Here is a 576,716-nt window from a genome sequence, read left to right as displayed (position 1 = left end):
AGGCAGTTAGAGCCATAAAAATAGAGTGTCCAAAATATAGAATCTGATGTTATATAAAATGAACTACCTTGTATGAAATTGGCCCTATCATCTACCATATTACAGGGTAGCTCATCAGTCAGACTACGTGGGAGAGCTTCCAACTGTGTGTTTATTGTAGTTTCTTCAACTGTCTCTGCATGGAATTCTCCGAAACAAGTTTCCATGGCGCAAATGTCGAAACTATAACTCCCAAGGATAGAGTTGGTAAACATTACAGGTTCATTGGGGCCGTTTAGTTTTTTCACTACATACTTCATGTATTTTTCTCGATCAACTCTCAGCATATCACTTTTTCCCTTCTGAGGCAAAAAGAGATGGGACCAATCAGTTGAGAAATACCCATTCAGGTTTGCTGACCAGTCCCTACTAAGCAGCATTCCATATGCCTCAGCCATGTCGACTACCACTATGTCAATGACTTGTGTGTACTGTGGTTTGGCAGCCATCCGAATCAACACATCTTTAAATTCTCTAATTACTTTCACATTCATTCTGTCCAGTTGCATAATTCAAGTTCCAGTTTTCTCGGGCATTGCGTGAAGTATTTTAGCAACAACGTAAGGCATAACAGTGGACGAGGCACTAGAATCTACTAGGCAATTGTATACGTTCATGTTGAAGATTTCAAATGTGATAAGGAAAGGTGGAGTCATGGATTTTGATTTCCTTCCTATCATGGCTGCACTGACATCTTGAGGCGTTCGATTCATTTTTGACAGAGTGGCTTCCATGGCTGATGGCGTTTGGGCTGTACTGGGGGTTCTAATAGGTCTAGACGCTGACTTCTTGGTTTGGCTACTTAGATTGGTGGGAGATTTGCAATTTCGTTCATTCATAGCTTTCAAAAGCAGATCTCTTTGCTGCATTAACTTTAACAAATCGAAGTATGTGATATTAGCTCTAGATTTCTTAAGATCATCTACAATATTGTAATCAATGTTATAAATAGGGTAGGACATAGTAAACATACCGGTTTTGATGTTCTTAGTTGGGAGTTTACCATTTTGAGTCACCTTCATTGCATTTGGAGATGTATTATCTTTCTCTAGATAGTTCACGATTGGAATGCTCTTGGAATCACCACTAGGTTTATTCTTCTCAACAGGAAACTTGGGAGTGGATGCCTTCGAAGGGCGAACATCTTTCTTTGTCTGGTCTACAGGCTTCATCACTCCCGCAAGTGGCTCTTTACTCCATGTGTGGATTTCTACTGTACTATCTTCTTCATCGTCATCTTTCCCATTTGTATAGAAATCCCATAGTACATTGACTTGAGATGCCTCGTCCAAGGGCTCTTCTACTTGGTACTCTTCCTCATCTTCTTGTTCTGGCTCCAACTCTACTATAGGTTCTTCTTTGGTAAGAAGCGATCCGATAAGAGCCAGCTCTTCCATATTTAAATTCCCTTCGTTGGGTGGAGCAGACAACGTAAGTTGACCATGACCACCTTCTGTCTTCTTACGATAGAAAGGTTTAAAGGATTTTGTGTTGTTATAATCTCCTCCATTCCCACTTGTACTCTCTCTAGAATTCCTTTTCATATCGATGACTGTGTTTGTCAATTTCTTAATGATCCGATGCAAACCTTCCACATCTGTGGTGTCCTTTTCTTTGATCTCAGCCACTTTGTTATCACTCCAATTATTCTTCTTGGATGACTAAGAGGCTTTCTTTCCTTCGGTCGTATGATGACATGTTGTGAGATTGATCATTTCATTCTCAACTTTTACTGCTTCATTGATAACACCCTGTAAGGTTTGTGCATTACTCCTTTTAACCCACATCGCGGTAGGGATAGGGAGAGCAGTGATGTAGAATTCCATGAGCACCCCATCAGTAGGTCTAGCGTTAGCCGGGGTTCTATTGAACAAAGTGTTGAACCGAATGTTAAAATCCTTAACCTTTTCTTTGGTTTCCATTTTTAAATGGGATAGTTCTAAAACTAAGGCCGTAGGTGTTTTGTCATCGCTAAACTTGTCTAAGAAGGCTTGCTAAAAGGTACCCCATGAGGTGATAGATCTTATTCTCAAGATAAAGTAACATGTGGAAGCCATACCAATCAGAGTAAAAGGGAACAAGCGACATACCACATCTTCACCGGCTACCCCCAACATGTGCACGGCTAGGAAGAAAGAGTGAATATGGTTATCAGCAGTGTCTCCCCACTCACGGTTGAATTTAGGCAATACTCTTTCTGTGTTCTTGGGTAAGGCATGCTACTGCCTAGGCACCACTACAACATCCTGTGCAAGCCAGGGAGGGAGTGCTCCCGGAGGAGGTGGGGGTTTATTCTCACTTGGAGGAGGTGATGGAGGTTGATTCCCACTTGGAAGAGGAACGTTAGCCATATTATGGTTGGGGAGGTTTTGGTTGAAGGTTTCCCCCGAGTGTTCTTTGTTAGGATTTCCCAAATCAAGCCAGAGATTACCTTTAGAGGGGAGATCCTCAGGAATTTCTTCCCAAGGAGTGTCAATACTTTGCAAGGAATTTAGCACAATATCTCCAAGAGAAGGGGCTGCAGATGTCTCTTCGTTTATGGGACAGATCCTTGGCTTTCTTTTAGCTGTCAAAGTTAAAGAATGAAAGATGGGGAGATGAGATAGGGAACGAGCATAAGCACGAGTAAGTACTCTGACTGATTGTTCCTGAGTGACAGGATACTCCCACAGTCTCTCTTCCTTGGGAGACTAAAACATGGGACTTAGAGGGACCTCTACTTCTTTGAAATGAGGCTCTTCCAAATGAGTGGAAGGATCTTTTCGACCTTTATGATCCATACATTAATATTTATGAATCCATGCATGACATTTATAGATGAAATCCTGAAATCTATGGATGGCGGTTCAGGCCCTCCTTCTAGCACCAAATTTGTTGACACGACGAATTTTTGTGTGCCAACAAAAGGGAACCAACCCGCTCGCAGACCTCGATTAGATCTGATTTCATTTGGAATGGCTAGTTTCGACGGGTTTTAAAGGATCCCGTAAACTGTTATAGGTGTTGAAAGATTTCTCCCCAGAGGAAGACTTCCATTAAATCAACAAAAGAAATAGCTAACCTATATGTATCAAGTACTATCTATACTGATTCTACCCACTTTTTCTAGTCCTAACTATTCTAATCCATCCTGCAGGAGCGTAATAAAAGATATTAAACATCATATATAGATTCCAAGTCCAAATGAATCAATTATTGAATTCACTGATGAATAAGACTGTATTTAAGCTTAATTGCAATCTAATTATTCATACAAGAATACACATTCCTGTTCCTACAAATAAAAATTTCAACTGATGTTTAATATAGCTTCGAATCGGAGACAACTCATGAGTTAACCATGATAACAAATTATATTCGAATAACCAAGACTAGTCATAAGCTATCTGTTATCACTGTGCACAAAACAAGACATATATATATATATATATATATATATATATATATATATATATATATATATATATATATATATCCTCATGCTAGCCACAACACCTTGATTCCAAACATAAAAGAAATGGAAAACAAATCTTAAAAAAAAGGCTTCTTCTTGACCTAAACAGTCTTCTTTATTAGCAAAATAAATCAAATCCCATTCTGCCCAAAAAAAAGTCCCCCTTTTGATCTCCGAAGGTAATACTCATGCAGAAAGAAATTGACCCTCCATCTTCCCCTGACTTTCCACCTTCCTGCTTTTTTCGATATACAAATTAAAATATATAGACGTAGAACGGTCAGTGAAACCGCTGACACGTCGAGGCCACATTTGCTGGAGCATTTTATTTCCTAGGGAAATAAATGGATGTCGATGGAAAGGAGCATGACTCTGTCTCATCTCTTCATGATAAAACCTGGGACAACATAACTTTCGGAATACACAAGAAACACATGGAAACTTGACCACCTAAGGCCAAATCTTCAATAGAATACACCAGAATATATAAACTCTTCGGATCCGCTCATGCATTTTTTTCCCACAGCCATTCATGATGCTTACACATCTGCTCTTCGACCTCGCTTGCCTTCCCTTGATTCTCACTTGGAGAAATAATTAAAATTAGCTAAGATTATGAAAAATATGCTAGAAATGCCCAAAAAAAAATCTTTCCCTCATTAAAACTTTTATAAAGAGAAGGACTATGGTGAAAGAATCGACCCTTGGTTTAGCCAAGGTTGCGATACCATCAAGTCGCAATTGCACACCACAGCAGGCAGTCACATGCAACATCACCCCTAGTTCTGCCGATTGCGATTTGCTATGGGCCAGACCTGAAAAAATATGTGCGTTATGTTTAATAATCCCGACGGGTCCGCCATATCGTGGAATGTTGAAGCTTGGGCTGATGCACTGGTTGAAAGTGCCGATTGTGATTTGCGATAAGTGACATTATGGTTGACTGTTGGATCATATTCTTTGATCAATGGTGGAGAAGCTTAAATGAACATCGCATCGCAATGTTTCAATGCCGAGTGAATGAACCTTGGGTTTTAACGAAGCACGATTGCAATGTGCGATGCGATCAGAGGCCTGATCGGATCACAATTATTCATGGGAGGTAGACCTTAGCCCTTAACCAATGTAAAATGTGATATGTGATGGAGTGATCTAACGGTGGACCCGATAGGATATGGACGTGGTTAATTGCATTTGAAGTCAGGGAGGTCATCGCACATGAGATGCAAAAGAGGAATGTGTCGTGTGACCGCGAATATTGTGGGATTGCGATAGTGATAAAGGCAAGCTTCGAGAAATGTGTAAAGACCGAGGAAGTGCGAAAAAGGTAAGTTATGCATGCTTGTAGAGTATTTCTATTATAAAAGCATTATAATAGAAATAAAGATGTGATAGAAGGTTTTGTGGGTTGAGTAAGTCCCGATGAAAGGATATGAATGAAGGGTTGGACTAGGTTATAAATAAATCATTCCACAGAGATTTATTCAAGGGGTCTTGACCATTAAGAATTAAAAACATAATTGCATGTGACAACTCCAGTTAGAAACAAAAGACCAAACTAGGGGACCCATTCAAATTTTCCACCAGAGCAGGTTTTAATAGGGTGGTGGTTGTGGCCACAACAAGGCTACAAAAAATAAGGGTTTTTTGGTGCTTGGTTAGGGTTGTTGTAGTGTGCCCATGATGCCCTAGCTAGTCACTGATATGACAACAATGTAATAGATTTGAAAATCACATTGTGCCTTATGCTTGGTCATGGTTTTGACTAGTGTTTGGATCAAATTATAGAGCATCTTGTTGGAGCCATTTATATGACATTCCGAGGTGAGGAAAAGTCATATTAGGTGCAGATCTGACATTGATGAGATTGGGTGTCATATAGCTGGTTGGAGGGCAACGTGTTAGCTACTCAAATTATCCCTAGACGAGTTATCTTGAAGGAAGAAGAGTAGCTAAAGGTTGGGTGAAGGATGATGCCAAAGTGCAACACTTTGATGGACTAAAGTTGTTGATAGCATGGCAGATTAGAACTCGGGAATTGACCAACCTAGAGAGAAGTTGATGAGCCCGTGTTCATTGTAGCAAATGTGAATTGCAACAGTGATAGGAGGAAACCCTCTTGGAGTCTCAATGTGTAGATACGACATAGAAGTTACAATGATGTTTGTCATTGTATCTTGGATACCATAGACTATTGTATTACTCAGTTTGTTTAATATAATGAATATTTGATTGTACGTATTGTAAAATTTTGTTTAAAACTGTGTATCATTGTGCATATTGATTTACCGCTTTATGTTTCCACTGTGCAAAGTATTTTATGGTTGAGATTCTTAGTTTAGTAGCGTAAGTGATTTTAAGACTCTAACCTAGAACCCAGATTGTCGAAATTCAATAACATCATGGACTGGAATGAGGCTTGTGGAGTGAGGACATGGATGTCCTTTAGGGTTTGACCATTATGACAACAACCCTGTGGTGTAAGGACATTGATGTCCTTTAGGGTTTGATCGTGGGGATGGAAACCTTGTGATGTGAGGATGTAGATGTATTCTAGGGTTTGGCTAACCCTATGAAGTTGGAACATGGATGTTCCATAAGATTTGACCGTGGTGATGGAAAACCTGTACTAGTCTGTATACCATGAAGTTAAGGCACTGACCAGATCATGGTGACTAGTTGTTATACCATAGGCTAGGTGTGATAGCTTGGATGATAATACCTTGTACATATTGATGATGTACCATAGGTTAGGTGTACTAACTTCTATGATGGTACCTAATACCATATATTAGGTGTGCTAACTTGGATAATGGTACTTAGTAGATGCTATGATTGTTATAATTCAAGTGTGTTGACCTGGATGATTATGATGTTGATAATGTGAGTTGTGACACCTTAATGAAAATTTTCAATATAGAGATAAATTTGATTTGTTGGAAATACTGAGAGGGGGGTGAATCAATATTTTCTTTCAATTGCTATTTTTACCAGTTAAATTCTTCACAATTTAATCAGAGAAATGTATAAGAATAAGTTTATTGAGTATAAAAGGATAAATACAATGTATGGTAATTATTCCCAAGCACCAACTTGGTTTTGATGAGGCTCCGATCTCTAGGGCTTCGACCCTATCTAATCCAAGGCACCTACCTTGTGTTTAGGAGCACTGACTCTATGGACACCAATCCTATTGTTCTTAATAGAAAGTATAAATATAACTTACTTGAATGTTCTTATTCCAGAAATAATTGAGATTAACGTCAGTTACTTTTCACTGTACCTTGTCCACCACTAGACTTCACTATTGCTACAATATCAGTTCATAAACCATAGCTCAGCTACATAACAAGCTCCAAGCCACTCTACAAATTGGTCATTTCACTTCATTGCATCATAGAGAATCCTCCACTACCACTACTATCCAAGAAGAGTGTCCAGTTCTTTATTTGAAATACCTTTCCATAGTTCGAGCAATATTGGAGCCAAAAAATCAGAGTTACTGTGTTAATGGAGGCGCAGTTATGATCCACTGTGATTAAGTATCCGTCAAGATCAAAGTTTCTACACTACAGTCTGAGCATGAATAAGATGATACACCACTTAAAATGTATACAGTTCTATTTTAAGATGATGTCTCTGTCTGTAGTCCTTAAATTCTTCTCCACAACCTTTTACAGTCCACAGTACATTGATTTAATCCGCAGTTGGACAAACCCACAATTAAGTAGACCCTTGTGAAGTATAAGTGAAAATCCCTTATCCACACTTCATTTTTTAGGCACATCAATCCACAAATCAGTTCTTAAGGTGGTAGCTCTATCCTTAGTTCACAAGATGTGAACTGTATATCCTTATCTTTTCACACCAAATTAATCTGTACTTCAAAAATGTGGAGTTCCTTCTGTATATATACTTGTTTGCATATGAAAAATGAAAGGTCGTGTCTCCTAGCTAAGCCGACATGAGTTTGGCAAGTTCAGGTCGGCTTACTAACCATAGTTATACCATTTTCTTAAAAAATTCATATCTCCTAAAATATTTGGAGTTTCGAGGCATTTGATAGCTCATTAGAAAGCTAAAAGTATGCTATAAAATATGGTATGGGTCTCACGATGATATTCTTCCTCTAATACGAAGAAAAATATTATTTAATGTGATTGATCATCATTAGTGTAGAAATGGAGGTAGAGCAAAGTGTCTTTGAGTGTTGGGCTTCTCCATCATTTGGATCCTTCATTGATTGCCCCCAAGTCCCTGCCTTCTTGAATATATTGACATCAATGACAACTAGATTAACAATCTACCCCTTTGTCATTGGATGACAATATTTTTCTTCTCTCCCCCTTTGACATCAATGGCAAAGGAGTGCACAAGGACTCCCCTTGTCGAAATACTCCCCCTGTCATGCGGCGTCTTAAGAATCAACTTCGTGTGATGCTAGAGCAATAACCCCCATATTTTGGGGAAGATGTTCAAATGCTTCTTGAGGAAGAGGTTTTATGAAAATATCAACAATCTGCTCCATCATATTGATATATTCTAGCTTTATGTTTTGTTCAGATACTTATTCACGAAGGAAATGATACTTGATTGGTATATGTTTGGTTTTTGAGTGCATCATCGGATTTTTTCTAAGATTGATAGCACTTGTGTTATCACAATAGATGGTGATTGGTTGATTGGTACCTATGTTTACATCTTTTAGAGCTTCCCTCATCCATAATATTTGAGTACAACAATCTGCAACAACGATATACTGGGCTTTAGCTATAGATGGTGATATGGATGTTTGTTTTTTTGCTGAGCCAAGATACTAGAAAATTTCCCAGGAAGAATGCATTCCCACTAGTACTCTTTTTTATCATCGACACTTCCGGCCAATCAGCATCGGTGTATGTAGTCACAGTAAGAGTTGAGCTCTTAGTTAGGAGTTCCTTTCAAGTATCTAAGAATTCATTTTACACCGAACAAATGGGATTGTTTAGGAGCTAGTTGAAATATTCCCACCATTGCTACTGCTTGCATAATGTCAAGTCTCGTAGCATTCAATTATAGGAGGGCTCCAATTATTGACCTGTAATGAGTTGCATCTACTGGAGGAGAGTCATCATCTTTGCTTAATTTGCAATCTGTGGTCACAGGTGTGCTCATGGGTGCATAGTCTTCCAATCCATATATTTTAAGCATGTCTTTAAGATATATTTCTTGAGATATGAACATGCTTGCTGTGATTTGAGATACTTGTAGTCCAAGGAAGTAAGATAACTCTCGTATCATCGACATTTCAAACTCTTTTGACATATTTTGAGAAAATTCATGGCTCATCTCATCATTATTGCTAGCAAAAATCAGATCATCAACATATAGAAGAGTCACTAGTAAATTATCCTCATCTATCTTCATGTAGAGATTAATTCCTGCCACGCCCTTCTTAAAGCCTTGTTGTTGTAGATAGTGATCCAATCTTGCGTACCAAGGTCTAGGAGCTTGTTTCAACCCATATAATGCCTTTTCCAACTTACAAACAAATTCTTTTCCTTTTATTAGATTAAACCCTTTTGGTTTCTCCATGTAGACTTCTTCCTTGAGTTCCCCATTCAGAAATGCTGATTTTACGTCCATCTGATAGACTTTGAATCCTTTTGAGCAAGAAAATGCCAAGAACATCCTTATAGCTTCCATACAAGCTACCAATGCAAAGGTTTCTTCAAAGTCGATACCTTCAATTGGTGAATAACCTTTACAAACAAGCCTTGCCTTATTTCTAATGATTTGTCCATCTTCATTCAATTTTTTTTGAACACCCACTTGGTTCGAATTATATTTTTATCCTTTGTACGAGGTACCAGCTACCATGTCTCATTCTTCTTGATTTGAGACATTTCTTATTCCATGGCTTCCACCCAATTAGGATCCTTACTTGCTTGAGTAATTTTTTTTTTTTTTCTATCATAGATAGGAGAGCAACATCATTTTTCCTTGGTGTAATTTTCATCCTTGTTCGTGTTTGTATCCCCTCATCTGCATTGCCAATAATCTTCTCTTCCGAGTGATGTTTTTGGAGGAACTTCACCTTTGAAGGGGTTTTAGATCGTTCTTTTTTCTTTTGTTCTTCTTGATCTTTTTCCTCTTTTTTAGGTTCTTCTTTGTTTTCTTCAATGAGAGGGTCAACTTCATGATCTTCAATTTAATTTTCTAGAAGGTCTTTATCAATCTTCACATCAATGCTTTCCACTATTTTCGATAGTCGATTATTGTAGTACTTGTAATATTTTCTCTTTCTAGAATATCCAAGGAATATTCCTTCGTCAAAATGAGAATCAAATTTTCCTAGTGAGTCATCATTGATTTTTATGAAACACTTGCTTCTAAAAATCTTGAAGTGTTTTACTGAAGCAAGTATTCCTTTCCATAATTCATATGGATTATTATCATTATTTGGTCTTAGTTGAGTTCAATTCAAGGTATAAATTTCTATCCCTATTGCTTCTCTCCAAAATTTTGGCTGCAAGTTAGCTGCTAGTAACATTGTTCTTGCCATTTCTTGAATAGTTCGGTTTCTTCTTTCAACTACCCCATTCTACTTGGGTGTTCTAGCGGCAGAGAGTTCTCTTTCGATTCCATGTACTTTACAGAATTCATCATATTCTTTTGATGTGAATTATCCCCCTCTATTTGTTCTAAGACATTTAATCTTAGAATCCTTTTCATTTTCTACAAGAGCTTTAAGATTCTTAAAACATTCAAATGCTTTGGATTTATATTTTATGAAATATACCCACATCATTCTAGTATAGTCATAAACAAATAAAGCAAAGTACCTTTCTCCTTGGAGCGCCGGAGTTTTAGTTGGTCCACATAAATCATCATGAATGATCTCCAAAGGTTTTGATGTAAATAACTCCTTGGTCTTATGGCTGGTTCTAGTTTTCTTTCCATGTTGACATGGACTACATACACCTTGATTTGGCTTGAATAATTTTGGGATGTCTCACACTGCATTGATCTTACTAATATTGATCAAGTTATCGAAACTTGTATGTCCTAGTCGCTTGTGCCACAACCAACTTTCATCTGTTTGACTTAGATAACATTTATCTTCTTGAATTTTGTTCAGAATGTATATGTTATCTGATGTTCTAACTCCTTTCGCCACAAGTTCTCCTGAGGAAGAGTTACTTACTTCACAATCTTTGGTTGTAAAGACAACATTATGTCCTTGATCACAGATTTGGCTAACACTAAAGAGATTGTGTTTGAACCCATCTACCAGCAAAGCATTTTGATCCTTTCCTTTTCCATTAATAAGGGTAATAGTTCCTTTTCCAACAATTTTGGCAGATCCACTTCCAGAGGATACATTTACTCCTTTTTGTTCAGTGAGACAAACTTCCTTTTGTCACCTATCATATGTCTAGAGCACCCACTATCCACAAACCAATGATTTTCATCACTATGAGCACATAGGGCTAGGCCACATTTATCTATATTGGGATTCCCATTTTTTTCTTCTCTTCTTTTGAGGGAGCAATTTTGTTCGTTATGTCCATTGTCATTACATAATGAGCAAATTGGATCAAATTTGGCCAAAGGATCAAAAGAGTTGTAGGTCTTGACTTGTCCTTTCCCTTTGAGACCATGTGGTTTGTTTGTTTGATCTTTCAATTTTGGTGTTTTATTCTTACGAGCCATGCAATGTTTAGCTTGATGACCAAATTTTTTACAATAATAACAATGCCCAAAAAAGATAGTTTGGTACCTGTTGTAATAGCCATTATTTGAATCAACATTCTTCCTTGGAGTTACTCTTTCTTCATTCTTTCGATTTGAGATGGGCCTTTGATGAAATGATTTTTCTTCCTTTGCGTTGCTGGAAAGTATGCCAACATAGATTTTCGCATTATCCTTAGTACTTGATGATTCTCCTTTAAAACCTATCCCAGATTTTTCGTATTGAGGTTTTTGAGAATTTAGGATAATGTCAAGTGTTTGAGATCTTTCCCAACTCTTTTTGAATTTCTCCAATTCCTTCCTTAGAGATACTATTTTAGCTTCATGATTTTCACAAATTTCTTCCTTTTCTTTTAGCTTATTTTCCAAGAGGTCTTCCCTTCTTTTTGCTTCCTCCTTTTCTACTTTGACAGAGATGATTTTATTTCATAATTTCTCATTTTCTTCAATGAAACTCATTAAAAATTCATCTACATTTCCTTCTATTCCTAAATCATCATTATTTGTGAATGCCATGAATAATACTTCTTGGCTTCCAGCATAGTCATTTTCTTCATCTGATTCATCATTACCTCCTTTGTGATGAGGGAAATGATTAGTTGATTTCCTTTTGATGACTACAAATTCATCTTCATTAGACTCATCTTTCTTAGAGAAGAAATTATTCTTATTGAACCCTTTCTTTGTGTATACCATCCTTTTAGAATCCTCCTCATCATCACTATCATGCTTATGAGGACATTTTGCAGCATAATGACCTATTCTTCCACATTTGAAACAAATAAGAGGGTAATTATATTTTATCTTGGATCATTTCTTTAGTCTTCGTATAAATTGCACCAATTCGGATTCAAAATAAGAGTCATCACTTCTGGTATTCCATCCTTTCCCCTTTTTTGATTTTGAGGCCTTGAATGCTACATCTTTGGAACTTGGGGTTCCTTTTCTCATCTCATAGGCAATGAGGATTCCATGAAGTTCATCCATATTGAGAGTATATAGGTCCTTCATTTCTTCTATAGCACTTACTTTGGAGTCAAATCTATTAGGGAGAGATCTTAAGACCTTTTGGACAATAGTGGTTTCTTCAATCTTTTCTCCCAATCAATTAAGAGAGTTGACCACTTCAGCTACTCGGAGAAAGTATGATGCAATATCTTCTTCATCATCCATTTTTAGACTTTCAAATTTCCTTCTATGAGTTTGAAGCTTTGCCTTCTTAACTTTGGAGTCCCCATCATATAATCTAACCAGCTTATCCCATACTTCTTTGGCCAAGTCACAATTCATGACTTTTGTAAATTCAGAATCAATGATTCCACTAGTGATGGAATTTAAGGCTTTTGCATTTGCAATGTAATATTTCCTTTCATCTTGATTAGTTGGAAGAATGGAAGGAGAAGTGTACCCATTCAAAATTGAATGCCAAACTTCAGGTTCAAGGGACATTAAGTAGTAGGGCATTCTTTTTTTCCAAAAACCAAAATTTGTGCCATCAAACAAAGGAAGCCTTCCTGACACTTCTTGATTTTTCATTGTGACTAAGAATCCTTCTTCCAGCTGTTAGGTTGATTATGAAGAAGCTGGCTCTGATACCAATTTTTGGAAATACTGAGAGGGGTTTGAATCAATATTTTATTTCAATTGTTATTTTTACTAGTTAGATTCTTCACAATTTAATCAGAGAAACGTATAAGAATAATTTTATTGAGTATAAAAGGATAAATACAATGTATGATAATTATTCCCAAGCACCAACTTGGTTTTGATGAGGCTCCGACCTCTAGGGCTTCGACCCTATCTAATCCAAGGCACCTACCTTGTGTTTAGGAGCACCGACTCCAAGGACACCAATCTTGTTGTTCTTAATAGAAAATATAAATATAACTTATTTGAATGTTCTTATTCCAGAAATACTTGAGATTAACTTCACGTACTTCTCACTGTACCTTGTCCACCACTAGACTTCATTGTTGCTGCAATCTCAGTTCATAAACTATAGCTCAGCTACATAACAAGCTCCAAGCCACTCTACAAATTGGTCATTTCACTTCACTACATCATAGAGAATCCTCCACTGTCACTGATGTCTGGGAAGAGTGTCCAGGTCTCTATTTGAAATACCCTTCCACAATCCGAGCAATACTGGAGCCAAAAAATCAGAGTTACTGTGTTAATGGAGGCACAGTTAGTTATAATCCACTGTGATTAAGTATCCGTCAAGATCAGAGTTTCTGCACCGCAGTTTGAGCATGAATAAGATGATCCGCCGCTTAAACTGTATACAATTCTAATTTAAGATGATGTCTCTGTTTGCAGTCCTTAAATACTTCTCCGTAGCCTTTTACAGTCCACAGTTCATTGATTTAATCTGTAGTTTGATATACCCACAATTAATTAGACCCTTGTGAAGTATAAGTGCAAACCCCTTACCCGCACTTCAGTTTTTAGGCACAGTAATTGGCAAATTAGTTCTTAAGGTGGCTAGCTCTATCCTTAGTTCACGACATGTGAACTGTATATCCTTGTCTTTTCACACCAAATTGTTATGTAATTAAAAAATGTGGAGTTCCTTCTATATATATAATTGTTTTTATTTGAAAAATGAAAGGTTGTTGTCGGCCGAATAAGTCATTCTTGCAGACAAGACCGACCTCCCTAGTATCTAATGATGTCTAGCGACAAGCAAACCAAACAAATTCTATCTTTCTCTAAATATGCAATTTATAAATAAAGGCAAACAAGTGTTTTAGGCCTACCTCGGGTCCAATGCTAGTTTGTGGAAGCCACGCTCCGTTGATCCAAATGAGCTCCCTTGTAAAGAATATGCAAACACAAACAAGCACACACATTAAATAGCACCTAAAAAGCCAATATAATAAAGCATATTTATCATGATGATCAAGGAATTCATGAAACAAACCATATAAGACAATATATTGAGAAAAATGAATCTGATTGTATTAACTTTAATCAAAGAAGAACTTTACAACCTTGGTTCCTTGATGCTGTACAAGCTCCTCCCATGGTCCAACAAGAATCTCCTCTACTTTGACAAGTTTCACTCTCTTCCCAATGAGGCCAAAAGGTATGTAATCTCTCCTCTCAAGCTTAACTAGGAAGTCTCAATTCCAACATCATTTACCCTAAAAAATGTTCAGCTTCTAACCTCCCTAGCAACCAGCCCAATGCCTTAATTTATAGTGCAATGGAGGGAAGTTACTAGGTCCACCTTCAAAGGGATAAAGCCCTCCTTCAAAGGGATAAGCCCCTCTTATCAAGGGATTAGCTCCTTTAGTTATGGGATGCATGAACCACCTAGGAGCGAACCATCCACATCAAGATTCCTTCTAGAAGCATCCAGAATTAACCACAAGTGAGTTTTTAAGAATAAACTTGCGCCTTTTTGACTTTCACAGGGGTCCGCACCCACTCCTTTAGAGACAGAGCGGGCAGGTCCGCAGGTAACATGACCAAGGGGTGCGGGACCGCAGGTAACAGTAAGAGAAACTGCGGAACCAGAGATCTATTGATTTTCAAAGACTTTCTCTCATTTTTAAAGCTTGACATGAAGAGCTGAGGTTTGAGACTTGCCAAGGAGGATAGTATGAATGATGATAGACCCATACTGACTGCAAATAGTCATGGTGACAATATTTTGTGTAACAGATTGCCCCCTAAAGTGCGAAGTCTGTAGTAGATGAGGATTTCATTTATCATCTAAGAAGAGTGAAGTACTTTATCATTTCGAGGATCATCTTGTGGAGAGCCCGGTTGGAACCTGTAAAAACATTCAATACAAAATATATATATGAGATCATATCATCGCTGAGGTAGGCATTCCCATACTCAGATCAAAACTGACTAAAAAGCTAACTACTGATCTGATATAGGAATGATCTTGTAATACATCACAAGTATAGACACATGTAGACACAGTATGGAAACAACCATCTGCTTATGAATAGTCTACTATATAATGAATACAAAATTCCTTGCAACCTTGATGGTGGAAACTAGATCCAGGGTCTTGATTTCTACTTCCCGAAATAGTACGATTCTATCCATGTGAATGAATGTGTCGAAGTCAAACATGGTAGAAACCACTTGATTACAAGTCAATGATGTAAGCTGTTAACAAGTGTGAGAGAAACCACCAGTAATGTCAATGGCTGTCAAAGTACTCAGTACAATCCATAAGATGTGAATAGATGTGTTGATGTCGAACATGTCACAGAATCCTTTGATCGAAGGTCAATGATGCAACCTATCATCGAAGGCGAGAAACTTGCCATTGAGGCATGCAGATCCCAAGGTACTAACGATTTCTGGATCATCTTTCTAGATAATGAGCTGAAGTCGATAGAAAGCGATCCGTCGTAGGCAAGCCCATAACACGAAATCATAAATCAAGTTTGAAGAAATATAGTTGCAAGGACTGACTCAGGGATGGTCAAGATGGATGACAGATATTTTGTAGATGAATGGTTTATTCGCACTGACCTCTTGAACACATAACGACACAGAAGATGGTTTGGTGACAATTGACCCAAAGTTAATACCCAGAAACCAGCTGAAGACTTTCAATATGGTTTGATCAACTATTAGGCAAAGGATTTCCCAACCCAGGTGAATAAAAAGTGTCGTGTTCAAGAGTGGTTAAATGTTTTCTGAGACACAAAGTATGACAAACAGGCTCATTTTTCTCTCTTTTCCCCCACCTTTTCTGGCAAGTACCTCTTTATTTTTAACAAGCTCGAGGAGGATAACATTTGCTTGATTATAAGCTCATCCTTCGGATGAGTCCAACTTAGTTTAAATTCGAACCCTAAGAAGGAGTGGTTCGTTCCTGTTTGTAATTGAACAGGTCCTTTACTGTTAAATTTTAACGAGTCCAGTATAGGAGAAACTCGACGTTTTTCAATTTTAGGGAGTCTGAATAAACTTAAGAAAACTCCAAGGTTGTCCTTTTTCGTAAATTTGTGTCTCCCAAGCTCGAAAAAGTATAAAATAATACTTGAGAGAACCGCTTGATCATTACGACCAAGGATTACTTTTCATAATTAGTGCCTCTGATCCAAAAAAGTAAAAAGGCGACCAATGACACATTGTTTTATAACCAATATCGAATTTGAAACGACAAAAATCCAACAATCTTTTCATGTTTTTACGGTCCAAAAAGGGCTGTAAGTGGACCGTATTTTTAATTCCATTTAAAGAACTTAAAAAGAAAAACTCGGCAATCTTTTCATATTTTAGGAGTCATAAAAGAGCTTAAAGGCGACTCTAATGTTTTTTGTCAAAAATGATCAATTTTTCCTGAAAAATCCGTTATCCTGCACAAAAAACCTCAAACATTACTCATACCTGTTTAAAATAGATAAAAATGCTTCAAAGTTACCTCTTTAAAGTGAAAAATAAACAAATTGAAAATTCATTTATTCAAAAAAGCTTATAGAAAGGGCTTTTGTAAATTCATTTTTACCGTTCGACTTCAGAGTGAGAAAAGAGAGCTTTTGGTCAGAAACTTCCCGTGAAGATTGCGGAAAATCTGTCCGTTGGAATCAAACGCCGTCACTTCCAGGTAATCCACATCATCTTATTCTTTCATTTCATCCATTTGAAATTTGTTTTTAGGCTTTTATTTTTTTTTTTAGGAAATTTTTAGGTTAAAAACCCGTGCGCGGGGGTCTGCAGGCATAGCGTAGGAAACCTGCAGACCCCGACTTTTTCGTAAAAGGAAAAAAGTCAGGGGCCCGCACCTGCCATTAACACAGAGTGCAGACCTATGCACTGTCTCTAACATAGAGGGTGCGGTCCCCATAGCAAAGGTTTTCAAACTTAAATTTTTCAAATTCCATCCAAAAATTTTGATTTTAAATATTCTAATCTGCCTTTTTATTAAATGTAGGGTATACATCATGCTTGACTAGAGGGAACGGGAGCACGAGGATGTGGATCTCGCCGCGATTAATCATCAACCTTCGATTGATGCATTGAAGGTATGTGGTTTATACAAATTCTGGGCCATACCCAGCATGAGGGCACAGGTGGACTTTTTGCAGTGGCTGGTAGACAGGTGGAATATACAGGACTAGTGTTTCTTTATTGGTGGCCACCAGCTCAAAATGGAGCCGGAAGACATTTAATTTTTGACAGGTTTTCCTAAGAGAGGTGAACATTTGACTCTATTCGGGACTAGGCCAGGTGGCCAGTCTGTCGATAGCCTCTGGCTAGAGTTTTGCAATGACCAAACTAGAGACAAGGGGATTGATATCAAAACCATCTCCCGTCCTGAACTCAAAGTGATTGTATTTACTGTTACTAGGCTCTGCGGAAGCACAACACTACATGTGGCCACTGGATCCCAAATGCAGATGGCAATAGACTGCTTTCGAGGCACCATATTCAACTGGTGCGAGGCTGTGTTGGCTAATGTAAAAGGCCAACTGACAATAGCAAAGAACGGACAACTGAAGAAATTTGGATATGGTGCTTTAGTTGTGAGATTTGGTCTAGAGAGGGTCCCAATGTTGGTCCCATAACATCTTATCGTTGGAGCTGGACTTCCCGAGAGCCCAAACTAATGCGTTGGGTTGCAGTTATGGCCCGTCATCCTGAGGAGGGAATAGAAGTCGTTCGATTTACTCCTGAGTATTTTCATTGGTTGGAGAACCAAGTATTTGCTATTCAGGATTTTCCTTATGCTGGGATAGATTATCGTGGTGACCCAGACATGGCCCTTCCACCAGGAGAGCATTGGGATGACTAAGTAAAATCATTTTCAACATTTTCTAATTAATTTTTTTTTTTTTTTGTTTTTAAACCGTCCTAAAATTTATAGTAAAAAGTTTCGAATGCAGATGTAGGTCCACGACAACCAGCCACTCTCCAGCCCTATGAGAGGAAACAACTAGCTGTAACAGCACCAGCCCCACAGGACGAATCTACAGAGATCTTGGCCGAATTGGAAAGCCATCTAGAGCGTTTGACAGCAGACATTCCAGAGACCAGCATAGATGACATTCCTCTTAGGCTACAGCGCTATGTGATTGGGGTCCCAGGACCTTTCAAGAGGTTCCTTTGTAGGGTGGCCTGTACAATGGTTTCTTATCATGATCATCACCAGTGATAGGATGATCGCCTGTTGTAGACATATGACATTTTTGCTTTTTGTACTATCATTTTTGTCGATCATAAGGTGTTTTTCAACCTATGATCGAAGACGATGTATATTTGACACACTTTTATGCTATACTATATCACTATTACCAGTTTATCTTGTAAAACATGTTATGGAATGTTTTTAAATTTACTTGTATGATTATTGCAAATGTCTACTTAACATTCGAGAAGCAATTGCATCTGCTAATGTATTTAAATATCTTGGAATATGCTGATATTCAATATAGTCAAATTCACATTCCAAGAGACAAACTCTCAAAAATAATCTCAATAACACTGGATTTCTAATGGCATACACTCTATTAAGCTGTAATACAACGAGTTCAGAATCTAACCTCACAATCAAACTCCGAATCCCAAATGAGATGGATTCAGATAATAACTCAATCACTGCACTATACTCTGCAATGTTGTTCGTTGTTTGATCGAGGCTTACCCCATGCATAGTACCAATTCATCGAAGAGCGAATAGATAACCCAAGCTACGGAAGAAATGTTCTGTGTATTACGACAAGCACCATCAGCAAAACCAATGTATGTTTGGAGAGACGTCGACATTTGCAATATCAAGAGTAAAATCAAGATAAGCAGGAATAATGAAAAAAAACACTCTCTAATCTAAACACACTTTTTAATCTAAAACACACCAGCTAGAAAGAAAACTAACCTAACTAAAAATATCCACACCCAGATTTAAGCATAATATCTCTTCAGGTAAAGACCATTTCTGGGTTTACCTAAAGAGACCCCGTCAAAGTCTACCAATTCATAGGCCCCTTTTGCCAGCTTTCGCTTAACAACATAAGGACCATGCCACATGGGTACGAATTTTCCAAGCCTCATTTATCATTTGCTTGATCGTACAGTAAGACTAGGTCTCCTTCCGAAAAATTACGAGGTGTAACATTTCGATCATACTGAGCTTTAATACATTTGGCATGAGTTTCGATTGCTAATGCAGCATCACATTGATTCTCATCTAGCTGAGCCAAGTACAACAAACGTTTTTCCTCTTCGGAAGTGGCTGGAAGTAATTCTATGGCCATTTGCAATGACGAGATTTCATATTCAATGGGTAAAACAACTTCCAAACCATAAACTAGTTGGAAAGGAGTGAAACCGGTTGATGTTTTTACTGAGGTTCGATACGCCCAAAGCGTTGAAAATAGCATGTTAGGCCAATTCGACCTATGAATCCCAATGATTCGTCGGATCATGATGACTAGAACTTTTTTGATGGCTTCAACCAGACCATTAGCCTGTGGATAATATGGAGTTGAACTATCGTGACGCAAGACAAGTTGGTCTGTAAGTTCAGTCATCATAATATTTCGAAAATGACACCCATGATCAGTGATAATCGCTTGTGGAACACCAAACCTAGCAATTATATGATTGAACATGAAAATCGCAGTAGTTTTGCCATCTTCCTTAAATGTAGGCATCGCCTCGACCCACTTGGTAAAATAATCTATTGCAAGGATGATATACGCATGCCCCTCGGCCGAGTGAGGGTTACATGTAATAAAATCGATACCCCATTTGGCAAAAGGATCGACGACAATTATAGGGTGGAGAGGAGCAGGTGGAATTCGCATATTTCGATCAAAAATTTGGCAGTTGTGGCACTTTCGGACCGCGTTAATACAGTCTTTAAACAAATACGGCCAGAAATAGCCAGCGCGCATATCTTTTGGGCTGTGGCAAACCCAGACATATGACCGCCACACGCTACAGAGTGACAGTGATTTAGAACCCTTTCAGCTTCCTCATGAGTTAAACAACGTCGGAAAACAGAGTCCGCTCCACGACAATAAAGTGTATCTCCAATAATTTTGAATTGTTGGGACTGGAATCGTATTTTTCGACGCTATGATCTTGAAATTTCTGGCCGAAAGGATTGGGTTTGTAGATAAATGATGATATATCCATACCATGGATCTAAAGTGCTGATTAGAAACAAGGATTCATCCGCAATGGGCTCCTTCGCCACAGTTTCAGTGTCAGCACGAGGGAAGTCACACATCAACTCCACAAAAACTAAAGATTTCTTTGACTTAGAATTTTCAAATTCCAAGTCAAACTCCTGCAAGATCACAATCCATTTGGAGTACTTGCCCCCTAGCAATTGTTTGGTCAAAATATAGATCATAGGGTTGCAATCGGAAATTACTGTAGTTTTGCGTAGTAAAATGTAATGACAAAAATGTTGGACAACTTGAACGGCTGCCAATGCCAATTTCTCCACATGTGAATATTTTAGCTCAGTTGGATTTAAGGTTTGACTAAGGTAATATATCACATGTTCACTACCGAATTCATCTTCCTAAACTAACACCATTCCAATGGTGGAATGCGAGGCGGCGAGATATAAGAAGTAGTCCTGGTTGTAGTTGGGAGGATGCAATAACGGTGCATGGGTCAACGCGTGTTTTAGTGCATCAAAAGATTTGTCAGCTATCTCATCCCAAAAGAATGGAGTCTTCTGTTTCAACAACCGGGTAAAACCCTTTGTGATCTTGGCGTAGTTAGGAATGAATCGATGTAAAAAGTTTGCTTTCCCTTGCAAACTTTGGAGTTGGCGAAGACTTGAAGGAGGAGGCAATTTGACAATAGCTTCAACCTTCGAGGGGTCGACGCGAATGCCAGCTTTCGAAACAACAAACCCCAGTAACCGACCCGTTTCTATACAGAAAATACACTTCTGTGGATTCAACCTAATTCGATAATGCCTACACCTCATAAAGATTGCTCGTAAATGGATGAGATGATCAGCTCGATGTAATGAATGAGTAGGTAAATCATCGAGATAGGGTTGCACAATGTGCTTGATGTCATGAAACGCGTAAGACATGGCTCTTTGAAAAGTTGCCCCAGTGTTCTTGAGACCAAAAGGTAATTTGCAATAAGCAAATGTCCCCCATGGACAAATGAAAGCCGTTTTTGGTTGATCAGCAGGTAGAATATTTATTTGATTGTATCCAGAAAAACCATCCATGAAGGAGAATATTTCACTGCCGGAACAATCATCAATGATTTGATCGATATAGGGAGTTGGGTAATTGTCTTTTGGACAGGCTCAATTAATATCCCTATAATCGATACATATTCTTATTGTTCCTTGCTTTTTGTTAACAGGAACAATATTCGACACCTAATCCGTTAACGGAATTGGATAAATGAAACCTGCTTTAAGTAATTTTTCAACTTCTGCCTTAATAGCAGCAGCTTTTCGTGGGTGGATCTGACGCAAACGTTGCCAGACGGTTTAGCATCCGGGTAAGTTTTGATTTCATGAAAAACAATGGCAGGGTCAATTCCTGGCATTTCCTCATACGACCAGGCAAACACGTCGCAGAATTCTTGAAATAGGGCCTTATATGTTTGAATTTCATCTTTCGTACAAGAGGCACCTATATGAATGTTTTCAAAAATTCTGGGCTTAACCGAAATGTCAATAGGAATAGTTCGAGAAATGTTTCCCAAATTTAACTTAGAATCAGGATTTTTCATTGGATTCTAAGGTTCCTTGACATAATCAGTCGTAAAAATAGATGAAAAATCATTTTCAAAGCGATCAATCTCAGGTAAAAACGAAGATCTATGATGAAGATCTTCCCATGGTAAATCATCAACACACAAGATTTCACGAATTTGCTCATCACTGTGACCAAGTTCGGAAAGCATTGTTGAATCTGAGTTTGATGTTGAAAGTGATTCTTCATGGACCACATTCATTAAGTCAATTTCGGTTGAAGAATAGTCGGAAAACGACTGTATGGCCTGATACGCAATTTCATATGGACTCAAAGGCATAACATCACCAAATGAATCTATCTTAGATTCGGAATGTACGATCCAAGGATCATCATGAACAATAGTTTCTGATGAAATCATATGAATGGTTGCAGTAGAAGGCGATACGTTGGGAGGAGGAAAGGAAAAAGTTCCTAGTAAACCAGAATCTTTAACTAGTCCTACTCCAACATCCTTATAAGGGATAGTTGTTTTTCTGACATGCTGGATACTTTCAGAAGAGGCTGGGTCAGATGAAAAGTAAGTTAGCTGGTCTATAGTTACGATCTTTCCATTATGAGGGAACTTTGTAAGCCGAAAGACCGATGAAACAACAACTGTCATAGCGTAAGACCAACTACGACCCAAGAGAAGGTTGTAATCTAGAGGGGCATCAACCACCTCCACATCTAGATTAACAGTTTTTCCTTCAACCCCTATAGGTAAATCCTATAGAATGCCAAAAGGATGGAACCCACTGCCATCAAAGGCCTTTAGAATCGTCGGGGATTGATTAAGTGTAGGAGAACCAAGCGATCTCCAACACTGGATCGACATAATACACGTTGAGGTTCCCTCATCAATCACAGTCCTATAGCAAGGTCTGTTTTTGACTAACACTGGAATCTGGAAAGCCATTTGATGAGGTAAGCGAGGTGTACTATTTTCTAGATCGAAAATTATAAGGTTCGAGTCCTGAATGTCAACAACTCCTATAGCTGACAATAACAATTTACACTGTGCTGGACATGATTGCAGCACCTCCAAAGATGACATTGCTGAAGGTGAAATAGCCAAATCTTCAACAATGTTATAGTTCTGAGCCGCTCTTGCATGTGGATTGAAAGCTGACTTTCGAAGTATACCCTTGGCGGGCGGTTTGATTACTAAGTCTGGGTTAGGTTTCTCGATCTGTAGTGGATCGGAACCTGGAGTTGAAGTTGATGGGTTCGAATTAGAAGATTCTTCTTCCTTACCACCAACAAGACTTTTGCTTCCATAATCTTGCGATCGTGTCGCAATCCTAACATGGGACATCATCATTATGGGTTCTTGTGAGGCATTTGAGGAAGAACCGATCATCTTACTATCTTGACTAGGAAAATGATCCTTCAAAATAACAGGCGTTTGGGAACCTTTGACGATTTTCGCAACCTCAGTGCGATGAGGGTAGTCTCTTGTAAAATGTTCTTCATCACAAATGAGACAAGGATAACGAGGTTTGCGATTCTCATCAATAGATTCCGTTTTTTTTGTTTTCTCTTTCAAATTTTTATCTGTTTTATTTTTCTTCTTCCCTTTTTTTTTACCACCAGATTTTGATTTAGCTGTAGATGACTCTAAAACATGAATATCGGCGGAAATTTCTGCCGAAGAATCTCCTGTCGGGGAATCTGGTAAAGTTATGATAGTAGAAGAATTCTTGGAAGATTTCTTCTTACTTTTGGTATTAACCGTACCAATCATACCATTAGCGGCATGAGACCCTGAAGGAGCTGCAGTTATTTGATTTTGTTTAGGAAGGTCAGGGATTTTCTCATGTAACGTACCTGACTACGTAAAAACTAGGTCAAGGTACTGAGCTTGAGCAATGACTTGGTCTTCAGTAACGACTCCTGCCTTAGCTACATCCTCAGTGATTTTCGGTAATAAAGATTTGACAAACCATTCTGCTAAGATCTGATCCAGAATAAAAACTTTCACTAAACGCCGTCGACGTCTCCATTCATGAATGCAATTTGAAATGTAAGTGGACGTTGACTATTTTAATGAAGTTAATAATTCCATGCCATTGTCATATCTGACTGGAAATTGAAAATGAGTTAAAACCAAAGTAGCTAACTAACTAAAATTATAAAAAGTGGCTCGCGGTAACTCAATGTACCACTTGGCTGCAAGACCAATTAGAGTGCATTGAAAAAGCCTTAAATGGATTGAATCATCTGAAATGGAGTTAGACGCACACCAGAGGTGATAAGTCATCACATGGTTTGACGAATCCTCTCCTGATTTGCCTTCAAACTTAGGAATATCACTAGGCAACTTATTCGGCATTGGCGGCCAAAACGAAAGATAATTAATTAGATCGTTCTTAAGGCACGACAAATCGGGCAAGTCAAAGTTGCAATGAATGGTAACTGACGATTAGGGTCAGGGAAAATTTTAAGAACCCCCCCAAATTTACATGTATAATAAATAGGCAAATCGCCATGGTATATAGGAAAAATGGAAGGTGATTTTATTAATAATATGATATGTATATATAATTTTTGGCGAATCTCTCACCAGGCATGGCGAATATTTTACTCAATTATAAAATCTTGTGTTTATTGAATACACAAATGAAATCATTGCATTTCTTTAAAATATATTTTGAAATCAAAATTACCGAAATTACATATCGATAACCTAGTGGGTGTAGGATAAAATTCACCCATGCCATTCACAGAAAGCATGAGAAAAAACCTCATACTATATATAAAACCAAGAAAAATTCAAATTCATCACTTCTAGGGACCTCGTAACCACCCTGCCAATACACAAGTATGTTCCTATTTTCAATTAGAAAAATTACCCAAATTACAATCTGTTTACTCCAGCATATGTTGGAAAGTTATAGAAGGATGACTAGTTCAATCAATCCATTCCTTTTAGACCTGGATTTGTTTCAGTTTAAAACAAAAGTATACAAATATACTTGTCCAATGTCTATGCTTTAACCATTCACGTTAAGATGTTTTTACAATATAATTTCCTAAGTCTATTTAATATCTTCATTATCATAAAAACCAACCTATATCCATCTTAACTCCACATCTACCACTCTTAGGGGATGAAATCTATTTATCCCTCTGAGCACTTGGTAGACCCAATATTAAGATGGATCTAAGATGATAGAATTTCCCCTTTAAATAGTCTATGCTCACATGAATACCATGGTATTACCATGGGTTATCATAAACCTGGAGCTTAAAAATTACTATTAGTAATTTATAAAAATTAATAAAATTAATAGTTGATTTTTATTTTTATTTTTTTATTTTAACCAAGCTAAAATGTTTAACATACATTAAATTACAACATCCATTTTTACTCTTGATCGGATCAAATATTTTTTCACTCTATGCTAGTTTGCATATCACAATATTTGACACCTCTAGAGGGTTAGTAGATCCAGAGTAAAGATGGATCTATGCTAGTTTAATTCCCCCATTTAAATAGGCTACATTCCAGGTGAATACCATGGGTCAATACCATGTGCCATTTTGGTGAATACCATGGGTCAATACCATGTGCCATTTTTATTTTTATTAATACTAATATTAGGGTTAATAATGTTTTTTTGCATGGTATTAATAACAATCTAGTCCATGGTATTTGTCCCATAGTATTTTTCCCATAGGTTTCACCTAAATATAATGCATTTTTTGAGTGTTCGTAAATATAAGGTGACTTATGGAGTAAATATAAAAAAAATGTTTTATTTGTTTACCATACCTCTCGGTTATTTATATTTTTATTAATTTACCATACCTATTTTACAAATATGGTGTTTGGCCCATAGGATTCACTTAAATAAAATCTCTTTCTTGAGCCTTCATAAATAGAACGAGGGTTATGGACTAAATATAAAAAGAAGTTTCATTTATTTACCATGCATCTAGTTTATTTATATTTTTATTTATTTACCATACCTTTTGAGTAAGTATAAAAAGACATTTTATTTATTTATTATACCTCCACTTTACTTATATTTTTATTTGTTTACACCCTTGCATGTATATAAGGTGACTTATGGAGTAAATATAAACAATGTTTTATTTATTTACCATACCTCTCATTTATTTATATTTTTATTAATTTACCATACCTCTTTTATAAATATGGTATTTGGGCCTTTGGTCCATAGGATTCACTTAAATAAAACCTATTCTTGAATTGGATTCACTTAAATAAAACCTATTCCTGAAAATGGGCGAATGGAAGGTTGTAACTCCTAATTTCAAGGGCTAAATTTACCTTTTTTACCCTCTCCCTTAAATAAAGGTGGGCTATTTGAGGTGATTTGTAAAAATGTACTATGATACAAAATATTCGCCCACTAAAAATTTAAAACCCCTTAATTTCGCCAAAGGGCGAACATTCACCCCTAAAATTTTCTATGATTAGGGTCCCTGAAACCCTGGGTCAAACACCATGGAATTGGAATTGGTATATTATATCCTCCCGGAAAACCAGGATTAACTGGACCGTACTGGGGTTGTTGAGGTTGCTGATAAGTATATCCAGGGTATAGTTGATACTGATAGACTGGCTGCTGCACAACAGGACCGAATTGGTACTGTCCCTGGTATGGTTGATAAGTAAATTGAGGTTGACTTGTGACAACCGTACTTGGACCAGGTTGTCCTACAGGCATTTGAACCAAAGTCTGAATTGTGGGTCTAGATTGAGGTAAGGATGCTTGAGGAGTTGATACAAGAACAATAGAAACTGGAGCTGTCGATACTACAGAAGTAGGTGGGGTAGATGGAACAGATGTTGCAGCAGTTGCAGTAGTCGTTTGAGGCTGAGTTTGAGGCAAACTAGGCCCAGGCTGAGAAACTACAAAAGGTGCAGAAGTTTGAATAGTAGACTGGACAGGTTGCTAGGTTGAACCAGAAACCAAGGGTTGTCCAAATTGAGATGACAACTGCACATTCGGTCGCAAGATCTGTTGAGATTGAGATGGATCCCACACTAAGTTCATTCCGAGGTATGGACCCATAACAGGTTGAGCATATTAAGGACCATAACTGGGTTGAGGGTAGGGTTGATAATTCAAAGGTACATTTCCAGTTCCTTGGATAAATGATTGACCAGAAGGTGGTTGGAAACCTTGGGTTGGGTACTGACCCTAAGGTTGATAACCTTGAGGCACGTACTGATACTGGGGTTGACCTTGAGGTACATATTGATACTGGGGTTGACCTTGAGGTACATACTGAGTCTGGGGTTGACCTTGAGGAATGTACTATCCCATAGGTATGTACTGTCCTTGAGGTTGCCCCCCAGGCGGTAATTGGGTACCTTGAGGTTTCCCCCCAGGTGATAATTGAGGACCTTGAGGCTGCCCCCCAGGCGGTAACTGGCCACCTTGAGGTTGCAGATTTGGAATGGTACCTGACATCATAAGAATATCTTCTACACTCAACGACTTAGTTTAGTTATTACCGTTAATAACCCTTGTTCAATAGGTTGAGGAGATGCTCCCAAAAAAGTACCAGTAAATGACTGATACCCAGAGGGAACAGAAGGACTGCCATATAAAAAGGTTTCTGGAGATTGAGAAAACATGGACGACTGTCTCGACATATTTAACGGAGGATAATAACCCCTAGGTGTTGGATGAAAGGAATGCGAGGTGGTGAAAAAATTAGTCCTGAGTTTTCCAAATGAAAGATACCAAGCGTCCCTCCTAGGTGGACTGTAAAAGATCGATTCACGCTCCCTAAGTTCTATAGCTAGTTGATTTTCAGGGATAGGTATACCTTCTTCCGGAGTAACAAGTTCTTCAATAGCAATAAGTCCAGAAGGAAGATTTTGGGTAATGACTCTTTCTACCCTGGGTGAACTAGGACCACTGGAAGTTGGAGAGGCAAATCATGATGTTGGATTAGCAGCAGGTTCAGTTTCAGGTTCAGATATTTCAGGTTCCTTGGCTAAATCACTAGTAGAATAAAAACTACCAGTAACTTCAGAAAAAGAAACAGGTTCTAAAATATACTCTAGTTCTTGAACTTGGTAATCAGGATGTACAACCAAAGAAGACTCTCCTTCTTCAGGTGACCCAACTCTACTATCACTAGGAGTTACAAGGGCTCGTAGCCCTTCAAGCTGGCTCGATGAAACTCAGGAGGTTGGCCCTAAAGTCTACGGGACTTCCTCGGTAATTCAGCCACGATTAAATATTTTAACTACTTCACACACAAACAAAGAAAAATCTCATTGAAAACCACCTAAAGTCTCTAAAGAACCAAAAAAATTTGAATCACACACCTAAGGAATCTAGGAGGTCAAACCACACACAAACAGTAACTTTCCATACCGAAAACACTAGTTGGTGATGAAATCCAACATCGCAGAATTCAATACAGAAATGGTGGTTGTAACAGTTACCCCTGCAACCTGCTTAATGAATAGACTGGCACAAGTCTCTCCACTAATCCGTCTAGAGCGAAGAGAATCCCCCAGAAAATCCAAGTGAGTCTAGCCGACGTCTGCTCCAGGTATAGTGGGATCTTTCGTCCACTGTCACCTTAGGAAAGAATCCTATAGAATATGGTCACTATGGTTACCAATAGAAACAAATATACCTAGGGGAAAAGTCTGTGATCCGATACACACGCAATGGAAGAGTAGCAAGCTCAATCCCCTTGAAGGCTCCTTGACATAATCCAAGGTTTACCAACAAGTGACCCCAGGCTCCTCGATAATGGTTAATCCTAGGTTTACCATTTTTAATACGTGTATATCTAGTATCGTTCCCAATGAAAAGGATTGATTACCCCACTGCTTTAGACATGATCTCGTGCTTGAATCCTATAAGAGGAGCTTCCCAGAGCATAGATGTAACAATTGGAATTTAACTCCTACCGCAAGATACAACTACTTGTTTTTTTTACTATCTTGGAGAGTTAATTACTCCCTACTCCAAGATACTAGCCTAAGCTATGTTGGTGATAAAGAGCCCTAGAAATAAAAAGATTACTAGATAGATTTTACTTTAAGCGTTATTTTTATTGGTTTTTTCTTAAGTCAAAAGGTGTGGAGATGAAACTTATGGTGTGAAGACTCGACTCCAAATCACTAAAAATGCACTTAAGTTTAAAAACAATCATTTTTCTTCAATGAATTTCTAGCTAGAGAAAGAGTTGAGAATGCAAATGCTTGTAAAAAAAAATCTTTCTTTAACAAACAAATAAAAAGAAGAACTTTTTGTCTTTTCCAATGAACTCAAAAACGAGACAACTAGTTATGCTCACGAAAATTTCCCTTTCTTTTCAAACACTCATATACTACTAAAACAAACTTTTTCAAAAGAGATTTTTTTTTTATTTTTATAAAACACTCAAAACTATTGAAAAATCTAATCTTGAGATCTATAAATTCTAAAAAGCTAATTGAAGTAAAAGCTTACAAGATTTCTTTTCAAGGATGTTTTACGTAGTTATGAGCAAACCAAGGACTAATTTGTCTAGAATCACAAATTAATCAAAAAACAACCAGTTTTTGTTTTCTTTTCTAAAAATGAAATCCAAAACTTTCAACACAAGTTCTTTCGAAGTTTCGCAAAGAGAAAAACAAGATGGATTCCTCAACAAAGGTTCAAGATTTTACAAAACGGTTAGACTCATAAGAAGTCCAACAAAAACCAAGGTGATCTGAGGTTTCTAAGGCTTCTAAGCTTCGAGTTACTACAAAGACCAAAATGAAAATCAAGCCCGGCACACAAAACTTCTAGGAATTTCACCTAAAACCCTAATGCCAATGGAATTAACCTATGAAAAGTTTCTGACAAGTCACGTGTAGATCTGGGTAGAGGATAAAAACACATAAACAATTCCTAAGCTGACTGAATGAGAAAATTTCAAGTTTTTCAAAATTTTGACAAGGTTCGTAGGCCCCCGTATACCCAGGTGTGGTACCGCTATGTGTGTAAAACAAAAGTGCGGGGATGTCTGCACTGTGTTACAAGTAGAGGGTGCGATACTCTTCCAAAAGTATGAAAAACAAAAAATTATTCAAGATCTACTGAACCTACCCAATCCCACACACATCAAGCCAAAAACCCAAAACAAAGACACAGTTTCTCAAGTCAAAGTAAAAGCAAAGGAAAAAAATTCAAGTCCCCAGTGGAGTCGCCATTTTTTCGGCCGGATAAGTCGTTCTTGCGGACAAGACTGACCTCCCTAGTATCTAATGATATCTAGCGACAAGAAAATCAAACAAATTCTATCTTTCTCTAAATATGAAATTTATAAATAAAGGCAAACAGGTGTTTTAAGCCTACCTCAGGTCTAGTGCTAGTTTGTGGAAGCCACGCTCTGTTGATCCAAATGAGCTCCTTTGTAAAGAATCTGCAAGAACAAACAAACAAACACATTAAATAGCACTTGAAAAGCCAATATAATAAAGCATATTTATCATGATGATCAAGGAATTCATGAAAAAAACCATATAAGACAATTTATTGAGAAAAATGAATCTGATTGTATTAACTTTAATCAAAGAAGAACTTTACAACCTTGGTGCCTTGATGTTGTACAAGCTCCTCCCAGGGTCCAACAAGAATCTCCTCTACTTTGACAAGTTTCACTCTCTTCCCAATGAAGCCAAAAGGTATGTAATCTCTCCTCTCAAGCTTAACTAGGAAGTGTCAATTCCAACAGAATTTACCCTAAAAAATGTTCAGCTTCTATCCTCCCTAGCAACCAGCCCAATGCCTTAATTTATAGTGCAATGGAGGGAAGTTACTAGGTCCACCTTCAAAGGGATAAAGCCCTCCTTCAAAAGGATAAGCCCCTCTTATCAAGGGATTAGCTCCTTTAGTTATGGGATGCATGAACCACCTAGGAGTGAACCATCCATGTCAAGATTCCTTCTAGAAGCATCTAGAATTAACCACAAGTGAATTTTTAAGAATAAACTTGCACCTATTTGACTTTCACAGGGGTCCGCACCCACTCCTTTAGAGACAGAGCGGACAGGTCCGTAGGTAACATGACCAAGGGGTGCGGGACTGTAGGTAACAGTAAGAGAAAGTGCAGAACTAGAGCTTTATTGATTTTCAAAGACTTTCTCTCATTTTTAAAGCTTGACATGAAGAGTTGAGGTTTGAGACTTGCTAAGGAGGAAAATATGAATGATGATAGACCCATACTGACTGAAAATAGTCATGATGATAATATTTTGTGTAACAGTTGTGTCTCCTAGCTAAGCCGACATGAGTTTGACAAGTTCATGTTGGCTTATTGACCATAATTATACCCTTTTCTTAAAAAATTCATATCTCCTAAAATATTTGGAGTTTTGGGGCATGTGATAGCTCATTAGAAAGATAAAAGTATGATCTAAAATATGTTATTGGTATCATGATGATATTCTTCATCTAAGATGGACAAAAATATTATTTAATGTGACTGATCATCATTAGTGTACAAATGGAGGTAGGGCAGAGTGTCTTTGAGTGTTTGGATTCTCCATCATTTGGTTACTTCATTGATTGCCACCAAGCCCCTACCTTCTTCAATATATTGACATCAATGGCAACTAGATTAACCTGATGAAGTCGAGGTGAATACCTCCACAGCTAAGAGGGAGTGTTGATTTTTGGGTAGTTGTTGGAGGTATTCTTGGCTACACAAGTTAAAAACAAAAGAATGAAAAATTAAATCAAAATTTTAAATTAATTTACAAAAGGGACATGCCTCTTTAGGGAAACATAATATCAATATAAAAATACACTCGATACAATCATAATATAAACATCACTCACATACTCTTCTCTCTCTCACACACACGTGGAAGTAGATGTAAGGAAGAGGTCAAAGTTTTCTAAGAAGTTGAAAACTTTGTGTGTAATTACTTAATGATGTTCATATATCATTGGAAGTAATTACCAGATGCAAAATTCCTTCTTGTCTATTAAGCGCTAGAAAATCAACAACATCTATTCTCAATATTGACAAAATTATAATATTATTATTCATCTAATATTTTTAATCCTCTAATACAATTTAGTTAAATTAAATGGATAATAATACAATTTAGTATAGTTATATAAATTAAAAGGCTAATAAATACGGATACCCATCAAAATACTTATATGCTTATTTCTTTTAAAAGAAATAACCATAAAAATTATATGTTATTTAATTTATTAGACATTTAATTTATGTCATATTTTGTAAAGGAAAAATATAACAAACACATAGCTAACAGAAAGTTAACAATTTTTAAAAATAAATTAAGTGTATAGAAGTTTATAAATAAATGGATTCCTTCACTAGATTCACACTCTCATATTTGATTAGACCAATCATTTAGTACTGATGTTTAGACAGGATTATCCCCTATCTAGATGATGAAGACATTTTAACGTTCAACCAAGAGTGGAATTGTAACTCATACCTTGAGGTTTGACGATCTTAAAAATTGGGTTGTGTGCCTGCAATTCTATTTTACATTATTGTTATTCATTGTTTCCAATAATCCTTCTGCACATCTCTTTCAAACTTGGCTGATATGAGCATTGAATTTACAATTCAATTTACTTATTGAAGGATGGAATTTTATTGATGAGTAATAAATTGTTTATTACAAAATGATATATTAATAAATTATAATAAAAGAAATAAAATTGCTATTTTTTTTAATTAAAATTTTGAAAATAATAAAAAATTATGAATTATGAAATCTTAAACAATTACAATAAAGAAATTTGTAAACATTTTTTATTAAAACTTTGAAAATGAATAATAAAATTGATTGAACCATCAAATTTGATAGAGTATCTCATTTTACGATTCTAATTTTACGTGTTGCTCGCCCTGCATAGTTTATCTGTAAAACCCTAGATTCTAATTCTACATATTGGTTTCTTTGAATAGATCTGCAAAACCCTAGCTCTTAGCCTTCACTCCATGTGCTTCACCATGACTTTAGCCATGGTAGGAGCTATAGGGGGGATTAGAGCTCCCTCCTATAGTAAGATTATGACTAGGGATTATAACCCCTAATAGAATCAGGTTGCATGAGTTTTAGGAGGGAGTAGAGCTCCCTCCTATAGTAATATTTTGACTAAGGATATTAAACCATAATAGAATTGGCCCGTCAATGCTTCCAATCTAGAACAAGAAGAAAATTAAGCCAAAACCAAGGGCTTGGTTCAAACCACATCAATAGGTCACTAAATCCTAGGTGGTTGTCTCCTTAGAACAACCATGGACCCAAAAATTGAAGCTCACTCCAATCACATGGGTGAATACATCCAATATTCAAGATCATACCCTGGTTGGAAAATTATTTGGAATTTGGCCTTCATAAAAATCACTACCTTATTGGATCTAGCAAAAATGGAAACTAAAAGGCCAAATTAACCTTGAACTTGGAGCAAAGGACTTCTTCAGGGTCATCTTTGGCACTCATATATTTGAAAATGACCCCTATTTCTTCAACTCCACATGATTGTATCTTTGATTCTAGAGATAAAGATTTGTCCTAGATAAAGAATACTTCATAAAATGTCTAGTATGGTAAGAACACACTCTTTACCCAAATAATTTTGGGACGAGGAGATACTAGAAAGAATTGAAAACGCTTTAGGGAACTATGTTAAAGCTTTTGAAGCCACAAAGCAGGGTAGGTGGAATTTTCTATACTATATATGTGTTTATATGAATATCTCAAAGCCTTTGTCAGAATCCATCTATATATACTACCAGGATGAACTTTGGAAACAAAATGTGGATTACGAGAATGTACCTCTTTGTTGCCAACAATTCCATGAGTATGGTAATATTTATTTCAATTACCATATCCTATCCCCTGCCTCAACCCCTAAACAAAACCAAGGCTCAGACCCTAATTAATTCGTCAAGCTGTTAGGCCAATGCTATGGACCTAAGCCATCCCATTCTCCTCCACAATTTGATAAATCTCTAGCTCTTAGTAATAGATTTATTCCCCTTAATTCCTTAGAGACCTCAACTCCATCCACAAGTCATCACCCCCACCCCTTGTCTAATATGGAAATGAAGAACTCAACGACATCGAAAACCTCAATTTTTAACTTATAGAAATCTCATGAAGCTACGACTTACCCAACCCCTCAAGAACCCATCCCACCAGGACTCATTGCTTCTACTAAAAGGAATAAACGAGATTGATTTAGAATCTCTATATCTACCTAACCTAGCTAAAAATTGAAAGGACAAGTATCCTAATTCCATCTTGGAACATCAAGTCAATTTTTTTAGTAAATCCATTCTCAAATTGTGGCAACAAGCTTAGGAATAATCCATTAGGTGTGTAGGCCTAGCCCATCAAAGAACTAACTAACATCCACAAAGACAAAATGAAAAATGGTAGGAAATCGAATTTACCAATTCTAGAGTAATTAGGAGACATTTTTGTGAACTTAGTTGAATCAAGTTAATATTGGAGGCGTTTTCCTCTTCTACCCCCACTCCTTCATGAAGATCATCTCCTAGAATATTTTAGGTTTGAACTACAAAGGAAAGTAGAGGCTTCCTAAGGAAAAATGTGTTTCATAACATCCCAACTTCCTGATGATCCAAGAAACCAAAACATCCAGAGATATTATCATCAAATTCATAGGAAAATGGGTAGGAAATGTCCATTAATTGCCATATATGCACAAGGTCATTCGGGTGGTCTAGCCATCATATGGAATTTTGATGAGGTTTCCATCCTCAATATGTTTGCCACATTCAGAATTCTCACAGTTCAATTCCAACCGGTTGGATCAGATGAAACATGCATTATGTCCAATGTTTATGAGCCCTCATTGCCCAAGGAAAAGGAAATCTTCCTTGACAGAATTCGAAAAACTATCCTCCTAATCAATCCAACCCCCTCAATTCTAAGTGGGGGCTTGAACCTAATAAAATCATTAGCAGAGAAAAAGGGTGTTTGTAAACTTGAAGTTGAAGTTACCCACTTATGGGAAGTTATGAACTATTCCTATGCGGTGGATCTCACCACCATCAATGATAGATACACTTGGAGAAATTGTCAAGGGTGAGATCAACAAGTAGTTTCGAGGCTTGACCAATTTCTGATTTTTGAAAGCATCATTTGTAGGGACATATTCATGGAAACCTCTATTATTCCTAGCCACAGATCCAACCACTAGTTGATCAAACTTGATATAGAAATTAAGGATTGACCTAAAAACCCACCATTCATAATGGAACATGTTTTTCTACCACACCCAAAGTTTTCATCAACTATTCAGGAATGGTAGAAAAAACTCCCTTGCACCAATGGATCAACTATGTACAAGCTCCAATGAAAACTTTACCACATTAAAACCCAAGATAAAACATGAAATAAAGAAAAATATGGCAACATTTGCAAGTTAAACAACTCCTTGAGGTGCAGATGGAGAACATATAGCAATAATCCATTATACATGGAAGGTCAAATGATCTCATACAAAAGGAGGCCAACATCATTTCACAACTGGAAGAGATGAGAAAGAAAGAAATCTCGAATAAGCTATTGAAAATAGGGAGAAAGGAACACAACCTTCTTCCACAACACTATGCTTCAACATCTCCATCACAATCACATTTCCTCTCTCTAAAAGAAAGATGGCTCTAAGGTCCAAGATCATCAATACATGGCCCAATAACCCAATGATTATTTTTAAGACATTTTAACAAATCTAAATGCCAAAAGATCAGAAGTGACCTGCAAAATCATGAAGCACATTCCACCTCTAGTCAACAAGGAGAAAAATGAGGCACTATTATAGAATATCATGATTGACCAAGAACAATATTTGTTGAAATATATTCCCCATAACAAGACTCCAAGACCTCATGGTTTCACAACAGAATTCTTTCAAGTCTACTAGACCATTGTAGGAAAGGACCTCGGCGAAGCAGTGGAAGAATCTCGAAAATCAGAAACCATTCTAAAAGCCTTGAATGTGACCTTCCTCACCCTAATCCTCAAAAAAGTGAAGGGAAGGCGCTAGTGGTTTAAAATCCATGGACCATATTTTTATGTAATTTTGTTTATAAGGTGATCACCAAACCCATTGCTAATTGCCTCAAGCCCATTTTTCTAAGGTCCATCCACACAAAATAATTCGATTATGTGGAAGGCCATCAAATTTTAGATGGTATCATGATCACACACAAAACTATCCATTCTTTGAAATCCACCAAAAAACTAGGCATGTTGTTAAATCTTGACCTCTCCAAATCCTTTGACAAATTCAAATGGCACTATGTTTTCTAAATCCTTTTTTCTTTTGGATTTGATTGAGACAATATATACTAGATCAAAAATCTTGTATCCTTAGTATTTTTCTCCATCTTACTCAATGGTTCCCCCACTGACCCTTTTTGGGCCACCCATGACATTAGGCACGAAGACCCCCTATCTTTGTTCATCTTCATTCTTGCTTCCAAAGGCCTAGATTGAGGCATGAAGTCTTCCATTTTGGAGAAAAATGTTAAAGGAAGATTATCTTGAGAGGACCTCCCTCTCTCACATTAGGAATTCGTGGATTAGAAATTGGGCATGGGTGTCCCAACAATCTAGGAAGACAAAGTAATATCTCAAATTTTAGAGGACTTCGCTAATGCTTCAAAAATGTAAATCAATAAGGAAATATCATAAGTCTTATTCTTCAACACTTGTTTGGTTGTACATTGCCACATCACCTAGCTTCTTGGTTACCAAATCAATAAAATATCCTCTAAGTACCTTAGCACCCCCTGGTTAACAATTCATTTAAACACAGCCCATGGAAAAATATCATCACAAAAATTAGCTCACTTGTTGAAAATTTCACTCGCTCCATATGGTTGGTCGAATTTTCCTTCTCATCAGTCTTGCGATCCATCCCCTTATACCATTTCTCTACTTTCATGGCACCTTCTTCTATTTTTAGCTCTATTCACAAAATAAAATTCTCATTCCTCTAGGGTGGAATCAAAATATAGAAAAAATGGGCCCTTATCACATGGGACAAGTTGTACAAACCCAAGCTACAATGAGGCCTTGGCCTAAGAGACCTATCAATTCAAGTGATAATTATTGGAGCCAAAACATGGAGTTAATGTATTCAAGGGGGATCACATTAGTGGAAACAAATATGGCATAAAAAATATGTAAGGAACATCCCTCTTTAATTGATCTGATAATGAGATCTAAGACAATTAATAAGGTATTACAGACTTATGTGCTTGGATTTGCCTATGTTATTTTATGCAATGGATCGATAAGATTGTGAAATACACAGACAAGGAAGCAGTAAAGGAGCATAATAGACTAACACACATAAACACAACAAATTTAATAAGGAGTTCATCCAATACTCTTGGGCTACATCTCCTGGTCCAGCCTTCAGTGGTGGCCTCTCTATTATGTCTTCAGAATAGAGTTTTACAATAGTGTGAGATAAACTTGAGTCTCAACACAGAACAGATACAACATCAAGAGTTTTCTTGAACCTCTCAAGCCTCTCTGAGTACACAAACTCTCCCAACGCTCTTTGTCTTTGTCTTGGCTCTGTTTTGGCACTGCCTTCCATATTGCCTGCCTCTGTTTGCTCTCTGTTTGTGGCTTTAAAGCCAATTTGGGCTACCCATTCATTTCTCTTTCTCGGCTTTCTATCTCCCCAGCCTCTGTTCGCTCAAATCCCTCTTCTAGCATTACACAATCATTGCATAACCCATAAAGGGGAGGTGGCCACCTATTATGCAATGTAAGAGTGCCTTGGGCCTTTGGAACCCCTGAAACAACTGCTCTCTGTTAACACAGATAAATGTATTCAAAACTGAGAAAATCCACCAAAACACAATCTTCCAGGCTTCAAATCTTCAAAAGTGTGCCCTATTATCCTATTGGGTCTGCCCTTAGTCGCTATGGCAAGTCGCTTTGGCCCTGCTCCAAGGTTCCCCTTTGTATTTTAGAAATACGTTAAAACTACGAAAATGCATTAAAAATGGCTTTTCCGCAGATCTCAAATCTTATGAAATAATATTGATAAAACCATCAGGTCCGGTTTATCGGGTCGAACATATACATGTGTATAGGCCTTGCCCCATAACATTTCTCTAATTTCGATATCACGATTTGATTAATTGCAATCGCATATCGCTCATGCCCCGGGCCATTGCAAGCACTCTTTGTAATCTCCGATAGCGATCCTGCAATTCAATGTGGGCCCTCGATCTACGCACTTGATCGATGGTCCTAGTTGACTCCACCGGTCGTCGTCGCAAGTGTTATGTAGTTTGTGCCAATATTTGCTGATTGCCACCACCGATTGTGATTCGCCGATCAAATCTAGATCATTGATCGGACTAATCTGATGGCTACTGTACATTCACTTGTTCAAACCTCTAATACTCTATTTTTCTTTTTTTTCATGTGTTTTTGGCCTCCCGATAGTGTTTTTCCGCCATTCTGAAAGGTTTTCTCATGTGATTTTTCTAATCTTTGGCATGATTTTTAGAGATTTCAAGACTTAGAGAGTGTTCTGGATCCATTTTGGATCACACCTTCCCAGTGAAAAAGTCTTTTGGACCACCAAAAGTCGTTTTCAAGCATCAATCAAGTGAGGATACAACTCCCTCACTTGCCCAATCTCGATCCATTTTGCACTGTTGGGTTTTGCACCTTTGAGTCCAATTCTAAGGTACTCAACATCCCCTCTGCATGTGGTTCTCACCTTCCTATCCAGAACTGCATCTTCCTATAGCTCATTGAGATATTCAGGCAACAAATCATCAATGGAAGGCCATTGAATTTGCTCTTCGGGATCTTCAATTAATGAAGGTTCAAATAGTCTTAGGTTTTCTGCATTCACCACTGAATAGATGTGCATGTATGCTGGCAAATCAAGGTGGAAAGCATTCTTACCACTTTTCTCAAGTACCTTAAAAGGCCCATACCTTATTGGCTTCAGCTTCTTTCCTTCACCTTGCATTATATTCTTGCTGATATACAGCCAGACTTGATCACCAACTTGGAAGCTGTGCTCCACCCGATGCTTATCATGCCTTGTCTTGTACTTGGCTTGGCTCTTTTCCAGTTGTTTCGGCACTGCCTGGTGAATTTCTTGGATCTGTTCAATGAACCTAGTTTCTTTGTCCACATCACTGTGTCCAACAACTACTATGTCTTTTTCAAAGACGAAATCCAAGGGAGACTATGGTATAAATCCAAGCCAAGTCTCAAAAGGAGATATTTGTGTAGAAGAATGCTTAGCATGGTTGTAAGCATGTTGCACATAACATAAATGTTCATCCCAAAGCTTGGGATGCTTGTTGTAATAACCCCTGAAAAACTGGATCACTGTCCTGTTGACCACCTCTATTTGGCCATCTGTTTGTGGATGAAAGGTTGTGCTCTTCTTCAGTCTACTTTCCATCAACTCCCATAGACTTGACCAAAACTTCCCAACAAATCGGGAATCTCGATCAGATACTATGGAAGTGGGTAACCCAAAATGCACCCAGACATGCTGAAAGAAAAATTTCGTTGCTTGTTCAGCTATAATTTGCTTGTTACAAGGTATTAAAATGCACATTTTGCTGAACTTGTCCACAATAACATATAAATAGTCATGACCTTTTCTAGATTTTGGCAATCCCCCAAAAGAGTCCATGGAAACACTTTCCCAAGGATGAGAAGGAAATAGAAGTGGAGTGTACAAGCCTAGTTTCTATTGTTGGGCTTGCTTTTAGCACACATGATACACCCTTTAATATATCTAGAAACTATTTCATGCATTTTTGGCCAATAGCAGAATCTTTGCAGTTGTGCAACTGTTTTACTTACACCAAAATGACCTGATATCAGAGAAGTATGTGCTTCCCGAATTATGTTAACTCTTTTAGTTTTTGGAATGCATAGCTTTCCCAAATGATACAAGAGTTGGTGCTTAACATGATAATCCAATTCTTCTACTTGTTTGCCATGACTTAAAGTTGCATATACATCTTTAAAATCAATATCTTGAGCATACTGTTCAATGTAGCTTTCATGCATTATTGCTTTACGCTTAAGTATAGTTGATGCATTTATAATTGGTCTAGACAACATATCTACAACTTTATTGTGCATGCCCTTCTTATATCTGATGACTAGATGAAACTATTGTAGGAAGCCCATCCACCTATAGTGTCTTGATTGCTGCAATTTATTTTGTGAGTGCAAATATTGAAGTGGTTGATGATCCATATGTATGACTGTTTCTTTGCCCATTAAGTAATGTTTCCACTTTTTTACACTCTGTACTAATGCATACAATTCTTTATCATAGGTGGGATAATTAACTATAGTAGGATTAAATGTCTCAGAATGCTAGCATATGGGTTTACCATGTTGCATCAACACTGCTCCCATGGCATATTCACTGGCATATGTTTCAATCTCAAATGGTTGTTGAAGATTTGGCAATGCTAGTATTGGTGCTGTACTAATTTTTTCTTTCAAGGTGTCGAAGGCTTTCTGTTGTTTTCCTCTCCAATGAAACACCTTGTTCAATCCTGTCAAAGCATGTAAGGGAGATGCAATTAAGGAAAAGTTAGCAATAAACTTTCTCCAATACTGTGCTGCTCCTAGGAAGCTTCTAAATTCTGTGGTAGATTTGGGTTTAGGCCAGTTTACGATGACTTCAACCTTAGAGGGATCTATCTTCAATTCACCACCCCCTACAATATGACTTAAATAATTTAAAGATGTTTTGTAAAATTCACAGTTTGATAATTTAACATAGAGATTTTCTTTTTTCAAAACATCTAGAGTCTGCTTTACATTCTTCAAATGTTCTTCCCATGTTTTACTAAAAACAAGAATGTCATCCAAATATACAATTACAAAATCATCAATACAAGGCCTGAGTACATCATTCATAACTCTCATGAAAGTGGCAGGAGCATTAGTTAAGCCAAAAGGCATAACTAGCCATTCATACAGCCCTTGATTTGTTTTGAAAGCAATCTTCCATACATCTTGCTCTACTACTCTGACCTGATGGTAACCACTACGTAAGTCCAACTTGGAAAAGTAAACAACTTCCTTCAACTGATCTCCAATAGATCATTAATACGAGGAAGGGGATAACGATTATTGATCGTTATTTTTATTCAGTGCTTGGTAATCAATGCACATCCTCCACGGACAATCTTTCTTCCTCACCAACACAATTGGAGATCCACATGGTGATGTGCTTGGTCTTATGAACACTTTCTCGAGTAGCTCCTGTACTTGCTTCTTGATCTTTGCATTCTCTAAAGCGGATAATGTTAGGCCCCTATACTACTAGTGTAACCCCTTATTGTTATTAGTAAAACCCCCTTATTATATTGCTGTACCCATGTAGTCCCCATATTGTTACTATTGTTCCTCGTAGAAGCCCACTATTATTATTATTGTGCCCTTACATTATTATTGTTATGTCGGCTCTGATTATATTATGACCCCTGAGACTCCTATATATAGAAAGGATGTCTTTTCATTTGAATCATCCAAGAATTGTTCATTTATGTAATGTAAACAAGGTTTCCCCTCGAAGAGGCTAAATTCTAAGGCATTGATCTATCTTTTCTATCTTTTTGTGAGCTAGTTTCATAACATTTGGTATCAGAGCTTTGGATTCTAGGGTTTCGCTGCTCCAAACAGGTCATCATGGAATTTGTGCTATAAATTTTTTTCTGCAATGTCTCAGACACTAAAAAAAACCCATTTGGGCCGAAATCATTTTGAACCTCGGGTCCAAATTTCATAGATTTTCACACTATATTTGCGGAGATATGATCTAAGGAAGTTGGCCTTTTTGTAGACTCCCGAATTACATTCCAAACAGGTGACTTGGGGAAAATAGTCATAACTTTTGTTTTGAGCATCAGATTGAAATTTCGTAAGAAGTTATAGAAATAGGATGGATAGTAGTTTCCTGTGTATATTTTTCAGATCCTAAGGTCAAAATAGTGACATGTGGCACTTCATACAAGTTCGTTCTTCTGAAAAGGTATATAGTTAGGTCATCTTGGAAGATTGTGCATAACTCTTTCTTGGAGAATCTAAATTTCATCAGATTGGTGGCATTGGAAAGAGGATGCATAGGGCTACTGCAGGTCGCAATTTCAAAACTTAAATATTTGAAAGTATAGAGTTATAGTTGTTTCAAGATCGAGCTCCTAAAATCAAGAAAACGCAAGATGAGGATGTTTGATGGCAAGGATCCGGTAAATTGGATACTACATATGGAGAAATATTTTGATCTACATGGTGTACCACTATTACAAAAGGTATGTATTGCATCTTCATATTTAGAAAAAGATCAATTTTTATGGGATAAAGGGCTTTGTTCTCGTAAACAACTTGTTACGTGGTCAATTTTCATGGAGGAAATTATAGCACATTATGAGAATACAAAGAGAAACACCTTCTTTAGAGCAAAACCACAACCATTGGAAGGAAAAAGAGAAAAAGGTCTTTGTTACAAAGTGGAAAGAAAAATTATGGCAACAAGGAATTTTACCCCTCACAATGATTCGGATAAACAGGAACGCAACAACATACAGAGATAACCAAATACACAAAGATGCAGTGGAAATAATATTTCATTTCATTAATGTAAAACACTGAAATATGCTTACGAACAGTAATGGAAATAAACCATCTAGGGCGATGGTAGCTTATATCTGAGAAGAGATGTGGTGGTTACATGCCTCTAAACTGTGTTACAATGAGGCTAGAAGGCCTATTTATTGTTGAGAAACAATGGAAAACCCTTCACATCCCAAAACCTAACCCTAGAAGATGAAACGCCAAATTGTGGGCCCCGTTTTGGGTAAGTTGGTACCTCAACTTCTCGGGGTCATAACTTTGGCATACGATCTTCGTTTGACACGTACAATAGCTCGTTAGAAAGATCTATCCGAGCACTACAACTTTGGAAAAGGCAACATGGGTCCATGGAACCATGTTGCCCCCAGATTTCTGAAAAAACGTTGTTTAGGGCCTCAAAACGACTCTAGAAGTTCAGGACCTAAAAAACTGCTAAAAATAGTAAATTGTGCTACAATTTAGGAAACTGAAAAAACTGAAAGAGACAGTTTTGGGGGTCCAAATGGGATAGGTGGGTGGCCAAAAACATCCACCTAGATCATTCCTCCCCCTTAGGAAGCAATGGTTCCCATTTTATTGAGTTCCTCCCTAAGATGAGGAAGCTTTTGCTGAGCTGGGTCTCTGCTAAGCTGTTCTGCAATCTCTGATGTGTCCAGTAATGGTGGGAAGCATGGTTTACGAAGTATTGTTGCCTATAGCCTTGGTACTAGTGTAAGGACCATGTTGGAGTGGTCTGAGTTTCTAATGGGTTCTGGTAAGGCATTCTTTCTGTAGATGTAACCAAAATTTGTCGCCTACTTGAAACTTGTGTGGCACCCCTGTGGGTGAGGAGAAGTTGTTACTGTGTTCTATCATGACTGTATCCCTTTGCTGTTGCTGCTGCGTGGAGGAACCTTTTGCGGGGGTCATGGATGTAGCAACGATCTTCCCCTTACTTTGGGAGTGAACCAGACAGGAAATGAATTTCCTAGTCTGGGAGATGAGTTTGCTGCCTTTCTTGGCAGTGATCAAAGAGGTGGCAGTAGGTGGGGCTACCTCCGGTATCCTGTATAATGAATTATCCAAAGAAATAATGATAGTGTGAGGCCTTGACTCATACACAGCATGTCGCCTCCACAAGTATGGCTGGCCTAATAGTACATCGCAAACATCCAGAGGTGTAACATCACACAATACCTCATCTGTGAAGGGCTTGATGTTGTAGGGAAGGCGACACTGCTGGCAAACTTTGAGATCCCGTCCTTCGTGAAGCCACCCGATACTGTATGGCTGTGAGTGTGGTGTAGTCGGTAGGCCCAACCGCTTCACGACCTCTGCTGAAACGAGGTTCTTTTGGCTACCAATGTCGACAATGAATTGCAGCGGTGAACCCTTCACCCACATCTGTGAGTGGAAAAGATGCTCCCCCTCCTCTGGGTCTTCAAGCTCATTCTTCTGGATCTTGGCCATGGCAACAGTGGCACTGGGCTCCATAATCAATGATCTTCTTCCCTTTGCGATTCCCCTTGTTGTGTTCTAACTCAGGGTCGGAACATGCCTCTGATTCGGAAGCCTTCAACTCGGCCACTAGTGACTGCTTGGTCCGACACTCACTTGTGTTATGAGTGGAACTCTTGTGGAACTCACACCACTTTCTTGTGTCCTTCTTCAACTTCGTGGTTTTGTTCTTTTCTTGCAGGTTCAACGGGTTGTCTTGGGTCACCCCGCCTTGGCTTTGTCCTTTGGTCTTTGGATTTGCAAATCCAAAGTCTCACTTCTTTTGTTTGAACTTTTGCTCGATTTTGACAGCATATCGGTATGCCGTGCCGAGCGAGAAGATGTTCAAGAACTCTATCTCTTCCTGGATGTATCTATGTAGGTAGCCACGGTATTTGAGTACCAGATGCAGCTTAGAATCCTTGAGACCCAACTATGTGCGAAGGGTATGAAAAATGTTGGTGAACACCAGCACATCTTGGTCCCTTCCCTGCCGCAGCATAGTCCATTTGATGTATTTTTCCTCATAGCTTTTTTCAGGGTAAACTGTTCCTTGATGGCATCCCAGAAGGAATCCCAAGTGGGTGCAGCTGAAAATAGTGAGCCCGTGCCTTCATCCTTCTACTCGCAGTAGGTTTCCCACCAGTCCTTGATGTTGGGGGCTACTTTGAGAAGAATGAAAACAATCTTTTCCCAACTTGAAAATTCATGAACAGAAAAATACCCTTCTAGCAGATTTAACCATTTATCTACGACATCTGCATCTATCTGACCCTCGAATATGGGGATTTCAAAATTAACTTGTACGTTAAAGGGCGTGGCATTTCTAGAGTAGCTGCTGGAAGCTGATGCGTTGCTTCTGGGTACTTGTTGAAGGATTTGGGCAAAGCTATACATCATGATGTTCTGTTGTCACTCGAGGGCTTCTTCGAGCAAGATTTTGATAGAATCTCATTCCCCCTCGTCTTTCTTCTCATCCACCATGGGAGGCCATCGAGATTTGTGAGGCTGGTCTTGCAAAGGTTTGACCAGTTCAAGCCCTAACTCCTTATATCCCGACCTTGTTGGGGACATGCAAAGAAAAACTGAGAAAAAGCAAACCACTCTGATACCACTGATCCAGATTTAAACAAGAACACAACAACATACAGAGATAACCATATACAAAAAGAAGTAGTGGAAATAATACTTCATTTCATTAATGTAAAATACTAAAATATGCTTACGAACAGTAATGGAAATAAACCAACTAGGGCGATGGTAGCTTATCTATGAGAAGAGATGTGGCAGCTACATTCCTTTTAACTATGTTACAATGAGGCTTGAAGGCCTATTTATTATTGAGAAACAATGGAAAACCCTTCACATCCCAAAACCTAACCCTAGAAGATGAAATGCCAAATTGTGGGCCCAGTTTTGGGTAAGTTGGTACCTCAACTTCTCGGGGTCGTAACTTTGGCATACGATCTCTGTTTGACAAGTACAATGGCTCGTTAGAAAGATCTATCCGAAAAATACAACTTTCAGAAGGGAAAAATTTGTCCATGGACCCATGTTGCCCCCAGAGTTCCCAAAAAATGTCGTTTAGGGCCTCAAAATGGCTCTGGAAGTTCACGACCCGAAAAACTACTAAAAATAGTAAATTGTGCTACAATTTAGGAAACTGAAAAAACTGAAAGAGATAGTTGTGGGGGTCCAAATGGGATAGGTGGGGTGGCCAAAAACATCCACCTGGATCACACAACTTTAAATATGGAAGTGTTGTTTCTCCTAGCCTTCCACAACCTACAAGGGTTACACCACAATAATTGGAAGAAAAAAGAGAAAAACGACTTTATTACAATTGTCATAGAAAATGCACTAAAGGTCATAAGTGTGCTGAGAAGAAATTATTTTACATAGAGTATGATGAGGAGGAATAAAAGGATCAATAAACATCAAAAGAATAGGATATACGCCAAGACCTAACTGTAGAGAAAGATGAAATGAATTCGACCATATCTTGTAAAGCACTGGCAAGAATTACCACTCCTCAAACTCTCAAGATAGAAGGACATATCAAGAATTAAAAGGTTCAAGAATTGAAAGATCACATCAAGAAATAAGAAATGAATCCAACCATATCTTGTAATGCATTGGCCGGAATTACCACTCCTCAAACTATCCAGATAGAAGGACATATCAAGGAAAAAAATGTTCAAGAAGTGAAAGATGACATCGAGCATCAAGAAATGAATCTAACCACATCTTGTAAAGAATTGGAAGAAATTAGCACTCCTCAAACTCTCAAGATAGAAGGGCATATCAAGAAGAAAAAGGTTCAAGCAATGAAAGATCACATCGAGCATCAACAACAAGCTCTCCAACTTTTAAAGGATAATGCCACTTTGGTGCAAAATCGAATGAAACAATAGGTAGATCAACATCGTAGTGAAAAATGTTTTGATGTAGGTGATTGGGTATTTTTACTGCTACATCTCAAGCAAGCTATTTATGAGAAGGAAATGTTGAAAATACTACATGCACTTAAGAAATGACGACCTTACCGAATGGGAAGACACTTCAAGGTAAAAATGGATCATGATAGTCTTAAATACTTTTTAGAACAACTATTATCTTTAGAAGAACAGAAAAAATGGGTCACAAATATGTTGGGTTATGACTTTGACATCATCTATAGAAAAGGGAAGCAAAATTTTGTTGCAGATGCATTCTCAAAAAAGGATGAGGATGTGGAAGCATTGTTTTGTGTTATTTCTATTATCCCACCAGATTGGATAAACAAAGCAAGGGATGAATGGAAGAAGGACGAAGAAGTATGGCCACTCATTCAAAAGTTTCAGAAGATCCCAATTCAAACAATATTGCCAGAACTTGAAGAGGAAGGAAAAATCATATTGGAACTTGGAGCAGTCACAGAAATAAGAACCTGACAGCTACGAAATCGATCAATTTCAGAGTATCTCATCAAGTGGAAGAAATTACCCACTGAAGATTCCACATGGGAGGACAAGAATTTTATACAGAAGCATCAAGAACTACTCAAGCATTGAGGACAACACTTTTTGAAGGAAAGGGGCATGTTAGGCCCCTATACTACTAGTGTAACCCCTTGTTGTTATTAGTACAACCCCCTTATTATATTGTTGTACCCATGTAGTCCCCATATTGTTACTATTGTGCCCCATAGAAGCCCACTATTGTTATTATTGTGCCCTTACATTATTATTGTTATATCGGCTTTGATTATATTATGACCCCTTAGACTCCTATATATAGAAAGGAGGTATTTTCATTTGAATCATCCAAGAATTTTTCATTTGTGTAATGTAAAGGAGGTTTCCCCTCAAAGAGGTTTAATTATAAGGCATTGATCTATATTTTCTATCTTTTTGTGAGCTGGTTTCATAACAGATAACCTGTACATTCCGATGTTAGGCAATGGAGCATCTTGATGCAAATTAATATCATGTACAATTTCCCTTTTGGGTGGCCAACCTTTAGGTTCTTGAAATAGGATATCATATTCTGAAACAAATTTTTCTAAATCAGCTTGTTCTTTAGCATCACAGCTGTTATCACTCAAGAAAAATTTCTAAATTGTTCACATCAGTTCGATTGTTTGCCAAAGGGTTGGTGTCAATTTTGGGTCTAGTCTTTTCATCTGGTTTTAGAGTCTAAATAGTTTGAATAGGAGTCTTGTTAAGAGTATTGTTGGTATGTATAAAGGGGTCAATTCTCTATTTTAGTCTATCATTGGTCTCACATCTCACATGGATATCATATGTCCAAACTCATTTCAAAGCCAAAATTGTCTAGGTGATTTCGTAGCGCCTGTAATCATTTCAAAGTGGTTTTGCAGCACATAAATCCTTTTTAGCAGTTTCGCAGCGCAACATGTTTTAGGTGATTTCGTAGCGCATAATTCATATTTTGCACTGGCTGCGCTACGAAATTGGGGATTTGTTCGAATCCATAGCCATTCTTTCACAGCTTTCATATCCATCAAAATCCATCAACAATTGTCAGCCTATACACTTCGTCTATCATATCCGACCGCTTATCCTCATCATTAGGTCGTTAGGTGTCTTGGTACTGGCACATATTTGCAGTTGTATTTTACTCAGCGGTTTTGGTCATTCAATCAGGGTTTTCTAATGCGTATCATGCGCAAAGACAATTTCTTAATCAGGATGTAGAACAAGGGTGTGTTTGCCATGTCTATTCCTCGGTGGGTTCTTGGTGCAGGTCCTATGGTTCATAAAGCAAATGGCACCGAGAATTGCCTGATGTTGACAAAGACTCTGGAATGGACTAAAGCAGACCAGCAAAAAAAGAACAGCCTGAGCTGGTTGTCTTGAACATGCAAATGGATGGGGAGCTAGATTGGAGTGAAATGGAGTTCTTGATTAAGTGGAAAGGACAGTCATATACGCACTGTCAATGGCAATCTCTGTCTGAGCTTCAACATCTGAATGGTTTCAAAAAGGTGTTAAACTATATGAGGAAGGTGGAGGAGGAACGAAACCATAGGCGGTTACCTGGGCAAGGGAATAGAGCTAATATTGGTGGTGGAAATGGTGATGCTGGTCAAGGTATTGTTGGTGCAGGGCAATTGATAAGGAGAAATGCTGAGAATGTAGCTGCTCGTTTGGAAATCCAGGCTGCACGTCTTGAAGCACATGTCGAACAAATTTTTGATGGTGTTGATGATGCAGATGGTGCAGAAGATGTGCCGTTTGATGAACTTGTTGGGATGCAAGGGCCTGTATTTCATTTGGTTGAAGATGCCATTACGGTTTTGGCCAGCAATGCAATTTTTCTCGGTGTCGTGATTTTCCTTCCTTTCACCTTAGGGCGGATAGTCCTTTTCATACTCTCTCGACTTGTGGTAACAAATACTAGTACAATACTTACAGCAGGCATTTCTCCCTTGGACTCAGCATTGGCTTTAGCTAATATGACGGTGCAGAATACATTGAACTCTGTTGCAAATTTATCAACAGAAACTCGAACAGACTTCGTATTCAGTCAGGCCGGAGAGGCACGTGCAGAGCATCTAATACCAAATGTGACCCATTCAGATGCGGCTTCAAATATTCTTACAAATGAAAGTCCTATAGATCTGTTAACAGTAGCAGGGGTTGCTGCCTTGCAGCTTTCTGATATGGCTACTCTTGCTGTAGGTTACATGGTTATATTTGGTCTGGTTTTTTGTTATTTTGGACTTATAGCTTTGATCCGCTATAACAGGGGAGAACCTTTGGCTGAGGGTCGGATCTATGGAGTTGCCTCTATAGCAGAGGCTATTCCTTCTCTTGCCAGACAGTTTTTGTCTGGTGTAAACTATTTCATGACAATGGTGAAGGTTGCTTTCCTTTTAGTGATTGAGCTGGGGGTTTTCCCTTTATTGTGTGGATGGTGGCTGGATGTTTGTACTATCAGTATGCTTGGAACAACAATTGCTCAGCGGGTGGCTTTCTTCTGGTCTTCACCACTAACAAGCTCTTTGTTACATTGGCTTGTGGGGATTGTATACATGTTACAGATAAGCATCTTTGTTAGCCTTTTACGAGGGGTTCTTCGGCCTGGAGTTTTGTACTTTCTCAGGGATCCTGCTGATCCAAATTATAATCCCTTCCGTGATCTCATTGATGACCCAATACATAAGCATGCGCGGCGTGTCCTGCTATCTGTTGTTGTTTATGGAAGCTTGATTGTAATGCTCGTATTTTTGCCAGTCAAGGTTGCAATGTATTTTGCACCTTCAATTTTCCCTCTAGATATATCAGTTTCAGATCCATTTACTGAGATAATGCAGGATGCAGTGATTCCATCCATGAGTGCGTTGGTAAAGCCAAAGCTTCTAAGGCACCAAGACAAAGATGTCAGGCTCATTGTTGTTACTTGAATTAGTGAAATCACTAGAATAACGACACCTGAAGCACCATATAATGATGATTTAATGAGGGAAATATTTCAGTTGATTGTTGGAAGCCTTCAGGGACTAGATCAAATGAATAGTCCCACATTTGGAAGGAGGGTAACAATTTTAGAAACTGTCGCAAAAGTCAGGTCATGCGTTGTAATGCTGGACCTTCAGTGTGATAATCTCATCCTTGACATGTTTCAACATTTCCTTGCCAGTGCTAGTGAGAATCACACTGAAAACGTATCTGCTTCAATGCAAACAATTATGAGTTTGGTTTGAATGAGAGTGAAGACATATCACAACAACTGTTATCTGTTTTACTGAATAACTTGAGAACAGACAAGCAAAAAGCTTCACCAGCTGCCCTTGCACTAGCTGTAAATGTTGTTAAACGCTGTGCAGAAAAGTTGAGGCTAATAATCATGCTCATTTACAGGTTGTTCCCATAACCTTGTCCAAAGCATCAACTATGCGAAGTGAATTTTTAAAGGCAGGGAAGAAATTAGGATTTGAGTTTGATGTGATTAGACCTGGAGAGAATGATATTGATGTCAGAATGTCATGGAAGAAAGTATTACATGGAGGAATGGGCTATTTCTTTGTGGAGATCTCAGAGGGAACTATATTAGCACATCCCCTTGCACCTGAAGAGAGGATGCCTATACAATTTGGACGTGAGGTATTAACCAGATTCATACAGTTATATTTGGAACAGTCAATGGTGTTATTGGTGTCATTGCATCTCTTCCTCAGGAGAAATATCTGTTTCTTGAAAAGTTGCAAGCAAATCTTATCAAAGTGATCAAGGGAGTAGCATGCTTAAGCCATGAACAGTGGCGATCATTTAGCTATGAAAGGAAGATTGTGCTTTTGAAATTACACAGCAGTTTCGTAGCGCGCTACGAAACTGCTGTAGCTGCATGTTACAATTCAGTTGATCAATTATGATTGACAAAGCGGAAAATCTTTTTGAAAGGTTTTGTCATCACACAGGTACATGAAAATGGTGGACAGCACATCAAGGATGTGGCAGTCTGCTCTATTTTGGGTAATTAAAGGATAAAGGACATGCTTCTTTGGATTCGAACATTTTGAGGTAAACCAAAGACCAGTAAAACAGGGATAATTTCCTATGTTTCAGGATAATGGAAAACGTGTGACATTGAAGAGCAACATGAAGCATTAAAGGTCCATCACAGCCACCGCCAAAGGGAACCAGATGTCAGAGAACGAAAATGATTGTAGACCAAGGCTGTTATGGAGTTAGAGTCATAGTTGATTTAGATCTCTAAAAACTCCAGTCAACACTTTGTTGTATTTATTAAGTAGTTAGAGTTTAAGAGTTGTCAGTAATAGAATTAGTTTTCGAATTCCCCTCATGCTAGAGGAGGAATCTCGATCAGTTAGAATAAGAGCTCTATATATAGCTGAAACAGAAATGTAATCAGGGTTGGAAATTTTATGAAAAAGCTGGTATTTGGCCTATGTAAGACTCATTTTCAATAATATACATGCTGAACTTTACTTCTCAGGATTCATGAAGGATTTTTTATGTTCAGAATATGTGATGTTGTCCTTTTCTTAATTCTTACAGTGGTATGGATGTATAATCACTTAGAATTCACTGAATGTGCTCTGACTTCCTGTATACATTTATAAACTGTGTGGTCCCATATGAGTTTATGTTCTGAATGTTTAAATGCTGAATGCCCTGACTTCCATGTAAGGTTGAGTTCATTGTTATATTGAGGTGTTGTTGACTCCATAAGCCCAATGGATAGTTTTGTTTAATGTGTTTCCAACATTCATATTTTTCACAGTTGTTCTATAAGAGTTAGCCATCTTATCTTTAATCAAAATCATTAACCCATCAAGAGAGAGCCCTCTCAGGTTGAGGAGACTAAGCCTCAGCCTAAAGTCGGTTTGAAATAGTTACTTGAAGTCTTCCTGGTCTGCAGCCTTCCAGGGCTTGATTTTGAGATAACAACAGCCTTCCAATACATTGGTTTTATCAGGTTTCTTTTCCTTTACAACCATCAATAAAAATTTCTTGCATGAATTTACAATTCTTTTCATCTGCATTGAGTTTATGAGAGTATAATTATTTTTGAGTTTATGAGCTCTTACAATATGTTCTATTCCATCTTTAACGAGTTGATACTTATTTTCAACTCTATAGAAAATGGCTTTTATATCATACAAGTAAGGACTTCCTAAAACAATTCCACATATATCCAGGGGAATGATATCTAACTCAACCTCATCTACAAATGTTGACCCAAAGGAAAACCTAAGTTTACATTGTCTAGTCACTTGTAGCTTTGCTTTATCACATACCCAACCTAATGGATATGGCTTCTTGTAAGGTGTGGTTAGTAGTCCCAATTTCTTTACAATTGCTTCAGAAATCAAGTTTACTTGTGAGCCACTATAAAATAAAGTATCAATCTTTTCATGCTTGGAAATAACTCTAATATGAAAAAGCTCATGTCTTTTCCTCTCATTTTCTTCACTATCAATAGTTTGTGCAGAATTACTAATAGATGCTTACGAATTTTTACCTTTTATACCTGTAGCTGTGATTTTTGTTTCATCACCTAAGTTTGACCCCAAATGTTTTTTTATAGCAGCAACTGTCTTCTTCTTCTTGCCATTGAATTTCTTGGGTTTCAGCTCCGGATGCAAAGACCAACAATGTTCATCATCATGTCCATCTTTCTTGCAATGAGTGCATGAAGGTTTGTCTTTCTGTACAACATTTTCCTTCCTCTCTTTCCATTTCTGCTTCCTCTTTTCCTTGTTTTTTCTTGCAGTGGGTTTTAATGATCCCCCAATCTCTGTGTTCACATTCTTTCCTCTAGCCTCTAGATGGGTAGCCTGAATAGATACCTCATCTATGCTAGTAGGGTTAAACACGAGAATGGTGTGCCTCAAATAGCTGCGTATACCACCTATATACTTCAACAAAGTTTCAGGTGAGTCTAAAGGAAAGCCTTGAATCAAAGCTCTTTTTCTAAATTTTTGGGTGTAGCTTTGTACACTTTTCCCCTTTAACTGGCGAAGAGTTTGCCAACTCATCATGGCTTAATGCATATAAGCTAGTGGATAGAACTATTTTTTAACTGCAGAAACAGATTCACTCCAGAAAGAAATAATTTTACCATGCTTCTTCAAGTCATCTTATGTCCTTCCTTCCCACCATACTAAGGAAGTTCCTCCAAGGCGTAGGCTGGCCAACTGAATTTTACTCCTGTCTGAATCAATATTCTACACCTTGCAATACAAATCAATCTGTCTAATCTAGTTATCTAGCTTCTATGCATTTAATTCTCCATCATATATTGGCAAATAAAATTTAACATCTAATTTAATCAAAGATGTTTTCTTCTTTTTATTTTCAGGGCTATCAGGAGGTGTGGATAGAGGAGCCGCTTTTCATTTCCCTTTGCCTTCAGAATGGTCATCTAGAAAATATTCTTCTATTCCTTTGTCTTGTTTGGAGGTTTAAGAATCTTCACTTCGACCTTTCTTAAATTCTTGATACATTTCTTCTACCATGGCTCTCATGGTCATGAAACTATCCATGAACTGAGAGTTCGATTCCAAGGGATTATCTTCTACCATTTTCCTCCTAAGATAAACTCTTTGTATTTATGGGTTAGCTTCAACCAATTCTCCTTCTCCTAGTTTGAGCTTTGACCTAGTTATCATTCACCAATCCAGCACAAGCTTGTCTAACCTTAGCAAACCTAAAGCTTTGATACCACTTGATCTGATAATGAGATCTAAGACATTTATTAAGGTATTACAGATTCATGTGCATGGATGTGCCTACGTTATTTTATGCAATGGATAGATAAGATTGCGAAATACATAGACAATGAAGCAGTAAAGAAGCATAATAGACTAACACACATAAACACAACAAATTTAATAAGGAGTTCACCCAATACTCCTAGGCTACATCTCCTAGTCTAGCCTTCAGTGGTGACCTATATATTATGTCTTCAGAATAGAGTTTTAAAATAGTATGAGCTCAACTTAAGTCTCAACACAGAACAGATATAACAACAAGAGTTTTCTTGAACCTATCAAGCCTCTCTAATTACACAGACTCTCTCAACGCTCTCTGTCTCTGTCTTGGCTTTATTTTGGCACTGCCTTCCATACTGCCTGCCTCTGTTTACTCCCTGTATGTGGCCTTAAAGCCAATTTGGGCTACCCGTTCATTTCTCCTTCTCATATTTCTGTCTCCCCAGCCTCTGTCCACTCGAATCGATCTTCTAGAATTACACAATCATTGCATAATGCATAAAGGGGAGGTGGCCACCTATTCTGTAATGTAAGAGTGCCTTGGGCCTTTGGAACCCGTGAAACAGCCGCTCTCTGTTAACACAGAGAAATGTATTCGAAACTGAGAAAATCCGCTAAAACACAGTCTTCTAGACTTCAAATCTTCAAAATTGTGCCCTATTCTCCTATCGGGTCCGCCCCCAATCGCTATCGCAAGTCACTTCGGCCCTGCTCCAAGGTTCCCTTTTGTATTTTAGAAATACATTAAAACTACAAAAATGCATTAAAAATTGCTTTTCTGCGAATCTCAAATCTTATGAAATAATATTAATAAAATTGTCGGGTCCGGTTCATCGGGTCGCACATATACATGTGTATAGGCCCCACTCCATAATGTTTCTCCAATTGCGATATCGCGATGCGATTAATCACAATCGCATATCGCTCATGCCTCGGGCCATTGCAAGCACTCTTTGTAATATCTGATAGTGATCTTGTGACGCAACATGGGCCGTCAATTTTCACGCTTGATCGATGATCCTAGTTGACTCGGCCAGTCGTCGTCGTAAGTGTTATGTAGTCTACGCTGATATCTACTGATTACCACTGCCGATTGCAATTTTCCGATCAGATCTGGACCATTGATAAGTGAGATCTAACGGCTACTATGCATTCACTTGTTCAGACCTTCGATACTCTGTTTTTCTCTGTTTTCATGTGTTTTTGGCCTCCCGATAGTGTTTTTCCACCATTCTGAAAGGTTTTCTCATGCAACTTTTCTGATCTTTGGAATGATTTTAAGAGATTTCAAGACTTAGAGAGTGTTCTAGATCCATTTTGGATCATTGGTAGCTTATATGCTCATCCTTCTCCCAAATAAGATCATCCATCTAGAACTTAGCCAAGAAAGGAATGCATTTGGTCCCACAACACTAATTTTGGGAAATCAAGAATGGCCAATCAATGTTGTTCTGGTAAGAATATTGGTAATATCTCTATAAACTCCAATAAAAAAAGGTTCTAGAACACCTACACCTCCACATGGTTGAGGTCAACCATCACAGAGTCAAGGACTATTGGATTACTTCAACATCTAGCCCAGATTGGAAACAATGGTTGCTACAAGAAATTTGAACCCCTAAGCCCCTTGATGAAATTTGGATAGATGTTTGGAAGAAACTTTAGCAAAGGCATATCCCCACCTCGACCTAGGAATATAGGTTAAGATGGGGCTATAGCCCATGAGGTATCTTCTCCATATGTGAAACTTACATCTTGGAAGCTAGTTATTAGATGATACCCAAAGATACCATCTAGAAGGAAAGAAAGTGACACAATATGAGACCACTCTGCGCATTATGAATCCCTCTAAGTCATAGTACAAAGAAACATCCAAGAATACATAGCTAATCAAGGATGGAATGAATAAGCCTGAAAAGCTACAAGAGAGGAAAATATCATCCTCTGAGCCTGACATCTCATTACTGGACCATCTTCTGCCTCAACCTCATATCCATCCACACCCGCCTCATCTGTCTCATGATGTCACAAATAGATAGATCAATGACTTAAAAATTATCCTCTTCGATGGGGGAACTTCCTTTACATTACATAAATTAACAATTCTTGGATGATTCAAATGAAAAAACCTCCTTTCTATATATAGGAGTCTAAGGAGTCATAATATAATTAAAGACGACATAACAATAATAATGTAAGGGCACAAAAATAACAATAGTGGGACTAAACTGACAATAACAATGAGGGAATATACTAGTATTATAGGGACCTAAACTTCCCCTCTCCTTCAAAAAATTGTTGTCCTCAATGCTTGAGTAGTTTTGGATGCTTCTGTGTAAAATTATCATTCTCCCATGTGGAATATTCAGCAGGTAAGTTCTTCCACTTGATGAGATATTATGAAATTGATCGATTTCATAGATGTCAAGTTCTTGTTTTTATGACTGCTTCAGGTTCCAATATGATTTTTCCTTCCTCATCAAGTTCTACAAATATTGTTTGAATTGGGAGCTTGTCACCTATAACCTTCTTTAAGCATGAAACATGGAAAATTGGGTGCACTTGAGAAGATGCAGGAAGCTCCAATTTGTATGCCATAGTACCAATATTTTGCAACACATTGTAAGGACCATAATACTTTGGTGATAATTTATTATCCTTCTTAGCTTTCTTTCTTGATAATTATATTCTGCGCCAAAGTGAAGTTATCCTTTAAGACTTGGAGAACTTGTTGTTGATGATCGATGTGATATTCCACTACTTGAACCTTAGATTGATTGTCCAAGACTTTTAGGGATCTGTAGAAATATATGATTTTGATGTTTGAACCTCTAGTTAACATAATTATGAAATTATGCCCCGTTGTTATTTCTTTAGAAGATTTGTCATGCCATTAGAGCTGATTATCTTTCTTGGTTTCCCTGTGATACCCCTTAATTCAAATTCCTTTCCTTCCCAAAAAAAATTCAAGAAATGTTCATGAAAAATAAAAGCTATCTACCCAAAGATTGTAACTATTGGGCTCGTAGTACAACCTCAACACCGCCCATTGGAATGGAAAGCATTAGACTATTCAATAAGTGTTCTCCCATGGATAACTTTATATTATGGCACTTTCCAGAGAAATTTATGGTTCCTCCATTTTCAACCATCAATTGATACTCTGGTGCTGGATATAGGAAGCAATTCAATTCCTTGACTATCTTACAATGAATAAAATTATGGGTACTACTCGAATCAATCAACACTATTACCTTTTTCTTCTTGATATGTCCTTCTATCTTGAGAGTTTGAGGAGTGGTAATTCCTGCCAATGCATTACAAGATATGGTCAGATTCATTTCTTCATTCTCTAGGGTTGATTCTTGGTGCATATCCTCTTCTTTTGATGTTTCTTGTTCCTTTTCTACCTCCTTTTCACAAACTATGTAAATTAATTTCTTCTCAAAACACTGATGACCTTTAGTGTATTTACTATCACAACTGTAACAAATCCATGTTTCTCTTTTCTCTTCCAATTGTTATGGTGTCAACCTTGTAGGTTGTGGAAGGCTAGGAGCAACAACACTTCCATCTTTATATTTGTGAGTGGTAGGCTTCCTTGTTGCCATAATTTTTCTTTCAATTTTTCTTACCAACCTGAATGTCTTCTACAATGAATCATGTTCCCAAAGGTGAACCTCATGTTGTATGTTATCCTTTAAAGTCCCTATGAATATATCAATAATATGCTCCTCTGGAATATCATTTACCCTTATATCCAATTTTTGGAAGTCCTCAATGTGCTCTGACATTGAACCCTTTTGTTTGAGATTTATCAATTGGATAAAGAAGGTGTTTGTCTTTGTATCCTCATAATGTGATATCATTTCCTCCGTAAAAATTGACCAAGTGACAAGTGGTTTATGAGAACAAATCCATCAATACCATACAAACTGATTGAGTTCTAAATATAAAGTTTCAATTCATACCTTTTGTGTGTGTTGCACATTATGAAGATCAAAATATTGCTCCATTTGTAGTATTCATGTTACCGAATGCTTAACATCAAACTTCCTCATATTGATCTTTGTAATATGGTGGGTCTTAAATCTAACATTAGATTCTATGAAATCATGATTAAAATTTCCTTTGTTCTCATCATGAGTTTCATCTAATACCTTTTCTCCATTAGGAAGCATTTCTTGTAGCAACTTTGTCAAACCTTCCTTCAAACCTTCCAAGTCTGCTTTTAAACTATTCTTCAAATCTTCCATGTCTGTAAACTATTCTTCAAACTATCCATCTTATATTCCCTTTCATTTTTGGTTACTCTTTGTGAGAGCAAAATTTGTTGCACTTGGTCTCGTTATTTTGATATATCATGTTGCATTTCTTCCTCTTCTTCATGCATCATAGTATAGCTTTATGGTTTCTTACTAGGTGTTTCTATTTTCTTGTTTCAAGGCATTTTGAAATCAAACAATGATATCTATGCTTCACTATTCCATTTGAATCACTCAAACTGATTTTTTCAAACAAAAATTATGCAATTTTTAAAATAATACACACATTTTTCTTGCTTTTAGGAGGTCTATCTTGAAACGATTGTAACTATATTTTAGATCTCCAAGTTCTGAAATTTCTTCCTATGTTAGCTCTTTGAGTCCTCTTTCCAACCGCATAAGTCTGATTTAGATTGGATTATTCAAGAAATATTTTGCCAAATCTGTCATGATGACTTGATTATGGACTGGTTCAGTAGAGCAAACTTATATGGGATGCCACATGTCACTATTTAAAATTTCAGCCTTGAAATTTCTACACAAAATCCTACATTCCATGCACTTTCCAACACTTTTTACAGAATTCAAATCATATGCTTGAAACTAAAGTTATGACGATTTTCCCTAAGTCACATGTTTGAGACCGAATTCTGGAGCCCACAAAAACCCTTACTTCATCAACACATATCTCTGAATATATAGCGAACCAAGATCTAAAATTGTTGAACAAAGTTCTCTATGATTTCAGCTCCACGTGGAAATAATTTAAGCTTCTAAATCCTTGTAGAAAAAGAGTTATGACGATTTTACCTAAGTCACCTGTTTGAGACATAATTCTTGAGCCCACAAAAATTGTAACTTCCTCAGAGCATATCTCCTAAAATATAGCAAACCAAGATATGGAATTTTTATACAAAGTTCTTTGAGATTTCAGCTCCACATTACAAAAATTTTAGCTTCTGAAGCATTGTAGAAAAAAATTATAACAAAAACTTGAAGCTGACCATTTGAAGAAGCGAAACCCTAGAATCCAAAGCTCTCATACCAAATGTTACACAACTAGCTCACAAATAGATAGATCAATGATTTAAAAATTATCTTCTTTTGGGGGGAAACCTCCTTTAAATTACATAAATGAAAAATTCTTGGATGATTCAAATGAAAAAACCTCCATTCTATATATAGGAGTCTAATGGGCCATAATATAATCAGAGCCGACATAACAATAATAATGTAAGGGCATAACAATAACAATAGTGGGCTTCTATAGGGCACAATAATAACAATATGGGGACTACATGGGAACAAAAATAACAATAAGGGGGATACACTCATAACAACAATGAGGGAATAAACTAGTATTATAGAGACCTAACACAATAGCAATCACTTTTATTAGATGTAATCCATATCCCATAAGACAATAAAATTACTAATTATGATACTTGTTAATAATCATTACTAAAATCAAATGATGACATATTTCCAAATAAGCATTCTTCAAGTTATGGGATAGGTTTAATGAATATAATGATACTAAAATTATGTTTGTAGAAAATTGGCAAAGATATATTCCAATAAGTGATGATGAAAATTTATATTTTATGGAGTGCGACTGATAAGGGAGAGAACCATATATGTTTTTGGATTAAAATGCAACATTTTTATTTTTTTCCTATATTTAAAGTACACATATATTATACAAAAAAGGGTTATATAAAAACTGTCAACTATTATATATTTAATAACCAGGGATCCTAGTTTACTAATTAAAATGAAAGTTGCATAGGCTAAACAAAAAATGTTTACCATTACAACAATAAAAGCTAATAAACTAAATATCTAACCAAAATTAACATGCCTAGCCAATACATAGTCATATCATGTAGTTGTGGTGATAGTTTCCACATTAGGAGGAGTGCTATTCTTTAGGGGTGGCCCCTAGTATTTGTCTCCAGGCTTACGATCAATCTAGATAACCTTGCATACATCCTTTTTCCCACTTGGGCTTCATAAGGATATCAAGTTCAAAGGTGGCTAAAGGATTTATAACAAGAAAATAATCAACCTAATCCACTTCAATGACATTTGGTAAAGGCCAAGTTCTACATTGTTCTTAGAGTTCACAAAATGTGTAATGACCCATAATTAAAATATACATTAATTACATCAATTTATTCGATTAATAATCAATACACAAACTGTTCAAATAAATGGCATAGAATTTTTGAAAACCATGAGCAAGAAGACTTACTTGTAGCAACAATATACCTTGTGATTTCAGAGTTGTAACACTACCTAGATCTTGGTGACCACAATAAATTTTTGGAGATGAATCTACATCCAACCATAGGCTCAACTAGACATCATCTTTCTACAACTGGCCACCCCTAAGCCCTCAATTAACTACTACTTCCAGGGTATCCTTTATCTCACAACATGCTCCAAAAATAATGAATGAATTTTTCTCATCTCCCTTTTCATTCATTAAATAGAACAAACGATTCCAAAAATGGAAAGAGATTGGAAAGGGATCCGCATGCACACAATCCATGTGTGAACATGCAAATTTTTATTTCTTTATTTTAAGTTTACTTAATTCAACCTTTTTTCTTAATTTAATTTTTTCTTATTTTATTCGTTTTTACTTTTGTTAACTTTACTTATTGCTACTATTTGTATAGTTTATTTATATATATATATTTATTTAGAACTCCAATTATTATTATTATTATTATTATTATTACTATGTCGTATTCTTGATTTATTATTTATTTTCTATTCTTATTTTTTTTTCTCGTGGAAAAAGTCGTAATTTTCATTAATAAGAGAATATTACATTTTGTAGATGCTGAGCATATGCATTGTGTAAGGCATTGCCTATCCAAAACAAGTTTAAATGGTGGTATAATGCTCCATGCAGGGAGAAAACTGATCAAAAAAGAAAAAAAATTATGGTCTCTACGCAGAGAGAGTGTAGTTCAGCTTAGTTCTATATTAACATGTAGAAAATAACATAAATATTTACATATAATAAAAAAACTTCCTGATTCAAGTTGAGCCTTCAATTATGCTTCTGGATCTATGAACGGTCTATGATAGTGCTGATAGGTAACACCATCCTTCTCCTCATATATCAACCAAGTACCATCATCCCTGTGCGCTGCCTCCTTGGATAGGTGATCGACAACTGAGTTGTGCTCCTCGTGGAAAATGTGTCCCCTATAGTCACTCGAGCTCTCGTCAGAGGTGGAGAGGGTGGCTGGAGTGAAGCTTTCCCACGCTTCTTCTTTGCCTCTTTCTCATGTGCCTTGCCTACTTCTATTGTTGCTTGCTGTGGCTGATCTTCTATTTCCATTGCAGTCTGCGACTAGTTCTAAGGGTTTGAAGTACCTGATTCTTTTTCATTTGTCCTTTGACCCCCCTTGTTATTCAGGGGACAATCCCTGAATATGTGGCCAACCTTATGGAATCTTCGACATCTATAAGGCACTCCTTCGTAGTCCAACAACTGTTTCCAAGAGTATGTCCTCCATTTAATGGTGATGTGTTCTTGTAAGCCCCCTCTAGTATCCATATGCATCAATATCCTGGCATAGGCCATCTTGCCTATGGATTGGTAGGACTTGTCATACTCCATATACATGCCTAGGGAGTTTCCAATGCGACAAAAGATATCTTCGGACCAAAAGTGTAGTGGGAGCCCCAACAATCTAATCTAGATTGGGCCAACCCCTATCTGCTCTGTTTCTGGGTCAAAAAGTGGTGTCCATCTCTTCAGAAGGATAGGCATATGCTCAAAGTGCTAGTGTGAAGATGAAACCTAGTTTGTGTGGTCTGGCCTGGCAAACCTTAATGCAAACCAGCCTCTCACGAAGGTCTACACCTTAGGTATATCGGCCAAATGATGTCCCCAAACCTCAGAGGCCCATAACTTTAAATGGGCTGCAGAGTAGTTCTGGCCTCGAATTCTTCCAACCAATACTCTGTCCGCGAAATCCATTGTTTCCCTCAAATGTATGTCCTCCTTGAGCCTAAGAATGATGTCTTTAGCTTTATATCTAAAGCATCTAGATTTCTTGTGAGGCCTCTCTTCAGCTGTCGTATCCTCCCGACGATCAGAGCTTTCCCAGAGACGAGCGTGTCCTCAGGAGGAGGGGGAGGGGCAGAAGGGAGGGCATCCAATAAGGGAGGGATGTTCGAATAGCTATTGGATGGGGGGGCAGATGAATGTGGTGTGATCAAGGGTTCAAAGACAGCTATGGTGGATGAGCTAGGTAGTGTGAAGTTAAAACTGAAGGATGAAGGGAGGGGGGTTAGGCCAGCATAAGTATCCATAGGGTTAGGGTTAAGGCAACCTAAGGCAAACTCTAGTGAGGAAGGTGACGGTGGAGGGGTGGAAAGGGACGACCAGGTCCGGGGTTCAGCTGGCAGTATTGCCAAGTGGTCCAAAGGGCCCGAGAATGGAGGTAAACCGGCAATGGTTTCTATCAACACACAGCTAAACGGGGTCATGGCTTCCTCAGTAGCATGTAGAGTCGTCCAGATAGAGTCTTCCACCAACGGTTTGTCCGAGTAGTCAACAAGATTGAGGTCCATAGCTGTCGGGGGATGCAGGTCGCCAGCTGCCTGAGGGTAACCATCGAGGGAGCAAAAAGTAGGGCGGGTGGTAGTGTGACCAGAGACCTGAACACTGGGTGCGAAAGCAGGAGGGTTACAGGCGCAGTAACATCGGTAAAATCTTTGTTACAGTAGCATAAACGAAGGGTAAGAAGAGAAACCATCACTGTCGGGCAGCCAACATGTTTATGTTGTTTGCTGCCAGCTGCATTGTCTCGTACTGCAGACACGAGGCCCTACCCGTATTCGCCTGCGCGTTCCATCCTCTATTCTTATATTTCTTTATTATTTATTGTTTTATTTATTTATTTATTAATATTATTTTATTTATTATTATTATTATTATTACAGGGAATTACATAATCCCATTCTTTAAGTAACTTCATTCCGAAATTAAGTTGAATCATTTAACTTTTTATTATTTTATTTATTTATTTATTACATCATGTTTTCTGTACACCCTCTGGTGAACTAGTATACCAACATGCAGTGAAAGTTTACACATCACCGAGCAAATCCCAAGGAACCTCAAGTCATTTTTCCCAACTTTTAGAACCAAACATAAAGCCTCATCGGTTTGTACCTAGCCCCAAGGCCCAAACCTCATCTGCTCCAAGGAAGACACTAGGCTCAATACTCCAAGAGTCTCGAAAGGATGGCCCAACTCCCTCCACAATCACTAAGGTGCACAACCCCAGGCATCGAAGTCCTCACGCCTCCTCTAAACTTCAACATCCCAATCCAATATCAGGCACTCGACCTCCTCAAGATGGTCCCATAGCCCTTCAAGAGCTATCCACGACAAAAGAACTAATGGCATATGTAGTGTTGATTGAGTCTATCCCCAAACCATATGTTGTTATAGATTCTCCCTTACGGGTATGAGCTCCCATGAGATCATAAAATAAACTATCCCTCTTGGCCCATTTGTGGAGTTCTTGTAAATCACCACATCTTAATATGCAACCAATGCATTAGTTGTAACATCATAATAAAATAATTTGCATGCCAACTCTTGCATGCCATGATAGAACATAACATCATTGTTATCATAACATGTGATAGTAAAAACTACATGCTCATGCATGTCATAAAATCTGCATATGATTACCACAAACTTCACACTATGAAATATCATCATAAATTATAACATCAATGATATATCATAACATCACATAATAAATGGAATCACATGTCAATATAACCTCATATGATAACATCATAAATATGAAAATAATCTCAATACAATTAAAATATAGAGGAATGGTACACTATACACATTCTTATCATGATTCATTAGTATAAATCAATTTTATTTGCTTGTATAAACATTGAATACCAACTATGAAAATAAGATGATTCAATATCCATCTAGGATCTAGGTTATCTCATCAATACTATTAGTGTCATGCTTTAATCAAGATACCAATTATTTTTCAATAATCATTTCCTAAATCACACCATTATCCCTACATATCATTTTGAAATCCCCTCAACAATACTATGTTTCCATTTGTTCTATTTTCTTTTAAACATCAATATATCTTTATGTTTTAAAATAAGAATGCAATGATCTCAACCAATTATCCAACTCAATAATGACATATTGGTTAAAGATAGTAATATCCAATTAGTATATATTAACTATATTACTTAACTTCTATACTTTTGTCATATTATAAAATTATGTCACTTATATTTAAACTCATATTATTTATATCAAAACGTTTCTTATATAAATTTGATGTAACAAGTATATAAGGTGTTATTATAATAATATCTACATACTTCCTATGCAATTTTATACTATGTAATATATATATATATATATATATATATATATATATATATATATATATATATATATAAATAAATTAAATTCACTAAGTTTTATGGTGTAATAAAAAAAACAAAACTATCATCAAGTTAAAAATCATAATAGTTTTTTGAGTGTCTTGTATATTCAGATATTAACCATAGTAATTATTTTTTTTCGAAACATGACACAAAAATGACTACTCTGGTTAATAATCCGAATATAAAATATACTCAAAATTCTCCCACAAAACTCTTCAATCACTCATAATAGTTTCTTTAACTATTAACTATAACCTATACACAAAAGCCTTACATTTTTGTAAGCATCAAAATTTTTAGAAAAGAAAACCTTGATATTGTTTTTCATCATATGTAGGAACCAACTAAATCTTAGCTGCATTCTTTAAATTTCAAATCATAGCTTTTGAATTAAGCCTGGCGATTTTAAAGCATTTAATTTTTTATATAAGTGTCAAAATTTATTGCAAAAATTCTTAATAATCCCATCTAGGACAATTCCACTCATAAGATCCTACTTTAATATTTCTAAATATGTACTAGTTACCATTAAAAATCAGGACTTACACTTCGTTGGCATTAATTTTTCTTGAGTTGCCTAAAAGCTTTCCAATTTTCTAATTTTATCAACTCTGAACCTTTTCATCACATCTTTTATAATCAGCCTCAACACTTCCTTAAGCCAATAAATATCTTAGAAAACCTACCTTTTCCTGTTTAGTTTATTTGAGTAATTTCATTAATATTTTCTCACCTTGAGAGAAACCAGGGAAGTGGCAGAAATGAGTCATGAGAAGTGAAACCATAAGAAAACCTAAGTATTCACTCACACCATAATACAAAAAACCGGTATCTTCTAAATTTAGAATGATAATAAAAAAAACTGGTACCTTCGCCTCGACAAAGCTATTTTGAATGATAATATTTTTTTATATAATGACAAATTTAGAATGCTGGAGTGGTTGCTAAATTCCTATTCATTTTTTTTAAATTAGTGTTTTAGTCTCAAGGTAATCATTTACTAAATTGGTTGTCAGCTTGAGTAGAGATGTTACCTAGGATAGACAGTGGAACGAATGGAGACTCTTTGTTTCAAGAGTGCCTCTCTATCCAAATTATTAATTTTATCTTTTAAAAGAGCATGTACAGGCCAATGCACTCAAATTATGTTGAGATGAAAATTTAAATATAAAAAATTTGTATATATAAATATATTGTTTTATTTAATAATAGTAATAATAATTTTTATTTTAATAGCTTATTTTATAATATATATGCAAAGTAAAATTAATTTTATTAAATGTTCTTTTTCTCAAGATAAAACAATATATTAGGTTATTTTTATAACTAATTAATTAACATCATAAACATCTTTAACAAGATTAAAAATTCAATTTACATATATATTTTTAACTAAAACCAAACGTGCGTGCTAGGAATTATAGGCTTCAAGGGTTGTAATTTTGTTTTGATACCATATGTAATGACCTAAAATTAAAATATACACTTACATTGATTTACACGATTAATAATCAACACAAAAATTGTTCAACTAAATGACACAGAATTTTCTAAAACCGCGAGCAAGAATACTTATCTATAGTGACGATATACCTTACTTGTGATTTCGGGAGTTGTAACACTACCCAAATCTTGGTGACCACAACAAAGTTTTGGGGACTACTCTCCATCAAATTGTACGTTCAACTGCACATACTATTTCTACAAGTGGCCAACCCCGAGCCCTCAATGAGATACTACTTCTAGGGCATATTTTGTCTCACAAAACTCTCCTTCCAAAATAATGAATGAGTGTTTCCCATCTCCCTTTTTATCCATTAAATAGAACAAACAATTCAAAAAATGGAAGAGGATTGAAAAAATATTTGCATGCACACAATCCATGTGTGAACATGCCAGCTTTTATTTCTTTGTTTTAAGTTTACTTAATTCAACTTTTTTTCTTAATTTAACTTTTGCTTATTTTATTCCTTTTTACTTTTGTTAAATTTACTTATTATTACTATTTGTATAGTTTATTTTATATATATTTATTTAAAACTCTAGTTTATTATTTATATATTAATAGTATTTCATCATCTATTATTATTATTATTATTATTATTATTATTATTATTATTATTACGGGGCATTACAAAATGTATGTCTAACTCTATGATGTGACTTAGCATAACCTCATGAAAAGGTTGAACAATTTTGAGAATAAATGTTTAAAGGGTTGTTGCTCATAGTGCATGGTGCTCCAAACCAAATTCTAGTAATTTTCACAAGTGTAACACTTTTATCTTCAACTTGGTCTCCAACACCTAGATCTACTTTATAACTATGCACACATTAGGATGTTATGATGCCAAGTAAAGGAGTCGTAATGTTGTACATTTTTAAACAATATTTCTTATTTTTCAATGTGTGATACATAATGTTGATTCTAATCATATTCCACATTATGTTAAACTATATGGACCATGTGTGTGTCTCCTAATAGTGATTTCTTCCAAGAATTAGGAAAAGAAGCAATATAGTGCAAAATATAAAATATTGGTCTTGGGATACTTGGAAAAGTTATAATATCAAAATAGATGTTTAATGGTTTGTGATTTTTCCCACATATGTAGCATTGGGCTAAGTAACTCTTAAGTACTTAAAATGGTGTCTAATGGCTAGGATTCCATGCATTAAAGGCCATGGAAAACACAATTTTTAATGTCCCAAAGGAGCTTTATATATGGTTTAAGCCTCAAAATCCATTTCTTTTACTTTACTTTGACTTTGCATAACTTATATCATCTTAAATCCAAACACTACATTAGTGGAAAACTAACAACAACCTTTCAATGGCTTGTATTTCCTAAAACCCCTTGTTTAGTTCCATCATTAGTGTCACTACCAAGGCTATAGACCTTGTAGGGAAAGTTTGAGTAAGATATTATATGGATAGGGCTCTAAATTTTGTTAATGATTATCTCATCAAGGTTAGTTATAATAAACTTGGCCCTTAAGGATGTTTTATGCTTACAATATCTTGCCTAGGAATCTCCAAAGTCCTCAACATTTTTGATACCTCTTGTGAACAACTTCTTCACATAAAATAATGCTAATTAAACCAAGATATCATATTAAAAAAATTACCTATGACCACCAAAGAATACGGTCATTATATGAGGGGTATTGATGAAAAATGGTAGGGTTGTAATAGATAAGACATCTATCACAATCAATAATGTCACTTTTCCTACAGTGTCAAGCCTTTCAAAGATGAGGTATTGTGTGATGTTTCTCCACTTGAAGTTTGTGATATTCTTTAGGACAATCTTATATGTGGAAACATTGCGTTGTTTATAAGTCTTGTCTTTAAAATGTCATTGTTACTCAGATGAGGTCCAATATACAATGTACTAGAAGTAGTTGCAACTACTATTATTTCATTGATCTAAACAAAAGTGTTAAAAGGTAATCTCATAGACTACAATGTTTTCCCTCTTCATGGTTAGTTTATAAGGTGAAAGGAAGGTCATTCCAACCATCAAAACCTTAACATAATGCCTCTCTACACAATAGAGGAAAGTGGACAAGATTTTGGAGACGTATAGATATATCTTTACTCCCCATGTGTGGGTTCCCCTGCACTTCTAGATCAAAATCTCAATTGAATTTATACCTAGTGCTCCTTCACCTAATGGTCCAATATATATATATATATATATATATATATATATATATATATATATATATATATATATATATATATTCTCTCTCTTGGACAGTGAGAAAATAAAATGTCAAATTTATGAGCTCATCCAAAAGGGTCACATTTGACTGAGCTCCTCACCTCGCAAAAGTCCAATTGCATTGGTGTAGAAGAAGGATGGGACATGAAGACTCAATATTGATTATAGATCCCTAAAAAAAATCACTAGCAAGAATACATACCCAAACCCTACGATAGATGATTCTCTTGACTAGCTTAAGGGTTCTAAGCTCTTTAGCAAGATTGATATGAAGTTAGTCTACCATAAAGTTCCAATTGAACAAATTTATGTATAGAAGTGTTATAGACATTTTTGTGCCTAACAGCATGAAGCATGAAATGTCGATAATCTAAGGGATCCAAAGTCCCTAAACATGTTGTTCCTACGCCTAGAGGAATAAGGTCAGCAAACCACAGCACTGAAAATCAGTTCTCCACCTGAAAACACTCAAAAACAAGCTATTTCTGGATCATGTCAGCTGCTCCACTGAGCATCTGCGCTGAATGTCAATTGCTCCACTCTGTACCTGCACTGAATGTCAAAAGCAATGAAGGCTACCTGCACTGGGTGAGATTGGCCAAGTGGCACAGTCATTCTGCAAGGTGTCAAATGCCCAGGAAGCTTCCAAAATGACACTTGGATCAGGGAATTCGCCTTGTGATGAGTAAGAGGATCTAGATCTCCAAGTGGAAGCAAGAAACTCCAAGTGGACTCAAGAATTGAAGTATAACTGAAGTGGGAGAGGACACTAGTCAGCTTCATGCCAACCTCAAGCTGACTCATCCTTTCTCCAAAACTCCTATATATAGAGCTCTCTCATGAGGTCTATGGGGGCTGGAATTTTGTGCAAGTAAGGAAGTGCTGTTGGTTTGAGTATAGAACTATTGGGTGATTGCTTTGAAGGAGGTGAAGAGGAGATTTCTTTCTGCTGGGAGGTGTTGCTGGATTGGGCCTATTATGGTTGTAACACTCTCAGAACTTTACTTCTTCCATTAATAAAGCATTTGAGGTTCTTCTATATGCATGTGTCTCAATGGTGTATTGATGCTTGTATATTTGATTTATTCTACTCCTTGAATCAATTATGGATGTATGCTTCTTGTAGTTTCCCTTTCTTGTGCTTTTGCAGGATCTTTGTGTAGCTGGGCCAGTGAAAGAGCAAGGAGCTGGGAGCAAGCAGCAAAGAGGGAAGATTGGATCAATCATTAGCGGAAGATAACGGTTAGTGGATCTCTTCCTCCTCTCTCTTACATCTCATAAAGAAGTAATCTTGAATAGCTTTGCATTCGGTTGTTGCTGAGGTACTATCACCCTTAGAGCGGGATAGGGTCATTCCGTATTGGATACTTTTCCCAACAACAAATTGGCGACTCTGCTGGGGATCGTATCTTGTTGGTTGTTTGTGTTTTTTGCTATTCATTTCATAAACAAAGGGAGTACCGAATCGAATTGTATTTGGATCTTTCAAATACAAAGTAGAGGGCAACTACTCTAGCTCAATTTCTGGGCAAGTTTATGATTTGAAGAGCTGATCCACAAGGACTCTATTAAGCTCTTAGTGATAGCTTTTCATCCTCCTTGACATCCCTTAGTGTGTCCTTGACTGATAGCTTCTGATTTGAGCAAAAAATGTGAATTTTTTAGCAATCTGTGACCCGGAAACCAAGAGAAACGAAAGTTTCGTTCTTTAGTGCAGGCTGTACAAAGGCTGTCTGCATTTCAACGCAGTTCCCGAAGGGGCTACCTGCGCTGAAGGTCAAACAGACAGTGTCCCACCTGCGCTGGACTAGTTTTTCCTTGTGCTACTGGGGTTTCCTGCTATTTCTTGCCCTGTTTTCACTCTTGTTTTTGTTGTTTGTTACCAGTCAATGTGCCTATCTGAAACCAACTTTCCTTGTCACTATTCTGCCTTGGTTGTATAAAGAAACTGTGTTTGTTCTTTGTGTATTTCTTGTATCATTTACAGTTTCCCATAACGAAAGTGAACTAGTCTTGCTGTGACCTCTTAGATCTAGACCTGTGATAAAGTGTCGTTTTGATCTTAAGAGTTAGTTTGTTTGCTGTTCATAGCTGATTGAGCTTTTGCTTTCGTCATTTGGTTTGAGTTTATATATTTCTAGTGTCGAAACAAGTAAATCTTAAGGTGTCTTTTGATTTTGGACAAGCTTGTTTGCTTTCACTTGAAATTGAATTCAAAATTATACAACAGCTTTCTTTTTGCATTACGCCAACATTAAGAAAGAGAAAAGAAATACTTGCATTGTGCATGTGCATTATGACAGCTTGCATGTTGATTTAGGAAAAAGTGCATTAGTGTGTGCTCTATGATCTGTGTGAAAAGATGTTATCTTTCTTTTCCCTCAGTAGTTAAGATTTTCAAAGTTGAAAGATTGAAAAGCTTTCTTATCATCTTAGACTGCATTTAGGAGTGTTATCATACATCTCGTGGTGATCCATAAAGGAAAACTGCTAAACAAGATCAACCTTAAAATAAATTAAATTTACATAACAACGCATTGAAACATAACGCAAACACATAGAGGTCTAAGCTAGAGACGCGTTCCGGCGTCGTTAAACGTGATATCTTAGCGTTGAGTGGTTGGGTGATTCCTCCACGGTGAAGCGATAAGTATCAATACGGACTTGTGCTCCCACGTACCGTCGCGTATATATTGGGAGACCCCTATAGGAATAAAGCCTTTATCCAATAGGAAACTGTGTCGGCCGCCCTACTGACCGCAATGCAGTGAACACAGCATTCACGAAGATCGACCACTCGTACCGTAAAACGTATTCTGTGGTTTTGCGAAAAGTTTGGCACACCCTCTGCCTAGAACTCCAGAGCAGTTTCTTTTGGCCTTTTTCAAACTCTATAACTGAAAAAGTCCATCTGAGCATTTGTCACTTCGGGCTCGTTAAAACATCGAAGGAGACTAGAGTCATCTTTAGCTTTTTCTCGACTCTTAAAAAGTGAAAAAGCAAGTTGTGTCTAAGCGTCATTACAAAATTTATTTTAAACGGAACATAATCACCTCCTATTCCCGCGTTGATCTTAAGTTGAGAACATGGAACGCCCCAACCAAGGAATTCCACATGATGGAAATCCTAGTCCATTCTCCTCTTGGGGAGAATTTGGTGTGCCCCACATGGCCACATTGTCGCTTCCAGGACTAACGATTGGCTTGCCAGTTTGGCTATTCTCAACTAATGTAGTTCAGACCACCATGGTTCCTGAACAGTCGAGTCAACAGTTAGATGAGTCTAGAGCTGCCCACTAGCCTTCAACTTCCTATAACTCTTCCTCCAATCCTTCATCTTCGCGAGGTAGAGCTGGCAAAAGCCAAGCTCCCATGGAGAAGAAGGAGAAGAAGAAGAAGGAGCCTAAGGTGACTGGGGGCAAGCAAAAGACATCTGACAAAAATCCACACACAGCACAGACCGGGCCTAAATCGCCATGCGTCATATGTAGAGGAGACCACTTCCATAGAGATTGTCCCTGTATTCCCCGAATACTAAGGGACTGGTCACCTCGTTTGCACAATTCGAGAGCATCAAACTCTGATAGCCATGTTGAATGCTTACCGTCAACCAGCGAAAGTGAAGGTTCAAGACAAAGAGGGGGAGTAAGATCCCCCTGCAAACTGTGTAAAGGTGATCACGCCATCCACCGTTGTCCCTTCTTAGACGAAGCGAAGAGAGTTTTGGAAGATCGTCCGGTTTCACCGTTGAGACTTCCTCCTAGATACAAAAAACTCGTGCCAAGTCCTTTGTTGGTTGAAAATACAGCTGGCCCGCTCAAGTGGTCAGCTGAAGCGTTAGTCATCGAAAATGAACCTACTGAATCTAGACCAGACGAAAGTCTAAAGGTCGATACGGCAGTTGACCCGGTTCTTCCTTCAGAGGTTTCATCCTCAAATGACACCGTCACTGAAGATTCATCTTCAAATGACACCCTCACTGAAGAGAATAAGGATGACACCATCCAGATTCTTTTCATTAACACAGACTCTGATGAGCATCAGGGCAATGCACCCATTCCTTTATCGCAGGAAGGAACATCGTCAGGGTCATATCCGGCCGTGTATTCGGTCCCACCACCAAGCAACCTGGTTGTGTCCTTTGATTGGAACCAACTAGGCAGACCCCGGTTACCAGCCAGTATACCATTCAGGATCATAGTCCAAATTTACAGAATGGTAATGGCTGGAACTCTCATTGATGAAGGGGCATCTGTGAGTATCCTTTCCTCTATTGCTTGGAAATCACTGGGTTCCCCAGAGCTTTTTCCGGAGATAAGAAATCTCTCGGGTTTTGATAAAGGAACCAGTCGACCATTAGGGATCCTCCCCAATGTGCCTGTTACATTGAAAGGGAAGACCGTTCAAATGAACGTGATGGTCGTTCAAGGACCCTTGGATTATAACCTACTCCTTGGACGAGAATATATATATTGCATGGGAGCTATATTCTCCCCACTCTTTAGAGTAATGTGTTTTCCACATGAAGGAAGAATGGTCAAGCTCGTAGACCAACTTTCATTTCCGGGATCACGCATCGCAAATAGTCAAATACCAACCCTGAATGGTCTATTCACCCAAGAAATGTCTCCACCCCCAGTCCTCCTTCTCGATGAGTGCGAGTGATTCGGAAAGATGGGATTGGAACCCAGGGGGCATGCATCCTAGTCTGCTTCGGGCAGAGGAAACCTTGGGTGTAAAGTAGAATTTCCGCGAAGGAATATGACTAGTCCATACCCCGTCCGTGGAAGGAAGAGGGGTTGTTCTAGAACATGATTCTTTTGATAAGGTTACTTGTCTGACAAAGGTCATTCACCATTGTCTACTTCGGTAAACAGTGCCGAGGAAGTGTTTCCGTTTGATGGTGTTAACAAAACAATCTTTGGGTAACCAGGAAGAGGCAAGCCTCACCCTTTAGAACAAATGTTTTATCGGATAAGTAGGGGCAGCCTTGAAATTGTACTTTATACCTGGGGGCATGCAAACCTTTTGGAGTGCAAGCTAGGAGCGGTTATTTATCTGTTTTTGGGATTAGCCGTTTCCAAACTTGCATAAAGAAAGGATGAGAGGGAGCATAGCTTATGTGAGGTGCAAGCTCTATAAAAATTGGAATCTTGCAGGAGACATTTCTTATCTTATGACTGGTATATCGAGCAGTTTTACCGCGGAATGTATGCTCGTTAAAAAATAGAAAAGCGAGATTCGAGCAGTTTTACCGCGGAATTTATGCTCGTTAAAAAATAGAAAAGCGAGATCCGAGCAGTTTTAACACATAGTTCATGCTCGTTAAAAAATAAACATAAGGTCGAGCAGTTTTACCGTGGAATTTATGCTCGTTAAAAAATAGAAAAGCGTGAGCAAGAGTTTCCTCCAGAGTTTAAGCTCATTAAAAAATGAACCTATACTGGTAAATAACCATTGTGATCGTAAATTTATTAGCCATAAAAGCCTTGGTCGTGTTTGCACCCGCCACCTCCATTCCATTTGGCCTACCGTTCACCTCCATATGATTGTTTACCCATTTTGAAGAACAGCTGCGAAGAGTGATTTCACTTAGCCATCCTTGTGACACTGCCGTGATTGGAAAATTCCAACCTGTACCTGGAATCTGCTGCTATCCCTGTTTATCCCTCGTTCCTCAAAAGACGAGTCTTCTTTGAGCTCTTTCCATCTGACTCGTAAAAAATGAAAAGTTTGCCGAGTCTTGGCCTTCCAGCTCGTTAAAAGGACCGGAAGAGCTATCCCTCCTCTAGATTTTAATCTTTTTGGACTTGAGGGATTATTGCACAAAAAGGTCGAGCGCTTGTTTTATTCGGCTCGTTAAAGTTATCAAAAACTCATCCCTTCTGTATTGTTTTATACTTTTTTGGACTTAAGGGATTAGATGACGAAAAATGAATTTTGGAGTTAACTTTCTGTACCTTTTCAGACTCTCTAAAAATGAAAAGGACCGAGTTTTCCTTGTTGTTAGACTCGTTAAAATGATTAAATAGCGACAAACTTGTCTTTAGACGAGAACGAGTTTCCCTATCGCTAAGCTCGTTAAAACATAGCGATGGGCTTGCCCGAAGGGCAGGTTATAGAACAAGCATATGTTATCCTCCTCAAGCTTGACAAAAATAAAGAGGTACTGGTCAGAAATGACTGGGGAAAAATTGGGAGAACTTCAAAGCTTTAATGGTAGCAAGTCACTCTTGAACATGACACTTTGTCCTCCGTATCACATCGGGTTGGGTTGTTTCATTCACCGGTCTCATCACCATGGTCCTCGCAAAACCATCCACAATTGGGGTAATGCTACCGATCCATCACATCAGTGTCGTTATATGTTCAAGAGATGTGTTCAGAAAGAGTCAACTGTGTCCCATCCACTGCCATACATTATCCTTCATCCACCCATGATCGCCACCCTGAATCATATCTCACAGATTGTTTTCACCTCCACTAAAATCATTAGCTCCGTTCCGTGTCATTGATGTGGGATTCATTAAGGCCCTCCTTTGACAGATCGCTTCTTGTCGACTTCAGCTCATTATCCAAGAGGTTAATCTAGGAACAAACCCCCCAGTACTTGGAAGCTTGCATGCCTCAATGGCAAGTTTCTCACTTCCGGCGACAGGTATACATTAATGACCTTCGACCAGAAGATTTTGCATGGTGTTCGACGCCAAGTCCTTTATTCACACCACGTGAATTGTACTGCAGTACCTTGAGGGTCATTGTCATTATTGGTGATTCCTCTCGCGCTTGTTAACGGTTTACATTATTGAACGGTAATCAAGCGATGTCTTTCCATGTTTGACTTCAGCGCAATTCTCACATGGATCGACTTGTACTTAGAGTGAAGATCGAACGAGTTTGAAGACCCCGGATCTAGTTTCATCCATCCGGGCTGTGATATATATATTCAGGATATAAAGACATTTGTTATGTACATCATTGCAGCAGATGATCATCCTACTCAAAGGATGATAATTTCAGCAGAGAATTATCAGTCTACCACCAGACGATCGTCTGTTCTATGTACCAAAATAAATTTATAAAGCTGAGCATGGGAATGCCCGCCTCAGCTAGATCATGAAAGGAGAATGAAAAATAATGTATTGTATTGTATTTTATTACAGGGCACCTCTCAACGATTGAATGAACTTCAGATCCTCCTGATAAAGCATTTCACCCGATAAACGACCTCATACTTTAGGGGGCAACTGTTATAGACATTTTTGTGCCTAACAGCATGAAGCATGAAATGTCGATAATCTAAGGGATCCAAAGTCCCTAAACATGTTGTTCCTACCCCTAGAGGAACAAGGTCAGCAAACTACAGCACTGAAAATCAGTTCTCCACCTGAAAACACTCAAAAACAAGCTATTTCTGGATCATGTCAGCTGCTCCACTGAGCATCTGCGCTGAATGTCAACTTCTCCACTCTGTACCTGCGCTGAATGTCAAAAGCAATGAAGGCTACCTGCGCTGGGCGAGATTGGCCAAGTGGCACAGTCATTCTGCAAGGTGTCAAATGCCCAGGAAGCTTCCAAAATGACACTTGGATCAGGGAATTCACCTTGTGATGAGTAAGAGGATCTAGATCTCCAAGTGGAAGCAAGAAACTCCAAGTGGACTCAAGAACTGAAGTATAACTGGAGTGGGAGAGGACACTAGTCAGCTTCATGCCAACCTCAAGCTGACTCATCCTTTCTCCAAAACTCCTATATATAGAGCTCTCTCATGAGGTCTATGGGGGCTGGAATTTTGGGCAAGTAAGGAAGTGCTGTTGGTTTGAGTATAGAACTATTGGGTGATTGCTTTGAAGGAGGTGAAGAGGAGATTTCTTTCTTCTGGGAGGTGTTGCTGGATTGGGCCTATTATGGTTGTAACACTCTCAGAAATTTACTTCTTCCATTAATAAAGCATTTGAGGTTCTTCTATATGCATGTGTCTCAATGGTGTATTGATGCTTGTATATTTGATTTATTCTAATCCTTGAATCAATTATGGATGTATGCTTCTTGTAGTTTCCCTTTCTTGTGCTTTTGCAGGATCTTTGTGTAGCTGGGCCAGTGAAAGAGCAAGGAGCTGGGAGCAAGCAGCAAAGAGGGAAGATTGGATCAATCATTAGCGGAAGATAACGGTTAGTGGATCTCTTCCTCCTCTCTCTTACATCTCATAAAGAAGTAATCTTGAATAGCTTTGCATTCGGTTGTTGCTGAGGTACTATCACCCTTAGAGTGGGATAGGGTCATTCCGTATTGGATACTTTTCCCAACAACAAGAAGACAACCTTAAAATCTAAACAAGGCCTTTCTAAATGGTTTGTCATGCCCTTTGGCTTGATTAATTCTCTAGAAATGTTCAAGAGGATGATGGATTATATCTTGCATGTGTTCACAAATTATTTTGTGGTTTTCTATTTAGATGACATCCTCATCTTCAATAGAACCAAGGAAAAACATTTTCATCACATCTAGTAGTTCCTGAGCACCATGAAACAACACAATTTATATGCCAATATGGAGAAATGCTCATTTGGCATGTAGGGAATTAAATATTTGGGATACATTTGGAGATGAACATGGGGTGCATGTGGGCCCAACCAAGATCAAATTCATTTAGGATTGTTCAGTCCCCATGAATCTAACTAAGCATTGTAGCTTCATTGAATTTGCTAACTTCTATTGAAGGTTTATGTTTGGGTCATCTCATATCGCTTGGCCTTTAAGTCAAGTGACCAAGGGTGGACCAATATTTTTTTTTTTCTTCCAAGTCACAATAAAAAATAATTAAGGATTTGAAACACTACCTTTTCTTAGAACCATTCCTCACATTTCCATACCTATAATGACCATTCAAGATTGATGTACTCTTCTAACTATGATATTTGTTTATTCCTCCCTCAACAAGGACATTTAGTTGCCTATCACAGTGAACAATCGTTGATACTATCCAAATATAGCCCACTTATGACAAGGATTTGTACTCCATCATGCAAGCATGCTGACAATGAAAGAATTATATTCTAGGGAAGATGTTAGTCATTCACACTAATCACAAGCCTCCACAATTCATGCAAATATAAGTTATAGAATGATCATCAAAATATTGTTCCACATACCTACAAAAATTCCACTTGAACATAAAATACAAGAAGGGAAGGACTAATCATATTGCATATTACCTTAGTTAGACACTAGTTGTGGCACTAAACATAGTTCTTAACTCTTGCAGGAATGAAACCTTTGGGTGGCCACAATTATACAAAAATGACTTTGACTTTATTACCACATAATAGGTGTTGATTGTTGGCAAACAAGTTCCAGAATTCCACCCCTGGGATGCACTCTTGCGCTCGTTGGGACACCTTTGTGCCCCTTCAAGAAAGCATGCTAACCTGATATGGGAGGCACATTATAGTCAAGTGACAAGGAAATTTGGTGTGAAGAAGAGAATAACAGTACTTCATAAGTATTTTTACAGGCCAAACATTTGAAAGGTGTCCATTGATATATCATATTGTGCACTGCATGTGCCATTGCAAAATCATTCGTCAAGAAGAAGGGTTGTACACTCTTATACCTACCCCATTCAAGATTTGGGAGTCAATATTCATGGATTACATGGTAGGTTTTCCATCCACCAAGCATGGTAATGATTATGTTTTTGTGGTTTTTGAACAATTTTGTAATATGGCCATATTGAAACCAAGCAAGAAGAGTATCATAGTTGAGGCCATTGCTAAAATATTCTTTAAGCCATTGTTTGGGTTCATTTTGGGTTACCTTGGACCATTATTTTAGATAGGGAAAATAGGTTCCTCAATTCCTTTTTGTCTATCCTATGGGCTCTAACAAATACCAAGTTAACCAAATCAACCACCTTTCATCCCCAAATAGATGGAAGAAAAGAAGTGGTCAATAAAATGATTATGCATATCTTGCACATGTACATCTCCAAGCACGCATGTACATGGTATGAAATCCTTCAATATGTTTAACATAGATATAACATATCCCTTCATAGTTCTATTGGCACAATCATTTTCAGGGGTGCCTCATGTTCCAAACATTGGGCCCAATTGAAGTAGTTATTCCCATATCATTTTCATCGATGGAGTCTGCCCACCTTTAGGTTGAGGTAGATAAAGTAGAAATTTTTTTAAATAGTTCCAACACTTCAAACAATAGGTTCATGATATTGTACAAAATCCAATGTCAAGTACAAGAAACAACATGACTAGCATAGGGTTCCACACAAGTTCAGGTTGGTGATAAGGTGTGGTTGCATTTACATAAAGAGAACATAATAGGCCCAGATAGGAATATTAGAGCACTTAAATATGGGCCTTACATAATCATGAAGGTTGTGGGTGAATTCTTTTGAATTCATTGTTTACCCTTTGCTTGGCTTACACCTAGTATTTAATGTGGATTTGCTTTGACCATATTTTCCACCTTTGTTAAACAACTTAGAGGAACTCGATAAATTGGCCTCCAAACAATTCAATCCTTATTTAATTAAATAAGCTATAGTGGATCACATCATGGACACCAAGATAAAATATACCCAATATCAGTACATACAAATTTATTGGGTTGTCAAAGCAAGCCATCTTTATCACCAAGTAAAGTGGATAATCATGAGCCACATTCAGTAAAAGTTTCCCCATATGACGAGGGAGCTTAACAAAATAGATATAATATGATTCCTAACAAGGAAGGAATAATATTGGTGGTAACCCACCTCTTCCACTTTCTCAATGATTCCATGTCTTCTTGGTATATTTTCTATGATTGTTGGGCATGGAATCGCCCTGAGGCATGTTTTGGGGCTCAAAGCCCATGTTTTGATTGAAAAATGTTGTAAAGCCCTGCAAATTGTGGGCGCAGAAGTATGTTAGATTCATAGGGTTGTCCACCCTAGTTTTGGATGTAATGTCATCCTACCCATGGTCCACGGAACATGGGATTGTATAGATAGAGTGAGGCTCTAAATGTAAAAGATAACTAATGGGGAATAGAATGACATAGAAGAATAGAGAAGTCTAAGTGATTGAGTTGCAAGTGTAAATTGTGTCTTAGGTTGTAGAGTAGGAGAAGGCTCTGCAGCTGAGGTGCGCAGAGGCCTAGAAGTCCACAGCTGAGTGCGCAAAGGCCTAGAAGTCCGCAGCTAAGTGCGCGGACCCCTGCAGCTGAGTGCGCAGGGCGAAGTTGAGTTTGTAAAAAGAAGACAAATAATAAAGAGTAGTTTTATCCAAATTTTGTATCTGTTCTTGAGTTATTGCATGTTTGATATCAATTGAAAATATACTGTTTATTTATTGCGTGCACCTGTATGGATGATTTATATTGCTAAGTATAACTTAACGCATACAAGTAGGCTAAGTTAAATCAACTAACAGTGGAATACTAGTAAGGGCTTGGGTAATAACAACGTTCGGCCCCTGAGTAGGGCTGCGCGAAGGCAACATCTCAGGCTGCGAGGTATGGGTAAGTGCGCGTAATGACGTGCACGCAGGGTCAAACCGCATATCACTTGAACTCATTAGACATCTCTAGGGTGAAAAAACCTAGTTCTAGCACCCTCCCATACTACTTCGAGTGAGACCTCAGTTCACGCTCCGCGGAATGTTGCCGAAAGGGCTAGTAGTACTGGGATTTGTTTGGAAAAATCACCTCTGAACCTGGGTCAGGCCCCAACAAGCTAACAAATGGTTCCATAGCTGGGACCGAGATTTGCATAAGGGATGTCTGATGTCGTGTCATTGGAATCTGACAAAGAAACAAATTGAAGGGTGGTTGGATAGAAAAATTCACGAGTTCACGGCGTAGGAAAATAGGAATCCGTGAGTGTCGAAGGAAAGGTGGTTAGAGCACTACTTATATACGGAAATCTACGAAATTTTCTTTGCATCCTTCCCCTCTGAGTTGCATGAGAGGATCGCGAAGCTAGTAGACAGTTAGGGAAGGTGTAGGCTCGACAAACCTATTGTGTGGACTCCAGAGTTGGTGCGCAAACTAGAAGTATCGGAAGAGAAGATTGTGTGCGCTGTGGACTATTGGCTCGATCGAATTATAGGAGGGTTTATCACCAAGTTAATGGTAGATACAACAGTCAGCTACAACGAGGCGGAACAACACTTCCTCAAAATACTGCGAGGTAAGTACATTAAATCTTTGAACACTTGGATTAAAATGCTACTGTGTGAAAAGCGGGTTATGCGAATAAATTGATGTTTGGGGATACGCGAAGTGGGAGGATCTATAAAAACAAAGGTAGTGTAGAAATAGAAACTAGCCCCTTGATTTCACCTCGATGAGAAAGCGAGGAAGAGCTCATGAAAGTTTCACCAAGAAGTCCGATCAGTCTGATAAGGCACCGAATTCTATGCATACCATTCCCACCCACACCTCCACCAGCTTCACCATCTTCACCTCCATCTTCGCCCACACCATCTCCGCCACCACCACAATTCAATATGGTGAGCGATAAAATTTCTGATCTTCAAAGGAGTAGGGAACAAAGGTTTGGACCAATTTTGGTTCGTGGTAAAGGTTGTATGGGAAGCGCAAGGAGTAATGGATGACAACATAAAGAAGGCAACGTTGGTAAGCGCATTGCAGGATCGCGCACTAACGTGGTACATTAAGAATTCTAATGACCATCCAAATGCAGGGATCATAGATATCCAGGCTACTCTGAACAGGGAATTTAGCAGGCCAAAATCAGAGACATAGTTGATTATCGGGTTTAAGGAAATCGCGGTGCTTATAGGCGATACCCCCTGGGAGCTAGATCAGAGACTGAAGGGTATGATTCATGAAGCCAACATGACCTTGATGGATGGGCAACACCGCGCATGGTTTGTAGCGTCACTAATGCCACATCTAAGGACTGCACTATCACAACAAAAGCTATCTACTCAGGCCGAAGCCTTGGAGACTGCAATAAGACTACAGAAGAACCCAATACAAGATCCTAGACTGGGAGTGCAACAGATCCACGTGTAGTTGAAAAACTTGTGTCTCGAGATGCAGAGCTTGAAACAAGACAGGACAGCTCGCCCAAAAATGTGCGAGGAGGTATGGTGCATAAAGTGTAAAGGCCAGGGACATGACAAGGACCATTATCCAGTCTTCACAAACTAACTGGCGGGAGGAGGACCAAAGCCCTTGAGACCAGAGGAACAAGCAAGACTGAGCATGGCACCTGCATTATGGTGCGTGATTTTTTAGATAGGAGGGAAGCATGCTACAGATAATTTCCACCTATTAAAAAAGTATACACAGACATCCCAACAATTGTTCTATAATTTTTGCAGGTCAATAGGCCATGATGAGCGCACCTCTAGAAGTTATCAACTGATGATGGATCAGACTCCTACCTACAGAGTTCAGACCAAAACATGAGCCCTCGATCAAAATGCACGGATGGCGTGCACAAGATTTCAAGGGTGCGGACGAGGTCAAGGTGGAATGGGACTAGGAAGGGGTCGCAGACAGCTGATCTGTTACAATTGCAGAGGTCCAGTGCACTATGCCTATGATTGTACAAATTCGATGAGAGCATTACGTTTATATTGTACCTAATTTGATCATGAGACAGAGAACTGCCCCACATTGATAGCAAGGTTGCGCGATAAAGGAATACTCCAGCCTCCCCCAACTTAGAACTTGCAAATGATGAGGTCTAATACACGTGAGGAGGACTCGAATGTAAACATCATGCTTCGAAGCGGTATCACAACAGGAGATGACAAAGGTAAGCAGCCAGAAGAAAATGCCAGGGTTCGCAAGGCTCCAATAAAGGAACTAGAGTTCGATTTGGAGCACGCGAAGGAGACATTCATGGAAGCTAAGAAGAGCTTCATGGAGGCCTCCACTTCAAGATGTAAAGACAAACTAGAACTGGAGATGGACCCATCAATACTTACTACCTTTCTGGAGACATGCATGAAGTTGCTGCGCAACAGCAAGGCTATGAAGGGACTGCAAGAACTCATCACTAGATGTGCTATATAAGGGGAACTGCGTGTAGTATGGAAGCTCGGGAAGCACATGATGCGAACAGGAAGGAAGATGAGGTTGACTGTGCAAATCGGGGAATATGAAATGGATCAAGTGATTTTGGATTTAGGATTGGACACGAACATACTGCCAAAGCAGACATGGGAATGCATGGGTAGGCCCACATTGCAATGGTCTCCTATTCAATTGAGAATGGCGAACTAGCAAAAGATCCTACTGATGGGGAGATTGCAGGGAATAATGGTAGACATTGAAGGTGTGAGCATGCTTGCAGATTTCGAAGTGATAGAGATTGTTGATGACAACAATCCCTATCCCACGCTACTAGGAATAGATTGGGCCACTGATATGAACAAAGTGATAAATCTAAAGAAGCGCAAGATGATTTTTGAGAACAAGTCATTGTGCATAGTGGTACCTTTAGACCCCACGGAAGGATCATGCTACACAGAGCCAGTGCATGAAGATGAGAGCAACAACGATCTAGACTATATCTACACGATAACTGCTTGGGAATAGGATTAGGTGAATCCTATAGCAGATGACAGGATTTTGTGGGAGCGCGAAAGCTCCTGCACATTAGATTTAGACAAGGAAATAGAACGATGGCATAATTGGTTGCATGAGGTAACCACATGTTGAGCCCTGAAACTACATCTCTTCTACACACTTTTATAGACTTTTTCCCCTCACCAGTGCCTCACAAGCTATCAAAAATCATTACATATTGATTTTGAGAGTGCATTTAAGTGGTTTTCTAACTATGTTTTTGTGTTTGCTATTTGACTTAGATTTTGCTCATCAGCTGTGGAATGCAGCCACTTTCCGCGGCTGACTTGAGATTTCGCAACTATTTTTGTTGATCTCTAGGTTGTAGGTGTCAGTAAGCAAAAAAAGGCACGTGCGCAGTTGAGAAATGATCTGGACATGGACCAAGTCCTGTTGGTTTAGCCAAATTCGTAAACGAAATCCTTGGTCAAACGGTGGTCAAATGAGGAGTTCTACGACAAACAAGTCTTTTTTTCAACATGTGAAGGGTCCAAGGCCGTTCCTAGATCTATGGCTACATTTTGACAGTTGTAGACTGCCCCCATGATATAAATCCAACAACCACCTTTTGGTAGATTGAATGATCTTGGCAACCATCATGCTAAGCTCACAGATGCTGTCTTTTTACGTGGCCTTTGCTAAAGGTGTTTCATAGGAAATCTGTTATGTAATTTCCTTTATAAATAACGCGTTTGCAAACGCATGTAGCTAGTTAGTTTTTGATGTAATCTTGTTGTTAGTTCATGTACTGTGCGGTGACATTGGCCCTACTATTGTAACGAGAGGATCCTTCCTCTGTTTTGCAACATAAAAAGACTCTGTTTTACATGACTGTGTGAGTGTAATTCCAGACTGACAATGTGTTAACTAAGGCCGTGCAGAGGGCCCTTGTTGGCTGAGGTTTTGTTTCTTTATTTCTGTAAAAATTTTATATGCTGTTGTCTTATTTCAATTGTAGATATTTCATAGTTTGTTCACCTGTGTATATTTCATAAGTTAGTTATGATGTTAATGTTTCATTCCTGTACATGATTTTTCAAGCATTGTATATTTTTGCTAACACTGATTAGTGTGTGTTTCAAGATAGGCTAGGCCCAGTCATTTTCATACAATTTTTGCAATAACTAGTGACATTAGATTAGCCTCTTTGTTGACTTTGTTTTCTTAGCTTTTCAATGCCAGTTATGCTTTGATCTCAGTTTTATTCAATTGCTTTGTTAGTTAGTTTAAATATCAAATTCTTCATGTCATTGAAATTATCTCCAAAGCCATAGCTTAACCCCGAAAAGACTACTTGGCAAGCTATCAGACTATGAGTGATGTGATTTGATGTTACTTTTATTTTTCTGCAATTAGATATCAGGTTCTTCATGTTATTGACGTTATCTCCAGAGCCATAGCTTAACCCCGAAAAGACTACTTGGCGAGCTATCGGACTATAAGTGAAGTGACTTGATTTTATTTTCATTTTCTTTGTTAGTTAGTTTAGATATCAATTCCTCATGTTATTGACGTTATGTCCAGAGCCATAGCTTAACCCCGAAAAGACTACTTGGCGTGCTATCGGACTATAAGCGAAGTGAATTGATTTTAATTTTACTAGTTTGAAAACTTATTTTTTTGTATTTAGATGAGCAACAGAGATAGTGATTTCAAGATCAGTAGTTCATTATTTGTTTGATTTGAATAGCTGCACATTTACATTCTTGTCCAAGTACTAATTTCATCACTAATATGTTTTGAGATCCTCTGAAGTGTTAAGCTTTGGAAATCATCATAAAGGACATAATTTCCTTAAGATCTACATCCATACTTGCCTTCTAAAGTATTCTCAAAACTTAGGAATATGATTTGCCATTCACATTAGGAGATAAACAAAGATAAAAACCCCAAAACAAAATAAAAATTGAAAACAATAAAAAGTAAGAAGGAGGTTGTCTTGCACATATAGTGCGCCACACTTCATCAGTTTACAACTTCCGGATTGATAATTAATGTAGCAATTTAGGACATACTAAATTGACTAAACATTTTGGTGCCATTGCCAGGGAAGTGTAACTAGGTAGCCGATCTCTTATAAAAAAAAAAAAGAGAAGGGAAAAATTGATAACTTCTTGAAGTATGCTCTCCTCTTGCACCTAGTGTGATCTGGAGGATCAGAAAAGAGAGTTATTAGTTCAATAATTTCTTGATTATGCTCTCTTCTTGCACCTAGTGTGACCTGGAAGATCAGAAAGAGAATTATTAGCCCAACTTAAAAAAAATAAAAAAAATGACATGCATAGAGCAAGAGATTCTAGGGGAAGGTTTATAGCTAGGGCCAAAAGTTCGATTTTCACAACTACATCTAGTTCAAGGCATAGATAAGATACACCTCCATCATCTTCAACTCATACTCCCAGCCTTAGGATTCCTGGAATTCAAGGGGCAACAGCTGAATTAGGAGATTCTCCCACACTATCTACTAAATCTGATTTAGGAGAAGAACCTTTCTTCACTTCTACAGGGGAACATATTATAATCAAAGAAGTAGAATCACCTAAAGAAGAGGGAAAGGGAGAAAATCTCCCTCGTTCGCCATTAATAGAAGAACCAGAAGACTCAGAGGAAACTATCATGACATAGGAAGTAGTAGATGGATTTGGAGGAGGGGGTAGAGGTAGAGGAAGAGGAAATAATGGAGGAGGTAGAGGTAACAATGGAGGAAATAGGGAATGAGATAACTCATTTGGATTCCCTATAGCTGATGAGTAAACTCATACAACAATGAAAAAAATTTCACCATCTGTCCTCCTAAACTTTTATGGGTTGCGAAGTGAGGATCCTGAAACATTTCTATTTGAGTTTGAAGTCTTGTGCCGAACCTATGACTATATGGAAGACTCTCAAAAACTCAAACTGTTTCCTTCAACATTGAAAGGAGCTGCTTTGAAATGGTTCATGGGATTAATCACTCAATCTATTAGGACTTGGAATGATATGAAACAAAATTTTTTGGATAGATACCTGGATTATTGTATGCCCACCAATCATAAGGATGAGGTATTCAAGATGATGCAAAGAGAAGATGAAAACTTGGAGGATTTACTTGAAAGCATTCAATACAACTTAAAGAGAGCAAAAATGAGTAATTTAGATGAGGAAACCTTGAGAGCCCTTTTATTGAAAGCCATTAGAGATGAATGGATATATATTTTAAACATGATGGGGAGGGGAGACATTTCTCAACTTCCACTTCGTGATATATCAGAACTATGTGTCCATCTCTCAAGGGGAAAATCTAAAACTGTAAAAGGGCCAAGAGATCCTTCTCTTATTAGAGCAAACAAATCTTCAACTGGATCAGTAAGTAGGGTAGAGATCGGCAATATGCTTGATGAGTTCAAAACTGATATTCTAGGGAGCATTAGTGAAAAACTAGACACCCTTAAAATACAAAACAAGTAGAAAGCAGAAGCTGATGCCTTGTCCATCTTTTGTCCAAAATGTAGGAAGAAAATTGCTCTAAGGGAATATCCCTTGGATGCAAAAGTTATGATTTGCTCAAAAAGTCATGAGACCAAGAATTGTCCTTCAATCCCTGGGCTCAAAGCTGTCTTTCAGGAAGATCCAAATTCAATAGAGTCCCTTTGTTTTGTTTCAAGAAGACCGTGGCAGGGGCAACAAAATCAGGGATTTAACAATCCTATGAACTTTTAGCTCCTGCCAAATCAGAATTCTTGGCAACAACCTTGGCCCCAACCTCAAAATCCATACCAATCATGGGCACAAGGGAGGAAAAATCCTTATGGGAGATTTGCTCAATTTTATCAATATCCTCCATCTTTTCAAAATCAAAAAATCCACAAATTCCAAATCAAACCCCACAACTTTCATTGCCATTCCCACAACAACAACCTTCTCAACAAAATCCAAATTCTCAACTCTTGCTTCCATTTCAACAAAAGAAAAATCAACTACCAGCCCAACCATTGCAAAATCCCAACAACACAATCCTCAGAATGCTTATATGGTAGAAGGACAACAATTTCCTACCTATATGATTGTTCCTCTTAATGATGTTCAACTCAGATCTGGTAAAGTTTTAGAAAAACCTTCTATAGATGTTCAAGAGCAAGGTACCTCTGAGGAGGATTCTCTTAAAGTCAATAAAGGTTCTGAGGAAGCATCTCTTCAAAACCCAGTCATTCAAAAGGAAAAAGGAAAAGAGTCAACCCCCACAACTCCTATAGTTGAGCAACCTACATCTTCATCCACACCTCCTTTCCCTGGAAGATTACAAATTGAAAAAGGGGTGGAAAAACAAATCTTGTTGCATGACTATGATTTTCTAGATGAATTAAAGAATGTCTATATCAAGATTCCCTTGCTACAAGCCATTAGAGAGATTCCTATTCTAGCAAAAACAATAAAGGAGTTGAGTCTTAAAAGACCAGGAAGGAAACCAAGAGATACAAGAAGAATCCACCTAGTAGGAAAAATTGCAGATATCATGATGGGAAAAATTACCATGCAGAAGTATGTAGATCCAGGTAGTCCAATTGTCAAGACACATATAAATGGGATAGAAATTCCAAACACTTTGATTGACTTAGGGGCTGCTATCAACATTATGAGTAGACAGACTATGGAACAGCTTAAACTTTCTAATCTTCTTTTTACACCCACCTTACTGCAACTTGTAGATAGATCAATAATCAAACTAGATGGTGTATTAGAAGATATTTCAATCTCCTTAGATTCTTGGGAATATCCAGTAGATTTCATGATTTTGACTCCTAAGAGTAATTTAGGAGGGCATCCACTCATCTTAGGAAGACCTTGGCTAGCCACAGCTGATGCTTTCATTAGTTGTAGATCTGGAGATATGTATATTTTTGATGGTAGTTCGACAAAGAAATTCAATTTGTATCCTCCAGCAAAGGCAATTACAGAAGTAGGAGACAATGAATGGGTCGACGATGAAGATATTATACAACCTGTCTTTACTATCTCTAAAATTAGTTATGGTAGTCAAATTTTGAACACATTAGAAAATTTTGGAACATCTTCAGAATATGACCACACACAATTTTAGTTAGATTCTTATATTGAATATATATCATCAATACAAGTGTCTCTTTACTCTATGAAAGAGTTTGGTAGTTCTACCATTGAAAATTTTCCAAGTAAAACATTCAATATCAACAAAAACTTGGAAAAGTCACAACAAGAAGAGCTAACCAAAATCTTGCAAAAACACTCTGTTGCATTTGCATGGGAGTATACTGATATGAAAGGTATTGATCCTAAGACTTGCATCCATCATATCTATATCGAGGAAAAAAATAGACCAATTAGACAACGTCAGAGAATGATGAATCCAAATCTTAGGGAGATAGTGAAAGAAGAGCTCCAAAAACTACTCAATGTAAAGTTCATTTACCCAATTTCAGATAGCCGATGGGTTTCTCCTTTGGTTATAGTACCCAAAAAGAATGGTAAATGGAGAGTGTGCATTGATTACAGGGAACTGAATAAAGCAACCTTGAAGGATCACTTTCCTTTGCCCTTTATCAATCAAGTATTAGATATATTAACAGGCAAAAAGTACTTTTCATTTCTGGATGGTTTTAGTGGTTATAATCAAATTCAAGTAGCACCTGAAGATCAGGATAAGACCACATTTACCTGTCCATGGGGAACTTTTTCTTATTGAGTTCTTCCTTTTGGATTATGTAATGCACCCGCAACATTCCAAAGAGCAGTACTAGGAATTTTTTCCGATCTAATCCATGATTGTGTAGAGGTATATATGGATGATTTTACAGTTTATGGTGATTCATTTGAAGAGGCATTAGAAAATTTGGAAAAGGTCCTTATAAAATGTAAAGAAACAAACCTTTCACTAAGCCATGAAAAATGCTTTATGATGTTTACTAAAGGTATTCTTTTAGGACATCATATTTCAGGGGATGGGATTAAAGTTGATAGATCAAAAGTTGAAGTCATATCCAAGTTACCTATTCCAAATTGTCAAAAAGATGTTAGAAGTTTTATGGGATTTACTGGATATTATAAAAGATTTATAGAAAACTTCACCAAAATAGCATCTCCACTCTTCAAACTACTTACAAAAGACTGTGAATTCAAATGGGGTCCTGATTGTCAATCAACATTTGAAACTTTGAAAACAAGAATATTTGAAGCACCTATCTTGAGAAGACCAAATTGGAAACTTCCTTTCCATATTTCTATATATGCTTCAGATACAGCTCTAGGGGCTGTGTTGGGACAAAAAGGTTTAGTTCTTTATTCCATTTACTATACCAATAAAAATTTAACACCTAATGACTTGAATTATACTATGACTGAAAAAGAGTTTTTAGCTATTGTTCATGCAATCAATAAGTTCAGACATTATATAATAGGCTATGAAATTTTTATTCATACTGATCATTCTGCAATTAGATATCTAATGAAAAAACCCATTACTAATGGCAGAGTTACAAGGTGGCTCCTACTTTTACAGGAATTCAATATTACTGTGTTAGATAGACCAGGGAAACAAAATACAGTAGCTGATTTCTTGTCTAGGATTCAGAATACTAAAGAAGATTCTCCTGTAGAGGATAAGTTTCCTGATGAATATTTATTTGCAGTCACTACTAAGACTCCTTGGTATGCAGATATAGCTAACTATTTGGTTATAGGGAAACTACCTCCACATTTATTTCCTGGCGAGAGAAGAAATATTATTCAGGAGAGTTCAAAATATTCATGGATTTCTAACCAATTGTTTAAAACAGGGCCAGATTAGGTGATTAGAAGATGTGTTAGGGAAGATGAAAGGCTTGATATTCTCAAAGCATGTCATGATGGACCATGCAGCGGAAACTTTGCTAACAGAAGGACAACCTATAAAATCCTCTTTTTAGGATATTATTGGCCATCCCTCTTCAAAGATGAAAAACAATATGTCAAAAGGTGTGACAGCTACCAAAGAGTAGGGAAACCTACCCTTTCAAATGAAATTCCATTACAACCACAGGTACTCATCGAACCCTTTGAAAAATGGGCTTTAGACCTCATTGGACCTATTAACCCACCATCTAAACAAAGAAACTATATATTGGTATGTTTTGATTATGTCACTAAATGGGTAGAAGCCAAAGCATTATTTTCTGCTATTGAGCATTCAGTTGTTAGTTTTCTTTATGAAGATATTTTTACTCGCTTTGGTGTTCCAAGAGAAATTGTAACAGATTAGGGAGGTCAATTCACATCCAAACTGGTGGAGAAGCTGATGGAAGAGTACAAGGTCAAGCACAGAAAATCTACTCCTTACCATTCGCAAGCAAATGGTCAAGTGGAGTCTACAAACAAAGTTATTGAAGGCATCATTACCAAGACTGTTCATCTACACAGAAGAGATTGGGCAGAAAGGCTTCCTGAAGCCTTATGGGCCTACAAAACTACATGGAGGAATACAACAGGACATTCTCCCTATGAACTTGTTTATGGGAAAGAAGTTCTGCTCCCCATTGAGTTCCAAGTTAGAACTTTCAAGATGGCAGTTCAGTTGGGATTGGATCTATCAGAAGCCCAAAAACATAGAATGGAGCAGTTGAATAAACTAGTTGAGATCAGACAAGAAGCAATCCTAAGAACTGATCTAGTTCAAAATCAAAGAGCTAAGTGGCATGACAAATACATCAAGGAGAAAAAGTTTCAAGAAGGAGATTGGGCATTGTTATTTGATTCCAAGTTCAAAGATTTCAAAGGTAAATTTCAGACTCAATGGCTTGGGCCATATGAGATTGACAAAGTCTTTAACAATGGAGTAATAAGAATCAAAACCATTGATGAACATCAAACCCCTCTTATTGTGAATGGCCACAGATTAAAAATATATCTTAAGCCACTTTCAAAGGAGGAATTTGTCAAAATATTTCAAGATAATTTTGCAATAAGGCTGGTGAAGAAGAATTCTTCTTCTTCACCAGCCTAGTCTTTGTTATTTTTTGTTTAAAAAAAAAAAGAAATTTGTATAAGCCTGAAAACCAATCACTGATTGGCAGTCTTATATAGAAAATACAAGGCGAAAATCAGAAACTTCTGATGCCCTATATTTTCCATTTTTTTTTTCATTTTATTCATAGTTTCATGTCATTCACTTCATTTCGCTTCACTTCATTTCATTTCATTTCATCATCACATTCTACCAATAAAATCCCTTTTATGACCAAGTTTTCATATATCATTCACTTAGTCATCATTCATTTTCATCCATCTCCATTCAGTCATATGTTCACTTTGTCAGTTTCCATAGCTGAATTCAGTTTCCGCAGCTAAAAACTGATTCCACAGCTAACACTCTGTTATTCAGTATTGATAGTCAGAAGTTAGCCAAATAATGATGAGAACCAAATGTAGGTATGACAAAAGAAAATATTTTGAAAATATAAAGCACCTAAAGCACCAACAGAAAGCAGACAATCAAAGGTCAGTGGGCAGAAGTGGTAAGATTCCAAGGTAAGCAAAATTCATTTCAAATAACATTTTAAATCACATTCTATATAGTTATGAAACCACCGGCTCCATTATGTGTAATGATTAGCATTGATAGCTTCCATAACCACTCCATGGCCTTTACATGATTCCACCATGAACTTTGCATTAATTTTTCACGGCTTCATGATCCGCCTCTGAATTTAACTTGTGTTTATTTGTACATTGGCATTCCACCTGCTGAACTGGGTAATTATGAGGACGTAATCTATTTGATCACGGCTCTGTCCCACCACACAAATCCGCAGTCATTTTGAGAACATGCTCACGCCTATTCTGCAGCCTTCTAGTTCAAAATTCGGGCTCACTCTATTTCCATACTATCCCATTAAAGTTGTGATTTTTATTTCTGGCCTATTTACATCTCCGTGAACTCATTCTCATTACCTGTTCTCTGCTCTTCTGTTTATAACTACTGTTTTTTCTCCACAAACCTTCTCCATTCCCCGATAACACAATTGTTTCGCCTCCGCCAATCCATTACTCACAGTCCATCACTCACAGATGTATTTTAAAGTAGGAGGAAGGAATGGGTCTTTTACTAAGAGCAGAACCGGAAGGGCCTAAATTCATGGAGGGGTATCCACAATTGAAAATCGTATTAAGGAAGGCACGGTGGCTACAGTTCATCTAGAAATTTAGAGGTTACAATAAAGAAGTTACGAAGACATTTTCAAGGCCTTTTAATGGCATGGAATTTGAGGTTGGAGATCTTAAATTTTCAGTCACGGAGGCATCTATCATAGCAACTATGGAACTCCCACAGGAGGGGGAATGGTGGTTCAAAAACAAAAACTTTGATGAGAGGGTCTGGAGGATTATCCTATGCAATCCAGGTATGGATATAACCATTTTCAAACGTGGAATCCCTGTCTCTGCTTTAGAAGAAAAGTGGACTAGTTTATTATTGATATTCCAGAAGTTTATTACATGTGAAGGATAGTTTGGGTCCATGTATATGTACCACATCTGATTGCTAATGAATTTTCTAGAAAATCAAACCATCAATTTGCTTTACTTTCTCTTGAAAAACCTAAAAAAGATGTCCATAACTGTACAAAAGAATCTGGAGGACATAGAACCCCACCTTTACCATCATGGCCTTGTAAAAATTTTGATCGAAAAATAGTTGAAGGAAAAGAAGGACACTTGGGAACAGTTCTTGATTAGAAACTTCTTTTAGGATCCACCTGAAACACTCGAGAGTAGCTCAGCAAAGGAAAAGTAGGAGAAGGAAAACAAGTGTGAACATTCAGGACACTCCTACTAACATAGCTAAAGAAACTGATAAGGAAGAGAGGCTGTCTGAAAGTAGGAAGGAAAGAACTGAGGGTAAGAAGCAAAGAAAACTAAAGGGGAAAAGAAATATTGAAGCTATCTCTCAAACCCCAGAACCTTCCTCAGAAGAGGACCAAATACTTTCCGAGAGACTAGTTTACCTTCAGGAACAATCAGCTGCAACAAAGAGAAAAGGGAAAGAAAAACAGAGTGTGGAGAAAGGAGACACTAGCTCACAAAATCTAAGGAGGAGCTCTAGACTTAAAGGAAAACTGAGGAAAGTACAAACTAAGGGGCCCCACTTCATTGATTTAGGAGGGGAAACACCGGAAAAACCTCCAGCAATCCCTCCTGGCCATAGCCCACACCATACTCCTATTTCTCAACCAGATTTTGAGATTAGTCCTTCTCAGCTAGATTTTGAGATCAGCCCTTCTCAGCCAGATTTTGGGGACAACCCAAGAAAGGCAACACCTGAGATAGATCCAACCTAGCAAGAAATGTATGATTTTATTGAGTCGTTAGAGAAGACTACCACAGATCAAGGCACTTCATCTGCCCAGCCCAAGAAGCTCTAATCCAATCACTAAAACATGAAGTTTTTGAATTGGAAGTCCTAAGTAGACACATCAAAAGAGAAAATGAAACATTGAAAGAATAGAGCAGGTTGGATAAGATTATTCACAACAACGCCATGTTTCATCTTGGGCTGTGGCAGAAGAAAAATAGGAAATTAAAGAAAAAGAGCAGGAGGTTGAGTAGGGCTCTCATCAACCTAAAATTCAAGTGCCTAATGAGGAAGCCTAGAATGACAGTGGTACCAAGAAAGAAGAAAAGAAGGCTAGATGTGTTAGCAGAGGTCTCAAAACACATGAACTGAAGGGAGGATGGTCATAGTTTTGGTTGCATGAAGACATGCAACACCTTCACAGTGGGGGTATGTTGAGCCCTAAAACTACATCTCTTCTGCACACTTTTCTAGACATTTTCCCCTGACCAGTGCCTCACAAGCTATCAAAAATCATTACATATTGATTCTGAGAGTGCATTTAAGTGGTTTTCTAACTATGTTTTTGTGTTTTCTATTTGACTTAGATTTTGCTCATCAGCTGCGGAATGCAGCCACTTTCTGCAGCTGACTTGAGATTCCGCAGTTGTTTTTGTTGATCTCTAGGTTGCAGGTGTCAGCAAGCAAAACAAGGCATGTGGGCAGTTCAAAAATGATCTGGACATGGACCAGGTCCTATTGGTTTAGACAGATTCGTAAAGGAAAGCCTTGGTCAAACGGTGGTCAAATGAGGAGTTCTACGACAAACAAGTCTCTGTTTTCAACACGTGAAGGGTCCGAGGCCGTTCCTAGATCCATGGCTACATTTTGACAGCTGTAGACTACCCCCACGACGTAAATCCAATAGCCACCTTTTGGTAGATTGAATGATCTTGGCAACCATCATGCTAAGCTCATGGATGCTATCTTTTTACGTGTCCTCTGCTGAAGGTGTTTCATAGGAAAATTGTTATGTAATTTCCTTTATAAATAACGCATTTGCAAACGCATGTAGCTAGTTAGTTTTTGATGTAATCTTGCTGTTAGTTCATGTACTGTGCCGTGACATTGGCCCTGCTATTGTAACGAGAGGATCCTTCCTCTGTTTTGCAATATAACAAGACTCTGTTTTACATGACTGTGTGAGCGTAATTCTAGACTGACAGCATGTTAACCAAGGCCGTGCAGAGGGCCCTTGTTGGCTGAGGTTTTGTTTCTTTATTTCTGTAAAGTTTTTATATGCTGGTTTTCTTATTTCCATTGTAGATATTTCATAGTTTGTTCACCTGTGTATATTTCATAAGTTAGTTATGATGTTAATGTTTCATTCATGTACATGATTTTTCAAGGATTGTATATTTTTGCTAACACTGATCAGTGTGTGTTTCAGGATAGGCTAGGCCCAGGCATTTTCATACAATTTTTGCAATAACTAGTGACATGAGATTAGCCTCTTTGCTGACTTTGTTTTCTTAGCTTTTCAATTCCAGTTATGCTTTGATCTCAGTCTTATTCAATTGCTTTGTTAGTTAGTTTAAATATCAAATTCTTCATGTCATTGACGTTATCTCCAGAGCCATAACTTAACCCCAAAAAGACTACTTGGCAAGCTATTGGACTATGAGTGATGTTATTTGATGTTACTTTTATTTTTCTGTAATTAGATATCAGGTTCTTCATGTTATTGACGTTATCTCCAGAGCCATAGCTTAACCTCGAAAATATTACTTGGCGAGCTATCGAACTATAAGTGAAGTGACTTGATTTTATTTTCATTTGCTTTGTTAGTTAGTTTAGATATCAATTCCTCATGTTATTGACGTTATCTCCAGAGCCATAGCTTAACCCCGAAAAGACTACTTGGTGAGCTATCGGACTATAAGTGAAGTGAATTGATTTTACTTTTACTTTTTTGCAGTTTTCTATTTGTTTGAGTGCAATGGCTTAACTTATTTTTCTGTATTTAGATGAGCAACAGAGATAGTGATTTCATGATCAGTAGTTCATTATTCGTTTGATTTGAATAGCTGCACATTTACATTCTTGTCCAAGTATTAATTTCATCACTAATATGTTTTGAGATCCTCTGAAGTGTTAAGCTTTGGAAATAATCATAAAGGACATAATTGCCTTAAGATCTACATCCATACTTGCCTTCTAAAGTATTCTCAAAACTTAGGAATAGGATTTCCCATTCACATTAGGAGATAAACAAAGATAAAAACCCCAAAACAAAATAAAAATAGAAAACAATAAAAATTAAGAAGGAGGTTGTCTTGCACATATAGTGCACCACACTTCATCAGTTTACAACTCCCGGATTGATAATTAATGTAGCAATTTAGGACATACTAAATTGACTAAACACCACACTCAATTGCAACATGAATATAAAGTCACTATGTTGTGTAGCAATAGAAGCAAGAGATCTGCCTATGTATAATGGGTTGACCGTAGTAGATGATTTCCTGAACAAATTTGAAAGAGAAGTACAGGAACAACAACGTTTCAATGCTCTAAAATGGGTGCTACACGCTATGCTTGCAAGGTGGTGGGGTACGCACCAACAAAATTTTGAGGACTGGTGGGAATGTAGAAGGAGGATGCTCATACAGTTTGGAAAGCCTCAGATATAGATGGACACCGGGTATGATGGATGAAACAGCTTGTGCACCCACCTTTCCAAATGGGTACATGCGTATGGTATGCAGCCTGCACGAACACACACCATCCTCATGATAGTAAATAGGAACAACAAGTAGGAGTGAGCAAGATAAGGGAACGAATGACGAAGTATGATAAAACCAAGCGCGCCAAAGATTATACATAGGGAAACCTTTGAAAAGGTGTGCGAAGTGCTGAACACGGTCCTCCATGTGCGACGCACTGACTAGGACCTGCGTGTACTAGCGGTTCTATGGGCTTATAGCACCATGTGCAAAACCCTGACCGTGTAAGCACTTTCGAAGCCAAAGTATGAAGCAGGGGCTGTAATCCCTATGGAGCATGCAAAGCCTAGTCCACGCATAGCAGCACTGTAGATATGACGGCTTACAAACCCCGGAACGAAGGAATCACATAGTCGCAAGAAACAGGACACATAGGAATTGAGGAAGAAATCTGATGAGGAAACTTTAGATTCCGCGAACTTGAAAATGAAAGGGTACGATTAAGGAAAAAAAGCACTTTGATGAACACGGAGGTCAAGAAGTTGGAGGACAAGATAAAGGAAGTGTTTCTCGAAGAACCTAGGATGGTAAGGCAAGGTGCGTATGATCATAATGACAAGTTTGAGAACTATCGTCGTGAACTGGTTAGTCTACTGCCTGGGCTTGGACCACATATCGCCAAACGTAGTGACCACGGTAGTGCATTGAAAATAGTAGAGTGTGCGATGCCGACCAAAAAAATGGAAGGTGGGGATTCTCTGCGAACCATGGTGGAGGACGGGATGGAGCTCCACATGGGTGGTGTGACCACCTGACTAACCGCAGGAAGGGATAGTCTTATCGCTCCAGGTAGTTGAAAGGAAGCGCGGGACTATAAACTATTATGCCCGGGAGCTACGTGATATTCAGGATGCGCGCAGAAGTAGAGCATCAGAGGGTCCACGCCCATGCACGGAGGGCTATGCTACGACATGGGTTGGCCGGAAAGTGACTGTTGAAGTCACAATTCACGATGGGATGCTCGATTTAAGGCCAAATGGAGCAAGCGAAGGGAATTTAAGACATTATTTATGGGCAGGATTTGGGAAAATCTACTGCCAAGAAAGCATTAATGGACCAAAATTGGGGGAACGGTCGAATTCTAATTCAAAAGGCACTATAAAACACAAAGGGCTGCCCAACAAACAACACTTGGTCGTTTGTGAATTGAGTGATTGAGTAGAGTACTGAGAATTGAGAGCCAAGTGATAATTGAGCCCCTGAGTTTGCGAGTGAAATAATACAGCCTAGATACGATGACAACAACTAAGGATGGTTTGGGAATTGAAGAGGTAACCGCCGGTGAGGCCGTGCAGATCCTAATGGTGGAGGATGTTCTAGAAGGCATCGAGGTTGTGGTAGAAATCCCCAAATCACCACGAATGCTGAGGCCCAAGAAAGATAAACAAGCAATGGCCCCCATACGCGTGTCCCCGAGGAACCCACTACGCAACAAGCTATCAATGGCAAAAAAAGGGAAAGCTATCACAATCAACACAAATGAGGAAGAAGAACATTTGCAGGCCTTGACCATCACAGCAGAAGAAGACAAAGATATGGCGGAGGATATTCAACCTACACGCTTTGCAATGAAACTGCCCACATATGTCCCTCCATGGAAAGGGAAGACCAAAGTGCCAAAGGACCTGGACGAAACCAAGAGTTCACTGCAGACCCCGCTCCTCCCAGATGGTATAGTGTTTGAAGGCACACACCTAGGCCGTGTGCCAACCATGAAGTTTGAAGATTGGGACCTCGTTGACTGTGAGAAGCTCCCCCACCTAGAGATCGGGAACCTCATGAAGTATAACACTGAGGGGACAGTGACAACGTTAGAGCTGTGGAAGTGGTTGTGTGGTGTGGAAAAGGCCAGGTCGCTGCAGTTATTATGGGTACCACATTTCCACCGCGTGCCCATCACCATTTTCGTCATCAGGCAGCTACTCTGCCTAGTGCATGATGGGTATCTATGGCTGGAGGAGCCTATCCACATCATGACAGACCTAATTCGCCACAATTCTTGGCTCCCCTGCAAAGGAAGGGACCCCGCAACCATATTCGAAGGAAAGGGTAGTGATTTTTCCCTTGTAGAAGCCATGAAGACGAAATACAAGTTGGAGAAGAAGAAGATGGGTTACGCCATGTCCAGCATCAAGGCCAAAGGGGTACCCGTAGCAACCCAAATCTTGACCAGCAAAGTTATGAGGAAGTGCCGCGCTGATGAGGTACTGGTGCTGGTGGTCGATTAGCTGAGCAGTGCGCAGAGGGGGTCTAGCTCAACTGGTCCAAATTCCTCTACGAGGAATTTTTGAAAAATTGTCGTGAAGCCCAGGAGTAGGGTAAAACCTTCCACTATGCGTGGTTTTTGTTATCCATAGTGCTCATAGCAAGGGAATTGTTGAAGGACAGTCAATTCCCCATCATTGGTAGAGAATTACTGGAGGCTGTGAAGTACGCTTCTCTCTGGGCCACAAAGGATGTGAAATGGATACGCGACACCAAAATATTCTGGGTGCTCATGGAGATGAGCATCCGCATGTGGACCAATTGGAGGCCATGCCTGTCGCCTATGGTGTACAACAGTCTGTAGAGTTTTTCAGAATTCAAATCTGACATGCATAATGTATACATTAGGGTGCGCAAGGATACAATGAAGCAGTGGACGAGGCTCCCTTTTATCGCCACTGACGACGCCATCTTCACTATCTTGGAGACATGGCCTCCGAAAAGGCGCGCCCCAGATCTTGTAGAACTTGAAAAGGTGGTAGCACAGAAGAAGAAGGATGATGCCAAGCTTCACGTCACATAATTGGCCAAGAAAAGGCGGAAGGAAACAACAGCCACTGAGGTAAGGGCAGTGCACAAAGCGGTAGAGAAAGTCGTCGAGCAGAAGAAGGCCACAGAAGTAGCACATGCGACAGAGGAAGCGATTGAGAAGGTGGACGAGGGCCAATCAATGCCCTCATAGGAGCAAGAGAGAGCTAAAGCAGAAAAAACAGAAGGGGGCGTGGACCCAGGGACCGCGTCCACCTAGCTGAAGCACCCACACACGACAAAATGCGTAGGACCGAGGAAGACGGTCAAGGCCTCGAAATTGGCCATTGACCTGATCACCTTAACCGAAGGTGATCTGCATGACATTGGCGATACAGTTCGCAATGTCACAAACGAGGCCCTTCAGGATTTTATGTAGGAGCAATAGACTACGTTGGGGGCCATCAGAGCGCAGTTGCAGGAGTTATAGGTGCGCCCCCCTCAGGAAGGTACCCTGTCAACTCACATCACAACAAGAACTTTAGCAGTAGAGCAGATGATGCACGCAGAGATGGAAAACACCATAGTGTTTCTGGAGGGAGCTCTAGTGTTGTCAAATGAGATGGATTGATTGTCAGTTAGCATGATGAAAGGCCTTGGCCTTAATCTGGCTGCCCTTCCATGGGAAACACTATATCTGCTACAAGATGGGATAATGGCAGAGCTGCGTGCGAGGGAGAGCCACACGATCCATGTTCTTAGTGAACAAAAGATAAACATAGAACAACTCATCTTGTAGTGTGGCGAATTGGTGTAGTAGAATCAACAATTGGACCAGGTGGTAGATGATGCTTGCAGATGCATCTCAGAGCTAGCTATCTCGACAAATCTACCAGTAGAGGTGTGGATCCATAGGTTTGCAATAGGAGTCCACGAGGCTAGGTAGGAAACGACCAAGGTTCAGCTATAGCTAAATCTTTAGATCACCGAGCTACGGTTAAAGGCACAACCTTCCACTCCCCTAGAAATTAGAGAATAGCACACTAGCGCTATTGCAGCGAGACTGGAAGAAATCAAGGGTGCAGTGAAGGACTGTACTACTTTGTTGGAGTAAGCACTTGAGGTCTTCACAACTCTGTAGGAGGACCCCAACATCCAGCACCTGGAGACAGAGGTGTGACTCCAGCAACAATATCATAGTGTCTGAGGAATTGAACAGATAGTAGTCCTCACTCAACGACTTGCGAGGATGCAACAAGAGAAGGCACTGAAGGAGAAGGTGGATGCGACGCGACACAAAGAGGTAGTTCTCAAAGCATGCGTCTAGCCGTGGATCGACGAGGCTTTCACTATCATGACAAACATCGAAGGAAAGCTCATGCATATACAGGGGATGCACACATTAATGTAGAGAAGCACCACAGACATAGAGGTCTCAGAACAGAGGATGTAATAGATTCAACAAGCAACGACTCAGTGCGCTGTCGACATCAGCACAATTCGAGGATAGTTGGAGGAACTCCGTGCCAAGATCGCCACACAAACAGAGTGACTCGAGGGTGAGTCACAATGTTTGTGTTGGGGGCCTGTTGGGAATGGAATCCACCCAAGGCATGTTTTGGGGCTCAAAGACCATGATTTGACCGAATAATGTTGTAAAGCCCTGTGAATTATGGGTGCGAAAGTATATTAGAGTCATAAGGTTGTCTGCCCTAGTTTTGGATGTAATGTTGGCCTACCCATGGTCCACAGACCATGGGATTGTATAAATAGAGTGAGGCTCTAAATGTAAAAGATAACTAATGGAGAATAGAATGGCATAGAAGAATAGAGAAGTCTAAGTGATTGAGTTGCAAGTGTAAAGTGTGTCTTGGGTTGTAGAGTAGGAGAAGGCTCTACAGCTAAGTGCGCAGAGGCCTAGAAGTCTGCAGCTAAGTGTGCAGACCCCTACACCTAAGTGCACAGGGCAGAGTTGAGTCTGTAACCAAAGAAAAGAATAATAAAGATAAGTTTTATCCAAATTCTGTACCTATTCTTAAGTTATTACATGTTTGATATCAATTGCAAGTATACTGTTTATTTACTGCGCGCACCTGTATGGATGATTTATATTGCTAAGTATAACTTAACGCATACAAGTAGGTTAAGTTAAATCAAATATCAGTGGAATAATAGTAAGGGCTTGGGTAATAACATCGTTCAGCCCCCAAGTAGGGCTGCGCGAAGGCAACATCTTAGGCTACGAGATACCGGTAAGTGTGCTTAATGACGTGCGTGCAGGGTTGAACCGCGGATCACTTGAATTCATCAGCCATCTCCATGGTGTAGAAACCTAGTTCTAGCACCCTTCCATACTACTTTGGGTGAGACCTCAGTTCGTGCTCCACGGACTGTTGCTGAAAGGGCCAGTATTACTGGGATTTGTTTGGCTAAAGCACCTCTGAACCTAGGTCAGGCCCCAACAAGCTAACAATGATTTTTTGGGTCCCAAACTTTGGGGCCATTTTGAGGCCCTAATCAATGTTTTTTGAATATTTGGGGGGCCAAGGGTCACCATGGTATTCCTTGTCACTAGTAACAAGTTGTATTCCTTGGATATTTCTTTCCAATGAGCTATTGTGCACCCCAAATAGATATTTATGCAAAGTTGTGCCCTCAGAAAGTTAATATACCAACTAACCATCTCGTGACTCACAAACCTTTTGGAATTTCATAATAAATGGTTAGTGTTTTGGACCTCTAGGTTTCTTTATTTATGTTAAATTCAGCTTTCAGCCTCTTGTAATAGCATTTGTGAATGCACATAGCCACGAACTCTCCCAGTTTAGAGACAGATACCACCATTCCTACCAATTTTTGTTCTACAATATTTTGCTATTTCGTTCATGAATAGTTAGGTTTTCGGCATATTATTTTTTCTATTATATTTCTCTATGTGTGTTTCATTTAATTTCATACCTTTTATTTCAATTCTTGCACAACCTAGATCAATAGGATACCATAGAGAGATAGAGACCAACTCTCATGGGAGGACAATAATTGAGCAGAAATATAAGACGATAGGCATAAGAATGACAATATGAATGCATGGAGGATACCAGCTTAAAAAAATCCACCCTATATTCCTAAGAAAACTTTCCTCATGGTTCCATGGTCTGGCTTGGGGGTGGCTACCTACAAGAAAAATTACAGTGTAGTTGAGCTTATGGTGGGGCGGAACATGGCTCACCATTCATTAGTTGTACGAAGCATTTATTTTCAGTCAAATAAGTGTCCTCATGGACTTAAAATTGTAATGTAACCCATAATGGATGAAATGGAAATCATGTTCATAGAGTATTAATTTATGAGCTTTCTTGCTAAATGGATATTGTACTCTATGTTTCTTATTTATGATATAAATTGGAAAATTTTCCTTTGATTCTTAGATGAAAGAGAAAATATGGGTTTAGTGGTTGTTAAATTTATGCAATGTTCATATTCCAACTTATGTATTTTTATATACCCTTATGATGTTCTTAAGGAGAATATGACCAATAAGTCTATAGTTCTAGTTATGGTCTATGTTACAAATATTAACCAAAATAGGAATATGGCTAAATAGATAGGGAAGTTAACCCCTTAGTCTCTGAGATCCTCTTGATGGATGCTTGGTTGTAAATGGATCTAGGGAGTCTAATTAGTAAGGTTTTTTTGCCTTACATATGCCATAGAATCCTTATGTTTACTATAGAGATTAAAAGGTCTTGTTGGTGTTCCTGCCTTGGAACTAAGGGTGAAAGCATTGAAAACAATCTGAATACCCAAATGAATTACGTTTTCATAGAAAATATGATGTAAAGTGTTAAAGAGTTCATTGAAGAACTCTTCTCTTTGTTGGATATTATGTTGACGGGCTTGCTGTAGGGTGGTGGGGTTCCTAGTGATCGTGCTATATTTTACAAATCTAGTTGGAGGATTTAACAACCATGAGGTATATCTACTTGGAATAATTCTCTGTGGAAATGTTTCCCTTTTTTGGAGTAAAGGTTTGAATGCCCCAGAAGAGGAAAATTATACCAAGAATGGCCTCTTTGGCTTCATGTGAGAAGTTGAATGGTTATCTAACTGAGATATGGAGTATTTAACTTCCTTCATTATTGGTGAAGACCTTTGTAGCATCTAAAATCTTATGGGAAATTAATTTGATTGTTAAAGTCTCTTGGAAATGCTTGTAAATTTCCATAATCACTCTATGGGAAACCACAAAGAATTCAATAATTAACCCTTTTATTTTAAACTGTTTGGCAATTTTGGGTTTGGAGGCCCTACGTTTAACCCTGGTCCCCTAGTTATATGGCCAACAAAGGGATCATGTCCAAGAGATATAATATAATGGGTTTATTGAGTATCGGGAGTATACTCTCTACCCATATTAAACACCCGATGAAAACAGAACCTGACAAGCCATTGTATAACAAATGTTTGGAATCATCAAAAGATGGGGATCAAGCCTTTAACTCTTGGGTGTCAATATTTCATATTTCCATAATCAAGGATTTAATTAGAGTCCACCATGTGGCAACCCCTAATAGTAACATAACCCACACTTTTGTTGGTTAATAATAATTTCATGAACCATCAAGTGATGGTGCATTTGTGTCATATTTTTGGATTTCGGTGTATTGAGAGAGTGTGGTGGAGTTTACTACCATGAATCCCTAGTGCAAACAAAACCTGCATTATTCATCATTCATTACAAAGTTCGTGAGTTGTTAGTTGATAAGACCAGGTGTCAAGTATTTAGAATGTGGATATCAAAATTATCCTCAATATCACTAAAGTTTGATAAGGGCCTTGGCATGGAAATGATGATCACGTGGTGCAAACATGGGTTGATGTGGCACTTGTTGGGTGTGGTTTTTATACCTATTTCCTACACTTTTTTCCCCAGTTTTGATCCTCTTTCCCTCATGGCCAATGAAACTTTACATGTTAATTGCCTTTTTCTCATTATATACAACCTATTTCGCTGTCATGTTATTTTACCATTTTTGCTGAATATGACGATGCAATATTCCTTTTTGTGGCTAAATGGGGTAAGCATTGGAGAATTCTTTTGGATCCTCTCCTCTTTTTCAGGTGTTGCTTACAAGAACAAGGTTATGGAGTGAACAAGCCGTGTTGATCAATCTCAGAGTAGGGTGGAGCTGATTGCTGTTACAGATTGTTGTTACACTCTATATGCTGTTACATGTGTTGTTACACCACATGTTGTTAAAGGTGACCACTGTTACACCTTGGATATTGTTACAAGGATGTGGTTACCCAATGATTGTTGTTACATCCAAAACTGTCATTTGACCGCAAAATGTTGTTGCACTATAGCTGACAAAGTCGTGGGTACTATTCCACGCAAAAACTTTCAGAAGTTATGAATTGTTTATTTAGAAAGTAACATATCCAAGTGGTTGTGATATTAACCAATGTATTTGAATAAAATTTATATTTAGGAACATGTTATAACAATTTCTATTTTATGATCAACATGAGAATCGTGAGATTCTCATCACTGATATATTCCTAATTTTGGGTATGTAATGACTATAAGAGAAACTTAATCTCTCATGTACGAGGACAACATAGAAAGCACTGTTATTTTGATCTCGTAACTTTTAATTATTTTTAATATTGTAGACACTGCGGTGATCCTATTACTGTTTCTCATTTGATTCTTTAACTAATCTTGTGTTCATTCATGCGCCCTTGCTAGTGAAGAAGGGCCCTCTTCTTTAGCAGGGACTGCAGCGGTAGAAGTAGATGTATATTATTGTTTCTTTTATAGTTTGTATGATTTTCAGTTGTTGATGTATAAATTGTAGAATATATTTGCTTCAATTCCAGAATTATGCTATGCTATTACACTGGTTTGATTAAGAAGTATGGTACTTGACCAACTGGTGTAGTTATTAGTTTAGTGTGTGGCGCACCCTTGCTCTGGTAATCGTGAAGTGTGATTTAATTTCTGTAGAGTGTTTTAATTTCTGCAATTGATTCAGCGACATTCATTACTATTTTCCGTTTTCATTCTTGGTTGTAGTGTATCGACATAGATAGTGCAAACTCCATTGAAACAACAAGACCTACCCTTGGTTGACAATTAAATGGTTGCAGTCTTGTTCAATTAGGATTGATTAAACCAACACTATATCACTCACATGCTGCTAACATGGTGTTAACATGACACTAACATTGAGATGATGTGGCACTAATGTGGTGCTAATGTTTCCAGGTGATGTGGAAAAGTGACATCATCATAGTGTGTGGCATTGTTGATTTAGTAGTCGAGGTGGAAGTTGACACAGATATTGGGATATCATCCTATTAGCGGGTTGTGTGTTAAGCTACTAGGACGTTTGGGCACTGTATTGGGCATAACCTCGTGATACTAAGAGAACCCAACATCTCTGTTAAGTGATGGAATGGTCAGGTTTCATCAATTAATGGCCTATTATTGTAGGTTTTAGTCTTGTACAATTAATTGCTATAAATAGATTCTTAATTGAAATAGAAAATATGCAATGGGAAACACACACATGCATGCAAAGATTTTATCTTGGAAACCCAAAATTGAGAAAACAAACAAGGTTTTTTAACAAATCTATTCTTACGTACAATATTACAATACAATATATATCATTCAATATCCATGAAATGCCAATCCATTACCATAGATTAGAATACAACCATAGTTCCTTAAATGGAACTACAAAACCATGGTCACAACCACCATGTTCCATAAAAACACTTTTAGAAAAAATCACGTGTTAGAAACTGCCAAAAGACAGGCGTAAAAAATACCCCCCCAAAATATTCTAAGGGAAATCCCCCCCTATGACCCCCATTCACTATAATATAGTGTGTGGGGATAGTCATGCAAAGAATATAACACATACCCAACTTTTATCGGATTGAGTTGAATAAAGGGTGATAATGATTATGTGGCTTAGGAGATTTTGGGGGACACTAATAACATAACGCAAAATTCTATTGCGCGATGGAAGTTGGCAGAGTGGTCAGGATCCATTAGTTGATGACCTAATGTCAGTTTGGGTGGATTTGGGATGAACGCATTTAAATGGGATAAGATTTGTATGGGGGTTCGAGAGCCAATATGCTTGCTAGCATGGAAAATTTTAGGGGCGAATGTTCGCCCTTATACAAAATTAAGGGGTTTTAAATTTTTAGTGGGTGAATATTTTGTATCATAGTACATTTTTACAAATCGTCTAAAATAGCCCACCTTATTTTAAGGGAAAGGGTAAAAAAGGTAAATTTAGCCCCTGAAATTGGGAGTTACAACCTTCCATTTGCCCTAATTTTCAAGAATAGGTTTTATTTAAGTGAATCTTATGGGCCAAATACCATATTTATAAAAGAGGTATGGTAAATTAATAAAAACATAAATAAATGAGAGGTATGGTAAATAAATAAAACATTTTTTATATTTACTCCATAAGTCACCTTATATACATGCAAGGGTGTAAACAAATAAAAATATAAATAAAGTGGAGGTATGGTAAATAAATAAAAATATAAATAAACTAGTCGTATGGTAAATAAATAAAACCTCTTTTTATATTTAGTCCATAACCCTCTTTCTATTTATGAAGCCTCAAAAAAGAGGTTTTATTTAAGTGAATTGTATGGGCCAAATACCATATTTGTAAAAGAGGTATGGTAAATTAATAAAAATATAAATAAACGAGAGGTATGGTAAACAAATAAAACATTTTTTTATATTTACTCCATAAGCCACCTTATATTTACGCACTCAAAAAATGTGTTATATTTAGGTGAAACCTATGGGAAAAATACTGTGGGCCAAATACCATGGGCTAGATTATTATTAATACCATGGAAAAAAACATTATTAACCCTAATATTAGTATTAATAAAAATAAAAATGGCACATGGTATTGACCCATGGTATTCACGTGGAATATAGCCTATTTAAATGGGGGAATTAAACCAGCATAGATCCATCTTTACTCTGGATCTACTAAGCCCAGAGAGGTATCAAATATCGTGATATGGAAACTAGCATAGAGTGAAAAAATATTTGATCCCTCTCGGGGCTTGGTGGATCAAGAGTAAAAATGGATGTTGTAATTTAATGTATGTTAAACATTTTAACTTGGTTAAAATAAAAAATAAAATACAAATCAATTATTAATTTTATTAATTTTTATAAATTACTAATAGTAATTTTTAAGCTCCAGGTTTATGATAACACATGGTATTGACCCATGGTAATACCATGGTATTCATGTGAGCATAGACTATTTAAAGGGGAAATTCTATCATCTTAGATCCATCTCAATTCTGGGTATACCAAGTGCTCAGAGGGATAAATAGATTTCATGCCCCTAAGAGTGGTAGATGTGGAGTTAAGATGGATATAGGTTGGTTTTTATGATAATGAAGATATTAAATAGACTTAGGAAATTATATTGTAAAAACATGTTAAGGTGAATGGTTAAAGCTAAATTTAGTCACTTCACAAGTAAAAAATACCAATATCTCCATTAATATTGGTTTTTAACTTTTTCTGATTTAACGAAAAAAAATTCAAAACAATGAAACCTTATCACTCTTTCCGCATCACCCTCCCAGAAGATTTCTCACCATTTTTCAAACATTCTCAATATGATATCTTCATGAAAAATAAGTTGGTTTGTACAACCTTTCATCTTATGTGCTATTCTTAGTTTGTCCTAATGATCTGTAGGGGTTGGAGCCACTGCACCATATTTTCCTAAAAGGTGGAGATTGTTCACCAAAAAGGAAATTAATCTACATGTTACAACGCTGTTAAAAAATGTGAGACCTATGAGGGTAGTGAATTATGCTACTAAGCAAATTTAGATTGGGAGAGACATAATTAAATTTTATTATTTAATTGAATATTTCCAATTAAAATAATAATAAATCTACATTTATATATTCATATATTGATTGGAAAGATTCTCACAATGGTCACTTCTTTCAATTAGATCCCCTTCAAGCCCTTGGGATACCTAATACTTTCTTATATAATATAGTTGGGGCTTGCTACTTGTTGGCGTGTTGGGATAAACAAACTTGATGTGTTTCCATGTGATTTTCGCCGAAGAATCTCTCTCTAAACTTGATGTGTGTGTTTTTTTTTTTTTTTTTTATCTCGCAGTTGGAGTCTATGGAATAAGAAAGAAATTTGATAACTTGTAAAAAGTGGTAGCTTGAAAAAAGTTGTAGAGAAAAGATTAATCTCTCCTACCTTGACAGAACTCGATGTCAATATCAACACCTACAAGAACTTTGTTGTGGAATATTATCAAAACCAATAGAAGGATATGAAAGAGTGTATTGTAAGAACCTTGACAAACACGGCCACTGAAACTAGGAACATTGTTTGTAGGAAGATAAAATTATGTTTCTTTTTCCAAACATATATGTTAGTATATTACGGTTTAATAAGTATGTTTTCTTATTATCATATATGGTTTCATACTTTAACAAAACATTCGCTAAGACTTCACAATGTTTTATTATTGAGTAAAATATTTTCCAAGATTTTATAATTCAGTGAAAGATTCTCCATCACTGTACAAGATAATATCATCTGGTGAGAGATTCGCCAAAAAAATTATCTATACATATTATATTATTGATAAAATTGCCTCCCATTTTTCCTATGTATCATGGGGATTAGCCCATTTATTTTACATATAAATTTAGGGTGGTTCTTAAAATTTTCCCTGCTTCCTAGTGGTCTAGGTTTGTAGACATGAATCAGTGTAGGAATGTGCCAAGAGATGCCACATGTCATCCACATGGAACTATATAATAGATATTGATGTGGCATTAAAGGGTGGATTTTTAAATGGGAATAAGTTTTGTGATGAGATATTAGAATAGGATAGAATTTGTATCATTAGAAATATCTCAACAAGCAGAAGATAATGGTAGTATCAGAAATAAAATAGGAGACAGTTAAATAAAGAGTAATTTTGGTAACTCCATCTTAATAATTAACCTTGAAGATCAAGTCTAGATAAATCTCGCACCACTAATTAGACATTAGGGGGTTCGGTACCTTACAAAACTATTGTCAAAAAATCCTTCTTATTGCCATAAAATTTGTTGCTTGAACTTAATAATCACTTGGATTTTTTATCATTTTGGAAGCAATAATTAATGGATTAATCTTTCTCTTACTACATGTAATATTTTATGTTGGCTTCTCTTGAATCATATGGTTAATTATATATCATAATATCTTTGAGACACTTTACCATTTAGCACACTAGGTCATTGATCATTTAAAGAGTTTCAAACATCCTTTGATCAAGTTCATTAAGAGAAGAGAGAGTTAGCATCTAATCTTAGCCTTTTCTCACCTGTACTAAATGATAAGACTTAGGATTAAGTATAAGGAATCTTCAATCCCCCCTTAGGTAGGAAACCATTTTCTTGAACCTAAAAGGGAGAGGAAAGTCTATCAAGGTGACAATGGATAGCTTTCCTAATAATTTCCTCATATTTCTCTCTTGGAGGGGTTAGGAATTTTCCTCTTGGGAGAATTCGAGTGATAACAAGTACCAAAGAGTTAGGCTTTCAATTGAGTGGAAAATTCAACAGCTCTCAACAAATACCTTTTGAGATTTGAGTCTAATGAATTTATTTTCTATGGAATTAGCTCATAAATCCATGAATAGAACCTTGCAAGCTCACGCAAAAATTTATTGGAAACAATTGGTACATGTGGTAGTCTTCCAAAAAAAACATTTTATTTGTAACTTGTGATGTGATGCACTCCACCCAAAGATATTCTTCGAGAACTGTGCCAAGGCAAAGCTATATTGCCCATTTTGGAAAATGGATATTTAGGAACTTTGCAACAACAATACAAATCAATGGAGAATGATATTTCATAAGGTTGTGATAAACTATTAAAACTTTGGATTCCATTAATGATCCTTAAACTACCGTGGAAATTCCACTCAACAATTTGTCACAACAAATCTAAGAAAACTATATTTAAAAATCCTAAATCTATGCTATTATGGTTTTATTTCTCTTAGATTTTTGGATCTATAGATTATTATTAATTTTGTATGCATGGAAAATAATTATTATGCAGAAAATAAGAACAATGAAATAAAAACTCACAAACCATGATTTGGCACAAGATATGACCCGAGAAACCCTTTCGGGAGAAAACCTGACTAGAAGGTGGGGCCACTCTACTCTCTTTCTTTGAATAGAAAATGGTTATGAGTATAAATAATTATGGCCCATGGCTTGTGGGCTACTACACTGCACAAATCCTCTCTATGTGCTCTATCTCCTATCCCTCTCAACTATTTTTTCTCATCTATTGAATAAATTCACTCGAAATAATGAAACCCTTTTTCCTCCTACTGGCCTAGTTTTAACACAACCTGATAGCCTCCTAGTGGTTATTTTTGACTCCCTTAATTCTTAACCAAAGTTACAATATGGACCCTTCTAGATTATTCTTCATCATAACCATATGGATAACCCATTTTCCATGAATAATGGGGGCTGACGTGGCACCTTTTCGAATTATGGTGGTGAAAATAGGAATGTAAACTTCTTAGTGCCATAAATTTTCCATATAGACTCTAATTGATATGATTCTTGCAATGTTCGAAAATTATTTGTGTAGAATATGAAAAAATGGTGTTCTGATAAAGAAAAAAAATTTACCCCCAAAAACCGTTGTATGATGCATCAAAATGTTCGCAAAAGGTTTTAGACCCTACTTTACTAAACTGGGTCCGCTGGTAAAATGATCCTCTGAGTTGATTCCTACACATTTTCCACTTTGAAAGCATTGAGAGATGTCAAACAATAAAATGATATAATACAAATCAATTGCAAGATTTGGGAAGATGATTTTTGGAGACAATTTTAAATATTGTGCAACATTTGAGAAGATTGATTTTTTTTCCATTTGTGAAACATATTATTGAATTCATTTTTATTCATTGTGATACTTTAAAAGATGCAACTTATTTGAATTTTCAATGTGGCTCACATTGTGGCAAAAGTAAAATTTACAAAATTGTGATGAGACCAATATTTGAGAAAAGTTAGATCTTGAAAATGATGTGTAATGGTGCAATAGTTCAAATGATGGAACCTTTTAGCGATTGCATCATGATCACAACACTTCCAAAGATATAACATCTCTAAAACTATGATATGGTGCAAACATATAAAGATGAAATATTTTGGATAAGAGTGGGGACCATCATGAGATTTGGAAAGATACATTTTGGAACTTTGAGACCAAAAAGGTCAAGGAAAAACAAACTTGGAAGATTGTTTCTCATGGAAAAATTTGATGTTTTGAAAGGATGTGCAAAAAAAAAAAATTCAAAAGATATAACTTTTAAGCAAGTGCATAAAGAGGTTGAAATACAATTATTTGTCCAATGGTGGAGCTAGTGAAGGAGTGAAAGAGAACATACAGGAAAGTGCACAACATCACATATTATTAGGAGATGGATGTTGAGAATGAGTGCAATATTACCACAAGGCTAAAAAAGGATTCAAGGCACATGATTCTGCCAAAATAAAAAACAAGAAAACTTCAACTGACCATAGCTTGGAAACCTAATGTTAAAGGTCCTTGGATGAGATTAAGAGATATGAAACTTGAAGAACATAAAGAATTCCATTACACCAAACATATTTTGAGTGTTGGGTGTGGAGCCTGATTATCTTCTTTATTCAAAGGTATTGCCACAATGGACCCCAGTTCATAATGGGGTGGCAACGTTGCCCATTTTTGCGCCACCAGGGGGGTCTACAACGATGGTTCATTAGAGCGCCCCCTTGGCGGGGTTTCGGGGGCAGCACCCCTGAAGCTAAAAATAGAAGTAAAATTTCCTTGTAAAATGTTGTAATTTCATAGTCAATCTGGGCCATTCATTATGGAGAAATCTGACAGTAGAAGTTATGTCTAATTTAGGGTTTTTTTCCCTAGAAGGAAAGCCCTCTCTATATATGAGGGAATTGTATTGCAACTATGTATGTGTGTATTGTGAGCAAGAAATCGAGAGGAGATTATGTGAGAGTGAAGAGGGAATTAGATTGGATCTATTGTAGTTTGTATCTCTTCATTTTGCTGGATAATATAAAAAGAAGGAATGGTTGTCTCTCTGCATACGTAGCCCAAATTGGGTGAACCACGTATATCTGTGTCTCTCTTGTTTTATCCATTTTCCATGTTTATATTTCTGCAATATTTTATGTGTTCCATTCCTATGTAATATATAATTTACTAACATTTAGATAATAATATGGTTTCCACAAGAAATAATAATTGGTTGAGTTATAAAAATCCATAAAAAGTGAAATCCTTCTCATTCATAGTCTTTTTTCCTTTTTACTAAGTTTTGTGAGTCTTGAGATGACTACACACTTAACCTTTGGCTTGAGAAACTGCAACCCAAGGGCATCTAAGTAATCAAAATCACTTGAGGATCATACCCAACTTAGGCCACACCAAACCTTAACATGGATGGATTTTTTCCCACAAAGTTTTGCGTTGATGACCTTCACATCATAGAGTGCCTTAATATTACACCCCATAACCATCTATTCTACACCCCATGGGCATTCATAGTCAAAATTTGAGATGCACTTCTCATAACAATAAGCTATAACTCAAAGTTTAGAAAATTTGGGAGGGGTCCTTGTTGAGAAATCTAGGGTATCAAGTGTTAAGTGATTTCTCTACTTATGAAAATTACTTGTGATATACTTTTTCTTCTTGATTATGATCTTCCATTTCTTGTAGTTATTATTGTCTTCTTTTCATCAAGACAATTACCATATAATGAAAAATAAAGGGACAAGAGACACAAAATATAGTCTTGTCAGCCAGGGCCAAAACCTCTCACTCTTTGAGAGGAAAACCCAAACAAAATTCTTCTTATAGGTCTTCAGTTGACAAACACCAAGACCATGATAAAGACCCTTGACATTAGAGTCCTACCAAGACCAAGTCACTAGCATCCTCTCCAACACAACTCTTCCTCTTGTCCTTCTTGGCTTTCCTCAGAATCTCGGTCTCTTCTTGTAGGTTCACAACCCTACCACATAAACCCTTAGATCAATTTTGCTTCGGCTTGAATAATCTCCTTAATAGAGTGACTTATTTCACTTTTGCTCAGATCCTTCTAGCGAGGTCTTCTACCCAAACAGTATCACCTCAATGTAGCTACAATCCTTTGACCTTCCCTAGACACTTTCTAATCTATTACCTTCACACGTGGGAAGAAAAAGTAGCCCAAAACAGTCACAAATATCTTCGCTAACCTTACTTCTTGTTGCGCTGATATAGAGGCTCCTTATACTATCTTTTTCACACTTCTTTTGTAGACTTGTTCCACCAAATTTCTTGTCTCCAAATGAATACAAGCACTTGTATATATATAGTCATCGGTCATGACTGTTTAGGCTGACATGATCTTTGGAGAAGGCCGAATTCATCTTCTAGAATAATCTCTTCATTATAGGCTGACTTGATGAGGGCTAGTGATAAGGTCTTGGAGGATGACTTTATATATACAAGTATGAATCTATACAATGTGTAACATGTATTCATTACATGAAAATGACTCTTTAGACTTTTATGACTAGATGAAAATATTCCTAAGGGATCTCAATGGGAGCCTTTACTAAAATAAAATCTCTTTCTTATGAAACCCATGATGCAAGCATTACAATAAATTTTATTTTCTTCTTTAAATCTCTTTACATAAAATCATTATTACTTGTGATTATGAAGACCAAGCCTAGTTAGACTTTTCAACACTCTCTCTTAACTAGGGAGGTATTCACAATGGTACTTGGTCATTCTCAATCTGAAGAATTTCTCATAAGAAGAATTACTTTGGTAACCCATTTGTTTAGCATCATATCAACCAACATTGTTACATAGAAATGCCTTGAATAACAACTCTATCTCTCCACAATATTTGAGCTCAATGTCGGTGAGACAAATGATTTATAAACACTCTCATTATTGTCTCTCTTGGAGCATACCCCACCTAGGTTCTCAGAGTGTGTTATATCAGGACTATTCTTATCTTGGAATCTCCAACCCTCAAAGAATATCAGTCCTCTATGACTGCTCTTACCTTGGATGCCCTATCTCATCCTCAAAGAGTATCAGATTCCAAATGATTACCCAATCCTCCATTCTGTCTTCCCAGGTGAAGACCAAAATGATGTGTTTATCTGTCCCTCTCAATTAGGGAGGACATATCAATTCCAATAAAGGAATGTACTCATTCCTACAGAAGGAATGTACCTAAGCTCCCTCTTGGCTTAGGAATTTCCAAGTTTCTTCAAAGTAAGAAACTTCTTTCTAGGCTCCCTTTTAATTAGGTACCTATAAAAATTCCTCAGGTCGAGATGATTAGACAACTAACTGCTTGAAAAACTCCTTCCTTCGATGTCATGAATGATAGAGTCTTCATCTTTTGGAGACTTATTCATAGGAAAAAACCATCCATCACTTTCATCCATGATTCAAACATGTCGTCATTCCTCTCATTAGAAAGTGATCTATCAGTCTACATATGGCATTGCTTCATGTTATGCTACCTTCATTGTGCTTTCTTCTTTGGAAAAATCTTGCATCCTTCTACATGGTTATCTTGGAAGACATCCACAGTTCTTCCCTTTGGTAGCCCTGCATAAGTCCATGAATATACTAGTTCATAAATCAATTAAATAATAATTATCTTTGTGCTAATCTTTTATCATGACATCTTCCTATAGGCATCAACATCCAACATACATGTTGACACATCTCCTAAAGATATGTATTGTCAAGGGTCTCCATATTTTTCGAACTTCTATCAGAGTTTTCATATCTTTATGGGAGATATCATAGTCAAAACTTCTTGGTCTTTTGGATGTTGACTACCTTTACCATTGTTGCTTATTCCATGACCTCTTCCTTTCTTTCTTCACATATTTCATTCCTACCAAATTTAATTAGAGTTCCTAAATTGTAGTCATTCACCTCATACTCCATATGATGACATATTATGTTGATTTCATTTAGTAAATATGTGACCCATGCATTCCTGCATCCTTTGCGGGAGGAGATCTTTTCTTTCATCACGTTTCTCAAGAGAGAACATTGATCCATGTTGTCTGCAACCATATGACATGAATTCCATAATACATGTAATCATACATACCTCATCTTTCCTTTGGGTCATCTAGACTTCCTGCAACAACTTCCTCTGAATGAAGGAGCTTCATTCCATTGACGTACTTCCTTGTTATGTCATCATAACATAATCCCATGAATTCCACAAGTTTGGAATTCTTGATGAAACACTTGTCTCTCCTCATGATCGGTGAACCTTACGATGAACATTCTATCATATAATCTGAAGGATCTTGCATATCCTATCCTACAGATGTTATATTATTGACTAATGTATGATGGGCCTTGTCCTAGATGATTTTTTTCATTTTTCCATAAGTATCTTTTGAGCCTTCAATGAGCGTTTCGAGAGCTATAGCTATAAATTTAATCCCAGACAATCTTGATGTTACCTATGTCATGTGCTCTTATATATAATGCTTCTACCATGATGCCATACTGTAATATGATGCATCCTATCTTATTTTCAATACTTCCTATCTTATAATTTACACAACAACAAAATACCTTTAAGTGAAGGAGATTATCTCATTCATAGTACAGATCTCTCACATCCTGCTTCTTAGGTTTCTTTATTTCAGGTTCTTCCATTTCTTCAGTAATATGGGCTTCTCCCTTGTTTCTTTTTTTATTGTCCCTTTTAAGTTTAGGAAAATCTATTCTATAGTGCCCATATTATTGACATCCATAGCATTGAACTTTAGCCATGTTCTTCCTTTTCTTTTGAGGACTAGATTTACCAAACTTTCCCTTTCCTTTTGTCATAGAAACATATGCTTGAGTCTACTCATTTGATCCCACATGAGTTTTTCCTTTAGTCTATTTTCTTAGATCTTGCATAATGATCATAGATATTGGAAAGGGGTGGCTTCTTTCTTCCCATAAATTCTTGAAGTGAATTTGCCCTATTCCTCCGGTAGTGCATTCAATACTACAATGGTCATTTCTTTGTCAGACATTATTACATCTAGATCTTGAAGTTGATCTCTTATTTATGAAATCCCCATAAAATATGAAGCTATTCCTTCTTCCCTTGATATCTTCAATTTGAAGAGTTCTTGTCTTAGAGAGATAACTTCTCCTGCAGAACTTACGGAGAACAATTCTACCAATTTGTCATATATTTATTTTGAAGTGTCTAATTTTGACACATATGGGATGAGAGAGTCTTTGATGGATTATATGAGAATCCTCTAGGCCCTCACTTCCCCTTTCATGAATTTAGAAAGTTCTTGAGTATCTTCATTGGGAGGTTGAGTTATTGACCCCTTGATGTGATCCATGACTTCATTCTCAACGAGGTTTAGGTCTTTTATTTTCTTCCATGCAAAAAATTTTGAAGCCCCAACTAATTTTTTACTCCTTGCAAAAAGAAATTTTGATAGATTCAGATGAACTCATATACTTACTTGAGTAGATGCTTCTTTCTTCACTTGCTTCTTCCTTAATTTTGATAGTGATATAGATAGTACAATATTTCTCCTTGAAGTATTCTTTGATGAGAGAGAGCTAGATTTATGAATCTCTTTTGAAGAGAATGATAATTTTCTTCGATCTAGCCTTCCTTAGTCTTTGAAAATATCCCACTCTTTAGTTGATGGATGAGTGATGATCTAAAAAATGCTTCTAGGGTTTTGGTATTTCTTTCTACTCCCTCCTTGATGATGATTCCAAGGCTCTTGCTAAAGTATATTTCTTTGATCTAGGGTTTCGGTATGATGAAGATATTGATCTCTTTCTTGGTATTATTTGTCTTGCTTTGATCCCTTTCTTGAACCACGATCCTTATGTGTCTCCTTGACTAGATGCCCCTCATAGAATTTATGTAACAACCCTGGTGAAAATTCCATGTAAAAAATATATAAGGCCACGGTCAATGGGACACGTATTCCAAGTTGAATGTTGGGAAACATCCTAGTGATAGGGATCACATGTGATTGGTTATGGCTAAGGAAATTTGCAAAGGAAATGGCTAAGGCTTTGGAAAGGCAAAATGGAAATTTTGGCACATTTTATTTATGAAAATAATGGAAATTAGGAGAAAAGGAAGGTGAAAGGTCACAGGTTGCATGTGAGGAGGAAAATCAAGGAAAATAATTGAAAATGAAGAAAATAGATGTCTCATTAATAAAAAAGCTTCTGAGGATTAGTGGGAAAGACTTGGTCAGTTCAGTTTTGGAGCTGTCTCATTACTCTCTCTCTCTCTCATACTCTTGGATACTTGGAGTTTTCTTGGAGAACTCTTGGTGGGTGTGGCATACTTGGATTCATGGAGCAAGAAGGCAAAGGAAGAGTAAGAGAGTGCAAGAGGGTATCGAGATCAGCACCTACATCAACGTTTTTTTAGGTACCGAGTTGCATGTATACTAGTTTTGGCATGCATGGCATATGAATGTGGCCTGTTGGTTGTGATTTGTCATTGGCATGGAGGATGGATAGGATTGATAGTGGATTTCCTAACCTTGCCATTTCTTGGATAGCCATGGTGATTCTGGGTTTATTTCCTTGTTGCGTTTTTGTTTGGTTCTCATGTTTCCTTAGCTTGGGTTGAGTGATTAGTCCCATAGCCTTAGTTGGACAAATGCTCTGGAGCCCTAGAAAAGCTTGGGTTGAATTACTAGTCTTGTAGCTTGGGTTGGATAAATGCTATGGATACCTTGGTGGGTTGAGTTACTAGTCCTGTAGCCTTTGTTGGACAAACACTCTAGAGCCCGGTAAAAAATGTGGGTTGAGTTACTAGTCCCATAGCTGGGTTGGACAAACGCTCTTGAGCCCTGGATGGCTGCGATAGAGACCGATCTGATGATGGTTTTGTGATGTCCGACTGTGAGGTGGAATCACTATTTTATGGGTTGAGGTGGATGGCCTCTGGAAGCCCTAAATGGTTTTTGATTGATGTGTTCTATGAGATCCAAATGCATGCTTGGAATATGGCACAGGGTGAATGGAAGAAGAGATATTTGGCTCAGCCATTCTACAGTCAAGTGGAACATGGAAGTCCCATCCCGGGTTTGAATTTTTCATCATTAATGGAAGGTTATTTCTCGTATCTCTATGAGCATTATGATGGACTATATATGGTTTATATGGCTTTGATTTCATTGTGTTGGGTCCCTATAATACTAGTGATTACCCCATTACTATTGTAGTTATACCCCTTATTTATATTGTTGTGCCTCTATTACCCCCATATTGTTATTTCTGTGCCCCTTAGAATCCCTCTATTGTTATTTTTGTGGCTTTATATTATTATTGTTAGGTCGGCTGGATTATATTGTGACTCCTTAGACTCCTATATATAGAAAGGAGGTTTTGTCATTTGTATCATCCAAGAATTGTTCATTTATGTAATGTAAATGAGGTTTCCCCCTCGAAGAGGCTGAATTCTAAGGCGTTGATATTTCTTTTCTATCTTTTATTGAGCTGGTTTCATAACATTTGGTATCAGAGCTTTGGATTCTAGGGTTTCGCTGCTCCAAACCGGTCATCGTGGAATTTTTGCTATAACCTTTTTTATGTGACGTTTCAGAAGTAAAAAAAAAAACCCATTTGAGAAGACATCGTGCCAAACCTTGGGTCCGAATTTCAAAGCATTGCGCGCGATATTTTCAGAGATATGATCTGAGGACGTTGGTCTTTTTGCAGACTCCTGAATTACATTCAAAACAGGTGACCTGGGGAAAATCGTCATAACTTTCTTTCTGAGCATCAGATTGAAATTTCATAAGAAGGTACAGAAAGAGGACGGACTTTAGTTTTCTTTTATATATTTTTTAGAGTCAAAGGTTGGAAAAGTGACATGTGGCACTTCATACAAGTTCGCTTTACTGAACTAGTCTATAATCAGGTCACTGCGGGAGATTGTGCATAACTCTTTCTTGGAGAATCCAATTTGGATAAGACTAGTGGCATTGGAAAGAGGACATAGAAGGCTACTACAGGTCATAGTTTCATAACTGGATGATTCGAAATTACAGAGATACATCAGATTCAATATCAGGCTTCTACAAAGTAAAAAAAAGGTGTGTAGTTTTTTTTTAATTTTTGCATAAGCTTGGTTCGAAGGAATTCAAAGGGCATACTAAAGCATTATTATCGGTAACTGATGCCCTGAGGAAAGAAAATGCAAACACCTAGTAAGGAACCTGAAAGCTCTAGCATGACTCATGAAGAAGAGGAAGAAATGCTACATGATATATCAAAATTACAAGAACAAGTGCAACAAATGTCACGCTCACAAAAGCTAACAGATGCTAAGATAAATGGCATGGAATCTAAGATAAATGGCGTGGAATCTAAGATAAAAGGCATGGAAGCTAAGATGGATAATCTGAAGACAGATTTGAGGACAGATTTGAAGACAGGCATGGCAGATTGGAAGACAGATTTGACAAATTTTCTACAAGAAATACTTACTAATGGTGAAAAGGTTGTAAAGGAAACTCATGATGTGAACAAAATAAATGTTAATCATGATTCCATAGACTCTAATGTTGGATGGAAGACCCAAAAAGTTCCAAAACTCGATATGAGGAAGTTTGATGGCAAGGATCCCGCCACATGGATATTACAGATGGAGCAGTTCTTCGATCTCAATAATGTGCAAAACACACAAAAGGTACGTATGGCAACTTTATATTTGGAACCAAATCAGTTTGTATGGTATCAATGGCTTTGCTCTCGTAAACAATTTATCACTTGGGCAATTTTTACGGAAGAATTGATAACACATTATGAGGATACAAAAAGCAACACTTTTTTTAGCCAATTGATAAGTCTCAAACAAAAGGGTTCAATAATGGAGCACATTGAGGAGTTCCAAAAATTGAACATAAGGGTAAAAGATATTCCAGAGGAGCATAGGATTGATGTGTTCATAGGGTCTTTAAAGGATAATATCCAACATGATGTGCGCCTTTGGGAACCTGATTCATTAGAGAAGGCATTCAGGTTAGCAAGAAAAATGGAAAGAAAAATTATGGCAACTAGGAAGCATACCATTCACAACTATAAAGACGGAAGTGTTGTTGCCCATAGTCTTCCACAACCTACAAGGTTGACACCACAACAATTGGAAGAAAAAAGAGCAAAAGGGCTTTGTTACAATTGTGATAGCAAATACACAAAAGGTCATAAGTGTGCTGAGAAGAAACTATTCTACATAGATTGTGAAGAGGAAGAAGAAAAGGAGCAAGAAAGGTCAAAAGAAGAGGATATATTCCAGGAACAAAGCCTAGATGAAGAAAAAATAAATCCGACCATATCTTGTAATGCATTGGTGGGAATTACCACTCCTCAAACCATCAAGATAGAAGGACAAATCAAGAAGAAAAAGGTAATAGTGTTGATTGATTCAGGAAGCACCCACAATTTTATTCATTGTAGGGTAGCAAAAGAATTGAATTGCTTCCTATATCCAGCACCAGAGTGTCAAGTGATGATTGCAAATGGAGGAACAATAAATTATTCTGGAAAGTGCCATAATATCAAGCTATCCATGGGAGATAATGTATTGACTAGCCCAATGCTTTCCATTCCAATGGGAGGTGCTGATGTTGTACTAGGAGTCCAATGGCTACAATCCTTGGGTACAATAGCTTTTAATTTTCAAGAACTTTTCATGAAATTTTCTGTGGAAGGAAAGGAAGTTGAATTAAGGGGTATTGCAGGGAAACCAGGAAAGATAATCAGCTCTAATGGCATGACAAAGCTTCTAAAAAAGGAGCAAAGAGGTGTAATTGCACAATTATGTTCGCTAGATGTTTCCACATTGGAATCATCTATTTCTCCAGATCTCCAAAAAGTCCTGGACAATCATTCCAAGGTATTTGAGACTCCCAAAGGTCTCCCACCTATGCGTGATCATGATCATGCTATTCATCTGATTCCAGGAAGTGTTCCTCCAAACATCAGGCCGTACAGATATCCATATGTCCAAAAAAGTGAAATTGAACGTATGGTTGCAGAAATGCTAGAGGCTGGTATAATTCAACCAGTCAAAGTTCTTTCTCAGCTCCAGTAGTATTGGTGCACAAGAAGGATGGATCATGGCGCATGTGTCCAGATTATAGGGAGCTCAACAAGCTCACTATTAAAGATAAGTTCCCCATTCCTGTCATTGATGAATTACTGGATGAATTGCATGGATCAATTTACTTCACCAAGTTGGATCTTCGTTCGGGATATCATCAAATCAGAATGAAGATTGAAGACATTCCGAAAACGGCATTTAGAACTCATGAGGGTCATTATGAATTTTTGGTCATGCCTTTTGGCCTTACCAATGCACCTTCAACATTTCAAGGTTTGATGAATTCAATTTTCAAACCATTCCTTAGAAAATTTGTGTTAGTATTTTTTGATGATATACTAATCTACAGCAAGTCTTGGAAGGATCATGTTGAACATGTTGACAAGGTGCTACAACTATTGGAGGAGAAACAATTATATGCAAAAAGATCCAAATGTTTCTTTGGAGTCCAGGAGGTGGAATATTTGGGTCATATTGTATCTCATGAAGGAGTTAAGGTAGACCCTAGCAAAATTAAAGCCATTAAGGAATGGAAAATCCCCACATCCATAAAGCATCTGCGAGGATTTCTTGGGTTGACAGGGTATTATCGCAAGTTTGTTAAGAATTATGGGAGAATAGCAGCACCTCTAACAACATTATTGAAGAAAGATTCATTTTCATGGACTCCGGAAGCAACAAAGGCCTTTAAACATCTTAAAGAGGCAATGTGCCAAGCACCGGTCTTAGCTACACCGGACTTCACAAAAACCTTTATTGTGGAATGTGATGCTTCAGGAAATGGAATTGGTGTTGTTCTAATGCAAGATGAAAGACCCATTGCTTTTGAAAGTCGTCCAATCAAGGGAAAGTTTTTAAGCAAAGCTATTTATGAGAAGGAAATGTTGGCAATACTCCATGCACTTAAGAAATGGCGACCCTACCTAATGGGAAGACACTTCAAGGTAAAAACGGATCATGATAGCCTTAAATACTTTTTAGAACAAAGATTATCCTCTGAAGAGCAACAAAAGTGGGTCACAAAGATGTTGGGTTATGACTTTGAAATCATCTACAAAAAAGGGAAGCAAAATGTGGTGGCAGATGCACTCTCAAGAAAGGATGAGGATGTGGAAGCATTGTTGTGTGCCATTTCTATTATCCAACCAGATTGGATAAACGAAGCAAGGGAGGAATGGAAGAATGACGAAGAAGTGTGGGCACTTATTCGAAAGCTACAACAAGATTCCAGTACTTCTGATACATTTAGCTGGCAAAATGATTCGTTATGGTACAAAGATCGCTTATACCTCTGTAAGAATTCCCAGCTAAAAAAAAGATTCTTATGGAATTGCACACTTCTCCCTTAGGAGGGCACTCAGGATTTTTAAAAACTTACCACAGGGTTAAGAAGGAATTTTTTTGGGATGGCCTTAAATCAGATATTCAAAAGTTTGTGGCGGAATGTTTGGTTTGCCAACAAAATAAAGTTGAAACAATTAAGACACCAGGTCTATTACAACCTTTATCCATTCCAAGCCAACGTTGGGAGGAGGTTTCAATGGATTTTATCACAGGTTTACCCAAGTCTGAGGGAAAGAGTGTCATCATGGTGGTAGTTGACAGACTTACCAAGTATGCACACTTTTGTGCATTATCACATCCATTTAAAGCCAGTACAGTTTCTACTGCATTTATGGAAACAGTTCAAAAGCTACATGGAAACCCAAAGATTATTGTAAGTGACAGAGATCCCATTTTCACTGGAAATTTTTGGACAGAATTATTTTCTTGTCTTGGTACTCAGTTAGCTCATAGCTCATCTTATCATCCTCAATCTGATGGGCAAACTGAGATAGTAAACAAATGTTTGGAAGGATATCTTCGTTGCTTTGTATCTGATAAACAGACACAATGGGTCAAATGGTTGCCTCTGGCTGAATGGTGGTATAACACTTCCTTCCATACAGCAACAAAAATGACCCCATTTATGGCACTTTATGGGTATCAACCACCATCAATCACATCATATTTAAGAGAAAATTCTAAGGTTCAGGCAGTGGAACATCACATCGAACATCAACAACAAGTCCTCCAACTCTTAAAGGATAACCTCGTGTTGGCACAAAATAGAATGAAACAACAGGCAGATCAACATCGCAGTGAAAGAAGTTTTGATGTAGGTGATTGGGTATTCCTACGGCTACAACCATATAAGCAAATGTCCCTAAAGCAAGCTAAGAAGGATAATAAATTATCACCAAAGTATTATGGTCCGTACAAGGTGTTGCAAAAGATTGGTACTATGGCATACAAATTGGAGCTTCCTGCAGCTTCTCGATTGCACCCAGTTTTCCATGTTTCATGTTTAAAGAAGGTTATAGGCGACAAGCTCCCAGTTCAAACAATATTGCCAGAACTTGACGAGGAAGGAAAAATTATATTGGAACCGGAAGCAGTCACAGAAACAAGAACTCGACAGCTACGAAATCGATCAATTTCAGAGTATCTTATCAAGTGGAAGAACTTATCCGCTGAAGATTCCACATGGGAGGATGAGAATTTTATGCAGAAGTATCCAGAACTGCTCAAGCGTTGAGGACAACACTTTTTTGAAGGAGAGGGGCATGTTGGGTCCCTATAATACTAGTGATTACCCCATTACTATTGTAGTTATACCCCTTATTTATATTGTTGTGCCCCTATTACCCCCATATTGTTATTTCTGTGCCCCTTAGAATCCCTCTATTGTTATTTTTGTGGCTTTATATTATTATTGTTAGGTCGGCTGGATTATATTGTGACTCCTTAGACTCCTATATATAGAAAGGAGGTTTTGTCATTTGTATCATCCAAGAATTGTTCATTTATGTAATGTAAAGGAGGTTGCCCCCTCGAAGAGGCTGAATTCTAAGGCGTTGATCTTTCTTTTCTATCTTTTCTTGAGCTGGTTTCATAACACATTGGTATTTTTGTCCCTGTTATGCTGGTTATTTTCATGTTTGTGATAGCAACCATGAGTGGCTCTCATCATGTTCTTACTTGTTATTGAATGACCAGTGTATACTTGTTATGAAATGATAGATAATGTGATCACGAGGCAATACTTCATAGTGAGTCTCAGGTAAGTATGAGACACCTATACTCAGATCTGATATTTACACTTGTAGGTTGCATATATACTAAGTGTTTGTCAAAATGCCTGTCATGGCTAGTAGGGGTCCAAATAAGGTCATGAACAAGTATTTTCTTTAGTACTATCATTTCCATGTTATTGTACTAATTTCAAGAAATGGTTCACTTCTGGGCAGTGTCCTGGGATCTGGGCCTAACAAAGTGGCTTAAATCCCGAGGTTGTTGGCACAAGACTAACAATTTTGGTCTCTAGTCACTGGCAGGCAAGCCTGTGAGAGCGACTTTAGGGTGCTGGTTTCTCCCTTGCCCATAGCATGAGAGAGACTATGGAATAAGAGATCAAGAACAACAATGGGACCCAAGGATAGGTTGTTTGAGTGGTTGACTTATCTCTTGAGGGTTTTGTTGATGATGTTGGATGACTGTGTGAGATGTTTCCGTCGATTCCACTTCCTTAAGGTTACCTAGGAGGTTGAATCATATCGTAGTGGCCTCTCGTTGCATGTTTACCCTGGATGGTCGGTTTCTTGGGTAGATGTGGGAGGAAGGTGTTACATAGTGGTATCAGAGCATGGTTGTGATCTTCTTGGGTTGTGTGTTGAAAATTATTTCATGTTGATTGCATATGAGTTCCTTATGCATGTAGTCTATGTGCTTGTTTCATTTGCATGTTGTCGATCATGGTTGTAGTAATGTCTCCATGTGAAGGTTGAAGGTGTTGTCATGGAGTATGCCTTCATGTGTGGATGGTCGATTATGTATTGTTATGCACGTCATTATTCACATGTTACCAAATGCACATGATGTGGTTGTTATTTTCATGCATGAGGTCATGGTTTGTGTAGTTGTTATTGTCATGCATTGATGACTCTAGCTAGAATGATGTGTATATGGTTTTGTACTCGTGTGTTATACGTTTATATGCAGCTGTTATGCATGTATGGTCATGGTTGTATTCATGTATGAATAGTAGGTCACATGCCTTGTGAAGTCATTGTATGCATTTTAGGTCATCATGATGCTATTGGTTGTTATAATGCTAATGTGTTGGTTGAGATAGAGTAGGAGATGCAGATCATCATAATGAGGTTGCAACATTGGACTTTGGGGTAAGAGTAGATTGTCATATAGGCATGTAAGTCAAAGATTGTTATATGCATTAGGTTTATATACATTAGGTTTATGTACATGTTTTTGATGTTATGGTTACATACATGATAGATGCTAGTTGATTAGTATAGTCACATGCACATGTGTCATGAATGATAGTAACCTGTGGTTGTATGCATTTCCAGTATCATGCTAAATTGGATTGGACTATGTAGATGGTTATGGTTACGATATTCATGTATGGGCCAACATAATTGTGATGACTTTGCACACATGGTTGTTATGCATGAATGATAAATGCTTTTGAGTTTACGATGTGAACATGTTAGTTAGTTAGGGTTTGGATATCATCATCTTATTTATGTTTGAGTTGAGATGTTGTAAATTTGTATCTTGCTAACTAGATTGATTGTGCATACAAGATAGCCTCCCCTGAAGTACACTAAGATATGAGATTTCTTATGTAGTATACTTGGTGTTTCATTGTTGATTATGTCGTCTATTTGATGTTGCGTGTTAGGTGTCTATCATGTCATCTAGTTGATTTATTTAACATGGTATATTTGCAAGTTGGTTGAATGTTTGATGAGTTGCATGATACAAGTATGTGTTCCAATGATATTTTTTTGAGATGATTTTACTAACACATATGTGTCGAGACAATTGATATGTACTTGAGTATAGTAGGTGATAGTTGTCGTATTATGTCTAATAAATTTGATTTGACAATGGATTATGACATGATTGTCAATCTTGGTAAAGGATGATTTCAAATTGATAGATATGATTGTCTTGATATTTGGAACATGTGGTTGACATGTGTAAGAAGTTGCAGGAAGCATGTTGGTATTACCCTGACAAGGTAATAATTGATATGTTTATATAACTAATAGTTGGGTGATCTGACAGTACATAGTAAGCCCCAATTGCAACAAGGTAAAAGGCATAAAAGAAAGAATCAGACAATAATTACTTTGGCTATGTTTGGAAGCCCTAATTCCAAATGAATTAGTGCTTTACATACAGGAAGTCGTCTTGACCTTAATATTTTCTGACATTATGTGGATATGTGCTAGATTCATGAATACGTACTTGACAGATATGTTAGCTAGTCTCTAGTTATAGGTGGATCTGTCAAGGAAATGGAGTTCCATGAGAGATGGAATGGATGTGTTCAGTTGCAAGGAAACATACTTGACACAACAAGCTAATGTAAATAGTATGTCATTATGTTATATATATGCACTGACAGTTATGTGTTTATGGTAGTATGATGCAGGGGATTGCATGGCAAGGAGATTACCATGAAATCTTGAAGAAGTCTCAGGGTGAGATTTCCTTGGAAGCATTGGGAACCATGGGGATTGAATCATGGTGTTTGTTGTCATATTGTGCTTTTAGTGTTTCATGAGTTGTTATGCTTGATTGGCGGATTTGTTTATGTCTAGTGTATGGACATACTACTTTTTTTGTGGATTTGTGTTGTTATTAGTTTTCATGGTCTTCTTCTTGTTTGTCTCTTGTCTTGCCTTTTATGTTTTGAGTCTTGGGAATTGGTTGGGAAATAGGAAATTTGATGGAGCTTGGGAGAGTTGTGTTGTACCCGAAAGGTAATGTAAGATTCAGATGAAGCTCTGTGTATGAGTAAGTGTAGCGGAAGGTAAGACTATACAATCAGTTGGATTGATTGCATCCATTGTGGTAAATGGATGATGACATGACAATCATGTGAAAGGTAACTAGAATAGGTAAAGTAAATGGATCTGAGGTGTCATATGCCTTAGTTATGATGGGAACTGTTGTTCTCAATATTGCGCATGTGTTCACGATTGTTTTATGTTGATGTTTATATGTATATATATGTATGTATGCATGTTGTTTTCTGACAGGGTCATTAGGAATCATTCTTGTGGAAGAATGATTGCTTACACAAGTGAATGACATGAAGAGGTTCCTGGTCTTACGAGGAATCAATTGGGAAGAGTAGTCAGGAAAAATATATGAGGTCAGTATGATGTGGTTATGAGTTGATATTATGTGATTATATTATGTCTATGTTATGGATAGGTTATACCAAGGGATACATCAGCGAAATGAAAGCAGTGTGGTCTGCGACATGCTAGGACAAGCATGGATAAGGCACTGGAAGCAAGGTTGTTTGGTAGAGGTAGTGTGGTTTCATATGTGTGGTATTATTGTTCTGCATATGTCATACATGTTGTACATGTTTCATTTGTGATGATTGTGTGGAAGCGGTAATATGCATATGTAGTGTGTATACATGTTGTTGATGCAATATTATGTATAGGATGTGAGCACAAATAGTGTTATATGAATGTTTCATATTTAGTGCTGGGTATAGATGGTGCCATGTACATGTTGGATATACGTTGATGTGTACATATTGTACTGTGTGCATGATGGATATGTGGTCGTGTATGGATATGGTGCTCTGCACATGTTGGATATGCGGTGCTATGTACATGTTGGATATGCAGTGCTATGTACATGTGGTGTTGCATGCATGTTGTATATTTAGTGCTATGTACATATGGTGTGGTGTGCATGATTGTACAAGTGGTTATGTGGGATTGTGGTGCTATGTACATGTTGTACAAGTGGCGCTGTGTGCAGGTGGTGCTGTGTACATGTCGTGCATGTGGCACTATGTACATGTAGTGTCACGTACATGTCGTGCATGTGGTACTATGTACATGTCGTATTATGTACATGTTGTACAAGTCATGTAGTGTTCATGTGGAATTTTACACGTGGTGTCTTGTACATGTGATGTTATGCACATGTTGTGCAGGTGGTGCGGTGTATAGGTGGTACTGTGTACATGTTGTACATATGGTACTAGTGAACGTGTGGTATTTTGTGCATGTCATAGATGCTATGTTGAGGGCATGTGGTACTAGGTATGTGCATATTGTAGATGCATGTATTATGTGGTGTTGTACATCGGGTATAGATGTATTGTGTTGTGTTGTACGGCAGGTGTAGGTGTATGTATTATGTTATGAACTGTATGTATTGTATTGTATACAATGGGTGTAGGTGTATGTGTTGTATGTCATGTTTGGTCGTATCTGTGTGATTCAGACTATGTATATGTACACCTAGTTGAGGATAAGACACTTGGTGTTTGTCGGGTCTGGCAACCTATCTAGAGTGCGTACAGAAGGATAAGTATCAATATTTTATTTCAGTTTAATTATGCATGTTATTTATGATTCTGGTCTATGATGATTACTTGTGATCTATGATTTTGATTTATGATGGTTAGATGTGATTTATGACTTTCATGGTTATGTTTTGAGCTAACCTGATGTGATATTTTTATACATGTTGATTTGTGAAATATGCTAGTTTGACTGTTGTGATAGGAAGTGAACATGAATGCAGATGTAACTTATTAACGAGCTACCAATGAGGTATGATGTGAATTTATTTCAAATTATTTTAAATCTAACAGAATTTATGTGCTTGGTGTAGGAATGCATGAAATGCTCGGTTGGGTGATTGAAATCAACTGCAAGAATTTGCAACAACAAAAGGAAATAGAAAATGCAGCAGTATGCTAGTAAAGCATTCAGGAATAGGGCCATTATGGGACATTGGAACCCAATAATGTCCATTGATTTCCATGAGCATTCTATGACTGGTATGATGGTTTGAGGCAGGGATATGCCTTGGATTTTATATATTTTGATGTGAGGAAGCCTTTCCTAGGGATGGACTGCCCGAGATGGGGGTGCCAATGGAACTTGGAAGGTGAGTGACTGCATAGACGAAATTCACCAGATTTCCTGAGGGACTGTGTAGCAGAGAAGGGAAGACCGAGGATGGATTTGTTTTGGTCATTAGCATTTCTAGATGGAAGCAGCTGCACATTGGGGGTTCACCCTGGAACAATGAGTTGGTAACTATACATTGGATGCAGATTCGACTTTGTAGTGGATTTTACACTCCTTGGGAAGGAGGTGAATCCTGGTATTACCTTGAGGGTGGAGGTCTGAGCCTATGGATTCCCTTGTTGGAGATGCATGCATCATATCCTTTTATTTCCTGGTTGAGCAAATGTGCATATGTGTATATGCATGTATTATTGTAAATACTTTATCAAAATCGATTTATAAAGCTCCATATATAGTATGGTTATTTACTGGTTGAAGAAAATGTTTATGTGTATATGTGGTTATTGTATATACTGTAATGAGCTGTGTTATGAAGCTCCAATAAACAGTATGTTTGTCATGTTTCAGTAGTGGTCATTGTAAATATTGCAATGAGCTATGTTATAAAGCTCCATGGAAAGTATGTTTTGTTTTTAGCAGTCTTGTTGGTTATAGGTGTCACTGAACACCAAGGATGATGTTACCCCAAGGGGGAGGGCTTTGTAATAGCCATGCTGAAAATTCCATGTAAAAAATATATAAGGCCACAGTTGATGGGACACGTATTCCAAGCTGAATGTTCGGAAAACTCTTAGTGATGGGGATCACTTGTGATTCGTTATGGCTAAGGAAATTGTCAAAGGCAATGGCTAAGGCTTTAGAAAGGAAAAATGGAATTTTTGGCACATTTTATTTATGCAAATAATGGAAATTAGGAGAAAATGAAGGTGAAAGGTCACAGGTTTCATGTGAGGAGGAAAATGAAGGAAAATAATGGAAAATGAAGAAAATAGAGGCCTCATTAATAAAAAGGCTTTTGAGGATCAGTGGGCAAGAATTGGTCAGTTCAGTTTTGGAGCTCTCTCATTACCCTATCTCTCTCTCTCTCATACTCTTGGATACTCAGAGTTTTCTTGGAACACTCTTGGTGGGTGTAGCATACTTGGATTCTTGGAGCAAGAAGGTAAAGGAAAAGGATGAAAGCTTAAGAGTGCATCAGGATCAGCAGCTACATCATATTTGTTTACAGGTACCGAGTTCCATGTATGTTTCCTTCACTAGGTTTGGCATGCATGGCATATGCATGTGGTTTGTTGGTTGTGATTTGTCATTGGAATGGAGGATGGACGAGATTGATAATGGATTGTCTAGCCTTGCCATTTCCTGGATAGCCATGGTGATTATGGGTTTATTTCCTTATTGTGTTTTTGGTTGGTTCTCATGTTTCCTTAGATTGGGTTGAGTTATTAGTTCTATAGCCGTGGTTGGAAAAATAGGTTGCAGCCTTGGAACAACTTGGGTTGAGTTATTAGTCCCATTGCCTAGGTTGGAAAATCACTCTACAACCCTTAATGGGTTGAGTTACTAGTCCTGTAGCCTTGGTTGGAAAAACAAACTAGATCTCGGTAAAAGATGTGGGATGAGTTACTATTGTTGGGCATGGGATCCCCCCAAGGCATGTTTTGGAGCTTAAAGCCCAAGTTTTGACTAAGTCCATTGTAAAGACTCCACGATTTGTGGGTGCAGAGAATCAAGTCATAATAGAGTCATAGGGTTGTTCGCCCTTGTTTTTGTAAAGTAATGTTGGTTTGAATGATCTACCCATGGTCCACGGACCATGGGATTGTATAAATAGAGTGAGGCTTTAGGTGTAAAGAGAGATCATTGGAAGATAGATCAATGAATCTAAGGTGTCAATGAAGCATTGAGTTGAAGTGTAAGTTGTGGCTTTGGGTCGTAGAGTAGGAGAAGGCTCTGTAGCTGAGTGCACAGAGGCATAGTAGTCCGTAGATGAGTGCATGGACCCCTATAGCTGAGTGCGTAGGGTAGGTCGAGTCTGTAACCGGTTGGAAGCATTAATAAAGAGAAGTTTTACCATATTTCTGTGTATCTTTTCCTATTTATGCATTGAAGTATATTGGGTATGAATTGCAAGTTTACTATTATGTTGCTGTGCGAACTTATATAAATGTGCTGAGTAAGTAAATATAATAAAAGGTAATTGTTTACATGAAGATAACTAACTGTCATAAGAAGATAAGTAAGATCCATAATGTGACTTGGGGAAATAGTGCAGATTACTGCTCCAGCAGTGCGAAAGCCCCACAACCCCTGGTTAGGGTTGCGCGAAGTCAAGTATAACAAGGGCACGAAGGCCTCATAGGTTAGGAAAGCACGCAAAGTGACCTGCACAAAGGTACTCATGGTTGGACCAAATCGACCCCTTAGACATCTCAAGGGTGCAGAAACCTGGTTCCAGCACCCCCCCATACTGCTCCGGGTGAGACCTCAATCTTCACTCTGTGGACTGTTGCCAAAAGGGCTGGCAGTATAGGGATTTGTTTGGCTATATAACTTTGAGCTTGGGTTAGGCCCCAATAAGCCAAAAAATGGTTCCATTGCCGGGATCAGAATCTGCATAGAGATGTCTGATGTCGTATCACTGGAATCCAACTAAGAAAGAAATTAAAGACTGGTTGGATAGGAAGATTCATGAGTTCATGGCACAGGAGAACATGAATCCGTGACTATCAAAGGAAAAGTGGTTAGACTGCTACCTATACATAGAAATCCATGAAATTTTCTTTATATATTTCCCTACTGAGCTATACGAGTGGATCGCGAAGCTAGCAGATAGCTAAGGAAGGTGGAGACTCGATAATCCTATTGTGTGGACTCCAGAATTGGTGCGTAGATTGGAAGCATTGGAAGATAAGATTGTGCACACTATTGATCACTGACTCGATCGGATTATAGGATGATTCATTACTGAGTTCGCGGTAGATACTTCCGTCAGCTATAGTGAGGTAGAACAACACTTTCTCAAAGGACCACGAGGTAAGTACGTTAAGTCTCTGAAAACTTGGATTAAAATGCTACTATGTGAAAAATGGATTATGCGATTACATTGATGTTCGGGGCTACGCGAAGTGAAGAATTTATAGAAACGAAGGAAGTGCAGAACTAGAAACTAGCCCCTTGATTTCACCTCTACAAGGGGGGCAGGAAGAGATTGCAAAGGTCTCACCAAGAAGTGCGATCAATTTGATAGGGTAGAGGATTCCGCGCATACCACCCCCACCCACACCATCACAAGTGTCACTGCCTTCAAGGGAATAGGAAATGAAGATCCAGACCAGTTTTTATTATTGATAAGGGCTGTATGGGAAGCACATGGAGTTACAGATGATAATATAAAGAAAATGATGCTAGTTAGCGCTCTACAGGATCACGCGTTGACCTGATATATTAAGTATTCTAATGAAAATCGAAATGCGGGGGTCGTGGATATCCAAATTGTGTTGAACAAAGAATTTAGGAGGCTGAAGTCAGAGGCACAGTCGATCATTGGGTTCAAGGAGATCACAATGCTGCCAAGCGAGACTCCTTGGGAGTTGGATCAGAGACTAAAGTGCACAATTCGCGAAGCCAATATGACTTTGACGGATGGACAACATCATGAATGGTTTGTAGCATCGCTAACATCGCATTTAAGGAATGCGTTGTCACAATAGAGGTTAACGACTCAGGCAGAGGCCTTGGAGATTGCAATGAGACTGCATGAGACCCCGATATAGGATCTAAACCTAGGAGTTCAGCAGATCCACACATAGTTGAAGAACTTATGTCTTGAGATGGAGAGTCTGAAACAAGATAAGATAGCTCGCCCGAAGGTGCGCGAGGAGATATGGTGTGTTAAATGTAAGGGTCAGGGTCATGACAAGGACCATTGCCTGGTGTTCATGAATTACCTTGTGGGAGGAGGACTAATGTCGTTAAGACCAGAGGCACAAGCAAGACCTAGCACAGTGCCTGCTTTGTGGTGCATGATTTGTCAAATAGGGCGAAAGCATATTAAGGACAATTGTCATCTATTGCAGAAGTACACGCAGAATTAGCAACAATTGTTTTGTAACTTCTGTAGATCAGTGGGACATGATGAGCACACCTGTAGAAGGAATGAGCTAATGATGGATAAGACTCCCACCTATAGAGTTCAGACCGAAACACGGTCCCTTGACCAGAACATAGGATGGTGCGAAGCAGATTTTAGGGGCACAGACGAGGCCGAGGTGGAGGAGTACTTGGAAGGGGTCGCGAAAAGCTAATATGCTACAATTGCAGAGGACCAGGACATTATGCCCATGATTGTATGAATCCAACACGGTCATCATGTCTATATTGTACATTCTTTGACCATGAGATGGAGGATTGTCCCACACTGATAGCTAGGCTACGCGACAAGGGAGAGCTCCAACCTCCCCCGACTTATAACCTGCAGATGATGAGGTTTGAACCGCGTGAGGAAGACCTTAACATGAATATTATGCTCCGAAGTATGACAAGGGATGATAAAGGCACATAGCCTGAAGATAGTACTTGGGTTCGCAAGGCTTTGACGAAAGAACTAGAGTTTGATTTGGAGCGTGGTAAGGAAACATTCATGGAAGCTAAGAAGAGCTTTGTTGATTCCTCTAGTCCAGGAAGCAAAGATAGAGCAGAGCTAGAAATGGATCCATCGATGCTCACGATGTTCCTAGAAACATGCATGAAGCTACTGCGCGACAGTAAGGTTGTAAAAATATTGTAGGAAATCATTAATAGATGCGTTGGGATCGTGTCAGGAGAATGTACTTAGTCCTAAAGATTGGAAAGTACACGACGAGGAAGGGAGGAGAAATGAGTTTGACTGTGCAGATTAGGGAGTATGAGATGGACCAAGTGATTCTGGACCTAGGATTAGATGCAAACCTTCTGCTAAAGCAGACATGGGAGCACATGGGAAGGCCTACACTGTAATGGTCTCCTATCCAGCTATGAATAGTGAACCAACAAAAGATAATACCTATGGGGAGATTGCAGGGAATCACAGTGGATATTGAAGGAGCGAGCACGCTAACAGAATTTGAAGTGATAGAGATTGTAGATGACAGTAATCCCTACCCTGCGCTATTAGGAATAGATTGGACCACTGACATGAACAGGGTGATAAAACTAAAGAAGCGCAAGATGATCTTCAAGAAAAAATCCTTGCGCGTAGTCGTCCCTTTGGACCATGCAGAAGGATTGCGCTACACGGAGCCAGTGCGCAACTATGAAAGTGATGACGACTTAAACTGCATCTACAAGATAACCGCGTGAGAGCAAGATTGGGTAAATCCCACCGCGGATGGACGAATCTCATGGGAGCACAAAAGCTCCTATACATCGGATTCTGATGAAGAGATAGAAAGATTGCAAAACTAGTTACACAAGGTAACCACACTGAACTGTAACATGATGACAAGATTGTTGCACTGTGTAGCGATAGAGGTAAGGGATGTGCTTACTTATGATGGGTTAGGTGAGGTAGATGTTTTTTTTAATAGGTTTGAAATAGAAGTGCCAGAACAACAACATTTTGAGGATTTGAAATGGGTACTATGTGCTATGCCCGTGAGGTGGTGGGTACGCACCAAGGAAGCTTTGAGGACTGACGTGAATGTAGGAGAATGATGTGCATGCATTTTAGAAATCCTCAGGCATGATTAACAAACAAGAAGGCCAGACGGAATGGTCCACGCGTGCACTTGTCCAATTGGGTACAGGCCCATGTTAAAAAACCTACGCGGATGCACATGGACTTCATGTTCGGAAACACGGTCAATACGCATGGGTGGGTAAGGAAATTGTGTGAATGGTCCCTCTAGTTGGGATGATGAAGTGGGGAAAGAACGAATGCGCAAGAGGACATCCACACAGAAGCCTTTAGTGGAGTATGCAAAGCACTAAGAAAGATAGATAAGGAGCATCAGAGGGGTTGGGACCTACGCATACCAGCAGTTTTGTGGGCTTATAGGACAACGTGCAAGAAACCGACGGGGCAGATGCCTCCGAGACTGAAATACGGAGTGAACGTTATAGTCCTAACAAAGGATAATATGCTTAGTCCATGCATAGAAGCGCAGGTGGATATGATGGCTCACGAAGCTTTGGAAGGAGGGATAGTGTAGTTGAACAAAGAAGAACGCTCGGGATCTGAAGAAGAAATCCAATAGGATGATATTAGACTCCAAGAACTCATGAAGGAAAAGGTGAGATTAAGGGAGAAAAGCACTCTGGTGGAAGAAAAAGTCGAGAAGCTTGAGGAAGAAATTAAGAAGGATTTTCTCAATAACAGAATCAAGGTGATAAAATAGGGTGCGCATGATTCATTGATAAATTTGGGGACTACCATCGTGAGTTAATCAGCTTGATTGCTTGGATTGGACTGTATATTACTAAAGGGATCACCCATGCTGGTGTGACGCAGATGGTGAAGTGCGCGACATAGACAGTGAAACCAAAAGGCAGATTTGTTCCAGGAAAGGTGATGGATGACCAGTTGGAACCCTATACAGGTGGCACAGCCAACTGACTAGCCGTGGGACGCACAGTATTAGTGTTCCAGGAAATTGAGAGGATGCGCAAGACAATAAACTAGTATGCCCGAGAGCTACGTGATGTTGGGCCTCCTCGTAGGAGAAAAGTGTCACAAGGTCCGCGACTGCGCAAGGGGGGCTGCACTGCCGCGCGGGTTGGCTGGAAAGTGACCATTGTAGTCACTATTCACGATGTGATGCTTGACTTGAGACCAAATGGAGTGGGCAGTAGGAATTTAAGACGAACTTTATGGGCAAGATTTGGAAAAATCTGCCACTAAGGGAACATTAATGAACCCAATTTGGGGGGAACGGTCAAATTAAAATTCAGAAGGTGCTATAAATTACAAAGGAATGCCCCGCAAACAACACTTGGTCATTTGCGAATTGAGTTGTCATATGCCCCGCGTATTCTAAGCTGAGACTTGTTTGCCCTATGGAGAGCATTGGTTGAGCATCTGAGTGAACGGTTGAGAAATTTATGGGAAAGCGAGATGGCATCATCCGAAGATACCAGGGAAATCACAGGGATGACTACCGAAGAATCCGTGCAGGCCCTCACCATAGAAGATGCCGCTGAAGGCACCGGGATTTTTGCAGAAATCCCTAAATCACCGTACACGCTGTTAACACCCAGGTTGTTCCCTATGACTCCCAAGGGAATACGGCCGGGGTAACCACTAACCAGTCTTTGGATTGCAGCCTCTAGCCAAGCTGTAATAAGAGAGGGCTCTCTCTTTAAAGTTTAGCTCTGTTTTGATAGTATTTTAGGCTAGCTATGATGTTCAAGGTTTTGTTTTTGAAATGTGTTTGGTGATGATTCCAGTTAATATATATAGGTACTTACTAGCATGTCTTAGTTCATTGGGCATGGGGTCAGTGGTCCTTTAGTTTGTCTGATATTATGTGATACCTTAGTGATGCTGCAGAGCTAGATTTGTGTCTGAGGAAAAACGTTCACAATAGTTATTAGGTGGGTGTACCCAGTTTATGTAAGGCAATTAAGAATCTCACAGAAAACTGCTAAAGAAAAGACGGTAGGAATATCAATCTAGAAGCAATGAAGAATTTCTAGTTAACATTGACACATATAGAATTAATAGACACATGAACAACTAAGAATTCATGTATATCGTTAATTCTGGAAACTAACATTCACGGCAGTAAAAATTGAGCACAAGGTGTAATAAAACAAATCATGTACTATTCTTTTTCTTCACTGCTAGCTTAGTACAACATAAGTATGGTTTGATAAACACAAGAAGACAAGAAACAGAGATTGAGGAAAACTTGTTATTTCATCAGGCAGCACAGGAATTCTGCATCGGCACATCTAGCATCATCCAGAAATCAAATACTTCAGGAAATCACTGAACTGGTCCAGCCCTCTGTATTAGATAAAACTGAAAGTATACAATAGATTCTCCTTGGAGTCAAAAATCACCAACCCCTTATGCGTTACTAAGGGGAGTATTTATACAAAATTTATATGTAAAAATATCAGGAAAAGGAGTTAATGGCTCATAAATGTTATGCCAACTCCTGGAGCTTGGTAGCTGAGAAAGTAAAAGCTGTAGTAACTTTTTATTGCTTTAGCTGTCAAAAATAGTCAGAAATTGATGACTTGGTGGGTGTCAAAGTCGGCTGAAGCTAAGTTGTCCAAATATGCGCATTTGCTTATCCTTTAGGCTAACTGTCACTGTCCTTATGCTGAGTCACCCTTTCAGCTGCCTTTATTTCTGACTTTGTCATGCTGTTTGTCTTGTAGTGACCTGGAGCTGGCAGTGGCCGAACAACTGAGGCTGCCGTGGCAAAATCTGAAGCATCACTTGCCACCAATCCTCCTTAGGCATTTGATGTCTCTGAATTTTAATCAAGGTCTCATCTTCCTCTGTATACCTATAAAAGTTAGGAGGAGTTTCAAACAGATGATTTACCTCATTTTCAATGAAGAACAGGCCTTCAAGTTTTTCATACAAGCTCTGTCCTGTGGGGGGCCCTGTTTGCTCAGATGTACTGCCAGATGCAATAATCTGATTTTCAATAGTGGTTGCCATTCTGTTGGCAAATTGATCTCGAGAGATCAGTCTTCCTACACCACTTAGGAGGCTGGGCAGTCCCTTTGATTGCAGCACTGCCATCTTGACTTTATATTCCTCCACCTTAGCTTGTATCTCATAGCACTTCCTCTCCACAGTTTGTACATAGTTCCTGAGAGTTAGTACCTTCTTAGCAGTGAGGACAGCCTCGGTTCTGTTGGAAATGCCTATGGCTGCCTGTTCCTCCTTTTCTTGCCTGTTCAGGAAATCTATCATCCTGTTGGCCTGTTCTGGCTTGTCTCCCAGTGTTGTCTTGGCTTTATGGATTTCGGCTTGTGCTTGGCCCATTAAGTCCATCTGTTCATGTATTATTTTGATTGACCTCCATTGTTGATTGATGTAATGGCCAATTTTGGCCCATAGAATCCTCTTTATGTCGGCCACGACAATCTCTAGATTCAGTTTCTTCTCTAAGGCCTTGATCTTGTCTTTTAGGGCCTTTATTTCTCTGCCCTGCTCTGCTACAGTTACCTTTGACTTGTCATATTTGGCATCCAGTTCTGCCAATTTTTCCTTGGCCTTCTTTATTTCATTGGCCTGGAGCTCCATTTCCTTGATGGCCTTAGTCAATTCTTCTACACTTGTGCTAGCATCTGGAGCTGCTGTTGTTCCTGCTGCTTCTGTTGCGGGGGCCACTGCTGCCCCTGAAGTTGTTGCTGTTGTTGAAGTAGTTGTAGGAGCTTGGGAAGTGAATTCTCCCTGTTTATCTTGTAATGCTCCTTCCAGCTCTTTCTCCAAATCCATGATCCTCTGGTCTAGCTGCATTATGAGGTCTAATTGGTTATCAACCTGTTTTTGCTTTTGAAGCTCTGCGGTTTGAGGGTGCTCTGTGGGCTACAGCTTCAACCTCTTCTTTAATGCATTCAGGTCATCATCTTTCTTCTTCATAAGGGCCTTCACACCCTTTGGATCACTAGGATCATGTCCTAGATCAATGATGATGTCCTCAAGAGACTTTATTCTATTGTCTTTGGCCAAGGAGGACATTCTCTCAAAATCCAACTGTGTGTTGGTGTTTTTCAGGGATTCTTTTAGCTCATGGGCCATGGTTGCCCTCTCCACCAAGGTTGCATAAACCATTTCTCCAGCTTGCTTGTGGAGTTCTATTTGGTCCATGGGATGGATGTCTTTGGCCATGACCTCCACCCTTGTCTTCACAAAATTTGCAGCTGACTTAGGCTACGGTATTGTAGGCTTAAAGTGACTGAGGATTATTTTTTCCTCTTTAATGTCATACACAGACATTAGCCTTTCTTGCTGGGCTGGTGTTGCATCTATAAATTGCTTGTAGACCTCAGCCCTCAGCAGATCATTCTGAGCTTTTATTTGTTTGAAAGAAGCCTTAGTGCTCTTTGGCTTCTTGCTCTGCTGGGAGGAGGAAGACACCTCCAAACCAAGTTGCAATCCTTGCTCCTGCTGAAAGGAGCTTGTCCCTATGTGTTGGCTGCCGTCCCTATTTTTCCTTGAGCTGTCAAGGAATTCTTCAGTGATGTCTTCTACCTCTGGGGAGTCTAGCCTTTGCCTTTTGGCTCCTGGTTGTTGGGAGGATCCACTAATTGGAGTGGACTCTTCTCTATCTCTTTTCATACACCTTTCTTCATGTGCTGGTGTCTGCAAACTTGGAGCAGTTAATGGCTCAGTCTGTGGAGGTGGAGTTTGCATTACTGGAGCTACTGGTAGCTCCATTTGTTGAGGGGCAGTCTGCTCTTGCTGCTGTTCTGTTTGCTGCCCTTGTTGGGGCTCTTGATGCTGCTCATTTACAGGGGCAGGCTTTTCTTTCACTTTTTTCTCCTCTGCACCCATTATCCCTTTGCCTTTGTCTAGCTATGATGTTCAAGGTTTTGTTTTTGAAATGTTTTTGGTGATGATTCCAGTTAATATATATAGGTACTTACTAGCATGTCTTAGTCCATTGGGCATGGGGTCAGTGGTCCTTTTGTTTGTCTGATACTATGTGATACCTTAGTGATGCTGCAGAGCTAGATTTGTGTCTGAGGAAAAATGTTCACAATAGTTATTAGGTGGGTGTACCCAGTTTATGTAAGGCAATTAAGAATCTCACAGAAAACTGCTAAAGAAAAGACGGTAGGAATATCAATCTAGAAGCAATGAAGAATTTCTAGTTAACATTGACATATAGAATTAATAGACACATGAACAACTAAGAATTCATGTATATCGTTAATTCTGGAAACTAACATTCACGGCAGTAAAAATTGAGCACAAGGTGTAATAAAACAAATCATGTACTATTCTTTTTCTTCACTGCTAGCTTAGTACAACATAAGTATGGTTTGATAAACACAAGAAGACAAGAAACAAAGATTGAGGAAAACTTGTTATTTCATCAGGCAGCACAGGAATTCTGCATCGGCACATCTAGCATCATCCAGACATCAAATACTTCAGGAAATCACTGAACTGGTCGAGCCCTCTGTATTAGATAAAACTGAAAGTATACAATAGATTCTCCTTGGAGTCAAAAATCACCAACCCCTTATGCGTTACTAAGGGGAGTATTTATACAAAATTTACATGTAAAAATATCAAGAAAAGGAGTTAATGGCTCATAAATGTTATGCCAACTCCTGGAGCCTGGTAGATGAGAAAGTAAAAGCTGTAGTAACTTTTTATTGCTTTAGCTGTCAAAAATAGTCAGAAATTGATGACTTGGTGGGTGTCGAAGTCAGCTGAAGCTAAGCTATCCAAATATGCTCATTTGCTTATCCTTTAGGCTAGCTGTCTTTGTCCTTATGCTGAGTCACCCTTTTAGCTGCCTTTATTTCTGACTTTGTCATGCTGTTTGTCTTGTAGTGACCTGGAGCTGGCAGTGGCCGAACAACTGAGGCTACCGTGGCAAAATCTGAAGAAACGCTTGCCACCAATCCTCCTTAGGCATTTGATGTCTCCGAATTTTAATCAAGGTCTCATCTGCCTCTGTATACCTATAAAAGTTAGGAGGAGTTTCAAACAGATGATTTACCTCATTTTCAATGAAGAACAGGCCTTCAAGTTTTTCATACAAGCTCTGTCCTGTGGGGGGCCCTGTTTGCTCAGATGTACTGCCAGATGCAATAATCTGATTTTCAATAGTGGTTGCCATTCTGTTGGCAAATTGATCTCGAGAGATCAGTCTTCCTGCACCACTTAGGAGGCTGGGCAGTCCCTTTGATTGCAGCATTGCCATCTTGACTTTATATTCCTCCACCTCAGCTTGTATCTCATAACACTTCCTCTCCACAATTTGTACATAGTTCCTGAGAGTTAGTACCTTCTTAGCAGCGAGGACAGCCTCGGTTCTGTTGGCAATGCCTATGGCTGCCAGTTCAAGAAATCTATCATCCTGTTGGCCTGTTCTGGCTTGTCTCCCAGTGTTGTCTTGGCTTTATGGATTTCTGCTTGTGCTTGGCCCATTAATTCCATCTGTTCATGTATTGTTTTGATTGACCTCCATTGTTGATTGATGGAATGGCCAATTTTGGCCCATAGAATCCTCTTTATGTCGGCCATGGCAGTCTCTAGATTCAGTTCCTTCTCTAAGGCCTTGATCTTGTCTTTTAGGGCCTTTATTTCTCTGCCCTGCTCTGCTACAGTTACCTTTGAATTGTCATATTTGGCATCCAGTTCTGCCAATTTTTCCTTGGCCTTCTTTGTTTTATTGGCCTGGAGCTCCATTTCCTTGATGGCCTTAGTCAATTCTTCTACACTTGTGCTGGCATCTGGAGCTGCTGTTGTTCCTGCTGCTTCTGTTGTGGGGGCCACTGCTACCCCTGAAGTTGTTGCTATTGTTGAGGTAGTTGGAGGAGCTTGGGAAGTGGATTCTCCCTGTTTATCTTGTAATGCTCCTTCCAGCTCTTTCTCCAAATCCATGATTCTCTGGTCTAGCTGCATTATGAGGTCTAATTGGTTATCAACCTGTTTTTGCTTTTGAATCTCTACGGTTTGAGGGTGCTCTGTGGGCTGCAGCTTCAACCTCTTCTTTAATGCATTCAGGTCATCATCTTTCTTCTTCATAAGGGCCTTCACACCCTTTGGATCAATAGGATCATGTCCTAGATCAATGATGATGTCCTCAAGAGACTTTATTCTATTGTCTTTGGCCAAGGAGGACATTCTCTCAAAATCCAACTGTGTGTTGGTGTTTTTCAGGGATTCTTTTAGCTCATGGGCCATGGTTGCCCTCTCCACCAAGGTTGCATAAACCATTTCTCCAACTTGCTTGTGGAGTTCTATTTGGTCCATGGGATGGATGTCTTTGGCCATGACCTCCACCCTTGTCTTCACAAAATCTGCAGCTGACTTAGTCTGCGGTATTGTAGGCTTAAAGTGACTGAGGATTATTTTTTCCTCTTTAATGTCATACACAGACATTAGCCTTTCTTGCTGGGCTGGTGTTGCATCTATAAATTGCTTGTAGACCTCAGCCCTCAGCAGATCATTCTGAGCTTTTGTTTGTTTGAAAGAAGCCTTAGTGCTCTTGGGCTTCTTTCTCTGTTGGGAGGAGGAAGACACCTCCAAACCAAGTTGCAATCCTTGCTCCTGCTGAAAGGAGCTTGTCCCTGTGTGCTGGCTGCCCTCCCTATTTTTCTTTGAGCTGTCAAGGAATTCTTCAGTGATGTCTTCTACCTCTGGGGAGTCTAGCCTTTGCCTTTTGGCTCCTGGTTGTTGGGAGGATCCACTAATTGGAGTGGACTCTTCTCTATCTCTTTTCATACCCCTTTCTTCATGTGCTGGGGTCTGCAAACTTGGAGCAGTTAATGGCTCAGTCTGTGGAGGTGGAGTTTGCATTACTGGAGCTGCTGGTAGCTCCGTTTGTTGAGGGGCAGTCTGCTCTTGCTGCTGTTATGTTTGCTGCCCTTGTTGGGGCTCTTGATGCTGCTCATTTACAGGGGCAGGCTTTTCTTTCACTTTTTCCTCCTCTGCACCCATTATCCCTTTGCCTTTGTCTGCAGCTGGTGCTGCTGTGGAAGGTGCTTGTGTGACTGGTGCAGTCCTTGAGGCCGAGGTCCCTTATCCTGTTGAATAAGGCCGCTTGAAAGGTACCTGCTGCACAGAGTCTAGGTCAATGGTTTTTTCAAGCTCCTTCATATTCTTTAGAATTATATCTTCTTCAGTTAGCTTTTCAACTAGAGTACCCAGCTGCCATTCTTGCTGGTTGGCATATCTTTCAATGTGTGGGTATTGACAATGCCTATAACCTAGAAGCCTGTATTTGTTCCTTCTGGCAGTAATGAAGCCCTCAAGGTCATAAGGGACCCACCGAAAACTATATGAAAGTTTATATTTGTCCTTGAGGATGAGGTCAGCATCTTACCACCCTTCTTTCTGATTCATGATGAAGGGGCCCAACTGTAGACAATGTCTGAAATGTTTTTTAAAGTGGAAAAGCAGGCTTGCCTCTGCAGATTTTAGTAAATTCACAGGGATTGTGAATTGCTAGGGGTAAATTGCAGAGGGTATGTGAGGTCTACTTAGGAAAGCAGCTGCAGCTGGTCTACACCCGGTAAAAGGGAACAATGCCGGGCTCCTCGAGGACAAATTTAGAATTTTGGTCCACGTTTTAACTGTTTTAGTGTTGAATTATGGTTCCGGGGTAATGCAGGTTACCTTAGCTCACTTTTAGGTAGTAGATAGAGCTTGTATGGAATTTGAAAAGTTCTTTAATGGTGAATTTACAGAGAAATGGTATGCATGGGCCAAATGGAAGAATTACGGTGAATACCTGGATAAAAATGCTTGAAAAGCCTGCGGGCCGAACTGTGGAGGCACAAGGTAGCTGAGTTGATAAGCTCGGGCGGCACAAATTCGAATTTTGGAGGTTCAGGAACAATCTGGCGCGGAAGCAGCAACAAGAGCTCTGTGTATTTTCGCTCGAAAATGACACAAAATGGCTACTTCGGGCGTTAATAACGGCAATTTTGGAAAAAATGGGTTATTGGCGCTTTTCTGCCGATGACGTCAGCATGACGTCACGGCGGGCCCGGGTACGGGGGTGACGTGGACGATGAGGTGGCGGCCAGAGTGGCAAACGCAGTGGCAGGGGAATGTGGTGGCAGACAGATGCGGTGGCCGACCACGTGGAGGGCCACGGGCGCGGGGGCGGGAGATGGTCTGATGTCATGATGACATGTAGGTGACGTAGGAGGGAAGGCGGTAACGGGGATGGTGGTAAGCGGTTTCCCCGCACCACCTTTGGGCAAAGGTGGTATCGGGGAGGGGGGCTCCGAACAACCTCGCCGCCTGCCACACGTCCCTTGTACGGAGCGGAAAACCACCGTTCCCCGGACGCTAAAGGTCGGTAGATCCGAAACTGAAAATGCTTGCCCATCGTTGGATCGGGGGTGGCATATGATGGACGGCTGGCGGGCCTTCCGACGGATCGTGCATGTTGGGGAGGGACCCGCAAGCATATTAAAATATTTGATTTAATATTTGGGCGGAGAACTTTAGGTTTAGTGCTTTTTGTGGGTTTTTCGGGGCAAGGGTTAATCCAAGGGGGGAAAAAAGGTTAAAAAATGGGTTTTAAGCAGAGGGAAGGGGTTCTTGTGGAATTTATTGAACAGAGGTGAGGTGATGGCTTAGGGGGAGGCTGTTACTCCAACCTAAGGTCAGAGCAATCCCATGACAGGGTTGACCACAGTCCCTGGTGGACTAATGTCTCCCTTAACAAACTTATTTAGCTATAGTGCTAAAGGGAGGATATTTATACAATGCTGGGGATTTATACACCATGGTGTTATAATAGTAGGGAAAGGGGGACATAGGGGATTTAGATAATAAAGTTAAGGGTTAATATGGATGAAAGAGGTGAATGAGGAGTGAAATCACTAAGTTTATTTGAAAACCACTTAGTTTTAGGGAGTAGATCAAAATGAAAAGAATTTTAGACAAGAAATGTGGCTTTTAAAGGAATAAGCACCAGCATAAAACCTCAAATTCTCTCATGAACACAACTGATGAAGGGATGTTAGTTATGAATGGGAAAAGGGAAAATGGAATGTTAGACATGCTCCTTTGCTTTGCTGCCACCTGATGGAGAAGAAGAGCTTCTCAATCCATTGATGCTCCTTTGTGAATAAGTTAGCACATTTTAAATTGTAAAGAATGAAATTTCTGCAACCGCATCTGCCTACCCATGTACTTGCCTAGCATTTTTTTTGTTTCTTCTTGGAGGGTGCACTTAGACTTGCAGACCCTTATTTGCCTTTTCTTTTCTCTTGGCTTTTTCTTTTGATTTTCTATCTAGAACTACCATTATTGCTTCCAAGGTCCCAGATTAAGCAGTTGGGAACCTTAATTCTCTACCTAAGCTACTGGTCTGCCAAGATTGAACAGTTTGGACAGACTTCTTTCTCTATTCTACAACAAAAAATTGAAACATGGCATGGTCCAGATTAGGCTGTTGGACCATCCATCAAAATTTAGTAAACCTTAAGCTATGTACACACATTGTTTTCTCTTGGAAATATGGGATCTTTGCATCACCAAAGCAGAGCATATTTGGACCTTTCTTTGTCAATCATGAAATATGAAACCTATTGGTATAGGTGGCTAACAGTGGCTCCACATGGGGATGGTTTTTCCATTTGAAAGACCAAGAACAGCAGGTCAGAAAGCCTTGGCCCTTGACTGCTTTTACCAAAACTTGAAGTATGCTGCTTTGAAATGCCAAAATTGTGCTCTTCCCATCATGGTAAATGTCTGAACTTATTTTCCTTTTGCTGATACCTTATAACACTTGAGAAACTGCATTTTTACATATTTTTAAAGACAACAATATATACACCTGGATATGTACAATGGAAACACAACTACCTTCATGGATAGTAGTCAAAATAGTGCTTCAACATCCTGCCATTTACAGGACCTTCATTCAAATCAGTTTCATCAAGATTTTGAGGAAATAAGTATTGTTTCCTTGCACTGCTTGAACAGCAAATGGTCCTGTCCAAAGGGAATCAAATTTTCCATGTTTTCCCTTATCCTCTCTTCTTGAGTCCCACTTGAGGACTTTGTCTCCAACATTAAATTCTTCTGCCTTAGTTCTTCTATCAAAAGCTTTCTTTAGCTTTTCTTGTAAAACTTGAACTCTGCTGTACACTTGATCTCTAGTTTGCTGCAAACATATTATCTGATTTATCCTTCTCTGCATATCATTTGGTTTAGCTTGACCTTCTTGAAGAAGTTTCATGACAGGAATCCCTAGTGATGAAGGGAATTTAGCTTCTAATCCATAGACTAACTCATATGGGCTGGTCCCAATTGATCTCTTGGTTGTTAGTCTATCTACCCATAAGGCATTCACAAGCTTCTTATGCCAATTCTTTTTGTTTTCTTCTAGCACTTTCTTTATGATGTTTACCAGGCTTTTATTTGATGATTCAGCAAGGCCATTTCCTTGGGGATAGTATGCAGTAGAATGGCCCAAGGTAATGTGAAACTTGTGGCAGAAATTTACCATCTTCTTAGATCTGAAAGCAGCAACATTGTCTGTTATTATTTTATCAGGACAGCCAAATCTAGAAAGGATATTGGTCTCAAGGAACTGAATGATAGTGGAATCATTTGCTTGTCTGCATGGAACAGCTTCAATCCATTTAGTAAAGTAGTCCGTAGCTGTCAGAATCCATCTATGTTGTCCTGAAGATGGGGGATGAATTTCCCTAATGAAATCCAAGCCCCATTGTTGAAAAGGTCTCTATGTTGCAATAGGCCTCAAGGGAAGTGGCAGTAACTGTCTCTTTCCCTCAAACACTTGACATTTATGACATGAGGTGGTGAATTTCTTGACATCAGAGAACATGGTGGGCCAGTAGTAACCAACCCTCAGTATTTTATCCACAGTGGACTTCCAGTACAGGTGTCCACCACAGTCACCTGCATGAAATTATTTTATGATATTGTTAGTTTCATTCTCAATTAAGCAGTTTAACAATATCCCTTCATGGTTTTTCCAAAGTAAATTTCCATCTATAACACAGAATTTAGAAGCTTTCATTTTTAGGAACCTACACTTAGTTCTGGACAATCCTGGTGGAGCACACAGGTTTTGTAATACATAACATATATCAGAATACCAATGGGATTGCTCAAAGGCTACATTGATCCTTGGAGTCGCCAGCTCCGGTTCACTGTCCAGCTGGTTGATGTCCAAGGCTTGGAAATTTGTTTCAGACATTAATTTAGCCAAACCTTGTCCTTTTATCAGTTTTGTAGGTTTTATTTCAATGTCAAATTCTAGAATATTTGCAATCCATTTTCCCCTTCTGCCCTCTAAGTTCTCTTGAGTGAGTATGTCTTTGACAATTGGACTTGGCACATAAGCTATAACATGGGAATAAAGGATATAAATCCTAAAGTCTTTAATTGCTTTGACCAAGGCATATGCTTGCTTTTCCATAATCTGGTATTTCATGGGTGCATCTCTAAGAGCTTTACTAAAGAAAGCAATGGGTTTCTCATTTCCTTGGTCATCTTTCTATAATAAGACAGCAGCAATTGTGTGCTGGGAAGAAAAGGAAAATATGATAAATTCCCTATCAAATTGTGGATTTGTTAGGACTGGAGTTTGGGTGAGGGCCAATTTTATTCCTTCAAAGGCTTGACTTGCCTCTGTTGTCCATTTTACTTTTGAATCCTTTTTTAACATGTTATTCAGTACCCTGCTCAATTCGGCCAGATTTGGGATAAATCTCCTCAGGAAGTTGATTTTACCGAGAAAGGCTTGTAATTCCTTTATATTTCTTGGGTGAGGCATTTGTAAGATGGCCTGGATTCTGTCTGGATCAATCCTAATGCCATCTTTAGAAATGATGTGGCCCAATAGTTTACCTTCCTCTAAACCAAACAGGGATTTCTTAGGATTTAAGGAAATTCCATATTTCCTACATGTTAGGAAGAGCTGTCTCAAATGTTTCAAATGTTCTTGGTCTGATTTTGAGAAATGTGTGAGGTCATCCAAATAAATGACAAGGAAGTCATGAATCTCTTTGGCAAAAGCAATATCCATTGCTCTTTGAAATGTTGCCCCTGCATTCTTCAATCCAAAAGGCATTTTCACATATTTGAAGGTTCCCCATGGGGTTGTATATGCTGTTTTGTCCTGATCATCAGGATGAACTAAGATCTGGTTGAAACCTGAGAATCCATCAAGTAGAGAAATTCTTGAGGCCCCCACTACTCTCTGCAAGATGTGATCCATCTTGGGTAAAGGGTAATTGTCTTTCAAGGATACTTGATTCAAGTTCCTTAGGTCAACACATAGCCTTATTTCACCGATTTTCTTTCTTGTAGGGACTAAGTTTGAAATCCACTCAGAGAATCTGATTGGTGCTATGATGCTTGCCTTGAACATTTTCTGTACCTCTTGTTCCATTGCTGGGAGAAGCATAGGATTGATTCTCCTCAATTTTTGTTTGAAGGGTTTTTGATCTGGTTTGAGAGGGATAGTGTGTTGAATTACAGAGGTGTCATAGGATTTTAAATCCTCATAACTCCATGCAAAGACATCCTGGAACTCTTTAAATAGGTCAATGTATTTAGGCTTTTGGTCAGCAGGCAAGGAAGTAGACAATTTTATTATTTTGGGTTGTTCAGCAGTCCCAATGTTACATTCTTCTATGGCATTGTTGAGGGGCTGCATTTTTGGTTTGTTGGGAACATCATTGGAGTCGAAAATGTCTTCTAAAGGAGCTAAGCCTGTCGAAGAAAATTGTCCTTCAATTGTATCACTTCAGCCTCATCTTCGGTTGTCTCCTCATAACTGATTTGTTCAATTTCTTGTATGTTATCTTTGCTGAAAATTGTATGATTTAGTATTTGGTTAGCTGTTTTGGGTGATATTGCTTTGTTATTCTGTCTACTCTGTATTTGTGATTGACTTGCTCTTTCAGTGTCAATGTTTAGTCCTGAAAATTCTTGCTGTAAAGTTAAGAAATTGTTTATTTGAGTATCATCATCAAACACTTGCCAATCCTTGACATTGTTTGGGACAAATGGTCTGTGTTTTATCTTGGCTGAAAAGCAGTGGTGGGGCTCAAAAGGTAGCTTGCAGGTACTTGCAAATGTGGCCAAGCTATGGGCATGCAGGTTATGGGTTCTAGGAATTTTGGTAATTTGGAATTCAGTGAAGGACTGTAGTATTTCAGCAGCAGCAGATCTATAAGATCTAAGTCTTTTGTCATTGGTGAAAAAATTTCCCTTTACTTGTTGGATAACTAGGTCTGAGTCCCCTAGAATTGACACTTTTATGGCTTGTAGGGACTTTACTAGTTTAAGGCCTAGTAAAAGAGCTTCATATTCTGCCATGTTATTGGTGCATCTGAAATTTAGTCTGTAGGCTCGGCCCTCTGCATGACTGTGATGTTTATTATGTATCCAATCTCCAGCTCCTGCCCCTAATTTGTTGACTGACCCATCAAATTCCAGAAACCATAGGTTTTCTTTTTCTAGGGGAGATTTAATAAGTTCCCTGTGATTTGGGATCATAAGTTGAAGTTCTGGTTTTTCACCTGGTTTGTCTTCTAGGACAGTCTGACCACTTGATTGAATTTGCTTGATCTCTAGAACAGCAGTTTTGTTTAGTGATGGTTTAACCATTATTTCTTGTGTAGTAGTTTGTTCATCAATATCCTGGTCTTGCTCAAGTGTTTTGGTTTCAACATCAGTATTTGTAAGACCTGTATTATCATTGAAAAGAATATATGAGTCTATATCAGAATGAACAGCATATATGGGAAAATTTTGAGGTTTTTCTTCACTGCTGACCATGTATTTCATTAGTGTTTCTCTGTATAGTCTCTTTGGTTGCCCAAAAACAGAGATGGTGGCGTATGACATGTCCAGTTGTAGGGAACCTTGAAGTTTAGCCCCCCATGACCTTGATAACAGCATCCCATACTTGGGTGGGATATCAGCAACTACCACATCCATTAGAATTGTCTTATTTGGGTACTGAACAAGGGACACACATAGATCTTTTATTAGACCTAAGCATTTGACTTGGCTGGAGTCAAAGGAGAATAGGTCCTTATATGGCCTTGTAATATCTAGATTAAGTCTTTCCATGACTGCTTTTGGCATGAGGTTGTGAGAGGCGTCTGAGTCAAACATGGCATTGTGTAATATCTTGTCATGAACATGTAAGCTGACATAAAAAGGTAAGATCCCTGTGACTACTGTTTTTCCATCCACTTCTGGACCGAACAGTAATTCTGGGGTATCATCCAGCACATTGACATCATCTTTGTTGTTAGTAAGTTGAAGGGACTTCTTAATTTGTTGTTTAAAAATGTCATTCTTGGCTAGTTCTGAGAGGGGAATAGCTACCTTCAATTTTCCAATTTCAGCTTCTATGTCAAAGGGTCTATCAGATTGGATCTTGGTGTTGTGAGTGGCAGCCTTTTCCTTGTTAACCAGGTCCTCCTCTTGTTTCTTATCTTGATCTGGAAGCTTGTCCTTCTTACTCACTTCTTGAGAGGTGTTACTTAGGTTGGGCTTCAAGGGTGAGGGATCTACTGGCTGCTGTTTTGAGGAAAAGGTTTCAGCTATTTCCTCAACGGTTACCTCATCTATATTTGGACCAGTTTTGTTACTTGGTTCTGTGACAATGGCTCTTTTGGGCTGCTGGCTGTCCTTTGTCTTTTCAGGCTGAGTTACATTTACAGTTCTACTCCTTAGCTTGTATTGTTTATGGACTTCATAAACAGCTGTGTCATAGCCTTGCTTAAAGTCAAATGACTCACCTGATTTGGTTTGGAACAGCTTGATTTCATCATTCTCATGATCTTCTTGTGTTAAAAAGACTTGACATTCACCATCCAAACCCATTAGATTAATGTGGGGATCTTCATTGGGTTCACTTGCTGTGGAAGTCTCAGAATGATTCTCTTGGAAAGGGGGTCTTATGTCTGGGTCAGAATTGGCCTTGCCAACGTTTGGATTTTGAGTTCTCCTAAAATTTGGATTCCTAGGAGGGTTATTTTATGGTGCTTCCCATGATGACTTTCTCTCAACTGATTCCACTCTATCTCCCAATCTCTTCATACCAGTGAGTATTGCATCCAGTTTTTGATCAAAAGCTGAGGGTTCTTCTTTGAAGGTGGTTCTCTTTTCCAACCTTGCTCTGTTTCTTTTGGCAATCAGGTTAGCTTCCACTGTGACAGCAACCCTTTGGGCATCTGTAAGGGTTTCAGGAGCTCTCTCCTTCAGCTGGTAGGCCATATCAGGATCAAAAAAATCAGGAAATTTGTATAAGGCCAAATTAGGGGGAGGTCTTAAATTTTGTGGGATTGCGTTATATACATTGTTGAATCTTGCACAATACTCCAAAACAGTCTCTTGGGGACCTCTTTTGATAGTGTCATATTCGCCAAGTATGTGCAGAGGATCTTTCTTTTTCTCCCATCTGTTAGTAAAGGCTTGATACAACTCATCAGGAGTTGTGATGGAATTTGCATTCAGGGATCTGAACCAAGTTCTTACATCCCCAGTCAGACTTTGAACAAACATCCTCATTCTCACACTGCCATCATCTATTTCATAGGTCTCAAAATGGTCTTGCATCCTTTTGGCATGCTGAATAGCTGTAAAAGGACCAGTGGAGTCAAAATATGAGATTTTAGTTTGATAGTCTTGGGGTAGAGCTACAGCATTAGCTGGTAACTGCAAGGGTGCATATCTGTTAGCCATATTCACAAGGTTTGGGGGATTTACAGGAGCAACTGGGATAAAAGGAACGATGTGTACCACAGGGGTAACAGGTGTACCAGCACCTAGAGTGTTGGTCAAGGGGATTTGTGCAGTGGGTGAAGATGTGAAAGGAGGGCTTTGAGATGTAGATGGTGAACTGGGGGAGACAAGAGTTGACCGAAACAGAACCTTGATAGGAGTTGGAACTAGTTCAGGGTGAACTATCTCAGGACTCAAGTCACTAGGATTTTCATGCCTTTACTGTTTCCTAATTATTTTGGGAATTGTATTTGGATTTTCAAAAACTGCTGGTGGATTTGGGTCAGGGTTTGACCTAGTGTGCCTGGTTTCCCTTTTAGGAGCCAGCTTATGAACTTCTTTTTGGTATTTTTAAGATATTTTTTAAGACTATTTTAAGGGACTGCTCAAGCTTTTAAAACCACTGTCTTGGCAGACAACAGTTGAAAAACAATATGCTCAGGTTCCCCAATGGAGTCACCATTTATGTTAACAACCAGGTTGTTCCCTATGACTCCCAAGGGAATACGGCAGGGGTAACCACTAACCAGTCTTTGGATTGCAGTCTCTAGCCAAGCTGTAATTAGAGAGGGATCTCTCTTTAAAGTTTAGCTCTGTTTTGATAGTATTTTAGGCTAGCTATGGTGTTCAAGGTTTTGTTTTTGAAATGTGTTTGGTGATGATTCCAGTTAATACATATAGGTACTTACTAGCATGTCTGAGTCCATTGGGCATGGGGTCAGTGGTCCTTTAGTTTGTCTGATACTGTGTGATACCTTAGTGATGCTGCAGAGCCAGATTTGTGTCTGAGGAAAAACGTTCACAATAGTTATTAGGTGGGTGTACCCAGTTTATGTAAGGCAATTAAGAATCTCACAGAAAACTGCTAAAGAAAAGACGGTAGGAATATCAATCTAGAAGCAATGAAGAATTTCTAGTTAACATTGACACATATAGAATTAATAGACACATGAGCAGCTAAGAATTCATGTATATCGTTAATTCTGGAAACTAACATTCACGGCAGTAAAAATTGAGCACAAGGTGTAATAAAACAAATCCTGTACTATTCTTTTTCTTCACTGCTAGCTTAGTACAACATAAGTATGGTTTGATAAACACAAGAAGACAAGAAACAGAGATTGAGGAAAACTTGTTATTTCATCAGGAAGCATAGGAATTCTGCATCAGACATCTAGCATCATCCAGACATCAAATACTTCAGGAAATCACTGAACTGGTCCAGCCCTCTGTATTAGATAAAACTGAAAGTATACAATAGATTCTCCTTGGAGTCAAAAATCACCAACCCCTTATGCGTTACTAAGGGGAGTATTTATACAAAATTTACATGTAAAAATATCAAGAAAAGGAGTTAATGGCTCATAAATGTTATGCCAACTCCTGGAGCTTGGTAGCTGAGAAAGTAAAAGCTGTAGTAACTTTTATTGCTTTAGCTGTCAAAAATAGTCTGAAATTGATGACTTGGTGGGTGTCGAAGTCAGCTGAAGCTAAGCTGTCCAAATATGCGCATTTGCTTATCCTTTAGGCTAGCTGTCTTTGTCCTTATGCTGAGTCACCCTTTCAGCTGCCTTTATTTCTGACTTTGTCATGTTGTTTGTCTTGTAGTGACCTGGAGCTGGCAGTGGCCGAACAACTGAGGCTACCGTGGCAAAATCTGAAGCATCGCTTGCCACCAATCCTCCTTAGGCACTTGATGTCTCCGAATTTTAATAAAGGTCTCATCTGCCTCTGTATACCTATAAAAGTTAGGAGGAGTTTCAAACAGATGATTTACCTCATTTTCAATGAAGAACATGCCTTCAAGTTTTTCATAAAAGCTCTGTCCTGTGGGGGGCCCTGTTTGCTCAGATGTACTGCCAGATGCAATAATCTGATTTTCAATAGTGGTTGCCATTCTGTTGCCAAATTGATCTCGAGAGATCAGTCTTCCTGCACCACTTAGGAGGCTGGGCAGTCCCTTTGATTGCAGCACTGCCATCTTGACTTTATATTCCTCCACCTCAGCTTGTATCTCATAACACTTCCTCTCCACAGTTTGTACATAGTTCCTGAGAGTTAGTACCTTCTTAGTAGCGAGGACAACCTCGGTTCTGTTGGCAATGCCTATGGCTGCCAGTTCCTCCTTTTCTTGCCTGTTCAAGAAATCTATCATCCTGTTGGCCTATTCTAGCTTGTCTCCCAGTGTTGTCTTGGCTTTATGGATTTCTGCTTGTGCTTGGCCCATTAAGTCCATCTGTTCATGTATTGTTTTGATTGACCTCCATTGTTGATTGATGGAATGGCCAATTTTGGCCCATAGAATCCTCTTTATGTCGGCCATGGAAGTCTCTAGATTCAGTTCCTTCTCTAAGGCCTTGATCTTGTCTTTTAGGGCCTTTATTTCTCTGCCCTGCTCTGCTATAGTTACCTTTGAATTGTCATATTTGGCATCCAGTTCTGCCAATTTTTCCTTAGCCTTCTTTGTTTCATTGGCCTGGAGCTCCATTTCCTTGATGGCCTTAGTCAATTCTTCTACACTTGTGCTGACATCTGGAGCTGCTGTTGTTCCTGCTGCTTCTGTTGTGGGGGCTACTGCTGCCCCTGAAGTTGTTTCTATTGTTCAAGTAGTTGGAGGAGCTTGGGAAGTGGATTCTCCCTGTTTATCTTGTAATGCTCCTTCCAGCTCTTTCTCCAAATCCATGATCCTCTGGTCTAGCTGCATTATGAGGTCTAATTGGTTATCAACCTATTTTTGCTTTTGAAGCTCTGCGGTTTGAGGGTGCTCTGTGGGCTGCAGCTTCAACCTCTTCTTTAATGCATTCAGGTCATCATCTTTCTTCTTCATAAGGGCCTTCACACCCTTTGGATCACTAGGATCATGTCCTAGATCAATGATGATGTCCTCAAGAGACTTTATTCTATTGTCTTTGGCCAAGGAGGACATTCTCTCAAAATCCAACTGTGTGTTGGTGTTTTTCAGGGATTCTTTTAGCTCATGGGCCATGGTTGCCCTCTCCACCAAGGTTGCATAAACCATTTCTCCAGCTTGCTTGTGGAGTTCTATTTGGTCCATGGGATGGATGTCTTTGGCCATGACCTCCACCCTTGTCTTCAAAAAATCTGCAGCTGACTTAGGCTGCGGTATTGTAGGCTTAAAGTGACTGAGGATTATTTTTTCCTCTTTAATGTCATACACAGACATTAGCCTTTCTTGCTGGGCTGGTGTTGCATCTATAAATTGCTTGTAGACCTCAGCCCTCAGCAGATCATTCTGAGCTTTTATTTGTTTGAAAGAAGCCTTAGTGCTCTTGGGCTTCTTGCTCTGTTGGGAGGAGGAAGACACCTCCAAACCAAGTTGCAATCCTTGCTCCTGCTGAAAGGAGCTTGTCCCTGTGTGCTGGCTGCCCTCCCTATTTTTCTTTGAGCTGCAAGGAATTCTTCAGTGATGTCTTCTACCTCTGGGGAGTCTAGCCTTTGCCTTTTGGCTCCTGGTTGTTGGGAGGATCCACTAATTGGAGTGGACTCTTCTATATCTCTTTTCATACCCCTTTCTTCATGTGCTGGGGTCTGCAAACTTGGAGTAGTTAATGGCTCAGTCTGTGGAGGTGGAGTTTGCATTAATGGAGCTGCTGGTAGCTCCGTTTGTTGAGGGGCAGTCTGCTCTTGCTACTAGTTCTTTTTGCTGCCCTTGTTGGGGCTCTTGATGCTGCTCATTTACAGGGGCAGGCTTTTCTTTCACTTTTTCCTCCTCTGCACCCATTATCCCTTTGCCTTTGTCTGCAGCTGGTGCTGCTGTGGAAGGTGCTTGTGTGACTGGTGCAGTCCTTGAGGCCGAGGTCCCTTCTCCTGTTGAATAAGGCCACTTGAAAGGTACCTGCTGCACAGAGTCTAGGTCAATGGTTTTTTCAAGCTCCTTCATATTCTTTAGCATTATCTCTTCTTCAGTTAGCTTTTCAACTAGAGTACCCAGCTGCCATTCTTGCTGGTTGGCATATCTTTCAATGTGTGGGTATTGACAATGCCTATAACCTAGAAGCCTGTATTTGTTCCTTCTGGCAGTAATGAAGCCCTCAGGGTCATAAGGGACCCACCGAAAACTATATGAAAGTTTATATTTTTCCTTGAGGATGAGGTCAACATCTTCCCACCCTTCTTTCTGATTCATGATGAAGGGGCCCAACTGTAGACAATGTCTGAAATGTTTTTTGAAGTGGAAAAGTAGGCTTGCCTCTGCAGATTTTAGTAAATTCACAGGGATTGTGAATTGCTAGGGGTAAATTGCAGAGGGTATGTGAGGTCTACTTAGGAAAGCAGCTGCAGCTGGTCTACACCCGGCAAAAGGGAACAATGCCGGGCTCCTCGACGACAAATTTAGAATTTTGGTCCGCGTTTTAACTGTTTTAGTGTTGAATTATGGTTCCGGGGGTAATGCAGGTTACCTTAGCTCACTTTTAGGTAGTAGATAGAGCTTGTATGGAATTTGACAAGTGCTTTAATGGTGAATTTACAGAGAAATGGTATGCATGGGCCAAATGGAAGAATTACGGTGAATACCTGGATAAAAATGCTTGAAAAGCCTGCGGGCCGAACTGTGGAGGCACAAGGTAACTGAGTTGATAAGCTCGGGCGACACAAATTCGAATTTTGGAGGTTCAGGAACAATCTGGCGCGGAAGCAGCAACAAGAGATCTGTGTATTTTCGCTCGAAAATGACACAAAATGGCTACTTCGGGCGTTAATAACGGCAATTTTGGCAAAAATGGGTTATTCGCGCTTTTCTGCCGATGATGTCAACATGACGTCACGACAGGCCCGGGTACGGAGGTGACGTGGACGATGAGGTGGCGGCCAGAGTGGCAAACGTGGTGGTAGGGGAATGCGGTGGCAGACAGATGCGGTGGCCGACCACGTGGAGGGCCACGGGCGCGGGGGTGGGAGATGGTTCGACGTCATGATGACGTGTAGGTGACGTAGGAGGGAAGGCGGTAATGGGGATGGTGGTAAGCGGTTTCCCCGCACCACCTTTGGGCAAAGGTGGTATCGGGGAGGGGGGCTCCGAACAACCTCGCCACCTGCCACACGTCCCTTGTACGGGGCGGAAAACCACCGTTCCCCGGACACTAAAGGTCGGCAGATCCAAAACTGAAAATGCCCGCCCATCGTTGGATCGGGGGTGGCAGATGATGGACGGCTGGCGGGCCTTCCGACAGATCGTGCATGTTGGGGAGGGACCCGCCAGCATATTAAAATATTTGATTTAATATTTGGGTGGAGAACTTTAGGTTTAGTGCTTTTTGTGGGTTTTTCGGGGCAAGGGTTAATCCAAGGGGGGAAAAAAGGTTAAAAAATGGGTTTTAAGCAGAGGGAAGGGGTTCTTGTGGAATTTATTGAACAGAGGTGAGGTGATGGCTTAGGGGGAGGCTATTACTCCAACTTGAGGTCAGAGCAATCCCATGACAGGGTTGACCACAGTCCCTGGTGGACTAATGTCTCCCTTAACAAACTTATTTAGCTATAGTGCTAAAGGGAGGATATTTATACAATGCTGGGGATTTATACACCATGGTGTTATAATAGTAGGGAAAGGGGGACATAGGGGATTTAGATAATAAAGTTAAGGGTTAATATGGATGAAAGAGGTGAATGAGGAGTGAAATCACTAAGTTTATTTGAAAACCACTTAGTTTTAGGGAGTAGATCAAAATGAAAAGAATTTTAGACAAGAAATGTGGCTTTTAAAGGAATAAGCACCAGCATAAAACCTCAAATTCTCTCATGAACACAACTGATGAAGGGATGTTAGTTATGAATGGGAAAAGGGAAAATGGAATGTTAGACATGCTCCTTTGCTTTGCTGCCACCTGATGGAGAAGAAGAGCTTCTCAATCCATTGATGCTCCTTTGTGAATAAGTTAGCACATTTTAAATTGTAAGGAATGACATTTCTGCAACCCCATCTGCCTACCCATGTACTTGCCTAGCATTTTTTTTGTTTCTTCTTGGAGGGTGCACTTAGACTTGCAGACCCTTATTTGCCTTTTCTTTTCTCTTGGCTTTTTCTTTTGATTTTCTATCTAGAACTACCCTTATTGCTTCCAAGGTCCCAGATTAAGCAGTTGGGAACCTTAATTCTCTACCTAAGCTACTGGTCTGCCAAGATTGAACAGTTTGGACAGACTTCTTTCTCTATTCTACCACAAAAAATTGAAACATGGCATGGTCCAAATTAGGCTGTTGGACCATCCATCAAAATTTAGTCAACCTTAAGCTATGTACACACATTGTTTTCTCTTGGAAATATGGGATCTTTGCATCACCAAAGCAGAGCATATTTGGACCTTTCTTTGTCAATCATGAAATATGAAACCTATTGGTATAGGTGGCTAACAGTGGCTCCACATGGAGATGGTTTTTCCATTTGAAAGACCAAGAACAGCAGGTCATAATGCCTTGGCCCTTGACTGCTTTTACCAAAACTTGAAGTATGCTGCTTTGAAATGCCAAAATTGTGCTCTTCCCATCATGGTAAATGTCTGAACTTATTTTCCTTTTGCTGATACCTTATAACACTTGAGAAACTGCATTTTTACATATTTTTAAAGACAGCAATATATACACCTGGATATGTACAATGGAAACACAACTGCCTTCATGGATAGTAGTCAAAATAGTGCTTCAACATCCTGCCACTTATAGGACCTTCATTCAAATCAGTTTCATCAAGACTTTTGAGGAAATAAGTATTGTTTCCTTGCACTTCTTGAACAGCAAATGGTCCTGTCCAAAGGGAATCGAATTTTCCATGTTTTCCCTTATCCTCTCTTCTTGAGTCCCACTTGAGGACTTTGTCTCCAACATTAAAGTCTTCTGCCTTAGTTCTTCTGTCAAAAGCTTTCTTTAGCTTTTCTTGTAAAACTTGAACTCTGCTGTACACTTGATCTCTAGTTTGCTGCAAACATATTATTTGATTTATCCTTCTCTGCATATCATTTGGTTCAGCTTGACTTTCTTGAAGAAGTTTCATGACAGGAATCCCTAGTGATGAAGGGAATTTAGCTTCTAATCCATAGACTAACTCATATGGGTTGGTCCCAATTGATCTCTTGGTTGTTAGTCTATCTGCCCATAAGGCATTCACAAGCTTCTTATGCCAATTCTTTTTGTTTTCTTCTAGCACTTTCTTTATGATGTTTACCAGGCTTTTATTTGATGATTCAGCAAGGCCATTTCCTTGGGGATAGTATGAAGTAGAATGGCCCAAGGTAATGTGAAACTTGTGGCAGAAATTTACCATCTTCTTAGATCTGAAAGCAGCAGCATTGTCTATTATTATTTTATCAGGATAGCCAAATCTAGAAAGGATATTGGTCTCAAAAAACTGAATGATAGTGGAATCATTTTCTTGTCTGCATGGAATAGCTTCAATCCATTTAGTAAAGTAGTCCGTAGCTATCAAAATCCATCTATGTTGTCCTGAAGATGAGGGATGAATTTCCCCAATGAAATCCAAGCCCCATTGTTGAAAAGGTCTCTCTGTTGCAATAGGCCTCAAGGGAAGTGGCAGTAACTGTCTCTTTCCCTCAAACACTTGACATTTATGACATGAGGTGGTGAATTTCTTGACATCAGAGAACATGGTGGGCCAGTTGTAACCAGCCCTCAGTATTTTATCCACAGTGGACTTCCAGTACAAGTGTCCACCACAGTCACATGCATGAAATTCTTTTATGATATTGTTAGTTTCATTCTCAATTAAGCAGTTTGACAATATCCCTTCATGGTTTTTCCAAAGTAAATTTCCATTTATAACACAGAATTTAGAAGCTTTCATTTTTAGGAACCTACACTTAGTTCTGGACAATCCTGGTGGAGCACACAGGTTTTGTAATACATAACATATATCAGAATACCAATGGGATTGTTCAAAGGCTACATTTATCTTTGGAGTCGCCAGCTCCGGTTCACTGTCCAGTTGGTTGATGTCCAAGACTTGGAAATTTGTTTCAGACATTAATTTAGCCAAACCTTGTCCTTTTATCAGTTTTGTAGGTTTTATTTCAATGTCAAATTCTAGAATATTTGCAATCCATTTTCCCCTTCTGCCCTCTAAGTTCTCTTGAGTGAGTATGTCTTTGACAATTGGACTTGGCACATAAGCTATAACATGGGAATAAAGGATTTAAATCCTAAAGTCTTTAATTTCTTTGACCAAGGCATATGCTTGCTTTTCCATAATCTGGTATTTCAGGGGTGCATCTCTAAGAGCTTTACTAAAGAAAGCAATGGGCTTCTCATTTCCTTGGTCATCTTTCTATAATAAGACAGCAGCAATTGTGTGCTGGGAAGCAAAGGAAAATATGATAAATTCCCTATCAAATTGTGGATTTGTTAGGACTGGAGTTTGGGTGAGGGCCAATTTTATTCCTTCAAAGGCTTGACTTGCCTCTGTCGTCCATTTTACTTTTGAATCCTTTTTTAACATGTTATTCAGTAACCTGCTCAATTCGTCCAGATTTGGGATAAATCTCCTCAGGAAGTTGATTTTACCCAAAAAGGCTTGTAATTCCTTTATATTTCTTGGGTGAGGCATTTGTAAGATGGCCTAGATTCTATCTGGATCAATCCTAATGCCATCTTTAGAAATGATGTGGCCCAATAGTTTACCTTCCTCTAAACCAAACAGGGATTTCTTAGGATTTAAGGAAATTCCATATTTCCTACATGTTAGGAAGATCTGTCTCAAATGTTTCAAATGTTCTTGGTCTGATTTTGAGAAAGGTGTGAGGTCATCCAAATAAGTGACAAGGAAGTCATGAATCTCTTTGGCAAAAGCAATATCCATTGCTCTTTGAAATGTTGCCCCTGCATTCTTCAATCCAAAAGGAATTTTCCCATATTTGAAGGTTCCCCATGGGGTTGTAAAAGCTGTTTTGTCCTGATCATCAGGATGAACTAAGATCTGGTTGAAACCTGAGAATCCATCAAGTAGAGAAATTCTTGAGGCCCCCACTACTCTCTGCAAGATGTGATCCATCTTGGGTAAGGGGTAATTGTCTTTCAAGGATACTTGATTCAAGTTCCTTAGGTCAACACATAGCCTTATTTCACCGGTTTTCTTTCTTGTAGGGACTAAGTTTGAAATCCACTCAGAGAATATGATTGGTGCTATGATGCCTGCCTTGAACATTTTCTGTACCTCTTGTTCCATTGCTGGGAGAAGCATAGGATTGATTCTCCTCAATTTTTGTTTGAAGGGTTTTTGATCTGGCTTGAGAGGGATAGTGTGTTGAATTACAGAGGTGTCATAGGATTTTAAATCCTCATAAGTCCATGCAAAGACATCCTGGAACTCTTTAAAGAGGTCAATGTATTTAGGCTTTTGGTCAGGAGGCAAGGAAGCAGACAATTTTATTATTTTTGGTTGTTCAGCAGTCCCAATGTTACATTCTTCTATGGTAGTGTTGAGGGGCTGCACTTTTGGTTTTTTGGGAACATCATTGGAGTTGAAAATGTCTTCTAAAGGAGCTAAGCCTATTGGAAGAAAATTGTCCTTCAATTGTATCACTTCAGCCTCATCTTCGGCTGTCTCCTCATAACTGATTTGTTCAATTTCTTGTATGTTATCTTTGTTGAAAATTGTAGGATTTAGTATTTGGTTAGCTGTTTTGGGTGATATTGCTTTGTTATTCTGTCTACTCTGTATTTGTGATTGAATTTCTCTTTCAGGTATTTGTGATTGACTTGCTCTTTCAGTGTCAATGTTTAGTCCTGAAAATTCTTGCTGTAAAGTTAAGAAATTGTTTATTTGAGTATCATCATCAAACACTTGCCAATCCTCGACATTGTTTGGGATAGATGGTCTGTATTTTATCTCGGCTGAAAAGCAGTGGTGGGGCTCAAAAGGTAGCTTGCAGGTACTTGCAAATGTGGCCAAGCTATGGGCATGCAGGTTATGGGTTCTAGGAATTTTGGTAATTTGGAATTCAATGAAGGACTGTAGTATTTCAGCAGCAGCAGATATATAAGATCTGAGTCTTTTGTCATTGGTGACAAAATTTCCCTTTACTTGTTGGATAACTAGGTCTGAGTCCCCTAGAATTGACACTTTTATGGCTTGTAGGGACTTTACTAGTTTAAGGCCTAGTAAAAGAGCTTCATATTCTGCCATGTTATTGGTGCATCTGAAATTTAGTCTGTAGGCTCGGCCCTTTGCATGACTGTGTTGTTTATTATGTATCCAAACTCCAGCTCCTGCCCCTAATTTGTTGACTGACCCATCAAATTCAAGAAACCATAGGTTTTCTTTTTCTAGGGGAGATTTAATAAGTTCCCTGTGATCTGGGATCATAAGTTGAAGTTCTGGTTTTTCACCTGGTTTGTCTTCTAGGACAGTCTGACCACTTGATTGAATTTGCTTGATCTCTAGAACAGCAGTTTTGTTTAGTGATGGTTTAACCATTATTTCTTGTGTAGTAGTTTGTTCATCAATATCCTGGTCTTGCTCAAGTGTTTTGGTTTCAACATCAGTATTTGTAAGACCTGTATTATCATTGAAAAGAATATATGAGTCTATATCAGAATGAACAACATATATGGGAAAATTTTGAGGTTTTTCTTCACTGCTGACCATGTATTTCATTAGTGTTTCTCTGTATAGTCTCTTTGGTTGCCCAAAAACAGAGATGGTGGCGTATGACATGTCCATTTGTAGGGAACCTTGAAGTTTAGCCCCCCATGACCTTGATAACAGCATCCCATACTTGGGTGGGATATCAGCAACTACCACATCCATTAGAATTGTCTTATTTGGGTACTGAACAAGGGACACACATAGATCTTTTATTAGACCTAAGCATTTGACTTGGCTGGAGTCAAAGGAGAATAGGTCCTTATATGGCCTTGTAATATCTAGATTAAGTCTTTCCATGACTGCTTTTGGCATGAGGTTGTGAGAGGCGCCTGAGTCAAACATGGCATTGTGTAATATCTTGTCATGAACATGTAAGCTGACATAAAAAGGTAAGATCCCTGTGACTACTGTTTTTCCATCCACTTCTGGACCGAACAGTAATTCTGGGGTATCATCCAGCACATTGACATCATCTTTGTTGTTAGCAAGTTGAAGGGACTTCTTAATTTGTTGTTTAAAAATGTCATGCTTGGCTAGTTCTGAGAGGGGAATAGCTACCTTCAATTTTCCAATTTCAGCTTCTATGTCAAAGGGTCTATCAGATTGGATCTTGGTGTTGTGAGTGGCAGCCTTTTCCTTGTTAACCAGGTCCTCCTCTTGTTTCTTATCTTGATCTGGAAGCTTGTCCTTCTTACTCACTTCTTGAGAGGTGTTACTTAGGTTGGGCTTCAAGGGTGAGGGATCTACTGGCTGTTGTTTTGAGGAAAAGGTTTCAGCTATTTCCTCAATGGTTACCTCATCTATATTTCGACCAGTTTTGTTACTTGGTTCTGTGACAATGGCTCTTTTGGGCTGCTAGCTGTCCTTTGTCTTTTCAGGCTGAGTTACATTTACAGTTCTACTCCTTAGCTTGTATTGTTTATGGACTTCATAAACAGCTGTGTCATAGCCTTTCTTAAAGTCAACTGACTCACTTGATTTGGTTTGGAAGAGCTTGATTTCATCATTCTCATGATCTTCTTGTGTTAAAAAGACTTGACATTCACCATCCAAACCCGTTAGATTAATGTGGGGATCTTCATTGGGTTCACTTGCTGTGGAAGTCTCAGCATAATTCTCTTGGAAAGGGGGTCTTATGTCTGGGTCAGAATTGGCCTTGCCAACGTTTGGATTTTGAGTTCTCCTAAAATTTGGATTCCTAGGAGGGTTGTTTTGTGGTGCTTCCCATGACGACTTTCTCTCAACTGATTCCACTCTATCTCCCAATCTCTTCATACCAGTGAGTATTGCATCCATTTTTTTATCAAAAGCTGAGGGTTCTTCTTTGAAGGTGGTTCTCTTTTCCAACCTTGCTCTATTTCTTTTGGTAATCAAGTTAGCTTCCACTGTGACAACAACCTTTTGGGCATCTGCAAGGGTTTCAGGAGCTCTCTCCTTCAGCTGGTAGGCCATATCAGGATCAAAACCATCAGGAAATTTGTATAAGGCCAAATCAGGGGGAGGTCTTAAATTTTGTGGGATTGCGTTATATACATTGTTGAATCTTGCACAATACTCCAAAACAGACTCTTGGCGACCTCTTTTGATAGTGTCATATTCGCCAAGTATGTGCAGAGGATCTTTCTTTTTCTCCCATCTGTTAGTAAAGGCTTGATACAGCTCATTAGGAGTTGTGATGGAATTTGCATTCAGGGATCTGAACCAAGTTCTTACATCCCCAGTCAGACTTTGAACAAACATCCTCATTCTCACATTGTCATCATCTATTTCATAGGTCTCAAAATGGTCTTGCATCCTTTTGGCATGCTGAATAGTTGTAAAAGGACCAGTGGAGTCAAAATATGAGATTTTAGTTTGGTAGTCTTGGGGTAGAGCTGTAGCATTAGCTAGTAACTGCAAGGGTGCATATCTGTTCGCCATATTCACAAGGTTTGGGGGATTTACAGGAGCAACTGGGATAAAAGGAATGATGTGTACCACAGGGGTAACAGGTGTACCAGCACCTAGAGTGTTGGTCAAGGGGATTTGTGCAGTGGGTGAAGATGTGAAAGGAGGGCTTTGAGATGTAGATGGTGAACTGGGGGAGACAGGAGTTGACCGAAACAGAACCTTGATAGGAGTTGGAACTAGTTCAGGGTGAACTGTCTCAGGACTCAAGTCACTAGGATTTTCCTACCTTTACTGTTTCCTAATTATTTTGGGAATTGTATTTGGATTTTCAAAAACTGTTGGTGGATTTGGGTCAGGGTTTGACCTAGTGTGCCTGGTTTCCCTTTTAGGAGCCAGCTTCTGAACTTCTTTTTGGTATTTTTAAGATATTTTTTAAGACTATTTTAAGGGACTGCTCAAGCTTTTAAAACCACTGTCTTGGCAGACAACAGTTGAAAAACAATATGCTCAGGTTCCCTAGTGGAGTCACCATTTATGTTAACACCCAGGTTGTTCCCTATGACTCCCAAGGGAATACGGCCGGGGTAACCGCTAACCAGTCTATAGATTGCAGCCTCTAGCCAAGCTGTAATCAGAGAGGGCTCTCTCTTTAAAGTTTAGCTCTGTTTTGATAGTATTTTAGGCTAGCTATGATGTTCAAGGTTTTGTTTTTGAAATGAGTTTGGTGATGATTCTAGTTAATATATATAGGTACTTACTAGCATGTCTTAATCCATTGGGCATGGGGTCAGTGGTCCTTTAGCTTGTCTGATACTGTGTGATACCTTAGTGATGCTGCAGAGCCAGATTTGTGTCTGAGGAAAAACGTTCACAATAGTTATTAGGTGGGTGTACCCAGTTTATGTAAGGCAATTAAGAATCTCACAGAAAACTGCTAAAGAAAATACGTTAGGAATATCAATCTAGAAGCAATGAAGAATTTCTAGTTAACATTGACACATATAGAATTAATAGACACATGAGCAGCTAAGAATTCATGTATATCGTTAATTCTGGAAACTAACATTCACGGCAGTAAAAATTGAGCACAAGGTGTAATAAAACAAATCCTGTACTATTCTTTTTCTTCACTGCTAGCTTAGTACAACATAAGTATGGTTTGATAAACACAAGAAGACAAGAAACAGAGATTGAGAAAAACTTGTTATTTCATCAGGCAACACAGGAATTCTGCATTAGCACATCTAGCATCATCCAGACATCAAATACTTCAGGAAATCACTGAGCTAGTCCAGCCCTCTGTATTAGATAAAACTGAAAGTATACAATAGATTCTCCTTGGAGTCAAAAATCACCAACCCCTTATGCGTTACTAAGGGGAGTATTTATACAAAATTTACATGTAAAAATATCAAGAAAAGGAGTTAATGGCTCATAAATGTTATGCCAACTCCTGGAGCTTGGTAGCTGAGAAAGTAAAAGCTGTAGTAACTTTTTATTGCTTTAGCTGTCAAAAATAGTCAGAAATTGATGACTTGGTGGGTGTCGAAGTCGGCTGAAGCTAAGCTGTCCAAATATGTGCATTTGCTTATCCTTTAGGCTAGCTGTCATTGTCCTTATGCTGAGTCACCCTTTCAACTGCCTTTATTTCTGACTTTGTCATGCTGTTTGTCTTGTAGTGACCTGGAGCTGGCAGTGGCCGAACAACTGAGGCTACTGTGGCAAAATCTGAAGCATCGCTTGCCACCAATCCTCCTTAGGCATTTGATGTCTCCGAATTTTAATCAAGGTCTCATCTGCCTCTGTATACCTATAAAAGTTAGGTGGAGTTTCAAACAGATGATTTACCTCATTTTCAATGAAGAACAGGCCTTCAAGTTTTTCATACAAGCTCTGTCCTGTGGGGGGCCCTGTTTGCTCAGATGTACTACCAGATGCAATAATCTGATTTTCAATAATGGTTGCCATTCTGTTGGCAAATTGATCTCGAGAGATCAGTCTTCCTGCACCACTTAGGAGGCTGGGCAGTCCCTTTGATTGCAGCACTTCCATCTTGACTTTATATTCCTCCACCTCAGCTTCTATCTCATAGCACTTCCTCTCCACAGTTTGTACATAGTTCCTAAGAGTTAGTACCTTCTTAGCAGTGAGGATAGCCTCGGTTCTGTTGGCAATGCCTATGGATGCCAGTTCCTCCTTTTCTTGCCTGTTCAGGAAATCTATCATCCTGTTGGCATGTTCTGGCTTGTCTCCCAGTGTTGTCTTGGCTTTATGGATTTCTGCTTGTGCTTGGCCCATTAAGTCCATCTGTTCATGTATTGTTTTGATTGACCTCCATTGTTGATTGATGGAATGGCCAATTTTGGCCCATAGAATCCTCTTTATGTCGGCCATGGCAGTCTCTAGATTCAGTTCCTTCTCTAAGGCCTTGATCTTGTCTTTTAGGGCCTTTATTTCTCTGCCCTACTCTGCTACAGTTACCTTTGACTTGTCATATTTGGCATCCAGTTCTGCCAATTTTTCCTTGTCCTTCTTTATTTCATTGGCCTGGAGCTCCATTTCCTTGATGGCCTTAGTCAATTCTTCTACACTTGTGCTGGCATTTGGAGCTGCTGTTGTTCCTGCTGCTTCTGTTGTGGGGGCCACTGCTGCCCCTGAAGTTGTTGCTGTTGTTGAAGTAGTTGGAGGAGCTTGGGAAGTGGATTCTCCCTGTTTATCTTGTAATGCTCCTTCCAGCTCTTTCTCCAAATCCATGATCCTCTGGTCTAGCTGCATTATGAGGTCTAATTGGTTATCAACCTGTTTTTGCTTTTGAAGCTCTGCGGTTTGAGGGTGCTCTGTGGGTTGCAGCTTCAACCTCTTCTTTAATGCATTCAGGTCATCATCTTTCTTCTTCATAAGGGCCTTCACACCCTTTGGATCACTAGGATCATGTCCTAGATCAATGATGATGTCCTCAAGAGACTTTATTCTATTGTCTTTGGCCAAGGAGGACATTCTCTCAAAATCCAACCATGTGTTGGTGTTTTTTAGGGATTCTTTTAGCTCATGGGCCATGGTTTCCCTCTCCACCAAGGTTGCATAAACCATTTCTCCAGCTTGCTTGTGGAGTTCTATTTGGTCCATGGGATGGATGTCTTTGGCCATGACCTCCACCCTTGTCTTCACAAAATCTGCAGCTAACTTAGGCTGCGGTATTGTAGGCTTAAAGTGACTGAGGATTATTTTTTCCTCTTTAATGTCATACACAGACATTAGCCTTTCTTGCTGGGCTGGTGTTGCATCTATAAATTGCTTGTAGACCTCAGCCCTCAGTAGATCATTCTGAGCTTTTATTTGTTTGAAAGAAGCCTTAGTGCTCTTGGGATTCTTGCTCTGCTGGGAGGAGGAAGACAACTCCAAACCAAGTTGCAATCCTTTCTCCTGCTGAAAGGAGCTTGTCCCTGTGTGATGGCTGCCCTCCCTATTTTTCCTTGAGCTGTCAAGGAATTCTTCAGTGATGTCTTCTACCTCTGGGGAGTCTATCCTTTGCCTTTTTGTTATAGACATTTTTGTGCCTTACAGCATGAAGCATGAAATGTCAATAATCTAAGGGATCCAAAGTCCCTAAACATGTTGTTCCTACCCTAGAGGAACAAGGTCAGCAAACCACAGCACTAAATATCAGTTCTCCACCTGAAAACACTCAAAAACAAGCTAATTCTGGATCATGTCAACTGCTCCACTGAGCATCTGCGCTGAATGTCAACTGCTCCACTCTGTACCTGCGTTGAATGTCAACTTTAATGAAGGCTACCTGCGCTGGGCGAGATTGGCCAAGTGGCACAGTCATTCCTCAAGGTGTCAAATGCCCAGGAAGCTTCCAAAATGACACTTGGATCAGGGAATTCGCCTTGTGATGAGTAAGAGGATCTAGATCTCCAAGTGGAATCAAGAAACTCCAAGTGGACTCAAGAACTGAAGAATAACTGAAGTGGGAGAGGACACTAGTTAGCTCCATGCCAAGCTCAAGCTGACTCATCCTTTCTCCAAATCTCCTATATATAGAGCTCTCTCATGAGGTCTAAGGAGGCTGGAATCTGGTGAATGTAAGGAAGTGCTGTTGGTTTGAGTATAGAACTATTGGGTGATTTGCTTGAAGGAGGTGAAGAGGAGATTTCTTTCTGTTGGGAGGTGATGATGGATTGGGCCTTTTATGGTTGTATCACTTCCCAAACTTTACTTCTTCCATTAATAAAGCATTTGAGGTTCTTCTATATGCATGTGTCTCAATGGCGTATTGATACTTGTATATTTGATTTATTCTAATCCTTGAATCGATTATGAATGTATGCTTCTTGTAGTTTCCCTCTCTTGTCATTTTGCAGGATCTTGGTGCAGCTGGGCCAGTAAAAGAGCAAGGAGTTGGGAGAAAGCAGCAAAGAGGGAAGATTGGATCAATCATTAGAGGAAGATAACGGTTAGTGGATCTCTTTCTCCTCTCTCTTACATATCATAAAGAAGTAATCTCGAATAGCTTTGCTTTGATTGTTGGTGAGGTACTATCACCCTTAGAGTGGGATAGGGTCATTCCGTATTGGATACTTTTCCCAACAACAAATTGGTGACTCCGCTGGGGATCGTATCTTGTTGGTTGTTTGTGTTTTTGCTATTCATTTCATAAACACAGGGAGTACCGAATCGAACTGCATTTGGATCTTTCAAATGCAAAGTAGAGGGCAGCTACTCTAGCTCAGTTTCTGGGCATGTTTATGATTTGAAGAGCTGATCCACAAGGACTCTAATAAGCTCTTAGTGATAGCTTTTCATCCTCCTTTTCATCCCTTAGTGTGTACTTGACTGATAGCTTCTGATTTGGCCAAAAACTGTGAATTTTTTAGCAATCTGTGACCCGGAAACCAAGAGAAACGAAAGTTTCGTTCTTCAGTGCAGGTTGTGTGAAGGTTGTCTGCATTTCAGCGCAGTTCCCGAAGGGGCTACCTGCACTGAAGGTCAGACTGACAGTGTACTACCTGTGCTGAACCAGTCTTGCCTTGTGCTACTGGGGTTTCCTGCTGTTTCTTGCCCTGTTTTCACCCTTGTTTTTGCAGCCTGTTACCAGTCAATGTACCTATCTGAAACCAACTTTCCTTGCCACTATTCCGCCTCGGTTGTATAAAGAAACTGTAGTTGTTCTTTTTGTATTTCTTATGCCATTTGCAGTTTCCCATAACGAAAGTGAACTAGTCTTGCTGTGGCCTCTTAGATCTAGATCTGTGATAAAGTGTCGTTTTGATCTTAAGAGTTAGTTTGTTTACTGTTCATAGCTGATTGAGCTTTTGCTTTCATCATATGGTTTGAATTTATTTATTTCTAGTGTCGAAACAAGTAAATCTTAAGGTTTCTTTTGATTTTGGACAAGCTTGTTTGCTTTCACTTGAAATTGAATTCAAAGTTATACAACAGCTTTCTTTTTGTATCGCACAAACATTAAGAAAGAGAAAAGAAATACCTGCATTGTGCATGTGCATTTTCACAGCTTGCATGTTGATTTGGGAAAAAGTGCATTAGTGTGTTCTCTATGATCTGTGTGAAAAGATGTTGTCTTTCTTTTCCCTCAGTAGTTAAGATTTTCAAAGTTGAAAGATTGAAAAACTTGCTTATCATCTTAGACTGCATTTAGGAGTGTTATCATACATCTCGTGGTGATCCATAAAGGCAAACTGCTAAACAAGATCAACATCAAAATGAATTGAATTTACATAACAATGCATTGAAACATAACGCAAACACATAGACGTCTAAGCTAGAGACGTGTTCCGGCGTCGTTAAACGTGATATCTTAGCGTTGAGTGGTTGGGTGATTCCTCCACGATGAAGCGATAAGTATCAATATGGACTTGTGCTCCCACGTGCCGTCGCGTATGTATTGGGAGACCCCTATAGGAACAAAGCCTTTATCCATAAGAAACCATGTCGGCCGCTCTACTGATTGCAATGCAGTGAACACAGCATTCACGAAGGTCGACTAGTCGTACCGTAAAAAATATTCTGTGGTTTTGCGAAAAGTTTGGCACACCCTCTGCCTAGATCTCCAGAGCAGTTTCTTTTGGCCTTTTTCAAACTCTATAACTGAAAAAGTCCATCTGAGCATTTGTCACTTCGGGCTCGTTAAAACATCGAAGGAGACTAGAGTCATCTTTAGCTTTTTCTCGACTCTTAAAAAGTGAAAAAGCAAGTTGTGTCTAAAGCGTCGTTATAAAATTTATTTTAAACGGAACATAATCACCTCCTATTCCCGCGTTGATCTTTAGGTTGAGAACATGGAACGCCCCAACCAAGGAATTCCACATGATGGAAATCCTAGTCCTTTCTCCTCTTGGGGAGAAGTTGGTGCGCCCCACATGGCCACATTGTCGCTTCCAGGACTGACAATTGGCCTGCCAGTTTGGCTATTCTCAACTAATGTAGTTCAGAACACCATGGTTCCTGAACAGTCGAGTCAACAGTTAGATGAGTCTAGAGCTGCCCACCAGCCTTCTACTTCCTATAACTCTTCCTCTAATCCCTCATATTCGCAAGGTAGAGCCAGCAAAAGCCAAGCTCCCATGGAGAAGAAGGAGAAGAAGAAGAAGGAGCCTAAGGTGACTGGGGGCAAGCAAAAGACATCTGACAAAAATCCACACACAGCACAGACCGGGCCTAAATCGCCATGTGTCATATGTAGAGGAGACCACTTCCATAGAGATTGTCCCTGTATTCCCTGGATACTAAGGGACTGGTCCCCTCGTTTGCACAATTCGGGAGCATCAACCTCTGATAGCCATGTTGAATGCTTACCGTCAACCAGCGAAAGTGAAGGTTCAAGACAAAGAGGGGGAGCAAGATCCCCCTACAGACTGTGTGAAGGCGATCACGCCATCCACCGTTGTCCCTTCTTAGACGAAGCGAAGAGAGTTTTGGAAGATCGCCCGGTTTCACCATTGAGACTTCCTCCTGAATACAAAAAACTCGTGCCAAGTCTTTCATTGGTTGAAAATACAGCTGGCCCGCTCAAGTGGTGAGCTGAAGAGTCAGTCATTGAAAATGAACCTACTGAATCCAGACCAGACGAAAGTCTAAAGGTCGAAATGACAGTTGACCCGGTTCCGCCTTCAGAGGTTTCATCTTCAAATGACACCGTCACTAAAGATTCATCTTCAAATGACACCCTCACTGAAGAGAATAAGGATGACACCATCCAGATTCTTTTCATCAACACAGATTCTGATGAGCATCAGGGCAATGCACCCATTCCTTTATCGCAGGAAGGAACATCGTCAGGATCATATCCGGCCGTGTATTCGGTCCCACCACCAAGCAACCTGGTTGTGTCCTTTGATTGGAACCAACTAGGCAGACCCCGGTTGCCAGCCAGTATACCATTCAGAATCATAGTCCAAATCCACAGAATGGTAATGGTTGGAACTATCATTGATGAAGGGGCATCTGTGAGTATCCTTTCCTCTATTGCTTGGAAAGCACTGGGTTCGCCGGAGCTTTTGCCTGAGATAAGAAATCTCTCTGGTTTTGGTAAAGGAACCAGTCGACCATTAGGGATCCTCCCCAATGTACCTGTTACATTGAAAGGGAAGACCGTTCAAATGAACGTGATGGTCATTCAAGGACCATTGGATTATAACCTACTCCTTGGACGAGACTATATATATTGCATGGGAGCTATAGTCTCCTCACTCTTTAGAGTAATGTGTTTTCCACACAAAGGAAGAATGGTCAAGCTCGTAGACCAACTTTCATTTCCAGCATCACGCATCGCAAATAGTCAAATACCAACCCTCAATGGTCTATTCACTCAAGAAATGTCTCCACCCCCAGTCCTCCTTCCCGTTGAGTGCGAGTGATTTGGAAAGATGGGACTGGAACCCAGGGGGTATGCATCCTGGTCTGCTTCGGGCAGAGGAAACCCTGGGTATAAGGTAAAATTTCCGCGAAAGAATATGACTAGTCCGTACCCCGTCCAAAAGAAGGAAGACGGGTTGTTCTGGAACGAGATTTTTTTTGTCAAGGTTACTTGTTTGACAAAGGTCATTCACCATTGTCTACTTTGGTAGACAGTGCCGAGGAGATGTTTTCGTTTGATGGTGTTAACAAAACAATCTTTGGGTAACCAGAAAGAGGCAAGCCTCCCTCAATAACACCAATGTTTTATCTTTGAGTAGTGTTCTTCTCTTGTCGCAAGTAGCTGTTCTCTTGCGATCTTGCAAAAGAGCTATCAAAAGTTGGGCCGACGGGAAGACAAGTACCGCGTAAGACCCGTTAAAAATAATGAGAAGACAAGTATCGTTAACATTAGACTAGCGAGACGACAAGTAGCTGTGAACACCCAAAGAAAAGCAAAAGTGGGGGAGAGGAGGGGCAACCTTGAAATTGTATTTTATACCTGGGGGCATGCAAACCTTTTGGAGTGCAAGCTAAGAGTGGTTATTTATCTGTTTTTTGGATTAGCCGTTTCCGAACTTGCATAAAGAAAGGATGAGAGGGAGCATAGCTTATGTGAGGTGTGAGCTCTATAAAAAATGGAATATTGCAGGAGACATTCTTATCTTATGACTGGTATATCGAGCAGTTTTACCGCGGAATTTATGCTCGTTAAAAAATAGAAAAGCGAGATCCGAGCAGTTTTAGCACATAGTTCATGCTCGTTAAAAAATAAACATAAGATCGAGCAGTTTTACCGTGGAATTTATGCTCGTTAAAAAATAGAAAAGCGTGAGCAAGAGTTTCTTCCAGAGTTCAAGCTCATTAAAAAATGAACCTACCCCGATAAATAACCATTGTGATTGTAAATTTATTAGCCATAAAAGCCTTGGTCATGTTTTGCACCTGCCACCTCCATTTCATTTGGCCAATCGTTCACCTCCATATGATTGTTTACCCATTTTGAGGAACAACTGCAAAGAGTGATTTCACTTAGCCATCCTTGTGACACTGCCATGATTGGAAAATTCCAACCTGTACCTGGAATCTGCTGCTATCCCTGTTTATCACTCGTTCCTCAAAAGACGAGTCTTCTTTGAGCTCTTTTCTCCTGACTCGTAAAATATGAAAAGTTTGCCGAGTTTTGGCCTTCTAGCTCGTTAAATTGACCGGAAGAGCTATCCCTCCTCTAGATTTTAATCTTTTTGGACCTGAGGGATTATTGCACAAAAAGGTCGAGCGCTTGTTATCGAAAACACATCCCTTCTATATTGTTTTATACTTTTTCGGACTTAAGGGATTAGACGACGAAAAAGGAATTTTGGAGTTAACTTTCTGTACCTTTTCAGACTCTCTAAAAATGAAAAGGACCGAGTTTTCCTTGTCGTTAGACTCGTTAAAATGATTAAATAGCGACAAACTTGTCTTTAGATGAGAACGAGTTTCCCTATCGCTAGGCTCGTTAAAACATAGCGATGGGCTTGCCCGAAGGGCAGGTTATAGAACAAGCATATGTTATCCTCCTCAAGCTTGACAAAAATAAAGAGGTACTGGTCAAAAATGACTGGGGAAAAATTGGGGAACCTCATAGCTTTAATGGTAGCAAGTCGCTCTTGAACATGATACTTTGTCCTCTGTATCACATCGGGTTGGGTTGTTTCATTCACCGGTCTCATCACCATGGTCTTCGCGAAACCATCCACATTTGGGGTAATGCTACCGATCCATCGCATCAGTGTCGTTATATGTTCAAGAGATGTTGTTCAGAAAGAGTCAACCGTGTCCCATCCACTGCCATACATTATCCTTCATCCACCCATGATTGCCACCCTGAGTCATATGTCACAGATTGTTTTCACCTCCACTAAAATCATTAGCTCCGTTACGTGTCACTGATGTGGGATTCATTAAGGCCCTCCTTTGACGGATCGCTTCTTGTCGACTTCAGCTCATTATCCAAGAAGTTGATCTAGGAACACCCCCCTCAGTACTTTGAAGCTTGCATGCCTCAATGGCAAGTTTCTCACTTCCGGCGACAGGTATACATCAATGACCTTCGACCAGAAGATTTTGCGTGGTGTTCGACGCCAAGTCCTATATTCACACCACGTGAATTGTACTGCAGTACCTTGAGGGTCATTATCATTATCGGTGATTCCTCTCGTGCTTATCAACGGTTTACATTATTGACCGGTAATCAAGCGATGTCTTTCCATGTTCGACTTCAGCGCAATTCTCACATGGATCGACTTGTACTTAGAGTGAAGATCGAACGAGTTTGAAGACCCCGGATCTAGTTTCATCCATCCGAGCTGCGATATATATTCAGGAAATATAAAGACATTTGATATGTACATCATTGCAGCAGATGATCATCCTACTCAAAGGATGATAATTTCAGCAGAGAATTATCAGTCTACCATCAGACGATTGTCTGTTCTATGTACCAAAATGAATTTATAAAGCTGAGCATGGGAATGCCCGCCTCAGCTAGATCATGAAAGCAGAATGAATCATAATGTATTGTATTGTATTTTATTACAAGTCACCTCTCAGTGATTGAATGAACTTCGGATCCTCCTGATAAAGCATTTCACCCGATAAACGACCTCATACTTTAGGGGGCAACTGTTATAGACATTTTTGTGCCTTACAGCATGAAGCATGAAATGTCAATAATCTAAGGGATCCAAAGTCCCTAAACATGTTGTTCCTACCCCTATAGGAACAAGGTCAGCAAACCACAGCACTAAATATCAGTTCTCCACCTGAAAACACTCAAAAACAAGCTAATTCTGGATCATGTCAACTGCTCCACTGAGCATCTGCGCTGAATGTCAACTGCTCCACTCTGTACCTGCGCTGAATGTCAACTTTAATGAAGGCTACCTGCGCTAGGCGAGATTGGCCAAGTGGCACAGTCATTCCTCAAGGTGTCAAATGCCCAGGAAGCTTCCAAAATGACACTTGGATCAGGGAATTCGCCTTGTGATGAGTAAGAGGATCTAGATCTCCAAGTGGAAGCAAGAAACTCCAAGTGGACTCAAGAACTGAAGAATAACTAAAGTGGGAGAGGACACTAGTCAGCTCCATGCCAAGCTCAAGCTGACTCATCCTTTCTCCAAATCTCCTATATATAGAGCTCTCTCATGAGGTCTAAGGAGGCTGGAATCTGGTGAATGTAAGGAAGTGCTGTTGGTTTGAGTATAGAACTATTGGGTGATTTGCTTGAAGGAGGTGAAGAGGAGATTTCTTTCTGCTGGGAGGTGATGCTGGATTGTGCCTTTTATGGTTGTATCACTTCCTGAACTTTACTTCTTCCATTAATAAAGCATTTGAGGTTCTTCTATATGCATGTGTCTCAATGGCGTATTGATACTTGTATATTTGATTTATTCTAATCCTTGAATCGATTATGAATGTATGCTTCTTGTAGTTTCCCTCTCTTGTCATTTTACAGGATCTTGGTGCAGCTGGGCCAGTAAAAGAGCAAGGAGTTGGGAGAAAGCAGCAAAGAGGGAAGATTGGATCAATCATTAGCGGAAGATAACGGTTAGTGGATCTCTTTCTCCTCTCTCTTACATCTCATAAAGAAGTAATCTCGAATAGCTTTGCTTTGATTGTTGCTGAGGTACTATCACCCTTAGAGTGGGATAGGGTCATTCCGTATTGGATACTTTTCCCAACAACACTTTTGGCTCCTGGTTGTTGGGAGGATCCACTAATTGGAGTGGACTCTTCTATATCTCTTTTCATACCCCTTTCTTCATGTGCTGGGGTCTACAAACTTGGAGCAGTTAATGGCTCAGTCTGTGGAGGTGGAGTTTGCATTACTGGAGCTGCTGGTAGCTCCGTTTGTTGAGGGGCAGTCTGCTCTTGCTGCTGTTCTATTTGCTGCCCTTGTTGGGGCTCTTGATGCTGCTCATTTACAGGGGCAGGCTTTTCTTTCACTTTTTCCTCCTCTGCACCCATTATCCCTTTGCCTTTGTTTGCAGCTGGTGCTGCTGTGGAAGGTGCTTGTGTGACTGGTGCAGTCCTTAAGGCCGAGGTCCCTTCTCTTGTTGAATAAGGCCGCTTAAAAGGTACCTGCTGCACAGAGTCTAGGTCAATGGTTTTTTCAAGCTCCTTCATATTCTTTAGCATTATCTCTTCTTCAGTTAGCTTTTCAACTAGAGTACGCAACTGCCATTCTTGCTGGTTGGCATATCTTTCAATGTGTGGGTATTGACAATGCCTATAACCTAGAAGCCTGTATTTGTTCCTTCTGGCAGTAATGAAGCCCTCAGGGTCATCAGGGACCCACCGAAAACTATATGAAAGTTTATATTTGTCCTTGAGGATGAGGTCAACATCTTCCCACCCTTTTTTCTGATTCATGATGAAGGGACCCAACTGTAGACAATGTCTGAAATGTTTTTTAAAGTGGAAAAGCAGGTTTGCCTCTGCAGATTTTAGTAAATTCACAGGGATTGTGAATTGCTAGGGGTAAATTGCAGAGGGTATGTGAGGTCTACACCCGGCAAAAGGGAACAATGCCGGGCTCCTCGAGGACAAATTTAGATTTTTGGTCCGCGTTTTAACTGTTTTAGTGTTGAATTATGGTTCCGGGGTAATGCAGGTTACCTTAGCTCACTTTTAGGTAGTAGATAGAGCTTGTATGGAATTTGACAAGTGCTTTAATGGTGAATTTACAGAGAAATGGTATGCATGGGCCAAATGGAAGAATTACGGTGAATACCTGGATAAAAATGCTTGAAAAGGCTGTGGGCTGAACTGTGGAGGCACAAGGTAGCTGAGTTGATAAGCTCGAGTGGCACAAATTCGAATTTTGGAGGTTCAGGAACAATCTGGCACGGAAGCAGCAACAAGAGCTCTGTGTATTTTTGCTCGAAAATGACACAAAACAGCTACTTCGGGCGTTAATAACGGCAATTTTGGCAAAAATGGGTTATTGGCGCTTTTCCGCCGATGACATCAGCATGACATCATGGCGGGCCCGGGTACGGAGGTGACGTGAAGGGTGAGGTGGCGGCCAGAGTGGCAAATGCGGTGGCAGACAGATGCGGTGGCCGACCACGCGGAGGGCCACGGGCGCGGGGGCGGGAGATGGTCCGACGTCATGATGACGTGTAGGTGATGTAGGAGGGAAGGCGGTAACGGGGATGGTGGTAAGCGGTTTCCCCGCACCACCTTTGGGCAAAGGCGGTATCGGGGAGGGGGGCTCCGAACAACCCCGCCGCCTACCACACGTCCCTTGTACGGGGCGGAAAACCACCGTTCCCCAGACGCTAAAGGTCGGCAGATCCGAAACTGAAAATGCCCACCCATCGTTGGATCGGGGGTGGCAGATGATGGACGGCTGGCGGGCCTTCTGACGGATCGTGCATGTTGGGGGGGGACACGCCAGCATATTAAAATATTTTATTTAATATTTGGGCGGAGAACTTTAGGTTTAGTGCTTTTTGTGGGTCTTTCGGGGCAAGGGTTAATCCAAGGGGGGAAAAAAGGTTAAAAAATGGGTTTTAAGCAGAGGGAAGGAGTTCTTGTGGAATTTATTGAACAGAGGTGAGGTGATGGCTTAGGGGGAGGCTGTTACTCCAACCTGAGGTCAGAGCAATCCCATGACAGGGTTGACCACAGTCCCTGGTGGACTAATGTCTCCCTTAACAAACTTATTTAGCTATAGTGCTAAAGGGAGGATATTTATACAATGCTGGGGATTTATACACCATGGTGTTATAATAGTAGGGAAAGAGGGACATAGGGGATTTAGATAATAAAGTTAAGGGTTAATATGGATGAAAGAGGTGAATGAGGAGTGAAATCACTAAGTTTATTTGAAAACCACTTAGTTTTAGGGAGTAGATCAAAATGAAAAGAATTTTAGACAAGAAATGTGGCTTTTAAAGGAATAAGCACCAGCATAAAACCTCAAATTCTCTGATGAACACAACTGATGAAGGGATGTTAGTTATGAATGGGAAAAGGAAAAATGGAATGTTAGACATGCTCCTTTGCTTTGCTACCACCTGATGGAGAAGAAGAGCTTCTCAATCCATTGATGCTCCTTTGTGAATAAGTTAGCACATTTTAAATTGTAAGGAATGACATTTCTGCAACCCCATCTGCCTACCCATGTACTTGCCTAGCATTTTTTTTGTTTCTTCTTGGAGGGTGCACTTAGACTTGCAGAACCTTATTTGCCTTTTCTTTTCTCTTGGCTTTTTCTTTTGATTTTCTATCTAGAACTACCCTTATTGCTTCCAAGGTCCCAGATTAAGCAGTTGGGAACCTTAATTCTCTACCTAAGCTACTGGTCTGCCAAGATTGAACAGTTTGGACAGACTTCTTTCTCTATTCTACAAAAAAAAATTGAAACATGGCATGGTCCAGATTAGGCTGTTGGACCATCCATCAAAATTTAGTCAACCTTAAGCTATGTACACACATTGTTTTCTCTTGGAAATATGGGATCTTTGCATCACCAAAGCAGAGCATATTTGGACCTTTCTTTGTCAATCATGAAATATGAAACCTATTAGTATAGGTGGCTAACACACGCCGAGACCAAAGAAAGATAAACAACCAATGATTTTGGTGTGTGTGTCCCTGCGAAACTCGCTACGCACCAAATTAACAATGGAGGAATAAGGGAAAGTTGTTAACTTAAAAACCGATGAGGAGGAAGAAGACGTTGAGGACCTCATAATTGAAGATGACAAGGACGAGGGCATGGAGGAAGAAACCGAGGCTGCACACCCTCCAACAAAGCTACCTGCGTATGTCCCTCTGTGGAAGGGGAAGGCAAAAGTGCCTAAGGACCTCGACGAGAGAAAGAGATATCTGCAGATTCCACTCCTCCCAGATGATATCATTTTTGAGGGCACGCAGTTGGGAGGAGTGTTGAACTTGAAGTTTGAATATTAGGATCTCGTTGACCACAAGCAATTCCCTCACCCAGAGACCGTGCAGCTCAAGAAGCCGATGAAAAACACTGTGGCAGAAGTTATAGAATTGGAGCCACGCAAGTGGTTATGTGGAGTTGAAAAGGAAGGGTTATTAAACCTGCTCTAAGTGCTGCATTACCACCACGCCCCAGTAACGATCTTTGTCATCAGGAAGCTGCTTTGCCTGGTGCATGGTGGGTGTTTATGGCTAGAGGAGCCCATCCCCATCATGGACCACTTAATCCATCGCATTACTCAACTCCCATGTAAAGGAGAGAACTCCACAGAAATTTCGGAGGGAAAGAGAAGTGATTTGGCCATCGCTGAGGCCATGAAAAAGAAATACAAGCTAGAGAGGAAGAAAAGGGGCTACGCTATATCCAACATCAACAACAAAATAGTCAAATTTGTGACCCAGATAATGGCAGATAAGCTCATGCGGAAGTTCCGCGCGGATGAGGCACCCATGTCAGTGGTGGCACTTGCTGAACAGTGCACAGAAGGGGTCCAGTTTAACTGGTCTGAATTCTTGTGTAAAGAGTTCTTGGAGAATTTCCGTGAGGCATAGGAACAAGGAAAAATTTTCCACTATGCATGGCTTCTGCTGTCCATAGTGATGGTGACAGGGAAATTGCCGGAGGACATCTAGTTCCCCACGATTGCCAAGGATCTCCCAGAGGCTGCGAAGTATGCTTCGTTGTGGGCCACTAAGGACGTAAACCAGATCCATGACAGCAAGATATTTTGGGTGTTCATGGAGATGAAAATTAGAATGGGGATTAAGCGCAAGCCACGATTATCACCCACTGTCTACAACAACCTACAAAGTTTCATAGGGTTTAAAGCAGACTTTCATCACATCTATCTTAGAGTGCACAAGGACCCGACCAAGAAATTGAGCGAGCTACACTTTATAGCCACAAATGATGTGATTTTCAATGCACTGGAGATGTGACTGCCCGAATGGTGTTCCCAAGACATCGTCGTGGTGGAAAAGTCTATTGCACAGAAGAAGAAGAAGGAAGAGGCCAAACTAGGAATGGCATAGTTGGCAAAAAAGAGAAGGCAAGAAGTAGTGACAGAAAAAGCGCAGGAGGTGCGGGACACTACACAAACAACAACAGAATAGAAAAAGGCCACAGTAGCAGCAGCGCAAGAGGCAGGAGAGAGGGCACATGAGGGCCAGAAGTCGCCTTCACCTGAGTAGGGGAAAGAGATGGAAACAGAGGAAGAGGAGGGTAGGGCGGACCCACAAACAACGTTAACACAATTGAAGCATCAGCGTCCAAGCGAGCAGACAAGGATACGCAAGAAGGTGAACCCATCCAAGCTGTCGATTGACTCGATCACCCTTACTAAGGGTGATTTGCATCATATAGGAGAGATGCTGTGTGACGTCACCACAAAGGCCCTCCAAAACTTCATGGCAGAGAATTAGATTGTGTTGGGGGCCCTCCGAGCACATATTCAAGAGTTGCAAGTGCGTGTTCCTCAGGATGGTACTCTCTCGACCAGCCTCGCAATCGAGACAAACACAGCTGAAGAAATGCTACATGCTTGTACAACCAACACAATAGTGCTACCAGAAGGGGCACTGGTTACAACAAATGAGGCCAACCGGCCTACAGTTAATACACTAAAGGGGATAGGGATCAACATGGATGCGCTCCCATGGGAGATGCTCTATGTTCTACAGGAGGGGATTATTGTAGAACTACGGGCTAGGGAGAGCTGCACATTACAGGTGCTGAGTGAGTAGAAGATCAACAAGGAACAATTGAGCTTGCAGTGCGACGAGGTCATGTCTCAAAACCAGAAGATGGTGCAGGTACTTGAAGAAGCCTTCCAGATAGTCCCTGAGTTGGCCATCCCAGTAGAAGCAGCAGTAGAGGCACGCATCCAGAGATTAGTAGTAGGGGTGCATGAGGTGCTGGAAGAATGGCCAAGGTTCAGCTGGAGCTGAACCTTTAGATAGCAGAGTTGTGGTTTAAGGCAGAGCTGTCCACTCCTCCAGAAGTAAGGGTACAACGCACCAGTGCAGTAAGGGACTGCACCAGAATGTTGGAAGAATCATTTGAGGTCCTCACCAATTTGCAGGGGGACAGGAACATCTAGCACTTAGAGATAGAGGCATGTGAGCTCCAGCAGTAGTATGACAGCGTCAAAGGGGCGGCATAGACGATGGCCCTCACTCAAAGGTTCACGCGAATGCAACAAGCAAAAGCACTTAAAGAGCAAGTAGACTCAACGCGACACAGAGAAGAAGTTTTGAAGGTGCACTTTCAGCCTTGGATCGACGAGGCCTTCGTCATCACAACAACAATTGAAGGCAAGTTCACGCAGATGTAGGGGATGCAGGAATAGATCCAGGGGAGCAGCTTCGACACCACGGTCTTAGAACAACAAGTACAAGAGATTCAGGAGGTAGCCGCTTAGTGCGCTGCCGACCTTGCAGCTGTCCGAATAGAGTTGGAGGGTCTTCGCGCGAAGATCTCTGCACCGACATAGTAACTCGAGGGCGAGTCACGATGTTTATGTTGGTGGCCTATTAGCTGTGGGATCCCCCCAAGGCATGTTTTGGGGCTTAAAGCCCAAGTTTTGACTAAGTCCATTGTAAAGACTCCGCGATTTGTGGGCGCAGAGCGCGAAGTCATAATAGAGTCATAGGGTTGTCTGCCCTTGCTTTTGTAAAGTAATTTCGGTTTGAAAGATCTACCGATGGTCCACAGACCATGGGATTGTATAAATAGAGTGAGGCTCTAGGTGTAAAGAGAGATCATTAGAAGATGGATCAATGAATCTAAGGAGTCAATGAAGCATTGAGTTGAAGTGTAAGTTGTGTCTTTGGGTCATAAAGTAGGAGAAGGCTCTGCGGCTGAGTGTGCAAAGGCCTAGTAGTCCACATCTGAGTGCGTGGACCCCTACAACTGAGTGTACAGGGTAGGTCGAGTCTGTAACTGGTTGGAAGCATTAATAAAGAGAAGTTTTACCATATTTCTATGTATCTTTTCCTGTTTATGCATTGAAGTATATTGGGTATGAATTGCAAGTTTATTGTTATGTTGCTACACGAACTTATATAAATGTGCTGAGTAAGTAAATATAATAAAAGGTAACTATTTACGCGAAGATAACTAACTATCATAAGAAGATAAGTAAGATCCACAGTGTGACTTGGGGAAACAGTGCAGATTGCTGCTCTAGCAGCGCGAAATCCCCACAACCCCTAGTTAGGGCTATATGAAGTCAAGTATAACAAGGGCGTGAAGGCCTCGCAGGTCAGGAAAGCGTGCAAAGTGACCTACATGAAGGTGCTCACGGTTGGACCAAATGGAAACCTCAGAAATGTCAAGGGTGTGGAAACCTCGTTCCAGCAACCCACCATACTGCTTCGGGTGAGACCTCAATCCGCGCTCCATGGACTATTGTCGAAAGGGCTAGCAGTATAGGGATTTGTTTGGCTATCTAACTCCGAACCTGGGTCAGGTCCCAACAAGCCAACAACTAGTCGGGTTGGACAAACACTCTGGATCCCTAGATGGTTGGGATAAAGACTAATCTGATGATGGTTTTGTGATGTCCAACCGTGAGGTGGAATCACTATTTGATTTGTTAAGGTGGATGGCTTCTGGAAGCCTTGGATGGTTTTTTATTGATGTGTTCTATGAGATACCACATTCATTCTTGGAATATGGCACATGGGTGAGTGACTAAAGAGAGCTTTGGCTTAGCCATTCTATAGTCGGGTGGAATGTGGAAGTCCCATCCCAAGTTTGGACTTTTCATCATTAATGAAAGGTTTTCTCTCCTTGTATCTATATGAGAATTATGATGTATTATATGTGATTTATATGGCTGTGATTTCATTGGTATTTATGTCCCTATTATGCTAGTTATTTACATGTTTTATGACAACAACCATGAGTGGCTCTCATCATGTTCTTACTTGTTATTGAATGAACAATGTATACATGACCTCATGGATGAAATTGAAGCTAATGTGATAAGGAGGAAATGATACATAGAGAATCTCAGATAAGTATGAGACCTCTATGCTTAGATCAGTTATTTACACCTGTAGGTTGCATATTTACTGAGTGTTTGACAAAATTCCTATCATGGCTAGTAGGGGTGTTGTAGATCTATTTGGGCACATCAACCCCGACTTATAGATCAGTACTATTAGGGCCCATCAAACCCTAATTTAGTTGTTACATGCCATAAATGAAGTCAACCATCATAATGCCTCCTTCCCAAGAGATTCCATGACTGAAATCATCCAAAAATTATCTCTAAGAGGATCGGCACAGGTAGATACACTACCAGGGTGCACTATAGTGTAGCCCAGTACACTACTAGGGTGCACTACAGTGCAGCTTGGTACACTACCAGGGTACGCTAGGCGAATTTGAGCGAAATCTGCATTGGGTTTTGGAACATTCTTATCCATAGGATGCCTCTAGAAGTTTCCTAAGGCTATCCACTCCTTTGGGCTCGAAATTGGATGAGGGAGGGAGTTAAGGAACATCAATCCCTTTATCACTTCCTCCATGGAACTAAATCCTATGTTTGGGAGGGAATTAATTATCACCATTTATGGCATAACTTCCTTCATTCACCTATAAAAAGACCACTCATCTAAGTGGTCAGGGGCTGGAGATCATTGAATTATAGGGAGATGCTGTTAGTATGAGACTTGAGTTGGTTTCAAGTATTGTAATGATGTCAAAATGTCTTTCTTGTTATGAGGAGAGGATGGGATTGAATTGGAGGAGTGATACTAAATCAAGAAAATTGGGTTGTAACTCTTCCTTTTACTAATAAAGTGTTCAAAGCTTTTTCCATATGTTTGTATTGTCTATTGATGCTTTCATATGTGTACTATGAACTTGATTACATTCTATGTTTAATCAATAGATCATTATCATATGCTTTGATCGGTTTTTTTCTTCTGTCTGTGTGGAGGTACTTTTCAAGTGGATTAAGTACAAAAAGGAGCGATAGAATTGGTCAAGGGAGATAAGGAGTAAGCAAAAGCTAAAAGTAGGCTTCTTTACTATCCTATTTAATCTATTGGTTATAGAAAAGGTAGAGAATGCTTTGCACTATTGTTCTAGACTTAGCTACTCGTCTAGGGGTTTAAGCGTTTATCAGTAGACACTAAAACTTCCCAAAACAAATTGGCGACTCCACTGGGGAATCCTTTTTCATTTTTAACAAATCTCGAAAAAGAGATAAATTTTTCTTTGTGGTCAAAGATGTTCAACATATATTTGAGCATGTCAAATTCTGCATGTCAATTGTCAATCCTTCTTAAAACACCATCAAAATAGATTAAAAATACCTGTTTCATGGATAAAATGAATAGAAACTAATGTTTACTCGATTAATGTGCAAGAAATAAACATAAAAACAAGTTTTACTATTCGTTTTTACCATTCCACATTTACCCTTTGATTTTGGTGCTTTGAAGCAGTTTTTACCTCAAAGTTCACCAACTGATGGCGGAGGATTCAATGGACCATTCCTCATGCCGTCTAGACCAGGTAGGAGCTATCTTTGTTCTCTTTCATTTCATATCATTCATTTTTAGTTTCAAGAATTTTTTTTGAGTTTTTAGGGCCCCTAAAGTTTCAACCTAACGGTAAAGTTAAGTTTTCCTGTAGGTTATGTGAAGGGAATCACCCCATTCACCTTTATCCCTATTTGGACGAAGCCAAAAAGGTGTTGGATACCCATCCTGCGTCATCGCAATGACTTCCATCTAGTTATAGGAGACTCTCCCTTTTATCATGCTGAGGGCATGTAAACCAATCTCAAGCATAGTTTTTCATTTCAAGCTTGTGTAAAAATGAAACTGAATTCAGGCAGAGTTTTTTGTTTCAAGCTTGTGTAAACATGAAACAAAATCCAAGCATAGTTCCATATAGTTCAAGCTTGTCTAAAAATGAACCCATTTCTAGTTTAATGCTCGTCATTGCCATTCTATCAGCCTCTTTCATTAGATGAGCCTTGGTTTTTTTCATCCCATCGCCACCATCCCTTTGGCCGATCATACGCTTTCACTTGGTTGTTTTACCCTTTTTCAGGAACAGGTGCAATGAGTGGTCCTATTAGCTAGCCTCTTCACATAAATCAACATGTTTTGATAAGTTCCAACATCACCAGAACCAGTTGCTACCCTAGACACCACTCGTTCCTCAAAATGGATTCCTCTTTAAGCTCTTTTCAGACTCTCTAAGCATCAAAAGATTGTCGAGCGCTTGTCCTTTCTAGCTCGTTAACAGATTGGAAATGATATCTTTCTTGTATTATTTTACGCTTTTTCAGACTTGAGAGATTAATCTATGAAAAATAACTTTTGGAGTTTCCTTTTTGTCACTTTTAAAACTCTCTAAACATGAAAAGGACCGAGTTATATTTGTCGTTAAACTCGTTAAAAACATCAAATAGCGACAAACTTGTCCATCTAGACAAGACCGAGTTTCACCTTCGCTAGACTCGTTAAAGCATCAAATAGCGATGGATTCACTTGAAGGGTGAAATTATACAACAAGCATATGTTATCCTCCTCAAGCTTGATAAAAATAAAGAGGTACTGGTCAGCAATGACTGGGGAAAATGGGAAAAAAGGGAGAACACTTTATGGTAGCAAGTTGCTCTTGAACATGACACTTTCACCTCATCACTGTGACTATGTGGGTTAGGTCGTTCAACTTGATGGTTATCACACCAATGGTCTACCATACCATGCATTTCTTTTCTTTGGGTCAATGCTACTAATTCATCTTAGTGTCGCTGACATGTTGAGGAAAAATCATTCAATTCAAACTTCATCCTTTGCAATACCGTAAACCTTCATTTTCATGATCACCATTCCTGAACCTTCTGTTGTTAGTAAATTTTTCATCTCCAAAATCATTTACCTCGTTTCGTGTCGTGGATGTGGGATACATCAAGGCCCTCCTGTGATGAGTCGCTTCTTGTCAACATCAACACATTGTCCAAGAAGTTGACTTAGAAACACCCCTTCAATACCTTGAGGCTTGCATACGTAAATGGCAGGTTTCTCACTTCCGGCGATAGGTTGACATCACTCGCCTTCAACCAAAATACTTTGTATGGTGTTCGACATCAAATCATTTATTCGCACCATGTGAAATGTACTGTAGTACCTTGAGGTTCATTATCATTATCAATGATTCCTCTCGCATCTGTTAACAACTTACATCATTGGCTGGTAATCATACGATGTCTTCCCATGTTCAACTTCAGATCATCTATTCACATGGTTAGACTTGTACTTGAGAAAAATATTGAACGAGAATGAAGACCCTGGATCTAGTTTCATCCATCCGGGCTGCGATATTTTCAGGTGTACTAAATCAAATGTACAATGGCCTTACATTCATGGTCATCCATTCATGGGTCTATATCTGTAGATGATTATATTTGTACATGTAATGAAAGTTTATAAGCTGGGCATGGGTATGCCTTCCCTCAGCGAGTTCATGAGAAAAAAATAAATTATCATGATATATGTATTGTAATTGATGCGGGTCACCTTCTACTGTGAAACCTCCTCTCCACATAGTAAAGCATTTCACTCGACATACATATTTACAACTTCATGCTTTAGGGGGAAACAGTTACAGATCCATTTGTGTTATAGACAATTTTGTGCCTTACAGCAACAAGCATGAATTGTCAATAATCCAAGGGATCCAAAGTTCCCTAAACATGATGTTCCTACCCCTAGAAGAACAAGGTCAGCAAACCAACAGCTCTCAGATCAGTTCTCCACCTGAAAACACTCAAAAACAAGCAATCTTGAAATCAAAGCAGGTGCTCCACTAGGTTTCTGCGCTGAAACTCAGTTGCTCCATGGTGTACCTGCGTTGCAAAGCAAGTGGGACAAAGGCCACCTGCGCTGAGCGAGATGGGACAAGTGGCACAATGAGTCATTGCTTTGGAATCTTCCAAAGATGACACTTGGATCAGGTATTTCGCCTTGTGATGAGTCAGAGGCTTTGTTTCTCCAAGTGGAAGCAAGGTTCACCAAGTGGACTCAAGAACTGAAGATCAACTAAAGATTAACTGAAGAGAGAGAGGACACAAGGCAGCTACACATCAGTTGCAAGCTGACTCATCCCTTCTCAATTCATCTATATATTGAGCTCTCTCCTATGAGCTCAAGGAGGCTGGAATTTTGTGCAAAGTAATGATATGCTGTTGGTTTCACTATTGAGTTATTGGGTGATTGTTTGAGAGAGGTGAAGAAGAGCAATTCTTTCTGCTGGGAGGTGTTGCTGGGTTGGAGCCTTCAATGGTTGTAATACTCTCAGAACCTTTATTTCTTCATTAATAAAAGCTATTGAGGTTCTTCTATGTGCTCTTGTTTCAATAATATATTGTGATGATTGCATGTTTGGTTTACACTAATCCATGAACCAGTTATGATTTCATGCCTCTTGTAGTTTCCTTCTTTGTTATTTTGCAGGATCTCATTGTAGCTGGGCGAGCAGAAGAACAAAGAGCTAGGAGCAAGCGGCCAAAGAGAAGAGTTTGGATTTGGCATTAAGCGCAAGGCAACGGTTAGTTCTTTCTCCATTCTCTTTTGCTTTCATAAAGAAGTAAACCTTAAGTAGTTTGTTTTACAGTTGTTGCTAAGGAACTGTCACCCTTAGAGTGGGATAGGGTCATCCGAGTCGGATACTTTTCCCTACAACAAACTGGCGACTTCGCTGGGGAACGTATCCGTTTGATTGTGTTTGTAGTATTTTGCTATTCATTTCCTGAACAAAGAGTACCAAATCGAAAAGCTTTTGACTATATCAAAAGCGAAGTAGAGGGCAGCTACTCTAGCTCATTTCTGAGCAAGTTCATGATTTGAAAAGCTGATCTACAAGGATCCTTGTAAGATCTTAGTGATAGCTTTGCACCTTCCTAATCATCCCTTTGAGTGTGCCTGACTGATTGTTTCTGATTTGAGCAAAAACCGTGCATTTTTTAGAAAATTATGACCCGGAAACTGTGAAAACGCAATTCTCGTTTTCCAAAGCAGGTAGTACACAGGCTACCTGCTTTGCAACGCAGGTCCCGAAGGGGCTACCTGCGCTGAGAGCCAGATTGGCTGTGCAGCACCTGCGTTGGCCCAAATTTGCCTAGTGCATTTGGGGTTTCCTCCTTTCTCTTGCCTGTTTTCACTTAGTTTTGCTGCTAAGTGTCAGTCTTGTGCCTGTTCTGAAACCAATATTACTTGCTATCATTCTGCCTCTGTTATATAACGAAATTGTACTTGTTCTTTGTATTTCTTACTCATTTACAATTTCCCATAACGAAGAGTAAACTAGTCTTGCTTTTGGCCTCTTAGATCTGAACCTGTGTTAGGCATTTTGCTGGTCTAAAGAGTTAGCTTGTTTGCTGTCCATAGCTGATTAGTCATTTTACTTTCATTAGTATGGTTTGATTTCATGTATTTCCAGTGATTAAGCAAGTAAATCTTAAGGTGTCTTTTGATTTTGGACAAACTTGTTTACTTTCGCTTTAAATCGAAATCAAAGTTATATAACCACTTTCTTTTTGTAATCCATCCACATTAAGAAAGGGAAAAGAAAATACATGCATTGTGCATTTTGCATTTGAAAAAGTTTGCATGATGATTTAGGAGAAAGTGCATTAGTGTGTGCTGTATGAACTGTGTGAAAAGAATTTGCCTTTCTTCTCCCTCAGTAGTTAAGATTTTCATCAGTCAAAAAGATTTGAAAAAGCTTGCTTCTCATCTTAGGCTGCATTTAGGAATTTGTCATATACATCTCGTGGTGAACCTTGAAAGGCAAACTTTAAAAAGATCAACTTAAAATATACTGAATGAACCTAACAATGCATTTGAAACATAACGCAAACATCTAGAGGTCTAGGTAGAGACGTGTTCCGGCGTCGTTAAACATAGTGACTGTCGATCTCTACGAAGGTGGGTGATTCCTCCTGAGAGTCGGTGGCACTAATACGGATTTGTGCTCCCACGTACCGTCGCGTATATATTGGGAGACCCCTATAGGCAATTATCCTTTATCCATACGAAGCCGTGTCGGCCGCCCTACTGATCGCGATGCAGTGAACACAGCATTCACGAAGATCGACCACCCGTACCGTAAAACGTATTCTGTGGTTTCGCGAAAGGTTTGGCACACCCTCTGCCTAGATCTCCAGAGCAGTTTCTTTTGGCCCTTTTCAAACTCTATAACTGAAAAGGTCCAACCGAGCATTTGTCACTTCGGGCTCGTTAATACATCGAAGGAGACTAGAGTCATCTTTAGCTTTTTCTCGACTCTTAAAACATGAAAAAGCAAAGTTATGTTTAAAAGCGTCTAATAAAATTCATTCAAATCGGAAACACAAATTTTCCCCTTTATATTTTAGTTGATCGAGTAATCCGCAATCGTGGAAGAAAGTCAATTGAATATCCGTCGTTCTCGGAGGCTTGCGAGTCAACCATCTTTGTCTCCGGAATCGAAAACAATCCGGACAAAGCGAGCTCGTCGAACCAGTTCAAAATCTCCTTTAAAAGTTAGAACAAGTGTTCCAACAACATCTGAGATTCTGGTCACTCCAAACATTTCCGGAAACCCTGCCTCCATAGAAGAAGTTCAATCGCCACAGAGGGACAGTAATACTGATCCTAGTCTGGGGGAAAATACTTGTATGACTGAACCAGTTCCATCTGTAACCGGTCCAGAGAGTTTTGTTCCTCAAACATCTGTCGCGGTCGATACAACCCCTTCTTCGGCACCGGAAATCTTTTACGGACCTGACGGTCTTCCTCTTCCACCTGGTCTAATTGCGATAGAGGAAATTATAGAGGAACCGCAAGTATCCACTCCAATTCAATTTGGAGTAGGGGTCACTCTATTTCCTGCTACAACAGAAGTTTGCCCATCACCAGTGGAAGTTCCTGTAGAATCACTAGGTGATCAATTGGATAGACTAAAAATGACTGAACAACCGTCGACATCTAGGACTGTGTCGAATGACACGGTGACGGCAGAATTACCTGCTACAAATCCAACAATGTTCGCCGGCATACCATCTGTCCCAACTAGCTCTCAGTCGCTAGAAGGAGTCCACCAAGAGACTATCTCGACAGTATGGTCTGTTCCTGTTTGTTCCGGAGTAATGTCTGGTAACTCTCATGGTGAGACTCATCAAATTGACCCTTTTGGGAATCTAATTAGGCCATCCAGTCCTCCAGGACAATCAATTGCCTTGAGTTTTGGATTGCTACCGTATGGGGGGCAGTATGCCCTTTCATTACCCCCTCTGGGAGGGTACCCATACGGGAGTTCTCAACCTTATTCAAGTTATGGCGGAATTGCAACGAGTAGTTGGGTACCTATGCTATCCCAGCCGCCGAGAGTTGTATATTCTATGCAACAGTGTGTACCTGTGACAAACATCCCAACTACACCGGCTATTGTGACCGTGTCGCAAGTTCAAACAATGCCTGTTGTATGTCAACCTCAGATTTCTCAGGTTCTCATGCAACAGCCCCTTGACCCTGCAACCCAACCACAATCGCCTACTGGTGGGATAACACAAGTACAGTTGGGTACAACTACCCCACACCTTGGTCCAATGGTTAGTGTAGCGCAACAACCCATGGTGTCGCAACTGTGGATAGTGCAATACCAACAGCCGCAATTCCAACAAGTGTACCAAGGTTCTGAACAGCAAATATTTGCGAATACTGGACAACCATATATTCAAAATGGTCAAAATCAACCACTTCATAGTGGTCAAGTCCATCAACCGTATTCATCATACCAACATCAACTCCATTATGCTGGTATGCAAAGACCGACTGTTCAGGCGATTCCATCGTATCCTGGTTACGCTTCACCTAACTTGAACCAGCAGTTACCATTCGTGGCGACTTTAGAGTTGCTTGATTTACATCGGTTAACCAACGATCCAATTGCTTACGCCCCTTGGTGGCCATTGATTCCACACAAACTTCCATCCGACATTCCTAAATTCAATGGAAATCTAGGTGAAGACCCGTCGAATCATGTGATGACATTTCATCTATGGTGTTCGTCGAACACTTTAAATGACGATTCGATAAGGCTTCGCCTCTTTCAGAGGACATTGACAGGTCCAGCGGCAAAATGGTATATAGAATTGCCTAGAGCTTCGTTCGACAATTTTATCTCCCTTGCCACGACATTCTTAACCCACTTTCAATTACCAATAAGGTACGAAACGGGAATAGAGATATTGACCAATTTCAAACAGACAACCGCAACTCATATATCAGATCACATACATGAGTGGCGACGTCGACGAAGAATGGTTAAAACATACATTCCTGATCAGCTTTTAGCTGAGTGGTTTATAAAGTCGTTACTTCCGGCCATAACGGAAGATGTGGCGAAGGGAGGAGTCGTAACAGAAGAGCAGGTTATTGCTCGTGCGCAATATTTGGACTTAGTATATACTCAGTCCGGCACGCTCTATGAAAAAATACCAGACGCCCCTAGACCAGAGTTTTCAATCCCTCCTCCTCCTAAACCAAATAGTGACTCTCATGCCGGCGATGGCGTGATTGGCACGGCAAACACGAATCCGAAAAGGACCAATCAAAAGAAGGCCCGTAAGGATTCGAATCAAAATACGCATGAAGAAGTTCTTGCTTCGGAAGTAAATTCCGTATCGACAGATAAGGGCAAAGAAACCAATCAACCAGGAAGCAAGAAAAATCAAAACAAAGGGAAGAAGAAGAAACAAGGAGAGTCATCTCCTCGAAAAACTTCTTCAAGCCCTCCTCGAGATAGGAAACCACCTTATGGGTGTCAGATATGTGATGAGGATCATTGGACGAGAGAATGTCCATACAAAGCTGATCTAAAAAGATTCTTAAAGAGTTCACAAACTCCAGCTGTGTTAACTGATCCGTTTCCTGATCGAGGAAAAAATCTGGTTGGTAGTGGAAATGCTTCACCGTCACAAGTGCTTATGTTATCGATATCGAAGCAACAGAATGATGCTTTGATTTCGACGAGGAACAAAGATTACGGGAATCCACAGGTGTCGAACGATAAAGGTAAAGATCAACCTAGCAGTTCGACAACAACTTCGGCAGAGGTTGTACCCCCCATCACACATGAATTAACAATAAAACCGCCAAAGGGAGTAGTACACAAGTCGACATTTAATCCTCGTGCCAGAGCGGCACAACATTATAATATAGTGGAAGACTTGGCGCAATCGCCGTCTGCTATGTCGACTCTTGAAGTACTACAAAATTGCCCATCCCAAAGGCAGGCATTGTTATCAGCAATTGGTGGGGTGGATCCTAAAGATTCCAATCTTGTATCCTTTGATCACAAAGGATATGATCCTCAGTTACCAGCTCAACTAGCTTTCCTCGTCCAGGTGAAAGCCCTCAACAAAACTGTTCATCGAACAATTATTGATGAGGGGGCATCGACATGTATTATGTCGATGAGTTGCTGGAAAACTTTAGGATCTCCAACCTTGTCACGATCATCGACAACATTAAAAGCATTCGACAGAATGACATATACCCCTTACGGTATCCTCAGTAACTTGAAAGTTGAACTAGGGGGAAAAACAGTACAAATAGATGTTGAAGTCATCGATGGCAATCTTGACTATAACATCCTACTGGGAAGACCATGGATTTATGCCATGGAAGCTGTTGTGTCGACCTATTTTAGGAAAATCGCATTCCCCTTTCAAGGAGGGATTACGATCATTGACCAACAAAATTTCCTCCCTAATGGTTCACAAGTTACAGGAAGCGTTCCTCTGATCCATGGAAGCAACCATTCGTTTCAAAATATCGGAGTAGGCCTACTAAAAGATCCTACATTAATGGGAACTTTCACCCTTCCGCCAACGTTCATTGTGGGAGAAGTGGCGACAGTAGGAACCTGCAATATGATATCTTCCGCACAAAAGATGTCAGAAAATGATATCAGCATGGATCATGCAAAGGTTTTGTCCCCAAGCCCAATGGAAATATTGTAGCAATCAATTTTCCTGGCCTGGGGGGCAACCCCAAATCAACGCTCATCAAGCGTTTGGATAGATAGGTCTAGAGAATATGGCACCCCTTTAAGTCCTTGGTCGCGAGTGCATGGAACCGACAAAGGAAAAGTCCAATCAATGGTAATTGACGGGGCGCCATGGAATGATTCCCACCATCGTTCCCTTCTCTCGGGTTGTGGCGAAGATACTCAAAATAACCTTTATCATCCTTCAGTTTTCGATTTTCTATCGAGTACTGTAAATACAGTGGGCAATGAGGATAGTTATTTTACTATGTCACCCTCATTAAAAAATGAAACGATCCCCTTTCCAGATCTCAATGGTAAACCTTCATTCCAACCAACAAAGTTGAATGCAATGAAGCTTGGGGGGCATGCACCTCGATTTGCGTTATTATGCTGGGGGCATGCAAACATATAATCGAGCAGTTTTAGCAATGTTCATGCTCGTTAAAAAATAAACGCAAGAATCAAGCAGTTTTTGTACAGAGTTCATGCTCGTTAAAAAATAAACATAAATTGTGAGCAATCTTTCCCTACAGTTCAAGCTCACCCAGAAAAAATGAACCGGTAAATAACCTCGAGAAATGACAGCCATATTAAAAGCCCTTGGTCGTGTTTATATGCCATCACCTCCATCCATTCATTTGGCCAATCGTTCATCTCCATATGTTTGTTTACCCATTTTGAGGAACAGCTGCGAAGAGTGATTTCACTTAGCCATCCTTGTGACACTGCCGTGATTGGAAAATTCCAACCTGTACCTGGAATCTGCTGCTATCCCTGTTTATCACTCGTTCCTCAAAAGACGAGTCTTCTTTGAGCTCTTTTCACTGACTCGTAAAATATGAAAAGTTTGCCGAGTTTTGGCCTTCCAGCTCGTTAAAAGGACCGGAAGAGCTATCCCTCCTCTAGATTTTAATCTTTTTGGACCTGAGGGATTATTGCACAAAAAGACCGAGCGCTTGTTTTGTTCGGCTCGTTAAAGAAATCGAAAATTCATCCCTTCTGTATTGTTTTATACTTTTTTGGACTTAAGGGATTAGGTGACGAAAAAGGAATTTTGGAGTTAACTTTCCGTACCTTTTCAGACTCTCTAAAAATGAAAAGGACCGAGTTTTCCTTGTCGTTAGACTCGTTAAAATGATTAAATAGCGACAAACTTGTCTTTAGACGAGAACGAGTTTCCCTATCGCTAGGCTCGTTAAAACATAGCGATGGGCTTGCCCGAAGGGCAGGTTATAGAACAAGCATATGTTATCCTCCTCAAGCTTGACAAAAATAAAGAGGTACTGGTCAGCAATGACTGGGGAAAAATTGGGAGAACCTCACAGCATTAATGGTAGCAAGTCGCTCTTGAACATGACACTTTGTCCTCCGTATCACATCGGGTTGGGTTGTTTCATTCACCGGTCTCATAACCATGGTCCTCGCCACACCATCCACAATTGGGGTAATGCTACCAATCCATCACATCAGTGTCGTTATATGTTCAAGAGATGTGGTTCTGTAAAGAGTCAACCGTGTTCCACCCACTGCCATACATTATCCTTCATCCACTTCATGACCGCCACCCTGAATCATACATCACAGTTTGTTTTCACCTCATCACCATCACTAGCTCCGTTCCGTGTCACTGATGTGGGATTCATTAAGGCCCTCCTTTGACGGATCGCTCCTTGTCGACATCAGCTCATTATCCAAGGAGTTGATCTAGGAACACCCCCTTCAGTACTTTGAAGCTTGCATGCCTCAATGGCAAGTTTCTCACTTCCGGCGACAGGTATACATCAATGACCTTCGACCAGAAGATTTTGCATGGTGGTCGACACCAAGTCCTTTATTCCCACCATGTAGATTGTACTGCCGTACCTTGAGGGTCATCATCCTTATCGGTGATTCCTCTCGCGCTTGTTAACGGTTTACATCATTGACCGGTAATCAAGCGATGTCTTTCCATGTTCCACTTCAAGAAATTCTCACATGGATCGACTTGTACATCGAGTGAAGATCGGAAGAGATTGAAGACCCCGGATCTAGTTTCATCCATCCGGGCTGCGATATATATTCAGGACATAAAGACATTTGATATGTACATCATTACAGCAGATGATCATCCTTCTCAAAGGATGATAATTTCAGCAGAGAATTATCAGTCTACAATCAGACGATCGTCTGTTCTATGTACCAAAATGTATTTATAAAGCTGAGCATGGGAATGCCCGCCTCAGCCAGATCATGAAAAATGTATGAAAAATAATGTATTGTATTGTATCTTATTACAGGACACTTCTCAGCAGATTGAATGAACTTCGGATCCTCTCAATAAAGCATTTCACTCGATAAACGACCTCATACTTTAGGGGGCATCTGTTATAGACAATTTTGTGCCTTACAGCAACAAGCATGAATTTTCAATAATCCAAGGGATCCAAAGTTCCCTAAACATGATGTTCCTACCCCTAGAAGAACAAGGTCAGCAAACCAACAGCTCTCAGATCAGTTCTCCACCTGAAAACACTAAAAAACAAGCAATCCTGAAATCAAAGCAGGTGCTCCACTAGGTTTCTGCGCTGAAACTCAGTTGCTCCATGGTGTACCTGCGTTGCAAAGCAAGTGGGACAAAGGCCACCTGCGCTGAGCGAGATGGGACAAGTGGCACAATGAGTCATTGCTTTGGAATCTTCCAAAGATGACACTTGGATCAGGTATTTCACCTTGTGATGAGTCAGAGGCTTTGTTTCTCCAAGTGGAAGCAAGGTTCACCAAGTGGACTCAAGAACTGAAGATCAACTAAAGATTAACTGAAGAGAGAGAGGACACAAGGCAGCTACACATCAGTTGCAAGCTGACTCATCCCTTCTCAATTCATCTATATATTGAGCTCTCTCCTATGAGCTCAAGGAGGCTGGAATTTTGTGCAAAGTAATGATATGCTGTTGGTTTCACTATTGAGTTATTGGGTGATTGTTTGAGAGAGGTGAAGAAGAGCAATTCTTTCTGCTGGGAGGTGTTGCTGGGTTGGAGCCTTCAATGGTTGTAATACTCTCAGAACCTTTATTTCTTCATTAATAAAAGCTATTGAGGTTCTTCTATGTTCTCTTGTTTCAATAATATATTGTGATGATTGCATGTTTGGTTTACACTAATCCATGAACCAGTTATGATTGCATGCCTCTTGTAGTTTCCTTCTTTGTTATTTTGCAGGATCTCATTGTAGCTGGGCGAGCAGAAGAACAAAGAGCTAGGAGCAAGCGGCCAAAGAGAAGAGTTTGGATTCGACATTAAGCGCAAGGCAACGGTTAGTGCTTTCTCCATTCTCTTTTGCTTTCATAAAGAAGTAAACCTTAAGTAGTTTGTTTTACAGTTGTTGCTAAGGAACTGTCACCCTTAGAGTGGGATAGGGTCATCCGAGTCGGATACTTTTCCCTACAACAATTTGGGCACATCAACCCCGACTTATAGATCAGTACTATTAGGGCCCATCAAACCTTAATTTAGTTGTTACATGCCCTAAATGAATTCAACCATCAGAATGCCTCCTTCCCAAGAGATTCCATGACTGAAATCATCCAAAAATTATCTCTAAGAGGATCAGTGTAGGTAGATACACTACCAGGGTGCGCTACAGTGCAACCTAGTACACTACCAGGGTGCACTGTAGTGCATCCCAGTACACTACTAGGGTGCGCTGGGCAAATTTGAAAGAAATCTACATTGGGGTTTGGAATATTCTTATCCATAGGATGCCTCTAGAAGTTTCCTATGGCTATCCACTCCTTTGGGCTCGAAATTGGATGACGGAGGGAGTTAAGGAACATCAATCCCTTTATCCCTTCCTCCATGGAACTAAATCCTATGTTTGGGAGGGCATTCATTATCACCATTTATGGCATAAATTCCTTCATTCACTTATAAAAAGACCACTCATCTAAGTGATTAGGGGCTGGAAATCATTGAATTATAGGGAGATGCTGTTAGTATGAGACTTGAGTTGGTTTCAAGTATTGTAATGATGTCAAAATGTCTTGCTTGTTATAAAGAAATATATGGTATGATAGACCAATGGTGTGATAACCATCAAGCTGAATGACCCAACCCACATAGTCATGGTGATGAGGTGAAAGTCTCATGTTCAAGAGCGACTTGCTACCATAAATTGTTCTCGTTTTTTCCCATTTTCCCCAGTCATTGTTGACCAATACCTCTTTATTTTTATCAAGCTTGAGGAGGATAACATATGCCTGTTGTATAATTTCACCCTTTGGGTGAATCCATCGCTACTTGATTATCACCATTTATGGCATAATCCTTCATTCACCTATAAAAAGACCACTCATCTAAGTGATCAAGGGCTGGAAATCATTGAATTATAGGGAGATGTTGTTAGTATGAGACTTGAGTTGGTTTCAAGTATTGTAATGATGTCAAAATGTCTTGCTTTTTATAAAGAAATGGATGGTATGATAGACCAACGGTGTGATAACCATCAAGCTAAATGGCCCAACCCACATAGTCACGGTGATGAGCTGAAAGTGTCATGTTCAAGAGAGACTTGCTACCATATGTTTGTATTGTCCATTGATGCTTTCATATGTGTATTATGAACTTGATTCCATTCTATGTTTAATCAATAGATCATTATCATATGCTTTGATCATTTTTTGCCTTCTGTCTGTGTGCAGGTACATTTCAAGTGGATTAAGTATGGAAAGGAGCGATAGAATTCGTCAAGGGAGATAAGGAGTAAACGAAAGTTGCATGTAGGTTTCTTTACTATCTAATTTAATCTATTGGTTATAGAAAAGGTAGCGAATGCTTTGCACTGTTGTTCTAGACTTAGCTACTAGTCTAGGGGTTTAAGCGTTTATCCTCCTTCTTTTCAACTTTCTTGGTTCAAAATGTTGTGATTTCCTCACAATCGAGTACTCCTCCAACTGGACAAAATCAACCTCCGCTTGGTCCTAACGTTGACCCTTTGCCTCCTTCCTTAGTTGTTTCTTCCTCCCATTGTTCCTCTTCACGCGGTGAAAGTATTGGTACTAGTAACCAGGTGGCTAAGAAGAAGAATAAAGGGAAGAAGAAGAAGAAGAAAATTCAGTAGAGGGGCAATCAAGCAACCATTGCTTTGAATGCAACATCTGATGAGAAACCATCTGTTAAGCCTCACAAAGTTCGATATCCATGCAAACTTTGTGTGGGAGACCATCTTCTTCAAAATTGTCCTGATATTCCTCAGATCTTAGAAGAATGGTCTTCTTGTTCACATCATCCTGTGTCATCAACTTCGGGAGATCATGTTGGTGACACACCATCAACTAGTGGTAGTAAAGTTCATGGAAAGAAGGGTAGAGTTAAGTTTCCCTATAGGTTACGTGAGGGGAATCACCCCATTCACCTTTGTCCCTATCAGGATGAAGCCAAAAAACTATTGGATAACTGTCCTACTTCACCGCAACAACTTCCATCTGTTTATAGGAAACTCTCCCTAAGTCCTTCACTAGTTGATGAATTTACTGACCAAAATCAACCGTCAACTGAACCCACTCTCTCTGAAAGTGAATCCTATGAGTCTATACTCGACCCAAATCAACAGGTCAAGGTAACAGTTGACTCGATTTCACCTTCAGCTAATCGTACCTTTCTTGAAGAGAGTGAATATGATACCACTCAAGTTCTTTTTGTTTCTTTAGATTCTAATGAGCTTGGGGGCAGTCCTCCTGTTCCATCAAGACAAGAGGAAAACCCTCCCACTCTCGTAACTCAAGGGGTTAATTCTCCTGTTCTTACGGTACCACCTCTAAATAGTCTAGTCATTTCTTTTGATTGGAATCAACTGGCTGGATTCCATCTTCCTTCTTATGTGCCTTTTCATATCATAGTACAAGTTTGTAATATGATTGTATCTAGCACTATTATAGATGAAGGTGCATCTATGAGTATCCTTTCCTCAACTGCTTAGCAAGCGCTCAGTTCACCGCCACTTGTGCCTGTTACTCAGAATCTGTTGGCTTTTAACAAAGTAACTATCAACCATTAGGGATCCTTCCTTAGTTTCCTATTACTTTGGCAGGAAAAATCATTTATATGAACGTGATGGTATTCCCAGGCCCTTTAGATTACAATTTACTTCTTGGGCACGACTATGTTTATGAAATGGGAGCTATTGTTTCAACATTCTTTCGAGTGATTTGTTTCTCGCATGAAGGTAGGATATTCACCGTTGACCAGCTTTCATTTCCTGGTCCAAATATGGCTCCTAGTCAACCATATTTGCTAAATGGTCCTTTTGTACCAATGGTATCATCCCCGCCACGGGTTAAATTTGTGGCACCCTGTTCCATACCTACATCAACTAACAATCAATTCAGTGATGTTGTACATCATGTACTGGGGGAATTGGAACCAGATCTTGCCTTCATGACCACTTATAAGTTGTGATTGAAGGTCCATGAGGATAGTTCTTTTACTATGTCAACCTCATTAAAAAATGAAACAGGCCCATGAGGATAGTTCCTTGTCTTATGTCAACCTCATTAAAAAATGAAATAAAGAATATGAGGATAGTTCCTAGTCTTGTGTTAGCCTCATTAAAAAATGAAACAAGGAATCTGAGTAGAGTTCCTTGTCTTGTGTCAAGATCATTAAGAAATGAAACAATGTCCCAAGTTCCAAGTTGATTCTTTGAGTAGATCTCGTAAAATCCCAGTCGAGCCTTTCACTTGAACTTGTAAATGAACCTTCATTCCTTCCACTTGATAGCCACGAGTAGTCTACTTAGGTGAATGTAATGAAGCTTGGGGGGCATGCACCTAATGGTAAAGTTAAGTTTCCCTGTAGGTTATGTGAAGGGAATCACCCCATTCACCTTTGTCTCTATCTGGACGAAGCCAAAAAGGTGTTGGATAACCATCCTGCTTCACTGCAGCGACTTCCATTTGGTTACAGGAGACTCTCCCTTTTATCATGCTGGGGGCATGTAAACCAATCTCAAGCATAGTTTTTCGTTTTAAGCTTGTGTAAAAGTGAAACTCAATTCAGGCATAGTTTTTGTTTCAAGCTTGTGTAAGCATGAAACATAATCCCAGCATAGTTCCATATGGTTCAAGCTTGTCTAAAAATGAACCCATTTCCAACTTAACCCTCGTGATTTCCATTCTATCAGTGTTTTTCGTTAGATGAGCCTTGGTTTTTTTCATCCCATCACCACCATCCCTTTGGCCGATCATATGCTTTCACTTGGTTGTGTTACCCTTTTTGAGGAATAGTTGCAATGAGTGGTCTTATTAGCTAGCCTCTTCACATAAATCAACATTTTTTGAGAAGTTCCAACATCACCAGAACCAGTTGCTACCCTAGACACCACTTGTTCCTCAAAATGGAGTCCTCTTTAAGCTCTTTTCATACTCTCTAAACATGAAAAGATTGTGGAGCGCTTGTCCTTTCCATCTCATTAACAGATTGGAAATGATATCTCTCTTGTATTATTTTACGCTTTTTCAGACTTAAGAGGTTAATCTACAAAAAAAAAACTTTTGGAGTTTCCTTTTCATCCCTTTTAAAACTCCCTGAACATGAAAAGGACCGAGTTATCTTTGTCGTTAAACTCATTAAAAACATCAAATAGCGACAAACTTGTCCATCTAGACAAGACCGAGTTTCACCTTCGCTAGACTCATTAAAGCATCAAATAGTGATGGATTCACCCGAAGGGTGAAATTATAGAACAAGCATATGATATCCTCCTCAAGATTGATAAAAATAAAGAGGTATTGGTCAGCAATGACTGGTGAAAATGGGAAAATAGGTAGAAAACTTTATGGCAGAAAGTCTCTCTTGAACATGACACTTTCACCTCATCACCATGACTATGTGGGTTGGGTCATTTAGCTTGATGGTTATCACATCGTTGGTCTATCATACCATCAATTTCTTTGTTTTGGGTCAATGCTACCAATTCATCTTAGTGTCGCCGACATGTTGAACAGAAGTCATTCAGTTCAAACTTCATCCTTTGCAATACCGTAAACCTTCATTTACATGACCGCCATTCCTGAACCTTCTGTCATCAGTCGATTTTTTGTCTCCAAAATAATTTACCTAGTTTTGTGTCATTGATGTGGGATACATCAAGGCCCTCTTACGACGAGTTGCTTCTTGTTGACATCAACACATTATCCAAGAAGTTGACTTAGAAACACCCCTTCAGTACCTTGAGGCTTGCATACATCAATGGCAGATTTCTCGCTTCCGACGATAGGTTGACATCACTGGCCTTTGACTGAAATACTTTGTATGGTGTTCAACATCAAATCATTTATTCACACCATGTGAAATGTATTGTAGTACCTTGAGGGTCATCATCATTATCAGTGATTCCTCTCGTGTCTATTAACGACTTACATCATTGTGTTGGAAATAATACTAAGAGGGGGGGTGAATCAGTATTAGCAAGTCAATAATTTTTCATTTCCATAATCAAATTCATATACGCTACTTCAGTTAATGTAGCTCACGTTTATATGCAACTGTTTTTAAGGCAACTAGCGTATATCCTGTAAACTTATGATGCAGTTAATTCATCATATGTTGATCTTTAATCAGTGCATCAGAACCATATAAACAGTAACCAGGTGCAGTAAAAATAGAACAGACAATCACATTCATGAACACAAGATATAAGGTGGAAACCTAATGTGGGTGAAAACCACTTGCTGCAATCATCTCTATCTTCTTTTTAATAATAAGAAACTTCTTTTTTACAATTTTTGTACTGGTGCAAACTTATACCAGTACACAGGCTTCTACATGCAGAAGGCTACAACCTTCTATCGTTCTCCAGCTTCTCATGGAAGGGAGCTACAACCCCCTAGCTCTTGTACTAGCTGATATGTTTACTAGTATGCAGGTGCTGGCCTACAAAAGGCTACAACCTTCTCTTTTCTTCCAGGGACCACGTTTCATAAATTTTCAAACTGGATTCATCAATAACATCATTCAATCATCAAATATATCTACATCAACCAATCTCCTTTGCACCAACCACAACTAAATCAATCAATAACTTTGAAAACCCTTCAATCTGATCTTTCAGAATGCTATAACTGGAATACAGTAACTAGAACCCAAGCCAGAACCCAGAACACTACAACAACAAACAAAAGTAGCTAAAACATATTTTATAAGGTATACGCTACTTCCATGTGTCAAACCTACGTGCATACGATCTTTTCTCAAGGCGAACCTGCATACAGATCTGCAAATCAAATTTAAGATGTATACGCTATTTTGATATGCAGAACCAGTGTGTATATGCGCCTTTTCTAAAGTGAACCTGTGTACAGATTTGTAAATGATGATTTAAACATTACAATAATTCCAGACTTTAGTTATACCCAAATCATCATATTTACAGACTACAACATGTGCCAGTTATTTAGATAAATGATCAAACCACATAAAGATACTTCACTTCAAGCCTTAAGATCTTGACCCATCATTAGATCTTATCCTTCATCAAGCACTAAGGTTCATCCTTGGTTCAGATCCAGCTATGCACCATAACCCAATAACTTGTACACTAGATCTTACTCTTCATCAGATATTCAATACTTGAGTGAGTTGGCCTAATGATCTTCCCCTCCTTTTGTAGTCTTAGGCCTTACTCAATACCATGGACCAAAACCACTTAGGACCAATACCTTGGACCCAATACCTGGGGTCAATACCTCAGACCAGATACCTTGGACCAATACCATGGATCAAAATACCATGGACCAAATACCTTGGACCAAATACCTTGGACCAAAAATTAGTTTTTCAAGATATACGCGCTTTGCATTCTGTGAAAGTGTGTGTGTACATATACGTGACTTATATAGTGAACCCATGTGTATATGCATCTTAGCCAATGGTGAACCTGCATATACCTCTCTTTCTTCATTTTGCTCTGAACTTTGTGCTATTAACCTGTTGGACTGTGATCTGTCATCTAAGTGAGTTGCCATCAAGGACAATACCTGTGTCATAATGCCAACAATCTCCCCCTTTGGACTTGATGGCAACCCCAAGTTACTCTCCCCCTTTGTCATCAGGGGCAAAGGGTTATGCTCCCACTGAGTACATGCTGAATTCTCTGATATATTGAAGAGTGATGATTGAGCTCCATGATCGAGTCCATGCTCCCCCTGAATATAAGAAAGGTCTACAAAAAGATGTTCTAAAAGAAGAACATGACTCTATACATACATTATAAATGACCTTCCTATCACCAATGACTCATAAATACATCCACCTCCCAATCAAGTGGGGATATACCAAGTTTGACTCATCCACCCAACCAAGGGGATATAGCAATTGTTTATACATGTCAAAACAAGAAGCATTACATCATCCATCCCATGCATAGTGGGATAAAAAATTAGGTCGTTTCATGACCTTTTCATTAAAAGATATACATGACATATATAACAAAGACCAAATATCTTAAACAAGACCATGATAGTCATCAACAACTATCATTAGCAGCATCTGTCAATCAGTATCTAGACCAACAACTATGTTCTCCCCCTGAACCTATTCCACCTTAATAAAAAATAATTGTGTGAATCTGTACCAAGATCTTCTAAGATAATGCCCATAATGCATTATTAGAAGCATATGCTCCCCCTGAACCTATGCCAAATGATCACTGTCAGATCTGATCATTTCATATAATAGAAGAGTTATCAAGGCATCATTATCAATCAGATATACATCAAGTTATCAACAACTTATGAGAGCCAACATATTTCCACATGTCATCCACAGACTGTAACCATCATCAAGCAGAGTAGATAATTCACTGAACCATATCAGACCCCTTTCTTCCTGAGTCTAGCCCACTTCTTTTCTTCAAACCAACATATACGTGACTGTATCCATAGAAACTAGCATATGTATGTGACTACGCTTCATGAAACTCGCGTATAACCACCTTTCTATGAAATAGATAGGATTTAACAACAGGATGATGCATCAACTACTCCCAGCTTCTGTCTAAGATATTCAAATGTCTCTCTGGGTAGTGGTTTGGTGAATATATCAACAACCTGTTCTTTGGAGGGAACATACTCCAATTTGACCTTTTGTTCAAGCACTTGTTCACGTAGAAAATGATATTTGATGGGTATGTTCTTGGTCTTGGAATGCATGACTAGATTCTTTGAAATACTGATGGCACTTGTATTATCACATAGAATGGAGATGGGTGGAGTACATGTGATCTGAATGTCTTGCAATGTTTGCATCATCCAAAGGAGTTGTGTGCAACAAGATGCAGCAACCACATATTATGCTTCAGCTGTAGATAATGCAATTGAACTTTGTTTCTTGTTGAACCAAGACACTACTCTGGAACCCATATAGAATGCACCATCACTAGTGCCTTTCCTGTCATCAACTCTTCCTGCCCAATCTGCATCTATATATGAATGAAGTGTAAGATCTGTATCTCTGGGATACCATAAACAGAAATTCTATGTTCCTTGAAGATATTTGAAAATCCTTTTGACTACCTGAAGGTGTGTTTCCTTTGGATTTGCTTGGAATCTTCCAACTATTCCTATTGCATGCATGATGTCTGGTTAGGTACCTATTAGATAAAGTAGACTGCCAATCATGGATTGGTAAGTTGGTTGATGTAATATTGTTGATTCATCATTTGAGATGAGACTGCATCCTGTTACCATTGGGGTACATACCAGTTTAGAATCTTCCATGCCGTATCTTTTCAAGATCTGTTTGAGATATTTGGTTTGTGACAGAAAAATACCATCTTTATTTTGTTGAACTTGTAGACCAAGAAAATATGTAAGCTCACCAAGCAGGGACATGCCAAATTCTTACTACATTACTGAAGAAAAATTCCGACTCATGGCTTCTTCATTACTACCAAAAATTCTATCATCAACATACACAACAAGTATTAGGAATTTATTATTGTCAATCTTTGTATATAGATTGCTATCAGTTGATCCCTTTGAAAAAACATGTTGATGGAGATATTTGTCAAGACGGTAATACCACGCCCTTGGAGCTTGTTTTAGACCATAGAGGGCCTTTATTAGTCTACATACAAGTTTTGCATCATTTCCAAGAATTAGTCTATCTGGTTTCTCAATATAGACTTCTTCTTCTAAGTCTCCATTAAGAAAGGCAGATTTTACATCCATTTGGTATACTTTAAATTTCTGAAAACTAGAAAGAGCAAGGAACATTCTTATTGCTTCAAGTCTAGCAACAGGTGCAAAAGTTTCTTCAAAATATATACCTTCTTGTTGAGCATATCCTTTACAAACAAGTCTGGCCTTGTTTTTAATAACTTCTCCATTTTCATTCAGCTTGTTTTTGAATATCCATTTAGTTAATATGATATTCTTATCATGAGGTCTAGGAACTAATTCCCAAGTATTATTCTTTTCAATTTGCTCAAGTTCTTCATTCATGGCCTTGACCCAACATTCATCATTGCATGCTTCATTTACATTTTGAGGTTTGGTGGAGGATAGCAATGCTAGATAGCTTGAAGTTTAGTTCTTCTTGTCTGCACACCTGCCTCTTTCTGTCCCAAAATTTAAGTCTCAGGATGATTTTTCTGAACATACATGGATGGAGTCTTTTCTTCTACTGTTATCTATTCTTCTGGTGCTTCATTGTTTTCTTCTTCAGAATTAGTCTGATTTGATGTGGGAATATAATCCTCATCTTCTTCATAATCTTTGGTTTTTATTTGTTTTGGATTTTTGCATGCTTCATCAACCACAACATCAATGCTTTCAATAATTTTCCCAATTCTTTTATTATAACATTTATATCCTTTACTTCGGGAAGAGTAACCAAGGAGAATACCTTCATCTGCTTTGGGTTCAAACTTACCAAGTTTTTCATCAGTCCTTTTGATGTAACATTTGCTTCCAAAAACTTTCAAGTATTTTACAGTAGGAGTCTTACGATACCAAAGTTCATGTCGAGTTTGATTGCTGTTTACCTGAACATTTGCTTGGTTGAGAATAGTGATGGCAGTGAATGCTGCTTCACCCCAGAAGGTTGTAGGAGTTCGAGACTCATCTAGCATAGCACGAGCCATTTGTTGAATAGTTATGTTCATCCTTTCTACCCCTCCATTTTGTTGAGGAGTCCTTGCGGTGGAGAATTGCCTTTTTATTCCATGTTCTTCACAAAAGTAAAAGAATTCATCCGAGGTAAATTCCCCTCCTCGATCAGATATGAGGAATTTGATTTTGCGATCTGATTCATTTTCAACCAAAGCTTTGAAGGCTTTGGACTTTTCAAATGCTTCATCTTTATGCTTTAGAAGTCCTATCCAACACATTCTAGAAAAATCATCAATGAAAAATATAAAGTATTCTTCTCCATGAGGTGAATTTTCCTTGATGGTCCACATAAATCATTATGAACAAGTTCAAGAGGCTTACTAGCTGATCCTTCCTTTTCAAGGAAGTGTGATCTGGTTTGCTTACCAAATTGGCACGATTTGCATATTGTATTTTCTAGAATGTTGATATTAGGAAGATCACGAACAGCCTGGAATCCTCATGCTTTTCTTATTTGAGAGAAGCTTATATGACCCAATCTTCAGTGCCATAGCCAGTGTTCATCATTTTTACTTAGATAGCACTCTTGTTTTCCTCCCTTGAGTATGTATAAGTTGTTTGGAGTTCTTATACCTTTGATCACGATTACTCCTGTATCAAGCTCACGAACAACACATCCGTTTGATCAAAATACTACTTCATTTCCTTGATCACATATTTGACTGACACTCAACAGGTTATGCTTTAGACCATAAACATACATAACATTCCCAGCTTTAACATTTTCTTTTAAGAGAACAGAGCCTTTACCTTTTATGACAACAGGAGTCTCATTTCCAAATGAGATGTTCTTTTCCTTTTCTAAGGCATTATATGAATGAATTTTTTCTTTTTCACCTGTCATGTGTTTAGAGCATCCATTGTCAATGTACCACTGATTTTCTTGTCCTTCTGCATACAAGGCTATACCACATCTTTCTGTTTGTGGTTCTTTATTTCTCCATATTTTGGGACTTAATGGAGTTTTCTCCTTCTGAGATGTTTTCTGAAATTTAATCCTGCATTCAGATTCTTCATGATCGAAGTTGTTGCAGATAGAGCATTCTATTTCATTTTCAAGAAGAGAAAAGTTATTGTAGGACCTTTTCATGATCCCTGTCACATTCCTTTGATTTCATGCTTCTCTAGTCATGACAGTCTTGTAAGCAACACATTGAGCAGCTTTGTGTCCAAAGTTATGACATGAAAAACATTGGCCATTAAAGAAGTTCCTGCGATTATCGAATCTACTAACCTCGTGATTGTAGTTTCTATTGATATTCATTCTTGAAGCAGATTGAGTATGATTTAGCTGAGGTTGGTTGTAGCTTCTATTCAAACTTGAGATAAATTGATCCTGATTTACCTGGTGATCTGCTTTATGCCTTTGCTGACGATTGTCAAACTGTTCACTGCTCTTTGCTGCATCAAGATAGCTTTTAGTGGAGGTTGACGGCTTCTGTGCTTGAGATGCTTCTTCAGTATATCCAAGACCTGTCTTTATCAGAGGAGAATGTTGCACTTTGATAATTTCATTTAAGGTTTCTGATCCTTTAGCAAATCTAAGATTGAGAGATTTTGTTTTCTCAATATCCTTTCTTAGACCCACAATTTCACATTCTAGTTTTTCATTGTGTTTTTCTCTTTCAGTAAGTTGGAATGTCAAAGTATCTATAATCATATTCTTTTCTTCTAAATAGATTTTGAGTTTAGAGATTTCTTCATAAAGGTCATCTTCATCTAAAGCATCCAAGAAATCATCATCTTCAAAAGCCATCAGAAGTCTATAGTCATTACTATTTTCATCTTCATCACTAATTGATAAACCATCACTATCTTCATGCGTATAGTAGCTCTTCTTACTTACACTTTGTTTTCTATTCCATTTTGCAGATTCCTTACCTTTATCAAACTTATCTTTATGAGGAAATTTGGTAGCATAATGACTGAATCTTCCACAAGAAAAACATTTGAAAGGTAGTTTACCTCTAAATCTTCCAGAACCCCGTTGAAGGTTCTTGACAAAGTTTGCTTCTTCTTCTCCTTCTGAAATATGTCCTGATTCATTGAGTTCTTCTTTTCCCGAAGCTTTAAATGCGGTTTCTTTGATATCTGATGGACCTCCTTTTCTTATCTCGAAAGCAGTTAATATTTCGTGTAGCTGTGTCATAGTAATAGTCTGAAGATCCTGCGTTTCTTCTATGGTAGATACTTTTGATTCAAACTTAGCAAACAAGGATCTTAAAACCTTTTCAAATAAAGTAACTTCTTTTATCTCTTCACCCAAATTCTTCAAGCAATTAACAATCTCATCTATACGTAAGGAGTAACTATCTATACATTCATCATTGTGCATTTTGAGAGTTTCATATTGAATTTTGATAGTTTGCAGTTTTTCACATTTTACCTGAGAGTCTCCTTCATAGCTTAGAATGATTTTGTCCCATATTTCCTTGGCAGATTTGAGTTGCATAACTTTGACAAATTTTGATTGTGACAGACTTCCCAATAATGTATTGATAGCCTTGGCATTGGTTTCATATTGCTTTTTACCTATCGCATCTATAGGAATTGCTGATGGAAATGTATATCCTCCTTCCACGATTTCCCAGACATCTGTTCCAAGAGATTGAAGATAGGCTATGGTTCTTACCTTCCAAAGTTTCCATTTTCTAGGTAACAATTTTTCTTCCATCAAAGATTGGTGGTCTGATGGATCCCTCTCTTTCTTGATTACTCATGATGATGGATCTTCCTTCAAGTGATCAAGCTTCTTCTGAAGGACCTGCTCTGATACCAATTGTTGGAAATAATACTGAGAGGGGGGGTGAATCAGTATTAGCAAGTCAATAATTTTTCATTTCCATAATCAGATTCATATACGCTACTTCAGTTAATGTAACTCGCGTGTATAAACAACTATGTTTAAGGAAACTAGCGTATATCCTGTAAACTTATGATTCAATTAATTCATCATATGTTGATCTTTAATTAGTGCATTAGAACCATATAAATAGTAACCAAGTGCAGTAAAAACAGAACAAACAATCACACTCATGAACACAAGATATAAGGTGGAAACCTAATATGGGTGAAAACCACCCGCTGCAATCGTATATATCTTTTTTTTAATAATAAAAAACTTCTTTTTACAATTTTTGTACTCGTGCAAACTTATACCAGTACGTAGGCTTCTACCTACAGAAGGCTACAACCTTCTCTCGTTCTCCAGCTTCTCCTGGAAGGGAGCTACAACCCCCTAGCTCTTGTACTAGCTGATATGTTTACTAGTATGTAGGTGCTGTCCTATAGAAGGCTACAACCTTCTCTTTTCTTCCAGGGACCATGTTTCATAAATTTTCAAACTAGATCCATCAATAACATCATTCAATCATCAAATATATCTGCATCGACCAATCTCCTCTGCACCAACCACAACTGAATCAATCAATCACTTTGACAACCCTTCAATCTGATCTTTTAGAATGTTGTAACCAGAACCCAAGCCAAAACCCAGAACACTGCAACAACAAACAGAAGCAGCTAATTTTTTTTTTTATAAGGTATACACTATTTCCATGTGTCGAACCTGCGTACATACACTCTTTTCTCAAGGCGAACCTATGCACAGATCTGCAAATAAAATTTAAGATGTATACGTTGTTTTGATATGCAGAACCAGCATGTATATGTGCCTTTTCTAAAGTGAACCTGTGTACAGATCTGTAAATGATGATTTAAACATTACAATAATTCCAGACTTCCATTATACCGAGATCATCATATTTACATACTACAACATGCACCATTTATTGAGATAAATGATCAAACCACATAAAGATACTTCACTTCAAGCTTTAAGATCTTGACCCATCATTATATTTTATCCTTCATCAAGTGCTAAGGTTCATCCTTGGTTCAGATCCATCTATGCACCATAACCCCATAACCTGTACACTAGACCTTGCTCTTCATCAAATATTGAATACTTGAGTGAGTTGGCCTAATGATCTTCCCCTCCTTTTATAGTCTTAGGCCTTACTCAATACCATGGACCAAAACCACTTAGTACCAATACCTTGGACCCAATACCTGGGGTCAATACCTCGGACCAGATACCTTGGACCAATACCATGGATCAAAATACCATGGACCAAATACCTTGGACCAAAACTTAGTTTTTCAAGATATACGCGCCTTTCATTCTGTGAAAGTGCGTGTGTACGTATACGCGACTTATATATAGTGAACACATGTGTATATGCGGCTTCGCCAATGGTGAACCTGCATATACCTCTCTTTCTTCATTCTGATTTGAACTTTGTGTTGTTAACCTGCTAAACTGTGATCTGTCATCTGAGTGAGTTGCCAGCAAGGAAAATACCTATGTCATAATGCCACCCCATTGGCTGGTAATCAGACGATGTCTTCCCATGTTTGACTTCAGATCATCTATTCACATGGCTAGACTTGTACTTGAGCAAAAGATTGAATGATAATGAAGACCCCAGATCTAGTTTCATCCATTTGGGTTGCGATATTTTCAGGAGTACTAAATCAAATGCACAATGGCCTTACATTCATGGTCATCCATTCATGGGTCTATATTTGTAGATGACTATATTTGTACATGTAATGAAAGTTTATAAGCTGAGCATGGGTATGCCTTCCCTCAACGAGTTCATGAGAAAAAATCAAATTATCATGATATATGTATTGTAATTGATGCAGGTCACCTTCTACTTGGAAACCTCCTCTCGACATAGTAAGTCATTTCACTTGACATACATATTTGTGATTTCATACTTTAGGGGGGAACTGTTACAGATCCATTTGGGCACATCAACCCCGACTTATATATTAGTACTATTAGGGCCCATCAAACCGTAATTCAGTTGTTACATGCCCTAAATGAATTCAACCATTAGAATGTCTCCTTCCCAAGAGATTCTATGACTGAAATCATCCAAAAATTGTCTCTAAGAGGATTAGCACAGGTAGATACACTACCAGGGTGCACTACAGTGCAACCCAGTACACTACCAGGGTGCGCTGGGTGAATTTGAGCAAAATCTGCATTGGGGTTTGGAATATTGTTATCCGTAGGATGCCTCTAGAAGTTTCCTAAGGCTATCCACTCCTTTGGGCTCGAAATTAGATGAGGGAGGGAGTTAAGGAACATCAATCCCTTTATCCCTCCCTCCATGGAAGTAAATCCTATGTTTGGGAGGGCATTCATTATCACCATTTATGGCATAACTTCCTTCATTCACCTATAAAAAGACCACCCTTCTAAGTGATCAGGGGCTGGAAATCATTGAATTATAGGGAGATGTTGTTAGTATGAGACTTGAGTTGGTTTCAAGTATTGTAATGATGTCAAAATGTCTTGCTCGTTATGAGGAGAGGATGGGATTGAACTGAAGGAGTGATACTGAATCAAGCAAATTGGGTTGTAACTCTTCCTTTTACTAATAAATTGTTCAAAGCTTTTTCCATATGTTTGTATTGTCCATTGATGCTTTCATATGTATATTATGAACTTGATTCCATTTTATGTTTAATCAATAGATCATTATCATATGATTTGATTGGTTTTTGTCTTTTGTCTGTGTGCAGGTATTTTTCAAGCGGATTAAGTATAGAAAGGAGCAACAGAATTGGTCAAGGGAGATAAGGAGTAAGCGAAAGCTATAGGTAGGCTTCTTTACTATCTTATTTAATATATTGTTTATAGAAAAGGTAGAGAATGCTTTGCACTATTGTTCTAGACTTAGCTACTAGTCTAGGGGTTTAAGCATTTATCCATAGACACTAAAACTTCCCAAAACAAGGGGTCTAGTTAAGATCTTGAACAAGTATTTACCTTAATACTATCATTTCCATGTTCTTTTACTAATTTTAAGAGATGGTTCAATTCTAAGTAGTGACCTGGGCTATGGGCCTTAAAAAGTGGCTTAAATCCCAGGGTCGCTGGCACAGAACAGGAAATTTTGGTCTCTAGTCACTGGCATGCAAACTTGTGAGAGCGACTTTAGGTTGGTGGTCGCTCCCTTGCGCATAGCATGAGTGTGACTATGGAATAAGTGATCTAGAACAGTAGTGGGACCTAGGGATAGGTTGTTTGAGTGGATGACTTGTCTCATGAGGGTTTTGTTGATGATGTTGGATGACTGCGTGTGATGTTTCAATCGATTCCACTTCCTTAAGATTACCTAGGAGGTTGAATAATATCATAGTGTCCTCTCGCCATGCGTTTACCCTGACTAACTAGTTGCTTGGATAGATGTGGGATTAGAGGGTGTTACACTTTAGCACCTTAGCTCTAATACCATGTTGAGAAATATAAGGCATCAATTTTTAAGTGATTTCTTTACTTATGATAATTACTTGTGATATAATTTTTCTTCTTGATTATGATCTTCCCTTTCTTGTAGTTATTATTGTGTTATTTTCATCAAGAAAATTACCATATCATGAACAATAAAGAGACAAGAGACACAAAATATTGGCTTTTCATCCAGGGCCAAAACCTCTCACTCCTTGGGAGGAAAACCTAAATGAAATTCTTCTTATATATATTCAATTAATGAACACCAAGACCATGAAAAAGACCCTTGACAATAGAGTCCTCCCAAGACCAAGTCGCTATCCTCCTCTCCAACAGAACTCTTCCTCTTCTCCTTCTTGGCTTTCCTTAGAATCTTGGTCTCTTCTTGTAGGTATGTAAGCCTACCATAGAAACCCTTAGATTACTGTCGCTTCCTTGAATAGTCTCCTTAAGAGAGAGAATTATTGCACTTCTGCTCAGCTCCTTCTAGCAAGCTCTTCTTCCTAAACAAGATCACCTAAATGTAACTGCAATCCTTCGACCTTCTCTAGACACCTTAGGATCTATTACCTTCGCATGTGTGAAGATAAATTATCCCAAATAGTCACAAATACCTTCGCTAACCTTCCTTCATGTTGCACTGATATATAGGCTCTTGCTACTATCTTTTTCATATTTCTTTTGTACACTTGTTCAACCAAATTGCTTGTCTCCAAATGAGGACAAGCACTTGCATATATAGTCCTTGGTCATGATTTTTTAGGCTGACATGATCTTTGGAGAAGACTGACTTCATCTTCTAGAATAATCTTTTCGTTATAGGCTGACTTAATGAGGGCTAGTGACAAGGTCTTGGACGACGACTTTACATAGACATGTATGACTCTATATAGTGCGTAACATGTCTTAATTGCATGATAATGACTCTTTAGAATCTTATGATTAGATGACAATATTCCTAAGGGATATCAATGGGATCCATTACTAAAATAAAATATCTTTCTCATGAAACCCATGATGCAAGCATTACAATAAATTTTGTTTTCTTCTTTACATCTCTTTACATAAAATCATTATTACATGTCATTATGAATACGAGGCCTAGTTACTTTTTTCAACACTCCTTGATTCTAAGACTTGGGAAAGTTATTAAGCTCAACATTTTTATCACTAAAACGTGATATGATTTTTATATAGGTCTTGTGGGATTCCAACATTATCATCACTGACCTTCCTTTGAGTGAGACACATGAGGGATATACAAAAATTATGATATACTAAAGGAGTGGAATACTATGCTAATTATTAACTTGTTAACAAAGAGGGTTGACATAAATTTAAAACATTATCCACACATTATCACTCCCAAGTAGATTATCTATTAGCGGTAGATCATTTGGAGGTCATGGAATTATTAAGAGGTATTAGTTGAGCAATTAGAAGGGGAGACGACATGATAGTGACGAGAGAAGGGAGGATAAAATCATCCGATATCCAGTGGTCAATTATAACCATAGGGTCATGTCAAGATAAATATCTCATATAAGGACACCTTACAATGTAATTTATTAAAACTCATGAAAGACAAAGCATGATCAAGCACACTTATTCACTACAATGAGAACTCACAACATCTTCCTACATATCTCCATGATGTTTTGGTATTTTTCTCACACATAGGATCATTGTTACTAGAAAAATAATGGGGGATCTTATTTCAAGTAAAATATGGATAAGAGATGGAACAAGATGAAAAAACATTTTTCACAATCCTTGTACTTTCTAAGCACTCAAAACCATTTATTAGGAGACAATGCTAAATGATCCTTGTTTCTCCAATAGGATCACAATAGGATGAGAGGCTCTAAAGTGGGAATAATTTAGGGTCACTAGTTCTTAATGGAATCTCTTTCACTTCTAGTTTGACTACATTGACTTGATCTGTTTCTCTCTCATTGGTGGATCTCACATGTATTTTCCTAGATTAAGGATTTTCCTAAGGTTCCATAACTATTAAATAATGTTGTTGCTAGAATTTATTTTTCATGGTAGTTGCTAAGAGGATGGGAAACAAATTTCATTTTCAAGGTGCCTCATGAGAGGATGTTCTTTTTGGAATCAATAAAGATAAAATGAGGTTTTTCTCCATAATTTCCTTCTTTACTCCCCAATGAGCTATGGCCTTATTTATATCGCTATACAATTTGGCAAAGGGGTCCTAGAGTTCAAGGCAATTTGATAGCTCAAGGACCAACTTATACATTACATAGGATCGACTATTCCTTAAGGTTTTGGCTGGAATTACTTGGAAATTCTCAAACATGGTTCTAAGGGTTTAGATTCAAAAATATTGTATAGGTTTTAGATTAAAATATTACATAGCATGCAAGCTTTGAATGAAGTGGTTCACCATGCTCTATGGTATTTGGTAGCTATTGTAATTATCAAATGTATATGTAAGTTATGGGTTATGAATGTACAATTGGTAATGTCTTCCTAGGATTTATTCAAAGGTCTAGGTTATGTTGACCATGCTACTTCTTTTTTTAAGTTTGTTTAATGTCATAATCATGAATAAGTTTTGTGTTGTTTTTTCCCCTCTCTCCTCTTTTCTTGTATGTAGAACCTTCAAACTCTATTTCTCATTTTTGATAACATAGTATACAATAACACTCACATATAGGGACCTTTTTACAACATCATACACACATATACTCTTAACGTTGACAAAATTATAATATAAATAATAATTTGATTTTAAGGTCACAACTAACCTAGACACCAAATTCGTGAATGAAGTCCCCTTGTTTGTAGAACAAGGGACCCTCTTCCATGTAGCCATTGACTAGTAAATTATATGAAGCTATGCATACTCTATGCCCTTGTGGGTTTAAATTTGTAACTCCTTAGAAAAAAACACATGTTCTTAACCATTAAATCCATTAAAAATGAAAAAATAATTAACAAAATAATAAATTAAATCGATATAAAACCAAACTATAAACTTATTAATACACCTTGCACTAAAATTGAAGATGGGCCATCAAAAACAGAAAAGTAACCATCATGAATTGATCTCGATAGTGGAGGGATGACGTTAGTCGAACACCTCCCAACTCACATCTCACCATGCCACATAAGCCTCCATATTTATCATACAAAACCTCTCCTAGGCATGCATCCACCTGTTCACAACACATGTTGACCGGTTTAGGCAGTTTAGGGTGGATTAGGGTTTGTTTCGGCATTTGTCTTGGAGGATTCTCAAACATACTATGTTATTATGCTCAGGGCTGGTTATTGATCATTTTAGATCCCGGGTACTTGCACGACCTTGCTACAATGCTAGTCGCAACCATCAACCTTCTTGGCATTACAGATAGTGGGTTATGGGGTGTGACTATTACTTGTTTGAGACATTGTTCAGTTGTGATATTCTGATTTGTCTAGTTTATTGGGTTGGTTTTTCTTGCCTGTCACACACCAACAACTAGGGTATTCATCTATGTTTGACCCAGTGGAAGATTTAGCTTGGCTCCATGCTGGACCTGGTTGTTTCATGCTACGAAGTGTTTTTTCTAGGTGGATTAGCGATTTTTTGAAAACCTGGGAGAATTTCGTTTGTTTTATGCAGGTTTTCATGAGTTGAACCCCATGATAGTTTTGTTGCCTATCTTTCAGGTAAATGTGTGCGATTTGGAGTTGCAGCTATGGGTTTTGGAGAATTTGGGGTTCCTGTGGCATGGAGGAATTCGAGCAAATGACTAGAAGGTAGGACACCTGTCCTACCAAATTCTTTTCTGGTGTTTTAAACACATTCTACCAGATGGATTATATTGGCATTATGATGCATGTGTTGTACTTTATGGCAAACCACTTGTAGTAGAACGACTCACTTGTATATGGTAACTAGATGAATCTAGAGAAGAGATATCAGATGTGACAGAATGCATGACAGTGGTGTTTACAGATATCCAGAGCAATTTCAAGGAATCAGTTCAGAAGGCAACTCACTCAGATGAAAGATCACAGTACAACATGACAACAATGAAGAATTACAGCTCAAACTACAAAGAATGAAGAAAGAGGGGTATACGTAGGTTCACCTTGACCAAGTTGCGTATACATGCAGGTTAACAGAACAAAAGGAGTGTATAATGTACACACGCACTTTCATAGAAGGAAAAGCACGTATACCTTAGAAAACTAAGCTTTTAGTCAGTGGTATTTGGTCCATGGCATTTTGATCCATGGTATTGGTCCAAGGTATTGACCCTAGATATTTGGTCCAAGGTATTGGTCCTAAGTAGTTTTGGTCCATCGTATTGAGAAAGGCCTAAAACTATAAAAGGAGGAGAAGATCATTAGGCCAAGTGTGCAAGTATCGAATATATGATGAAGTGTGAGATCTAGTATGTAGGTTATTAGATTATGGTGTTGTGCTTGATTTGAACTAGGGATGAACCTTTGTGGTTGATGGAGGATATGATCTAATGATGAGATCTTAAGGCTTGAACTGAACTATCTTTATATGGTTTGATCATGTTTATTCTAGATCTGTATACTGACGCATGTGTTGTCTGTAAATATTATGATCTAGGTATAACTGAAGTCTGGAATAGCTACATAATTATAAATTAATATTTGCAGATGTATATGCTTGTTAGATTTGAGAAAAGCACGTATACACGCAGGTTTGACACATGGAAATAGCGTATACCTTATGAAATATGTTTCAGTTGTTTCTGTTTACTGTTGTAGAATTATGGGTTCTGGTTTGGGTTTTGGTTACTGCACTTTGGTGACAGTATTCTGAATGATCAGATTGATGGGTTGTCAAAGTGATTGATTGATTCAGTTGTGGTTGGTTAAGAAAGTGATTGGTTGATGCAGATGTATTTGATGATTGATTTACAGTTATGATGTTGTTGATGGATCCAGTCTGAAAATTTATGAAACGAAGTCCTTGGACGAAGAAATAAGGTCGTATCCTTCTGTAGATCTCAATCTACGTACTAGTAAACATATCGGCTAGTACAAGAGTTAGGGGTTGTAGCTCCCTTCCAAGAGAAGCTGGAGAATGAGAGAAGGTTGTAACCTCCTGCAGGTAGAAGTCTACGTAATGGTATATATTTGCATCAGCACAAAATTGTAAACATATTTTCTTATTATTAAAAGAAGATAGAGATGACAATAGGAGGTGGTTTTCACCCACATTGGGTTTCCACCTTATATCTTGGTATTCATGTGTGTTGCTTATGTGTAATGCTTTATTCTTCTTTTACTTCACTGTCTAATAAATTTTTGATATATACTGGTTAAAGTTCAATGCATGATAAATTGGTTAAATCAAAAGTTCTCTGCATATACGATGGTTGCCTTCAGTACAGTCGCATATACACACTAGATCACTTAGCTGAAGTAGCGTATACAAATCTATTTGAAAATTAAATTATTAATCTGATAATACTGATTCACCCCCCCTCTCAGTATTATTTCCAACAATTGGTATTAGAGCAGGTCCTTCAGAAGAAGATTGATCACTTGAAGAGAGATCCATTATCATGAGTAATCAAGAAAGCATGGGATCCATCATATAACTAATATTTGATGGGAGAAACTTTGTTTATTGGAAGATAAGAACCACAGCCTATCTACAATCACTTAGAACAGATGTCTGGGAAATCATGGAAGGAGGATATACTTTTCCATCAGCAATTCCTACAGATACGACAGGTAAAAAGAAATATGAAACCAATGCTAGGGTTGTAAATACATTATTGGGAACTCTATCACCATCAGATTTTGTCAAAGTTATGAAGCTCAAATCAGCCAAAGAAATATGGGACAAAATCGCCCTAAGCTATGAAGGAGACTCTCAGGTAAAACGTGCTAAACTACAAACTCTCATAATTCAATATGAAACTTTTAAGATGCACAATGATGAAATTATAGCTAGTTAATTCTTGCGTATAGATGAGGTTGTTAATTGCATGAAGAATTTGGGTGAAGAAATAAAGGAAGTTACCTTAGATGAGAAAGTTTTAAGATCCTTGTCTGCTAAATTTGAATCAAAAGTATCCGCCATAGAATAAAAACATGATCTACATACTGTCACTATGACACAACTTCAATGAATCTTAACTGCCTTTGAGATGAGAAAAGGAGGCCCATCAGATATGATAGAAGGTGCATTTAAAGCTTCAGCAAAAGGAAAGCAAGAATTCAATGAATCAGGACATATCTCAGAAGAAGAAGATGAAGTAAACTTTGTCAAGAAGCTTCAATGGGGTTCTGGAAGATTTAGAGGTAAACTACCTTTCAAATGTTTTGCCTGTGGTAGAGTCGGTCATTATGCTGCCAAAAGTCCTCATAAAGATAAATATGATAAAGGGAAGGAATCAGCAAAATGGAATAGAAAACAAAGTGTAAGTAAAAAGAGTTACTATACTCATGAAGATAGTGATGGTTTATCAAATAGTGATGAAGATGAAAATAGTAATGACTATAGACTTCTAATGGTTTATGAAGATGATAATTTTTGGGATGCTCTAGAAGAAGATGGCCTTCATGAAGAAATCTCTAAACTCAAAATCTGTTTAGAAGAAAGAATATGATTATAGATACTTTGACATACCAACTTGCTAAAAGAGAAAAATACAATGAAAAACTAGAATGTGAAATTGTGGGTCTAAGAAAGGATCTTGAGGAAACAAAAGCTCTCAATCTTAGATTTGCTAAAGGATCAAAAACCTTAAATGAGATTATCAAAAGATAGAATTCTCCTCTGATAAAGACAGGTCTTGGATACACTGAAGAAGAATCTCAATCACAGAAGCTGTCAACCTCCACTAAAAGCTATCTTGATGCAGTAAAGAACAGTGAATAGTATGACAATCGTTAACAAAGGCATAAAGCAGATCACTAGGTAAATCAGGCTCAATTTACATCAAGGATGAACAGAAGCCACAACCAACCTCAGGTAAATCATATTTAGTTTGCTTCAAAGATGAATATCAATAGAAACTACAATCACCAGGTCAATAGATTCGATAATCGCAGGAACTTCTTTAATGGTCAATGTTTCTCATGTCATAATTTTGGACACAAAGTTGTTCAATGTGTTGCTTACAAGACCATCATGACTAGAGAAGCACGAAATCAAAGGAATGTGACAGGGATCAAGAAAAGTTCCTATAATAACTTTTCTCTTCTTGAAAATGAAATAGAATGCTCAATTTGTAACAACTTTGGCCATGAAGAATCTGAATGCAGGAGTAAATTTCGGCAAATATCTCAAAAGGAGAAAACTCCATTAAATCCCAAAATATGGAGAAAGAAAGAACTACAAACAGAAAGATGTGGTATAGCCTTGTATGCAGAAGGACAAGAAAATCAGTGGTACATCGACAGTGGATTCTCAAAACACATGACAGGTGACAAAGAAAAACTTCACTCATATAATGCATTAGAAAAGGAAAAGAATGTTTCATTTGGAAATGACACTTCTGTTGTCATAAAAGGTAAAGGCTCTATTTTCTTGAAAGAAAAGGTTAAAGCCATAAATGTTTTGTATGTTGATGGTCTAAAGAATAACCTAGTGAGTGCCAGTCAAATGTGTGATCAAGGAAATGAAGTGTGTTTAGGTCAAACAGATGTGTTATTCGTGAGCAAGATACAAGAGAACCTATGATAAAAGGTACAAGAACTCCAAAAAACTTATACATACTCAAGGGAGGAAAACAATAGTGCTATCTAAGGGAAAATGATGAAAATTGGCTATGGCATAGAAGATTGGGACATCTAAGCTTTTCTCAAATAAGAAAAGCATGCTGATTCTAGTCTGTTCGTGATCTTCCATATATCAGCATTCCTGAAAATACAATATGCAAACCATGTCAATTCGGTAAGCAAACTAGATCTCACTTCATTGAAAAAGAAGGATCATCTAGTAAGCCTCTTGAACTTGTTCACATTGATTTATGTGGACCATCAAGGAAAAATTCACCTCGTGGAGAATAATACTTTATATTGTTCATTGATGATTTTTCCTAAATGTGTTGGATAGGTCTTCTAAAGCATAAAGATGAAACATTTGAAAAATTCAAAGCCTTCAAAGCTTTGGTTGAAAATGAATCAGATCACAAAATCAAATGCCTCAGATTTGATTGCGGAGGGGAATTTACCTCGGATGAATTATTTGACTTTTGTGAACAACATGGAATAAAAATGCAATTCTCCACCGCAAGGACTTCTCAGCAAAATGGAGTGGTATAAAGAATGAACAGAACTATTCAACAAATGGCTCGAGCTATGCTAGATGAATCTGGAACTCCTGCAACCTTCTTGGGCGAAGCTGCATTTGTCACCGTCACTATTCTCAACCAAGCAAATGTTCGGGTAAACAACACTCAAACTCCACATGAACTTTGGTATGGTAAGACTCCTACTGTAAAATACTTTAAATCTTTTGGAAGAAAATTTTACATCAGAAGGACTGATGAAAAACTTGGTAAGTTTGACACCAGAGAAGACGAAGGTATTCTTCTTGGTTACTCTTCCCGAAGTAAAGGATATAAATGTTATAATAAAAGACTTGGGAAAATTATTGAAAGTATTGATGTTGTGGTTGATGAAGCATGCAAAAATCCAAAATAGATAAAAACCGACGATTATGACAATGAAGAAGATGGGGATTATTTTCCCACATCAAATCACACTGGTTCTGAAGAAGAAACGAATGAAGCACCAGAATAAGAGATAACGGTAGAAGAAAAGACTCTATCCAGGTATGTTCAGAAAAATCATCCAGAAACTCAAATTCTAGGGGGAAAAGAGGCAGGTCTACAGACAAGAAGAACTATTACAGAAACCTCAAGCTATCTAGCATTACTATCCTCCATCAAACCTCAAAATATAAATGAAACATGCAAAGATGAATGTTGGGTCAAGGCCATGAATGAAGAACTTGAGCAAATTGAAAATAATAATACTTGGGAATTAGTTCCTAGACCTCATGATAAGAATATCATAGGAACTAAATGGATATTCAAAAACAAGATGAATGAAAATGGAGGAGTTATTAGAAACAAGGCTAGACTTGATTGTAAAGGATATGCTCAACAAGAAGGTATATATTTTGAAGAAACTTTTTCACTTGTTGCTAGACTTGAAGCCATAAGGATGTTTCTTGTTCTTTCTAGTTTTCAAAAATTCAAAGTATACCAAATGGATGTAAAATCTGCCTTCCTTAATGGAGACTTAGAAGAAGAAGTCTATATTGAACAACCAGAAGGATTCATTCTTGGAAATGATGCAAAACTTATATGTAGACTCAGAAAGTCTCTCTATGGTCTAAAACATGATCCAAGGGACTGGTATTACCATCTTGACAAATATCTCCACCAAAAAGTTTTTTCAAAGGGGTCGGCAGATAGCAATCTATATACAAAGATTGACATTGATAAATTGCTAATAATTGTTGTCTATGTTGATGATATCATTCTTGGTAGCAATGAAGAATCCTTGAGTCAGAATTTTGCTTCAGTAATGCAGCAAGAATTTGAAATGTCCTTGTTTGGTGAGCTTACCTATTTTCTTGGTCTACAAGTTCAACAAAATAAAGATGGTATTTTTCTTTCACAAACCAAATATCTCAAACAGATCTTTAAAAAGTATGGCATGGAAGATTCTAAACCAGTATGTATCCCAATGGTAACAGGATGTAGTCTTAGATCAAATGATGAATCAACAGCAGTACATCAACCAACTTACAGATCCATGATTGGTAGTTTGCTTTATCTAACAGGTACCCAACCTGACATCATGCATGCAGTAGGAATAGTTGGAAGATTCCAAGATAATCCAAAGGAATCACACATTCAGGCAATCAAAAGGATTTTCAAATATATTCAAGGAACACAGAACTTTGGTTTATGGTATCCTAGAGATACAGATCTTACTCTTCATGCATATACAGATGCAGATTGGGCAGGAAGTGTTGATGATAGAAAAAGCACTAGTGGTGGTGCATTTTATATGGGTTCTAGGTTAGTGTCTTGGTTCAACAAGAAACAAAGTTCAATTGCATTATCTACAGCTGAAGAAAAATATGTGGCTGTTGAATCTTGCTGCACACAACTACTTTGGATGATGCAAAACTTGCAATAAATTTAGATCACATGTATTCCACCCATCTCCATTCTATGTGATAATACAAGTGCCATCAGTATTTCAAAGAATCCAGTCATGCACTCCAAGACCAAGCACATACCCATCAAATATCATTTTCTACGTGAACAAGTTCTTCAACAAAAGGTCAAATTGGAGTATGTTCCCTCCAAAGAATAGGTTGCTGATATATTCACTAAATCACTGCGTAGAGAGACTTTTGAATAACTCAGACAAAAGTTGGGAGTAGTTGCTGCATAATCCTGCTATTAAATCCTATTTTTCAGAGAAAGGTTGTTATACTTGAGTTTCATGAAGCGTAGTCATGTACATATGCGGGTTTCTGTGGGCACAGTCATGTATATGTTGGTTTGAGGAAAAGATGTGGGCCAAATTTAGAAAAAGGGGGTTTGATATGGTTCTGTCAATTATCTACTCTGTTTGACGATGGTTACAATTTGCTCATAACATGTGGAAATATATTGGTCCTCATAAAGTTGTTGATAACTTGATGTATATCAAATTGATGATGGTTCTCTGATATCTCTTACTGATATATGCAATAATCAGATCTGAAAATGAACATCTGACACAGGTTCAGGGGGAGCATATGCTTCTAATAATGCATTGTTGGCATTATCTTAGAAGATCTTGTTACAGATCTGCATAATTGTTTTGATTAAGGTGACACTTTTGATGAAGGTTGTTGATCTTGATGTTGCTGATGGTGCTGATCATATATAGTGTATGATAGTTTCTCATGACTATCATGGTCTTGTTGATGTCCTTATTATAAATGTCATGCATATCATTTAATGTAAAGGTCATGAAAAGACCCAATTTGTAACCCCACTATGCATGGGATGGATGATGTAATATTTATTGCTTTTGTAATGTATAAACAATTGGTATATCCCCACTTGGTTGGGTGGATAAGTCAAATTTGGTATATCCCCACTTGGTTGAGTGGATGAGTCAAATTTGGTATATCCCCACTTGGTTGGGTGGATGAGTCAAATTTGGTATATCCCCACTTGGTTGGGAGATGGATGTATGTATGAGTCATTGGTGATAGGAAGGTCATTGGTGATGTATGTATAGAGTCATGTTATTCTTTTAGAAAATATTTTTGCAGACCTTGCTTGTGCTCAAGGGGAGCATGGACTCAGTCATGGGAGCTCAATCAATATACTTGAGCATATCAAAGAATTCAGCATGTAATCAGGGGGAGCATGACCCTTTTCCCTTGATGTCAAAGGGGGAGAGTGACTTGGTGTTGTTGTTGCCATCAAGTCCAAAGGGGGAGATTGTTGGCATTATGATGCATGTGTTGTACTTGATGGCAACCCACTTGTAGCAGAACAACTCACTTGTATATGGTAACTAGATGAATCTATAGAAGAGATATCAGATGTGACAAAATGCATGACAGTGGTGTTTACAGATATGTAGGGCAGTTTTAAGGAATCAGTTCAGAAGGTAACTCACTCAGATGAAAGATCACAGTACAACATGACAACAACAAAGAATTATAGCTCAAACTACAAAAATGAAGAAAGAGAGGTATACGCAGGTTCACGTTGACCAAGCTGTGTATACATGCAGGCTAACAAAACAAAAAGAGTGTATAACGTACACATGCACTTTCATAGAAGGAAAAGTGCGTATACCTTGGAAAACTAAGCTTTTGGTCCGTGGTATTTGGTCCATGGTATTTTCATCCATGGTATTGGTCCAAGGTATTGACCCTAGGTATTTGGTCCAAGGTATTGGTCCTAAGTAGTTTTGGTCCATGGTATTGAGAAAGGCTTAAGAATATAAAAGGAGGAGAAGGTCATTAGGCCAAGTGTGCAAGTATCAAATATCTGATGAAGTGTGAGATCTAGTATGCAGGTTATTGGCTTATTGTACTATGCTTGATCTGAAACAGGGATGAACTTTTGTGGTTGATGGAGGATAAGATCTAATGATGAGATCTTAAGGCTTGAATTGAACTATCTTTATATGGTTTGATCATGTTTATTCTAGATCTATATATTGATGCATGTGTTGTTCTATAAATATTATGATCTGGGTATAACTAAAGTCTGGAATAGCTGCAGAATTATAAATTCATATTTGCAGATGTATACGCTTGTTGGATTTGAGAAAAGCACATATACACGCAGGTTTGACACATGGAACTAGCGTATACCTTATAAAATATGTTTCATATGTTTCTATTTACTGTTGTAGAATTCTGGGTTCTGGTTTGGGTTTTGGTTACTTCATTATGGTGATAGTATTCTAAATGATCAGATTGATGGGTTGTCAAAGTGATTGATTGATTCGGTTGTGGTCGGTTAAGAATGTGATTGTTTGATGCAGATGTATTTGATGATTGAATTACAGTTATGATGTTGTTGATGGATCCAGTCTGAAAATTTATGAAACATGGTCCTTGGAGGAAGAAAGAAGGTCATAGCCTTCTGTAGGTCGCAGCCTACGTACTAGTAAACATATCGGTGAGTACAAGAGTTAGGGGGTTGTAGCTCCTTTCCAGGAGAAGCTGGAGAACGAGAGAAGGCTGTAACCTTCTGCAGGTAGAAGCTTGCGTACCGGTATAAGTCTGCACCAATACAAAATTGTAAACAAATTTTCTTATTATTAAAAGAAGACATAGACAACATCAGCAGGTGATTTTCACCCACATTGGGTTTCCACCTTATATCTTGGTGTTCATGTGTGTTGCTTATGTGTAATTCTTTATTCTGCTTTTACTGCACTATCTAATAAATTTCTAATATACTGGTTAAAGTTCAATGCATGATAAATTGTGTAAACCAAAAGTTCTCTGCATATGCGTTGGTTGCCTTAAGTACAGTTGCGTATACATGCTAGTTCACTTAGCTGAAGTAGCATATACAAATCTATTTGAAAATTAAATTATTAATTTGATAATACTAATTCACCTCCCCTCTCGGTATTATTTCCAATAGATTATTGTGCCTTTGTTCAACTTCTTTGCATGTGTTTTGAAACACATTCAATAAATTTGTTGTGTGGGTTTTGGTGTTGGGTTTTGTGTAATTTGTGTAAATGGAAAAATACAGAGTTGTTGGAGTTTCTGTGATGTAATAGTGTGGTTTAGCCCATTAATCGATGTGTTAAGGGGATTGTTGTATAATTGTATGTCATTTAAGTTCAAAGGAGTCAGTAGTGAGGTTTTGTTGAAAATCCTCGGTTTTTCCATAGTAGTTACAATCATGAAATCTTCAAATCTTAGTTATCGGGGTTTTCTGCCGAATAGGTTCATTATTGTTTGAATTATGTAATAAGTACGAATCGAAAAAGAATGCTTAAGACTGTGTCTATACCTAAATAATTCAAAAGTAAGCTTGTCTTGCCCCATATTTTTTGAACATATCTATTTCACCTTCCCCTCTGAATATATAAGGTCCTCATTCAAATTTCCATGTTAGGGTTCATGATAGAATTACTGGTAAGATGGACGGGCCAATTACCAGGCTCGATGGCCTTAGCAAGATGGATATTACCCCAAAATATCTTCTCCCTTTGGTTATTCAGAAGAATCTCACATGGATTCCAGGAAAAAGAGCATATGGTTGGAAAAAGGCCCGTTTCCTTCTATGAGAGGTCAAGGTGTGTTAACTTCACATTATAGATGAGATTATACAATTTCTGTGTTTCCCCACCCACAGCCTTCTTCAATTACTACCTTAAAGCTGATTTACAACGGTTTGAAATATTAAACTTTGATTTTTGTTGTGATGCTCTATTTTTTTTTTTTCTATTTTGCACTGATGCTATGTGCTATGCACTGAATTGTGTTTTGTTTCTTTGTTTTTAATTTTAAGGAGCTATTTTGAACTATGCATGTGGATCTGAAAATTTCATACAATATTGTTTCATATAATATAGCATGTTAATCATCGTGGTTCATACAATAATGTTTCAATGTCTGTCAGAGCATGTGGGTCTGAAAATCTGGGTATTGTTTACTTAGTAAATATTTGATAATAGTGTATTACTTATCTATGTCATAATTATAATCTGTTTAGAACACTCATTAGCTCACATTGCTTATAGTTATTCTACTAAATGCAGGTTACTAGTTAAATACATGGTAATTATACTAGTTACATCTTACTTTCCAGTGCATCATGGAGTTAATATCACTCTTATGGATCTAAATTTATCTAATCACACTAGTCTGAGCATTTATAGAGGCATAATTATGTAGCAGCAAGTTGGATATGGTGAGGTATATCTCCTAGTGTGGTATATAGTGCCTTTGTTAGAACATATTGAATCCATAATTTGTGAATTTGTTTTAAGGTTTGTTTCAACACGTCTATTTCAAGACTTGGCTATATTAAGAGCATTGCCACACTAAGTAGATTTGGTTCTTTATTTACTGTCAATGGCGTAATTATTTGTAATGGTCACTGTGTAAGATAGTTTCTTTACCAATGGTATATTATTGCCATTGATTTATTTATTGTCAATGGCATAATTATTTGCGTAATTATCCTAAAAATAATCAAACAAAGAATAATGGCATCCCTCCCCTAATTTGCTAACTTATAATTCTTTGATTAATTATTTTTTATGTTTCTCATAAAGGCAATGCTCAATGTGTAAGATAGTTTATTTACCAATGGTATACTATTGCCATTGCTCAAGTGTTTAGATCAGGGCATGATTATCCTAGTCATACTAGTTGTAGTTGGATCTTCAAATTGAAATAAAAATAATTTTCAGATCATAAAGAAAACATAACCAAGTCTAATTCCATGGCCATTAAAATTTTGTATATAAGGAAATCATTATTTTCAAAACCACTTTATATCATAGGATTCACTACTTCCAATCAAGAGTAACTAAAATGTACTTGCCCAAAAAAGTTCAAATTCTTGAATTCAGTTGCTCTACCTTTCATCCTTGACCATCACAATGGCCATTAATACACATTCTCAAATGAAGAAAAAATCTCAACTAAATCAAGCAATAATGGAAAAAAACTAAGGAAAAGTGATGAGAAAATGTGAGAACACATAAGAAAAACTGGATGTAACTGTGTAGAAGAGAATGGTATTTTTATCATTTTCAATCCTCAATGCACTAGGCCTTCTCAAGGATGGTGATAAATATTTAAGGATTTAAAAACATCAAATGTTTCTAGAAAATTTCAAGAAAAATGTCAGTTATTTGCATTGCAACAAGTATATAAATGAATCCACCATACGATTGATGGTCACCAAATTTGGCAATGCAAATATCAATTAACTGCTCCAAATCTAATTCATTAGGTATTTTTGCATTGGTGTCCTCATGTGTCTTATATGCTTAAGAACAACATCTATGTAATATGAATTGGTCTTTAGTAGTGTAGCTTCTACTATGAAACCAATATGAAAGGTGTGCTCCATGGACATTGTTGACCCTTAAGAAACCAATTTCTAGGTTGTGGAGAAATTGTGCCGAAGGCATTAAAATTTATTATGCATGTCACTTATTTGTATAATGTGTCTTCATTTTGAGGAGTATGAAGAACATGATCTTAAACCCTTAATATATAGTTGATATGAAAGCCTCAAGATAGCATGTGGTGCTGGATGTAAATGCTGTGTGAAGAATACTTTGAGAAGTTAAAGGTAATATGTTGTGTTTAATAGAAACTATTAACTTTAACTCAGAAGAAATAGAGATAAAGAAGTTTCAAATATGGGAGCACTATTTTAAGGAAATTTAACTTTATTCACATAAGTAAACAGAGACCCACAACTTCATTACCATATTTAAAGAGAGGAAGAGACAAAATGACACATAATATAGAGATTACAAGTCATACTGATGAGCGCCAGTATTGCAGCAAGGATGCTACAACTCTTGGGCTACCAGATTTACTTAACAACCTGGGGTTTGTACAAACTTGGAGGTGACAGTGCTGTATGCACAAGTAAAAGTGAAGGTCTTGCTTGTTTTCATTTTTCATCCGATGAGAGACCCCAGGGGTTCCAAGGCAGACTTCTATAGATTCAGAAGAAGCTTGATTATTTGATGGAAGAAGAGAAAATATACTCTAAGAGAGCTACTCTTACTGCAGCAATGAAGAAAACAACATGTAATGCTAAATCACACCACATCTTTATTAACCAATTAAACAAATATGCTAAGCATAATTGCTAAATCAACACTAAAAAAATGTTACTATATAAGTTGTAGAAGTGAAGAGAATCAAACCATACTAGTATGTAAGAAAAAAGCTAAACTAAATCTGTTTTCACTTTTTTGGGTTTTCTAGGCAAAATCAAGTAGGAAAATTAATTGTTCTTGTGGATGTGACAGGTGAATGGAAGGTGATGGAGGATGGCTAGAAGGTTTATGGAGTGGTTGAATGGTGTGGAAGTGTCCTAGGAGGCTTTGCATGACTTCCTAGAGGTTTCCCATCAATTCGGCCTCAAAACATGCCATTTTAGGAAAAACTACAAGATGTACTAGAAACCTACAAGATGATCCTGTAGGAACTACAGGAAACCTACAAGATACAGCCGAGAGCTAATTGTGAGGTGTTGGAGGTGTTGGGAAGCTTGGGAAAGGTGTATGATGATTGGAATTGGGTGTTAGAAGGTCTAGGAGCACTCATGAGTCAATATCCAAGATAAGGGATGGCTAGATTTTCTCAAGGTAACTAGGGGAATTTCAATGAAAAATGATAAAAAAAACTAGTGTGAGTGTTGGTGGAACAAGAGATGGCTAAGGTGGATGAAGTGGAAGGTGGATATTGGTGATGAAGTTTGGGTCTCCTCCTAAAGTACATGCTTTGCTTAAAACATGTGTGCCTTCCAAGAACTATGCAACAAGATACATTTTCATAAACTAGAAAAGCATGAATCAATTGCCTATATTATGCATGAAGAAAGTTGCTGAAGGGGATGAAAGCATGGATGAGATCTTATTACAGAAATGAGATGGAAAAATATGACAATGACAACATGAACCAAATACTAAATCAAAGACAACAAGCTCCAAAGCTCATGCAAGAACTAGAAATCTGTGTTTTTGGGGCTGCTGAAGGGTCCCTTCCTCAAGTCATGGTCCCAGAGGGAGGAAGTGAGGCTAAGACACCTGTTGACAACCTTATGGTGATCCTTTTTCTCTTTGCTAACCTGCTACTTGAAAGAAGGCACAAATGGAAGAAAACTATCACACAACCAATCTAATATACACTACTGTAATGGAAATGCATCTACTAAGCAAATGAACAATTAAAATATGAATCTATACTAGCATACATGTACAATAAAGTGGAGCCTTAGCTGTTAGGGTTGGGCCCTAACCCAAGAGCTTCAGCCCTCTAAGTTAACTCAGTGCTGGCTCAAAACAACACTCATTCTTATTACCAAAACAATGGATTACATAAAAAGCTGTCACAAGTCTTGCAACTCGAAAATAGAGTAGAGTTTTACAATAAAAAATTTGAATCCTACTGAGGTCCTAGGCCTCTCTACTTATACATATAAAGTCTCCAATGACTTCCTTAAAATTAAGGAGGCTCAGCTCCCAAACTCGAGATAAACTGGTGCTTTGTCTTTCACTTTCTCGGCTTCCTTCTAGTCCTCATGATTTGGTTGTTTGCACTCCGAGCTGATGGAGGAATATTCGAATGGAGGGGTAGCAAATGAGGAAGATTTTCCTCCTGTAATTCATCTCCCTTGTCCCATTCAAGTTTTGACCATGGTGTTTGCCAAAATTTCTTGCTTTTATGCTTTAATCTTGCATTAAATGCACATTAGACAACAAAGAAAAATATCCAACTCTAACTCATCTCATAAACAAAATATAATCAAAAGTATGAAATAAGTTATGAGAATAGTTGGTTTCACTAATCTAGGAGGTGAATTAAGGCCCATATAATTACCCAATGATGAGACTCATTATCACCCCCTATTGAAAGTGTTGCTCATCCTCTGAGAAACTTAGTCAATATCCATATCCTTCATGGCTCTGGTAGCCTCTCTTACATCCCATGCCTTTGTTGTGGTCTCTTCCTCTTGTTCATAGAAGCCTGATTTCTTTTCTATTTCCTCCCATTGCCTCTTTTCTTATTCTTCTTTTTTCCCTTCTAGCATCCCTAAGAGTAGTGGTGGACCGTGTTTTAGGCCTATCCAATTGATCTTCAACCTTTGCATAAATTTCTTAGACATAGGTGTCCTATTGAGTGCCTCTCTTAACCTTTGAGGAAAGTGATATTCTCTTATATTCAAGCTATGTGGTAGTGTGTTCCATCTCCTTAGGCAAGCATGTATACTATCATATCCTAGTAGCCTAAACATATCCTCAAAATGTGAAATTTATTACTCTTGGGCAGCAAGATATCTAGGTACTAACTGAGGATCATTTGCAATCAAATTATGGGTACCGATGAGGGCCATAGGATTTGATTGTTTAGCTCTGATCAAAAGAGGTTCATTTTTCTCTTTGGCCAATATGCTTTTCATCTTTGAAGCTCTTGACTCCTCATGGTTCATCCATGATTCCAAAGCCATTAATTGTAGACCTCCTAGCTTGGCATTAGGGTCCCAAACATTCATGTCTGTGAGGGCCATGTTGTGCAAATAAAACTCAACCATTTTATCCCTATCCTCTAGTGTACTTTGATCACAAAGATCAATAAACTGCCTGTAGTCTTGGAATGGCATGGTTCCCCTCCGTGCTAATGTCTTAATCTGAAACTACAACCATTGTTCTTTGAGGAAAAGAGCAATATGATTTAGATGGCATCCTACATTGGATTGCCTCCAAGGAGAGTTTGACCATACATGCTAGTTGATTCTCTCTTTCCTACAGTTGTCCCCTTAGCCATGCATTTTCTCTCTCAAGTTGACTTCTCATTATTACTTCTCTGTCCCTTAAGCCACTTAGCTCTTTGCCCATTTCTTCAAGTTTCTCTTCCATGTGCCCAATGTCTTCCACCCCCTTTGATTTGGTGATTTGCATCAATCGTTTTGTTTTGGACCTCTCCTTCTCAAGTTCGAAAAACAATAGGATGGAAAATTTTTGAGGTATTACCCTCCCTCCTTCAATAAACCGATAATAGGAGTCCAGGTTAGGTCGGGGACTTGGTTCCTTTGTCTCTGGGTCTTCTTCTTTTTTTTCTTTGTGCTCCCCTACCTTGCTTTCCAATTTTTGTGCATCCTGTAGTTTCAACAAAGTATCCTGTAGGATTGTTTTTGCTTCCTGTAGGTTTTGCTGTGGATCCTTTAGGATTGTCTTACCCTTTGAGGAAGTTGATCTAGTATTAGTCCTCCTTACGTAGGTGATTGGTGACTTAGGGGAAGGCATTTTGTCTCTTTGTGCAGGGGAATCTTCAATCTCAATAGGAATTTTTGTTGATGTTTGTTGTTTCCCTTGTTTTATTCTTGTCCTCTTTTCTTGTTCTAAAATATAGTGGGGTTTGCCTCCTTGTTTTTCCTTTTCCCTTGAATTGGGTGTTGAGAGCAGTGAGGATCCTAATCAACCCATGGTGAGCCAATTGTTGGGAATTCCCTCCCTTCACTTTGTTGTTGGTTTTTATGAGTGATTACAACAAGAAATAGGGTATGTTGAGTCTGTGGTGTACTGGTGCTTCTACCCCAAATCTTAATTCTTCAAGGGTCCCGAAATGATAGCCATAAACAACACTATATCTAACCTCACATAAGATATATTTGATGAGTTGGTAGCCTACCTCACTCCATGGGTATGACAAACTGTCCCTCCTTACTCCATTTTTGTCCTCAATGGGTTCTTCACCTTCTAAAGGGAGTTTCCTTTTTTCCACTTGATTGTCTCTTTGTCTTCTTTTCTGCATGGAATTCCTAGGGGAAGTGTGGTGACCCTACTGATGAGCTCTGGGGTGAGATATAAAGTGAGGCCTCTTACTAAAATATTGGCATGGATTCTGCTGTGTGGAGTGATGGAGTGACCAAATTCTTGAGCCACCTCATCATCATACCCTGTGATTTTTTCGAAAAACCCCATCCAGTTGTGTCTTGTAAAGATTTCAAGCACCTGGGGGTGTTGTTGTACTCTCACAGTGTTTGTGGGCTCTCTCCTATTAAACCCTCCTATCATCTTGCTGGTGAAACTTGAGGAAAAAATTGGAGGGTTGACACAATTTTTTAAATGTAGGAGCAAAACAGAGTTGACTGTGTATGTAATTCACTAGTCACAGTTTCTAACTTCACTAGATTTTAGAGTATCTCTGGTTCATTTTCTTGCAAACGGGAGTGAAATTTTAGAGCCTACTGATGAGCCTCATCATTGGGTAATTATATGGGTCTTAATTCACCTCCTAGCCTAGTCAAACCAACTATTCTCACAACTTATTGCATACGTTTGATTATATTTTGTTTATGAGATGAGCTAGAGTTGGATATTTTGATTTGTGGTATAATGTGAATTTAATGCAGGATTAAAGGATAAAAGAAAGGAATTTTAGCAAAGAACTTAGTAAAAACTCAAATGGTACAAGCGAGAGGAATTATAGGAGGTAAATCCTGCTCATTTACTACCCCTCCATTCGGATATTCCTCCATCGGCTCGGAGTGAAAATAGCTAAATCATGATGACTAGAAGGCAGCCAAGCAAGTGAAAGAAAAAGCACCAATTTGTCTCAAGTTTGGGAGCCAAGCCTCCCTAATTTTAAGGAATTCGTTGGAGACTTCATATGTATAAGTAGAGAGGCCTAGGACCTCAGTAGGATTCAGATTTTTGATTGTAAAACTCTGCTCTATTTTTGAGTTGCAAGACTTGTGAATTTTTTGACGTAATCCATTGTTTTGATAATAAGAATCAGTTTTATTTTGAGCCAACATTGAGTTAGCTCAGATGGCTGAAGGTCTTGGGTTAGGGCCCAACCCTAGTAGCCAAGGCTCCTCTTTATTGTACGTGTATGTTAGCATAGATTCAAAGTTTGATTGTTCATTTGCTTAAGTAGCTGCATTTCCATTACAACAGTGTAGATTAGATTAGTTGTATGTTAGTTCACTTCCATTTGTGTCTTCTTTTAGTTAGCAGGTTAGTAAGGAGAAAAAGACACCACAAGGTTTTCAGCAGGTGCCTCGGCCTCACTTCCTCCCTTTGGGACCATGACTTGAGGAAGAGACCCTTCAGTAGCCCCAAAAACATAGATTTCTAGTTCTTGCATGAGATTTGGAGTTTGTTGTCTTGATTAAGCATTTGGTTCATTTCATTGTCATATTTTTCCATTACTCTATTTTTGCTATAAGATCTCACTCATGTTGTCATTTCCTTCAACACTTTCTTCATGCATAATATGGGAAATTGATTCATGCTTTTCTAGTTTATGAAGATGTATCTTGTTGCCTAATTCTTGAAAGACACACATGTTTTAAGAACTGCAGGTACTTTAGGAGGAGGTCTAGACTTCATCACCAACATCCATCTTCCACCTCATCAACCTTAACCATCTCTTTTTCCACGATCACCCTCACTAGTTTTTTTGTCCTTTTTCATTGACTCCTGAGTGTTCCTAGATCTTCTAACACCCTATACCACTCATCACACCTCTTTTCCCATCTTCCCAACACCTCACAATTAGCTCTCGAATGTATCCTATAGGTTTCCTGTAATTCCTATAGGATCATCTTGTAGGTGTCATGCGGAAAGAGTCAATTTTGCGGACAAAACTGACCTCCCTAGAAGCTAAGGCTTTCTAGTGACAAACAAAACAATCAAGCACTATCTTTCCCTAAATATGCATTTAAAATACAAGCAACCAGGTGTTTAAAGCATACCTTTAGTCCAACGTTGTTTGTAGCAGCCAAGCCTCTCCGATCCAGATGAGCTCCTCCTTCTCTTTGAAACCTGCATTCACTAACAAGAAAACGATTACATAGCACCTGAATAACTCATATAATAAAACATATTCATCATAAAGACCAAGGAGTATATGAAACAAATTATATATAACAACTTGTTGAGAAAAATGAACTTAATTGTATTAATTGGAAAACAAAAGAAACCATTACAACTAGTGCCTTGGTGTTGTGCAGGTCCCTCCCAGGGTCCAGCAAGAGTTTTCCTTTACTTTGATCAGCTCACCCACTTCTAAATGAAGCTAAGAAAGGATGGGAATCTCTCCTCTCAAGCTCTATAAGGGAGTCCTAATTTCAGCAACATCTACCCTTAGGAATGTTCAGCTTTCAACCCCCCCTCCCTCTGGCCCAATGCTTGTATTTATAATGCTTTGGAGGAAGTTAATCAGGTCCACCATCAATGGGATAAGCCCCTCTTTCAATGGGATAGCTCCCCTCTTGATGGGATAAGTTCCTCTTTCATAGGGATGCATGAACCATCTGGAGGCGCTCAATCCACGTCAAACCATCTTCTAGAATGCTCTAGATTCGACCACAAGTAACTTTTTTGAAGTAAAACTTGCACCTTTTGACCTTTACAGGAGTACGCACCCACCCCTTTACAGACAGAGCGTACAAGTACGTAGGTATTGTGAACTTTAGGTGCGTACATGCAGGTAAGGGTAAGAGAAACTGCGTAACCAAAGTTAATTGACTTTTTAAGGACTTTCTCTCTTTCTTGGAGTTTGACATGAGGAGCAGAGGTATAAGACTTGCCAAGGAGGACAGTATGACAGTTGATGGAGCCATACCGACTGTAAATAGTCATGGTGACAAATTTTAGTGTAACAGATTGCCCCCTAAAGTGCGAAGCCTGTAGTAGATCAGGGTTTCATATCATTTAGGAAGGGTGAAGCACTTTATCATTTCAAGGATTATCTTGTGGAGAGCCCAGTCGGAACCTGCAAATATTCAACACAAAATACATATATAAGATCATATCATCACTGAGGTAGGCATTCCCATACTCAGATTGAAAACTTTAACTAACAAACTAACTACTGCTCTGATATAGGAATGATTTCGCAGTACATCATAATCATAGACTCATGTAGACACAGTATGGACGCAACCATCTGTTTATGATTAGTCTACTGTATAATGAATACAAAACTCCTCGCAGCCTGGATGGTGGAAACTAGATCCAGGGTCTTCATTTCTACTTCCCGAAATAGTACGATTCTATCCATGCGAATAAATGAGTTGATGTCAAACATGGTAGAAACCACTTGATTACCAGTCGATGATGTAAACTGTTAACAAGTGTGAGAGAGACCACCAATGATGTCAATGGTTCTCAAAGTACCCAGTACAATCCATGAGATGTGAATGAATGTGTTGATGTCGAACATGTCACAGAATCCTTCGATCGAAATTCAATGATGTAAACTGTCGTCAAAGGCGAGAAACCTGCCATTGATGCATGCAGATTTCAAGGTACTGACGATTTCTAGGTCATCTTTCTAGATAATGTGCTGATGTCGATAGAAAGTGACCCGTTGCGGGCAAGCTCACAACACGAAATCATAAATCAAGTTGAAGAAATGTAGCTGTAAGGACTGACTCAGGGATGGTCAAGATGGATGACAGGTATTTTGCAGATGAATGGTTTATTTGGAGTGACCTCTTGAACACATAACGACACAACATATGGCTTGGTGACAATTGACCCAAAGTTAATACCCAGAAACCGACTGAAGATTTTCAATGTGGTTTGATCAACTGTTAGGCAAAGGATTTCCCAACCCAGGTGAATGAAAAAGTGTCGTGTTCAAGAGTGGTGATAAGGTTTTTCTGAGACAAAGGATAACAAATAGTCTCATTTTTCTCTCTTTATTTTTTACAAGCTTGAGGAGGATAACATATACTTGATTATAAGCTCATCCTTCGGATGAGTCCAACGTAGTTTAGATTCGAACCCTAAGAAGAAGTGGTCCGTTCCTATTTGTAATCGAACAGGTCCTTTACTGTGAAATTTTAATGAGTCCAGTATAGGAGAAACTCAGCGTTTTTCAATTTTAGAGAGTCTGAAAAAACTTAAGAAGACTCCAGGGTTGAACGTTTTCGTAAATTTGTGTCTCCCAAGCCCGAAAAAGTATAAAATAATACTTGAGAGAACCGCTTGATCTTTACGACCAAGGAGTACTTTCATGATTAGTGCCTCTGACCTGAAAAGTAAAAAGTGATCAAGGACACGTCGTTTTATTTCCAATATCGAATTTGAAACGACAAAAATCCGGCAATCTTTTCATGTTTTTACGGTCAGAAAAGGGCTATAAGAGGATCGTCTTTTAATTCCGTTTTAACGAGTGTAAAAGAAACGCTTAGCAATATTTTCATGTTTTAGGAGTCAGAAAAGGGCTTAAAGATGACTCTGATGTTTTTGTTTGTAAAAAATGACAATTTTCCCTGAAAATCCTTTATCCTGCACAAAAACCAACACATTACTCATACCTGTTTAAAGATAGATAAAAATACTTTGAAAAATACCTTTTCATGGTGAAAAATAAACAAATTTACCATTCATTTACCCAAAAAACCTATAAAAAGGGCTTTTACCAATTCATTTTTACCATTTTACTGTTGAGGAGAGAAAAAGGGCTTTTGGCAAGAAACTTCCCGTGGACATTGCGGAGAATCGAACTGTCGAAATCGAACGCCATCTCTTTCAGGTAATTTTGAACATCCTCCTCTTCATTTTCATCCATTTAGAATTTGTTTTTAGGCCCTAGATTTTATTTTTTGGAGGCTTTGGGGTTTCAAGATCCGCCTTTCGAGGTACGCAGATGCCACACTAGGGACCCGCGTACCCCGACATTTTCTCAGTTGGGAAAATGCCGGGCGTACGCACCTTGCCTTAAGGGAACCTGCATACGCACGCTCTGTTCCTAAAGGCGGGGTGCATACTCTGCGCAAAGGGTTTACAAACCCCAAATTCTCCAAATTGGACCAACAATTTTTTATTTCATGGATTTTAATGGATGTTTTCTGGTGTGTAGATTGTTCACCATGCTTGATTGGCGCGAGAGAGAGCACGAAGATGTTGATTTGGCCGCCATTAGTCATCAACCGTCCATTGATGCTTTGAAGGCATGCGACCTTTACAAATACTGGGCCATACCTGGCATGAGGGCCCAAGTGCGCTTTCTAGAGTGGCTGGTAGAAAGATGGAACGTTTAGGACCAGTTTTTTTACATTGGAGGGCACCAGCTCGAGATAGAGCCCTCAAATATCTACTTTCTCACTGGTTTGCCCAAGAGAGGCGAACACTTGGCTCTGTTCGGGACTAGGCCAGGTGGCCAGTCCATCGCTAGTCTCCAACTAGAGTGGTGTAACACTCAGACTCAGGAGAAGGGGATAGAGATCAAAACTATATCCCGCCCTGAACTTATGGTGATTGCTTTTACAGTTACCAGACTTTGCGGGGCTGCCACTTTACATATTGCGACTGGATCCCAGATGCGGATGGCGATTGATTGCTATCGAGGTACCATTTTCAACTGGTGTGATGCTGTGTTGGCCAATTTAAAGGGCCAACTGACTAGAGCCAAAAACGGAAAACTAAAGACTTTTGGGTATGGGCCTTTAGTTGTGAGTTTTGGCTTAGAGAGGGTTCCGATGCTGATCCCACAGCAGCTCACTGTTGGGGCTGGGCTTCCTCGAGAGCCCAAATTGATGCGATGGGTTACGGTTATGGCCCGTCATCCTGATGAGTGCACGGAGGTTGTCCAATTTACTCCGAAGTACTTTCACTGGTTAGAGGACCATGTCTTTTCTGTACAGGATTTTCCTTATGCCGGAGTTGATTTTCGCGGAGATCCGGACATGGTTCTTCCACCGGGAGAACAATGGGATGACACAGGTAATTCATTTTTCACAAGTTTTTAAATTATCTATTTTTGTTTTGTTTTTTATATCGTCTCAAAACTGATAGTAATAATTTTCAAAATGCAGATGTAGGCCCACGTCGTCCAGCCAATCTCCAGCCTTTCGAGAGGAGACTACCAGTTGCAGCGGCACCAGCTCCACAGGACGAGGCCACAGAGACCTTAGCAGAGTTGGAACAAGACCTAGAGCGTCTAACGGCAGATATACCAGAGACTACTATAGTCGCAGTCCCAGGACCTTTTGGAAGGTTCTTGTGTAGGGTAGCCCGTGGAGTGGTGTCATATAGAGAGCATCACCAGTGATTGGATGGTCGTTTTTGTAGACACATGTGACATTTTGGTTTTTTGTACTTATCATTTTTGCCGATCATAAGGCGTTTTTCAACCTATGATCGAAGACGATGTATTTTTTGACACACTCCTATCTATATATATATCATTATTACCGGCTTATCTGTTGAACATGTGTGATGAAATGTTTTTAAATTTACGTGTATGATTATTGCAAATGTCTATTTAACATTCGAGAAGCAATTGCATCTGCTAATGTATTTAAAGACCTTGGAATATGCTGATATTCAATGTAATCAAATTCACGTTCCAAGAGATGCACTCTCAAAAATAACCTTAATAACACTGGATTTCTAATGGCATACACTCTATTACGCTGTAATACAACGAGTTCAGAATCTAACCTCACTATCAAACTCCGAATCCCAAATGAAATAGATTCAGAAAATAATTCAATCACTGCACTGTATTCGGCAATGTTGTTTGTTGTTTGACCGAGGCTCACCCCATGCATAGAAACTAACTCGTCAGAGGGCGAATAGATAACCCAAGCTGCGGAAGAGATATTCCGTGTACTACGACAAGCACCATCAGCGAATCCAATGTATGTTTGGAGAGGCATCGACATCTGCAATATCAAGAGTAAAACCAAGATAAGCCAGAATAACGACGAAAAACACACTCTCTAAGCTAAGCACACTGTCTAAACTAACAAACACACCAGCTAGAAAGAAAAACCTAACCTAACTAAAAATTCTCCATACCCATCATTTAAGCATAATACCTCTTTAGGTAAAGTCCATTCCTGGGTTTACCCAAAGAGTCCCCGTCAAAGTCTACCAGCTCATAGGCCCCTTTTGCTAGCTTTCGCTTGACAATATAGGGCCCATGCCACATAGGAACGAATTTTCCAGCACCTAATTTATCGTTAGCTTGATCATATAATAACACTAGGTCTCCTTCCGAAAAATTTCGAGGGGTCACATTGCGATCATACTGAGCTTTCATACGTTTTGCGTGAGTCTCGATCGTCAATGCAGCATCACGTCGAGTCTCATCTAATTGAGCTAAGTATAATAAACGCTTTTCCTCTTCGGAAGTAGCTGGAAGTAACTCGATGGCCATTTGCAGTGACAGGATTTCGCATTCAATGGGCAGCACAGCTTCCAAACCATAAACTAGTTGGAAAGGAGTGAACCCTGTTGATGTTTTCACTGAGGTTCGGTACGCCCAAAGCGCTGAAAATAACATGTTGTGTGAATTTGACCGATGAATACCAATGATTCGTCGAATCATGATAACTAAAACTTTGTTGATGGACTCAACCAGACCATTTGCTTGTGGATAATAAGGAGTTGAGTTATCGTGACGCAAACCAAGCTGGCCTGTAAGTGTTGTCATCATGATGTTTCGAAAATGGAGCCCATGGTCAGTGATTATCGCTTGTGGGACACCAAATCTAGCAATAATGTGATTGAACACGAAAATTGTAGCTGTCTTGCCGTCTGCCTCGAATGTAGGCATCGCCTCGGCCCACTTAGTAAAATAATCTACCGCAAGGATGATATACGCATGCCCCCCGACCGAGTGAGGGTTACATGTAATAAAGTCGATACCCCATTTGGCGAAATGACCAACGACAATTATAGGATGGAGAGGAGAAGGTGGAGCGCGCATATTTCGATCAAACACTTGACAGTTGTGGCATTTACGGACCGCAGTAATACAATCTTTAAACAAGGACGGCCAGAAGTAGCCAGCGCGCAATATCTTTTGGGCTGTGGCATACCTAGACATATGACCGCCACACACTCCAGAGTGATAGTGATTCAGAACCCTTTCAGCTTCTTCGTGAGTTAAGCAACGTCGAAAAACCAAGTCCGCCCCATGGCGATAAAGAGTATCTCCAATAATTTTGTACTGTTGGGACTGGAATCGAATTTTCTGACGTTCCGACTTTGAAACTTCAGGCCGAAAGGATTGGGTCTGGAGATAGACGATGATATCCCCATACCACGGATCTAAAGTGCTGATTAGAAACAAAGATTCGTCTACGATGGGCTCCTCTACCACAGTTTCCGTGTCAGCACGCGGGAAGTCACACATTAACTCTGCAAAAACTAAAGATTTCTTAGACTTAGATTTTTCAAACTCCAAGTCGAACTCTTGCAGGATAACGATCCATTTAGAGTACTTGCCCCCTAGCAATTGTTTAGTCAAAATGTAGATCATAGGGTTGCAATCCAAAATGACTGTAGTTTTACGGAGTAAAATGTAGTGACGAAAACGTTGGACAGCTTGAACAGCTGCCAATGCCAATTTCTCCACATGTGAGTATTTCTCCACGTGGGGTTTAACGTCCGACTAAGGTAATATATCACATGTTCCGTTCCGAATTCGTCTTCCTAAACTAAGACCATCCCGATGGTGGAATGGGCGGCGGCGAGGTACAAAAAGTAATCCAGGTTGTAGTTGGGAGGATGCAGCAACGATGCATGGGTCAACGCGTGCTTGAGTGCATCAAAAGATTTCTGAGCTATCTCATCCCAAGAGAATTGAGCGTTCTATTTCAACAATCGGGTAAAACCATTTGTAACCTCGGCGCAGTTATGAATGAATCGTCGTAAAAAGTTTGCTTTCCCCTGCAAACTTTGGAGTTGGCGAAGACTCGAAGGAGGAGGCAATTTTATGATAGCTTCTACCTTCGAGGGATCGACGCGAATGCCGGCTTTCGAAACTACAAATCCCAGCAATCGTCCCACTTCTATACAGAAGACACATTTGTGTGGGTTCAACCGAATTCGATAATGCCTACACCTCATGAAAATTTCTCGTAAATGGACAAGGTGGTTAGCTCGATGTAATGAATGAGTGGGCAAATCATCGAGATACGGTTGCACAATGTGTTTGATGTTATGAAACGCATAAGACATCACCCTTTGAAAAGTTGCTCCAGCATTTTTAAGCCCAAAAGGTAATTTGCAATAAATAAATGTCCCCCATGGACAAATGAAAGCCGTTTTCGGTTGATCAGCAGGTAGAATATTGATTTGATTGTAACCGGAAAAACCGTCCATAAAGGAAAATATTTCACTGCCGACACAATCATCAATTATTTGATCGATATAGGGTTTTGGGTAGTTGTCCTTTGGACAAGCTCGATTAATGTCCCTATAGTCGATGCATATTCTTATTGTTCCCTGTTTGTTGTTAACCGGAACAATATTCGATACCCGATCTGTTAACAGGATCGGATAAATGAAACCTGCTTTCAACAGCTTCTCAACTTCTGCTTTAATTGCAACTGCTTTTCGTGGGTGAATCTGATCCAAACGTTGCCAGACGGGTTTAGCGTCCAGGTAAGTCTTGATCTCATGGACAACAATCGCAGGATCAATTCCTGGCATTTCCTCATAGGACCAGGCAAACACATCGCGGAATTCTTGAAATAGGGCCTTGTATGTCTGAATTTCGTCATCTGAACACGAGGCACCTATATGAATGTGCTCAACAATTCCGGGCTTGACTGAAATGTCAATGGGAATAGTTCGAGAGATGTTTCCCAAATTCAGCTCTAAATCAGGATGTTTCATTGGATTCTGAGCTTCTTTGACATATTCAGCTGTAAAGATTGATGAGAAATCATTTTCAAAACGATCATTCTCAGGTAAAAACGAAGATCTGTGATGGAGATCTTCCCATGGTAAATCGTCTACACACAGGACTTCACGAAGTTGCTCGTCAGATGACACAACTTCGGGAAACGCTATTAACTCCAAGGTTGACGTGAAAAGTGATTCCTCACGGACCACATTCATTTGGTCGATTTTGGTTGAATGTGGGTCGGTAAAAGACTTCACGGCTTCATAGGCAATTTCATATGGACTCAAAGGCATAGCATCACCAAATGAGTCTATCTCAGATTTAGAAGGAACGATCCAAGGATCGTTATAAACAATGGTGTCTGATGTAATCATATGAATGGATGAAAATGAAGACAATGCGTTGATTGGAGGAAAAGGAAAAGTTCCCAGTAAACCGGCATCATTAACTAATCCTACTCCAACATCCTTATAAGGGATAGTCGTTTTACCAACATGCTGAATACTCTCTGAAGAGGCTGGGTCGGATGAAACATAAGCCAACTGGTCTATTGTTACAATCTTGCCATTATGTGGAAACTTTATTACTCGGAAGACTGATGAAACGACCGCTGACATAGCGTAAGACCAACTTTGACCCAAGAGAAGTTTGTAGTCTAGAGGGGCATCAACCACCTCCACATCTAGACTAACGGTTTTTCCTTCAACCGCTATAGGAAAATCCTGAAGAATTCCAAAAGGATGAAACCCATGGCCATCAAAGGCCTTAAGAATTTTCGGGGATTGATTCAGTGAAGGAGAACCAAGCGATCTCCAACACTGTGTCGACATAATACACGTGGAAGCTCCCTCATCAATTACAGTCCGATGAATAGGCCTGTTTTTGACTATCACTGGGATCTGGAAAGCCATTTGATGAGGTAAACGCGGTGTACTATTTTCTAGATCAAAGATTATTAGGTTCGGGTCCTGAACATCAACAGCTCCTATAGCCGACAAAAGTAATTTGCGTTGTGCTGGGCATGATTGCAGCACTTCCAAAGCCGACATTGTTGAGGGTGAAACAGCTAAGTCCTCAACAATGTTATAATTCTGAGCTACTCTCGCATGTGGATTGAAAGCAGACTTTCGAAGTATACCCTTGGCGGGCGGTTTGATTACTAAGTCCGGGTTAAGTTCCTCGATCTGTAGTGGATCGGAACCAAGAGCTGAGGTTGATGGATTAGAATGAGAAGATTCTGCTTCTTTGCCATCAATAGGACTTTTACTACCATAATCTTGCGATCGAGTCGCAATCCTTACATGAGACATCATCAATATGGGTTCTTCACTGGCACTCGAGGAAGAACCTATCATCTTACTCTCCTGTTTTGGAAATGGATCTTTGAAAACAGTAGGAGTTGGGGAACCTTTGACGATTTTCACAACCTCTGCCCGATGAGGGAAATCTCTTGTAAAATGATCCTCTTCACAAATAAGACAAGGATAACGAGGTTTGCGCTTTTTGTCATTGGTTTCTGACTTTTCAGTTTTCTCCTTTGGAGTTTTGTCTGCTTTATTCTTCTTCTTACCTTTGTTTTTCCCACCGGATTTTGATTTAGCTGTAGATGACTCTACAGCGTGAATATCAGTGGAAACATCAGCAGAAGAATCTCCTGTCGGGGAGTCTGGTAAGGTTATAATAGGAGAAGAATTCTTTGAAGACTTCTTCTTACTTTTAGTGTTCACCGTACCAATCATACCATTAGCGGCATGAGACCCCGAAGGAGCAGCAACGATTTGATTTGACTTAGGAAGATCTGGGATCTTTTCATGTAATGTACCTGACTGAGTATAAAATAAGTCAAGGTACTATGCTTGAGCAATCACTTGCTCCTAAGTAACTACTCCGGCCTTAGCTACGTCTTCAGTAATCTTCTGTAATAATGATTTAACAAACCATTCAGCTAAGATTTGGTCCGGGATAAAAACTTTCACTAACCGCCTTCGACGTCTCCATTCATGAATATGATCAGAAATATATGTGGATGTCGATTGTTTTAATGAAGTTAGTAACTCCGTGCCATTATCATATCTGACCGGCAACTGAAAATGAGTTAAAAACAAGGTAGCTAACTGGCTAAAATTATAAAAAGAGGCCCGTGGTAACTCAATGTACCACTTGGCCACGAGACCAATGAGAGTACGTTGGAAAAGACGTAAGCGGATCGAATCATCCGATATGGAATTAGAGGCACACCAGAGGTGGTAAGTCATCACATGATTCGACGGGTCCTCTCCAGACTTACCTTCGAACTTGGGAATGTCACTGGGCAACTTGTTTGGCATTGGCGGCCAAAATGGAAGATAATTTATTGGATCGTTCGTTAGGTGCCGAAAGTCTGGTAAATCCAAAGTTGCAATAAACGGTAACTGCCGATTAGGATCCCTAAAACTCTGGGTCACGAGACCAGTCCCAGGAGGAGGATATCCAGGATAACTAGGAATCAGAATTGTGTTCGGGATATTGTATCCTCCCGGAAAACCAGGATTAACCGGACCATACTAGGGTTGATGTGATTGTTGATAAGTGTACCCAGGATACGGTTGATACTGGTAAACTGGCTGCTGGACAACAGGACCGTATTGGTACTGTCCCTGGTACGGTTGATAAGTGAATTGTGGTTGACTAGTAACAACCATACTTAAACCAGGTTTGTTGTGGGGAAAAATGCCTATGCAGGACGATCCTATCCACCTAAGGTGTGACAGTGCCTTAGCAACAAACGAGTACAGCGATTCTGGTTTCTTCCTTTATGAAATGTGAAAGAAGAGAGATCAATAGACTTACCGGTGTCTTCCGTTTGTCCCTCGATCCGGTCTCTCTTCTCTTTGGGTGTTCACAGCTACTTTCCTTCATGCTTATCCAACTTCAACTTCCTGCAAGATCACAAGAGAACAGCTACTTGCGACAAGAGAACAACTACTTGAGACAAGAGAAGAACACTACACAAAGATAGATGTTCACATTCATCACTAGTTTAGGATTAGAAATAAATCAAATACACTAATACATTCATACATCAAAATACATCAGCATATAGGAGAAACCAAGATAGCTTTATTGATGAATAACAAGGTTTAGGAAGAGATACAACCCAGAGGGCTCCAATCCAGCATCTCCTTCCCAGCAAATGGAATTCCTATCTTCAGCCCCTTCAAAGCATTAAGCACCCAATGATTTCAGTCTCAAACCAACAACAATTCTTTGCAATAACAAAATTCCAGCCTCTAGATCTCATGGAGGAGAGATCCATATATAGATGTTTGGAGAGAGGATGAGTCAGCTTGAGATCTGACTAGTGTCCTCTCCCTCTGTCAGTTCTTGAGTCCACTTGGAGGTTCTTGCTTCCACTTGGAGATTTGGAACCTCTTACTCATCACCAGTCGAATTCCCTGAGGCAAGTGTCATTTTGGAAGCTTCCTGGGTTTTGACACCTTGAGAAATGAGCCTGCCACTTGTCCATTCTCGTTCAGCGCAGGTAGCTAGTGTTCCAGTTGACATTCAACGTAGGTAGCCAGTGTTGGCTTTGACATTCAGCGCAAACAGCCAGTGTAGCCACTGAAATGATCCTGAATTGACTTGTTTTTGAGCAGTTTCTGGTGGAGAACTTCTTTGAATTGTTGTGGTTTGTTAGCCTTGTTCCTCTAGGGGTAGGAACAACATGTTTCGAGACTTTGGATCCCTTAGATTATGGACATTTCATGCTCAATGTTGTAAGGCACAAAAATGTCTATAACAGTTGCCCCCTAAAGTATGAGGCTGTTTATCGGGCGAAATGCTTTATCAAGGGATCCGAAGTTCATCCAATGATGGGAGGAGACCTGTAATAAGATACAATACAATACGTTATCTTTCATACTGCTTTCATGATCTAGCTGAGGCGGGCATTCCCATGCTCAGCTTTATAAATTCATTTTTCTGTACATAGAACAGACAATCGTCTGGTGGTAGACTGATAATTTTGATGAAATTATCATCCTTTGAGTAGGATGATTATCTGCTGCAATGATGTACATGTCAATGTCTTTATCTTTCCTGAATATATATCGCAGCCCGGATGGATGAAACTAGATCCGGGGTCTTCAAACGCGTTCGATCTTCACTCTAAGTACAAGTCGATCCATGTGAGAAATGTTCTGAAATCGAACATGGAAAGACATCGCTTGATTACCGGTCAATGATGTAAATTGTTAACAAGCGCGAGAGGAATCACCAATAATGATAATGACCCTCAAGGTACTGCAGTACAATTCACGTGGTGTGAATAAAGGACTTGGCGTCAAACACCACGCAAAATCTTTCGGTCGAAGGTCATTGATGTATACCTGTCGCCGGAAGTGAGAAACTTGCCATTGTGGCATGCAAGCTTCAAAGTACTGAGGGGGTTGTTCCTAGATCAACTTCTTGGATAATGAGCTGATGTCGACAAGAAGCGATCCGTCACAGGAGGGCCTTAATGAATCCCACATCAGTGACACGGAACGGAGCTAATGATTTTAATGGAGGTGAAAACAATCTGTGACATATGATTCAGGGTGGCGGTCATGAAAGGATGAAGGATAATGTATGGCAGTGGATGGGACACGGTTGACTTTTTCTGAACGACTTCTCTTGAACATATGGCGACACTGATACGATGGATCGGTAGCATTACCCCAAATATGGATGGTATGGCGAGACCATGGATGTGACCGGTGAATGAAACAACCCAACCCGAATGTGGTACGGAGGAAAAGTGTCATGTTCAAGAGCGACTTGCTACCATCAAAGTTTTCTTTAGTTTCTCCCAATTTTTCCCCAATCATTGCTGACCAGTACCTCTTTATTTTTGTCAAACTTGAGGAGGATAACATATGATTTTTCTATAACCTGCCCTTCGGGCAAGCCCATCGCTATGTTTTAATGAGCCTAGCGATAGGGAAACTCGTTCTCGTCTAAAGACAAGTTTGTCACTATTTAATGATTTTAACGAGTCTAACGACAAGGATAACTCGGTCCTTTTCATTTTTAGAGAGTCTGAAAAGGTACATAAAGTCAACTCCAAAATTCCTTTTTCATCATCTAATCCCTTAAGTCCGAAAAAGTATAAAACAATACAAAAGGGATGAGTTTTCGATAGTTTTAACGAGCCGAATAAAACAAGCGCTCGATCTTTTTGTGCAATAATCCCTCAGGTCCAAAAAGATTAAAATCTAGAGGAGGGATAACTCTTCCTGTCACTTTAACGAGCTGGAAGGCCAAGGACTCAGCAATCTTTTCATATTTTACGAGTCAGTTGAAAAGAGCTTAAAGAAGACTCATCTTTTGAGGAACGAGTGATAAACAGGGTTAGAAATTGATTCCAGGTTCAGGTTGGAATTTTCCAATCATAGCAGTGTCACAAGGATGGCTAGGTGAAATCACTCTTCGCAGCTGTTCCTCAAAATGGGTAAACAAACATATGGAGGTGAATGATCGGCCAATGGAAAAGTGGAGGTGGCGGTGCAGACACGACCAAGGCTTTAATCGCTGATGATATTACATTCACAGTGGTTGTTTACCGGGATAGTTCATTTTTTAACGAGCTTAAACACGGGTGGAAACATTTGCTCGATTTTACGTTTATTTTTTAACGAGCATGAATTATGTGCTAAAACTGCTCAGATCTTGCGTTTATTTTTCAACGAGCATGAACTTTGTGCTAAAATTGCTCGATTACCCAGTCATAAGATAAGAGTGTCTCATGTAAGATTCCATTTTTTATGGAGCTTGCGCCTTACCAAAGCTATGCCCCGCATCCTTTCTTTATGCAAGTTAGGAAAACGGCTAATCCAAAAAGACAGGTAAATAACCGCTCTTTTCTTGCACTCCAAAAGGTTTTCATGCCCCCAGGTATAAAGTATGATTTCAAGGTTACCCCTCAATTTGCAGATAAAACATTTTTTTTACCGGGAGAGGCCTACCTCTTTCAGGCTACCCAAAGATTGTCCTGTTATTCTTTCAACAAAACACTTCTTCTGCGATGTCTACCGAGATAAACAAAGGTGAGTGACGAGACCCGCCCTCTCACATAACTTTGACAAGAGAATCTTATTCCAGAACAACCCCTCTTCCAACCACGGACGGGGTACGGACTAGTCATATTCTCTCGCGGAAACCTACCCTATACCCAAAGTTTTCCTGCCGAAGCAGACCAGGACGCATGCCCCCTGGGTTCCAGTCATATCCTCCCAGATTACTCGCGCTCATTACGAGGACGGACCGTGTGTTGAGACACTTCTTGCGTGAATAGACCATTTAGGGATGGTACATGACTATTTGTGATGCGTGATCCGGGAAATGAAAGTTGGTCCACGAGCTTGACCACTCTTCCTCCATGCGGAAAACACATTACTCTAAAGAGTGAGGAGACTATAGCTCCCATGCAATATATATAGTCTCATCCAAGGAGTAGGTTATAATCCAAGGGTCCTTGAATGACCATCACGTTCATTTGAATGGTCTTCCCTTTCAATGTTATGGGCACATTGGGGAGGATCCCTAAAGGTCGACTGGTTCCTTTATCAAAGCCTGATAGAATTCTCATTTCAGGCAAAATCGCTGGTGAACCAAGCAATTTCCAAGCAATAGAGGAAAGGATACTCACAGATGCCCCCTCATCAATGATAGTGCCAACCATTACCATTTTGTATATTTGAATGATAATTCTGAATGGTATGCTTGCTGGCAACCGAGGTCTGCCTAGTTGGTTCCAGTCAAAGGATACAACCAGGTTGCTTGGTGGTGGGACCGAATAAACGACCGGATATCGCTCTGACGAACTTCCTTCCTGCGATAAAGGAATGGGGGCATTGCCCCCTTGTTCATCAGAGTCAGTGTTGATGAAGAGAATTTGGACGGTGTCGTCTTTATTCTCCTCTGGGATGGTATCATTCGAAGATAGAGCCTCTGAAGGCAAAACCAGGTCAACTGCTGTCTCAACCTTTTGACTTTCGTCAGGGATGGATCCAGATGGTTCATCTTCAATGATAGGTGCTTCGGCTGACCACCTGGGCGGGTCAGTCGGGTTCTCAACTAGTGAAGGACTTGGCAGGAGTTTTTGATATCCAAGAGGAAGTTGCGCTCGTAAAATCGGGCGATCTTCCAGAACTCTTTTAGCCTCGTCTAAGAAGGGACAACGGTGGATGGCATGATCGCCTTCACACAGTTTGCAGGGAAATCTAGATTTCCCTCTCTGTCCTAGGACTTCACTTTCACTAGTCGACGCTGAGCAGTCAACATGGCTATCAGAGGTTGATGCTACCGAATTGTGCAAATGGGGAGACCAGTCCCTTAGTATCCGAGGGATGCAGGGATAATCTCTGTGGAAGTGGTCTCCCTTGCATATGACACATGGCGATTTAGGCCTGGTCAGTGTTGTGTGTGGATTTTTGTCAGACGACACTTGTTTGCCCCCAGTCGCCTTTGGCTCCTTCTTCTTCTTCTCTTTCTTCTTCTTTTCCTTCTTCTCCTTAGGAACCTGGTTTTTGGTTTTACCAGTTCCGTCAAGCGAAGAGGAAGGAGGAGAGGAAGATGAAGTAGAAGGCTAGTTGGCAACTCTGGTCTGGTCTAACTGTTGACTCGACTGTTCAGGAATGGTGGTGTTCTGAACGACATTGGTTGAAAAGAGCCAGACTGGCAGGCCAATTGTCAGTCCTGGAAGCGACAATGTGGCCATGTGGGGCGCACCAACATCTCCCCAAGAGGAGAAGGGACTAGGATTTCCACCAAGGGGAATTCCTTGGTTGGTGTGCTCCATTTTTTCAACCTAAAGATCAACGCAGGAATTAAAGGGTGATTGTTCTATTTAAAACAAATTTTAACGACGCTTTAGACACAACTTGCTTTTTCAATTTTAAAGAGTCGAGAAAAAGCTAAAGATGACTCTAGTCTCCTTCGATGTTTTAACGAGCCCGAAGTGACAAATGCTCGGATGGACTTTTTCCATTATAGAGTCTAAAAAAGGCCAAAAGGAACTGCTCTAGAGTTCTAGGCAGAGGGTGTGCCAAACTTTTCGCAAAACCGCAAAATACTTTTTAGGGTACGGGCGGTCGATCTTCCTGAATGCTGTGTTCCGTGCATTGCAATCAGTAGGGCGGCCGACACGGCTTCCTAAGGATAAAGGTTTTATGCCTATAGGGGTCTCCCAATATATACGTGACGGTACGTGGGAGCACAATCCGTACTGGCGCTATCGTCCCTCAGGAGGAATCACCCACCATCCACGAGATCGACAGTCACCAGGCTTAACGACGCTGGAACACGTCTCTAGCCTAGACCTCTATGTTGTGCGTTATGTTACAAAGCGTTGTTAAGTTCATTCAATTTATTTTAGGTTTATCTTTTTAGAAGTTTTCCTTTCAAGGTTCACCACGAGATGTATGATACAAATTCCTAAATGCAGTCTAAAGATGATAAGCAAGCTTTATATCTTTTCAACTTTGAAAATCCTAGCTACTAAGGGAAAATAAAGACACCATCTTTTCTCAAAGAGCAATCAGCACACTCTAATGCACTTTTCCTAAATCAATCATGCAAACTATCAAATGCAAATGCACGATGCAGGTGTTTGTTTTCCGCTTTCTTAGTATTGATGCCTACAAAGAAAGCTTTTTGTACAACTTTGAATTTGCTTTTAAATGATCAATACAAACAAGTTTACTTTTTCGAAATCAGAGAGGGTAGAAGAGATTACAACACTTAACGATTTTCGAAATAAAGACTTGTTTCGACACTTAAAAGAGACAAATTCAAACCAATAAGCAAAAGTAAATGTATAATCAATCTGCAAACAGCCAATGAACTCTCTTCTAAGATCACAATCAACAGATCTGAATCAAGGGCTTCAAGATGACTATTTCACTCATGCAAAGGAAAAATGTAAATGATGCCACAAACACATAAAAACACTCACAGTCTTTTTGTACAAAAGGAGGCAGAATCTAAGAAAAGAAAAGGAGTTATCAGACTGGTACCTATGCGGGTTACAGGCTGCAAAAATCAGAGATCAAAACAAGGCAAAACAGAGCAGAGAACCCCAGCTGCACAAGGACAAACTGGTTCAGCGCAACCTCAACACAAGGGTTTTGACATTCAGTGCAGGTAGCCTTCACGGAACCTGCGTTGAAATGCAGAATCCCTTCACTGGGTCTGCTCTGAAGGAGAAACTCTCATTTCCCTCAGGTTCTGGGTCACAGATTGCTATTTAATTCACTGTTTTAGGCCAAATAAAAGCAACAAGCAAGGTGTAATCAAAGGGATGCTTTGAAAGGCTACTAAGATCTATCACAAGGATCATCAAATCATTTGTGAATCCATTGTTAAGATCATAGACAAGTCCAGTAATTGGATCAAAGCAGCAACTGTCTACTTTGCATCCGGGAAAGATGCAGTTCGATTGTTGCTCTCAAGTCTATGAAACAAACAATGATAGAAACACAAATAAAATGACTAAACAGATCTCCCCGGCGGAGTCGCCAATTTGTTGTGGGGAAAAATGCCTATGCAGGACGATCCTATCCACCTAAGGTGTGACATTGCCTTAGCAACAAACGAGTACAACTATTCTGGTTTCTTCCTTTATGAAATGTGAAAGAAGAGAGATCAATAGACTTACCGATGTCTTCCATTTGTCCCTCGATCCGGTCTCTCTTCTCTTTGGGTGTTCACAGCTACTTGCCTTCTTGCTTATCCAGCTTCAACTTCCTGCAAGATCATAAGAGAACATCTACTTGCGACAAGAGAACAGCTACTTGAGACAAGAGAAGAACACTACACAAAGACAGATGTTCACATTTAGGATTAGAAATAAACCAAATACACTAATACATTCATACATCAAAATACATCAGCATATAGGAGAAACCAAGATAGCTTTATTGATGAATAACAAGGTTCAGGAAGAGATACAACCCAGAGGGCTCCAATCCAGCATCTCCTTCCCAGCAAATGGAATTCCTATCTTCAGCCCCTTCAAAGCATTAAGCACCCAATGATTCCAGTCTCAAACCAACAGCAATTCTTTGCAATAACAAAATTCCAGCCTCTAGATCTCATGGAGGTGAGATCCATATATAGATGTTTGGAGAGAGGATGAGTCAGCTTGAGATCTGACTAGTGTCCTCTCCCTCTGTCAGTTCTTGAGTCCACTTGGAGGTTCTTGCTTCCACTTGGAGATTTGGAACCTCTTACTCATCACCAGTCGAATTCCCTGAGGCAAGTGTCATTTTGGAAGCTTCCTGGGTTTTGACACCTTGAGAAATGAGCCTGCCACTTGTCCATTCTCGTTCAGCGCAGATAGCTAGTGTTCCAGTTGACATTCAATGTAGGTAGCCAGTGTTGGCTTTGACATTCAGCGCAAACAACCAGTGTAGCCACTGAAATGATCCTGAATTGACTTGTTTTTGAGCAGTTTCTGGTGGAGAACTTCTGTGAATTGCTGTGGTTTGTTAGCCTTGTTCCTCTAGGGGTAGGAACAGCATGTTTAGGGACTTTGGATCCCTTAGATTATGGACATTTCATGCTCAACGCTGTAAGGCACAAAAATGTCTATAACAAGGTTGTCCTACAGGCATCTGAACCGTAGTTTGAATCGTGGATCTAGACGATGGTAAAGATGTCTGAGGAGTAGTTACAGAGACAGTAGAAACCAGAGCTGTCGATACTCCAGAAGTAGGTGGGGTAGATTGAACAGATGTTGCGGTAGTTGCAGCAGTCATTTGAGATGGAGTACTAGGTGCAATAGGCCCAGAGTGAGAAACTACCGAAGGTACAAAAGTTTGAACATTAGACTGGACTGCTTGCTGGGGTGAACTAGAAACTAAGGGTTGTCCAGTTTGAGATGACAACTGTACACTTGGCTGCAATACTTGTTGAATTTGCAATGGATCCCACACTATGTTCATTCCGGGGTATTGACCCATATCAGGTTTAGGATATTGAGATCCATAACCAGATTGAGGGTAGGATTGATAATTGAAAGGTACATTTCCCGTACCTTGAACATAAGATTGACCTTGGGGTGGTTGGAAACCTTGACTCGAGTACTGACCTTAGGGTGGATACCCTTGACGTAGGTACTGATACTGGGGTTGACCTTGAGGTATAAATTGATACTAAGGTTGACCTTGGGGTACATATTGAGGCTGGGGTTGACCTTGAGGAATGTATTGCACCACGGGTACATACTGTCCTTGAGGTTGCACCCCAGACACAATTTGTGTACCTTGAGGTTGCCCCCCGGGCGTTAATTGAGGCTTCCCCCTAGGCGGTAACTGGCCACCTTGAGGTTGAGAACTGGGAATTGAACCTGACATCATATAAATGTCTCCTACGCTCAACTGTTTATTACCATTGTTTCCAGTTAATAACCCATGTTCAATGGGTTGAGGAGATGCTCCCGCAAAAGTACCAGAAAGTGACCGATACCCAGAGGGAACAGAAGGACCACCATACAAAAAAGATTCAGGTGATTGAGTAAACATGAATGACTGACCTGACATATTTACAGGAGTATAAAGACCTCCAGGTGGATAAGGAGCATGAGGTGGAGAAAAACTTAACCCTGAGTTGTCCAAATAATTAGTTAAAGAAAGATACCAAGTAGTACTTCTAGGTGGACTGTAAAAAATGGATTCACGCTCCCTTAGATCAATAGTAGGTTGATTTTCAGGGATAGGGACACCTATTTCTTCTTCTGGAGCAAGTTATTCAATAGCTATCAAACTAGAAGGAAGATTTTCGGTGATGACTCTTTCTACCCTAGGTGAATCAGGAGCACTAGAAGTTGGAGTAACAGGTTCAGATATCTCAGGTTCTTCGCTTATATCATTAGTAGATGAAAAACTACCAGCAAGCTCGGAAACTGCAATAGCTTCAGGATTATAACCTGTTTCTAAAGTTTGGTAATCAGGATGAACTACCAACGAAGACTCTCCTTCTTCAGGTGAACCTAATTTACTGCCACTAAGAGTTACGAGCCGACTTTCAAACCTTCGTAATGACCTGGGACGTCTTCAAGAGGTTGGCCCCGAAGTCTACGGGACTTCCTCAACAAATCGGCCACGGTTACAATCTCAGGAGACTGGCCCCAAAGTCTACGGGACTGTCTCGGTAATTCAGCCACAGCTAAAAACTTTTAACTACTGCACACGCAAACAAAGTAAAATCTCAAAGCAAACCACCTAAAGTCTCTAAAGAACCAAACAAATTCGAATCACACGCCTAAAGAATCTAGGGCGTCAAACCATACACAAACAGTAACCTTCCGGACCGAAAACACTAGTTGGTGATGAAATCCAACATCGCAGAATTCAGTACAGAAGTGGCGGGTGGAACAGTTACCCCGGCAACCTGCTTAATGAATAGACTGGCACAAGTTCCTCCACTTTAACTGTTTCGAGTGAAGTGAACCCCCCAGAAAATCCAAGTGAGTCTAGCCGACGTCTGCTCGAGGTACAGTGGTATCTTCCCTCAACCGTCACCTTGGGTAGAACCCTAAAGATAATGGTCACTAAGGTCACCAACAGCAACAAATATACCTGGGGGAACAGTCTACGATCCGATAGCATGCAAGGGCAGAGTAATAAGCTCAATCCCCTTGCCGGCTCCTTGACAATAATCCAAGGTTTACCGACAAGTGACCCCAGGCTCCTCGACAATGGTCAATCCAAGGTTTACCGTTTGTAGTACGTGCATATCTGGCATCGTTCCCAATGAAGGAGGATTGATCCCCTCATTGGTTCGGACACGATCTCGTGCTTGTCCTTTAAGAGGAGCTTTCCCAGAGCATAAATGTAACAGTTGGATTTGTCCTACCACAAGATAAGCTACTTGTTTGGTTTTGCGGTCTTGGAGAGTTAGTTACTCTCCTACTCCAAGACACTAGCCTGATCTATATTGGTGTTTCAGAGCCCTAGTAAATAAAAAGTTACTAAGTTTATTTTACTTAAGCGTTAATTTTTATGGCTTTTCTTTAGGACAATAGGTAGCGGAGATGGAACCGATGGTGTGTAGACTCGACTCAAATCCACTAAAAAGATGCACCTAGGATGATTTAAACTATCTTTCCTTTTCAATGAATTCCATAGCTAAGAGAGTTGGAGAATGCAAAATTTATAAAGACAACTTTCTTGGCAATGAAAATCAAAGAAACAATCTCTTTATCTTTTCCAAACGCTACTAAAACAAAACTTCTTCCCAAAAGATATTTTTGTATTTTTTCCTATATTAACAAAGCATGTAAAACTACTTAACAAAAGTCAACTTTGACAAACCTATGAAAATCAAATCAATTTTACCTAAAAACAAATCTAAGAGAAATTTACCTAAAAGCAAATCTAATGAGGTAAAAGCCTACAAAATATAATTCCAGGATGTTTTATTCAGTTACAGTTCAACCAAGGACTAGTTCATGCAGAATCATAAACCAGTCAAAAACAAAAATAAAAATCTTTTGTTCTTTTTCTTAAGAATGAAATTCACAGCTTAACCAACAAGCTTTCTCGAAACCCCGCAAAGAGACAACACAAAGGTAGGTTTCTCACAAAGGTGGATTTTATGAAAGGTCCGACTCCTAAGAAGACTTAAAAGACCAGGGATATCCAAGGTTTTTACACCTTCTAAAGCCAAAGTCACTACAAGACCAATGCAAAAATCAACCCTAGGGCTAGAATTTCTATGAACTTCACTAAAACCCTTGATGCTAACGAAACAAGCTTAGATGAAAACTTTTGACAGGTAACCAGTGGATCTGGGCAGCAAAAAACAAATTATAAACAAAATCTAATGGGTAAAAAAGGAAAAAATGGAATTTTATCAACTTTTGATAGGGTACGCAGGCAGCCTGTTTGCACAGGTGCGGCCACACTCTGTGTACAAAGCTGCAGTGCGTACAGGTACGCACTGTGCTTAACGCAGAGGGTGCGTACTGCTCTCAAAACCAAGAAAAATAAAAACTAACTTAACCCTAAGCTATTCCACAAATTCACAGTCAATCAGTCAAAAACCAGAAAGAAATCGACTTTTCTCAAATAAAAGTATCAATCAAAAGAGAAATCAATCAAATCCATGGATTCCCCAGTATGGTCGCCATTTTGTCATGCGGAAAGAGTCAATTTTGCGGATAAAACCAACCTCCCTAGAAGCTAAGGCTTTCTAGTGACAAACAAAACAATCAAGCACTATCTTTCCCTAAATATGCATTTAAAATACAAGCAACCAGGTGTTTAAAGCATACCTTTAGTCCAACGCTGTTTGTAGCAGCCAAGCCTCTCCGATCCAGATGAGGTCCTCCTTCTCTTTGAAACCTACATTCACTAACAAGCAAACGATTACATAGCACCTGAATAACTCATATAATAAAACATATTCATCATAAAGACCAAGGAGTATATGAAACAAATTATATATAACAACTTGTTGAGAAAAATGAACTTAATTGTATTAATTGGAAACAAAAGAAACCATTACAACTAGTGCCTTGGTGTTGTGCAGGTCCCTCCCAGGGTCCAGCAAGAGTTCTCCTTTACTTTGATCAGCTCACCCACTTCTAAATGAAGCTAAGAAAGGATGGGAATCTCTCCTCTCAAGCTCTATAAGGGAGTCCTAATTTCAGCAACATCTACCCTTAGGAATGTTCAGCTTTCAACCCCCCCTCCCTCTGGCCCAATGCCGGAGGAAGTTAATCAGGTCCACCATCAGTGGGATAAGCCCCTCTTTCAATGGGATAGCTCCCCTCTTGATGGGATAAGTTCCTCTTTCATAGGGATGCATGAACCATCTGGAGGCACTCAATCCACGTCAAACCATCTTCTAGAATGCTCTAGATTCGACCACAAGTAACTTTTTTGAAGTAAAACTTGCACCTTTTGACCTTTACAGGAGTACGCACCCACCCATTTACAGACAGAGCGTACAAGTACGCAGGTATTGTGAACTTGAGGTGCGTACACGCAGGTAAGGGTAAGAGAAACTGCATAACCAGAGTTAATTGACTTTTTAAGGACCTTCTCTCTTTCTTGGAGTTTGACATGAGGAGCAGAGGTATAAGACTTGCCAAGGAGGACAGTATGATAGTTGATGGAGCCATACCGACTATAAATAGTCATGGTGACAAATTTTAGTGTAACAGTAGGTTTTCCTGAAATGGCTTGTTTTGAGGCTGAATTGATGGGGAACCTCTAGGAAGTCACAAAAATCATCTAAGGACCCTTCCACCCCATCCAATCACTCCATAAGCCTTTTAGCCATCCTCAACCACCTTCCATCCACCTATCACATCCACAAGAACAATTAAATTTCATGCTTGATTTTACCAAAAAACCCAAAAAAGTGAAAACAGATTTAGTTTAGTTTTCTTGCTCACACATTAGTATGGTTTGATGCTCTTTACTTCTGTAACTTAGATAGCAACATTAGGTTAGTGTTGATTTAGAAATTCTACTTAGCATAACTATTTGAATGGTTAATTAGGATAGGGTGTGATTTAACATTACATTTTGTTTTCCTCATTACTGCAGTAGAGTAGCTCTCTTAGAATAGATTTACTCTTCTTCCATCAAAGAATCAAGCTTCTTCTGACTCTATAGAAGTTTGGCTTGGAACCCCTGGGGTCTCTCACCGGATGAACAATGACAATAGGCAGGACCTTCACTTTTACTTGTGCATATAGCATTGTCACCTCCAAGTTTGTACGAACCCTGGGTTGGTAAGTAAAGTTGGTAGCCCAGGAGTTGAAGCATCCTTGCTACAATACTGGTGCTCATCACTTTTTTGCACCATTTCTGGGGAGGTGTCTGAGTAGAATGTGATTACTGCTTTCTTTTATTCTACTTCTTATCTTCAATTTTTTTCCATTAGTTTATTTATGCAAAAGTAATCTAGTAGCTTCCTTTCTTTCATCTTTCATTATCTGCTTTCCTTTCGATTCTTCAAGTAGAATTTCAATTCAGCAAGTATCTTCTTCATTATGTTAGTGATTTTTCATTCAATCAACAATTTCATTTCTGCAAAGTACTTTCCAGGTTAAAAAAATCTTACAAAAACCAACCCAAAAACATTTCCTTTCATGTCTCGTAGGAATAGGGACAATTTAGGGAAGTTCTTGCCCAATACACCCACTTCATCCAACAACCAACCTTCTCTCTTCTTCGGTGGATGTGAATTGGAGGAACCTTTAGGTGAGAAACTTGACATATTTGAAGAACCTATAGGGTAAGAAGAAGAAGAAGAACCCATTCCTACTTAACCAATAGCTGAAAACCGAAATGACGGAGGGAATAGAGAGAGAGAGTTGAGGGTGCCTTCCCCATCAAGGAAACGAACGGGGACACTAAAATGAAGAATATAAGCCCCTATTCCCTACCTCATTTCCATGGCTTGACCACAGAGGACCCCGAAACTTTCCTATTTGAGTTTTTTGTTATATGCCGAACCTATGACACAAATGATGAGCAAAAATTAAAACTATTTCCATCTACCCTCAAGGATACAACATTGTGCTGGTTCATGGGTTTACCTCAAGATATCATCACAACTTGGACTCAGATGTAGCAGGCTTTTAACAACAAATTTTGGGACTACTGTAGGTCAAAGGATACTAAACAAGAATTTTTCAGGATGACCATGGGCCAGGATGAATCCTTAGAAGACTACAAAGAGATATTCCAGCTCAGTTAGAAAAGGGCTAGGTGCACAATTGACCTCAAGTCACTAAAGTTGGTCCTGCTCAGAGGAGTAAGGGAAGATCTTCTAGATACCTTACATTTGTTAGCAAGAGGAGATATCTACCAATTACCCTATGAGGATATCAAGACTGTCTTTCGAAACCATTCTAGGGAAGATAGGAAAAAGGGTAGGGGTAGTCAACCTATGGCCAGTACATCATCTTCCAACTCATCCATCAAGGGTGAAATTAGAAATATGCTAGAAGATTTCAAAAGTGAGATGATTCAACCCCTTGCATTGCAATTAGACACCATGAACATCAAAAGGAAGCAAGAGGAAGCAAAAAGAGCCTTGGCCATCTTTTGCCTTAGATGCACCAGGAGGCATCCTAGGAACAAATGTCCATTGAATTGTATTGAGATTTGCTCAATATGTGAAGAAAACCACTCCATAGATAAGAGCCCTTCTTTACTCAGACTCAAAGCACTATATCAAGGAGCTGAGTGTGTCACTGAGCAGCTTTGCTACATCAACCAAAGGAGACCTCCTGGGCCTAGACCATACCAGCAGGGCATGCAAGGGTCATCCCATGCATATTACAACACCAAACAGACCAAAACTATACCTTCATGGGGACCTCCTACTCATCCTTCCTAGTCTACCCCCCCCCCCCTTGGTCCTATGCATCTCAATATCATTCCTAGCCAGCCAGGTAGTCATTTCAGCCTTGCGCTCTGCCACAACCTCAGTGGAATACACCACTCTAGGGGTGGATGCCCCAATACAACAATGATCTAGCCCTATTGCCTCCACCACCTACCCAACCACAACTCCTACACTCTACTCCACCCAAGCAACCCCAAATGCCTAGCTAGCCAAATTTGAACCTAAACAATATGCAAGCTCAACAGGTATATAGTGGAGAGACATCATATCTAGCTTATGCTGTAGAAATCCATGAGATCAACCTATGATCTGGGAGAATTCTCCTAGATAACCAACCTCCCCCTCCACATAGGGAGGTTGAGGAAGAAATAAGGGAAAGAAACCTTAAATTAAATCCACCCTTTCCTGAGAGATTAGCCAAACCACTCCAGCCTACCCTAGAAGAAACTGAACTTCTGGGAGAATTGACAAATATATGTGTAAAGATCCCCCTTCTCTGGGAAACAAAAGATGTTCCCATTTACAATAAGTTGATTAAGGAGAAATGCTTCAAGAATCTAGGAAGAAGGAAAGCGGATGCTCCTACCATTAATGTCATTGGGAAGTTTTCCGAATTAATTTTGGGGCATGTAATATGTCTGAAATATTTGTACCCTGGAAGCCCTGTAGTAAATGTGCACATCAATGGAACCATCGTGCCACACACTCTGATCGATCTTGGGGCTGCCATTAATGTGATGACCAAGGACACCATGCTCAAGCCCAACCTCCAAGGGTCATTTAGGAAGACCACAATAGTTCTGCAACTTGCAGACCATTCCATAGTCACCCTTGAGGGAATTGTGGAGGATGTGATGGTCTGCATTGACTCCTAGGAGTACCTTGCAGATTTTCTAGTTCTCCAGCCTAAGGCTAAACTTACTAGTTATCCTCTCATCCTTGGGAGGCCATGGTTGGCCACAGCCGATGCTTACATTAGCTATAGAGCTGGGAATATGACCATCAAGAATGGGCATATGTCCAAACAGTTAGTCCTATACCCTCCTTCTCAACCTTCTCTAAAGCATCAATTACCTTTATGGTTGGAGTAGGAGGAAGAAGATGAGGTTTATTCCACCCAAATTTATGCTTTGGAAGCAACCATAGGAGGAGGATAACAAGATAAGGATGACTTAATCAAACACCTGCTCCAAAGTCCAACTCCCAGTTCATTACCATTAGAAGAAAAAGTAAGGGAAACCCAGAACAATCATCCAATTGACTTATGCTTGGCCAATTCCAACCCACTCCTTGTCAAAACCATAGAATTCAGCCCAGAGAAAACCTCGAAATTAATCCATCTCTTTTTGCTCTCGAAGAGGAAAATCTATGCAACATGATGAGAGAAAACCTAGAAGCCTTCACTTGGAGTTACAAGGAAATGAAGGGAGTACACTCCTCAGTGTGTACTCACCACATATACATCAAGGAAGGTTGCAAGCTGATCTGACAACCACAAAGGAGGATGAATCCAACTCTTAAAGATATAGTAAAAGAAGAACTGCAAAAACGGCTAGATGCAAGATTCATTTACCTTATCTCCAACAGTGAGTGGGTCTCTTCTTTAGTGTTAGTTCCCAAGAAAAATGGTAAGTGGAGGATTTGTGTCGATTACAGGGAGTTGAACAAAGCCACAAAGAAGGATCATTTTCCCCTACCCTTCATCGACTAAGTGCTAGACAGTCTGGCAGGGAAAACGTTTTTTTCTTTCCTAAATGGATTCAATGGGTACAACCAAATCCAAATCTACCCAGAAGACCAGGATAAGACCACATTCACCTATCCTTGGGATACTTTTGCCTACAGGGTCCTTCCTTTTGGCCTATGCAATGCTCCTGCCACTTTCCAGAGAGCAACCTTGAGTATTTTCGTCGAATTAGTAGATGATGTGGTGGAAATTTATATGGATGATTTTACACCTTATGGTTGTGATTTTCAAGAAGCCCTAACTAACGTAAGCAATGTATTGCACAAATGCATTGAAATGAACTTGTCTCTCAGTCCAAAAAAATGTGAATTCTTAATGATTGAAGGGACCATGCTAGGTCATTTAATATCTCAGCAAGGACTACAGGTGGACCTAAACAAAATAGCAATCATCCAAAGGGTCCCACCTCCACAAAAGCAGAGAGATGTCAAGAGTTTCTTGTAGTTAGATGGATACTACCGAAGGTTCATAAAGGACTTCAGCAAGTTGGCCTCTCCTTTATTTGGGTTGTTGGCCAAAGATTCTGAGTTTATATGTCAAAAAGCTGTCAAGAGGCCTTAGACAATCTAAAGGGTAAGTTAACCACTGCACCAATTCTCCGAGGCCCAAATTGGGCCCTCCCTTTTCATATTCATGTTGATGCGTCACACAAAGCCATAGGAGTAGCCCTAGGTTAGGTAGAGGAGAAACTACCCTATGCCATCTATTTTATCAGTAAGAACGTGTCAAAGGTTGAGCTAAATTATACAGTGACCAAAAAGGAACTCCTAGCTATTATGCATTCATTAAATAAATTTAGGCATTACAATACAGGCTATCAAATATTTGTGCATACTGACCATGCTACAATAAAATATTTAATGACCAATCCAGATGTGAATGCTCGAATTATAAGGTGGTTTCTCTTATTACAGCAGTTTGATCTAACCATTATTGATAAGCCTGGTAAAGAAAATGTTGTTGCAGAATTTTTATCTAGGGTGAATCTGCCTGCAGGTGAAGAAGGAATGGTGGATGACCAGTTACCAGATGAGCACTTGTTTTCTACTTTAGTTATCTCTCCATGATTTTCTGATATAGCAAACTATTTGGTATCAGCACAGTTCCCACCAAACTTTCCCTCCAAAGAAAAGAGAAATATAGTCAGGAAAGGTGCCCCCTTAACCTGGATTGGGGGAAATCTTTCAAACTTGGCCCAGATCAAATCTTGAGGTGTGTAAGGGAAGAGGAAGTTTTTGACATCCTTCTAACTTGTCATGATGGGCCTTGTGGAGGTCACTTCGCAGCAAAGAGGACAACATTAAAAGTGTTACAAGTAGGCTATTATTGGCCCAATCTTCATCAAGATGTGAAAAAGTACACTAGTCAGTGTGATTGGTGTGAGAGGATGGGAAAGCCTACTCCAAGAGATGAAATGCCCCTACAGCCTCAAGTAACTTTCAAGCCATTTGACAAGTGGGGCATGGACTTCATTAGGCCTATCAACCCTCCTTCAAAGCAAAAACAATAGATTATTGTGTGCACTAATTATTTGACTAAGTAGGCTAAAACCAAGGAAATTAAGGTAGCAATAGAAGAGAAGGTGGTTGAGTTCCTAAGGGAGCATGTATTCAACAAATTTGGGTACCCTAGAGAGCTAGTCACAGACCAAGGCAACCAATTTACCTTCAACATGACTGAATAACTGCTCAACCATCACAAAATCAAGCATATGACCTCCACTACCTATCATCCACAAGCTAATGGGCAAGTGGAGGTGAACCATAGGGCACTGGAGGGCATCTTAACCAAGGTAGTGAGCAACAATAGGAAGGATTGGGTAGAGAGACTAGTTGAGGCCACCTGGGCCTATAATACCACATCGAAGACCACCACTAGATTTACACCCTATGAGATGGTCTAAGGGAAAAAGGCTTTGTTTTCCATTGAGTTTGAATATAGCACATTAAGGATGGCATCCCAACTAGATTTGGATCTCAGTCATGCACAAAAAGAAATATTGTTCCAATTGAATGGCTTGGATGAATTCAGAATGCAGGCCCTCCTACCTACAAAGATAGTTCAGCTTAAGAGGAAGATCTGTCATGATAAACATATTAAGGAGAAGCAATTCCAAGAGGGTGATTGGGAATTGTTATATGATTATATGTATAAAGAATTCAAGGGAAAGCTAAGGACAAGATGGCTCGGACCTTATGTGGTGGAGACATGCCAGGATAATGGTTCAGTGCAAATCAAAATTATAGACGAAGAAGCCATTCCATTGCTTGTCAATGGACACATTCAAAATGTACAAGAGGCCTTTATCAAAGCAAGAGTTCATTGACAATATCAATAAAACAATGATGATGGTAGAGCAAGTTCCAACTCCGCCCTCATCAGGTCACTGGAAAAGAAAAAAAAAGAATAAGCACTCACGTGAAAACCTCCATGAGGCACCTCAGTCCCATCTTTGGGTTGAAAACCTCGTGAGGTGGCCCAATGATGAAAAAAGAAAAAAAAAGAAAAAGAAGAATAAGAAGATCCTTGGGTGAAAACCTTCCTTGAGGTAGCCAGGGAAAACATCTAGGGTGAAAACTTCTTTGAGGCAACCTAGGTGTTTTTCATTAAAAAAAAGGAGAGAAAAACATATAATTGTTATTTGCAGGTGGGCGAGAAAGACAGTCAAGGAGAAAAAAGAGGATCCAAAGGTAACCCTACCTCACACATATCCATTTCCTCCACTCCTTACCATGCATCCCTCCATCATTTCTATCATTTTTCCACTCCATTGATTCACTTTATGCAAATACTGTGTTTTCTACAGGATCCCCTGTATTCCTACAGGATCCCCTCAAAACCTACAGGATGATCGTGTAGGAATTACAGTGGCCCAGAAAACCTATAGGAAGCAATCTGAGGGCACATGTTAGTTTTTCCAGGCCCCTAAAATTCATCCTAGACATGATCTAACACCTCACCTCGTCCATTATCATCATCCCTACACTCACCATTCAAAACAAAAAGAGATCAGTTTCTGCCAGTTATGAAAAAGAAATGAAAAAAAAAGGAAAAACAGAGGAGAGTAAGAGAATTACCTGAATGTCCCTTGCTCCACACACACTCCTACTCCTTCTATCCATTCATTGCACCATCCTCACAACCACAACCAGTGACATGATTAAGGAATTCTAAGGGAGAAGTAGCTACAGGACATCCTGTAGGAAATCCTGTAGCAACCTATCCCACAGAATGTCAATCATCAGCTACAGGTCTTCACTAGGATGATCCAGGAGCTCCACAGCAGCAACAACATCAGATCTTCAGTCACAGATACCTGCAAAAGCCAAGAAACCATCAGCAGACAACAAGAGGAGGAAGAAGAATGACCATGTAGCAAATAAACAATGCAGCACCTCTGATCTTCGACAACTGCAGCATGGCATCAAAACCACAGGTAAGTATCCTGCTCACTCACTCATATGCATCATTTAATCAAAATTTGTAAAGGTTACGAGATAGTTGGTTTATAAGTGAAAAGGTGGCCAGTTAACTTGGCCACCTTCATTCAGTCATCACATGCAAAACCAAGTGTCCTCTCACATGTGGCTGCAGTCAACTCAAAGACAGAGGAGGAGTAGGACAAGAAGTGGTTAACTACAGATCTATAAGGTGGGAGCTGATTACAAGGAGTGGGAAATGATGAGGTGGTAGTGGGGACCAATGGTCCAAAAATGGCAACGTACCTCTGCTACCAGCACACCACCTCACCCCGAAACACCATAAAGGGAAATAAAACATTGTTTGCATGCATTCATGCATTTCACCTCCTTGAAACTCCCTCACTCAAGTCGCTCTTATAACTCTAGCCACCCACCGGAAGTAAGGATCCATCGTCTGGCAAAATAATTTATATAGGAACATGCACAGGAAAGTCTAGAAGATACAGTCTATAGGATACACAGAGGCAGTCTATAGGATAGGTAGAGAAGAGTTCAAGAGGGGATATCATGGGAATTGTCCAATTCCGCCATTCTAAAGAGGTAGGCTATAAAAATCCATCCCCATTTACAAGAAAATGAACTAGAAATGCTCTAAAATCTAGTGAATTTAGAAACTGCGGGAGGTGAATTACATACATAGTAAACTCTGTTTTCCTCCTAAATTTAAAAATTTTGTGAAAAACCTCTCATTTTCTCCTCAAGCCTCACAAGAAAAATGATAGGAGGGTTTATTAGGAGAGAACCCACAAACACTATGAGGATACAACAACACCCCCAAGTGCGTGAAATCTTTACAAGACACAACTGGATGGGGTTTTTCAAAAAATTCATAGGGTATGATGACGAGATGGCTCAAGAATTTTCTCATTCCCTCACTTCACACAGCAGAATCCATGCCACTGTTTTAGTGAGAGGCATCACTATAGATCTCACCCCAAAGATCATCAGTAGGGTCACCATACTTCCCCTAGTAATTCCATGGAGAAAAGAAGACAAAGGAGACAGTTAGGTGGCAAAATGTAAATTCTTTTTAGAAGGTGAAGAACCCACAGAGGACAAAAATGGAGTAAGGAGGGAAAATCTGCCATACCCATGGAGTGAGGTAGGCTAAAAACTCATCAAATATATCTCATGTGAGGGTAGATATAGTGTTGTTTATGGCTACCATTTTAGGATCATTGAAGAATTAAGATATGGGGTAGAAACACTAGTTCACCAAAGACTCAACATACCCTATTTCTTGATGCAATCACTCATAGACTCCAACAACAAAGTAAAGGAAGTGAATTCCCAACAATTGTCTCACCATGGGTTGATGAGGATCCTCATTGAGGATGCCCTCCAAAACCTCTGAATCCATATAACATGGTTAGTCTTCAGAGACTTGCAAGCCGAGGATGGCATCAAAACCCTCACTTATGATGTTAGTCCCTTTGCCAGTGAGGAGGAGGTAAAACGGGAAGAAGAAGATACATAACTAGATAGGGATGAGATGAATGAATAAGAAACTGATACAGAGGAACATGATGAAGAAAAAGAAGAAGAGGGAGAAGAGAAGGAGGATGATGATGGAACAAAGGAGGAAACTAAGGAAGAAACTAATGGAGATGAGGAAGAACAACAAGAGGAAGGAGATAAGAAAAACAGATAGGAAGAAGGCATTGAAACAGAAAGGGAAGAACACAAAAAGGAGTCACCTAGGGTGTCCCTAGAGGCTATTGGGAGGGAGGCAGTAGCTTTCCTCACTGCTCTTAGCACCCCAGTCAAGCAGAAAGGGAAAAGAAGGAAGAAAGCACCACTATATTTCAGAACAAGAAAAGCACAAGAATCAAACAAGGGAAGACATAAGTATCAACAAAAACTCCAATTGAGATTGAAGATTCCCCCACACCAAGAGACAAAATTCCTTCCCCTAAGTCACCAATCAAATATGTAAGGAAGCCTAGTACCAGATCAACTTCCTTAAAGGGTAAGACCATCCTACAGGATCCACAACAAAATCTACAAGAAGCAAAAACAGTTCTACATGATACTCTGCAAAAAGTACAGGAAGCACAAAAATTGGAAGGCAAGGTAGAGGAGCAACAAGAAACAAAAGAAGAAGACCTTGAACCAAAGGAACCAAGCCCCCAACCTAACCTAGACTCCTATTACTGGTTTATTGAAGGAGGTAGGGTGATACCTCAAAAATTTGCCATCCCATTGTTTTTCGAACTTGAGAAGGAGAGGGCTAGAACCCACCGATGGATGCAAACTGCCCATTCAAAAGGGGTGGAAGACATTGGGCACATGGAAGAGAAGCTCAAAGAAATGGTCAAAGAGCTAAGTGGCTTAAGGGATAAAGAAGCAATAATGAGAGACCAACTTGAGATGGATAATGCATGGCTGAGGGGACAACTGCGGGAAAGGGAGAACCAACAAGCATGTATGGCCAGCCTCTCCTTGGAGGCCATCCAGTGTAGGATGCCATCTAAATCCTATGCTCTTTACCTCAAAGAAAAATGGCTACCATTTCATATTAAAAGACTAGCACAAAGGGGCACCATGCCATTTCAGGACTACAAGCATTTTATTCATCTTTGTAATAAAAGTACACTAGAGGATAGGGACAACATGGCTGAGTTTTATTTGCACAACATGGCACTCATAGACATGAATGTTTGGGATCCTAATGCCAAGCTAGGATATCTACAATTAATGGCTTTGGCATCATGGATGAGCCATGAGGAGTCAAGGGCTCCAGAGATTAATTAAATTTATGGCCATAATCAGCAACCATAATTTGATTGCAAATGAATCTCAGCTGGCACCTAGATATCTTGCTGCCCAAGGGCAAGCAATTTCACATTTTGAGGCTATGTTTAGGCTGCTAGGAGATGATAGTATATATTCCTGCCGAAGGATATGGAACACACTGCCACACAGCTTGAAGATCAGGGAATATCACTCCCCTCAAAGGTTGAGAGAGGCACTCAACATGACATCTATGTATAAGCAATCAATGCAAAGGTTGAAGGTCAATTGGATAGGCCTAAAACACAGTCCACCACTATTATAGACATATTTGGGCACATCAACCCCAAACTTATATGTCGATGAACTAAGGATCATCAACCCCTAAAAAAGTTGTTTCATAACGTAAAGGAACTTAGTTATCTAAGTGCATCATTCCCCAAAAGCTCCACTTCAGAAGTCATCCAAAAAGAGCCTAAATTGGACCATACTCACTGCTCCACTCATAAACTGCGATGCATACTGACTGGTACACTGTCTAGGTGTGATGCATACTGTTTAGGCCTTCTATAGGGTGTGATGGGCGAGGATGGACCAATTTCTGGGACATAGTTGGTTGCTCATGGAATCTTCTAGAAAATTCTCCTGTGCCACTTTCCTCTCTGAATTTGCCCAAGGATGACCAAGGGAATTAGGAAACCATCTCCAATTCCCTCTCTTGTGGAACCAATTGTAACAAGTGGAATTACACTAACCAAACCCCATGGATGAATCACACCCTTGCAAACATCTATAAAAGGATCTCTCATCTAAGGCATCAAAAGGCTGGAATGTTGTGAATTGCAAGTAAGTGTTGATAGTTTGTAACTGAGGAGAGAACATTGTATTCTTGTTGGTGTGATCTTGCCATTTCATGAGGTGAAGAAGGATTGAAGCTGGAAGGATGGCACTGGATCAGACAACTGGGTTGTAATTCTCCTTTATATTAATAAAGCTCTTCAATTTTTCTCCCATATAATTGTGCAATTGTGAATGCTATCATTTTGTTCATTATATATCTGATTTTGTAATGTTATGTTGTAATAGATCATGATGCTTTGACGGTTCTTTGTTGCTGTGCTTGTGTAGGTACTCTCCAAGCATGTTAAGTACAGGTAGGACTTGCAGGATCTGCCAAAGAAGAGAGAGATCAAGCAATGGATTAGACGGAAGTTCTAGGTTGGTTCCACTTTCTTTCTCTCATCTATTACGCATAGGAAAAGTCATTGAATTGCTTTAAATTTTAGTTTCTAGGGTAACTGCCAAACCTAGAGGGTTAGTCGTTTGACAAGACACTAATTTTCCCAGAAACAGATTGGCGACTCTGTTGGGGAATGAATATATGTTTGTTTGTTGTTATTGTTTGTTTTATGTTCAATTTGATAAACTATAGACAGAGTCTGAAGCCATCCAGGTAGCTTTCGAACTGCTCTTGCTTTGCAATTGCATAGTAGATGAATGTTGCTTCAGTCAATCTCTGGTTTAGTTTATGAATTAAAAATTTGACTTGAAAGCACATCTAGATGCCCTTTTGGTAGCTCAGTAACCTCTCAAGACATTCCATCATACTTTTCTCATTATTTATCATCAAAACCAAGCTTGATTTCATTGAAAACAGCTCCACATTTGAGCCAAAAACCTTTTCAGTTGCGCTCCCTGGACCATCGCATTGTCCTCCACTGTGTTCCAGTATGCATCCCACCTATCGAGTGTAGAAATTTCAATGCATCTCAATTTCTGTAAAGCCTAGGTGTGATGATTGATTGAACTCTTTTTCCATCTAGAAATTGAGGGTTTTTGACCTGTTTTCAGCTTTGTTTGGTTGTTTTGCTGCAAATGAACAATGCCTCTTCACTGAAGTTTACTTGGATCACTTAGATCAACCTCAATTACATTAGGATTAGTGAATGTTTTTGTGTATTTTTTCTTCATTTACAATCCTTTGTCGAAAAGTTGTTTTAGTCGATTTGTCACTTTGATACAAAAAGTGTCGTAATTGTCATTTTTTGACGAAAAGAGAAGTGTCATAAATTCTTCCTTCCCTTGATAATCGATTAAACTTTTCTTCATGTATTTGATTTGATTTGTTTACATTCAAAGTGTCGAAAGAATTTTTTATTCAAAATTGAAAGTGCTGTTTTGAGTCTTCCTTTCTCTTTTTGAAGAAGAAATTGTCAAAAATGTCATTTTCAGTGAAATATTTTATATCTTTGCTGCATTTAGTTTTCTTTTTTGCATGTTTCACATTAAGGAGAGCGAAAACAAATACATGCATTTTCATTTAGCATTTTTTGATTTGTGTGTGAAAATATGATTTAGGGAATTGCATTAGAGCGCTCTTTGCTCTTTGTTGAAGATTTGATTGCTCTATCGTTTAGTAGCTAAGGTTTTCATCATTCAAACTAAATCAAAAGTTTGTTTATCATGATAGTTGCATTTTAGGAATTGTGAACATACATCATGTGGTGAAAGTCAAATTTTAAGCAAGATCAACTTAAAATGAACCTCAATCAACTTAACAACGCTTTGGAATCTAACGCAACACATTTAGAGGTCTAGGCTAGAGACGTGTTCCAACATCGTTAAAACTAGTGGCTATTGTTTTCATTGAAGGTTGGGTGATTCCTCCTCTTTGATAAGACAAGTGCTAGCATGGATTTGTACTCCCCGTACCGTCACGTATATATTGGGAGACCACAACAAGCTTAAATCCTTTATCCATAGGAAATCAAGTCTGCCGCCTTATCGATCACAGTGCACTGAACACAGCATTCGGGAAGATTGACTGCCGTACATAAGTCCTTGGTAATTTCTCTTTAATTGGCCACCAAGGTGTATATTGCAGTTTTGTGATTCGTTTGGTAAACCCTTTTTCTAGATTCTCCAAAGTAGTCACTTTCATTCCTTTTTGACTCCTTAAACAAAAAGGTCTATCTGAGCACTTGTCCTTTCAGGCTCATTAAAAATCGAAGGCAACTAGAGTCATCTTTAGCTTTTTCTAAACTCTTTAAAACTAAAAAAGAAAAGTTGCATCTAAAGTGTCATTAAAATTAATTGATCACGAATAACATCCATATTCCTCAGTTGATCTTAGGTTGAAACATATGGCAACAAATCCGGAGTCCACCGATCAAGGAATCCCTTTTGATGGGAATCCTAGTCTTTTTCCTTCTTTCGAAAATATTGGTGCTCCTTATATGGCTACATTGTCCCTTCCAGGATTTACCATTGGCTTGCCAGTATGGTTGTTTTCAACCTCCTTGGTTCAAAATGTCGTGATTTCTCTGCAATCAAGTACACCTCCAACTGGACAAAATCAACCTCCAGTTGATCCTGAAGTTGACCCTTTGCCTTCTTCCTCGTTTGTTTCTTCCTCCCCTTCTTCCTCTTCACCTGGTGAAAGTGTTGGTACTAGTAAACAGGTGGCTAAGAATAGGAAGAAAGGGAAGAAGAAGAAGAAGAAGAATGACATTCAACAAGGAGGCAACCAAGCAACCATTGCTTTGAATGCAACATCTGATGAAAATCCATTCGTTAAGCCTCGCAAAGTCAAATATCCATGTAAAATTTGTGCGGGAGACCATATTCTTCAAAATTGTCTTGATATTCCTAAGATCTTAGAAGAATGGTCTTCACGTTCACATCATTCCGTGTCATCAACCTATGGAGATCATGTTGGTGACACACCATCAACTAGTGATAGTAAAGTTCATGGAAAGAAAGGAAAATTTAAGTTTCCATGTAGGTTATGTAAAGGGAATCACCCCATTTACCTTTGTCCCTATTTGGATGAAGCCAAGAAAGTGTTGGATAACCGTCCTGCTTCACCGCAACGACTTCCATTTGGTTACAGGAAACTCTCCCTAAATCCTTCACTAGTTGATGAACCGACTGACCAAAATCAACTGTCGGTCGAAACCACTCTCTCTGAAAGTGAATCCTATGAGTCTATACCCGATCCAAATCAACAGGTTGAGGTAACGGTTGACCCGATTTCACCTTCAACTAATCGTACCTTTCCCGAAGAGAGTGAAAATCATACCACTCAAGTTCTTTTTGTTTCCTCAGATTCAAATGAGCTTGGGGGCAGTCCACCTATTCCATCAAGACAAGACTAAAATCCTCTAGTTCTCGTTGTTAGAGTCGGTCTGGTCATCCTTCCTTCAGAGATCAAAACTCTTTTTGCATTTCATGTTTAGGTGTCCCATCACTTTCGATCAGTTTCATTTCGCTAGGGGCATGCCATTGTCTGACGGAAGGGTTTGGTGTTCTTGTCTCCCTCATGCTTGTACCTGCCCAGGCTAGTCAAAATTTCTCTATGTTCATCAAAGTTCATTTTAGTCATTCATAGTCATTATGCTATTTTGGTCAAAAAGAGTTATTTTAAGAGTCTAGATCTAGCGGTTGGTCTTCAAACATGTCAAATAATGCCCGCAGCCCATGAGGATGGTTTTCGAAGAGGTTCCTAGTTCAAAAGCTCATCATCAAACTCATTTGAGGACATTTCTTGTTCAAAACTCTGCTTTGAATAAGAAATTGTCGAATTCATTTTTTGTAATAATCATGTATTTTTTTGCCATGGAGTTTTCAAAGCAGGCTCTGGTTCTCCTTAGCCAATTTTCATGCCAAACTTCCTTGCAAAAAATGAAAGACAGTGATTCATCATTAGATTAAAAATCAAAGTGAAAACAAAAATAGGGTTTACGTACAAAGTGCCAAAGTCTGCCATATTAGAAAGTGGATTTGTCAAAAGAGAATTCAAAGTCCTTTGTTTATATATGATATTTACCACATTCATAAGTCCATATGCACGTCAAATACATCATTGAAGTCAAGACAAATCGTGGATGAAGCGAAATAGTTTTTGAAAGCTGAGACTGTGGGTAAGTTTGCCTGCGCGGCGCACTGGGCGTTGGTCACGGCGCATATGGAGTGCGCAGTGCACAGAGCCGCATTCCACAGTGCAAATTTGGTCGGGCGCGGCGCACACAGGTCGCGCAACGCACAGGACCTCCCACACAGAAATCCATCCCGAGTTCATCAAAATTCGCTCATTGAGCCTTGTTCATCATTTGAAATGCATTTTGTGGTGTCAAGGGGTCAAAGGAGGTCAAGTGGAGGTGTGGAGGAGCAAATTTTTCATTTGAAGAGCCAAATCATTTCTTGAAAGACCACGCGGCGCACACACAGAGGGGCACAACGCACATAGAGAGCGCGGCGCACACAGTGCTACCCCGCAGTGTAAAGTTAACACGGGCGCGACGCATATACAGAGCACGGCGCACTGGGTTGTTGGCGCGGCGCACACACCAAAATTGCCCGAATTGCCATCAAAGCTTTTGGATTTGTCAGGTAGGGTTGTTAATCAATGTTTCATCCATTTCATGCTACTATGATGATGATTTTTGGCTGCTAAAGGTTGCAATTTGCAATAAAACTCTCAAACCTTACCTCTCAAAATCATCAAGCCAATTGCTGTTAGGGTTTTGAAGAATTGTTTGTCACTAAATATATCATTTTCCCATCATTTTCTCCTCCCCTTGACTCCATTTGTCCCCAAATCCTATTGCTCCCTACCCCCTAAAAATCATTACATCCCTATTCCCAATTCCCTTCTACCCATTTTCAAATCTAAAAACCCCACACCTTACCTCATATATATTTCCCAAAACCCTCCTACATGCCCCTAAACATAATTCCCCATAAGTCCCTCATCCCTTCATATCATTCCCTTTCCTAACACTCCCTGGTTACATTTTCCCTTGGTGGCAGTTTTCAACACATCTTAACAGCAGATTCATACATCAGCAGTCATTCAAGGCAGTTTGTATATCAGCAGTGATGTCGTCTGGTCATTCATCTGAATATGAAGTAGAAACTCAAAGTGACTCATCCACTGAGCTTAATGTGCCGAGAAGGCCGACAAGGACAATGCATTATTGAGGCATATGGTTGTCCATTACAGGGCACGCAATATGAGTTCCAAGGCTCGGATTAGGAGCCTAAAGGCGAAATTGAGGAAGGCGACAAAAAGACAAAAGAGGCAAAAAGAGCAAGATCGGCTTCGAATCTTGGCCGATGCCTCTTTGACCCAGTATGACATGTGATGAACAAGGTACAACCCAAATTTCAAGGAATCTGGAGCACATTTTTCATTTTGGAAATTTTTCGGGCAAAAAACAGGCTTTTTCTCCCAGTGGCGCGGCGCTTAGGATTGGAAGCTCCAAATCACAAAAGGTTTGCATTTTTGGATTCAGCATGAAAAATCATGCCTACTGGTGCATGGACAAGAAGTTTGGGTAAGTTTTGAGTCCCTAGGAGGTCAAAAACACCCTAAAAATGACCTCTCTACCCCTAATTTCACACACAGAAAGCAGTCATGGGAGATTGAGGTTTTGGAGGGGCAAATGGGCACCCAATTCAGAAATTCCACTTGGGTTGGAAAGTAGACAGGTAGGGCTTTCCAAAAAGTACACTTGGGCTCAATTTTGACTTCATAAAGTACCTCAAAATTAGCACCAAAGTAGCGCGACAAATATAGAAATTGGCGCGGCGCACAAAGGTTTTTTGCCCAATTTTTCATCTTCCAGCTCAGAAATTCGGCCAGTTTGACTAGTTTTGCTTTGTGATGTAAATTTTGACTTATCTTAATGTAATTGAGTGAACATGATGTAATTTTGACACTTAGTTACTTGTTCTAGAATATTCATTCACTAAAGAGTGAAAATTTAATGAATGAATCAGTTTCCTACCTTATAGAGGCAAGTTGTTTTGACTGCCTAGATTTTAGTGCTTGGTTTAGAATCAGTTGGATCAGCTCCTAGAATGATGAGCTCGATCCCTAGAGGCAAGGGAATGGGTTGGGCTAGTCTATATCATGTATTCTCTAAGTCATTTTCAGGTTTGGACTCTTTGGAAAAGCTTGGCACTCTATTGTACATTCTATCTCTGCATTTTTGGCAAAGGAAAGACCAAGGTTTTGCAGCACTATTTGGGATCCATGTGGCTTTATGTTTTGATGGTGTGCTTCTCTGAGTAATTGTAAGTTTATCTAGTGTTATGTGTATCATTTTCTTGTTTCTTCTTCTGAATTTGAAACAAATGAGTGATTAAGGTGGAATCCATAACTGTTATGCTCTGCCTTTGAATTTGTTTAAATTTTCATGTTTTCTTCAGTTTAAGGAGAATCCTTGAGTCTCTCTTGCTCTCCTTAGCTCACCACCTGTCTGATCTATCCATCTCACTTGCTTTAAAGCATCAAAACGATTGCCTTCCTTGCCCCAATAAGACCTCTGCAGAAACTGTACCTCATGCCCGAGCCCAAATTTGCATTTCCCATTTTTTCAACAAAACCCTCAAAAAACCAAATCAAATTCCTGCAGTTAATACCTAGCCTAAGATCAGTTGCAAATTTAATCATCTCGAGCCTTATTGATTACCTTTTGCCGAGATTGACCCAGAGAGAGCCCTATCCTGTCCTCGTAGGGCTAGCTACGAGGTTGAGCGTAGTTTGATGTGGACCTAGAACCTTGTCTTTTCAGCCTGAGACAAATCTAGGCTCTAACACTCATAAATCAAGGGGTTAATTCTCCCATTTCTATGGTACCCCTTCCAAGTAGTCTAGTCACTTCCTCTGATTGGAATTGACTGGCAGGATTTCGCCTTCCTTCTTATGTGCCTTTACAGATCATAGTACAAGTTTGTAAAATGATTGTATCTGGCACTATTATAGATGAAGGTGCATCAATGACTATCCTTTCCTCAACTGCTTGGCAAGCGCTTGGTTCACCACTGCCTGTACCTATTACACAGAATCTGTTGGGCTTTAATAGAGGAACCAGTCAACCGTTAGGGATCCTTTCTTAGTTACCAATTACTTTGGGAGGGAAAACCATTTATCTGAATGTGATGGTAGTCCCAGGCCCTTTAGATTACAATTTACTTCTTGGGCACGACTATGTTTATGACATGGGAGCTATTGTTTCAACACTCTTTCAAGTAATTTGTTTCCCACATGAAGGCAAAATTGTCACCGTTGACCAACTTTCATTTCCTGGTCCAAATATAGCTCCTAGTCAAGCATTGTCTCTAAATGGTCCATTTATACCAATGGTATCATCCCCACCACGGGTTAATTATGTGGTGACCTATTCCATACCTACATCAACTGACGATCAATTTAGTGATGTTGTACATTATGTACCAGGGGCATTGGAACCAGATCTCTCCTTCGCGATTGCGATCAAGGGTCTCTGAGGATAGTTTGTTGTCTTGTGTCAACCTCATTTAAAAATGAAACCAAGGGTCTCCAAGGATAGTTCATTGTCTTGTGTCAACCTTGTTTAAAAAAGAAACACGGAGTTCGAGGATAGTTCTTTTACTGTGCCAACCTCGTTTAAAAAATGTAACAAGGTCCCAAGTTTAAAGTCAAGTCTCTGATTAGATCTTGTAACATCCCAGCCGAGTCTTTCACTTGATCTCATAAAGTAACCTTCATTCCATCCACCTGATAGCCATGAGTAGTCCACTTAGGTGAATGTAATGAAGCTAGGGGGGCATGCACCTAGCGGTAAAGATAAGTTTCCCTATAGGTTATGTGATTGGTCTATCACACCATTCACCTTTGTCTATCTGGACGAAGCCAAAGAGGTGTTGGATAACCGTCCTACTTCATCACAATGACTTCCATTTGGTTACAGGAAACTCTCCCTTTCATCGAGCTAGGGGCATGCAAACCAACTCAAGCATAATTTTTCGTTTCAAGCTTGTGTAAACATGAAATTGAATCCAAGCATAGTTCCCTATGGTTCAAGATTGTCTAAAAATGAACCCATTTTCAATTTTTAACCCTTGTGATTGCCATTCTATCAGCCTTTTGATCCTTGGTTGTGTTCATCCCATCGCCACCATTCCTTTGGCCGATCATACGCTTTTCACTTGGTTGTTTTACCCTTTTTGAGGAACAGTTGCAATGAGTGGTGTTGTTATCCAGCCTCTTCACATAAATCAACATGTTTTGAGAAGTTCCAACATCACTGGAGCCAATTGCTACCCTAGACACCACTCGTTCCTAAAAAAGGAGTCATCTTTAAACTCTTTTTAGACTCTCTAAATAAGAAAAGATTGTCGAGCGCTCATCTTGTTTGGCTCGTTAAAGTATTGGAAACATCATCCCTCCTGTATTATTTTATCCTTTTTCAGACCTAAGGGATTATTTTATGAAAAATTACTTATGGAGTTTTCTTTTCATCCCTTTTCAAACTCTCTAAACATGAAAAGGACCGAGTTATCCTTGTCATTAAACTTGTTAAAATAACAGCAACAAACTTGTCCATCTAGACGAGACTGAGTTTCATTGTCACTAGACTTGTTAAAATATTTAATAGCATCAGGTTTGCCCGAAGGGCGAATTATAGAACAAGCATATGTTATCCTCCTCAAGCTTGACAAAAATAAAGACATACTAGTCAGCAATGACTGGGGAAAAAGGGGAAAAACTTGAAGAATTTATGGTAGCAAGTCCCTCTTGAACATGACACTTTCACTTCATCTCCATGATTGAGTTGGGTTGGGTTATTCCGTTCACCGGTCATCATACTATTGGTCTTTCATACCATTCATATTTTTGGGTTAACGCTACAAATTCATCTCAGTCTCGCCGACATGTTCAAGAGAAGTCATCCAGTTAATGTCTCATACACTGCAACACCTCCAACCTTCATTTTTTCATGACCACCATTTTTGAACCTTGTGTTGTCAATTCATTTTCACCTCCAGAAATCATTTTCTTCATTTCATGTTGTAGATGTGGGATACATCAAGGCCCTCCTATGACGAGTCACTTCTTGTTGATATCAGCTCATTATCCAAGAAGTTGACTTAGAAACAACCCTTTCAGTGCTTTGAAGCTTGCATACATCAATGGCAAGTTTCTCACTTCCAGCGACAGGTTGAAATTAATGGCCTTTGACCAAAATATTTTACGTGGTGTTCGACATCGGATCATGTATTCACACCACGTGAATTGTACTGTAGTACCTTGAGGATCATTATCATTATTGGTGATTCCTCTCGCGTCTGTTAACATCTCACATCATTGGTTGGTAATCAGGCGATGTCTTTCCCTGCTCGACTTCAGAACATCTCTTCACATGGTTTGACTTGTACATCAAGCGAAGATTGAATGAGTTTGAAGACCCCAGATCTAGTTTCATCCATCCGAGTTGCGATATATTTATGGATATTAAAATGTCAAATTTACAAAGGCTCTACACAGATGGTCATCCTAATCATGGATAATGACTCTATATCTGTAGAATCACCAGTCTGTATCTGTAGCATGGGAATGCCTTCCTCAGCTAGATCGTGAAAATCATATTATGATGATGTATTGTATTGTAACTTATGCAGGTCACCTTCTAGTTCAAAACTTCAGATCCTCATGATAAAGCATTTCACCCGACATGAATATTTACGACCTCATGCTTTATGGGGCAACAATTATAGACATATTTGGGCACATCAACCCCAAAATTATATGTCGATGAACTAGGGCTCATCAACCCCTAAAAGAGTTGTTTCATACCCTAAAGGAACTTAGTCATCTGAGTGCATCGTTGCCCAAAAGCTCCACTTCAGAAATCATCTAGAAAGAGCCTAAATTGGACCACACTAACTGCTCCATTGATAAACTACGATGCATACTGACTGGGACACTGTCTAGGTGCAATGAATATTGTTTAGGCCTTCTATAGGGTGCGATGGGCGAGGATGGACCAATTTCCGAGATAGTTTGTTAGTTGGTTGCTCATGGAATCTTCTAGAAACTTCTCATGTGCCACTTGCCTCTCTGAATTCGCCCAAGGATGACCAAGGGAATTAGGAAACCATCTCCAATTCCCTCTCTTGTGGAACCAACTGTAACAAGTGGAATGACACTAATCAAACCCCATGGATGACTCACACCCTTGCAAACATCTATAAAAGGATCTCCAATCTAAGGGATTAGAAGGCTAGAATGTTGTGAATTGCAAGTAAGTGCTGATAGTTTGTAATTGAGGAGAGAGCATTGTATTCTTGTTGGTGTGATCTTGCCATTTCATGAGGTGAAGAAGGATTGAAGCTGGGAGGATGGCGCTGGATCAGACAACTGGGTTTTAATTCTCCTTTCTATTAATAAAGATCTTCAAGTTTTCTCCAATATGATTATGCAATTGTGAATGCTATCATTTTGTTCATTATAGATCTGATTCTATAATGTATGTTGTAATAGATCATGATGCTTTGACGGTTCTTTGTTGCTATACTTGTGAAGGTACTCTCCAAGCATGTTAAGTATGGGGAGGAGTTGCAGGATCTGCCAAAGGGGAGAGATCAATCAATGGATTAAGCAGAAGTTCCAAGTTGGTTCTACTCTCTTTCTCTCATTTGTTACACATAGGAAAAATCATTGAATTGCTTTAAATTGTTGTTTCTAGGGTAGCTGCCAAACCTAGAGGGTTAGTCGTTCGACAAGACACTAATTTTCCCAGAAACAACCACTACTCTTAGGGATGCTAGAAGGGAGAAAAGAAGAAGAGGAAAAGAGGTAGTGGGAAGAAGTAGAAAAGAAATCAGGCTTCTAAGAACAAGAAGAAAAGACCACAGTGGAGGCATGGGATGTTAGAGTGGGTACCAGAGCCATGAAGGACATGGACATTGACTAAGTTGCTCAGAGGATGAGAAACACTTTCAGTAGGGGGGTGATGATGAGCCTCATCATTGGGCAATTATATGGGCCTTAATTCACCTCCTAGCCTAGTCGAACCAACTATTCTCACAACTTATTGCATACTTTTGATTGTATTTTGTTTATGAGATGAGTTAGAGTTGCATATTTTCCTTTGTGGTCTAATGTGCATTTAATGGAGGATTAAAGGATAAAAGCAAGGAATTTTGGAAAAGACCTTGGTCAAAAATCGAATGGGACAAGGGAGGGGAATTATAAGAGGTAAATCCTCCTCATTTACTACCCTTTCATTCGAATATTCCTCCATCAGCTCGGAGTGCAAACAACCAAATCATGAGGAGTAGAAGGCAGCCGAGCAAGTGAAAGACAAATCACTGGTTTGTCATGAGTTTGGGAGCGGAGCCTCCCTAATTTTTAGGAAGTCGTTGGAGACTTCAGATGTATAAGTAGAGAGGCCTAGGACCTCAGTAGGATTCATATTTTTGATTGTAAAACTCTACACTATTTTCGAGCTAGAAGACTTGTGACAATTTTTTTATGTAATACTTTGTTTTGATAATAAGACTGAGTTTTGTTTTGAGATAGGATGAGTTAGCTCAAAGGGCTCAAGCTCTTGGGTTAGGGCCCAACCCTAGCATCCAAGGATCCTCTTTATTGTACATGTATGTTAGCATAGATTCATAGTTTGATTGTTCATTTGCTTAAGTAGCCGCATTTCCATTACAACAGTGTAGATTGGATTGGTTGTATGTTAGTTTGCTTCCATTTGTGCCTTCTTTCAGTTAGCAGGTTAGCAAGGAGAAAAAGGCACCACAAGGTTGCTAGCAGGTGCCTCGGCCTCACTTCCTCCCTCTAGGACCATGACTTGAGGATGAGACCCTTCAATAGCCCCAAAAACATAGATTTCTAGTTCTTGCATGAGCTTTGGAGTTTGTTGTCTTGATTCAACATTTGGTTCATTTCATTGTCATATTTTTCCATTGCTCTATTTTTGCAATAATATCTCACTCATGTTCTCATTTCCTTCAACACTTTCTTCATGCATAATATGGGCAATTGATTCATGCTTTTCTAGTTTATGAAGATGTATGTTGTTGCCTAGTTCTTGAAAGACACACATGTTTTAAGAACTGTAGGTACTTCAGGAGGAGGTCTATACTTCATCACCAACATCCATCTTCCACCTCATCAATCTTAACCATCTCTTATTCCACCATCACCCTCATTAGTTTTTTTGTCATTTTTCATGGAAATTTCCCTAGACACATTGAGTGAATCTAGCCATATCTTCTCTTGAATATTGAATCCTCAGTGTTCCTAGACCTTCTAACACCCTATCCCACTCATCACACCTCCTTTCCTAGCTTCCCAACACCTCCAATACCTCACAATTAGCTCTCGGCTATATCCTGTAATTCCTACAAGATATCTTGTAGGTTTCTGGTACATCTTGTACGTTTTCCTGAAACTGCCTGTTTTGAGGCTGAATTGATGGGGAACCTCTAGGAAGTCACAAAAAGACTCCTAGGACCCTTCCACCCAATCCAATCACTCCATAAGCCTTTTATCCATCCTCAAACACCTTCCATCCACCTGTTACATCCACAAGAACAATTAAATTGCATGCTTGATTTTACCAAAAAACCAAAAAAGTGAAAACAGATTTAGTTTAGTTTTCTTGCTCACACATTAGTATGGTTTGATGCTCTTTACTTATGTAACTTAGATAGCAGCATTAGGTTAGTGTTGATTTAGCAATTCTTCTTAGCATAGCTATTTAAATGGTTAATTAGGATAGGCTGTGATTTAGCATTACATGTTGTTTTCCTCATTACTGCAGTAGAGTAGCTCTCTTAGAATAGATTTTACTCTTATTCCATCAAAGAATCAAGCTTCTTTTGTCTCTATAGAAGTCTGGCTTCGAACCCCTGGGGTCTCTCGCCGGATGAACAGTGACAACAGGCAGGACCTTCACTTTTACTTGTGCATATAGCACTATCACCTCCAAGTTTGTACAAACCCTAGGTTGATAAGTAAAGTAGGTAGCCCAGGAGTTGCAGCATCCTTGTTGCAGTACTGGTGCTCATCACCTACTTCTTTAGAATGGTTGCAGTGGACAATTCCTATGATATCCCCTACTGAATCCTTCTCTGCCTATCCTGTAGATTGTCTTTGTGTATCCTGTAGACTATGTCCTATAGGAATTCCTGTGCATGCTCCTGTAGGAATTCCTATGCAGAACGATGGATCTTTGCTTCCAGTGGGTGGCCTGGGTTATGAGAGTGACTTGAGGGATTTTTGAGGAGGTGAAATGCATGAATGCATGGGAACGCTGTTTTATTTCCCTTTATGGTGTTTCAGGGTGAGGTGGTGTGCTGGCAACAGAGGTACTTTGCCATTTTTGGAGCGTTGGTCCCCACTACCACCTCATCATTTCCCACTTCTCGTAATCAGATCCCACCTCATAGATCCATAGTTTTAGCCACTTTTTGTCCTACTCCTCCTCTGTCTTTGAGTTGACTACAACCATGTGTGAGAGGAAACCTAGTTGTGCATGTGCTTATTGAACGAAGGTGTTCAAATTAACTGGCCACCTTTTCACTTATAAACCAACTATCATGTAACCCTTGCAACTTTTGACTACATGATGCATATGAGTGAGTGAGCGAGATACTTATCTGTGGTTTCGATTCCATGATGCAGTTGCCGAAGATCAGAGGTGCTGCATTATTCATTTGCTACATGTCGTTCTTCTTCCTCCTTTTACTGTCTACTAATGGCTTCTTGGCTTTTGAAGGTATCTGTGGCTGAAGATATAATGTTGCTACTGTTTTGGACCTCTTGGATCAACCTAGTGAAGACCTATTGCTGGTGATTGGTATCCTGTGGGATAGGCTGCTACAGGATGTCCTGTAGCTGCTTCTCCCTCAGAATTATTTAATCATGTTGCTGGCTGGGGCTGTGAGGATGGTGTAATGAATGGAAGGAAGGAGTAGGAGTGCATGTAGAGCAAAGGAAACTCAGGTAATGCTTTTACTCCACTCTGTTTTCCTTTTTTATTTTTTCTATGACTAGAAGAAACTGTTGAAACTGATCTTTTTTTGTTTTGAATGGTGAGTGTAGGGATGATGATGGTGGACAAGATGAGGTGTTAGATCATGCATAGGATGAATTTTAGGGACCTAACAAACCTATCATGTGCCCTCGGATTGATTCTTGAGCCACTGTAATTCCTACAGGATCATCCTTTAGGTTTTTAGGGGATCCTGTAGGAATACAAGGGATCCTATTGAAAACACAGTCTTTGCATAAATCGAAGCAATGGAGTGGAAAAAATGGTAGAAGTGATGAAGGGATGTATTGTAAGGAGTGGAGGAGATGAATATGTGTGAGGCAGGGTTCCCTTTGGATCATGTTTTTGCCCCTTGACTATCTTTCTCGCCCACCTGTAAATAACAATTATATAATTTTCTTGTTTGTTTTTTTTTTTTTTTTGTAAAACAACTAGGCTTCCTTAGAGAGGTTTTCACCCTAGATGTTTTCCCTGGGCGCCTCAAGTAAGGTTTTCACCTAGGGATCTTCTTATTTTTTCTCTCTCTTTTTTTTCACAATTGGGCTGCCTTACGACGTTTCCACCCCAAAGATGGTACTTAGGTGCCTCATGGAGGTTTTCACCTGAGTCCTTATTCTTTTTTTTATTTTTTATTTTTCAGTGACTTGATGAGGGGGGAGTTGGAACTTGTTGCACCATCATCACTGTTTTATTGATATTGTCAATGAACTCTTGTTTTGATAAATATCTCTTGTACATTTTCAATCGGTGCCCATTAACAAGCAACAGAATGGATTCTTAATCTATAGTTCTGATTTTCCCCAAACCATTATCATGCCATCTTTCCACAACATAAGGTCTGAGCCATCTTGTTCTTAGCTCACCCTTGAAGTATTTATACCTAGAATCATATAATAATGCCTAATCACCCTCCTGAAATTTCTTCTCCTTAATATGTTTATCATGCCAGATCTTCCTCCGAAGTTGAACTATCTCTGTATGTAGGAGGGCCTGCATTCTAAATTCATCTAAGCCATTCAATTAGAACAATCTCTCTTTCTGTGCATGACTGAGATCCAAATCTAGTTGGGCTTCCATCCTTAATGTGTTATATTCAAACTCAATGGATAGAAAGGCCTTTTTCCCATAGACCAACTCATAGGGTGTAAATCTAGTGGTGGTCTTCCTTGTGGTATTATATGCATAGGTGGCCTCAACTAGTCTTTTTGCCCAATCGTTCCTGTTGCTGCTCACTACCCTGGTTAAGCTGCCCTCTAGTGCCCTGTTGGTCACCTTCACTTGCCAATTAGCTTGTGTGTGATAGGGAGTCAAGGTCCTATGTTTGATTTTGTGTTGGATAAAATATTCTTCAATCATGTTAGAAGTAAATTGGTTGCCTTGGTCTATGACTAGATCTCTAGGGTATCGAAATTTGTCGAATACAATCTCCTTGAGGACCCTCAACCACCTTTTCTTCTGTTGCTTCCTTAATTGCCTTGGTTTCAGCCCACTTAGTCAAATAATCTGTGCACACAATAATGTATAGTTTTTGCTTTGAAGGAGGGTTGATAGGCCCAATGAAGTCCATGCCCCACTTGTCAAATGGCTCGAAAGTCACTTGAGGCTGCAGGGCCATTTCATCTCTTGGAGTAGGCCTTCCCATTGTTGGGCCTTGAAATTGTCATTCACTTCCATTACATTTTCATTTATATTTCCATATTGTCACCTTCACTACACATCTATTTCATTACATTTACCTCCATTTCATTAAATTTACCTTACCACTATCATTATTGGGTCACATTTATGTTTTTCCAAACTTTATTAATTCTTAGCATTTTTAAGTGAATTTATGGTTAAAAATTAGAAAATAATGCGCATATGCTTATACCTAACAAGTGGGATGAGATTGTTAACATGTGCAGGTCGAAAGGAAGCTTCTAAAAGACCCTTATGTGGCCTCCCAAAACCAAATTCGAATTTGAGTGGAGAAGATCATGGAATCATGAGGATATGTGTCTCATTTCCTATTTGTATTGGAACTCAAAGAAGACATGTGTCTTATCATTTCCTATTTTGATTGTAACTCTATAGATACGGGGAGAGATTCATGGACTCTCATTAATGAGATAACTTCTCATCTTTTTGTATAAATAGGGGAAGTTTTCTCCTATCATGGGAGATGTGTAAAATTGGAGTTATGCTCAAGCTTTGAATACAGAATTAGATTGTGGCACCTTACTCATGAATGTTCCTTCATTTTGCCTTGGTTTTTCTTACATATGGAGCATCTCAATTTACCATCTCTCACACTTTTAGATTAGCTACCTAAAATGTGTGAGATTTGATTGCTTTTATAGATTAAAGTTCATTTGTTTTCTTAGTATTAGTTTTAGAATGAATGTGTAATCTTTGATTTTCTAAAAACATTGCAATAGGAAAGATTTATGTATTTTCCAATTGGATTAAGTTTGAGGCAAAATCTCATAGTTATTTAGTTTCCTTTCATGTTCTGTTATTTACTTTTTTAGATCAAACTATCAATTCATTATATAATCGAATAAAAGATCAGGCCAAGAAGGTGACTTCAAATTGGGTGATTGAATGTTCAACCTATGCAATCATTGAGCTTTACTTTTTTGTGCTTTTACATTTGCTTTTAAGATCCTCATTTAATTGCATTACCTGACATTCCTAAATTTCATTCTAATAAATTGATTTAATCATATTTCAAGATTGAATGGTTGAATATTTAATACATGCAATTACTAAGTTATTTTCTGCAAACTTTACTTACGTTTCTAGGACATTAGAAGTTAAAATATAGATAGTTGCTTACATATAATTTGAAGAAGGTAACACTTCATAATTGAATGTTGGAGTAACTAAGTATACATTAGTTGTTTTCTCCTTTCATGCTTTGAAATGCTTTCTTAGATTAAAATTTCAATTCCTGTAAGTGTGATTGTGCACGCTATATTTTCTTTTGAATTTGTTTTCTTTCTTTTCTTTACTTGATTTCACAAGTTAATTTAATTTCATTTTCTTTATTTGATTTCATAGATTAGATGAATTGGTTTTCGTTATTTTGTAGTTAGATTGATCTAAACTAAAAGACAATTTCTAGCACATACAGTGCATGCATGCTTCACAAGTTTACGAAACCCCCGGGTTGACAAATTAAATGACAGGCAATCACTTTGCCCCAACATTTTGGCACCGTTGCCAGGGAAGTGTGCATAGGAACTAGCTTTCAGTTTAGAGTGTATTTTATTTGTTTTTGTTTTTACTAACCATTTATGGACAAAGGGTCTAGAATGCAGCCCAAAGACTACATTGAGGAATGGTATCAAAAAGCGGTTACGCCACAATATTCATCAATTCTTCAAGAGATCCTTGTGGAAAATCGAAAGGTCAAGTCGATTTCGCATATCCTTACAAACAATCAAGTACATTTCTCAAGTTTGGATATGAGCATTTCAAAAATTTTAATATGTAAATGGCTTCATTGGAAGCATGAATATACTTAAAAAAATAAATTAGTTTTTAGATAGATACGAAAAATAAAAATAATTTTTTTTTATAGTTTTTGGGATAAATTTGATGTTTTATGGTGTAGTAAGAAGCACTCATCTACTAACCCTTGGCAGGAAAAATTTTCAATAAAACAAATGGTTGAGAGCAAGGAGTGCAAGTGAAGATCATGAACGATAATTTAAGGTATGAGATCAAGCTTTTTCATTTTTTTTTCAAAATTTACAGAGGAATCGATTGATAAAATCTTGACTATGCTAACAAAATAAATCTATCAAGTATGCTCTCATTCTGCACTTCGTGTGACCTGGAGGATCAGAAAAAGAAATTGTTTTGTTAGTATATTATAAAAATTATTTAGCTACTGCAAGACTTGCAAATCCATGTGCAAAAATCCTTACTTCTGTAATGCAAGAGTTTTATGCGGGATTACAAAAAAGATGCGATTAGATTTCTTCAAAGCGATGTCCCATCTTTTATCTCATTCCAGATTTCGAGTTCCCCAGAATTGTCTGTAGGATGATTGATATAGTTAGATATTCTCTTTTTCTTTGTTGCAAGACATCCATGCAGCCACAAGCCCAACCTTCAAAACCTGCAAATCAAAAATCACCGGAACATTTCTAAAAAACACAACAGCATAAAAACACGATTCTAAAATGCAAATTCTGAGGAAACCGAGGCAAATTAGGCAAAACTGAGACATGGGTTTTCTCTGGAACGGGGGAAATTAGGTAACACATGAGCAATTTTCTGGATTTTGCAACCGTTTAGGATAAATTCCAAATTGATAGTTGTAGAAAACGTAATTACGAGAAAGTGTAACTGTCTTGACACCTGATTTTAAAACGAATTTTTTGAGAAAACTAAGGAGAATATGAAAAAAATTGGGACATGGGTTTTTTCTAGAACATGATGAATTTAGAAACTTGAAAACCGTTTCCTTGGATTCCTAATTATTCGAGAGAAAACTGTGGTTCTTCGGGACCCTGTTTGGTGACTACGTGAGGAAAACAGATTATTTTTTATGCACGAGGTTTTGCTGGAAATAACACATTTAATTCACTAAGACTTCTAATCAAACAATGACTCTTTCTCCTCCTCAAAATTTCAATAGATTTACCCTCCTTACATCCTTGAACACTTGGAAGAAATTGTTAACTTAATGCTACACCCATGTGTATACTCGTTTCGTCATGTGCCAGTGTAGTCAGGGAGTGATTCTGTTTTGAATGCTATGAAGCATGAATACACAATCCGTGAATTCAAGTTTGTTGTTGATACATTAATACGACTTGTGCCATACGTTCAGATAGTGGCCGATGTGATATGTGGATTTCTAGGCAAAACAAAGGAAGATAATTTTGAGACCACTATTAATCTAATCAAAGAATACAAGTTTCTGTATGTTCACATTTCACAGTTTTATCCAAGGCCATGAACGCCAACTACTAGAACGAGAAAGGTCCCTACTTCTAAACTAATGAAACGAATAGCAATATTTTTCAAAAATTGAATGAAAGAAATCATTATATATATATATATATATATATATATATATATATATATATATATATATATATATATATATATATATATATATATATATATATATATATATATATAATTTGTGATGATTAATACATATGCAATCAATTTATTGAAGCAATTTATAAAGCGAAAAATACTTGCAAAATTTGATTGAAATATTTTTTTTTACCAAGTACTTTTTCATATTTTTTTGGACAGCATGTTATTTTTGCAGCACAAATAACGATTCAATAATGGCTTACAAAACAATTAGAAAATTATTTATATGATTTATAAACATTTAGCATTAATATTGTTGCTGTGTATTTTTCTATGAAGTTTAAACTTGCAGGGCACATCAAATCTTCGTGATGCCAATCGTTTATTGAGCACAATGCATGAAGTCATCTGACAATAGGGAGTTAATTTATTTTTAATGGTTATTTCTTAAAAATTGATTGTTATCAATATCATGAATTGGACTAAATATAACACTTTGATTTTCCTTAGGTTGTTTCATTTGACATTTTATGTAAGAATCAGAAAGGGAATGATCATTTCTTTTTTAACACACTTATGTTCTTTATGTCAAGTTTTTTGCAGGTTTGGGATGATCGAATGATCATTGAAGAAAACTGATTGTGCGCATAATTGGTCTTCAAAGGATCGATTCCATGAGAAACATAAGAATAAGTCCATCTCCATATCCATCAAAACCATTACCTTTCCTCCCTTTTGAATTATAAATCCAACTAAGAAATTCAAAGCAAGCCATAGTCATTTTTCCCAGCAAGAGTCAATGGTTCATTTTCCTTTATTCACAAGCCTGCAACGCAAATAAAAGCAAGAAGCTCACTTACATGCTTATTGCCCATTGTCATCTTCCATTTTCATTTTTTCTTTCCTGTCCTTTTTCATTTCGCAAATAAACCCTGCTTCAATGCAAATTATTGAGTCCATAGTCCTTTGAGTCTAAAATCCTTGCAAAAACACCTTGAGGCTTGCATGCCTTAATGGCAAGTCCTCATGCCGACGAACAATGGGAATACATCAATGTCCCTTGTTCATCAGATCTTCTAGGTACTCAACAACAACAAAATTATTCGTACTTAGCAAGATGTGTTTGGCATCTTGACTCTCATTGTCATCAATGGTGAGAGTTCTCGTGTTGACTAGTGGCATCCATTAATGGCCACTAAGTCAACAATTTCCCACTATGTTCGACATCAGAACATTTATTCACATAGCAGGAATTGTGCCAATGAGTTTTGAAGACATGAAGACTATCATTTTCAACATTTTGGAGCAAATGTAGAAGATATGCAGCTACAGAACCAGATGGCAGCTGTGGAATCAGACAACAGCTGCAGAATCAGATGACAACTATAGAATCAAATAACGGCTACGGAATCAGATGGCAGCAGCAAAATCAGCACTATTTTGTAGCAGATTCAACAAGTTTTCATAAAATCAAATAAAGTCATCTTGACCCTTTTCTCCATGACTTGTCTAGACACTTGAAGAAGATTATGATCAGAATTTTACAGCCACCACACATGCAACTAATCCATTTCTAAAGGGTAAGTTAAGTTATGTCATTTTACAACTTTTTACCATAAAATTCCTTGAAAAGCTAGAATGATAATTTTTTGAAAAAACATTTCTCTTCCTCATCTCATAAAATTGCCAATATCATCAGTGGGGGGGATACATTCATATTCATATTTTTCCATATTCATATCACATTCAAAAGCCCACATACTTTCAAAAAATATTAATAATTACATTATTGTTATGAGAATACAAAGGCTTGTCAAAAGTACCAAAAGGATAATTGGATACAAAGAAAATCATGGTTGTCACACAAGAACTTGTTATCACCCCAAGAAACTCTCCTATGTTGTATCTCGGAGATGCTCGGGAACAATACAAACTCAACAAAAATGTTGGAAATGGATGAATGGAAGAAATGATGCTTGTCCAAGCCAGATAACCACTTCTACTATGTTTAACTCCAGACATGGGTGAACACCCCCAGGCTACAAGGCTTTAGACCACCAATTACTCACAGTTTGAGGATTAGGTGAACATGGAGAATACTGACCACACTAGCAGATGCACAAGACCATGTGATGGCTAGCTGCAACTAGTAAAGAGGTCTGCAAATCTATTTCCTAATGCACATATAGGATGACAGCTCTCTGGCACTAAATAAACAAAAACCTGCATAACGCATTCAATGGTACATACTAGACTTCAACACAGAGGTGGGATGACAGCCCCTCTAATGCTAAATATCAAGAGCACATGAACAAATGCATAACAGGCACAACCTAGAACAGAGTAGAAATGGAAAGTGAGCAATTAATAGCAAAAGAAGCTTGTATTAGCTGAAAATTAAGACTAGACACTGCAAGTATCAAAGTAGTTACAGTCTCCAGAAGTTGAACCTTACATCAAAATTACAACCATCAACCATCATCCCTGATTACATCTGTTTTTTGGGTATATATAGAGTTTCATTACAAAGATATTTTTCTATTCTAGGCGTGGTGGGGTCATAATCGACCACCAACCACTTTAACTGCCTGATGGCGTCTTTGGTGTAGTCTGTCTGCTTTAGTGGACGGATTTGATCTTATCGGATGTTCTGTTGTACTTCTCGGGCAGGTGGAGTGCAATATGGAAAACATTCCATAACTGATAAATTCGTTTAACTACTCGAGGCTTGTCCTTCTCATTCTTTAGCCATACTTCTCTTGAATGTACTTGTTGAAGAGTAGCTGCACCGGGTACAGGTAATTGGCCACCTTCGTCCTTCGGTTGCATGGTACAGGTCGAGGATAAGAGGACTGCATGTCGGATGAATGGAGGAGAAAGATCAGCCGTTGGATCACATGGATGGACGGTGGAGAGCGCTTGATAAGGAGTATTGGGAGGTATGTGAGTGGGATAAACGAGGGCCGTCAGATCTTATATGGGTAGAACTAACGATCGTCGAGGGCGGAAGATACGTGGGCAATAATGAGCAGGGGATGGTACGATGGGCGGTAAGCAGTATTGCCCACACCGCTTTTTGGAGGTGGGTGGTAAACGTACGCAGGCTTGCAATACGAGTCATCGTGTGACGCGTGGCAGATGGGACCGGCGGAAAACCGCTTTCCCTGCAAGTTAATGTGCGGGCATCTTACGGGTGCGGAAGGTGCAAATGTCGTCATATCACGTTGCAAACGATCGTACGGAGGGGAAACAAATGGGGTTTAGCGCGCGGGCGAAAAAGGTTTTGGTGGCGGGGACTGTTGGATCAGGACGATCAATGGCTGCGAACGAAGGATGGCGACGGGTTACAGAAACACGGGGCCATGTGATCGTGGTTACATAATAGTTTAAACTCAGTGCCCGGACTATTTAAAGGGAATATGGATTTATATAGTGTTACAGAGGGAAACAAAGATAGCGAGGGCTATGAGAGTATAGGTGGAGTGAAGCGGAAAAACAGAGGCAGTGGGGTGAAAGGGAATAGGCGACTGATGCGAGCTTTCTTTAAGAAAAAACAACACGACCAAGCTGTCTTTGACCTAGAAAATGCCTAAGTATGTGGCATAGCTAACACTGGCTCCTTCTAGGGATGCGATCCTCCCTGTGAGGTCTCAAGAACTGCAGACCAATGCCTTCATACAAAACAAGCTTAAAAAAGAATGCCTAGTATTCCATTGGGCATGGAGTCTAATTAAGTCTATGCTAAAACCTACAAAAGAACATGCATATAATTGTTAAGGCTCGGAATCCTTAAACATAAATCCTCAAAAACTGGCCATCTACTGGGGCATCAAAACTGTTTCTCCTCTCAGCTGATTCATCATAGATTTGCAAAATTGGGCTTATTTGATCATCTACCTCAAACAGTTTAGGACATTTGGCCTTATCAGGTAGAGGTGATCCATACTTCATCCCCTCTCTGTATGCTCTCCTCCTTAGACGTTCTTCATGGGAGCTTTTGTACACCTTCTGAATAACAACGGTTGTTGTGTACTTGTCTATGTCATCTATGGCCTGCGCAATTAATATAAATGGTGTACCAATGTATTTTTGTGTGGAGGAAACAAAGACATCATCTTCTCCTGCATCTTTATTAGAACAGTCCACATCCAAGGAGGAGTCCCAAAAATGTGCATCCTCTTCCTTTGCCATCTGACAAACTGCCCTTTCAAACTGTGTGGAGGCCACCTGGGCAGGCATCAGAATATCAAGACTGAGATGATCAGTATTAGCCTTGGGCTTTGAACCATGGCCTGCCTCAGTGCCTGATGGGAAATCATGAGGGCTTGTCTTTGTAACAGACGAAGAAGCACAAGATGATGGGGAGCTTTCCTCTCCCTTTTTGATCACTGGACTGAGGATGATAGCAGGCAGGTCAATCTGTAGATCTGCATAGTCATTGGAAGCTAGGCTAGCTTCAGGCTCAGATTCTTTGAGGATGGTGGGACTTGCCGCCTGCTGCTTCTGCTGATCAGCTTGTTGTTTTGCAGGTACAACAAACTCACGAGTAGTGCCTCTGGATAATGACTCTTCATAGGTAGCTCTTGTTAAGAAAGGGGCACTGCCCTTACCTTCCAAACCATGGACCTCATCCTCTTCTTCAAAGTGCTCTTCCTCCATGACTATACTTTGAAAAAGCATCTTCACCCTTTTGTCTTCATTAGAATCTTTGCTTCTCTGCAAAATCTACAACTGCTCCTTTGCTCCTTTATATAGATTCAGATTTGAAAGAGCAAAGGTATTAGGAGCTCCTGCTTCCTCAGAATACTGCTCAGCCTTTAATTTGGAAACTCTAGAGGCTAAAGATTCTATCATCATGGCTAATTTATTGATCTTAGGATCTGAGTATGATGAGGAATCACCCCTCTATCTTCTCCTTTCAACATTACCTTCGAGCCTTTCTGCAGCCATGATGTTTGATTCTAATTCAAAGGCTGCATCTTCCATATCAGCTAAAGAAGTACATCTTCTTTCTTTTAACAACAGGCAGAACTGAGAATCAAAGGCATGGGCATAAGTAAGCATAGCAGAAGTAGGGGTAGGTTTCACTTCAGATGGCATTCTGCTGTACATATGGTTGAATTTGATGTTGAAATCAGACAATAGCTCACCATTCTCCCTCTTCAAGTTCCCAAATTCAGTATGGTAGTGGAGCAGATCTTTATTATCCCCCTGATCCAGATTTAAGCAGGAACGCAATAGATTACAGAGATAACCATAAATACAGAGATGCAATAACCATAAAAACAGAGATGCAGCGGAAATAATACTTCATTTCATTAATGGAGAATACTGAAATATGCTTACAAATAGAAATAACCCAGCTAGGGCGATGGTAGCTTATCTCTGAGAAGAGATGTGTCGGCTACATGCCTCTGAACTATTTCGAACTGTGTTACAATGAGGCTCGAGGGCCTATTTATTGTTGAGAAAGAATGGAAAACCCTTCACATTCCAAAACCTAACCCTAGAAGATGAAACGCCAAATTGTGGGCCCCGTTTTTGGGTAAGTTGGTACATCAACTTCCTGGGGTCGTGAATTGGTCGTACTATCTCCGTTTGACGCACATGATAGCCCGTTGGAAAGATCTCTCCGAGGAATACGACGGAAAAGGTGATTTACAGACAAAAAAATCACTGGTAGTGGATTTCCCAAAAAACGTCGTTTAGGGCCTCAAAATGGCTCCGGAAGTTTAGGACACAAAAAACTGCTAAAAATAGTAAACTGTGTTATAACTAAGGAAACATAAAAACTGAAAGAGACAGTTGTGGGGGTCCAAATGGGATAGGTGGGTGGACACCAACATCCACCAAGATCATTCCTCCCCCCTTAGGAAGCAATGGTCCCCATTGCATTGAGTTCCTCCCTGAGATGAGGAAGCTTCTGCTGAGCTAGGTCTCTGGTGAGCTGTTCTACAATCTCTGATGTGTCCAGAAATGGTGGGGAGCATGGTTGGCGATCGTCCACATTGAACAATCGGTGCAAGTGAAGGAAGGGAGGAATGCTGTGCTTCAAAGCATTGTTGCCCACAACCTTGTTACTGGTGTAAGGACCATGTCGAAGCGGTCTGAGTTTCTGATGGGTTCTGGTAAGGCATTCTCTCTGCAGATGTAACCAAACTTTTTCGCCCACCTGAAACTTGTGTGGTACCCCTCTAGGTAAGGAGAAGTTGTTCCTGTGTTATGTCATGACTGTATCCCTATGTTGTTGCTGCTGCATGAAGGAACCCTTTACGGGGGTCATGGATGTAGCAACGATCTTCCCCTTACTTTGGGAGCGAACCAGACAGAAAATAAATTTCCTAGTCTGTGAGATGAGCTTGTTGCCTTTCTTAGCAGTGATCAAAGAGGTGGTGGTAGGTGGAGCTACCTCTGATATCCTGTATAATGAATTATCCAAAGAAATAATGACAGCGCGAGGCCTTGACTCATACACAGCATGTCGCCTCCACAAGTATGGCTGGCCTAATAGTACATCACAAACATCCAGAGGTGTAACATGACACAATACCTCATCTGTGAAGGGCTTGATGCTGTAAGGAAGGCGGCACTGCTGGTGAACTTTGAGATCTCGTCCTTCTTGAAGCCACCCGATACTGTACGGTTGTGGGTGTGGGGTAGTTGGTAGGCCCAACCGCTTCACGACCTCTGCTGAAACGAGGTTCTTTTGGCTGCCACTATCGACAATGAATTGCAACAGCGAACCCTTCACCCACATCTGTGAGTGGAAAAGACGTTCCCCCTCCTCTGGCTCTTCGGGCTCATTCTTCTGGATCTTGGCAGTGGCAATAGTGGCACTAGGATCCGCATCAATGATTTGCTTCCCTTTGCCATCCCCCTTGTCGGGTTCCGGCTCAGAGTCAGAACATGCATCTGATTCGGAAGCCTTCAACTCGGCCACCAGCGACTGCTTGGTCCGACACTCACTTGTGTTATGAGTGGGACTCTTGTGGAACTCACACCACTTTCCTGTGTCCTTCTTCGACTTCATGCTATTGTTCTTTTCTTGCGGCTTCGACGGGTTGTCTTGGGTCACCCCGCCTTGGCTTTGTCCTTTGGGCTTCGGATTTGCAGATCCAAAGTCTCGCTTCTTCTATTTGAACTTTTGCTCGATTTTGACAGCGTATCGGTATGCTGTGCCGAGTGAGGAGATTTCCAAGAACCCCATCTCTTCTTGGATGTATCTGTGTAGGCAACCGCGGTATTTGAGTACCAGATGCCGCTCACTATCTTTGATACCCAACTGTGTGCGAAGGGTATGAAAAATGTTTGTGAACTCCGGCACATCTTGGTCTCGTCCCTACCGCCGTGTGGTCCATTTGATGTATTTGTCCTCATAGCTTCCGACAGGGTAGTACTGCTCCTTGATGGCATCTCGGAAGTCATTCCAAGTGGGTGAGGCTGAAAATAGTGAGCCTATACTTTCATCCTTCTGCTCGCAGTAGGTTTCCCACCAGTCCTTGACGTGGGGGGCTGCTTTGAGAAGAGTGAAAACAATCTTTTCCCGACTTGAAAATTCGTGAACAGAAAAATACCCATCTAGCAGATTTAACCATTTATCTACGGCATCTGCATCTATTTGACCCTCGAAGATGGGGATTTCAAAATTAACTTGTACCTTAAACGGTGTGGCATTTCCAGAGTAGCTGTTGGAAGCCGATGCGTCGCCTCTGGGTAGCCGCTGAAGGATCTGCGCAAAGCTATCCATCATCGCGTTCCTTTGCCGCTCGAGCGCTTCTTCGAGCAAGATTTTGATAGGATCTCCTACCCCCTCGTATTTCTTCTCATACGCCATGGGAGGCCGTCAGGATTTGTGAGGTTAGTCATGCAAAGGTTCGACCAGTTCAAGCCCTAACTCATATCCCGACCTCGTTGGGGACATGCAAAGAAAAACAGAGAAAAAGCAGACCGCTCTGATACCATTGATCCAGATTTAAGTAGGAACGCAATAGATTACAGAGATAACCATAAATACAGAGATGCGATAACCATAAAAACAGAGATGCAGCGGAAATAATACTTCATTTCATTAATGGAGAATACTGAAATATGCTTACAAATAGAAATAACCCAGCTAGGGCGATGGTAGCTTATCTCTGAGAAGAGATGTGTCGGCTGCATGCCTCTGAACTGTTTCGAACTGTGTTACAATGAGGCTCGAGGGCCTATTTATTGTTGAGAAACAATGGAAAACCCTTCACATTCCAAAACCTAACCCTAGAAGATGAAACGCCAAATTGTGGGCCCTGTTTTTGGGTAAGTTGGTACATCAACTTCCCGGGGTCGCGAATTGGTCGTACTATCTCCGTTTGACGCGCATGATAGCCCGTTGGAAAGATATCTCCAAGGAATACGACGAAAAAGGCGATTTACAGATAGAAAAATTGCTGGTAGTGGATTTCCCAAAAAACATCGTTTAGGGCCTCAAAATGGCTCCGGAAGTTTAGGACCCGAAAAACTGCTAAACATAGTAAACTGTGCTATAACTAAGGAAACATAAAAACTGAAAGAGACAGTTGTGGGGGTCCAAATGGGACAGGTGGGTGGCCACCAACATCCACCTGGATCACCCCCCAATGCTTTAGGAACACATCATCTAAGGCCTCAATGTCTGCTATAGACCTAGGGGCTAATTCTCTGAACCATTTCCTCGCTTCCCCATCTAGGCTTTGGACAAAACCCCTCATCCATACATCAACTTCATTAATATCTAGATTATCAACATAGCTATAAAAGGACTCTATATGCTCTTTAGATGTTACTCCTTCTATACCAATAAACTTAGGCATATATTTCATATAATCTACTGCAGGCATGGCATTTAAAGGGGCAGGTAAGACCAAGGGTCCATACTTAGCAGCTACGATTATTTCTATCTTTGTGAGGGCTTGCTGCCCTCCCATGTCTGGAGTTAGGTGTAAGGATACTGGTAGACTGAGTGGTATGGATCAATGAAATGGATAACAGAGACAAAGGAATATGATGGACAACATGGGATGCTTTCTTTGGGCTGAAATACGAAAGGGAAATGAATGAACAGGAGCTTTATGAATCTCTAAAGGTGATTTTTCCCTAGCAGAGATACATGGGACTTTTAAGGCTTACCTGATCTTGACGCTCCTTTCTGCAAGGTTTTCTTCTTCTTAACGATCTTCTCAGGGTCAGGCACCGGAACAGCTGATGATTTCTGAGGATTTCTTCAAGCATGTCTCACAAACTGAGCCAAGACTGTGATGTGGAGTCGCCAAAGGTTGGTATTCCTCTAGTGGAGTTGCCAGATAGATGATTACAACTAGAAATGTGTCCAGACTTTGTCTATCATCAAAATCTGGAACTGTGTCGTCTCCCAAGGAAGCTGAGCTTCAATCCCCTTTCCCCGGAAACGACGCCAATTAATGTTATCACCCCAAGAAACTCTCCTTGGTTGTATCTCGGAGATGCTCGGGAACATTACAAACTCAACAAAAATGTTGGAAATGGATGAATGGAAGGAATGATGTTTGTCCAAGCCAGATAACCACTTATACTATGCTTAACTCCAGACATGGGTGAACACCCCCAGGCTACAAGGCTTTAGACCACCAATTACTCACAGTTTGAGGATTAGGTGAACATGGAGAATACTGACCACACCAGCAGATGCACAAGACCATGTGATGGCTAGCTGCAACCAGTAAAGAGGTCTGCAAATCTATTTCCTAATGCATAGATAGGATGACAGCTCTCTGGAACTAGGTAAAAAGAAACCTGCATAACACATTAAATGGTACATACTAGACTTCAACACAGAGGTGGGATGACAGCCCCTCTAATGCTAAATATCAAGAACACATGAAAAAATGCATAATAGGCACAACCTAGAACAGATTAGAAATGGAAAGTGAGCAATTAATAGCAAAAGAAGCTTGTATTAGCTGAAAATTAAGACCAGACACTGCAAGTATCAAAGTAGTTATAGTCTCCAGAAGTTGAACCTTACATCAAAATTACAACCATCAACCATCATCCCTGATTACATCTGTTTTTTGGGTATATATAGAGTTTCATTACAAAGATATTTTGCTATTCTAGGCGTGGAGGGGTCATAATCGACCACCAACTGCTTTAACTGTCTGATGGTGTCTTTGGTGCAGTCTGCCTGCATTAGTGGATAGATTTGATCTTATCGGATGTTCTGTTGTACTTCTCGGGCAGGTGGAGTGCAATATGGAAGACATTCCATAACTGATAAATGCGTTTAACTGCTCGAGGCTTGTCCTTCTCGTTCTTTGGCCATACTGCTCTTGAATGCAGTTGTTGAAGAGTAACTACGCCGGGTACAGGTAGCTGGCCACCTTCATCCTTCGGTTGCATGGTACAGGTCGAGGATAAGAGGACTGCATGGTGGATGAATGGAGGAGGAAGATTAGCCGTTGGATTGCATGGATGGATGGCAGAGAGTGCTTGATAAGGAGTATCGGGAGGTATGTGAGCGGGATAAATGAGGGCCGTCAGATCTGATACGGGAAGATCTAATGATCGTCGGGGGTAGAAGATACGTGCACGATAATTAGCAGGGGACGGTACGATGAGCGGTAAGCGATATTGCCCACACCATGTTTCGGAGGTGGGTGGTAAACGTACGCTGGCTTACGATATGAGTCATCACACGACGCGTGGCAGATGGGACCGGTGGAAAACCGCTTTCCCCGTGGGTTAATGTGCGGGCATCTTACGGGCACGGGAGGTGCGAATGCCGTCAGATCGCGCTGCAAATGATCAGACGACGAGGAAATAAATGGGGTTTAGCGCACGGGGGAAAAAGGTTTTGGCAGTGGGGACCGTTGGATCAGGACGATCAATGGCTGCGAGCGAAGGATGGCGACAGGTCACAAAAACACGGGGTCGCGTAATCGTGGTTACATAATAGTTTAAACTTGGTGCCTGGACTATTTAAAGGGAATATGGATTTATACACAATTACAGAGGGAAACAGAGATAGCGAGGGTTATGAGAGTATAGGTGGAGTGAAGGGGAAAAACGAAGGCAGTGGGGTGAAAGGGAGTAGGCGACTGATGCGAGCTTTCTTTAAGCACAAACAACATGGCCAGGCTGTCTTTGACCCAGCAAATGCCGAAGTATGTAGCAGAGCTAACAGAACCAACTATGATGCAATCCAATAAAGATATACATTGCAACAATAATCAAATTATCATTATGCAAAGTTCAAAGATAAAAAATGAATGCAACAACAAAATATGGTTGTAACACAAGAACCAACTATGTTGCAATTCAACTAAAAGATTTTGCAAAAGTATGAAGTTATCAAATCATATCATGCAAAGTTAAGCCAAAGCTCAAGGATAAAAAATAATTAATGTGATAGATTGCATGAAGACATGCAATAGCTTCAGTTAGGAGGTATGTTGGGCCTTGAAATTGTCACTCACTTCCATTACATTTTCATTTATATTTCCATATTGTCACCTTCACTCCACCTCTATTTCATTACATTTACCTCTATTTCCTTACATTTACCTCACCATTATCATTATTGGGTCACATTTATTTTTTTCCAAACTTTATTAATTCTTAGCGTTTTTAAGTGAATTTATGGTTAAAAATTAGAAAATAATGTGCATATTCTTATACCTAACAAGTGGGATGAGATTGTTGACAGGTGTAGGTCAAAAGAAAACTTCTAAAAGACCCTTATGTGGCCTCCAAAAACCAAATTCGAACTTGAGTTGAGAAGATCATGGGATCATGAGGATATGTGTCTCATTTCCTATTTGTATTGGAACTCTAAGAAGAGATATATCTTATCATTTCTTATTTTTATTGTAACTCTATAGATATAGAGAGAGATTCATGGACTCTCATTAATGAGATAACTTCTCATCTTTTGGTATAAATAGGGGAAGTTTTTTCCTATCATGGGAGATGTGTAAAATTGGAGTTATGCTCGAGCTATGAATACAAAATTAGATTGTGGCACCTTACTCATGAATGTTCCTTTATTTTGACTTGGTTTTTCTTACATATGGAGCATCTCAATTTACCATTTCTCACACTTTTAGATCAGCTACCTAAAATGTGTGAGATTTAATTGCTTTTATAGATTAAAGTTCATTTGCTTTCTCAGTATTAGTTTTAGAATGACTGTGTAATATTTGATTTTATAAAAACATTGCAATAGGAAAGATTTATGTATTTTCCAATTGGATTAAGTTTGAGGCAAGAGCTCATAGTTATTTAATTTCCTTTAATGTTCTGTTATTTAATATCTTAGTTCAAACTATCAATTCATTGTATAATTGAATAAAAGATCAGGCCAAGAAGGTGACTTCAAATTAGGTGATTGAATGTTCAACCTATGCAATCATTGAACTTTACTTTTTTGTGATTTTACATTTTCTTTTAAGATCCTCATTTAATTGCATTAATTGATATTAGTAAAGATCATTCTAAGAAATTGATTTATTCATATTTCAAGATTGAATGGTTGAATATTTAATACATGCAATTACTAAGTTACTTTCTGCACACTTTATTTACTTTTCTAGGACATTAAAAGTTAAAGTATAGATAGTTGCTTACACATCATCTCAAGAAGGTAGCACTTCATATTTCAATGCTAGAGTAACTAAGTATACATTAGTTGTTTTTTCTTACATGCTTTGAAATTATTTCTTAGATTAAAATTTCATTTCTTGCAAGTGTGATTGTGTGCACTATATTTTCTTTTGAATTTGTTTTTTTTCTTTTCTTTACTTGATTTCACAGGTTAGTTGAATTTCATTTTCATTATTTGATTTCATAGATTAGATGAATTGGTTTTCATTATTTTGTAGTTAGATTGCTCTAAATTGAAATATAATTTTTATCACATACAATGCACGCATGCTTCACAAGTTTACAAAACCCCCGGGTTGACAAATTAAATGACAGGTAATCACTTTGCCCCAACATTTTGACGCCATTGTCAGGGAAGTGTGCATAGAAACTAGCTTCCAGTTTAGAGTGTATTTTATTTGTTTTTGTTTTTACTAATCATTTATGGAAAAAGGGTCTAAAATGCAACCTAAAGACTACATTGAGGAATGGTATCAAAAAGTGGTTACGCCACAATATTCATCAATTCTTCAAGAGATCCTTGTGGCAAATCGAAAGGTCAAGTCGATTTTGCATATCCTTACAAACAATCAGGTACATTTTTCAAGTTTGGATATGAGCATTTCAAAAATTCTAATCCGTAAATGGCTTCATTGGAAGCATGAATATACTTTAAAAAAATAAATTAGTTTTGAGATAGATACAAAAAATATAAATAATTTTTTATAGCTTTTAGGATAAATTTGATGTTTTATGGTGCAGTAAGAACCACCCATCTACTAACCCTTGGTAGGAAAAATTTGCAATAAAACAAATGGTTGAGAACAAGGAGCGCAAGCGAAGATCACAAACGATAATTTAAGGTATGAGATCAAGCCTTTTCATTTTATTTTTGCAAAATTTACAGAGGAATCGATTGATAAAATCTTGACTATGCTAACAAAATAAATCTCTCAAGTATGCTCTCCTTCTGCACTTCGTGTGACCTGGAGGATCAGAAAAAGAAATTGTTTTGTTAGTATATCATAAAAATTATTTAGCTACTGCAAGACTTGCAAATCCATGTGCAAAAATCCTTACCTCTGTAATGCAAGAGTTTTCTTTGAGATTACAAAAATGATGCGATTAGATTTTTCCAAAGTGATGTCCCATCTTTTATCTCATTCCAGAGTTCGAGTCACAAGCCTAACCTTCAAAACCTGCAAATAAAAAATCACTGGAATATTTCTAAGAAGCACTACGGCGTAAACACACGATTTTAAAATGCAAATTTTGAGCAAACCGAGGAAAATTAGACGAAACTAAGACGTGTTTTCTCTATAACGAGGGAAATTAGGTAACTCATGAGTGATTTTCTAGATTTTGTAACCATTTAGGAGAAATCCAAAATTGATTTTTGCAAAAAACTTAATTGCAAGAAAGTGTAACTATCTTGAATCCCAATTTTAAAACGAATTTTTTGAGAAAACCAATCTCAATCTGAAAAACATGTGACATGGGTTTTTTCTGAAACGGGATGAGTTTAAAAACCCAAAAACTGTTTCCTCAAATTCCTAACCGTTCGGGAGAAAATCGCGGTTCTTCGGGACCCTATTTGGTGACTGCATGAGGAAAACGAATTATTTTTTATGCACAAGGTTTTGCTAGCAATAACACATTTAATTCACTAAGACTTCTAATCAAACAATGACTCTTTCTCCTCCTCAAAATTTCAACAGATTTACCCTCCTTACATCCTTGAACACTTGGAAGAAATTGTTAACTTAATGTTGCACCCATGTGTATACTCGTTTCGTCATGTGTCAGTGTAGTCAGGGAGTGATTCTGTTTTGAATGCTATGAAGCATGAATACACAATCAGTGAATTCAGATTTGTGGTTGATACATTAATACGACTTGTGCCAGACATGCAGATAGCGACTGATGTGATATGTGGATTTCCAGGCAAAAGAAAGGAAGATAATTTCAAGACCAATATTAATCTGATCAAAGAATACAAGTTTTTCCATGTTCACATTTTACCGTTTTATCCAAGGCCAGGAATGCCAGCTGCTAGAATGAGAAAGATCCCTACTTCTGAAGTAATGAAATGAACAACAATAATTTTCAAAAATTGAATGAATGAAATCATTTTATTTGTGCAAAAAAAATATATATATAAATCTTTTTTGTGATTATAATACATAATATGCAATCAATTTATTGAAGCAATTTATAAAGCGAAAAATACTTGCAAAATTTGATTGAAATAAATTTTTTTTACAAGTACTTTTTCATATTTTTGTCGAGAGTATGTTATTTTTGCAACACAAATAACGATTCAATAATGGCTTGCAAAACAATTGAAAAATTACTTAGTTGATTTATAAACATTTAACATTAATATTGTTTCTGTGTATTTTTCTATGAAGATTGAACTTGCAGGGCACAACAAATCTTTGTGATGCCAATCATTTCACTGAGCACAATGCATGAAGTCATTCAGCAATAGGAAGTTAATTTCTTTTTCATTGTTATTTCTTAAAAATGGATTGTTATCGATATCATGAATTTGACAGAATATAACACTTTTGATTTTCCTTAGTTTGTTCCATTTGACATTTTGTGTAAGAATTATAAAGGAATTGATCATTTCTTTTTGAACACACTTATGTTCTTCATGTCAAGTTTTTTGCAGGTTTGGGATGATCGAATGATCATTGAAGAAAACTAATTGTGCGCACAATTGGTCTTCAAAGGATCGATTCCATGAGAAATACAAGAACAAGTCCATCTCCATATCCATCAAAACCATTACCTTTCCTCCCTTTTGAATTATAAATCCAACCAAAAAATTCAAAGCAAGCCACAATCATTTTTCCCTGCAAGAGTCAGTTGTTTATTTTCCTTTATTCAAATACACTTTCCACCTGACCCACAAATAAAAGTAAGAAGCTCACTTATATGCTTATTGCTCATTGTCATTATTATTTTCCATTGTCATCTTCCATTTTCATTTTTCCTTTCCTATCCTTTTTCATTTCGCAAATAAACCCTTTTTTAGTGCAAATTATTGAGTCCATAGTCTTTTGAGTCTAAAATCATTTCAAAAACACCTTGAGGCTTGCATGCCTTAATGGAAAGTCCTCATGCCGACGAAAAATGAGAATACATCAATGTCCCTTGTTCATCAGATCTTCTAAGTACTCGACAACAAAAAAATTATTCGTACTTAGCAAGATGTATTTGGCATCTTGTCTCTCATTGGTCGCATCCATTAGTGGCCACTAAGTCAACAATTCCTGCTATGTTGGAAATCATAATATTTATTCACATAGCAGGAATTGTGCCAATGAGTTTTGAAGACATGAAGACTATCATTTTTAGAATTTTTTATCAAATGTAGAAGATATGCAACTACAAAACCAGATGGCAGCTGCGAAGTCAGGCAGCAGATGCAGAATTAGATGACAACTGTAGAATCAAATAACAGCTGCGGAATCAGATGGCAGCGACAGAATCAACACTATTCCGCAGCAGATTCAACAAGTTTTAATAAAAGCAAATAAAAATTCATCTTGACTCTTTTTTCCATGACTTGTCCAGCCACTTGAAGAATATTATGATCAGAATTTTGCAGCCACCACACATGCAGCTCATCCATTTCTAAAGGGTAAGTTAAGGTATGTCATTTTCTAACTTTTTACCATAAAATTCCTTGAAAAGCTAGAATGATAATTGTTGGGAAAAACATTTCTCTTCCTCATCTCATAAACTTGCCAATATCATCAATTGGGGGGGATACATTCATATTCATATTTTTCCATATTCATATCACATTCAAAAGCCCACATACTTTCAAAAGATATTAACTATTATATTATTGTTATGAGCATACAAAGTCTTGTCAAAAGTACTAAAAAGATAATTGGATACAAACACAATCATGGTTGTCACACAAGAACCAACTATGATGCAAACCAATGAAGATATACGTTGCGGCAATAATCAACTTATCATTATGCAAAGTTCAAAGATCAAAAATGAATGCAACAACAAAATATGGTTGTAACACAAGAACCAACCATGTTGCAATTCAATTAAAAGATTTTGCAGAAGCATGAAGTTATCAAATGATATCATGTAAATTTAAGCCAAAGCTCAAGGATAAAAAAGAATTAATGTAATAGATTGTATGAGGACATGCAATAGCTTCTGTTGGGGGGTATGTTGGGCCTTGAAATTGTCATTCACTTCCATTACATTTTCATTTATATTTCCATATTGTCACTTTCACTCCACCTCTATTTCATTACATTTACCTCCATTTCATTACATTTACCTTACCATTATCATTGTTGGGTCACATTTATGTTTTCCCAAACTTTATTAATTCTTAGCATTTTTAAGTGAATTTATGGTTAAAAATTAGAAAATAATGTGCATATTCTTATACCTAACAAGTGGGATGAGATTGTTGACATGTGTAGGTCAAAAGGAAACTTCTAAAAGACCCTTATGTGGCCTCCCAAAACCAAATTCGAATTTGAGTGGAGAATATCATGGGATCATGAGGATATGTGTCTCATTTCCTATTTGTATTGAAACTCTAAGAAGACATGTGTCTTATCATTTCCTATTTTGATTGTAACTCTATAGATATAGGGAAATATTCATGGACTCTCATTAATGAGATAACTTCTCATCTTTTTGTATAAATAGGGAAAGTTTTCTCCTATCATGGGAGATGTGTAAAATTGGAGTTATGCTCAAGATTTGAATACAAAATTAGATTGTGACACCTTACTTATGAATATTCCTTCATTTTGACTTGGTTTTGCTTACATATGGAGCATCTCGATTTACCATCTCTCACACTTTTAGATCAACTACCTAAAATATGTGATATTTAATTGCTATTATAGATTAAAGTTCATTTTCTTTCTGAGCATTAATTTTAGAATGACTATATAATCTTTGATTTGCTAAAAAAATTGCAATAGGAAAGATTTATGTATTTTCTAGTTGGATTAAGTTTGAGGCAAGAGCTCATAGTTATTTAGTTTCCTTTCATGTTCTGTTATTTACTTTCTTATATCAAACTATCAATTCATTGTATAATTGAATAAAAGATCAGGCCAAGAAGGTGACTTCAAATTAGGAGATTGAATGTTCAACCTATGCAATCATTGAGCTTTACCTTTTTGTGCTTTTACATTTTCTTTTAAGATCCTCATTTAATTGCATTAACTGATATCACTAAAAATAATTCTAAGAAATTGATTTAATCATATTTCAAGATTGAATGGTTGAATATTTAATACATGCAATCACTGAGTTATTTTCTGCACACTTTACCTACTTTTCTAGGACATTAGAAGTTAAAGTATAGATAGTTGCTTACACATCATCTCAAGAAGGTAACACTTTGATGAGCCCCAAAAATGGATAATTATATGGGCTCATTGAACCTCCTAATTTGACTTAATCCACCATTCTCATTAGTTTATTGCATGTTTTGTATTATATTTATGCTAATAAAGTGAATTGGGTTAGTCATTATGCCAAAAAGTCTAATGTGTGCTTTGTGTAGCCTTTTTGGTCAATTTGGAGACAAAATTGAAGGTTTTAATGAGCACTTGGCAACGAAATTCGTGGGAGAACAAGGGAGAGGATTTGTAGGAAGGTGTCCCCTTCATTTATGGGCCCTTACCTCGAATTTTCCACCATCATTTCAGAGTTCAAGGGCCACCAAATCAATTACCACAAAGGCAGCCAAGCAAGTCAAGTAGGACTGCTGTTAACTACAAGTTTTGGGCAGCCAAGTCCCTAAAGTTTAGGAGGACTGTTGGGGTCCTCAATTTGTATAAATAAGAGGGCTTAGGGCCTCAGTTCAGTTAGTCACTTTATAGTCATTTTGTAGTCATTTTTTAGTCATGGTGTAGGCAGAATTTAGCTAGTTTGTAGTTCGATTTTTAGGCAGTAGATTAGCTTTGCTCTAAACACATTTTCAAGTTCTCCTTGTGGACAGTTTTTGAAATGTAACATTTCTTGCTCAATAAAGATGAATCCAACTTTGCACCAGCTCTAAATCTCTCTTAGGAGGCTATAAATCTTAGGGTTGGGCTCATCTCAACTGCCCAGTACTTCCTTTGTTTACTTTCATGTGTCTTTGTTGCATTCTTAGAATAAAATCTGCTATTTAGATTTAAACCTTGTTTTGTTGTTTAGGTTGTTTTTGATGAGTAAAATAACTTTCCATGCTTAGATTTAGTTGATCGGTTGCTAACAGAAAAAGCTTCAAGAAAAGGGCCAACAAATATCTGTGGTTTCACCTCTCCCTCAGTGGGATCAGGAGTTGTGACTAGGATGACTTTGCTGCCCACAAAAACACTGATTTTGCTTTGCCATGCAATCACTAGTGTTTGATCTTCATGTGTAGAAGTTGGTTACAAGTTTAGACTTTCATTTGCTTAGTTGCATGAGTTAAAATACATGGTTTCATTGCAGGTCACACTTCTGTTCATTCTCTTTACTGACAGCTAACAAATTAGGTCAACGTAACTAGGTCTTTGAATTTACAAGTCTTTGTTGGTTCAGATTGGAAAAACGACTTGCAGAGCACCTGTACCACTCCTTCATCTGCTTATTCTCCATCAGCACCATCCACTCCACCCTCTACTTAGAATCCTTACCTCACGTTTGCCACATTTTCTCACATAACCCTATTTTTTGTACATCATTGTTCAGCCTTCTTTGAGCCAACTTAGCTATCTACGCCTTCTCACCACTCCACCCACCAGTCCCTGGGCCACTTCAGACCCCTATCCTACCTCCATATCCATTCATGCATCTTCCCTCACTCACCCATCCTCCAAAATCCATTTTTTAAACATCCTGTAGGAATTTTGAACATCCTGTAGAAATTCCTGAAACATCCTGTAGAACCCCTCCAGACTTCCTGTAGAAGCTCACAAATGAGGTTTCTTGATAGAAAAACTCTGTGAAACTATTTGGAAGGGTGTTAGGGACCCCTTAGGCCCTCTCTGAACCTTCTCAACCTCTTCCAAGCGTTTCCTCTCGCCAATCCACCTCTGCACAGTAAAAAACAGTTAAATTGTATGCATGATAATTGTGACGACTTAATCAAAAATACAAAAAGATGTTTTCTTCAGATAGAGGTAGTCTAGACACATGTATTTTACCTTCATAGAAGTAATGGCATCTCTTTTAGTAGTTTGCATTCTCTCCTTTGCATCAGTAGGACTAGCTGGTAGAATTAGGGTTTGCTAGGGTTTGTGTTTTCCTTCAGTTTTTCAATCTCTTTTCACAAATAGATTAGCTTCTTTCGAGTTAGCTTTCATCCATTAGTTAAAAAGCTTCTTTTGAGAGCTCATAGAAGTTGGCTTAAGCTCCTAGCGGACTTGTGCCAGCTGACCAAGTGACAGCTGCGGCAAGAGCTAGTACTTGTGCATACAGCACCGTCGCTTCCAAGTTTGTTACGAACTACCAGGTTGATAAAATTAAAGAAGGGAGTTCCAGGAGTTACAACATTATTGCTACAATACTGGGGCCCACCATCTTTTTGGCGTCGTTGCCGGGGAAGCGTCAAAGTATTTGTGATTGCCGCTTTTCTTCTATTTTCCTACTCTCACCTTCTGCTAAATAGTTTATTTCGTTTCCATTTCGGTAATTTCATTTTTGAAAAGGTAAAGTAGATATTTCCTGCTTTCATAGATTAGCATTTCAATTCCGCAATTTCATTTCTGCAAGTGTAGATTAGCATTTCAATTCCGCAAGCGTAGACTAGCATTTCATTCCTGCAATTTTATTTGAGCAAAATAGATTAGTCCTTTCCTTCTTTCATTTCAATTCCGCATTTTCATTTTAGCAAGATAGTTAGTTGCAGTTCAATCTATTTAAGTTTTGCAGGTAGAAGTAGAAAAAAGAAAAAATCAACCAAAAAGATTTCATTTCATGCCTTGTAGGAGTAGAGATAAGTTAGAAAAATGATTGCACAACGCCCCCACTGCTTCACGCAGCCAACATTCTCTCTTCTTCGATGGCTGTGATTAAAGAACCCTTAGGTGGATAGCAAGACATATTTGAAGAACCTCAAGGGAAGAACAAGAAGAAACCATTCCTCTGGAGTAAATGGCTACAAGCAGAAATGTAGGGAGCAGTACCTTATCCAAAAATGAATTTGAAAATCAGATGGAAGATTTCAAGAGTGATATGAGGCAGTTTCTTGCCATTCAATTGGATACCCTGCGGATCCAAAGGAAGCAAGAGGAATCCAAGAGATCTTTGGCCATCTTTTGTCCCAGGTGCACTAGAAGGCATCCTAGGAACGAATGTCCAATGCACTCCCTAGAAGTGTGTTTCGTTTGTGAAGAATACCATCCTACGAATCAGTGCCCTTCTTTGCATGGACTTAAAGTTGCATATCAGAGAGCAAAAGGAGCCACTGAATCACTATATTATATGAACCAAAGGAGGACACATGAACCTAGATCTTATCAGCAGGAACTGCAAGGGACATCCGAGACCTATTATGACCCCTATCAAGCCACTTTCATGCCTTCTTGGGGTCCCCCTGCTCATCCTTCCTGGTTCACACCTCCTCCATGTTCCTTCATAGATCCATATTATGCCCAACCATCTGCTCATTCATTTCACTCTTATGCTCAGCCACAGCCTCAGTGGAATGCACCTCATCAGGGTTGGAGGCCCCAATACAACACTCCTCCCGCTTCTTTTCCTCCACCACCTGCTCGTCCACAACCATCGCCTCCTGCTCCACCAAGGCAACCCCAAATGCCTACCCAACCACAACTCCATCCACATCCATCTCAAATCTATGCCCCCACTCAACTACCCATACCACCATTTCCAAACCTGTCCATTAGAGTAGCTCAACACAATTGCAATTCTGGGACACAACATGTCCAAATGACTCCTCTTGAGCTCAATGATCTTCACCATAGCTCAGGAAGAGTGTCGCAAATCAGAGAGTATGTTGACAACATTGAAGGACCAAAGGAAAAAGAAGATTCAAAATAAGAGATCAAAAAGCCCTGGGCTGCACTTGATGAAAAGAAGACATCAGAAGCAGAGATCAAGAAAGCTCCCTCATGGTTACCATCAAATCTTCCATGTATTCAAGAGAAATATCATCAAGCAGAGGGAGATGAGAAAGTCATGATAGAAGGTGACATGAAACATGATCCAGATCAGTAAAAGGACCAATGATATCAGAGCTATATTGAGATATGGTTTCAGATCGTCACTAAGTTGCAGTGGTACTCTCATCCTCAGTTATGTTTTATCCCTTCAAAGTCAGATCATTTTTTCTCTGAAATCTGGATAGCTGTCAAAGCAAGCATTTTGAGCCTTCACATCATTTTGTCACTAATCTTGATGTGCACATGGCTCCATTGGAAGTATTCTTACACCTGAAAATGATTTTGTTTTTCAAGTAGGGTAGGGTAGAAAAAAAGAGAGAAAGAGAAAAAATGAAAATAAGAAGAAAATAAAAATCTAAGGTGAAAACCTCCTCAGAGGCGCCTTATATTGGCTCATTGATTGAAAAACTCCATGAGGCGGTCAATGGGTTGGGAAAAAAGAGAAAAGAGAATAAGATCTCTGGGTGAAAACCTCCCTTGGAGGCGCCCAGGGCAGGCAATTAGGGTGAAAACCTCCATGAGGCGCCCTAGTTGTTTTTCAAAAAAAAAGAAAGAGAAAAAAAAATAAAAAATAAACCTAATTTCCATTGGATAATTTCAGGTTGCAAGAAGGACATTGCAGGTCAGGAGGATCACTCAAAACAAAGACAAAGGAGTTTTTGTGCCTTCTACAGGAAGTTCTGTATTTCTACAGGAAACATCCTGTAGAACCTTCAGGCGAGCCAGATTTGATTTTGGAAGGGAATCTAAAGCTTGGAATCTGTTGGTTATGCCTACAAGCATCCATGTTTCCATTCCTCACCCTTTTCCATCATTTTTTCCACCTCATTGTGCTTCTTTTATGAAAACTGTGTTTTCTACAGGAAGTTCCTGTAGAAATTACAAGCTAAAGATGGATTGAAAAAAGGTGGTTTGGCGAACACGATAGCTTCTGCAAGGGTTCAGAAGTCCTCCTGAAATCTTAAAACTCCTCCTCCATCATCTCTATGCCTGCATCACAGCCCAAGCTCAGCTTTTCTTTCCATGCAAAAACTTGCAGAATGCTTTGAAGAAAAGAATACATAGAACAGAATTTGTTTTTGCCCTAACTTGAAAACCATGCATCCATTTGCAAAACCGTTTTACAGGGAATTGTATAGGGATTATGGCAACATACCCGAGCAGTTTCAACCCATTCCGATGCACGGTTTCCAAGAAATCCGCCTCCATCACCGTCAGCCATATTTGCATTTTCTCCATATCCGTGCATCCATTTCAAAACTTGTTTAATGGGGAGATGCATATGGGTGATAGTAACCTACCCAAGAAGTTTCAACTGATTCCGATGCACGGTTTCCGAGAAATTGATCTCTGAAATCTTCAGCGATTTTCCATTTTTCTCGAAATCTGCGCATCCATTGATCTCAATTTTGCTATGGGAGGTGCATCATGATGATAGGAACATGCTCAGAAAATTTCAGATCGATCCGATCTATCGTTCGGGAGCAATGGCGAAAACAAGTTTTGGTCCTGTGAAAATTTAGCAGCAGTAGCTTGAGGGTGCATATCTGAATGTGGAAACGAGCTCCTGTAGCTTAGATCCGGCTAGAGGATACCTGCACAAGAAAAATAACCACACACTAGACAGCAAAGAGCTTATAGCATGAAGAATCCATCATGCAACCACCGAAACAGATGCATGCAGCAGCAAAAAGCACCTCACAGCAACCATTTGACTTTAGGTACGTGACTAAAACTCATTCCTCTGATTGCATGAATTTAATTTGGAAACAACATGAGCAATGAGATGGTTGGGATTACAAAAATCGGTGGCCAGCTAACTGGCCACCCTCATCCAGTTCAACAGCACTCGGTGGGTGAATAAGACACGTGCGCTCAGCCATCTCAGGAGGAAATTGGGAAACAAGTAATGGTGACTGTTTGACCTTCAACGTGATTGATGGAGTGATCACAGGTAAGAAATATGATGATTTGTGGCAGCACTTCCGTCTGCATGGCCAACACATGTTTTTTCCACCTCACCACAAATCATGCAGCAACTAAAGAAGGCTCGGCTGAAACTCACGAACTGTTGTTCATCTGCACTTTCCACATCCTCAACTGAAGTGTGCACAATCGGTTAACCTATCGTCCTCCACTGAGTTTTTTTTACCTGTCTTCGAGATTCTGCTGCGTATCAGGCTCGCTCAGAGGTGCAGGGGCGCTCTACAGGCGTTTCTACAGGAAGTTGCGCTACAGGAAACCCAGCATACGAAGAAGCTTGGACTGTTCACGTCGAGGGTGGCAATTCTCAGTGAGGTAGGCCTGAACATAACTTTCCCATGCAAATAATTCAAAAGGTGGTGAATTCGACGTGTTGAGGGGGTAGGGAAAATGTGAATGCAAGTCTGTCTATGAATTCAAAAGCCGTTTTCTTATTGCTGCCTGGAATTGTCTTCAGTGCAACATAGCCCATGCTTTGGAGAAGACCAAATACTCAGATTCAGACATATACTAAAAAAATATGAAGAAAAATACCATTTCTCTTGCCAGTTTACTGCAGATCTAATTGCAATGAATCATGCAGATTTTATTATCACTAGCACATATCAAGAGATTGCTGGAAGCAAGGATACTGTTGGCCAGTATGAGAGCCACACTGCTTTCACCCTTCCTAGTCTTTATCGTGTGGTTCATAGAATTTATTTTTTTGATCCCAAATTCAACATTGTTTCTCCTGGAGCAGACATGCAGATTTATTTCCCTTATACAGAGGAGCAGCATTGTCTTACTACTTTACATGGTTCAATTGAGGAACTCTTGTTCAATCCTGAACAAACAATTGAACACATGTGTGTTTTGAATGACCATAAAAAGCCCATTATCTTTTCTATGGCAAGACTCGATAGAGTGAAAAACATGACAGGACTGGTTGAATGGTTTGCAAAGAAAAAAAACACTTGAGGGATACTGTCCTCCACATTTTGGGGAGGAAACCATATACAGAATGCCCATTCTGATTAGTGCACAAGCCAAAACAGAGCGTGAGGAAGCAAGATAGTGAGGCAGAGAAGAAAACTAAGGGTAAGGAAGCTAAGGGAAAGAAAACCTAGGGCAATCCATCACAGGAAAAGCCACAGGAGAAGCAAGAGGAAAAGCAAGAAAGAAAAGAAGGAAGAAACAGAGAGGGAAAAAACAAGTTTAATCCATGGAAATTGTTGCAGGTTGCAGGAACACAATGCGGAAAGGGGGCCTCCCAACACAAGCAAAAGGGTCCCTACCAAGTTCCCAGGCACCCTCACATCCATCCCCTCCATGAATACTCATTTTTTCAAGGTTCGGACACATTCTAGTCATAGTTCAACCTTCTACAGGATGTTACAGGACTTTCTATAGGAAGTTTTGTATTGCTACCAGAAACATCCTATAGAGCCTTTGGGTAGGCCAGAATCGATTATGGAGAGAGATTTGAAGCTTGAAGTCTGTTGAGGACGCATGCAACCACTCTTTTCTTCCATCCTCCACTGGTTTCATCTCCTTTCACCACCATTGCCACCATCTGATTGAATATACTTGCACAATCATACCAAAGTTGAAACTTCTCTAGGAAAAGGAGCACAGGCAGTGGGAAGAAGCAAAGAGAAAAGCATGGTTTCATGACTGAGAAGAGGACATCACTTCAAAAGCTTAGCATGACAACGAGGCCACCAGGGCCATCAAAGATAAGGAGATAGATTGGTTTCTCAGAGGATGAGCAACACTTTCAGTAGGGGGGTGATGATGAGCCCCAAAAATGGATAATTATATGGGCTCATTCAACCTCCTAATTTGACTTAATCCACCATTCTCATTAGTTTATTGCATGTTTTTGATTATATTTATGCTAATAGAGTGAATTGGGTTAGTCATTATGCCAACAAGTCTAATGTGTGCTTTGTGTAGCCTTTTTGGTCAATTTGGAGACAAAATTGAAGGTTTTAATGAGCACTTGGCAGCCAAATTAGTGGGAGAACAAGGGATAGGATTTGTAGGAAGGTGTCCCCTTCATTTATGGGCCCTTACCTCGAATTTTCCACCATCAGCTCGGAGTTCAAGGGCCACCAAATCAATTACCACAAGGGCAGCCAAGCAAGTCAAGTAGGACTGCTGTTAACTGCAAGTTTTGGGCAGCCGAGTCCCTAAAGTTTAGGAGGACTGTTGGGGTCCTCAATTTGTATAAATAAGAGGGCTTAGGGCCTCATTTCAGTTAGTCACTTTATAGTCATTTTGTAGTCATTTTTTAGTCATGGTGTAGGCAGAAGTTAGCTAGTTTGTAGTTCGATTTTTAGGCAATAGATTAGCTTTGCTCTAAGCACATTTTCAAGTTCTCCTTGTGGACAGTTTTTGGAATGTAACATTTCTTGCTCAATAAAGATGAATCCAGCTTTGCACCAGCTCTAAATCTCTCTTAGGAGGCTGTAGCTCTTGGGGTTGGGCCCATCTCAAGTGCCCAGTACCTCCTTTGTTTACTTTCATGTGTCTTTGTTGCATTCTTAGAATAAAATCTGCTATTTAGATTTAAATCTTGTTCTGTTATCTAGGTTGTTTTTGATGAGTAAAATAACTTTCCATGCCCAGATTTAGTTGATCGGTTTCTAACAGAAAAAGCTTCAAGAAAAGGGCCAACAAACATCTGTGGTTTCACCTCTCCCTCAGTGGGATCAGGAGTTGTGACAAGGATGACTTTGTTGCCCACAAAAACACTGATTTTGCTTTGCCATGCAATCACTAGTGTTTGATCTTCATGTGTATAAGTTGGTTACAAGTTTAGACTTTCATTTGCTTAGTTGCATGAGTTAAAATACATGGTTTCATTGCAGGTCACACTTCTGTTCATTCTCTTTACTGACAGCTAGCAAATTAGGTCAACGTAACTAGGTCTTTGAATTTACAAGTCTTTGTTGGTTTAGATTGGAAAAACGACTTGCATTGCACTTGTACCACTCCTTCATCTGCTTATTCTCCAGCAGCACCATCCACTCCACCCTCTACTTAGAATCCTTACCTCACGTTTGCCACATTTGCTCACATAACCCTATTTTTTGTACATCATTGTTCAGCCTTCTTTGAGCCAACTTAGCTATCTACACCTTCTCACCACTCCATCCACTAGTCCCTGGGCCACTTTAGACCCCTATCGTACCTCCATATCCATTCATACATCTTCCCTCACTCACCCATCCTCCAAAATCCAATTTTTAAACACCCTGTAGAAATTTCTGAACATCCTGTAGAAATTCCTGAAACATCCTGTAGAACCCCTGCAGACTTCCTGTAGAAGCTCACGAATGAGGTTTCTTGATAGCCAAACTCTGTGAAACTATTTGGAAGGGTGTTAGGGACCCCTTAGGCCCTCTCTAAACCTTCCCGACCTCTTCCAAGTGTTTCCTCTCGCCAATCCACCTCTGCACAGTCAAAAACAGTTAAATTGTATGCATGATAATTGTGACGACTTAATCAAAAATACAAAAAGATGTTTTCTTCAGATAGAGGTAGTCTAGACACATGTATTTTACCTTCATAGAAGTAATGGCATCTCTTTCAGTAGTTTGCATTCTCTCCTTTGCATCAGTAGGACTAGCTGGTAGAATTAGGGTTTGCTAGGGTTTGTGTTTTCCTTTAGTTTTTCAATCTCTTTTCGCAAATAGATTAGCTTCCTTCGAGTTAGCTTTCATCCATCAGTTAAAAAGCTTCTTCTGAGAGCTCATAGAAGTTGGCTTAAGCTCTTAGCGGACTTGTGCTAGCTGACCAAGTGACAGCTGCGACAAGAGCTAGTACTTGTGCATATAGCACCGTCGCTTCCAAGTTTGTTACGAACTACCGGGTTGATAAAATTAAAGAAGGGAGTTCCAGGAGTTGCAGCATTATTGCTACAATACTGGGGCCCACCACACTTCATAATTGAATGCTGGAGTAACTAAGTATACATTAGTTGTTTTTTTCTTACATGCTTTGAAATGTTTTGTTAGATTGAAATTTCAATTCCTGTAAGTGTGATTGCGCACGCTATATTGTCTTTTGAATTTGTTTTCTTTCTTTTCTTTAGTTTATTTCACAGGTTAGTGGAATTTCATTTTCATTATTTGATTTCATAGATTAGATGAATTAGTTTTCATTATTTTTTAGTTATATTGATCTAAACGGAAAGACAATTTTTAGCACATACAGTGTGCGCATGCTTCACAAGTTTACGAAACCCCCGAGTTGACAAATTAAATGACATGCAATCACTTTGCACCAACCTTTTGGCGCTGTTGCCGGGGAAGTGCTTATAGGAACTAGCTTTCAGTTTAGAGTGTATTTTATTTGTTTTTGTTTTTTCTAACCATTTATGGACAAAGGGTCTAGAATGCAACCCAAAGACTACATTGAGGAATGGTATCAAAAAGTGGTTACACTGCAATATTCATCAATTCTTCAAGAGAGCCTTGTGGCAAATAGAAAGGTCAAGTCGATTTCACATATCCTTACAAACAATCAGGTACATTTCTCATGTTTGGATATGAGCATTTCAAAAATGTTAATCCATAAATGGCTTCATTGGAAGCATGAATATACTTTAAAGAAATAAATTAGTTTTTAGATAGATATGAAAAACAAAAATAATTTTTTATAGTTTTTAGGATAAATTTGATTTTTTATGGTGTAGTAAGAACCACCCATCTACTAACCCTTGGTAGGAAAAATTTGCAATAAAACAAATGGTTTAGAACAAGGAGTGCAAGTGAAGATCATGAATGATAATCTAAGGTATGAGATCAAGCCCTTTCATTTTAGTTTTTCAAAATTTACAGATGAATCGATTGATAAAATCTTGACTATGCTAACAAAATAAATCTATCAAGTATGCTCTCCTTCTGCACTTCGTGTGACCTGGAGGATCAGAAAAAGAAATTGTTTTGTTAGTATATCATAAAAATTATTTACCTACTGCAAGACTTGCAAATCCATGTGAAAAAATCCTTACTTCTGTAATGCAAGAGTTTTCTATGGGATTACAAAAATGATGCGGTTAGATTTCTTCAAAGCGACGTCCCATCTTTTATCTCATTCAAGATTTCAAGTTCCCCAGAATTGTCTATAGGATGATTGATATAGTTATATATTCTCTTTTTCTCTATTTCAAGACATCCACGCAGCCACAAGCCCAACCTTCAAAACCTGCAAATCAAAAATCATTGGAACATTTCTAAAAAACATAGCAACATAAAAACAAGATTCTAAAACGCAAATTCTGAGAAAACCGAGGCAAATTAGACAAAACTGAGACATGGGTTTCCTCTGAAACGGGGGAAACTAGGTAACATTGGAGCGATTTTCTGGATTTTGCAACCATTTAGGAGAAATCCGAAATTGATTTTTGCAGAAAACATAATTTCCAGAAAGCGTAACTGTCTTGATACCCGATTTTAAAACAAATTTTCTGAGAAAACCAGAGCGAATCTGAAAAAACAAGACACAGATTTTTTCTAGAATTGGATGAATTTAAAAACCCGAAAACCGTTTCCTTTGATTCCTAACCGTTCGGGAGAAAATCGTGGTTCTTTGGGACCATGTTTGGTGATTGCGTGAGGAAAACAGATTATTTTTTATGCACAAGGTTTTGTTGGCAATAACACATTTAATTCACTAAGATTTCTCATCAAACAATGACTCTTTCTCCTCCTCAAATTTCAACAAATTTACCCTCCTTACATCCTTAAACACTTCGAAGAAATTGCTAACTTAATGCTGCACCCATGTGTATACTCGTTTCGTCATGTGCCAGTGTAGTTAGGGAGTGATTTTATTTCGAATGCTATGAAGCATGAATACACAATCAATGAATTTAGATTTGTGGTTGATACATTAATACGACTTGTCTCAGACATGCAGATAGTGACTGATGTGATATGTGGATTTCCAGGCAAAACAAAGGAAGATAATTTTGAGGCCACTGATAATCTAATCAAAGAATACAAGTTTCTGCATGTTCATATTTCACAGTTTTATTCAAGGCCAGGAACGCCAGTTGCCAGAATGAGAAATGTCCCTACTTCCGAAGTAATGAGACGAACAACAATAATTTTCAAAAATTGAATGAAAGAAATCATTTTATTTGTGAAAAAAATAATATATATAAAAAATTTGCGATGATTAATACATATGCAATCAATTTATTGAAGCAATTTATAAAGTGAAAAATACTTGCACAATTTGATTGAAATAATTTTTTTTTACAAGTACTTTTTCATATTTTTGTTTCTTCAAATATTTTTGACAGCATGTTATTTTTGCAGCACAAATAATGGTTCAATAATGGCTTGCAAAACAATTGGAAAATTATTTAGATGATTTATGAACATTTGACATTAATATTGTTGTTGTGTATTTTTATATGAAGTTTTAACTTGCAAGGCACAACAAATCTTTGTGATGCCAATCGTTTTACTGAGCACGGTGCATGAAGTCATCCGACAACAGGGAGTTAATTTATTTTTCATGGTTATTTCTTAAAAATGGATTGTTATCGATATCATGAATTGGACTGAATATAACACTTTTGATTTTCCTTAGTCTGTTTCATTTGACATTTTGTGTAAGAATCAGAAAGGAACTGATAATTTCTTTTTGAACACACTTATGTTCTTTATGTCAAGTTTTTTGTAGGTTTGGGATGATCGAATGATCATTGAAGAAAACTAATTGTGCACACAATTGGTCTTCAAAAGCCCAATTCCATGAGAAAAATAAGAAAAAGTCCATCTCCATATCCATCAAAACCATTATCTTTCCTCACTTTGGAATTATAAATCAAACCAAGCAATTGAAAGCAAGCCACAACCATTTTTCCTAGCAAGATTCAGTTGTTCATTTTCCTTTATTCACATGCAATTTCCACCTGACCCACAAATAAAAGCAAGAAGCTCACTTAGATGCTTATTGCCCATTGTCATTATTATTTTCCATTGTCATCTTCCATTTTCATTTTTCCTTTCCTATCCTTTTTCATTTCGCAAATAAACCCTGCTTCAATGTAAATTATTGAGTCCATAATCCTTTCAGTCTAAAATCCTTGCAAAAACACCTTGAGGCTTGCATGCATTAATGGAAACTCCTCATGCTGATGAACAATGGGAATACATCAATGTCCCTTGTTCATCATATCTTCTAGGTATTCAACAACAAAAAAATTATTCATACTTAGCAAGATGTGTTTCGCATCTTGACTCATTGCCATCAATAGTGAGAGTTCTCGTGTTAACTAGTGGCATCCATTAATCGCCACTAAGTCAACAACTTCCTGCTATGTTTGACATTAGAATATTTATTCACATAGCAGGAATTGTTCCAATGAGTTTTGAAGGCATGAAGACTATCATTTTCAGCATTTTTGAGAAAACGTAGAAGATATGCAGCTACAGAACGAGATGGCAGCTATGGAATCAGAAAACAACTACAGAATCAGATGACAGCTACAGAATCAAATAACAACTGCAGAATCAGATGGTAGCAGCAGAATCAACACTATTCTACAGCAGATTCAACAAGTTTTAATAAAAGCAAATAAAAAGTCATCTTGACTCTTTTCTCCATGACTTGTCTAGCCACTTGAAGAAGATTATCATCAGAATTTTGCAACGACCACACATGCAACTCATCTAAAGGGTAAGTTAAGGTATGTCATTTTCTAACCTTTTACCATAAAATTCCTTGAAAAGCTAGATTGATAATTTTTTGGAAAAACATTTCTCTTCCTCATCGTATAAACTTGCCAATATCATCAGTTTGGGGGGATACATTCATATTCATATTTTTCCATATTCATATCACATTCAAAAGCCCACATACTTTCAAACGATATTAACTATTATATTATTGTTATGAGCATACAAAGTCTTGTCAAAAGTACTAAAAAGATAATTGGATACAAACACAATCATGGTTGTCACACAAGAACCAACTATGATGCAATCCAATGAAGATATAATTTGAAGCAATAATCAAATTATCATTATGCAAAGTTCAAAGATCAAAAATAAAAGCAACAACAAAATATGGTTGTAACACAAGAACCAACCATGTTGCAATTCAAGTAAAAGATTTTGCAGAAGCATGAATTTATCAAATGATATCATGCAAAGTTAAGCCAAAGCTACAAGATAAAAAAGAATTAATGTAATATATTGTATGAGGACATGCAATAGCTTCAGTTGGGGGGTATGTTGAGCCTTGAAATTGTCATTCACTTCCATTACATTTTCATTTATATTTCCATATTGTCACTTTCACTCCACCTCTATTTCATCACATTTATCTCCATTTCATTACATTTATCTTACCATTATCATTGTTGGGTCACATTTATGTTTTCCCAAACTTTATTAATTCTTAGCGTTTTTAAGTGAATTTATGGTTAAAAATTAGAAAATAATGTGCATATTCTTATACCTAACAATTGGGATGAGATTGTTGACATGTGTAGGTCAAAAGGAAGCTTCTAAAAGACCCTTATGTGGCCTCCCAAAACCAAATTCGAATTTGAGTGGAGACTATCATGGGATCATGAGGATATGTGTTTCATTTCCTATTTGTATTGAAACTCAAAGAATACATGTGTCTTATCATTTCCTATTTTGATTGTAACTCTATAGATATAGGAAGATATTCATGGACTCTCATTAATGATATAACTTCTCATCTTTTTGTAAAAATAGGGAAAGTTTTCTCCTATCATGGGTGATGTGTAAAATTAGAGTTATGCTCAAGCTTTGAATACAGAATTAGATTGTGGCACCTTACTCATAAGTGTTCCTTCATTTTGAATTGGTTTTTCTTATATATAGAACATCTCGATTTACCATCTCTCACAATTTTAGATTAGCTGCCTAAAATGTGTGAGATTTAATTGCTTTTATAGTTTAAAGTTCATTTGCTTTCTTAGTATTAGTTTTAGAATGACTATGTAATATTTGATATTATAAAAACATTTCAATAGGAAAGATTTATGTATTTTCTAATTGGATTAAGTTTGAGGCAGGGGCTCATAGCTATTTCGTTTCCTTTCATGTTCTGTTATTTACTTTCTTATATCAAACTATCAATTCATTTTATAATTGAAAAGATATCAAGCTAAGAAGATGACTTCAAATTGGGTGATTGAATGTTCAACCTATGCAATCATTGAACTTTAATTTTTTGTGCATTTACATTTGCTTTTAAGATCCTCATTTAATTGCATTAACTGATATTCCTAAAGATCATTCTAAGAAATTGATTTAATCATATTTCAAGATTGAACGGTTGAATATTTAATACATGCAAAAACTGAGTTATTTTCGGCACACTTTACTTACTTTTCTAGGACATTAGAAGTTAAAGTATAGATAGTTGCTTACACATCATCTCAAGAAGGTAAGACTTCATACTTGAATGCTGGAGTAACTGAGTATACATTAGTTGTTTTTTTCTTACATGCTTTGAAATGCTTTCTTAGATTAAAATTTCAATTCCTACAATTTTGTTTGTGCGCGCTATATTTTCTTTTGAATTTGTTTTCTTTTCTTTTCTTTAATTTATTTCATAGGTTAGTTGAATTTCAATTTCATTATTTGATTTCGTAGATTAGATGAATTGGTTTTCATTATTTTGTTGTTAGATTGATCTAAATTGAAAGACAATTTCTATCACATACAGTGCGCACTTGCTTCACAAGTTTATGAAACCCCCGGGTTGAAAAATTAAATGACAGACAATCACTTTGCCCCAACACCCATCCTGTGGCATCAATCACACTGACTAGTGTAATTTTCACATGCGGAAGAAAAGTGGGCCAATAATAGCCTGCTTGTAACACTTTGAATGTTGTCCTCTTTGCTGCAAAGTGACGTCCACAAGGCCCATCATGACATGTCAGAAGGATGTCAAAAACTTCCTCTTCCCTTACACACCTTCTCAAGATTTTATATGGGCCAAGTTTGAAAAGATTACCCCAATCCAGGTGAAGGGGGCGATTTTCCTGACTATCTTTCTCTTTTCTTTGGAGGGAAAGTTTGGTGGGAACTATGTTGATACCAAATACTTTGCTATATCAGCAAAGCATGGAGAGAGAACTGAAATAGAAAACAAGTGCTCATCTGGTAACTAGTTATCCACCATTCCTTCTTCACCCGCAGGCACATTTACCCTAGATAAAAAGTCTGCAACAACATTTTCCTTACCAGGATTATCAATAATGGTTAGATCAAACTGCTGTAATAAAAGCACCCATATTATAATTTGAGCATTCACGTCTGGTTTGTTCATTAAATATTTGATTATAGCATGGTCAGTATGCACAAATGTTTGATACCCTATAATGTAATGCCTGAATTTGTTTAATGGATGCACAACAATCAGGAGTTTTTTTTCGGTCACTCTATAATTTAGCTCAGCATTTGACAAGTTCTTACTGATAAAATAGATGGCATAAGGAAGTTTTTCCTCTACCTGACCTAGGGATGCTCCTATGGCTTTGTGTGAGGCATCAACATGAATATGAAAGGGTAGGGCCCAGTTTGTGCCTTAGAGAATTGGTGCAGTGGTTAACTTACTCTTTAGAATGTCTAAGGCCTCTTGGTAGATTTTTGACCATATAAAGTCAGAATCTTTGGCCAACAACCCAAATAAAGGAGAGGAAAACTTGTTGAAGTCCTCTATGAACCTTCGGTAGTATCTAGCTAACCCCAAGAAACTTCTGACATCTCTCTGCTTTTGAGAAGGTGGGACCCTTTGGATGATGGCTATTTTGTTCGGGTCCCCCTGCAGTACTTGCTGAGATATTGAATGACCTAGCACGGTCCCTTCAGTCATTAAGAATTCACATTTTTTAGGACTAAGAGACAGGTTCATTTCAATGCATTTATGAAGTACTTTGCCTTAGTCAGGGCTTCTTGAAAATTACAACCATAAGATGTAAAATCATCCATATAAATTTCCACCGCATCATGGACTAATTCAACACAAATACTCAAGACTTCTCTCTAGAAAGTGGCAGGAGCATTGCATAGGCCAAAAGGAAGGACCCTATAGGAAAAAGTACCCCAATGACAGGTGAATGTTGTCTTAGCCTGGTCTTCTGGGAGAATTTGGATTTGGTTGTACCCATTGAATCCATCTAGGAAAGAAAAAAACTTTTTCCCTGCCAAGCCATCTAGCACTTGGTCAATAAAGGGTAGAGGAAAATGATCCTTCTTTGTGGCTTTGTTCAACTCCCTGTAATTGACACAAATCCTCCACTTACCATTTTTCTTGGGAACTAACACTAAAGGGGAGACCCACTCACTGTCGGAGATAGGGTAAATGAATCCTACATCTAGCAGTTTTTGCAGTTCTTCTTTGACTATTTCTTTAAGAGCAGGATTCATCCTCCTTTGTGGTTGCCAGACTGACTTGCAACATTCTTTGATGTATATGTGGCGAGTACACACTGAGGGGTGTACTCCCTTCATTTCCTTGTAACTCCAAGTGAAGGCTTCTAGGTTTTCCTTTAACATGTTGCATGGCGTCTCCTCTTCGAGAGCAGAAAGAGATGGATTAATTTTCAATGTTTTCTCTAGGACGAATTCTATGGTTTTGACACAAAGTGGGTTGGAGTCGGCCAAGAATAAGTCAATTAGATGATTTTTCTGGGTTTTCCCTACTTCTTCTAATGGTAATGAATGAGGAGTTGGACATTGGAGCAGGTGTTCGATCAAGTGATCCTCATCTTGTTGTCCTCCTACCATGGTTGCTTCTAAAGCATGAAGTTGGGTGGAATAAACCTCGTCTTCTTCCTCCTCCTCCAACCATAAAAGTAAATCATGCTCTAGAGACGGTTGAGCAGGAGGGTATAGGACTAACTGCTTGGACATATGCCCATTCTTGATGGCCATATTCCCAGCCCTGTAGCTAATGTAAGCATTGGTTGTGGCCAACCATGGCCTCCCAAGGATGAGAGGATAACCAATAAGCTTAGGCTTAGGCTGGAGAATTAGGAAATCTGTAGGGTACTCCCAGGAGTTAATGGAGACCATCACATCCTCCACAATTCCATCAAAGGTTATTATGGAACGGTCTGCAAGTTACAAAACTGTTATGGTCTTCCTCAATGACCCTTGGAGGTTAAGCTTGAGCATGGTGTCATTGGTCATCACATTAATGATAGCCCCAAGATCGATGAGAGTGTGTGGGACAATGGTGCCATTGATGTGCACATTTATTACATGGCTTCCAGGGTCCAAATATTTTGGACATATTACCTACCCTAGCATTAAGTCAAACAACTGCCCAATGAAATTAATGGTAGGGGCATCCATTTTTCACCTCCTTGGATGCTTGAAGCATTTCTCCTTAATCAACTTATTGTAAATGGGAACATCTTTTATTTCCTGGAGAAGGGGCATCTTTACACAAATATTTTTCAATTCTCCCAGAAGTTCAGTTTCTTCTAGGGTAGGCTGGAGTGGTTGGGCTAATCTCTCAGGAAAGGGTGGATTTACTTTAAGGTTTCTTTCCTCTATTTCTTCCTCAACCTCCCTAGGTAGAGGGGGAGGTTGGTTATCTAGGAGAACTCTCCCAGATCTCAGGTTAATCTCTTGGATTTCCACAGCATAAGCTGGATATGATGTCTCTCCATTTTATACTTGCTGAGCCTACCTATTGTTCGGGTTCAGATTTAGCTGGGCAGGCATCTGTGGTTGCTTGGGTGGAGCAGAGTGTAGGAGTTGTGGTTGGGTAGATGGTGGAGGCAATAGAGCTGGAGCATTGTTGTATTGGGGCCTCCACCCCTAGAGTGGTGTATTCCACTAAGGTTGTGGCAGAGCGTAAGGTTGAAATGACTAGCTGGCTGGCTGGGAATGATACTGAGCTGTATAGGACGAAGGAGGGGGAGTAGACTAGGAAGGATGAGCAGGGGATCCCCAAGAAGGTATACCTATGGTGTGGTTGGGGTTGTAATATGCATGGGATCACCCTTGCATGCCCTGCTGGTATGGTCTAGGCCCAGGAGGTCTCCTTTGGTTAATGTAGCAAAGCTGCTCAGTGACCCCTTCAGCTCCTTGATATACAACTTCGAGTCCGAGTAAAGAAGGGCACTTATCTGTGGAGTGGTTTTCTTCATAAACCAAGCAAATTTCAATACAGTTCAATGGACATTCATTCCTAGGATGCCTCCTGGTGCACACTAGGACAAAAGATGGTCAAGGCTCTCTCTACTTCCTCTTTCTTCCTTTTAATGTTCATGGTTTCCATTTGCAAGGAAAGTGTTTGCAGCATCTCACTTTTGAAATCTTCCAGAATATTTCCAATTTCACCCTTGATGGATGAGTTGTAAGATGATGTACTGGCCATAGGCTGATTACCCCTACCCTTTTCTCTGGCTGCCCTAGAATGGTTTCTAAAGACAGTCTTGATCGTCATAGGGTAATTGGTAGATATCTCCTCCTACTAAAAAATGTAAGGTATCCAGAAGATATTCTCTTACTCCCCTGAGCAGGACCAACTTTAGTGACTCAGGGTCAAGTGTGCACCTGGCCCTTTTGTAACTGAGCTGGAATCTTTCTTCGTAGTCTTCTAAGGATTCATCCTGGCTTATGGTCATCCTGAAAATTTCTTCTTTAGTATCCTTTGACCTACAGTAATCCCGATATTTGTTGTTAAAGGCCTGCTGCATCTAAGCCCAAGTTGTGATGCTATCTCTAGGTAAGCCCATGAACCAGCGCAATGCTACATCCTTGAGGGTAGATGGAAATAGTTTTAACTTTTTCTCATCATCTGTATAGTCATAGGTTCGACATATAACAACAAACTAAAATAGGAAAGTGTCGAAGTCCTCTATGGTCAAGCCATGGAAATGAGGTAGGGAAGAGGGGATTATATTTTTCATATTGGTGTTCCCATTGGTTTCCCTGATGGGGAAGGCACCCTCAACTCTCTCTCTATTCCCTCTGTCATTTTGGTTTTCAGCCATTGGTTCAGTAGGAATGGGTTCCTCTTCTTCTTCTTCTTCTCCTGTAGGTTCTTCAAATATGCCAGGTTGCTCACCTAAAGGTTGCTCTAGTTCATAGCGACCGAAGAAGAGAGAAGTTTGACTGTTGGATGTAGTGGGGGTATTTGGAAAAGCATTTCCTAGGTTGTCCCTATTCCTACAAGGCATGAAAGGAAATGTTTTTGGGTTGGTTTTGTAATTTTTTTTTAAACTAGAAAGTACTTGCAGAAATGAAATTGATGATTGAATGAAAATCACTGACAGGATGAAAAAGCTACTTGCTGAATTGAAATCCTACTTGCAGAATGGAAAGGAAAGAAGATAATGGAAAATGAAAGAAGGGAAGCAACTAGATTAGTTTTGCAGAAATAGAATAACAACTAAATATTGAAGACAATAAATAGAAGAAAAGAAAGCAGTAATCACATTCTACTCAAACACCTCTTCGGCAATGGTGCCAAAAAGTGATGAGCGTCAGTATTGCAACAAGGATGCTGCAACTCCTAGGCTACCAAATTTACTTATGAACCTGGGGTTCGTACAAACTTGGAGGTGACAATGTTGTATACACAAGTAAAAGTGGAGGTTCTGCCTCTTTTCACTATTCGCCTGGTGAGAGACCCCAGGGGTTCCAATGCAGACTCCTATAGAGTCAGAAGAATCTTTATTCTTTGATGGAATAAGAGAAAATCTACCCTAAGAGAGCTACTCTTACTGCAACAATGAAGAAAACAACATGTAATGCTAAATCACACCATATCTTAATTAACCAATTAAGAAACTATGCTAAGTAGAATTGCTAAATCAACACTAAACAAATGCTACTGTCTAAGCTGCAGAAGTGAAGAGCATCAAACCATACTAGTATGTAAGCAAAAAGCTAAACTAAATCTTTTTTCACTTTTTTGGTTTTTTAGGCAAAACCAAGTATGCAAATTAATTGTTCTTGTGGCTGTGACAGGTGAATGGAAGGTGATGGAGGATGGCTAGAACGTTTATGGAGTGGTTAAATGGTGTGCAAGGGTGCTAGAAGGCTTTGTGTGACCTCCTAGAGGTTTCCCAACAATTCAGCCTCAAAACATCCCATTGCAGGAAAACCTACAGGATGTACTAGAAACCTATAAGATGATCCTGTAGGAATTACAGGAAACCTACAGGATACAACCGAGAGCTAATTGTGAGGTGTTGGAGATGTTGGGAAGCTTGGGAAAGGTGTATGATGAGTGGAATAGGGTGTTAGAAGGTCTAGGAGCACTTAGGAGTCAATATCCAAGATAAGAGATGGCTAGATTCACTCAAGGTAATGAGGGGAATTTCAATGAAAAATGATAAAAAAAACTAGTGAAGTTGATGGCGGAACAAGAGATGGCTAAGGTGGATGAAGTGGAAGGTGGATACTAGCGATGAAGTCTGGGTCTCCTCCTGAAGTACCTGCTTTGCTTAAAACATGTTTGTCTTCCAAGAACTATGCAACAAGATACATTTTCATAAACTAGAAAAGCATGAATCAATTACCTATATTATGCATGAAGAAAGTTGCTGAAGGGGATGAAAGCATGAGTAAGATCTTATTGTAGAAATGAGATGGAAAAATATGACTATGAAATCTGCCTTACAACATGAACCAAATACTGAATCAAAGACAACAAGCTCCAAAGCTCATGCAAGAACTAGAAACCTATGTTTTTGGGGCTGCTGAAAGGTCCCTTCCTCAAGTCATGGTCCCAAAGGGAGGAAGTGAGGCCGAGACACCTACTAACAACCTTATGATGATCCTTTTTCTCCTTGCTAACCTACTACTTGAAAGAAGGCACAAATGGAAGTAAACTATCACACAACCAATCTAATCTACATTGTTGTAATGAAAATGAATCTACTAAGCAAATGAACAATTAAACTATGAATCTATACTAGCAGACATGTAAAATAAAGAGGAGCCTTGGCTGTGAGGGTTGGGCCCTAACCCAAGAGCTTTAGCCCTCTGAGTTAAATCAGTGCTGGCTCAAAACATCACTCATTCTTATTACTAAAACAATGGATTACATCAAAAACTGTCACAAGTCTTGCAACTCGAAAATAGAGTAGAGTTTTACAATAAAAAATCTGAATCCTACTGAGGTCCTAGGCCTCTCTACTTATACATCTGAAGTCTCCAACAACTTCCTTAAAATTAGGGAGGCTCGGCTCCCAAACTCGAGATAAATTGGTGCTTTGTCTTTCACTTGCTCGATTGCCTTCTAGTCCTCATGATTTGGTTGTTTACATTCCGATCTTATGGAGGAATCCGAATGGAGGGGTAGTAAATGAGGAGGATTTACCTCCTATAATTCCTCTCCCTTCTCCCATTCGAGTTTTGACCATGGTCTTTACCAAAATTCCTTGCTTTTATCCTTTAATCCCACATTAAATGCACATTAGACCACAAAGAAAAATATCCAGCTATAACTCATCTCATAAACAAAATATAATCAAAAGTATGCAATAAGTTATGAGAATAGTTGGTTTGACTAAGCTAGGAGGTGAATTAAGGCACATATAATTACCCAATGATGAGGCTCATCATATACCCAACAATGTATGGAAAACTCTTGATTGTTTCATTAATCATCAATTTATCAAGTACAAAATCTGTAGTCTTCAGATTCCAAAAATTGGGCCTTTCTTCTTTGATTTTTCCTGTTTTTATACATCATAGGATAGTTGGTAACTACCAAAACTGTCAAACTATTTAACTACTTTCTAACTGCCTAAAGTAAAAAGTCATTTCAGAACATTACATTGGATGGTAAAGACACCTCATTTTCCTCAGGAAATAAGATAACATAAAATGGAAAGGAATTAAATTATGATAGGTGATTGTTGTTCACTGTTCGAATTAGTGGCTTAAGTAGATGGTCCTACTGATGCATCTTTTGTCTGCTCTATCATCCATTGTTTGCATTTTCTCCACAATGGTAGATGTGACTTTGGTGATTCTTCCAATTTGTTGAGTGCCATTCTGCATGTTGTAATCCTACTATAAGTAGGCTTTTCTGTAAACAAACTATTCACCATCCACATAAGCTTAAAATAGTTATTAAGATAATTGACAATAGTTTCTCCCTTCAGTATTGTTGTCTTCTCATGGGTGTTGTCAATTTTTCTTTTCGCCTCAACTAGCAAGGTCTCATATGTTTTCCATGGTAGCAAGTTTCCTTGTAAATCCCAACAAGAGGGAAGCCCAACTCTAACTCTTTTATCAAACAGGATATTAAACTTGGAAACTGCTTCTTTTATCTCAGCAGTATTTCTATAAATGTTTATGACAATCATCTTATTAAAATCTATTGCACATAGTGTTCTATCTATAATTTCATGCTCCTTTAGCTCTGAAGAATACTTAGAATTAATAAAATCTATCATTCTTTTTGCAAACTTTGATCTGTCTAATGCTTTTTGTTTGTCCTGCATAACCACACTTTCCATATCTCTGACAATTTCTTTTTCATCAGACATAATAACAAGGAACTCCCAGATGCTCCTGATAACTGCAATAATTTCATCCCATAAAATCTCCCTAGCTTGAATTAAGGACATATTGCCCTTCATCTTCTCCTTCAGCCTTTTAATTTCCTCTTCAGCCCTTAGAAGGTCTTCTCTGTATTTCTTTGCGTTTTCCTTCTCCATTCTAGCTTCTTCTTCACTTAGGTTTAAGAGTTTATAGGCTATTTCCATGTCCCTTTGTGCTTTCTTCACATCATGCTCGACCATATTTAACTCTGTCCCTAGCTGTAATATCTGTGCTACTGGATCCTCTGTATTGGCTGGCATCACTACTGTGCAGACATGAGTATCCACCTATTTTTGCAGCTTATCCAATGATTCTTTAAGTAAAGAAACTTCTTCAGTTTTCTACAATACATCCTGTAACAACTTCTCCTTTTCATTCTCAACTTCAGCTATCCCTGCAGCCATAGGATGCTCACCTATAGGCAGATTCAACTTCTTCTTTAAAATTCCAATCTCTGACTTAGCAGATTGCAACAATTTTTGTATTGCAGGTTGATCATCAGGGTTGACTCCTATTTTAATAATAATCTTCTTTAATTCATCCACCTGGGCATTCAGAGCCCTGGAGTTGGCCTTTTCCAACTTTAATTGCTAAATTACTTTATGTAACATTTTCTCTTCTTTAATAGTAGCTACATTTGTCTTATGTAAATCATTGACAATCAATTTCCGAGTCTGCATGTGCAAATTGATTCTTGTCAATCATAGGAAGCTTCCGAGTATCAGCAGTGAAATTAACAGCTTTGAAATTACTGGTGGACCCAATTGACATCTCAGTAGGATGAGAGAATGAAATTTTAAGTTGACTTTTCTCTAAGTCCATAGCAGACAATAACCGGTTTGCTCAGGAACAACTTGAGACTCAGCCTGAGCCTCCATATTTGACTTCACTTTCTGATTTCTCTCAACTATCTGGGAAAACATGCTTTGTATCAGAGGAACTTGATCATGAACAGGTTCTCTAGAGGATGGAGAAGCTGGTGCGCGCTCTGTTTCTCCCAATTGGCTTACCAAACCAGGTTGTACAGAAGACATTGCATCCAAAATTTTAGTTGTTTTTGTTATTTCTAATTCTTCTTCATCAAGATCAATAACATCTTCTTTGGCCCTTTTCACACCTTTTTCTGAAATAATAGGGGTTTCGCTCTCTACCCCTTTGGTGCTCTGTAGACCCCCATTTTCCATTTTCTCCATTTCCAATCTACTTTCATGCACAAAGGCTGAATATCCATTCTCTAACCTTCTTTTTGAAATAATTTGATGAGGGTCATAAGCCCACTCAACCACCTGTAAGAGACACATGTCATCCAACAATTTCTCAACCTCTTGAGTAGCCTGTCTAGTGTTCACAATGAAGGGTCCTACTGCTCTGGGAAATTTAAAGAAATAGCCCTTCTTCATGGGAACAAAATGAACCTGATCCACATTCAAGCTCTGTCTGATAAACTCAAGAGCAAAGAGCCTCATTGGCACAAATTTTGGTAACCTATATGGTTTGATTGAGGCTCCATAAAGCCTGATCTCTACATGTTCTTCAAATATGAACTAGTCTCCACACCTTACATCCTTTCTCAATTGAAGGAATTCTTGAGCTTTACGAAGAAATGTTGGGGGAAAGGTTCCATTCAAGATCTTGTAGGCCACTGGAAGGAAAAAAGAAGTGAATTCAAATAGGCCACCATCTCCTGGATCACCCGTTATCAGGTCTTTCTAGAATACCACTGACTGCTTCTTGTTGTTTATGCCAACAATATTTAGTTCCAAACTTGTAAAATGTTCAGCATTCTAGTACAGAAATAAATAAGTAATAACTGAAGGAAACTTGAAGGAACCAGTTAGTGATAGAGTCATGAATTAAGTGTTAATAGTGTCTACCCAAAATGTTGGTATATCTAGTAGTACTTCTGGTTTCATCACCAAAGAGAAAAATCTCAAAACTTCTTTATCAATCTATCTAGAGTCCTTCTTCCCCAAAATCTTAGAAATCATCTGCAAGATTGGTCTTATATATGTTGCAAAGATGTCTAAAGAAAACACATTTCCATCTGGAGAGAATTGTCCAGATTTAGGAGCTAAGAATGAGGTAGCATAAGAAAACTCTTGGGATAACAGGTTATCATAATATGAGACCAAGGAATCTTCAGTAAAGGTGGTATAATTTCTAGCTACAGGGTAATTCAAAGCTTGGTGAATTAACTAAGAGGTTACTTGGAAAACATTCTCCCCAAATTGATTCATTACAAAAAACTTCTTAGGGTACATTGATGAGGCTAACCACTAAATGAATTCAGGGAAAAAGTGAGTTTTTGGGACAAATGTTGCTAAAACACCTGACCTAACCATTGCCATGAATACAGGGAATTTTTATGGTTTAGAATGACTTATTGATACAGGGAAAGGTTCTTAATTGTGCAAAAGGTGTCAAAAATATCATGTTCAACATCCATTAACAAGGTATGGATGACAGAGGAGGAACTTACTTGTTTGGCCATGGCGTCTGTGAGTGATAGTCGTTGACTCGGAATGATGAACTGGAGGTGAAGCCGCTCGGTATCAAAAGCAAATGACTAATGCAATAGGGTTTTCACTTTCCTTTTATATATGGTAAGCAAAATGGAGGGAAACCTGCAATTAATGTAATGAATTAATGGAGTGGTAGATGAGGTGACGGGGTACGGTGGGTGAGCTAGACGGAAATGAATGGGAGTGGTAGATGGCATGGCGGAGGTGATGTGGAGCAAACAATGTGGGGTGGCCCACTATGGGGGTAGGGAGTGTATGGGAGTTTGATCAAGGTTGAACCCCCGCAACGATCATGGGCTATTGATTTCAGTCAACCATGTTGACGTTAGGGTCAACTGCGGGGGTTGGGCTATAAATTATAACCCGTGCTCCTTGTTCATCTGTAGAACACTTTACCTATCTCCCTTGGAAATCTTTGATCGCACTTCACTGACATGTTTAGGCTTTAACCGATGGATCGGGCCCACTTTCATAACATCTTAAATGCCGTTGTTAGTGTAACAAATACTTTAAAATTTCTAATTCTCTTTCGATTTTCGAAACTTAATATTCCAATTTTTTTTGAATTTTGAGTAGTATAAAAAATGAAAATTTAAATGACATAGTAGGCTACAACACCTGGCTCCTCCTGGGGATAGTGCTTTTGTCACATAAATAATAAGAACTGCAGATCAATGCCTTCACTTCGGGCATGGAGTCATATATTTCTTCGCCAAATTTAGCTTTATGAAAAATGTACAATGGATTCACCCCAGTATTTACAATGACAAGGTGTATGTGACTTAGAACTAGAAATAATGTTTGAGATACTGCCCATTGACAGGTAGTTGTAAAGTATCACCATCAAGGTTCTCCAGGAAAAATGTATTATTTTCCCTTGCCTCTGTAATCCTGAATGGGCCATACCAAAGAGGGTCAAATTTCCCATGTTTTCCCTTGTCTTCTCTCCTGGTATCCCACCTTAACACCAAGTCTCCAGCTTTAAAATCAATTTCTTTAGCTTTTGTGTCAAAAATACCCTTCATTTTTTATTGATACATAATCAAATTATCTCTTACCTTATCTTTTCTTTCATTCAATTCCATTACCTTATGCATCCTCCTTACTAAGGCATTGGGTTCTTCTTTTGCCTCCTGAATCATTGCAATTACAGGATTCATAAGCTGACTAGGAAACAGGGCTTGTGTTCCATACACTAGCTAGAAAGGTGATTTGTCGGTAGACCTTTTGTGGTTACTTGGATGGTGCAAAGAGAAAATTTGTATTTTTAATCGCAGTCCTTTTGATTCTTTGCAATGGTTTTTTTTAAGAATTTTCATCAATGTTTTGTTGGTGGATTTGGCCAATCCATTCCCTTGAGGGTGATAAGTTGTTGAATGAGATAGAATGACATTATATTTCTGAGAAAAAGAAACAAACTTAATTGAACTGAACACTTGAGCATTATCAGTTATGATTTTGACAGGGCACCCAAATCTACTAAAGATGTTTTCCTCTAAAAACTTCATCACCACTTGGTCATTTTCTTTTTTAGTAGGTACAACTTTTACTCACTTGGTGAAATAATCAGCCATTATAAGAATCCACTTGTACTGTCCACTCGAAGGTGGATTAATCTCTCCAATGAAGTATAACCCCCATTATCTGAATGGTTCTTCTATGAAGACTGGGATAAATGGCAATGGAGCTAACTTCTTCTTTTAAGCAAAAAGTTAACACTTTTGACAACTTCTGACAAACCTATATATATCACCAAATAAGGTAGGCTAATAAAAGCCTACCTGGATAATTTTGTGTGTTGTGACCTTCCAACTGTAATGGCCACCACATAACTTTTCATGATAATCCTTAATCATTTCTGTAGACCCATCTTCTGTCAAACATAGCAGCAAAATTCTCATAGGATCTTTTCAGTACAATCTACCCTCCATAATCACATATGGTTGTAGCTTTATTCTTAATGCTCTATATCGTGGTCTATCCAATGACTAAGGACAAGAAAGAAAACATAAATAGTGGACTATGTGCTTATACCATTCTGAGCATAAAAAAATGTATCGAATCTTCATACCTGGATTTAATTTTTCTTCGTTCCCTTTACTTATTTCTTCTTTTTTAGGTTTTAATAAATTTATTCCCAAGGCCTAAAAGTTTGACTTAGTCAACATCTTCGCCAGTCCCTGTCCTTTCACTAGTTTGGTTGGCTTTATGTCTAGGTCATATTCTTGGATCTTCACTATCCATTTACCTCTTTTACCCTCCACATCACTCTGGACTAGGACATCATTCACTGCAACATTTGGCACATAAGTAGTAATCTGTGACTGTAACACATAAGTCCTAAAGGCTTTTAGGGCCTTCACCAAGGCATACACCTACTTTTCAAGAATATTGTATTTGAGTTCAGCATCCCTGAGCACCTTACTAAAGAAAGCAACTGGTTTCTCTTTACCTTCATCATTTTTCTGTAACAAAACAACAACTATTGAACAAGGTGATGCAAATGAGAATATTTGAAAGGGCTTTTGATAATCAGGACTAATCAAAACTGGAGCTACTTGTAATGCTTCTTTGATTATGGAAAATGACTCCTTAGCCTCCTTAGTCCAATGTACTTCATTCTCCTTCTTCAGCATATTAGTAATCTCTTTCACAATTTCAGCATAATTAGACACAAATCTCCTTAAAACAATTATTTTCCCAGAAACCTTTGAATGTCTTTTTTACTTTTGGGTAGAGGTATTTTTTTGTACAGCCTATACCCTCGCTAGATATATCTTTACTCCATCTCTTGAAACAATGTGCCCCAACATTTGCCTTCTTCTAGAGCAAAAACAGACTTCTTGGGATTCAAAGATAGCCCATATTTCCTGCACTTCTCAAATTTATTTTTCAGATGTTCCAAATGCTCCTCATCTGATTTAGAGAAAATAGTGATATCATCCAAGTATATCACTGCAAACTTATCACCCAAAATTGCAATGTCCATAGCTCTTTGGCACATTGCACCTGCATTTATTAGCCCAAAGGGCATCCGAGCATACATGAAGCTTCCCCAAGGGGTTGTAAATGCAATCTTCTTTTGATCTTCTTTACCAAAAATTACCTGATTATACCCGAAGAAACCATCAACCATTGACATTCTGAATGATCCAGTTACCTTTTGCAAAACAGGATCCAGTTTAGGTAATGGATAGTTATCTTTTAAGGAGGCTCTGTTCAAATTCCTAAAATCCACACATAACCTTATCTCTGCATTTTTCTTCCTTACAGGTACTAAATTGGCCACCCAATCAGAGTATCAGAGTGGAACTATTATTTTGGCATCGAGAAGCTTCTTAACTTCTTTCTCAATTGATGGCAAACGCAAAGGATTGATCTGCTTGAGTTTCTGTTTAAATGGCTTAATCCCTTCTTTAAGGGGAATTTTGTGTTGAATTATGTTCACATCATATGTCTTCATATCCTCATATGAACAAACAAAAACATTAGTGTACTTCTTGAAAAGCTCAATATACCTTTCTTTATAATTAAATGGAACTCCCTTAAACAATTTGACTAACTTAGGCTCCTTCTGGGTTCTAATTTTGCAATCTTGGATCTGTTCATCCTGTGAAACTTTATCTGAACCAATAGCTACATAATTAGAATTAAAAAGCCTTTTAAGAGGAACAAGTCCTCTTGGCATAAAATTATCTTTCAATTGAATGATCTTCTGATTAGCTATAGACCTTTTAAAATCACCTACTTCCACATTTTTTGTTACTTCATCCCCATCTTGATCAATTTCGATGCCTTGAAAGTCTTCAATCATTGTCAGGAACTCCTTAATTTGCTGGTCATCCTCGAAAACCTGCCAGTGCTTTATGTTATCTGGAACCGATGGTCTGTACTTCATCTCGACCTCATACCTCAGTCTTGGATTTATAGGAGATCTGAAGGTACTGGCTGCCACAGCCAAGGAGTTTGCTAACCTGTTCCCATCTCTTGGAATGAACTGTATATTGAAAGCCTTAAAGAAATTCTCAACTAAATCCAAAACTTCATTTCTATATGCCCTAAGTCTAGGGTGTTTTGTTTGACAATGATTTTTTATCTGCTTTATGATCAATTCTGAATCTCCAAAAATAGAGATAGACTGAACCCCCATTTGTTTTGCTGTCTGAAGAAGAATGATTAAGGATTCATATTCTGCCACATTGTTAGTTTCTTCAAACTCTAATTTAAAATAAAATGGCATCATGTTACCTCCAGGTGTAATCAACAGGAAACCAACACCTGTTCCTTCCTTAGAGTAAGCACCATCAAAGAAGCACTTCCATACTCCTTCTGTTTGTAGCTTTGTATTTACACATGCTAAAGTGAGCTGCCTCTGATTATCTTCAGCCAGTTCTACATTGTCATGCAACATAAAACAAGAGAAATCATCTTTATCTTGGTTGTACACAAGTGAATTACTTGCTCAATTCTTTGCAATAATTTTAACAAACCTTGTTTCTCTATACAACCTTCTCTCTTCCCCACCAAAAACTGGTATAATAGCATAAGTAAAGTCCAATTTCAGAACTCCTCCCAATTTAGCTCCCCAGACCTAGATAGCAACATTCCAAACCTAGCAGGGATATTTTCCACTACTACATCCATTACTAAGCTTCTGGCTGGGATCTGAGCTAATGACACCAAGACACTTGACCTTATTTGAATCAAAGGAATATAGGTCTCTGTAAGGCTTAGTGACTTGCAAATTTAGCTGCTTCATCATTGACAGTGGCATGAGGTTATGTGAAGCCCCAGAGTCAAGCATACATTTATGTAAGATGAAGTCATGAATTAATAAAGAAATGTAGAAAGGGGGGGTTGAAGAATCTACCTCCTCCACATGTGGGCCAAAAACAACTATTGGTTTATCTTCTTGTAGATTCACAGTGTCATTTACATTCACATTTTGAGACAAGTTGATAAACTTAGCAATCTCCCTTTTGTAAACTAGGTTCTTGAGCAACTCTATGAGAGGTACCTGAATTTTAATCTTCTCCAATTCTTTAGTGAGAATAAATGCATAGAGCTATCTTGCATTTTTTTTTGTTTCTTCTTCACTTTTCTTGATAATTGGAATTTCTTCCAGAATGGAAAAAATTCTTTCTAAAGGAATTTTATCAGTTTTATTTTAGGAGGACTCACCCTGATGCATCTGAGTTTTACTATTTATACCCTACTGCTGCTTTCCTTTATTTAACTATTTTGTAGGTTGTGCCTCTTGTGGAGTCGCCTTTTGTGAGGGAGCAGGAACTTGCTGCTCACCTTCATTTTCTTGAACTCTAGATCTTTTTCTTGATCTCAAGTCATACTTCTTGTGCAATTCTACCTGCATAAAATCAGTAAACTACTTCCAATACTCATCAATTTCATTCTCGTCAAAAGTGACATCTGTTTCAGCATATTCTTCTTCTTCTTCAATACCTAGTTCATCTTCATCCCCTGCATACATTGTGGAAATGTGATCGTCATGATCTTTAGAATATTATTTTAATGCCTCACTAGGATCTACCTCTAAGTAAAGTGGAGCTTGGACATGATCTTGGTCTATTCTTTCCTTCTTCAAAATATACAAAGGTTGTCTTCTATATTGGGGATTAAAGCCTCTATTTTGTTGTACTCTACATTGAGAATTTTTTTTCTCCAATTCCAATTTAATCAATTCGCTAGAAATTTTTTTTTATCACCTTGTTCATACCCTCTAATGTTTGATTTTGAGATGTTTCCTCTTTAGCCTTTCCCTTATCTTGGGTAGGTTGTGTCTCCAGTGTTTTGCCTGTAGCCACCAGATTTGCCTCTATTTCTAGAGCATCAGTTTGAATCTGGTCAAGGGTTGTGGATCTTCTCTCCCTTAATGTGAATCCAAAGTCTGATTCAAATTCCCTTGCAAAAGTCACTTTGGCACTAGTAGGAGGGGGCTTAATCTCCATTGGAAGACTATTGTAAAGCTTGTTGAACCTTCTGATGAAATCAACAACGCTTTCATCAGATTTCCTTTTAATAGAATTGAATTTCGTAAGTGAATATCCATGATCTCGCTTCTCTCCCCATCTCTGGGTGAACTGTCGCTCCATTTCTTCCCAGGTAGGGATGGAGTTAATAGCAAGCCCTTTAAACCACTTTCTAGCTTTACCATCTAAATATTGCACAAAAAGACTTAAGACAACATCCAGGTGTTCAACATTAAGATTTTTTGCAAAGTTACATAACACTACTATATGTTTCTCTGTTGTTTGTTCATCTTCCCCTGAGAAGCGAGGAAGAATTTTTAAGTATTCTTGAGGCATTGGATTTAGTTGTTGGTGTAATTGAATAGGTGCATACCTATTCAACAAGAATGCAGTCATTGCCATGTTTACACCTGAATTTGGTGAATCTTGAGTACCAGCAGATGCAGAACCTTCCTTAGAGGTAAATGGAGTATAAAAAGAAGGTAAGGTAGATATAGGTTCAGGTTGAGAAACTATAGCAGATATATTTTCAGGTACTAAAAATGAGATAGACTCTAAAGACTGTTCTTCAAATTTAGGGTCTTGAAATGGAATGGATATAAAAGATGATTCTAGAATAAAGAAAAGTGATCTTTTTGCTAAATTTTTGGGTGAAAGAGGTGAAGAAATGTTGCCATGTGCAGATGGTGTGGGACTCAGTGTGGATAGAGTTTTTGGTTTCCCAACCCTCTTAGAAACTAATCTCTCAGGGTCTGAAAGAAATTGAGCTTTCTGTTGTGAGGTATTTGACTTCGTATGAGGCCTTTCTGAAGCTATAATTGCAATTCTTATTCAATACAACCAAAGTTTTCCTCCTCACTAAAAAACCAGAGGAAAACATTTAAAAACCCAGGGAAAATGTTCTTGTCTACCCTCCACAGCAACAGCACCAATTAATGTTGTCCCTTAAGAAACCAATTTCTAGGCTGTGGAGAAATTGTGCTTAAGACATTAAAATTTATTATGGATGTCACTTATTTGTATAATGTGTATTCATTTTTAGGAGTATGAAGAACATGATCTTAAACAATTAATATATAGTTCATATGAAAGCCTCAAGATGCCATGTGGTGATGGATATAAATGCTGTGTGAAGAATACTTTGAGAAGTTAAAGGTAATATGTTGTGTTTAACAAAAACTATTAACTTTAACTTAGAACAAATAGAGATAAAGAAGTTTCAAATATGGGAGTTCTATTTTAAGGAAATTTAACTTTATTGACATAAGTAAACAGAGACCCACAACTTCATTACCATATTTAAAGAGAGGAAGAGACAAAATGACACATAATATAGAGATTACAAGTCATACCCAATACTGTATGGAAAACTCCTGATTCTTTCATTAATCATCAATTTATGAAGTACAAAATGTGTAGTCTTTAGATTCTCCAAAAATCGGGCCTTTCTTCTTTGATTTTTCCTCTTTTCATACATCATAAGACAGTTGGTAACTACCAAAACTATCAAACTACTTAACTACTTTCTAACTGCCTAAAGTAAAAAGTCATTTTAGAACATTACATTGGAGGGTAAAAGACACCTCATTTTCTTTAGGAAATAAGATAACATAAAATGGAAAGGAATTAAATTATGATAGGTGATTTTTGGTCATTGTTTGAATCAGTGGCTTGAGTAGATGGTCCTGCTAATGCATCTTTTGTCCGCTCTATCATCCATTCTTTACATTTTCTCCACAATGGTACATGTGACTTTGGTGCTTCTTCCAATTTGTTGAGTGTCATTCTGCATGCTGTAATCCTACTATAAATAGGCTTGTCTATAAACAAAGTCTTCACCATCCATAGAAGCTTAAAATCTTTATTAAGATAATTCACAATAGTTTCTCCCTTCAGTACTGTTGTCTTCTCAAGGGTGTTGTCAACTTTGCTTTCCGCCTCAACTAGCAAGGCCTCATATTTTTTCCATGGAAGCAAGTTTCCTTGTAAATCTCAGCAAAAGGGAAGCCTAGCTCTGACTCTTTTATCAAAACAGATATTAAACTTGGAAACTGCTTCTTTTATCTCATTTATCTTCTTCTCAGCGGTATTTCTGTAAATGTTTTTGACAAACATCTTATTAAAATCTATTGCACATAGTGTTTTATCTGTAATGTCATGCTCCTTTAGCTTTGAAGTAGACTTGGAATTAATAAAATCTATCATTCTTTTTGCAAACTTTGATCTATCTAATTCTTTCTGTTTGTCCTACATAACCACACTTTCCATATCTCTGACAATTGCTTTTTCATCAGACATAATAACAAGGAACTCCTAGATGCTCCTGATAACTACAATAATTTCATCCCATAAAATATCCATAGCTTGAATTAAGGACATATTGCCCTTCGTCTTCTACTTCAGCCTTTTAATTTCCTCTTTAGCCCTTAGAAGGACTTCTCTGTATTTCTTTGCATTTTCTTTCTCCATTCTAGCTTCTTCTTCACCTAGGTTTAAGAGTGTATAGGATGTTTCCATGTCCCTTTGTGATTTCTTCACATCATGCTTGGCCATATTTAACTCTCTCCCTAGCTGTAATATCTATGCTACTGGATCCTCAGTATTGGCTAGCATCACTAGTGTGCAGACATGAGTATCCACTTGTTTTTGTAGCTTATTCCTGATTCTTTAAGTAAAGAAACTTCTTCAGTTTTCTGCAATACATCCTGTAACAACTTCTCCTTTTCATTCTCAACTTCAGCTATCCCTGCAACGATAGGATTCTCACCTGTAGGCAGATTCAACTTCTTCTTTAAAATTCCAACCTCTGACTTACCAGATTGCAACATTTTTTGTATTGCAGGTTGATCATCAGGGTTGACTCCTATTTTAATAATAATCTTCTTTAATTCATCCACTTGGGCATTCATCTCCCTGGAGTTGGCCTTTTCCAACATTAATTGCTGAATTACTTTATGTAACATTTTCTCTGCTTTAATATAAGATGCATTTGTCTTATGAAAATCATTGACAATCAATTGCCCAGTCTGCATGTGCAAATTGATATTGTCAAGCATAGGAAGCTTCTGAGTATCAACAATTAAATTAACAATTTTGAAATTACTAGTGGACCCAACTGACATCTCAGTAGGATGAGAGAATGCAATTTTAAGTTGACTTTTCTCTAAGTCCATAGCAAAAAATAACTGGGTTTTCTCAGGAAAAACTTGAGACTCAGCCTGAGCCTCCATATTTGACTTTACTTTCTGGTTTCTCTCAGCTATCTAGGAAAACATGCTTTGTATTAGAGGAACTTGATCATGAATAGGTTCTCTGGAGGATGGAGAAGCTAGTGCACCCTCCGTTTCTCCCAATCGGATTACCAAACCAGGTTGTACTGAAGACATTGCATCCAAAAGTTTAGTCCTTTTTGTTTTTTCTAATTCTTCTTCATCAAGATCAATAACATCTTCTTTGGCCCTTTTCGCACCTTTTTCTGAAATACTAGGGGTTTCAACTTCTGCCCCTTTGGTGCTCTATAGACCCCCGTTTGCCATTTTCTCCATTTACGGTCTACTTTCATGCACAAAGGCTAAATATCCATTCTCTAACCTTCTTTTTGAAATAATTTGATGAGATTCATAAGCCCACTCAACCACCTATAAGAGACACATGTCATCCAACAATTTCTCAACCTCTTGAGCAGCCTATCTACTGTTCACAATGAAGGGTCCTACTGCTATGGGAAATTTAATGAAATAACCCTTCTTCATGGGAACAAAATGGACCTGATCCACATTCAAGCTCTATATCATAAACTTAAAAGAAAAGAGCCTCATCGACACAAATTTTGGTAACCTATATGGTTTGATTGAGGCTCCATGAAGCTTGATCTCTGCATGTTCTTCAAATATGAACCAGTCTCCACACCTTACATCCTTGCTCAATTGAAGGAATTCTTGAGCTTTAGGAAGAAATGTTGGGGGCAAGGTTCCATTCAAGATCTTGTAGGCCACTGGAAGGAATAAAGAAGTGAATTCAAACAGGCCACCATCTCCTGGATCACCCCTTATCAAGTCTGTCCAGAATACCACTGACTGCTTCTTTTTGTTTATGTCAACAATATTTAGTTCCAAACTTGTAAAATGTTCAACATTCTGGTACAAAAATAAATAAGTAATAACTAAAGGAAACTTGAAGGAACCAGTAAGTGATAGAGTCATGAATTGAGTGTTAATAGTGTCTACCCAAAATGTTGGTATATCTAGTACTACTTCTGGTTTCATCATCAAAGAGAAAAATCCCAACACTGCTTTATCAATCTGTCTAGAGTCCTCCTTCCCCAAAATCTTAGAAATCACCTGCAAGATTGGTCTTATATCTGTTGCAAAGATGTATAAAGAAAAAACATTTCCATATGGAGAGAATTGTCCATATTTAGGAGCTAAGAATGAGGTAGCATAATAAAACTCCTGGGATGATAGGTTATCATAATATGAGACCAAGGACTCTTCAGTAAAGGTGGTATAAGTTCCAGATATAGGGTAATTCAAAGCTTGGTGAATTAATTGAGAGGTTACTTGGAAAACATTCTCCCCAGATTGATTCATTACAAAACACTTCTTAGGGTACATTGATGAGGCTAACCACTGAATGAATTCAAGGAACAAGTGATTTTTGGGGCCAAATGCTGCCAAAACACCTGACCTAACCATTGCCAGGAATACAAGGGACTTTTTATGGTTTAGAATGACTTCTTGATACAGGGAAGGGTGATTAATTGTGCAAAAGGTGTTAGAAATATCATGCTCAATGTCCATTCACGGGGTATGGATGATAGAGGAGGAACTTACTTGTTTCGTCATGGCATCTGTAAGTGACAGTTGCTGACTCGGAATGCTGAAATGGAGGTGAAGTCGCTCAGTATCAAAAGCAAATGACTAATGCAATAGGGTTTTCACTTTCCTTTTATATATGGTAAGCAAAACAGAGGGAAACCTATAATTAATGTAATGAATTAATGGAGTGGCAGATGAGGTGACGAGGTATGGTGGGTGAGCTGGACGGAAATGAATAGGAGTGGCGGAGGTGATGTGGAGCAAACAATGTGGGGTGACCTGCTTGATGAGCGCCAGTATTGCAGCAAGGATGCTGCAACTCCTGGGCTACCAACATTTCTTATCAACGCAATGTTCGTACAAACTTGGAGGTGACAGTGATATATGCACAAGTAAAAGTGATGGTTCTGCCTGTTGTCATTGTTCAGCTGGCGAGAGACCATTGGGGTTCCAAGCCAAACTTTTATAGAGTCAAAAGAAGCTTGATTCTTTAATGGAGAAGGGAAAATCTACCCTAAGAGAATTACTCTACTGCAATAATGGAAAAGGCCAACATGTAATGCTAAACCACACCATACCCTAATTAACCATTTAAGAAGCTATGCTAAGCAAAATTTCCCAATCAACAAAAAACAAATGCTACTATCTAAGTTGTAGAAGTAAAAAGCATCAAACCATACTAATGTGCAAGCAAAGAAAATAAAATAAATCTATTTTCACTTTTTTGGTTTGTTTAGGAAAAATCAAGTATGCAAACTAATTGTTCTTGTGGATGTGACAGGTGGATGGAAGATGTTTAAGGATGGTGTTGGCTTGAGGCGGCCTAACCCAGTTTCATCGTTACTTAGCCAAACAAATCCCTACACCACTGGCCCTTTTAGCATCAGCCCATGGAGCGCAGACCGAAGTCCCACCCGAAGCTATATGGGGGGATGCCGGAACCAAGTTTCCATACCCTTGATATGGTTATGATGTCTTTTGATTTCTTTTATCCCTGTGTTCGCGTAGATGATCTCACTCTAGGGCTTTTAAGACAAACCCTCTGTTCCGACTTTCAATACATTCGCGAAAGGACACGATCGACCTTTGTGCAACTCTAACCTGTAGCTCAGATACTTTCGCGCTGCTATAGAAGCATGCCCTACAGATTCCCCAATTATCTTAAGTGATTTGCTTATCCTGTTAAATACTTAAAGTGATCACCACATAAGCAGATATTTGTGATTGTGTTTGATTATTCAATGTAATTGCAGTCATTCGCGCATCTTATAAGCATAATTAAGAAATTCATACATAAGATATCCAAACCCATCAACAGAACAAATACACAGAAATTACAGAATAACTCCTTTTATTAATATCTTCCAAGTGTTATAGACTATGTTCACCCTGTGGACAGTGCTGCAGGGGTCTACGCACTCAGCTGCAGACTTCTACCCTAGGCCTCTACGAACTTAGTTGTAGAGCCTCTACCTATGCTACAACCCAAGACTTAGACTTCTTGCTCTAAAGCTATGACTCTCTTCCTCATTCTATCCCATGCTAACTATTTCGAGCGTAGCTCTTTTTATACAATCTCATGGTCCAGGGACCATGGGTAGATCTCTTACGAGCGACTTTACTTTAAAACTAAGTGCGGAATACCCTTTGTGACACATAATACCTTCGCACTCCACAACCACAAAATGCAGTCTCTTTACAATAATATTACAAAAACTTGACTAAAACATGGGCTTTTAGCCCCAAAACTGCCCTTGGGGAATCCTGCTCCCAGCAAGCCCCCAACACAAACATCGTGCCTCGCCCTAGAGTCACTCGGCAAGCACGGAGATCTTTGCATGAAGCTCATATAGCTCTATCCTGATGACTGCAACTTCCGCTATGCACTCAGCTGCTGCCTGCTTCGCATCTTTGATTGGCTTCTCAGCTACTGCCCCTGCGCTGTCAGCCTGAAGTTGTTGTTGCGTTGCTTGCAGAGTCACAACTTGCCTTCAATATTTCCTGTCACTGCATAAGGTTCCTCCAGCTAGGGCTTTAGTCACATCTTTAGCACTACTTCCTTGTGCAGCGTTGCGCCCACCCATTCCTTCAGCTGCTTGGCTTCTTGCAACTTGGCTAACCTCTGTATCAGCGCAACAGTTCGCGTTGTGCCCTTAACTTCGTCATAGCGCTATTTGAGTTCACACACTTCTGTCTCGAGCCTCTGAATGTTTGGGTCCTCTTGCAAGCCAGTCAGGACCTCAAACGATTGTTCAAACAACTGTGTGCAGTCTGCTACTGCACTCTTCACTGCCACAACTACTTTTGTGATAGCAGCCACCCACTGTTTCTTTACCTCTGGTGGTGTCAAAGGCTGAGCCCTCAACTAGAGCTCTGTAATATGAAAATTCAGCTCCAACTGAACCCGCACCATCTCTATCCGTTTTTCGCGCACTCCTATGGCCAATTTACGAATGCAGACCTTGACTGGCTCCTCCTTCAGAATGGCCAATTCTACGACCATTTTGTAGGTCTCCTCTACGACCTGTATGATCTTCTTACTCTGGATGATCGCCTCGACATTGGCAGCGATGGTAACATTCCTCTGTAAGGCCATCTACTCATTGTTTATTCTATGCTTGCTGATCACTTGGAGGGAACGATGCTCGTAGGCCCTCAACTCGGGAATTACTCCATCCTATAAGGAGTGGAGTGCTTCATGTAAGAGCGCTGCCAGGTTCAATCCTACTCCCTTCAAGGCGCTGACAGTGGGCCTGTCAGCCTCATTTTCTTTTGTGAGCACTCCATCCAAAAGCACTAGTGCATTGGAAGCCTTCGTGCATAGCATATCGACAACTTTTGATGTGTCGATAACAAGGCTAGTAGATGCCGAACAAACTTGCGACGTGCGGGCCTACAATTCTAGTAGTCCAGTCTGGATGGCCCCTAGGACGATGCGTTGCTACTTTTCAAATTGCTACAAGGCCTCTGCAGTCACATCTCTGATTGTGTCACCGATGTCGTATAAGTCTCCCTCAATTAGTGTGATGGGGTCCAGTGAGGTCTTGGTCGCCTTGGACTTCTTTCTGGACCCTCCCTTTTCCCGCTCTCTCGGGTGCTTAATACGGCTGGACATCTCCTAAGGGTCCGCACCATGCTACTCTATGTCCTCTTCTTCCATTGCAGGTGAAGGCGATCGCGCACCTTTTTTAGAGCCCCACTTTGTGCCTCCTATTTGTTTTCCTGCCTCCTTTCCTATCTGCTCTGCCTTGGCCTTCTCAGCGGCCTCCTTCTTCCTCTTATCGACTAGTTGTGCCATCTTTAGCTTGGCCTCATCCTTCTTCTTTTGTGTGGTAGACTTTCTTCCACCCACCGCCAAGTCCGCCGAGGTGCGCCACTCCACCAACCATTTATCCAACACCGCATCGATGGCATCATATGTGGCTAGGTATGACAAGTCATACCACTTCTATGTAGGGTCCTTCAATGCCCTGATTGATATCCGATGGAAACCCGCTTTGAATTCAGAATAGCTCTATAGGTTAGCATATACTGTGGATGACAATCGCGACTTGCGATTGATAGCCATCCTGATATTCATTTCCATCAAGATCCAGAAGATTTTGCTATCTCGAACATGCTCCACATCCTTGGTTGCCCACAGCAAAGCGTACTTCACTGCTTCATGGAGGTCCAGCGTGACTGAAGGGAATTGGATTTCTTCTAGTAGCTCCCATGCTAAAAGCACAATCGAGAGCAAGAGCCACGCGTAGTGGAACATCTTTCTCTTTTCCTGTGCTTTGCAACAGTTGGCCAGGAACTCGCTGTGAAGGTATTCTAACTAGATAAACTAGACTCCTTTTGCACACTGCTGTGTGAGCGTGATTCTAGGCACTTGCATCTCATCAGTGTGACACTTCCACATCACCTTCCCTGCAAGGATCTGCATTTCCACCTTCACAGCGGGGTCGCAATTACTGGAGATTACGTACCTGTGCGACTTCTTCATCAATTTAAACTTCTCTTTCATCGATTCTATGAGCACCAGCTCGCCACCCTTGCCACCAAAAATCATCGCTATATTTTCACCTGTATACGGTAGGCATGTGATGTGATGAATCAAGATAGCGGTGATGGGTATCAGCTCCTCCAGTCACAGACACCCATCATGCACCAAGCACAACAGTTGCTTGATGACTAAAACCGTCACAAGGGTGCGGTTATAGTGCGGCACCCAGAGTAGGTTGAGTAATCCTGTCTTCTCTACTCCTCTGAGCCACTTTCTCAACTCTAGTGCAGTCATCCCCATCTATGTGTCTATGACATGGCGCATCAACTGTTTAGTCACCAGGTGCAGGAACTTCTCATGGTCTGTCAAGTCCCAGTCTTCAAGCTTCAAAATCGGCACCCATGCCAAACGCGGACCGTTAAAAGTGATCTGATCTGGTAGCAATGGGGTTTGCAGACGATTCTTACATTCATCAATGTCCTTGGGGACCTTGGAATTAGGCTTGCATGGAGGAACATACTCTGACAACCATGTAATAGGGTCCACACCCTGGGCTTCAACCTCCTCTATTTCCACTCCCACATCTTCATCGTCCACGGGGATGTCTTTGATATCCTCCTCTTCTGGCTCTAGGTTTATAGACTTGCCTTTCTCCTAGGTAGTCGGCTTTGTTGGGTTTCGTCTCGGCGACGCGCGCATCGGGATGGTAGGCTGCTTTCCCTTTTTATCTTTCATGGTCTCCTTAGTTTGGGTTGGCTTCGGTCTCGGCGTTCTTGGAGATTTAGGGAGCTTCACTAGTAATTTAGCTACTTCTGGGCAACGTCTTTGGTCTATTTCTCCATCTCTTGTGCCGGATCTTTTACCACTTTATGTGTATTGATAACTTTTGGGGGTGATGACATAACACTCTCTATTAGTACTCGCGACATATCAGGCAAGTCTGCAAATGCAGGGGTCTGTTTAAGAGTTGTGAAAAACTCTGGGTCCATAAGCATCTAAGAGCTCAATAGTTGAATACTAAAAATGCCAAGTGTTTCTTGCTGGACGAGAACCTGTAATTTATAGGGAAATTTGAATTCAAATCTGATTGTTCCCCCCAAAATTAGTCCATTAATGCTGGATTGGCAGCAAATTTTTAAGGATCTAAGCCATAACTTTCATCTTAAATGTCGGTCACCAACTCCATTTTCCCTCACTTCTACCATCTTTTCATGAAAATCAACCTTAACGGTCACTTTCCAGCTGACCTGCGCGATTTCTCCCTGGGTAGCACAACTCCCTCTGCACTGTCGTGGACCCAGTGACATATCCTTGCTTCACACCATCTTCCAATCGTGCAACTCCCCAACTTGGGAAATGTAGTTTATAGTCCCACACCTCCTTTCAGCTGCCTGAAGCACTAATACTGTGCTACATTCATTTAGTCACATGGTCAGACCGCCGGTGTATAGCTTCAAGTGACTGCCATTCACCTTTCTTGGGAAGGGTTCTCCATTTAACTTGACCAGCTATACCACTCCTCCGTCGATAATCTCCTTAATAACGTAAGGCCCTAACCAGTGTATCCTGAATTTTCTAGGGAATTTATCAAACTTACTATCATACAACAAAACCAGATCATTTACCTTAAATGTGCGTAGCTTGATATGTCGATCATGCCATGCCTTTTCACGCTGCTTTTGGACCTGCTCGTGAAATCTAGCCAAAAATATTTCTTCTTCGAGCTCATCCAGCTACACAAGCCTCTCTTCCAGGGCTTCATGATCCGTCATACCTATGAGTTCCACTAAGCACAGATTATGCACGATGTATTCCATACTCATTATGACTTCCACACAATAGACAAGCCTAAAAGGGGTTTGTCGCGTCATGTTCTTGCATGTCGTTCGATAAGCCCACAATACTGCAGTTATGCGTAGGTCCCAATCACTTCACTAAGCATTGCAAACCTTGGTCAATGCATTTTCAAGCACTTTGTTGAACGCCTCCACATTCCCGTTAACCTGTGGGTGATAAGGTGTGCTCTTCTAATGATATACCTAAAATTCCTCCGTTAGTGTGTTGATCGTCTCATTCAGGAAGTGCGTACCACTATCACTCATCAATATCCTTGGACATCCAAATCGCATCAGTACATGCTAAAATAGGAACTTCACAGCTGTCGCGCCCGTGCAATCCTTCACCAACTACACTTCTGCCCAATGATTTAAATACTCCATCGTAGTGATAATGTACCTCGCTCTTGTCTTCCCTTGTGGATGAATGGGTCCTACGAAATATATTGCCCACTTCTCAAAGGGTTGCGACGTCAGTTGTCGATTCAAAGGCATTTCATCCCTTCGCGATGGCCTACCTATTCTTTGACATACATCACACACCTTGAGATGTGATTTTGAACCTTGTTGAAGGGTTGGCCACCACAACCCAACGCGTAGGATCCTCTGCGCGGTTGCTCTCCTTGCATAATTTCCTCCTGCGGTGCCCCCATGAGCGTCCGCGAGGATGCTACTTCGTTCAAACTCAGGTAAATATTGTCGCAATATCTCATCGGTCCCCATTTTATATTGATTCCCAACAATGACAGAGAAATATGTCATGCGCACCACTAATTCCTTCTTTTGTTGGATAGAGTATCGTTCCGGTGCAGTTCTTGTTGTTAGGAAGTGTATTATATCCTCAAAATGACCATCGGCAACATGCACTACAAATAGTTGTGCGTCAGGCAATCCTTCTTCCAAGTTAGTAGGTTCCTCCCCTATTTCGATGCGCAACAGATGGTCTGGTCCCGCGTTCAATTGTCCAGGCTTCACAACAACTTCAAAATCGTACTCTTGGAACAATAAGAGCCATCTAATATTTCACCCCCTGAACATAGGCTTATTGACCAAGTACTTTAGCACGGGGTGATCCGTATACATCTTAAAATGGCCTCCTAGCAAGTAGCGTCGGTACTTTTGGAGCACATACACCATAGCTAGCCCCTCATGTTCAGTGGTAGAATAGTTCTTCTCTACTTTACATAATCTACGGCTTGTGCACGCGTTAGGATGGTCCAAGCCTTCTCTGCCATCCTGTGTTAGTAGTGCCCCAAGCACTATACATGACGCGTCGAAATGTACATGAAACTCTTTCTTCCAGTCCAGAAAGACTAAAATCGGTGCGGTAACCATCTTTTCTTTCAATATATCCAAGCTTTTCTTACACTCATCATTCCAGCAAAACATGACATCCTTCTTCAACAATTTTTCCATCGCCACGGTGATCTGGGCATAGATTTTGATAAACTTTTTTTAATATCCCGTATGTCCCAAAGTAGAACGCAACAGTTTCACACTCCTCAGTGCTTCCAAGTTTAGTATCACTGTGATCTTCGTGGTGTCTACCATCAGCCTTTGTCTGCAAACCACATGCCCCAATAGGTTCCCAAAAGGAACGCAAAACAAACACTTCTTGAGATTGAGCATGATTTGGTATCTTCGACAGGTATCCAACATCAAGTGCAAGCTTGCTATGTGGCGCTTAACTAGCACAAGTATAGTCCAGCCATCAAAATATACCTCCAAGAAGTTATGAATAAATTCCTTGAATGTCGCAACAACCACACGTGAAAATATTGCAAGCACATTCTTCAATCCAAATGGCATTATGGTGTATTAGAAACAACCCCAGTTAGTTGAGAAGGTTGTCTTGATCCTATCCTCTGGCGCGATTTTGATTTGGTGGCACCCAGAGAACCCATCAGTAAAGGAATATGCTTCTTGGCCACCTACATTGTCCAACACTTCATTCATGAACAGAATCGGGAAAGATCATGCACACAAGCATCATTCAGTTTTCTAAGATCCACGCATATCCTTATCTCATCCTTCTGCTTCTTCTCTTGCACCACCTTGGGCTTAACCAATCAGATTCTTCCACAGGCTCAATGATGGCTGCCGCTAGCATTTTTTCTGGCTCTAAGTGGACCTTCTCATTGTATTTTGGATTCAGGCAGTAAGGACTCTACTTAACTGGCTTCACATCAGGCTTTAATGTGATCTTCATCACTCCTAGGTCTCCGATTATTCCCTTCAGATCTATAAACTTGGTAGGGAATAAGTCCTGGTATTCACGGAGAAATTCAGTGACCTTATCCACCGTCATGTCATCCCAGTAGTCTCCAATCTTCATGAATTTGGGCTCTGCCTCTGTACCAATGTTCACTTGTTTTGTTTTCACTGGCGTGGTTATATCAGGGTTCTCAATCTGTGGTCCTTGAACCTCACAGTGGCCTTCTGTTTCTGGAATGTTAATCTTCCGCGGATCCTCATCCTCATCTTCAGCAGTTACATTATAACATTCAAGCATGTAACTTAGCTAAGTAGCCCATTCAGGCTGAATCAGGTCTAAAGGATCCTGCAGTGTCCTAAAGATAATTGCTTTCACCTCTTGTAGCGCTTCATCAATACTGTCAAAGCCATCCTCAAAACTGAATGTTGTCATGAATCCGTCATGCAGGATATCCCATTTTCCTATCCCATGGCGAAGCTCTATTTCTATATACCAATTGATTGGGATAACATCCAGTGTATGATAGAACAGGTGCACCCACTCAGGTTGGGGCTTTTCTCCATAAGCCTACATCCATTTGGCCAGATGTACGTGCATATCATTCTGCCCATCGTACTTGTCTATCAGTCACATCTTAGGCTTCCCAAATCGTGTTCTCATCATCCTCCTACATTCGTGCCAATCATAAAAGCTTCCCTTGTGCATACCCCACCATCTTACGGGCATAGCACACAGTGCCCAGTCCAAGGCCTGGAAGCGTTGCTTTTCTGGTACCTCCCTTTCAAATGCATCCAAAAATATATCTACCTCATTTAGACCATCATAAGTAGGCAGGTTTCTTACCTCTAATGACACATAATGCAGCGACTGGGTCATCATGTTGTAATTTAGCGTAGTTACTTCATGTAACCGATTCTACCAGCGTTCTATCTCTTCGTCAGAGTCCGAAGTGCAGGAACTCTCGCTATCCCATGTAATCCATCCATCCATAGTGGGATTCACCCAATATTGGTCTCGTGCTGTTATCTTATAAATGCAGTCCAGATCATCATCACTCTCATAATCGTGGGCTAGTTCAGTATAGTGCGATCCTTCAGGAGGATCATGGGGTATTATTACGCGCAATGATTTCTTCTCAAAGATCATCTTTCGTTTCTTCAGATTGATTACCCCATTCATATCAGTAGCCCAGTCAATTCCTAGGAGCACAGGGTAGGGATTGTTGTCATCCACTATCTCTATTACTTCAAAATCTACCAGCGCGCTTGCTCCCTCAATATCCACGGTCACCCCTGCGACCCCCCCATGGGGATGATTTTTTGTTGATTCACCATCCTTAGCTGAATTGGAGACCAATGCAGTGTATGTCTCCCCATTCGCTCCCAAGTCTACTTTGGTAGGACATGCACATCTGACCTTAGGTCCAGAATGACCTGATCCATTTCATACTCTCCTATTTGTGCGGTCAGTCTCATCTCCTGTCCCATCCTTGTTTTATGCTTGCCAATCTTTTGTACTAAGCGCGGATCACCTGGCGTGGTTCCAGTGAATCTATTGATGAGTTCTTGTAACCCTTTCATAGCCTTACTGTCACATAGTAACTTCATACAGGTTTCCTGGAAAGTTGTGAGCATAGAGGGGTCCATCTCCGGCTCAGGCTTATCCTTGCTTCCTAAGGTGGAGGCCTTAGTGAAGCTCTTTTTAGCTTCCATGAAGGCTTCACGAGTGTGCTCCAAATCAAAGTTAGCCTCCTTCATCAGGGCTTTGTGAACCCATGTATTGTCTTCCGGTTGTTTCCCCTTGTCATCTCCCATCGCAATTCCACTTTTGAGTAATATATTTATGTTTGGATCTCCTTCACGCAGCTCAAGTCTCATCATTTGTAGGTTCTGAGTTGGCAGACATGGTAGCATGACTTTGTCATGTATCCTAGCTATCAACATAAGACAATCTTCCATTTCATGATCAAACAATGTGCAATACTTGCGTGATGGACGCTTTCGATTAGTGAAATCATGGGCATAGTGTCTTGGTCCTCCGTAATTGTAGCGAATCAACTATCCTTGACCTCTACCAAGTCCTCCTCCGCCTTGGCCTCATCCGCGCCGCTGAAATCCTGTTTGTGCCATCCATGCATTTCGGTCAAGGGGCCGCGTTTTACCTCGAACCTTGTAGGCGGGAGTTCTATCCATCTATGCTCATCATGCCCTACTGACCTACAAAATTTGTAGAACAACAGTTGCGTTGCTTGTACATACTTCTGTAGCAAGTGATAGTTATCTATGGAATGTTTTCCGGCTACCTGACAGATAGTGCACCATAAGGCAGGCCCCGCACTAGTTCCTGCTTGAGCTTCTGGCCTTAAAGGCATCGATCCTCCTCCTGCAAGGTAATTTGCAAAGATGGGGCAATGGTCTTTGTCATGACCCTAACTCTTGCATTTCAAGCACCATACCTCCTCACGTACCTCTAGATGAACCGTCATGTCTTGCTTTAGAATTTGCATCTCAAGGCATATATTCTTCAGTTACGCATGAATCTGCTGAACTCCTAGATTAGGATCTTGCATCGGAGACTCATGTAGTCTCATGGAAATCTCGAAGGCCTCTACTTGAGCTGTTATCTTCTGCTGCGACAACGCACTCCTTAAGTGTGGTAGTAGGAAAGCCAAAAACCACTCGCGATGTTGTCCATCTGTTAAATTCATGTTGGATTCGGGGATTGTACATTTCAGCCTCTAATCTAGTTCCCAAGGCATCTCACCTGGTTGCATCGCGTTCTCTTTGAATCCCACAATCGACTGCACCTTAGATTTAGGCTTACTAAACTCCCTATTTAGTGCTGCCTGGATGTCTGCTACTCCAACATTCAGGTTATCATTAGAGTACTTAATATACCGGGTTAGCACGTGATCTTGCAGAGCACTAACTAGTGTCGCCTTCTTTATATTATCATCTGTAACACCTTGATCTTCCCATACAGCCCTCACAATGAACCAGAATCGGTCTGGGTCCTCATTTCCCAAGCCTTTGAACAAAGGAAACTTCACTATGTTTGCCATACTGAACCATGGTGGAGGTGGAGGTGGTATGGGTGAAGTTGGGGGCGATGGCAGTGAAGTTGGAGATGGTGTGGGTGGAGGTGGTATTCGCGAAAATCCTTGTTTTATTAACTGGATAGCACTTCCTGGAGAAACCTTCGCTATCCCTTCTTCATCTCTTCGCAGAGGTGAAATCAAGGGCTTATACTCCGGGCCCTGTTTTCCTTCGTTCCTATAATTTTTTCCACATTTTGTAGTCCCAAACATCAAGGTAGTTGCATAACCCGTTTTTTGTACAACAACATTTTAATCCAAGTATTCAAAGATTTTAATTACTTACCTTGCGGTCCTTTGAAAAAGTGTCACTCCGCCTTGCTATCGCTGACTAAGGAGTCGACCGCAAATTCAGTCACAAATCCTCCTATGACGCGATTGAGCCAATGATTGACAACACGGGTGATCTTATCCTCTAATGCTTCCAACCTTCGCACTAGCTCTAGGGTCCACAAAATAGGACCGTCAAGTTTCCACCTTCCTTGGCTATCTGCTAGCTTCGTGATCCACTCGTATAGCTCAATAGGGAAAGAGAAGAAAAATATTTCACAGATATCTATATACAGGTATCGGTCCAACCACTATTCTTTTGACAATCATGAGTTTCTTTTCTCTTGTGTCATGAATTCATGGATATTTCTATCCAACAGGTCTCCAATCTCCTTCTTAGTTGGAATCCAACGATACGACATCACACATCTCTTATGCAGATTCTTGTCCCAGAAATGGAACCATTTGTTAGCTTGAGGGGGCCTGACCCAGGTTCAATGTTAATTAGCCAAACAAATCCCTACACTACTGGTCCTTTCAGTATCAGCCCACGGAGCACGGACCAAAGTCTCACTCAAAGCAGTATGGGGGGATGCTAGAACCAATTTTCTGCACCCTTGAGATGGTTGTGATGTCGTTTGATCTCTTTTATCCCTGCCTTCGTGCAGGTGATCTCACTCTAGGGCTTGTAATACAAACCCTCTATTCTGGCTTTCAATACCTTCACGAAAGGACACGATCAACCTTCACGCAGCTCTAGCCTATAGCTCAAGTAATTTCACGCTGCTATAGCAGCATGCCGTGTAGATTCCCCAATTATCCTAAGTGATTTTATTATCCTATTAAATACTTAAAGTTATCACCACGTAAGCAGATATTCATGATTGCGTCTGATTATTCAATGTGATTCTAGTCATTTGCTCATCTTATAAGCATAATAAAGGAAATTCATACATAAGATATCCAAACCCATCAACAGAACAAATACACAGAAATTGCAGAATGACTCCATTTATTAATATCTTCCAAGTGTTACAGACTCTCTTCACCCTACACACATAGCTGCAGGGGTCCACGCACTCAGCTGTGGAATTATACCCTAGGCCTCTGCTCACTCATTTGCAGAGCCTCTACCTACGCTACAACCCAATACTTAGACTTCTTGCTCTAAAGCTATGATTCTCTTCCTCATGATATCCCATGCTAACTACGTAGAGCATAGCTCTTTTTATACAATCCCATGGTCCGCGGACCATGGGTAGATCTCTTATAGTTGAATTTACTTTAAAACTAAGGGTGGACTACCCTTTGTGACAAATAATACCTTCGCACTCCATGACCACAAAATGCGGAGTATTTACAATAATATTACAAAAACTTAACTAAAACATGGGCTTTTAGCCCTAAAACTGCCCTTGGGGGATCCCGCTCCCAACAGATGGCTAGAAGGTTTATGAAGTGGTTGGATGTTGTGGAGGGGTCCTAGGAGGTTTTCTTTTACTTCCTAGAGGTTTCCCATCAATTCGGCCTCAAAACAGACCATTTCAGGAAAACCTACATGATGTACTAGAAACCTACAGGATCTACTAGAAACCTACAGGATGATCCTGTAGGAATTACAGGAAACCTATAAGATACAATCGAGAGATAATTGTGAGGTGTTGGAAGTGTGGGAAGATTGGGAAAGAAGTGTGATGGGTGGAATGGAGTGTTAGAAGGTCTAAGAGCACTCAGGAGTCAATATCCAGGATAAGAGATGGCTAGATTCACTCAATGTGTTTAGGGGAATTTCAATGAAAAATGATGAAAAACTAGTGAGGGTGGTGGTGAAACAAGGGATGGCTAAGGTGGATGAAGTGGAAGGAGGCTATTGGTTATGAAGTTTTGGTCTCCTCCTAGAGTACCTATCTGCATAAAACATGTGTGTCTTCCAAAAAGAACTATGCAATAAGATACATTTTCATAAACTAGAAAAGCATGAATCAACTGCCTATATTATGCATGAAGAAAGTTGCAAAAGGGAATGAAAGCATGAGTGAGACCTTATTGAAGAAATGGAAATGGAAAAAGATGAAAATGAAATCTACCTTGCAACATGAACCAAATACTGAATCAACAATAACAAACTCCAAAGCTCATACAAGAACTAGAAATATATGTTTTTGGGTTGTTGAAGGGTCCCTTCCTCAAGTCATGGTCCCAGAGGGAGGAAGTGAGGTTGAGACACCTGCTGACAAACTTGTGGTGATCCTTTTTCTCCTTGCTAACCTGCTACTTCAAAGAAGGCGCAAATGGAAGCAAACTATCACACAAGCAATCTAATCTACACTGCTGTAATGGAAATGTATCTACTAAGCAAATGAACAATTAAGCTATGAATTTATACTAGAATACATGTAAAATAAATAGGAGCCTTAGCTGCTAAGGTTGGGCCCTAATCCAAGAGCTTTAGCCCTCTGAGGTAATTCAATGCTGGCTCAAAAAAAAACTCATTCTTATTACCAAAACAACAGATTACATCAAAAAACTATCCCAAGTCTTGTAGCTCGAAAATAGAGTAGAGTTTTACAATACAAATCTGAATCCTACTGAGGTCCTAGGCCTCTCTACTTATACATCTAAAGTCTCCAATGAATTCCTTAAAATTAGGGAGGCTCAGCTCCCAAACTTGAGATAAATTGTTGCTTTGTCTTTCACTTGCTCGGCTGCCTTCTAGTCCCCATGATTTCGTTGTTTGCACTCTGAGCCGATGGAGGAATATTTGAATGGCGGGGTAGTAAATGAGGAGGATTTACCTCTTATAATCCCTCTCCCTTGATTCATTTGAGTTTTGACCTTGGTCTTTTCCAAAATTCCTTGTTTTTCTCCTTTAATCCTGTATTAAATGCACATTAGACCACAAAGCAAAATATCCAACTCTAACTCATCTCATAAAAGAAATATAATCAAAAGTATGTAGTAAGTTATGAGAATAGTTGGTTTGACTAAGCCAGGAGGTGAATTAAGGCCCATATAATTACCCAATGATAAGGCTCATCATCACCCCCTACTAAAAGTGTTGCTCATCCTCTGAGGAAATCAGTCAATGTCTTATGCTTCATGGCTTTGGTAGCCTCTCTGACATCCCATGCCTCTGTTGTGGTCTCCTCTTCTTTTTCATAGAAGCCTGCTTTCTTTTCTGCCTCTTCCCACTGCCTCTTTTCTTCTTCTTCTTTTCTCTCTTCTATCATCCACAAGAGTAGTGATGGGCTGAGTTTTAGGCCTATCCAATAGACCTTCAACCTTTGCATAGATTTCTTATACATAGGTTTCCTATTGAGTGCCTCTCTCAACCTTTTAGGGGAGTGTATTCTCTTATCTTTAAGTTGTATGGTAGTGTGTTCCATCTCCTTAGGCAAGCATTTATACTATCATTTCATAGCAGCCTAAACATGTCCTCAAAATGTAAAATTAATTGCTCTTAGGTAGCAAGATATCTAGGTGTAAACTGAGGATCATTTGCAATCAAATTATGGGTACTCATGAGGGCCATGGGATTTGATTGTCCAACTCTGATCAAAAGAGGTTCAGTTTGCTCTCTTGCCAATATCCTTTTCATCTTTGCAGCTCTTGACTCCTCATGGTTCATCCATGATGCCAAAGCCATTAATTGTAGATATCCTAGCTTGGCATTAGGGTCCCATACATTCATGTCTGTGAGGGCCATGTTGTGTAAATAAAACTCAGCCATTTTGTCCCTATCCTCTAGTGTAATTTGATCACAAAGATCAATAAACTGCCTGTAGTCCTGAAATGGCATGGTTCCCCTCTGTGCTAGTGTCTTAATATGAAACTGCAACCATTGTTATTTGAGGTAGAGAGCATAGGATTTAGCTAGCATCCTACACTGGATTTCCTCCAAGGAGAGGCTGGCCATACATGCTAGTTGGTTCTCTCTTTCCTATAGTTGTCCCCTCAGCCATGCATTTTTTGTCTCTAGTTGATTTCTCATTATAGCTTCTCTGTCCCTTAAGCCACTTAGTTATCTGCCCATTTCTTTGAGTTTCTCCTCCATGTGCCCAATTTATTATACCCCCTTTGATTTGGCGATCTGCATCCATCAGTGAGTTCTGTCCCTCTCTTTCTCAAGCTCGAAGAACAATGGGATGGAAAATTTTTGAGGTATGACCCTGCCTCCTTCAATAAACTGGTAATAGGAATCCAGGTTAGGTTTGGGACTGGGTTCTTTTGTCTTTGGGTCCTCCTCTTTAGCTTCTTGCTACTCCCCTACCTTTCTTTCCAATTTTTGTGCCTCTTGTAGATTTAGAAAAGTATCTTGTAGGACTATTTTTTCTTCCTGTAGATTTTGTTGTGGATCCTGTAGGATTGCCTTACCCTTTGAGGAAGTTGATCTAGTAGTAGGCCTCCTTACATAGGTGATAGGGGACTTAGGGGAAGGCATTTTGTCTTTTTTTGTAAGGGAATCTTCAATATCAATAGGAATTTTGGTTGATGTTTGTGGCTTCCCCTGTCTTATTCTTGTGCTCTTTCTTGTCTTGAAATATAGTGGGGTCTGCCTCTACCTTTTTCCTTTTTGCTTGATTTGTGTGCTGAGAGAAGTGAGGGCAGTTGCTGCCTCTCTCTTAGTGGCCTCTGGAGACACCCTAGGTGACTCCTCTTTATGTTTTTTCCCCTTTGTTCTATTGCCTTCTTCCTCTTCGTTTTTCCTGTCTTCTTCCTCTTGTAGATCTTCATCATCTCTATCAGTTTCCTCCTTAATTTCCTCCTCTGTTTCTTCATCATCCTCCTTATCTTCTCCCTCTTCTTCTTCATATTCATCATGTTCCTTTATGTCAGCTCCTTCTTCATCCATCTCATCCTTATCTTGCTCTGTATCTTCCTCTTCCTGTTTTACTTCCTCTTCAATGACAATAGGACTAACATCATAAGTGAGAGCTTGGATGTCATCCTCTGCTAGCATGTCTCTGAAAACTGACCATGTTATAGGGGTTCTAAGGCTTTGGAGGGCATATTCAATGCGGATCCTAATCAACCCATGGTGATCTAATTGTTGGTAATTCCCCTCGTTCACTTTGACGCTTGAGTCTATGAGCGATTGAAGTAAGAAATATGGTATGTTGAGCCTTTGGTGAGGGGGTGTTTCTACTCCAAATCTTAATTCTTCATGGATCCTGAAATGATAGCCATAGAAAACACTATATCTACCCTCACATGAGATGTATTTGATTAGTTGGTAGCCTACCTCACTCCATGGATATGGCAGACTTTCCCTCCTTACTCTATTTTTGTCCTTAGTGGGTTCCTCACCTTCTAAATAGAATTTTCTTTTGGCAACCTGCCTATCTCCTTTGTGTTCTTTTCTCCATGGGACTTCTAGGGGAAGTGTGGTGACCCTGTTGATGAGCTCAGGGGTGAGATCTATAGTGAAGCCCCTTATTACAATAATGGCATGTATTATGGTGTGTGGAGTGAGGGAGAGAGAAAATTCTTGAGCCACATCATCATCATACCCTCTGAATATTTCAAAAAACCCCATCCAATTATATCTTGTGAATATTTCAAGCACTTGGGGGTGTTGTTGGATTCTCACAGTATTTATGGGCTCACTCCGATTAAACCCTCCTGTCATCTTGCTAGTGAAGCTTGAGGAGAAAATGAGAGGGTTGAAACAACTTTTGAAATGTAGGAGCAAAACAGAGATGATTGTGTGTTTAATTCCCTTCACACAGTTGCTAAATTCACTCAAATTTAGAGTATCCTTGGTTCATTTACTTGAAAATGGGAATGTAATATTAGATCCTACCTCTTTAGACTGGTTGTAGTGGCTAATTCCTGTGATATCCCCTCTAAACTCTTCTCTACCAATCCTATACACAGTCTCTATGTATCATGTAGAATGTATCCTGTAGGAATTCCTATGCAGTGAACGATGGATATTTGCTTTCGGTGGGTGGCCTGGGTTATGAGAGAGACCTGAGTGATGGAGTTTCGAGGAGGTGAAATGCATGAATGCATGGGAATGATGTTTTATTTCCTGTTATGGTGATTCGGGGTGAGGTGGTGTGCTCACAACAAAGGGACGTTGCTAGTTTTGTATCGTTGTTCCACTACCACCTCATGATTTACCACTCCTCATAATCAAATCCCACTTCGTAGATCTGTAGTTTAATCACTTTTTGTCCTACTCCTTCTCTGTCATTGAGTTGAATGCATCCACGTGTGAGAGGACTCCCGATTCTGCATGTGCTTATTGAACGAAGGTGGCTAAGTTAACTGGCCACCTTTCTGCTTATAAATCAACTATCTCATAACCCTTACAATTTTTTACTACATGATGCATATGAGAGAGCGAGCGGGATACTTACCTGTGGTTTCAATGCTATGTTACAGTTTGTCAAAGACTAGAGGTGTTGCTGTGTATATTTACTGCATGCCATTCTTCTTCCTCCTCTTGTTGTCTGCTAATGGTTTCTCTGTTTTTGCAGGTGTCTGTGGTTGAAGATATGATGTTGCTGCTTTGGAGCTCCTGGATCAACCTGGTGAAGACTTGTTGCTAGTGTGATTCGCATTCTGTGGGATAGGCTGCTACAGGATTTCCTACAAGATGTCTTGTAGTTGCTTCTCCCTCAAAATTCTTTTATCATTTTTCTTGTTGGGGCTATGAGGATGGTGACATGGATGGAAAGGAGTGGTAGTGTGGAGAGTAAAGGATACTTAGGTGATGCTTACTACTCTCTATTTCCCTTTTTTCTTTGAAGACTGAAAAAATTGTTGAAACTGAGGCTTTTTTTTTTTTGAATTGTGAGTGCAGGGATGATGATGGTGGACAAGGTGAGGTGCTAGATCATGGATGGGGTGAATTTTAGGGACCTAATAAGTCCATCATATGCCTTCAGATTGCTTCCTGTAGGATTTCTGGGTCACTGTAATTCCTACAGGATCATCTTGTAGGTTTTCAGGGGATCCTGTAGAAAACACAATCTTTGCATAAATCGAAGCAATGGAGTGGAAAAATGAAAAAAATGATGGAGGAATGCATGGTAAGGAGTGAATAAAATGAATATGTGAGTGGTAGGGGTCTCCTTGGGATCCTCTTTTGCTCCTTGACTGTCCTTCTCGCCCACCTGCAAATGGAGATTTCATGAATTTTTTTATGTTTTTTTTTAAACAACTAGGCTACCTCAGAGAGGATTTCACCCTAGATGTTTTCCCTAGGCGCCTCAAGAAAGGTTTTCACCCAGGGATCTTATTATTCTCTTTTTCTTTTTGTTTTTTTTTTCTCTCTTTTTTTTGTCATCACTGGGCCACCTCAAGAGGTTTTCAACCCACAGATGGGACTCAGGTGCCTCATGGAGGTTTTCACATGAGTCCTTATTCTTTTTCTTTCTCTTTAGTGATTTGATGAGGGAGGAGCTAGAAATTGCTCCACTGTCATCATTATTTTATTGATATCATCAACAAACTCTTGTTTTGATAAAGGTCTCTTGTACATTTTCAACTGGTGTCCATTAACGAGCAAAGGAATGGCTTCTTCATATATGGTTCTGATTTGCACTGAACCATTATCATGGCATATTTCCACAACATTAGGTCTGAGCCATCTTGTCCTCAACTTTCCCTTGAAGTCCTTATACCTAGAATCATATAACAATGCCCAATCGCCTTCCTGAAATTACTTCTCCTTTATATTTTTATCATGCCAAATATTCCTCTGAAGTTGAACTACCTCTGTATGTAGAAGGGCTTACATTTTGAATTCATCTAAACCATTCAATTGGAACAATCTCTCTTTCCATGCACTGCTGAGATCCAAATCTAGTTGGGTTGTTTTTCCTTAATGTGTTATATTCAAATTCAATGGAAAACAAGGCTTTTTTCCCATAGACTAGCTCATAGGGTGTGAATCCAGTGGTTGTCTTCCATGTGGTATTATAGGCCCAGGTGGCCTCAACTAGCCTTTCTTCCCAATCCTTCCTATTTCTGCTCACCACCTTGGTTAAGATGCCCTCTAATTCTTTGTTGGTCACCTCCACTTGCCTATTAGCTTGTGGATGATAGGGAGTGGAGGTCATATGCTTGATCTTGTGATGGCTGAGCAAGTCTTCGATCATGTTGGAGGTAAACTAGCTGCCTTGGTCCGTGACTAGCTCTCTGGGGTACCCAAATTTGTAGAATACATTCTCCCTTAGGAACTCAACCACCTTCTCTTCGGTTGCTTCCTTAATTGCCTTGGTTTCAACAGACTTAGTCAAATAATCAGTGCACACAATAATGTACTGTTTTTGCTTTGAAGGAGGGTCAATAGGCCCAATGAAGTCCATGCCCTACTTGTCAAGTGGCTCGAAAGTCACTTGAGGCTGCAAAGGCATTTCATCTCTTGGAGAAGGCCTTCCCATCCTCTGGCACCAATCACATTGACTAGTGTACTTTGTCACATCCTGATCAAGTGTGGGCCAATAATAGCCTGCTTGTAATACTTTGAATGTTGTCCTCTTTGCTGCAAAGTGACTTCCACAAGGCCCATCATGATAGGTCAAAAGGATGTCAAAGACTTCCTCTTCCCTGACACACCTTCTCAAGATTTGATCTGGGCCAAGTTTGAAAAGATTGCCCCCAATCCAAGTGAAGGGGGCACTTTTCCTGACTTTTTATCTCTTTTCTTTGGAGGACAAAATTTGGTGGGAACTGTGATGATACCAAATAGTTCGCTATATCAGAAAACCATGGAGAGAGAACTGAAATAGCAAATAAGTACTCGTCTAGCAACTGGTCATCCACCATTCCTTCTTCACTTGCAGGAAAATTTACCCTAGATAAAAAATATGCAACAACATTTTCCTTACTAGGCTTATCAACAATGGTTAGATCAAACTGCAGTAATAAAAGTAACCATCTTATAATTCGAGCATCCACATCTGGTTTGTTCATTAAATATTTGATTGCAGCATGGTCAGTATGCACAAATATTTCATAGCTTGTAATGTAATGCATGAATTTGTTTAATGAATGCACAACAACTAGGAGTTCCTTTTTAGTCACTATATAATTTAGTTCAATCTTTGACAAGTTCTTATTGATAAAATAGATAGCATAAGGCAGCTTTTCATCTATCTGGCCTAGGGCTACTCCTATGGCTTTGTGTGAGGCATCAACATGAATATGAAAGGGGAGGGCCCAGTTTGGGCCACGGAGAATTGGTGTAGTGGTTAACTTATACTTTAGAATGTCTAATGCCTCTTGACAGCTTTTTGACCATATAAACTCAGAATCTTTGGACAACAAACCAAATAAATGAGAGGCCAACTTGCTGAAGTATTTTATGAACCTTCGGTAGTATCTAGCTAATCCTAGGAAACTTCTGACATCTCTCTGCTTTTGAGGAGGTGGGATCCTTTGGATGATGGCTATTTTGTTTGGGTCCACCTGTAGTCCTTGCTGAGATATTGAATGATCTAGCACGATCCCCAAAGTCATTAAGAATTCACATTTTTCAGGACTGAGAGATGGGTTCATTTCAATGCACTAGTGCAGTACTTTGCGTAGGTTAGACAGGGCTTCTTGAAAATCACAGTAATAAGGTGTAAAATCATCCATATAAATCTCCACCGCATCATGGACTAATTCAGAGAAAATACTCCAGACTGCTCTCTGGAAAGTGGCAGGAGCATTGCATAGGCCAGAAAGAAGGACCCTATAGGAAAAAGTACCCCAAGGATAGGTGAATGTGGTCTTCTCCTGGTCTTCTGGGCAGATTTGGATTTGGTTGTACCCACTGAATCCATCTAGGAAAGAGAAAAACCTTTTCCCTGCCAGGCCATCTAGCACTTCGTCAATGAAGGGTAGAGGAAAATGATCCTTCTTTGTGGCTTTGTTCAACTCCCTGTAATCGACACAAATCCTCCACTTACCATTTTTCTTGGGAACTAACACCAAAGGAGAGACCCACTCACCATTGGAGATAGAGTAAATGAATCCTGCATCTAACAGTTTTGCCATTCTTCTTTGACTATATCTTTAAGAGCTGGATTCATCCTCCTTTGTGGTTGCTAGACCAGCTTGAAACCTTCTTTGATGTATATGTGGGGAGTACACACTGAGGGGTGTGTGACCTTCATTTCCTTGTAACTGCAGGCGAAGGCTTCTAGATTTTCCTTTAACATGTTGCATAGATTCTCCTCTTTGAGAGAAGAAGAGATGGACTGATTTTCAAGGTTCTCTCTGGGCCGAATTCTACGGTTTTGACACAGAGTGGGTTGGGATTAGCCAAGAATAAGTTAGTTGGATGATTGTTGTGGGTTTCCTTTACTGCTTCTTCTTAAGGTAATGAACCAAGAGTTGGACTTTGGAGCAAGTGTTCAATCAAGTCATCCTCATCTTGTTGTCCTCCTCCCATGGTTGCTTCCAAAGCATAAAGTTGGGCGAAATAAACTTCATCTTCTTCATCCTCCTCCAACCATAAAGGTAAATCATGCTCTAGAGAAGGTTGAGCAGGAGGGTATATGACTAAATGCTTGGAAATATGCCACTCCTAATGGTCATATTCCCATCTCTGCAGCTATTGTAAGCATCGACAGTGGCCAACCATGACCTCCCAAGGATGAGAGGATAACCAGTAAACTTAGCCTTGGGTTGGAGAACTAGGAAATCTGCAGGGTACTCCTAGGAGTCAATGGATACCATTACATCCTCCACAATTCCCTAAGGGGTTACTACAGAACGATATGCAAGTTTTAGAAATTTTGTGGTCTTTCTCAATGAACCTTGGAGGTTGAGCTTCAGCATGGTGTCCTTGGTGATAACATTAATTGTAGCCCTAAGATCGATCAAAGTGTGTGGGAAAATCGTGCCATTGATGTTCACAACTACTACAGGGCTTCCAGGGTCCAAATATTTTGGACATATTCCCTGCCCCAGCATTAAGTTATACAGCTCCCCAATGACATTAATGGTAGGGGTATGCCTTTTTCGCCTCCTTGGATGCTTGAGGCACTTCTCCTTAATCAACTTATTCTAAATGGGAACATCTTTTATTTCCCGGAGAAGGGGGATCTTTACATATAGATTTTTCAATTCTCCCAGAGGTTCATTCTCTTATGGGGTAGGTTGGAGTGGTTGGGCTAATCTCTCAGGAAAGGGTGGATCTACTTTAAGTTTGCTTTCCTATCTTTCTTCCTCAACCTCTCTAGGTGGAGGGGGAGGTTGGTTATCTGGGAGAACTTTCCCAGATCTCAGGCTAATCTCCCAGATTTCCACAACATAAGGTGGATATGATGTTTCTCCACTGTATACTTGCTGAGCCTACCTATTGTTCGGGTTCGGATTTGGCTGGGTAGGCATCTGGGGTTGCTTGGGTGGAGAAAAGTGTAGGAGCTATGGTTGGGTGGGTGGTGGAGGAAATAGAGCTAGTGCATTGTTGTATTGGGTCCTCCACCCGTGGAGTGGTGTATTCCACTGAGGTTGTGGTGGAGCATAAGGTTGAAATGGATGACTGGCTCGATGAGAATGATACTGAGATTCATAGGACCAAGGAGGGGGTGTAGACCAGGAAGGATGAGAAGGGGTGCCCAAGAAGGTATAGTTGTGGTTTGGTTGGGGTGGTAGTATGCATGGGATGACCCTTACATCCCCTGTTGGTATGGTCTAGGCCCAGGAGGTCTCCTTTGGTTAATGTGGCAAAGCTACTCAGTGACCCCTTCAGCTCCTTGATATACATCTTTGAGTCCGGTTAAATAAGGGCACTTGTTTGTGGAGTTTTTTTCCTCACGGACGGAGAAAATTTCAATAGAGTTCAATGGACATTCATTCCTAGGATGCCTCTTGGTGCATCTAGGAAAGAAGATGGCCAAGGCTCTCTCTGCTTCCTCCTGCTTCCTTTTAATGTTCATGGTGTCCAATTGCAAGGCAAGGGTTTGCAACATCTCACTTTTGAAATCTTCCAGCATGTTTCCAATTTCACCCTTGATGGATGAGTGATGTATTGGCCATAGGTTAACTACCCCTACCCTTTTCCCTAGCTGCCCTAGAATGGTTTCTGAAGACGGTCTTGATATCCTCATAGGGTAATTGGTTGATATCTCCTCCTACTAACAAATGTAAAGTATCCAGAAGATCTTCTCTTACTCCCTAAGCAGGACCAACTTTAGTGACTCAGGGTCAAGTGTGCACCTGGCCCTTTTGTAACTGAGATGGAATCTTTCTTCCTAGTCTTCTAAGGATTCATCATGGCCTATGGTCATCGTGAAAATTTCTTCTTTAGTATCCTTTGACCAATAGTAGCCCAAATATTTGTCGTTAAAGGTCTGCTGCATCTGAGCCCAGTGTCATTCTATCTCGAGGTAAACCCATGAACCAGTGCATTGTTGCATCCTTGTGGGTAGATGGAAATAGTTTTAACTTTTTCTCATCATCTGTATAGTCATAGGTTCGGCATATAACATCAAACTCAAACATGAAAGTGTTGGGGTCCTCTATGGTTAGGCCATGGAAATGAGGTAAGGGAGAGGGGCTTATATTTTTCATCTTAGTGTCCCCATTGGTTTCCCTGATGTGGAAGGCACCCTCAACTCTCTCTCTCTTCCCTCTGTGTTACACTAAAAAATGTCACCATGACTATTTACAGTTAGGATGACTCTATCAATAGTCATGCTACCCTCTTAGGCAAGTCTTATGCCTCTGCTCTCCATGTCAAACTCCAAAAAAGAGAGAAAGTCTTTCTAAATGTATTTATCTCTGGGGACGCAGGTTCTCTCAACCTTACCTGCGGGGACGCACCCAATGTTCACAAAAGCTGCGTCTTTGGATGCTCTGTATGTAAAGGTGCAGGTGCGTCCCCCTGAAAAGGTTAAAATGCGCAAGTTTCATCTTTAAAAAGTCACTTGTGGTCATTTCTAGAGCATTCTAGAAGGTTGTTCGACGTGTATTGAGCGCCTCCAGATGGTTCATGCACTCCTACCAAAGAGGAACTTATCCCATCAATAAGGGAGCTATCCCATCCAAAGAGGGGATTATTCCATTGATGGTGGACCTGATTAACTTCCTCTTGAGCACTATAAATACAGGCATTGGGCCAGATGGAGAAAAGGTTGAAAGCTATACATTTCTAAGGGTAAATGCTGCAGGAATTAGGACTCCCATTTAGAAGCTTGTGAGGAGAGATTGCCATCTTTGCTTGTTCTATTTGGAAGTGGGTGAGCTTTGTCAAAGTAAAGGAGAACTCTTGATGGACCCTGGGAGGGACTTGCACAACACCAAGGCTCAGGTTGTATTTGTTCCTTTTGTTACCTATTAATGCAAATGAGTCCATTCTTCTCAATAACTTGTTATTTATGAGTTATTTCATGTACTCCTTGGTCTATGTGTTAAATATGTTTTATTCTATGAGATTATCAAGTGCTATTTAATCGTTTGATTGTTAGTGTATGCAGGTTTCAAAGTGAAGGAGGAGCTCATCCAGATCAGCGGAGCTGGACTGCTACAACAGCGTTGGATTACAGGTAGGATCTAAACACTTGATTTCCCGTATAGTAAATGCATGTTTAGAGAAGGATTGTTCTTGTTTGTTTTGTTTGTCACTAGAGAGTCTTAGGCTCCTAGGGAGGTTGGTTGTGTCCGCACAATCGACTCTTTCCGCCTGACAAATTGGCGACTCCGCTGGGGACTCCATTGATGTGAAAAGTCTTTTCCTTTGTATGAACTTTGCTCTGAGAAAATTGGTTTATTTTTCTGGTTTTGGCTCTGTGACTTTGTCTTTGGGTGGGTTAGCTTAGGATTAGATCCATTTTGTTTTTTCTTGAGTTTTTCAGTAGGACGCACCCTCTGAGTGTTACACAGTGCGTCCCTGGATGCACTGTCGCTGTGTGCATAGAGCGGGCCCGCACCTGTTCTAACGGGTCGCCTGCGTCCCCTGCTAAAATTTGAGAAAATTCCATTTTTTGCATTTTTGCTCTTAGATTTTGTTTTTTCTTAGTTTTTACTGCCCAGATTCATTAGTCCCTTGTCAAAGATCTTCACCTGAACTTGTTTCGATAGCATTGAGTGTTTTAGTGGATTTCATCGAAGTTTAAGCCCTAGGGTTTGATTTTTGAGTAGGTCTTGTAGTGACTTTGGCGGTAGAAGTTGTCAAGCCTTAGATCTCTCTGGTTTTGTTAGCATTCTAAGAAGTCAGACCTGTCATAAAGTCTACCTGTGAGAGCAACTTACCATTGAGTTGTCTCTTTGGGCAAATTTCGAAGTGCTTGTTGATTGAGTCTTGAATTCCATTTTACAAAAAGAACAAAAAGATTTGAGTTTTGTTTTGACTAGTCTTTTGATTCTGCATTAGCTGGTCCTTGATTTGATTTTGGTCAAGTAAAACAACCTAGAATCATCTTTGTGAGCTTTTGCCTTGTTAGGTTTGCTTAGAGTAATTTCCCTTTTGATTTTCTTGTGAGTCCAGTTTTCATAGATTTTATAGCTTTTGAGATTGTTTTTTGTTAAGATAGGTTTATATGCTTAATTAAAAAGAGAAAATACAAAAACATCTCCTTTGAAAATTTTTGTTTCAAGTAGCTTTGAAAAAGTTTTGAAAGAAAAAGAGTTTTTTCGTGCACGTAAGGAGTGGTCATGTTTGTATGCTTGAAAAGATAAAGAGAATTGTTTCTTTGATTGTCTTTTCTAAGGAAGTGGTTTTCTATAAAATTTGCATCTCTCAACTCTCTTAGTTAAGAATTTCATTGAAAAAGAAAAGTAGTGTAAATCATCTTAGGTGCATCTTTGTAGTGGTTTGAGTCGAGTCTACACACCATTGGTTTCACTTCCGCTACCTTTTGTCTTTAAGAAAAACCATAAAATTAACGCTTAAAGTAAAATCGACGTAGTAACTTTTATTTACTAGGGCTCTGAAACACCAATTTAGATCAGGCTAGTGTCTTGGAGTAGGTGAGTAATTAACTCTCCAAGACAACAAAACCAAACAAGTAGCTTATCTTGTGATAGAATAAATCCAATTGTCTCACTTGTACTCTGGGAAAGCTCCTCTTAAAGGAGAAGCACGAGCTCGTGTCCGAACCAGTGAGGGGATCAATCCCCCCTCGTTGGGAACGACGCCAGACACGCACGTATTACAAACGGTAAACCTCGGATTAACCATTGTCGAGGAGCCAGGGGTCACTTGTCGGTAAACCTTGGATTATTGTCAAGGAGCCGACAAGGGGATTGAGCTTGCTACTCTGCCCTTGCGTGCTGTCGGAGTTTAGACTGTTCCCCCAGGTGCATTTGTTGCGGTTGGTAACCTTAGTGACCATTATCTTTAGGATTCTACCGAGGTGACGGTGGAGGGAAGGTCCCACTGTACCTGGAGCAGACGTCGGCTAGACTCACTTGGATTTTCTGGGGGGTTCACTTCACTCGAGACGGTTAAAGTGGAGGAACTTGGTCCAGTCTATTCATTAAGCAGGTTGCCGGGGTAACTGTTCCACCCGCCACTTCTGTACTGAATCCAGCGATGTTGGGCTTCATCACCAACTAGTGCTTTCGGTCTGGAAGGCTACTGTTTGTGCTTGGTTTGACGCTCTAGATTCTTTAGGCGTGTGATTCAAATTTGTTTGGTTCTTTAGAGACTTTAGGTGGTTTGATTTGAAATTTTATTTTGTTTTCGTGTGTAGTAGTTAAAAGTTTTTAGCTGTGGCGGAATTACCGAGACAGTCCCGTAGACTTCGGGGCCAGTCTCCTGAAGTTGTTTCTGTGGCCGAATTGTTGAGAAGATCCCGTAGGCTTAGGGGATCACCTCCTTGAGACGACCTGGGTAATCTAGAAGGTTTAAAGGTCCTTGTAACTCCTCCTAGTGGCAGTAGAGTAGGTTCACCTGAAGAAGGAGAATCTTCCTTGGTAGTCCATTCAGATTACCAAGGATTAGAGACAGGTTATAATCCCGAAGCTGTTACAGTTTCTGAGCTTGTTGGTAGTTTTTCGTCTGCTAGTGATACAGGCGAAGAACCAGAAATATCTGAACCTGTTACTCCGACTTCTAGTGTTCCTGATTCACCGAGAATAGAAAGAATTATCACCGAAAATCTTCCTACTGGTTTGATTGCTATCGAAGAACTTGCTCCAGAGGAAGAAATAGGCGTCTCTAACCTTGAAGATCAACTTACTATTGATCTAAGGGAGCGTGAATCTATCTTTTACAGTCCTCCTAGAAGTACTACTTGGTACCTTTCGTTAACCAATTATTTAGACAACTTTGGGCTAGGTTTTTCTACACCTCGTACTCCTTTTCCACCTGGAGGTATTCATACTCCTGTCAATATGGCTGGTCCGTCGTCCGTGTTTACTCAAAGTCCTGAATCTTTTTTACATGGCGGTCCTTCTGTTCCCACTGGGTATCAATCTCTTTCTGGTACCTTTGCGGGGGCATCTCCTCAACCCGTTGATCATGGGTTATTAGTTGGAAACAGTGGTAATGTACCATTGGGTGTAGGAGACATTTACATGATGTCAGGTTCAGTTCCCGTTTCCCAACCTCAAGGTGGCCAATTACCGCCTAGGGGGCAGCCTCAGTTAATGCCTAGGGGGCAACCTCAAGGTACATCATTTGTGTTTGGGGGGCAACCTCAAGGTCAGTATGCGCCTATAGGGCAATACATACCTCAAGGTCAACCCCAGCCTCAATATGTACCCCAGGGTCAACCTCAGTATCAATATCAACCTCAAGGATGGCAACCTCAAGGATGGCAACCCCAAGGGTATCAACCCCAAGGGTATCAACCTCAAGGGTACCAACCTCAAGGTCAAGGTCAACCCCAGTATCCATATTTACCTCAAGGTTATCAACCTCAAGGTCAATACTCAGGTCAAGGTTATCAACCACCTCAAGGTCAATCATATGGTCAAGGTATGGGAACTGCACCTTACAATTATCAATCCTATCCTCAATCCGGCTATGGATCTCAGTATCCTCAACCTGTTACGGGTCAATACCCTGGAATGTTAGTGTGGGATCCGTCACAGGGTCAACAGGTGTTGCAGCCAAGTATACAGTTCGTACCTCAAGCTGGACAACCCGTAGTTTCTGGTCCACCCCAGCAACCGCAACCTGTCCAGTCAAGTGTTCAAACTTCTGTAACTTCGGTAGTTACTCAGCCGCCAATTGCACCTAGTACTCCATCTCAAACGGCTGCTGCAACTACCGCCACATCTACCATACTTACTTCTGGAGTATCGACGGCTCCGGTTTCTACTGTCTCTGTAACCACTCCTCAGACATCTTTACCGTTGTCTGGATCTACGATTCAAACCACGGTCCAGATGCCTGCAGGCCAGCCTGGTATAAGTACGGTTGTCACTACTCAACCTCAATTTGTTCACCAACCGTACCAGGGACAGTACCAACCTGGGCAAGCTGTCCAACAACCGGTTTACCAGTATCAACCGTATCCTGGGTACACTTATCAACAACCTCAACAACCCCAGTACGGTCCGGTTAATCCTGGTTTTCCAGGAGGATATAATATCCCAAATGCGACTCCTGTTCCTAGTTATCCTGGATATCCTCCTCCTGGGGCCGGTATTGTGACCCAGAGTTTTAGAGATCCTAACCGGCAGTTACCGTTTATCGCAACTTTGGATTTACCAGACTTGACGCGCCTAACGAATGATCCAATTCAATATCTTCCGTTCTGGCCGCCAATGCCAAATAAGTTGCCCAGCGATATACCCAAGTTCGAAGGTAAGTCTGGAGAGGATCCGTCCAATCACGTGATGACTTACCACCTCTGGTGTGCTTCAAATTCTATCTCGGATGATTCGATCCGCTTACGTCTTTTCCAGCGTACACTCATTGGTCTCGCGGCCAAGTGGTACATTGAGTTACCACGGGCCTCTTTTTACAATTTTAGCCAGTTAGCTACCTCGTTCTTAACTCACTTTCAGTTGTCGGTCAGATACGATAACGGCACGGAGTTATTAACTTCACTAAAACAATCAACGTCCACGTATATTTCTGATCACATTCATGAGTGGAGACGTCGAAGAAGGCTAGTGAAAGTTTTTATCCCGGACCAAATCTTAGCTGAATGGTTTGTTAAATCATTATTACCGAAGATTACTGAAGATGTAGCTAAGGCCGGAGTAGTTACTGAGGAGCAAGTCATTGCTCAGGCGCAATACCTTGACTTAGTTTACACTCAGTCGGGTACGTTACACGAGAAGATTCTGGATCTTCCAAATTCGAATCAAATCGCTGCTGCTCCTTCGGGATCTCATGCCGCTGATGGTATGATTGGTATCGTGAATACAAAGAGCAAGAAGAAGTCTTCCAAGGCTTCAACTACTCCTATTATCACTTTGCCCGATTCCCCGACAGGAGAGTCTTCTCCTGAACTTACCGCCGATATTCACGCTGTAGAGTCATCTACGGCCAAATCAAAAAACGGCGGAAAGAAGAAAGGAAAGAAGAAGGCTAAAGCAGACAAGGCTCCGAAGGAGAAAACAGAAAAGTCGGAAACCAATGACAAAAAGCGCAAACCTCGATATCCTTGTCTTATTTGTGAAGAGGATCATTTTACGAGAGATTGCCCTCATCGGGCCGAGGTTGTGAAAATAGTCAAAGGTTCTCCCACTCCTGCTGTGTTAAAAAATCCATTTCCGGAGCAGGAGAATAAGATGATAGGTTCTTCCTCGAATGCCAGTGAAGAACCCATTTTGATGATGTCTCATGTGAGGATTGCGACTCGATCGCAAGATTATGGTAGTAAGAATCCTGTTGATGGTAAGGAAGCAGAATCTTCTCACTCTAACCCATCAACCTCAGCTCCTGGTTCCGATCCACTACAGATCGAGAAACCTAACCCGGACTTAGTAATTAAACCGCCCGCCAAGGGTGTACTTCGAAGGTCTGCTTTCAATCCACATGCGAGAGCAGCCCAGAATTACAACATTGTTGAGGACTTAGCTGTTTCACCCTCAGCAATGTCGGCGTTAGAAGTGCTGCAATCATGCCCAGCACAACGAAAATTGCTTTTGTCGGCTATAGGAGCTGTTGATGTTCAGGACCCGAATCTAATAATCTTCGATCTAGAAAATAGTACACCGCGTCTCCCCCATCAAATGGCTTTCCAAATTCCAGTGATAGTCAAAAACAGACCTATTCATAGGACTGTGATTGATGAGGGAGCTTCTACGTGTATTATGTCGATTCAATGTTGGAGATCCCTTGGTTCTCCTTCGTTGAACCAATCCCCCACCATCCTTAAGGCCTTTGATGGCCGTGGGTTCCGTCCGTTTGGTATTCTACAAGAATTGCCTATAGGGGTAGAAGGTAAAACCGTTAGTCTGGATGTGGAAGTGGTTGATGCCCCTCTAGACTACAACCTTCTTTTGGGTCGAAGTTGGTCATATGCTATGACGGCGGTCGTTTCATCGGTCTTCAGAGTAATTAAGTTTCCACATAACGGTAAGATCGTGACTATTGATCAGCTGACATACTTTTCATCCGACCCAGCCTCTTCAGAGAGTATCCAGCATGTCGGTAAGACGACAATCCCTTATAGGGACGTTGGTGTAGGTTTAGTTAAGGATTCCGGTTTACTGGGAACTTTTCCTCTCCCTCCACTCAGCGTAGAACCTTCATTTGCAACAATTCATATGATTACATCAGAAAACATTATTTATGATGATCCTTGGATTGTCCCATCTAACTCTGAGATAGACTCATTCGGTGATGCTATGCCTTTGAGTCCATATGAAATTGCTTATGAAGCTGTCATGTCTTTTACCGACTCTCATTCAACCGAGATCGACCAAATGAATGTGGTCAGTGAAGAATCACTTTTCACCTCAACCTTAGAACGGATAGCGTTTCCCGAAGTCGTGTCATCTGACGAACAACTTCGCGAAATCCTAAGTGTAGACGATCTACCATGGGAGGATCTCCATCACAGATCTTCGTTTTTACCTAAGGATGATGCATTTGAAAATGATTTTTCATCTATCTTTACCGCTGAATATGTCAAAGACGCTCAGGATCCAACGAAACATTCTGATTCAGAGTTGAATTTAGGGAATATTTCTCGCACTATTCCCATTGATATTTCAGTGAAGCCCGGAATTGAGGAGAACATTCATATAGGTGCCGCATGTACAGAAGATGAAATCCAAACTTACAAGGCCCTATTCCAAGAATTCCCGATGTGTTTGCCTGGTCTTACGAGGAAATGCCGGGAATCGATCCTGCCATTGTTGTTCATGAAATAAAGACCTACCCGGATGCTAAACCCGTCCGGCAACGGTTGCGTCAGATTCACCCTCGAAAAGCGGCTGCGATTAAAGCAGAAGTCGAAAAGCTGTTGAAAGCAGGTTTCATTTATCCGATCCCGTTAACGGATTGGGTATCGAATATTGTTCCAGTCAACAAGAAACAAGGAACAATAAGAATCTGTATCGACTATAGGGATATCAATCGAGCTTGTCCAAAAGACAACTATCCTACGCCTTATATCGATCAAATTATTGATGATTGTGCCGGAAGTGAAATGTTTTCCTTCATGGATGGTTTTTCGGGCTATAATCAAATCAATATTCTACCTGCCGACCAACCAAAAACGGCATTCATTTGTCCATGGGGGACATTTGCTTATTGCAAATTACCTTTTGGGCTTAAGAATGCCGGGGCACTTTTCAACGGGCGATGTCTTACGCATTTCATGACATCAAGCACATTGTGCAACCGTATCTCGATGATTTGCCTGCTCATTCATTACATCGAGCTGATCACCTTGTCCACTTACGAGCAATCTTTATGAGGTGTAGGCATTATCGAATTCGGTTGAATCCCCACAAATGTGTTTTCTGTATAGAAACAGGTCGATTGCTGGGATTTGTTGTTTCAAAAGCCGGCATTCGCGTCGATCCCTCGAAAGTCGAAGCTATCATCAAATTGCCTCCTCCTTCGAGTTTGCGCCAACTCCAAAGTTTGCAAGGGAAAGCGAACTTTTTACGCCGATTCATCCCAAACTACGCCGAGGTCACTAAAGGTTTTACACGGTTGTTGAAACAGAACGCTCAATTCTTTTGGGACGAGATTGCCCAACAATCTTTTGATGCACTTAAACACGCGTTGACCCATGCACCGTTGTTGCATCCTCCCAACTACAACCAGGACTACTTCTTATACCTCGCAGCTTCGCATTCCACCATTGGAATGGTGTTAGTTCAAGAAGATGAATTCGGAGCGGAACATGTGATATATTATCTCAGTAGGACCTTAAATCCCACTGAGCTAAAATATTCGCATGTGGAGAAATTGGCCCTGGCAGCCGTTCAAGCTGTCCAGCGTTTTCGTCACTACATTCTTCTCCGTAAAACTACAGTTATTTCGGATTGCAACCCTATGATTTACATTTTGACAAAACAACTGCTAGGGGGCAAGTACTCTAAATGGATCGTTATCCTGCAAGAGTTCGACTTGGAGTTCGAGAAGTCCAAGTCTAAGAAATCCTTAGTTTTTGCGGAATTGATGTGTGATTTCCCACGTACTGACACAGAGACTGTGGCAGAGGAGTCCATTGCGGACGAATCTTTGTTTCTTATCAGTACTTTAGATCCGTGGTACGGGGATATAATCATCTATCTCCAAACCCAAACCTTTCGGCCTGAAGCTTCAAAGGCGGAACGTCGAAAAATTCGGTTTCAATCCCAGCAATACAAAATTATTGGAGATACACTTTATCGCCGGGGGGCAGACTTAGTTTTTCGACGTTGTTTAACTCACGAAGAGGCTGAGAGGGTTTTGAATGATTGTCACTCTGGAGCATGTGGCGGTCATATGTCTGGGTATGCCACAGCTCAGAAGGTGTTGCGCGCTGGTTACTTCTGGCCATCTATGTTTAAAGATTGTATCATTGCAGTCCGGAAGTGCCACAACTGCCAAGTGTTTGATCGAAAGATGCGCGCACCACCTGCTCCTCTCCACCCTATAATTGCCGTTGGTCCATTCGCCAAATGGGGTATCGACTTTATTACTTGTAACCCTCACTCGGCCGGGGGGCATGCGTATATCATCCTCGCGGTTGATTATTTCACTAAATGGGCCGAGGCGATGCCTACATTCGACGCAAGCGGCAAAACAGCTGCAGTTTTCGTATTCAATCATATTATAACTAGGTTTGGTGTCCCACAAGCAATCATTACTGACCATGGGAGCCATTTTCGAAACATCATGATGACTGAGCTTACAAGCCAGCTTGGTTTGCGCCACGATAGCTCTACTCCTTATTATCCGCAAGCCAACGGTTTGGTTGAGTCTATCAAAAAAGTTCTGGTTATCATGATCCGACGAACCATTGGTATTCATCGGTCGAATTGGCACAACATGTTATTTTCGGCGCTATGGGCATACCGAACCTCAGTGAAAACTTCAACAGGGTTCACTCCTTTCCAGCTAGTTTATGGCTTGGAAGCTGTGTTACCCATTGAATGCGAAATCCCATCACTTCAAATGGCTGTCGAATTACTCCCAGCTACTTCCGAAGAGGAGAAACGTTTATTGTACTTAGCTAAATTAGATGAGACTCGACGTGACGCTGCATTGGCAATCGAGACTCACGCGAAGCGAATGAAAGCTCAGTATGATAGAAATGTGACCCCTCGAAGTTTTTCGGAGGGAGACCTAGTGCTATTATATGATCAAGCTAACGATAAGCTAGGTGCTGGAAAATTCGTTCCTATGTGGCATGGACCCTATATTGTAAAGCGAAAGCTAGCAAAAGGGGCTTATGAGCTGGTAGATTTTGATGGGGACTCTTTGGGTAAACCCAGAAATGGACTTTACCTAAAGAGGTATTATGCTTAAATGGTGGGTATGGAGAAGTTTTAGTTAGGTTAGGTTTTCTTTCTAGCTAGTATGTTTTTTAGTTAGTCAGTGTGCTTAGCTTAGCGAGTGTGTTTTTTGTCGTTATTCTGGCTTATCTTGGTTTTACTCTTGATATTGCAGATGTCGACGCCTCTCCAAACATACATTGGATTTGCTGATGGTGCTTGTCGTAGTACACGGAATATCTCTTCCGCAGCTTGGGTTATCTATTCACCCTCTGACGAGTTAGTTTCTATGCATGGGGTAAGCCTCGGTCAAACAACGAACAACATTGCAGAATACAGTGCAGTGGTTGAATTATTATCCGAATCTATTTCATTTGGAATTCGACGTTTGATAGTGAGGTTAGATTCTGAACTTGTTGTATTACAGCTTAATAGAGTTTATGCCATTAGAAATCCTGTGTTATTAAGATTGTTTTTGAGAGTGCGTCTCTTGGAACGTGAATTTGATTACATTGAATATCAACATATTCCAAGGTCTTTAAATACATTAGCAGATGCAATTGCTTCTCGAGTGTTGGACAGACATTTACGATAAATCATGCAAGTAAATTTAAAAGCATTTCATCACATATGTTAAACAAGATAAGCCGGTAATAGTGATATATATATATAGATAGGAGTGTGTCAAAAAATATACATCGTCTTCGATCATAGGTTGAAAAACACCTTATGATCGGCAAAAGTGATAAAGTACAAAAAGTCAAAAATGTCACATGTGTCTACAAAGTGACTAGCCAATCACTGGTGGTGCTCCCTATACGACACCACTGCACGGGCTACCTTACGCAAAAATCTCCTAAACGGTCCAGGGACTGCGACTACATAGCGCTGAAGCCTGATAGGAATATCATCCATAGTAGTCTCAGGCATATCCGCCGTCAGACGCTCTAGATCATGCTCCAACTCAGCTAGTACCTCTGCAGCCGCGTCCTGTGGGGCCGGTACTGGTGCAACTGGATGTCTCCTCTCAAAAGGCCGGAGGTTGGCTGGGCGCTGTGGACCAACATCTGCATTTTGAAAATTTTTACTGTCATTTTTGAGACGATATATATAAAAAACAAAAAAATACATAATTTAAAAACTTGTGAAAAATAAAGTACCTCTGTCGTCCCATTGTTCTCCCTGTGGAAGAACCGTGTCCGGATCACCTCGAAAATCTACTCCGGCATACGGAAAGTCCTGGATCGAAAAAACCTGGTCCTCTAACCAGTGAAAATAACTATCAGAGAATCGAACAACCGCCGCGCCCTCGTCAGGATGCCGGGCCATCACCGCAACCCATCGTACCAGCTTTGGCTCCCGAGGACCCAAGATATCAACAGTGAGTTGCTGAGGGATCAGCATCGGAACTCTCTCTAAGGCAAAGCTCACGACTAAAGGCCCATATCCAAAAGTTTTCAGTCGTCCGTTCTTTGCCTTAGTCAGTTGGCTCTTCATATTAGCCGACACAGCATCACACCAGTTGAAAATGGTGCCTTGGTAACAGTCAATCGCCATCCGCATTTGGGACCCGGAAGCAATATGTAAAGCGGCTGCGCCGCAAATTCTGGTAACCGTGAAAGCTATAACTTTGAGTTCACGCAGAGATATGTGTTTGATTTCCACGCCTTTCGCATGGTGTGCATTGGGTGTGCACCAATCTTCCCGGAGACTAACAAGGGATTGGCCACCCGGCCTAGTCCCGGCTAGATTGAGTTGCTCGCCTCTATTTGGCAAGCCAGTGAGAAAGTATACATCAGAGGGCTCTATCTCGAGCTGGTGCCCTCCTATGTAAAAGCATTGCTCTTGAACGTTCCATCTCTCAACCAGCCATTCTAAGAATCTCACCTGAGCCCTCATGCCAGGTATGGCCCAGTATTTATATAGCCCGCATGCTTTTAGGGCATCAATGGAAGGTTGATGTTCAATTGCAGCTAAATCAACGTCCTCGTGCTCTCTTTCTCTCCAATCCAACATGGTGAGTGCCCTACACACCAAGAAACAATGATTAGAATTAATTTGGGGAAATTTGAATGGTTCTTTGTGAGGATTGGGGTTTCAAATTCCGCATTCCACGGAGGACGCACCCCGCGTTTAGAACACAGGGCGTCCGGACGCAGCTGGCCTGAAGGTGGGCTGCGTCCCCCGACCATTTTCCTGTATAGGAAAAAGTCGGGGGACGCAGGTCACCCAAAGGGCACCTGCGTCCACCGCAGAGCGCATTTTGAAACCTAAACCCCCCAAAAAACAAAACTAAAACCTAAAATACAATTTTAATCGGATGAAATTGAAGAGTAGGATGTTGTAAAATACCTGGAAGAGACGGCGTTCGATTCTGACGGTCGGATTTTCCGCAGCGACCACGGGAAGTTTCTTGCCAAAAGCCCTTTTTTCAACCTCAACAGTAAAATGGTAAAAATGACATGGTAAAAAGTCTTTTTATAGGTTTTTTGGATGAATTTGTTCATTTTTCACCATGGAAGGATGTTTTTCGATGTATTTTTGCCTATCTTAAACAGGTATGAGTAATGTGTTGTTTTTGTGCAGGACAAAAGGACTTAGAGGGAAAATTGTCATTTTTCACAAACCAAAATATCAGAGTCATCTTTTAAGCCCTTTTCTGACTCCTAAAAAATGAAAAGATTGCCGAGCGTTTCTTTTACACTCGTTAAAATGGAATTAAAAGACGGTCCCCTTATAGCTCTTTTCTGACCGTAAAATCAGGAAAAGATTGCCGGGTTTTTGTCGTTTCAAACTCGATACGGAAATAAAACGACGTGTCCTTGATCGCTTTTTACTTTTCAGGTCAGTGGCACTAATTATGAAAGTACTCCTTGGTCGCAAGATCAAGCGGTTCCCCCAGGTATTATTTTATACTTTTTCGGGCTTGAGGGACACAAATCTACGAAAAAGTTCAACTTGGAGTCTTCTTAAGTTTTTCAGACTCTCTAAAATTGAAAAACGCCGAGTTTCTCCTATACTGGGCTCGTTAAACATTTCACAGTAAAGGACCTGTTCAATTACAAACAGGAACGAACCACTCCTTCCTAGGGTTCGAATCAAAACTAGGTTGGACTCATCCGAAGGATGAGCTTATAATCAAGCATATGTTATCCTCCTCAAGCTTGTTAAAAATAAAGAGGTACTTGCCAGAAATGGTGGGGGAAAAGAGAGAAGAATGAGCCTATTTGTTACCTTTTGTCTCAGAAGAAACTTTATTACCACTCTTGAACACGACACTTTTCATTCACCTGGGTTGGGAAATCCTTTACCTCACAGTTGATCAAACCACTTTGAAAGTCTTCAGCCGGGTTCCGGGGATTAACTTTGAGTTATTCAGCACCAAGCCATCTATCGTGTCGTTATGTGTTCAAGAGGTCTGCAAGCAAAACTTTCATCTGCAAAATACTTGTCATCCATTTGACCATCCCTGAGTCAGTCCTTACAGCAACATTTCTTCAACTTGAACAATGATTTCGTGTTACGGGCTTGCCTGCAACGGGTCGCTTTCTATCGACATCAGCACATTATCTAGAGAGATGACTTAGAAATCGTCAGTACCTTGAAGTCTGCATGCATCAATGGCAGGTTTCTCGCCTTTGACGTCAGTTTACATCATTGACTTTCGATCAAAGGATTCCGTGAAATGTTCGACATCAACTCATTCATTCACATCTCATGGATTGTACTGGGTACTTTGAGAACCATTGACATTACTGGTGGTCTCTCTCACGCTTGTTAACAGTTTACATCATCGACTGGTAATCAAGTGGTTTCTACCATGTTCGACATCAACTCATTTATTCGCATGGCTAGAATCGTACCAATTCGAGAAGTAGAAATGAAGACCCTGGATCTAGTTTCCACCATCCAGGCTGCGAGGAGTTTTGTATTCATTATCTGAGTAGACTAATCATAAACAGGTGGCTGCGCCCATACTGTGTCTACAAAAGTCTATGATTATGATGTACTGCAAGATCATTCCTGTATCAGAGTAGTTAGTCTGTTAGTTAAAGTTTTAATCTGAGTATGGGAATGCCTACCTCAGTGATGATATAATCTTATACATGTATTTTGTGTTGAAAATTGCAGGTTCTGACCAGGCTCTCCACGAGATAATCCTTGAAATGATAAAGCGCTTCACCCTTCCTAGATAATACAAAACCCTAATCTATTTCAGGCTTCGCACTTTAGGGGGCAATCTGTTACACTAAAAAATGTCACCATGACTATTTACAGTTAGGATGACTCTATCAACAGTCATGCTACCCTCTTAGGCAAGTCTTATGCCTCTGCTCTCCATGTCAAACTCCAAAAAAGAGAGAAAGTCTTTCTAAATGTATTTATCTCTGGGGACGCAGGTTCTCTCAACCTTACCTGCGGGGACGCACCCAATGTTCACAAAAGCTGCGTCTTTGGACGCTCTGTATGTAAAGGTGCAGGTGCGTCCCCCTGAAAAGGTTAAAATGCGCAAGTTTCATCTTTAAAAAGTCACTTGTGGTCATTTCTAGAGCATTCTAGAAGGTTGTTCGACGTGTATTGAGCGCCTCCAGATGGTTCATGCACTCCTACCAAAGAGGAACTTATCCCATCAATAAGGGAGCTATCCCATCCAAAGAGGGGATTATCCCATTGATGGTGGACCTGATTAACTTCCTCTTGAGCACTATAAATACAGGCATTGGGCCAGAAGGAGAAAAGGTTGAAAGCTATACATTTCTAAGGGTAAATGCTGCAGGAATTAGGACTCCCATTTAGAAGCTTGTGAGGAGAGATTGCCATCTTTGCTTGTTCTATTTGGAAGTGGGTGAGCTTTGTCAAAGTAAAGGAGAACTCTTGATGGACCCTGGGAGGGACTTGCACAACACCAAGGCTCAGGTTGTATTTGTTCCTTTTGTTACCTATTAATGCAAATGAGTCCATTCTTCTCAATAACTTGTTATTTATGAGTTATTTCATGTACTCCTTGGTCTATGTGTTAAATATGTTTTATTCTATGAGATTATCAAGTGCTATTTAATCGTTTGATTGTTAGTGTATGCAGGTTTCAAAGTGAAGGAGGAGCTCATCCGGATCAGCGGAGCTGGACTGCTACAACAGCGTTGGATTACAGGTAGGATCTAAACACTTGATTTCCCGTATAGTAAATGCATGTTTAGAGAAGGATTGTTCTTGTTTGTCTTGTTTGTCACTAGAGAGTCTTAGGCTCCTAGGGAGGTTGGTTGTGTCCGCACAATCGACTCTTTCCGCCTGACACTCTGTCATTTCGATTTTCAGCCATTGGCTCAGTAGGAATGGGTTCCTCATCTTCTTCTTCCCCTATAGGTTCTTCAAATATGTCAGGTTTCTCACCTAAGGGTTCCTCCAGTTCACAGCCATCGAAGAAGAGAGAAGGTTGGATATTGGATGCAGTGAGGGTATTTGGAAAAAAATTTCCTAAGTTGTCCCTATTCCTAAGAGGCATGAAAGGAAATCATTTTAGGGTGCTTTTGTATTCTTTTTTTTTTTAACTTGGAAAGTACTTGTAGAATGGAAATTGCTAATTGAATGAAAATTACTGACAGAATGAAAAAGCTGCTTGTTGAATTGAAATCCTACTTGTAGAATGGAAAGGAAGGAAGATAATGAAAATTAAAAGGAATGAAACAACTAGATTACTTTTACATAAATAAACTAATGGCAAAATATTGAAGTTAAGAAATAGAAGAAAAGAAAGCAGTAATCACATTCTACTCAGACACCTCCCCGACAATGGTGCCAGAAAGTGATGAGCGCTAGTATTGCAACAAGGATGCTACAACTCCTGGGCTACCAGCTTTACTTATCAACCTAGGGTTCGTATAAACTTGGAGGTGATAGTGTTGCATGCACAAGTAAAAGTGATGGTTTTTCCTGTTGTCACTATTCATCTGGCAAGAGATCACTGGGGTTCCAAGCCATACTTCTATAGAGTTAGAAGAAGCTTGATTCTTTGATGGAAGAAGGGAAAATATACTCTAAGAGAATTACTCTACTGCAGTAATGGAAAAGGCCAACATGTAATGCTAAACCACACCATACCCTAATTAACCATTTAAGAAGCTATGCTAAGCAAAATTGCTAAATCAACAATAAACAAATGCTACTATCTAAGTTGTAGAAGTAAAAAGAATCAAACCATACTAATGTGCAAGCAAAGAAACTAAACTAAATCTATTTTCACTTTTTTGGTTTTTTTAAGCAAAATCAAGTATGCAAACTAATTGTTCTTGTGGATGTGACAGGTGGATGGAAGGTGTTTGAGGATGGGTAGAAGGTTTATGAAGTGGTTGGATGGTGTGGAGGTGTCCTAGGTGTATTTTTGTGTCTTCCTAGAGGTTTCCCATCAATTCGGCCTCAAAACAAGCCATTTCAAGAAAACCAATAGGATGTACTAGAAACCTACAGGATGATCCTATCGGAATTACAGGAAACCTACAGGATACAGCTGAGAGCTAATTGTGAGGTGTTGGAAATGTTGGGAAGCTTAGGAAAGAAGTGTGATGGGTGGAATGGAGTGTTAGAAGGTCTAGGAGCACTCAGGAGTCAATATCCAAGATAAGAGATGGCTAGATTCACTCAATGTGTTTAGGGGAATTTCAATGAAAAATGATGAAAAACTAGTGAGGGTTGTGGTGAAACAAGTGATGGCTAAGGTAGATGAAGTGGAAGGTGGCTGCTGGTTATGAAGTCTTGGTCTCCTCCTAAAGTACCTGCTTTTCATAAAACATGTGTGTCTTCCAAAAAGAACTATGCAATAAGATCCATTTTCATAAACTAGAAAAGCATGAATCAACTACCTATATTATGCATGAAGAAAGTTGCTAAAGGGAATGAAAGCATGAGTGAGATATTATTGCAGAAATGGAAATGGAAAAAGATGAAAATGAAATCTACCTTGCAACATGAACCAAATTCTAAATCAAAGACAACAAACTCCAAAGCTCATACAAGAACTAGAAATCTGTGTTTTTGGGGTTGCTGAAGGGTCCCTTCCTCAAGTCATGGTCCCAGAGAGAGGAAGTGAGGATAAGACACTTGTTGACAACCTTGTGGTGATCCTTTTTCTCCTTGCTAACCTTCTACTTGAAAGAAGGCACAAATGGAAGAAAACTATCACAGAAGCAATTTAATCTACACTGTTGTAATGGAAATGCATCTACTAAGCAAATGAACAATTAAGTTATGAATCTATATTAGCATACATGTACAATAAATAGGAGCCTTGGCTACTAGGGTTGGGCCCTAACCTAAGAGCTTCAACCCTCTGAGGTAACTCAGTGCTGGCTCAAAACAAAACTCATTCTTATTACCAAAACAACAGATTACATCAAAAAACTGTCACAAGTCTTGCAACTCGAAAATACAGTAGAGTTTTACAATAAAAATCTGAATCCTACTGAGGTCCTAGGCCTCTCTACTTATACATCTGAAGTCTCCAACTACTTGTATAAAATTAGGGAGGCTCGACTCCCAAACTCGAGATAAACTGGTGCTTTGTCTTTCAGTTGCTCGGCTGCCTTCTAGTCCTCATGATTTGGATATTTGCACTCTGAGCTGATGGAGGAATATTTGAATGGAGGGGTAGTAAATGAGGAGGATTTACCTCCTGTAATCTCTCTTCCTTGATTCATTTGAGTTTTGACCTTGGGCTTTGCCAAAATTCCTTGCTTTTTCTCCTTTAATCCTATTTTAAATGCACATTAGACCACAAAGCAAAATATCCAACTCTAACTCATCTCATAAGAAAAATATAATCAAAAGTATGCAGTAAGTTATGGGAATAGTTGGTTTGACTAAGCTAGGAGGTGAATTAAGGCCCATATAATTACCCAATGATGAGGCTCATCACCATTGTAGGGGTAGGGAGTGTACGGGAGTTTGATCAAGGTTGAAACCCTGCAGCGATCATGGGCCGTTGATTTCAGTCAGCCATGTTGACGTCAGGGTCAACTGTGGGGGTTGGGCTCTAAATTATTACTCATGCTCCTTGTTCCCCCGCAGAACACTTTACCTGTCTCCCATACCAATCTTTGATCGCACTTCGCTGACATGTTCGGGCTTTAACCAATGGATCGGGCCCACTTTCATAACATCTTAAATGGCATCATTAGTGTAACAAATACTCTAAAATTTCTAATTCTCTTTTTATTTTCGAAACTTAATATTCCATTTTTTTTTTTAAATTTTGAGTAATATAAAAAAATGAAAATTTAAATGACAGAGTAGGCTACAACAGGCATAACAGATTAAGGTCCAATTCCTTCCTTGAATGAAACAATAATATATAGTATAACCCAATACAAAACAAGTCCTCAGAATTTCTTACTTGATCCATGAACCATGCAATATTATATTAACCATGCAACATATTAACCATGAAATGGACCACGAACCATGAACTATTATATTAACCATGCAACATATTTCATCCTTACAAAATCCACATTGCTATGTGGTTACAAAAATTAAGTCATGCCACCCCTATGCTTGATGGTCTCCATTTCTTGCATTTCCAAAAATTGTTGAGTTTCCTTCTTGAACCAAGTATGATGGACTACCCAAGTTTGGCTGATTAGGATGTGCTTGACTATTTCCATATTCTTGAATCCAATTTTCTCCTTGTAGCCATGGAGGGACTGAGTAGCCCAAGTGTCCACTTGTGTTAATAACCCCAACAATGAGTGCAAGTGTCCTCTAAACACATTTAGGATTTAAACCTGCACTAGTAGGGGTATAGGAGGTGGGCATAACCCCTAACTGATAGCAGGGGACTTGGATGTTAATCAGGTCTTGGTAAGATGGTGTATGCTCTGTATTGTGGTCTAAAGTGTTTGACATCATCCTATTTGCCTCAAACTGGATTGGACCATAGTCTTCCTTGCTTGTCACCCCCCTCCGTTTTCCAACACTTTTTGAAAATTTCTTGCCTCCCTCTCTTTCCTTGCCAATTTTTTTGGTGTTCCTTATCTCCCCTTGCCTTTTGTCTTTCCAACCTTTCATTTGCTCGAGCTTTTACTGTTGTAATCCTTGCAGCTCTATTTTCCTTGGCCAATTCTTTCTTTCTCTTTATAGATTCCTAAATTTCATTTTTTTTTATGTTCAGACTCAAATAATAAATTGATATAATCTTAAGAGGTGAGCAACAATGAACTCCTCCACAAAGAAATACAATATAATTTTGAATGCCTTGATGAGGCCTTCACTCTCTTTACTTGTAGCTTTAGGAATGCACCAAGTATTTTCTTTGTTGTCCCATGCTCCTTAGGACCTAGCACTTGCCTTTCAACCTTTGGGACAACCAATTGGCCCATATTGTTGTCTTCTTTAGTTACTTCATGTTGAATAGGCTCCTCTTCCAGTGAACTATTGTCCACAATATAATGAGCAAGTTTCGTGTTCAACTCTGATGGTTATGAAGGAATTTCCATGCTTTCCTCATTGGTGGTAGACACATTACGTGTGTTGATATTCATCATGGCCTTTTCCAACCATGATGGTGAACTTACTTGGGTTGTTATGCTCAATTGCTCATTATTTAATCCTGTTGCATTATCATTTGAAATCAAGTTTGCATTTTCATTCGCATGATCAAATGCCTCATATGGAATATCACATGCAGCATTAGAAGGTGGTTCAGTGGGTGTGACATCCTCCATATTATTAACAGTTGGTTCATGACTGAACTATGTGTCACTCACATGTTCTTCATCATCACCATTGAAGTGCCCTTCAGAAAGGGGCATTATACCTTCAACAACAACAAAATCTTCTTGGCCATCAACATGGTTTTGTAAGTTCTCTTCTTCTTGACCTTCCACGTCAAATTCTTGGCCACAACCAGTATCATGCATAAGAGCATCAACATTAAGTGGTCATATACCAGTCCTCCTAAATATAGCCTTGATATTAGAAGGTGTGAGAGCCCTTTTAAATTCTTTACTTTCAATCCTAGCTAGTTCAAACATTTTTACTTCCACCCCTAGATTCTTTGCCATCCACGAAGATTTCTCTACCCTGAAATAGTTCTTAAAAGGACCAAACACGTTGACATCAAGGTGTTGCAATCTGTGAGTGGTATGAGCTGACAATGTTGTTACGCCCCTATAATACTAGTGTATTCCATTATTCATATTTTCATTGTAGCCCCTTATTGTTATTGTTGTGCCCATGTTGTCCCCATATTGTAATTATTGTGCCCCATAGAAGCCCACTATTGTTATTGTTGTGCCCTTACATTATTATTGTTATGTCGACTTTGACTATATTGTGACCCCTTAGACTCCTATATATAGAAAGGAGGTGTTGTCATTTGTATCATCCAAGAATTGTTCATTTGTGTAATTAAAGGAGGTTTCCCACTCGAAGAGGTTGATTTGAAATCGTTTCTCTATCTTTTCTTCTATTTTGTGAGTTGGTTGCATAATAATTGGTATCAGAGGTTTGGATTCTAGGGTTTTGCTGCTTCAAATAGGTCATCGTGGAAGTTTCCCTATAACATTCTTTATACGATGTTTTTGAAGCTAAAAATAAAACCCGTTTGAGCTGAAGTCTTGCTAAACCTTGGGTACGAATTTCAGATCTTGTCGTGCTAAATTTTTAGAGATATTATCCAAGGAAGTTATGGTGTTTGCAAGCTCCCGAATTATATCTCAAACATGTGACCTGGGGAAACTCGTCATACATTTCTCTCTGAGAATCAGATTGAAATTTAATAGAAAGGTATAGAAAGAGGATAAAATTTAGTTTTCTGTGCATTGATTTCAGGTCCGAAGTTTGAAACAGTGACATGTGGCACTTCGTATAAGTCCGCTCTATTGAACTAGTCTATAATCAGGTCATCGTGGGAGATTTAGAATAACTCTTTCTTGGAGAATCCAATCTTGATTAGACATGAGGGGTTGGAATGAGGAATCAAAGGGATACCACAAGATGAAATTTCAGAATATGGAGATCTAAAATTATAGAGAACAAATGATTCAATATAGAGCTCCTACAAAGCCAAAAAAGGTGTGTAGCCTTCTTAAAATTTTACATAAGTTTGGTTTGAAAAATTAGTTTGAACGAATTCAAAGGACATAGTGAAGAATAATTATCATTGATTGATGCCCCAAAGAAAGAAAATGGAAACACCTAGTAAGCAACCTAAAATCTCTAGCATGACTCATGAAGAAGAGGAAGAAATGCAACATGATATATAAAAATTACGAGACTAAGTGCAACAAATTTCACTCTCACAAAAAATAACAGAAGCTAAGATGGATGGTTTAAATAAATGCATGGAAGATAAGATAAAGAGTTTAAAGAATGGAGTGGAAGCTAAGATGAATGGCGTAGAATCTAATATGGATGACATGGAAGTTAAGATGGATGGTATAGAAGAAAAACTTAAAGGCAACATGGAAAATTTGAAGATAGATTTGACAAAGTTGCTACAAGAAATGATTACTAATGGCGAAAGGGTAGTAAAGGAAACTCATGATGAGAACAAAAGAAATATTAATCATGATTTCATAGACTCTAACGTTGGATTGAAGACCCACCATGTTCCAAAGATTAATATGAGGAAGTTTGATGACAACGATCCCGTAACATGGATACTACAAATGGAACAATATTTCGATATCCATAGTGTGCAAAACACACAAAAGGTATGCATTGCAACTTTATATTTGGAACCCAATCAATTTGTACGGTATCAATGACTTTTCTCTCGAAAACAAATTGTCACTTGGGATTTTTTTACAGAAGAAATAATAGCACATTATGAGGATACAAAAAGTAACACCCTTTTTAGCCAATTGATAAATATCAAATAAAAAGGTTCAATGGTGAAGCACATTGAGGACTTCCAAAAATCGAATATAAGGGTAAAATATATTCTAGAGGAGCATAGGATTGATGTGTTCATAGGGACATTAAAGGATAACATCCAACATGAGGTATTGGAAATACTGAGAGGGGGGGGGGTGAATCAGTGTTTCTTACTATTTTTTTTTAATTGTTCTAGTGATTGCCAACAACCTATATAGATATGTATATGTATACATAGAACACAGAAATCAACAACTGAATTTAATGATTTTATTAAAACTCAAGATAGTGCAAAGAAATAAATACAATATAAGTATAAATCTGATTGTGAATAGTTGCCAAGCTCCAACTTGGACTTTAGTGAGGCTCCAACCTCCAGAGCACCAACTCTGTTTTGCAGTGGTTCTGCACTTAGGAGCACCTACCCCAATGACTTCAGTCCTGTTCAATTCTGAGGTTCCAACCTCTTGGGCTCCAACCCAACCTTGGTATAAACAGGTATGTTGTTGCACTCTATTCAGCTGAGGTTGTCTCTCTCCTGCTCTCCTGCCTTTGCTTCTTCTGCTACCTCTATAGCCTCTGCTTCTTCTACTATCTCACCCTCGGGTTCTTCACCACCATAACCGTACCAACAGTTCTCTGTTTCTACTGTTTTATACATTCCCATGCCTTTTTCCATTCGTTTCCACTTACACCGACTCTTAGGCTTCCTCCTCAGTCGTTGTCGTTTCCTCTGACTCGCTTGATCTTTAAGCTTCCCTCCTTTATCGTTGTGACTGTTAGCTCTGCTATAAGATTAAGCTTTTGATGGGTAAGAAGTAGGTTTGGCAATGTTGGTTGTGTTTTCAAGAGGTTCGTAGCAGTTGGTTTCATCTTCATCTCCTTCGGTTTCTTTACACTCTCTTAACCTCTCGCTGCTTCTATTTTCCTCTAAATCCTTGATAAACCTTAATTTCCCTTTTGCCCCACCATTTCTGTTTTATTCTAAAAACCCACGTAAATCCTTTTTCATTTAGCCCTAGGCGCTAAGGTGTTAACACATATAATTGTGTGCTTTTGCCAAATCATATTACCCACCGGGGCCCTCACCTATCACGTTAGTCGCTAAACGTGCATGATTAGATCCCGTTGTCCGATCGCATCCACCATATCATCCGACGGTGTTCGCTAGCCCTCATCCCTCAAGTCGCGCCCGCAATAATCCGCAGGGAAAGCAGTTTCATGCCCATTGTACCGGCCACGTGTTTCCGTTTCACTAGATCGCGCAGCCATATACGGATACCACCCTTCTCCGATAGGCGGTGCGGTAATCCCACTTACCGCCTGTTTGTACGTCTCCCGCGCATTAACCTCCATGCCACTTTCCTGCACGATAGCCGTTGGATTTGCCACGTGGAGATCTAACGACTCTCAACCACCCATTTCCGCTGCTGCCCGATGGCCGTCGGATCTGCACGGCCGTGATCTGACGACCCTCGTTTCTCCATCTTATTTCCTCCCGATGGCTCCCTCTGATACAATCACCGCCATCGAATCACGTGATTCAACGACTGAGCTTTATCCATGGTATATTTGCTCCTCTCATCTCCATTTGCTCTGATGGCTCTGTGTGCTCCTCTTCTTCGGCTCTGTCTGCTCCTCTCGTCTCTATCTGCTCCTCGAATATTGCCATATTGACATCAATGACAATCTGTGTCCAACAATCTCCCCCTTTGTTATTGATGGAAATATTCTTCTGCTTTCTCCCCCTTTGACATTAATGGCAAAGGGATGCATATGGACTGCCCCTGTCCTGCTACATCATTATGAATGAACTTGAGTGATGATAAAGAAATAACCCCCATATTTTGACGCAGATGTTCGAATGCTTCTCGAGGAAGATGTTTTGTGAAAATATCAACTATCTACTCCTTAGTACTGATATATTCCAGGACGATGTTTTGTTCAGTTGCTTGTTCATGGAGGAAATGATACTTGATTGGTATGTGTTTGGTTCTTAAGTGCATCACATGATTTTTTCTCAGACTGATAGCACTTGTGTTGTCACAATAGACGGAAATTGGTTGATCTGTACATATGTTGAGATCTTTTAGAGCTTCCTTCATCCATAGTATCTGAGAACAACAGTCTACTGCAACAATATACTCAGCTTCGGCTGTGGATAATGATATGGATGACTGTTTTTTGCTGAGCCAGGATACTAAACAGTCTCCTAGGAAGAATGCATTTTCACTAGTTCTTTTCCGATCATCTATACTTCCAGCCCAATCAGCATCGGTGTATGCAGTTACAGTCAGTGTTGAGTCCTTTGGGTACCAAAGACCGAAATCTGAAGTTCCCTTCAAATATCCGAGAATTCTTTTTACACCTAATAAATGGGATTGTTTGGGAGCAGATTGAAATCTTCCCACCATTTCTATTGCTTGCATTATGTCTGGTCGTGTAGCTGTTAAGTATAGAAGGGCTCCAATCATTGACCTGTAATGAGTTGCATCTACTAGAGGGGAGTCATCATCTTTGCTCAGTTTGCAATTTGTGGTCATAGGTGTGCTCATGGGTGCACAATCCTCCATTCCATATTTTTTGAGCATGTCTTTTAGATATTTGGTTTGCGATATACAAAATCCTGCTCTAGTTTGAGATATTTGAAGTCCAAGGAAGTGGGACAACTCTCCTATCATTGACATCTCAAACTCTTTTGACATTTTTTGAGAAAATTCATGGCTCATTTCATCATTATTACTAGCAAAAATCAAATCATCAACATAAACAAGATCAACTAGTAACTTACCTTGATCTGTCTTTATGTATAGATTGCTTCCAGCCACTCCCTTTTTGAAGCCTTGTTGTTGTAGATAGTGATCCAGTCTTACATACCAAGCTCTAGGAGCTTGTTTCAACCCATATGAAGCCTTTTTCAACTTACAAACTAAGTCCTTTCCTGCTGTTAGATCAAAACCTTCTAGCTTCTCCATGTAGACTTCCTCCTTGAGTTCCCCATTTAGAAATGTTGATTTCACATCCATTTGATAGATTTTGAATCCTTTTGAGCAAGAAAATGCTAATAACATCTTGATAGCTTCCATACGGGCCACTGGTGCAAATGTCTCTTCAAAGTCAATTCCTTCAATTTGTGAATAGCCTTTGCAGACAAGTCTTGCCTTGTTTCTGAGAACCTGTCCTTCCTCATTCATTTTATTTTTGAACACCCATTTGGTTCCTATTATTTTTTTGTCCTTTGGACGAGGTACTGGCTCCCATGTCTTGTTCTTCTCAATTTGGGTCATTTCTTCTTACATGGCTTTTACCCAATGAGGATCCTTACTTGCTTCTACAAATGTTTCTGGTTCTATCATAGATAGGAGGGAAATGACTTTTCTCTTGGGTGTAATTGTTATCCTTCTTTGGGTCTGGACACCTTCATCTTTATCGCCAATGATCTAATCTTCTGGATGGTCTCTTTGGGCATACTTTGTCTTAGAAGGGGTATTAGGTGGTTCTCTTTCCTCTTCTTCTTCTTCTTCTTCTTCCTCATCTATTTCTTCTTCTTTAGGTTCTTCTTCTTCAATGAGAGAGTCATCTTCATGTTATTCAATTTCCTTTATTGGAATATCTTCATCAACCTTTACATCAATGCTTTCCACTATTTTCTTCAGTCGACAATTGTAGCACTTGTAAGCCTTGCTCCGTGTAGAGTATCCAAGAAATATCCCTTCATCAACCCGAGAATCAAACTTTCCTGGTGAACCATCATTTATTTTTATGAAGCATTTTCTTCCAAAGATCTTGAAGTACTTCACCGAAGCAGGTCTTCCTTTCCATAGCTCATAAGGAGTTTGATCACAATTTGGTCTTAATTGAGTTTGATTCAGTGTGTAGACAGCTGTCCCTACTGTTTCTCTCCAAAATCTAGGCTGTAAGTCTGTTGCTAATAGCATAGTTCTTGCCATTTCTTGGACTATTTGGTTTCTTCTTTCAACTACCCCATTTTTCTGAGGTGTTCTAGCAGCCGAGAATTCCCTTTTAATTCCACAAATATTACAGAACTCACTAAACTCATTTGATGTGAATTCTCCTCCTTTGTTTATTTTGAGGCACTTAATTTTTGAATCTTTTTCATTTTCTACAAGGGCTTTTAGATTCTTGAAACACTCAAAAGTTTCAGATCTATACTTTATGAAATATATCCACATCATTCTAGTATAATCATCAACAAATAACACAAAGTACCCTTCTTCTTGGAGTGCTTGATTTCTAGTTGGCCCACATACATCAGCATGGATGATCTCTAAGGGCTTCAATGTAGAGTGTTCCTTTGTCTTGTGGCTGATTCTGGACTGCTTTCCATGTTTACATGGACCACATACTACTTGATTTAGTTTGAACAGCCTTGGGATGTCTCATACAACTTTGATCTTGCTGATATTGATCAGATTTCCGAAGCTTGTATGTCCAAGTCGCTTGTGCCACAGCCAACTCTCATCTGTCTGACTCAGGTAGCATTTATTTTCTTGAATCTTGTTCAGAATGTAAATGTTGTCTGGTGTCCTCACCCCTTTTGCCACAAGTTTCCCTGAGGCAGAAGTTCCTTATTTCACAGTCTTTGGTGCTGAAAACAACCTTATGTCCTTGATCACAGATTTGGCTGACACTTAAGAGGTTGTGTTTAAGTCCATCAACCAGCAGAGCATCTTGAGCTTTTCCTTTTCCATTGATCAGAGTAACTATTCCTTTTCCTACAATTCTGCCAGATTCTCTTCTAAAGGACACATTCCCTTCCTTTTTGCTCAGTGAGACAAACTTCCTTCTATCTCCTGTCATGTGTCTGGAGCACCCACTATCTATAAACCACTGGTTTCCATTATTTTGAGCATATAGAGCCAGGTTGCATTTTTCCATGCTGGAGTTCTTGCTACTCGTCTTTCTTCCTTTGAGTGGGCAGCCTTGTTTATAGTGTCCATTATTGTAGCAGAAAGAGAAAATCAGATCAAATTTGGTCAAGGGATCAAATGAATTAAAGGTTTTGATTTGTCCCTACCTTTTGGGGGCATATGAGTTGATTATTCTATCCTTTAGCTTTTTCTTTTCACTTCTGCAAGCCATACAATGTCTGGCTTGATGACCAAAGTTTTTACAGTGAAAGCAGTGTTGAAGAAATATGGTTTTGTACTTGTTGAAGCAACCACGGTTTGAGTCGATTTCCTTCCTGGGAATTACTCCTCCCTCGTTCTTTGGATTTTTGATGGGCCCTTGGTGGAGCACAGGTTTTTATTTGTTGTACAGTCCATGATTCGACTCCACATTCTTATTTGGAGTAATTCTCTCTTCATTCTTGGGATATGGGGTGCACTTTTCATCTTTTGGATTGCAAGAAAGTGCATCGGCATATATTTTCACATTATTCTTAGTGCTTGAGGATTCTCCTTTGAAACCTATTCCAGACTTGTCATGTTGAGGTTTTTGATTTTTCATAATAGTCTCAAGTATTTGAGAGCTTTTACAACCCTTTTTAATTTGTTCCAACTCCTTTCTCAGAGACACTATTTCAGTCTCGTGTTCTTCACAAGTCTCTTCCTTTTATTTAAGTTTTGCTTCCAAGAGATCTTCTCTACTTCTTATTTCCTCATTTTCCACTTTGAGAGAAATGATTTTGTTCCGTAGTTTCTCATTTTGTCAATGGCACTTATTAACAGTTCATCTACATTTCCTTCCAGCCCTGATTCATCATCATCTGTGAGTGCCATGAATAATGCTTCTTGGCTTTCATCATGATCACTTTCCTCATCTGATTTCCTTTTGATGACCATAAACTCATCCTCATCAAACTCATCTTGCTTGGAGAAGAAGTTTTTATTATTGAACCCTTTCTTTTTATGTGCCATTCTTTTAGAATTTCCTTCATCATCACTGTCATGTTTATGAGGACATTTGCTGCATAATGACCTATTTTACCACATTTAAAACAGATAAGAGGATACTTGCCTTTAAACTTAGATCCTTTCTTCAACTTTCGTACAAATTGAGCCAATTCGGATTCCACATTTGACTCATCACTACAGTCATTCCTTTCTTTCCCCTTCTTTGACCTTGAGGCCTTGAATGCTGCATCTTTGGAGCTTGGGCCACCTTTCCTCATTTCATAGGCAGTGAGAATTCCATGGAGTTCATCCATTTTGAGGGTATCTAGATCCTTTGCTTTTTCTATAGTGCTTATTTTGGGGTCAAACCTATCTGGAAGAGACCTTAATACCTTTGAACAATGGTACTTTCTTCAACTTTTTCGTCCAATACTTTCAGGGAGTTTACCACTTCAGCTACTCGGAGGAGGTATGCTGCAATATCTTCTTCATATTCCATCCTCAAACTTTCAAATTGTCTTCTGTGAGTTTGAAGCTTTGCCTTTTTGACTTTTGAGTCTCCATTGTACAAGCCAACTAGCTTCTCCCACATTTCTTTGGCCGAGGTACAGTGCATGATTTTTGTAAACTCGGAATCAGTGATTCCACTAGTGATGGAGTTCACGGCCTTTGCATTTGCGATGTAGGCTTCTCTCTCATCTTGGTCTATTGGAAGAGTGGAAGTAGTTTTGTATTCATTTTGAACAACATGCCAGACTTCAGGTCCAAGGGACATTAAGTAGTAAGTCATTATTTTCTTCCAGAAACAAAAGTTAGTGCCATCGAACAAAGGAGGTCTTCCTGATGCTTTGTGGTTTCTCATCATGGCTGCGGATCCTTCTTCAAGCTATTAGGCTAGTATGAAGAAGCCTACTCTTATACCAATTGTTGGAAATACTGGGGGGGTGAATCAGTGTTTCTTACTATTTTTTTTCTTTAATTGTTCTAGTGATTGCCAACAACCTATATAGATATGTATATGTATACATAGAACACAGAAATCAAATGCTAAATTTAATGCTTTTATTAAAACTCAAGACAGTGCAAAGAAATAAATACAATATAAGTATAAATCTGATTGTGAATAGTTGCCAAGCTCCAACTTGGACTTCAGTGAGGCTCCAACCTCTAGAGCACCAACTCTATTTTGCAGTGGTTCTGCACTTAGGAGCACCTACCTCAATGACTTCAATCCTGTTCAGTTCTGAGGCTCCAACCTCTTGGGCTCCAACCCAACCTTGGTATAAACAGGTATGTTGTCGCACTCTATTCAGCTGAGGTTGTCTCACTCCTTCTCTCCTGCCTCTGCTGCTTTTGCTGCCTCTACAGCCTTCACTGCTTCTACTATCTCACCCTCAGGTTCTTCACCACCATAACCGCACCAACAGTTCTCTGTTTCTACTGTTTTATACATTCCCATGCCTTTATCCATTTGTTTCCACTTACACCGACTCTTAGGCTTCCTCCTCAATCGCTGTCATTTCCTCTGACTCACTTGATCTTTCAGCTTCCCTCCTTGATCCCTGTGACTATTAGCTTTGCTATAAGATTAAGCTTTTGATGGGTAAGAAGAAGGTTTGGTAGTGCTGGTTGTGCTTTCAAGAGGTTTGCAACAGTTGGTTTCATCTTCCTCTCCTTCAGTTTCTTTACACTCTTTTAACCTCTCACTGCTTCTATTTTCCTCTAAATCCTTGATAAACCTTAATTTCCCTTTTGCCCCGCCGTTTCTATTTTATTCCAAAAACCCACGTAAATCCTTTTTCATTTAGCCCTAGGTGCTAAGGTGTTAACACATATAACCGTGCACCTTTTCCAAATCATATTACCCACCAGGGCCCTCACTTGTCACGTCAGTCGATAAACATGCATGATTAGATCCCACCGTCCGATCGTGTCCACCATATCATCCGACGGTGTTCGCTAGCCCTCATCCCTCAAGCCGTGCCCGCGAAAACCTGCGGGGAAAGCGGTTTCGCACCCATCGCATTGATCACGTGTCGCTGTTTCACTAGATTGCGCTGCCATATACGGATATCGCCCATATTCGATAGGTGGTGCGATAATCCCGCTTACCGCCTGTTTGTACGTCTCCCGTGCATTGACCTCCATGCCACTTTCCTGTGCGATAGCCGTTGGATTTTCCACGTGGAGATCTAACGAATCTCGACCACCCGTTTCCGTTGTTACCCGATGGCCATTGGATTTGCATGGCCACGATCTGACGGCCCTCGTTTCCCCATCTTATTTCCTCCTGATGGCTCCTTCTGATACAATCACCATCGTTGAATCACGTGATTCAACAGCTGAGCTTTATCTGTGATATATTTTCTCCTCTCGTCTCCATCTACTCTAATGGCTCTGTGTGCTCCTCTTTTTCAGCTCTATCTGCTCCTCTCATCTCTATCCGCTCCTTGAATATTTCCATATTGACATCAATGACAATCTGTGTCCAACATGAGGTTCACATTTGGGAACCTGATTCATTGGAGAAGGAATTCAAGATGGCAAGAAAAATTGAAAGAAAAATTATGGCAACAAGGAAGCCTACCACTCACATATCTAAACATGGAAGTGTTGTTGCCCCTAGCCTTCCACAACCTACAAGTTTGAAACCACAACAATTGGAAAAAAAAGAGAAAAATGGCTTTGTTATAGTTGTGATAGAAAATACGCTAAAGTTCATAAGTTTGCTGAGAAGAAATTATTTTACATAGATTGTGAAGAGGAAGAAGAAAAGGAACAAGAAACATCAAAAGAAGAGGATACACACCAGGAACAAAGCCTAGAGAAAGAAGAAATGAATCTGACCATATCTTGTAATGCATTGGCCAGAATAACCACTCCTCAAACTATCAAGATAGAAGGACATATCAAGAAGAAAAAGGTAATAGTGTTGATTGATTCGGGCAGTACCCATAATTTTATTCATTGTAAGATAGCGAAGGAATTGAATTTCTTCCTATATCCAGCACCAGAGTGTCAAGTGATGGTTGCAAATGGAAGAACCATAAATTTCTCTAGAAAGTGCCATAATATCAAGCTATCCATGGGAGAATATGTGTTGAATAGTCCAATGATTTCCATTCCAATGGGTGGTGCTGATGTTGTACTAGGAGTCCAATGGCTACAATCTTTGGGTATGATAGATTTTAATTTTCGAGAACTTTTCTTCTTTATTTTTTCAGAAGGAAAGGAAGTTGAACTTAGGGGTATCGCAGGGAAACCGGGAAAGATAGTCATCTCTAACAGAATTACAAAGCTTCTAAAGAAAGAACAACGTGGCATAATTTCATAATTATGCTCGCTAGAGGTTCCCACGTCGAAACCATCTATTTCTCTAGATCTCCAAAAAGTCTTGGACAATCATTCCAAGGTATTTGAGACTCCCAAAGGCCTCCCACCTATTCATGACCATGATCATGCTATTCATTTGATTCCGGGAAGTGTTCCTCCAAACATCAGGCCTTATAGATATCCCTCTTCCAAAAACAGTGAAATTGAACATATGGTTGTAGAAATCCTAGAGGATGGTATAATTCAACCTAGTCAAAGTTATTTCTTTGCTCCAGTAGTATTGGTGCACAAGAAGGAAGAATCATGGCGCATGTGTCTAGATTATAGGGAGCTCAACAAGCTCACTATTAAAGATAAATTTCCCTTTCCTGTCATTGATGAATTATTGGATGAATTGCATGGAGGAATTTACGTCACCAAGTTGGACCTTCATTCAGGATATCAGCATATCAAAATGAACATTGAAGACATTCCAAAAAAATCATTTACAACTCATGAGGGTCATTATGAATTTTTGGTCATGCCTTTTGGCCTTACCAATGCACCTTCTACATTTCAAGGTTTGATGAATTCCATTTACAAACCCTTCCTTAGAAAAATTTTGGTAGTATTTTTTGATGATATACTAATATACAACAAGTCTTGGAAGGATTATGTTCAACTTGTTGATAAACTACTCAAACTATTGGAGGAGAAACAATTATATGAAAAAACCTCCAAATGTTTCTTTGGAGTACAAGAGGTGGAATATTTGGGTCATATTGTATCTCATGAAGGTGTTAAGGTAGACCCTAGAAAAATTAAAGCCATCAAGGAATGGAAAATCCCCAAATCCATAAAGCATCCGCGAGGATTTCTCTAGTTGACAGGGTATTATCGCAGGTTTGTTGAGAATTATGGGAAAATAATAACACTTGTAACAACATTACTAAAGAAAGATGCATTTTTTTGGACTCCAGAAGAAACGAAAGCCTTTAAACATCTTAAAGAGCCAATGTTCCAAGCACCGGTCTTAGCTACGCCAAAATTCACAAAAACATTTATTGTGGAATGTGATGCCTCAGGAAATGGAATTGGTGTTGTTTTAATGCAAGAAGAAAGACCCATTGTTTTCGAAAGTCATCCAATCAAAGGAAAGTATTTACACAAAGCTATTTATGAGAAGGAAATGTTGGAAATACTACATGCACTTAAGAAATGATGACCTTACCTAATCGGAAGACACTTCAAGGTAAAAACAAATCATCATAGCCTTAAATACTTTTAGAGCAAAAATTATCTTCAGAAGAGAAGTAGAAATGGGTCACAAAGATGTTGGGTTATGACTTTGAAATCATCTACAAAAAAGGGAAGAAAAATATTGTTGGAGATGCACTCTCAAGAAATGATGAGGATGTGGAAGCATTTCTTTGCGCCATTTCTATTATCCAACCAGATTGGATAAATGAAGCAAGGGTTGAATGGAAGAATGACGAAGAAGTGTGGGCAGTCATTCAAAAGATACAACAAGACCCCAGTAAATTTGATACATTTAGCTGGAAAAAGGATTCATTATGGTACAATGATTGCTTATATCTCTATAAGAATTCCCAACTCAAAAAAATTATTCTTATGGAATCGTACACCTCTCCCTTTGGAGGGCACTCAGGATTTTTAAAAACTTACAACAGGGTTAAGAAGAATTTTTTTTGGGATGGCCTTAAATCTCATATTCAAAGTTCGTGGTGGAATTTTTGGTTTTCCAATAAAATAAAGTTGAAACAATTAAGACCCAGGGTCTATTACAACCTTTATCCATTCCAAATCAACGTTGGAAGGAGGTTTCAATGGATTTTATCACAAGTTTACCCAAGTCCAAAGGAAAGAGTGTCATCATGGTGGAAGTTGATCGAATTACCAAGTATACACTTTTGTGCATTATATCATCCCTTTAAAGCCAGTATAGTTGCTACTACATTTATGGAAACAATTTGAAAGCTACATGGAAACCCAAAGATTATTATAAGCGCCAGAGATCCCACTTTCACTAGAAATTTATGAATATAAATATTTTCTTGTTTGGGTACTTAGTTAGCTCATAACTCATCGTATCATCCTCAATCTTATGGAAAAATTGAGATAGTGAACAAATGTTTGGAAGGATATATTCATTACTTTGTATCTGATAAACAAACACAATGGGTCAAATGGTTGCCTCTGGCTAAATGGTGGTATAACGCTTCCTCCCATACTGCAACAAAGATGACCCCATTTATGGCACTTTATGGATATCATCCACCATACATCACATCATATTTAACAAAAAATTCTAAGGTTCAAATAGGGGAAGATCACATTGAGCATCAAAAACAAGTTCTCCAACTCTTAAAGGATAACCTCCCTTTGGCACAAAATATAATGAAACAACAGGCAGATCAACATCACAACAAAATAAGTTTTGATGTAGGTGATTGGGTATTTCTATGGCTATAACCATACAAACAAATGTCCCTCAAGCAAGCTAAGAAGGATAATAAATTATCACCAAATTATTATGGTTTGTACAAGGTGTTGCAAAATATTGGTACTATGACATATAAATTGAGCTTCCTACAGCTTCCCGAGTGCACCCATTTTTCCATGTTTCATGCTTAAAGAAGGTTATAGGTGACAAGCTCCCAATTCAAATAATATTGCCAAAACTTGACGAGGAAGGAAAAATCATATTGGAATTTGAAGCAGTTACAGAAACAAGGACTCGTCAACTATGAAATTGATCAATTTCAGAGTATCTCATCAAGTGGAAGAACTTACCAACTGAAGATTCCACATGGGAGGATGAGAATTTTATACGGAAGCATGCAAAACTACTCAAGTGTTGAGGAAAACACTTTTCTGAAGGAGAGGGACATGTTAGGCCCCTATAATACTAGTGTATTCCCTTATTATTATTGGCATTGTAGCCCCTTATTGTTATTTTTGTGCCCATGTTGTCCCCATATTGTTATTATTGTGCCCCATAGAAGTCTACTATTGTTATTATTGTGCCCTTATAATATTATTTTTATGTCATCTTTGACTATATTGTGACCCCTTAGACTCCTATATATAGAAAGGAGGTCTTGTCATTTAAATCATCCAAGAATTGTTCATTCGTGTAATGTAAAGGAGGTTGGCTCGTCGAAGAGGCTGATTTGAAATCAATGCTCTATGTTTTCTTTTATTTTGTGAGCTACTTTCATAACACAATGTTAACAATTCAATGCCCTAATTGTTGGCCTCCTCAATTGTATGCACAACCATGTGGCTTCCATGTCCATCTAAAATCAATAGGTGTCTGTTTTCAGGTGAGACACCACCTAGTATAGATGCAACAAAGTGACAAAGCCAATTCGGAAATAGTTCTTTGTCATCCATACTTGGGGATGTGCAGCCATGCATGCGCCTGGTTCACAATTATGTATATAGTTTTTTAGTTGAGATTTACCTTTGAATAGATAAAATTGTGGGATTGAAGAACCAATTGCATTGACACAACAAATAATAGTGATCCACTCCCTTCTCTTAGGAAAAATATTAGGCACATTTATTCTCCCTCTCTTTGCAATTACTCGGATACCACAATTCCTTCATGCCCTTAAGCCTGTTTCATCACAGTTCCATATATGGTTTGGGGTATATGAGTGTTGCTCATATGCAACATAAAGAGTGTTATAGAACTTGGATATAATTTTAGGGCATAGATTTAAAGCCCTGTCTCCGTCAAGGGCCTCGACTGTATGTAGCACAAGGTCTAAATGCCTTTTTCTAAACCCACTCCACCATGATTTACCATGAAACCCATCTTTGAAGGGGTTTGGCCTCCCCTGACAAATTTGAGCTAATGTGTATTTAAGTTGTATAAGATAACACCCTTGTACCAATTGAGCCATCTCCTTACACCACTCAACCACCTCATCCTCTTCTTGTTCAACCATAATTGTAACATGCCCTCTACGCTTTGTATTAGTCAACCCATTTATCTAATAACGTATGTTAGTGGCAACAATACCATGGTTTTTTGCAGAGGCACGGATTGAATATCCCCTAAACTCGATGTCATCAGTTGTAGCTAGCATGTCTTGCTTTTTCCAACCTCTAACTGATTTTCTTTGTTGAACTTTAACCTTGCTGTTATTCTCTTAACCTACAAGAGGGTACCATAATACCAAATATGCAAAGAAATATACCCAGAACATAGAACAATGAGCAATAACAGCAAGTATTTTATTATTCAGAAAGTAATGTTCACTTGTCTCTTTGAGGGGGCAACCTCCAATAGAGCTGAGCTCGATTACAAAATAAGACAAGATGCTCCTTGAAGGGAGTCTATATCCTTTATATAGGATTCATACATGCAATACCATGGTTCTTATTAATACTATCTATCTAATACCATGGCCCATTTGTAACTAACTGTGGTCCCGTCATTAAATGTGAGTTAACCACTTACAATTATTAATATGGGCTTTATTGACTCTTTACTTAACTATAACTATGACTCGATCTTATTACATAAATAAGGGGGTTAGGGTGGGACCCTAACATGCCCTCCCCCATAAGAATAGCCTTGTCCTCAAGGCTAAAGCTACGGAAAGTGTTGAAGAATAGTGTCTGGTTCCCAGGTTGCATCTTCCGGAGAGGTGTCTTTCCACTTAACGAGGACTTCCTTGATCATGCGGCCACACAGGTTCCGTTCTCGTGTGTCCAGGACCTATTCAGGTTGGAGCTAGATTGACCCTTCTTCATCCATTTCAGGTAGAATGGTTTGAATTCTGAAATTGTTCCCAATCACTTTCTTGAGGCATGGGACATGGAAAACCAGATGGATTTTTGCAGTGGGTGGCAAAGCTAGCTTGTAGGCAACTTCTCCAATGCGCTGAAGTACTTGATACAGTCTGTAGAATTTTGGAGATAGTTTTTGACAACCCTTGTCTTTGAGTGATGTTTGCTTATATGGTTGCAGCCTCAAAAATACCTGATCCCCTTCTTGAAATTGGCGTTCTAAGCGATGTTGATCTACCTATTGCTTCATGCGGTTTTGAGCTTGATGAAGATTCTCTCAAAGATGGGCCAGCATGGTTGTGTGATTCTATAGGAGTTGATCCACTGCTTGTACCTTCGAGCACCCCTTGATATAAGAAGTAGGGGAAGGAGGGAGTTGACCATAAACTGCTTCATATGGAGTCATTTTGGTGGTGGCATGATAGTTGGTGTTCTACCACCATTTAGTTAGAGGTAACCACTATACCCAGAGATGTTTCTTTTCTGAAATGAAACACCTAAGGTAGGTTTCCAGACATTTGTTGACTGCTTCAGTTGACCATCAGTTTGTGGATGATAGGAAGCATTGAGTTGTAGTTGGGTACCTTGTAGCTGGAAGAGTTCCTACCAAAAGCTACTGGTGAAGACCGGGTCATGATCAGACACAATGAAAGTGGGCATGCCATGCAATTTGAAGATATGATCCATGAAAGATTGAGCGACCAAAGTCAGTGTAAAAGGGTGGGGTAGTGCACAAAAATGAGCATACTTAGAAAGTCTGTCCACAACCACCATGATGACTCACTTGTTTCCTGACTTTGGAAAACCTGTAATGAAATCCATAGAAACCTCTGTCCATATTGATGTCGGGATGGGCAATGGTTGTAATGTGCCTGGTGATTTGACTATTTCTCGTTTGTGGCACTAACAGACGTCACATTCAGCTACAAAAGTAAGAATGTCCTTTTTCATGCATGTCCAGAAAAATGATCTTCGAGTGTGAGCATACGTCTTCTGAAAGCCTGGATGTCCTATAGTGTGAGATGAGTGCAACTCCACCAAAATGCGGCTTTTGAGGGTGGATGTTGGTGATATTATGACTCTGTCCTTGTGGTGAAGAATCTCATCCTGCCACGAGTAGCCCTCTGTGGAATTTGGATCCCCCTGCAATTGAGTAATGAGTTGGGAGAGCTAGGGATGTGAAAACCATTCCTTGCGAGCCTCTTCAATCCATTCTAGAATGGGAAGGGAAATTGTGAGCAGGGTACTTTCCTCCTCAAATTGGTGGGATAATGCATCTGCTACAATATTTTCGCACCCTTTATTGTAAATTATCTTATAATCATATCCTAGTATTTTAGTGAGCCATTTATTTTGTTGTAGTGAGGATAGGCGTTGCTCCAAAAAATATTTAAGGCTTTGATGGTCTATACGGATTTGGAAACGTCACCTGAATAAGTATGGTCGCTAGGTGTCTACTGCATGTAAGATGGCCATCATCTCCTTCTCTTAGGTAGATTGTCCCAAATTCTTCCCACTTAGTTGTTGGCTTGTGAAGGCCAAGGGTCGACCTTCATGCATTAATACTGCCCCAATACCCGTACCCAAAGCATCACATTCAATGACAAAAGATTTGGTGAAGTTGGGTAGTGCTAAGACTGGAGTGGAACACATGTCATTTTTGAGAGCTGTAAAGGCATGTTGTGCTTCATCATTCCAGAGGAATGAATTTTTCTTGAGAAGTTGAGTGAGGGGCCTCGCAATGTGACTATAATTGCGAACAAATTTGTGATAGTAGCCTGTGAGACCCAGAAATCCTCTCAGGCTCTTCAAGGTCTTAGGTTGAGGCCAATCCTACATTTCCTGGATCTTTTTGGGGTCCACCCTGACACCTTCACGCCCCACAATGTGGCCCAAATACTCAACTTCTTCCATGCCAAAAGAACACTTGGACATCTTGACAAATAATTTATGCTTGCGGAGCAATTGTAAGAGCAGATCTACATGTTGAAGATGTGCAGCCCAAGTGCGACTGTAGATGAGGATGTCATCAAAGAAAACAAGGACAAATTTTCTGAGATATGGTTTGAGTAGGTGGTTCATAAGGCTCTGAAAAGTGGATGGGGCATTACAAAGATCAAATGGCATGACCAGGAACTCATAATGGCCTTCATGAGTTCGGAAAGCAGTCTTTGGAATGTCGACTTCTTTCATGCGAATTTGGTGGTAACCTGAGCGAAGATTAAACTTAGTGAAGAATTGAGCCCCATTTAGTTCATCCAACAAATCATCGACAACGGGCATGGGAAATTTATCTATGACTGTCAACTTATTAAGGGCCCTGAAGTCTGGACACATACGCCATTCCCCATCTTTCTTGAGCACCATGACCACCAATGATGAATAAGGACTAACGCTGGGACGAATGATGCCTACCTCCAAAAGTTCCTTGAATATTTTTTCTATTTCATTCTTTTGGGCGAATGGATATATATATGGGCGCACATTTGGTGTTTTGGCCCTTGGGACCAAAGTGATGCTATGATCATGTTCCCCTCTCGAGGGTGGAAGCTCATGAGGCTTGTCAAAGACTAGCAGATGGTTATTTAAGATCTGTTGCATCTCAGGATGAATCTGAAGAGAATTGGGTTCAAAAGCCCGGATGGCATTCAATTGAGCCATAACTCCATGGTGTCCCTTTTTTAACAATTTTTCCATCCGATGTGAGCTGATGATGGAGGGAGCTCCTGCCTGGAGTCTGCGGAGGGTATGTGTGTGGTTGTTCTACTTAAAGCTCATATATAACCCCTGGAAATCTATTGTGATTGGGCCAAGTGTGCGAAGCCATTCAGCACCTAGGACAATGTCGCACCCTCCCATGTGTATGGCAAACATGTGGGTCTTTAACTTATAATCCCCCATTTGAAGTTTGACATTTTCACAGTGGCCTTCACATTTCATTGTTCCCCCATTAGCCATTTGGACCTGGAAGTTAGAAACTGCTCGTACAAAACAATGCACTGCTTCCGTGACTCTTTGATGGATAAAATTATGTGTACTTTCACTTTCAATCAAGACTACTACTGGGCGATGCTTAATAAAACCTCTGATTTTGGGAGTTTGAGGCGAAGAAATCCCCGCGAAATCATGCAGCGAGATAACTGGTTCTTCAGGTACATTGTCCTGCTGGTTATCCTCTTCTTCCTCCTTTGGTTCCTCAAGTGGTGGGGCTTCCTCCGATGAACTGTGATCAGTAGCATCTATTTGAAAGAATTTGGGCTCCTTGCATTTATGCCCGGGGGAGTATTTTTCATCACAATAGTAACATAATCCTTGCTTTCTTCTTTCTGCCATTTCTGCAAGGGACACCTTTTGAACCTTGAGTGTTTGGGTAGTGCTTTGAGCCTATGGGGGGTGACCCTTGGTGGTGAAATGTGAGCGATTAGACTGGGCCGCTAACGGACGTTCTACTTCATGAGCTATCCTACAAGCCTATATCCGTGAGCTAGGGTGGTGCAGTTGGACGTGGGCTTGTATGGCTTCTGTAAGACCACTAACAAAACATTCCGTGTAGAACTCATCTTGCAGACCTCTAGTGCGGAAAGCTAAGGCTTCAAAGGCTGTAATATATTCATCCACTGTTCCTATCCGTCGGAGCTTAGTGAGACGACCCAAAAAGGCAGATTCATGGTCAAAGTGATCCATAAGAGCTTTTTTGAATGTTTCCCAAGTCAAGGGCCTTCCATAGAAACATTGATGCCATTGCCACCATTGCCATCTTTCATTTTCCAAGTACATGATACCCACACTAAGCTGAGTGGCATTATCCAGGATGTAATTTAGATTGAAATATTGCTCCATTTGTGCTATCCATGCGACCGCGTGAGAGCCATCAAATTTATACATGTCCAGCTTGGGTGGTCGCGGATGGGATTGTTGGTGGGTGCCAAAGAGGTGAAGAGACTGGCTAGACTCACCCTCACTGTGTTCAGTGCCAAAATATGCCTCCTCACGTGCCTCCACCTTACCCTTAGAGAGTGTTGAATTTAATTCCTTCAGCTGCAACACTACGTCTCTCAAGGCTGTTTCAAGGCTTTCCATCCTCTCATTCTCCATTTCTTGAGCTATAGTTTGTACCATGCATCGAGGCGATGTGCTTGAAATTTGGGACCGCCTGAATTTTTTGGCACTAACAATTGAATGGTACCACCTTGCTCAGCTTGTCGTCCTAATTCTTATGGGCTAAGTCACCAATAAGCACCCCGAGGGGTCTCAGACTTTTTTTTTTTTTTACTCCTTCCTTAGGAATACTGCAGTAGCCGAACCCCAGAAATCTCAATGCTGCCAAAAGTCCTGCGAAAATCATGCCCAGGTACAGGAACCCGCACAACTACTCAGATCTGGATGGTGGATCTGATGGATCTGAGAGATCTAAATGGCAGAACTGATTGCTGCTGTGGATTTGATGGATTTGAGAGATCTAAATGGCTAATATGATAGATATGAACAGCGAAACTGATTGTTGCTGCAGCGACAAAAACCCCACTTGTGAGATTTGATCTGGAAATGATCATGTGTGATCCAGAGATAGATCAGGGAACTATGGTCTCCAAGAGTGTCAGGTGCTACAAATCGCAATATACATAAGGGTCTAACAATAGTACTCAGCCCAATTTTTCAGGGCACTAACCAAGGAGGATCAACCGTACCCTTAGCCGTACAACCTGACTACCCTATCGTACGTGCGAGTAATCTCTCTGAGTGTTGTTCTCGGTGTACTGTAGCAGCAAGATGGCCAATGGTTTATCTATGGCGAGGTTACCAAGGAAGCTATGGGGCTTCCGATATACCTAGAGGGTACTTGGAAGACAGTCTGTGTGCGGTTCTGTCTAATGCGCTACTACTCGAAGGGGTACCCACAGGGGTTACAAGGGAGTCCAACAAGCGTGATCACCTCTTGTATTTCCTGCGTGCATGCCTCCCCAAATCCGCAGGTTTATGCGCTCAACGATAGATCCCGTGGTTTAAAGACGCCGGAACACGTCTCTAGCCAAAAAAAAAATTGCTAAAAATTGGAGATCCTACCGGCCCTGGAAAGCGCTCTGATACCACTTGTTATGCTCTTAACCTGCAAGACAATACAAGAATACCAAATATGCGAAGAAATATACCCAGAACATAGAACAATGAGCAACAACAACAAGTATTTTATTATTAAGAAAGCAATGTTCACTTGCCTCTTTGAGGGGGCAACCTCCAATAGAGTTGAGCTTGATTACAAAATAAGACATGACGCTCCTTGAAGGGAGTCTCTATCCTTTATATAGGATTCATAGATGCAATACCATGGGGCAATACCATGGTTCTTATTAATACCATCTATCTAATACCATGGCCCATTTGCAACTAACTGTGGTCCCATCATTAAATGCGGGTTAACTACTTACAATTATTAATATGGGCTTTATTGACTCTTTACTTAATTATAACTATGACTCGATCTTATTACATAAATAAGGGGGTTAGGGTGGGACCCTAACACTTGCACTGTGGTTGAAGGTGGCTCTGTAGTTGATGGTGTGATAACATTATCTGGCACCATAGTGTCATTTTCAATGACATTGCTCCTTGCCTCCTCCTGTTCCTTGTACGATCTATAATAGAAACTCTTAGCATGGATGAAACAACCTACAAAATTTACCACGAAATTATGATTTTAAAAAAATGTTGATTTTGCTTAGTAGATCACCAATCATTCATGCATTTGAATTTTCTTAATGAAAAGAAGGCTTATTTCATGGAATTTAATGTATATTTTCAAGGTATACAAGCATGAAATACCTGATCCAAAAACAAAATTTCTGATCCTGACATTGACCCAACTAGACCTGTTAATCTAACCAAACAACAATACCAATTTACTATTCATTATACCCTAATTGCTATAGGCTGGAAGAATCAAAACCCACTAAGCCTCTAGTCAATTACAGGTACACAACTCTTGCAAATAAGTATAGAATTAATAATACCATGTCAATGTAGTATTAGTAAACAAGGTAATTCACTGGCCTTTGTAATCAATGAGCAATAAAAATCAATGCTTTAACTATGTACTGTAACTTCAATCTAACATTTCCTTTTGCTGATTTCTAGGACTATGTGCGTGGTAAGCCATGTGTCCCTAAACAATTCTGGGTTGCAAATAATTTAAATTTGTTAATAAAATCCTTGTTTGCAGCTTGATCACAATTACTTCTTTGATATGTTAAATTATGTGAGGTGTATAAACAATAACATAGTTTGTACCAAAGAGCATACATCAATAGAAAATAAACATGTTGAGCTTGCTCAATCTTCTTTTTGTAACACTGCATATTGTTTGCAATGGTAATCGGTGAATAGTTTATGTAGACTTGGGCCTGTAATTACACAGTTCTTATATTCTTCATACAATGATGGTGTACTATTGATCTTAATCCCTCTTCTACATCAGATTAGGGAGCCCTCAATATTAAAATAATGATAAGAGGCTTGGTAGACTAATAAGTGTTCCTGGGTTCCCTAGCTGCTTGGTTATGTGTTTTAGCTATTTTTTTTATGGGTGCTTTTGCATATAAACAATAACAACAACCGTGTTGGCCTTAAGATTGATTGACTCAATATATGTTTTTGACTATACGATAGGCACGTTGTGCTTTACTGTATATTTGAGTTTTGGGACGGGGACTAAAGCTTGTTAATAAGCAACGATTGGTGCATTTTTCTTTATTATATATTTGAGTTTTGGGACAGGGACTAAAGCTTGATAATAAGTAGTAGCAGTTGAGCTTTGATGTAAGTGTAATTGAAACATAGAGAGAGCTAACATACTTTTGTCACTAGTGTATCTAGTGGAATCAATGATTAGCATAGATAAAAACTTAGATATGTAATTACACATATTCAATAACTTTACTTTACCTTCTTTTCTCAATAAAAATGAAGGTAAAAAATAATATGATAACATTATTCAACAAAATTAAACCTAATAACACTGTGCACACACTCTGGTTGTTTGTCTTCAACAACTGATGAATAAAATGAATGTAACACTGTGCACACACTCTGATTGTATGTCTCCAACAACTGATGAGAAGAATGAATGTTTCAAATGCAAATCAGTAAGGGTTGAGGTTGTTTTCTAGTTTTTTGATGTAGAATTTGATTGGTAGGGAAGATTTACATGGATTTCCATCTCCCAAATTCAAATGTGTGTTATGGATTGATTTGCAAATGATCCAATGGCTGATAATATTTCACGGTTGATCCTTGTGCTTTCCTATGTTTAATTCTTGAATTGAAAGGGTTGGTGTGTTTAATCCATGAATTGAAAAGGTTGGTGTCATTTATTGTATCCACTGAACTAATTCCTAAATTGAATGATGTCATTTATTGCCTTCATTAGGTTGAATGGTTAAACACACATGTAGATATGACTGACGTAGATTTCCCCTGTCTTGTGCAGGTATTACCCAACAATGGGATGTGTTGCTCCAGTGGAAATCAGTGGGCAATTGTTTGATGGGATAAGTGTACTCGTCGATAAAATTCAATGGAATGTTTTGTAATGCATTTTGACTTAATTGGTAATTCAAAGCTTGGAGGTAGTTGGGACAATATGTCTTATCAACTTGTTATGTCAAGAATTGGTGCTTGACGATTGTTGATTCAATCAATATATGAGCTCATTTTAGAGGTAATTTAATAACTTATATAACTTAATATAAACTATTTATGTGCATTTTTTTTTATGGCTTATGATAATTTTTTTATGAATATGTGAAACCAGTACTATAACAACTAAAGTCCCTGCGCAACAATAAAAACATCTCCCTTATTACAATTCAAATTCAAAAAAAATAAAATACTTCTGACTTTGTTAATAATAATAAAATTTACACGGACAAAAACAATGCCCCCCGGAAGCGACAGGCACATATCACATTTAAACAGTGGTAAATCATAATTTTTACATGTCAACGGGAGGGTGGTTTACGAAAACCGACCACAAATACATAAAGTTTCAACAACGACATATATTTTTAAACAAACACTTAGCATTAACAAATTGTTATTTTATATATACATATATATAAATAATTTTTCTCTCAAAATAATTTTTTGTATCTATAATCACAAATATAAATACATATTTTAATAAATAAATATAATTATAATTATAATTATAATTTTTCTCCCAAAATAAGTTTTTTGCATCCATAATCACAAGTATAAATACACATATGTTTTCAATAAAAAATAATCCTGGTTAATCTATAATAACTATTGAACGATCCTTTTTAATCCGTTTCAATACGAATTCATTATTTTGAATTCAAACAATCCAACTTCAAATTTTAATAAATAAAATTAATATTTTTTATCAAGACAATTTAAATAGAAATATTTGTATTTTTTCCTAATTATATCTTTCTTGTGTATAGAGATACTTTGCAATTTACTATAAAAGAGATATTGTAAGGGTATACTCGTGAGATTATTTAAATGTTAATTTAATATAGAAGAAATATAATATTTGCAATTTACTATAAAAGAGATCATGTAAGGGTAGAGTGAGATAATTTAAATGTCAATTTAATATAAAAGAAATATAATATTTTTAAAATAAAAATTAATTAAAAAAATAATAAAACAAAACATTTAATTAATTAAAAAATAATAATTTTTTTAATTTGATTTAAATTTTTTTTTAAATTATAATATTTATATTACAATAAAATAAATTTAAATACAAATAATTTAAAACATATAATTAATAAATATAATTTTTTTTAATAAATTTAATTAATAAATATATAATTATTAATAATAAAATTTAATTAATAAATATATAATTATTAATAATAAAATTTAATTAATAAATATATTATTATTAATAATATATAATATAAATAATAATGATCAAAATTTATTTTATCATACAAATTAAAATAATAATTTATATATATAATTATTATATTTAAAGTTTCATATTTAAATTTAATTAATAAATAAATAAATATTCACAATTTATAATATATATATTTTTAATTATATATCTATATAAAATTGAAAGATTTTCAAATTGCAACTTTCTCAGATATATACAACAATTAACTAGTTACATATATCAAAAACAGAGATCTTCAAAAACTGCCCAACCTTATTTATCATTGAAGTCATTGTATCCAGCAACATTATTGTTATTGACTTTTGAAGAGAATGGCATAAAAAATGATGCATTATTTTGCAGAGCAGAGGCTCAGGAAGTTAGACCAATCAATAATATTTGAGTACCTCACTAAATTCACTCTTGAATTTAGTACTAGTATGAGAGCTTGAGCTGCACGAAAACTGTCGAGAGAGAATTATACCCTATAGCTAAAACGTTCTAGTATGAGAGCTTCTGAATTCGAGGAAGCTTGAGCTGCACAAAAGCTGAGTTGTTGCTTGTGATTCTATATGTTATTTATTGGTTTTAATAGTCCTTGGATTGCAATAGATGGACCCGTCGACTTGGGTTCTGATTCAGGTGATGAGACAAAGATTTCAATAGATGTTGTACCAAATATGGAAAGGGTACCAAATGCGGCATGGATCCAAGAACTCAAAGAAATCAACCAAAGAATTCAGGTGGAGAATGTTGAACTAAGGAGAGTCCAACAAGAAGCAGAGAAGGAGAAATATAGGTTGCAACATCAGTTACAAGCCAAGGAGGAGGCCTTAGAAAAGCTTCAACATAACAAGCCTGAGGTAAAAAGTGATTCTTCAATTTAATTTATTTTTATAATGATGATTTCACTTCTTTTGAGAGATATACTACAGGAATTGGATTAAAATTGTTGAATAAAATGGGGTATCAAGGAAAGGGCCTCGACATTAATGGCCAAGGCATTGTGAACCCAATAAAAGTGGTAGAATTGCCTCATTATGCAGGACTTGGATATGCGAAAAAGGAAGTTGGGGAATGCTCCAAGACAACCCATAACCAACCAATGATAGGTGATGGGAGCACTTCATCAAATTCCAGTGATAGTGAGGGTTCCATGAGCACTTATGAAAGGCACACCAAGAGAAATGATTCCAAGACAATCCAAAAAGTTTGGAAAAATAATCATTGTAGTTACTATAATGAGGATCGACACCTGAAAGCTACGTGCTAGACACTCTAGGCCCACGAAGCACCCATGAAGAAACCAAATGGCGAAGATGTTCAACAAAGGAATCCACTACATTCATGGTGGTCTTCTTTATTGAGTAAGAGATGGTTTTGCTAGATATAGTAGTTTGTCATGGCCACAGTTTGTAAATCACGTGTTGTGAATAATTGTAGAAGTGATGATGTGTTTTCCATCGCTTACTAAAGAAGTAATGATGATTTTTACCTTTTGTGAGTAGCTAGGGTATTGGTTTCTATTATGTAAAACTTGACCAAAGAGTGTGCTATAAACTCTTAGCAAGCATGGGATTCTTTGATTCATTTGTGGATGTGTATGTGATTACAAAGAATGTACCAAATTTTCATGCAATGCAAATGTTGAAAGTGTGGTTTGATGAGGACGCACGTAGTGTGCAAGATGTGTTCATGATTTTGGAGGACCAAAATCTCCTCAGTGGGGAGGAATGTTCCAGGTGGCTCCATAGATGCTCAAAAGTAAAAGAGGGCTCAAAATAACTCAAAAATAAAAGTCCTCATATTGAAGTAAAACCAAAACCAGATCGTAGTTATCATCGCCCTTACCCGAACAGTGTGAATGAAACTCAAATCTGAGTTCGTATGCTCAAGTTATGGTTCGTCAAAATTTTGGTCAAAGTTGGACAAGTGGCAGGTTTAAGGAGAAAACAAAATGGCAGAAACATGGTGCACAGAATCTAGCCACTAGAACTTGTGAATTTGTCAAACAATTATTTTTTCTAGTGACCCCATAATGAACTTGTGAATTTGTTGAACAATTATTTTTTCTACTGACCCCATTTTTTTGGCAAATTTTAAGAAAGGACAAGTGGTTATTATAAAAAATATATATATTGGACTCGTGCACTCCAACTGGTTGTATTAAAATATAATATGTATAGGGTGACAGGTGGTCAAACATCACCATCCCCTACCAATTGTAATATATATATATATATATATATATATATATATATATAGTGTCAGGTGGGTAATCCACTGGCGGGCTCGCCCTAATTCACTACTATGTGCCACATGTCAAAAATTCCAAGGGCAATGGGGCTCGAACCCGCCTGGCTAGTCCGATCGGCCCACCTCCCGAGCACCCTCACAACCAAAAATAACATTTTATGCCGATTTTAAACCACCATCTTGGAAGTTGTATAAAGCTACCTAACTATCAACCTAATTACGTATGCATCCCTACTAAAAGGGAGGTCAGTGGGGTTGGAATCCCCAACCTACATGCACCTAACATTGTGCCTTACCAACTGGCTAATAGTGAGTTATTTGTTAAATCCGTTGACCATTTTGTATTTAATGCCTCATCATTTTCCCATTCGACCAGGGAAGTAGAGGGTGGAGGCCATAACTTAGAGGCATGGAACCATAATTTAGGTGGAACCCTAGGAATGTCCAAGGGTTGGAACCTTGACTGAGGCTATAAAAAATATTCTGTAAATATTCCCTTAGAGAGCTAGAGGTGATAGTGCCATAATTGGGTAATTTTATAGTCGATTTTACATGTTTTCACGCCAAGAATTTAGTGGCGACATTTATTTCTCCAACTGAGCTCTCCATTTTAAGCCATCATCCAAATTGTAGGTATAACAGGAATTTTTGTAAAGTTGCTTGTAACTAATTTATTTGATGTCACTTAATAATAGAAGGCCTCTCCACTATTGAGTAGGGCCCAGAGACATAGCCCACATTGGGTTAACTCCATAATCAAATCAACGTGTCTTTGATCTTGTGATTGCTTATGTTTTTCTGCTTCTTTTCATGTGGTTTAAGTTGCATGGTTAATATGCTTTGTTATATGAAATTATGAATGTATCCTTGAATCTAAAGGATCTAGATCACTCTAAACCATGATTCCTCTTCCTGAATCTACCAATGTTATTAAGGAAGTAGTTCATATTCAAACTTTTAGTCTTGTTGAGGTTTTCTTACACTCTATTTTTCTTAGCTTCCAAGGTGAGTATTATGAACAAACCACTAGAGTAGAAATGAGTTTCCCTATCTCCCATTGTAGCAAACCTCTTCGTGGGGAAATTTGAGAAGAAAGCCCTTGAATCTTACCCATTCAAGCCTGGTTGGTGGAAAGGATACAATGATGACACCAATAGCAAGTGGTCTCATGGCAATACTAAACTTAATAAATGTCTCAACCACCTCAATATCAAATCAAAGAACATTAAATTTACCATGGAAACTGAAGTAAACAAAAACATATATTTCCTTGATGTGTTAGTCACCAAGAAAGCTTATGGAACCTTAGGACACCAAGCCTATAGAAAAATGATTCACATCGACATTTACCTCCATGCATATCCTCACCATCACCACTCACAAATTAATGGTGTTCTTAATAGTATAGTCATAAGAGCCCTTAGAATTTTCGACATTGAACACATTGACCAATAAAAGAATCATTTGATTAAGGCCTTCAAAAATATTTTCTACAAAGAAGAAGAAAGCATATGATCCTTTAAAAAGGAAGAGGAAATATTACTCCACCCATGTGAACCCAAACCACTATGCAAAAGAATTTATCTTCCATTCATCAAATGTATGACCGGTCTCACGCACCCCAACCAGTTGTATTAAAATATAATATGTATAGGGTGATAGGTGGTCAAACATCACCATCCCCTACCAATTGTAATATATCTATATATATATATATATATATATATATATATATATATATATATATATATATATATATATATATATATATATATATATATATATATATATATATATATATATATATATATATATATATATATATATATATATATATATAGATATATATATTTATAATGTTAGGTGGGTAATCCACTAGCGGGCCGCCCTCATTCACTACTATGTGCCACATGTCAAAAATTCCAAGGGCGATGGGGCTCGAACCCGCCTGGCTAGTCCGGTCGGCCCACCTCTCAAGTGCCCTCACAACCAAAAATAAACGTTTATGCCAATTTTAAGCCACCAGCTTGGAAGTAGCATAAAGCTACCTAACCGTCAACCTAATTACATATGCATCCCTACTAAAAGGGAGGTCAGTGGGGTTGGAATCCCCAACCTACCTGCACCTAACATCGTGCCTTACCAACTGGCTAATAGTGAGTTATTTGTTAAATCCACTGACCATTTTGTATTTAATGCCTCATCATTTTCCCATTCGACCAGGGAAGTAGAGGGTGGAGGCCATAACTAAGAGGCATGGAACCATAATCTAGGTGGGACCCTAAGAATGTCCAAGGGTTCGAACCTTCAATGAGGGTATCAAAAATATTCTGTAAATATTCCCTTAGAGCTCTAGAGGTGACAATGTCATAATTGGGTAAGTTTATAGTCAATTTTACATGTTTTCATGCCAAGAATTTAGTGGCGACATCTATTTCTCCAACCGAGCTCTCCATTTTTAAGCCATCAGCCAGATTGTAGGTATAATGGTCATTTTTGTAAAGTTGCTTGGAACTAATTTATTTGATGTCACTTAATAATAGAAGGCCTCTCCACTATTGAGCAGGGCCCAGAGACATAGCCCACATTGGGTGAACTCCATAATCAAATCAACGTGTCTTTGATCTTGTGATTGCTTATGTTTTTCTGCTTCTTTTCATGTGGTTTAAGTTGCATGGTTAATATGCTTTGTTATATGAAATTATGAATGTATCCTTGAATTTAAAAGATCTAGATCACTCTACACCATGATTCCTCTTACTGAATCTACCAATGTTATTAAGGAAGTAGTTTTTCTTCAAACTTTTAGTCTTGCTAAGGTTTTCTTACACTCTATTTTTCTTAGCTTCCAAGGTGAGTATTACAAACAAACCACTAGAGTAGAAATGGGTTCCCCCTATCTCCCATTGTAGCAAACCTCTTCATGGGGAAATTTGAAACGAAAGCCCTTGAATCTTACCGATTCAAGCCTAGTTGGTAGAAAGGATACAGTGATGACACCAATAGCAAGTGGTCTCATGGCAATACTAAACTTAATAAATGTCTCAACCACCTGAATATCAAATCAAAGAACATTAAATTTACCATGGAAACTAAAGTAAACAAAAACATATATTTCCTTGATGTGTTAGTCACCAAGAAAGCTGATGGAACCTTAGACACCAAGCCTATAGAAAAACGACTCACATTGACATTACCTCCATGCAATCCCTCACCATCACCACTCACAAATTACTAGTGTTCTTAATAGTATAGTCATAAGAGCCCTTAGAATTTTTGACATTGAACACATTGACCAATAAAAGAACCATTTGATCAAGGCCTTCAAAAGTATTTTCTACAAAGAAGAAGAAAGCATATGATCCTTTAAAAAGGAAGAGGAAAGATTACCCCACCCATGTGAACCCAAACCACTATGCAAAAGAATTTATCTTCCATACATCAAAGGTATGACTAATTAAATTTCAAAAATTCTAAGAAAGAAGAACTTCTCCATTTTTTTCAAAACTATCCATCAAAATATGAGGTCCATCAAGAATCACATTTACCCACATCAACTCCAAAAAATCTATAAAATATAATGTTCCTGTGGTAAATGCTACATTGGGGAAACTAGAAGATCATTTAGAATAAGAATGAAAGAAAATGAAACTAACATTAAACATGAACATGTTTGCTCTTCTTCCCTTGTCAAGCACTCCATCAAAACCAAGCACCATATTAACCTTGATAATAATGAAATTATTTCGAGGGAAAAGCGTTATTAAAAAGACATTTTAGAGAAGCTCCAAAGATCATTAAAAACCTTAACAATCTAAACAAGGACAATGGCCTTGAAATCAACAACTTTGGGATTCCCCTAAAAAATTCTTAAATATTTCCTCAATCCCAGCTTCCCTTACCTCCTACCTCCCTTACCGTTTCCTGGTAAATCCTTCCCACCTTCTCTCTCTTATTATTTCCCTCCCTCTCCTACATAATTCTGAATTATCACTTCATTAATATTATTAGTAAAACATTAATATTACTTAGTTAAACGAATATTAATAATATATATCAGTAACTAAGAATAAAAACATTAAACTATTTTAATAAAATTCTAATAATAAGGTAAATTAATAATTAATATCCATTATTCCCTTAATTATTGTCATTAGTATAATATTATCATCATTATAATATTATCATACTTTTATAATATTATATGTATTAATTTCTTTTTTATTAAATAAGAATATGATAAAATAAAAATATTTTAATACATATAATTTTCAAATATCATCATATGATTAATATTAATCTATTATTAGTATATCTAGTCAATATATTATTATTTATATATTAACTATATAATATATTAATAATCCCTTTATAAATATATTAAAATATTAAAATATTAAATATTAGGGTTTTTCCATTATTTAAGAGGACATTTTTTTTATTTCTCCTTGCTTCTCATTCTTATATATATGGTTGTTTTATAAACATTATTTCCTCATGATTTTATGTCATGATTATGGATCTATACATAGGATTTCCTACAAAATGACTATGGTAAATCCGAACCTCAAAGCTAGAAACTTTTGATACTCTTTATTTGAGATCCATGTACTTTGATCATCTAGTTTACATCTCTATTTAACCTAATATTAATATTTTGGCCTTATATCTTAAACACATTTTCTTCCCAACTTTTCTCTATATCTAGTTGTTTTCTTGTCAATTTGTGGTCCATCCAATCTAGTTCCTTATTCTCTTTCTCTTATTGCTTTACTTCATCAACATCATATCCTATAAAATCATAAATATCCTTTTCATTAACTATGAGTGAAATATCTGATTATATTAAAAACTCCACTTTAGAGATATTATCTTCAAATCTCCTTTTAATTATACATGAACTAACATTCCTCCACATTCAACTTATTGTATGTCACCTCATGGTAATTCTCCATACTTAGATTTACCATAAACAATCACACACTTGGAATGTCTTATGTGTGTTCTCTAGCATACAAACCTTTTATATTACACACTAATTTTGTTGAATTTCTCTTGAACTTGTGCATATATTTCCATCATCTTTTCAATGAAAGTATTTACAACATCACTATGTCACATCTTAACAAGAAACTCAACCAAATAGTTCACTCCTGTTAAGTTTCTCCCATGGACAATTTTGAAATGAAATATTTTTCTTGACATGCTCATTACAATATTAAAGGAAAACTTAGCATGTACCAAGAAACCATCACGCTACTTTCGTATGTTACCTACCAAGCATCTTAGAATATTTCCGTAAGATTTTGTTAGCCTCCTTTACCCATCCAGTATTGGTCTACGAATGATATGTTGAACTCTCCTATCAATTTGTGCCCAATCTATTCTATAATGTTCTCCAATAATGACCAAGAAACCTAACATCTTTATCTACAGTAATGACCATCTTTGGCAATCCATGTATCATTACAATTTCATTGAAAACCATATATATGTAAATAATTGCACCAATGCTATTATTACAAGGCAAGAAATGTTTCATATTGTAAAGCCCATCCACTACAACAAACCTTAAGTTATTGCATCTTTATAATCTAGTTAATCCTATGACAAAATATCTCATACAAATATCAATTTATGGTACCCTTAGAGTAGGTAATAAGGTATACAAGCTTGTATTCAAAGTATATTTAGACTAAACACCATAACCAACTAGGAGTTTCCACAACTTTAAATAAACTTTTAAACTTCCTTTCCTAAACTAGGCTAATAATATTTTTCTTCTAGCGAACTTTAAGTCTTATCTCTCCCAATTTTCCTTCTAACCCTCCTTTATGCAACCCTTTTGTTCAAATTCTTGTAAAACAAAGATTAAAAATAAAATCGTCTTACCTTTAAACACATGTCCTTGCCCTGGAAAAAATCAACTCAAAATTTTTGTCTTATTCAAACATGTTTCTATAACACTCCTCTATTTTTGGGAGATTTGTATCCTATATGTATAATTCTTTTACCTACTCAATATGAGGTAGAACATTCCTCATTGTGTGAAGCATCATTTTCCTTCTATTCAAAGCATCAATTGACTTCTTCTCTCTCCCCAATTTGTGTTTTAACACAAATATATAACTTTGTAGGAACAATGTAAATTGCAGGTGTTCCACATTCAACTTTGCTTGAATATATATAACACACATTGTCTAGGAAACATGTAATGTCTCCAATACTTTAATTCTTGTGTCACTACATAAAATTCCAAATCATACATAGAGTGTCATTTTTTTTATCTCTCTCAAATTTTCATTATAAAATGTAATTTTTCCTCCCTCTTGTTTCAATAGTATTTCTATAATAGGTACATGCCACTTACATCATACTTATAATACTTTCTCTAAAGTTTTCCAAACTACTTGGGGCATTTATGGTCATTTCCTTTAATATATCAAATGATTCATGTGCTCAGGTGCTCAAATGAAAGCATGTTCCTTCATGCACTCTATGTAGATTCCATGGAATCCTCTAATTAATTTCATGTAGAAATTATGAATGCCATGGAAAATCTTTTCCTAATGTATGTTGTGCAATTCTTATGAAAGTATATAGTTCACATTTTTTGGGTCCATCTCCATTGATTTTCATGAAATACAATTCCCAAATATACTAGCACTTGGTTGAAGACTTGCATTTCTTCAAGTTTATTTCCAACTTCTCTCTTTCCAAATATTATATCACTAATTGACATGTTGAAATTGGTTACCTTTACTACCACTATATCACTAATATCCAAATACACAACAATCAACTTATCTAAGTATGGGTGCAACACTCCAATCATAAACCACATAAAGGTACCTAATACATTATCTAGACAAAAAGTCATAACTAACCATTCATAAAACCATGCTTCATCCTAAATGTAGTCTTTCAGTCATTTCCTTCTCTAAATTGAATCTAATGGTAAACACTCATAGATAAATATTAGTGAAATAAATTATGCCACAATCAAATTTTCCAACATGCCTCTCATTCCTTGGTAAAGGAAGCCTGTGCTTCATTAGAATATTGTTCAATGTTCTTGAGACAACGTACATCCTGCTTTTTACATCTTAGTCTGGAATCAATAATGTTCGTATAAGACATACAATTTTATACCTTTCTTTATCAATTACATTGACCACAAATCATCAATCCATTGGTTAAATTACATGTTTACCAATAAATTGACAACTCCACGTAAGTTTAGTTTGGAAACATATCTCTTGGTATAAAATTTGTTTCATACATTATTTTACTTCTTGGAGGAAGTTGATGTAAAAAATATTTTCTCATGATGTTTTGGGACAACATGGAATAATCATGTTCATATCAAACCACAAAGGCATTTTGTATTAATATTCAAATGAAAAAAAGTCAAATATCATACATAAGACATAATTCAATATAATAACATGATAAGCACATTCAAGAGGGTTAACCCATTCTAATTTTTCACAATATATTATAATGCATTGTTCTGGACTATTGTAGTCCTACAAATCCTCTCAACTCTTTTAGTTAAGCTTTCTCCCTTCATAGATTTTTTCCTTCTCATGCCCTTTCTCAATGCATAGTCTATGATGTTGGATTATTCTCCTTACCACTATCTTCTTCAAATTCTAGAAATATTATTGTTCTTTTATGGATTTCATCCTTGGGGATCCAAACACTCCAATGGAACTTCATAGGCATTGTTGAGCATCACTTTCTCTTACATTGTGTTCCTCCCATCTTCCTCTTAATGCCAACTTATTTTCTTTCACATCGACTTCTATCTATACATGAGCTAACTCATTCTCATCAATGAAATGGTAACTTATTTACATCACCCTCAACCTTTGTGTAACACCCTATAGGGTGATACCAATAAAAATTTTCCCAATCTAATATCTTAATAATGTAATCTATTGTAATTTCTTTATCTCACTGGTAACCATTTTTTATATACTTTCGATACTCCTTGGGATGTAACTTATCTAAAGTAGAATCAACTCTCTTTTTTGGTTACCAAATGTAAAATTTACAACTATTTGCTAACATTTGAGTGTTAAACTTCCAACCTTTAAACTAGCATGCCATTTTACAATTAGCTAAGGAGATTCAACATCATATTACATCATATTTAGAGAAAAAAACACATTTATTAATAATAAGGAAAATTCCTCAATCTCTATTTGAATTTACTCAAGTGTAGTGTAATATAGTACCCTTGAAAGAATGCCCAAAACATATTTAACCTACTAGCCAAGTATGAGCTTAACTAGTTTCGTAGTCCTTTGAGTCAGAAGCTCCAAGAACAATAATACTGGTCTAGGATACAATAGACTAATCCATGAATAACCAACGAAATAGCCTAGTTCTCTTCATTATCAAGAATTATTTCTCCTACAAATTAGCCAACCCCGACTCTTTCTTTTCTTCCGCCTTTTATTACCCTCTCCATCGTTTTTTTGAAGTTACCTCCATCCCAAAACATAACCCTCCTTGGGAAAGGCGTGGTTATCCCCTTTGTATTCAAGAGTTAGGTGGCAATTAAGAATGATACTCATTCACTACTTCACACAAACCAACCAAAGTTATTGAATTCCTATCTTACTATGAGATATTTATATTCATAGCATATAATTCCAAATGTCACCAAATTATATATTAGTTAATTAATAACCTATTTTAAAAATTAATGTGTTTATGAAACTATAAAAGTGTATATTTACTAGGTATGTAGGCATAGCTAATTCACTCATATCCCATGCATGGACTATAAGAACAAGTGGCATTCCTAATGCATTTTTCATACATGTAGACAACTAATTATGCATAACAATAAAATAATTGTCAAAAATCCTCATTAATGAAAACATAATAATTCAATTCCCATCCACTATTGTACTTAAATTATCATAATTAAATTCAAAAAGTGCTCTAAACATTATATGAAATATGTAAGAAATAAAAGAACGACATATTCAAACCCAAGTAGGATGCTCATTTGGATCGGAATCATTCCTCCTCCTAAACACCTACTTTCATTTTCCATCCCTTCCTCTATTACAATATGTTAAAGCATCAATTATATCGACCTAACTCCAAATATAACTTAAAGGTGTAAGCATTGACTATGTTGACCTAACTTCCCTACTAAGCAATCCTTAGTCACCAACACATGTCTAGTTGAGCATGGTTAACATGATCTCCTATGCCTCTAGGATTTGAAGAATATGTAGTGGAAACACCTACGCCCCTCCTAATTAAATAAAGGATAACATCCTAACATTCATTCCAATGTGCAATTGTTGTTGTTCTGAGAGATACATCATTCAATAGGAAATCTAGGTAACTATGATTCCTACAAAAAACTACTTTTACCAACATATCATAGTAAATGTTTGGAATCGATAACCACATTGTTAATTCCTAATAACATAAAACTACCATTTTTATGTCGATGAAACTAATGTTACCTAAGTTCTGCAGTGATTTAGCTATTCCATAGCCCATTAACCTATAGGTTATCTTACCACAAACAAATATCTATCGATAATCATATAAGAATTCATGCTATAAACAATGTTACATATTTGCATTTAAGTAAAGAAAACCTTGTGTGTTTCATCAATTATCCATTCATAATATATGTCAAATTAGTATCCATGTACCAAAACTTCACCTTTAATTTCCTACTTTAAGGAAGTCACATAATCATCAACACTAAGAAAAACAAATAGAAAAGCTCATATATTATCCTCACATAGATAGTTCCACATGTCCTCATACCAATTGTTTCTATTATTCTACCCGAGTCTAATATATATTATGAAAATAAAGTACATGTTAATCCATAACATAATTTACCTATTAAAAGTGAAAGAATGGGACATTAAATTTTATTCTTGAAAACCACTTCAATTTTTCACTTAGGATGTCCAAATTCTTTCTTTTAACCTCATTGCAATATCCAAATTTCTTTGACTCCTCATATTCAATTCTTCATCTTTCGCTACATGCTAGTATATTTTTATGACATGCTCTTAATCTACAAATGTTGTTACATCTAGACACATCTAAACACAAACTTCCAAGTTACACCTCCAAACATACTTCACATCCTATGCAAAATTCTCAATCAAATTCCCTTGTTTAATAATGTTTACAACTTTGTATGCATATTCATTCTCCTTGTTGCACCACTATTTTACCCTTTTTCATGTTGTGCTACTCTAGGTTTGAGATAAAGGCAATTTGAACATCTAGTTTTCCTCTTTATTTAACTTAATAATATTTATATTTCAGCCTTGTGTCACAAACACTTATTTCTTGGAAAACTTTCTCTATATCTAGTTGTTCTCTTCTCAAGATTTGGTCCATCAAACCCATTTCTACATTCTCTTTATATTCTTATTCTACTTCATCAACATCTTATTCTACAAAATCATAGATATTATTTACATAAAATATGTGTAAAATATCCAACTCTACTAACAATTCTAGTTCATAAATACTACCACCAAATCTCTTTCTAATTATACAATATCCAATTTTCTTCACATTCAACTTGCTATACTTTCTCTGTGGATAATGTTGCTTACTTAAATTTAGCATCACCAAATCACCCTCTTGGAATCTATTGTATTTGTGTCTTAAGTATGTTCCCTTTTGTATTACATGGTAATTTCTCTCGAATTTCCTTGAACTGTGCATGTATTCCTATCATCTTATCAAAAAAAGTATTTTGATAATCACTTTGTTGCATATTAATAGAGAAATCAACCAAATATTTCACTCCTTTTAGCTTTCTTCCCTAGATAATTTTCAATGGAAGCAATATTGTTGACCTATGTATTATACTATTGCAAAAAAACACAATAGATACTAAGAAACTATATCCCACTACTTTTGTATGTTACCTTTAGACATCTTAGAGTATTTCCTAACATTTCATGAACTAAATTTGTCTTTCCAATATCTATCAAAAAGTTATATTTTAAACTCTACAATAAACTTGTGCCTAATATCTTCCATAATGTTCCCCAATTATGACCAAGAAATATGATATCTTTGTCGAAGGTAATGGTCTTCAATAATCCATGTATCCTTATAGTTACACACGCTTGAACACACACAAGCACACACTTATACTTATAGCATTAATGATTTTATTATAGGAAAAAGGTGTGCAATAATGTAATGCTTATCCACTACAACAAACACTAACTCATATAATTTGTACAAGCTAGTTAATCTTAGTTTAACAAACCATCACATAGAAATATCATTTCATGGTACCCTTAGGCTAGGTATGATAGTATATTCCTCCTCCCATCATGTACTATACAATGAACAAATTTCCACAGTCTTCACAATAGTAAGTGGCATGCATCTATAATGGTTACTTCACACAAAATGTCATCTTTTATGAACCAATGTGTGAATCTATTTTACATGATTTATCATAATCACCTCATATCCTTTTTTAAATTGATATGACTTGTAGGGATGGGGATGTTATTTGTTACACAAATTCCATTTTATTAACCATCTATATTCCCACCATATTATGAATAATATATTAATCAATTACAACTTTGCAACAATTACTATTATGATTTCATTGGGTTCTAAATATATTTTTCCTCCAATATTTCTTCTTCTTTTGCATCTACTCTCATGCTTGCATCATTTTACATTGTACAACACCAAAGTTCTCACTTTTTGTTGTTGTTACAAATGCATTGTATCCATGTGTCTCTCCTTAAGCTAATTATTTTTTTGTCCTTATTACTCCTTTACCGTCCCTTTATGATCCCTCAAATGATATGTCCTTCATCTTCGACTACTTAGTGATAAATATTTCTTTGATAACCACCGATATTTCAACCCACTTTGAGTTTTACCTCTATTTCTTCAATATGCTACCTTCCTCTAATTTATCCTTTTCTATTTAGATAAATTCTCTATGTAAAAAATAAAAATCTTTTCATTGTCTCAACTACCTCTTCCTCTATAAACATTCATTTATCTCCACATTCATTTAATATTTATCTAAAAGTTTAGGCTGCTACACTAATTTCCCCAAACGAACCGCCAATATTAAGCAATTCCTAACAAAAATATTTGATGATTCATGTACTTCCACAAGTGTTATTACTCAATTGAAACATCATGCATATTCCCAAGTTTGGGTAGTAATAATGCATGTTCTTCTCTAATCCTTTGTATGCAACATATTTTATAGTTCACAGTATTAAATCCATTCTCACAATTGGAATCTACTAATAATAATATTTTGAGTATCCTTTGTATCATTCATAAGATTTCATTAAGGGTACTGGCCGACAAGAAGAGTAGTAGATGCGGATTGCATTGAAGAATTTGGTGCATGTTACGAATTTGGTTAATCATAAGTACATCTATGAAATCTATAACAACTCTTCAAACACAAATTTATATTTTAGTTTCCAAACAAAAATAAGTTTCCTTCCATATTTCATCAAATAAATCGCGATCTAATTGATAACATCATATCATTAGGCTATCCATCCTTTAGGCCCTCTAGGTCACAGAAATAGGTTCCAACATTGTTTTATGCTTTATTTTAAATTGGCCATTTAAGGTGAGACACATTAGCTAACTAGTACTACCTCATTAAGGACAGAAAATTTTTCTCTATCAATGCACTCAAGTGAAATTTGAAAATTTCACTGGTAAGTGCCAACCAAGCTAAGAAATTGATAAGTTCTAGGTGGGTTTCATTAATTAGGTGATTTTATTGAATGATATACTAGCTAATTTCTACCATAATATTTTTATTTTAAATTCATAAAAATATAAAGTATGATAAATGAATATTATAACTCAATATTAGTGATAATAATTTATCCTTGATATTAATGTTATATATTTATATATGAGAATGAGTGATTCCAATATTAAGAGGGTTATAGTCTAATTTTGAATATATAAACCATAATTTTATACGAAAGGGAACTTGATAGATATGTCACATATATCAAAAACTTATAGTCTAGTTTAAGATCAATTCTAGACCTTCAAAAACTGCCCAAACCTTATTTTTTAAAATATAAAATATTTAACAACCTACAAATCCAAATACCTTCTGGTAATTTAATACACTCCTCGATAGGACCAAACCACTAATAAAATAGCCTTCGAAGACTTCGAATCAAAGGAGACAAATGATGGGTGCTGACCATCATTTTATGGTTCTTTATTTCCTTGCATTCAAGTCATTATATCCAGCAACATTACTGTTATTGACTTTTGAAGAGCACGGCATTAAAAATTATGCATTATTTTGCAGAGCAGAGGTGCAAGAAGTCAAACCAACCAATAATATTCAATAACACTTGTGTTTTCAATTCAGTGATAGGAATTAACCTGAGTATCTTATTCGGTGATACATTCAACATTCTAACACAGAGATAAGATGACAGTTATCTAGTGTTAAATATCAAAAGATCAAGAATCACAGAATATCAGGCACAAGCTTAGAATAAAAGGGAAATGAATAGTGAGCAGTTAACAACAAAAGAAGTTTGTATTAGCTGAAAATTAAGATGAGACACTACAAGTGACAAAATATCTACAGTCTCCAGAATTTGAACCTTACATCAAATGCCAACCCTGATTGCATCTTGCTTCTGGATATTTATAAGTTTACAATACTATGGCACCTAGCCATTTAGGTATGGAGGGGTGATAATTGACGACCAACCACATTTAACTGCCTGATGGAGTCTCTGAACGTGTTTTCTTGCTACAATGGGTGAATCCAATCTGTTCAGGTGCAGTGCTGCCTTCTTAGGCAGTTGGAGTGCTCGTACGAGTGGAGTTCATGACTGATAAATTCAGTTGTAGAGTCATGCTATGTCCGTTTCTCCCTTGGCCATGCTTTCTGTTAAATATGGTTGTTGGGGGTCTGACTGTTACTGATGATGATGGAGCTGGTCATATCCTTCTTTGGGCAACGTAATGGTCAAAGGATGTGGGATGCATGGGCACACAAACAGTTGGGATGAGGGAGAAGAATGACTGTTGGATCGAGGAAATAGATGGCGGAGATGGCTCGGTGGAGGCTATCGACCGACTTGGGAGTGGGGTGAGTTAGGGCCGTTAGATCTCCATCGGACAGATCGGATGGTCATCAGGCTACAGAGCTGCATGGATGTTTAACGGGTGGGGCAGATTGGTTGGGCGGTAATGGTTTCCATTGCACCTCTTTCGGGAATGAAGTGGTAAAAGCCTGGGGTCGATTCCATTCAGCAATCGACACGTAGCGACAGATGAGAGAGAAAAACCGCTCTCATTGCATGCTATCGCTCGATCAACTTGTTGGCACGATAAAAGCAAAGATCATCAAATCTTGGGGGATATGATATGATGGTGGGGAGTGGAAGAGTGGGTTACTTTTATCGGGTACGACGGGGGCCGTTGGATCGGCGGGGTGATCAATGGTGTGGATGCAGCGCGACGATTTATGAATGCGTGAAGACATATGGTAGGGTTTTATGGTAGGTTTGGGGATTTTCGCTCGGGGCTAAAGTAAAAGGGGGTTACTTTGTCGGGTTTAGGAGGAAAATAAGGAAACAGAGATGGGGGAGAGTAAGCGGAGTAGAAGGAAAGAAGGGAAGAGTGACCAATGTGAAACCCCTTCTTTGGGCGTAACAATCAAACCATGATCCTTTTTGACACTAGGAAGTTAGCGTTGCATAGCAGAGCTAACACTAGCTCCTTCTGCGGATTAAATCCTCCCTGTAAGGTTTTAAGAATCGTAGACCACTGCCTTTCATTCAAAAATAAGATCAACAATATTTCCTAGTGTTCCATTGGGCATGGAGTCTAATTAAGCCTACACTAAAACTTGTAAAAAGGACATATTTACAATGCTAAGGCCTAAAGACCTTAAATAACATAAATCTTCAAAAACCGGCCATTAATTGGGCCATCAAAAACTGTTTCTCTTTCCATACCTTTTAGCATGAAAGTGTTGTTCCCCTAGATCTAAGCAATGACAAAAGGTCCAGTCTACAAAGCATCAAACTTCCCATGATTGCCTTTCTTTTCCTTAAGTGCATCCCATTTAAGCACCAAGTATCCCACTTGAAAATTGTCCATTTTTGCCTGTCTGTCGAAAGCTTCCTTAATTCTCTTTTGAAATGCTTTAGACTTTTCAATTAGTTGATCTCTGATTTGATGTACTTCAGCCAAGTCACTAGTCCTTTTTGCCATATCACTTTCCTCATTCTGCTCTTCCTGCAAAAACTTGGCCACAGGGATGGTCAGCTAGATTGGGAATACAACTTCAATGCCATATCCCAGCTTGAACGAAGAATTCTCTGTGGATTTCTTGGTGGTCACCCTACCAGCCCACAATGCAAACTTCAGTTTGGAATCCCAGTTCCTTTTGTTGTCTTCCAACAAATTTTTGATTATCCTTATCAGGCTCTTGTTGGATGATTTTGCTAGACCATTACCTTGAGGGTAATATGAGGTGGAATGCACTAGCTTAATGCCCATTGAGTCACACATTTGGGAACCTAATTCATTGGAGAAGGAATTCAAGATGGCAAGAAAAATTGAAAGAAAAATTATGGCATCAAGGAAGCCTACCACTCACATATATAAACATGGAAGTGTTGTTGCCCCTAGCCTTCCACAACCTACAAGTTTGAAACCACAACAATTGGAAAAAAAAAGAGAAAAATGGCTTTGTTATAGTTGTGATAGAAAATACGCTAAAGTTCATAAGTTTGCTGAGAAGAAATTATTTTACATAGATTGTGAAGAGGAAGAAGAAGAGGAACAAGAAACATGAAAAGAAGAGGATACACACCAGGAACAAAGCCAGGAGAAAGAAGAAATGAATCTGACAATATCTTGTAATGCATTGGCCAGAATAACCACTCCTTAAACTATCAAGATAGAAGGACATATCAAGAAGAAAAAGGTAATAGTGTTGATTGATTCGGGCAGTACCCATAATTTTATTCATTGTAAGATAGCGAAGGAATTGAATTTCTTCCTATATCTAGCACCAGAGTGTCAAGTGATGGTTGCAAATGGAAGAACCATAAATTTCTCTGGAAAGTGCCATAATATCAAGCTATCCATGGGAGAATATGTGTTGAATAGTCCAATGATTTCCATTCCAATGGGTGGTGCTGATGTTGTACTAGGAGTCCAATGGCTACAATCTTTGGGTATGATAGATTTTAATTTTCGAGAACTTTTCTTCTTTCTTTTTTCAGAAGGAAAGGAAGTTGAACTTAGGGGTATCGCAGGGAAACCGGGAAAGATAGTCATCTCTAAGAGAATTACAAAGCTTCTAAAGAAAGAACAACGTGGCGTAATTTCATAATTATGCTCGCTAGAGGTTCCCACGTCGAAACCATCTATTTCTCTAGATCTCCAAAAAGTCTTGGACAATCATTCCAAGGTATTTGAGACTCCCAAAGGCCTCCCACCTATTCGTGACCATGATCATGCTATGCATTTGATTCCGGGAAGTGTTCCTCCAAACATCAGGCCTTATAGATATCCCTCTTCCAAAAAGAGTGAAATTGAACGTATGGTTGTAGAAATCCTAGAGGATGGTATAATTCAACCTAGTCAAAGTTATTTCTTTGCTCCAGTAGTATTGGTGCACAAGAAGGAAGAATCATGGCGCATGTGTCTAGATTATAGGGAGCTCAACAAGCTCACTATTAAAGATAAATTTCCCATTCCTGTCATTGATGAATTATTGGATGAATTGCATGGAGCAATTTACGTCACCAAGTTGGACCTTCATTCAGGATATCATCATATCAGAATGAACATTGAAGACATTCCAAAAAAATCATTTAGAACTCATGAGGGTCATTATGAATTTTTGGTCATGCCTTTTGGCCTTACCAATGCACCTTCTACATTTCAAGGTTTGATGAATTCCATTTACAAACCCTTCCTTAGAAAAATTTTGGTAGTATTTTTTGATGATATACTAATATACAACAAGTCTTGGAAGGATTATGTTCAACTTGTTGATAAACTACTCAAACTATTGGAGGAGAAACAATTATATGAAAAAACCTCCAAATGTTTCTTTGGAGTACAAGAGGTGGAATATTTGGGTCATATTGTATCTCATGAAGGTGTTAAGGTAGACCCTAGAAAAATTAAAGCCATCAAGGAATGGAAAATCCCCAAATCCATAAATCATCCGCGAGGATTTCTCTAGTTGACAGGGTATTATCGTAGGTTTGTTGAGAATTATGGGACAATAATAACACTTGTAACAACATTACTAAAGAAAGATGCATTTTCTTGGACTCCAGAAGAAATGAAAGCCTTTAAACATCTTAAAGAGCCAATGTGGCAAGCACCGGTCTTAGCTACGCCAAAATTCACAAAAACATTTATTGTGGAATGTGATGCCTCAGGAAATGGAATTGGTGTTGTTTTAATGCAAGAAGAAAGACCCATTGTTTTCGAAAGTCATCCAATCAAAGGAAAGTATTTACACAAAGCTATTTATGAGAAGGAAATGTTGGAAATACTACATGCACTTAAGAAATGATAACCTTACCTAATCGGAAGACACTTCAAGGTAAAAACAAATCATCATAGCCTTAAATACTTTTAGAGAAAAAATTATCTTCAGAAGAGAAGCAGAAATGGGTCACAAAGATGTTGGGTTATGACTTTGAAATCATCTACAAAAAAGGGAAGAAAAATATTGTTGGAGATGCACTCTCAAGAAAGGATGAGGATGTGGAAGCATTTCTTTGCGCCATTTCTATTATCCAACCAGATTGGATAAATGAAGCAAGGGTTTAATGGAAGAATGACGAAGAAGTGTGGGCAGTCATTCAAAAGATACAACAAGACCCCAGTAAATTTGATACATTTAGCTGGAAAAAGGATTCATTATGGTACAATGATTGCTTATATCTCTATAAGAATTCCCAACTCAAAAAAATTATTCTTATGGAATTGTACACATCTCCCTTAGGAGGGCACTCAGGATTTTTAAAAACTTACCACAGGGTTAAGAAGAATTTTTTTTGGGATGGCCTTAAATCTCATATTCAAAGTTCGTGGTGGAATTTTTGGTTTTCCAATAAAATAAAGTTGAAACAATTAAGACCCAGGGTCTATTACAACCTTTATCCATTCCAAATCAACGTTGGAAGGAGGTTTCAATGGATTTTATCACAGGTTTACCCAAGTCCGAAGGAAAGAGTGTCATCATGGTGGAAGTTGATCGAATTACCAAGTATACACTTTTGTGCATTATATCATCCCTTTAAAGCCAGTATAGTTGCTACTACATTTATGGAAACAATTTGAAATCTACATGGAAACCCAAAGATTATTATAAGCGCCAGAGATCCCACTTTCACTAGAAATTTATGAACATAAATATTTTCTTGTTTGGGTACTTAGTTAGCTCATAACTCATCATATCATCCTCAATCTTATGGAAAAATTGAGATAGTGAACAAATGTTTGGAAGGATATATTCATTGCTTTGTATCTGATAAACAGACACAATGGGTCAAATGGTTGCCTCTAGCTAAATGGTGGTATAACGCTTCCTCCTATACTGCAACAAAGATGACCCCATTTATGGCACTTTGTGGATATCATCCACCATCCATCACATCATATTTAACAGAAAATTCTAAGGTTCAAATAGGGGAAGATCACATTGAGCATCAAAAACAAGTTCTCCAACTCTTAAAGGATAACCTCCCTTTGGCACAGAATATAATTAAACAACACGCAGATCAACATCACAACAAAATAAGTTTTGATGTAGGTGATTCGGTATTTATATGGCTATAACCATACAAACAAATGTCCCTCAAGCAAGCTAAGAAGGATAATAAATTATCACCAAATTATTATGGTTTGTACAAGGTGTTACAAAATATTGGTACTATGACATATAAATTGAGCTTCCTACAGCTTCCCGAGTGCACCCATTTTTCCATGTTTCATGCTTAAAGAAGGTTATAGGTGACAAGCTCCCAATTCAAATAATATTGCCAAAACTTGACGAGGAAGGAAAAATCATATTGGAATTTGAAGCAGTTACAGAAACAAGGACTCGTCAACTATGAAATTGATCAATTTTAGAGTATCTCATCAAGTGGAAGAACTTACCAACTGAAGATTCCACATGGGAGGATGAGAATTTTATACGGAAGCATGCAAAACTACTCAAGTGTTGAGGAAAGCACTTTTCTGAAGGAGAGGGACATGTTAGGCCCCTACAATACTAGTGTATTCCCTTATTATTATTGGCATTGTAGCCCCTTATTGTTATTTTTGTGCCCATGTTGTCCCCATATTGTTATTATTGTGCCCCATAGAAGTCTACTATTGTTATTATTGTGCCCTTATAATATTATTGTTATGTCATCTTTGACTATATTGTGACCCCTTAGACTCCTATATATAGAAAGGAGGTCTTGTCATTTAAATCATCCAAGAATTGTTCATTTGTGTAATGTAAAGGAGGTTGGCCCGTCGAAGAGGCTGATTTTAAATCAATGCTCTATGTTTTCTTTTATTTTGTGAGCTAGTTGCATAACACAATGTTAACAATTCAATGCCCTAATTGTTGGCCTCCTCAATTGTATGCACAACCATGTGGCTTCCATGTCCATCTAAAATCAACAGGTGTCTGTTTTCAGGTGAGACACCACCTAGTATAGATGCAACAAAGTGACAAAGCCAATTCGGGAATAGTTCTTTGTCATCCATGCTTGGGGATGTGCAGCCATGCATGCGCCTGGTTCACAATTATGTATATAGTTTTTTAGTTGAGATTTACCTTTGAATAGATAAAATTGTGGGATTGAAGAACCAATTTCATTGACACAACAAATAATAGTGATCCACTCCCTTCTCTTAGGAAAAATATTAGGCACATTTATTCTCCCTCTCTTTGCAATTACTCGGATACCACAATTCCTTCCTGCCCTTAAGCCTGTTTCATCACAGTTCCATATATGGTTTGGGGTATATGAGTGTTGCTCATATGCAACATAAAGAGTGTTATAGAACTTGGATATAATTTTAGGGCATAGATTTAAAGCCATGTTTCCCGTCAAGGGCCTCGACTGTATGTAGCACAAGGTCTAAATGCCTTTTTCTAAACCCACTCCACCATGATTTACCATGAAACCCATCTTTGAAGGGGTTTGGCCTCCCCTGACAAATTTGAGCTAATGTGTATATAAGTTGTATAAGATAACACCCTTGTACCAATTGAGCCATCTCCTTACACCACTCAACCACCTCATCCTCTTCTTGTTCAACCATAATTGTAACATGCCCTCTACGCTTTGTATTAGTCAACCCATTTATCTAATAACGTATGTTAGCGGCAACAATACCATGGTTTTTTGCAGAGGCACGGATTGAATATCCCCTAAACTCGATGTCATCAGTTGTAGCTAGCATGTCTTGCTTTTTCCAACCTCTAACTGATTTTCTTTGTTGAACTTCAACATTGCTGTTATGCTCTTAACCTACAAGAGGGTACCATAATACCAAATATGCAAAGAAATATACCCAGAACATAGAACAATGAGCAATAAAAGCAAATATTTTATTATTCAGAAAGTAATGTTCACTTGTCTCTTTGAGGGGGAAACCTCCAATAGAGCTGAGCTCGATTACAAAATAAGACAAGATGCTCCTTGAAGGGAGTCTATATCCTTTATATAGGATTCATACATGCAATACCATGGTTCTTATTAATACTATCTATCTAATACCATGGCCCATTTGTAACTAATTGTGGTCCTGTCATTAAATGCGAGTTAACCACTTACAATTATTAATATGGGCTTTATTGACTCTTTACTTAACTATAACTATGACTCGATCTTATTACATAAATAAGGGGGTTAGGGTGGGACCCTAACATGCCCTCCCCCATAAGAATAGCCTTGTCCTCAAGGCTAAAGCTACGGAAAGTGTGGAAGAATAGTGTCTGGTTCCCAGGTTGCATCTTCCGGAGAGGTGTCTTTCCACTTAACGAGGACTTCCTTGATCATGTGGCCACACAGGTTCCGTTCTCGTGTGTCCAGGACCTATTCAGGTTGGAGCTAGATTGAACCTTCTTCATCCATTTCAGGTAGAATGGTTTGAATTCTGAAATTGTTCCCAATCACTTTCTTGAGGCATGGGACATGGAAAACTAGATGGATTTTTGCAGTGGGTGGCAAAGCTAGCTTGTAGGCAACTTCTCCAATGCACTGAAGTACTTGATACGGTCTGTAGAATTTTGGAGATAGTTTTTGACAACCCTTATCTTTGAGTGATGTTTGCTTATATGGTTGCAGCCTCAAAAATACCTGATCCCCTTCTTGAAATTGGCGTTCTAAGCGATGTTGATCTACCTATTGCTTCATGCGGTTTTGAGCTTGATGAAGATTCTCTCAAAGATGGGCCAGCATGGTTGTGTGATTCTGTAGGAGTTGATCCACTTCTTGTACCTTCGAGCACCCCTTGATATAAGAAGTAGGGGAAGGAGGGAGTTGACCATAAACTGCTTCATATGGAGTCATTTTGGTGGTGGCATGATAGTTGGTGTTCTACCACCATTCAGCTAGAGGTAACCACTATACCCAGAGATGTTTCTTTTCTGAAGTGAAACACCTAAGGTAGGTTTCCAGACATTTGTTGACTGCTTCAGTTGACCATCAGTTTGTGGATGATAGGAAGCATTGAGTTGTAGTTGGGTACCTTGTAGCTGGAAGAGTTCCTAACAAAATCTACCGGTGAAGACCGGATCATGATCAGACACAATGGAAGTGGGCATGCCATGCAATTTGAAGATATGATCCATGAAAGATTGAGCGACCAAAGTCAGTGTAAAAGGGTGGGGTAATGCACAAAAATGAGCATACTTAGAAAGTCTGTCCACAACCACCATGATGACTCACTTGTTTCCTGACTTTGGAAAACCTGTAATGAAATCCATAAGAACCTCTATCCATATTGATGTCGGGATGGGCAATGGCTGTAATGTGCCTAGTGATTTGACTATTTCTCGTTTGTGGCACTAACAGACGTCACATTCAGCTACAAAAGTAAGAATGTCCTTTTTCATGCATGTCCAGAAAAATGATCTTCGAGTGTGAGCATACGTCTTCTGAAAGCCTGAATGTCTTGTAGTGTGAGATGAGTGCAACTCCACCAAAATGCGGCTTTTGAGGTTGGATGTTGGTGATATTATGACTCTGTCCTTGTGGTGAAGAATCTCATCCTGCCACGAGTAGCCCTCTATGGAATTTGGATCCCCCTGCAATTGAGTAATGAGTTTAGAGAGCCAGGGATGTGAAAACCATTCCTTGCGAGCCTCTTCAATCCATTCTAGAATGGGAAGGGAAATTGTGAGCAGGGTACTTTCCTCCTCAAATTGGTGGGATAATGCATCTGCTACAATATTTTTGCACCCTTTATTGTAAATTATCTTATAATCATATCCTAGTATTTTAGTGAGCCATTTATTTTTTTGTAGTGAGGATAGGCGTTGCTCCAAAAAATATTTAAGGCTTTGATGGTCTATACGGATTTGGAAACGTCACCCCAATAAGTATGGTCGCTAGGTGTCTACTGCATGTAAGATGGCCATCATCTCCTTCTCTTAGGTAGATTGTCCCAAATTCTTCCCACTTAGTTGTTGGCTTGTGAAGGCCAAGGGTCGACCTTCCTGCATTAAGACTGTCCCAATACCCGTACCCAAAGCATCACATTCAATGACAAAAGATTTGGTGAAGTTAGGTAGTGCTAAGACTGGAGTGGAACACATGGCATTTTTGAGAGTTGTAAAGGCCTGTTGTGCTTCATCATTCCAGAGGAATGAATTTTTCTTGAGAAGTTGAGTGAGGGGCCTCACAATGTGACTATAATTGCGGACAAATTTGTGATAGTAGCCTATGAGACCCAAAAATCCTCTCAGGCTCTTCAAGGTCTTAGCTTGAGGCCAATCCTACATTTCCTGGATCTTTTTGGGGTCCACCCTGACACCTTCACGCCCCACAATGTGGCCCAAATACTCAACTTCTTCCATGCCAAAAGAACACTTGGAAATCTTGACAAATAATTTATGCTTGCGGAGCAGTTGCAAGAGCAGATCTACATGTTGAAGATGTGCGGCCCAAGTGCGACTGTAGGTGAGGATGTCATCAAAGAAAACAAGGACAAATTTTCTGAGATATGGTTTGAGCAGGTGGTTCATAAGGCTCTGAAAAGTGGATGGGGCATTACAAAGATCAAATGGCATGACCAGGAACTCATAATGGCCTTAATGAGTTCGGAAAGCAGTCTTTGGAATGTCGACTTCTTTCATGCGAATTTGGTGGTAACCTGAGCGAAGATCAAACTTAGTGAAGAATTTAGCCCCATTTAGTTCATCCAACAAATCATCGACAACGGGCATGGGAAATTTATCTCTGACTGTCAACTTATTAAGGGCCCTGAAGTCTGGACACATACGCCATTCCCCATCTTTCTTGAGCACCATGACCACCAGTGATGAATAAGGACTAATGCTGGGATGAATGATTCCTACTTCCAAAAGTTCCTTGACTATTTTTTCTATTTCATTCTTTTGGGCGAATGGATATCTATATGGGCGCACATTTGGTGTTTGGGCCCTTGGGACCAAAGTGATGTTATGATCATGTTCCCCTCTCGAGGGTGGAAGCTCATGAGGCTTGTCAAAGACTAGCAGATGGTTATTTAAGATCTGTTGCATCTCAGGATGAATCTGAAGAGAATTGGGTTCAAAAGCCCGGATGGCATTCAATTGAGCCATAACTCCATGGTGCCCCTTTTTTAACAATTTTTTCATCCGATGTGAGCTGATGATAGAGGGAGCTCCTGCCTGGAGTCTACGGAGGGTATGTGTGTGGTTGTTCTACTTAAAGCTCATATATAACCCCTGGAAATCTATTGTGATTGGGCCAAGTGTGCGAAGCCATTCAGCACCTAGGACAATGTCGTACCCTCCCATGTGTATGGCAAACATGTGGGTCTTTAACTTATAATCCACCATTTGAAGTTTGACATTTTCACAGTGGCCTTCACATTTCATTGTTCCCCCATTAGCAATTTGGACCTGGAAGTTAGAAACTGCTCGTACAAAACAATGCACTGCTTCCGTGACTCTTTGATGGATAAAATTATGTGTACTTCCACTTTAAATCAAGACTACTACTGGGCGATGCTTAATAAAACCTCTGATTTTGGGAGTTTGAGGCGAAGAAATCCCTGCCAAAGCATGCAGCGAGATAACTGGTTCTTCAGGTACATTGTCCTGCTGGTTATCCTCTTCTTCCTCCTTTGGTTCCTCAAGTGGTGGGGCTTCCTCCGATGAATTGTGATCAGTAGCATCTATTTGAAAGAATTTGGGCTCCTTGCATTTATGCCTGGGGGAGTATTTTTCATCACAATATTAACATAATCCTTGCTTTCTTCTTTCCGCCATTTCTGCAAGGGACACCTTTTGAACCTTGAGTGTTTGGGTAGTGCTTTGAGCCTATGGGGGGTGACCCTTGGTGGTGAAATGTGAGCGATTAGACTGGGCCGCTAACGGACGTTCTACTTCATGAGCTATCCTGCAAGCCTGTATCCGTGAGCTCGGGTGGTGCAGTTGGACGTGGGCTTGTATGGCTTCTGTAAGACCACTAACAAAACATTCAGTGTAGAACTCATCTTGTAGACCTCTAGTGCGGAAAGCTAAGGCTTCAAAGGCTGTAATATATTCATCCACTGTTCCTATCTGTCGGAGCTTAGTGAGACGACCCAAAAAGGTAGATTCATGGTCAAAGTGATCCATAAGAGCTTTTTTGAATGTTTCCCAAGTCAAGGGCCTTCCATAGAAACATTGATGCCATTGCCACCATTGCCATCTTTCACTTTCCAAGTACATGATACCCACACTAAGCTGAGTGGCATTATCCAGGATGTAATTTAGATTGAAATATTGCTCCATTTGTGCTATCCATGCGAGCGCGTGAGAGCCATCAAATTTATACATGTCCATCTTGGGTGGTCGCGGATGGGATTGTTGGTGGGTGCCAAAGAGGTGAAGAGACTGGCTAGACTCACCCTCACTGTGTTCAGTGCCAAAATATGCCTCCTCACGTGCCTCCACCTTACCCTTAGAGAGTGTTTCATTTAATTCCTTCAGCTGCAACACTACGTCTCTTATGGTTGTTTCAAGGCTTTCCATCCTCTCATTCTCCATTTCTTGAGCTATAGTTTGTACCATGCACCGAGGCGATGTGCTTGAAATTTGGGACTGCCTGAATTTTTTGGCACTAACAATTGAATGGTACCACCTTGCTCAGCTTTTCGTCCTGATTCTTATGGGCTAAGTCACCAATAAGCACCCCGAGGGGTCTCAGACTTTTTTTTTTTTTTACTCCTTCCTTAGGAATACTGCAGTAGCCAAATCCCAGAAATGTCAATGCTGCCAAAAGTCCTGCGAAAATCATGCCCAGGTACAGGAACCCGCACAACTACTCAGATCTGGATGGTGGATCTGATGGATCTAAGAGATCTGAACGGCAGAACTGATTGCTGCTGTGGATTTGATCGATTTGAGAGATCTGAATGGCTAATATGATAGATCTGAATGGTGAAACTGATTGCTGCTACGGCGACAAAAACCCCACTTGTGAGATTTGATCTGGAAACGATCATGTGTGATCCAGAGATAGATCAGGGAACTATGGTCTCCAGGAGTGTCAGGTGCTACAAATCGCAATATACATAAGGGTCTGACAATAGTACTCAGCCCAATTTTTCAGGGCACTAACCAAGGAGGATCAACCGTACCCTTAGCCGTACAACCTGACTACCCTATCGTACGCGCGAGTAATCTCTCCGAGTGTTGTTCTCGGTGTACTGTAGCAGCAAGATGGCCAATGGTTTATCTATGGCGAGGTTACCAAGGAAGCTAGGGGCCTTCCGATATACCTAGAGGGTACTTGGAAGACAGTCTATGCGCGGTTCTGTCTAATGTGCTACTACTCGAAGGGGTACCCACAGGGGTTACAAGGGAGTCCAACAAGCGTGATCACCTCTTGTATTTCCTGCGTGCATGCCTCCCCAAATCCGCAAGTTTATGGGCTCAACGATAGATCCCGTGGTTTAAAGACGCCGGAACACGTCTCTAGCCAAAAAAAAAATTGCTAAAAATTGGAGATCCTACCGGCCCTCGAAAGCGCTCTGATACCACTTGTTATGCTCTTAACCTGCAAAACAATACAAGAATACCAAATATGCGAAGAAATATACCCAGATAATAGAACAATGAGCAAAAACAACAAGTATTTTATTATTAAGAAAGCAATGTTCACTTGCCTCTTTGAAGGGGCAACCTCCAAAAGAGTTGAGCTTGATTACAAAATAAGACATGACGCTCCTTGAAGGGAGTCTCTATCCTTTATATAGGATTCATAGATGCAATACCATGGGGCAATACCATGGTTCTTATTAATACCATCTATCTAATACCATGGCCCATTTGCAACTAATTGTGGTCCCATCATTAAATGCGGGTTAACTATTTACAATTATTAATATGGGCTTTATTGACTCTTTACTTAATTATAACTATGACTCGATCTTATTACATAAATAAGGGGGTTAGGGTGGGACCCTAACACTTGCACTGTGGTTGAAGGTGGCTCTGTAGTTGATGGTGTGATAACATGATCTGGCACCATAGTGTCATTTTCAATGACATTGCTCCTCGCCTCCTCCTGTTCCTTGTACGATCTATAATAAAAACTCTTAGCATGGATGAAACAACCTACAAAATTTACCACGAAATTATGATTTTAAAAAAATGTTGATTTTGCTTAGTAGATCACCAATCATTCATGCACTTGAATTTTCTTAATGAAAAGAAGGCTTATTGCATGGAATTTAATGTATGTTTTCAAGGTATACAAGCATGAAATACCTGATCCAAAAACAAAATTTCTGATCCTAACATTGACCCAACTAGACCTGTTAATCTAACCAAACAACAATACCAATTTACTATTCATTATACCCTAATTGCTATAGGCTGGAAGAATCAAAACCCACTAAGCCTCTAGTCAATTACAGGTACACAACTCTTGCAAATAAGTATAGAATTAATAATACCATGTCAATGTAGTATTAGTAAACAAGGTAATTCACTGGCCTTTGTAATCAATGAGCAATAAAAATCAATGCTTTAACTATGTACTGTAACTTCAATCTAACATTTCCTTTTGCTGATTTCTAGGACTATGTGCGTGGTAAGCCATGTGTCCCTAAACAATTCTGGGTTGCAAATAATTTAAATTTGTTAATAAAATCCTTGTTTGCAGCTTGATCACAATTACTTCTTTGATATGTTAAATTATGTGAGGTGTATAAACAATAACATAGCTTGTACCAAAGAGCATACATCAATAGAAAATAAACATGTGGAGCTTGCTCAATCTTCTTTTTGTAACACTGCATACTGTTTGCAATGGTAATCGGTGAATAGTTTATGTAGACTTGGGCCTGTAATTACACAGTTCTTATATTCTTCATACAATGATGGTGTACTATTGATCTTAATCCCTCTTCTACATCAGATTAGGGAGCCCTCAATATTAGAATAATGATAAGAGGTTTGGTAGACTAATAAGTGTTCCTGGGTTCCCTAGTTGCTTGGTTATGTGTTTTAGCTATTTTTTTTATGGGTGCTTTTGCATATAAACAATAACAACAACAGTGTTGGCCTTAAGATTGATTGACTCAATATATGTTTTTGACTATACAATAGGCACGTTGTGCTTTACTGTATATTTGAGTTTTGGGATGGGGACTAAAGCTTGTTAATAAGCAACGATTGGTGCATTTTTCTTTATTATATATTTGAGTTTTGGGACAGGGACTAAAGCTTGATAATAAGTAGTAGCAGTTGAGCTTTGATGTAAGTGTAATTGAAACATAGAGAGAGCTAACATACTTTTGTCACTAGTGTATCTAGTGGAATCAATGATTAGCATAGAGAACAACTTAGATATGTAATTACACATATTCAATGGCTTTACTTTACCCTCGTTTCTCAACAAAAATAATGGTAAAAAAATAATATGATAACATTATTCAACAAAATTAAACCTGATAACACTGTGCACACACTCTGATTGTTTGTCTCCAACAACTAATGAATAAAATGAATGTAACACTGTGCACACACTCTGATTGTATGTCTCCAATAGCTGATGAGTAGAATGAATGTTTCAAATGCAAATCAGTAAGGGTTGAGGTTGTTTTCTAGTTTTTGGATGTAGAATTTGATTGGTAGGGAAGATTGACATGGATTTCCATCTCCCAAATTCAAATGTGTGTTATGGATTGATTTGTAAATGATCCAATGGCTGATAATATTTCACGGTTGATCCTTGCGCTTTCCTATGTTTAATTCTTGAATTGAAAGGGTTGGTGTGTTTAATCCATGAATTGAAAAGGTTGGTGTCATTTATTGTATCAGTTGAACTAATTCCTAAATTAAATGATGTCATTTATTGCCTTCATTAGGTTGAATGGTTAAACACACATGTAGATATGACTGACGCAGATTTCCCCTGTTCTTGTGCAAGTATTACCCAACAATGGGATGTGTTGCTCCACTGGAAATAGTGGGCAATTGTTTTATGGGATAAGTGTACTCGTCGATAAAATTCAATGGAATGTTTTGTAATGCATTTTGACTTAATTGGTAATTCAAAGCTTGGAGGTAGTTGGGACAATATGTCTTATCAACTTGTTATGTCAAGAATTGGTACTTGACAATTGTTGATTCAACCAATATATGAACTCATTTTAGACGTAATTTAATAACTTATATAACTTAATATAAACTATTTATGTGCATTTTTTTTATGGCTTATGATGATTTTTTTATGAATATGTGGGACCAGTACTGTAACAACTAAAGTCCATGCACAACAATAAAAACCTCTCCCTTATTACAATTCAAATTCAAAAAAAATAAAATGCTTCTGGCTTTGTTAATAATCATAAAATTTACACGGACAAAAACAATGCCCGCAGGAAGCGACGGGCACATATCACATTTAAACAGTGGTAAATCATAATTTTTACATGTCAACGGGAGGGTGGTTTACGAAAACCGACCACAAATACATAAAGTTTCAAACACTTAGCATTAACAAATTGTTATTATATATATATAAATAATTTTTCTCTCGAAATAAATTTTTGTATCTATAATCACACATATAAATACATGTTTTAATAAATAAATATAATTATAATTATAATTATAATTTTTCTCCCAAAATAAGTTTTTTTGCATCCATAATCACAAGTATAAATACACATATGTTTTCAATAAAAAATAATCCTTGTTAATCTATAATAACTATTGAACGATCCTTTTTAATCCGTTTCAATACGAATTCATTATTTTGAATTCAAACAATCCAACTTCAAATTTTAATAAATAAAATTAATATTTTTGATCAAGACAATTTAAATAGAAATATTTGTATTTTTTCTTTATATCTTTCTTGTGTATAGAGATACTTTGCAATTTACTATAAAAGTGATATTGTAAATGTTAATTTAATATAGAAGAAATATAATATTTGCAATTTAAATGTTAATATTAATATAGAAGAAATATAATATTTGCAATTTACTATAAAAGAGATCATGTAAGGGTAGAGTGAGATAATTTAAATGTCAATTTAATATAAAAGAAATATAATATTTTTAAAATAAAAATTAATTAAAATTAATAAAACAAAACATTTAATTAATTAAAAAATAATAATTTTTTTAATTTGATTTAATTTTTTTTTAAAATTATAATATTTATATTATAATAAAATAAATTTAAATACAAATAATTTAAAATATATAATTAATAAATATAAATTTTTTAATAAATTTTATTAATAAATATATAATTATTAATAATAAAATTCAATTAATAAATATATTATTATTAATAATATATAATATAAATAATAATGATCAAAATTTATTTTATCATACAAATTAAAATAATAATTTATATATATATATAATTATTATATTTTAAAAATTTCATATTTAAATTTAATTAATAAACAAATAAATATTCATAATCTATAATATATATATTTTTAATTATATATCTATATAAAATTGAAAAATTTTCAAATTGCAACTTTCTCAGATATATACAACAATTAACTAGTTACATATATCAAAAACAGAGATCTTCAAAAACTGCCCAAACCTTATTTTTTAAAATATAAAATATTTAACCACCTCCAAATACCTTCTGTCAATTTATCATTGAAGTCATTGTATCCAGCAACATTATTGTTATTGACTTTTGCAGAGCAGAGGCGCAGGAAGTCAGACCAATCAATAACATTTGAGTACTAGTATGAAGCTTGAGCTGCACGAAAAATGGGTTGTTGCTTGTGATTCTATTGTATATAAATGTTATTTATTGGTTTTAATACTCCTTGTGCTCGTGTCCCTTTCGAACATTGAATTCACAAGGGCATCCCAAGTTGTTTTACTCATTCACATGGATGGAATTTGATTAATAAATGATTTATTACACACACAAAATATATATTAATTAATGGAATTGGAATTTTGTGTGTATTCCAAGTTGTTTTATTTATTCACATTGATGGAATTTAATTTATAAATGATTTATTATAACAAAAAAAATATTAATTAAAAAAATTATATTTATTGTATCTTATATTTATTGTTGTTGAAAATTTCTAGAGTCTTGTGTGTATTGTTTGAAAAGTATTTTTATATTTATTATTGACTCTTTAGACAATGCATATAAGACTTCAAAAGTTCTCAACAATAATATATTACTATCTATGGATACATCTTTTATTAAAATTTGGAAATACAAAAATGAGTAAATCATTGAATTTGACAAAATATATCATTTTTAAATTCTAATTCTACCTTCCTGTAATATATCCTAAACCAAAGGCTAATCCTATCAGGGAAGTCAAATCTAATTAATTTTATTATAAAAGGATTATATTCATAGCTAGAGATTTATTTAATAAAAATACACTTTTTAATTAAAAAGAAATTCAAAATATTAAATAATGCTTTTAATGAGAAAAAGGTCTTAAGATTATACTAAGATTTAGTTGACATTTCTTTTTTTCAAATGAGTTCACTCTATTCTTCCAACTTTATTTAAATAAAGTCAAATATTAAACAAAACAATGTTAGAATTTGAGCAATAACATGCCTTAAGAAATCTAATTCTTTAATCCACAATAACAATTCTTTATGCTAAATGTAATCCATTTTACTTTGGGCAACAAAATAATTAATTAATGTGATATTTGTTAATAACCATTTCTAAAATCAACTGAGGACATATTTCCAAATAAGCATTTCTCATATTATGAAATAGGTTTATTAATGAATATAATGATACTAAAATTGTGTATAACAAATTAGCAAGATCTATTCCAAAAAGTGATGATGAAAAGTTGTACTTTATCCAATGTGAGTGATAAGGGTAAAAAAACCATATATGCTTTTAGATTAAAATGCAACTTTTTAATTACTTTTATATTTAAAGTACACAAAAAAGGGTTTATATCAAAACACTCAATTAGTATAGATTTAATAACTAGGGATCCTAGTTCATTAATCAAAATGAATGTTACATAGGCCAAACAAAGGAAGTTTTGGTAGTATAACAACACAAGCTAATAAACCTAAAAACTAAAATCCAAAATTAGCAAATCTAGCCATTACATAGAATCATATCAAGTAGTTGTGGTGGTAGTCTCCAAAATTTCTACAATTTCTAAAGAAATGTCATGACCTAGGCATAATTCCTACATTTGGAAAAATTAAACACAGTTTGAAGAACCAATACACCTCCAAAGCATTCTTTAAAATCAAAATAGCATTAATTGGGCAAGAAATAAGGGGAATTCACTCTAAAATAAATCGATTAAACCTTGAAGCATTATCTTCCCACTTAAATCTAGCATCTACCATTGCACCAGATCTATGGTTCTTTATTGATGCCATTTCTGCCATCAAAGTTGAGAAGGAAAAATTAAAATATGAGAGAATGAAATAAAAGAAGCTCAAACGATTTTCTGGTAAAGAGCTTAACATAAATTAATAGGGAATCATTACAATTGAGGAGATACACTACACTATAGAAAAATCCAATGGATATGATACCAACACTACATTAGAATTAAGTCCGATTATGAAATTAGATTCCACTAGTGGACAACTACTAGAAATGAAGGCGATAACAACATGGGAATTAAAATTATTAATCGTTCTGGATTGAATGAAATTACTTCTTACTTTAATTTCAATGCTTCTAACTCTCTTTGGCCGACTTTATTAGTTCTGCCACCGTCAACGTGCTACACTAATGAGAGAAAGGGCTTGACTATCAATATGTCCAATACTCAACCTTTTAATAATAACATAGTTAACATTACAGGCTACACTAACATAAACTCCCCTAATAAATACATGAGAAACAAAATTCTCGATCTTGGTAACATTCACTCTAATAAAAACCATAGAAAGCTTATTAATCTTTTCTCTCATAAATTAACTAAAGAAGAGTAGAACGTTCTAAATAAGGGCTTGAATTTTGCCATTACTCCCAAGAAAATACTTCTTGAAAGCATAAGATGTAGCATTGAGGAAGGCATTAATGAATTGAGGTCTAAGGAAAAATAGGCCATTAGATCGGGCTGCACCTTTATATTGAACAACTTAAGAAAAATCTTGACAAGGAAGAACTTTTAACTATTAGGAGTATTAAAAATAAAGTCAATATTTTGGTGCTTAAGGATGATAAGGGAGGCGAAACTATTAGTATGGATAAGAGGGACTATATTAAAAATATGAATGAACACCTTGATAGTAGTGGAAACTAGAAAAGGTTAGAAAATAATCCAATTTCCAAGATTATTACGGAGGTTAAAAAGATCATCAAGGAATCTAACTTAGAAGAATGGATTAAAAAATAACTTACCCCTAATTGTGAAATTACTCCAAGAATTTATGGTCTCCCTAAACTCCACAAAGATGGGGTTCCCCTAAGACCTATTTTCAACACTATTGGCTTCCCCAGTTATGAACTTTCAAAATATGTCTCTAAGATCCTTAAGCCCCTTATATATAATTTAGATTCCTTTATCACAAATTCCAGTGAATTTATGAATATGATTGAGAATGAAAGAGTTGATAATGAAGATCAACTTATCAACCTTGATGTGGTCTCTCTCTATGATCTAGGTGGCTCTAGAGACACTCAGAAGTCAAATGGGGCTCAGAGTAGATCTAAAATAAAAGTCGTCATATTGAAACAAAAATAGAACCATATCGTAGTGCTTGTTGGCCTGATTCCAATGGTGCAAATGATAATGAAATTTAAGTTCGTATGCTCAAGTTATGGCTAGTCAAAGTTTGGTCAAAGTTGGACAAGTGGCAGGCTTAAGGAGGAAAAAGATGGTAGAAAACTGGCACACGAAATTTGGCCACCAGAATGGGCGAATTTGTCAAATAGTTAATTTGTCTTGTGACTCCTTATTTCAGCAAATTTTAAAAAAGGACAAGTGGTTATTATAAAAACCAAAAAAAATTAAAAAACGGGGCAAGTTGTGTCTGTCGGACCCACCCACCCCAACCGGTTGTATTAAAATGTAATATGTGTGGGGTGGTAGGCGGTCAAACCCTGCCACCCATGTCCAATTGTAATATATATATATATATATATATATATATAGTGTAGGGTGGGTTGCCCATTGGTGAACCCGCTCCCACTCATTTCTATGTGCCACATGTAAAAAAATCCAAGGGTGGTGGGGATCAAACTCCCCCAACCAGTTCCATTACCCTCACAACCAAAAATAACATTTTATGCCGAGTTTAAACTATCATCTCGGAAGCCGCAACAAGCTAGTTAACCACCGACCTAATTACATATGCACCTGTACTAAAAGGGGGGTTGGTGGGGTTGGAACCCCCGAACTACCCGCACCTAACAGATCACCTTACCAATTGGACAACGACTAGTTATTTGTGAAATATGCCTACCATTTTGTATTTAAGCCCTCATCGTTTGCCCATTCGACAAACAAAATGGAGGGCAGAGGCCGAAACTTGGAGGCATAGAACCACGAGACAGGTGGAACTATGAGTAGGTCCAAGGGTTGGAACCTTGAGTGAGGGCATAGATTATTTGAATATTCCCTCAGAGGCCCTGAGGTGAAAGTGTCAGAATTGAAGTTTATAGTCGATTTTGCATGTTTTCACGTCAGGAATTCAATGATGACATCCATTTCTCAAGCTGAGCTCTCCATTTTCAAGCCATCATCTAGATTGGAGGTATAAGGGTAATTTTTGTTAAGTTGTTTGTATCTAATTTCTTTGATGAACTTAATAAAAGAAGGCCTCCCCATTGTTGACCATGGCCCAGATACGTATGCCACATTGGGTGAACCCTAAAATCAAATCTATGTGTCTTTGATCTTATGATAGCTTATGTTTTTCCATTTATTTTCATGTAGTTTATGTTACATGGTTAATACGATACTTTATATGCAATTCTAATTACATTCTTGATGTAAAAGATCTCAATCAAGTTTGGTATCATAGAAGGTCTTCTTGATGCAAGTTGCATGAGTGAATGCTAACCAGACAGAAGCTCCAAAGAGATGAAGGAAAACTTAAGTCTTTTGATTCTAAAGCAGGGCGTGCACCATGAAGACAAAACATGGTAGATGAGGAAGCTCAAATCGAGGAAGAGCAAAATTATCACAAGTATTTCTACATCATGGCAAAGAAAGTTGACAAGCTATTTAGAGAGTATGAGAAGACAATCAAGTCTAAGAAGAAAGAGACAGATGACCATGCATCGATAAATCATGGAGGCAGTAGAGAAGAGTCTCCTCCCTCTCCCTCTTCTAGTGACAATTCTTCTTCTTCTTATTCTTCTTCTCATCACTCTAACAGGCATAAGAGGAATGCATCTAAAAATCCCTTTTTTAAACTAGATGTCAAATTTGATTTACCTATTTTTAGTGGAGATTCTAATGTAGAAAAGTTAGATAAATAGGTAAGACAAGTTGAGGTGTATTGCCGCATATAAAAAATCAAAGAGGATGAAGCCAAGATCTAGCCAACATCCCTTCAACTGAGTGGCACTACTCTCATCTAGTGGGAAGGAAAACTATAGCGAGCTCGTAAGTGTAGTTGTAAACTTCTCTCATCTCGGTCTGAGTTCATTTCTTCTTTATGAGGACAATTTTACCCATTGGTTTATAGACATAAGGCCATGATGAAATGACAACATTTGAAACAAAGAAAAGGTTAATGTGTTCAAAAATTTACCTAGGTGTTTAGAAAACAAGGATTAGCATTAAATGTTCCACTAGACACTTCTGAGATGTTGATGAAATATATTGGCTCTTTGCATAGTTATTTGCATCATTCATTGTTATTATTTGAACCTAAGTCTCTTGATGAAGCTAGTGTGAAGGTTGTACATCTTGAAAGCAAGGAGAATCAAGAACAGGACAACCACCCAAAGAGGGCAGCAATTGCTAAGAGAAGAGGAGAAAAGCCCTCTTGTACTCACTATGAGAAAGAAGGGCATGAAGAGTAGAATTACTGGAAACTGCATCCAGAATTGAAATTTGAGACATAAGAATAATGATATAAAAGAGAAGCAAAAGACAGTTGCAACCGTGTAATAGGAGGAAGAATCTGAATCAGAGGATGATGAGAAGATCACAATTGCAGAATTTGTAGGCAATGGACCTATTGACCTAGGATTAGATTCAGGGGATGAAATGAATATTGCAACTCTTTGGATTGCGATAGATGGACCCGTCAACTTGGGTTCTAATTCAGGTGATGAGACAAATATTTCAACAGATGTTGTACCAAATATGGAAAGGGTACCAAATGCGGCATGGCTCCAAGAACTCAAAGAAATCAACCAAAGAATGTAGGTGGAGAATGTTGAACTAAGGAGAGTCCAACAAGAAGCATAGAAGGAGAAATATAGGTTGCAACATCAGTTACAAGCCAAGGAGGAGGCCTTAGAAAAGTTTAAACATAACAAGCCTGAGGTAAAAAGTGATTCTTCAATTTAATTTATTTTTGTAATGATGATTTGACTTCTTTTGAGAGATATACTATAGGAATTGGATTAAAATTGTTGAATAAAATGGGGTATCAAGGAAAGGGCCTCGACATTAATGGCCAAGGCATTGTGAACCCAATCAAAGTGGTAGAATTGCCTCGTTATGCAGGACTTGGATATGTGAAAAAAGAAGTTGGGGAATGCTCCAAGACAACCCATGACCAACCAATGATAGGTGATGGGAGCACTTCATCAAATTCCAGTGATAGTGAGGGTTCCATGAGCACTTACGAAAGGCACACCAGAAGAAATGATTCCAAGACAATCGAGAAAGTTTGGAGGAAAAATAATCATTGTAGTTACTGTAATGAGGATCGACACCAGAAAGCTGCGTGCTAGGCACTCTAGGCCCACGAAGCACCCATGAAGAAACCAACTGGCGAAGATGTTCAACAAAGGAATCCACTACATTCATGGTGGTCTTCTTTATTGAGTAAGAGATGGTTTTTCTAGATATAGTAGTTTGTCATGGCCACAGTTTGTAAATCACGTGTTGTGAATAATTGTAGAAGTGATGATGTGTTTTCCATCACTTACTAAAGAAGTATTGATGATTTTTACCTTTTGTGACTAGCTAGGGTATTGGTTTCTATTATGTAAAACTTGACCAAAGAGTGTGCTATAAACTCTTAGCAAGCATGGGGTTCTTTGATTCATGTGTGGATGTGTATGTGATTAGAAAGAATGTACCAAATTTGCATGCAATGCAAATGTTGAAAGTGTGGTTTGATGAGGACGCACGTAGTGTGAAAGATGTGTTCATGATTTTGGAGGACCAAAATCTCCTCAGTGGGGAGGAATGTTCCAGGTGGCTCCAGAGATGCTCAAAAGTCAAAGAGGGCTCAAAATAACTCAAAAATAAAAGTCCTCATATTGAAGTAAAACCAAAACCAGATCGTAGTTATCATCGCCGTTACTCGAACAGTGTGAATGAAACTCAAATCTGAGTTCGTATGCTCAAGTTATGGTTCATCAAAATTTTGGTCAAAGTTGTACAAGTGGCAGGTTTAAGGAGAAAACAGAATGGCAGAAACATGGTGCACAGAATCTAGCCACTAGAACTTGTGAATTTGTCAAACAATTATTTTTTCTAGTGACCCCATAATGAACTTGTGAATTTGTTGAACAATTATTTTTTCTACTGACCCCATTTTTTTGGCAAACTTTAAGAAAGGCCAAGTGGTTATTATAAAAAATATATATATTGGACTCGCGCACTCCAACCGGTTGTATTAAAATATAATATGTATAGGGTGACAGGTGGTCAAACATCACCATCCCCTACCAATTGTAATATATATATATATATATATATATATATATAGTGTCAGGTGGGTAATCCACTGGCGGGCCCACCCTCATTCACTACTATGTGCCACATGTCAAAAATTCCAAGGGCAGTGGGGCTTGAACACGCCTGGCTAGTCCGATCGGCCCACCTCCCGAGCACCCTCACAACCAAAAATAACATTTTATGCCGATTTTAAACCACCATCTTGGAAGTTGTATAAAGCTACCTAACCATCAACCTAATTACATATGCATCCCTACTAAAAGGGAGGTCAGTGGGGTTGGAATCCCCAACCTACCTGCACCTAACATTGTGCCTTACCAATTGGCTAATAGTCAGTTATTTGTTAAATCCGTTGACCATTTTGTATTTAATGCCTCATCATTTTCCCATTCGACCAGGGAAGTAGAGGGTGGAGGCCATAACTTAGAGGCATGGAACCATAATCTGGGTGGAACCCTAAGAACGTCTAAGGGTTGGAACCTTGACCGAGGGTATCAAAAATATTCTGTAAATATTCCCTTAGAGCGCTAGAGGTGACACTGTCATAATTGGGTAAGTTTATAGTCGATTTTACATGTTTTCACGCCAATAATTTAGTGGCGACATTTATTTCTCCAACCGAGCTCTCCATTTTTAAGCCATCATCCAGATTGTAGGTATAACAGTCATCTTTGTAAATTTGCTTGTAACTAATTTATTTGATGTCACTTAATAATATAAGGCCTATCCACTATTGAGCAGGGCCTAGAGACATAGCCCACATTGGGTGAACTCCATAATCAAATCAACGTGTCTTTGATCTTGTGATTGCTTATGTTTTTCTGCTTCTTTTCATGTGGTTTAAGTTGCATGGTTAATATGCTTTGTTATATGAAATTATGAATGTATCCTTGAATTTAAAAGATCTAGATCACTCTAAACCATGATTCCTCTTACTGAATCTACCAATGTTATTAAGGAAGTAGTTGATCTTCAAACTTTTAGTCTTGCTAAGGTTTTCTTACACTCTATTTTTCTTAGCTTCCAAGGTGAGTATTATGAACAAACCGCTAGAGTAGAAATGGGTTTCCCTATCTCCCATTGTAGCAAACCTCTTCATGGGGAAATTTGAAAAGAAAGCCCTTGAATCTTACCCATTCAAGCCTGGTTGGTGGAAAGGATACAATGATGACACCAATAGCAAATGGTTTCATGGCAATACTAAACTTAATAAATGTCTCAACCACCTGAATATCAAATCAAAGAACATTAAATTTACCATTGAAACTGAAGTAAACAAAAACATATATTTCCTTGATGTGTTATTCACCAAGAAAGATTATGGAACCTTAGGACACGAAGCCTATATAAAAATGATTCACATCAACATTTACCTCCATGCATATCCTCACCATCACCACTCACAAATTACTGGTGTTCTTAATAGTATAGTCATAAGAGCCCTTAGAATTTTCGACATTGAACACATTGACCAATAAAAGAACCATTTGATTAAGGCCTTCAAAAATATTTTTTACAAAGAAGAAGAAAGCATATGATCCTTTAAAAAGGAAGAGGAAATATTACTCCACCCATGTGAACCTAAACCACTATGCAAAAGAATTTATCTTCCATACATCAAAGGTATGACCGGTCTCACGCACCCCAACCAGTTGTATTAAAATATAATATGTATAGGGTGACAGGTGGTCAAACATCACCATCCCCTACCAATTGTAATATATATATATATATATATATATATATATATATATATAGTGTTAGGTGGGTAATCCACTGGCGGGCCCGCCCTCATTCACTACTATGTGCCACATGTAAGAAATTCCAAGGGCAATGGGGATCGAACCCGCCTGGCTAGTCTGGTCGGCCCACCTCTCAAGTGCCCTCACAACCAAAAATAAAAGTTTATGCCGATTTTAAGCCACCAGCTTGGAAGTAGCATAAAGCTACCTAACCTTCAACCTAATTACATATGCATCCCTACTAAAAGGGAGGTCAGTGGGGTTGGAATCCCCAACCTACATGCACCTAACATCATGCCTTACCAACTGGTTAATAGTCAGTTATTTGTTAAATCCACTGACCATTTTGTATTTAATGCCTCATCATTTTCCCATTCGACCAGGGAAGTAGAGGGTGGAGGCCATAACTTACAGGCGTGGAACCATAATCTGGGTGGGACACTAAGAATGTCCAAGGGTTCGAACCTTGAGTGAGGGTATCAAAAATATTCTGTAAATATTCCCTTAGAGCTCTAGAGGTGACAGTGTCATAATTGGGTAAGTTTATAGTCAATTTTACACGTTTTCGCACCAAGAATTTAGCGGCGACATCTATTTCTCCAACCGAGCTCTCCATTTTTAAGCCATCGTCCAGATTGTAGGTATAATGGTCATTTTTGTAAAGTTGCTTGGAACTAATTTATTTGATGTCACTTAATAATAGAAGGCCTCTCCACTATTGAGCAGGGCCCAAAGACATAGCCCACATTGGGTGAACTCCATAATCAAATCAACGTGTCTTTGATCTTTTGATTACTTATGTTTTTCTGCTTCTTTTCATGTGGTTTAAGTTGCATGGTTAATATGCTTTGTTATATGAAATTATGAATGTATCCTTGAATTTAAAAGATCTAGATCACTCTACACCATGATTCCTCTTACTGAATCTACCAATGTTATTAAGGAAGTAGTTGTTCTTCAAACTTTTAGTCTTGCTAAGGTTTTCTTACACTATTTTTCTTAGCTTCCAAGGTGAGTATTACGAACAAACCACTAGAGTAGAAATGGGTTCCCCCTATCTCCCATTGTAGCAAACCTCTTCATGGGGAAATTTGAAAAGAAAGCCCTTGAATCTTACCCATTCAAGCCTAGTTGGTAGAAAGGATACAGTGATGACACCAATAGCAAGTGGTCTCATGGCAATACTAAACTTAATAAATGTCTCAACCACCTGAATATCAAATCAAAGAACATTAAATTTACCATGGAAACTAAAGTAAATAAAAACATATATTTGCTTGATGTGTTAGTCACCAAGAAAGCTGATGGAACCTTAGACACCAAGCCTACAGAAAAATGACTCACATCGACATTACCTCCATGCAAATCCTCACCATCACCACTCACAAATTACTAGTGTTCTTAATAGTATAGTCATAAGAGCCTTTAGAATTTTCGACATTGAACACATTGACCAATAAAAGAACCATTTGATCAAGTCCTTCAAAAATATTTTCTACAAAGAAGAAGAAAGCATATGATCCTTTAAAAAGGAAGAGGAAAGATTACCCCACCCATGTGAACCCAAACCACTATGTAAAAGAATTTATCTTCCATACATCAAAGGTATGACTGATTAAATTTCAAAAATTCTAAGAAAGAAGAACTTCTCCATTTTTTTCAAAACTATCCATCAAAATATGAGGTCCATCAAGAATCACATTTACCCACATCAACACCAAGAAATCTATAAAATATAATGTTCCTGTGGTAAATGCTACATTGGGGAAACTAGAAGATCATTTAGAATAAGAGTGAAAGAAAATGCAACTAACATTAAACATGAACATGTTTGCTCTTCTTCCCTTGTCAAGCACTCCATCAAAACCAAGCACCATATTAACCTTGAGAATAATGAAATTATTTCTAGGGAAAAGCGTTATAAAAAAGACATTTTAGAGAAGCTCCGAAGATCATTAAAAACCTTAATAATCTAAACAAGGACAATGGCCTTGAAATCAACAACTCTGGGATTCCCCTAAAAAATTATTAAATATTTCCTCAATCCCAGCTTCCCTTACCTCCTACCTCCCTTACCGTTTCCTGGTAAATCCTTCCCCCCTTCTCTCTCTTATTATTTCCCTCCCTCTCCTACATAATTCTGAATTAACACTTCATTAATATTATTAGTAAAACATTAATATTACTTAGTTAAACGAATATTAATAATATATATCAGTAACTAAGAATAAAAACATTAAACTATTTTAATAAAATTCTAATAATAAGGTAAATTAATAATTAATATCCATTATTACCTTAATTATTGTAATTAATATAATACTATCACCATTATAATATTATCATACTTTTATAATATTATATGTATTAATTTCTTCTTTATTAAATAAGAATATGATAAAATAAAAATACTTTAATACATATAATTTTCAAATATCATCATATGATTAATATTAATATATTATTAGTATATCTAGTCAATATATTATTATTTATATATTAACTATATAATATATTAATAATCCCTTTATAAATATTATTAAAATATTACAATATTAAATATTAGGGTTTTTCCATTATTTAAGAAGAAATTTTTTTTATTTCTCCTTGCTTCTCATTCTTATATATATGGTTGTTTTATCAACATTATTTCCTCATGATTTTATGTCATGATTATGGATCTATACATAGAATTTCCTACAAAATGACTGTGGTAAATCCGAACCTCAAAGCTAGAAACTTTTGATACTCTTTGTTTGAGATCCATGTACTTTGATCATCTAGTTTACATCTCTATTTAACCTAATATTAATATTTTGGCCTTATACCTTAAACACATTTTCTTCCCAACTTTTCTCTATATCTAGTTGTTTTCTTGTCAACTTGTGGTCCATCCAATCTAGTTCCTTATTCTCTTTCTCTTATTTCTTTACTTCATCAACATCATATCCTATAAAACCATAAATATACTTTTCATTAACTATGAGTGAAATATCTGATTATATTGAAAATTCCACTTTAGAGATATTATCTTCAAATCTCCTTTTAATTATACATGAACTAACTTTCCTCCACATTCAACTTATTGTATGTCACCTCATGGTAATTCTCCATACTTAGATTTACCATAAATAAATCACACACTTGGAATGTCTTATGTGCGTTCTCTAGCATACAAACCTTTTATATTACACATTAATTTTGTTTAATTTCTCTTGAACTTGTGCATATATTTCCATCATCTTTTCAATGAAAGTATTTACAACATCATTATGTCACATCTTAACAAGAAACTCAACCAAATAGTTCACTCCTGTTAAGGTTCTCCCATGGACAATTTTGAAATGAAATATTCTTCTTGACATGCTCATTACAATATTAAAGGAAAACTTAGCATGTACCAAGAAACCATCCCGCTACTTTCGTATGTTACCTACCAAGCATCTTAGAATATTTCCCTAAGATTTTTTTAGCCTCCTTTACCTATCTAGTATTGGTGAATGATATAACATCTTATATCAATACCATTAATGGCCTATGTTATTGTGATCTAGAATCCTAATCTCATACAAATATCAATATGGTACCCTTAGAGGGTAGGTATACATAATAAGGTATACAAGCTTATCTTTAAATAAATTTTTAAACTTCCTTTAACCTAAATTCTTTAAACTTCCTTTCCTAAACTATGCTAATAATATTTTTCTTCTAACGAACTTTAAGTCTTATCTCTCCCAATTTTCCTTCTAACCCTCCTTTATGCAACCCTTTTGTTCAAATTCTTGGGAAACAAAGATTAAAAATAAAATTGTCTTACCTTTAAACACATGTCCTTGCCCTGGAAAAAATCAACTCAAAATTTTTGTCTTATTCAAACATGTTTATATAAAACTCCTCTATTTTTGGGAGATTTGTATCCTATATGTATAATTCTTTTACCTACTCAATATGAGGTAGAACATTCCTCATTGTGTGAAGCATCATTGTCCTTCTATTCAAAGCATCAATTGACTTCTTCTCTCTCCCCAATTTGTGTTTTAACACAAATATCTAACTTTGTAGGAACAATGTAAATTGCAGGTGTTCCACATTCAACTTTGCTTGAATATATATAACACACATTGTCTAGGAAACATGTAATGTCTCCAATACTTTAATTCTTGTGTCACTACATAAAATTCCAAATCATACATAGAGTGTCGTTTTTTTATCTCTCTCAAATTTTCATTATAAAATGTAATTTTTCCTCCCTCTTGTTTCAATAGTATTTCTATAATAGGTACATGCCACTTACATCATACTTATAATACTTTCTCTAAAGTTTTCCAAACTACTTGGGGCATTTATGGTCATTTCCTTTAATATATCAAATGATTCATGTGCTCAGGTGCTCAAATGAAAGCATGTTCCTTCATGCACTCTATGTAGATTCCATGGAATCCTCTAATTAATTTCATGTAGAAATTATGAATGCCATGGAAAATATATGCCTAATGTATGTTGTGCAATTCTTATGAAAGTATATAGTTCACATTTTTTGGGTCCATCTCCATTGATTTTCATGAAATACAATTCCCAAATATACTAGCACTTGGTTGAAGACTTGCATTTCTTCAAGTTTATTTCCAACTTCTCTCTTTCCAAAGATTATATCACTAATTGACATGTTGAAATTGGTTACCTTTACTACCACTATATCACTAATATCCAAATACACAACAATCAATTTATCTAAGTATGGGTGCAGCACTTCAATCATAAACCACATAAAGGTACCTAATACATTATCTAGACAAAAAGTCATAACTAACCATTCATAAAACCATGCTTCATCCTAAATGTAGTCTTTCACTCATTTCCTTCTCTAAAAATAATCTAATGGTAAACACTCATAGATAAATATTAGTGAAATAAATTATGCCACAATCAAGTTTTCCAACATGCCTTTCATTCCTTGGTAAAGGAAGCTTGTGCTTCATTAGAATATTGTTCAATGTTCTTGAGACAATGTACATCCTGCTTTTTACATCTTAGTCTGGAATCAATAATGTTGGTATAAGACATACAATTTTATACCTTTCTTTATCAATTACATTGACCACAAATCATCAATCCATTGGTTAAATTACATGTTTTCCAATAAATTGACAACTCCACGTAAGTTTAGTTTGGAAACATATCTCTTGGTATAAAATTTGTTTCATACATTATTTTACTTCTTGGAGGAAGTTGATGTAAAAAATATTTTCTCATGATGTTTTGGGACAACATGGAATAATCATGTTCATATCAAACCACAAAGGCATTTTGTATTAATATTCAAATGAGAAAAAGTCAAATATCATACATAAGACATAATTCAATATAATAACATGATAAGCACATTCAAGAGGGTTACCCATTCTAATTTTTCACAATTTATTAGAATGAATTGTTCTAGACTATTGTAGTCCCACAAATCCTCTCAACTCTTTTAGTTAAGCTTTCTCCCTTCATATATTTTTTCCTTCTCATGCCCTTTCTCAATGCATAGTCTATGATGTTGGATTATTCTCCTTACCACTATCTTCTTCAAATTCTAGAAATATTATTATTCTTTTATGGATTTCATCCTCGAGGATCCAAACACTCCAATGGAACTTCATAGGCATTGTTGAGCATCACTTTCTCTTACATTGTGTTCCTCCCATCTTCCTCTTAATGCCAACTTATTTTCTTTCACAACGACTTCTGTCTATACATGAGCTAACTCATTCTCATTGATGAAATGGTAACTTATTTACATCACCCTCAACCTTTGTGTAACACCCTATAGGGTGATACTAATAAAAAATTTCCCAATCTAATATCTTAATAATGTAATCTATTGTAATTTCTTTATCTCACTAGTAATTTTTTTTTTATATACTTTCGATACTCCTTGGGATGTAACTTATCTAAAGTAGAATCAACTCTCTTTTTTGGTTACCAAATGTAAAATTTACAACTATTTGCTAACATTTGAGTGTTAAACTTCCAACCTTTAAACTAGCATCCCATTTGACAATTAGCTAAGTAGATTCAACATCATATTACATCATATTTAGAGAAAAAAACACATTTATTAATAATAAGGAAAATTCCTCAATCTCTATTTGAATTTACTCAAGTGTAGTGTAATATAGTACCCTTGAAAGAATTCCCAAAACATATTTAACCTACTAGCCAAGTATGAGCTTAACTAGTTTCGTAGTCCTTTGAGTCAGAAGCTCCAAGAACAATAATACTAGTCTAGGATACAATATACTAATCCATGAATAACCAACGAAATAGCCTAGTTCTCTTCATTATCAAGAATTATTTCTCCTACCAATTAGCCAACCCCGACTCTTGCTTTTCTTCCCCCTTTTATTACCGTCTCCATCGTTTTTTTGAAGTTCCCTCCATCCCAAAACAGAACCCTCCTTGGGAAAGGTGTGGTTATCCCCTTTGTATTCAAGAGTTAGGTGGCAACTAAGAATGATACTCATTCACTACTTCACACAAACCAACCAAAGTTATTGAATTCCTATCTTACTATGAGATATTTTTATTCATAGCATATAATTCCAAATGTCACCAAATTATATATTAGTTAATTAATAACCTATTTTAAAAATTAATGTGTTTATGAAACTATAAAAGTGTATATTTACTAGGTATGTAGGCATAGCTAATTCACTCATATCCCATGCATGGACTATAAGAACAAGTGACATTCCTAATGCATTTTTCTTACATGTAGACAACTAATTATGCATAACAATAAAATAATTGTCAAAAATCCTCATTAATGAAAACATAATAATTCAATTCCCATCCACTATTGCACTTAAATTATCATAATTAAATTCAACAAGTGCTCTAAACATTATATGAAATATGTAAGAAATAAAAGAATGACATATTCAAACCCAAGTAGGATGCTCATTTGGATCGGAATCATTCCTCCTCCTAAACACCTACTTTCATTTTCCATCCCTTCCTCTATTACAATATGTTAAAGCATCAATTATATCGACCTAACTCCAAATATAACTTAAAGGTGAAGAATTGACTATGTTGACATAACTTCCCTACTAAGCAATCCTTAGTCACCAACACATGTCTAGTTGAGCATGGTTAACATGATCTCCTATGCCTCTAGGATTTGAAGAATATGTAGTGGAAACACCTACGCCCCTCCTAATTAAATACAGGATAACATCCTAACATTCATTCCAATGTGCAATTGTTGTTGTTCTTAGAGATACATCATTCAATAAGAAATCTAGGTAACTATGATTCCTACAAAAAACTACACTTACCAACATATCATAGTAAATGTTTGGAATCAATAACCACATTGTTAATGCCTAATAACATAAAACTACCATTTTTATGTCTATGAAACTAATGTTACCTAAGTTCTGGAGTGTTATAGCTATTCCATAGCCCATTAACCTATAGGTTATCTTACCACAAACAAATATCTATCGATAATCATATAAGAATTCATGCTATAAACAATGTTACATATTTGCATTTAAGTAAAGAAAACCATGTGTGTTTCATCAATTATCCATTCATAATATATGTCAAATTAGTATCCATGTACCAAAACTTCACCTTTAATTTCCTACTTTAAGGAAGTCACATAATCATCAACACTAAGAAAAACAAATAGAAAAGCTCATATATTATCCTCACATAGATAGTTCCACATGTCCTCATACCAATTGTTTCTATTATTCTACCCGAGTCTAATATATATTATGAAAATAAAGTACATGTTAATCCATAACATAATTTACCTATTAAAAGTGAAAGAATGGGACATTAAATTTTATTCTTGAAAACCACTTCAATTTTTCACTTAGGATGTCCAAATTCTTTCTTTTAACCTCATTGCAATATCCACATTTCTTTGACTCCTCATATTCAATTCTTAATCTTTCGCTACATGCTAGTATATTTTTATGACATGCTCTTAATCTACAAATGTTGTTACATCTAGACACATCTAAACACAAACTTCCAAGTTACACCTCCAAACATACTTCACATCCTATGCAAAATTCTCAATCAAATTCCCCTTGTTTAATAATGTTTACAACTTTGTATGCATATTCATTCTCCTTGTTGCACCACTATTTTACCCTTTTTCAAGTTGTGCTACTCTAGGTTTGAGATAAAGGCAATTTGAACATCTAGTTTTCCTATTTATTTAACTTAATAATATTTATATTTCAGCCTTGTGTCACAAACACTTCTTTCTTGGAAAAATTTCTCTATATCTAGTTGTTCTCTTCTCAAGATTTGGTCCATCAAACCCATTTCTACATTCTCTTTATATTCTTATTCTACTTCATCAACATCTTATTCTACAAAATCATAGATATTATAGACATAAAATATGTGTAAAATATCCAACTCTACTAACAATTCTAGTTCATAAATACTACCACCAAATCTCTTTCTAATTATACAATATCCAATTTTCTTCACATTCAACTTGCTATACTTTCTCTGTGGATAATGTTGCTTACTCAAATTTAGCATCACCAAATCACCCTCTTGGAATCTATTGTATTTGTGTCTTAAGTATGTTCCCTTTTGTATTACATGGTAATTTCTCTCGAATTTCCTTGAACTGTGCATGTATTCCTATCATCTTATCAAAAAAAGTATTTTCATAATCACTTTGTTTCATATTAATAGAGAAATCAACCAAATATTTCACTCCTTTTAGCTTTCTTCCCTGGATAATTTTCAATGGAAGCAATATTGTTGACCTATGTATTATACTATTGCAAAAAAACACAATAGATACTAAGAAACTATATCCCACTACTTTTGTATGTTACCTTTCGACATCTTAGAGTATTTCCTAACATTTCATGAACTAAATTTGTCTTTCCAATATCTATCAAAAAGTTATATTTTAAACTCTACAATAAACTTGTGCCTAATATCTTCCATAATGTTCGCCAATTATGACCAAGAAATATGATATCTTTGTCGAAGGTAATGGTCTTCAATAATCCATGTATCCTTATAGTTACACACGCTTGTACACACACAAGCACACACTTATACTTATAGCATTAATGATTTTCTTATAGGAAAAAGGTGTGCAATAATGTAATGCTTATCCACTACAACAAACACTAACTCATATCATTTGTACAAGCTAGTTAATCCTAGTTTAACAAACCATCATATAGAAATATCATTTCATGGTACCCTTAGGCTAGGTATGATAGTATATTCTTCCTCCCATCATGTACTATACAATGAACAAATTTCCACAGTCTTCACAATAGTAAGTGGCATGCATCTATAATGGTTACTTCACACAAATGTCATCTTTTATGAACTAATGTGTGAATCTATTTTACATGATTTGTCATAATCACCTCATATCCTTTTTGAAATTGATATGACTTGTAGGGATGGGGATGTTATTTGTTACAAAAATTCCATTTTATTAACCATCTGTATTCCCACCATATTATGAATAATATATTAATCAATTACAACTTTGCAACAATTACTATTATGATTTCATTGGGTTCTAAATATATTTTTCGTCAAATATTTTTTCTTCTTTTGCATCTACTCTCATGCTTGCATCATTTTACATTGTACAACACCAAAGTTCTCACTTTTTTGTTGTTGTTACAAATGCATTGTATCCATGTGTCTCTCCTTAAGCTAATTATTTTTTTGTCCTTATTACTCCTTTACCGTCCCTTTATGATCCCTCAAATGATATGTCCTTCATCTTCGCCTACTTAGTGATAAATATTTCTTTGATAACCACCGATATTTCAACCCACTTTGAGTTTTACCTCTATTTCTTCAATATGCTACCTTCCTCTAATTTATCCTTTTCTATTTAGATAAATTCTCTATGTAAAAAATAAAAATCTTTTCATTGTCTCAACTACCTCTTCCTCTATAAACATTCATTTATCTCCACATTCATTTAATTTTTATCTAAAAGTTTAGGCCGCTACACTAATTTCCCCAAATGAACTGCCAATATGAAGCAATTCCTAACAAAAATATTTGATGATTCATGTCCTTCCACAAGTGTTATTACTCAATTGAAACATCATGCATATTCCTAAGTTTGGGTAGTAATAATGCATGTTCTTCTCTAATCCTTTGTATGCAACATATTTTATAGTTCACAGTATTAAATCCATTCTCACAATTGGAATCTACTAATAATAATATTTTGAATATCCTTTGTATCATTCATAAGATTTCATTAAGGGTACTGGCCGACAAGAAGAGTAGTAGATGCGGATTTCATTGAAGAATTTGGTGCATGTTACGAATTTGGTTAATCATAACTACATCTATGAAATCTATAACAACTCTTCAAACAAAAATTTATATTTTAGTTTCCAAACAAAAATAAGTTTCCTTCCATATTTCATCAAATAAATCACGATCTAATTGATAACATCATATCATTAGGCTATCCATCCTTTAGACCCTCTAGGTCACGGAAATAGGTTCCAACATTGTTTTATGCTTTACTTTAAATTGGCCATTTCAGGTGAGACACATTAGCTAACTAGTACTGCCTCATTAAGGACGGAAAATTTTTCTCTATCAATGCACTCAAGTGAAATTTGAAAATTTCATTGGTAAGTGCCAACCAAGCTAAGAAATTGATAAGTTCTAGGTGGGTTTCATTAATTAGGTGATTTTATTGAATGATATACTAGCTAATTTCTACCATAATATTTTTATTTTAAATTCATAAAAATATAAAGTATGATAAATGAATATTATAACTCAATATTAGTGATAATAATTTATCCTTGATATTAATGTTATATATTTATATATAAGAATGAGTGATTCCAATATTAAGAGGGTTATAGTCTAATTTTGAATATATAAACCATATTTGTATACAAAAGGGAACTTGATAGATATTTCACATATATCAAAAACTTATAGTATAGTTTAAGATCAATTCTAGACCTTCAAAAACTGCCCAAACCTTATTTTTTAAAATATAAAATATTTAACAACCTCCAAATCCAAATACCTTCTGGTAATTTAATACACTCCTCGATAGGACCAAACCACTAATAAAATAGCCTTCGAAGACTTCGAATCAAAGGAGACAAATGATGGGTGTTGACCATCGTTTTATGGTTCTTTGTTTCCTTACATTCAAGTCATTGTATCCAGCAACATTACTGTTATTGACTTTTGAAGAGCACGACATTCAAAATTATGCATTATTTTGCAGAGAAGAGGCGCAAGAAGTCAAACCAACCAATAATATTCAATAACACTTGTGTTTTCAATTCAGTGATAGGAATAAACCTGAGTATCTTATTCAGTGATACATTCAACATTCTAACACAAAGATAAGATGATAGTTATCTAGTGTTAAATATCAAAAGATCAAGAATCACAGAATATCAGGCACAAGCTTAGAATAAGAGGGAAATGGATAGTGAGCAGTTAACAACAAAAGAAGCTTGTATTAGCTAAAAATGAAGACGAGACACTACAAGTGACAAAATATCTACAGTCTCCAGAATTTGAACCTTACATCAAATGCCAACCTTGATTGCATCTTGCTTCTGGATATTTATAAGTTTACAATACTATGGCACTTAGCCATTTAGGTATGGAGGGGTGATAATTGACCACCAACCACATTTAACTGCCTGATGGAGTCTCTGAACGTGTTTTCTTGCTTCAGTGGGTGAATCCAATCTGTTCAGGTGCAGTGCTGTCTTCTTAGGTAGTTGGAGTGCTCGTACCAGTGGAGTTCATGACTGATAAATTCAGTTATAGAGTCGTGCTATGTCCTTTTCTCCCTTGGCCATGCTTTCTATTAAATATGGTTGTTGGGGGTCTGACTATTACTGATGATGGCGGAGCTGTCAATATCCTTCTTTGGGCAAAGGAATGGTCAAAGGAAGTGGGATGCATGGGCACACAGGCAATTGGGATGAGGGAGAAGGATGACTGTTGGATCGAGGAAATAGATGGAGGAGATGGCTCGGTGGAGGCTATCGACCGACTTGGGAGCGGGGTGAGTTAGGGCCATTAGATCTCCATCGGATAGATCAGATGGTCATCGGGCTACAGAGCTGCATGGATGTTTAACGGGTGGGGCAGATTGGTTGGGCGGTAATCGTTTCCATTGCACCTCTTTCGAGCATGAAGTGGTAAAAGCCTAGGGTCGATTCCATTCAGCAATCGACACGTAGCGACAGATGAGAGAGAAAAATTGCTCTCATTGCATGCTATCGCTCGATCAACTTGTTGGCACGATAAAAGCAAAGATCATCAGATCTTGGGGGATATGATCTGATGGTGGGGAGTGGCAGAGTGGGTTACTTTTATCAGGTGTGACGGGGGCCGTTGGATCGGCGGGGTGATCAATGGTGGGGATGCAGCGCGACGATTTATGAATGCGTGAAGACATATGGTAGGGTTTTATGGTAGGTTTGGGGTTTCTCGCTCGTGGCTAAAGTCAAAGGGGGTTACTTTGTCGGGTTTAGGAGGCAAATAGGGAAACAGAGATGGGGGAGAGTAAGCGGAGTAGAAGGAAAGAAGGGAAGAGTGACCAATGTGAAACCCCTTCTTTTGGGAGTAACAATCAAACCATGATCCTTTCTGACACTAGGAAGTTAGCGTTGCATAGTAGAGCTAACACTAGCTCCTTCTGGGGATTAAATCCTCCCTGTAAGGTTTCAAGAACCGTAGACCACTGCCTTTCATTCAAAAATAAGATCAGCAATATTTCCTAGTGTTCCATTGGGCATGGAGTCTAATTAAGCCTACACTAAAACTTGTAAAAAGAACATATTTACAATGCGGCCTAAAGGCCTTAAATAACATAAATCCTCAAAAACCGCCCATTAACTGGGCCATCAAAAACTGTTTCTCTTTCCATACCTTTTAGCATGAAAGTGTTTTTCCCCTAGATCTAAGCAATTACAAAAGGTCCAGTCTACAAAGCATCAAACTTCCCATGATTGCCTTTCTTTTCCTTCAGTGCATCCCATTTAAGAACCAAGTCTCCCACTTGAAAATTGTCCATTTTTGCATGTCTGTCGAAAGCTTCCTTAATTCTCTTTTGACATGCTTCAGACTTTTCAATTAGTTGATCTCTGATTTGATGTACTTCAACCAAGTCACTAATCCTTTTTGCCATATCACTTTCCTCATTCTGCTCTTCCTACAAAAACTTGGCCACAGGGATGGTCAGCTAGATTGGGAATACAACTTCAATGCCATATACCAGCTTGAACGAAGAATTCTCTGTGGATTTCTTGGTGGTCACCTTGTCAACCAACAATGCAAACTTTAGTTTGGAATCCCAGTTCCTTTTGTTGTCTTCCAACAAATTTTTGATTATCCTTATGAGGCTCTTGTTGGATGATTCTGCTAGACCATTACCTTGAGGGTAATATGAGGTGGAATGCACTAGCTTAATGCCCATTGAGTCACACATGTCCACCAACTCTTTTGCCCTGAAGGCTGCTGCATTGTTTGTAACCAATTTGTGTGGACAACCAAAGCTAGTGAAAAAATTCTCATTCAGAAACTTCATGACCACATGGTGATCAAATTTCCTAGTAGGGATGGCCTCAATCCCTTTAGTGAAGTAGTCAGTGGCTACTAAGATCCATCTGTGCTGGCCATTGGAATATGGGTTAATTTCCCCTATGAAATCCAAACACCCACTATTGGAAAGGGCCACTGGCATGTATTGGCTTCAAGGGTAAGGACTTCAATTGTTGTTTTCCTTCAAATCTCTAGCATTTGTCATAGGATTTTACAAATGAAAATACATCAGAAAACAAAGTGGGACAATAATACCCAACTCTGAGGATCTTTTGGGCTGTGGTTTTCCAATAGCGATGTCCTCCACAGATGTTGAAATGAAACTGATGCTTGACCTCCATGGATTGTTCTTTGTCCAGACATCTTAAAAGGATTCCAGATGGATCCCTCCAATATAGCAAGTTATCATGAATACAAAACTTAGCTGTTCTAAGCTTGATAGTCCTGGCTTGGCTTGAACTAAGGCCTAGAGGAACTTCTAGCTTCAGCAAAAATTGAGCTATTGTAGAATACCATTCATAAGAAGCTAGAATTTTAGCCAACGACTGGTCATGTCTTACTGTTGCTTCTTCTATCTGTCTGTCATCTAAATTTGTACTTATCCAATTCATGTCCAATATCCTACAATTTTCTTTAGCCATCAGCTTGTCAAGGCCCTGACCTCTGACAAGCTTGGTGGGCTTTAATTCTATGTTGAATTCAATGATCTTTGCAATCCATTTAGCCCTTCTTCCATCAACATCTAGCTGTGTTAGGACATCTTTTACTGAAGCAGAGGGCACATATGCAACTGCCCTGGAGTGCAGAATGTATATTCGGAAAGCTTTTAAAGATCTGATAGGAGCATAAGCCTATTTTTCGATGATATCATACCTTAGTTCAGCATCCCTTAAGGTTTTGCTGAAAATGCCACTAGATGCTCTAAACCTTCATCATCTTTCTACAATAAAATTGCTGCAAGGGGGTCACCGGAAGCAAAGGAGAAGATATGGAACTCCTTGTTGTAGTCTGGGCTGATCAGAGTGGGGGCTTCCATAATAGCTCTTTTGATGGCTTCAAAAGATCTTCTTGTTGCATGAGTCCATTTGATATCTGATCCATTTTTTAGCATAGAGGTGATGTGTTTTACCAATTCTGAAAAATTAGGAATAAACCTCCTTACAAAATTTATTTTGCCCAGAAAATATTGGATGTCCATTTTGGATCTTGGAACAAACAAGTCCTGTATTTCTTTCACTCTCTTTGGGTCAATCATGACACCTGCAACAAAAACAATGTGTCTAGAAGCTTGCCCTCTTCTTGATGTGATAATCACCCTATGAGTGACCTTAGTTAAAAATTTATTAAATGAAGGTATTAAAAACTCATATTTGGCGTGTATGTCTATGTTATTTAAGCAACGGATCGATCAGATTGCAAATACATAGACACTTGAAACGGAAAAAAAACAGAGAAACACAGTAAGCAAGTACAGGAACACAAGAATTTAATAAGGAGTTCACTCTATCCTCTAGGGCTACATCTCCAGTCCAACTTTCAGTGGTGGCCTTCTTTTATTGTGTCTTGAAGCAGAGAATTACAATGAAGGAGCTCAATGTGAGTCTCTTGAAATGCAATTTTCTTGGCAGGGTGGTTCTTGGATGCCCCAAGTCACTAGAGTACACAGACTCTTTTCCTTACCAGCTCTGTGACCTTATGGTCTATAATGGAGATAGCCCAAAGTGGTGCTCAGTCCTAACAAATCCCCTCTGAGATGGCTTGAATCCCTCAAGCTCTCTGGTGCTCGATGCTGCCTTTGGTCATCTCAGCCCTCTGTCTTCCATTCTATTGTTGCTTCATTGTCTTTCATCTCTATGTTCTTCCTTTCTGTGTTCTGTCCTCCTCTCAGGATTCTGGTGTCCTCCTATTTTTTTTCTATGCATGGCTTTAAGGCCATTCGTACCCATGGCTATTCGATTCCTCTTCCACTTCCCATCAGATCACCTGCTACAGCTTCGACTAGAGTTCCCTATTTGGCGTCATCATCAGGCTCACAGGGAGTGGCCACATGTCCTCTTGTAGCTGCGCCAATTCACTTCGACAGTTCGGTTTTTTTGCTACATCGTGGAATGAGTCTTCTACCATCTTGGCAGTCAAATCAGACGACAAATCTTTACAAATCGTGGCTTAATCCCTCGTCAATTCCATCTTCTCCATTGGGCGTGATCTCAACCGTTAGATCTAGAGCCCCCCCCATATCCAACGTTGTTCGCTCGTCCCGCGCGGTTGACTTGCTCGTCCATTAACGCACAATCAGTGGTGGTTTTCTCTCTCCTCTACTTGCCACGTGTTGACCTCTGAGTGGGATCGCTCCATTTTCACCAATTCCACTTACCGTTTGAGGGTGCCCCCGATCAATACCACCAGTTTTCAGAGCGCGGGTCCCGCCTTGTCCTTTAGCCTTTTGTCCATGGTTTTCCCAGCTCCCACACGACCGAGTGCTCGGGGCTTCTCCATTTTGAGGTTTTTCACCCAAATCGTGCATCAAAAATTGCCTCTATTTCCCGATCCGGGCCTCCCAGGGGCTAAATTTTCCTCTTACGCAGTCTCCATGGGCCTCGGTTAGCGTGCTTTGACCAAGGTCCTGTCGTTCCACGCTGGCTGCCATTGCCACTGGTTTAGAGGTGTTCTTGATTATTGTTTTAAATTTTTTGAAGTCTATCCCGACTTGGTACAACCATGGCTCTGTTTAAACATTCTTTATCGATCCAATTCAGATCATGGCCTTTCCACTGAAAAGCTTTTGGACCACCAAAAGTTGGTTTTCTCTCAAGCATCGACTAAGTGAGGGTACTGTTGTCTCACTTGCCCAATCTCAATCCACTTTGCACTGCTTGGCTTCGAACCTTTGAGTCCAACCTTGAGGTACTCAACATCTACTCTACGCGTTGTCCTTACCTTCCTGTCCAAGACTGTGTCTTCCTACAATTCATTCAAATATTAAGGTAGCAGGTCATCAATAGAAGGTAATGGGCTCTGCTCTTCAGGATCCTCAATCATTGAAGGTTCAAACAATCTCAAGCAATCTGCATTTACGACTAAATAGATGTGCATGTAAGCTAGTAGATCAAGGCGAAAATCATTTTCGCCAATCTTCTCAAGTATCCTAAAAGGTCCATACCTGATAGGCTTTAGCTTTTTACCTTCACCTTGCATTCTGTCCTTGCTGATATACAGCGAGAACTAGTCTCCAACTTGAAAAATATGCTCCATCTGATGCTTGTCATGCCTTGCCTTGTATTTGGCTTGGCTCTTTTTGAGCTGTTCCTATACTGCCTGGTGGATCTCCTGGATTTGTTCAATGAACCTAGTTGCCTTGTCCACATCACTGTGTCCATCAACCATGGTATCTTTACCAAAGACAAAATCCAAATGAGACCTTGGTATGAAACCAAAACAGGTCTCAAAAGGAGATCTATGTGTAGAAGAGTGTTTTTCTCTATTGTAAGCATGCTTCACATAACACAAATGTTCATCCCAAAGCTTAGGATGTTCGCTGCAATATCCTCTGAGTAACTGGATCACTGTCCTGTTAACTACTTATGTCTGGCCATTGGTTTGTGGATGAAAAGTTGTGCTTTTCTTCAGTTGGGTGTCCATCAGCGCCCACAGACTTGACCAAAACTTCCCCACAAATCAAGTGTCTCGATCAGATACAATAAAAGTGGGTAATCCAAAACCAACCCATACATGTTCAAAGAATAGTTTTGCAGTTTGTTCAACTGTAATATGTTTATTACAAGGTATCAAAATACACATTTTGCTAAACCTATCCACAACCACATATAGATAATCATGACCTTTTCTAGACTTAGGCAGTCCCCCAACAAAATCCATGGAAACACTTTCCCAAGGGTGAGAAGGAACTGGTAATGGAGTGTACAAGTCTATTTTTCTATTGTTGGGCTTGCTTTTAGCACACATAGTACACCCTCTTACATATATAGAAACTGTCTCATTCATTCTTGGCCAAAAAAAAATATTTGCAGCTGTGAAACTGTTTTACTTACCCCAAAGTGACCTGATATCAGAGAAGTGTGTGCCTCTCTAATTATCTTTACTCTCTCAGTTTGTGGAATGCAGAGTTTCCCACAATGATCTAAGAGTTGGTCCTTCACATGATAGCACAATTCTTCTACTCTCTTGCCTCGATTCAAAGTTGCATAAACATCTTTAAATTCTATATCTTGAGAATATTGTTCAATGTAGCTTTCATGTAGTACAGAATTATGCTTAAGTATAGTATATGCATTTATAATGGGTCTAGATAGCATGTCTGCAACTTTGTTATGTATTCCCTTTTTATATCTAATGACTAAACGAAACTGTTGTAGAAAACCCATCCATCTGTAGTGTCTTGATTGTTGCAACTTAGTCTTAGAGTGTAGATATTGGAGTGGTTGATGATCAGTATGTATTACTGTCTCTTTTCCCATTAAGTGTTTCCACTTTTTCACACTCTAAACTAATGCATACAATTCTTTATCATATGTAGGATAGTTAACTATTGTAGGATTAAAAGTCTTAGAATGGTAACATATGGCTTTACCGTGATGTGTCAACACTGCTCCCATGGCATAGTCACTGGCATCTGTTTGGATCTCAAATGATCTTTGTAGATCAGGCAGTGCTAATACAGGTGTTGTACTAATCTTTTCCTTTAAGGTGTGCCTCCACACTGAAACACCTTGTTCAATACTGTCAAAGCATGTAAGGGAGCTGCAATTGAGGAAAAGCTAGAAATGAACTTCCTCCAATATTGCGCTACTCCTAAGAAGCTTCTTACTTCTGTAGCAGACTTGGGTTTAGGCCAGTTTACAATGACTGCCACTCTAGAGGGATCTATTTTCAACTCACCACCCCCTACTATATGACCCAAATAATTTAGAGATGTTTTTCCAAATTCACATTTTGAGAGTTTAACATGAAGTTTTTCTCTTTTCAGAACATCTAATTTCTACTTAACATGCTTTAAGTGTTCTTCCCATGTTTTACTAAAAATCAGAATGCCATCCAGATACACAATAACAAAATCATCAAGAAAAGGCCTGAGTACACCATTCATTAATCTCATGAAAGTAGCAGGTGAATGGGTCAAACCAAAAGGCATAACCAACCACTCATACAATCCCTACTTTGTTTTGAAAGCAGTCTTCCATGCATCTTGGTCTGCAACTCTGACCTGATGGTATCCACTGTGCAAATCTAGCTTGGTGAAATAAACATCTTCCTTTAATTGATCTAAAAGATCATCTATGCAAGGAAGGGTATAATGATTTTTGATTGTTATCTTATTCAGTGCTCAGTAGTCAATGCAAATTCTCCACGAGCCATCTTTATTTCTCACCAAAACGATTGGTGACCCACATGGTGATGTGCTAGGCCTGATGAACCCCTTCTCGAGAAACTCTTGCACCTGCTTCTTGATTTCAGCATTCTTTAAAGTAGACAACCTGTACATTCTAATGTTAGGCAATGGAAAGTCTTGCTGCAAAATAATATCATGTAATACTTCCTTTTTGGGTGGCAAGCCTTTAGTTTCCTGAAACAAGACATCATACTCTGAAACAATCTTTTCTATATCAGCTTGCTGCTTAGCATTACAACCCTCAAATACATTGGTTTTATCAGGTTTATTTTCCTTTACAACCATTAGTAAGAATTGTTTGCATGAATTTATCATTCTTTTCATCTGCCCAAAATTTATGAGAGTATAATTATTCTTGAGTTTGTGAGCTCTTACAAAGTATTTGATTCCATCTTTAACAAGTGGATACTTGTTTTCATTTCTATAGAAAATAGTTTTTCTATCATACAAGTAAGTACTTCCTAAAACAATTCCACATATATCCCAAGGAATTATGTCTAACTCAACCTCATCTGCAAATGCTGACCCAAAAGAAAACTTGAGTTTGCACTGTCTAGTCACTTTTAGTTGTGCTTTATCATTCAACCATCCTAATGGGTATGGTTTCTTGTGAGGTGTAGTTACTAATCCCAATTTCTTTATAATTTCTTCAGAAATCAAATTTACTTTTGAGCCACTATCAAACAAAGTATCAATCTTTTGATTTTTGAAAATAACTCGAATATGGAAAAGCTCATGTCTTTTTCTCTCATGTTCTTCATCAATAATAGTTTGAGCATAATTACTAGTAGATGCTTCAGAATTCTTACCTTTTATATCTGTGGCTGCCATAAATTGTTTCATCTCCCAAGTCTGACCCCAAATCTTTCTGAATAGCTGCAATAGTCTTCTTCTTCTTGCCCTCGGACTTCTTACGTCTCAACTCTGGATCCAGAATCCAACGGTACTCATCATCATGCCCCTCCTTTTTACATTGAGTGCATGGAGCTTTACTTTTCTGTGCAGTGTTAGCCTTCCGTGCTTTCCACTTCTACTTTCTCTTCTCCTTGCTCTTGCTTGCAGTGGGTTGGGATGGTCCCCCAACTTCTGGATTTCCATTCTTTCCTCTATCTTCTAGATGAGTAGCTTGTACAAATACCTCATCTATACTAGTGGGATTAAACATGAGGATGGTACGCCTCATGTAGCTGTGTAGACCACCAATGTACTTCAAAAGAGTCTCTGATGAGTCTAATGAGATCCCTAGAATCAATGCTCCCTTTCTAAATTTTGGAGTGTACCCTTGCACACTTTTCCCTTTCAACTACTGAAGGGTTTTCCAACTCGTCATGGCTTGTTGCATGTAGGCCAACGGATAGAACTACTTCTTGATTTCAGAAACAAAGTCACTCCAGATAGAGATAGTCTTCCCGTGTCTTTTCATGTCAGCTTGGGTCCTGCCTTCCCACCATACCAAGGCAGTGCCTTCTAGGCGTAGGCTTGCCAGCTAAATTTTTCTCATGTCTAAGTCGATGTTTTGCAATCTGTAATACACATCAATTTGTCTAATCCAATTGTCCAATTTTTCAGCATTTAGCTCCCCATCATATATAGGCAAGTCAAATTTAACATCTAGCTTGATCAAAGATGTTTTCTTATTATGCACAAGGCTATTAGGAGGTGTGAGAAAGCTTTCCTCTTTCCCTTTTCCTTTTGAGTGGTCATGGGAATGAGACTCATCTTCTTCTTTATCTTGTTTGGAACTTGATGAATCTTCATCCTTATGCTTTCTAAAGTCCCTATACATTTCTTCTACCATAGAGCTTATAACTAGGAAACTCTCTATGAATTGAGGGTCTGGCCCCGTAGAACCTTCTTCTTACATTGTCTTCCAAGGATGGACTCTCCCAATTTCAGGATTAGTTTTGACCAACTCTCCTTCTCCTAATTTGAGCTCTGATCTAGTGAGCATTCAACAACTAAACCAACACAAGCTTGTCTAACCTTTCAGCCTAAAGCTCTGATACCACTTGAACTGATAATCACCCTACGAGTGACCTTAGTTAAAAATTTAATAAATGAAGGTATTACAGACTCATATGTTGGTGTGTGTGTCTATGTTATTTAAGCAATGGATCGATCAGATTGCAAATACATAGACACTTGAAATGGAAAACAACAGAGAAACATAGTAAGAAAATACAAGAACAAAAGAATTTAATAAGGAGTTCACCCTATCCTCCAGGGCTACATCTCTGATCCAGCTTTCAGTGGTGGCCTTGTTTTATTGTGTCTTGAAGTAGACAATTACAGTGAAGGAGCTCAATGTGAGTCTCCTGAAACAGAATTTGCTTGGCAGGGTGGTTCTTCGATGCCCCAAGCCACTAGAGTACACAGACTCTTTTCCTTACGAGCTCTGTGACCTTCTGGTCTATAATGGAGAAAGCCCAAAGTGATGCTCAATCCGGACAAATCCCCTCTGGGTGGCCTGAATCCCTCAAGCTCTCTGGTGCTCAATGTTGCCTTCAGTCAGCTTGGAACTCTATCTTCCATTCTATTGTTGCTTCACTGTCTTTCGTCTCTCTTTTCTTTCTTTTTGTGTTCTGTCCTCCTCTCGGGATTTTGGTGTCCTCCTATTTTTTTTCTATGCATGGCTTTAAGGCCATTTCTACCCATGGCTATTCGATTCCTCTTCTACTTCCCGTCGGATCACATGCTACAGCTTCGCTTGGAGTTCCCTGTTTGGAGTCATCATCAGGCTCACAGGCAGTGGCCACATGTCCTCCTGCAGCTGCACCAATTCGCTTCGTCGGTTTGGTTTTTCCGTTACGTCATGGAATGAGTCTTCTACCACCTTGGCAATCAAATTGGACATCAAATCTTTAAAAACTACATCTTAATCCCTTGTCAATTTCGTCTTCTCCATCGAGTGCGATCTCAACCGTTAGATCTAGTGCCCTCCCCAGATCCGATGTCGTTCACTCGTCCCGCGCGGTTGACTTGCTTGACAGTTAATGCACGATCAGCAATAGTTTTCTCTCTCCTCTGCTTGCCATGCATTGACCGCTGAGTGGGATCACTCCATTTTCTACAATTCCGCTTACCGTTTAAGGGTGCCCCTGATCAATACAGCTGGTTTTCGGAGCGCGGGTCCCACCTTGTCCTTTAGCCTTTTTTCCACGGTTTTGCCAGCTCCCAAGCGACTGAGCACTTGGGGCTTCTCCATTTTGAGGTTTTTCACCCAGCGATGCGCAATTAACGCTAATTGTGCATCAAAAACTGCCTCTGTTTCGCGATCTGGTCCTCCGAGGGTCTAAATTCGCCTTCTGCGCAATCTCCATGGGCCTCGGTCAGCGTGCTTTGATCGACGTCCTCGTCGTTCCATGTTTGCTGCCATTGCCACTAGTTTAGAGGTGTTCTTGGTCGCTGTTTTAAATTTTTTGAAGTCTGTCCTGACCTGGTACAACCATGGCTCTGTTTAAACATTCTTTATGGATCCAATTCGGATCAATTCTAAAGCAAATTATGACTTTTTAGGATTCATTGATATCCCAAACCTTCTACACTTCACAAACACTTTCTTCAAATGCTGAAAATGATCTTGATGACTGCTGGAGTATATTGTTATATCATCTAGGTAGACAAGGACAAACTTATCCTTCTCTCCTACAAATCTTGTATCCATAGCTCTCTGACAGGTACTCCAGCATTCATCAGCTCAAAAGGCATCTTGGAATACATAAAAGTTCCCCAAGGAGTGGTGAATGTAATCTTTTCTTGATCATCTGGATGTATAGCAACCTGGTTATACCCTAAAAACCCATCCAGGAAAGACATAACTTTAGCTCTTGAGACATTCTATAGCAAATGCTCCATCTTTAGTAGGGGATAGTTGTCTTTTTTAGACCATATGTTCAGGTTCCTAAAATCAACACACAGCTTGATTTCTCTGCTTTTCTTCCTCACCACTACCAAATTGGCTACCCACTTTGAATATCTTAGAGGAACTATGATTTTGGAAACCAACAAATTCTTGATTTCTTTTTCAATCAGGGGAAGGAGCAGAGGATTTATGGGTCTCAGCTTCTGTTTGAAAGGAATGGTGTCTTTATCCAATGGGATCTTGTTCTAGATGATCTTTTTGTCATAAATTTTAAGGTCACTATACTCCCAGGCAAAGACATCATCAAATTACTTCATTAAGGTACAATATTCAGAACATTGGGCAGCAGAAAAATGAGTGGATAGATTTATATACTTTGGATGATCTAGACTCCCTATGTTATGTCTATGGACTGCAAACTGGTTTTCTTTTTGGGAAATCTTATGAGGTACATCATTATTGTCAAAAAACCTCTCTAGGTGCACTAGCCCTTTAGGTATATGATTTCTAGGCAACTGGACAATGTTATCTTGGCCAATTCTGTTCCTTAGTTGGGGCTGGGGATTTTCCTCCAAGGTTTCATTCTCTTGATCAATTTGCATTTCGGAGAATTCATCAATGACTTGCAGAAACATATTTACTTCATCATCATCCTCAAAGACTTTCCAGTGCTGGACATTATCAGGAAAGGATGGTCTATATTTTATCTAGACTTCATAAACCAATCTAGGGGGCATGGGAGGGATGAACATACTAGCAGACACAGTAAGGGAATCAACAAGCTGATTTTTGACTCTAGGGATATATGAGAGACAAAAACTATTAAAAGCATCTTTGTGTCTCCATACCTCATCTCTGTACGCTTTCAGCCTTAGGTTCCTTGCTTGGAAAGTTTTGTTCACCTGTTGAATGATGAGATCAACATTTCCAAACACCTTTATATCCTTGATTCCCATGTCTTTGGCAACGTTTAAGCCCAATATCAGAGCCTCATACTTTGCTATATTGTTGGTGACTTGGAAAGTCATCTTAAAAGACAGATGTGTTCTTTCTTGTTTTGGAGACACTAGCACCACTCCTGCTCCTGCATCTTCGCCTACTTAATGATAAATATTTCTTTGATAACCACCGATATTTCAACCCATTTTGAGATTTACCTTTATTTCTTCAATATGATACCTTCCTCTAATTTATCCTTTTCTATTTAGATAAATTCTCTATGTAAAAAATGAAACTCTTTTCATTTCCTCAACTACCTCTTCCTTTATAAACATTCATTTATCTCCACATTCATTTAATCTTTATCTAAAAGTTTAGGCTGCTACACTGATTTCGTCAAATGAACCCCCAATATGATGCAATTCCTAACAAAACTATTTGATGATTCATGTCCTTCCACAAGTGTTATTACTCAATTGAAACATCATGCATATTCCCATGTTTGGGTAGTAATAATGCGTGTTCTTCTCTAATCCTTTGTATGCAACATATTTTATAGTTCACAGTATTAAATCCATTCTCACAATTGGAATCCACTAATAATAATATTTTGAGTATCCTTTGTATCATTCATAGGATTTCATTAAGGGTACTAGCTGACAAGAAGAGTAGTAGATGCGGATTCACTATAACATCACTGAGTCTTAGACGATTCACCATTTTATGGTTCTTTATTTCCTTGCATTCAAGTCATTGTATCCAGCAACATTATTGTTATTGACTTTTGAAGAGCACGACATTAAAAATGATGCATTATTTTGCAGCAAAGGCGCAGGAAGTCAGACCAATAAATAATATTCAATAACACTCTTGCTTTCAACTCTAATTTCAATTAATTATTTTCCATGCATATACGTACGTTTATTGAGGCTGAGGAATTGTCAAGACAGCTAAGAGTGATTGGAATCTAGACAAAAGAATTTCAAAAAATGTTATAGAGGCAATGTTTGAATCCTATGTTTGATAGTGGAAATAGATTCAGCACCATCTAAAACATCTAAAACACCTAAAATTTTAAAGTTTAACAACTATAATTTGAATTTACAAAAATCCTTGCCAGATTTTCTCTAAATATAACCAGAATTTCCATATCTCTCCAGAAAACTCCTCCGCCTCATTAAACTAATGCTACCTCATTAAACTAATGCTATAAGTATGTTAGGTATGTTGTTCACAGTGAACACTGATTACTAGAATTCATACTGCATTACAACTGTATAAGCAGAAAGGCCCAGGTCAACTTGGACTCAAAATTCGACACTGACATCGTTATGACAAGTAAACGTAATGGAGGAAGCCATCAACCAATCCAAATCTCAAGTGTTATGAAGTGGAAAGCATTAGTTTCACAGGTTTCACCAATGCAAAGCTTAGCTGTGTCAAGATCTCGTTATTACTATCGTTCAGATTCATTTTTTCTTTTTTAATGTTTAGACTAGTTTAGAAGTGTATATATATGGTATATTTTTTCATTGTTTATCCAATTGAAATATTTCATATTAATGGAAATCATTATATTCATTATATATTTAACATATTATATATTATTATTATTATTTAATTATAATCTAATTTTAAGGTTATAGTTAAGTTAGACATTATATTGGTGTATGAGCTTTTCTTGTTTATAAGATAAGGGACCCTTTTTATGGTTGACAATCAGTCACCAACTGAAATGTCTCACATGAATTGAAATCATTATAAAAATATAGTCATTATACATTTAACATATTATATATTATTATTATTATCCAATTATTATTTAATTTTAAGGTCACATCCAAGCCAGACACCATATTGATGTATGAAACCCCATTATTTATAGGACAAGAGACCCACTTTCGCGCAACAATTTGAGTGCTAAATCTACTAATACATACATATATAAAACTTTATGACATTTTTTCTCAATCATTTAAACCAAATTTATCCAACTTTTTAATATTATTATATAAATAATTAAATAATATAACTCAATACGATTCAAAAACATTATAGAAAATTTAATTTACAATCCTTTGCCTTTTATTTCATCCAACTTTTGGATTCACTGCAAATTCAACATACCCATAGCATCCTTGTAACTAAATCAACTCCTTCCATATTCATTATGAATTACAATTGATAAAGAATGTTTATGATTAATTGTGAGTACCTCACTAAATTCACTCTTTCATATTTGAGTAGACCAAGCATTTAGTAGTGATGTCCAGAGAATTATACCCTAGCTAAAACGTTCTAGTCCTTGTGCTTGTGTCTCTTTCGAACAATGAATTCACAAGGGCATCCCAAGTTGTTTTACTCATTCACATGGATGGAATTTGATTAATACATGATTTATTACACAAACATATATATATATATATATATTAAGAAGATTATATTTATTGTATGTAATATTTATTGTTGTTGAAAATTTTTGGAATTTTGTGTTTATTTCGAGTTGTTTTATTTATTCACATTGATGGAATTTGATTCATAAATGATTTATTATAGGAAAAAAGATATATTAATTAAAAAGATTATATTTATTGTATCTTATATTTATTGTTGTTGAAAATTTCTAGAATCTTGTGTGTATTGTTTGAAAAGTATTCTTATATTTATGATTGACTTTTTAGACAATGCATATAAGATTTCAAAAGTTCTCAACAACAATATATTACTATCTATGGATACATTTTTAATTAAAATTTTGAAATACAAAAATGAGTAAATCATTGAATTTGACAAAATATATCATTTTTAAATTCTAACTCTACCTACTTGTAATATATCCTAAACCAAAGGCTAATCCTATCAAGGAAGTCAAATCTAATTAATTTTATTATAAAAGGATTATATTTATAGCTAGAGATTTATTTAATAAAAATACACTTTTTAATTAAAAAGAAATTCAAAATATTAAATAATGCTTTTAATGAGAAAAAGGTCTTAAGATTATACTAAGATTTAGTTGACATTTCTTTTTTTCAAATAAGTTCAATCTATTCTTCCAACTTTATTTAAATAAAGTCAAATATTAAACAAAACAATGTTAGAATTTGAGCAATAACATGCCTTAAGCAATCTAATTCTTTAATCCACAATAACAATTCTTTATGCTAAATGTAATCCATTTTACTTTGGGCAACAAAATAATTAATTAATGTGATATTTGCTAATAACCAGCTCTAAAATCAACTGAGGACATATTTCCAAATAAGCATTTCTCATATTATGAAATAGGTTTATTAATGAATATAATGATACTAAAATTGCGTATAACAAATTAGCAAGATCTATTTCAAAAAGTGATGATGAAAAGTTGTACTTTATCCGATGTGAGTGATAAGGGTAGGAAAACCGTATATGCTTTTAGATTAAAATGCAACATTTTAATTACTTTTATATTTAAAGTACACAAAAAAGGGTTTATATCAAAACACTCAATTAGTATAGATTAATAACTAGGGATCCTAGTTCATTAATAAAAATGAATGTTACATAGGCCAAACAAAGGATGTTTTGGTAGTATAACAACACAAGCTAATAAACCTAAGATCCAAAATCCAAAATTAGCAAATCTAGCCATTACATAGAATCATATCAAGTATTTGTGGTGATAGTCTCCACAATTTCTACAATTTCTAAAGAAATGTCATGAACTAGGCATAATTCCTACATTTGGCAAAATTAAACACAGTTTGAAGAACCAATACACCTCCAAGGCGTTCTTTAAAATCAACATAGCATTAATTGGGCAAGAAATAAGGGGAATTCACTCTAAAATAAATCGATTAAACCTTGAAGCATTATCTTCCCACTTAAATCTAGCCTCTACCATCACACCAGATCTATGGTTCATTATTGATGCCATTGCTGCCATCAAAGTTGAGAAGGAAAAATTAAAATATGAGAGAATGAAATAAAAGAAGCTCAAACGATTTTCTGGTAAAGATCTTAACATAAATTAATAGGGAATCGTTACAATTGAGGAGATACATTGCACTAAAGAAAACTCCAATGGATATGATACCAACACTACATTAGAATTAAGTCTGATTATGAAATTAGATTCCACTAGTGGACAACTACTAGAAATGAAGGCGATAACAACGTGGGAATTGAAATTATTAATCGTTTTGGATTGAATGAAATTACTTCTAACTTTAATTTCAATGCTTCTAACTCTCTTTGGCCGACTTTATTAGTTCTGCGACCCTCAACGTGCTACACTAATGAGAGAAAGGACTTGACTATCAATATGTCCAATACTCAACCTTTTAATAATAACATAGTTAACATTACAGGCTACACTAACATAAACTCCCCTAATAAATACATGAGAAACACAATTCTCGATCTTGGTAACATTCACTATAATAAAAACCATAGAAAGCTTATTAATCTTTTCTCTCATAAATTAACTAAAGAAGAGTAGAACGTTCTAAATAAGGGCTTGAATTTTGGCATTACTCCCAAGAAAATACCTCTTGAAAGCATAAGATGTAGCATTGAGGAAGGCATTAATGAATTGAGGTCTGAGGAAAAATAGGCCATTAGATTGGACTGCACCTTTAAATTGAAAAACTTAAGAAAAATCCTGACAAGGAAGAACTTTTAACTATTAGGAGTATTAAAAATAAAGTCAATATTTTGGTCCTTAAGGATGATAAGGGAGGCAAAACTATTAGTATGGATAAGAGCGACTATATTAAAAATATGAATGAACACCTTGATAGTAGTGGCAACTACAAAAGGTTAGAAAATAATCCAATTTCCAAGATTATTACGAAGGTTAAAAAGATCATCAAGGAATCTAACTTAGATGAATGGATTAAAAAATAACTTACCCCTAATTGTGAAATTACTCCAAGAATTTATGGTCTCCCTAAACTCCACAAAGATGGGGTTCCCCTAAGACCTATTTTCAACACTATTGGCTTCCCCACTTATGAACTTTCAAATATGTCTCTAAGATCCTTAAGCCCCTTATATATAATTTAGATTCCTTTATCACAGATTCCAGTGAATTTGTGAATATGATTGAGAATGAAAGAGTTGATAATGAAGATCAACTTATCAACTTTGATGTGGTCTCTCTCTATGATCTATGTGGCTCTAGAGACACTCAGAAGTCAAATGGAGCTCAAAGTAGATCAAAAATAAAAGTTGTCATATTGAAACAAAACTAGAACCATATCGTAGTGCTTGTTGGCCTGATTCCAATGGTGCAAATGATAGTGAAATTTAAGTTCGTATGCTCAAGTTATGGCTAGTCAAAGTTTGGTCAAAGTTGGACAAGTGGTAGGCTTAAGGAGGAAAAAAATTGGTAGAAAACTGGCACACGAAATTTGGCCACCAGAATGGGCGAATTTGTCAAATAGTTAATTTGTCTAGTGACTCCTTATTTTAGCAAATTTAAAAAAAGGACAAGTGGTTATTATAAAAACCAAAAAAATATTAAAAAAGGGGCAGGTTGTGTCTGCCGGACCTGCCCACCCCAACCGGTTGTATTAAAATGTAATATGTGTGGGGTGGTAGGCGGTCAAACCCTGCCACCCATGTCCAATTGTAATATATATATATATATATATATATATATATATATATATATATATAGAGAGAGAGATATATATAGATATAGAGAGAGATATAGAGAGAGTGTAGGGTGGGTTGCCCATTGGTGAACCCGCTCCCACTCACTGCTATGTGCCACATGTAAAAAATTCCAAGGGTGGTGGGGATCAAACTCCCCCAACCAGTTCAACTACCCTCACAACCAAAAATAACATTTTATGCTGAGTTTAAACTATCATCTCGGAAGCCGCAACAAGCCACTTAACCGCCAACCTAATTACATATGCACCTGTACTAAAAGGGGGGTTGGTGGGGTTGGAACCCCCGAACTACCCGCACCTAACACATCACCTTACCAATTGGCCAACGACCAGTTATTTGTGAAATATGCCTACCATTTTGTATTTAACCCCTCATCGTTTGCCCATTCGACCAACAAAATGGAGGGCAGAGGCTGAAACTTAGAGGCATAGAACCATGAGACAAGTGGAACTATGAGTAGGTCCAAGGGTTGGAACCTTGAGTGAGGGCATAGATTCTTTGAATATTCCCTTAGAGGCCTTGAGGTGAGAGTGTCAGAATTGAGAAAGTTTATAGTCGATTTTGCATGTTTTCACGTCAGGAATTCAATGATGACATCCATTTCTCAAGCTGAGCTCTCCATTTTCAAGCCATCATCTAGATTGGAGGTATAAGGGTAATTTTTGTTAAGTTGTTTGTAACTAATTTCTTTGATGCACTTAATGAAAGAAGTCCTCCCCATTGTTGACCATGGCCCAGATACGTATGCCACATTGGGTGAACCCTATAATCAAATCTATGTGTCTTTGATCTTATGATAGCTTATGTTTTTCCATTTATTTTCATGTATTTTATGTTACATGGTTAATATGATACTTTATATGCAATTCTAATTACATTCTTGAAGTAAAAGATCTCAATCAAGTTTGGTATCATAGAAGGTATTCTTGATGCAAGTTGCATGAGTGAATGCTAACCAGACACAAGCTCCAAAGAGATGAAGGAAAATTTAAGTCTTTTGATTCTGAAGCAGGGCATGCACCATGAAGACAGAACATGGTAGATGAGGAAGCTCAAATCAAGGAAGAGCAAAATTATCACAAGTATTTCTACATCATGGCAAAGAAAGTTGAAAAGCTATTTAGAGAGTATGAGAAGACAATCAAGTCTAAGAAGAAAGAGACAGATGACCATGCATCGATAAATCATGGAGGCAGTAGAGAAGAGCCTCCTCCCTCTCCCTCTTCTAGTGACAATTCTTCTTCTTCTTATTCTTCTTCTCATCACTCTAACAGGCATAAGAGGAATGCATCTAAAAATCCCTTTTTTAAACTAGATGTCAAATTTGATTTACCTATTTTTAGTGGAGATTCTAATGTAGAAAAGTTAGATAAATAGGTAAGACAATTTGAGGTGTATTGCCGCATATAAAAAATCAAAGAGGATGAAGCCAAGATCTAGCCAGCATCCCTTCAATTGAGTGGCACTACTCTCATCTGGTGGGAAGGAAAATTGTAGCAAGCTGGTAAGTGTAGTTGTAAACTTCTCTCATCTTGGTCTGAGTTCATTTCTTCTTTATGAGGACAATTTTACCCATTGGGTTATAGACATAAGGCCGTGATGAAATGACAACATTTGAAACAAAGAAATGGTTAATGTGTTCAAAAATTTACATAGGAGTTTAGAAAACAAGGATTAGCATTAAATGTTCCACTAGACACTTCTGAGATGTTGATGAAATATATTGTCTCTTTGCATAGTTATTTGCATCATTCATTGTTATTATTTGAACCTAAGTCTCTTGATGAAGCTAGTGTGAATGTTGTACATCTTGAAAGCAAGGAGAATCATGAACAAGACGACCACCCAAAGAGGGCAGCAATTGCTAAGAGAAGAGGAGAAAAGCCCTCTTGTACTCACTATGAGAAAGAAGGGCATGAAGAGTAGAATTACTAGAAACTGCATCCAGAATTGAAATTTGAGACCTAAGAATAATGACATAAAATAAAGCAAAAGACAGTTGCAACTGTGTAATAAGATGAAGAATCTGAATCAGAGGATGATGAGAAGATCACAATTGCGGAATTTGCAGGCAATGGACCAATTGACCTAGGATTAGATTCAGGGGACGAAATGAATATTGCAACTCTTTGGATTGTGATAGATGGACCCGTCGACTTGGGTTCTGATTCAGGTGATGAGACAAAGATTTCAACAGATGTTGTACCAAATATGAAAAGGGTACCAAATGCGGCATGGCTCCAAGAACTAAAAGAAATCAACCAAAGCATTCAGGTGGAGAATGTTGAACTAAGGAGAGTCCAACAAGAAGCAGAGAAGGAGAAATATAGGTTGCAACATCAGTTACAAGCCAAGGAGGAGGCCTTAGAAAAGTTTCAACATAACAAGCCTGAGGTAAAAAGTGATTCTTCAATTTAATTTATTTTTATAATGATGATTTCACTTCTTTTGAGAGATATACTACAGGAATTGGATTAAAATTGTTGAATAAAATGGGGTATCAAGGAAAGGGCCTCGACATTAATGGCCAAGGCATTGTGAACCCAATCAAAGTGGTAGAATTGCCTCGTTATGCAGGACTTGGATATGTGAAAAAGGAAGTTGGGGAATGCTCCAAGACAACCCATGACCAACCAATGATAGGTGATGAGAGCACTTCATCAAATTCCAGTGATAGTGAGGGTTCCATGAGCACTTACCAAAGGCACACCAGGAGAAATGATTCCAAGACAATCCAGAAAGTTTGGAGGAAAAATAATCATTGTAGTTACTGTAACGAGGATCGACACCAGAAAGCTGCGTGCTAGACACTCTAGGCCCACGAAGCACCCATGAAGAAACCAACTGGCGAAGATGTTCAACAAAGGAATCCACTACATTCATGGTGGTCTTCTTTATTGAGTAAGAGATGGTTTTGCTAGATATAGTAGTTTGTCATGGCCACAGTTTGTAAATCATGTGTTGTGAATAATTGTAGAAGTGATGATGTGTTTTCCATTGCTTACTAAAGCAGTAATGACAATTTTTACCTTTTGTGAGTAGCTAGGGTATTGGTTTCTATTATGTAAAACTTGACCAAAGTGTGTGCTATAAACTCTTGGCAAGCATGGGGTTCTTTGATTCATGTGTGGATGTGTATGTGATTACAAAGAATGTACCAAATTTTCATGCAATGCAGATGTTGAAAGTGTGGTTTGACGAGGACGCACGTAGTGTGCAAGATGTGTTCATGATTTTGGAGGACCAAAATCTCCTCAGTGGGGAGGAATGTTCCAGGTGGCTCCAGAGATGCTCAAAAGTCAAAGAGGGCTCAAAATAACTCAAAAATAAAAGTCCTCATATTGAAGTAAAACCAAAACCAAATCGTAGTTATCATCGCCCTTATTCGAACAGTGTGAATGAAACTCAAATCTGAGTTCGTATGCTCAAGTTATGGTTCGTCAAAATTTTGGTCAAAGTTGGACAAGTGGCAGGTTTAAGGAGAAAACAAAATGGCAGAAACATGGTGCACAAAATCTAGCCACTAGAACTTGTGAATTTGTCAAACAATTATTTTTTCTAGTGACCCCATTATGAACTTGTGAATTTGTTGAACGATTATTTTTTCTATTGACCCCATTATTTTGGCAAATTTTAAGAAAGGCCAGGTGGTTATTATAAAAAATATATATATTGGACTCGCGCACTCCAACTAGTTGTATTAAAATATAATATGTATAGGGTGACAGGTGGTCAAACATCACCATCCCCTACCAATTGTAATATATATATATATATATATATATATATATATATATATATATATATATATAGTGTCAGGTGGGTAATCCACTGGCGGGACCACCCTCATTCACTACTATGTGCCACATGTCAAAAATTCCAAGGGCAATGGGGCTCGAACCCGCCTGGCTAGTCCGATCGGCCTACCTCCCGAGCGCCCTCACAACCAAAAATAACATTTTATGCCAATTTTAAACCACCATCTTGGAAGTTGCATAAAGCTACCTAACCGCCAACCTAATTACATATGCATCCCTACTAAAAGGGAGGTCAGTGGGGTTGGAATCCCCAACCTACCTGCACCTAACATTGTGCCTTACCAACTGGCTAATAGTCAGTTATTTGTTAAATTCGCTGACCATTTTGTATTTAATGCCTCATCATTTTCCCATTCGACCAGGGAAGTAGAGGGTGGAGGCCATAACTTAGAGGCATGGAACCATAATCTGGGTGGAACCCTAAGAATGTCCAAGGGTTGGAACCTTGAGCGAGGGTATCAAAAATATTCTGTGAATATTCCCTTAGAGCGCTAGAGGTGACAGTGTCATAATTGGGTAAGTTTATAGTCGATTTTACATGTTTTCACGCCAAGAATTTAGTGGCGACATCTATTTCTCCAACTGAGCTATCCATTTTTAAGCCATCATCCAGATTGTAGGTATAACAGTCATTTTTGTAAAGTTTCTTTTAACTAATTTATTTGATGTCACTTAATAATAGAAGGCCTCTCCACTATTGAGCAGGGCCCAGAGACATAGCCCACATTGGGTGAACTCCATAATCAAATCAACGTGTCTTTGATCTTGTGATTGCTTATGTTTTTCTGCTTCTTTTCATGTGGTTTAACTCGCATGGTTAATATGCTTTGTTATATGAAATTATGAATGTATCCTTGAATTTAAAAGATCTAGATCACTCTAAACCATGATTCCTCTTACTGAATCTACCAATGTTATTAAGGAAGTAGTTGATCTTCAAACTTTTAGTCTTGCTGAGGTTTTCTTACACTCTATTTTTCTTAGCTTCCAAGGTGAGTATTATGAACAAACCACTAGAGTAGAAATGGGGTCCCCTATCTCCCATTGTAGCAAACCTCTTCATGGGGAAATTTGAAAAGAAATCCCTTGAATCTTACCCATTCAAGCCTGGTTGGTGGAAAGGACACAGTGATGACACCAATAGCAAGTGGTCTCATGGCAATACTAAACTTAATAAATGTCTCAACCACCTGAATATCAAATCAAAGAACATTAAATTTACCATGGAAACTGAAGTAAACAAAAACATATATTTCCTTGATGTGTTAGTCACCAAGAAAGCTGATGGAACCTTAGGACACCAAGCCTATAGAAAAATGATTCACATCGACATTTACCTCCATGCATATCCTCACCATCACCACTCACAAATTACTGGTGTTCTTAATAGTATAGTCATAAGAGCCCTTAGAATTTTCGACATTGAACACATTGACCAATAAAAGAACCATTTGATCAAGGCCTTCAAAAATATTGTCTACAAAGAAGAAGAAAGCATATGATCCTTTAAAAAGGAAGAGGAAATATTAATCCACCCATGTGAACCCAAACCACTATGCAAAAGAATTTATCTTCCATACATCAAAGGTATGACCGGACTCGCGCACTCCAACCGGTTGTATTAAAATATAATATGTATAGGGTGACAGGTGGTCAAACATCACCATCCCCTACCAATTGTAATATATATATATATATATATATATATATATATATATATATAGGTTAGGTGGGTAATCCACTGGCGGGCCCGCCCTCATTCACTACTATGTGCCACATGTCAAAAATTCCAAGGGCGATGGGGCTCGAACCCGCCTGGCTAGTCCGGTCGGCCAACCTCTCGAGTGCCCTCACAACCAAAAATAAAGTTTTATGCTGATTTTAAGCCACCAGCTTGGAAGTTACATAAAGCTACCTAACCATCAACCTAATTACATATGCATCCCTACTAAAAGGGAGGTCAGTGGGGTTGGAATCCCCAACCTACCTGCACCTAACATCGTGCCTTACCAACTGGCTAATAGTCAGTTATTTGTTAAATCCACTGACCATTTTGTATTTAATGCCTCATCATTTTCCCATTCGACCAGGGAAGTAGAGGGTGGAGGCCATAACTTAGAGGCATGGAACCATAATCTCGGTGGGACCCTAAGAATTTCCAAGGGTTGGAACTTTGAGTGAGGGTATCAAAAATATTCTGTAAATATTCCCTTAGAGCTCTAGAGGTGACAGTGTCATAATTGGGTAAGTTTATAGTCAATTTTACACGTTTTCGCGCCAAGAATTTAGTGGCGACATCTATTTCTCCAACCGAGCTCTCCATTTTTAAGCCATCATCCAGATTGTAGGTATAATGGTCATTTTTGTAAAGTTGCTTGGAACTAATTTATTTGATGTCACTTAATAATAGAAGGCCTCTCCACTATTGAGCAGGGCCCAGAGACATAGCCCACATTGGGTGAACTCCATAATCAAATCAACGTGTCTTTGATCTTGTGATTGCTTATGTTTTTCTGCTTATTTTCATGTGGTTTAAGTTGCATGGTTAATATGCTTTGTTATATGAAATTATGAATGTATCCTTGAATTTAAAAGATCTAGATCACTCTACACCTTGATTCCTCTTACTGAATCTACCAATGTTATTAAGGAAGTAATTGATCTTCAAACTTTTAGTCTTGCTAAGGTTTTCTTACACTCTATTTTTCTTAGCTTCCAAGGTGAGTATTACGAACAAACCACTAGAGTAGAAATGGGTTCCCCCTATCTCCCATTGTAGCAAACCTCTTCATGGGGAAATTTGAAAAGAAAGCCCTTGAATCTTACCCATTCAAGCCTGGTTGGTAGAAAGGATACAGTGATGACACCAATAGCAAGTGGTCTCATGGCAATACTAAACTTAATAAATGTCTCAACCACCTGAATATCAAATCAAAGAACATTAAATTTACCATGGAAACTAAAGTAAACAAAAACATATATTTCCTTGATGTGTTAGTCACCAAGAAAGCTGATGGAACCTTAGACACCAAGCCTACAGAAAAACGACTCACATCGACATTACCTCCATGCAAATCCTCACCATTACCACTCACAAATTACTGGTGTTCTTAATAGTATAGTCATAAGAGCCCTTAGAATTTTCGACATTGAACACATTGACCAATAAAAGAACCATTTGATCAAGGCCTTCAAAAACATTTTCTACAAAGAAGAAGAAAGCATATGATCCTTTAAAAAGGAAGAGGAAATATTACCCCACCCATGTGAACCCAAACCACTATGCAAAAGAATTTATCTTCCATACATCAAAGGTATGACTAATTAAATTTCAAAAATTCTAAGAAAGAAGAACTTCTCCATTTCTTTCAAAACTATCCATCAAAATATGAGGTCCATCAAGAATCACATTTACCCACATCAACACCAAGAAATCTATAAAATATCATGTTCCTGTGGTAAATGCTACATTGGGGAAACTAGAAGATCATTTAGAATCAGAATGAAAGAACATGCAACTAACATTAAACATGAACATGTTTTCTCTTCTTCCCTTGTCAAGCACTCCATCAAAACCAAGCACCATATTAACCTTGAGAATAATGAAATTATTTCCAGGGAAAAGTGTTATTAAAAAGACATTTTAGAGAAGCTCCGAAGATCATTAAAAACCTTAACAATCTAAACAAGGACAATGGCCTTGAAATCAACAACTCTGGGATTCCCCTAAAAAATTCTTAAAGATTTCCTCAATCCGAGCTTCCCTTACCTCCTACCTCCCTTACCCTTTCCTGGTAAATCCTTCCCCCCTTCTCTCTCTTATTATTTCCCTCCCTCTCCTACATAATTCTGAATTAACACTTCATTAATATTATTAGTAAAACATTAATATTACTTAGTTAAATGAATATTAATAATATATATCAGTAACTAAGAATAAAAACATTAAACTATTTTAATAAAATTCTAATAATAAGGTTAATTAATAATTTATATCCATTATTACCTTAATTATTGTCATTAGTATAATATTATCATCATTATAATATTATCATACTTTTATAATATTATATGTATAAATTTCTTCTTCATTAAATAAGAATATGATAAAATAAAAATATTTTAATACATATAATTTTCAAATATCATCATATGATTAATATTAATCTATTATTAGTATATCTAGTCAATATATTATTATTTATATATTAACTATATAATATATTAATAATCCTTTTATAAATATTATTAAAATATTACAATATTAAATATTAGGGTTTTCCATTGTTTAAGAGGACATTTTTTTTTATTTCTCCTTGCTTCTCATTCTTATATATATGGTTGTTTTATCAACATTATTTCCTCATGATTTTATGTCATGATTATGGATGTGTACATAGAATTTCCTACAAAATGACTGTGGTAAATCCGAACCTCAAAGCTAGAAACTTTTGATACTCTTTGTTTGAGATCCACGTACTTTGATCATCTAGTTTACATCTCTATTTAACCTAATATTAATATTTTGGCCTTATATCTTAAACACATTTTCTTCCCAACTTTTCTCTATATCTAGTTGTTTTCTTGTCAACTTGTGGTCCATCCAATCTAGTTCCTTATTCTCTTTCTCTTATTTCTTTACTTCATCAACATCATATCCTATAAAATCATAAATATCCTTTTCATTAACTATGAGTGAAATATCTGATTATATTGAAAATTCCACTTTAGAGATATTATCTTCAAATCTCCTTTTAATTATACATGAACTAACTTTCCTCCACATTCAACTTATTGTATGTCACCTCATGGTAATTCTCCATACTTAGATTTACCATAAACAAATCACCCACTTGGAATGTCTTATGTGTGTTCTCTAGCATACAAACCTTTTATATTACACACTAATTTTGTTGAATTTCTCTTGAACTTGTGCATATATTTCCATCATCTTTTCAATGAAAGTATTTACAACATCACTATGTCACATCTTTACAAGAAACTCAACCAAATAGTTCACTCCTGTTAAGTTTCTCCCATGGACAATTTTGAAATGAAATATTCTTCTTGAAATGCTCATTACAATATTAAAGGAAAACTTAGCATGTGCCAAGAAACCATCCCGCTACTTTCGTATGTTACCTACCAAGCATCTTAGAATATTTCCCTAAGATTTTGTTAGCCTCCTTTACCTATCCAGTATTGGTCTATGAATGATATGTTGAACTCTCCTATAAATTTGTGCCCAATCTATTCTATAATGTTCTCCAATAATGACCAAGAAATCTAACATCTTTATCTACAGTAATGACCATCTTTGGCAATCCATGTATCATTACAATTTCATTGAAAACCATATATATGTAAATAATTGCACCAATGCTATTATTACAAGGCAAGAAATGTTTCATATTGTAAAGCCTATCCACTACAACAAACCTTAAGTTATTGCATCTTTACAATCTAGTTAATCCTAGGACAAAATATCTCATACAAATATCAATTTATGGTACCCTTAGAGTAGGTAATAAGGTATACAAGCTTGTATTCAAAGTATATTTAGACTAAACACCATAACCAACTAGGAGATTCCACAACTTTAAATAAATTTTTAAACTTCCTTTCCTAAACTAGGCTAATAATATTTTTCTTCTAACGAACTTTAAGTCTTATCTCTCCTAGTTTTCCTTCTAGCCCTCCTTTATGCAACCCTTTTGTTCAAATTCTTGTGAAACAAAGATTAAAAATAAAATTGTCTTACCTTTAAACACATGTCCTTGCCATGGAAAAAATCAACTCAAAATTTTTGTCTTATTCAAACATGTTTCTATAACACTCCTCTATTTTTGGGAGATTTGTATCCTATATGTATAATTCTTTTACCTACTCAATATGAGGTAGAACATTCCTCATTGTGTGAAGCATCATTGTCCTTCTATTCAAAGCATCAATTGACTTCTTCTCTCTCCCCAATTTGTGTTTTAACACAAATATCTAACTTTGTAGGAACAATGTAAATTGCAGGTGTTCCACATTCAACTTTGCTTGAATATATATAACACACATTGTCTAGGAAACATGCAATGTCTCCAATACTTTAATGCTTGTGTCACTACATAAAATTCCAAATCATACATAGAGTGTCGTTTTTTTAATCTCTGTCAAATTTTCATTATAAAATGTAATTTTTCCTCCCTCTTGTTTCAATAGTATTTGCATAATAGGTACATGCCACTTACATCATACTTATAATACTTTCTCTAAAGTTTTCCAAACTACTTGGGGCATTTATGGTCATTTCCTTTAATATATCAAATGATTCATGTGCTCAGGTGCTCAAATGAAAGCATGTTCCTTCATGCACTCTATGTAGATTCCATGGAATCCTCTAACTAATTTCATGTAGAAATTATGAATGCCATGGAAAATCTTTGCCTAATGTATGTTGTGCAATTCTTATGAAAGTATACAGTTCACATTTTTTGGGTCCATCTCCATTGATTTTCATGAAATACAATTCCCAAATATACTAGCACTTGGTTGAAGACTTGCATTTCTTCAAGTTTATTTCCAACTTCTCTCTTTCCAAAGGTTATATCACTAATTGACATGTTGAAATTGGTTACCTTTACTACCACTATATCACTAATATCCAAATACACAACAATCAACTTATCTAAGTATGGGTGCAACACTTCAATCATAAACCACATAAAGGTACCTAATACATTATCTAGACCAAAAGTCATAACTAACCATTCATAAAACCATGCTTCATCCTAAATGTAGTCTTTCACTCATTTCCTTCTCTAAATTGAATCTAATGGTAAACACTCATAGATAAATATTAGTGAAATAAATTATGCCACAATCAAGTTTTCCAACATGTCTTTCATTCCTTGGTAAAGGAAGCTTGTGCTTCATTAGAATATTGTTCAATGTTCTTGAGACAATGCACATCCTGCTTTTTACATCTTAGTGTGGAATCAATAATGTTGGTATAAGACATACAATTTTATACCTTTCTTTATCAATTAAATTGACCACAAATCATCAATCCATTGGTTAAATTACATGTTTTCCAATAAATTGACAACTCCACGTAAGTTTAGTTTGGAAACATATGTCTTGGTATAAAATTTGTTTCATACATTATTTTACTTCTTGGAGGAAGTTGATGTCAAAAATATTTTCTCATGATGTTTTGGGACAACATGGAATAATCATGTTCATATCAAACCACAAAGGCATTTTGTATTAATATTCAAATGAAAAAAAGTCAAATATCATACATAAGACATAATTCAATATAATAACATGATAACAACATTCAAGAGGGTTAACCCATTCTAATTTTTCACAATATATTAGAATGCATTGTTCTGGACTATTGTAGTCCCACAAATCCTCTCAACTCTTTTAGTTAAGCTTTCTCCCTTCATAGATTTTTTCCTTCTCATGCCCTTTCTCAATGCATAGTCTATGATGTTGGATTATTCTCCTTACCACTATCTTCTTCAAATTCTAGAAATATTATTATTCTTTTATGGATTTCATCCTTGGGGATCCAAACACTCCAATGGAACTTCATAGGCATTGTTGAGCATCAATTTCTCTTACATTGTGTTCCTACCATCTTCCTCTTAATGCCAACTTATTTTCTTTCACATCGACTTCTGTCTATACATGAGCTAACTCATTCTCATCGATGAAATGGTAACTTATTTACATCACCCTCAACCTTTGTGTAACACCCTATAGGGTGATACTAATAAAAATTTTCCCAATCTAATATCTTAATAATGTAATCTATTGTAATTTCTTTATCTCACTAGTAATTTTTTTTTATATACTTTCGATACTCCTTGGGATGTAACTTATCTAAAGTAGAATCAACTCTCTTTTTTGGTTACCAAATGTAAAATTTACAACTATTTGCTAACATTTGAGTGTTAAACTTCCAACCTTTAAACTAGCATCTCATTTGACAATTAGCTAAGGAGATTCAACATCATATTACATCATATTTAGAGAAAAAAACACATTTATTAATAATAAGGAAAATTCCTCAATCTCTATTTGAATTTACTCAAGTGTAGTGTAATATAGTACCCTTGAAAGAATGCCCAAAACATATTTAACCTACTAGCCAAGTATGAGCTTAACTAGTTTCGTAGTCCTTTGAGTCAGAAGCTCCAAGAACAATAATACTGGTCTAGGATACAATAGACTAATCCATGAATAACCAACGAAATAGCCTAGTTCTCTTCATTATCAAGAATTATTTCTCCTACCAATTAGCCAACCCCGACTCTTGCTTTTCTTCCCCCTTCTATTACCCTCTCCATCGTTTTTTTGAAGTTCCCTCCATCCCAAAACAGAACCCTCCTTGGGAAAGGAGTGGTTATCCCCTTTGTATTCAAGAGTTAGGTGGCAACTAAGCATGATACTCATTCACTACTTCACACAAACCAACCAAAGTTATTGAATTCCTATCTTACTATGAGATATTTATATTCATAGCATATAATTCCAAATGTCACCAAATTATATATTAGTTAATTAATAACCTATTTTAATAATTAATGTGTTTATGAAACTATAAAAGTGTATATTTACTAGGTATGTAGGCATAGCTAATTCACTCATATCCCATGCATGGACTATAAGAACAAGTGACATTCCTAATGCATTTTTCTTACATGTAGACAACTAATTATTTATAACAATAAAATAATTGTCAAAAATCCTCATTAATGAAAACATAATAATTCAATTCCCATCCACTATTGTACTTAAATTATCATAATTAAATTCAACAAGTGCTCTAAACATTATATGAAATATGTAAGAAATAAAAGAATGACATATTCAAACCCAAGTAGGATGCTCATTTGGATCGGAATCATTCCTCCTCCTAAACACCTACTTTCATTTTCCATCCCTTCCTCTATTACAATATGTTAAAGCATCAATTATATCGACCTAACTCCAAATATAACTTAAAGGTGTAAGAATTGACTATGTTTACCTAACTTCCCTACTAAGCAATCCTTAGTCACCATCACATGTCTAGTTGAGCATGGTTAACATGATCTCCTATGCCTCTAGGATTTGAAGAATATGTAGTGGAAACACCTACGCCCCTCCTAATTAAATAAAGGATAACATCCTAACATTCATTCCAATGTGCAATTGTTGTTGTTCTTAGAGATACATCATTCAATAAGAAATCTAGGTAACTATGATTCCTACAAAAAACTACACTTACCAACATATCATAGTAAATGTTTGGAATCGATAACCACATTGTTAATGCTTAATAACATAAAACTACCATTTTTATGTCGATGAAACTAATGTTACCTAAGTTCTAGAGTGATTTAGCTATTGCATAGCCCATTAACCTATAGGTTATCTTACCACAAACAAATATCTATCGATAATCATATAAGAATTCATGCTATAAACAATGTTACATATTTGCATTTAAGTAAAGAAAACCATGTGTGTTTCATCAATTATCCATTCATAATATATGTCAAATTAGTATCCATGTACCAAAACTTCACCTTTAATTTCCTACTTTAAGGAAGTCACAGAATCATCAACACTATGAAAAACAAATAGAAAAGCTCATATATTATCCTCACATAGATAGTTCCACATGTCCTCATACCAATTGTTTCTATTATTCTACCCGAGTCTAATATATATTATGAAAATAAAGTACATGTTAATCCATAACATAATTTACCTATTAAAAGTGAAAGAATGGGACATTAAATTTTATTCTTGAAAACCACTTCAATTTTTCACTTAGGATGTCCAACCTCTTTCTTTTAACCTCATTGCAATATCCACATTTCTTTGACTCCTCATATTCAATTCTTAATATTTCGCTACATGCTAGTATATTTTTCTGACATGCTCTTAATCTACAAATGTTGTTACATCTAGACACATCTAAACACAAACTTCCAAGTTACACCTCCAAACATACTTCACATCCTATGCAAACTTCTCAATCAAATTCCCTTGTTTAATAATGTTTACAACTTTGTATGCATATTCATTCTCCTTGTTGCACCACTATTTTACCCTTTTTCAAGTTGTGCTACTCTAGGTTTGAGATAAAGGCAATTTGAACATCTAGTTTTCCTCTTTATTTAACTTAATAATATTTATATTTCAGCCTTGTGTCACAAACAATTTTTTCTTGGAAAACTTTATCTATATCTAGTCGTTTTCTTCTCAAGATTTGGTCCATCAAACCCATTTCTACATTCTCTTTATATTCTTATTCTACTTCATCAACATCTTATTCTACAAAATCATAGATATTATTTACATAAAATATGTGTAAAATATCCAACTCTACTAACAATTCTAGTTCATAAATACTACCACCAAATCTCTTTCTAATTATACAATATCCAATTTTCTTCACATTCAACTTGCTATACTTTCTCTGTGGATAATGTTGCTTACTCAAATTTAGCATCACCAAATCACCCTCTTGGAATCTATTGTATTTGTGTCTTAAGTATGTTCCCTTTTGTATTACATGGTAATTTCTCTCGAATTTCCTTGAACTGTGCATGTATTCCTATCATCTTATCAAAAAAAGTATTTTCATAATCACTTTGTTGCATATTAATAGGGAAATCAACCAAATATTTCACTCCTTTTATCTTTCTTCCCTGGATAATTTTCAATGGAAGAAATATTGTTGACCTATGTATTATCCTATTGCAAAAAAACACAATAGATACTAAGAAACTATATCCCACTACTTTTGTATGTTACCTTTAGACATCTTAGAGTATTTCCTAACATTTCATGAACTAAATTTGTCTTTCCAATATCTGTCAAAAAGTTATATTTTAAACTCTACAATAAACTTGTGCCTAATATCTTCCATAATGTTCTCCAATTATGACCAAGAAATATGATATCTTTGTCGAAGGTAATGGTCTTCAATAATCCATGTATCCTTATAATTACACACAATTGTACACACACATGCACACACTTATACTTATAGCATTAATGATTTTATTATAGGAAAAAGGTGTGAAATAATGTAATGCTTATCCACTACAACAAACACTAACTCATATCATTTGTACAAGCTAGTTAATCCTAGTTTGACAAACCATCACATAGAAATATCATTTCATGGTACCCTTAGGCTAGGTATGATAGTATATTGTTCCTCCCATCATGTACTATGCAATGAAAAAATTTCCACAGTCTTCACAATAGTAAGTGGCGTGCATCTATAATGGTTACTTCACACAAAATGTCATCTTTTATGAACCAATTTGTGAATCTATTTTACATGATCTATCATAATCACCTCATATCCTTTTTTAAATTGATATGAATTGTAGGGATGGGGATGTTATTTGTTCCACAAATGCCATTTTATTAACCATCTATATTCCCACCATATTATGAATAATATATTAATCAATTACAACTTTGCAACAATTACTATTATGCTTTCATTGGGTTCTAAATATATTTTTCCTCAAATATTTTTTCTTCTTTTGCATATACTCTAATTCTTGCATCATTTTACATTGTACAACACTAAAGTTCTCACTTTTTTGTTGTTGTTACAAATGCATTGTATCCATGTGTCTCTCCTTAAGCTAATTATTCTTTTGTCCTTATTACTCCTCTACCGTCCCTTTATGATCCCTCAAATGATATGTCCTTCATCTTCCCCTACTTAGTGATAAATATTTCTTTGATAACCACCGATATTTCAACCCACTTTGAATTTTACCTCTATTTCTTCAATATGCTACCTTCCTCTAATTTATCCTTTTCTATTTAGATAAATTCTCTATGTAAAAAATAAAAATCTTTTCATTGCCTCAACTACCTCTTCCTCTATAAACATTCATTTAATCTTTATCTAAAAGTTTAGGCCGCTACACTAATTTCCCCAAATGAACCGCCAATATGAAGCAATTCCTAACAAAAATATTTGATGATTCACGTCCTTCCACAAGTGTTATTACTCAATTGAAACATCATGCATATTCCCAAGTTTGGGTAGTAATAATGCATGTTCTTTTCTAATCCTTTGTATGCAACATATTTTATAGTTCACAGTATTAAATCCATTCTCACAATTGGAATCTACTAATAATAATATTTTGAGTATCCTTTCTATCATTCATAAGATTTCATTAAGGGTACTGGCCGACAAGAAGAGTAGTAGATGCGGATTGCATTGAAGAATTTGGTGCATGTTACGAATTTGGTTAATCATAACTACATTTATGAAATCTATAACAACCCTTCAAACAAAAATTTATATTTTAGTTTCCAAACAAAAATAAGTTTCCTTCCATATTTCATCAAATAAATCGCGATCTAATTGATAACATCATATCATTAGGCTATCCATCCTTTAGACCCTCTAGGTCACAGAAATAGGTTCCAACAATTTTTTATGCTTTATTTTAAATTGGCAATTTAAGGTGAGACACATTAGCTAACTAGTACTGCCTCATTAACGATGGAAAATTTTTCTCTATCAATGCACTCAAGTGAAATTTGAAAATTTCACTGGTAAGTGCCAACCAAGCTAAGAAATTGATAAGTTCTAGGTGGGTTTCATTAATTAGGTGATTTTATTGAATGATATACTAGCTAATTTCTATCATAATATTTTTATTTTAAATTCATAAAAATATAAAGTATGATAAATGAATATTATAACTCAATATTAGTAATAATAATTTATCCTTGATATTAATGTTATATATTTATATATGAGAATGAGTGATTCCAATATTAAGAGGGTTATAGTCTAATTTTGAATATATAAACCATATTTGTATACAAAAGGGAACTTGATAGATATGTCACATATATCAAAAACTTATAGTCTAGTTTAAGATTAATTCTTACCTTCAAAAACTACCCAAACCTTATTTTTTAAAATATAAAATATTTAACAACCTCCAAATCCAAATACCTTCTGGTAAGTTAATACACTCCTCGATAGGACCAAACCACTAATAAAATAGCCTTCAAAGACTTCGAATCCAAGGAGACAAATGATGGGTGCTGACCATTGTTTTATGGTTCTTTATTTCCTTGCATTCAAGTCATTGTATCCAACAACATTACTAGTATTGAATTTTGAAGAGCATGGCATTAAAAATCATGCATTATTTTGCAGACCAGAGGCGCAGGAAGTCAAACCAATCAATAATATTCAATAACACTTGTGTTTTCAATTCAGTGATAGGAAGAAACCTGAGTATCTTATTCAGTGATACATTCAACATTCTAACACAGAGATAAGATGATAGTTATCTAGTGTTAAATATCAAAAGATCAAGAATCACAGAATATCAGGCACAAGCTTAGAATAAGAGGGAAATGGATAGTGAGCATTTAACAGCAAAAGAAGCTTGTATTAGCTGAAAATGTAGATGAGACACTGCAAGTGACAAAATATCTACAGTCTCCAGAATTTGAACCTTACATCAAATTCCAACCCTGATTGCATCTTGCTTCTGGATATTTATAAGTTTACAATACTATTGCACTTAGCCATTTAGGTATGGAGGGGTGATAATTGACCACCAACCACATTTAACTGCCTGATGGAGTCTCTGAACGTGTTTGCTTGCTTCAGTGGGTGAATCCAATCTGTTCAGGTGTAGTGTTGTCTTCTTAGGCAGTTGGAGTGCTCGTACCAGTGGAGTTCATGACTGATAAATTCAGTTACAGAGTCATGCTATGTCCTTTTCTCCCTTGGCCATGCTTTCTGTTAAATATGGTTGTTGGGGGTCTGACTGTTACTCATGATGGCGGAGCTTTCATATCCTTCTTTGGGAAACATAATGGTCAAAGGATGTGGGATGCATGGGCACACAGACAGTTGGGATGAGGGAGAAGGATGATTGTTGGATCGAGGAAATAGATGGCGAAGATGGCTCGGCGGAGGCTATCAACTGACTTGGGAGCGGGGTGAGTTAGGGCTGTTAGATCTACATCGGACAGATCGGACGGTCATCGGGCGATGGAGCTGCATGGATGTTTAACGGGCGAGGCAGATTGGTTGGGTGGTAATTGTTTCCATCACACCTATTTCGGGCGTGAAGTGGTAAAAGCCTGGGGTCGATTCCATTCAACAATCGACATGTAGCGATAGATGAGAGAGATGAGAGAGAAAAACTGCTCTCATTGCATGCTATCGCTTGATCAACTTGTTGGCACGATAAAAGCAAAGACCGTCAGATCTTGGGGGAGATGATCTGATGGTGGGGAGTGGCAGAGTGGGTTACTTTTATCGGGTGCGACGGGGGCCGTTGGATCGGCGGGGTGATCAATGGTGGGGATGTAGCGCGACGATTTATGAATGCGCGAAGATATATGGTAGGGTTTTATGGTAGGTTTGGGGTTTGCGCTCGGGGCTAAAGTCAAAGGGGGTTACTTTGTTGGGTTTAGGAGGCAAATAGGGAAACAAAGATGGGGGAGAGTAAGCGGAGTAGAAGGAAAGAAGGGAAGAGTGACCAATGTGAAACCCCTTCTTTGGGCATAACAATCAAACCATGATCCTTTTTGACACTAGGAAGTTAGCATTGCATAGCAGAGCTAACACTAGCTCATTCTGGAGATTAAATCCTCCCTGTAAGGTTTCAATAACCGTAGACCACTATCTTTCATTCAAAAATAAGATCAAAAATATTTCCTAGTGTTCCATTGGGCATGGAGTCTAATTAAGCCTACACTAAAACTTGTAAAAAGAACATATTTACAATGCTAAGGCCTAAAGTCCTTAAATAACATAAATCTTCAAAAACTGCCCATTAATTGGGCCATCAAAAACTGTTTCTCTTTTCCATACTTTTTAGCATGAAAGTGTTGTTCCCCTGGATCTAAGCAATGACAAAAGGTCCAGTCTACAAAGCACCGAACTTCCCATGATTGCCTTTCTTTTCCTTCAATGCATCCCATTTAAGCACCAAGTCTCCCACTTGAAAATTGTCCATTTTTTCCTTTCTGTTGAAAACTTCCTTAAGTCTCTTTTGACATGCTTCAGACTTTTCAATTAGTTGATCTCTGATTTGATGTACTTCAGCCAAGTCACTAATCCTTTTTGCCATATCACTTTCCTCATCTACTCTGCTTGCAAAAACTTGGCCACAGGGAGGGTCAGCTAGATTGGGAATAAAACTTCAATGCCATATACCAGCTTGAACGAAGAATTCTCTGTGGATTTCTTGGTGGTCACCCTGTCAGCCCACAATGCAAACTTCAATTTGGAATCCCAGCTCCTTTTGTTGTCTTCCAGCAAATTTTTTATTATCCTTATCAGGCTCTTGTTGGATGATTATGCTAGACCATTACCTTGAGGGTAATATGAGGTGGAATGCACTAGCTTAATGTCCATTAAGTCACACATGTCCACCAACTCTTTTTCCCTAAAGGCTGTTGCGTTGTTTGTAACCAATTTGCGTGGACAGCTAAAGCTGCTGAAAATATTCTCATTCAGAAACTTCATGACCACATGGTGATCAACTTTCCTAGTAGGGATGGCCTCAATCCATTTAGTGAAGTAGTCAGTGGCTACTAAGATCCATCTGTGGTGGCTGTTAGAAAATTATATGTTACGGAGCAATGGAACACATAAAATATTGCATAAATATAAACACAGAAAACGCACAAAACAAGAGAGACACAGATATACGTGGTTCACCTAGTTTGGGCTACGTCCACCCCGAACAGCCAGTCCTTCCTTTCTATTATCCAGTAAAATGAAGAGACACAACCTACAACAAATCCGCTGTAATATCCTCTGTTTTCTCTCACAGTCTCATCTCTCTGTTTCTCACTCACCGAATACACATCTATCGCACAGCCTCAAATACAATACCCTCATACAAAGAGAGGGGTTGCCTTCTAGGGAAAAAAACCCTAAACTAAACGTGAGTTCTACCGTCAGATCATCCGCCTAATGAACGGCCCAGATTGACTAGAAATTACTATACTTTTACAAGGCAATTTTACAGCTGTTTTTAGCTTCGGGGGCGTTGCCCCCGAAACCCCCTGCCAAGGGGGGGCTCCCAAAGGTCACAGTCGCCCCCCCTGGACCCCCCTGCAGCGAATATTTTACAGGCGGCGTTGCCACCCCCATTTCGAACTAGGGTCCTATGTGGTGATACCTTTGAATATAGAAGATAATCAGGCTCCACACCCAACACTGGCCACTGGAATATGGGTTAATTTCCCCTATGAAATCCAAACACCCACTGCTGGAAAGGGCCACTAGCATGTATTGGCTTCAAGGGTAAGGACTTCAACTGTTGTTTTCCTTCAAACCTCTGGCATTTGTCATAGGATTTTACAAATGAAAAGACATCAGAAAACAAAGTGGGCCAATAATACCCAGCTCTGAGGATCTTGTGGGCTGTGGTTTTCCAATAGTGATGTCCTCCACAAATGCTGGAATGAAACTGATGCATGACCTCCATGGATTGTTCTTTGTCCAGACATCTTAAAAGGATTCTAGATGGATCCCTCCAATATAGCAAGTTATCATGAATACAAAACTTAGCTGTTCTAAGCTTGATAGTCCTGGCTTGGCTTGAACTAAGGCCTAGAGGAACTTCTAGCTTCAGCAAAAATTGAGCTATTGTAGAATACCATTCACAAGAAGCTAGATTTTTAGCCAATGACTGGTCATGTCCTACTGTTGCTTCTTCTATCTGTCTGTCATCTGAATTTGTACTTATCCAATTCATGTCCAGCATCCTACAATTTTCTTCAGCCATCAGCTTGGCAAGGCCCTGACCTCTGACAAGCTTGGTGGGCTTTAATTCTATATTGAATTCAATAAGCTTTGCAATCCATTTAGCCCTTCTTCCATCAACATCTGGCTGCGTTAGGACATCTTTTACTGAAGCAGAGGGCACATATGCGATTACCCTGGAGTGCAGAATGTATATTCGGAAAGCTTTTAAAGATCTGATAGGAGCATAACCCTGTTTTTCGATGATATCATACCTTAGTTTAGCATCCCTTAAGGTTTTGCTGAAAATGCCACTAGATGCTCTAAACTTTCATCATGTTTCTGCAATAAAATTGCTGCAAGGGGGTCACCGAAAGCAAAGGAGAAGATATGGAACTCCTTTTTGTAATCTGTGTTGATCAGAGTGGGGGCTTCCATAATAGCTCCTTTGATGGCTTCAAAAGATCTTCTTGCTGCATCAGTCCATTTGATATATGATCCATTTTTTAGCATAGAGGTGATGTGTTTTACCAATTCTACAAAATTATGAATAAACCTCCTTACAAAATTTATTTTGCCCAGAAAAGAATGGTTGTCCCTTTTGGATCTTGGAACAAACAAGGCCTGTATTGCTTTCTCTCTCTCTGGGTCAATCATGACACTTGCAGCAGAAACAATGTGTCCTAGAAGCTTGCCCTCTTCTTGATCTAATAATCACCTTATGAGTGACCTTAGTTAAAAATTTATTAAATGAAGGTACTACAGACTCATATTTTGGTGTGTGTGTCTATGTTATTTAAGCAACAAATCGATCATATTGCAAATACATAGACACTTGAAATAGAAAACAACAGAGAAACACAATAAGCAAATACAAGAACACAAGAATTTAATAAGGAGTTCACTCTATCCTCTAGGGCTACATCTCCGGTCCAGATTTCAGTGGTGTCCTTCTTTTATTGTGTCTTGAAGTAGAGAATTACAATGAAGGAGCTCAATGTGAGTCTCTTGAAATGGAATTTGCTTGGCAGGGTGGTTCTTGGATGCCCCAAGCCACTAGAGTACACAGACTCTTTTCCTTACTAACTCTGTGACCTTATGGTCTATAATGGAGAGAGCCCAAAGTGGTGCTCAGTCCTAACAAATCCCCTCTGGGATGGCTTGAATCCCTCAAGCTCTCTGGTGCTCGATGCTGCCTTCGGTCAGCTCAGCCCTCTGTCTTCTGTTCTGTTGTTGCTTCACTGTCTTTCATCTCTCTGTTCTTCCTTTCTATGTTCCGTCCTCCTCTCGGATTTTGGTGTCCTCCTATTTTCTTTTCTATGCATGGTTGTAAGGCCATTCGTACCCATGGCTGTTTGATTCCTCTTCCACTTCCCGTCATATCACCTGCTACATCTTCACTTGGAGTTCCCTGTTCGGCGTCATCATCAAGCTCATAGGGAGTGGCCACATGTCCTCTTGCAGCTGTGCCAATTCACTTCGTCAGTTCGGTTTTTCCGTTACATTGTGGAATGAGTCTTATACCACCTTGGCAGTCAAATTAGACGGAAAATCTTTACAAATTGTGGCTTAATCCCTCGTCAATTCCATCTTCTCCATCGGGCGCGATCTCAACCGTTAGATCTAGAGACCCCCTAGATCCAACGTTGTTTGCTTGTCCCGCATGGTTGACTTGCTCGACCATTAACGCACAATCAGCGACTGTTTTCTCTCTCCTCTACTTGCCACATGTCGACCGCTGAGTGGGATCACTCCATTTTCACAAATTCCACTTACCGTTTGAGGGTGCCCCCGATCAATACCACTAGTTTTCGGAGCGCGGGTCCTACCTTGTCCTTTAGCCTTTTGTCCACGGTTTTCCCAGCTCCCACAGGACTGAGTGCTTGAGGCTTCTCCATTTTAAGGTTTTTCACCCAAATCGAGCATCAAAAACTGCCTCTGTTTCCCAATCCGAGCCTCCCAGGGCTAAATTTTCCTCTTACGTAGTCTCCATGGACCTCGGTCAGTGTGCTTTGACCGAGGTCCTTGTCGTTCCACGCTGGCTGCCATTGCCACTACTTTAGAGGTGTTCTTGATCGTTGTTTTAAATTTTTTGAAGTCTATCCTGACTTTGTATAGCCATGGCTCTATTTAAACATTCTTTATGGATCCAATTCAGATCACGGCTTTTCCACTGAAAAGCTTTTGGACCACCAAAAGTTGGTTTTCTTTCAAGCATCGACTAAGTGAGGGTACTGCTGTCTCACTTGCCCAATCTCAATCCACTTTGCACTGCTTGGCTTCGAACCTTTGAGTCCAACGTTGAGGTACTCTACATCTCCTCTGTGCGTCATCCTCACCTTCCTGTCCAAGACTGTGTCTTCCTGCAATTCATTCAAATATTCAGGTAGTAGGTCATCAATAGAAGGTAATGGACTCTACTCTTTAGGATCCTCAATCATTGAAGGTTCAAACAATCTCAACCAATCTGCATTTACCACTGAGTAGATGTGCATGTAAGCTAGTAGATCAAGGTGAAAAGAATTTTCACCAATCTTCTCAAGTATCCTAAAAGGTCAATACCTGATAGGCTTTAGCTTTTTACCTTCACCTTGCATTCTGTCCTTGCTGATATACAGCGAGACCTGGTCTCCAACTTGAAAACTATGCTCCATCCGATGCTTGTCATGCCTTGCCTTGTATTTGGCTTGGCTATTTTCGAGCTGTTCCTGTACTGCCTGGTGGATCTCCTGGATCTATTCAATGAACCTAGTTGCCTTGTCCACATCATTGTGTCCATCAACCTTGGTATCTTTACCAAAGACAAAATCCAAATGAGACCTTGGTATGAAACCAAAATAGGTCTGAAAAGGAGATCTATGTGTAGAAGAGTGTTTTGCTCTATTGTAAGCATGTTGCACATAACACAGATGTTCATCCCAAAGCTTAGGATGTTTGTTGCAATATCCTCTGAGTAACTGGATCACTATCATGTTAACTACTTATGGCTGGCCATCGATTTGTGGATGAAAAGTTGTGCTTTTCTTCAGTTGGGAGTCCATTAGCTCCCACAGACTTGACCAAAACTTCCCCACAAATCAGGTGTCTCGATCAGATACAATAGAAGTGGGTAATCCAAAATGAACCCATACATGTTCAAGGAATAGTTTTGCAGTTTGTTCAGTTGTACTATGTTTATTACAAGGTATCAAAAGACACATTTTGCTAAACCTATCCACAGCCACATATAGATAATCATGACCTTTTCTATACTTAGGCAGCCCCCCAACAAAATCCATGCAAACACTTTCCCAAGGGTGAGAAGGAACTGGTAATGGAGTGTACAAGCCTAGTTTTCTATAGCTGGGCTTATTTTTAGCACACATAGTACACCCTCTTACATATCTAGAAACAGTCTCATTCATTCTTGGCCAATAACAAAATATTTGCAGCTGTGAAACTATTTTACTTACCCCAAAGTGACCTAATATCAGAGAAGTTTGTGCCTCTCTAATTATCTTTACTCTCTCAGTTTGTGGAATGCAGAGTTTCCCACAATTATCTAAGAGTCGATCCTTCACATGATAGTCCGATTCTTCTACTCTCTTGCCTCGATTCAAAGTTGCATAAACATATTTAATGTTTATATCTTCATAATATTGTTCAATGTAGCTTTCATGTAGTACATAATTATGCTTAAGTATAGTAGATGCATTTATAATGGGTCTAGATAGCATGTCTGCAACTTTGTTATGTATTCCCTTTTTATATCTAATGACTAAATGAAACTGTTGTAGAAAACCCATCCATCTGTAGTGTCTTGATTGCTGCAACTTAGTCTGGGAGTGTAGATATTGGAGTGGTTGATGATCAGTATGTATTACTATCTCTTTGCCCATTAAGTAATGTTTCCACTTTTTCACACTCTAAACTAATGCATACAATTCTTTATCATATGTAGGATAGTTAACTACTACAGGATTAAAAGTCTCAGAATGATAACATATGGGTTTACCATGCTGTTTCAACACTGCTCCCATGGCATAGTCACTGACATCTGTTTAGATCTCAAACGATCTTTGTAGATCAGACAGTGCTAGTACAGGTGTTGTACTAATCTTTTCCTTTAAGGTGTCGAATGCTTTCTGATGTTTGCCTCCACACTGAAACACATTATTCAATACTATCAAAGAATGTAAGGGAGCTACAATTGAGGAAACGTTAGAAATGAACTTCCTCCAATATTGTGCTACTCCTAAGAAGCTTCTTACTTCTGTAGCAGACTTGGGTTTAGGCCAGTTTACAATGACTGCCACTCTAGATGGATCTATTTTCAACTCACGACCCCCTACTATATGACCCAAATAATTTAGAGATGTTTTTCCAAATTCACATTTTGAGAGTTTAACATGAATTTTTTCTCTTTTCAAAACATCTAATTTCTACTTAACATGCTTTAAGTGTTATTCCCATGTTTTACTAAAAATTAGAATGTCATCCAGATACAAAATAACAAAATCATCAAGAAAAGGCCTGAGTACATCATTCATTAATCTCATGAAAGTAGCAGGGGAATTGGTCAAACCAAAAGGCATAACCAACCACTCATACAATCCATTCTTTGTTTTGAAAGAAGTCTTCCATGCATCTTGCTCTGCAACTCTGACCTGATGGTATCCACTGTGCAAATCTAGCTTGGTGAAATAAACAACTTCCTTTAATTGATCTAAAATATCATCTATGCAAGGAAGGGGATAATGATTTTTTATTGTTATCTTATTCAGTGCTCAGTAGTCAATGCGCATTCTCCATGAGCCATCTTTCTTTCTCACCAAAACAATTAGTGACCCACATGGTGATGTGCTAGGCCTGATGAACCCCTTCTCGAGCAACTCTTATACCTGCTTCTTGATTTTAGCCTTCTCTAAAGTAGACAACCTGTACATTCTAATGTTAGGCAATGGAAAATCTTGCTGCAAAATTATATCATGTAATATTTCCTTTTTGGGTGGCAGACCTTAGGTTCCTGAAACAGGACACCATACTCTGAAACAATCTTTTCTATATCAGCTTGCTGCTTAGCATTACAACCCTCAAATACATTGGTTTTATCAGGTTTCTTTTCCTTTACAACCATTAGTAATAATTGTTTGCATGAATTTATCATTCTTTTCATCTGCCCAGAATTTATGAGGGTATAATTATTCTTGAGTTTGTGAGCTCTTACAAAGTATTCGATTCCAGCTTTAACAAGTGGATACTTGTTTTCATCTCTATAGAAAATAGCTTTTCTATCATACAAGTAAGGACTTCCTAGAAAAATTCCACATATATCCAAAGGAATTATATCTAACTCAACCTCATCTACAAATGCTGACCCAAAAGAAAACTTGAGTTTTCACTATCTAGTCACTTGTAGTTGTGCTTTATCATTCTGTAGAAATTTTGAATAATTTAACACATATTCACAGAGATTATCCTGATCATACAATTTTAAGCGGAACATGTATAATACATAATCTCCTCTACGTTGATCGTCAATTTACAGAAGCAGAAACATTCACAGGCACACATAGAAGCATCAATCAAACTCATTAACACAGTATGTATCTCGGGGAAAGCATCTTGCTAAAAACCCCACACTATCTGTATATTATATTGATTGAATCATGTAACATTACAAAGTACAATTCTTATCACAAGCAATCCAGTAGCAGCTCCACCTGTTACACACAATACAGCTCAGATCTGATCTCCAAATCTATTCCACTACTTGCCTGCCTCCACTGCTCAATACCTGCTCAAGAATTGATGAGAATGGCTCACCAAACTCGTATTTCACCTCAAAATAGTCACTCACACTTTGTTGGACGTGAGCAAAGGCTACAATTCTGGGCAAATACGTGAGCAAACTCATTGTCATCCTCAATCCCTTGATTGTGAAAGATCTGGTGCACAACTATAGTCACAACTGATAGCAATCTGATTCTCTACCACCTGTCCCTGTTGAACTGAACATGCACTGACATGCAACTGAGTTAACTGATGTATCCTATAGTTGCATTATGAGTTAATAACTTGTGAATTAATTAATAACTAATTCACCCAACTCATCTCTAGTCTATTGATCAGTTAGACTAAATACAACTAGTTTAACAAAGCTAAACTGAACACAACTCCATCAACTGTACCTCCAGTCCACTAAACTCAACTCACTTGAGTTCTAACTGAAGTCTTGCATGCCAATATTAGTCATTCCATAGGTAACCACGTATTTCCCTCTGGGATTTGCATGTACCACATCCGTAGCTCATCCTGAAGTGCTCCAAGAGAATAAGATCAAGTTTATAGTCCAAATATTATTATGAGACAATAATATTTGACTTTTCTATTTTTGACAGCCAGTCTAAAAATAGACTTTGATCACTCACACTGTGATTACTCACACTTTCATCAAAAATAGAAGTCCATCTATTTTTCCCAACTTGACCAATCATCCATAAACAACAACCTGCAATCCATAGACATGATCCATATGTCTAAAAATAGACATAGTCTAAAAATAGACTTGCGCCAAAAATAGCCTGTGGGCCCACTTAGTGAAGGCGACTCTTTTCACTAAGCTCCATCATCTTGTTGCACTCTCAACAAGCATTTCTTGTTGCACACTTTTCAACACATTCAACCATCCTAATGGGTATGGTTTCTTGTGAGGTGTAGTTGCTAATCCCAATTTCTTTATAATTGCTCAAAAATCAAATTTACTTTTGAGCCACTATCAAACAAAGTATCAATCTTTTGATGTTTGGAAATAACTCGAATATGGAAAATCTCATGTCTTTTTCTCTCATGTTCTTCATCAATAATAGTTTGATCATAATTACTAGTAGATGCTTCAGAATTCTTACCTTTTATACCTGTGGCTGCCATAAATTGTTTCATCTCCCGAGTCTGACCCCAAATATTTCTGAATAGCTGCAACAATCTTCTTCTTCTTTCCCTCGGACTTCTTAGGTCTCAACTCTGGATGCAGAATCCAACAATACTCATCATCATGCCCCTCCTTTTTACAGTGAGTGCATGAAGCTTTACTTTTCTATGCAGTGTTAGCCATCTGTGCTTTCCACTTCTGCTTTCTCTTCTGCTTACTCTTGCTTGCAGTGGGTTGGGATGGTCCCCCAACTTCTGGATTTCCATTCTTTCCTCTAGCTTCTAGATGAGTAGCTTGTACAAATACCTCATCTATACTAGTGGGATTAAACATGAGGATGGTATGCCTCATGTAGCTGCGTAGACCACCAATGTACTTCAAAAGAGTCTCTGGTGAGTCTAATGAGATCCCTAGAATCAATGCTCCCTTTCTAAATTCTGGAGTGTACCCTTGCACACTTTTCCCTTTCAACTGCCGAAGGGTTTTCCAACTCATCATGGCTTTTTGCATGTAGACCAATGGATAGAACTGCTTCTTGATTATAGAAACAAAGTCACTCCAGACAGAGATAGTCTTCCCATGTCTTTTCATGTTAGCTTGGGTCCTACCTTCCCACCATACCAAGGCAGTGCCTTCTAGGCGTAGGCTTGCGAGCTGAATTTTGCTCATGTCTAAGTGGATGTTTTGCACTTTGTAATACACATCAATTTGTCTAATCCAATTGTCCAATTTTTCAGCATTTAGCTCCCCATCATATATAGGCAAGTCAAATTTAACATCTAGCTTGATCAAAGATGCTTTCTTATTATGCATAGGGCTATTAGGAGATGTGAGAAAGCTTTCCTCTTTTCCTTTTCCTTTTGAGTGGTCATGTGAATGAGACTCATCTTCTTCTTTATCTTGTTTGGAACTTGATGAATCTTCATCCTTATGCTTTCTAAAGTCCCTATACATTTCTTCTACCATAGACTTTATAGCTAGGAAACTCTCTATGAATTGAGGGTCTGGCCCCATAGAACCTTCTTCTGACACTGTCTTCCAAGGATAGACTCTCCCAATTTTAGGATTAGTTTCGACCAAGTCTCCTTCTCCTAATTTTAGCTTTGATCTAGTGAGCATTCAACAGCTAAACCAACAGAAGCTTGTCTAACCTTTCAGCCTAAAGCTCTGATACCACTTGATCTGATAATCACCCTATAAGTGACCTCAGTTAAAAATTTATTAAATGAAGGTATTACATACTCATATGCTGGTGTGTGTGTCTATGTTATTTAAGCAACGGAACAATCAGATTGCAAATACATAGACACTTGAAATGGAAAACAACAGAGAAACATAGTAAGAAAATACAAGAACACAAGAATTTAATAATGAGTTCACCCTATCCTCTAGGGCTACATCTCCAGTCCAGCTTTCAATGGTGGCCTTGTTTTATTATGTCCTGAAGCAGAGAATTACAGTGAATGAGCTCAATATGAGTCTCCTGAAACAAAATTTTCTTGGCAGGGTGGTTCTTGGATGCCCCAAGCCACTAGAGTACATGAACTCTTTTCCTTACGAGCTCTATGACCTTCTGTTCTATAATGGAGAGAGCCCAAAGTGATGCTCAGTCCAGACAGATCCCCTCTGGGATGGCCAGAATCCCTCAAGCTCTCTGGTGCTCAATGTTGCCTTCAGTCAGCTCGGACCTCTGTCTTTCATTCTACTGTTGCTTCACTGTCTTTCGTCTCTCTGTTCTTCCTTTCTGTGTTCTGTCCTCTCGGGATTTTGGTGTCCTCCTATTTTTTTTTCCATGCATGGCTTTAAGGCCATTCGTACCCATGGATGTTTGATTCCTCTTCTACTTCCCGTTGGATCACATGCTATAGCTTCACTTGGAGTTCCCTGTTCAGCGTCATCATCAGGCTCACAGGGAGTCGCCACATGTCCTCCTGCAGCTGCGCCAATTCGCTTCGTCGGTTCGGTTTTTGCGTTACGTCATGGAATGAGTCTTCTACCACCTTGGCAGTCAAATTGGACGTCAAATATTTAAAAGCTGCATCTTAATCCCTCGTCAATTTTGTCTTCTCCATTGAGCGCGATCTCAACCGTTAGATCTAGAGCCCTCCCCAGATCCGACGCCATTCGCTCATCCCGCGCGGTTGACTTCCTTGACCATTAATGCGCGATCAACAGCGGTTTTCTTTCTCTTCTGCTTGCCACGCGTTGACCGCTAAGTGGGATCGCTCCATTTTCACCAATTCCGCTTACCGTTTGAGGGTGCCCCCGATCAATACAGCCGGTTTTCGGAGCATGGGTCCCGCCTTGTCCTTTAGCCTTTTGTCCACGGTTTTCCTAGCTCCCAAGCGACTGAGCACTTGGGGCTTCTCCATTTTGAGGTTTTTCACCCAGCGATGCATAATTATCGCTAATCGCACATCAAAAACTGCCCCTGTTTCCCGATCCGGGCATCCCAGGGTCTAAATTCGCCTTCCGCGCAATCTCCATGGGCCTCGGTCAGCGCGCTTTGACCGAGGTCCTCGTCGTTCCACGTTGGCTGCCATTGCCACTGGTTTAGAGGTGTTCTTGATCGCTATTTTAAATTTTTTTAAGTTTGTCCTGACCTGGTACAGCCATGGCTCTGTTTAAACATTCTTTATGGATCCAATTCGAATCACTTCTAAAGCAAATAATGACTTTTTAAGATTCATTGATATCCCAAACCTTCTACACTTCAAAAACACTTTCTTCAAATGCTGCAAATGATCTTGATGGCTGCTGGAGTATATTGTTATATCATCTAGGTAGACAAGGACAAACTTATCCTTCTCTCCTACAAATCTTGTATCCATAGCTCTCTGACAGGTAGCTCCAGCATTCATTAGCCCAAAAGGCATCTTGGACTACATAAAAGTGCCCCAAGGAGTGGTGAATGTAATCTTTTCTTGATCATCTAGATGTACATCAACCTGGTTATACCCTAAACACCCATCCAGGAAGGACATAACTTTAGCTCTTGAGACTTTCTGTAGCAAATGCTCCATCTTTGGCAGGGGATAGTTGTCTTTCTTAGAGCATCTGTCTAGGTTCCTAAAATCAACACACAGCCTGATTTCTCTGCTTTTCTTCATCACCACTACCAAATTGGCTACCCACTTTGAATATCTCAGAGGAACTATGATTTTGGCAACCAACAACTTCTTGATTTCTTTTTCAATCAAGGGAAGGAGTAGATGATTTATGGGTCTCAGCCTCTATTTGAAAGGAATGGTGTCTTTCTCCAATGGGATCTTGTTCTGGATGATCTTTTTGTCATAAATTTTAAGGTCACTATACTCCCAGGCAAAGACATCAGCAAATTACTTCATTAAGGTACAGTATTCAGAACTTTTGGCAGCAGACAAATGAGTGGACATATTTATATACTTTGGATGATCTAGACTCCCTATGTTATGTCTATGGACTGCAGACTGGTTTTCTTTATGGGGAATCTTATGAGGTACATAATTATGGTCAAATAGGCTCTCTAGGGGCACTAGCCCTTTAGGTATATGATTGCTAGGCAACTGGACAATGTTATCTTGGCCAATTCTATTCCTTAGCTAGGGCTGGGGATTTTCCTCTAAGGTTTCATTCTCTTGATCAATTTTCATTTCGGAGAATTCATCAATGACTTGCAGAAACATATTTACTTCATCATCATCCTCAAAGACTTTCCAGTGTTGTACATTATCAGGAAAGGATGGTCTATATTTTATCTGGACTTCATAAACCAATCTAGGGGGTATGGGAGGTATGAAAATACTAGTAGACACAGCAAGGGAATCAACAAGCTGATTTTTGACTCTAGGGATATATGAGATACAAAAAATATTAAAAGCATCTTTGAGTCTCCATACCTCATCTCTGTACGCTTTCAGCCTTAGGTTCCTTGCTTGGAACGTTTTGTTCACCTGTTGAATGATGAGATCAACATCTCCAAACACCTTTATGTATTTGACTCCCATGTCTTTGGCAACGTTTAAGCCCAATATTAGAGCCTCATACTTTGCTATATTGTTGGTGACCTGGAAAGTCAGCTTAAAAGACAGATGTGTGCTTTCTTGTTTTGGAGACACTAGCACCACTCCTACTCCTGCATCTTCACCTACTTAGTGATAAATATTTCTTTGATAACCACCGATATTTCAACCCATTTTGAGTTTTCCCTTTATTTCTTCAATATCATAGCTTCCTCTAATTTATCCTTTTCTATTCAGATAAATTCTATATGTAAAAAATGAAACTCTTTTCATTGCCTCAACTACCTCTTCCTTTATAAACATTCATTTATCTCCACATTCATTTAATCTTTATCTAAAAGTTTAGGCTGCTACACTGATTTCCCCAAATGAACCCCCAACATGATGCAATTCCTAAAAAAAATATTTGATGATTCATGTCCTTCCACAAGTGTTATTACTCAATTGAAACATCATGCATATTCCCAAGTTTGGGTAGTAATAATGTGTGTTCTTCTCTAATCCTTTGTATGCAACATATTTTATAGTTCACAGTATTAAATCCATTCTCACAATTGGAATCCACTAATAATAATATTTTGAGTGTCCTTTGTATCATTCATAGGATTTCATTAAGGGCACTGGCCGACAAGAAGAGTAGTAGATGCGGATTCACTATAACATCACTGAGTCTTGGATGATTCACCGCTTTATGGTTCTTTATTTCCTTGCATTCAAGTCATTGTATCCAACAACATTATTGTTATTGACTTTTGAATTATACCCTAGCATTTAGTTATGATGTCCAGAGAGAATTATACCCTAGCTAAAACGTTCGAGTATGAGAGCTTTTGAATTCGAGGAAGCTTGAGCTGCACGAAAACTGGGTTGTTGCTTGTAATTCTATTGTTGCTTGTAATGTTATCTATTGGTTTTAATAGTCCTTGTGCTCGTGTCTCTTTCGAACGTTGAATTCACAAGGGCATCCCAACTTGTTTTACTCATTCACATCGATGGAATTTGATTAATAAATTATTTATTACACACAAATATATATATATATATATATATATATTAATTAAGAAGATTATATTTATTGTATGTTATATTTGTCGTTGTTGAATTTTTTTGGAATTTTGTGTATATTTCAAATTGTTTTATTTATTTACATGGATGGAATTTGATTCATAAATGATTTATTATAGGAAAAAAATATATTAATTAAAAAGATTATATTTATTGTATCTTATATTTATTGTTGTTGAAAAGTTCTAGAATCTTGTGTGTATTGTTTGAAAAGTATTTTTATATTTATTATTGATTCTTTAGACAATGCACATAAGACTTCAAAAGTTCTCAACAACAATATATTACTATTATGGACACATTTTTTATTAAAATTTGGAAATACAAAAATGAGTAAATCATTGAATTTGACAAAATATATCATTTTTAAATTCTAACTCTACCTACTTGTAATATATCCTAAACCAAAGGCTAATCCTATCAAGGAAGTCAAATCTAATTAATTTTATTATAAAAGGATTATATTTATAGCTAGAGATTTATTTAATAAAAATACACTTTTTAATTAAAAATAAATTCAAAATATTAAATAATGCTTTTAATAAGAAAAAGGTCTTAAGATTATACTAAGATTTAGTTGACATTTCTTTTTTTCAAATAAGTTCAATCTATTCTTCCAACTTTATTTAAATAAAGTCAAATATTAAACAAAACAATGTTAGAATTTGAGCAATAACATGCCTTAAGCAATCTAATTCTTTATTCCACAATAACAATTCTTTATGCTAAATGTAATCCATTTTACTTTGGGAAACAAAATAATTAATCAATGTGATATTTGTTAATAACCATTTCTAAAATCAACTGAGGACATATTTCCAAATAAGCATTTCTCGTATTATGAAATAGGTTTATTAATGAATATAACGATACTAAAATTGTGTATAACAAATTAGCAAGATCTATTCCAAAAAGTGATGATGAAAAGTTGTACTTTATCCAATGTGAGTGATAAGGGTAATAAAACCATATATGCTTTTAGATTAAAATGCAACATTTTAATTACTTTTATATTTAAAGTACACAAAAAAGGGTTTATATCAAAACACTCAATTAGTATAGATTTAATAACTAGGGATCCTAGTTCATTAATCAAAATGAATGTTACATAGGCCAAACAAAGGATGTTTTGGTAGTATAACAACACAAGCTAATAAACCTAAGATCCAAAATCCAAAATTAGAAAATCTAGCCATTACATAGAATCATATCAAGTAGTTGTGCTGATAGTCTCCACAATTTCTACAATTTCTAAAGAAATGTCATGACCTAGGGATAATTCCTACATTTAGCAAAATTAAACACAGTTTGAAGAACCAATACACCTCCAAAGCATTCTTTAAAATCAACATAGCATTAATTGGGCAAGAAATAAGGGGAATTCACTCTAAAATAAATCGATTAAACCTTGAAGCATTATCTTCCCACTTAAATCTAGCATCTACCATCACACCCGATCTCAAACGATTTTCTGGTAAAGATCTTAACATAAATTAATAGGGAATCATTACAATTGAGGAGATTCACTGCAGTAAAGAAAACTCCAATGGATATGATACCAACACTACATTAGAATTAAGTCCGATTATGAAATTAGATTCCACTAGTGGACAAGTACTAGAAATGAAGGCGATAACATCGTGGGAATTAAAATTATTAATCACTCTGGATTGAATGAAATTACTTCTAACTTTAATTTCAATGCTTCTAACTCTCTTTGGCCGACTTTATTAGTTCTGCCACCCTCAACGTGCTACACTAATGAGAGAAAGGGCTTGACTATCAATATGTCCAATACCCAACCTTTTAATAATAACATAGTTAACATTACAGGCTACACTAACATAAACTCCCCTAATAAATACATGAGAAACAAAATTCTCGATCTTGGTAACATTCACTCTAATAAAAACCATAGAAAGCTTATTAATCTTTTCTCTCATAAATTAACTAAAGAAGAGTAGAACGTTCTACATAAGGGCTTGAATTTTGCCATTACTCCCAAGAAAATACCTCTTGAAAGCATAAGATGTAGCATTGAGGAAGGCATTAATGAATTGAGGTCTGAGGAAAAATAGGCCATTAGATTGGACTGCACCTTTATATTGAAAAACTTAAGAAAAATCTTGACAAGGAAGAACTTTTAACTATTAGGAGTATTAAAAATAAAGTCAATATTTTGGTCCTTAAGGATGATAAGGGAGGCGAAACTATTAGTATGGATAAGAGCGACTATATTAAAAATATGAATGAACACCTTGATAGTAGTGGAAACTACAAAAGGTTAGAAAATAATCCAATTTCCAAGATTATTACGAAGGTTAAAAAGATCACCGAGGAATCTAACTTAGATGAATGGATTAAAAAATAACTTACCCCTAATTGTGAAATTACTCCAAGAATTTATGGTCTCCCTAAACTCCACAAAGATGGGGTTCCCCTAAGACCTATATTCAACACTATTGGCTTCCCCACTTATGAACTTTCAAAATATGTCTCTAAGATCCTTAAGCCCCTTATATATAATTTAGATTCCTTTATCACAGATTCCAGTGAATTTGTGAATATGATTGAGAATGAAAGAGTTGATAATGAAGATCAACTTATCAACTTTGATGTGGTCTCTCTCTATGATCTAGGTGGCTCTAGAGACACTCAGAAGTCAAATGGGGCTCAGAGTAGAACAAAAATAAAATTCATCATATTGAAACAAAACTAGAACCATATCGTAGTGCTTGTTGGCCTGATTCCAATGGTGCAAATGATAGTGAAATTTAAGTTCGTATGCTCAAGTTATGGCTAGTCAAAGTTTGGTCAAAGTTGGACAAGTGGCAAGCTTAAGGAGGAAAAAAATGGTAGAATACTGGCACACGGAATTTGGCCACCAGAATGGGCGAATTTGTCAAATAGTTAATTTGTCTAGTGACTCCTTATTTCAGCAAATTTAAAAAAAGGACAAGTGGTTATTATAAAAACCAAAAAAATATTTAAAAAAGGGGCTACTTGTGTCTGCCGGACCTGCCCACCCCAACCGGTTGTATTAAAATGTAATATGTGTGGGGTGGTAGGTGGTCAAACCCTGCAACCCATGTGCAATTGTAATATATATATATATATATATATATATATATATATATATATATATATATATATATATATATATATATATATATATAGATATATATATATATATAGTGTAGGGTGGGTTGCCCATTGGTGAACCCGCTCCCACTCACTGCTATGTGCCACATGTAAAAATTTCCAAGGGTGGTGGGGATCAAACTCCCCCAACCAGTTCAACTACCCTCACAACCAAAAATAACATTTTATGCTGAGTTTAAGCTATCATCTTGAAAGCCGCAACAAGCCACTTAACCGCTGACCTAATTACATATGCACCTATACTAAAAGGGGGGTTGGTGGGGTTGGAACCCCCGAACTACCCGCACCTAACACATCACCTTACCAAATGGCAAACGACCGGTTATTTGTGAAATATGCCTACCATTTTGTATTTAACCCCTCATCGTTTGCCCATTCGACCAACAAAATGGAGGGCAGAGGCCGAAACTTAGAGGCATAGAACCACGAGACAGGAGGAACTATGAGTAGGTCCAAGGGTTGGAACCTTGAGTGAGGGCATAGATTCTTTGAATATTCCCTTAGAGGCCTTCAGGTGAGAGTGTCAGAATTGAGAAAGTTTATAGTCGATTTTGCATGTTTTCACGTCAGAAATTCAATGATGACATCCATTTCTCAAGTTGAGCTCTCCATCTTCAAGCCATCATCTAGATTGGAGGTATAAGGGTAATTTTTGTTAAGTTGTTTGTAACTAATTTCTTTGGTGCACTTAATAAAAGAAGTCCTCCCCATTGTTGACCATGGCCCAGATACATATGCCACATTGGGTGAACCCTATAATCAAATCTATGTGTCTTTGATCTTATGATAGCTTATGTTTTTCCATTTATTTTCATGTAGTTTATGTTACATGGTTAATATGATACTTTATATGCAATTCTAACTACATTCTTGAAGTAAAAGATCTCAATCAAGTTTGGTATCATAGAAGGTCTTCTTGATGCAAGTTGCATGAGTGAATGCTAACCAGACACAAGCTCCAAAGAGATGAAGGAAAACTTAAGTCTTTTGATTCTGAAGCAGGGCGTGCACCATGAAGACAGAACATGGTAGATGAGGAAGCTCAAATCGAGGAAGAGCGAAATTATCACAAGTATTTCTATATCATGGCAAAGAAAGTTGACAAGCTATTTAGAGAGTATGAGAAGACAATCAAGTTTAAGAAGAAAGAGACAGATGACCATGCATCAATAAATCATGGAGGCAGTAGAGAAGAGCCTCCTCCCTCTCCCTCTTCTAGTGACAATTCTTCTTCTTATTATTCTTCTTCTCATCACTCTAACAGGCATAAGAGGAATGCATCTAAAAATCCCTTTTTTAAACTAGATGTCAAATTTGATTTACCTATTTTTAGTGGAGATTCTAATGTAGAAAAGTTAGATAAATAGGTAAGACAGGTTGAGGTGTATTGCCGCATATAAAAAATCAAAGAGGATCAAGCCAAGATCTAGCCAGCATACCTTCAATTGAGTGGCACTACTCTCATCTGGTGGGAAGGAAAATTGTAGCAAGCTGGTAAGTGTAGTTGTAAACTTCTCTCATCTTGGTCTGAGTTCATTTCTTCTTTACGAGGACAATTTTACCCATTGGGTTATGGACATAAGGCCGTGATGAAATGACCACATTTGAAACAAAGAAAAGTTTAATGTGTTCAAAAATTTACATAGGAGTTTAGAAAACAAGGATTAGCATTAAATGTTCCACTAGACACTTCTGAGATGTTGATGAAATATATTGGCTCTTTGCATAGTTATTTGCATCATTCAAACCCAAGTCTCTTGATGAAGCTAGTGTGAAGGTTGTACATCTTGAAAGCAAGGAGAATCATGAACAAGACGACCACCCAAAGAGGGCAGCAATTGCTAAGAGAAGAGGAGAAAAGCCCTCTTGTACTCACTATGAGAAAGAAGGGCATGAAGAGTAGAATTACTGGAAACTGCATCTAGAATTGAAATTTGAGACCTAAGAATAATGACATAAAATAGAAGCAAAAGACAGTTGCAACCGTGTAATAAGATGAAGAATCTGAATCAGAGGATGATGAGAAGATCACAATTGCAGAATTTGCAGGCAATGGACCAATTGACCTAGGATTAGATTCAGGGGAAGAAATGAATATTGAAACGCTTTGGATTGTGATAAATGGACCCGTCGACTTGGGTTCTGATTCAGGTGATGAGACAAAGATTTCAACAGATGTTGTACCAAATATGAAAAGGGTACCGGCATGGCTCCAAGAACTCAAAGAAATTAACCAAAGCATTCAGGTGGAGAATGTTAAACTAAGGAGAGTCCAAAAAGAAGCAGAGAAGGAGAAATATAGGTTGCAACATTAGTTACAAGCCAAGGAGGAGGCCTTATAAAAGTTTCAACATAACAAGCCTGAGGTAAAAAGTGAATTTTCAATTTAATTTATTTTTATAATGATGATTTCACTTCTTTTAAGAGATATCTATAGGAATTGGATTAAAATTGTTGAATAAAATGGGCTATCAAGGAAAGGGCCTCAACATTAATGGCCAAGGCATTGTGAACCCAATCAAAGTGGTAGAATTGCCTCGTTATGCAGGACTTGGATATGTCCAAAAGAAAGTTGGGGAATGCTCCAAGACAATCCATGACCAACCAATGATAGGTGATGAGAGCACTTCATCAAATTCCAGTGATAGTGAGGGTTCCATGAACACTTACCAAGGGCACACTAGGAGAAAAGATTCCAAGACAATCTAGAAAGTTTGGAGGAAAAATAATCATTGTAGTTACTGTAACGAGGATCGACACCAGAAAGCTGCGTGCCAGACACTCTAGGCCCACGAAGCACCCATGAAGAAACCAACTGGAGAAGATGTTCAACAAAGGAATCCACTACATTCATGGTGGTCTTCTTTATTGAGTAAGAGATGGTTTTGCTAGATATAGTAGTTTGTCATGGCCACAGTTTGTAAATCACGTGTTGTGAATAACTGTAGAAGTGATGATGTGTTTTCCATCGCTTACTAAAGCATTAATGATGATTTTTACCTTTTGTAAGTAGCTATGGTATTGGTTTCTATTATGTAAAACTTGACCAAAGTGTGTGCTATAAACTCTTGGCAAGCATGGGGTTCTTTGATTCATGTGTGGATGTGTATGTGATTACAAAGAATGTACTAGATTTGCATGCAATGCAGATGTTGAAAGTGTGGTTTGACGAGGATGCACATAGTGTGCAAGATGTGTTCATGATTTTGGAGGACCAAAATCTCCTCAGTGGGGAGGAATGTTCTAGGTGGCTCCAGAGATGCTCAAAAGTCAAAGAGGGCTCAAAATAACTCAAAAATAAAAGTCCTCATATTGAAGTAAAACCAAAACCATATCATAGTTATCATCGCCCTTATTTGAACAGTGTGAATGAAACTCAAATATGAGTTCGTATGCTCAAATTATGGTTCGTCAAAATTTTGGTCAAAGTTGGATAAGTGGCAGGTTTAAGGAGAAAACAAAATGGCAGAAACATGGTGCACAGAATCTAGCCACTAGAACTTGTGAATTTTTCAAACAATTATTTTTTCTAGTGACCCCATTATGAACTTGTGAATTTGTTGAACGATTATTTTTTCTACTGACCCCATTATTTTGGCAAATTTTAAGAAAGGCCAGGTGGTTATTATAAAAAATATATATATTGGACTCGCACACTCCAACCAGTTGTATTAAAATATAATATGTATAGGGTGACAGGTGGTCAAACATCACCATCCCCTACCAATTGTAATATATATATATATATATATATATATATATATATATATATATATATATATAGTGTCAGGTGGGTAACCAACTGGCGGGCCCACCCTCATTCACTACTATGTGCCACATGTCAAAAATTCCAAGGGCAATGGGGCTCGAACCCGCCTGGCTAGTCCGATCCACCCACCTCCCGAGCGCCCTCACAACCAAAAATAACATTTTATGCCAATTTTAAACCACCATCTTAGAAGTTGCATAAAGCTACCTAACCGCCAACCTAATCACATATGCATCCCCACTAAAAAGGAGGTCAGTGGGGTTGGAATCCCCAACCTACTTGCACCTAACATTGTGCCTTACCAATTGGCTAATAGTCAGTTATTTGTTAAATTCACTGACCATTCTGTATTTAATGCCTCATCATTTTCCCATTCGACCAGGGAGGTAGAGGGTGGAGGCCATAACTTAGAGGCATGGAACCATAATTTGGGTGGAACCCTAAGAATGTCCAAGGGTTGGAACCTTGAGCGAGGGTATCAAAAATATTCTGTAAATATTCCCTTAGAGTGCTAGAGGTGACAGTGTCATAATTGGGTAAGTTTATAGTCGATTTTACATGTTTTCATGCCAAGAATTTAGTGACGATATCTATTTCTCCAACTGAGCTCTCCATTTTTAAGCCATCATCCAGATTGTAGGTATAACAGTCATTTTTGTAAATTTTCTTGTAACTAATTTATTTGATGTCACTTAATAATAGAAGGCCTCTCCACTATTGAGCAGGGCCCAGAGACATAGCCCACATTGGGTGAACTCCATAATCAAATCAACGTGTCTTTGATCTTGTGATTGCTTATGTTTTTCTACTTCTTTTCATGTGGTTTAAGTCGCATGGTTAATATGCTTTGTTATATGAAATTATGAATGTATCCTTGAATTTAAAATATCTAGATCACTCTAAACCATGATTCCTCTTACTGAATCTACCAATGTTATTAAAGAAGTAGTTGATCTTCAAACTTTTAGCCTTGTTGAGGTTTTCTTACCCTCTATTTTTCTTAGCTTCCAAGGTGAGTATTATGAACAAACCACTAGAGTAGAAATGGGTTCCCCTATCTCCCATTGTAGCAAACCTCTTCATGGGGAAATTTGAGAAGAAAGCCCTTTAATCTTACCCATTCAAGCCTGGTTGGTGGAAAGGATATAGTGATGACACCAATAGCAAGTGGTCTCATGGCAATACTAAACTTAATAAATGTCTCAACCACCTGAATATCAAATCAAAGAACATTAAATTTACCATGGAAACTGAAGTAAACAAAAACATATATTTCCTTGATGTGTTAGTCACCAAGAAAGTTGATGGAACCTTAGGACACCAAGCCTAGAGAAAAATGATTCACATCGACATTTACCTCCATGCATATCCTCACCATCACCACTCACAAATTACTGGTGTTCTTAATAGTATAGTCATAAGAGCCCTTAGAATTTTCGACATTGAACACATTGACCAATAAAAGAACCATTTGATCAAGGCCTTCAAAAATATTGTCTACAAAGAAGAAGAAATCATATGATCCTTTAGAAAGGAAGAGGAAATATTACTCCACCCATGTGAACCCAAACCACTATGCAAAAGAATTTATCTTCCATACATCAAAGGTATGACCAAACTCGCGCACTCCAACCGGTTGTATTAAAATATAATATGTATAGGGTGACAGGTGGTCAAACGTCACCATCCCCTACCAATTGTGATATATATATATATATATATATATATATATATATATATATATATATATATATATATATATATATATATATATATATATATATATATATATATATATATATATATATATATATATATATATATATATATATATATATATAGTGTTAGGTGGGTAATCCACTGGCGGGCCCGCCCTCATTCACTACTATGTGCCACATGTCAAAAATTCCAAGGGCGATGGGGCTCGAACCCACCTGGCTAGTTCGGTCGGCCCACCTCTCGAGCGCCCTCATAACCAAAAATAAAATTTTATGCTGATTTTAAGCCACCAGCTTAGAAGTTTCATAAAGCTACATAACCATCAACTGAATTACATATGCATCCCTACTAAAAGGGAGGTCAATGGGGTTGGAATCCCCAACCTACCTGCACCTAACATCGTGCCTTACCAACTAGCTAATAGTCAGTTATTTGTTAAATCCACTAACCATTTTGTATTTAATGCCTCATCATCTTCCCATTCGACCAGGGAAGTAGAGGGTGGAGGCCATAACTTAGAGGCATGGAACCATAATCTGGGTGGGACCCTAAGAATGTCCAAGGGTTGGAACCTTGAGTGAGGGTATCAAAAATATTCTGTAAATATTCCCTTAGAGCTCTAGAGGTGACAGTGTCATAATTGGGTAAGTTTATAGTCAATTTTACAAGTTTTCGTGCCAAGAATTTAGTGGCGACATCTATTTCTCCAACCGAGCTCTCCATTTTTAAGCCATCATCCAGATTGTAAGTATAATGGTCATTTTTGTAAATCTGCTTGGAACTAATTTATTTGATGTCACTTAATAATAGAAGGCCTCTCCACTATTGAGCAGGGCCCAGAGACATAGCCCACATTGGGTGAACTCCATAATCAAATCAACGTGTCTTTGATCTTGTGATTGCTTATGTTTTTCTGCTTCTTTTCATGTGGTTTAAGTTGCATGGTTAATATGCTTTGTTATATGAAATTATGAATGTATCCTTGAATTTAAAAGATCTAGATCACTCTACACCATGATTCCTCTTACTGAATCTACCAATGTTATTAAGGAAGTAGTTGATCTTCAAACTTTTAGTCTTGCTAAGGTTTTCTTACACTCTATTTTTCTTAGCTTCCAAGGTGAGTATTATGAACAAACCACTAGAGTAGAAATGGGTTCCCCCTATCTCTCATTGTAGCAAACCTCTTCATGGGGAAATTTGAAAAGAAAGCCCTTGAATCTTACCCATTCAAGCCTGGTTGGTAGAAAGGATACAGTGATGACACCAATATCAAGTGGTCTCATGGCAATACTAATCTTAATAAATGTCTCAACCACCTGAATATCAAATCAAAGAACATTAAATTTACCATGGAAACTAAAGTAAACAAAAACATATATTTCCTTAATGTGTTAGTCACCAAGAAAGCTGATGGAACCTTAGACACCAAGCCTACAGAAAAACGACTCACATCGACAATACCTCCATGCAAATCCTCACCATCACCACTCACAAATTACTGGTGTTCTTAATAGTATAGTCATAAGAGCCCTTAGAATTTTCGACATTGAACACATTGACCAATAAAAGAACCATTTGATCAAGGCCTTCAAAAATATTTTCTACAAAGAAGAAGAAAGCATATGATCCTTTAAAAAGGAAGAGGAAAGATTACCCCACCCATGTGAACCCAAACCACTATGCAAAAGAATTTGTCTTCCAGACATCAAAGGTATGATTGATTAAATTTCAAAAATTCTAAGAAAGAAGAACTTCTCCATTTCTTTCAAAACTATCCATCAAAATATGAGGTCCATCAAGAATCACATTTACCCACATCAACACCAAGAAATCTATAAAATATCATGTTCCTGTGGTAAATGCTACATTAGGGAAACTAGAAGATCATTTAGAATCAGAATGAAAGAACATGCAACTAACATTAAACATGAACATGTTTGCTCTTCTTCCCTTGTCAAGCACTCCATCAGAACCAAGCACCATATTAACCTTCAGAATAATGACATTATTTCCAGGGAAAAGTGTTATTAAAAAGACATTTTAGAGAAGCTCCGAAGATCATTAAAAACCTTAACAATCTAAACAAGGACAATGGCCTTGAAATCAACAACTGTGGGATTCCCCTAAAAAATTCTTAAAGATTTCCTCAATCCTAGCTTCCCTTACCTCCTACCTCCCTTACCCTTTCCTCGTAAGTCCTTCCCCCCTTCTCTCTCTTATTATTTCCCTCCCTCTCCTACATACTTCTGAATTAACACTTCATTAATATTATTAGTAAAACATTAATATTACTTAGTTAAACGAATATTAATAATATATATCAGTAACTAAGAATAAAAACATTAAACTATTTTAATAAAATTCTAATAATAAGGTTAATTAATAATTAATACCCATTATTACCATAATTATTGTCATTAGTATAATATTATCATCATTATAATATTATCATACTTCTATAATATTATATGTATAAATTTCTTCTTCATTAAATAAGAATATGATAAAATAAAAATATTTTAATACATATAATTTTCAAATATCATCATATGATTAATATTAATCTATTATTAGTATATCTAGTCAATATATTATTATTTATATATTAACTATATAATATATTAATAATCCCTTTATAAATATTACAATATTAAATATTAGGGTTTTTCCATTGTTTAAGAGGACATTTTTTTTTATTTCTCCTTGCTTCTCATTCTTATATATATGGTTGTTGTATCAACATTATTTCCTCATAATTTTATGTCATGATTATGGATCTGTACATAGAATTTCCTACAAAATGACTGTGGTAAATCCGAACCTCAAAGCTAGAAACTTTTGATACTCTTTGTTTGAGATCCATGTACTTTGATCATCTAGTTTACATCTCTATTTAACCTAATATTAATATTTTGGCCTTATATCTTAAACACATTTTCTTCCCAATTTTCTCTATATCTAGTTGTTTTCTTGTCAACTTCTGCTCCATCCAATCTAGTTCCTTATTCTCTTTCTCTTATTGCTTTACTTCATCAACATCATATCCTATAAAATCATAAATATCCTTTTCATTAACTATGAGTGAAATATCTGATTATATTGAAAATTCCACTTTAGAGATATTATCTTCAAATCTCCTTCTAATTATACATGAACTAACTTTCCTCCACATTCAACTTATTGTATGTCACCTCATGGTAATTCTCCATACTTAGATTTACCATAAACAAATCACCCACTTAGAATGTCTTATGTGTGTTCTCTAGCATACAAACCTTTTATATTACACACTAATTTTGTTGAATTTCTCTTGAACTTGTGCATATATTTCCATCATCTTTTCAATGAAAGTATTTACAACATCACTATGTCACATCTTAACAAGAAACTCAACCAAATATTTCACTCCTGTTAAGTTTCTCCCATGGACACTTTTGAAATGAAATATTCTTCTTGAAATGCTCATTACAATATTAAAGGAAAACTTAGCATGTGCCAAGAAACCATCCCGCTACTTTCGTATGTTACCTACCAAGCATCTTAGAATATTTCCCTAAGATTTTGTGAGCCTCCTTTACCTATCCAGTATTGGTCTATGAATGATATGTTGAACTCTCCCATAAATTTGTGCCCAATCTATTCTATAATTTTCTCCGATAATGACCAAGAAATCTAACATCTTTATCTACAGTAATGACGATCTTTGGCAATCCATGTATCATTACAATTTCATTGAAAACCATATATATGTAAATAATTGCACCAATGCAATTATTACAAGGCAAGAAATGTTTCATATTGTAAAGCCTATCCACTACAACAAACCTTAAGTTATTGCATCTTTACAATCTAGTTAATCCTAGGACAAAATATCTCATACAAATATCAATTTATGGTACCCTTAGAGTAGGTAATAAGGTATACAAGCTTGTATTCAAAGTATATTTATACTAAACACCATAACCAACTAGGAGATTCCACAACTTTAAATAAATTTTTAAACTTCCTTTCCTAAACTAGGCTAATAATATTTTTCTCCTAAAGAACTTTAAGTCTTATCTCTCCCAATTTTCCTTCTAACCCTCCTTTATGCAACCCTTTTGTTTAAATTCTTGTGAAACAAAGATTAAAAATAAAATTGTCTTACCCTTAAACACATGTCCTTGCCATGGAAAAAATCGACTCAAAATTTTTGTCTTATTCAAACATGTTTCTATAACACTCCTCTATTTTTGTGAGATTTGTATCCTATATGTATAATTCTTTTACCTACTCAATATGAGGTAGAACATTCCTCATTGTGTGAAGCATCATTGTCCTTCTATTCAAAGCATCAATTGACTTCTTCTCTCTCCCCAATTTGTGTTTTAACACAAATATATAACTTTGTAGGAACAATGTAAATTGCAGGTGTTCCACATTCAACTTTGCTTGAATATATATAACACACATTGTCTAGGAAACATGCAATGTCTCCAATACTTTAATGCTTGTGTCACTACATAAAATTCCAAATCATACATAGAGTGTCGTTTTTTTATCTCTCTCAAATTTTCATTATAAAATGTAATTTTTCCTCCCTCTTGTTTCAATAGTATTTCTATAATAGGTACATGCCACTTAGATCATACTTATAATACTTTCTCTAAAGTTTTCCAAACTACTTGGGGCATTTATGGTCATTTCCTTTAATATATCAAATGATTCATGTGCTCAGGTGCTCAAATGAAAGCATGTTCCTTCATGCACTCTATGTAGATTCCATGGAATCCTCTAATTAATTTCATGTAGAAATTATGAATGCCATGGAAAATCTTTGCCTAATGTATGTTGTGCAATTCTTATGAAAGTATACAGTTCACATTTTTTGGGTCCATCTCCATTGATTTTCATGAAATACAATTCCCAAATATACTAGCACTTGGTTGAAGACTTGCATTTCTTCAAGTTTATTTCCAACTTCTCTCTTTCCAAAGGTTATATCACTAATTGACATGTTGAAATTGGTTACCTTTACTACCACTATATCACTAATATCCAAATACACAACAATCAACTTATCTAAGTATGGGTGCAACACTTCAATCATAAACCACATAAAGGTACCTAATACATTATCTAGGCCAAAAGTCATAACTAACCATTCATAAAACCATGCTTCATCCTAAATGTAGTCTTTCATTTATTTCCTTCTCTAAATTGAATCTAATGGTAAACACTCATAGATAAATATTAGTGAAATAAATTATGCATCAATCAATTTTTCCAACATGTCTTTCATTCCTTGGTAAAGGAAGCTTGTGCTTCATTAGAATATTGTTCCATGTTCTTGAGACAATGCACATCCTGCTTTTTACATCTTAGTTTGGAATCAATAATGTTGGTATAAGACATACAATTTTATACCTTTCTTTATCAATTAAATTGACCACAAATCATCAATCCATTGGTTAAATTACATGTTTTCCAATAAATTGACAACTCCACGTAAGTTTAGTTTGGAAACATATCTCTTGGTATAAAATTTGTTTCATACATTATTTTACTTCTTGGAGGAAGTTGATGTCAAAAATATTTTCTCATGATGTTTTGGGACAACATGGAATAATCATGTTCATATCAAACCACAAAGGCATTTGTATTAATATTCAAATGAAAAAAAGTCAAATATCATACATAAGACATAATTCAATATAATAACATGATAATCACATTCAAGAGGGTTAACCCATTCTAATTTTTCACAATATATTAGAATGCATTGTTCTGGACTATTTTAGTCCCACAAATCCTCTCAACTCTTTTAGTTAAGCTTTCTCCCTTCATAGATTTTTTCCTTCTCATGCCCTTTCTCAATGCATAGTCTATGATGTTGGATTATTCTCCTTACCACTATCCTCTTCAAATTCTAGAAATATTATTATTCTTTTATGCATTTCATCCTTGGGGATCCAAACACTCCAATGGAACTTCATAGGCATTGTTGAGCATCACTTTCTCTTACATTGTGTTCCTCCCATCTTCCTCTTAATGCCAACTTATTTTATTTCAGATCGAATTCTGTCTATACATGAGCTAACTCATTCTCATCGATGAAATGGTAACTTATTTACATCACCCTCAACCTTTGTGTAACACCCTATAGGGTGATACTAATAAAACTTTTCCCAATCTAATATCTTAATAATGTAATCTATTGTAATTTCTTTATCTCACTAGTAATTTTCTTTTTATATACTTTCGATCCTCCTTGGGATGTAACTTATCTAAAGTAGAATCAACTCTCTTTTTTGGTTACCAAATGTAAAATTTACAACTATTTGCTAACATTTGAGTGTTAAACTTCCAACCTTTAAACTAGCATCTCATTTGACAATTAGCTAAGGAGATTCAACATCATATTACATCATATTTAGAGAAAAAACACATTTATTAATAATAAGGAAAATTCCTCAATCTCTATTTGAATTTACTCAAGTGTAGTGTAATATAATACCCTTGAAAGAATGCCCAAAACATATTTGACCTACTAGCCAAGTATGAGCTTAACTAGTTTCGTAGTCCTTTGAGTCAGAAGTTCCAAGAACAATAATACTGGTCTAGGATACAATAGACTAATCCATGAATAACCAACAAAATAGCCTATTTCTCTTCATTATCAAGAATTATTTTTCCTACCAATCAGCCAACCCCGACTCTTGATTTTCTTCCCCCTTCTATTACCCTCTCCATCGTTTTTTTGAAGTTCCCTCCATCCCAAAACAGAACCCTCCTTGGGAAAGGAGTGGTTATCCCCTTTGTATTCAAGAGTTAGGTGGCAACTAAGCATGATACTCATTCACTACTTCACACAAACCAACCAAAGTTATTGAATTCCTATCTTACTATGAGATATTTATATTCATAGGATATAATTCCAAATGTCACCAGATTATATATTAGTTAATTAATAACCTATTTTAATAATTACTGTGTTTATGAAACTATAAAAGTGTATATTTACTAGGTATGTAGGCATAGCTAATTCACTCAATTCCCATGCATGGACTATAAGAACAAGTGACATTCCTAATGCATTTTTCTTACATGTAGACAACTAATTATGCATAACAATAAAATAATTGTCAAAAATCCTCATTAATGAAAACATAATAATTCAAACCCAAGTAGGATGCTCATTTGGATCGGAATCATTCCTCCTCCTAAACACCTACTTTCATTTTCCATCCCTCCCTATATTACAATATGTTAAAGCATCAATTATATCAACCTAACTCCAAATATAACTTAAAGGTGTAAGCATTGACTATGTTGACCTAACTTCCCTACTAAGCAATCCTTAGTCACCGTCACATGTCTAGTTGAGCATGGTTAACATGATCTCCTATGCCTCTAGGATTTGAAGAATATGTAGTGGAAACACCTATGCCCCTCCTAAATAAATAAAGGATAACATCCTTACATTCATTCCAATGTGCAATTGTTGTTGTTCTTAGAGATACATCATTCAATAAGAAATCTAGGTAACTATGATTCCTACAAAAAACTACACTTACCAACATATCATAGTAAATGTTTGGAATCGATAACCACATTGTTAATGCTTAATAACATAAAACTACCATTTTTATGTCGATGAAACTAATGTTACCTAAGTTCTGGAGTGATTTAGCTATTACATAGCCCATTAACCTATAGGTTATCTTATCACGAACAAATATCTATCGATAATCATATAAGAATTCATGCTATAAACAATGTTACATACTTGCATTTAAGTAAAGAAAACCATGTGTGTTTAATCAATTATCCATTCATAATATATGTCAAATTAGTATCCATGTACCAAAACTTCACCTTTAATTTCCTACTTTAAGGAAGTCACATAATCATCAACACTAAGAAAAACAAATAGAAAAGCTCATATATTATCCTCACATAGATAGTTCCACATGTCCTCATACCAATTGTTTCTATTATTCTACCCGAGTCTAATATATATTATGAAAATAAAGTACATGTTAATCCATAACATAATTTACCTATTAAAAGTGAAAGAATGGGACATTAAATTTTATTCTTGAAAACCACTTCAATTTTTCACTTAGGATGTCCAACCTCTTTCTTTTAACCTCATTGCAATATCCACATTTCTTTGACTCCTCATATTCAATTCTTAATCTTTCGCTACATGCTAGTATATTTTTATGACATGCTCTTAATCTACAAATGTTGTTACATCTAGACATCTAAACACAAACTTCCAAGTTACACCTCCAAACATACTTCACATCCTATGCAAACTTCTCAATCAAATTCCCTTGTTTAATAATGTTTACAACTTTGTATGCATATTCCTTCTCCTTGTTGCACCACTATTTTACCCTTTTTCAAGTTGTGCTACTCTAGGTTTGAGATAAAGGCAATTTGAACATCTAGTTTTCCTCTTTATTTAACTTAATAATATTTATATTTCAGCCTTGTGTCACAAACACTTTTTTCTCGGAAAACTTTCTCTATATCTAGTTGTTCTCTTCTCAAGATTTGGTCCATCAAACCCATTTCTACATTCTCTTTATATTCTTATTCTACTTCATCAACATCTTATTCTACAAAATCATAGATATTATTTACATAAAATATGTGTAAAATATCCAACTCTACTAACAATTCTAGTTCATAAATACTACCACCAAATCTCTTTCTAATTATACAGTATCCAATTTTCTTCACATTCAACTTGCTATACTTTCTCTGTGGATAATGTTGCTTACTCAAATTTAGCATCACCAAATCACCCTCTTGGAATCTATTGTATTTGTGTCTTAAGTATGTGCCCTTTTGTATTACATGGTAATTAAATCCATTCTCACAATTGGAATCCACTAATAATAATATAGTTCACAGTATTAAATCCATTCTCACAATTGGAATCCACTAATAATAATATTTTGAGTATCATTTGTATCATTTCGCAGGATTTCATTAAGGGTAGTGGCCGACAAGAAGAGTAGTAGATGCGGATTGCATTGAAGAATTTGGTGCATGTTACGAATTTGGTTAATCATAACTACATTTATGAAATCTATAACAACTCTTCAAACACAAATTTATATTTTAGTTTCCCAACAAAAATAATTTTCCTTCCATATTTCATCAAATAAATCGCGATCCAATTGATAACATCATATCATTAGGCTATCCATCCTTTAGACCCTCTAGGTCATGGAAATAGGTTCCAACATTGTTTTATGCTTTATTTTAAATTGGCCATTTCAAGTGACACATATTAGCTAACTAGTAACGCTTCATTGAGGGAAAATTTTTCTCTATTAATGCACTCAAGTGAAATTTGAAAATTTCACTTGTAAGTGCCAACCAAGCTAAAAAATTGATAAGTTCTAGTTGGGTTTCATTAATTAGTTGATTTTATTGAATGATATGCTAGCTAATTTCTACCATAATATTTTTATTTTAAATTCATAAAAATATAAAGTATGATAAATGAATATTATAACTCAATATTAGTGATAATAATTTATCCTTAATATTAATGTTATATATTTATATATGAAAATGAGTGATTCCAATATTAAGAGAGTTGTAATCTAATTTTGAATATATAAACCATATTTGTGTACAAAAGGGAACTTGATAGATATTTCACATATATCAAAAACTTATAATCTAGTTTAAGATCAATTCTGGACCTTCAAAAACTGCCCAAACCTTATTTTATAAAATATAAAATATTTAACAACCTCCAAATACCTTCTGTCAATTTATCATTCAAGTCATTGTATCCAGCAACATTATTGTTATTGACTTTTGAAGAGCACGGCATTAAAAATGATGCATTATTTTGCAGAGCAGAGGCGCAGGAAGTCAGACCAATCAATAATATTTGAGTACCTCAATAAACTTGAGCTTGAGCTGCACGAAAACTGTCGAGAGAGAATTATACCCTAGCTAAAACGTTCTAGTATGAGAACTTGAGCTGGTTGAACTTGAAGCTTGAGCTGCACGAAAAATGGGTTGTTGCTTGTAATTCTATTGTATATTAATGTTATTTATTGGTTGTAATTCGTGTCTCTTTCGAACCTTGAATTCACAAGGGCATCCCAACTTGTTTTACTCATTCACATGGATGGAATTTGATTAATAAATTATTTATTACACAAAAATATATATATATATATATATATATATTTATTAATTAATTAATTAATTAATTAATTAAGAAGATTATATTTATTGTATGTTATGTTTATTGTTGTTGAAAATTTTTGGAATTTTGTGTGTATTCAAAGTTGTTTTACTTATTCATATCGATGGAATTTGGTTTATAAATTATTTACTATAGGAAAAATATATTAAATTATTTACTATAGGAAAAATATATTAATTAAGAAGATTATATTTATTGTATCTGTTTTTTAAAAATTTTGGAATCTTGTGTATATTGTTTGAAAGACATTTTTGTATTTATTGTTCACTGTTTAGACAATGCACATAAAACTATAAAAGTTGTCAACAATAATATATTACTATTTATAGAAACATTCATGCAATAAGATTATAGTTATTTTTTATTAAAATTTTGAAATACAAAAATGAGTGAATCATTGAAATTGAATTTGACACTTATCTCATTTTTAAATTCTAACTCTAAGTACTTGTAATATATCCTAAACCAAAGGCTATTCTTATTAAGAAAATCAAATCTAATTAATTTTATTATAAAAGAATTATATTTATAGCTAGATATTTATTTAATAAAAATATCCTTTTTAATTAAAAATAAATTCAAAATAATGTTTTTAATGAGAAAAAGGTCTTAAGATTACACTAAGATTAGTTGACATTTTTTTTTAATTTCAAATAAATTCAATCTATTCTTCAAACTTTATTTAAATAAAGGCAAATATTAAACAAAACAATGTTAGAATTTTGAGCAATAACGTGCCTTAAGCAATCTAATTCTTTAATCCACAATAACAATTCTTTATGCTAAATGTAATCCTTTTTACATACGGCAACAAAATAATTAATTAATGTGATACTTGTTAATCACCATTTCTAGATATTTAAATGTTTTGATTTTGAAATTAAGAAAGAGGTTGAAGAATCATGTGGGAGGAATGATGGCGACCAGATTAGGTTTTCGAAGCTGCGCGGACCTGTGCCCTATAGCCATTGTAGCTCGCCTGCACTTGCCCCCATAATCCTTTACGGGTTACTTCCTTCTGCTTCTTCCCTTTACTCAGATTGGGGTTTCACCTCTGATTTAACCACGCGGCTGCGGTTTACTCTTTAGCTTTTCCGTTTTACCTCCTCAGCCGTCCCTCTGACCCTCACCGTTCGTAATTAGCAATGTCCCCTTCTGGCAGCTGTCATTGGCACAAGTTCACAGTTATGGATGAGCTGGGTGATTTCACGAACCCTTCGGAGGATGTTCCCATCTCGACACCCACCAGGACCACTGCAGCAGGCTTATTTCCATTCATGTCTGATTTAACCAATGAGATTGATGCCCTCACTCCCTTTTCACACTCCCGCATACCGCCTGTATCCCTACCAGAGGACACCCCTTCTCCTCTTGAGTACATCACACAGCCTCTCTCGTCATGCTCTCTGGCTTTCATCGACCTTCCATCTAACCCTATCGGCGAAACGCTTGAAGGAGAACCTACCCTAAACCCTCTCTCGTCTGTGGCTAGCATCCCCTCATCTAAAATACCCTTGGGCTCTACTATTCTTGGCCCAATTCTATCTGCTCCTTGGAACCTCGCAACTCCTCCTCTAGAAATTATACTGGCATTGGACCTATCTCGAGGTTCTTTGCATCCATTTTGTCAATAGCGACCAAGAATATTAGGGTTTCACCTTCTCCGGAATCTACTCAACCTACCTCAACTCTAGAATCATCAGCTGCGAGGAATTTCATGATTTCAAGGAAAAAAAGGTATTTGAAGCTTTGGACCAGTGCGGTGCTCCTTGATCTCACAGAAGACACTCAACTTCTAAACTCTGTGGAAACAGCTGAGAAGGTACTTGTGGGCTGGGTTTGTGGCCGACATTATAGTGTGAAGAAGCTACAACAATGGGCCTTGGAGGTATAGGGAGAACATATGAACGACATCCCGAAGGTACAGACATTTGTAAAAGGGTGGTTTGCCTTACATTTCAGTTGTCTTGCGCATACCAACTGGGTATTGTCCACGGTCTGGCACATCGACCAAGCCCCTGTTTTACTTCAAAGATGGACACCTCTATTTGACCCAAAGCGGGAGCAAGTTGATGCAGATCCAATATGGGTTTGCCTTCTCAGACTATCCCTACATTTTTTGGACAAAGGACATTTTCAGGTAGATTTGAAATGCCCTAAGCATTTGCCTTACATATGACGGCCCATTTCAATCCACAGGGCCGATGGCTTATGCCAGGATTTTGGTACACCTAGATCTCTCAGAGGGTTTACTAGAATACATAGACATTCGGTGGCAGAACAACACCAAGAGATAGACGTTGGATTATGAGGGTGTTCCATTCCGTTGTCGGCGGTGCCACAAGGTAGGACACCTCTATAAAGATTGTCCTCTATTAGGTAAGTCTCATAAACAACCCCCAGTACAGGAAGCGACGGCCAAACCACCCACCCCACAGGACGAACAACCTCAGAATCAGGCATCCACTGAACCACAAAATATGGTTGCAACCGAGGATCTGGCCGAAAAGCAGAAGTCTCCATCAGGAAAGTCCACAACACCCCTACAGTAGAAGAAACGAAGCTGGCCGCCTCACCGTCCTCATCACCTCCACTAGCTTGTCCACAGGCGCCTTCCGAGGGCTCCCCCTCGCTAGGTATGAATCCTCCCTTAATCTCCGCTTCCACTTGTTGCTCATCTCTACTTGACTACATTATATCTGGAACATCTTCTAGTCTTCACACCACGAACCATTCTAGTGTTCCCTTGGATATGGGCTCGATCTTAGAACCTGTTGCTTCCGCTCCACTGTCATGTTAGGTTATGGATTGCCCCATTTATTCACTTTCTCCATCCTCGCCTTTGCCATCCACCCTACCTCCATCTGCATCTACCTATGAGGCCCCCCTTCTGTGGGGTACATGACACGCTCAAAATCCAAGCGATAAGACCAAGACCAGGTCAGGCTTGATATTATCCACTCGCCCACTCCCCCAAAGCTGCACAGGGTCAGACCCTCCTCCCTATCAAAAGCCCAATTTACAGCAGGAGATGAGATCGCATTGGGTATTCAATCTAGTATTCCCGGGACCCTTAGAGCTAGAGAATCCCCTTCTATACCCCCTCCATGAAGAACTTCACATTTAATTGTAGAGGGTTGGCTAGGCCGAATAAAAAACTAGCACTCTGCCATTTATTTAAATCTGCATCGCTGGATATTATCTTCCTACAAGAGACCCTGGGACCAGAATTAGACATTACACAATCCCTACAAAATATGCTTCCTGGGTGGACATTTATTAGGCTTCATGCTCATGGGAAATCTGGGGGATTAGCCTTGGGTAACAATACTCGTTCTATCAAGTTTCTCAACTGCTAGGGAGGAGCTAATCACATTGGTGTAGACATCAAATCTGCTGATCTTGGAATGAATTTCAGGATTTTTAATGTTTATGGGCCCTGCCATAACAAACCTACTTTCTGGAAAAATCTCTTGGGTTCTGATTCATTTATGGAAGACCACCTAATCATTCGTGAGGACCTCAACTTTTCCATAGGACATGCTGAGTCCTAGGGACACAGAACTCAACGAGACTCCCTATCAGATTACTTCCTATTAGTAATGGACTCACACCATTTGATTGACATTCCCTCTGCTAAAATTCAAGTGACCTGGAGGAATAATAGGACTGGGGAAGACAGTTTGGCTCATAGGTTTGATCGATTCCTTGTCAAAGAAAAGGTCCTTGATTTGCGCTTTCATATTCGACAATGGGTTGGAACACGGGGGATCTCTAATCATCTCCCCATATTTTTGGAGATTGATGGTGGGCGAGTAAAACCTAAAGGACCTTTCAAATTCTGCTTTGCCTGGCTAAAAGAAGAATCCTACATCAGTATGGTCATTGATTTCTGGAAAGAAAACCTTCCTAGGGCGAGGGATGACCGCATCAAAGGATTTTTACATAATCTTACAGTATTGAAGAAAATTTCCGAACAATGGGCTCACAATAAAAGATTACAGGAGGAACACACCCTTAGAAATATTGAAGCTGATTTAGTTGTATTTGAAAATGATCAAGGAGGAATATTCATATCTGAGGAACATAAGGAGAAGATGGCAACACAATACTTTTCCAGGACAAAAATACTTAAAGATAGGGAAGAAATATGGAGACTAAGGAGTAGGGCCATTTGGATGCATGAAGGGGATGAAAATACAAATTTCTATCATAAATTTGCAAATGGAAGAAAGGCGGTCAACACCATATGGCAGCTACAGAATGAATAGGGGCAGATTGTCAATACCTTCCCACAATTGGCTGAGCTTGCAACATCACACTTCAAGTGCACATACAGTGCCCCAAGGGACACTAACCTGGCAGAAATCATCAAGGTAGCACAACTATTCCTTAGATTTGTGGAACAAGAGGAGGGGGACGAATTAACAAAGGAAGTTACCCTTGAAGAATTAGAGGCCGCCTTAAAATGGTTCAAAAATGATAAAAGCCCTGGGCCTGATGGATGGTCGATAGAATTCTATTTAGCTTTCTTCGACATTATAGGTGGAGACCTGCTTAAAATTGTTGAGGACTCAAGAACCAGAGGGTATCTTGAGACTGCTATCACTTCTACCTTCACTGCACTCATCTTGAAGACAGAAAATCTAGCATCATTTGAGGATTTTCACCCCATATCTCTCTGTAACTACATATACAAGATCATTTCTAAGATCATTGCCAATAGGATGAGACCTATGCTTTCCAACCACATCTCACCAGAGCAATTCGCCTTCCTACAGGATAGGCAAATACATGAGGCTATGGGTATGACACAGGAGGTATTACATACTCTACACAGCAAGCGTGGCAGAGGTATGATTTTGAAGGTCGATTTATCAAAGGCTTTCAACAGGGTAAATTGGTTATATATTAGAATGCTTTTAAGTCATTTAGGATTTCCATTCTTGTTCATCAAATGGATCATGAGTTGTATAACTAACATCCCTTTCAGCATCCTGGTGAATGGAAGTGCTTCCCCCTTTTTTACATCTGAAAGGGGTTTGAGACAAGGTTGTCCCCTTTCGCCTTTGGTCTTCCTTCTTGTTATGGAAGGTCTCAGCAATCTCATGAATGAAGAACATAGAAGGGGCAAATTAAAGGGTATAAAGATAACAGAGGAGTGCATCCTGACCCATCTACTCCTTGGAGACGATATCCTTATATTTCTCAATGGCAGTATTGGAGACCTTAGTAACATCAAAGCCACCTTCTCACTTTTTCAAGTGGCTACATGCATGCTCATCAATGACAGAAATCCACTTCGACAGCAGCTGAATGCACTCCACATGAGATCTATTTTGCTCTTCAACATTTCCGTTTTACTTAGTTGCAACTGTCTGAAGGCTTAAAATATCTAGGATACAAGTTGAAGCCTTTAGGTTATAAGATCACTGACTAGACTTGGCTCATCTCCAAAATGGATAAAAGACTCAATATCTGGTATCTCAAATATCTATCACGTGCGGGCTACCTCACTCTTATCAAAAGTGTCCTAGAAGCCACTCCTGTTTACTGGATGTCTCTAGCCTAGATTCCCAGAGGCATTCTCACTAGAATACAATCCCTCTGTTGTAGATTTCTTTGGCAAGGGAACAAACAGGGTAGGAAATTTGCTTGGGTCAGGTGGGAGGCCTTGAATCTACCTAAAAAATGGGGGTGGATGGGGCCTCAAAAAGCTTGAATATTTCTCCTCAACACTTGCTGCAAAACTTGGTTGGCAGCTCGTATCTGCAGACAACCTTTGGATGCAGGTTACCTCTACAAAATACATTGCCCTGATATGGACTGGATTAGAAGACCCCACCTAGTTACTTCGGGGATATCTATCATATGGAAGGTTGTCCTCAAGGCTTTAAATCCCATCAGAGAGGGTATCACATGGATAATTCATTCAGGAAATAAGGTTCGCATTGGACTCAACTCGTGGGTGGGATGTGGGAATATGCATCGACTCCTTATGGAACTCATCTAGCAACTTCAACAACAAAACATTACATATATAGCACAAATTGCAGACTCAGAGAATACCTCTTTTCTACAATAGGCATGGAAGTCTGCTCATCATTTAAAAATTCCTCCCATATGGATACAACATTGAGAAGACTACACTCTGGTCCTTACAGAAGCCCACATTTGAATACTTGAGGGTGATGATGAGATCATATGGGCCCTATCAAAAAATGGCAGATATACGCCCAAAGAATGATATTTGACCCTGTCGGCATCGGGAAAGCCTTTGATTATCACCAATTAGTGGAGACCTCTTTGGAATCTTAAAGCTCCTCCTAGATCAAGTCTATTAATGTGGACCATCCTCTAGAACAAAATCCCGACTGGTGATAATCTCCTCAAGCACGCACATTTTGGCCCCCATTGGTGCAGCCTTTGCAAATGTGAAAACGAATTTGTTTGCCACTTATTTCTTGAATGTACTGAAGCTCGCAGACTATGGGACCTTATTGTCCCTTTGGTCACCCCAGCTACAATTTGGACTGGCATTACTATAACGGAGGCCCGATAGGCCTGGTATAATACAACATCATCGCATTAAATTCGCAACCTACCCCTACTGATTTGTTGGACTATTTGGATTGCCAGAAACAGATTAATATTTTACGATTCGATGTTGAACTGGTCTGCTTTGGCTGCCAGAGTCATGGGCGATTACTCCCTCATACCGGATGACCCTCCACCATGAAGCACCCACATCTTCACACCTGTACAAATAGATCATAACAAACCATGGGAATTTTTTAACAGTGCGACACAAGAGAGAGGATGTGGAGGGGGGGCTATACTGCATTTAAATCATCAACATTCTTTTAGGATGCTTATAGGCTTCAGCAGAGGCACAAATAATTTTACTGAGCTCCTTGCTGCAAAACACCTCATATATTTTGCATTGGAAAAAAACTGCAGAGATTTACAATTATTTGGGGATTCTAAAATCATATGTGATTGGCTAAACAGGAAAACTAGATGTTCTACTTATACTTTGCATCACATATTGGATGAAACTTTGAGATTAATTTCATCTTTTGATTCTTTTACATGTAACCATATTTACAGGGAGCAGAACGGGGCTGCTGATAGCTTATCCAAAGAGGCTACACTCAGGGATACTTGTAGTTTATAAAATACTTTGTTGGGTCCATCTTCAATGTCACCACCAAGTTTATAGCCCTTGCATGCCAAGTTTATGTAGATATTATATGAAAAAGGATCTAGATTTTGTTAATGATTAGCTCAACAAGGTTAGTTAGATTAAATTTGGTCCTTAAGAATCTCAGAAGTCCTCGACATTTTTAATACCTTTAATGAACAAATTCTTGGTAGAAAATAAAGATAATTTAACCAAGAAATTATATTAAAAGTAATTACATATGACCATCCAAGGATATTAAAATTGACCCTTAAGGATGCTTTATTCTTATGGTTTCTTTCCTAAGAATCTCATATGCCCTCAGCTTTTTTAATACTTCTCTTGATGAACATTTTAGTACAAAATAATGCTAAGTCAACCAAGAGATTATATTAAAAGTAATTACCCATGACCATTAACGGATATGGTCATTATATGAGAGGTCTTCATGCGGTAGGATTATAAAGGTACCACAACTTGGGATAATCATGGTCATACCAAACCACAAAGGTATTTTGCAGTAATATTTAAATGAAAAAAAACAAAAACCATACATAAAACATATTAATTCAATATAACAACATAATAAACACATTCAAAGGGTTATCCCTTTCTCGTTTTTTGTAATAGTTTATAATACAATGTTGTAGACCATCATAAGCTCACTAGTCCTCTTACCTCTTTCACTCAACCTTTATCCCTTTATAGATTTTGTGCTTAATCTACAATAATGGACTCTTCTCCTCACCTAAATATCCTTACACTTTTATATGCCTCATCCTTGGGAATTTAACGCTCAAATGACAATTCCAAGGATTTATTAGGAACCACTTTTTATTGTATCATGTGTTTGTTTCTCTTATTCCAATTTATTCTTTTTCACACTCGCTTCATTTTATGCATGAGCTAACTCATTCTCATTCAGTCAATACTAATTTATTTACATCACACACAACCTTCCTTCTTCCAATAAATTTAGTTTTCCACTTATAATAGTCCTTTTCTTCCTTTTGACCTTATTTCCATGTCCACCTCCCTTTATCTCCTCACATTCAATTCTTCATCTTCCTCTATATACCCTACACATTTTTTTTACAACATGCTTTTAGTCCCATGCATCTTGTTTCAATCATGGATAAAGTTCCAAGTTACATCCCTATTTCACATCCTATGTGCATTTCTCACTCTAACTCCCTTTGTTGAAAAATATTTACAACTCTATACACATATTGTATTCTCCGTGCCCCATCGTTGTTTTACCATTTTATAAATTTTAACATTTCTTTTGTTTCTCCTTGCTTCTCATTCTTACATATATGGTTTTTCTCTTGAAATCATTTCGTCGGGATTCTATGTCTTGATGATGGATCCACTTATGGTCTCGAAACATAGACTTTCCTACAAAATGACTATGGTAACTTTGAGCCTTCAAACTAGAAGTTCTAACCACAAAAACCTAAAAACCATTATTTTTTCCCTACACTGAGGGGATATATGGAAGGAAATTTGTCTATTAGAGAGAAATAGAATCAATATTAAAAAATAAGTATCAAATTGACAATTTCTGAAGAAATGTCATGACATAGGCATAATTCCTACGTTTGGCAAAATTAAACACAGTTTGAAGAACCAACGCACCTCCAAAACATTCTTTCAAATCAACATAGCATTAATTGGGCAAGAAATAAGGGGATTTCACTCTAAAATAAATCGATTAAACATTTAAGCATTATCTTCCCACTTAAGTCTAGCATCTACCATCACACCAGATCTATGGTTCATTATTGATGCCATTGCTGCCATCAAAGCCGAGAAGGAAAAATTAAAATATGGGAGAAGACAATAAAACAAGCTCAAATGATTTTCAGGTAAAGAGATTAACATCAATTAATAGGGAATCGTTACAATTGAGGAGCTACGCTGCACTAAATAAAACTCCAATGGATATGATACCAAACCTACACTAGAATTAAGTCTGATTATGAAATTAGATTCCACTAGTGGACAACTACTAGAAATGAAGACAATAACAATGTGGGAATTAAAATTATTAATCGTTTTGGATTGAATGAAATTACTTCTAACTTTAATTTCAATGCTTCTAATTCTCTGTGGCCGACTTTATCAGTTTTGACACCCTCAACGTGCAACACTAATGAGAGGAAGGGCATGACTATCAGTATGTCCAATACTCAACCTTTTAGTAATAACATAGTTAACATTATAGGCTACACTAACATAAACTCCCCTAATAAATACATGAGCAACACAATTCTCGATCTTGGTAACATTCACTCTAATAAAAACCATAGAAAGCTTATTAATCTTTCCTCTTATAAATTAACTAAAGAAGAGTATAACGTTCTAAATAAGGGCTTGAATTTTTCCATTACTCCCAAGAAAACACCTCTTGAAAGCATAAGATGTAGCATTGAGGAAGGCATTGATGAATTGAGGTCTGAGGAAAAATATGCCATTAGATTGGACTACACCTCTATATTAAAAAACTTTAAGCCTCCTAAGAAGAATCTTGACAAGGATGAACTTTTAGCTATTAGGAGTATTAAAAATAATGTCAATATTTTGGTCCTTAAGGATGATAAGGGAGGCGAAACTATTAGTATGGATAAGAGTGACTATATTAAAAATATGAATGAACACCTTGATAGTAGTGGCAACTACAAAAGGCTAGAAAATAATCCAATTTCCAAGATTATTACAGAGGTTAAAAAGATCATCAAGGAATCTAACTTAGATGAATGGATTAAAAAATGACTTACCCCTAATTGTGTAATTACTCCAAGAATTTATGGTCTCCCTAAACTCCACAAAGATGGGGTTCCCCTAAGACCTATTTTCAACACTATTGGCTTCCCCACTTATGAACTTACAAAATATGTCTCTAAGATCCTTAAGCCCCTTATATATAATTTAGATTCCTTTACGAAATATTCCAGTGAATTTGTGAATATGATTGAGAATGAAAGAGTTGAAAATGAAGATCAACTTATCAACTTTGATGTGGTCTCTCTCTATGATCTAGGTGGCTCTAGAGACACTCAAAAGTCAAAGGGGGCTCAGAATAGATCAAAAATAAAAGTTGTCATATTCAAACAAAACTAGAACCATATCATAGTGCTTGTTGCCCTAATTCCAACAGTATAAATGACACTGAAATTCAAGTTCGCATGCTCAAGTTAGGACTCGTCAAAGTTTTGGACAAAGTTGGACAAGTGGCAAGCTGAAGGAGGAAAAAAATGGCAGAAAACTGGCACACGGAATTTGGCCACCGGAATGGGAAAACTTGTCAAATAGTTAATTTGTCTAGTGACTCCTTATTTCAACAAATTTATAAAAAGGACAAGTGGTTATTATAAAAACCAAAAAAATATTAAAAAAAGGGGCAGGTTGTGCCTGCTGGACCCACCCACCCCAACCGGTTGTATTAAAATATAATATGTGTGGGGTGGAAGGCAGTCAAACCCTACCACCCCCATCCAATATATATATCTATATATATATATATATATATATATATATATATATATATATATATATATATATATATATATATATATATATATATATATATATATATTGTTGAAATGCAGCAACAAGAATATTCCAATTTAATTTGTCCTTGAATTATATTGTGAATTAAAATCGAATTTAGTCTTAACGGCTACTTGGAAATAATTAATTAAGTTATTTTGACTTAACTAGTTGGAGAAATTTTCCTTCTGAAGTCATGCAAGAGTTACCCCTTAAATTAGGAAGATAAGCCTTAAATTAAGGAGATAAGGTTGAGTTATATTTGAGTTGTATTTAGTTAACTCAGTTTACTGAGTTAAGTCCAATTAAATTAGTTCAAAATTGTTTGAGGAACTAATAGAGAGTTAACAGTGAGTTGATGCATGCATGCACTCAACTAGTGTACTCTAGTTAACTGAAGATTCCCTCATCAGAAACTCATGCATGTCTATTTTTCGAAAGACCAAGTTGAGATTAAAGACAAGGATAGTGCACTATCATTTGTATGTGTTTTCTTATAAATAAAACTCATGCATGCAGAAGGAATCATTCCTTGAGGATTGCACAGTTCTAACAGTGTGTGAGATCAAGAGATCATCCACTTGGTAAATCAAGTTTTTCCACTTGGTTTTAGGAGATCATCCCAGAGGAACAGTGCAAGGAAATAGGAGCTTGGAGTTCAGAGAGGAAGGCTTGAGAGAAGCCATGATTGCTTGTGAGCATCTGTGAGGATTTTACTGAGAGCTGGCTAGCTATGAGAGCTAAGGCTTTGTATAATTCGTATGTATTTCCACCTTGTATGATAATACAGATAATGGGTTTTTTAGTTGAGGCTTTCCCCAAAATATTTTCATCTGTATTGTGCGATTGATTATTCTTCTTTTTTTTATATGTGTTCATCTCGATCTTTAAGCTTCTGCAAATTGATAGTAGAAGTAGGTTATAGTATTTTTCTTTGGTTATATTGCATTATCAGGTTAACCTATAGGCAGATTTTCTACATGGTTTCAGAAGAGTGAGATTTATAAAGAATTAGAGAAATTTCTACATGGTATCGAAGCGAGGTTTATCGAAGCTATGAACAATATTCTGAGAAGAGAATTTGAAGTTTGAAGTTCAGGGTTGCAGGTGAAAATCTAATTCATATCATACTTCAAGGTTGGCCAATGATGTTCTATGGCTTAACACTCGAGTATGCCTTGGAAAGTAGCTTGAATTACATAGCATGGAAAGATAGAATGGAGACTATATTAGAAGATAATGGCTTGAAGGATTTCATTGATCAAGAAATCCAAAAGCCAAATTCAACTAATGCACAAGGGTTGGGTGAGTGGAAGAAGTGTGTGGCGAAGGTGAGACAGATCATCCTTGAGGGAGTTCGAGACCATATTGTCTCGAGTCTCCATAGGAAGGTGTTATGAAACCAGCTCAAGAAAAGATGGAAAAGAAAGATCAACGCCTTAGAATTCAGCCTCTTCGAGGGGGCAACCTCCTTTACATTACATAAATGAACAATTCTTGGATGATACAAATGCAAATACCTCCTTTCTATATATAGGAATCTAAGTGGTCCCAATACAATCAAAGCCTACATAACAATAATATTGTAGGGCACAACAATAACAATAGTGGGCTTCTATGTGGCACAATAGTAACAATATGGGCACTACATGGGTACATCAATATAAATAAGGGGTATAACTACAATAGTAATGGGGTAATCACTAGTATTATAGGGACCCAACATGCCCCTCTCCTTCAAAAAAGTGTTGTCCTCAACGCTTGAGTAGTTCAGGATACTTCTGCATAAAATTCTCGTCCTCCCATGTGGAATCTTCAGCGGATAAGTTCTTCCACTTGATAAGGTACTCTGAAATTGATCGATTTCGTAGCTGTCGAGTTCTTGTTTCTATAACTGCTTCCGGTTCCAATATAATTTTTCCTTCTTCGTCAAGTTCTGGCAATATTGTTTGAACTGGGAGCTTGTCGCCTATAACCTTCTTTAAGCATGAAACATGGAAAACTGGGTGCAATCGAGAAGCTGCAGGAAGCTCCAATTTGTATGCCATAGTACCAATCTTTTGCAACACCTTGTACGGACCATAATACTTTGGTGATAATTTATTATCCTTCTTAGCTTGCTTGAGGGACATTTGCTTATATGGTTGTAGCCGTAGGAATACCCAATCACCTACATCAAAACTTCTTTCACTGCGATGTTGATCTGCCTGTTGTTTCATTCTATTCTGTGCCAACACAAGGTTATCCTTTAAGAGTTGGAGGACTTGTTGTTGATGTTCGATGTGATGTTCCACTGCCTGAACCTTAGAATTTTCTCTTAAATATGATGTGATGGATGGTGGTTGATACCCATAAAGTGCCATAAATGGGGTCATTTTTGTTGTTGTATGAAAGGAAGTGTTATACCACCATTCAGCCAGAGGCAACCATTTGACCCATTGTGTCTGTTTATCAGATACAAAGCAACGAAGATATCCTTCCAAACATTTGTTTACTATCTCAGTTTGCCCATCAGATTGAGGATGATAAGATGAGCTATGAGCTAACTGAGTACCAAGACAAGAAAATAATTTTGTCCAAAAATTTCCAGTGAAAATGGGATCTCTGTCACTTACAATAATCTTTGGGTTTCCATGTAGCTTTTGAACTGTTTCCATAAATGCAGTAGAAACTGTACTGGCTTTAAATGGATGTGATAATGCACAAAAGTGTGCATACTTGGTAAGTCTGTCAACTACCACCATGATGACACTCTTTCCCTCAGACTTGGGTAAACCTGTGATAAAATCCATTGATACCTCCTCCCAACGTTGGCTTGGAATGGATAAAGGTTGTAATAGACCCGGTGTCTTAATTGTTTCAACTTTATTTTGCTGGCAAACCAAACATTCTGCCACAAACTTTTGAATATCTGATTTAAGGCCATCCCAAAAAAATTCCTTCTTAACCCTGTGGTAAGTTTTTAAAAATCCTGAGTGCCCTCCTAAGGGAGAAGTGTGCAATTCCATAAGAATCTTTTGTTTTAGCTGGGAATTCTTACAGAGGTATAAGCGATCTTTGTACCATAACAAATCATTTTTCCAGCTAAATGTATCAGACGTACTGGAATCTTGTTGTAGCTTTCGAATAAGTGCCCACACTTCTTCGTCATTCTTCCATTCCTCCCTTGCTTCATTTATCCAATCTGGTTGGATAATAGAAATAGCGCACAACAATGCTTCCACATCCTCATCCTTCCTTGAGAGTGCATCTGCCACCACATTTTGCTTCCCCTTTTTGTAGATGATTTCAAAGTCATAACCCAACATCTTTGTGACCCACTTTTGTTGCTCTTCAGAGGATAATCTTTGTTCTAAAAAGTATTTAAGGCTATCATGATCTGTTTTTACCTTGAAGTGTCTTCCCATTAGGTAGGGTCGCCATTTCTTAAGTGCATGGAGTATTGCCAACATTTCCTTCTCATAAATAGCTTTTCTTAAAAACTTTCCCTTGATTGGACGACTTTCAAAAGCAATGGGTCTTTCATCTTGCATTAGAACAGCACCAATTCCATTTCCTGAAGCATCACATTCCACAATAAAGGTTTTTGTGAAGTCTGGTGTAGCTAAGACCGGTGCTTGGCACATTGCCTCTTTAAGATGTTCAAAGGCCTTTGTTGCTTCCGGAGTCCATGAAAATGCATCTTTCTTCAATAATGTTGTTAGAGGTGCTGCTATTCTCCCATAATTCTTAACAAACTTGCGATAATACCCTGTCAACCCAAGAAATCCTCGCAAATGCTTTATGGATGTGGGGATTTTCCATTCCTTAATGGCTTTAATTTTGCTAGGGTCTACCTTAACTCCTTCATGAGATACAATATGACCCAAATATTCCACCTCCTGGACTCCAAAGAAACATTTGGATCTTTTGGCATATAATTGTTTCTCCTCCAATAGTTGTAGCACCCTGTCAACATGTTCAACATGATCCTTCCAAGACTTGCTGTAGATAAGTATATCATCAAAAAATACTAACACAAATTTTCTAAGGAATGGTTTGAAAATTGAATTCATCAAACCTTGAAATGTTGAAGGTGCATTGGTAAGGCCAAAAGGCATGACCAAAAATTCATAATGACCCTCATGAGTTCTAAATGTCGTTTTCGGAATGTCTTCAATCTTCATTCTGATTTGATGATATCCTGAACGAAGATCCAACTTGGTGAAGTAAATTGATCCATGCAATTCATCCAGTAATTCATCAATGACAGGAATGGGGAACTTATCTTTAATAGTGAGCTTGTTGAGCTCCCTATAATCCAGACACATGCGCCATGATCCATCCTTCTTGTGCACCAATACTACTGGAGCAGAGAAAGAACTTTGACTCGGTTGAATTATACCAGCCTCTAGCATTTCTGCAACCATACGTTCAATTTCACTTTTTTGGACATAGGGATATCTGTACGGCCTGATGTTTGGAGGAACACTTCCTGGAATCAGATGAATAGCATGATCATGATCACGCATAGGTGGGAGACCTTTGGGAGTCTCAAATACCTTGGAATGATTGTCCAGGACTTTTTGGAGATCTGGAGAAATAGATGATTCTAATGTGGAAACATCTAGCGAACATAATTGTGCAATTACACCCCTTTGCTCCTTTTTTAGAAGCTTTGTCATACCATTAGAGCTGATTATCTTTCCTGGTTTCCCTGCAATACCCCTTAATTCAACTTCCTTTCCTTCCACAGAAAATTTCATGAAAAGTTCTTGAAAATTAAAAGCTATTGTACCCAAGGATTGTAGCCATTGGACTCCTAGTACAACATCAGCACCTCCCATTGGAATGGAAAGCATTGGGCTAGTCAATACATATTCTCCCATGGATAGCTTGATATTATGGCACTTTCCAGAGCAATTTATTGTTCCTCCATTTGCAATCATCACTTGACACTCTGGTGCTGGATATAGGAAGCAATTCAATTCTTTTGCTACCCTACAATGAATAAAATTGTGGGTGCTTCCTGAATCAATCAACACTATTACCTTTTTCTTCTTGATTTGTCCTTCTATCTTGATGGTTTGAGGAGTGGTAATTCCCGCCAATGCATTACAAGATATGGTCGGATTTATTTGTTCTTCATCTAGGCTTTGTTCCTGGAATATATCCTCTTCTTTTGACCTTTCTTGCTCCTTTTCTTCTTCCTCTTCACAATCTATGTAGAATAATTTCTTCTCAGCACACTTATGACCTTTTGTGTATTTGCTATCACAATTGTAACAAAGCCCTTTTGCTCTTTTTTCTTCCAATTGTTGTGGTGTCAACCTTGTAGGTTGTGGAAGACTATGGGCAACAACACTTCCATCTTTATAGTTGTGAATGGTATGCTTCCTAGTTGCCATAATTTTGCTTTCCATTTTTCTTGCTAACCTGAATGCCTTCTCTAATGAATCAGGTTCCCAAAGGCGCACATCATGTTGGATATTATCCTTTAAAGACCCTATGAACACATCAATCCTATGCTCCTCTGGAATATCTTTTATCCTTATGTTCAATTATTGGAACTCCTCAATGTGCTCCATTATTGAACCCTTTTGTTTGAGATTATCAATTGGCTAAAAAAAGTGTTGCTTTTTGTATCCTCATAATGTGCTATCAATTCTTCCGTAAAAATTGCCCAAGTGATAAATTGTTTACGAGAACAAAGCCATTGATACCATACAAACTGATTTGGTTCCAAATATAAAGTTGCCATACGTACCTTTTGTGTGTTTTGCACATTATTGAGATCGAAGAATTGCTCCATCTGTAATATCCATGTGGCGGGATCCTTGCCATCAAACTTCCTCATATCGATTTTTGGAACATGATGAGTCTTCGATCCAACATTAGCGTCTATGGTATCATGATTAACATTTCTTTTTTTCTCATCATGAGTTTCCTTTACTACCTTTTCACCATTAGTGACACTTTCTTGTAGCAACTTCTTCAATTCTTCCATATCTGTCTTCAAATCTATCTTCAAATCTGCCATGTCTCTCTTCAAATCTGTCTTCAAATCTATCTTCAAATCTGCTATGTCTCTCTTCAAATCTTTCTTTGAATCATCCATCTTAGCTTCCATTCCCTTTATCTTATATTCCACGCCACTTATCTTAGCTTCTGTTAGCTTTTGTGATCGTGACATTTGTTGCACTTGTTCTTGTAATTTTGATATATCATGTAGCATTTCTTCTTCTTCTTCATGAGTCATGCTAGAGCTTTCAGGTTCCTTACTAGGTGTTTGCATTTTCTTTCCTCGGGGCATCAGTTACCAATAATAATTCTTTACTATGCCCTTTGAATTCCTTTAAACCAAGCTTACACAAAAATTTAAAAAAAAAACTACACACCTTTTTTCACTTTATAGAAGTCTGATATTGAATCTGATGTATCTCTGTAATTTCGAATCATCCAGTTCTGAAATTTCTACCTGCAGTAGCCTTCTACGTCCTCTTTCCAATGCCACAAGTCTGAGCCAAATTGGATTCTCCAAGGAAGAGTTATGTGAAATCTCCCACAGTGACTTGCTTTTAGACTGGTTCAGTAGAGCGAACTTGTACGACGTGCCACGAGCCACTGTTTCAACCTTTGAATCTAAAACACACAAACAAGAAACTACAGTCCATCCTCTTTCTGCACCTTTTTACGAAATTTCAATCCGATCCTCAGAGAGAGAGTTATGACGATTTTCCCCAGGTCACCTGTTTTGAATGTAATTCAGGAGTCTGCAAAAAGGCCAACTTCCTTAGATCATATCTCCGAAAATATCACGTGAAAATCTCTTAAACTCGGACCCAAGGTTTAGAGCCAATTCTTCTCAAATGGGTTTTTTTTGTGACTTCTGCAACGTCACAGACAAAAAGTTATAGCGAAAATGCCACGATGACCTATTTGGAGCAGCGAAACCCTAGAATCCAAAGCTCTGATACCAAATGTTATGAAACCAGCTCAAGAAAAGATAGAAAAGAAAGATCAACACCTTAGAATTCAGCCTCTTCGAGGGGGCAACCTCCTTTACATTACATAAATGAACAATTCTTGGATGATACAAATGAAAATACCTCCTTTCTATATAGGAGTCTAAGTGGTCCCAATACAATCAAAGCCTACATAACAATAATATTGTAGGGCACAACAATAACAATAGTGGGCTTCTATGTGGCACAATAGTAACAATATGGGCACTACATGGGTACATCAATATAAATAAGGGGTATAACTACAATAGTAATGGGGTAATCACTAGTATTATAGGGACCCAACAGAAGGATACTCTATTTTCAATGTGGAAGACATTGAAGAATCTCTACCAAAATAGTAGTCCCCAAAGGAAATTGGCGCTCAAGGATAAGCTTCGAAGAATTAAGATGGAGAAGGGCAATACTATTTCCACATATCTGAACAAGCTCACCACCTATAGAGATGAGCTCAGCAGTGTAGGAATAACTACTTCCGATGATGATATGGTGAGTCTCACTCTCCTTGGCCTTCCAAAGAGCTAGAATAGCTACTAGGACTCTGTGAATGGAAGGGAGAAACTGCCGGATTGGGAACAACTATGGTCAGATATGATGCAGGAGGAGCACTCAAGATGGTTCTTCATTAGAGTATGATGATGAAGAAAATCTGGCCTTAGCAAGTAAGGCAAGGAAAGGGAAGGGGAAGGCTTGCCATTCCAAATCGAATTCTTCTCATGGAGGGAAGAAGGGTGAGAAGTCTAAAGTGAGATGCTTTAATTGTCACGAGATGGGACATTATGTGACTAATTTCCCATCAAAGAAGTCCAAGAAGGGATTTTCAGAAGGGTTGGAAGGTGAGGCATTAGCCTCTCAGTTCGAAATGGAATTTACCCTCATCGCATGCATGGTGTCATCGATGATGGGTTGTATTTGGTATCTTGATAGTGGAGCCTCATTCCACATGACCAGTGATAAAAAAAATTCAGTGCCTTGGAGGAGAAAGACCTTAAGATGAAAATAGATATGGGTGACGAAAGAAAGTATAGTGTTTTAGGAGTGGGCACGGTTTCTTTCTAGAGGGAGAATGGAGCTCTTATCACCTTGACATATGTGAAGTATGTGCCTAGACTGAAGAATAACTTAGTATCGGTTATGATGTTGGACGACAAAGGCTATGATGTTGTCTTCAGTAAAGGAAAGGAATTCCTAAGACACATAGCCATGGGTCAGACCAAGAGGATAGGGATTCGGGTGAGGAATCTCTATAAATTAGAGGTAGATGATTGTGCAGCATTGAATACGAAAGAAGAATTTGTGCAAGCCAAGAAATTGGCAAGTTGTGGCACAGGTGGTTGGGCCATTTGCATCATGGGGCTTTGAAGATAATGCAACTAATTTCTATAGGACTTCCCAAAGGTAAACTTGAGCAATTTGACACATGCAAAGGATGTACCTTGGGAAAGTACACCAAGTCTTCCTTTCATGATCGAGACAGTTCAGCAAAGGCTATCTTAGAGCGAGTTCATACTAATGTGTGTGGACCATTCTCGACGGAATCCACAGTGAAGCAAAGGTATTATGTGATTTTCATTGCTGATTATTCTTGTAAATGTTGCATTTATTTCATGTAGAAGAAGAACCAAACCTTCACAAAGTTTTGTGAGTTCAAAGCTTTGGTCGAGAAAGAGTCAGGGAAGAAGATCAAGGCATTGAGAAGCAACAACAGTGGAAAATATGTCTCTCAAGAGTTTAAGGACTTCTGTGCAACGGAAGGAATTAAACGAGAGTTGACAGCACCTCATAACCCACAACAGAATGGGGTGGCCGAGAGGAAGAATATAACTATTGTAGGGGTAGAATGGGTGATGTTGCATGACCAAGTCCTACCACGTCACTTGTGGGCTGAGGCATGCAACACAGTGGTCTATTTGCAGAATAGAAGCCCGCATCACATACATGGGATGAAGACACCAAAGGAAGCTTTCTCTGGTAAGAGACCAGTTGTGGGTCAATTTAGGATCTTTAGCTCATCAGTATATTGCCATGTGACAAAGGATGCACGGAAGAAGCTTGAGCCAACAACAGAGTTGGGGATACTTGTGGGGTACACTGATACACCTCACAACTATCAGGTGTACTTGCCTACCAGTCGGAGGACAGTGGTTTGCAGAGATCTCAAGTTTGATGAGTAGAAGGCCATGCGAGTTTCCCTTGAGAGGGAGCTCCAACTACAAGCTGTGGAGGAACTATTTGTTCCTAAGGAGGAGGAGCCTCAGACTGATGCAGAGCAACCGCATGCAAAGGTTCCAGGAGTGGAGACATCCACTCAAGCAGAGTCTTCCAAAGATGAACAAAAGCGCACAAGAGAAGCTGACAGATTGTTGCAGGATGTGAGAGAGAATGTGGGAGTACCATCTTCTCAGCGTAGATAGAGGAGGTCACCTAAGAGGTACACTGGATACATGGCCCTTACTGGGGAATGTGTTGAGACCGAGCCATCTTCCTTTGAGGAAGCAGTGCAGCAGCCGATTTGGGTTGATGGTATGGTGGAGGAGTATGACTCCATAGTTCGTAACAGTGTTTGGGACGTGGTTCCGAGATCATAGAACAAGTCATTTGTGAGTTCCCATTGGATTTACAAGGTAAAGCAAGTTGTTGATGATGGGAGGATCATGTTGCTGCAGAATATTTCGCCAGAGGAGGAAGATGCTGACATTTTTACAAAGGCATTGTCAAAGTGTAAATTTGAGTTCCATAGATACAAGATTGGGGTGGAAGATAATCCCTTTCTTGTTGAGATGGAGTGTTGAAATGTGGCAACAAGAATATTCCAATTTAATTTGTCCTTGAATTAAATTGTGAATTAAATCTAATTTATTCTTAACAACTACTTGGAAATAATTAATTAAGTTATTTTGACTTAATTAGTTGGAGAAATTCAAGTTAGAAGTACTTCTAAAGTCATGCAAGAGTTATCCCTTAAATTAAGGAGATAAGCCTTAAATTAAGGAGATAAGGTTGAGTTATATTTGAGTTGTAATTAGTTAACTCAATTTACTGAGTTAAGTCGAGTTAAATTAGTTCCAAACATTTGAGGAACTAATAGAGAGTTAACAGTCAGTTGATGCATGCATGCACTCAACTAGTGTACTCCAGTTAAATGAAGATTCCCTCATTAGAAACTCATGCATGTCTATTCTGAGAAAGACCTAGTTGAGATTAAAGATAGGAAAATGTACTATCAGTTGTATGTGTTTTCTTATAATGAAAACTCATGCATGAAGAAGGAATCATTCCTTGAGGATTGCGCAGTTCTGACAGTGTGTGAGATCAGGAGATCATTCACTTGGTAAATCGAGTTTTTCCACTTGGTTGAAGGAGATCATACCAGAGGAACAACACAAGGAAATAGGAGCTTGGAGGGTAGAGTGGAAGTCTTGAGAGAAGCCAGGGTTTCCAGTCAACATCTGTGAGGATTGTACTGAGAGCTACCTAGCTATGACAGCTAAGGCTTTGTATAATTCCTATGTATTTCCACCTTGTATGATAATACAGATAGTGGGGTTTTCAGATGAGTCTTTCCCAAAAGTATTTTCATGTGTCTTGTGTGATTGATTATTCTTCTTCTGGTTATATGTGTTCAACTCAATCTTTCAGCTTCCGCAAATTGATAGTAGAAGTAGGTTATAGTATTTTGCTTTGGTTATAGTGCATTAACGGGTTAACCTACAGGCAGATTTTCTACATGGTCTCAGAAGAGCGAGATTTGTAGAGAATTAGAGAAATTTCTACACACACACACAAACACACACACACACACACACACACACACACACACACACACACACACACACACACATATATATATATATATATATAGTGTTTGGTGGGTCGCCTGCTGGCAGACCCCGCTGCCACTCAATGTTATGTGCCACATGTAAAATATTCCAAGGGTGGCAGGGATCGAACTCCCCCAGCCAATTCAACTACCCTCACAACCAAAAATAACATTTTATGTTGAGTTTCAACTATCAGTCTGGAAGTCGTAACAAGCCACTTAACCACCGATCTAATTACATATGCACCCAGACTAAAAGCGGTGTTGGTGGGGTTGGAACCCCCGAATTGCCAACATCTAACACAGTGCCATACCAATTGACCAACGACCAGTCAGTTTCCCATTTGACCAACAAAGTGGAGGGCATAGGCTGAAACTTAGAGGTGCAGAACCATGAGATAGGTGGAACCATGAGCAGGTCCAAGGGTTGGAACCTTGAGCGAGGGCATTAACAAGATTCTTTGAATATTCCCTTAGAGGGCCTGAGGTGAGAGTGTCAGAATTGAGAAAGTTTATAGTCAATTTTGCATGTTTTCACATCGGGAATTCAATGATGACATATGTTTCTCTAGCTAAGCTCTTCATTTTTAGGCCATCATCCAGATTGGCGGTATAAGGGTAATTTTTGTTAAGTTGTTTGTAACTGGTTTCTTTGATGCACTTAATAAAAGAAGGCCTCCCCATTGTTCAGAATGGCCCAAATATGTATGCCACATTGGGTGAACCCTATAATCAAATCTATGTTTCTTTGATCTTATGGTAGCTTATGTTTTTCCATTTATTTTCATGTGGTTTATGTTACATGGTTAATAAGATTTTTTATATGCAATTCCAATTGCATCCTTGAAGTAAAAGATCTGTATCAAGTTTGGTATCATAGAATGTCTTCTTGATGTGATTTGCATGAATGAATGCTAACCAGACATAAGCTCCAAAGAGGTGAAGAAAAACTTAAGTCCTTTAATCCCGAAGCGAGGCGTGCACCATGAAGACAGAACATGGTAGATGAGGAAGCTCAAATCAAGGAAGAGAGAAATTATCGCAAGTACTTGTACACCATGGCAAAGAAAGTTGACAAGCTATTTAGACAGTATGAGAAGACAATCAAGCCTAAGAAGAAAGAGCCAGATGACCATGCATCGATAAATCATGGAGGTGATGGAGAAGAGCCTCCTCCCTCTCCATATTCTAGTGACAATTCTTCTTCTTATCATTCTTCTTCTCATCACTCTAACATGCATAAGAGGAATGCATCTAAAAATCCTTTTTTTAAACTAGATGTCAAATTTTATTTACCTATTTTTAGTGGAGATTCTAATGCAGAAAAGTTAGATAACTAGGTAAGACAGGTTGAGGTGTATTGCCACATATAACAAATCAAAGAGGATGAAGCTAAGATCTAGCTAGCATCCCTTAAATTGAGTGGCATTGCTCTCATCTGGTGGGAAGGAAAACTGCAGCAAGCTGGTAAGCATAGTCATAAACTTCTCTCATCTTGGCCTGAGTTCATTTCTTCTTTACGAGGACAATTTTACCCATTGGGTTATAGACATAAGGCCATGATGAAATGACAACATCTGAAACAAAGAAAAGGTTAATATGTTCAAAACTTTACAGAGGAGTTTAGTAAACAAGGATTAGCTTTAAATGTTCCACTAGACACTTCTTAGATGTTGATGAAATATATTGGCTCTTTGCATAGTTATTTACATCATTCATTGTTATTATTTAAACCTAAGTTTCTTGATGAATCTAGTGTGAAGGTTGTACATCTTGAAAGCAAGAAGAATCATGAACAAGACGACCACCCAAAGAGGGGAGTAATTGCTAAGAGAAGAGGAGAAAAGCCCTCTTGTACTCACTATGAGAAAGAAGGCCATGAAGAGTAGAATTACTAGAAACTGCATCCAGAATTGAAATTTGATACCTAAGAGGAACGACAGAAAATATAAGCAAAAGACAGTTTCAATTGTGCAACAAGATGAAGAATCTGAATCAGAGGATGATGAGAAGATCACAATTGCGGGATTTGCAAGCGATGGACCAGTTGACCTAGGATCAAATTCAGGGGATGCAATGAATATTGCAACTCTTTAGATTGCAATAGATGGACCCATCGACTTGGGTTCTGATTTAGGTGATGAGGCAAATATTTCAGCAGATGTTGTACCAAATATGAAAAGGGTACCAAATTCGGCATGGCTCCAAGAACTCAGTGAAATCAACTAATGCATTCAAGTGGAGAATGTTGAACTAAGGATACTCCAACAAGAAGCAAAGAAGGAGAAATAAAGGTTGAAACATTAGTTACAAGCCAAGGAGGAGGCCTTAGAAAAGTTGCAATATAACAAGCCTGAGGTAAAAATTGATTCTTCAATTTAATTTAATTTTTATAATGATGATTTCGCTTCTTTTGAGAGTTATACTACAGGAATTGGATTAAAAATATTGAATAGAATGGGATATCAAGGAAAGGGCCTCGACATTAATGGCCAAGGGCTTGTGAACCTAATCAAAGTGGAAGAATTGGCTCGTTATGTAGGACTTGGATATGTCAGAAAGGAAGTTGGGTAATGCTCCAAGACAACCCATGACCAACCAATGATAGGTGATGGGAGCACTTCATCAAATTCTAGTGATAGTGAGGGTTCCACGAGCACTTATTGAAGGCACACAAGGAGAAATGATTCCAACATGGTCCGAAAAGTTTGGAGGAACAATAATCATTGTAGTTACTGTAACGAGGATGGACACTAGAAAGTTGTGTGTTAAACACTCCAACCCCAGGAAGCACCCATGAAGAAACCAACTAGCGAAGATGTTCAACAAACGAATCCACTACATTCATGGTGGTCTTCTTTATTGAATAAGAGATGGTTTTGCTAGATATAGTAGCTTGTCATGGCCATAGTTTGTAAATCACGTGTTGTGAATAATTGTAAAAGTGATGATGTGTTTTCCATCGCTTACTAAAGCAATAATGATAGTTTTTACCTTTTGTGAGTAACTAGGGTGTTGATTTCTATTATGTAAAACTTAACCAAAGAGTGTGTTATAAACTCTTGGCAAGCATTGGGTTCTTCGAGTCATGTGTGGTTGTGTATGTGATTACAAAGAATGTACCAGATTTGCATGCAATGTAGATGTTGAAAGTGTGGTTTGATGAGGACACACACAGTGTGCAAAATGTGTTCATGATTTTGGAGGAACAAAATCTCCTCAGTGGGGAGGAATGATCCAAGTGGCTCCAGAGATGCTCAAAAGTCAAACGGGGCTCAAAATAACTAAAAAATAAAAGTCCTCATGTTGAAGTAAAACCAAAACCAGGTCGTAGTTATTGTCACCCTGATTCGAACAATGTGAATGACACTGAAATCCGAGTTCATATGCTCAAGTTATGGTTGGTCACAATATTGGTCAAAGTTCGACAAGTGGTAGATTTAAGGAGGCAACAAAATGGAAAAAACCTAGTGCATGGAATCCAACCACTAGAACTTGTGAATTTGTCGAACAATTAATTTTTCTACCGACCCCATTATTTTGGAAAATTTTAAAAAAGGACAAGTGGTTAATATAAAATATATATATATATATACATATATATACATACATATATATATATATATCTATATATATATATATATATCTATATATATATATATATATATATATATATATATATATATTGGACTCATCCACCCTAACCGGTTGTATTAAAATATAATATGTATGGGGTGATACATGGTCAAACATCACCATCCCCTACCAATTGTAATATCTATATATATATATATATATATATATATATATATATATATATATATATATATATATATATATATATATATATATTGTTGGGTGGGTAACCCACTGGCAAACCTGCCCTCACTCACTACTATGTGCCACATGTCAAAAATTCGAAGGGCAATGGGGCTCGAACACACTTGGCTAGTTTGGTCGGCCCACCTGCCGGGCTCCCTCACAACCAAAAATAACATTTTATGCTGATTTTAAACCACCGGCTTGGAAGTCGCGTAAAGCTACCTAACCATCAACCTATTTACATATGCATCCCTACTAAAAGGGGGGTTAGTGGGGTTAGAACCCCCAACCTACCTGCACTGAATAGAGTGCCTTACCAACTAGCTAATGGTCAACTCTTTGTTAAATCCGCTGACCATTTTGTATTTAATGCCTCATCATTTTTCCATTCGACCAGGGAAGCAGAGGGTGGAGGCTAGAACTTAGAGGCATGGAACCATAATCTAGGTGGAACCCTAAGAATGTCCAAGGGTTGGAACCCTAAGTGAGGGTATCAACAATATTCTTTTAATATTCCCTGAGAGGGTTAGAGGTGACAGTGTCAGAATTGGGTAATTTTATAGTTGATTTTACACGTTTTCGCACCAAGAATTTAGTTCCGACGTCTGTTTCTCCAACTAAGCTCTCCATTTTTAGGCCATCATCCGGATTGTAGGTATAATGGTCATTTTTGTAAATTTTCTTGTAACTGATTTATTTGATGTCACTTAATAATAGAAGGCCTCTCCACTATTGACCATGGCCCAGAGACATCCCACATTGGGTGAACTCCGTAATCAAATCAATGTATCTTTGATCTTGTGATTTCTTATGTTTTTCTGCTTCATTTCATGTGGTTTAAGTTACATGGTTAATATGCTTTATTATATGAAATTATGAATGTATCCTTGAAGTTAAAAGATCTAGATCACTCTACACCATGATTCCTCTTACTGAATCCACCAATCTTATTAAGGAAGTAGTTAATCCTCAACTTTTAGTCTTGCTGAGGTTTTCTTACACTCTATTTTTCTTAGCTTCCGAGGTGAGTATTGTGAACAAACCACCAGAGTAGAAATGGGTTCCCCCTATCTCCCATTGTAGCAAACCTCTTCATGGGGAAATTCGAAAAGAAAGCCCTTGAATCTTACCCATTCAAGCCTGGTTGATGGAAAGGATATGGTGATGACACCAATAGCAAGTGGTCTCATGGAAATACTGAACTTAATAAATGTCTCAACCACCTAAATATTAAACAAAAAAACTTTAAATTTACCATGGAAACTGAAGTAAACAATAACATATATTTCGTTGATGTCTTCATCACCAATAAAGTTGATGGAACCTTAGGACACCAAGCCTATAGAAAAAAGACTTATATCGAAATTTAACTCCATGCAAATCCTCACCATCACCACTCACAAATTACTGGTGTTCTCAACAGTATAGTCATAAGAGCCCTTAGAATTTTTGACATTAAACACATTGACCAATAAAAGAACCATCTGATCAAGGCCTTCAAAAATATTGGCTACAAAGAAGAAGAAAACATACAATCCTTTACAAAGGAAGAGGAAAGATTACCCCACCCATGTGAATCCAAACCACTATGCAAAAGAATTTATCTTCCATACATCAAAGGTATGACTGATAAAATTTCAAGAATTCTAAGAAACAAGAACTTCTCCATTACTTTCAAACCTTTGAAAACTATCCATCAAAATATGAGGTCCATCAAAAACCACATTGACCCACATCAACACCAAGAAATCTATAAAATATCATGTTCTTGTGGTAAATACTACATTGGGGGAACTAGAAGATCATTTAGAATCAGAATGAAAGAACATGCAACTGACATTAAACATGAACATGTTAACTCTTCTTCCCTTGTCAAGCTCTCCATCAGAACCAAGTACCATATTAACCTTAAGAATAATGAAATTATTTCCAGGGAAACACGTTATTAAAAAGACGTTTCAAAGAAGCTCTGAAGATCATTAAAAACCTTAACAATCTAAACAAGGACAATGGCCTTGAAATCAACAATTGTGGGATTCCCCTAAAAAATTCCTAAAGATTTCATCAATCCCAACTTCCCTTACCTTCTACCTCCCTTACCCTTTCCTAGTAAATCCTTCCCCCCTTCTCTCTCTTGTTCTTTCCCTCCCTCTCCTACATAATTCTGAATTAACACTTCATTAATATTATTAGTAAAACATTAGTATTACTTAGTTAAGAGAATATTAATAATATATATCAGTAACTAAGAATAATAACATTGAACTATTTTAATAAAATTCTATTAATAAGGTTAATTAATAATTAATATACCTTAATTGTTGTCATTAGTATAATATTATCATCATTATAATATTATCATACTTTTATAATCTTATATCTATTAATTTCTTCTTCATTAAATAAGAATATTTTAATACATATAATTTTCAGATATCATCATATTATTAATATTAATCTATTATTAGTATATCTAGTCAATATATTATTATTTATATATTAACTATATAATATATTAATAATCCCTTTATAAATATTTATTAAAATATTAAAATATTAAATATTAGGGTTTTTCCATTGTTTAAGAGGACATTTCTTTTATTTCTCCTTGCTTCTCATTCTTATATATATGGTTGTTCTCTCAACATTATTTCCTCATGATTTTATATCATGATTATGGATCTGAACATAAAATTTCTTAGAAAATGACTGTGGTAAATCCAAACCTCCAAGCTATAAACTTTTGATACTCTTAGTTTGAGATCCAAGTACTTTGAGCATCTGGTTTACATCTCTATTTAGCTTAATATTAATATTTTGGCCTTATATCTTAAACACATTTTCTTCCAAACTTTTCTCTATATCTAGTTGTTTTCTTATCAACTTGTGGTCCATCCAATCTAGTTCGTTATTCTCTTTCTCTTATTGTTTTACTTCGTCAACATCATATCCTATAAAATCATAAATATCCTTTTCATTAAATATGAGTGAAATATCCAATTTTATTGAAAATTCCACTTTAGAGATATTATCTTCAAATCTCCTTTTAATTATACATAATCTAACTTTCCTCCACATTCAACTTGTTGTATGACCCCTCATGGTAATTCTCCATACTTAGATTTACCATCAACAAATCACCGACTTGGAATGTCTTATGTGTGTGCTCTAGCATACAAACCTTTTATATTACACACTAATTTCATTGAATTTTTCTTGAACTTGTGCATATATTCCTATAATCTTTTCAATGAAAGTATTTACAACATCACTTTGTCACATCTTAACAAGAAACTCATCCAAATATTTCACTCCTTTTACGTTTCTCCCATGGACAATTTTGAAATCAAATATTCTTCTTGACATGCTCATTACAATATTACAGAAAAACTTAGAATGTGCCAGGAAACCATCCCACTACTTTCATATGTTTCCTACCAAGCATCTTAGATTATTTCCCTAAGATTTTGTTAGCCTCCTTTACCTATCTAGTATTGGTCTATGAATGATATGTTGAACTCTCCTATAAATTTGTGCCCAATCTATTCTATAATGTTTTCCGATAATGACCAAGAAATCTGATATCTTTATCTATGGTAATGACCATCTTTGGCAATCCATGTATCTTTACAATTTCATTGAAAACCATATATATGTAAATAATTTCACCAATGCTATTATTACAAGGCAAGAAATGTGTCATATTGTAAAGCCTATCCACTACAACAAACCTTAAGTTATTGCATCTTTACAGTCTAGTTAATCCTAGGACAAAATATCCCATACAAATATCAATTTATGGTACCCTTAGAGTAGGTTATAAGGTACACAAGCTTGTATTCAAAGTATATTTAGACTAAATCCCATAACCAACTAAGAGATTCCACAACTTTAAATAAATTTTTTAACTTCCTCTCCTAAACTAGGCTAATAATACTTTTCTTCTAACGAACTTTAAGTCTTAGCTCTCTCAATTTTCCTTCTAACCCTCCTCTATGCAACCCTTTGGTCAAATTCCTATGAAACAAAGATTAAAAATAAAAATGTCTTACCTTTAAAAACATGTCCTTACCGTGGAAAAATTCAACTCAAAATTTTTGTCTTATTCAAACATGTTTCTATAACACTCCTCTATTTGTGTGAGATTTGTATCCTACATTTATAATTATTTTACCTACTCAAATTGAGGTAGAACATTCCTCGTTGTGTGAAGCATCATTGTCCTTCTATTCAAAGCATCAATTGACTTCTTCTCTATCCCCAATTTGTGTTTTAACACAAATATATAACTTTGTAGGAACAATGTAAATCGCACATGTTTCACATTCAACTTTGCTTGAATATATATAACACACATTGTCTAGGAAACATGCAATGTCTCCAATACTTTAATGCTTGTGTCACTACATAAAATTCCAAATCATACATAGAGTGTCGTTTTTTTTATCTCTTTCAAATTTTCATTATAAAATGTAATTTTTTCTCCCTCTTGTTTCAATAGTATTTCTACAATAGGTACATGCCACTTACATCATACTTATAGTACTTTCTCTAAAGTTTTCCGAACTACTTGGGGCATTTATGGTCATTTCTTTCAATATAGCAAATGTTTCATGTGTTCATGTGCTCAAATGAAACCTTGTTCCTTCATGCACTCTATGTAGATTCCATGGAACCCTTTAATTAATTTCGTGTAGAAATTATGAATGCCATGGAAAATATTTGCCTAATGTATGTTGTGCAATTCTTATGAAAGTATAAACCACATAAAGGTATCTGATACATTAGCTAGACCAAAAGTCATAACTAACCATTCATAAAACCATGGTTCATCCTAAATGTAGTCTTTCACTCATTTCCTTCTCTAAATTGAATCTAATGGTAAACACTCATAGATAAATATTAGTGAAATAAATTATGCCACAATCAAGTTTTCTAACATGTCTTTCATTCCTTGGTAAAGGAAGCTTGTGCTTCATTACAATATTTTTCAATGTTCTTGAGACAACATGCACATCCTACTTTTTACATATTAGTTTGGAATCAATAATGTTAGTATAACACATACAATGTTATACCTTTCTTTATCAATTACATTGACCACAAATCATCAATCCATTGGTTATATTACATATTTTCCAATAAATTGACAACTCCACGTAGAGTTTAGTTTGGAAACATATCTCTTGGTATCAAATTTGTTTCATACATTATTTTCCTTCTTGGAGGAAGTTGATGTCAAAAATATTTTCTCATGATGTTTGGGGACAACATGGAATAATGATGTTCATATCAAACCACAAAGGCATTTTGTATTAATATTCAATGGAAAAAAATTCAAATATCATACATAAGACATAATTCAATATAATAGCATGATAAGCACATTCAAGAGGGTTAACCCATTCTCATTTTTCACAATATATTAGAATTCATTGTTCTGGACTATTGTAGTCTCACAAATCCTCTCAACACTTTTAGTTAAGCTTTCTCCCTTCATAGATTTTTTCCTTCCCATGCCTTTTCTCAATGCATAGTATATGATGTTGGATTATTCTCCTTACCACTATCTTCTTCAAATTCTAGAAATATTCTTATTATTTTATGCATTTCATCCTTGGGGATCCAAACACTCCAATGGAACTTCATAGGCATTGTTGAGCATCACTTTTTCTTACATTGTGTTCCTCTCATCTTCCTCTTAATGCCAACTTATCTTCTTTCACATCGACTTCTGTCTATACATGAGCTAACCCATTCTCATCAATGAAATAGTAACTTGTTTACATCACCCTCAACCTTTGTGTAACACCCTATACGGTGATACTAATAACAATTTTCCAATCTAATATCTTAGTAATGTAATCTATTGTAATTGCTTTACGTCACTAGCAATTTTTTTTATGTACTTTCGATCCTCAATGGGATGTAACTTATCTAAACTAGAATCAACTCTCTTTTTTGGTTATCAAATGTAAAATTTACAACTATTTTATAACATTTGAATGTTAAAATTCCAACATTTAAACTAGCATCTCATTTGCCAATTAGCTAAGGAAATTCAACATCATATTACATCATATTTAGAGAAAAAAACACATTTATTAATAATAAGGAAAATGCCTCAATCTCTATTTGAATTTACAGAAGTGTAGTGTAGTATAGTACCCTTGAAAGAATGCCCAAAACATATTTAACCTACTAGCCAAGTATGAGCCTAACTAGTTTCCTAGTCCTTTGAGTCAGAAGCTCCAAGAACAACAATACTAGTCTAGGATACAATAGACTAATCAATGAATAACCAAAAATATTGTCTAGTTCTCTTCATTATCAAGAATTATTTCTCCTACTAATTAGCCAACACCCGCTCTTGCTTTTCTTCCCCCTTTTATTATCCTCTCCATCATGTTTTTGAAGTTCCCTCCATCCCACAACAAAACCCTCCTTGGGAAATGGGTGGTTATCACCTTTGTATACAAGAGTTAGGTGGAAACTAAGCATGATACTTATTCACTACTTCACACAAACTGACCAAATTTATTGAATTCCTATCTTACTATGAGATATTTATATTCATAGAATATAATTCCAAATGTCAGAAAATTATATATTAGTTAATTAATAACCTATTTTAATAATTAATGTGTTTATGAAACTATAAAAGTGTATATTACTAGGTATGTAGGCGTAGCTAATTCACTCATATCCCATGCATGGACTATAAGAACAAGTGACATTCCTAATGCATTATTCTTACATGTACGCAACTAATCATGCATAACAATAAAATAATTGTCAAATAATCCTCATTAATGAAAACATAATAATTCATTCCCGTCCACTATTGTACTTAAATTATCATAATTAAATTTAACAAGTGCTCTAAACATTATATGAAATATGTAAGAAATAAAAGAACGACATATTCAAACCCAAGTAGGATGCTCATTTGGCTCAGAATCATTCCTCCTCCTAAACACCTACTTTCATCTTCCATTCCTTCCTCTACTACAGTATGTTAAAGCGTCGATTATATCAACCTAACTCCAAATATAACTTAAAGGTGAAAACATTGACTATGTTGACCTAACTTCCCTACTAGGAAATCCTTAGTCACCATCACATGTCTAGTTTAGCATGGTTAACATGATCTCCTATGCCTGTAGGATTTGAAGAATATGTAGTGGAAACACCTACGCCCCTCCTAACTAAATAAAGGATAACACTCTAACATTCATTCCAATGAGAAATTGTTATTGTTCTTAGAGATACATCATTCAATAAGAAATCTAGGTAACTATGATTCCTATAAAAACCCACACTTACCAACATATCATAGTAAATGTTTGGAATCAATAACCACATTGTTAATGCTTAATAACATAAAACTACCAATTTTATGTCGATGACACTAATGTTACCTAAGTTCTAGAGTTATTTAGCTATCACCTAGCCCAATATCCTATAGGTTAGCTTACCACAAACAAATCTCTATCCATAATCATATAAGAATTCATGCTATAAACAATGTTACATATTTGCTTTTTAGTAAAGAAAACCATGTGTGGTTCATCAATTATCCATTCATAATATATGTCAAATTGGTATCCATGTACCAAAACTTCACCTTTAATTTCCTACTTTAAGGAAATCACATAATCATCAACACTAAGAACAACAAATATAAAAGCTCATATATTATCCGCACATAGATAGTTCCACATGTCCTCATAACAATTGTTTCTATTATTCTACATGATTTACCTATTAAAAGTGAAAGAATAGGACATTAAATTTTATTCTTGAAAACTACTTCAATTTTTCACTTAGGATGTCCAACTTCTTTCTTTTAACCTCATTGAAATATCCACATTTCTTTGACTCCTCCTATTCAATTCTTAATCTTTCACCACACATGCTAGTATATTTCTATGACATGCTCTTAGTCTACAAATGTTGTTACATCTAGACACATCTAAACAAAAACTTCCAAGTTACACCTCCAAACATACTTCACATCCTATGCAAACTTCTCAATCAAATTCCTTTGTTTAATAATGTTTACAACTTTGTACGCATATTCATTCTCCTTGTTGCACCACTATTTTATCCTTTTTCAAGTTGTGCTACTCTAGGTTTGAGATAAAAGTAATTTGAACATCTAGTTTGCCTCTTCATTTAACTTACTAATATTTATATTTCAGCCTTGTGTCACAAACACTTTTTTCTTGGGAAACTCTCTATATCTAGTTATTCTCTTCTCAAGATTTGGTCCATCAAACCCATTTCTACATTCTCTTTATATTCTTATTCTACTTCATCAAAATCTTATTCTACAAAATAATAGATATTATTTACATAAAATATGTGTAAAATATCCAACTCTACTAACAATTCCAATTCATAAATACTACCTCCAAATCTCTTTCTAATTATACAATATCTAGTTTTCTTCACATTCAACTTGCTATACTTTCTCTTAGGATAATTTTTCTTACTCAAATTTAACATCACCAAATCAACCTCTTGGAATCTATTGTATTTGTTTCTTATGTATGTTCCCTTTTATATTACATGGTAATTGTTCTCAAATTCCCTTGAACTGTGCATGTATTTCTATCATCTTATCAACAAAAGTATTTGCATCATCACTTTGTTGCAATGATATTAATAGGTAAATCAACCAAATATTTCACTCCTTTTAGCTTTCTTCCATGGATAATTTTGAAAGGAAGCAATATTATTGACCTATGTATTATAATATTGCAAAACAACATAATATATGCTAAGAAACTATATCCCACTACTTTTGTATGTTACCTCTATACATCTTAGAGTATTTCCTAACATTTCATGAACTGAATTTGTCTTCCCAATATTTGTCAAAAAATTATATTCTAAACTCTACAATAAACTTGTGCCTAATATCTTCCATAATGTTCTCTAATTATGACCAAGAAATATGATATCTTTTCCGAAGGTAATGATCTTCAATAATCCATGTATCCTTATAATTACATATGCATGCACGCTTGTACACGCACAAACACACACTTATACTTATAGCATTCACGATTTTATTATAGGAAAATTGTGTGCAATATTGTAATGCTTATCCACTACAACAAACACTAACTCATATCATTTGTACAAGCTAGTTAATCCTGGCTTGACAAAATATCACATAGAAATATCATTTCATGGTACCCTTAGGGTAGGTATGATAGTATATTCTTCCTCCCATCATGTACTATACAATGAACAAACTGCCATAGTCTTCACAATAGTAAGTGGTGTGCATCCATAGTGGTTAATTCACACAAAATGTCATCTTTTATGAACCAATGTGTGAAGCTATTTTACATGATTTATGGTAATCGCCTCATATCCTTTTTTAAATTGATATGACTTGTAGAGATGTGGATGTTATTTGTTACACAAATTCCATTTTATTAACCATCTATATTACCACCATATTATGAATAATATGTTAATCAATTACAACTTTGCAACAATTACTATTAAGATTGCACTGGGTTCTAAATATATTTTTCCTCAAGTATTTTTGCTTCTTTTGCATCTACTCTCACGCTTACATCATTTTACATTGTACAACACGAAAGATCTCACTTTTTTTTTGTTGCAAATGCATTGTATCCATGTGTATCTCCTTAGGCTAACTATTCCTTTTTCCTTATTACTCCTTTACCATCCCTTTATGATCCCTCAAACGATATGTCCTTCATCTTCACCTACGTAGTGATAAATATTTCTTTGACAACCACCAAGATTTCAACCCACTTTGAGTTTTACCTCTATTTCTTCAATATGTTACCTTCCTCTAATTTATCCTTCTTCTATTTAGATAAATTCTCTATGTAAAAAGGAAACTATTTTCATTGCCTCAACTACCTCTTCCTCTATAAAATTTTATTTATCTCCACATTCATTTAATCTTTATCTAAAAGTTTAGGCCGCTACACTGATTTCCCCAAATGAACCCCCAATATGACACAATTCCTAACAAAAATATTTGACGATCCATGTCCTTCCACAAGTGTTATTACTCAATTGAAACATCATGCATATTCCCAAGTGTGGGTTGTAATAATGACTGTTCTTCTCTAATGATTTGTATGCAACATATTTTATAGTTCACAGTATTAAATCCATTCTCACAATTGGAATCCACTAATAATAAGATTTTGAGTATCATTTGTATCATTCATATGCTTTCATTAAGGGTACTGGCTGACAAGAAGAGTAGTAGATGCGGGTTGCATTGAAGAATTTGGTTTATCATAACTACATTTATGAAATCTATAACAACTCTTCAAACACAAATTTATATTTTAGTTTCCCAACAAAAAGTAAGTTTCCTTCCATATTTCATCAAATAAATCACGAGCTAATTGATAACATCATATCATTAGGCTATCCATCCTTTAGACCCTCTAGGTCATGAAAATACGTTCCAACATTGTTTTATGCTTTATTTTAAATTGGCCACTTCAAGTGAGACACATTAGCCAACTAGTACCACCTCATCAAGGATGGAAAGCCCTTCTCTATAAATGCACTCAAGTGCAAGTTGAAAATTTCACTGTTAAGTGCCAACCAAGCAAAGAAATTGATATGTTCTAGGTGGGTTTCATTAATTAGTTGGTTTTATTGAATGATATACTAGTTAATTTCTACGATAATATTTTTATTTTAAATTCATAAAAATATAACGTGTGATAAGTGAATATTATAACTCAATATTAGTGATAATAATTTATCCTTAATATTAATGTTATATATATTTATATATGAGAATGAGTGATTCAAATATTAGTAGGGTTATAATCTAATTTTGAATGTATAAGCCATATTTGTATACAAAAGGGAATTTGATAGATATGTAACTGATGGAATAAACCTTAGTTAATGTTGACTCCATTAAAAAATACCTTATAAGAAAGAAATAAGAAGACAATGAAGGGTGAGAAGGAGAGGTTCCATAACTAGCCTCATTGCATGTAATGTTTGTTCTTAATGAAATTCTTCTACTTCTCTAATTCTCATTCTCTCTCTCTCTCTCTCTCTCTTTTCATATTTTGTTGATGTATTTAGTTTTTTCATTTTTATCAATATTCTAAGGGATGATTTACCAAATTATTATATGAATAGGAAATAACCTTACTTGTGAAGTGTAAACTAATTGGGATCTGTAGAGTTTAGCACTCATCAAGTTTCAAGTTCAAATCTCATAGAGAAGAGTTGAGATAATTTTTCATTCATCATTAAAACTAACCCTAACTTTAAAAAAATTTAATATTCTAAAAAAATAAAAATAAAATGACATCTTAGTTATTTTTATTCATAATATTCTCATGACCTCATGATGGATACCTACACTTAAATTATGTCTTTTGTTTTTGATATTTTTCATTTGATGATCATTGCCTATGTAAGCTGACCTTTTCATTTCTTTCTCAAATTCTACCTACAATTTGATTTGTTTATGTGAGTTCACCATTTCATTTCTTTCTCAAATTCTACCTACAATTTCATAAGTTTAGGAATTTCCAGCTTTCATGTTACAATTGGATTTTCTTTTCCTATTTTTGAGGATAAGGTGGATACTGTCACTTTTGAGTAAATTGTTGTTGTTTCTAGATTTATATGTATGTTTTTCTGGGTTAATGCTTATTGTGTAAGTAAGTGAGTAGATCGATGGGTTAATCAATGATCCAGATTTAAGCAGGAACGAAATAGATTACAGAGATAACCATAAATACAGAGATGCGATAACCATAAAAACAGAGATGCAACGGAAATAATACTTCATTTCATTAATGGAGAATACTGAAATATGCTTACAAATAGAAATAACCCAGCTAGGGCGATGGTAGCTTATCTCTGAGAAGAGATGTGTCGGCTACATGCCTCTGAACTGTTTTGAGGTGACTTTACAATGAGGCTCGAAGGCCTATTTATTATTGAGAAACAATGGAAAATCCTTCACATTCCAAAACCTAACCCTAGAAGATGAAACGCCAAATTGTGGGCCCCGTTTTGGGGTGAGTTGGACAACCAACTTCCCGGGGTCGCGAATTGGTCGTATTATCTCCGTTTGACGCGCATGATAGCCCATTGGAAAGATCTCTCCGAGGACTACGACGGAAAATACGATTTTTATTAGAAAAATCGCTGGCGGTGGATTTCCCAGAAAACATCGTTTAGGGCCTCAAAACGGCTCCGGATGTTTAGGACCCGAAAAACTGCTAAAAATAGTAAACTGTGCTATAATTAAGGAAACTGAAAAACTGAAAGAGACAGTTGTGGGGGTCCAAATGGGATAGGTGGGTGGCCACCAACGTCCACCTGGATCATTCCTCCCCCCTTAGGAAGCAATGGTCCCCATTGCGTTGAGTTCCTCCCTGAGATGAGGAAGCTTCTGCTGAGCTGGGTCTCTAGTGAGCTGTTCTACAATCTCTGATGTGTCCAGAAATGGTGGGAAGCATGGTCGACGATGGTCCACATTGAACAATTGGTGCAAGCGAAGGAATGGAGGAATGCTGTGCTTCAAAGCATTGTTGCCCACAGCCTTGTTACTGGTGTAAGGACCATGTCAAAGCGATCTGAGTTTCTGATGGGTTCTAGTAAGGCGCTCCCTCTGCAAATGTAACCAAACTTTTTCGCCCACCTGAAACTTGTGTGGTACCCCTCCGGGTAAGGAGAAGTTGTTCCTATGTTCTGTCAAGACTATATCCCTCTGTTGCTGCTGCTGTGTGGAGGAACCCTTCACGGGGGTCATGGATGTAGAACCGATCTTCCCCTTACTTCGGGAGTGAACTAGACAGAAAATAAATTTCCTAGTCTGTGAGATGAGCTTGCTGCCTTTCTTAGCAGTGATCAAAGAGGTGGCGTTAGGTGGGGCTACCTCCGGTATCCTGTATAATGAATTATCCAAAAAAATGATGACAGCGCGAGGCCTTGACTCATACACAGCATGTCGCCTCCACAAGTATGGCTAGCCTAATAGTACATCACAAACATCCAGAGGTGTAACATCACACAATACCTCATCTGTGAAGGGCTTGATGCTGTAGGGAAGGCGACACTGCTGGCGAACTTTGAGATCTCTCCTTCGTGAAGCCAACCGATACTGTACGGCTGTGGGTGTCGTGTAGTTGGTAGGCCCAACCGCTTCACGACCTCTGCTGAAATGAGGTTCTTTTGGCTGCCACTGTCGACAATGAATTGCAGCGGTGAACCCTTCACCCACATCTATGAGTGGAAAAGACGTTCCCCCTCCTTTGGATCTTCGGGCTCATTTTTCTCGATCTTGGCAGTAGCAACAGTGGCGCTGGGATCCGCATCAATGATCTGCTTCCCTTTGTCATTCCCCTTGTCGGGTTCTGACTCAGAGTCAGAACATGCATCTGATTCAGAAGCCTTCAACTTGGCCACCAGCGACTGCTTGGTCCGACACTCACTTGTGTTATGAGTGGGACTCTTGTGGAACTCACACCACTTTCCTGTGTCCTTCTTCGGCTTCGTGGTGTTGTTCTTTTCTTGCAGCGTAGAGGGGTTGTCTTGGGTCACCCCGCCTTGGCTTTGTCCTTTGGGCTTCGGATTTGCAGATCCAAAGTCTCGCTTCTTCTGTTTGAACTTTTGCTCGATTTTGACAGCGTATCGGTATGCTGTGCCGAGTGAGGAGATGTTCAAGAACTCCATCTCTTCCTGGATGTATCTGTGTAGGCAGCCGCGGTATTTGAGTACCAGATGCAGCTCAGAATCTTTGATACCCAACTGTGTGCGAAGGGTATGAAAAATATTTGTGAACTCTGGTACATCTTGGTCTCGTCCTTGCCGCAGTGTGGTCCATTTGATGTATTTGTCCTCATAGCTTTTTACAGGGTAGTACTGCTCCTTGATGGCATCCCGGAAGTCATTCCAAGTGGGGGCAGCTGAAAAGAGTGAGCCTGTACTTTCATCCTTCTGCTCGCAGTACGTTTCCCACCAGTCCTTAACGTGGGGGGCTGCTTTGAGAAGAGCGAAAACAATCTTTTCCCGACTTGAAAATTCATGAACAGAAAAATACCCATCTTGCATATTTAACCATTTATCTACGGCATCTGCGTCTATTTGACCCCGAAGATGGGGATTTCAAAATTAACTTGTACCTTAAACGGTGTGGCGTTTCCAGAGTAGCTGTTGGAAGCCGATGCGTCGCCTCTGGGTAGCTGCTGAAGGATCTGCGCAAAGCTATCCATCATCGCGTTCCTTTGCCTCTCGAGGGCTTCTTCGAGCAAGATTCTGATAGGATCTCCTGCCCCCTTGTCTTTCTTCTCATCCGCCATGGGAGGTCGTCAAGATTTGCGAGGTTGGTCTTGCAAAGGTTCGACCAATTCAAGCCCTAACTCCTTATATCCCGACCTCGTTGGGGACATGCAAACAAAAATAGAGAAAAAGCAGACCGCTCTGATACCACTGATCCAGATTTAAGCAGGAACGCAGTAGATTACAGAGATAACCATAAATATAGAGATGCGATAACCATAAAAACAGAGATGCAGCGGAAATAATACTTCATTTCATTAATGGAGAATACTGAAATATGCTTACAAATAGAAATAACCCAGCTAGGGCGATGGTAGCTTATCTCTGAGAAGAGATGTGTCGGCTACATGCCTCTGAACTGTTTTGAAGTGACTTTACAATGAGGCTCGACGGCCTATTTATTATTGAGAAACAATGGAAAATCCTTCACATTCCAAAACCTAACCCTAGAAGATGAAACACCAAATTGTGGGCCCCGTTTTGGGGTGAGTTGGACAACCAACTTCCCGGGGTCGCGAATTGGTCGTATTATCTTCGTTTGACGCGCATGATAGCCCATTGGAAATATCTCTCCTACGACGGAAAAGATGATTTTTATCAGAAAAATCGATGGCGGTGGATTTCCCAAAAAACGTCGTTTAGGGCCTCAAAACGGCTCCGGAAGTTTAGGACCCGAAAAACTGCTAAAAATAGTAAACTGTGCTATAATTAAGGAAACTGAAAAACTGAAAGAGACAGTTGTGGGGGTCCAAATGGGATAGGTGGGTGGCCACCAACGTCCACCTGGATCAATCAATTAGATATTTGTGCGTTAAGGGTTGATGGTTAGAGGCAATGTGTTAAGGTTAAATAAATTAGTTCTCAAGGCATTAAAATTTAATGAATTAGTGATAAATGAAATTTATGTTTGTTTAAATATAAAATGTATGGTTTTTATTTAACTTTAAAATTAAAAAAAAAAAATTACATTCTCTTGAAATGAAAAATAAATAAAATTCTGATAATTGAAATTTCATTATTGTCTCATACAAATATTTTCAAAAAATACTATGTGTTGCAACTTCAAAGATTTTATAAAGTTTTAATCTTTATTCTTTTCTTGTAAAAAATGTTAAGAAAATAATTAGTATAGGAAAAAGGGTTATATAGAATTTCTTCTATAACTGCCTCCTCCCACATTTACCCACTTTCACCAGTTTTCCCGGTGTAAACATGAGTCAAGGGTCACTATGATAAGATCCAAACTCCTATATGAACTTTAAGGAAATGGAGTTCACAACTTAATACCTTACTGATTTCCCTCAGGTGTTACAAGACCTCTAAGAGCTACCCAACCCCTCCAAGTGTCTAACCTCTAAGCTAAATCTCCTTTTCACTGACCTAGGCTCTCGATATCTCCCTTGAAAAGGCTTCCAAGTGACTGTAAGCCTCCAATATTTCCCATAGGCTTACTTCCCAACAACTATGGAATTTTTGAGTCAGTTTTGTGCCAGCATCCTCAAATTCTAAGTCAATTTTTCAAGGCTAGGACTCAAGCCTCTACCCAGAACTAAATGAAACTTCTAGAAATGATGAATAACATATAACAAAAATATTTTAAGCCAATAAATTGAGCAAAGAATTTACCTGAGCCCTCCCAACCAGGGCAAACATTTCATGAAACACGTGATGAACATGCAATCTACAGGTCATGAATGCATATATGAACATAGGGATTTGAAACTTATTTGAGGTTTAACAAGAAGCACCAATTCCTTCTCACAATAGCTATCATAAAACCAATTAGGTTATTCATTCATTAACTAGACATTCATTACTTAAAATGTGATAAGAGCCATACTTAGATATGTTATATAACCATGTTTATAACCAACATATAACCAGGTAGATAACAATGATAGAATGGCTATTAAAGCCACATAATACAAGTACAATAACTCATCAAAGACAAGAGAAACTTAGCTCTAATTAAGCATATGCAAAAGCCAACCAAGTTAGGGACTTCCACATACCACCCGACCATAGATTGAGTTAAACCAAATCTTCCTTTCACTCGTGTGCCATATTCCAAGCATGAATGTGGGATCTCATGGGATAAAAAGTTCCATAAAAAACTAAGGGAATCCTAAGTTTAAACCACCTCCTCCTTACCATACCGTTATCTCACCTAAACTAGTCCCGAGATCACAAAACCAAACTGAGCTTGGATGCCTTAAAATTCCTTCACCATCCCTGGAGGAATTTTCCTGTCTCCACCCACCTATTGAGGGCTTCTCAGAGAAAACTATCTCCATCCTGATCCCTTGGGGGTTTCATGAGACTACCTCACTCAGATCCAAAACCTTTTGGCAATCCAAAGCTCAACCAAGATCGAATCCCATCACACCACGACTATTCGAAAATGGAAAGGTAAGGCTAAAAACACTATCAAAACCTGAAAAATCCCATGCCAATGACAACAAATAAACCAAATACACACATGCATATACCATGCATGCAAAAACCAGCTAAGAAATCATATATGCAACTTGTTACCTGCAATTATTCCCATTGAAGATGCTTGATCCAACCTTTCCTTGCTTGATCCTTTCTCTCATTTTCCTTCCTTGGCCTTCCTTTGCTTGCTTTCTTTCCTTCTCTTAGTGTTCTTTTCCACTTTGAGACTAATTCCAAAAAAAACTGACAAAAGGTCATGAATTGATCGTCAGAAGCCTTTTTATTATTGAGGCCTTTATTTTATTCAATTTCCTCCTCACATTCAAACTTGTGACCTTTCATCTCCATTTCCTCCTATTTTCCTTGATTTTGATCAATAAAATGCCAATTAATGTCACTTTTCCTTTTCAATGCCTTTGCCATTGCCTTTGCCAATTTCCCATAGCCATAATAACCAAATGAACACCCACTGGATGTTTTGCCTAACATTAAGGTTGGAATACGTGTCCATGACCTTGGTCTTATTTTTACATTTAATAACTTTATTATATGAATATGTAACCCAAGTTTTTTACAAACCCCTCCGCTTTAGGGGAACACCATCCTCGATGTTATATGACACAAATAACTAGCAAGACCATTAAAAACAAAACATACTTCCCTTGAATATTTATAACCTAGCTTGATGGAGTATTTATAATGAGAAACCTACTCAAAAGAAAAACCATTATGAGAAAATGACAACATGACAACCATACTGCATATTGGAGCTTTATAACACAACTCATTATGGTATTTACAATAAGAACCACATATGCTAATACACATTTTCCTCAAACAACAAATAACCATATTTTTCATGGATATTTATAAGTCCAACTCAAAACATTATTTACAACAACATACACATATACATATGCACATTTTCTTTAACTAGAAAATAAAAGGATACAATGCCTACATCCAAAAAATGGGAATCAAGAGGCTCA

The 576,716-nt window shown here is 38.1% G+C and overlaps 1 pseudogene; it reads left to right on the top strand.

Annotated features, from left to right (window-relative positions):
- Window positions 1-48,437: 48,437 nt before the first annotated feature.
- On the top strand, window positions 48,438-49,979 carry LOC149188897 (putative E3 ubiquitin ligase SUD1 pseudogene; annotated as a pseudogene).
- The last annotated feature ends 526,737 nt before the right edge of the window (window positions 49,980-576,716 follow it).

The sequence above is a fragment of the Pinus tabuliformis genome, chromosome 3_1, assembly GCF_031772625.1.
Source record: "Pinus tabuliformis cultivar Carrire ecotype Pingquan chromosome 3_1, CPIR1, whole genome shotgun sequence".
In the NCBI taxonomy this organism is placed as follows: Eukaryota; Viridiplantae; Streptophyta; class Pinopsida; order Pinales; family Pinaceae; genus Pinus; species Pinus tabuliformis.
Note: the sequence above shows the minus strand (reverse complement) of the source record. Positions and strands in the feature narration are given on the sequence as shown.